The sequence below is a fragment of the Durotheca rogersii genome (genome assembly GCF_024521655.1).
Source record: "Durotheca rogersii strain YMJ 92031201 chromosome Unknown GGS23scaffold_2, whole genome shotgun sequence".
Lineage (NCBI taxonomy): Eukaryota > Fungi > Ascomycota > Sordariomycetes > Xylariales > Xylariaceae > Durotheca > Durotheca rogersii.
The window spans coordinates 2,189,529-2,711,195 of record NW_026251233.1 but is presented as its reverse complement, the minus strand read 5'-3'; the positions used below and the strand labels follow the sequence as shown (position 1 = coordinate 2,711,195).

The window sequence follows — 521,667 nt, the reverse complement described above, 5'->3', positions numbered from 1 at the left end:
AGGGGATGTGGCTATCAACGCGGTCGGTAGCATCGAGTTCGGATGCCCGCATGGACTTCAGCGCTGGTGAGGAAGTCTTGATGACTGAAATGCCCGCGTAATGGGGGCTGCAACACCGATACACGGCAGCTTGCCTGTATGGCCGAATCTGCGGGTGTACACGCCCAATTTGCAATAAACAAAGAGATCCGGGCGATGAATGAATGCTGTCCGGGGACGGTATCCAACACTGCTCCTCCCTCCCTCCTTCTCTCTCTCTCTCTCTCTCTCTCTCTCTCTCTCTCTCTCTCTCTCTCTCTTGGCTGTTTGGTAATTTTTTGATGCGGATAGCCCCCTCGAGTAGACTGATCTCGCAAATAGGGGAGGGTGTGCGGTGTGTGAGAGTGAAAGAGTAAGTGAGGAACATACACAGGCGCTAAGACACACACACACACACACAGATGCTATACGGACCAGTAAAGAAAGTCAACCAACCTACCTACCTTGTTTTAGGCACATACCTACTTTGTATTTCTATAGCATCACCACACCACAGCACCCGAAGTTACTATGACGTTGCTTCGTGAGCAATCTTTGCTCTCCGCCATGAAGGTGTATCCCAACACACAATTATATGTACGTTGGGGCCTATGGATTCAGGACAGGAGCTTCGGAGAGACCAAGCTCGTCCGCCCCCCACCTCGCCCAAAAAGCTGACTATACCTATGTATACACGCGTATACACAGCATGAGCTACAGCTCCGCGGGGGATCCACGTAGGAGTCTTCTCAGGGGTCATGCCCAACGGTTCGAGGTGGGATTTAAACAAAGCGGGAGACAGTCATGCGGTAGGCACAAACACGGATAGAACTCCCTATTGCGCGGGCCGAGTCCCTACGGTGTTAGTACGCATTCGTCTCGATAAGGAGGCCGTTCGCGGGGGTATATGTACCGGGCTCCAGCGCATACTATACGGTGGAGGTAAGCTGTTGGTGACTACGCAGCGGAACTAGATAGGTGCCAGGCCCTGCTGCTTGTAGTTTGCTACGGGCTGCTCAACCCCATAGCGCTGCCGATGCAAGAGCCCGATGGCAAGCAAGGGGAGAGATACGACTTGAGAGTGAAAAGTTAGCAGAGGGCTTGGCCGGTGGGTTGCTACCGGGGCTCACTAATGGGGTGGGAGACCGCAGGCGTTTTCTCCGGTGCTCATCCTGTAACAACGCCCCCGAACACCCGTCGTTCTAAGCAGACCAGGCCCATTCTTTATTCTTCAGCAGATCGGCGTAGGTCGCCGAACCGAGTGGCCGCCCTATTATTAGCACCCTACGTAAGCCGCTTCAGCGGAGGTTGGGAGACGACGCTACATAGCGTCGGTACAGCCAGCAAAGAGCCGGCAGCGCCGAATCGGGTGAAGGGGCAAAGGCTGCGGGCCGGACATTCGCAAACGGCTCTTCCGTATGCGGAATGCATACAGTATGACAAGGGCAGCGTTGAGGTTACATAGCCTAGAACCCTTTACGGCCCTAAGGAGAGTAGATGGGGTGAAATAAGGCATTCTTGGCAAGGAGGTAGAAAGACCATCAGCCGAGGCACCTCTAGTAGAATACCTCACATCGCCCGACTTGCTGGGAGTTAGCAGGCGACTGAGTCTTGCGAGTAGGGGAAGCCCGTAATTTAGAAGCGGCAACTAAGGGCGGTTTGTTTGCGTCCGAATTCTCTCCCCCGAGGTGAGCGCCCAACAGGGACTGGAAGCTGGGTATGCCACAAACACGACCATCGTGACGGTACCCAATAAAGTCCACTCCATAGCCAGGCTATACGTGGATGTCCGACCTGCGTATGTAGGGTCTTGCTACTTTCTTCTCCTTTTCTTTCGGATATTTTCATACTTTGCGGGAAAAGATAAAATGGTTAGGAATGCGAGGTTGATTTTCCTCCTGGCTTTGGTGGTGCTGTCGAAGCTCAGGGGTATTAACGCGTCGTGCCTCTTTAGCCCGCGCGCGAGGAGATAAGTACAAAGGTACATAATTATTTATCAGATGAGAGACTTTATCGATAACATGTAAGCTTATCATCGGCGATCTGACTGGACGTTATCTGCCTATGGAGGTACCCAGGTAAGTACTTCCTATGACAGGCACCTACAGATATCCGCTTAAATAGGGCAGCGGCCTCGCCTCTACCTCACTATCTATGCTTTGCACACGAGCACCCAGACCCCGGCCGGGATCCCGCCAGCGAGCGAGTAGCCATGGCCGCGAGCCGGGCCTTCACGTACTGCGAGGGCTCCCCAGGCTGGGGCCCGGGCGTGTAGCGGACGCGGAGCTGTAGGAGCGCGCGGCGGCGCTGCTCGCGCGCGACCCCTACGTCTACCTACCACGCGGTCGCCAGCGTGACGCTGGCCGAGGTCCAGCATTTTGTCGCCCTCATCCGGCGGCGCGCACGCCCTAACCCCGTTCCCGCCGCCCCCCGCGCCCCGACGTCGACGCGTGCCCGTCGGTCTTCGACCCGTACACCTCGACCCCGGGCGGCCCTGCGCTCGCTCCGCGCCAACGCGCGCGAGGCCAGCCTCCGCGCCGCCGCCGCCGCCTACCTGCTCGCGAAGCACTACCTGCACCCGGCGCTCGCCGCGCAGCTCGCCGTCCCGAGGCAGAAGCACAGGGACAAGAAGAAGAAGAAAAAGAAGAAGACAGAGAGCGGCCAGGAGGACGAGACGAAGGCACCTGCTGCAGCGGGCCCCGCCGCCGCCGCGGCCAACGGTGGCGCCAGCGCCAAAAGCAAAAGCGCCCCGGCTAGACCCGCCGCCGTCCCGCCGAACCTGTACCTGGCCTTCCTGGCCTGGAGCGCGTGCGCTGGGTTTCCGACACCGTCGTCGCCGACGGCGCCGCCTTCCTGCGCGAGCGCGCTGCCCGCCGCCGCCGGCCTAGAGACGCTACCCGCGCCGGCGCACCAGCGGCAGCAGCAGAAGACCCCGCCGTCGACCCCGACGAGGCCCTCCTCCTCCTCATCCACCCTGTCGTCGACGACGACAACCCCGCTGGCGTCCGCGAGGGCGACTTCACGCGCGCCATGATGGACGCCTACGCCGACGACACGCTCGCCGTCGTCAGCCCGCAGAACTGCAACGGGTACACGGGGTTCCCCGGCGCGAGCACGGACGAGTACGTCGAGGCGCGCGAGCGCGAGCGCGAGAGCGGCGCCGACGCCTGGGCCCGCGTCGCCCAGATTGCGCTGCCCAGCTTCCCCGGCAGAGACGAGGCCCTGTTCGTCTTCCAGCGGGGGGCCCCGGCCCCCGGCCCCCGACGTCGGTGCCGCCGGCCCTGGTACGACTACGGGCGGGACGGTAGCAGGAGATGAGGAAACCGTAAGTGATTTCGGCAGCGAAAGAAATACCGGTAGTAATAGCAATGCGAAGGAAGGTACGTGAACGACCGCGGCCTTAGCCGACACACCACCCTGTAACAGCTCCGTGACTTGAGGAGGAGTGGACCGGCTCCACTGGACCTTACAATTGGACCATGTTGTGATGAGGAAGTATTAGGTATAGGACTAGACGGGTTCTCCTTGCGAAGTGCGGGGACGAACATCCAAGATTAGGGGAGAATTCGCCAGTCTGGATTTAGATAGGTAGATCACCACCTATCGATCTGTCTATCCCTATCTATGTCTCGCAGCCGGCAAGCAACAGTCATAACTCCTAACCACGCCCATCTAACCCAACACAAGGTATCACCGCCAGTCGGCTGATAAGCCTAGTATGTACATGTGCCCACGCGCGCGTGTGTGCACCGGTTCAATTACCAAACTAGTTATCGCCTCGTCATCCCGCAAACCCTCGGGCCGCGCTAGATAGAACATCAAATCGTCTTGTCCGTCTGTCCTAGCCTAGGGCCGAATCTCGATACATCGGGCTGTGTCATCGAAATGCCTCGAAAAAAAAAAAAGAAATCCTGTAGGCAAAAGGCGTGGCTCGTCGCCGTGAAATTAACCATCTTCACAACGACACTTTCCACATTTTCAAGATGAACCCTGTATGCCTGCTTAAAGGTAGGGCGGTTGCCTTAAGAGTTAGGACCGGCGGTGCGTTATCGTGTCGATTTCTACCATCCGCCGCCTAGCTCATCATTACCAGGCTGGCCCCTCGGGACAAAGGCCTTCTGTCCCGTAGGTTCTCGAGCCGATTGCCCCGACTGTGTGAGCTCCGTAGGTATCGCCGGCTGCTGGTCCGCACGCTCGCTAACGGCCTGGGATTGCTGGCCGATACAAGGTTCCGGTACGTTGGTTTGCTGTCCGGGTATTCCGACGCCATTCTGTGCATTTCCTTCCTCTTCGGTTTTCTTTTTGGCCACGCCCTCCATGAAGTCTAAGTATGCTAAGACTCCCTTCAACTTGTCCGCGATGTGGCTGTTCTGGCCAGGTGTCGAACGCAACAGAGCATTTACGAGTTCCTGCCTCTCCTGACGAGCTAGTTTGATCTCCTTATCGGGATCAAGCCGCAATGCGGCCTCCTGAATCAGCACTGAGACGGCATCTCCTCGTCGGTGAGTCGAAGCTGAGATCCCTACACCTGAGGTTGACGCTGTGGGTTCCATACCACGCCGGATGGGCAGGTCGGCCGTGGCTCGTACCGGAATTTCATCGAGGTCTACCGAGGCCGTTGCAGCGTCGAGACTTCGAATAGGCATGCCAATTAATTTAAGCCAGACTGCGCATGTCGCACAGACTCCGGGGTCTTCCACCAGCAGCTTTATCTGTTGGATCTTGATCTCCCTGAAAACTACCCGTGTGTTAGCGATGGCGAACAGCGATCAGCTATCGCCCGACTTACGATCAACGATATGCTTTTCCGCAGCCTCGAGACCTTCGGCATGAGTGAGGTAACGAAGACGTAGAGACACAGCTATGTAGGTTGCCGGAACCTCTAAGCGGCTCTGGATTTTGCTGAGCTGGTTTGGGTTTACATCCGGCGGCACGTTAATTAGGGGAATGTGCTTGCTGATTTCTGCGTACGGCCGGTTGATAGCTCGCTGGTTTTCGTCCGACGACTCATCCGTCCATCTCGATTCGTTCCAGTCCTTACATCGCTCGTTGTACGGCACTGGAAGAGCAAGATACTTCACCACCGTGTCCGCTAGAACAGCTGTGGAAGCGCGGTGCTCCATGATGTTGAAAATCTCACGACAGTCGCGATCATCGGGACGCTTATTCAGGAGGAATAGATCGAACACCTCCTTTGCCTTCCGGCCAAATGGCAAGGCCCAGTAGCGAGGCCAAGCCTGAAACGACTCCTGGACGAGATGTTTAATGTGATTAACTTGCGATTCCCGGTTTCCGCCAAAGGCATTCCCGAAGAGGCTGACCTTCTCGCTCGTCGTGGTCACAGGACTCATTCCGAGTTTCTCCCACTTGCGCTGGTAATGCTCGAGTGGTCGGTGGGCACGGGGGCCGATCAGCTTCGTCCAATCGTCTCTCTCGGAATCGAAATTGAAACCGTGGTCACCGTGTCCGAGGGATAATCGACCAGCCAGGGCGCTATGTAACTTAACCTTCAAGGCGTCGGCGGCCTGCTTCTGCTCCTCCGAGGGTTTGATTGGACCCAGAAACCGATCCTCTTTGACCTTCTCGTCAACCCGATCTTGATCCAAGAACGGGCAAGACCAACCGAGAAACCGTTCGACAATATCCTTTGCGAAAACACCACCGAATTGCTTTGCGAGAAATTCAGTGCGGCTTGCGCGTACGTTGTCGACTGGCGAACGGCAGAAAGCAGGGTTAACCTGCCAACCTTCTGAGAATTGGGAGGGTGTTATCATGATAACATCGACATCATTGCCAATAGTATGGCGGATCTGGGTACTGGTGAAGCGATACTTTGATTCGGTTTTGCCAAAGTAGACATCCTGTTCAACTGACGTGAGGCCACAGACAATGATGACCAGAGGGTGACCCTTCTCTCTGGCATGTTGAGCCTCTTTCAGAATAGTCGAGAAGAAATCAACCATTAGCTTCTCGGCAGACGGCTCGACCTTGATATGGTCAGCACGGGGCTGGAGTCTTCCTCGTTCATCGGCGTAAAAAACGGTCGTGGCGGCACCCTTGACCACGCGACCATCCTGTCCATGAACATATTTCTCGGGACTGGCCTTGACGACATTGCTAATGTCACACTGCGATAGCCAAGTCTGGGATTTTACCGAAGTCTCGGCGACGAGGAGAGTCTTGAAGGCCAAAAAGTCGGTGATGTGCCAGCCAAGATCAGCCATTCCAGCCCTCTCGTAAGGAACCGCGCAGAGACCGACAACGCTCGAATTGAAAGACATGTCGGGGAAGGTGCGGGTTACGAACGAAGCGTCAAGGACGTCGGTTTTCAATTCGGTACGGGCCGGAACGAACTCTTGGGCAGCCGGAGCTTGAGCTCCTGGCAACTCGCCCTGCGGGGATTCGGCCATCGTGCTGGATAAATCAGTACGGACAGACGTGTTTCCAGAAGCCCTGAATGATAGGACGAGAGAGTGAAGCTGTTTAATACACGTTAAGTGTGTAAGCAGAGTCCGCACGCTTAAACGTGTTCAGCTGGAGCGGGATGCAAGTTTGAAGTCACGAGAAGCTTGAGGAACGAAAAGCTAGCGTCCCGGAGGATGTGGTCTCAACTCATAAAAAGGGGAAAGATTTGTGAAATCACCGATATCTTTGCATCAGATAGAGCACTGTGGGAGATAGGATCGCCTTGCCTTGGGAGTGCTGTGAGATTGCGAAGTGTGCTCAAGAGAGTCGCCACGCCTTAATTAGGTTGGGAAGATGTTGATACCTCACATGACACCTCCGACGAGATCACCGATGAGAAATGAAGCCTGCGCAAGTTCTTCGCGTTCTTGTAGGGGATTGAAACAGACGATGACTCAGAATAAGGGCGAGGAGGGGATGGCAACAGAGGGCACATCAATCTAGATATTCATCGCGATGGTAATGAAAAGACCGCCCCCGCAGGGAGGTTAGGATGGCAGGACGAGAAAACACAGGAGTTTCGACTTACCAAGACTGATTGACGAAGAGGATGAAGATGGAGAGAGAGAGAGGGAGAGAGAAGGGGCCAGGGAGCCTAGATATAACTAGGGTAGATCGAGAGAGAGAGAGAGAGAGAGAGAGAGAGAGAGAGAGAGAGAGAGAGAGAGAGAGAGAGAGAGAGAGAGAGAGAGATGGGGATAAACAGAGAAACGAGGAGAAGACGCGAGCAGCTGCGAACATAAGAAGGGGTTGCTCTGGCGATGGAGGGAAGGTGCTCGAAGTTCATAGGAGGCTCGGTGGCACTTTCCCTTGAGGTTCTGATTATAGGAACCTCGACTGAGGTTGCCACGAGAAACCGAACCCCTATTCACGGGGGTACGTACCTCTTGCCAGTTCTCAGTACATAGGTACGTTAGGTGCCTTAGGTATAGGTACCTTAGGTGCCCGTCTTGAGGCACGTAATACCTAAGCACGCCTTTGAGGTACCTAAGCAGGTACCTCCTATCTAATCCGTAGGGAGAAACTGTCCCTGCCTGCTTGGAGATGTCTAAGGTAGGTGCTTGCTTGCGGCCTTCGTTCGGCTGCCTGGAGGCAGGTGGGGGTACCTGACCAAAGGCGATAAGCGAGGCCATGGGATCACTCTTAGGTACCTGTTAGGCACTCTCCTTAGTTGTCCTAGGTACTAACCCGCCTATAAGCCTCTGATAGGATGTGACTTAGCAGTATGTGTCTCACTGAAGAGGCCTACGGGCATAGGTATGGGGTGCCTGAGGTTCTTAGGTGTATAGATCAACTTCATGAGACAGATACTTGTGCTCGAAAGGCACGCCCACAGCAGCACTACACACGCGTTCCGAGACGCGTGCCTATTCGGCGTCTCTGTGGCAGGGAGGCGGCAATGAGGCCTTGCTTAGGTGCCAGGCATTTACCTTAGGTACCCAAGACACACCTCTGCAAAGAGGTATCAACTATACAAGATCTGCCTGCCGCCCCTGTTCTAGATTTAGAGGTCCGTAACACGTATTATTGAATCTGCCTTTGTGAGTTTATCTATAGAAATATACGGGCAGCTTCTCCGCTTGGGCTTCCAAACGGGAAGTAACTGTTCATATTTGAGGCGGTGTTACTCATGGTTGATGGGCGATGGAACACTCGGGCTCAAATAATCACCACCCTCACCGTCTCAGATCACACTCGGATCGACTTCACACACACACACGCACACACACATATATATATAAACACTTTAGTATATCCTTCTATCGGTCTTGACTGCCTGAATTCTCCAGGCCCCTCGCTAGCTGGGTTGCGGGGTCCTTCGTGGCGACGATGTGTGTGCATTGTCTGCCCTCCGACGAGATCGGGGTATCGAGGGCTGCTCTCGGGAACCCCGAGGGGTCTTGCTAGCGCGTGGCCTTATATCTCACATACTATCAACTCGCTCGGCCGGGGCGGGCCTAATGCGTGCTCGAGAGTCCTGGCGACGCATTGCCGCCTCACCATAGGCCAATCCAGCCGCCGTGCTGCCGGGTCGAAGCCGGTTTTCAAATAGGCGTCCCCATCGTAGATGGCCTGGTACGTGACGGTGACGAGTTCTCCCTCTCCGCAACCCTTACTGCGCGGGGGGGCCCGGCCGATAACCAGCGTCTCTTCCTTGGACACCGGTCGCAGGATGGCATAATAGTCGAGGACGCGTTCCAGGTCCGCGTGGCCGTCGTCGGCTATCGTTCGACCGATCGACCGGAAGCGGGCCTTGATTGCGTTTTGGACGCCTACGCACGAGGGGCAGTGCTCATTTAATGACACGATGTCATCGACGAACCGCGAGTTTGGGACAAGGGGGTCATGCTCTCTAGACGTGCCGTAGTGCTTGCAAGTGTAGAATGGCTCTAGACGTATTTCGCGAAGGGACGGGAACCACTCGCGCAGGAGTCTCCAGACGTATCTGAACTCGGAATAGTCCACCACGCTCTCGTCGTCGACTTCGGGCAGCGACACCTCCACCCCGGCGCCCCAGCCCTGAATGGTCTGAGGAAAGCCCGGGGCGGCAGGCACCAGCTCCGGAATGCACAGTCTCTGTAATCGACGTAGGTCGGGCACTGAGAATGCCGCCGAGAGCGGGCTGTGAAGGGAAAACTTGAGAACGTCTAGGCCGAAATTGAAGTACATGGACGAATCGTTGCCGGGCAGTGCAAAGGCAAACTCGAAGTACCTCAAAGTTTCGTCCCGAGATTCCCGGTTCACCCAGAGAGAGACCGGACTGGTCTTACAGCGCGTTAACGTGATCGGCTGGTAGGGCGACTGGCGTTCTGGCTGCTGATCCGGTTCTCTGACGCCCCACTCTCGCTGAACGACACGGGCATAGCTGGCGCGAAAATGAGAAGCACCACCATAAAGCGCGTCATGGAAAACGAAATCGGAATCGCTGGCGCGGACGCCAAGAGATGTCCGCGCGACTTCGGCGTTCCGGTGCCCCCAACTTTGGCGCCAGACGTTCCGGCGCAATTCTGGCGGAAGTCGGGAAAACTGCGGGAAAGAGGCCGGAGCGTCAACGCTTAGACTAGCCAGACCTCTACTGAGCGCTTTCATGGCCTGCTTCTCGCCCTCGTAAGAAGTAGGAGCCAGACCGTGCTTCGTGTTGAGCTGAGACTCTGTATCGGGCGACAGCGTTAGTTGTGACAGCGTCAGCCATGATGCTTCCATATCGAGCCTGTGTGCAGCTTCTCGGTGTTTGTTAGCCTCGGCGCCTAGTTCGAAGAGTTCAATGATGTCTCATCAACAAGAGATGCGCGAAAAGATCCTTGATCCTTGTGTGGGGAACGGCGCGAAGGTTAGGCTCCTACTTCGAGTATAGAGGTAGGAAGAAAGTCGGGTCAAATGTGCGCGCGCGCGCGCCATATTTTGATGCTCTCTGTTCCTGGGGATTTATACGCACATTCGGCGAAGGGAAATACGCCTCGGAGTTGGTCTCAACTAAGGCAGCAGCCTAGACTAGAGAATGGAGACCGTGCCTAGGACCGCGCCTAGACGCCAAGGGGTATTTACCTACCACGTGTCGATTATGTGGTTGAGCACGTCGTGAAACCAGCGGGCGGGTATGGGGACGCAATAGGCTAACTTGGTAGGTATCTCTTTATTAAGAGAGACAGACCGCGTATCACGTCGATGTAGGTCCCTACTCGTATGTTGGGGATGTGAGAGGATGAGGAGTTCCTGTCACAGGACGGAAATCAGTCGAACGCATCAACGAATAGTGATTCAGGGCGGTAACAGACCGGGGTATGACATCGACGCGGATAAGGTGGTTGTATGTCGCCAAGTCCGTGTAATGCACGCAATATCACATGACCCGTCTGCATAGAGCGACCGCCCTGGTTACTTAGGCTATTGCCTTAATCTCGTTATTCGGCGCCAACTCCGCTCCCAATTGAGAGAGTTGCCGAACTCGTCGAACTCGACCGCGACCTCGAGACGCGATCTATTATCACAACGTCATCATCGCTGTCGTCGTCATCGTCGTCGTCGTCTACCGCGACCACCAACCTTGGATCGTAGTCTAGCATGACCAAGTCACCGTCGGCGGCGGCGGGCCTCCTACCCAGCTGCTCTCTTTCGCTCCCAACCACCCCGTCAACTTCGCGTAGCCACTGGTGCAGGTGCCGATATAGAACCTCGACAGCGGTTGGCGGGAACGCGTTACCGATCTGTTTTCGAATCCCGGGCTCTGCGAACTGGTACCCGACTGGGAATCCCTGAATGCAAGCGTATTCTCGTAAGGTGAAGTCTCGTGTCCCGGTTGGATGGTAATTGCCGCCACCGTCCGTCGTCATTGTGCGCTGGAGCGGGCGGTCCGCGTCGTACGGCGGGCGCGGGAAGCGTGTCGGCACGCGGGCGGCGCGGTCCGACGCGGCTAGCACGTCGTGCAGTGTTATCTGCGCTCCCCGTCGCTCCCGGATTTCGAGCGGGCGCAACGCCTGCCGGATTGTGAGGAATCCGGGCAAGCCTCTTCCCCCTCGTCCGCGAGGGCCACCATCTCGCGCATGCGTCGGCTGGGGGAACGGGGGCAGGCGCTCACCGACCTCGGCAGCGATGACGATGAGGCGGCGACGGGGCTGGCAGACCCCCCATTCGGCGAGGTTAACCACGCGGTAAGCGACCGAATAGTCGAGAGCAGTGAAGGCGGCTATAAATGCGTGGAAATACGCCCGGAAGCGAGCGTGGTGGATGCCGAAGGTCTGCTCGGCTGTAGCGAAGCGCGGCCGCAACGCGCGCAGGATCTGCGCCGTCGCGAAGAGCGCGGCGAGGTTTGCGTCGTCGTCTCGTCCGACTCGCGTATGCGCCGGGCTCCACACTTGACACGGCGGCGACACGTGTAAGATGTCGATGGGCGGTAAGGACGCCGGGCCTCTATCGACGATAAAGTCAAATACCTCCATCTCTCGTACGTCTACATTGGCGAAATTTAGCCGGTAAGTGGCGCAGGCGCTCGCCCATAGATCGCAGGCAAGGACTGGCTGAAAACCGGCTGCCCGGGCCCCGACGGAAGCACCACCCGCGCCGCAGAACACTAAGGGGTAAGGTTAGCGGGTATCTCTACGGGGAGCGAGACGAATACGAATAGGAAAGGGAGCCGATCAGAGACGGCATAAAATCACTTACTATCGGCGAAGGAATACGTTAACCCCCCCCGGCCTTCCTCTTCTGTCTCTTCCAGCCGGTTTTCGTCATCTAATATGATCGCCGTTTGACGGAGCTGCCCCCCAATATACGAGCCGCCTCGTGCGCGGCCTCCGCGCCACCGATTTATAAGAGCCTCACTCGGTATGCGTAGGCTTTCCTGTGCTTCGTCCTCCCGGACACGGACGATCTGGCGGCTGCTTATCTTTCCGTGGCGCCTGTCTTCCTCGTTTTTATACGAGGTGATTATTTTCCATCGTTGGGTGAGGACGCCTCGGTTCTCGGCGTCCTGCTCCTCTCTGCAACGATGCTCGGGATACGTGGCGTTGGTTATCTGGAAGGCGCGGATCTTGATAATATCGTCGGCGGGCACTTTGATCGCGGCCTGTACCTCGATGGCTCTGTCGTCGTCCTCGGTGCTTTCTAGGATGGCATAAACTTCGTTTCTCTTGAACGGGAGAAGACCCTCGGTATGCCGGGTACGGGCAAAGGGGACTCCGCAAAGCATAATGCGGCCATCTTCATGACGATACACAAGGGCGACATGAAGGAAATCGGCGAAACCCAGGAACTGGCCGTTTCCCCGCGGCCTGCGGGCAATCTCAACGAGGGTGCCTTTTCTCACAACGCCTCCCTGACAGCGGTATTGTGCCAGACCCCTGACGTCGTCTTCATCAACGCGCGCCGGATAGGGCCGCCGGTCGCTACTATATAAGGGTGGAGGCATCGTTAGTAACGGGCTGATTCAGTATAACTGTCGTGCTAGACCCAAAATGTCACCGGGATGGATGTGTAGTAGTAGGCGCATGCGGGAGAGGAGAGGCGAGATAGGTGATGCTACTACTATTGTAATAATACTGACATTCTCCTGGAAGACCTTGAGGAAGAGAAAATTTTTCGCCTGATTATCTCGGGGGATCTCGACGCGTGCGCCTTCCTTCGGAATGCTCTAGATGATGGGAAGAGGGAGGGCCCAGCATGTTGAGGTCTATAGGAATTGTGCATGTAAGAAGGGCAGACGGTACCTACAACCTGAGCTACATTTGACTTATATGCGTTTCCTCAACTGGTAAATGTGACCTTGGAAAAACTCTACCTCTACAAAACCTCTCCAACTAGAATGGTTTCTATCCAGTAATGATTTCTACTCCGGCACAGTGCGAGTGAGTTATGAGCTCGGTTGTTTGTCTTGGTATGTTACATAGGTAGTATTGGGGTGGTAAACGATGTAATGGCGATGAATTATGCCTCGGAATTTTTAGTTGTACTTCTCTTCTGACTTCTGTTGCTATTGCTAACAACCCAACCAACAGGTAACAGATCACCGGTGCCCCGTTTCCTAAACAAGCTGGTTAACATCGGCACAATTTACCTAGTTGCATCTACGGTAGAGAGCACCTTGATCGAACCGGTGGCGTCCAGCCGAGACAAATCTACCAACCCAATACTCGCATCGTCGACAACTAAGAGCACTCGAGCGCCGGGGAGCATGGTGTTAGAGACAAGACAACCGAAATTACGGTCTGGCAGGGACGCATTTCTGGTCGCCAGCTGTCTTCTACCTTCTCACTGCAATATGCTTTTTGCGTTACTACGCATGTCTAAAACGGTAGCTGTGCCCGCGATGGCCGTGTCCACGTATAATAGGGGATAAGCCTACGCTGGGTTGGAACGATGGAAGACGGTTAGACTATTGGTCGCTCCTCGGCGTGGTAATGGGTGGAAGTCCATCACATTGGCCCGTGTCGCAGTTTATTTCCTGTTCTGTAAAGAGGTCGGGTACCCAATGGAATGTCTGTAGGTATCTTGGGTGCTTTGGGCATGTGTCTGCAGCGAAGGGTACTCTTGTCGCACCTACAGGTTACCGAAGGCAGGGAGGTACTTATGTCACGCTCGGTACGCATCTAGACGTTTGGTTGTCGATATTTTCTCAGTCTCAGGTTGGTTACTGTAAGTCGTCGAACGCGAAGGCGTGTCTTGTTCAAGGCAAGCCACTATGCAGGCTTACTTTGCGGGCTCATTGTGGTCCTGTCTCCGGTTAAACACTGAGGCAGGTACCTACCTATATACCCAGCAATTAAATCCATCCGGTACATCATCGACCGGGTATCCACAGATAACCAACCGTAGCTTAACCGATGTCTGTGTCTGGATATATTGGATTGTTGGAGGGCACGGCGATATGGCTCGAGGGAGGGAACGCAGGTAGGTAGGTAAGTTAAGTTAGTGGCGGTGGCCATTGCTGTCATGAGTTAGACCTACTATAGTATACCTTGTCCGGTATTTGGCCGATGGGTGGACTTCTCCACCTAGGTATATAAATTTGGATACACAGAAAATTGTCACAACACGTGTCAAAGACAGCATCAGTGGTTTAGTGGTAAAATCCATCGTTGCCATCGATGGGCCCCGCGTTCGATTCGCGGCTGATGCATTTTTTCCAATGCAATTCTTTTGGTACTAGACTTCTCTCAGCGAAGTCCCTGCTTAGAGATTCACTTTGTTGATTTTTGCTCCTGAGTTGGAGGATAAAATTGGTGAGGCGTTGCCGAAATGCAACCCGTACTTACTGTACCCATATGATATGATATATGTTCGGAAGAGAGGGGTTAGGCTCTGACCGCGTAGCTCCCTCGCACAAACCCATTTACGATCAACTCTGCTCGCCACCAGATAACAATTATTGATATCTAGGTTACAACCACGTAGGTATGAAAATTGGCTTCCCGGGCCATGATGGCGGGAGCCGCGTTTTGAAGCATATCAACTCCCTTCGTTCCTATATACCTACCTACGAACACATCGGAATCAGAGTCCCGGCTGTATAGGTATACAAGACATTCTCCATTAAACCCGTCAGCACGTTAACATAGCAGATACTAATCCCGTCCGTACACCCCTTCTCATCTATCCCTCTCTCGTCAAACCTACACGCCCTACTATAGCATGAAAGCCACAACGGCCAGCAGGCCGAGACTGAGGGAGGCGGCCCTCGCCGCGCCAGCGGTCACGATGGGCGCGGTGGGCACGACGGTGGTGCTGGTCGCCGACAGGGTCACGTGGGGGTATCCTGTGCCGGCGCCGTAGGGGGGCGTAGTCAGCGTCGTCTTGGCGGTGGTGCTGTTGGCGTAGCCGCCTTTGTGCGTCGGGTAGACGGAGACGGTGAGGGTGCTGGGGAGGTAGACGGGCGGGGTGGGGATGGCCGTGTCGTAGGGCTTGGGCGTCGTCGTCTTCGACTTGGCCGCCTCGAAGTCGTGGCCGCCGTGGTCGTTGCCGCTGTCGCCGACGGGATACTTGACGGGCGTGTGGGTGGGCTTGCCGGCGCCAGACGAGGATGAGACCGCGCTGACTTTGGTCACGTACTGCGTGCTCGTGACCGTCGAGGGCGCGCCCGTCGGCTCCGTTGCCGTCTCCGTCACCGGGCACACTGTCGTGTACAGCGGGATCGTCTCCGTCACGACGGTGCCCTTGCCCGGGCAGTCGGTCACGGTCGGCGCGCACGACGTCACCGTGTATGTCGTCGTGGTGTAGACGGTGCTCGCCGTGTACTTGACCGAGGTGCTGCTCGTGATGAAGCTCGGTAGAGTCGAGTTCGCGACGGGATACTTGATGACGCTGGCGCTGGAGGTGACGGTCGCGCTTGCGGAACCCGAACCGGTGCCCGAGAGCGTCGGGTGCGACGAGCCCGAGGTCGATGTGGCGGTGGAGGAGAAAGCACTCGATGAGCTGTCGGTGCTCGTCGAGCTGGAGGTTGTCGAGCCGGCAGTCTCTGAGCTACCAGCACTAGCAGAGTTGCTGGTAGTCGCGGAGCTGCTAGTAGCCGCAGAGGTGCTAGTAGCTACAGAGCTGCTAGTGATCGCGGAACTGCTAGTCGCGGAGCTGCTAGCGGTTTCGGAGCTGCTGATAATTTCAGAACTGCTAGTCGAGCTTGACGTCGTGGCGGTGCTCGATGCAGTAGGGTAATCGAAGCTCGAGGTACTGCTGGTGATTGTGCTGGAAGTGGAGCTGGACGTGGAGGTCGTAGAGGAGACGACGTAAGAAGCGGAGGAGCTGGTAGACGAGCTGGTGGAGGAGCTGGCGGTGGAGGAGCTGGTGGTGGATGAGCTAGTGGAGGAACTAGTGGACGTGGTGGAGCTGGTAGAGGAGCTGGTGGTAGACGAGGTGGAGCTAGTGGACGTAGTAGAAGAGCTAGTAGACGTAGTCGTCGTCGAAGATATCGTCGAGCTTGTTGTCGTCTCAGGGGGGCAGATATCACCAGAGCAGCCGCCGCATCGCAGGGCCGCAGCGACCGAGTCATAGTATGCATTTCCCGCCAGGTCTAGGTTCACAGACGCGTAGTACGCATCCCACAGCATAACACCTCCGAAGTGGCTCCTGGTCTTGTATTTGCAGACGATCTCCTGCGCGCGATTGGGGGTGATGTAGCCACTACCGAATGTGCTGGCGAGAACGCTGCCAGGAAGACCGATGAAGAGCTCGGCGCCGCTATTGACGCCGCCGGCAATAAAATTCTCCCAGTCATCGTAGTTGAAGGCGCTAGTAGTAGCGTCGCAAGCCGGGTTGTTGTAGAACTGGATCCAGATCTTGTCAAACTGCGCCTTCTGAAGAATGGTCTTCATCTGGAAGTACTCCTCGGATTGCGGGCACTGAGGAGCAGCAGTAAGGATGATGTTCTGCTTGTCATTGTGAATGAGCTCGCGAAGGCGGTTCACTACCGCGATATACGGCTGCTGATCGGCTATATGAACGAATTAGCCATGCGTAGAGAAGTGCAGAGGGAGTATCCAGCCGAACGCTGGTTATGCCGGACGAGTCGGCTAGAAATGAATAAGCCTTACCGAACTTATGCTCGATATCGAAATCGAAGCCATCGATGGTGGTGTGGTCCGTAGCACTCTTGTCGAAGGGTCGTGGTCCGTTGTAGCCCTTCTTGAAGGGACCGAAAGCCTTGTAGAGGAAGTCGGCAAACTCAAGGCCCTTCGTAATAGTCGAGACCGAGTAGTTGCTGGCAGCGGAGTACTCGCCTCCGATCGACAACAGAACCTTCTTGCCTAGATTCTGACACTTCTGAATGTCCTCCTTGATGAAGGAACATTCGCTCAGAAGCTTGGACTTCTGACCATCCTTCTCATACACCTCAGCCGCGCAGTGAGCAGCAAAGTTGGTACCGGGATAGCCAGTGTCGCCCCCATTTTCCGGTGAGTTGTTCACGAAGGCAACGGTGATGTAGTCGATGCTATCAGACTTGCAGACCTCCGAAAGATGATAGGTGCTGGGACCGGCTTGGCCCTATAAGAGTGAGCACGAGTGACTCCTTGGGGGAAGGGGGACACTTACCCAGTAGGCGTTTAGTTTGTAGTCTTTCGTATAAGTAGCGAGGGCCGACGTCGCCGAGAGGGCGGCAATAAAAGCCGAGTTCTTAGACAGCATTACGCAGGCTTAGTGAGAAACCGTAGGATATGAAAAGATCGTAACGTGGCCGAAACCGTAATGAATGTAACTGTCGCACAAGCTAAACGAAAGGACGCAAACGAATCGTCTGCTACGACTGGCTAATCGGTCGTATCTTGTCAGCTTGACAGTTAAAGAGGGGGGTAAAGGAGGAAAGGAAAGGAGGAGAGAAGGAGAGAGGAAGCGCCGGTAAGGCTTATAAGAAGACATATCGCACCCGATCACCCCTATTGCTAGTTCGAAGTCCCCCACAGTGGGAGTCAAGTCCTAGCCGGAACAAGGGGAACCGGTAAACCAGGCTGACAGAAGCCGATGGTGCTACGACACTACGTGTCGAGGCGTATCACTCTTCATCATACTCCCTTTCCTAATCTCCCAGACCCTCCATAGGAAGGCGCCGCGCCATCCTGAACGGGACCGTAGACCGAATCATATCCCCTGGAGACGATAAATCGATTAGTAGCCATGTTAGCCTAGGACTTTGCATGTATCGAGCACTCAGCTGATGTGCGAAGAAATACATTACAGCCAGCCCGTCGAGATCGCGAAGGTTGGCGGACATAGGAACAGGTATAGCGCGCAGTCTAGGATGAGCCCCAAGGCACTCCAACGCCACTCTGGAGAAATAATGATTGGCCGAAGATACACGACCTTCCCATAGAATCGACGATGTGGATAACCCATCATGCGACTCATAGGCCTTTCCGGGCCACGCTAGGCTAAGATGGAGAGTAGCCTAGGACAAGGGATCACCACATCTGCGGGATCTTTTGAGGCTCGTACAGAGCGAGTCTGTTCAATGGGGAATTTTTTGCGATGAGAAAACGATCATCGGTGTCCATTGACGACATCCGAAGCAAACCGGGGAAGCAGGAAGCTCTGACAGCCCGAGGCGGAGGTCTGGATCTTGTGGATCGTCGACGGCGCTGATGATGATGGTGGTAGGTGTTCACCCCAATTCTTTCCCAACTTAGCCGCCTCATTACCATCACTAGTCGCCTCCGCTCCCTCCATTTCTCCCTTCCTCCCTCCCTCCTTTTCTCTGACACATATTTTTTTCTCGCTCTACCACCCCCAAGCCAGCTCTTCTTTTGACCCCCAAACGCATGGCAGGGGTGTGCAAATAAGCTAGGCACCCGCCACGGAGTAGCATACGTCGCTTGTTACTACCCCTGTACGCCCCCCGGAGACTACGGGTACGAAAGAACGTTCTCACCATGTAATATTTCCCCTGGCGTCGGCCGCATGATCAGATTACTGCCTCCTAACCTAAGGTAGAGGTATGTGTATGCATATGGGTAATACATGCCTGCCTCCTATAGGTATGGATACGCATCCGCACATCACACAAGTAGGTCATTTTAAATAATTGACGCCTAACTTAGATGTGACTCTATGTCATTAGCATCACTCTATACCCTATAGGGCTGACAAGGATAACAAAGGGACCGCAATAATGCCTAGACCCCCCTGGTTAGTAGCGCCCGAAAACAGGCACATACCTATTTGGCTAATTGTTAGCCAAAATTTCTAGACATAGGTATTAGGAACAGCCTTAGGCATCAATGGCAGCAACGAGAACAGCGCGCTCAGATAACTACCTCGTATATCCTCGAAGACAGAGGATAGGAGGGGGCAAGGAAGAGGAGCAAGGGAGAAGGGGGGAGGAGGGAGGAGGAGAGGAAAGAGAGGGGGGGGAGGGTGAAGTGGAAGAAGAAGCAGACCGTCGCATGAACACAAATCCATTGATGGTGATTCCTAAGTCATCCTAACCAAACCGCCCCACAGACTATGTGTACCCGTATGCCCGTGCAAATGGCAGGAAGGATAAGAGCGCGTAAAAGTGCCAATTCCCTACAGTTACACACGACCTACCGTCAGCACCATAGCGCGCTACGAGGTATTATATATATGCCCTACCTACCCCCTACGGAAGGGGTTGGAGTTGGACGAGCCTGGAAGGGTGAGGAAAACGGCGCAGTATTATTAAACCCACTACCAACAAGGTATTCCTCGCTAGGTCAGCGTTCGTGTGGCATTGGGGTTGCATTGTACGAGATACACGCGCCAATCATATAGCGTCTCCGTACGACGCGCAGTGCGGATGCGGCAAAGCAGGATAGAGGCTGTGTGCCAGAGAGAGGAGAGAGTACTGATCATAGTTCTGTGCCTTATTGTATACGAGTGTGCCTGTGTGTTTACTTGCGATCAATATTAATGCTATCCTCACTCGTTTGACTTAATAATATTACAAAAAGAATTCTTACTGACACTTCTAACCACAAGGCGTTCAATATGGGGGTATCCGATCACTATCATATAATACTAGGTAGCAGATGTGCAAGTTCCTGTGTATACCTACTGTCCTAAAAGTAGCAAGTATTCTAGTAATGATCTATGTGCGGCGTGTCACTATTCCTATAATGCAACCTCTGATGTGACAGCGACAAATTGTGCAAAACCCCGTCAACCGCAGCCCCTATGCAAGGCACCGCGTGTAGGTAGGACAAGTCTGAGATGACTGCGTGTGGGCGTTTCCGCTCGTAGATACCTACCCCTCGTAGGACCGAGGGCGGATAACAATGTCAGTGTACGGCGTCTGCCCGCTCGAGAAAAGAAAAGGATATGGCCATCTGGCTTGACCTCAGGCCTCGGTGGGGAACCGCAAGGCAGACACCTCCGCATGCCATCCGATATGACTCATTTCGACCTGCCGTCGATAGTCGTCTCAGCACCCTTCTATTCCACATTCCCCTTGAAACTCAGTAGACTTTCTGAACGACCCCGGCTGAGAACGCTGGTAGTGGTAAGCGAGCGAGCCACCTCTGTAAGGACCTAGCGACGAGTATGGTGACAGCGGCACGAAGACTCGAATCTTTCGAGTAGGGTCGACTGAACCTCGCATAGTTTCCATCGTTTGGCTCTACCACCTGGGGAGGCGAATGACGTGTGGAATAATCTTTTTGCCTTATCAGGAACGCAGTAGCTTGTTCAAAAGGGGAGAATATGGTAACGAGATAGGTCATTCGACAAGAGGCTAGTGCCGCCGATTCTTCTTCCAGGCCTCACCGCTATATTCGCTGCCGCTGGGGCACCGGGATTGTAACGAGGCAGCAAGTACGGGTAATATGGAACTATTATGGTTCATCATGGGGCACATCGCCGCTAAAGTCCACCCTGTTCTTATCTCCGGCATGTACCATGCAGGGTGACATGGAACGACGAAAACTAGGAGAAAACGAGAGACTCAGAAAATATCTACAATAGAGCTACCACCATCGCTATAGACGTGGGCGAGGGAGAGGGACAGAGGAGAGAGATGGTCTTCTTCTCAAATAACTATCATCATTGACAATAAACGCCACGCTTCTCTCGGGGCTTTAACAAATCCTCATACATAAACGTTCTAGAGCTGTGGGCGTGCCTCCGTTACCCTCTCTGTTGTCTGAGCGGTGCCTGATACGCCCAAGCCCGCCCCCACAGCAACATGATCAAGAGAGGAAGCAGAATGCTTCCTGTACTTATCGCGGCATGTTCTATAACAAGAAATTCGCGAGGAAAAAAAGGAGCAAAAACCCCTAGCTCTAGGTAACATGCACATTGCAAAGAGACAGCGCAGGAGCCCGGGTGTACACTAAATCTATCGCGCTGTATCTTATCTCCTTTTTTTTCGTGTACCTACGGAGAGTTGCCTACTAACCGGTACAATGTATAGTCTCCAAGACGACGAACTATGCTGTATCCAAGACTATGACCTCTGCTTCGGCCTCGCCGACACTCTCGACCGACAGTTTATCGCCGGCGTTGACGCCGTCGACAAAGGCGCCGTCGCCTTCGTTCAGAACTTCGTCGCGGCCATCGAGCCGGACTCTCGCTCTCCCGTTCTGCGTTATGGGGACGTGGACGTACACCTTCCTCGCCGCGCTCTCCGTCGCGTCCGCGCCGACGGTCCACGCGAACGTGGCCCGCGGCGCGATGAGGCCGGCGCCCATGACGAAGTCGGCGTGGATGGGTATGGTGGCGGCGATGGCGGGCTCGGCGGCGGCCTCCTGGTCGGGGGTGGCGCGCGGGCCGGCCCGGAGCGGGCTCAGGATGGGCACGAAGCCGCGGCGCTTGTCGGCGTCGTCGAAGCGGCGGACGTGGTAGCGCGGGGTGAGGCCGCGGCGCCAGGGCAGGGCCCAGATCTGCAGGAAGTGGACGGGGTCGGCGGCGTGCTCGTTCTGCTCCGAGTGCGCGATGCCGGTGCCGCCGGTGGTGAACTGGACGTCGCCGCGGCGCACGCGGTGGAAGGCGGGCGAGGGCGCGGCCGCGGCCCCGGCCTCGGCCTCGGCGCCCGCGCCCAGCAGGCTGTCGCGGTGCGTCAGCTCCCCCGACAGCACGTAGCTGAAGATCTCGAAGTCCCGGTGCGGGTGCGTCGGGAACCCGGTGCCGGCGCGCACGCGGTCCTCGTTCAGCACCCGCAGCGACCCGAACCGCATGAACCGCGGGTCGTGCCAGTCGGCGAACGAGAAGCTGTGGTAGGTGTCGAGCCAGCCGTGGTCCGAGTGCCCGCGCGCGGCGGAGCGATGGGGCGTGATCCGGGCGTGCGAGAGCGTCTTGGCCATGGTGCTACGGACGGCGTTCATCGGCCTTGTTCGTATATGCGCGTGTGCGTCCTGGGTGGTTGGTGCGCCAGGGAATCCGGGGAAGCCAAGCGAAGCGTGGGCCACGGAAACCCCCTTCGAGACGTCTCTCTCCTCGCGTTAGGCTCTGGCTCGCGGCAGGCTCTGGCTCGCGGCAGGCTCTGGCTCGCGGCTCCTATAGGATGGGCAGTCCCGAGGGCGCAATAGGTAGGTGTGTGTATGAGATGTCGTATATGAGCGCTGTGCCCGGTCTTACGACAAATGATAGGAAGGCTGTCACTGGACGATGACCTCAGGGGGTTAGTAGAGATATAGGTACTTTGGCTGTTGATAGAACCACATGAAAGCTGCTGAGTAGGTATGTTGATCAAATCCAAATTCGCAGGATTAGCACCGGCATTATATCTAGTCACTGGAGACTGGATGGGATCAATAATGGTTCTATTTCTATGTTATTCGCTTTCTTCTTCGACAGCAGCATCGCAAATAGGAGACGTCTGAGTTGACTTGCTTACACGGCATTAGTGAGAAATTGCAAAGAACACCTCCACCTGCGGCGACTGCTTAGCTAACTTTACTAGTACCCAGGTACCCTGACTCACTTCCTGTTCTTATCGATAAGAAGTATAGGTACCTACGCAGCTTGGTATATCCTTGCCACGGCCTCAGGTAAGCTTATATAATCTACAGATTAAGTTACGAAGTGTATATTAATATGAGAGAATGTAGGTAGGTAGTACATTTTTCGTAAGCCCGGGGAATGGCGGGTACCGAGGTACTTAAGGCACCAATACATCATCGCTACGTAAGGCGCATGGCATGCACTTGTCCTAACCAATGGTTGAATACCTACCGTAGGTACCTATACTACATGGGTACTCAATGTAGTACCTTGCGTAGTAGCTGTACATCGTGCTGGAGGAGGTATCTAATGTAGTAGTAATCCCAAGAGGTAGGTACCTACCCAGGTACCTTATATATAATAGTAGACGTCCCAGGGCGCTGGATCCACCCGTGCCTTACTATACTACCTACAGATCGAAGCAGGCACCCCCCAGTGGACGGCGCGGTCTTATCGGGGAAAATCAATCGCCGGCGCATCCAATCGGTGGGCCGGAGCTGCAGTGGCCTCTCCACTTTTCTTTTCCCTCTAACTTCTCGGCCAGGTTGCAAAGCTCTAGGATTTTCATCAGATGGGGAAAAAAAAATTGCACTGATAGATCTGATCGCGATGTCGGTCGTACACCCGTCCCTCTCCAGTATGGGCGATTCTACGCTCACTTTAATGGGCATTCTTCCTTCGTCTAGCCAATTCATGCGCTGAATCGTCTTGCCGAGGTCCTTACTACTTAAAAGTTGCCTGCTCAGCCATCCACTCTTCTCTCAACTGCGCACACCCCGTGATTTATCCCTGGCTATTCGTCCTTCGCGTACTCGCGCAAGACGCACTCCCTGTCTCTTCACCTTTACCCACCCCCCGCAACGGCCTCGACTCCTTTCGACCTGTTGTGCACTCTGTTGTTGTACACTCCAGCTCCTACACCATAGGACCGACGACAGACAAGGTATGTTGATGTGAATTTCTCTCCTCGTTGTCGTCGGTTTATCCTGCGAAGATGGCCCACAGCCTCTTCGTAGATAGACTCAGCACAGCCGTGTCTCATGTACGCCCCGACACTAGATCGGTCCTGCTCGGATAAGCAGGAAAGGGGATGGGCGTACAAACCATGCTGGCTCGAGAGACTCTCGCCCCAAGGAAGCGCCTCTTTATTGTGATGATGAGTTTCTTTCTATCTAGCTGTTCGACTGCCTAGCCAATGCTGCGGAGACACAGAAATACTCTGAACAATTTTTTCTTGAGAATTTTCCTCTCCCAAGAAGATAGCGCGCTGATGTTGGGGGCCGTCACATGCCGTATTGATGCTCAAGTCGTGATGCAATTGGCCACATACTTTTTTTTATTTTATTAATAGGTTTGCGCGTCCCCACGTCCGTTCCGGCTTCTTATCATACTATGTTCATGAGGCGTTGGCAGACAGAATGTGGCTCTATCTCCTGCTAATTACTGGACGACATTTCCAGGTTTCACAGGCTCAATCGCTTGGCGGGCAACTATGTGTGGTGTAATCGGCCTGATCTTGGGCCACGTTAGCGACGACCCCAACGCCCCATACAAAGCTGCCGTTGCACTCCATGAGGCGCTGTACTTTCTTCAGCACAGAGGGCAAGATGGTTAGTCGCATACCTAGCCTCCGTCCGGAGCGGCCACCTCGACGCGCCTCTTGGCTACCAACCCAATTTGCTAGTTGTCTAGATAGACAAGATCGAGATGGCCTCTGTGGGCATCTTCACGACTGAACAAGCTGACAACCATTAGCTTGTGGTATAGCAACTTGTGCCGCTGGGGGGCGCATTTATCAATGCAAGGTAAGACCACACGATCAAGTCTACGTTTTTTTCCGAGATGGAGCACGGATGAGGACTTAACATCGATGCTAGGGCACCGGGATGGCTGCCAATGTGTTTTCCGAAGGCATGAGGGTCAAGGACCTGCCTGGGTCGATGGGTATCGGACGTAGGTTCCTTTCTCTATCGAAACCTGCATCCCGGGTCTCCCGAGCTCCCGAGCCACCGCGAAGAGCCGGACCGTTCTCGATATGGCTTCAAATAGCAACCCTGTCCGTGGCGTGCCTGTATACTGACTTGAGATGGCAGATCTCCGCTACCCAACCGCGGGTACCTCATCCAATGCAGAATCACAGCCGGTTAGTAAAGATCGCGTGGAGCTCCTTTGTGCCTACTACCTATGAATTATTTACCGTCCCGTGTTGCACTCGATAAATACTAACGTGATTTCAGTATGTCTTATCGTCCTCCTTTTTCGATGAGGCAACCCTCAAGACGACCGAGGTATTAGGTCCTCGCATGAGTATTAACAGCAATCAGATTCTACGTTAATAGCCCCTACGGCATATGTGTAAGTGTCCCCTCGAACGGTTCAAGGCCTTCTCCTTTATTATATTCAGAGACAGAGCTCTCGTTTGGATCATGACCTTCCAGGAATGCTTGATTCATATCTGGGAAACAAGCATGGTGGACACATCTTCAATTTGATATGCATGCACCATGTGGGCCGTGGGCTGTTGAGGATACAATACAGCTTGTTACCTCTCCGTTGATGAATATTGAGAATCGATTTCGTTCAGGGGCAGCTCGCTAACTGAAGATGCTCAAGTTCGCACACAACGGGAACCTCATCAATGCACCAGACCTACGACGATATCTCGACACCGTTGCACACAGGCATATAAATACGGACAGTGATAGTGAGCTGTGAGTCGATTCTACGATTATGAGACCCAGGCTTTCGTCCCTTCGGCGTTGGCTTCCGATGATCGCTAACACATTAATTTAGCATGCTTAACGTATTCGCGAATGAACTGAACGAGACCGGAAAAGTTCGAGTTAATACAGATGATATATTCCGTAAGTTTTAGAACAGGTTTAACCCTGTCTTACTACCTTCCCTTGATGTTCACCGGGCACTCTTAACAAATAGCAAACAGAGGCGTTAGCTCGAATGTATGAGCGATGTTCAGTGCGTCCCCCCCCCCCCCCCCCACAGGGTGCCGGCGCAGTTGAAATTAACGGCAATACTAGGGCGGCTGGGCCTGTACCGCAATGATTGCAGGATTCGGCGTTCTAGGATTCCGCGATTCATACGGCATTAGGCCCTTGGTACTTGGAGAGCGGGACTCCGATACTCTCCCCGGAGCGAAGGACTATATGCTTGCATCCGAATCGATCGCCCTACGACAGCTGGGATTCAGCAATATTCGTGATATTCTGCCCGGCCAGGCAGTCTTCGTTCAAAAAGGTCGAGCACCCGTCTTTCACCAGGTGCAAGAGCGGAAGGCCTACTCCCCCGACATATTCGAATATGTAAGCTCGCGTCAACGACCGGCAAATCTGCCTTTTCTATCTTCTCGCCAGAGCCACCCTATCTTGAATTAGACTCGTGTAGCCCTTGGTCTCGAAACTGGGGTACTCTATCTTGGGAGAGTATTTTGCTAATCGCCGTTGTGATAGGTTTACTTTGCGAGGCCAGATACCGGTTAGTGCTGACCAAAGCTACCATCCAACTGGGTCGTCCCTAACCTCATCTTTCTAGTCATGGATGGGATCAGCGTCTACGCTTCTCGGCAGCGCATGGGTTATAAGCTAGCCGATAAGATACGTGAGACTCTCGGAGACGAGGCCATCAAAGAGATTGACGCTGTTATTCCGATACCTGAGACATCCAACACATCCGCCGCTAGTGTCTCCGAGAGGCTGGGCAAGCCGTATTGCCAAGCATTCGTCAAGAACCGATATGTTTTCAGGACATTCATGTTCGTTCCACTCCTCTTGCGCCGATTTAAAAACGTGCATTGCTCTGGCTGGAACACCCTTGAGCCGTACGCTCGAGGGATTCATTTACTCTCTTCGACGCGTTTGCCAACTCGGAGTTGCTGACTCGAGGTATTATAGAATGCCACAGCAGGGCGCCCGGCAGAAAGGCGTCAGACGAAAGCTCAGTGCCATCCAGACAGAGTTTCAGGGCCGATGCGTATTGCTAGTCGACGATTCCATCGTGCGAGGAACGACTAGCAAAGAGATCGTGGCTATGGCGCGTGAGGCCGGTGCTCGAAAGGTCATATTCGCGAGCTGCGCCCCGCCTGTCACAGCACCACACATCTACGGAAGTAAGTCATCCTTTCTCTCCCAGCAGGAGCCACGCTTGCGCCGGCATATTGGTCGGGAATTTTCTGTGGCCATGCAGTTGAGCCGTGTGATATATGTTCCTCTGAGCGGTGACTAACCGCGATGCCTATAGTTGACTTGGCTAGCCCCTCGGAGCTTATTGCTTCCGGTAGAGACCGCCTGGCCATCGGCAAGAGTAAGTTAATCCTCCCCCGCCTGCGCTCCCATTCTCTAAGACGTCTCTTCCCGAAACTCAATGTTTCGGTCTTGAGGCTCCGATCCCATCCTGACCAGTATCTAACCCACCCGGCGCCTCTAGGTATCGATGCGGAGGTTATATATCAAGACCTTGACGACCTCAAGGCGGCGTGCGCAGAGCTCGCACCACCGAACGGCCCTACCGAATTTGAAGTTGGGGTGTTTTGCGGCAAGTACGTCACGCCAGTGCCGAACGGATACTTGGAGCATCTAAACGAGGCGCGCGGCACAAAGAGGAAACACGACGCGCCAGGGCCGGTGGCCAGCAGCGGTGCGACGATGGTCGTAACTGGTTCACAGATTAACGTTAACGGTTCGGCACGCACTACGGCATCGGGGGGTGGGAGGGACTCTCCGGAGAATACTAGGCACGAGGCACTGTCACCTCTAGTTCGAGATGACATCAGCCTCCACAACATGGCCACCGAACGTGAGAGACGATGAAGGTCTCCTCTTGATAGAAAACCCATATAGATGTGCCCGGAGCCGGATGCTAGAGTATAAACCACCTATGCCGTGATGACGCACGTACATACACCATCCCATTGGCTTTGGCGGGCCTAGGCACTTTTCCATAACACCCCTACCGGGCTACCCCTTTTATGAGCAATCGGCACACTCCCGGATTATGTAGGCAGCAATGCGACTGGACTTACGAACCAGCTGGGCAAAACCCGACGACAAAATAGGGGGAGCCGGCAGAGCGTGGACTTCCTCAATATCAGAATACCGGGAGGCAGTGCCGGTGCACCTGTCACGCATATAGAGCACTCAGGCGCTAGACCGCGCCTTCCCACCGGAAGCACAACAAGAGAAAACGAAAATTAATATTTAAAATTTCGACCGACTTTTCTTAGCTTAATAAAATCTCTGCGAATTTCTCCATCCTTCTCCCCTCCTCTTTTCTCCTCCCACCCCTTCTTCCTCTCCACCAACTTTTGGTCATCTGCCCCCCCCCCTATCTTAATAGGCCGCGGGATTCCAATCTCACCTTCGAAGCCCGTCGTCGCCAAATGATGGCCTGCGCCTCACATCTCCTCTCAGGCGTTACTCTATCGGCCTAATCACCAACAGGGCAGGCATCTGCCTCCCACTCAAGTCAAACAACAACTTTCCCGTGGTTAAAAGCATGTCACCCCTCTATTTAGGTTGTGGTACTGTTAATGTTAACAATTCAAACACTTCTATTAGTTTAACTGTAAGTAAACAGTCCGATATTATATTAGCCAGCAACTTCCCTTTTACCCACTAGTTGATTGCAAGTGGGTGTTTTTTTTTCGGCTTCCTTATCCACCTGAATTTTCGCCTGTTTGCTCCTTTGCAATCTGGGTGACTGCTCGAATGCACGTCCATGCTAACCTTCATTATCACAGTAGAGAGTGACTCAGTTTCTAGCATCTATTAGCACAGCTAGCGTCCTTCGTTCACCCTTCACCAACAGGACTCTAGCTAGATTCGGAGTCTGCGTATTCTTCTGTCGCCTGGTACCAAGCTTGGCACGGTATCACAACTCACCCACAAAGCCAACTTTTCCTAACCATACCATTATCCTATCCAACATTACCAACACATGCGGGAATGACTTAAGCAATTTACGTTGCACTGTTCATCGCCCTCTATAGTCACTCCTGGCCAGACATTACCATACCCTGGCCAGGAAACCTCTTCCCTCATCTCGTCCTGACAACCCTATGATCTGAGACCGGTCACATAGACACATACTTCGACTGTGTCCTGTCAAATCCTCTAAGGAAGACCCAAGAACATTGCCTAATCAACAGACTTAACTGTAACATGCCACGCCGTAGCCGCAAGGTGCCAGCTGTGCCTGTTAGAGGCGGCTGGGATGTCCTGCCTCACAACATGGGTGCTATCCCAAGTGCAGGAGCAGTGGAGCCTCTGGCAGAATTGGTCAAGTCATCATCTGGAACGACACCGTTAACGCCACCCGGCATAATTGACAAGATCGATTCTATCATTCCAGAGGAAGCCAGTATCCAACCGACTACCCGGCAGCTCCGACCAAGGAACCGCCCGGCACTTCCTAGGTTGGCAGCAGCAGCAGCACCACAGCCGCCGCCGCCGCCGCCGCCACCATCACCACCACATAATTCTACTTTAGATACGCAGATTCCAGATGTACAGGCCAAGGATCAAACCCCAAAGCGCAAACGGCAGCGCACAGCCAATCCCGCAGATGACCATGGCGAGTTTAATGCCGATTCCCCCAGCCCGAAGCTGAAGAAAGCAAGAAAGGGTAGAAAGACGAAGGATAACCCGTACGGCCTAACGCCTGGTGAGACGCCGTTCCCAGAATGGCAGGCACCTAGTGTGGAGCAGTGTGAGGAAGTCTATCAATTGCTTGCCAAGATGCACGATGATGTGCGGGCGCAAGCACCTGAGGTGATACCTGCTCCCTCGTTGGAGGTGGCTGGTTGTGGGGAAGTCCCCTCGGTGTTGGATGCCCTGATTAGAACAGTCCTAAGCGGTGCGACTACCTTCGAGAACGCTGATAAAATGATCAAAGGCCTCACTAAGAAATTTGGCGTTCTCACCGAGGGCATCGGAGAAGGAAGCATAGACTGGAACAATGTCAGAACATCCCCCATTGAGGACTTGGTTGGTGCAATCCGTTGCGGTGGCCTCGGGAATGCCAAGGCCAAGAGCATAAAAGGAATCCTCGACATGGTGTATCAGGAGAACATCGAGCGGCGGGAGGCATACCTCAGAGAGAAACAGACAGGAGAGCAGGCTGACGTGTTTGCAGCCGCTGATAAGACCAAGGGTCAGAAGGACCTCGAAATCTTAAAGACAGACAAGAATATCCTCTCCCTTGATCATATCCATGGCTTGCCGGCCGACGAGGCAATGCGACAATTCACCAAGTACCCTGGTGTCGGAGTCAAGACCTCGGCATGTGTCATCCTGTTCTGCCTCCAGAGGCCTTGCTTCGCCGTGGATACGCATGTCAACAAATTTTCGAAATGGCTGGGATGGGCCCCGGAGAAGGCGACGGAAGACGACGTCTTCAGCCATCTCGAGGTCCGATGCCCGGATCATCTGAAGTATGGTCTTCACCAGCTCTTCATCAGACATGGCCAGACCTGCGAGAAGTGTAGGAGGAGCACGGCAGAGGGGACAGACTCGTGGAGGAAGCTTGAGGAGTGCCCCCTAGAGAGTCTCCTGAATCGCTACGACAAGCGACAGTCAAAGGCTAAGCCGAAGCCACCGAAGAAAGCGAAAGGCGAAAAACCGGAGGCCGAGCCAGATGTCAAAAAGGAGGAGCAAGAAGATGGTGCGGATACGACCGGGGCGAAGAATGGTCCTGCAGAAGATGGGATGGAGGCAGGGGACCAGGTCGAGGAGGGCAGCGAGGCTAAGGAAGACGACGATATTAAGAAGGAGGGCGAGGCTTAGGAGGAGGAGGGGCTAGGGGGACGACAATTACGGTTTTGCTGCTGACATCGCCCATATATCTCCGTGCTGATTTTTGCATCCATAGGTATCATGCTGGCGGCGACCTGGCTAGGATGCGTTACCGGTGGGTGGGTATGACGCTACTTGGAGGCGGGCAGACGCACCGGACAGACGCACCGGACAGACGCACGGTGCGACGGGCCCCTCCCGAGAATACATGTTCCTACTTATTTGCTACATAGGCTTGATAGGAGCATCACTGAGGCTCGTAAATATGAATTGCGGATGATTTCTTCACACTAAGCCGTTACGTGCTTGAGAGCTAGGTAGGTATACCTGGTAGGTAGCTTGGAGACGCAGGTGGTGTTGAAAAGGGTTTACCTAGGTACCAGTAGGTAGGCATATCTACTGCCGACGCGATAAGCAGTGAGGTGAGGGGTTGGATGGAAGCCGGTGCGTAAGCGCACCGCATGACAAGTAGTCCTTGACGTAGTGACGCGGTCGTAGATGAGAGCTGAGCCGACGTCGATGCTTCGTCTGGCGAACAAGTGCCCGCTTGCTTACGGCTGCATAGGTATTATTAGGGTGCTGCCTTGCTGCGTAGCGCGTCGGGATAGGGCTAAGCGTTATCTGTAGCGGAAGAGATATTAGGTACCTAGGTAGGCTAGGTGTGGCCGATTGTGGCATACAGGCAGGTATCTATCTTAGATAACGTCCGTCCGTAGTCGGTCGAATTACAACCAGAAGTACCTAACCTAAGACGATGAGGCTTTGTCGTGCCATTCCCTTCAGCCCTATCCTATGAGATTAGGTACCTCTAGGTAGGTAGATTTGTACGAGGTAAGTATACCTAGGTACCTTAGACACCCACCCAGGTACCCTGGCCTACCTGCTCTAAGGTATCGTAAGGATGTACTACAGTGCCTCCCACCTACCTAGTAGTTTAGGTACGTGCCTGCAGGCTATAAGTACCTACCTAGGCGGTATCTCTCAGCCGGTGCATTACATAATGCGTGCCTCGTCTCGTCTCCTGGCCTTGTGCTCGCCTGCAACCTGCCTGCAGGTACCTGGTAATGGAAATCACGTCCCCCAAAACCTTACGCGCCAGAAGTGCCTACCCTCGCCCACGCCCGCTCCTACGTCTCTCGGCGTCCGTCTCTTCCCTTCTGCTCCTCCTCCTCCCTTCAACTCCTAGCTTCATCGCTCACACGCGGATGGCTTCGCCTCCTTACGCATTTCCGATCCAACGCGAGGCACCTTTGTTCCGCCGACTCTTGGACCGGGCGTAAATTCTAAGTTCCCTGCGTAATTCCCACCCCAATTCGCGGGACAAAGCCATATCGGAATCTCCCTCATCGCTGCCGACTCTGGGCTTCGCTTTACCCAGAGCGGGAGAAGTCGAGGGGTTTCTTTCGTTCCCCGTCTTAGGCCTGGCCTTCCTCGTCTAGCGTTCTAGGCCAGCCCGCTCTCACGACCTCCAGAAACCGGCCTCCCATTGCCTCGTATCCGTGATTGAACCAAGCTCCCCGACATGTCCGATACGAACGATCATGTCTACCAATAATATGTTCGAGAATGCTTTCAGGAAGCTCCAAGAAATCCCCCCGGAATTCCACCTGTGCTGTCCCAAGATTTCGTCGGATGACGAAGAGAACTATGATGACCTCGACGCCCCCGGCGGCATCAGTGCCGCCGAGAAGCGGAGGAGAATACTGCAGGGAAAAGAGAGGTTGGATCAGACGTATTCGTGCTCGTTGATATTGGGCATGGCCGCAGAGTCGGACGGCGGGATGGGCCGGCAATTCGGTCAGCGCACCAGCGCCTTCCTCACGTCCTGCTCAACTTGTGTGCGGAACTGGCACAAGGGACGTAGACCTTTTCTGAAGGACATCTCTCAGGACTACGACGAGAGCGTGGTCGCCGAGATGGAGAATCGACTAAATCAATTTGACTTTAGCCGCATCACCGAAGGCCTCGCGGAAACCGCCGAGTTCATCAACGCCCACGACGGCGTGGCCGGCCAGAATATATTCATCAAGGAGAACCGACAGGAGCTGCTCATCGCCCTCTACGAAGCCATATGCTGCATGCCCTACTTGAGCCTGCCCGATAACCGAGTCCACTTCAACTTCGTCTTCGAGGCTATGCAGAAGCGAAAACCCCTGAAATTGGGCGAGATTCTCCCAACTATGACGTACTTCCTCTTCGACGAGAACCCGATCCGTAACCGATTCGCTGTCTACGCGTTTTCGCAGCGGCCGCCGATCACCCCCGAGGACTTCGACTGGGCAATCAATGACAGTCTCGCAGACGCCATACTGAAGGCTAATGACACCAACGCGTCCACCCAGTCTATACTGCGCTTCTGGCAAGGATTCCTCTACATTCTGGAAGCCCTCGACGAGAGCCTCGTAATGCACTCCCTAAGAGCCATGACCACGCAGCCGAGTATTTACGAGCTGCTGCTCGCACATATGGCTAGAATCAACTCGGTTTCCGTCTTGAAATTGCTGCTGAAGGCGTTTTGCGCGCTGATACAGAAGTCCCCCAAAACGTTTTGGGATGCGTATAGTCATTATTCCCACACGGCTGTGGCCGAGCAGATCCTGGGGAACCCGGCCTTCAAATCGCTCCTCGCCGAGTCTGCGGAGAGCGATCTGTCGGAGGACCCGGCAGCCATCTCCTGGGTGAAACCGTTTGTAGAATCGACCCATATACACCAGAAGAGCGATATCTGTGATGCTCTCCTCCACCATTTCCTTCAAAGATACGCCCAAGTTCCTGCCATGACGTCGGGAGGCAAGCTTGCCTGCTCCCTTGCCGCGGTGGAGGCGCTCTCGGCTACCTTGGAAGCCTTCGTCTCCCCGAGCTATAAGCTGCACGCCGGGTCGTCGACCATCCATACGAACGCGACCTTGAATCTCACGTTGAAGTATAAGGATCTGATCATCCAGTTTGCCCAGCTTCCAGCGAATGGCCAGACAAATATCGTCTTGTCACGTGCTGGACTCTCCGTGATTAAAAATGCTCTAGCCCTTGACTCTCGTGTTACTGCCGAGGAGTTTAACGCACTTCAGAACAGCGATAGCCACGTCCAACGGGAGATCAGGCGGAACTCGGCAGGCCTTTGGGAGGCATTCCTGGAAATTCTTCACCCTGGTACGTACGACCTGGCCAAGGCGATGTTGGTTGCTACCGGCCCGCTAGTTACGGTGGAGGCCTTCCTGCCTCTGAAGAGACAAACTCTATCGCCGACGAAGAAGGAATTCAATATCGAGTTTCGGAAAACGTCTGAAGTCGTAGGGCGGATGATCGAGAGGCTAAGCGTCTTCACCGAAGATACCTTGCAACAGCTATGCTCCGACAGCTCTACAATCCTGCCCATCGTCGCGGCTCTCGTGAACGGTGAGCAGGATATAAACCAAGCCGGTTCATCCTTCATCAAGACGGTCACAAACGAGGAGAGGAGGCCCGAGGCCGTCTTGAAGTTACTCCAGATCCACCTTGCCCCCGCCCTAGGTTCTTATACCAAGGTTGTCGAGAACATCAATGGGAAGATGTCCCTGTGGTCGCCCCAGTTCAATATTCTACGATACTCGAGGGATATTCTCAATGGCCTCTGCGACCCAGCATCTGGCATACTGCGCTCGAAAACTTTGAGCATTAGAGAGCGTGAGGTGCTCGGTTCCTGGTGGGTATCGCAATGGATCTTCCTCGACAACGCGTTCACCCAGACGGAAGCCTGGAGTCATTTGGTTGACATGGAGACAATGAAGGAATTTTGCCGAGAAGCCATGGAGCTCGCCGATGCACTCCTGGCTCAAGACGGTCTTTTAGCTTCGGCACTGAGTCCGCAAACCGTGCATTCCACCACGCCCGACGATGGTAGAGACCCCGAGGGGCAAGCCATGAGAGACATCCTCGAGCAGCCACGGAAGTATTGCATGGGCCTTTGCAAGATGCTCCGTCTCAAGGATCTGTATCTCGTCAGCGTAATCGTCGGTGTCCTTGGCAAACTCTTAAGGCGCTTAGTGGAGTTCGACATAGAGATTCCTCCTCAACCTTTCGCATATATCAAGAATACTTGTATTAAGAACGCTGCGGGGCGCTACAATACTCAAACGAATCTGAACGAGCGTCAGCGTGCCGAGCTGGTGCGAGCACTGGGCGAGGATAGCCAAGATGAAGATGTGCAGATTATCGCAATCACCAAGTCCGCCGACAACCAGAAGCGGCAAACTAGGCTTGATGCTTGGTCGAAGTCCGCTGAGACGATATCAGGCGCACCGAGCGTGCCTCAGAAGGAAAAGCCGACCCTCAAGTCTAGCAAGGACGATGTGCGTGAGCTGCTCCGGACCTCGTCCTCGGAGAAGGCTCGCTCCACACTAGAAAAAATGAGAGCCCGGCAACCAGACACGAAATCTCAGGCCAGTAATTTAGCATCTATTAAGGAAAAGCGCACCAGGGAGGCCGAGGAGAAGCGGAAGAGGGATGCCGAGGCTATTGCTAGAGCGAGAGCTCTACGTGCTCCCAAGCCGCTTGTCAGTGGCGAAGGGTCTGGTCTTCAGGGGCTTTCCGGCGTTCACGGCAAGGACCATGTTGTGCATAAGAGCGATATCATGGTCAATTCGTCGTCAGAGGACGAGGAGGACGAGGACGGTGATGCCGAGTTCTTGGCACGAACCACCGGAGCGCAGACACGTCCGGCAGGCGCGCAATCCGCGAAGGTAAACCTCCGTCTACCCGTGAAGAAAGTAAAAATTCAACGGTCCGCAAAGGACATGAGAGCGCGGCTCATCCCCCCGATGGATGTGTTGCACCAGGCCATTCTCGAATGGGACATCTTTCATGAGGGCAGCGACCCACCGAACGGGATAACGTGCTCCAAGGTCTCTGATTCATACCGTGATCCGCGAGAATACAAGGAGACCTTCCTGCCGCTTTTGATTAACGAGGCTTGGAGGTCTTTCGTGACGGCCAAGGACGAAACGACGTCGAAACCATTCGAAATCAAGATCGTCAACCGGATGAATGTTGACAAATTCGTCGAAGTCAGCACCGCTATGCCCATAGCTGAGAACAAGGACAGGTTCCTCGCGGAAGGAGATATCATACTGTTCTCCCACGCGCCGAAGCCGCTGGAGGCCACGGAGGAATTGCATTGTCTGGCCCGTATCTGGCGCACTCAGTTCAAGAATGGAAACATCGAGGTTCAGTTCCGCTTGAGCGGTCGAGCTGGCCCTATCCTATCCACGATGATGCCCCAGGCCGAACTCTACGCCGTCAAGATTACGAATATGACAACAATTGAACGAGAATATGCTTCGCTGGAGAGTCTCCAGTATTATGATCTGATGCCGGAGGTCCTTGAAGCCAAACCGTCTCCCATGCTCAAATTCAGCCCCGAAGCCGTCGAGCAGGTCATGAAGAACTACCAACTAAACCAAGGTCAGGCAAAGGCAATCCTGAATGCGAAAGAGAACGATGCATTCACATTGGTTCAAGGGTGAGGACACGTCGCGTTTACTAGTTGTGATATGAACTCGGCTAATTCAATGAAATTTATAGGCCTCCTGGAACGGGCAAGACGAAAACGATAGTAGCTATGGTTGGGGCTTTACTTACCGGTAGTTTCACTGCACCGACCGGCACACTTATCAAGCGGCCGGGCGGTTCGAGTTCGACGGGTATTAGAGGAACGACCAAGAAGCTTCTCGTCTGCGCTCCGAGTAACGCCGCTGTCGATGAACTGGTTCTTCGACTCAAAGATGGGGTTAAATCCACAACCGGGTCCTTCCACAAGGTCAACGTGTTACGCCTGGGTCGTAGCGAGGCGATAAACGCCGCCGTGAAGGACGTCACTTTGGACGAGATGGTCAAGGCCCGTGTCGAGGGCGCAGCAAACCAAAACAACGGCCCGAACTCACGCGATCTGATGCACAAAGAAGCCGGCCAAATCAAGTTGGAATTGGCCGACCTACGACCTCAGCTAGAGGCGGCAAGAACTGTCGGAGATAGAAACCAAACAAATCAACTGCAGCGGAAATTCGACGAACTCAAACGCCGTCAAGCCCAGATCGGCGCGAAGATCGACGCTGATAAGGATAGCGGGAATACTGCCGCTAGAGAGAGCGAAATTCGGCGGCGCCAGATCCAGCAAGAGATTCTCGATTCTGCTCAAGTCCTTTGCGCGACGCTCAGCGGGAGTGGGCACGAGATGTTTAAGAATCTCCAAGTTGAATTCGAAACCGTGATAATCGACGAGGCAGCTCAGTGCGTCGAGCTGAGCGCGCTTATCCCGTTGAAGTACGGCTGCTCCAAATGTATTCTCGTCGGCGATCCCAAGCAGCTTCCGCCGACAGTGTTGTCACAGTCCGCCGCGCGGTATGGATACGATCAGAGTCTCTTCGTTCGTATGCAGCGCAACCATCCGGATGACGTCCACCTACTCGACACGCAGTACCGCATGCACCCAGAAATTAGTTTATTCCCTAGCCAGGAATTCTACGAGCGACGCCTCGTAGATGGTGACGATATGAGAAGGCTACGTCACCAGCCGTGGCATCAGAGTTCATCCCTAGGGCCGTATCGCTTCTTCGACGTGAAAGGTATCCAGGAGAAAGGTCGGAAGGGTCAGTCGCTTATCAACTTGGAAGAGCTCAAAGTCGCCATGCAATTGTACGAGAGGCTTGTCACAGATTATCCGAACATCGATCTTAAAGGGAAAATTGGGATCATCACCCCTTACAAGGCCCAGCTGTTCGAGCTCCGCGACCAGTTTTCTCGCCGGTACGGAGAAAAAATCAAGGATCAGATCGAGTTTAACACCACAGATGCTTTCCAGGGTAGAGAGTGCGAGATCATCATCTTCTCGTGCGTCCGAGCTAGTCCCACGGGCGGCATTGGTTTCATGACGGATATTCGTCGTATGAACGTCGGCCTGACTCGAGCGAAATCCTCGCTTTATATCCTCGGCGATTCGAGAGCTCTTGTTCAGGGCGAATTCTGGAACAAACTTATTGAAGATGCGAGAGCTCGAGATCGCTATACCGCCGGTGACGTCCTCTCTCTACTAAGAAGACCCGGATCCCAACTACCCCCCCCTAGCTTCGATACTCAACCGACACCGGGGTTGTCCTCTCCCGCCACTTCTCAACCTGCCCTAGCCGGTGACGGCGACGTCGACATGGTTATCGAAGACAGTACCCCCTTAACCCGGGCACCCCCGAAAAGGAACAAGTCACTTCCGCTACCGCAAACATATACTATTATCGAGCGACCAGGGCCGAGATCGTTAGCGAATAATTCCGCCCCAAGATACGGCGGGATCAACGAGCGTGGAGAGAGTGCCGTCATGGCCCTCTCATCTGAACGCCCGGTGATACATCAGTCGGGGCGAAAGCGGCCGAGGGATGAAATGGACGACGGCCAGATCCCGAAGAAGGTAAGTCGCCTAACGGTGCAAAGTAACGACGCGACCACTGACTAGAAGGCGTAGATTGCTAGCGGAGGCTTGCCAAGCGCGCCGCCGAGCGCGCCCCGAGCCATGCGACAATCGCAGGATTTGTCCGAGTCGTCATCTGCATCCTCCTCCTCTACCTCGCAACGCCGGGAAGCGCCCAAGGTTTGTTATATCAATGCCATTCCCACCTCAAGCTGACAGTCGCGATTAGGGCCCATCAACCTCCCAACCACCCAAGCCGATGCCGCCGAAGAAGAGGCCGCCACCCTCGTCTGATCCTTTTATCAGACGTAAGCCTAATAGACCTCGATGAGGGTCTTAAACAATGAACAAGTCCTTGACTTAGCTATACGGCATAAAAGAGGTCCATGATGATGCTAACGCCGGTGCATATGAATACCGACTAACATCCAATGCGCGTGGGCGCTCCCACTAAACGAATGCGACGTGTCTTCACCCTCCTTACCTCCCCTTAAACGGAACCTTTATTGGACGACATTAGATGGTTGATACCCGGGCATTGCATCTATAGCTAGAGGGGAAGGGGCAGAACTTGATAGAGTGGACGATACTGGCTAATCGATGCTGCCACTGTAGTAGTAGTAGATGTGATACCCATAGTAGAGACGGCGTGATCGGGCCGCCAAATAACCACGATGAGCCGGGTCAGTCTAGGTAGGTAGACTGCACGGTCGCCCTAGTTGATCTGATGTGATACATCGAACATGCGGTGATGCATACATAACGTGCGCGTATTTGCCATGCTGCCAGATGGGCTGCCCAGCTAGTTAGCCCAGTTAGGCCGTATGTCTTTGACAAGCGGGATCTTGGCAACTATCTTCTCAGCCCCTGGTGCTAGAAAAACAGGACGTGCCGTACGCTATTTTCTAGGCGACCCATCTCGTCTCTCCTTTTCCCCATCCCTCTGCCTCCCCTACCCTACCCTTACCACCTACCTACCTAACCCCTTTCGCGACTAAATCCACTCACCTTGACTTCGTCCCGCCCGCATCCTACCCAGGGGGTCATTAATACCTAACGTTTATCATTCCCCCCCAGGTCAGACCGCGTCTGTAACGTAAGCGTCTGCTTCATCCTACCTACACGCCGTATTCCGCTCCACGCGGCTCGCATACCGAACCGCGATGCCCAGTCGCGGCTCCGTACCTGTACCGTACCGTACCATCTGCGCATCATCTCACGTGCGATGCCCGCCCGCCCGCCGTCTCCAGCCGAGCAGGGGGGCCGTCGCCAATCCCGCACGACGCGCGCGCGCGCGATGCAGGGCCGGCCGCCCGGCACCCTCCCGCGCGACCGGGCGGGGTCCCGTATTTCTCACGCCGTCGGACTCCCTTGCCGCTGTCTGCACACAAGCCCGGAGGGACCGCGGGCGCGGGGAGCGGGTGGAGATGGCCGGGGGGCCTACTAGGGGAAGAGGGGGGGAAGGGGGTTTACGCCGGCGGGAATAGGGACGGATCACGGAGGCGGCGACGCGCCGAGACCAACCAACCAGCCTGCCGACGTGTCTGGCGCGTTCTTATTATTTATTACTTTCTTCTGCGCCCGCTCCGCACAGAACGCTGCGGGATGCATACCTACATACATACATACCTACATACATACATGCATACATACATACACATTACCTGTCCATTACGACAACACGACCGGTAGCAACACCCGCGACCGCACGATCCAACGTGCTCGTGCCAGCCAGCGATACCTAGCCAACGACTCTTAACACAGTTCAGAAAAAAAAAAAAGACTCTGTTTCCCCCGCGGCGCGGGGGGTGGCCGAAGGGGCAAACCCGTACGTAGCTACCTACGTCCGAGAGCGGCTGCGGTAGGGCCGGGAGACGAGGACGGGGAAACTGGAGATGCAGCGGCCGACTAACGCGTCGTCCGGCAGCCGCTACCGCCTCCTGCTCCGCGTGCGGACTACCGCCTTCTCCGCCTCTGCCTCGCGGGCCTCTCCGTCCCCTCTCGGCCCCAGCACCTCGTCGCCGGCGCCGGCGCCGACGCTGGCGCGCTGGCTGCCCTCGGCGGAGTCCTCGCGCGCCCCGGCGCACACGCGGGAGAGCGGATCGAGCGGCGTGGGGCGCCTGCGCGCCGCGCGGCCGGGCTTGGGGCGCGGGTCTTCGGCGGCGGAGGAGGAGCTGCGGCGGCGGCGGCGGCGGAAGGCGGTCGGCGGCGGCGACGACGACGACGACGACGGCGAGGCGGCATCCGGCGGCGCCGGCAGCGCGACGGGCTCGCGGCCCTGCAGCAGCAGCAGGCGGTTGAGGGCCGCGGCGAGGGCCGCGACGCCGCGCTCGACGGCGGCCCCGCGCCGCTCCAGCCGCCGCACTCGCCGCTCCACGTCGCGCGCGCGCGCCTCGCCGTCGCGGCGCCTCCGCCGGCGCATCTCCCAGCGGTCGCGCGCGGCCTTGTCGCGGGCCAGGGCGCGTGCCGTCTGCCGGGCGCGGCGCGCGGCGCGCTCCTCCTGCGCCGCTTGCTGCTCGCGCAGGCGGTAATAGGACGGCGGCGGGGACACCGAGGAGCGGCGGCGGTGGTGGTGTCTGTGGCGGTGGCGGCGGGAGCGGGGTAAGGAATCAGAGGAGGAGGTGGTGGTGGGGGAGAAGGATAGCGAGAGCAGGGACGAGGGGAGCGAGGACGAGGGGGGGATCGAGGGGGACGACGGGGAGGGCGACGGCGACGGGACGAGCTCCGCGCCCTGGCTCCGTCGACTCTCGTGCGTCGGCGTCCTACTCGTCGTGTGGTCTTGCTTATTGCGACGATAGTGATGATAGTGATGGTGAGAGGGGGGCAGGTCGAGAGGCTGACTGCGCCGCACATCCGACTTCTTCTGCTGCTGCTTCACCGCCGCGGAATCGGGCCCCAGGCGTGGGTACGGATGCGCCTGGAACCTATCTACGTCCCGCTGCTTGCGCTCGTGGCGGCCCGCGGTGCCCTCGCCGACGTCCTCCGACAGCCGCCGCGGCGGCAGGAGCGCGTAATACCTCCACCCGTCGTCGGGGTTGTCCAGGTCCAGCGGCGGCTCCGCCGCCTCGACCCCGGGCCGCGACGGAGGCCGCACCACGATCGGCACCGACTGGTACGCGGTCGCGGTCTGGGCCTTAAGCACGCGCGGGCTCGACTCGGTGGTGACGATGCTCTCGGCGAAGGAGGCACAGTTGTGGGTGCCACCGCCGTTGTTGTTGTTATTATTGTTGTTATTGTTGCTGTTGCCGTTGCCACCGTCGTGGATGCTGCCGTGCACGGATCTTATGCCGCTGGCCACGGCGAATGTGCGGCCGCTGCGGCTGCCGACGCTGCCGACGACGGCCCCCCCTGTCTCGCTCTCTGTCGTCCGCGCCCGCCGGCTCGATGTCCGCGCCGGCAGCGCTATTGCGCCCAGCGAGTTCGTCGAAACAATCCGCAGCGGCGTGACGAATTCGTCATCGTTGTAATCTTTCTTGCCGACGACGGCCACGATAGCGCTGGCGCCGGCGGCCGTGGGCCCCACGCCCCTGCCGTCGTCCTTCGAGAAGGCGAGGCTGTGCGTCCGGAGCGGCCAAGCTTGGTGCCGGTGGCCCTGGCGGTGATGAGACGAAGACTCGTAGCCCTCGTGCGAATTCTGCTGCGAATGTCTCTTCGACTGCCTTGATGTCGTTCCCGTCAGAGTCGTGGTCGCTGCCGGCGCCGCACTGTGAGCCATGCGCGAGGCTACCCCGGAAGCGGCGGGTTCCGAGATACTCCTACTCTGCCTCATCTCCGGTTCAGGTCCGTACCTAGGAAACCTAGACTCCCGCATGACGGCGTGCGGCCTTAGTCTGCTGAGCCCCAGAGGACTCAACGGTGCTTCATATTCGCGCCAGGCGCTGCCTTGCGGATCGCTCTGTATACGTGGCCCCTTGCCCTTGCTACTGGGGATCTCTTCTCCTGATGGAACTATCGAGAGCACAGATGCTTTTCTAGGAGGAGGGGCCAACCCGGTGACCTCATCTATAATCGCCCCAGACCCTTGAGCGAACGACGCAGAGGACAGCGAATCGTGGTCGTCGAGGCCCAGCCTTGAGGCCCTCTTGCCCTGGTCGGGCATCGTAATCTGTACTAATTGGGGCCCTTGGTCGCTAACTTGGTGGGATGTAGGCATTTCCGCCGCCTCCGGCGCTGCGGCATCTTGCGGAGGGACGGCCGTGCCCAGATGCGAGTGCTCGGTCGGGATCGATATAGCTATGTGGCGAAGCCCGCTGCTGGTCCTCGCTGAGACGGCCGAGTCTGGGAGTTTGATGATTGGGGGGGGATGTTTTTTTCCCTTCCGCCTCTTGTGGAAGAATCTGAAGATCTTCCACCTGCTGCCAACCAAGGGGGACGTGCTGAAGTCGTCGGGTATCGACATGAAGTTCCCAGGCGGAGGCGGCCCGCGCAAGAAGTCGGCAAGGTCCCCGAGACGGTCCCCGCTCGTGTTACGACGGGGGAGCATCTTTCCGGAGGGCAGAGACGAGGTGATCTCCTGCAGCTCGGGCATTGCGTTTCTCCTCTTCAGGTCGGGCGCGGAGTGGACGACAGATACGAAGAACGGCGGATGAGACAAGGCTTTGGGGTCGCCGGGGACGTTTTGATTTGAATGCACGAAAAACTCCTTCTCCACCAGGATTCCCGGCCTAACTGAGTTCGTCAAGATGACCTCCATTGCAAAACTTTCGGCCGGCGCTGACCAAGGAAGACTAAGAAGTTTATCGGCGCAAGGAGGAGGCGGGGGGGGACGGCGCGATCCCATGGGTGGTGCTAGGCTATAGACGACGGCGACGGCGACGGCCCACGCCAAAACTTAGCTTCGGCACCTCTCGTATCCCGGCCCAAAGTATGCGTGTCATGACCTGACGATGATATCGAGGCCGGGTTTATGCACCCATACATACATACATATAGTAGATATCCCGGTAGGTAACGTGAGATGCATCAGCTTAAAGATAGCGAATAACTTTTCAAACAGAAGGAGGAGGATATGTATGCTGTAGCTTGTCTATCGCTTCTCTCGTTAAACTGTTCAACCCCCCTTCCTGTCGCAATCGAGAATACCAGTGCCCCTTTGAACAGGGGGGAGATGGGGGAGAGGGGATGACCGACCGAGAACGAGGGAGGGGTGACTAGAGAAAATTAGCAGGCATCCGAGAAAGTCAATATCACGTCCGTCTCATCATTCAGGAATGGTAGGAGACGGCAGACTGGACGGGCGGCATTGTTGTGATCGGCAGAGACAGGTCAGGTTACTGGGCTAGCCTGGCCTAGTTCCGTCCGCGACATTCGAGCCGAAGCGGAGGGAGGCATTATCAACGCGTGCGATCTGAGCTTTCTAGCCCAGAAGTCTCAGGTGAGCCCCATGTGCCGCGTCTGTGGACCGGAGGAGAAGAGGATGGACACACCCATCCCGCCAGAGGACCTCGTGGTAGGTAGATGCTTCCGAGGATAGTCGACCCGACGGGACGGGGCTTCTTCAGGTTCGGCTCGCTCTTCACTTTTCCCCTCGCCTTCGCACCCCTCCACTCTCTTATGTTTTCTTTTTCGGTTCCATTTTACCGGTTCTCGTTTCCCTTTTCGTCCCCATCTCAGACACACACGTCTGTCCCTTGTTAGACGGACACCGACTAGCGAAAGCCACCTCATTATCCGGAAATTTCGAGATCGACCGTGCATGCGAGAGAGGGAGAGAGAGAGAGAGCTCCCACTTGGGTAAGCGAGGTAGCAGGAAGGCTCTGAGCATATACACACCTACCAGGGTTGAAGGGATAGAAGAATCTTGATGATGAGAGCCGCATGATGTAAGCGGGCGGCTGCTGCTCGATGCGAGCCCGGTGCCTGCCACCCCTCCCACCACGCCTCCCCTTACCTTTCTACCTCGTGTCTCGTGCACGCAGGCGGATAGTGGCAAAGGGGGGAAACGTTGCTCAGGTTCGGGCTATGGGGAGAGTTTGTGCGCTCCGGCCTACGGTAAAGAGGGGGAGACGGGGCCGTATGGCTCCAGGGAGCACCCCGTCTTCCAACCCGGCCCTAAGCACATGGTGATTTTCCAAACGGTACCCTATCCTCCCCCCTGGCCTGTGTATTGGCCATATATTGATATCAAGTCCGGACCGAGGAAAATAGCTGACCCCTCCTAGCGTTGATGGACGGCTTCGCCTGCCTACCTAGTTACTTCTATTCTACATCTCACCGTCTCTTCTCCTTAGCCAAAGCTACATATCCTTCCCCTTGCATGCAATGGTTCACGACTCGCCACCAGAATCCGAGGCTCCGGACTCTCGCACTTGTGACTGCAGCCGTGCCCACGGATACGTAGTTATAGACTAGACGACGAACGACCCGAGAGCCATTGTAGTCCTTGCTTGATTGCTCGACCAATTCGTAGTTGGGCTACTTGGGAAACGAAGCATATGGAGATGGAATAGGGGAGAGGGGGGAGAGGGGGAGTTCGTGGTATAACACGTCGCGACCCGATCGGTGACTTAGATGCGGTGCTCATTACGTCGACTTGGTAGGCCGAGGACGGGGCTCGTTATGTTGAGACTGCCGTATCTTGCTGCTCTATTTGTGGCTCCCGCTTCGCTTTCCCGGCTCTTACAATGTCCACGATCACCCACAACACGCTTCTATGCCAATCCCGCGTCGTGGGTCCAGCCCGGGTGGCCAGAGGGCGAGCGAAGAGCGGGTGACGGCGTTAAACAATGAGAGGGGCCAGACGCCCTCTATGACTAAGACACGTGTACCCGAGCGGGAGAGGCTGTTCGGAGATCGAGGCAGGCTCCCCGCGGTGAGCAGAGGCGGAAGAGAAAAGAACAGACGAAAACGACGACGACGCGCCGAATGGAGGCGTGGCCACTGACTTTAAACACTCTACAACTAGCACCCTCTCTTGGTGCTGCACCATATCGTACATGATGTAACGCAATTAACGCTCTCGAGTTCGTACTCGACAGGTTGTCCCCCCTTCCACTTCCCCTTCCCCAACCTTCCCCCTCCTACCTCCTCTAAAGTTACCTCGGTCAACTGTTTTTTTTTTCCGAACCGTTTACCGGTATACCTTGAGAATCCCTCCCTCTCTCTCTCTCTCTGCGCGTGCGCACCTGTGCATGCGTTCATCTAGGCGTGTGAATGTATGGCATTACTTAATTAGCCGATGCCGCGCGAAGTGCCCCATTTACAGCGCTACGTCTTGGAAAGATGCGCCATCGCCAGGCGAGTTCACCGGCCCTTTCTCGTCGGAGCTATCATCTGCGCCTGAGCCCACATCTTTGGTGGTGGCGTTCTCGGGCGATGGTTTGTCGGCGGGCTGTAGGGGGACTTTTTGAGCGTCCTTATCCTCGAACCTGGCCTTTTGCTCGTCCGTAGCCTTCGCTTTGGGCTCATCTGCTTTTTCCTCTTCTCCGTTTACATTAGCGGCGGCTTTAGTAGCCTTGTCATCCTTGTTGTTGTTGTTGTCGTCGTTGTTGTCGTTGTCGTCATCTCCGCTGCTCTCCTCCTCCTTGGGATTTCTCTCTCCCTTGTGCGGTTCCGGCTCCTCGTTTTTCGCGTTCTGAGCGGGTGCGCGAGGAAGATCTTTCTGGTGTTGCGCCGGCGCGGGAGGAGGTGACGCCACAGTTGGCGTCTCTTGGCTGCTGGAGGGAGATGGCCGTAGCGCGTCGAGGTAGAATTTAGTAACACCCAGGATCCTGCCGTTCTTCTCACAAGCGTCGACCCATTCGGGTCGTACTACGGGAATGTTCATCTCGACGGCTTTCTCCCACGGCACTCCCCTGCCCTCGGTGGTGACGAAGTGCGTGGTATCGATGCGTACACCGTCCACGATCTTAGCACCTATCCGTTCGACGGCCTTGGTGAGCTCCTCGCGGGTGTGCGCTGGGAGGAAGCCGGTGGTGATGGTGACGCCGCTCAGGTCGGTCATCTTGTGAGTCCTGACGACGACCTGCTTGCTCGAGAAGGTGCCAGCAGTAGTGCGCAGGACGAGATGAAAGGAGTACTCGGTATCGACGGCGAGGCCGCTGATCTTGGTGCTATGCATCTGCATGGGACGGGGGATGTTGCCGGCCTTCTGGTTATTGCGGTAGAGAGAGAGAGAGATGAGATCTGCGGTGGCGAGGTCGATGGGGTCCCAGTCGAGGACCACAGAGGTCTGGGTGGCATTGCGGCAGCGGAGGACGGGAGTGCTAGGCTGGGAGGCGCCGAAGGAGGAGAAGATATGGTCTTGGAGGGCTGAGAACTGGGCTCCGGCCTTGGCCTCAGACTCGTGGTTGCGGGCGACGGTGATATCGACTATAGAGCCCGAAACGATGTTGGGTGGCAGCAGGATAGAGGGGAACTCGATCTACACGTTCCCGTTAGACTGCGTACTCATCGGATGGGAGGTTGCTGGCAGAGTGCCAATGGAGCTGCTCGATTCGGAGGCAGAGGGGGGATGTCCCGAGCTTGCGCCGTGCTGCGATGGGAAGATGCTCGGGCGAGGCGCTGCTTCGAGAGGGGCAGTCGGGAAATATGGTGAACATACTAGACGTTTGTCCGGGGTCAAGAGGACAGTCACGCCGGCGTCGACTTTGCCGACTGTGAGCGAGACCAACATGGTCGTCGGTAGGGAAAGCGTCGTTTGCCCTAGGTGGCTAGAGGCAGAGGGCGATGCGATGTGTTCGAATGTGTCGCGGCCGGCGATTGAGGGTGGGTAATTGGACCGTGGTCGCGGTCGTGGTGGTCGAATCGCACGAAGCCCGCGGTCGTGGTATGGATTGATGTGTCGGGTGGATGAGTTGGTAGAAGCAGAGGTACAGGTGGGCTTGGTAGTTTGGGAGTTGAGAAACAATTCCCTGTCGCCAGTATAGACATTACCTGATATCGACTTAGTTGTCGTTACTTGCATATATCCGACCTCCGCTGCATCCTTATGCTCTCCTAAGTGCCTAAGGTATTTTTTCCTTGCTCCTGTAACCTCAGGTACCCGTAGTGTTAGGTTAAGTTAGGTACCTACAGGCATGGTATCTGTGTTCGAGGTACCTTTTGGTTACGAGGAGGTGGAGGTACCTCCTATGCACTCTAGCTAGGCAGGTACCTCACCCCTCCTCTGCCCCTTGTCACGTTATTACCTAAGCTCCCTAATGAACCTCTTTGCCTCGCCAGCTCCCGGTCAGGTCCATCCTCACCGTACCGTCGATTCTCCTCTCTATGTGGCTTCCGCCGTTTTATCTCCGGCCGCTTCTTTTTTCGGAACAGTAGATCGCCGTACTTGTCCCGACCCAGCGCCACCTCGAGCGCGTCCACGAGCGGGTTTATCTGGTCTAGGAGGTCCGCGAACTGGATGTTGCAAGCCGCCTTCGGGTTCCCGCACGATATCCGTGCCGTACCGTATAGCTGTCGAACTCCGGCATCGTCCGTCGTCGTTTTCCTGCCGTCTTTGTCATACCCGTGAGCCGCGAGGGAGTCACGAAATGCGCGCTGGATCTTTCGGGCGGCTACTTGACACACGCAGGCCTTGGCTACGGGGTGCGAATAAGCATTATGCCAGAGGGGTATGTCAGTTTTAGCGATATAGAATCCGAGTACGGATTTAGCAAAGGGGTGCTCGAACTTGTCGAGGTACCTCATCGAGGTAACGCTGAAGCAGTGGCGTTCGGAAATCATGACGTTCAGCTGGCACGGGTTCGACTTAGGTTTCCAGTCCTTGATCCAGTGCAGGGCTGTCGGGAAGCCGATGTTGTACTTCCTGCTGACGGCGAGGACATGATCGCCCGGCTGGACATCCTCTTCCGACGCCGGAAAATATTTCTTAGGGTTGCTTTTGGGTATTTGCGGTTTCTCATACGGGTTCTTTCGGGTCCGGAATGGAGCACTCGCCTGCATAGTAGGCACGGTGCTCATGCATCGTTGTCGGAGGGCGAGGGCATGGCGCGAAAGGCGTATCAGTCCCGGAGGCCGACGGAAGAGGCAGTTCGTCATGGTCAGCCTCGGCCTGACCTTGGCAACGGCCAGATTCTACGTCGAGGTCAAGAAGGTCTAGCTCAACTTGCCCGCGTATGCCATCTATGTTAACATATATGACTAACAGACCACATTTGGGGCGCATGTGTGGAAGTTTGGGGAACAAATTGTGCGTATACCTCCAGGTAGAGAGAGGGAGGTGGTGTTGAGGCCCACGTACAGCCAGATAGTACCCAATCGTTGACAAGATGGAATTAGTGCCTCCTCCCCCCTTATCGATTACGTACACGTATAGAGACCACCATTTGTACTGTCACGTGGTGCTATGTGGCGCAGAGATAAGCCGGGATGTACTCACACTAAGCAGAGCGGACTGACTACCTTAGGTACCTACCTTAGGTACCTACAGAGAGGGCCATTGGTGGTGTGTAGGTACAGATACCTCCTATTTGGATTGGAAGTCCGATAGTAGGTACCTCTACCTTAGGCGCATCTTGGCTAGAGGTAGGCGATCAGGCACAGCTAGGTACTTTCGCGATAAACCGCCACAGGTTGGCCAGAATGAGGCGGGGCCCGTACCCATTTTCACGGAGGTTACATGTCCAAGTACCCCTGCATTTGCCTTGCTGAGGGCCCATGACATCTGACAACGGATCAGAAGGCGAAAACCAGGCTTACATCACCGAATAAAATAAAATTAATTCCCTTTCCAACACAATCCCGCACTCCTTCGCTTGCCACAAAAACAATTTCAACCCCGACACCCCATCGTCATCCACCATCGTCGCCGCCAACTTACCGCTGTAGCCGCCGCTGTACGATCCGCAACCCAGTGCAAGATTTAGCATATCGCCGATATGCCCAAGAATAAGGGAAAGGTACGTTTGCCGTTCCCATCCTCCTAATTTCCCGACTGGCCTCAAACCCCGTGTGCATGCACAAGACCGCATCTGTGGCATGTGGCATATGGCATACTGACCCTCGTCTCCGATCGTAGGGTGGTAAGAACCGTCGTCGCGGGAAGAACGAGAACGACAACGAGAAGCGAGAGTTGACCTTCAAGGAGGATGGTCAAGGTACGAACGAGCCATCCCCTTCCTCCCCATTCAGCACAAATGAAAGTCGAATAAAGCGAAGAAGGATAGAATGCGTGAAACATGAAAAGTTAACACGCAACCTCTATACAGAATACGCCCAGGTAGTCAAGATGCTGGGCAACGGGCGCCTCGAAGCCCAGTGCTTCGACGGCGCGAAGCGCCTGGCACACATCCGGGGCAAGCTGCGAAAGAAGGTCTGGATCAATAACGGCGACATCATCCTACTCTCGCTGCGCGACTACCAGGACGAGAAGGGCGACGTCATCCTCAAGTACTCGGCCGACGAGGCACGCTCGCTCAAGGCCTACGGCGAGCTGCCCGAGAGCGCCAAGATCAACGAGACCGACACCTACGGCCCCGGCGACGAAGGCGAGTGCGGCTTCGAGTTCGACGAGGACCGCGATTCCGAGTCAGACTCGGGCAACGGTGCCGGCGCCGGCCAGGGCGCCAAGGACGTCGACATCGACGACATCTAGAGAACTCAGGGAAAAGAGATACCCCTTTCGGCGGGGACACGAGTATCGCCCACCTTTCAGACCTACCGTCTTTTTTCTATTACCCGGCCCGTCCATCTCAAGCCCTAGAGGGTAGTAAGATGCCACCCGCCCTACATAGACGGCCCAGGTCCGAGAGGCGAAACACACCTGTCTTCTCTCTCAACCCCGGACCACCGCGACCAGAGTCCGTACATATCGACACATATACACGCAACCTCGTTTCCTCTCTGCGTGGCTTGGTCTGGTCACGGAGTTCGGGTTCCGCGACAGTCGGGGCGATGCCGTTCGGTAACAAAACGGCCGAGGGAGCGCCATGGTGGGAGAGACGTCATCCGCTCCCCCTCGCCGTTTGGCAATGAACTTTTTAATATTAGATCTCGCTCTTGTTTCTCTCTTTTCTCCTTTCACATTCCCCCCCCCCCCCCCCATCCCGTGTCACCGTCGCCGCCGCCATCGCCAACCAGGGAGGAGAAAGGAAAGGAGACGAGATAGGGAGGGACGGGTAGATACGGTGTGTGTTTTGCGTTTCGAGGAGGGGGGGGAGGATGACTACTGAGGCGGAGCAAGGAAGAAGGGAACCGACCGGTCAGCCAATCCGTTCAAGATTACATATGTGGATTACCTGTGTACCTAGCCTACCTGCCGTCAACCAACCTACCTATAGTAACCTCATGATTGCTCCTCTACCCTCTATCCCCTTGCCATCAATCGCGTCCTATCCTGTCTTATTTCTCCCCCTCTACCTCCCCAACTTTCTTGGTAGATAAGTAGGCTACCAAGGGTACCCGTCTGCCACTGCAAGGTTGCTGCCGAGGACCCCCTAATACCAATCTTATTGCCCACTTCGCCTCACGGCCTGCCTTGGTAGCCTGTGCAACGTATCGACACGTCTCCTCCCCTGCATCCTCCAAAATTGAGGGGCAGGGAAAGGAGGGACGAGGAAACACAAGAAATCTAGTAAAGATGAATTTTCGATGATCCTGTCTCTCTCGCTCTATATGTATACACGTAAATTCTCCCCCGGTTCTCTCCCCTCCCGTCTCGGCAGCTCGCTCTCGAATGTGAGAACACTGCGCACCTGTGCTGACTAACTACCGCTACTCCGCCGGCAAACTAGAACGACTTTCCTTCTCTCTCTCTCTCTCCCTGGCGCGGTCGAAACAGGGGGGGCGAGGAGAGGCAGAAGTGAATGGGCCACGACTCGGCTCGCACGCCCACCCACCCGCATACTCACCTACCTACCTCTTTTTATCGAGCCGGCCCGTATCCTCTATACATCTGCATTGTCCATTTTTAATAAAAAAAACATTCTGCTTCCATGCGTTGTCCTCGTGAAGACCGGCTCTCTATCTCTCTCTCCCCCTCCCTGCTCGCGCAGTCACAAAAACCCCGTCCTCAATAGGAGGTATGGCTATCCCTTGCCCGCCCACGCGCTAACAAATCTGTTCCAGACCGTGGATTCCGAGGTGCAGCGAACTCGGTCGGTGTGAGGACCGCTTCCGAAACGGCCACCAACCCACCCCCTCTTCCTTCTCTCTAAGAAGCTTGGCCGGCGCACCTAACCACTTGCCAGGCAACGTCCTCTTACTCTGTAAGCGAGCCGGCCCGAAGTTGAAAAAGACTAGTTTGGTTTAATCCTCATATCGATTTTCTTCTCTTTTCCGAGATTGGGCTGCTAGACAAAGCCTCTATGTAATATAGCAACCGTTCTCTCATCGTTCGGCTGGATTGCCACCGTATTCGTTCATGCAAAACAGACACGCCTTGACATCTCCTCTCCTGGCGTTCTTTCGGTGTACGTAGTCACCATCGGCCCGTCTCACCTTAGACATGACCCCACCTTCGCTCATCTTTCACGTGTGGGATTTTGCGACCGTGACTCTACCATTCGTCGTCACTCTTCTCGTCATCTGTTGGTGTGTTAGTACCAGAAAAGCCTGCATAGATGGGTGCTAGGGAAATAAAACCTACCACTATCACGAACCCTCTCCTTCCGCTTCTGGAGAGCCGCGGCAAGCGCATCAGCCATCCCACCGCCTCCGCCTCCCGAAGAAACTCCTGCTGGAGGTAGCCCACTACCATGCGGCCCTGTATCCGACCCTGCGATTGCTGCTGCGCTTCTGTCTCTGATCTGGGTTCTGTCTACCTTCCTGAGTGCCCCAATTCCGCCCGCTTTTTGAATGCTATCTAACATCGCGGAGCGGCCACCGTCCACTGAAGGCAAGGCTTGAGCTGGCACCCCGGAAGCATAACCAGAATCGCGATTGGGTGGTGGGGGGATTCCGACGCCTGGCGGGGGGGGTGGCGGGGGAGGAGGCGGGATCCCTGTGCTACCGGGAGGAGGGGGAGGAGGAGCAGGTGGAGGTGGCGCGCCAATTCCGAGCGAGGGCATAGGCGGAGGAGGTGGTGGAGGTGGCGGTCCAGTTCCGAGTGAGGGCATCGGCGGAGGCGGCGGAGGAGGCGGTGGTGCAGCCGATTGAGGCAAGGGGGGCGGGGCTGGCGGACTTGGTGCCGGAACCGGTGGCGCAGGCATACTTCGTGGGGGGGGTGCGGGATGGTGTCGAGGAGCAGAAGGAGGTGGAGGAGGCGCAGGTGATGGTGCGCTCGAGCTCGGCACCTTCGGGGGGAGACTCGGGGGTAGGCTTGGCGGCAAGCTCGGAGGGAGGCTCGGAGGGAGGCTCGGAGGGAGGCTCGGAGGGAGGCTCGGTGGAGGGCTCGAAGGAAGGCCCGGGGGGAGGCTTGGCGCCGGTGGTGGCGCTGGCGCTGGCACTGGCTGATGCAGTTCACGTGGAGGTGGTGGTACGGGGCCCCTAGCCGGTGTCGGTGGAGGCACGTTGTTGTTCAGCCTCTGGCCAGTAAATGCAGGAGGAACGCTGAATTTATGGGGTGTAGGCTTCTCAACCTCTTCGAGAGGCGTCTTCGGCGGTCTTGGGGGAGGCGGCGGCCCAGCTGGCGCAACGCGAGGTGCGCGTTCGGCGTGGGCGTATTTGCCAGCATCCGGCAGTGGAGGCGGGGCGTTAAAACGAGGTCGCGGCGGTGGTGCCGGCTCCTGTGGCGGCGTTGGCTCTCGGTACACAAGCTCTATCTTACCAGATCTTCGCGGCGCAGGCGGGGGCGGTGGAGCACCGCGACGGGAGCTAGACGAAGAGAGGCTTTCCGAGCGGCCTGGTGCAGGAGGGGGAGGCGGGGGAGGCGCTCGGCCATGACCGCTAGTCCCATTAATAGATGAAGTACTGGAGGACGGCGGCGGCGGGGGCGGCGGGGGGGCGGGAGTCGACGCAGACTTTCCGTTGCCAGACATGTCGGTACCCTGCTCTCTGAGAAATTCGACGATAAAATCTTGGTTTTCTCTGATGAACTCATCGGTGAGCCCCTGCTCAGACAGAAAATCTCCAAAGTTCGCCCGCCAGTTGATATCGTAGGCCTCCAGCTTGGCAAACTTGGATGCTGGCTTGCGGGCGCCATTGCTGTGTCCCGAGGAGGATCTCCCATGCGAATGGGTGGGTACGATCGTGGTTCGTGGAGAGTCGGGCGGCGTGGGCGCCGAGGAGTGTCTATGCCCCCAAAGCATGTTCCCAAAGAAGCTGGTCTTGACATGTTGCTGGTGCGGTCCGCCGAACGGCGTGTTCCTTGTGGCCTTGGACGCACCCTTCTCCCGTTCATCCATCTTCTTCTTGAATTGTTTTGCCTCCTTTTCGTCGACAAAGGATAGGCCAGCTAAGCAGTCCTCGAGCTCGAAAGTATGGAAGAAGGTGCGGTCCTGGTTGTAGGCCCAATTCTCAAATATCTCTTGGTCCCAGATCACACCTCGGCCAGCAGGCTACGGCATCGTTAGAAGGCGGCTGCAGGGGCAGGGCTCGCGGGGACGGCAGGATAACTCACAGATACGTCGACCAACTTGAGCCAGTAGGTGTTCCCCACCAAGTCGTTGGAGAGCACAACGGCGCCTTGCAAGCCGGTATAGGTCCATTTTGCGCGATTCGGATACGCTATGTACAGTCGTGCGACGGCAACGGCATGGATCTTGTTGGTGTGCTTCGGCACTACCCGGCGGACGGTTTCTTTATCCTCTTCGCTGAGGATGGACGGCATAGCGGCGAATAGGATGAGGTCGTGTGATGGGCGAGGGGAGTAAGGAGCAGTAACGAGCGTATCGGACAGCCTGGTCTACCTAGTTATGTACTTGCGTGCGCATTGAATTAACGTCTATGAGCAAGACTAGGTGTAGTGCTGGTTTTGACGCTGTCCGTCGGCAGCGTATAGAGAATGTATCCCGTAGCGTTCGCGTTGGTTTGCGGGACTGCCCCCCCAAGGATCGATGGTTCTAGATATGCAGTCGATTGGCGGCTACGAATAGAGGTTAGGTAGCAGGACGGATGGCTAATCGGAGGTTGGCAGGCTGGGCGGGCTGGAGGGTCAGAGGGTCGGATTTGGTTGGATGGCCAGGACTGCTGGAGAGGCAACCAACTTCGGGCGAGGGCCAGCCCGGGTTCGTCCTTCGTCAGTAGGGCCAATCTCGGTTGCTGTGCCTGTTGCGCGTACGGAGGACGCCGAGGCGGCAGCAGAACGATGAAGACGATAATGGTAAGATTCAAATAAAAAGAGACAGAGGGAGAGGGTTAGTCGAGGGTCGATTCGGTTACTACTATTTCGTGATAGGAATCATTAGGCAGCTTGATTGTAGTGAAATTTGGGAAGAAGTGACGGTGATTTTGTGACCAACTGCAAAGGTCAGCGAGCTGAGAGGCAGTGTCAGTGCTGGGTGCCACCTGCCACTGATGACCGTATTGTACATACATTAGGTGAAGTACCTTCCTCCTGCCTTATGCATGTACATATATACATGTATCGGGACCCAGGCTACCTTCGGAACTCCATTACTGGATGTACATGCGTGGGCCTGCAACCTCCTATCGGGTACCTGCCTCGCAAAGTACCTAGATACTTTATAAGGGGAACGAGGCATCCACCCTAGAGTTCCTCCGACTTCCGTCATCAGGGTGTATATACAGTACCTAGGTACCTAGGTAATTACTTGATGTAACCAATAGAATGGAATTTTCGGGCTTGTGGACCACGAGAATACACCTAGCCACGTGCTGCACCGCCACTCTACATTACATTAGGCACCCAGGTACAGCCGGAGCTTCCATGAGTTGGGCGAGGGGGGGGGGTTGGAGGTCGCTCCCTCACATGCGCATCGAAGAGGTGCCCTCTCAATTCCATCTACCTTTACGAGAAAGTGGTCCATTCTAAAACTTCGTCGATCCTCGTAAAACACGATGTGATGCACATCGGCTCTCCAGGCAATGACGCCCAGCATACCTACATGTGCCAGGCACTCGCGAATATACCGCGGGCACGCTAATAGATCACACAGCCATCAAGGCAGTATAATAGGCGGGATGCTATTAGGTATTTTGTCCGGTCTAAATCCCTAGCCGTAACCGTGCCACCCATCTCATATACGCCAGCCATGTCACCGCCCTTCGTACCATAGTCCCGAGCCTCGTTCCCGATAGATCCACTACACAAGTATTTATTTGTTCAGCTCCTTAGCCTTCGCCTGGCGCTCCTCCTTGGTCCCCTCCTGCTCGGGCATGTTCTGAGGGATGACGGGGCCCGGGCTTGCCTGAAAGGCCGCAAACTGATCTACTCCTCGGGACGATGCGGCCTCTCGCGCAGCGTTCGGCTGGGTGTTGGCATTGGCCTTGCCGGTCTGCTGGTTACGGTGGTTGAGAGCGGTCAGCGGAGATGCAACGAATGCGTACAACTGTGTGGCTGGGGCGTGGAGGGATTACCTGGTGCTTTTCAGGCATCTTTGGTAGGCGTTCGTTCTAGTTAGGACGTAGGCAGCTCTAGGGTTGTAGTTCAAGTAGGTAGGTAGATGGGCACAGGTGGGTGTCCAGTGGTGTATGGATGATAATAATAAGATGTATATATGGCCGCCTTGGGGGTTCTTGGGGAGTGTTTTTATAGGTACGCATTAGTTGCGTAGAGACAGCACCTCCCTACGCAGCAGCCTGCCATCATCTTTCCGTCGCTCGGGTGGGCGATGACGTACCTCTGAGATCTAGAATTCGGGAGACCCGCAATTGCCCGCGACTCGGTGCCAGGCGCGGCTGATGATTCGCGGCCCCGGATCTGCAGCAACAACGCGACTGCTGCAGGCCTTCGTTCATGCGCAAAGAGAGGTATACCGCATGTACATCCGTTCTTGGGTACATCCCCAGACCGTTGCGGACTAGTAGCCGCTGCTGCTGCCTAAGAGCCGTAGGTACCTGCCCTTAGCCGTGTTTCTCCTCTGCTCTTACCCCAACCAAGACAATTACGTATATGGGCGAGGGAGGCAAGTACGCGTATTCGTGCCTACTCCCGCCCCTTCCGGTCCTACCTACCTCCCATTCACATACGCCTCCGATAGCCCCGATCCGCAGGTAGCGAGTGTGTACCCAACATCGTCATCTGCTTGGGTACCTGCTTATTTACCTAATACCTAGGTAGGTAGGTACTTATCTTACGTAAACCCGTCTTCCTCAGGTACTATCGAGGTACTTCGGCTGCTGGGTCTGGGCGAATATGCACCGAGCCCTCGAGACACCCCCTCCCTCCTCCTCCTCCTACCATTACGGCTCACTCCGACCTCTTGAACTGCTCATCCTCCTCCCCTTCGCGACGACGCGCCCCGCATGTCTGCGAGCAATGCTCCTCAACCGGTGAAGCTCTCACTACCTCTCGTACGACCGCCGCCTCGTCCACGCCGAATCAGTTATGGCCTGTCTAACTTCATTTCACCTAGGAATACCAACAGCGCCTTTTCCAAGAACTCCGTGCCGAGGATGAACTCGTCGTCATCGCCAAGGGCCTCGGCCTCATACGCTTGGTTACGAACCTGCTTCACAGCTACGATGCCGCCGGAAACAATTTGGTTATAGTCGTTGGTGCCGAGCAGAGGGAGAATGCCTGGGTTGGTGAAGGCCTTGCTGAGCAGGCTGTCGTCAGCGCCGCTCCCAGGGCTAGGGGCCTCGCTGTCGTGAACACCGATCTCACCAGTGTCACCGCCCGGGAGAAGATGTACGCAAAGGGCGGGGTATACAGCATCACCTCCCGAATACTAGTCGTCGACCTCTTGACCGGCCTCCTGAACCCGGAGACCATCACGGGAATAATCCTCCTGCACGCGGAAAAGGTGGTGGCCACGTCCCTCGAAGCCTTCATCCTTCGCGTCTACCGTCAGAAGAATAAAACCGGATTTTTAAAGGCGTTTTCCGACAATCCAGATTCGTTTACCGTCGGCTTCTCTCCGTTGGCCTCCATGATGAAGAACATGTTTCTCAGGAAGGCATCCCTGTGGCCTCGCTTCCACGTCTCTGTCGCCAGCTCCCTAGAGGGTAAGAAGAAGGCAGAGGTCATCGAACTCGAGGTCCCTATGACGGACTCCATGACAGAGATACAGACAGCTATCATGGAGTGCGTCGAGGTTAGCATCCACGAGCTGAAAAAGGGCAACTCCGGACTGGAGATGGACGACTGGAATCTTGATAGCGCATTGCTCAAGAACTTCGATGTCATGGTTCGACGGCAGTTGGACCCCAACTGGCATCGGGTCAGCTGGAAAACCAAGCAGATCGTCAGCGACCTGACCGTACTCCGTGGCTTGTTGCACTCCGTCCTAGCCCTCGATAGCGTGTCTTTCCTACAACATCTAGACACCATCCACGCCGCACATTCCCCGCAGCCGGGATCTACGAAGCAGAGCCAATCGCCATGGTTGTTTCTCGACGCTGCACATACCATCTTCGACACTGCCAAGCGAAGGGTGTACGCCAGTAGTGCCAAAGCGAACGCAAAGTCTGCGATTGATTCGCTCCGTCCAGTCCTCGAAGAGCAACCAAAGTGGGCCATCCTCGCTGAGATACTAGAGGAGATCGACAGGGACCTCTATTTTGAACCTCTAGCGAAGGACGACTCAAACGGGACGATTCTTATCATGTGTTCTGATACGGCGACGACGCGCCAGCTCCGCGACTTCCTGCAGGTGATGCACGTAGAACCGAAAGCTGAAACTGACGCGAAGCAGAACGAGAAGCACAAACCATCTGGTGCGTTTATGATGAGGAGGAGGCTTCGAGCCTACCTCAATTGGAAAAAAGAATTTGCGCAAGTCAGCAATGCCCTGTTCTCCGAGAACCAGAAGGCTCTCGAAGGCGCAGTCGACCCGCGACTAGCCCAAGGTGCATACAAAGGGAGAGCGCCGGCGAACAAGAGGCGACGGGTACGTGGTGGTAGCAGCACCGCTGCGGTGTCCGGCAGGGCCGCCAACGGAAGCGTGGCACAGTACTTTGAAAAGCCCAACGAAGTTGCTGACCTCATGGATGAGGTAAAGATCACGGAGGAAGAGGCCAACCATAAACCTGATATCATCGCAGATCCGCTAGAGGACATGGACGACTACTTTGAGCTTTATGAGATGCAAGATTTAGTCGTCATACATGCCTACGACGGCGATCTAGACGAGCACGTACTCGAAGAGGTCAAACCCCGATACATCATCATGTACGAGCCCGATGCCGCGTTCATACGTCGAGTCGAGGTTTACCGATCATCACATAACGACAGGAATGTCCGAGTGTATTTCATGTTCTACGGTGGGTCGGTCGAAGAACAGCGGTATCTCGCTACTGTCCGACGGGAGAAGGACGCATTCACCAAGATTATCAAAGAGCGCGCCAGCATGTCTGTCGTCATGACGGTCGACGCCCACGGCGTCGAGGACCCCCAAGAAGCCTTCTTAAGGACGGTGAACACGCGAATCGCTGGCGGCGGCCGGTTAGCAGCTACAGCGCAACCGCCTAGGGTTGTCGTAGACGTCCGCGAATTCCGCTCGTCGCTGCCGTCTCTACTGCACGGGCGCAACATGGTCATCGTGCCGTGCATGCTAACGGTCGGCGACTACATACTCTCTCCCACCATCTGCATCGAGCGCAAGTCAGTCAGCGACCTCATCAGCTCGTTCAAGGACGGGCGGCTGTACAGCCAGACGGAGACGATGTTCCAGCACTACAAGAACCCGATGCTGCTGATCGAATTCGACCAGAACAAGTCGTTTACGCTGGAGCCGTTCGCGGATCTCTCGGGCAACTTGAGGTCGGTCAACCCGAACGAGGGGCCTTCGGACCTGCAGTCGAAGATCGTGCTGCTCACGCTGGCGTTCCCGAAGCTGCGGGTGATCTGGAGCAGCAGCCCGTACCAGACGGCGGAGATCTTCGAGGGGCTCAAGGCGCAGCAGGACGAGCCGGACCCGGTGGCGGCGGTGCGGGCCGGGCTGGACAAGGACGCGCGGGCGGAGGACCAGGCGTTCAACCTCGAGCCGCACGAGATGCTGAGGGCGGTGCCGGGGGTGACGCCGCAGAACATCAAGAACCTGACGCTCGAGGCGGACAACGTGCGCGAGGTGGCCAACATGTCGCTGGCGGAGCTGCGCCCGCTCATCGGCAAGGAGGCGGCGGCCCGGGTGCACGGCTTCTTCCACCGCAACCTGATCGATATCGACGACTACTCGGGCGCGTAGGATCGGCCCCCTCCCCTGCCTCCCCTTCCCAAAGCCGAGTCGTTGCCCCGAGTACGTGCCTACCACCGGAACCACCGAGTAGAACAGGGCGCTGGATGTAGCGGGCACCAGCGTGGGTGGGGCGGGGAGAAGAGATGGATTTGATGAGATGAGATGGACGGAAATCCGTAACTCGGTCTTGGATACCTACATGTACAGGTGTATGTATATATATAGATACGTTAAAACAGAAAAGAAATATTTTCTCGTCGGATGGACGAGGCATGAACAACTATGGAAACGACAAAGGTTACTCCCATTCGGGACCAGACGGCCACCATGGGAGAGACAAGTTTAGGTCGATAAAGCCTGAGGTTCTCCGTTCCCGAGAGCTGGCGAGCGCCAATCCAGCTACTTCACAGCTCTCTGTCCGACATGCACACGCGTTCCGGCTTGCCAGCTAGCAGTTGCAAAGGTTTCTATTTGATAACCTAGAATTACAGATACTAAGGAATACATAAAAGGGGGATACTGTGGATGTTGGGGGTATCGTAACGTCGTAGTCCGCCGTGGTAATGTGCCTTCCTCCACGGCTCGGGCACGGCTAGGTCGTACCGTCGTCTATTCTTTTTTTTTCTCTCCTCTCCTCTGCTCTCCTCTCTCGCACACGCCTAGATGCGGCTCGCGGTGGTGGCGTGGTGGCGGCGGTGGCCTCCCCACCCGCGCCGGCGACGCATGCCGGTGCCGGTGCCGGCGGTCGTAGTGGTGTGGGCGTGGCGGCTCCGGCGGTGGCCGCCGCAGTAGCCGCAGGTCAGGAACGAGACGACGATGCCGACGAAGGCGACGACGCCGCCGATGATGGCCTGCAGGATGCTGCCGACGCCGCCGACGACGGCCATGATCACGCTGCCGATCGTGCGGAAGATGGACTGGATCTGGTGGTGGGTGGGACGGGTTAGTACCGGGGAGGGGAGAAGGAAGGGGGCACGTACGCAGGAGACTACGGCACCCATGTTGGTGGCTCGGGGTGGGTTAGGGTGGCGTTAGTTAGTTTGCTGGTTGGTTGTAGACACTTGGGTGGTGCGGCTTGATTTCTATTCAGCGAGTGCGTAGGGCCGGATGGTGGTTGTAATGGAGGCGATATCCCAGGGCTTGTGCGCGTCTGCTCGTCGGTTTAAGTAGGAGGCGTGGCGACTCTGCCCCCCTTGCGAATCCCGCGTTATACCCCCCCCGGCCAGACGTGTATGTACGTCACGGCTCGACGAAAGGGGGGCGGGAGTCAAGACGGGTATATTACGAGACATGTCACAAAGACACCGGCGCAAGGTGCGCATATACGGCCTGCACCGTTGCATTTCGGTGGCCGAGGCGGCACTACGGAAAGGGAGTAGGCGGGGGAGAGACCTGGAGGACATCGCAGGGCCAGGGGCGAGACTGATGAGGTCATTCTTCAGATCGCCGTCTTGTCCCTCTTATTCTTCCGCTCTCGTTCGTGGCGGATTCACCCCAGCCTATCAGCCACAGAACATGGAGCTGCCGGCACGCTCGAAGCTGTACGCATGCAGGTGGATGCATACCTAGAACAGATACGCATAGAGCCCTCCCATCTCAGTCGCAAGCCCGGGCTACCGGTATGGCGGATTGATGGTAGGACACAGGACGGTGGATTAGGCAGATGGGGGAGATTGCGGAGAGCGGGCTGGCTGGCGTCGACCCGAATAGACGCGATGACGAGAGGCGCGATGATGGAGGAGGTCTGTCACTCGGCTGCCGCTGTCGAATCGAGACCCTCGCGTCCACGGCGGATCGACTGGCCCGCATTAGCACTTCCTACTCTGCTCATGCCACATGCCGCCGTCCTCGCGGTAGCGGGAGCGATAGCCGTACCTAGCACTAGGGGATTGACGTCAGGGAGAGCAACGACCTCCCTTCGGCCGTCATCGCGATCGCGCTCTGCCACAGTGATTCGACAGTGACGGCGGCACGAAGGTAGCAGACGGAAAGGTGGAGGGGAGAAGGGCGCGGCGTGGGGTAGCCCTACATCTATGAGGCACCATACAGGCCTCGTAGCCCACTACGATCAGGTATCCCTTCTTGGAGGGGGCGCCGGCGCAAGTGCTCCGGCAGGCAAGAGCGGCGGCCGCAGCGGCGGTGACGGGAAGAGAGAAAGAGATGACGTCAAGTTTAGGTCAAGGCGTCGTCATCACCTGCCCGTCCTCGTCATCGAAATTGTGGCGTTTCGCTTGCTAAAAGGGGGAACGCCACATCGACGCCAACGTCGAGGCCACGTCGAGCGAGCATAACCCGTTCGTCCCAACTGCAGAAACAGTCATGGCGAGTCGGTCGATCGATCTACGGCATGCCGTAGGTTCGGTCGGGTACGTGTTCGTACCATCACCAGGCGAGGGGCAGGCGAACCGTCTGGCTAAGAGATGATGAGGTAGACCTGCAGTTCTGTCTACGTAGAGCTGAGAGCCTTTCCTCTGGTGCCTTTATGGGAGTGAGAAGATACCTTAAGTACCTCCCACTGTTAAGTGGTACCGTCTAACAGAAGGACATTTGGTATATCCGTAGAAATTATACATCGAGACAACCGGCTTTGATGGTTACCTCACATCACACACCTACCTAGCAGTAACGTACCTACATGGCATACTGACCTACGGGTCATGCGGATATGATGACGAGCATCTCGCCCGACGTGCACCCGGTCCTTGTCGTCCCCATCCTCGCCGCGACGTACCAGCCATCTCGGTGGCAGACACAACCTGCACCAGTTCGTACTAGGTTGTCAGTCATGCGCTCCTACGCACCATGCCCAACACATACGCACACCCCCAGACCCCAACGAACCGGATTGCCGGCAGGGGAAAAGGGAGGGGAGCAATGCACACCTATATAAGATGCGGCCCCCGTCCGTTTGGGGTCAGGTTGTCTTGTTTCTTCTCCGTGCGCCTCGCTACGTAGGCAGCTTCCCCTCCCACCTCCCCCGGAGGTCGGACACGTCGCTGCCTCCCGTCGGGCATAGGTACATCCGCCGCGACGGGATGGGGTACGTGTTTGCTCTCGGCGTGGCTCCGCCCGCCTGCCCGCGCCCCATGCGAAACCCAGCGCGAGTCGCGCATCCCGCCGACCGCGGTCAACCCGGTCACAGCCGTCGGGTGTGTCGGCACGGCCCGCGCCCCACCTTCCCCCCTCCGGCGCCCTTGCGGTACCCCCGCCCCACCCGACCCTCGGCCGGGGAGGACGAGGAGGCGCTGCGTCTGCCGCGCCCGACGCGAACGCCCGCCCGCCCGGCTCTAGTTGAGGAACCCGACTCCGGAGGTCCTCCTGACTGCCGCTGCCGCCCCCGAACGCCAACCAACGAAACCACATCTCCCGCCCTCTCTCCGCCTCGCGCTTGACGGATAACATCCCGGTCGACTCCCGGCTGTATCGACTCGCCCCGATCGAGACGACCCAGGCCAACCCCCCACGCTAGACAATTTCTGCTGTCGAGGCTGCGTACGCTACCGCTGCGAACGACAGCGGTGGCACGCGACGACCACGATGACGACGACGACGACGACGACGCCGGATCGTCGCGCAGCCCAAGGCTCGATTGTCTGGGGAGCAGGCCCCGCAGTCCTGTCCGCGTCCCTTCCCAGTCCTGGTAGAAGATTTCGCCGACGGCTGCCGCGGCTGCCATGCCTCCCCGGACTCGCTTGCCGCGTGACGCTCGCGAGCTCGAAGACTTCGATTCGAGATCGTAAGCAGGGTTGGTGGTACTTTGTTTCTTGGAGATTTGCAGTTTGCGTCCCGGTAACGACGGGTAACGTCGTGTTGGGAGGAAGAGTGGAGAAGATAGGGATAACCGTATGTCTGCCTGGCACAACGGTTCTTGTACGGCTGGGCGGGTTGCTGGCATTCTTGGAAAGACGGATGATTTGCGTCCCGCTGTATCAAGCCGTCTGGTGCTGGTAACCAACCAGTGTCACCCGGAGCTGAGCAACACGATTAACTACCATGACCTTATTCGAGGAATGTAGCCTTCGCATCTTTGACGGCCCGCGTCCCTCGCCTCGTGTTGGTGCTCTTAACTGCCGCTACCTACTCTCATGAAGCCATTTACCGCGTCCACTACCAAACTCCGAGGTAGGGATGTGCGTCATACTAAGACCGAATAAAAGGAGGGTTGAAGTAACAAAGAAAATGTATATATAATATCTCTCTATCGTCAACGTGAGCGAGTAGGAAACGCCAAACCCAATAGGAGCGCACTGCAACAGGCCATATATCTACAACGTCCCTGGAAATAATAATAATAATAATATGGGGACGTACCCAAGTAGTTCTGCGGGTGAACTACTGGTTGGATTATTCGAATATCGAGTTTCTATCTGCCGTAGCCTGGAAAGGACATCGACACCCGAGTGAACCGAAAAAACACCTCCCAATCTCCAGCTAAGTCGAATCGTCAAAAAGAAAGAAAGATATGACGACCGCAGTGCCGTGGGACCCATATGGAGACACACTGACACAGTAACCGGGAGAAAAAATACATGGCGTGCTGCGCACCTTCGTAGCTGAGAAGATGTAATAAAAAAGGGCTTAAAACCTCACCCTTTTCGTTAACTCTTTTTACAAGGTGCCTCGGGCACCGCTCTTCTCGTCGATGTGGCGGAAGCGTTCGCGCTCCTTGCGATCCTTGAGCACACAGGCGATGGCCATGATGAGGAGGGTATCGATGCCGACCATGCCGAAGACGGCAGTGAAGATGTTGTCAACGAAGGTGCTGCCGAACGAGGTCAGAGGCGCGGCGCAGCCTCGCATCAGGGCGGCGTCGGCGGGGCTCGGGCACGTCGGGTTGGTGACGAACGCGGGCGATGTGCTGTTGAAGAAGCCGCAGCATTGGAACTATCGCGGGGCCGCGTTAGCTTCCCCGATACATGTAAGTATGGATAATATTACTCACGGATGCCTGCATGAGCTCCTGGACGGCCGGCGGTTGCGAGATCCAAATGGAGAAGAACCTCTCCTTCATCTTCAGGGTGACGATCCACAGGTCAACGCCGATGCCCATGGTGAAGACGGCATCGACGACGATCAGGTAGGCAGCCAGCTTCAGCCAACTCCGGTTGTTCGTGGCTAGCGCCGGGAGCGTGGCCGCGAAGGCGACGAACGTGAAGATGGCATTGACAATCCCCGCTGGATTTTTCACCCGTCAGCATCAATCCCGATTGACCCTCTCGCGCTTTCTCCCCTATGCGATCATAACTCTTCCCTACCGACCCTACCCAGCATTTCCCCCAGCGTTCGTCTTCTCGTCCCTCACCAGGCGACTGCCATTATGTACTCACCTGTAAACGGGAATTTCTGGTAGAGGAGATCGCGGGCGGCTCCTTCTCCGTCGGTCGGCGGATCGAAGCACGTTTGCTGGACGATGATGCTGAAGCCCAACATGATAGCACCCATCGAAACGAACAACCCGTCGGCGGCGATGAACGCCATTAGTACCTTGTTCACCATCTTGGACCTGTCGGGGCTTGCGCCGTCGAATGGCTTTTTTCAAATTTCTGTTCTCTCCCTAATCCTCCAGTACCTAGCGATTGGCGTGCGGGTAAAATAATTGATCGACGACCGGCGTCTGCAGTTCCAAAAGGACCTCGTCTCGAGCGACGGCGAAGGGAAAGATATGCGTGGTGGTGGAGGGCGTCAAATGAACGGCACGTCGAATTCTCGACTTTGAGGGTCAAAGGGGTTGTAAGCGCAACAGCACCTACGGCTCAGCCTGGAGTAGATGGTAATAAAAAAAAAAGAGGAGAATCGAAGACGAATAATTAAGAATGGCGGTAAATACGAAGATGGTGGTGCGCACGCGCTCAGGTAGAATGAAATGATGGGGCAGAAAGACGCAAGCAACCAGGCCTCGGGGAAAAAAACACTACTGCTACCGCTACTTTAGATACTCGGGTGATGCCGAGAGAACGCGCGAGACGGGCTAAGTCGGGGACGAGGACGAGGTGGGAGAGGGTCCCGAGGACACAGGCGCAGCAGAAGGACGAGGGGGAATTACGAATGACAAAACGAGACGGCCCCAAACAACGGGCGAGGGAGCCAGACAGGGTGGCCTGACCAGAGAGCAGAAACACAGCAAAAACAGCGAACTCCACCAGAAAGGAGGATACCTCCTACCGCATGCTGCGTACTCAATAGTAGAGGGTCGTAGGGAGAGCAGAGGAGGAGGGGGGGGATGGAAAGATGAGGCAAAACAACGAGTCGACGATGCGTGATCTCCCGCGACTGGCGTTTCAGGGCTCGTTTAGGGAAGAAAAGGGGGGAGGGGGGTGTGGCTTCGACAGGGGAGGGGACGTCGACGGGCCATGAAGTAGGTACCCAACATAGATAGATACCTGAGATAAGCTCACCTATCTGTCTCAGTACACGCCTCCACATATACAAGAAACTGTGACATATGTACCTATCACAGGTATGCTCGTCACAATTTATGTACCGCAGCGCTTGATGTACAATCACGCATGATAATTACGCGCTGGGTGCAGCCCAGAGTTGGTTGCATCGGGTTGGATGGACGGTGAAAAGCGCCAGCGGGCCAACGAGGAGGGAGAGAAGGCCAACTCGAGGCCGACCGGGGGCCAGGGCCGGCGCAGAATGGCACGATCACGGTCTGAGGCTCCGACAGAAATCTGGTCTCCCTCCCTCGCCGTCACCTATCACCCGTCACCCATCTCGCATTGCCTACAGGCCACAGAGCACAAACACCTACCTAGGTACGTACGTATACTACCTACCAAAGACAAGAACCTCACCTCTCGCATCCAATGCGCACATAACCTACCCCCTCTGTCGATCCGTATATGTACCTCCATGTATGCATGAATGCATCCACACACAGGCGACGGCGACGACGGGGGGGGGTTGTCACGTCCGCCACGATAGGAAATTCCAGCCGCGTCATCGCTAACATAGATAGGTAGCCAGCGTCCCCAGTCCTCAGTCCTCAGTCCTCAGGGCCGAGTCGGCTCGGCCTGATCACGTACGAGCGGCCTGCATCTACTGCACAGATACAAGCAATGTATACGTTTTTATATTTATCTATCTTCATACCTATCTGGTGCAATTACATGTCCAGGGAGGTATGAATGGAACGCAGAACACCCCATCGTGTCGTCAGCCCGCCGTGGACCGCGAAGGTGTTCCAAGTAGCCGCATATGTGAGCACCCTATAATCACCCTGTCTGAAACCCCTACCTCTGCCTATGTACGTAAGCAATAACGGCCAGATGAACAGGAGGTAGGTAGATTCAGATATATACCTAGGTAGGTAGGTACGTATGAACGATAGGGTAAAACGGACTAATCGAGTATTTTCGGACGTAGGTAGGAGGTAGGTAGCTACTTCCTATTTAGGTGGAACAGTACCCAGGCCAGAGAGAAACCACTGCATGCGGTACTGTATACATAAGTAACGCCTAGAGGTACCTTGGGGGGGAAGGGGAACAGTATGGGTACCAGTACATAAGTATAGGAAGTAAACCGATCTACGACGTAGTGCATCGACCTACAGAGGTTACCCGGTACAACCCACATATAGAAACAAAACGACGCTTGGTGCTGGAATATACGAAGAGGAACAAATGCCCCAAATGGGCAGTTAAGCCTCCTCCCGCCGTCCCCTGGCTTTTCCCTCTCTTTTCCCTCTCATCTCTTTGCGTCTGGAAGGGAACCCCAGACCCTTGCGCAACGCATCAGGTTGATGATGCGGCGTCTCCCATGCAGCAGATCATCCGCATGCAACCCACAGAAATACCTCGATCAGGTGGTGAGGGATCGATCGTCGAAAAACACCTCCCGAAAAAGACCTAGAGAAAACACGGGGAACGCCATCATCTCCCGACGACGACAGCGACGCGCCAAAATAGAATCGCGGAAGGAAGACGACGAGATTATCCACGGGAAACGAAACATGCCTACTCCAAATGAATCAAGACAAAACAGCACAACGCCGAGAAGCAGCAAAGAAAGGAACGGCATCTAGAACACATGTCAGCAGGTAAGGTAGTCAGTCCTATTACCGACGTTGCTAGTCGACAAGATCGTCTAACGGGGGGAAGGGCAGACGAGGTATCCGACGAGGCGGATGCGCCTCTCTAGAGGCGCACACGCACGCCTCTCCCTCCCCTCCCACGATAAGCCTAACTGGCCAGCCAGTCCCCCTTACCTCGGAGACGCGACGGCGCGGCGCGTGTTAGTGCCGCATGTCACGAAATTGGCCCCCCTCCCTCGATGCGGGCTGCCGCCGCCGCCACCACATCGCCCCACGGGCTCATCTCCCGCCTCCCTGCCTACCGTCTCCGCAGATCGCGGGAGAGGGGGGGGGGTCAGCCGGCCGCTACGCTGTGCGTAGGTGGTCGGATGGGTCAGGTAGGCTGGGTAGGCAGCTAAGGTAGGGCATGTACGAGGAGCGGCTCGGGGTCGGATGCTCGAGACGGGAGGAACGCCAGGCCGTTGGTGCGTGATGGAAGAGAACTACGTCCTACTCTCTCTGCGCCCTCCTCCCTCTAATTCGGGTGCGCCTTGACACGAGTAACCAGCACCAGCAGCGGCAGCGCGTGCTTGCTCGCTGCCGTGTCGCCTTGTGCTTATGCGTGTATGCATGTAGGCATGTGTGTTTGCGCCTGTCCGTGTTCGTACGTCTGCGTCGCGCGCGTCCTGACCCCCTGCCCGGCAGCGTTCGGGCAGTACGCTGTCGGGATCTCCTCGATTGGCTGGGTGCCTCCTCGCCCGCCGCCGCCGCCGCCGCCGCCACTGCCACCGTCCGAGGCCGCGCGCCTTCTAGCTGGCTGGCCTGCCCACGGGCTTTCGTCATCCCGCCACGAATCCATAGGGTGGGAGAGGCAAAGGAGACCAAGGCGGAGCGGAGATGGGGATTGGCCGCCCGCCAACGACCGCGACGGAAACGGGCATGCCGTCCGGGGGACAGAGAGTGTGTGTGAGGTGGGCGGGTGATGGCAAATGCCCACCTCCATGAACCAACTCTAGAGATTGGGCTCCTCGGAAGGTGATAACACAACTCGATGCAACGGCATATCATCGCATACTCCCCGCGCGAGAACATGGGACCTCCTGGTACGGCGAGCGCCGCGCGGCACCCCAACGGTAAATGTCACTGGCTAGGGTGAAAGTTGCCTCCTTTCGACGCCTCGTGCCCACCTCGTCTCTCACTCCAACTCACACACACACACTCTCTCTCTCACACTCTCTCACTATGCTTATATGTGTATGTGCCTCTCTATCCATCCCGCCGAGCGCGGGCCGTGGGCCGTCGGTCCTGCTCCGATGTCACTGGCATGTCCCGTGTCAGCGGTAGAGGCCGCCGAATTACACACGGAGGCATCTAGGTACCTAGGTAGGTGAGGGGGGATAACACGGAGGCGTCGGAGGCGTGGAGAGGGACAAAGAGACAGGCAGAGCGAGGAGGAGCCAATCGCCGATTGCCCGTCGATCGCCAGTGTCTTTTACGTCACGCTGGATGAAGACTGCATGGGGTGGGCGGTAAGCCTCGTCCGCGTCGAATTGCCGCGGCGCCCCCGACTTCTGCTCCATCCCCTACGCTACCCGACGATGGCACGGTACTGGATGTGACAGTCACCAATAACGCGTTGCTACGCAATCGAAGACAGCTTCCGAGACCCATCATACATTGTCTCTGCGAGCCCAGTCCCGCATCCGTATCGTGTGTGTTGGAGCAGTGCGTGAATCGCGACAGCGGTGTCGTCACCGTACATACATGGATAGGTAGAGAGAGATATTAGCGCCTCGTTCCGGAGTCCGAATCCGCTCGGAGACCGCACGGGGGGGGGCGCCTTTTGCACACATCTAGACTAGGTAGGTTGCCATTAGCCAGTCCCGCCGCCCGTGTGCGCGATCTGATCTACCTGCGTAGCTAGCAACTGCCTGCATACACAGTACACCACACATGCGAGTAACGATCTATTGGGAACTGCGAATATTAATTAAGACTACCCTGAAAGAAAGGGGAAAAAACGCCGGCAGGTCGTAATAATCCATCCGTGATCCACAAGTCAGTGGACGTTAGCCACCGAGATCACCGATGCGGACACCTACGCAGACCTGCCCGGGATCATTTACCGGTACCGTTGCTTCCAGAGGCGGCGCGTCGCGTGACGTGAGGGTTGATCACGATAGTCGTCGCAAATACCAATAGTTTTCCCCCGGCACCTCGACAAAGTCGATCGACCCGATGGGGTCCCTCTCTACGCCGCACCCTGTGGACACGGACAGACCAGACGCATTTACACCAGGGTATGTGCTATAGGTAGGCAGGTGAGGCGGAACGTGGTGGGCTCTTACTGTACGAATCCGGCAATGTAGGCTATCAGCTGTGCATGGGGGTGAGATGGGAATAATGGCAGCAATATGAGTAGCTACGGGAGAGAGGGGGAGAGAGAGGGGGGCGAATCTGCCAATGTGCATAGCGATCGGGCTAACTCCAATGATGGACGAATCCCACCGGAGCGTTAGAAAGATTAGTCGGTACCAATAGTGGTGGTTAGCAGTGGTATGAACCCCCCAACCTCCTCCCCGTCTATCCGTCTTGTCACTATCACTGTGCCACACACACACATGAGGAGAGTGAGTGGAGTGACCTCGAAGACGGGGAGCGAGTGGGACGATGGGATAATGCTTGCCCACATTTTCCCTCTCTCTCTCTCTCTCCTCCCTCTCTCTCTCCTATGTATGTGCACTCATACATACCACCCTCTCTGTAGGCAGTTATGAGTGAACGAGGGGGGACCCCTGGGGCAATCTTGGATAAACGAGGAGCGCGCCGTGTCCTACCCGCTGGGCCCTGGTCTGCAGCCCGTCTCTCTCTTTTTCTCTCTCTCTCCAGTCCCCAGCCCAGGCCCAACCCGAGCCAGGCCAGACCGGGCCCAGTAGGGTAACAATCGTCGGCAATCTATCGCGAAAGCCTCGTGGGAAGACGACGTCGCCGTCGGCGCTTTTCCGGCTGCGGAATCGAGTCGAGTCGATATTATTTCGTGATCTGTGCGCCGCATCGTCGGTCGGGCGACATCTCATCTCATCTCATCGACCCTCGCGTCTATTCGCATCTGAAGCGCTCTAACCCGACCTAGACCCCCAGGGCCCCCCCCCCATGCTAGCTGTGTCTGTACGTAGGTATGTATGCATGTATGCAAGCTCACTTGGGATGTATGTGGTATGTATACATATACGTTAGCGAGAGAAGGAGAGAGAGGGTATGGCATAGAGAGAGAGAGACGCGATGCATGAGTAGAATAGGAACGATACATGCCCCTACTTGCCTACCTGCCTGCACGTCCCCCATCTCGCCATGCCAACACGTCGTTACCAAGAAACCCGGGGTGCTTCTCCAGCCGTATCAATGATCGACCGGCGTCCTGAACATTAACCATTCACCGCGATCTGAATCGACGAACCCCAACGCGGCGCCCAGCAAAAATCCGGTCCCAGTCACCCAACGGGTCTGTCTCCCCATCTCGCGTGCGTCTTTGTTCGCGCCAATACCGTCGGTGCCATTTCTCCGAGGCCCTGTCTCTCTCCATCCCACTGCGACTATTGCTGCTGCTGCTGCTCGCTGCCGCCGCCGCCGCCGCCGCTCCTCCTAGGTCTGCTATAACCGCTAATGCTACATACATACCTGCTAGCGAATTCCTCTTGTTCGCTGCTCGTTCGACATCTTGTCGAGCGGTTGGTTGGTTTAAGAGACGGTGTCATCCCTCCCTCCCCTCCCTCCCCTACCTCCCCCCCCCCCCGCTTTCTGACCACAGCGTTGCGGCCCTAGTCTCTCTAGCTTGCTCGTCAACCCATCCTCGTCGCTCCTCGGACCGGATGGTGCAATTACACGAAGGGGTAGCGAGGCTGGGTCTCCCTCTTTTTTTTCCCACGATTAATTTTTCCCCCCCCAAGTCTCCCGCGGGCTGCCCCGTGAGACAACGTGCTCCAATTCACATGGGGAGGAGGAGGAGTCTTGTACCACACCCGATGGCTCGTCCATTGAGAGCTAGGAGCGAAGCTACGGAGGGAATCGGTGGCTTTCCTGCATTCCGTCAACACCCCCGACCCGCGCGAGGCGCACCATAGGAGAGTGCATCGAGATGGTTTTTTTTTCTGGTCGTGTCTCGCCTCTCGGTGCGCTCGGCTTGATGTCGCTGGGCGACCTCGAGGATCCCTACCTACGGCCTTGCGCCCTTATCGTACCTCGTCTGAAGGGCGTGGTGGTTTTTGTCTAGGTACCTGCCCGGTCGCTCGAGACAACGAGCCAAGTCGAGGAACTCGTGTGATATACATGGACTTGCCACTTACACATGCCTACGCCCACCACCCACGTCTATGTACTTCGGCGATAGGGACCCGCACCAGCGGTCGCTAAGGAATGGCGGCGAGAGACTCGAGAAGCGGGCTCTACCCTGCCCGCATATTACTATGCGCATGCTAGGATCCGTTGGATGTGCAGAGCGACGGTCTGTTAATTAAGAACGAGGACAAAAATAAACCCAAGATACGGTGAAAATCAGCGACAGCGTCGAGAACGGCCAAGTAGGTACTTATGAGTACCCATTACCGTTGTGCCGGATTGGTTCCCAAAATGGTCAACTCCAAAATGGTCGAACCGCCTCGATTTCATTGGAACGGAGCCCAAGGAGGTTCCGGCCCCGGTCCTGCGCCCCCTCTCTTGTCTCTCTCCATCTCCTCACGCACGGGTTGTAAGGTATGGGTGTAGTAGGTATGGGTGTATGTGGGTGCGCGCGCGTCCGCATGGTTGCGACGAAAGGACCGTCGAGAGGGCGAGTGAGACGTCGTACTGTGCGAGTAACCATGCCAACCCGAGTGGGGATCCTGCCAGGTGGCAGATGGAGACGGTAATACTGGACACGGGCTCTAGCCGTCTTCATTGTGTGCATCTAGCGTGTTCGACAGCGTGCATCGCGAACGAAGGACCTCAAGGCGTTGTTGGGCATGGATACGTCCGCACGTACACGCCTATGTAGCTTCGTGGTGTGTCGACGGTATTAAAGGTACTAGCTACGCCTATACATTAGGTACCTTCATGCCTCCTCCTTAAGTACTTAAACTCCCTAACCTAACAACATGCCATACCTACATACCTACATAGCACATACGCGTTAGCGTCCAGACGGACCAGACCGGTTTACCTTCACCCATGGTACCTCGCCGAATCCATTCCATCCGGCATTCTTATTGTGGTCTGTTATTGTCATCATTCTATTTACCTTACATCCCATGCCTCGCGTACCTATATCTCAAGGTGTATGCATGTATTAGGTAGGTGTGCATGTATATGGTGCACGGTACAAATATCTTCCAGACAGTCAGTTGCCTGTCATGGCTGTCATGGCAGTATCCCGCGATGTCTCGATGCGAAATCCCGTGGTGTGTCATGTCTATTTCGAGAAAACTGCTTCCATGGGCAATTCGGCTTGTTCTGCTCGGCCTACAGGCCTCTTGCTCTAAGTGCGTAAGAATGGAGGAAGGGGGAGAGCTTCGAGAACGAACCCGATACAAGGCCAAGCATAAAATGCCTACATGCCTACCTCCTCTAGGTACATACCCCCCATCCATGCCTGCATTAGGTACATTCATGCCCATCCATATTAACACGTAAAACCCAGCCGTCCCCCGTCTGCCCCCCCTGTCTTACAGTCACGACATCGTGATAATACAACCGTCCATCCTCTCAACCCAGGTCTGACGGGAAGGACACGTGCTAGAATTACTTGTAAGCACCACTCTTCCGCCCCGTAAGCGCTAGCAGCTTGGTGATGTTGATTCCTGTCAGGGTCCCTTGCCAGGGCCGTCAGCGGGTTCTGGGCAGCCAGCTTCTGCTTGCTGACTTGACAGAGGTCTAGACAGACGGGCGGGCAGATGCGCGTATGAATGGGAGGCTAATGTTGTCTTGTCCGTCTGTCTGCGTACGTAGGCATGCATGTATCGTACGTACATCCCTATATTATATGTGCATACACATGCGAACATCCACAGGTATACACGTAGGCAGAATGTGTGTGCCTACGTGCCTCCTCCCGCCTACACTGGCAATGCAGCCTTCCTAACCGAGTTGTTAGCTTATTGTTATAATTACTGTCGAGCAGAAGCAGCTGTAGTAATAAACAAAAAGGCACCCCGGCTGCTGTGGCCGGCTCTCACTCGGGCCTCGGGTGCACGCGTTATAAATAGACGGGAAGTAGACGAATAGATAGATGGATCGACAAGGTAGTCAGGTCAATAAAAGGTGAGCAGATATGCAGGTTGGTAAATCTATCTACTACTCGTGACAGCGTCCTCGCCGGGTGCCGAGTAAGGAGACGAGGTTTTGCTGTGCCCTCGCCTAGCGGTATGTCTGTGAAATACACACAATGCAGGCTGTGTGCAGACGTAGTACGATACCGGAGTGAAGACTTGCGTGGACGGACACCTACTAGCATCCGTTAATGAAACCGCCTGGAACCTTTCCAATCGGCGTTTGCCAGTGATGTCCAGGATAATATGACCTGCACACAGGGAGCGAGCGTCTGGTGTCGATGGAACGTCTGCGAGCTGCAGTGTAGCATCGCATCGAGCGAGGAACTGCCTACAGACGCGGTGTCCCTCAACTCCTTTGATCGCAATACCCACCATTCCTATGTGTTATGCGTCTAAGGTGATGTCCAAATACCCGTCTCTTAAGTATATATCGCATATGCACATCGATACACGCACACATGCCGATGTAGAGAGGATGTTGGGTGATATTAACACTGACAGGACTTCTGTCCGCCGACGGGCTGACAGACTCACTCTGCAGATGCATCCTAATAACCAGTACCAGTGTGAGTAGTCGCCTACAAGCAATACAGAATCCATGCCTACACCCACCTACAAGTATTTACCTATAGGTATTGCGACCAATCATGCTTGTCATTTGTTGATATCACGGCAGCTCCCCCTCGCGCCTACAGGTCCCGAAACTCGCACTGTCGGGAACCACCGCGGCGGATTTCCAACCCCGAAGAGGACCTGGGACCTGTGCGATACAACAGCGGCGTTGCCGGCCGCCGGGAATTAACAACACATCGCCAGTCGGTCATGGGAAAGCTTGTTTCCACTTTCGCATAGAGCCCGAGGGAACGCACACGAACACGCACGCGTTGCGCATGCTCTCCTACGCAGCCAAACTCCGACGGGAAGCGTGCCTCCACGCCTAAACCCGACTTCCCGCTCGGCTTTGGCACTTCAAACCTGCTGCTACTTGGCTGCTTACTATAAAAGGACCACGGCCACTCGTCACGGGCAGACGCCCTGCTAGTAACACCCCCCTACTATGCACGTGGAGCGGTCACCAATCGCGGATTACTAGCTTACTTACATCCAATGCGCAAACCGCAGCGATGCCGGTCTCGGTAGCAGACTTGCCGTGTGTCCTGAACGAGGTCGGCGCGGAAACCCGGACTTTGGTCGTAAGGCGCCGCGGGTGGTGTCAATTCCTCGACCGATCGCCCTGCTAGTGGTGGGACTATCTCTTGGAGGTGTTCCGAAGATGGGGCGGAACCCGCGCGAGCCGGCACCAGCAGCAATTGGCACCAGCATAAACTTCCTCCGTCAATGATCGCCCGAATTATCGACAATGCTCACGTAGGGTTGGCAGCACAGGTGCTACCGGGTGGTGTGGTGAGATGGCTACCAACCTGTAGGCATCTGCAGGAACAACATGACAAGTTCCGGATCTACCGGTCATATTGGAACTCAGCTTGGTAACGAGTCACTCGACTCGGCCGGCCGATAATATCACACGGTTGAGGCTTGCTGCCTACCTACGTAAAATGCATGCCTAGGGATTTTACGGTTACTCCGTAGCAAGGGCTTGCGGAACGTGCCTCTCCAGCCAACTGAACCGGTTGTCTTTTCACCAATACTGTCTGAATGTGTTACAGCTGGCCAACCCACAGCCATGCCCGTCGCCGCAGACGAGTTCGTCTGTCCAATATCCAATTCACCACCACCCGGGTAGGTAGGCGGAGAAGAACCCGAAACTATCTATCTAGGGTACCGACGACGACGACGGACACATCCATGCACATTAGTAACTTCTCCCTCTCAAGGAACCCATGTAAAAATCAGAGGCACGTAAGGTGGCCAACCACGGGTAGACAGGTTAGGTGTCTACGTGTGTAGCCCTCCATTTTCGACAGAAAATCAGGTCGATGGCCGCCATGCCAACTCAATATCACGCATAGCCAGCAAGGGACTAGCCAGCCCTGCCGGGACTAATAAAAATAGTGTCAATCCTAGGAATACCGCATCGCCAGAAGGATCAGCGCGTAGTGTACCCGCGGGCAAGAGGGACACGTCCAAGTGCTGGGATCCTAACATAACCGCCGCGGCTCGCATACATGAGTCCTAACATTGGTCCTACGTGATAAGGCCATTTTTTTTTCTTCTTTTCCCACCGTCCCACGCACATCACACGCACATCTTGCGTGCTGACGTTTGGGACTTCGAGGCAGGCCTGCATGGGAAGTTTTGGCTCGACATGCAATACCTACTGGAAAGGGGATGTGCCGATCGAAGGAGGCCCTCGATGCTCCTCTTTCCCGTCACCGCTGTTATTAGCAGGTTGGGTAGTTGTAGTAACACCTAAGCTGCCGTTACTGTTGTGATTGTTAGAATCCCTACTGATAGGGACCTAACCTAGGAGGTAGATAGGTAGCTGCTTTGCCATACAAGTGAGGTCTAGGTAGGTATCTGAGTTGGGAAACCCATCTTAGCGAGTTACCGAGATCACGGTCCTTCGAATCCGAGTGTAGATACCTACCTGGACGGGTATGGCTCGTAAGGGGGGGAGGGGGACGCCGTGTCTTCCCTCCCTGTCGGTTCTTCACGGCCGCTAGCTTGTGCCACCTAGCATCGAGCCCTCATCCTTGACCCCGCGACGCAGCCTGCACACACCTCGGTACCTAGTAGCACGCCATGATTGCCTATCGCCACAGGAGAGAGACTGGGCCTCGTGGGAATTCGATGGACGGGGTTCAAGCGACGGCCAGCGTCGAGAAAGTACCCTCTCCGCGCCCGTCGTGATTCTCCGCAGGGCCGGGTGGTACCTGGTTATCGTTCGAAAGTTGACACCATGTATATTACGTACGTGCCATCGAGCAACGCCGGTGCAGAAACGCCCATATGCATGCACACGGCTGCTCCGTGGGACGCAGGTAACCGGCTCATCCAGGTCAATGTCGTCGGTCTACTCCTTTCCCGTAAGCGTTGATGTATGTGCTATTGGGTACCTCCTATTCGGCGGGCCTTTGCACTGATTAGAAACGTACTTGTCGGACGATTATTATCATAGTTACGAATACCGGTTGATTTAGTAAGTGGCCCCCAGAAGAAGAAAAAAAAAAGCTGCAGCCCTCGAGCCTCTGCCACCAAGAGATAATAGCTGCCTCTTTTGGCGATATTAAACCCTCGATTTGCCCTCCCCCCCCCCGGTCTCCTCTCGGCTATCGAACGAGGCCCGTGAGCCGTCACAGTCAGCTTCTTCGTTTACGCCTCTTGTGTAGCACCCGCAGACGACTCGAACGCGTGACCGGGCAGCCTCGGAATGTGCTTCATCGCCGCAGCGCCAGCCTCCGATATACATATGGTAGGTACATACACGGGGAATTGTCGGGTTGACAAAGAGACAAGGAGGGCCTTTCCGCCGAAGAAAGCGGTTATCTCTGCCGCTTAGGCCTCTCCGCTCTCTGTGTCCCCCGGTTTCGACAACCACCCCGGCCGCCTTCTCCTCTTAAGAGGAATCTTATAGGCAAGTAACAGATCGATCAACTTCCTCTTACCACGTAGTAATTATACGCACCCGAAGTTTTGGGACTTCATTTACCCGTTCAGTCTGCTTGCATGTGTTAAGAGTACCAACCGGGCTGGGGAAAGGGGGGGGGGGGGGGGGGGGGGAAGGTGGTTAGGATTCCTACCATGTACGCGTGGTTAGCCGCCGAGATAGAGAGATAGAGATAGAGAGAGACTGTCCCCTCTCAGAGCTGGTTTGTTGCTGAGCCTCGACGACGGCGCCAATCAACAATAATATCTGCCATTACGTATCTGCCTGGATAGACAACTTCTCTATCTCTGTCTCCCTCTCCCGAGGTGGGCTCTCGGGTAGAAACTGGAGACGGTCGCCCACACGGCTCCGCGCCCGCGTCAAATAGAAGATCGAGCACAGTGCCGAATTGGGCAAATACCTGATTCGGCGTTGTGGGCCGCTCGCTCTGTCGTTTTGGCAGATGGCAGGTGGGCGACACGCCGATGAAGAAGAGGATGATGGATCGACTTTTGGGCTTGGGTGCAGCCGGTGCCCGGGGGGGGGGAGTGGGGGAGCATACATGCATACCTGCATACCTACATCCACCCATCTATCCATATATATACATATATACATATATATGTACATAACATACATACATTGGGTACATATATACATACATGCTCATATACCTACCTATCTAATATACGTGTAGACTCATAGGTGCCTACAATAATGGGTGCGTGGGGGGGCCAGCCACTGGGACAGCGGACCGTGCATCTGCGAAAGATCGCCAACACCTGCACGGAGCATCTGGCTGGCGTCGGATACCTGGGTACATTGGACCTGGGTACACGGCGCCGCAGCACGGCAGCGGTACAAAAGGCGACGTACCGGTTGCACGGCTGGTTGGATGCGGTGGACCCGACGCGACTGCGGAAATTTCTGCACCGTTATTCTACTCATAGGGGGGGAAGGAGGGCAGGTTCGTATCCACAGACACCGCATCCGCAAACCTGCCTTCCTTCCCCCCTTCGGTAAGCCATCCCATCCTTCTCGCGCTGCCATTGGGCACGCTGCCTCGGCCTCTCCCTCAGCAGACGCACATGTACGTACATATGTACCGCCGTCCTCAGCATCCTGAAAGCCCGCAAGCCTGTCCCCACCTGCCCTTCATTACTCGGCCGCGCTGAGTGGTTTTAGTACTTGCCTAGTGCCAGGCGCATCAGGTCACGTCAGCCAATTGCGCGGGTGCTGGGTACCGAGGTACCTACCACCCGGCAGGTACTGCGCAGCTGCGAATATCCTCAGGTACCGGCCGCCAGGCGAGCAGGCGGCCCTTGCCGGAGTAGGTACGTAGGCTCGTGCTTGTTGAAGTGCACAGCAGGTACCTGCCCTGGGCACGTCCGCCGGCGCAGGTACCTGAAACGGGGTTGGGTACCTGAGGTTGGGTGCCCGAGGTACTGCACTGCGTACCCAGAACAGGTACCTGATGGCGACGTGGACTCAATTCTCTGACGCACTCCCTCACCACCTTGTGCCTGCCCTACCCCCGAACCGCCGCCGGAGCGGTACGCACACATACATGTACATAGGTACCTGCCTACCTTAACCCACCTAGAGGTAGGCACCTACCTACCTAGGTACCTAGGTAGGTAGGAGGTATGCACCACCTGCTATGCGCGTAGCATGTAGTAACCCAAGCGGACGAGCAGAAGCCGACGGACAATCCCTCGCGCAGGCCAGCGCGCACAGTGTTGCAGGCCCTTCCCTCAACTCTTGGCGTGACAGGTTCGCTGCCCTCGGTACGCATGTCTTCCCTCCACCGTTGCGACTTTGTCGAAGTGGTATTACTAGTGCTAGTTCTGCACCAGAGTACATAGGCAGCTAGCGCGGACGGGTGCGAGGCAGGTGATTGGTGTCGCTCGGAAATCTGCCTCTACGATCAGACGGAGCTAGCCAGGCTCGCTGCGCGCTGGCTGGGGTAGCAACAGGGGGAGGAGAGAGAGAGAGGGAGGGGGGGGGGGAAGAGAGAAGGCCGGAGAGGAGGAGCAGGGGGAGGCGCAGAGTACCATCGTACCAGGCGGTATAGTGGTAGAGTGGAAAAAGGACCCTCCTCATCTCAGAGGCAGGAGGGGGACTAGGGACGTTAGGAGGGAACTAGGGGTGGACTAGGAGGAGGAGAGCAGCGAGCAGCAGCAGAGGGCACAGAGAGGAGAGAGAGGAGAGGAGGAGTGGGAAAAAGCGCGACCCGCCACCCAGCATCCCCACTTGTGCAAGAGGCCCACACGGCGAAGCTACGGCCCCCGCAGCGTCGCCTCTCTTAAACTGTGTGGCCCTGGCCAGGCAAAAGCCCGTGTGCTACCACCTCGCTATCCTCTTTTCAACCATCCCGCATTCACCTTTCCTGATCAATCAAACCGAGTTTGATACCGACAACGTTTTTGATCTCTTCTCTCCCGGGGAAGTCTAACTCCAAAAACGTCGTGTTTGACAATCGCCGAGCCTCCCCTTTGAGCACCCGCCGACGGGGACCGCCTCTCTCTGTCGCCGTTGATTTGCGTCGCGAGAGCAGCTTTGCAGCCGGAGGAGCAGCGCGAGAGCGAGCGAGAAGAGGAGAGAAGAGAAGAGAGAGAGATCCGGCCGCAAAAGTCCCAAGAATTAAGAGAAAGCAAGGGGAAACGCCAGAGAGCAGCTCCCGCGCCCAACCAAAAGGCATCCCGACCCTTGAGGTAAGCCAGCCAGCCAGCCAAAAAGCAACCACCACCGCGGCGGCGGCTGTGGTCGTGCAGCACCGCACCACCGCACCACCAGCATCGCCAATAGCACCGTCACCACCTACAGCATCAAAACACCACCACCACTATTATTCCTCCGTAAAACCCCAGCCAAAACAGCCAGTTTCATCGTCGCCATCGATCCCCCCATTCTAGAATCCTTCTCCATCTCTCTCTCTGCCCCCAGTTTATTTTTAATTCTGCTGCCGCTTCTCTATTTTTTTTTTCTTCTCCGTCGCCGAGATCTGTAGCGCCGGTTGAGTCTCGGCTGAGTTTGGTGTTGTGAGCTGGATTGTTGTTGTTTAATTGTCCATCGGTTCTTATCTCGGGCTTTATTTTCTTGTGTTTTTTGATTTTATTTTTATTAACCTGCTCTCACTGTAACTCGCACTCGATGTTGATTTGGGCAATTGGCTGACATATTTCTCCCACCTACCCGACTAGGCAAACAAATACATACATACATCCATACATACATCCGTCCCGCCCCTCTGCTCTTAACTTGCCCGCCCGCTTAACCTGCCTAACCTGCCTTTGCCTGCACACCCGGACCGGACCAGACCAGACCAGACCAGATCAGTCAGAAAGCCTGCTGCTACTTGCTGATATCACCTCCACCACTACCCGCCTACTGTCACCACTGCCTTTGCCGCTACCACGTCCATACATACATACATACGTACGTACCTACATACCAGAGACTCTCTCTCTCGCTCTCTCCCACTCTCCCGGACGCGTGCATCCACCCTCAGCGCGGAGACCGAAAACCACGCTTAGCATTTAATAGAAGGGGGAGAGAGGAAAAAAAAAAAGGGGACTTCGTTCGTCAACTTGATTCGTCTTCTTCTTTTTCCTTTTTTCTTCTTCTCTCTTGCCCTTGGGGGTCTGCACCATTGGGGGTTTTTTTTATTTCCTTTCCGCACACACTCGTCTCTTTTCTCTCTTCGCGCACACCCGCACACCCGCACTTTCCCTCCTACAGTAATAATACCTAATACATCCGCCCCTTCCCGCGCACAAACACCTCTCACGCGCCTGCCCCGTCTTACCTACCTTGGAATTCGTCGCCGTTCGCCTCGCACTTTACTCCGCCCGGTCTTCCGCGCACCAGACTCGATACAGCAGGCGCCCCAACCGGGTTTCTGCAATTGACTTTGCGGCCTACTACAACCCAGAGCCTCTCCGCTCGACGCCAGATCAAGTATAGGTCGTCGGCACCACGACCAAAACAGTATCTCCACCATTTTTTGCCTTTTTTGTTCGTGATACCGTCGTCGTACCTCGACAAAAATGGCCGACATCACAGACCAACACGACCAGACCTCGCCCACCGAACTCGACGAATCCCACGTCGGCAATGGCAATCCCGGCCCTGCAGAGAACCGCGGCATCAAGCGGCAGCGCCCCAGCATCGCCGACGAGGACGACGATGACGACGAGAAGGCCGGCCGCGAGCGCCGCAAGATCGAGATCAAGTTCATCAGCGACAAGTCGCGTCGCCACATCACCTTCTCCAAGCGCAAGGCTGGTATCATGAAGAAGGTATGTTCGCCCGCCCTCTCTGCCTCCTCCTCCTCCTCCTCCTCCTCCGTGCTGGCCGGGTCCTGTTCCTCGGCCCGTCCCTGGCTATCGCGTCCGACGCGTAAATACCATTCCGTCCGATCGGTTTAACTTTTGCAATTCGCTGCTGACGAATCTCGGAACCGCTCCACAGGCGTACGAATTATCTGTCCTCACCGGCACGCAAGTCCTACTCTTAGTCGTGTCCGAGACGGGATTGGTCTACACCTTCACCACCCCCAAGCTGCAGCCTCTGGTCACCAAGGCGGAGGGCAAGAATCTCATCCAGGTTCGTACTCTGGGGATTTTTATTTTTTTTATTTTTCCCTGCCCTCCTCGCGATTGCACACGTTGGACGTAAACCGGCTATGCTTGATTTCGATGACTAATCGCTGGGTGCTACCAGGCCTGCCTAAATGCGCCCGAGCCTTCGCAAGGGAACGAAAATGGTGTCGACGACGGGAATCAGGGCGACTCGCCCGAGGAACCGCCCAACTCGCATCTCCCGCCGCAGTCGACTCGGCCGGGAATGCCTCAGAATCACATGCCCCCGAACTACATGCCGAACGTGCCCATGGATCCTCAACAGGCGCTAGCATACCAGAGTTACGTGCAGCGGGGCCAGTACGGGATGCCTCCGCAGTCGGGTATGCCGCAGCATACCTCACATCAATCGTGACTATCGCCGTTCCGGCGATGACATTGCCTTGCGCCTGATACCCCGAATTTAATGCATTCATGAGGTTCCTTTTCCATTCGAGGCATTCTGAACACTGAATACACCACCATAATCGCAAGGCTTCGGTGGTCTGGCGTTGTTGGGTCATCGTGACTTTTTTTTTTTTGTCTTGTTTTTGCTCTGCACAATGCGACCATATTCCCTCCTAGTTTCGTCCGTCTTTTCATACTATAACTCGTCGCGAGCTAAATGTGCGACCCGACCGCTTGGTGATTTGACTCGGATGGGCTGTTACCATCTGTTAGGGTCCACTCGCGTCTTGAGATTCGAGGAACGGATCGTGACCCTGGCCTCGCACTTTGACTGGGGAGGGAGGCGCCTTTCTCGCCGTCTTCTGCATCGTAGCAGACCTACCAGTAGTGGCTAATCTGTCTCGGTAACGCACGTCCCTCGGCCGTCGGGATATCTATAATCAAACCTCTTCTGTCGCAGCCGGCGTATGCTCCTCAACGCACGCTAGCCTTGTCGGTGGGACGAACCATTATTCGCGAGATCCAGTTAGCACACTACCGGCCACCCCTTTTTTTCTTTCACGACTGCAACATCTTCGCCGGACCTTCCTCCAGATATACTCGACGTAGTGCAACAACGGATTACCGACACGTTGGGCGGCAAATGAGGAATCCCCCGTCACTTCTCTAATTGGCGCGATCATTGTGAGCGTTTGCTACGCTCGAGTCGGAACGGCCGCTATGGATTGCTCCTAGAGTGGATGAGGAAGACGATAGCAATGATTGACGAATCACGGCTGACGAGTACACGAATGAAAGGAATGGATTGGGACTGATCGCATCGTCGTCAATCAACCGCTCGGACAACCTTCGTACGTCGATGCCGGGACGCTCACCTGGCCAAGAGAATAAATACCCCGCCCCGCCGCATATTTCCGGGCCGTGTCCGACTTATCCCCCCTCCTGTGGTGGATACCGTCGCTGTTCTCGGCTCATCTCGATACCGGACGGCTACCTCCAAAGTGATTCGGAAACCGAGTCTGCCCACCACGCGATGCTCATTTGACCTTTTTTGCTTTTGGTGGTTGGGGCTCTAGGTGTGGAGGGGAGAAGAGAGTGCTATGGCAATAATCCGTCATCAGGAAAGAGAAATCTCCCCTTTTTACGTTAGGCAAAATTGGCCAAGGGGTCCTGTTCGTGAAACCCCCCCCCCCTTTCTTGCCGTCTCTCTCCTTCGTACCCTAGGAGTCCTTGGGCCTTCGATCCGATCGGTCCCGTCCGGTAAAGTCATTCCCTCCCAGCATTACTGGGCTACGATAGGTCAGGTGGATGGTGAGATGTTATACACCGTTAAAATGGCATAGTTGTATGATAGGACCCAACCCTCGCATAGATTCCGCAAGACCCTCACGCCCAGTAAATTGATATTTGCTCTACAGCGCAACCGTTCGCGTGCTTTTGCCGACTCTCGTCGCTCCTACGCGTGCACGTAATAAATACATTCTCCTAGATAGAGGGGAACTCTGGTTCCTATGTTCTTCGCCGGGAGGCCAAGCGAGTCTCCGCGTTGTCTGTAAGAGCAATAAGTCCCGCGCCTGGTAGGATGAGAACGCCTCGCTTTCTTCCCTCGTCTCTTCTCGGGGCGCGGTACCCAGACCAAGGGGGGAGGGGACCAAAGGGACTGTAGCGGTCAGGTTACGGGGTCGGGTCGTGGCGATAGAGGAACAGCGGCGGTAGCGGTAATGGTAGGAAGGGGAAGGAGCGCGCGCGTCTTGGGCCATTCTTCTTCTTTCTTCTTTCTTTCTTCGCACTCCTCTGCCCCCGACCTTCTGCGGTCACGGCTCTCGTCTCCGTCTCCGTCTCCCTCTCTTCCTTTCTCCCTTTCCCTTCCGCCTCTCCGGGAGCCGCTTTCCCGGCTTGGGGGAGGGGGCTAGCCGCGATACCAGCCTAGGCGTAGGTACGTAGGTAGGTTACCTACACACATCCGCCCCGCCGGCGCGCTGTTCCCGGCCGCTCGCACCCCCTTCCCCTGCGCAACGTCACGGCGGCGGCGCGGTACGGCACGGCACAGGGGCGAGCCTGCGCGGACAAGCCGCCTGGTGGGGCCGGCGGCCGACGGCGGCGCTGCCGGTGCGGCTCGTGCCCTGCGGCTGAAGACTCGCACCACTCTCCTCTGCCTGCCCTCCCTCCCTCCTGGTGCCTGAACTCGAAGCAGCTAGACCGAGAGGCTTGCCAGCTGCGACGGCGATGCCGACGCTTGCCCGCCCCACGATCTCTTCGTTCCTAGGTAGTCCTTCCGGCTCGCGGCCCGAGGTCGGGGTGTCCGCCGCGTCCTGCCGTGTGCGTTGGTGGAGGGACGCGGGCTGGTTCTTTATTATTATTATTATTAAGTATTGCTTCCTAATGTTGCTCAAGTGTACGACACCTAGGGGGCGCAGGAGGAGGTGCGAAAACGACGAAAGAGAGGAAGCAAAGGCAGGGGTGGGGGCGGCCGACTTGTTGCGACGACCTGGTCCTACTGATAGGTAGTTTCGGGAGCGGGCCGGGGAGGGGAGGGGGGAGACCTTTACTGCCGCGCCGGTGGCCCCGCTACGAGTGGGAACGGCCGACGATCCGTTCTCATCTGGGAACGGACATGCCGCATGGTCGGGATCCGCCGAGGGACAGGCGCCGGCCGGTGGGTAGGTGGGTAGGTAGGGTGTCGGCGCCCGCGTTCCTTCGGGGCTGCCCCGGGTAGGAGAGGAGATTTGCTCCCACCCCTCCGGGTGAAGAGCGGCGGTGTACAGGGCTCGCGTGTTAGAGCTCGTCTCTCTGGCGGTTGGCGGGAGAATGGGATAGCTCATAGGTACGAGCAGGAACACAGATGCGGGATCGCGGGACCGGCATGGCCATAGATAGCGGCACTTATACCGCCCTGTACTCGCCCTCCCGTTTGCACACAATGATCTTTATTCTGCCCCCCCCCCCCCCCCCCCCCCCCCTCGGCAACGCGTGCCCTTTCCCCATTACTAGCAGCGATCCCGGAACCTCCACGCACGCGGTCTGTCGAATCAAGGCGGCGGGAGGGAGGGAGGGGAACCCGTTGCGGGACACACGCGGACGGCGCGCCCCGCGAGCCCCGTGCTGCGGGATAGGGGGCGACCCGGCGGGGCGGGCGAGCGCGCCGAGGGCCCACCCCCGATACACCCGCACTCGGTAGGTCCTTACGTTTGTAGCCGCCCCCCCTACAGCACGCCACGTCTCGTCTCCGGCGGGACAGGTGCGCGCGCGAGACGGGGCACCCGAGCCGCTGCGCTGGGGTACGTATGTTACGTTACGTACGTACTCTGGCTAGCCTGGCGCCGGGCCCGTCCGTCCCGGACGTCTCGCGTCCCCTCCCAACCCCGCCCGGCCGGACCCGGCGGAGAGAGCGAGGAAGCGGCCCCGAGAGGAGCCAGGTGTGCTGGGCTTCGGCGGGCGCGATACGCGGCGCACGCGGGTGAGGGGGGGGGGGGGGGGGACGAGAGCAGGAGAGCGAAGGCGCGGGTAGTAACGAGTGCACGTGTGTAGCGCGTCGCAGCATGCGTCCGACATTAGGTAGCTACCTAGATATATAGCGCCCGCGCCCTCTCGCTTGCGCTGCGCGCGTGGCGCGGCATGGTGGGTAGGGCATACCACGCCCTCTCTCTCTCTCTCTGCGCGAGCACAGCCGTGTGCAAGTCGGGAGCCCAGGCCGATGCTAGCTCTTGCCTGCCGGGCCCCAGCCTGACGTAGGTAGCATGCCATCCCGCACCGCACCGTGCTGTACCTCTAATACTACTTACCTACCTACCACGCCCGCACGTCCGCCGAGAACACGACTTAGCTGCCCTGGGCCCCAGGCATAGGTAAGTAGAGCGCCGATAGCCACGTAGCAGCCCCTTTCCTCGCCTGCCCCCGCCGCGCCGTCTCTCGTCTCCCCCCCCCTCTCCCTCGCCACGCATGGCCTTTGCTTGCCCTACTCGTACCTGCGTGCCTCCTACCAGGACGTAGGTAGGTAGGTAGGTAGGTAGGTAGGTAAGTTGTCCTAAGGTGCGTCGGTCACTTAGGTATAGGCCCGTGACACCAAAAGCCAGCCAGCCAGCCAGCTTCTAACCCGCCTAACAAGCTGCGCGGCCCGTTCGAACCCCCCTCCTCCTGACGACACCCGCAGAGCCTGCCTGCCTGCCTACCCAAACGGTACGGACGTTGGGGAATCCCCAGCCGCTGAGAGGTGTTATCACGTGTAGGCAGACGGGCATAGGACTTGCTAGGTATAGAGCAGGTACCTATTTACCCTATCGCGCAGCGCAGTTCGGGGCAGACATACATGCATACAGGCGAGGCATGCCTACCTATGTAGGTAGCGTTCCATCTAAGGTTTCAATGTGGGAGATAGACGTGTAAATATGAGTATATCTACCTATGCAGGTGCATATTAGGTACGTAAGTAGACATAAGAAGAACGACAGGGATTCCCCTCCCTCCGTCGCCGCTTGACCCCTGCCCGTGAGCGGTTTTGAGAAGGTTTTCGATTTCCCCCAGAGTCTAGCCCCCAGAATCTGCTTTACCACTCTGCGACACTGCAGCTCTGCAGCTGCTGTCAGAGCACTCTTCATTATCGCTACTCCCTATCTATACAAAGATCGAGCATGGCGGGGGGGGCGCCGGGTCGGGTTCGATGCAATTCTCCGGTGGATAGTGTACAAAAAGGGTATGTAAAACAAGACAAAAATGGCCCGGGACCGCCAGCCGTCCTGCGGCCACGCCATGCTCGGTTCGCGGCAAATCACAACCCCCCTCCTCCCTCCATCATCATATAGGCTGATACCCGCAGCCTAGGGCCGGGACCACGTGATAATTCTCGAGGGAGAGGGGGACCCGAGCGACCAAGTGCACGGATGATGGCCCTAGTGTTGGTAGATTAACGGGCATCGATGCTTTGTGCCTTGGCGATTTGGGATTCGCTCCCTCCGGCAAGCGAGTAAACGGTGGCTGATCGGCGTGCCCTAGTGCTCCACGCTGTAGAATCGGCCGACCAGCAAACTGCCTAAGAAGGTGCCTCCGAGCACCGCGAGGAAATAGCCTACGTTCATAGTCATGACTGCCAACATGCTGCATGTCGGTTAGCATCCAATGGATCGAAACTGAGGGAGAGGGGGGGGGGGTGGACGGCCGGCAGAGGTGTTCGGGATACTCACAGAAGGTAGCTCACTCCGGTAATGCACGTATCCAGCGCCGCCCGTAGGGGGTCGACAGAGAGTCGCCAGGGGCGAGGGTGCGTCTTCCTTTTCTGAACCACGACGACGTCCTCCTCGACGCCGTTCTCCGTGAGCGTCATCTTCTTAGCCAAGCTGTCGGTGGACACTTGCTCCGCCACCGGCAGCTTGCCCTGCACCACGACGTATCGCCGCTTCATCTCCGCATCCAGCCACCGCTGCTCGGCGAACCCCTTGCCGGCGAGGAGCAACCGGAATATGACGCTCAGGACGATGAGGAAGATGATGGTGCCGGCGTAGGTGCCGGCCGAGTTCGGGGTCCAGGCTTCGGAGAAGAGCGCGGTGGCTATGCTGTTTTGGAAGACACCCATCATGTGCATGCTCGACGAGCCAGTGCCGCTCATGTCCATACCGTCCATGTCGCCGCTCGTGGCCAAGTGCTCGTGGCTCTCGTGGCGTGGCCCCAACATGGTAGCAAGATCTATGTGAATGCTCCTAGTTCCAGCGCGAGGGGGGGAGGCAGGCGGATGTTCGAGTAATTGCTCCAGGTGTTCCCGGTGGAACCAAGTGAAACTTTGAGGTCGGTGACAGAGGAAGGGTGAGTGGGAAGACGTGACAGGTTCGGGGCGCGGGAGCGACACTGTGTCACTAGTTGTGGTCGTCGAACGCGAGAAGGTCTGGATCGAGTAATAGTGAGGCAGTCTAGCTGACCCCTACGTATAACGAGAGAAGAGAGAGAGAGAGAGAGAGAGAGATGTCTGGCTAGGGGAATCGACTACGTGAGGTAAAACAGGTTGGTCTAGTATATACCGAACTGATGATTTAAGGGCGCGGCTGCGCAGACGTGAGAGACAGAGGGAGGAGAGAGAGAGAGAGAGAGAGAGAAAGAAAGTGTTGGATATATAGTAACACGGCGACGTGCTCAGCGATGGGAAGACGAGGGTGGAGCTATGCGCATGTGTGTGTGTATGTGTGTGTATGTATGACTTTGTTCCCGGGTCGGGGTGACGGACAGCCGGGCGGCTGGCTAATGGGAAAATGGCAGATGAAGAGATGAAGAATATGTATAGTAGGACGCCTAGGCGGGTTGCGAAATGGGCGGCGGAGACGGAGGGATAAGAAAGGGAGAGGTTGAAAGAACCGTAGACTCGGAGTGACACCAGGACCAAGTCGACCTTTTCTTTAATAACGAGAGCTACCTCCCTCTACGCATTGATGGCGTGCACTAATCAGAGAGGCAGGTACCGAACCGACTAATCCCAGGTACCTGCGAGCGGCCCTCTACGGGGACAGGCCAGCAGCCGTTGGTGGGCTGGGAGGTAGACGGGTACTTGGGGCAGGTACTTGCGGTGATTACGGGAAGACAAGGCTGTTAGCCCTCCTCCCCTTCTTTTTTTGTACCTAGGCAGTAGGTTACATCCTACCAACGAACAGGTACCTACCCACGAGGTAAGGTAGAGGTAGAGGTAGAGGTAATGTACCTCGGCCAGGTGTTTTGCTTTCATGCTCAAATGCTCTCTCTCCTCTCCGCCAGCGTCTGCGCCCGCCCCTCTCCCTTGTCTGGAGGGGACCCGCCGTCGCGGGGATGGCTGCCAAACCCGGATTTGTAGGGGCCCGGTCTGATCTGCGCGTGCCGATTCGCCCGTCACCTCAGATCTCGCCCGTCCCTCACCTTCGATCGCCCACCCCTGGCCCAGCCCACAGCGCGGCCGCCGTGCCGGTGCCGGTGCAACCATCGCACACACACCTCACGTATGTACGTGTATCTACAACCGAACCGCTTGGAGACCTCCACTCTAGCCTCGATAGCACATGGGAGCTGCGCTGCATCGAATGCCATCGTTGCTATTATTACCATTGCCGCCGCCGCTGCTGCCAGCCATCGATGGATCCAGACGGTACCCAAGTAACCCCCCAACCTCCGTTCGAGTTACCCCACCTACATACCATTATCTTGTTTAGATAGAATGCGAGACGTTAAATATAATACCATACAATACCCCCTACACCTGCATGCCGCTTCTCGAAGGCGACGACACAGCAACCGCAACGCGTAGACATCCGGCCAGAAAGACAGAGGAGAGCCCTTCTACGGGGCCCATCGCACGTTACCTAGCCCGCAGCCACGGCTCCGCAGACCGAGTGGCTCCCGCAGGCAGGGCACCGCCATGCGCTGCGCCGTCTTTGTCAACCACCGCTATACCTAATCACTCCTCTGCCTTACCACCGCCGCCTTCGCCCTCGCGATGACAGCGCTGACGATATCGAGAGCCGCGCGCTCTCTTTGCCCAAGAGGCCCCCAGCCTCGGCACACGGCGCAGGTCGCCCGGCCGCGGGGAGGCGCCCGCCTTGCCTCCCGCGAACGAGTGGCCCCTTGACGCCGTGAAAGCAAAAGCAAGAAACAAGAAACAATCCACGCCCCCGGCCCCGAGGACTGCTTGCCCCCGTCTTTGTCCTCTCCTGGCACACACACACCCACCCACAGGAATAGAAACCGCCCTTCCCTTTCTTCTCCGTCGTCGCGTCTGCGTCTATCTGTAACCCCTGCCCTCGGCCGCCGCTTCGGGACATACCTCCGCTCAACGCAAAATCTTCTCTCGGACAAAGAAGATCACACACAGAGAGGGAGAAAGATAGGAAAAGGGGGGAGTGGTGGCGAAGTGTGGCCGAGGATGGTGGCTCAACCTTCCACCTGCGTGGCTTCTAGCCGTGTGCTGCGAGGAGTAGAATATCCCCCCCCCCCCCCGCGGCGGCCCTCGCTCGCGCCCGTGGTGGGCAGAATTCAGGCGTCGAGAATGTCATCGTGTGCGAGCGCGGCAAAGCGGCACTGCCGCACCCCGTCCGTCTGCCTGTCTAGGCGCGCGGCCGATAAATAAGACAGCCTGAGCCGTCTTCAGGAATGCCCATGCCCCTCCCCCTTCTCTCTGCGCTGCTGCACAGTGCTTAGCACATGTGATGGCATGGTGTTGTCTCGCCGTTCCTGGCCGCGGGCTCTGCATTCCTCCGGTGTGGAGCCGGCTAGCAGCGCCCGTCTCGCGGCCCCGTCTCATGCTCAGACACACGGCCGCCACGACTAGACAGGACCGCACGGCGTGGCAGACTAACAGGGTGGAATGCGACGCTTGATTATTACGGGCTATGTCGCAGGGCAGGGTATATGCCGGCTTGCCTGCGCTTCCTGCCTGTAGACGTAGGCCAACGATATGGCTTCTCGTGCGGCGTGGCGCCGTGTAGGCTAGTAGCCTGAGACGCGACACAGTCTCTTCTCCCTTGCATTCGAGGGCGCGCAGTAGGTCTCATTCGACCTAGCCACTCATTTTCTTCGTCTCGTTCCTCGTCTCTGTGATGGCAAAGCTTGGTCAAGGGGCCACTAACGGTATAGAACGACAATTCGTCGACTCACCGGTGCCGACGTGCCTGGGTTCTTCCTTCCTTGTCTGGCCACTCGTAACGCCCATATCCCCCAACGCTTGACACATACTAACGACGTCAACAATAGATTCTATGCAACCGCGTACGTTTCTAACCTGCCTTGTCGACCGCGTGCGGAGGTTAGGCCATATTAAGCCTGAACCGAGCGATATGTGACAGGGATACGTAGCTCGGAATAGGGCCCCGTGAATCGGTGGAAGCTGGGCCAGAGACGATGGCGAGAAGAGAGACAGAGGCACGATGGTATAGGGATACCTCAACATTTAACTCCCAACAACACCGAAGACGGCCAAATGGAATCCAACTTTGGGGTTACGATGAGCCTTAAGTGCCAGATAAAGCGCAGACATGTGACGCTATCGCTCCATCGTCTACAAACTCGGTGCATAACATGGCGATTGTCCAGCCTACCGCGATGCTGTAAGCTGGGCTAGGCGTCGACATGCTAAGAATAGCTCGGCTATGATGAGGTCAGCGGTTATCATGAATTCCAAATACCACGAACATATATTACCTAACAATGATATTCACGACTTGCGTGGCAGTCACCTAGAAGAACGAATGCCCGAACTCAGAGGCTCCCAACACGAGATATTGTCAAGATCGATTGACCCAACTTGTGGGCTGGGCATATTGGGGAGATTTGCGAGATTTTCTCTGACTACTTTTCGACTCCTGCACGAAGCATAAAAATGTTAGAACCACCACACATACAAATGTGAAGTTAAGGGGGATCGGGACCAGCGACCGCCCGGCACTTCAGGGCCCTCGGCAGTCTGGATATCGAGGGGACGGGCATATTTTGAGGGATAGACCGAACGGTCATGCCCTTGCCGCCACTAGCTCAATGCGTACGCCACCGGTAGCCCGTGTACGAGTAGTGTGGTAAGATCGCAAAGGTGCTAGCCTTCCGGGGTAAGCAGGGTCGTATCCCGCGCAGAGCTGAGAATGGGTCCGCAGTAGCAGCTCGACGCAGTCGGCGAGGCGCGAGACTTGCCATCTCTCTATTACCGATCTTTCCCTCGTTAGGCAACCGCTCAGCGCGGACTCGAGCGGCACATGCCCGGATTCAACCGTTAACCCGCAGCGGGCGGCGCCGGCAAGATGGAGAGAGGGGGAATTAGATATGCCCCAAAAGACAGCCGTCGTGCGGCTCCGGTCTCCATCCTACCTATAATTTTCCTATTAAGCCGTCAATGCTACCTACGTATATACCTAGCCCATATCAGACCGGGCCCACATCGGATGTAACTGAGATAGGACGACGTCTTAAGTAGGATGACTTCTTGATGTTTCCTAGAGGTCGAGCCGCAACGGAGAATATAGAAATTGAGAGAATGAAATGAACGAAGCCCATATTGGAATCGAAAACAAGCAGCGTGGGCTCAGATGGGCAACCCTAGAGATTTTGGGTATAGAGAAGGGTCCGATTCCGAACGTAAACCGAGCGCACTAATATGTTTGTGTGGAGGCCTGGATAGGGTAGGCTTTCGGTGATCCCTCGTCGGATTCGATACACCGGGAAGACAGCCTGACTTAATGATCCGCTATGTGGCCGTGTCATAGAGCAAATCACAATAAGAAAGAGGCTACATCTGTAAAACTCTGATTAGTGAACGAGTCGAGAGCATCTTTGGGGGAGGGGGAGGGGGGGAAGGGTCGATACTGAAATGAAAACCCCCCTTTTTTTTTCGAGACGGTGCCCAACCTTGGCAATTGGAACTCGATATTGTTGAACGAAGTCTAGGCAATCTTATGTCGGGCTTTGGCCGTTCAGGTCGACGTCTCTAGCGTAGAAGGGACAAATTAGCGATTCCCCACAGACGTGTGCAGTCCACAGAGTTCGAGAGCGGCAGCAACGTAGATTGCCGGTCTGAGTCTCGGCAGCTGAAAATACAACGACGCACAGTTGGGAAGCACACGCGCTGCCTGCGCGCGCGCGAACATGACTGGTGGGCCGCTGCTTTCTCAGCTTGCAAATAGTTCCTACCGATCAGACGTGTCGGGTAGGAGACACAACGTGGCGAGCCCGTGCTGACGATCTTGTATAGTGGGTGGCTGCCGCCAGTCCGTCGAGCCCGCGTCAACCCATTATTTGTAGAAGCATGTCGCAGGCCACCCGTCCAGGCACCGTACGTATGCAATGGACAATCAAATCGTTACCGCCCTAGACCTGGCGACGAGTCTGTGGATCGATTTCTAGTGGAGACATCAGATCTGGCAAGTGCTCGGAACCCTATCGAAAGCCATAAGCAGCCAAAAACGTTCGGACAAAATGGACGGGTCGTTTTTCCATAATGAGGCTCGTTTGTGTTTCGGGAGCAGGCTGTGGCCAGCCCGGGGACTCATGCGGTACGCTAGAGGGGACTGACCCAAAGCCGTGGATGGCTACACGGCGAGCCCCCTGTCTTCGGCAGCAGCGAAAACCGCTAAGGAACGCACATTTCCGTCCCCTCAGAGCAGGAAGCTCATCATGCTGTGGCCCCCAGCACCCCTTTCCCCTATAAGTCTCCGCTCGTGGAACCTCTGCCCAGTTAATATTAGTCGCCTGGTGGAAGAGACAGACAGCCCTTCTAGCGACGCGATCGGCCATGTCCCGCATTCCTTCCGAAGAGAGGCAAGACCAGGGGCTTACCAGCAGCTGAAAAGGCCGGAAAGGGAGACGAGCTCGTCCATCACGAGAACCCAGCCCATCCGAACGTGGTGCTGCGGGCGAGGCACCGCGCCTATCGTCTCCGGACCCGGCGCCCACACCCAAGAGACAGGACCGAACAATTAATATATAGGTAGGTATACCTTGGCTGGTAGTGGTGGGCTCTCACCACCTTCACCGCCGCACGCGAACTCGCAGCAGGAGCTGGGCTCAGCCGGCACAGACTGGCCATGAAATTGCTTCGCGGTCCAACCCCTAGGCACTCTCGGGACGCGCTTCTACCTCCGAAGGGGACTCTTAGCTTGTGTCGCCATCATTATAAATCCACACGAACACATCTCGGGTCGCTCGGTCGAGGGTCCGAATGCGGTAAGTAGCCAGCTGGGGAGAGCAATGAACGGGACGCCGTCCTGCGGTGGCACGAGATGGATATGGATGTGCGTGGTAGGCACGTAGGCAGGTATTGCATATGATGTCTGTAATATGTGGGTGTGGGCGCGAGATTTGCGCGGGCTATACGTAGGTATTGGTTTCTGGCGAGAGTGCGTCGGACGCGGTTATCAGCATGCAGTTTGATGCTACTTGAATGCTCTCGACGCAGGTCTTTCTTTTCTCTATATTAGAATTGCGAGCCTGCTCGGTGGTGAGACGCATGGAATGGACGCGACCTCGGTTGGGTCGTGTCGCCGAGCCGGTTGCTTCTTTCGGGGATGGGCCTCGCCGTCGTACCATGCCACCAAAGAAAGGGTCGACCGCCTAGAGCGAATCAAGAATTCGACGCTAGGGTCTGCCTGTACTCCTGCGCACTGCTAAGGGTCTGGGGGATGCTGGCAAATGATGATATGATATGGCACTATAAACCTGTAACGAGCAAGGCGTGACGGACCAGATTCCGGACAGGCACGGGTGCTCACACGTTGTTGGCCCGCTGGGGCAGCTTGGTGCGGCATGTTATTTTGGAATGTGGGGAGCTGGCAGAGGGCTGGATGTGGCAGACGGGGAGCTATCCAGGGATGGAATGGACTATGCACGGCAGGTCGTAGTATGGTGTAGGAGGTAGGTAGGTTAGGTAGGGATTAGGGATGAGGTGGGATGGGACGGTGTCAACGATGAGGATGGGCGGATCGAGGGCGGTGCCGAGGCTGCAAGGGAGGCCGGCTAGGTGCACTACCCCGGTATTCCACGGGACATCGAGAGCATATACAATATGCGATACCGCGCATCGCATATATTGCATTCATTTGTATTTATCCGAGGACAGCCCTAAGAAACCCCGTCCCGTCGTTCCCTCTGGCAACTGACCAGGCCGAATTGTTGCGAAGGGGACAGGGCGATGATACTAGTACATCGAGTACTCCAGGGAGGTACTCGCCGCGACCGCATGCATCACCTCTCCACACGATGTGTCTCGCGGGTATCTCCCACGTATTCCGTCCTCCCACGGCCGGAGGTGGGCAGAGGAGGTAGGTAGGCATTCATACTACGTGGTATGAGGAGAGGTAGGCATATATACCGACACAATATATACATACCCCCAGTGGGCGTCCGAGGAGAAGCCCGAGTTGAAAAACAGAGAAAAAAGCAAAAGAAGAGAAGGGGTGATTGCCAATCCTTTTTTTCATCAGTTGCACTGCATACGAGAGATACATCGTATAGATTTATCATATTACTTACATACCTACGTTGCATGCATCGCGTTGTCGCCCAGAGTCGATCGTCCAGGCTCTAGACTGGCTACCCACTCTCTCCAGGGAAAGAAGAAAATAACAAGAAGAAAAGAAGATGCCCTGTGTAGGCCATACCGTAGAACGGAGTGGATAGGAATCTCCGCTCTCTCTCCTCTCTCCCTCTCCTCTGGGTACTATCTCTATTTCTCTGGGTACCTATGTGAATGTTGGGCACGCCGGTAGCGGACGGGGGGGGGGGGGGGCGGCAGTGCAGGCCTGACGCTGGTCGAATTGAAGGGTCACACGCGTGCACGGAGACATTTCCGCCTGCTACGCTATCGAGCGCAAAGAGGGGACCTTGGACCCCGAGCGCACGCACGGGCGGATCCCGCATTCTCGCCTATTGTGCGCGTTGTGGTTGCGTATCGCCTATGCCCACTACGATACACACGTACACACGTATAGTATACACATTACATACGGTGCGCACCGGTGGGCAGTACGTAGCACGTATGACGCCCAAACGGGGGGCAAAGGGGGTGAACGCGCGAGAGGGGGGGGACTAAGGTCGGTACGTATACACATACCTACCGCCTACTGACGATATATGGGTAGGTAGATGGATAGGTAGGTGGGCGGATAGGTGGGTGGATAGGTGGGTGGATAGATGGATGGGTGGATGGGGGAACGGTTGGGGGGGAGGATGGGCGGTTGGACGTTGTGGATGGATGATGAGCAGCAACCCGGTACCGAGATGGGTTCTCGCGATTCCCATCAACCAGGTTGGAAATACCTATCGAGATGGGATGCATACGTGTCGGTTGCCTACGACCTCCATACGACTCGCCGCCTTGTTCGCGCCACACAGCTACGCTGTGAAAGGGTCTTACATAGATTTCGACCTTGCCCTGTGGTATCTGTGTGAGCGGTGCAGTTCCCGTCCGTCCTCGACCTGTGCTATCCGTGGTCTCGTGCTGCGCCCGGGGAGATAGGAGACGGACAGGCAGAGAGAGGGGGGGGGAGGGGGGAACCTGGGCCTTCTCACTCGTTCGCCCCTTCATTTCACGGCTCTGCGCAGACACGTGTTCGGGGGGAAGCTGATCCATCGACCGGGCCCTCGAAGCTTAGCACTGGTTCCAGCGAGTGATCTCTGCGTCGGTCCCGATTCACACGTTGGAATCGTCACGTCGGATTGATACTGTAGGTAGGTCGAGGAGGGGGAGGGGGGGGGGGGGAGGGGACCTTGTCATCTTTAGTAGTACAGCCCAATCAGAGACCCACGACACATACCCAGCCATGCTCAGCTTTAGCGACTTACTTGACTTCTCGTACGGCGAGGTCAGATCTCCAACGGACGGTGGTGACACGGGAGAGACACGGAGCCAAATGTGAAAGACGATTCGACTCTCTGTTGCAATACCACTCAAGCGTAGGATTCCTCGACTAAAAATGGAAGATGTGGCAGGTATTACAGTGTCATCCCGATCACGCACACACGCAAATCCCCGAGATGGTGCCTGTGTCTTGGATAGGGTTCTGCCATTCCTGCCATCCGCAGGCGGAACAGCCGGGCCTACATGTGTGTTACCCTCGTGTAGTTGGTAATGGGGCAAGCATCGTCGGCCTCGCGATTAAACGCAAGCTAGACGCGACCCGAGAGGGATGGATATCGACGAGAAGAGTAGCGCTGGGAGACCGATGGCGATACCTACAGCGCTCTTCGTTAAAAATTCCCAGAATCAGACAAGACTCCTCCTCCTCCTCCGCCTCTGCCTCCTCTTCGTCTTCCTTCCCGTCTGACTACGCGCTCTGGTCGCGGCCACGACTCGGCTCGTTCTTTGCCGTCGTCTCCTGCTCCAGAAACTCCAGTAATATCCCCGAGCAACGGGCGGCGCGGGATAAGCACTACTACCTCCGAGATGGGGAAGAGGAAGGGGGGGAAAAAAGCAATACCCAGAAAACAAGGTACGGGTTATCTCGACGAGGGATTTGCGATCCGCAGCCAACGAAGTTATCTAGCCTACGGCTCTCGCTGCGGTACGACATCACCAGTTGAGGCCATTTGTGGGTAGGTAGGTATGTGTGAAGACCTTACCTATACACATACCTGCCTATATCCATGTTACGTAGTATATAGATATATATGTGTGTGTGTGTGCATATATGGATATTGGCATGCGTGCGGACGGAAACCCTCTCTGCCTGTGCTCTGGAAGCCGATCGGGTTGCGGGATACTCGACCCAGGGGAACGAGCCCGACGAATTGCTGGCCGCATCCGTTCCCGCGCGCCACCCCCCCATATCTCATGATCTCCCCATGCTCTCTCCCTTCTTGTATTTGTACCGTACGTATCTTCAGGACAAATCATATAGATACATACCCTCCCTCTCTCCCCTCCCCCCCCTTCTCCAACGACGGGGTGCAACCCAGACGCTCCTTTTCAGGGACTCCCCCTGCATCGAGCGGCACACGCAAGCATATTTTATCTATTGGGGCCACCAAGCCAGCGATCGAGCTTTTCGACCACTCCGCCATTTGCGTGTTGGCTATTTGCCGGTGCGTCCTCCCCCCATCATCCCACGCGGCCCTGCGCGAGAGGGGGAGAGAGGCAGAGGGAGACCGGGTGCCTGGAGAGAGGAGGAAGAGAAGGAGGAGTGTAGGGGGGGGGAGCGGAGAGCAGCCCATTCGGCCACGAGCCACATTTCCGTGGTGTCGATGAGGCTCTTTCGGCAGGACCATGCCACCCCCTACTCGATGGCTTACCTATCCGCAGGCATTGTATTGGTATGTAGTTTTTCTTGGGTACCATCTCGGGACGAAGGGTGGCTTGCATTGACACCATTCAAAACGCGTCCGTCTCTGATGGGCATGCAATCTGCGGTGACGCCAACAGGGCATGCTGCACTGCCAGGTAGCCGGACAGCTGTCTGATATAGATGTACATATAGCATGCTAAGGGGAGATAGGTATAGAGCAAATCGTGCATGCCGTGTTCTTTGGGTGTCTTGCACGAGTCGGGTACGTGCCATTACTACTCACGGGTGCGGGTACGGCAGGGCCGCGGGCCTGTAGGCTTGTGCCGAACGGACGCTTCTCCTCCTCCCTTCTCCTCAAGCCGAGCCACCTGGCTGGCTAGGTAGCTAGTAGTGGTAGTAGTAGCGTGGTGGTGGTGGTGGTGGTGGTGGTGGTGGTGGTGGTGGTAGTAGTAGTAGTAGTAGTAGTGGCAGCGGCAGCATTATGTGGTCGTAGTGGTGCGTGTGTATGTATGCATGTACATACATACGTGCATACATGCCTACTGCACATTTGATAATAGCACGAGGATTGTCGGCGGCAATATGACAGTGGCATGCTTTAATTCGAGGGATGGCGAGCGCCACGGACGCGAACAGCGCACGCCTCTGTTCCCGGGGCGGGTTTCTCTATGGCTTGCTTACATCTGTATGTATGTACATACCCCAGAACGATGTAATGGCACATGAGATTAGATCGACTCTATTCTGGTGGCCGGGGGCTCTGCCTATAGGCTGGCTGCTTAAGAGCCACTGTGGTATTTTGTCGTCCCGGAGCGATGGTAGCCTCCATCTAAGCTTATTCCCACTCTGCGCGTGAACGTGTGGTGTGTATGTGTGTGTGTGTCATGTGCGTGGAAGTGAGAGTGCGTGTTGCGCACGCGAAGGAGAAGAGAGAGAGAGAGAGAGACGAGAGCGAGAGCGAGGCCAGAGAGAGAAAAAAGAAGGCCCGTTCCCTGGACCGAGCCAGCTGAAGGGCCGAGCTAGACCGTATCGGACTGCGCCGCGCCGGATGGTGTGCCAAGACAATAAAATCGCAGGGGAGCTGAGGAGGGACTTCGCCTACGGGACGGTCAGGCGAGAACGCGAGAAATACGAACATTCTAGGTGCAAGATGGGTGAAGGGGTAACGATGTACGTACATATTGATCCTGAAGGAGACATCAACGTCGGGGCTACATGCTAAGGCATGTGTGTATGGGTGTGCAATAGTACCTAATGTAAGGCAGGTCGGGAGGTAGGTAGAGGCATGGGATGAGATGGGATGGGATGGGATGTAGAAGCGTCCGCGGCCTGCATTGCCGTTGGCAATACCATACCGGCCATAGCATACGGCGCCAATGCCGTACCGCAGAATAGAACACAACAGCATATAACATAAACCACGCATGCATTTACGGGTTCCGTCCGGTCACTCACCAATCCATTCATTCGTTCAGTCACTCACCCATTTATACCTGCCCAAGGCAGGCAGGCAGGCAAATGTACCTACGCAACGTGTGGGCGTACGTACGGTGGTGGGTGCAGGCGAGAGGCGAGCAGAAGAAGGAGAAGGAGAAGGAGAAGAAGAAGAAAAACAAGTGTGCCATCCTATGTGAGTAATGATAAGCAGCGATGTTTTAATCCCGATGGCAATCCCCCTTTCCCAAGCGCGATGAAGTTCCGGGTCGGACAGGGGAGGGTTGCGAGATTCGACAGAGGGCTGATCAGCCCCGAGCCAATTGCATGTCCACCTCTTAGGTACTTCTATCTCTGCCGCAGGTACCTGGCGGCCAGAGGCATAGCGCGCGTACATGGAGGTACCTACGCATTCTCCCCAGGGTTGAGTGGATGGACGGGCGGGTAGGTAGGTACCTGAGATAATACCTAAGGTCCCTAGCTGTGGAGGTACTACCTTACCTACTAGGTACCTACAGGTTCCTAGGAGGTAAGGTAGGTAGAGGAGGTAGGTACCTAAGGCAGGCGGTAAGTACCTAAGGTGTGGCTCCTGACTTGGCTGACGCTACTGCTACGTAGCATATATATTAGTACACATATATTACTACTCGGTAGGAGGCAAAGGTAATAGCTGCTGCTGCTATATATGTTGTTGTATACTGTATATTGTTTACAATAGTGCCGTCAGTATACAAGTGTATCTGCTCTGGGTGCTAGATGTATCTATGCTCATATTATGGCTACCGGATGTAACTAGTATTATAGATGTGTCTGCTATAACAACTCGACCCGGAACACGCCTGGGGTGCCTGAGGGAGGTACCCGGCGCGCTGCCACGCATCTGGATAGGCCCTGGTCACGGACACACGGCCGACCGATCAGTGGCCCTTGTCAACTGCATTAGCGCAAGAACCGGCAGGGGATCGCGGATGGGCCGCACGCACCTACGACGCCACCTACTTCCACACCCCCCCCTGCTAGCCTCCAGCACCTCAGTTCCCCATCATCTTGTTCCCTCACCGGCTTGCCAGGGGGCGCAAGCTGAACGCTTTCAGGTCCCTTTTTTCTTCTTCTTTGCTCTGCGTGCATGCTGATCAGCTTCGTTCCCCCGTAAGCGCGAACCATCCGGTGTACTGAGTTGAGTAGGTACACGCAACGCGCGCCGTACGTGCCCGCCGACGGACGAGCCTCCGTGCAATCAATGTCTTAGCGTCGTCCCGTGTCTCTCCCTCTCCTCCTCTCTCTCTCTCTCTCTCTCTCTCGCGCGCACGCGCTCTCTCTCTCTTTCTCTCTACGCCTCAGCCGGGCGCGCGAGAGAGAGGGAGGGAGGGGTGCGTGTAGGGTGTCCATACCTGCCGGCCGGTTTCCCACCATAAAGAAAGGGTGATATAGGTGGTAATATGGCGGCCTGGACGTGGAGGGCATTCCGGGATCTTGGGTGCATCACCAGCTACATTAGGGAGGCGGAGGCGAACAGGGTTCTAGCCTCTTCTTCTCTTCCCTCTCTTCCACGGACCCAGGACGAGGCCAGGTAAGGTTGCTTCCACCATCTTGTCTTCCCGTCTCTCCCTCCCTCCTCCCAGCTTAGGTAGCTCTCTCTGCCCCCAATGGCCTGCGTAGGGATGGCCGTCCGGTCTACTTACTCATGCCTTTCGCCCCCCTTCGCTCCCGCGCATGTATGTTATGTATGCACGCATATATATACATACATATATACATACATACGTGCTACGTGCTACGTGGTAGCACTCCTCCCAGGATTCTCGACCGCGGTCTCGGTATGTGTGCATTCGCAAGTTACATGGGCAGGTCAGTCCGTACAAAAGAACACGGCCTACCAGTGGAGGGATTCCCGAGCCGGGATCTAGAGGCGAGTGGAGCGAGAGAGAGAAGGGATAGCACACATACCCACGTAGAGATTGTTGTCCGGCGTCGATAATTGCGCATCGCACGCTGGTAAAGGCAGTCGGTTTCTTTTTCCTTCTCCCCCTAATCGTCTTATTATTAGGCTTATTACTCCTTCGACCCACGTGCTGGGAACATGCCCGACTTACCACATCGTGCCACCCCAGATCCAGCACGCCACCGGCCATCGCGAGAGAACGGCACCTACATAGACAAGCTCTTTCGTAGACAATCTTCAACGGGCACGGTGGCTTGGTAACCAAGCCCCTAGTAGAAATAGGTCGTCGGGGCACGCGAAGGTATAAGTCGAGAGAGACGGAAAGAGGGTCATCGAGGGAGGTGATGAGATCAGGAGATCTCGGGGACGGTGCTGGATCTTCTGTACACGACCTGGATTGCTTACCTCTGTACGTACATCGACACCTACATGCTGCGTAGACCGACTCATCCAGCACACCCCATACCGAGGGGGTGGGAAACGCACGGAGTACATGCGTACATTCGTGCAATACGGCTGAGCATACAGACACACATACGTGCCTACATATACACATGCCTACAACACGCCTGTCCCGTCCACGCTAACCCTTTCTGCTTCTTCACGATATCCGTCTCTCGAAGCTTGCATACGTGCTTATACACATACGTAAATACATACATACACACACATATATATATATATTTATATATATCTATATGTATATGCGTGTATGCACGTCCGGCAGCGCTTTCAGCCCATCGAAACTAGTCCGGGGTGGTGTAGTGTCTTTTCTAGTCGAACCCCGGTCCTGACCTGGGTAGTCCCGAATTACTTACTACACTACGGCTGCTCTCGCACGAGCTAAATACTGGATATAATCGAGAGAGCCCCCCTTTCTCAGGCCCGGTGAGCAACTGATCGGCTGAAAGGAAGAGAGGAAGAGAGAGAGAGAGAGAGAAAAAAAACATATGAAAAGCCATACCGGGAGAAGGAGAAGAGGAAAGACGACGAAGAATTAGCTACAACTACGACGACGTGATAGACGGGTACACTTGACGGCCAGGCTCGCCCATCCTCAGACGCCCAGATACCCAGCTCTAGCTCTAGCAAGGATCCGAGCAGACGCCCAGCAAAGGCATATATATTTCGACAGGCGCCTCCCGGCAGCCAATCTCAAGATCGACGTCTCCACTCCCGACCTACATTATAGCTCGTCATCAAGGACCTCTCCCTCCTACCGCTTCTTGGAAGACTCGGATCACCACCTTCAGACGCACCTCGACGGAAGCGACGACGACAAGCGACCACCAGCGACCCCCAGCGACCACACCGACTTGGAGTTGGCCCCGGAAAAAAAAAACACCCCCGACATCGTCGAAGCGAATTTCCCCAGCTCGAAAGCCACCTACGACAAGTCGACCCTCCGTAGTCTCGGGTTGGGTCGGTTGGCCGACGAGCCGCGGGAGTGAATGCACCAGGCGATTGTAGTACCTATCACTAACACCGATTGTCAAGATAGCCGAGGGGGCCTGTTTCATTCGGCGTAGACGAGCCCTTCCATCCTCAGTGCCACCGGTGGTCAGTTCAATTTACAACAACCCGCAGACTCGGACAGCTTCTATTAGAGATAATAGAGCCTATTGTTTCATATACCTTTTTTTTTCTATTCCACCGGGCAGGACAGCTGGGAAGGGGATTCAACATCTCGATCCTCTTCTTCCTCTCTCCCCCTTCCTTTCTGTCTTTCATCTAAAGCATGGAAGCCGCCACAACGAGCTTTGCGTCACGTAGACCAGCGGCTCACGGGCTTCCTCAGTTTCACCTACCAGTTCCGAATCCGCCAATAGATATTCAGGTCCCAAGTATGGCAGAATCTACTTATTATTCTCGCTACCGCTCTCTACCTCCCCCCCTCCCACCACTCCCTCTCCCGACCCTCTCAGCAAATCAACTCGGCCACAGGGCTTCCAAGCATCCTTCAACCGTACCACGTTAGCAGCCATCTGACCTCTTTCCGCAGGGGTGCCTAGCAGCGACGGCACAAGCCCACTCTCGTCAGGCGTGAATAGTGGTAGTTCTCAGAGTCCCCAAGCGGGAATCGCGTCATACAGCTCTCACCATAGCGGCTGGTCTCTCCCGGCCAGCTCGTCTTATACGTTCGGCTCGACGAATCACGGAGTGCATTCTGGGCCCATGCAGTCGAACTACAACCGTCCGACTTTCTCCCCCACGGGTTATACGCGAAACTCACAATCTCCGGCGACGGCGGACGGGATGTCGGCCCATTCGCCATACGACGGGATATCGCACTCGTACTCTCTCCCCACGCCCGGGGGCGGTGGGGGCCACACGAGCCTGCTCTCGCAGCATTCGAGCCAGCCGTCGCTGGCGAATCCGATGATGACCTCACACGCGCCGGGGTCGCAGCCACCGCCGCCTCCTTCGTCGACGGCGTCGGCGCATGACAGCTACTCGCGGCCTCCGACGAGCTCGAACTACTATTCGGCGGCCCCGGCGGCGCCCCACCAACCCTCGTTCCCGCCCTTCACCTCCAGCTCCGCCCACCCGTCGCCCACCCAGCCGTCGCCGACAACGGCGGGCCCCTTGCCCCGCGGCATGCCGACCTTCAGCCCGCAGCACCATCAGCACCACCACCAGCACCACCACCAGCCCTCGCCGATACAAGCGCCGCACTACTCGAACCGGCCGCCGCCGTCCTACGGCTACCCGCCGCTGTCCTCGTCCATGGGCGGCGCCGTCCTCTCCAACATGGCCAACCCCGGCGGCCAGATGACCCTCGTCGGCCCCATGAACCCCATGTCCCACGGCTACCACCACCCACACCACCTCAGCCCGCACGGCATGTACCACAGCCAGCCGAACCAGCAGCAGGACCGCCCCTTCAAGTGCGACGTCTGCCCCCAGTCCTTCAACCGAAACCACGATCTGAAGCGCCACAAGCGGATACACCTCGCGATCAAACCGTTCCCATGCACGTTCTGCGACAAGAGCTTCTCGAGGAAAGACGCGCTCAAGGTTAGTACACGAGCCCTGTCCCCTTCCCTCCCCGCCTCTCTCCCTCTTTGTCGTGGCTTTTTTTCTTTAGTGTCGAGTACGAGACTTTCCGAGCTAGCCCGTGTACTGACGAAGGGACCACCACCAATAGCGACATCGACTCGTCAAGGGCTGCGGGAACGGGAAGACGACACCGACGGACGGCAGCGAGACGTCGCCGCAGGAGGACATGAAACCCGACCCCGGCGGGCCGTCTTCCGCCCACGACATCAAGGACGAGGAGATGTAACGTCTCCGGGGCCGGGGAGGGAAGGGAGGGGGAGGAGGTCTGCCCCCCCCCCCTCCCGCTTATCCCACTAGACGACCATACAAGAAGAATGCGGCGCTTGTCTTTTTTTTTTGCCTCTGCAAAAAGAAAAGCATTACTGTTACATCTATCGCGAACACACACACACAAAAAAACAGCAACAACCGCCACCATCTAAGGATTCGTTTCATCGAGGGGGAGAGGACCGGGCTAGGGAATGGACGGATCTAAAAGAAAAGAATCGGTTTCGGAGTCAACGGCAACTACGGGAGAGGGATCACTTTTTTTTTCTTCTTTTTGTTTATTATTACTACAAACCTTTTTTTTTATAACGGAACGAGGCGTGGGACAAGGCAATGTTCCTCTGTCTCTCTATACGGGATACCAAAATCAACGGCGAAGACTCGCGCGGGCTTCAAAGACACGTCTGGGATGGTTTGGTTACAAGGGTCTGTAGCATCTTTTTTGTGGGAAAAGGGGGGGGGGGGGGCTTTTATTCTGGGAAGAAACGGACTTGGGCACCAGATCGGATTTACTCTTTTCGGGAAGGCTGGGCAGTGGGTTTAGTCGGATTCACGGGCGACGGGATACACAGAATTCGCGAGGGGCCGCCTTGTTATTTTCCCTCTTTTCTTTCTTCCTCTCCTTTTCCTCGGACTTGCCGCATGGTAATTACGTGTGTGTTGTGTGTCCGCGGTTCGGTATGGCTACATGGTGGGTTAAAAACACATCGTCTACGCATCGCTACGAGCCAACTCCAGATTTCGACACAGGCAACTTTTGCGACCTGTACAACATCTCGCTGTCATATGGCTTCTTTTAATTTTTGGGGGGGGGGGGGGGGGGAGGTTTTTTTTTAACCCCCGGATCTTAACGTCCCACCGCGATCCTGAATTTTCGGTCTCGGGTTGATTACGAAGAAATTCTGGGCCCTGTTCCGCGTGCCGTTATCGTTACCAGAGCATGAAGAGAGGCAGGAAGAGGATCGGAAATTTGGGTGGCTACGAGTGTCCTCAATGCATCGGGGTGGGAAAGAGAGAGTTGTACGATTCGAGGATTGGTTAGACTGCGGGTGGTTCAGGAGTGCTTTTTTCTACTGCCTCCGGTCTTCTTCAGACGAGAGAAACGGGAGAGGGGGGTACCTTCGATGGCCTCTGGGCCTATTCGTGTTTTTTTCTTCTTCTGTCAACTTGTAGATACCCATCTTCTCGTAATTCGACAAGTCTCTATGGCGGAGCAATCTAAATTATGACGGCGATAGGTGACACGACGGCTCAGCAAGCATCCTCCGCCCCCTCCCTCCTTTTCTCGTCCAGCAACCCGATGTTTATCTAGGAGTGCCAACACTGCATCTGTCTGTCTTTATCTCTGTGTGTCTGTCCGTCCGTCCGTCCCCCCCCCTCTTCTCTCAGTCCTTGCTCGTTCGTCTCCCCAGGCGAGTAAGAGCTCATACGGGACTCTACCACTCTTTCGGCGTCATTGCCATAGTGAAGTGGGTTATTTGCACCAGCTCAGCTCCGAGAATGACCTAGCTCGGCCCGTTTTAGGGGTGTGTGGCTCACATATCCATTGAAAATCACGTTGTTTTGGTGCTTGGGCCGAAGAAGGGTTCCCCAGTGCGTAGACGGTCCCGACAACGCATCACACACATGTCCCAGGGGCTTTGCTTTTTCCCACCGAGCTAAGGCAAGAAAAGCAAGCTTTTTTATCCTTTCCTTCTTTCTTAGCCGGCAGCATCTTACACTGTAGAAATGCACCGGGCCTATTTGAGACAGACAGACAGATGTTGACCGTTCTCCACGAGGTTTCGATACAATTAGCGGTATTGCCCGAGTCAAGGTCAAGGGATACCCACAGGGACAAAAAAAGAAGGAAGAAAACAGAGCCAAGAATATGCACATTGTATGTAGTCGGGCAATATGTGACAGTGCCTATCATGCTCTCCTCGTAGCCCGAAACTCTGACGGCATGGGACACGGCTTTTCGTGTGTTGGAAAACGATCCATAAGCCCGTACGCGACGGGCATTGGATGGCGGATCTCGTTCGCTTTTTCTCTATGTTTCTCTCTCTCTCTCTCTCTCTCCTCTACGGACCAAGCCGGCACCCAGCCTATAATATAGTCTCCTCTCCTAACCCCCTCCCCTTGTCCTGCTCTTGGGGAACCAAACCCCGTAGTCCTCTCCCGCGTCCTCTAGATTCAGGCCGAATGATGTAAGGCTCGAACGCCATGTAAGTGACCTTACACAGCGTGCTTATCCCTCTCTCTGTGCGTGCTTGGCCGCTCCCTTCCCTCACCCCTGTGGAGGTCGCTGGAGAATACAGCCGAGTACCGTTAATTCCTACTGCTCCTTACGTGCTATGGAGCAGCCACTCCACGTACCTGACAATACATCCCTTACGCCAATTTATCTAACGGGAGCATTTGGGTCACCAGGCGGCCAACTATGCCATGATCCACGAGTGACTCCGCGGTTGAAGAATAATGTCGGCTCGGCGGTAGTGACATATAGTCTCGCAACCGCCAATATGCTCGCGGTATCAGGAATGAAGGAATGTGACCGGGTGACCCCGGGAGGTGCGCCATGAAATCTAGAATCTCGATCACCCCCCTCGGTCAAAGAACAGGCCGCATCTCAGCTGGTGGCGACCACGCTACTGAGTCTGCCGTGTGTTGCGTGCGTGCTATGCGCGCCAGCTTGATGCTCCCCTCTCCCCCTTCGCTCCACCTCCCCCTGCTTCTCGAAGTTCGTCGCTGGCGGCGTTTGGGGGAAGGGGAAAAGGGGTTGGCTCAGACCAGGTCAGCCATTCCCGCACCCACGAGCAGATGTGGAAGATGGCACGATAAACGACGACGCTGGTGGCGTCGATCCCGCTGGACCAGGCGACGGGACTCGCAGGCCGCTACGTGCGTACGTACGTAGACGCCGAAGGGGTGCCCACTAACCTCAACACCGGCACTATGTGCATATGTGCGCATGTACGCACATGCTAGGTACAGGATCCGTCCGCGAGCTTGATTTCCACACCCTGCCCAGGCCTGGACTTGGATGGATACTATTAGTATCGGGCTGATGCCGACCAGTAGTTGGCTACGTTTGGGTCCGCACTATACACCGGTGTGCTCACCATATGGTGAGGCTGAAGGCGACGGGATTTGCCTCTATAGAGTAGTACCTGTTTCTTCCTTTATCTAGCACTTGGAGCCTGCTATTAGCCCGACAGCATGCGTGTAGAAACGGAAACTCGCACGTTGACCTTTTCTTTTCTTGCTATATTACGGGTAGGTACTAATACACACGAGGCTCTGTTTACCCTTGCCCCTGCTCTCTCTCATAAATACAGCTAAGGAGTTGTGATGGCCATCTAACCCTCTCGGGACCCCCATTGCGACCACTCTCGTCGCTGTCATCATCATTATCAACTGGTCTTACTATGTGCCTCTATCTACCGCCATCATAGACCAGCGCTGTGGAGCTCACCTGCTCTACCTGTCTTTTTTTTTCAAACTCTTTTTTTTCATCCTAGGCTTGTGAAACACAACGAGAAGTCCGAAGATGAGAAAAAAAGCAATTCCAGGTCGATCACGGGCGATCCTGTCCAAGCACCATCAGCCGGGTCATTCCGCGTTCTAGATTTTGATAGGCGCAAAGAGGAGCAAAGAGGAATCAGCTGGACAGCTTCATTTTCTGCTTGCCCACGTCTATCGATACAGCGTCTGCGAAGGAATGGGTCTCGTTCTCCCCTCCTGTTTATTAAAATCCTAAAAGAAAATGGCAATTATTGCGACTATATACAAGAATGATACAAGGTGTACTTAGGCGGGAAGTAATATTGCCTGCGGAGGGTGCGTGTGTGGCCGCCTAGGAGAGCGAACAGTTGCCGTTGATGTCCGAGAACCCCCAGCTTGACGCTCAGTCTCTCCCTCTCTCGATCCTTCTTCTCATCTTACCCGTCCAATATCACGATGGGCCGATCTCGTGTGCTTCGGGTGTCCCCTCCACCCGAGTATACTACATGTGAACTCGTTGAGACGTATAGTCTTCGTTCCATTTCCCGGGACCCCCGCAACGACACGCCCAACAACAATAGCGTAGTTTCAACACTCGCCCCGTGGCCCAATCAACAGGATCGTACGTGGGAGCCTCTCGCCCTTAATCATCCGTACACTGACCGCTTGGTAGGCATTCATCCATACTTGCAGACACACATGTGTGTTTCCCTCCCGCCCCGTGCCAATCGGCGACCTCATGTCCAGTGTAACATGGTCTTGCTTTTCTCTTCATTCCTCCATGCTGCCTCTCCCATTCCGCACGTCCACAGCGCGACTGGTCTCTCCGCGGGATGAATGTGTTAGTAAGGGAAATCGATGGCCGCGTGAATTGGCCCCGAGGTTACTTCGATGTTTATGTATAATTACATAGGGATGCGCGACGCAGCCGGGAGTCTTCGTAGACCTCCCCCCACGTAGGTAGGTAGGTATGTCGTACTCTACTGGAATGCCTACGAGGTACGCAGATGCTGCCTCTGCCGTCGTATGGGCGTATGGATGCGCTCACTACGAATACCCTGGCGCCGCGTAATTATCAGAGGCGATATCCCTTGTTAGCGTCCGAGACTATCGACGGGTCGAGCAAGGGGGGTGTGTGCCCTGTTCACGCAATGGCACCGGCAATGAACGGTACGGGAGCGGGCAAGTCGAAGACAAGCTTTTATTGTTATTATTATTATTTAATTCAGGGTTCTCAGAGCCTGATGGGGGGTGGGTAGTTTAAAAATTTTGAGACAAGGAAAAAGTCGCATTCCTGATCTTATTTGGCATAGCCACGGAAAAAACTCCCACCCTCTTTTTCTTTTTTTTTTTCGACAACCATTCCGCGTTCGAAATAGAGCAATTCATTTCGTCGAGTGGTTTGAGGCGCGCCGGCGCAGCATTTCCCTATTCGGGGGCCACGTCCGCGTCGGCGACAAATCGCGGGAACCTCACTGCAGACTTGCGTGGGGGACTTGGGGGCAGAGGGACCGAGAAAAAGGGGGGGGGAAGGGTTGTGGTTGGAGGTCTCGCCCACCGCTCGCCCTCACCATATCTGCGATTGGCGAGGCTCGGATGCTGCCATATATTGGCGTTGCTATTGTTATTATTATCACCCATTGCTAGATCCCTCTACACCGGTTATCGATCGGTTGAAACGTAACATCGTCGGCGTTATCCAGATGTCGCGAATGGAGATAAGGGTTCCTGACTCCGCCCCGTCAGCCACGGAGAAATTCCTTGCTGGGCAGGCAGTGCTTCTCGTCGAGACACGACGTTTGGCTCGCTCGCTAGTCCTGGGAAACAGGGCTTTCCCACGTCTAGACGTCGTTCAATTAGGCTCGGGTAACCCCGTCTCCTCGGCTCGTTCGGATGTCTATCTGTTGGCCTCTTGCAGTCGTTTCCATCGGCAGGTAACATAACATGCTCGTGGGCGGGATCGCGCGCCGAGTAGGACGCGGACCGCAAGGCGGCCAGCGTGCTCTCGCATCATCAGACGGGATGGTGAATCGATGTGCGCGTGCGTGCCTCGCAGGCGCATTGCGAGGACGTGTGTGTGACGCGGTCGCTTGCTTCCGCCAGCGCGAGGAAGGCGGACCAAGGACGAGAGACCGCAGAGCACCCAGGCAAAATACCGATGGGCCTTCACCCGCCGTGACACGAATGTGGGCGATGGGGCGTCTTGGAGCATCGTCGTTAGTCTAGCCAGGATCATCCCTGGCATCTATCCTGCCTTAGACGGGATCCCGCGTCGCCGTCGCTACATCGGCGGCCCACATAAGATATCGCCGAGAGCTAAGTCGCGAAGAGACTACGCAGGTGGTGGGCGAGGAGGCGGGGAACGGCGCCGAGGTCCAGCGGAGGCCCTCCTACTTGCATTCTTGTCTGGCTAGGACTGCCGCCTGAGTAGGAGATTGGGAAGCACAGGCATTGATGCCACAGGGGCTCTCAGTTGATCACTGCTGCGTTGGGTCGACAGCGCGTCGAGGTCTTTAGAGGCCCCGGCTAGCCGCAGTTCGGCAAAACTTATGCGGTGGCTTTTGTCTCACACACTTCGTGTGCAACACGGGTGGCTGTCTCGAGGTTAATCACCCCGCGTGCCTCCATGTTCTTCTCTCTTCGTGCCTCGTCGGTGGGCGCCACTCAAAACAGGTCAAGTTGATGCGGTGTTCCCGTGCCTGGGCTTAGCCGATGCCTCCGGGATAGCCTCTGGCAGTTAGGCAATGCTAGTCATTGAGCAGAGGGAACTCGACCTGCTTGGAGGCTGCGTTGTGGTTTTCTGCTGCGTCGTTTGGGGCCGGTTAACTAGATCGCTCTAGACTTGCAAGCGGGAGCTGAGCTTCCTCCAGCCGTTCGATCGCCTCCACGCAAGTACACAAGCACACAAGCCAAGGCTCCAGATGGTGTCAACTACGAATAGAGACTTTGTGATTTCGGGGTTGACGTTACAATAACACAACTAAGTAGCGCTCGAAATGTATCGCTGTGGTATCCATCAGCCTAGATTGCAAGCGTGTTACCAACGGTAGAAAGAATCAGTGTTGTGTAACGCGCGACGGGAAGAGATCCACGGCTCAAGACAACCGGCGCTAAGGAACAGCCTTGGAGTTTTCTGTAATGAACATTTCGACGCATGTTTATGTAGGAGGCTGATTGGTATTTCCAAGGCCCTCGCCGTTCCAGTTGGTTGGCTTTCCGTAGAAATAACGAGCAAATGGTTATCATTACGATATGGAGAGGGCGAGGTCTTCGACTATTACCAAGCCGTATAGTATATCCGCGTCGACAGCCATCTGCTCTAAGAGTGTGTATAACCCCCATTATGTTATAATAAATTCGGTAACCCGGATTACATACGGTTGAAGAAGACCGAAAGAATAGGGTGTGAAACGGGCAAGCCCATCAGACAGGTCCATTTACTCAGCTTGCATTTGGTAGCAGCGCTTACTTCTCCTCTTACAATAACCCTTCTTAGACAGAGGCAAATTTGTCAGGCTAGTCACTCTTACGTTCATCTGCCATTTATGATGTTAAACCGTTGCCTAGAAGCCGAGGCTCGGTCGGATTAGTATTTCCCAGAATCTTTCATGTTTGGATTTCAGAGACCGACACGATGGACATACGGATGCATACGCTAGTGGAAGAGCCTAGGTCTCTCTTACAGATCTCGCGGAAGTGAGAGGTCCTTGAGGTTTCTAGAGCACAGCTCCGGAGAGACTGGCTCTTATGAGCAACTGGCTACGGAACTCTCTATCATCTCGTTTCTTCATTCCATCAGCAGAATCGTCTAGTAGGGGTATACCCGCCAGGGTAGTTACATATTACGAGTTCTTGAGACTTACCTGTTAAGTCGCGCATTGTACTAACTAGTACTACAGGCGGAGTTAGGTATGCCTAGAGAGAGAGAGAGAGAGAGATCAGAGGTTCCCCCTCAGCCTCTATAATAACGCAAGGCAGGACATGTAGCTCTGATTTCCGTGATGCACACGTGCCGCCAAACCTGAATGAAACCTCTTACAGTTGCAATAGGGGATAATAAGAATGTAGTTTGGTGTTCCTTCGATTGAGGACGCGGCTCCATGTACTTATAGTTACCCAAAGTCTGGTACGACGGTTCCTATTCAGGCAGCTCGTAGATTATTCCAATAGGCAACAGGGGCAATCCTCGGAGAATGCAAATACTCTCAGGGTGATACATAGATAATCCAGGTTGCTCGCTCCCTCATGAGAATATCACAATAGTACTGTGTAGAAGGCAACTGTTAACTATTCGACGCAAGCCCCCTCAGTATACGACTCGAAATTAATTTCCTCCTTTTACGCCCGTCGTAGTCTTCACCAAGCTTCGAATACAGTTGTATGTGGTTATATGTTATCCAGAAAGCGGGAACTTTCTTAACAACGTCTATCCCGGACCCGTCCATCATATACCTGATTATCCAATGGTGGTTATGGCTCCGTTAGTACCTCGCTACTCGCAAAAGGGAAAGAAGCGGTTCTAGAAAACCTGGTAGAATGAGACACAGAATAGCTAGGCAAATGCGTCATCTCAGACTTATGGTATATTGGACTTGTTGTATAGTAATGCATCTCATGAAGAACCCGCCCTCGTCTCTCTCCTTAACCCCCCCCACAGCCGGATATATACACACATAAAGAAGTTGTATAGAAGTCTGTAGGTAATATCACGCATACAATGCACTCTGATTAAAGCGTAAGACTAGAATCATTTCTCCTAACTTTATATGCACTATAATATATTAATACATCTAATATGCTAGCAATGCGAGTTTGGCAGCAGATAAACGCAGGGTTGTGCAATCCCCGACGCCATACTAACCCTAATATTGCCCATCAGCCTTAGGAGCTACGCCTCAATAGCTCGAGAACCGAGGGCGGAGTAAATAGTTGGCGATGTATCTAATATCATAGTAGAATGGTGGCTCTTGGCCTTTTTCTACAGCTCGACATTTTACCACCCTTGTCATTACTTGCTAGGTTATGATGCTACACCCCGGCTTATACGTATCCGGGAATCTAATATCCCAGGACAATTGCGCCTGAGAACCAATAGCCCACCAAATATCTATCTTACAATACACCTAGCGAGTGGCGTGTAGAGTCACGTATGGACAGGCTACTAGGAATCGCTTCGCAAAACGAAGCGGGCTCGCCCAGTGAATATTATATGCTGTTTATCGCGGCAGAACCCCCAGGATGCTACGTCGAGAACAAAATCATATTACCGCGCATGATTGGTGGGATAGGGCGTACCTATAATAAAGCAGGCGACCTTGTCATTGCATGCATTTGAAGTGGTCACCGCCCCCTTCGCCGGCCTCGTCTCAGTCACACTAATTGCTGTAGGCTCCGAGGCTATGACCAGGCGTCGCCCCCCCCCCTCCTCCTCCTCCCAAAGGCGTCGAAGTAGCATACACCAGAGAGTCCAAACTGCGGAGGTATGGTGGGCTGGCAGTCTGCAGCTGACCTGAGTGGTCCGCAACGTCTATCTTTAGCTATCTTATAAGCAATATACGCTGTGTGGAAGCAATCCTCACGTTATGGACATATTTAGCGACGGACCCCAAATGCTGTAGCTGAAATTCGCAGTCTTTGGGGGGGGGGGGGCGAAAGCTCTCGACTATATATCTCTTGTCACCTCCATGGAAGTTCTGCCCTCGATGGATAGATATTAGACACTGCTTCCTAGGGGTCGCCACCCATCTAATATTCTCTGAAAGCCCCTCACGTTCTCTCTCCCCTTGCCCCTGCCCTCTCTCTCACTCTCTCTCCCTTCTTGCGCCCTCCCCACAGGCTAATTGCGTCCAATCCTGACGATGCGGTCAGTAGCCCTGCATCGCCTTTGCATCCCTAGCACAGACCTGCCTGGAGAGTAGGCAACCTTGCTTGAAGGTGCCTAGGCCATAACTTGCGACCCTCGAGTACGACCCATTGGCTTCCAGGCAATAGAACTTGGTGTCCCCATAGCCCAAAGACGAAGGAATCAAGAAGGGTTGGGACCCCCGCCCCTGGCTACAGAATTCACTTGAAATGGTGCGCATTCAGGCAACCTGCTTCGTCTCCCTAACGCAATCCCTTCTTTCTGCCTTGCTTACACTTCGTATGCTCGCAGGTGCTATCTAGTCAGCTAATCCATCCGATTTGGCAGGCCGCGAGTCACTGATCGTACGAAGCATGAAGGGCCCCGCTCAATATGGCAACCCGAATTCGGCCCGTATTACTCGAATCCGAGCCTTCAAAGTCAACATCAGGGCCTTGCCGGGACGGGGTACCGGGGAGAAGGGAATACCCCCTCCTTCAATGTGCAATATCTCGATTACAAAGCCGAATTGGGCGACCCTGCGTGATACTCGAGCTCGAGTACCTCGAAGTCCCTTCGGAGAGGGAGGGGTGGGACGCTCGAGGATGGGGCCTGTCGAGCATATATAACAATTGTGACAGGGCGAGCCTCCAGGAAAAGTATCTTGGGAGGGTAGTTGCGCCTCCACGAAGATATCATGGATTCCCAGCACGCTGTTTTTGGGCTGTACGCCAGTGGTTACTCTACGACTAGCAGCGTAGTGAACCGCTCCCCGCAAGATATGAGGCCCGAAACTAGGGTGGCCCCAGAGCCGCTTCGCCTCAATGCGGACGCAAACCAGGCATGCGAGTTGGTCTCTCTCATGCCCTTACCTGGATTTAAAACTAAGTTTCCTATGCAGTTACCCCGCGGGCGTGATCGATAGTTGCTATAAGAGCCGCTTCTTAGCGAGGGCTCTAGATTACTACTGTCTCGAGAAAGACTACCTCGATACCGGTGTCGTCTATTGTCTCATGGCGAACTGCCACGAATTCTTCAATGGGGACAAGCAGATGCTTCGGCACCTCAAGAACTGCCCATACCTCCGCCTGGGGGTGTTCCGGTGCCCACAATGTGCAGACTTACACCAGTTTCGGACCGTCTCCAAGGATAAGCGCTCGCGGAGCCAGGTGACCCTTTATCAGCGGGTCCAAAGGAAGAGCCTCAAGAGCCTCTCGTTGTCCCCTCGTAGCCCCAGGTCGCCACCCCTTACGAGATCCTCTATCGAATATGGAGAAGTGCAGAGCCGCCGCCGCAGTGGCGCAGCGGAAGAACCCGCTATCGTTTCACCCGTCCACGAGTTGTCTATCGATGGCTGCTCGTCGGCGACAGCGGCTTTCCTGCCTTACGAGAGCTCCCCCGGGGGGGTGGAATTGGATGCGGAGCGGCAACCCCTATATAGTGAGGGGCAAGCCTACTTCTCAAGTCCACCACCTCTACCCGAACTACCTTCGGGGCAGGCCTACCTCGTAGGTCAACACCTCTTACCCGAACTACCCTCGGGGGAGGCCTATCCCCAAGGTTCACATCACATACCTGAACTGGCTTCGGGTACTTTCCGTGCCGAAGCTCCCTGCGATGATACTTCGCCAAGTGTCATGGACTCCTCGACCATTTCTTCGGGCAGCGAATCCCGTCAGGGGCAGTACCCACCTACGAGCAGCTACCGACGCTCCCAGGACATTTGCAGTCCCCACGAGTTCCCTCCCTACCTCAGAGATGCTGACTCGGGGCAGGATTTGTGGCATATCTACCATATGGACACCTTCAGCGAGCACTTCATACAGCCGGTATTTCAAGAAAGTCCACCGCCCCCCTACGAGAAAGCGCGCCCCCAGTTAACTATCCAAACGAACTCCGTGGGGCACCTGAATCCAGCGTACCCACCACCTAGTTACGACGACGACGCCTTGGTGAACACCGGGACGTCGTGGTCCAGCCCGTCGTCGCCCTCCCCGACGGATCCGATGCCGCCGCCGGGTGCCGACGCTCGGTACCCCGTGCCTCCCGTGGATTACGCGTGCTCGGACGCGGACAATCAGGCCCTCGAAGCCCTCGGCGAGTCCTCCCCCGAGTACCGCGGCGACTACAGATGTCCCTGGCCGGGTTGCGATTGGGCGCCGACAGGGATAACTAAAAATTTCGCGTCTTATCTTCGGAAGCATAAGCAGACGCACGACAACTCCCGAAGGTTCAGATGTCAGCACTGCCACAAAGCCTACAAGAGGAAAGACAACCTAGGTAGCCACTTGCGTAAAACGCATAATATTCATCACGGTCAACGTAGGCGACGCCGGTCCGTCGGATGATCTGGAATACATAGACACCGAGAGCAGGAGGACGTCAATATGGCGGAGCATACCAACGACGGAGACTTGGTTGTGTGGAGAGCTGCGGGGTTTCCTTTCCTACCTTCGTATGCACCAGGGGCTTTTCGTATCTAGGCATCCCGTGCTAGAGATAGCTAGTTACAGGATTCGCGTTCCTAACAAGCTCATTCACTTTTAAACGCTCAATTTGAAATGAACTATTTCCAAGTATCCTGCCTCCGCCTTAGCTGTTCGTGACAAATAACTAGTAGTGTACACACCCATCAGCGCCCCAAGTGCCCGGAACCCTCCATATTGCCTGCGGCACACCTGGCCAAGGGCCCGAGTAGTTTCGTCGGCAGAGATTCACCCGCGATTCATCGACGGAACACAGTTACGTCACCAAATGATTACGCACGCATTCGTCGTAGGCCGACAGGCTCGAGGCCGACACGTAGACCCCTGGTTATCCAGATGCCTTTCCAACGAATGCCGCCGCCTTCGCTGCCACTTTAGCACAAGTGATGGTCCCTCGTCGTCTGGGATTTGCCGCTGTCTACCGTCCCTAACCCTTCTTTAATCCCTTTAAGGATGATAAGGTCCTTAGCTTCCGGGAAGGTTGAGAGCATTTTGCCGTTTGCACGACGGGACGTAAAGGGGTAAGGGGAGGGAGGGGTTAGGATAGAGAGTCATTCAAGAATACGAGACGTAGATAGGGAGGACCGATTCGTGGCCTTAGAATCCTAGTTGGTCTTTATGGTCGAAAAACACAAGAGGCGGACCAGGAAGGGACCTGGAAGTGTCGCAAAAGGCGAAGGGAATGACCCCTCGATGGTCACGCTCGGAGCAGAGGGCCGGGAGCCGGGACGAAGGACATGAGATGAATCTCTGCCCGAAGGCTTGCCGTTATGTGACGGTCTCTGGAGCATATAAACCGGCCTTCCCCCACGGTAGTTGAGCGACGTAAGCTCCCACATCGCCTCCACACCACATCCGCACACCTCCCACCCGATCGAGATTTGCTTCCACAATGGACAGACTGACCCAAGACAAGGCGGGAAAGAACCCCATGCCCGTCAATATGCACAGCAGGTGAGCAAGCTCCCTACCGGAACACACGGATCGTACCATCCAACGGGCGCTAACGGCCCGTCCAACCCAGCACGAAACAATCCGACGGTCTGTCGGCGAAGTCGAACTCTACGTCGCAGTCGACAAGTTTCGCCTCCAAGGAGACGCCTGCCCTCGGCAGATACTTGGCCGACCGTCAGGTAAGTAACTCCTTGGGAGTGGGAGGGGGGAGCGCAAGATTTCTAACGCCGAATCGGGGACGCTCAGCCCTACGAACAGATCGCCCTCGGTATTCCTGTCGAGAGGCCGGACATGGAGGCTGAGATGAAGGAGTGGGGCCGCAGGTGGGAGGCGACGAACGAGGGTGGGAAATAAACGGTTTTCATGTGCGGACAGTTTCGGGACATAAACGCGATTGGGACGGAGGAGGGGGAGGGACTTGAGAGACCCAGATGAACCATCATCAAGAGCCCGCAGGCTCTCGCGATAACATCGTGATATTGGGATGTGGAAGCATGAACGTGGACGTGCCGAGATCAGATTATGTAGTAAGCAAGACGTCCTGGGGCTAGCTCTGACGCCAATTGATTTCATGTCTGCTTATATAAGGCGGATGTTCCGGTTTCCGGTTGTGACCCTCATGTGGGGAAATGTATGACGGGGCCATAAGCCGAACTAAGCAAGATTATCTTCACAACAAGGTCCCATAGCTCAGTTGGTTAGAGCGTCGTACTAATAATGCGAAGGTCGAGAGTTCGACCCTCTCTGGGACCATATCTGCGTTCTTTTTCTCTCTCTGTACCGTGGACAAAATGGTGAGGCCAATAATGTTTTTGACATCGCTTCGACATGAGGCTGAAAGCACCAGAGGGTGTACGAAAAGTCTGGTGACGCGTGGGGTATAAATTCCGCATGTCGTTTCGCACATGAAAGGGGCGGGGTCGTTGCGGACCAGCCTGCACAGGCCCCCAATGCTGATTTGATTGCATGTAGTGCGAGGCACTGCGGGTTGTCAATTCAAGGACGATTGGTTATATATTCCCATACGTCGGTGTCGGATCCCATTAGTTGGTTAGGCAGGTCGACGACCGTGCTACGCTAGATGCTCTACGATAGGTACGGCTGCGATGTGCCAATAATACGGCGGTGACAACGTTAAAATGAATATGCAGCGAACGCGGTTCCTTATGCTCAGAGTCAAACCTAGAGTCGGATAGCCCCGTTACAGGTCCGACTTCGAATTTAAATAAAGCCGCCAGAGAGACAACTGGGCAGGGAGACCGGCCGCAACCTGGTCGAGGTGATATGCATCCAGGGTGTTGTATGGACAACGTATTGCGTGGGCGACGGGGATGATATCTAGATACGGATCTCTGCTAGAGCTTCAAGGAGAGATTCGATACGAAGGTCACAGGTCGCAGCGCGAAGAGAGATACGAATACTCACGAGTGATACTCCAAAACAGAACAAAAGTTGATTCGCGCATTCAGTCGTCGTCCCAAAGCCGTCGACTGATGATGATGGGCCGCGCCTGGTCCCACGGCCCGTTGATCGCGTTCTTGTACTTCTGCAGTCCTATGAGCCACCAACTGCATCCGCCCATCGCGACGACGGCGATGACGGTGGCTACTAGAACACCGAGTAGCCCGCTTTTCCACGGCAGCATGCCATCCTTCTCCTCGCCCAGTATCAATCCCACTCCGCCCCCGGCGCCGATCACGAGCAGGACCGACAGCGCGACGTGGTAGGTCCAGCTCCTATATCTAGCGTAACGCCTGAAGACGGGGAATAGGCCGAAAACCTCGATGCTGAATAAGGTGAGGCTGAAGACCTGCCCGGTAGAGGGGAGGCGGGAAGCCAGCACGGTAGACGCCATCAGCGCCGCGTTCGTCGAGAGGGAGGCCGGCGACTTGACGGGCCCCGACGAATAGTCATGAAAGAAGATGTTGATCGCCAGAAGCCAGAAGGACATGGCCCAGATGCTGTCGGACGAGGTTGATCGGGTCAGGGACTTTAGGATCGGCGAGAGGCCGAGAAGGGTGAAATAGATGAGGATGGCGGATTTGACGGTACCGAGGCGAAGATTGGCCCTCTCATTCCGTGGAGGCGAGGAGGGAGGATGTCCCGATTCGTCCGCCAAGTCGGAAGAGTTCCATGCCGCATTGCTAGTCTGCGATATGCCCGACTGCAGCGAGGTGGCGGAAGCGGAGTGAGATTGTCGCGGAGCCACGAGGTTTCCGTGAGGATACGGCCGGTCAGTCGCCGTCAGGCTCGTAGCCGAGCTGGCGGCGGGCGGCGTAACGCCCTCCGCGGCCATTGCACGAGCCCTCCTGCTCGGCGCTCTCGTCGAGCGGCTACGGTTGCTACGGCGTCGCTGAAGGACCTCGTCCTCGTCCTCCTGGCCGACCCAAAAGTCCCACAGCAGCCAACCTACAAAGGTCGCGAAGCTGCCCCAGCCAACGACGGCGACGGGAGAAACGCGCTCTTGGAATATCCCCACGAAGCACACGACGAAGATGGTGACGGAGCACACCTGCTGGAGGATGACGGTGGAATCGGCTACGAGGGGCCAGAATTCGTACGGCTGGAGGCGCGGGTTGCGCTGCAGGTTCTCGAGGAAAGTAGCCTGGTCTGTGTAATTATCTGGATCTTCGGACGGCTGTCAGCAGCGGCGCGGCGACGCTCAATTCCGAAGCGAGACGCCGAGATTCCATACAGGATTGTTTCACCCAGAGCAGCTTCTTCCAGCTGCGTCGTCGGCGCCGACTACGGCTCCGGCTTCCGAGCTTGGCGCCCATCTTTCGCGAACGAGACGCGGCGCGCGAGTCGTGAGCGGCGCCGGCGGCTTCGAAACCGGACTGTCGCCGGGGGGGATAGGCCGCGTTGAAGGCATCTTCCGGAGCGAGATGGGAGCGAGCGGCCCGGGACGAATGGACCTCGACAGGTACAGTAGCAGAGCGAGTCAAGCTAGGATAGGGAGCTGGGCGTTCGGAGGCCGAGGGGTCGGCCGCGGCCGCCGACGATGACGACGAGGACGCGAAACTAGAAGTCGGAGACATGACCCATCGAGCCCCTTGATTGGAATTTGGCCGCTGTGAAGCCTTGAGACGTTGAATGATTTCAATGCGATCGAGGCGGATGAAGAACGGGGCGCGACTACGTGTAACCAGAGGCTAGGGCAGCTGGATGGGACCTGAGATGGGGCCATGGGAAAGGGCCGAGGCCGGGGAGAGACCACAGACATACCTACCAGGTAGACGTACGTAATCGATTATGGGTTACGTGGGCAGGTACCCATGTATATACTGCGTACGTATGAGGTACCTAGATACCTAGATACCCATCATGCCTCTACCAACCTGCCCGCAATTGACAGGTGGACGGGCTGTACTCAGTACATAGTCGGTCTAGGGGCAGCTGGCAAAGGGAGCCATAAGGCTAGCACAACCCCATCGAGCCAGCCCGGTTGGCCAGATCCACCTGCTGGAAACCTCACCTCCAAGCCTCTTTGGGCTTAGGCCGTTTCATCATGGAAATGCCACCTCGTATTTAAGTCGGGCCAGGCGCCATCACCCCTCTATATGCATATATATGTATTCATGTAATGGGTGCATGCAGCTATCCCTATCGCCTAGTGTAGTTGAGTAGGAGTTGGGATAGGCTATTACTATACCCATCTATTAGTTATCCTATTGTACGACAACATCAGTCCTTTGACTAGGGCGTGGACCGGCCGGTCTAGACAACCCATCAGCTACATACCCCAACTAAGAGGCGTCTGCTTTCCATCGTGTTGGCAAGGGCCAGCCTGTTAGAAGGTCCTGGGCAAACTCGTAGCAAAGTGTCCCGCAGAGAAATCCACCGGCTGCGTAGCTTGATTCTTCAGCGTTCAGTAATAGCCCAACCGCGGGCGAGAGAGCGTGTACGGGGCGATGGCTGCCACTCACGTGCCTAACCATTGCCAGCGTCCGGTCCAGTGAGATTCCAGCCGGTTGTGGCCTGTTAGCGCCGACGAGGACACGAGGGAGGCAAAAGCTGGCTGGAAACCATCGATCGGTGAGGGCTAGGGGGCGACAAACACCTACGTAATAGATTGCCCGCCTCAACGGCCTCGTTTTATCATCTCGTATAGCAGGCTCGGCGAGATTGCTTATTGAAGCCTTATATTCTATAGTAAAGGAGCCTAGAAGAACCTTATCTAGCCGAGGCCGTAACCCTGCTAGGTATTCACGTAGACAGGTCTCCAATATCTGGGTATTATAGGATAGTAGAACGTTTCGCTGCTTGCCAACTCCAGGTCTCGTCCACCACGCGTTCTTGGCTCCTTCCCGAACTCGGTTACCGCCAAGATAGTATGCAATCCTAACTGGCGGATCGATCTAACCAAGATACCGCTTAGTAGACTTCTACCGGGTACAGGAGCTAGATGCGAGGGCTCATAGGGCGACGAGGCGCGATGAAGCCCCAGTCCTAGCGATTCATCTATCAGGAAGTCGTGTTCCCGTAAGAATTCCCTCGATTTCCTCACATAGTGAAGAAGCATGACGATAACCCCCTGTTTCCCGCCCATTCTTGGCTATCTATTTCTAGATGGTTATCTGGCGTTGCCTTCATGCATGCAGCGAAGCCTTTGGTCGATGGGCCTCGCCGTAATTTGATAGTCGAGGGGATACAGGTATCCACTCTGTGTCGGGGAATTGGAGAGGATGGACGATACCTAGTGGGAGTTGCGCGTCCCTAAGAAGGGTCTCGACGGGGTGTGGTCTCGTTAACTGGGCCTGCGTCATAGCGATTCGTCACCTCATGCCGCAAGTGCTGATCATCATCACCATCATCAGAGAGAGAGAAAGAGAGAGAGGAGGGGTTGGTGACGAAAAAAAAGGGGAGCTTCCTGGGTTTCTCCGTGTCCGTATCCAAGTGGAAGCAACACCATCAAGACGTTTACCAAGATAACCCCTAGATATTTGTACAATTAGAATCGTGTGATTCCAACACGACTAGTTACTTTGCCCTTTTTTTTGTGTGCGCGCGTGTGTGCCCCTTTTCTTTTTTATTGCTTACCGCTGACATTGCTCCTCCAGCCAACCATTTACTCGCCTAACCTGCAACAAGCCCACAAGTAATATATGTAGTACCGAAGACGCACAGCAGCAGCTTACTATCCTCGCGGGGACAAAGGCGAGACGGCAATACAAAGAATTTAGGCGGACAGCCAGAAAGACGACCTTCTCGAGGTTCGCTCGCTTGGCTGCGGAATAACAGACGAGCGAGCGACGTGACCGACTAGGAAAGGTAAGAATAGCAGCGCGGCCCCTCGCCCGCGGAACAGGTTCCCAATATCGTTTAGCCGTATACCAATGAACTGCCATCCTCCGGAGACATCCCGAGCCGTAACAGGGCATCCCCTAGTTACCTGTTGGCTCACGCGTTGGGCTTACACTCGACCGACAGCGCATAACGTTTATAACCGGGGCCGGTGCGATGTAAAGGCTACTAAGCCCACAATTCCCGGCTTCTCTTGTCCTCCCTCTCTTTTGCCCCTCTCGCTACTAATCGCATCTTTACCTACCTAGGTATACAGCCAACTTCCATCTCTCCTTGCTTCACCTTTTCCTCGTCGTCCTCCTCCTCTATCGACCGCAGCAGGCCGGCCGCGGCGGTGATCACGGCGTTGTTTCGTGGCGGTAGCGGGAATGCTCGCTGCTCCCATGCGACTCCGACTATCTACCCGTCTTGCCATATTGCCGTGTTACGGCAATACCATCACCGTACACACAGCTCGCCCGCCCGCCCGTCACCCCTAATCACCCCACCTCAGGCGGCGGAGGCTAGAGGACCAGCGGTCGGATATAAGCTCGCCTACATATATTAACAACATCCTACCTTCGTACAGCAAATAATACCACCTAACGAATTTGGTTCGCATTAACCCCCCCCCCACTCTCTCGCTACCCCGGGCTAGCCCTTTCGCGGAGAGCCCGCTCATCGCTGCGCTACTGTGGCATGCCTATGATTACGCTGTACACAGTGTTGTGGTATTAATAAGAAGCGCAATTCAATCGATCGCCAAGCGCACCGACGCCTCCAGGTATTCCCGATATCGACCTACCGACCTGCTAGCTGGTACCGACCTTGACCCAGCAGTACCAGTGCCGGCGAACCCTTTCTGGCTAGGAGGTCTGCCTGACGTTACCTGACTGCGGTAACCCCTACCTCAGGTACCTACATATTTGCATATATATCCACACGACACGATAATATCTGCATACATACATATATAGGCACACACACACACACGTATATATATACCTATAACCTAACCGCAACTTACACGCGCGACATCACCATCTTCTGTCATAGGTACCTTGGCCCGCCTTGTTACCACGCCATACCCCCCTAACCCTGCTTTCTCCCTCCACCCACCCCTACCCAAACAACCCGTCGATTTCACCACCGCCGCAACTTCAAACAGCGCCTTGACACCTTTCGGCTCGCCAGGTTACAGGCCTCCCATAATCCTTGATCGCTGTCGCATGCCGCCAGGTATTCCGACGTGCTCCTCAAATACTCGTCGCCCCCAACCCGGAAATCCCATCTCTACTACACATACACCTCAACTCGAATCCCCCCTCGCGACGATTTCCTTTACAGTGCAGATCCGCAGCCATCAGACGCTCATTTGCCCCTACTCACCAACCAGCATCCATCGAGGCCGACCCAGTCCACCACCATGAAGGTTCCTACCGCTTCCCTATGCGCGCTCCTCTTCGGCGCCTGGGCCTTGGCTGCCCCGGCCGCGACCGCCGACGGGCTCCCGCACCCGGCCTCATTGCCGGCGCCAGCCTCCCGGACCGGCCGATTCCTCCTGTCCCTGCTCGGGCCGCCGCACGTGTCGGTCGAGAAGGCGGCCGCCAAGATCCTCGTGACGAGCGACGGGCGGCGCGTGCGGCTGCCCGAGAACCTCGCGGGGGCGCGGGCCTGGGAGACGCCCAATGTGCTGCGGTACCTGCTGTCGACCATGGCGTGCCCCGGGGCGATGCGGAAGAGCCTGTCGCCGTTCCCCGAGTCGAGCATCCTGCGCGAGGAGACGGGCGCCGACGGCGACACCGAGCCCCAGGAGACCATCGTCGAGCTTGAGACCCAAGCCGAACGCGAGTCCTGGACCTACGTTCCTTACTACGTCTCGCGGGACGACGTTCTGCGTTTCCGCCGCGTGCACCGCGCTGCCGACACTGTCATGATCGCCTTCCCCGTCGGCATCGTAGCCACTATCCTGTTAAGCAGCCTGTGGGCCGCAGTCCGACAAAGGTAGGCCTACTCCGCCACTCCTCCCCTTTCCCGCGCTCTCCCCACTCCCGTGCTACTGCGCATCGCCTACATGACGGAGCTGCAGTTCTTATCTCGCCGGCGTGCGCGACTAACGATCAGTTTCATCTAGGCATCGTCTCTCGAGTAGCTTAGCTAACGAGGAGGGCGAGGTCTGCCTCGGAGACGAGGAGAAGGCCCTCGACCCTACGTACCACTCCTACCTCGTAACGTGCTCGACGCCGCGGACCGAGCCCAGTCTTGGCAGGACGACGGACGAAAACAGCTGAAAAGAAAAACCCATGACGACGTCGACAACGCGGAGAGACAGGGGGAGCGGAATTGGGTTTATGTTTTGTGTTTTTGTAGCGATACCACTTGGGCGTCTTGGCGTTTTAGGGGCCTGGTCTAGCATGCTCGAGCAGTACGGAGGTCTGTCTTACGACGCCGCGGACCATGCGCGACGTGCATTACGAGATGATGGGTAATGGACCCAGGGATGGGGAGGGGCAGTGGAGAGCGGAGGAGGGACCCGATCTCGGGAGACATGCCGGGGACCCAAACTAGACTCAGCAGAGAGCAGAGAGCAGAGAGCGGGAGTGCGAGAGAGGGAAGTGAGAGTGAAATCGAGAGCTCTGCTTTCGTCTTGCGAGATACCTTATTACATTACAAGACCGATCTACCATGAATCCAGACAGACAGACAGGCAGACAGAGAGAATATAGCCCAGCCAAAGAAAAAAAGAGAGAAGTCACCCACATACGGAACGATCACACGGGTCCTCCCGACCATCGATAGGCTCAATGGGTACAAAACGAAAACGAAACATTAGAGCGAGACGGAATACTAGTAAGGGTGCGAGGGCCAGCGGCTGCTGCAACACTCTTGGTATTCTCTTTTGGGGGTTGCCAAGTCCTTCGATGGCTTTTGCATCGACTCGCATAAGACGATAGATGGATGTAGGACCCGCCTGATAGCCTACATTGGCATACAGGTACCAGGTACTTGTCCCCTCCCCCGTTACCTTCAGGGGGGTACTTGAGACAGGACAGGTACCTTGTCACCCTCTTCACCTTGGAAGTTGGGTGGACAGGATCCCACCTAATCCCTGCGCTCCCACACGGGCTCGCATCGACGCACGCGCTATGGTGGGAGCCGAGTCCCCATCATCTGGCGTCTCCGCGCCACACAGTACGTATACCCACACAGCAGCCGAACACGTCTGTGGGGTTGCCGTCCGGCTGCGCACGCTTTGCCGCACTGCCACCATCACCGCCACACACACCTAGGCAGGTCCGCCAGTTCGACGTCGCCAGCTTAAGTCAAGCCCTCCGACCCGCGGGCATTGCGACGGGAGGGCCCGTCCCCGGGTCCGTGGCATCGATCGATAAGAAGACAGGAGAGGCGCAGGCGACCAGGAAACAAGCCGCGCTAGGGCAGTCCTTATCGCGATATATCTACTTACGCCGCACTAGCCCGCCGTATCCACGGACCATCGATCTGTGGGCGCGGAGGAGGCAGAACCTGGCCTTCGCCCAGTCGGCCACCCCGCAGATTAGCAGGGAACGAGGTCGATCGGCCGTCACTGGTAGAAAAGTGAATAGACCTAACCTAAGCTATAAAAGATTTATACTCGGGGTTGTCTCCAAGTCTTAGCTCCAACAACTGCTTCCAAATGTCTTACCAGGGCGGGTTTCGTAGGGTCTTATAGGGGTTGTGAAGCCGGCTTGTTGTTACCTACGAAGCAATCCCGCCGGGCGCCGGGTGCTCCCGGGTTATAAAGCGGGAGGGCCTCGCACCTAGCGGCGCATAGGAGTATCTTTTTGTTTTCGTCCTTCCGCTTGTAGGACAGATATCCCCAGCCGACTCACACCGCAGACCCCATGCTAGTCCTGTGCGGTAGGACGGCTTACTCGGCCGGTAAGCCCTGGGGCCTCGTGCGTCGCTGTCGCTGCGTGGCAGTCGTGAGAGGTTGCACGGACGGCCGCGGGCCCAGTCCGAAGCTACGCTACGTCCACCTGCCACCTGCCACCTGTGGCACAGATCGTAGTACCCTGGTAGGCGGTCTTAGTAGACGGCCTCCTGACGCAGGTAGGTAGGTATATTGCCAGTGGCGTCTTACGGCTTCGCTGTCGAGGCGTCGGCGGAGCGAGAGCGGATTCTCACAATGCGCTTGCGGTAATTGTCCACGAGTCCTGCCAAGAACTGCCTATTCTCGCGCTTTAGATAGGTCAGGTGGATGTAAGCTGTGATTGGTGGCTGCTCCACGATGAATACACACAGGCACAACAGCAGCAACACACGTAGCTCTCCCCGGTAGGGCAGGTTTAGGTGGCCGGACCGAGAGCCTACCTTTCGGTTGCCCAGCCTTGGGTAGCCTGCCTTATGCCGCAGCATCGCTTGGCTTCGGCACTGCTCGTGTTGTCTCTCGGCCTCTCCTCCTCCTCCTGCTTTCTGCCTTGCTTCCATGTGTGCCTCTCGTGAAGTTTTCCTTCTCTTCGCCGTCGGCGACCTCGCCCCCCCTTCCTCGTCTTCGCCGCGGCTTGTCTTGTCGTAAAGTCAGACGTGTAGGCGGCGCAGCGTGCCCCCCTCCCCCCTCCCCCCCGGAGGCGGCGATAGCCGTGGTGGCTCTCTTATTGGCTGCCTGCGGCCGGCCCTCGTCGCCGATGACGCCCCTTTCCCCTGCCGTCTTGCCATGGGGCGCTAGCTTGGGTAGGCGATAGTACCTAGTGGTAGTGATAGTAGTAGGTAGGTAGGTAGGTTAGGTGGGTACCTAAGGTAGCTGAAACGGCCCAGAGATGTCCATGGAGATGTTTGGGCATTTGCTGGGCCCTACGTGGTGCGCATATGGGCATTTCGCAGCGATAGGTGTGTGTGGAGAGAAAGGCAAGGTAAATCTGATGCCTATCCTCCCGCCCGTACCGACCCGTAAATCTGGTTGGTGCATCGTACTGCATGTAGGTACACACCTACGGCATCGGCATACTGGTATTTGGGAGGTATTGCCCTTTTCCACCCAATCGTCAAACGCATATACACACCTAATATATCTAACGACAAGACAGGGACAGCGACGATCTGTCGTACGTCCCAATGCACATACATGACATACATGCGCAGATCAACTTATGCGTTATCCCGCCCTGCGCCCACCAGGCCGTATCTCTCTTTTCGTACCTACGGTACGCCGTCTGTGCGAGGTCCGTGTGGTCAGTTGGCCCCCAACGAGGGATCGCATACCCAGCTCTCCCCGACTCACACCCGATGCTACCTCTGCTCGGAGACCTCCCTGTTGTGTCCACGCCTAAGCTTTGGCAATGCGACGTATGAGTATTCGGAGTTGCCAGGTCGTCCCTATGCAGCTTTGTCCAGCCCCAGCGCCAGCCCTGGCCCTGTGTCGTGTGCTCCGCGAGGTAGCTGGTCGCCGCCTCTCATCGAGTTTGGTGGCTGTGCAAACGACAACGGATACCTAGGTACATACCTACCTATGCACCTTGCCTATGCGCATCGCATCTGGCAGGCGAGGTGCCGTCCGGATAGGAGGTACCTACCTACCACCTACAGAGCTGCCTCTCGGCCTCGGCCGTTTAGGGCTGGCGGGTGCCGGGGGAGGCATGTGTGTACCTATAGGTACCTACCCGGGCCCGGCCAGGGCTAAAGTTAGCATGTACCGAGGCCATAGCGTAAGTGTCATTACTAAAGCAACTGAGGCGGGTTTATGTCAGTCGAATGCTTAACTCGTGATGCTCTCCGTAGCGTTGCTACCCAGAGCGGCTTAGTCTCTGGCTGCTAGGCGCAATACGACGTGCTTAGCCGAGGCCCTCTGCTGCCGTGACGGGTTTAGCGTGGCCAGGTACCTTGCGTTATGCTGCTCAGCGCGTCAGATGGCCTCTGGTACCTAGGTACCTACATACCTCGCCCTACCGGGGTTGAGGCTACATACTACCTCCTAGTAGGTATAGGCGCCGACGCATATTACCTGCGAGAGAGCTGCCAGGCACTGCGACGCCGACCGCACCGTTGGCCTGTTTCTTCCCTCTTCCTCTTTCTTTTCCTTGCCTCGGCCACCCGTATTAAAACAAGTCTTCTGTTCCGACATACCTGCCTCTTACCTGTCCTCCCAAACACGCCAAGACCCCGACTCTGCTTCTCCTCTCCTCTCTCCTCCTCCCTCCTCTCCACAACCTCCCTTCTCCTCCTCCTCCACCGCCGTCGTTTGACGCTTGGGCTTCTAGAGTCTCAACTTGGACACTGGTCCGGACCTTCGCCCCATATTCGCACAAGGAGCCCGTCGCGATAACGGGCACTCGTATATATACCGCCTACCCGTCTGATCTATTTATAACCATCTCCGAGGTGCTGCTAGTGCAACCCCCGCAAGCACACACCACCTTCGGCACGCCACGCGTTACACCTGCTAGCGAGCGAGCGAGCGAGCTTGGTTTCGTTCCAGTCACGCGTGCGACTAACCACCCTGCCGAGATGGCCACTCTTCAGGTTGACAACGACGGGTCGCGCGGCCGTTCGCCGTCCGCTGCCAGGTCTGGCGAGCGCCGTCGAGGAGAATCCCCGTCCTTGCTAGACGCCGTGCGCATGCCCTCTCCCCCTCCCGGATTCAGCTATGATGACGAGCCTCCCCGCCGCTCCGCCTACGATCACGACGGCTCGCGCAGTTCGTACCGCGCTAGGACGCCCACCAACGAGCCCAGCTATTACCATGCCAGTCGCGAGTCTCTCGGGTCCGACGATTCGCGCTATCCAAAGCGCGCCGGGGAGTCGCGCACGTCCAAGGGCGACAAGGACGTGGTTGGTGCCGTCCAGGAGACACTGCAGCGAGGTGCCGACGCCTTGTTGCCGGCGAAATATGTGAATAGGCTGCTCGAAACCGACAGCGAGCGAGACAGGAGAAAAGAAGAGAAGAAGAAAAAGTTGGAAGAGGACCTAGCATATGGAAGCGCTCACTCTCGGCCTGAACCGCAACGGCCCGGTTCGCGCGACAGGGCCACTTATGTCGCGTCCGGCCGGTACGAGGACGGCAGACCCTCTTCGCGCCCCGGCTCGTACTATGGGCGCCCGGGGAGCCCAGACGGACGCCCCCGCGATTCTTACGGGGCTAGCGTTAGGGTCGTCGAGCCGAGACCGAGTAGTCGCGGCAGTCGCGGAGAGCGCTCGCCTTCGAGGCGGATGTCGAGGTTGACCGTCAACACGGGGCATCACGCGGCCTCGCTGTCGGTATCGAGCATCCCGGCCTCGCCCCTCTTGGAGTCATATTACGGGACATACCAGGCCATGTCGCCGCTTCTCCTTGCCGTGAATGATCCTAAAAACTCGGACCTGGTCGAGCCACTCTCGCCCGGTCTCTCCGACGGCGAGGGCGGCGGCGACAAGAAGCGGCGCCGTGCTCGTTTCCACGACCCCGTCGACGATGCGGCGCGCCTCGCGAAAGCGCTCAAAGGGGACCGCTCACTTCCCGACATAGACCCCCTGGTGGAGATCTTGCCGGGAATGACGCACGACCAACTCATGGACTTGCGCATCGAATATAAACGCCTCGTCAAAACTGGGCCCGAACGCAAGGGCGTCAACGTCGCTAAGCACATTCGCGCTCGCCTCAAGGACGAGGAGCCCACCCTCATGAAGGCCTGCTATACCGTCGCGCTCGGAAAGTGGGAGTCTGAGGCTTACTGGGCCAACTTCTGGTACCATGGCGATAAGACACGCCGCGAGTTGCTGATCGAAAGTCTGATGGGCCGCTCAAACTACGAGATCGCCCAGATCAAGAACGCCTTCGCCGACAAGAAGTACCAAGACTCCCTCACGCTGTGCATGAAGACCGAGTTGAAAGAAGATAAGTTCAAGCGTGCCGTGCTCACGGTGCTGGACCTCAAGCGAATGGAGGACGTCGACGAGTACGGACGCGTAATCCCCGTGGATCGTAGGTTGGTACAGGACGACGTCGAGGCGCTCTACAAAGCCATCCAGAGCGACAGGGGGGGCGAGTCCGCCATGATCGATATCGTGATCTCCCGCAGCGACCATCACCTGAGAGATGTCCTCAAGCTTTACGAGAGGACGTTTGGCAGTAACTTTGCCCGGGACGCGCTCAAGAAGAGTGGAAACCTCGTGGTAAGTTCCTTCTACCAAGTTCCCCCCCTCCCCGATTGGCGTAGTGATATATCGCTAACGCCGCGGCACTTGACAGGGCGAGGTGCTGGCTCATGTCCTGAACGGGGTAATCAATAAGCCAGTGCGCGACGCCCTCCTGCTCCGCCACGCCCTCACCGCTTCTAAGAAGGACCACCTCCGCCGCGAGCTCCTGATATCCCGCCTCGTCCGCTTCCACTGGGACGGGCACCACATGGGCGCCATTAAGAGAGCATACCGCGAGCGCTACAACGAGGAACTCGCCGACGCGGTGAGGGACGGTACTAGCGGCGCGTGGGGCCATTTCTGCGAGCAGCTGGTAGTCACGCGTATGCCCGACGACGTCAAGAGCTTCGAAAAGGTGGCCGCCGTGAAGGACATCAAGCGAGACCGGGAGCGGGAGGAAAGGCTCAAGGAGAGAGAGCGCGAGCTAGATCGCGAGAAAGAGGACCGCGAGCGAGAGGAAAGGCGCAGGCGAAGCGAGAAGGAGAGGGATCGGGGGAGAAGCGAGGGCCTGCTCGTGATCAACGACGTTAAAAATAGAAACGGGAGCCGCAGCCGAGAGCGGAGCAGGAGGCGAGAGTAGACGCGCCGAGTATGAGGCTGACGACGTATTATGAAGGCGACGATGCATGATGAAATCTACTTTGGATTGCAACGAAAAGAAAAAAAAAAGGAAAGGCAAGAAAATTTAGGCAGGCACATACACCCGCGCTCGCAGGATTTATGGTAACATACAAACTCGTGATATGTAGCCGATGTGGGCTGACCGAAGTTGCACAACTGGAAGGGGAGGGAGATGAGAAACGGATGCGAGAGAAGGTCGTCGGGGTTCACATTAACCCCCTTCTATATAGGTATAAATACATAACAGTCTGTCGAAATATAAATACCCCATCTACAACCGAGACATCGCGGCTCCGTGGGAGGCGCGCAGGCAGGCAAGGAGGACTTGTCCGCGCATCGGTGTCTAGCGCGGGGCATTTGGACCCTTACGACGATGGCACCCCCCCTCCTCCTCCCCCTTCTTTGTTTTATCCCAGGCCGGTCTCACGCGTGGGCGTAGGGGGGATGAGATAGAGGCGCAGAATGCGACCAACCACGGCCCCGCCACCCACCCTCTCCTCTCTTTCTCTCCCTCTCGCCCGCCCCCGATAGGCCATCCTAAGCGAGGCAGGGCAGGGCAGAGCAGGGCAAAAGGCCGAGGTGGCGGCAGCAGCAGCGCATCACCATGCGAGATCGCGGCGCCACCATCGCGCGCGGGCGGCGCCGTGATTCGCTCGTCCGTTCGTCGCCCGCGGAACCCCCCCTGCCCCCCCTGCCCCCTCCTCTTCGAGGTAGAGGGCGGAGATACCTACTTACCTGGGTACATCCCTAGGTACACAGATGGATGCGACGGAGGGGTGGAGGCTGGGAGTACGCGAAGCGCCTTAGGAAGATAGGTATCCAAGGTAGGAGAGGAGGGGGGGGAGCCTACGCGATGCAAGGGACTGCGCGGCGTCGATATCTAGGTAGGTAGGTACGTTACGTTGCCTACGGGTACCTGGCCAATCGCAGCCGCCGCGGCCTAGGTTCGTCTGATTCGGTCGCACGGGTAAGATGAAGAGAGGAGGGCAGCGTGAGAGCGCGTGAGAGATGGGCTGGGCTGGAGCGCGCTCGCCCACGAGTCTCCGTGCCGGCTGTCTACATGTAAGCCGACGGCCCAAGCTGGAACGTAGGCAACTCGACGGCGACGGTAGGGAGGTAGGCACCGCGGAGAGTGCTGTGGTGTTGTCGGATGCAAGTATGTGTCCTCCCGGTGCCGGCCCGCAGACGAGCCAGCGCGCGCCGAAGACCGGGTCGGTGGACATTGCGCGGCCGCAGCTTGTCCCGAATACCCGCGGCCCGAAGCAGCATGTCGCGGGAGGGCGAGGACGGCGGGCGGCCTGCTTCGATAGAGCTGCTCCTGGCCGGGTAGGGATCTGAGACAGGTGGGTTAGGTAGCTAGGTAGGTATGCGTGTAGGTGTGTAGGGAGTGAGGGATGATGCCTACCTGTTAGACATCTCGTCCACATGTCGAATAGACCTCTACCTATAGCGAGTACTGCGGGTAGGCATGGTGCAAGCCGTGTGGCACCTGAGGAATCAGGCATTAGGAAAGGAGCCCTGTGATTAGTGGAATTAAAGAAAAACACGCAACAGCTAACTATTCGTAAAACGCTATATTTAAGCCCTTTTAATAGTTTAGTTTTTATACCTTTAATTAATTAACTAGGTTTACCTTTTAACTCGTCTTACGTACCTTACGATTAAGGCAGCGAGGCTACGAAAGGAACCGCCAAAACGCACAGCCGCATCCAATCACCTCTGTACGCACATACCCCCGGGGCGCGCACATATGCAACTACAGCGAGTCTTACCTAAGTCAGCCACAGCTGTGCACCTAACCCGTGTCGTGCCGAGTCCTTTATCGATAGCCAGCACAACATCCAACCGACCGACCGACCGACCGACCGCATCTGCGTATGGACCCCCTATCGCCCTGGACCCCCATCGCTCGTGTTTACGCGTCCACCCGCTCCCGGACCCGTCGACAAAAAACAATTTCACCCCCCCCCCGGCCCAGTCGTCCGAGCTCCTGCAGGGACCCGACTTGCGAGCGGACGTCGCGCGCCGACAGCAGAAGCCCCCCCCCCCTGCGCATAGAGAACGTCCCTCCGCCTGCCCCCGGCAGACAGGCCCGCCCGGGCAAGACAGACAGAGAGCGCGCCGCGCCGCGATGCTACACCTCGGGCCCCGCGGCGCGCAGCGGGGCCTCGCGGCGGCGGCGGGCAGCAGGCGCCCAGGCTGCGGGCGCGCGGGCCTCCTCGCGCCGCCGGCGGCGCTGTCTCCCGCGACCCGCGGCGCGTGGCGCCGCGCCAGCGCCCTCGCCCCCCCCCCGGACCCCCCGGACCCCCCGCGCCGCCGGCGCCGGCGCGGGCTCTACTACGGCGCCGCGTTCGCGGCGCTGGGCTTCGCGCTGGGGCTCACGGTGCGGCTGACGATGGCGCCGCTGGCGGAGCCGGCCGCGGGGACGGCCGCGGACGCGCGCCTGGTGGCGCGGATCGCGGCGGAGGCGGCCGCGCTGCCCGTGGTGCGCGCGCTGGAGGCCGACGCCGCGTGGCGGAGCTGGGACGCGTACGCGGGGATCGCGTCGGCGCCGGGGGGCGGGCCCGCCGCGCTGCGCTCGCGCCTCACCTCCGGCCCGCTCGCCGGCTCCCGCGGCCTCCCCTACCAGCGCGTCTTCCACCGCCCCGCCACCGGCGACGTCGTCGCCGTCGTCTACTTCGGCCTCGCCACCGCCGGCTGGCCCGGCGTCGTCCACGGCGGCGCCCTCGCCACCGTCCTCGACGAGTCCCTCGGCCGCTGCGCCATCCTCCGCTTCCCCGCCCGCACCGGCCTCACCGCCCGCCTCGACCTCGACTACCGCGCCCCCGCCATGACCAACCTCTTCTACGTCGTCCGCACCCGCCCCGTCCCCCCGCCCGCCCCCGCTCCCGGCGCTGACCCCGACGCCGAGCGCGCCAAGAGCGACCGCAAGATGTGGGTCGAGGGCACCCTTGAGACCGCCGAGGACGGCAAGGTCTGCGTCGAGGCCAAGGCCCTCTTCGTCGTCCCCAAGGGCGTCAAGCTGAAGCCGCTCGTCGAAGGATTCTAAGAGGGTAGGGGGGATAGATGCTAGCGGGTCAGTTATGGGCGTAATGCGCGCCGCCATCACCAATTAAACAGCCCTCACTTTTCTAAGGAGGTATGCGATCAGGAGCATTCGGGTTCTGTTCTAATGGCTTTCGGCCGTAGGGCAGGCATTTTTAGAGCTCGTATCGGTTAATAGAATCATAATCAGAGTAGAGAGAGTGCAACTACATTAACTCATTGTCTAGTACCGTGTATCTATAGTGACAATAACTCCGAGAAAACCTTCCCTGCCTGTAGTCTATTTCCTACAAGAGAACAGACGGCCACGACGGGTGACACGCCCAGGATAACCAAGGCCCGGAGAACGGAAACAACCGGGCTACTGGATATTTGGTTGATGGCATCCATAATGTGGCCCACGCTGATCGGGAGCCCAGACCCGGAAAACCGAAGTGACAAGCGTGACAAGGGCGGTAGGTTGCGGGGCGAAGAGCGCACGGGCTAGCGAGTGTTGCTACTCTTGTCCGGCAGGAGTTGATTCCTGCGTCGGCGCTGGCGGCGGCGGCTGCTGCTGCTGAGGCGTTAGCTGCTGTTGAGGCGTCGGCGGCTGGCCGTAGGTTGCAGGCGCGTAGGTTGCAGGCGCGCCGCGACCTCCTCGGTATCCTCCTCGCGGACCACGGAGACCACCGCCGCGGACGCGCCCACCGCGAAAGCCTCCGCGATGACCCCCAAACAGGCCGCGCTGGCCACGGTTACCGCGCTGCGGATTAGTATTGGTATTGGTCGCCCCGTCGTTTCCCTCGGCTGCGCTGATGCCATCTGGGTTGGAGGGCACCTGCGAATTCGAGGATGACGGGGGCACGTGACTGCTCCCCCCATCTCCACGTCCACGACCGCGCCGGCGCGTAAAGGGCCGTCTCGAGCTTTTCGGCTTACCTTCGACAGAGAATTCGATCTTCTTTATAGGATCCTCTGCCATTTCGAGGCCGGTCAGCCCTAGGCGGTCCCAATCTTCCTGGGGAGTCGTCCAAGCCTGGAAGAGGTGTTCTAGTTTCTCGAGTTTCCGCACCTCCGGCACCCAGCACCGTACATACTCTCCCTCCTTGTCGTAGTCGAACGCTTGCTTGACAGGGTTGAAAATTCGAGCCTCGCCTCGCGGATCGTTCCCAACCCCGGCTACATACTGCCAGTTTGCCCAGTTCGACGAAACGTCGTAATCCACCAGCAACATCTCGTACCATTCTGCGCCGTAGCGCCAATCGATGCTAAGATGTTTCGCGAGGAAGCTAGCGACGTTCTGGCGAGCTCGGTTCGAGGTGTAGCCGGTATGGAGCAACTCTCTCTGCGAGGCGTCGATCAACCCCATCCCGGTAGTGCCGTCAAACACCCTTTTTATGATTTTAGAGACCTCTTCCGCCGACTGCTGCTGGCCATCGGTAGCCTCGTCTTCCTTGGCCGATTTCCATTTGTTGGATTTATCGTCTCGGAACCCGGATCTGAGGAAGAGCTTTGCCTTGAACTTTCTGGTGCAGAGCCTCATATAGTCGCGCCACAGCAACTCGAATCGAATGCCTTTTGTTCCTTCGTTTTCCCCATCTCCGTATCCCTGGGACTGAGCTAGCGCCTCGTCTTTCCCGTCCTCATATGCTACAAGTCTGGTGTGGATTTGGCGAGCCGTGATACATCCTTGCGCTAGGTAAGCGGATAGTTTTGTACTAAAGTCGCTGCCTAGGAGCCCGTTGCGCGTGTCCTTATACGAGAACGCACTCCCTGATTTGATGAGGTGATCTAGCCTCCTATGGGCGCCGTCTTCACCACCGCGGAGTGGATGAGCCGACTGGGCTCCTTCGGGAAATGGCGGGGCGTTTTCCAGAACATCGCTGATCGGACGCAGGAGCACCTCCTCGAATCCTTCGTAGGAGGACGGAATCTCGAAGGGCTCCTCCTGGCCCGGAATCATAGAAGTCTCAATGGGTCCAGGCAATGTGCCCTTCGAAAGCGGGGGCAAGCTTACCCGAGGTTTCTCTCGAAGCGGTTCCATCATTTTCCTATAGGTGGTGAAAACGTCCGGGAGGTCTTCGGGCGTAGCTAGTTTGAGATCTCGACTATAATACCAAGAAATTCGATCAGCAAAAAGTCCTCCACGCAGCCGAAAATAACTACTCACTCGTCAATGAAGTACTTCTCGTCATCCCATAGGCGAAAATCAATATTGAGACTCGCACAAGCTTCAAAAATGACTTTCTCGTCACGTTTTTCCTCCACGCCCTCCTCTCCTATGGTCCAGACCGCTCCGACGTTGAGCTCGTTCTGCCGCAAGCCGTCCACGAGCGTCCTCAGTACCTGGCCATAAGACCCTATCCTAATCGTCAGGCCACTTCCCAGGTTCTCGAGGTTGTCTTTCAGATTCCAGATCGACTGAGCGATAAATCTTGTCCGATGCGGACCGCACCTCCAATAGCGCCCAACCTGGCTTCTAGCTTCAGGAAAGGGTGACTGAGCTCCATCCTTGAGAAATCCCGATACCTCGATCTGGTGGGGGAGCAACACTACGAGGGGCAGGACGTGGGTGAATCCGTGGCTGGGCGTGGAGGCAAGATGGCTGAGGATAGGGTTGTCAGAGACCCGAAGGTCATGACGCAGAATATAGATGAGGAGATTCCTCGTCGACATGGTGACGGCGGAGGAGACGGAGTCGTATCTCTATACTAGTCGTCTGCGTCGGTAGGACAGGGCTCACAGCGACAAGCCGAGACGAGGGACAGATGGCGAGCTAGGGCGGTAGCAGAGTTCTAAGGGTATACCCCTACAGCCGTAGACTGGGGCCGACCTCGACGATGCAGTTACTACCTAACCTTAGGCGAAAATGCGTATAGCCAGCCAGCGGAGAGACGGTTGACGTTGACGATGGCAAGGTCTTGCTCGCGCTCTCCGGGTCGGCAACGGTGTAGGCGCCAAGATCGACGCTAGTGAGATGCTTTAGGGGCGGCTTGAGGACTAGGGCGGACTCTAAGCACTTTAGGCGAGAGTCTGGATGGATGCGGCCGGGGTGGGGAAGGGGGAAAACGCTCGGGTATCTGTTTTCTTTACCGTCTCCCAGGCGCGGCAGAGTTATAGAGAGATACTTAAAGGGCGGTAGGGGGGCAGGCCGGGAGGGGTGGTGGCTTTGCTATCGAGGCCAATGGCCGCGAAGGGGGATCTGGAGTCGGACGGGATGGAAGTAGAGTTCCCGGATAGGGCAAAGGTGGTTCGAGATCAAGGTGTTTCGCCCTTAGGCTCCGAAGCGACGCTAATGTACGTAGCGGCTCAGAAAGTCTAGGTGTTGATGGGGCAGCATGGGAACGATATATACCCGAGAAGGACAGGGACGCCGAGAGAGTCCGGATCCACCTCTTCTTCTAGGCGGGAGGAGGAGGAGGAGGAAACCTTGTGGCATTTACTACCCAGCTAGGTTGGATATCCCCAGGACAACAACACACTACGCACCCCAGGCGGCGTTCTCGTGGCGGACGCAAGCCCAGACAGAACCAGCGGCACTGCGAGGACCCGGAGGGGACGAGATGCCGCAGTGAGACCTTCGGCCGGGTTCTGTGGCAAGGTAGACTCTGGGCTAGGAGCAGAGAGCGACATGATTGATTAACAGACCAGGACCAGGCGATCCACTCGCAATATAGGCCAGACCGGCGAGATAGGGGAAGCCGGTGACAGCAAGGGATAAGGTGCTCTCTGGCGCCCCCGACGGCAGAGGAAGACGGGAGCTCGAGCTCGCAGGGCGAGCGTAGGGATGCACAAGCGGAGGCTCAGCTGGAAGCGATCCCGAGGGCGGAGGCAATAGTTTCGAAGAGACATCGTGCGGACTTTTGCGCGTGCAGATCGAGGCAGGACGGGGAGCGTGGTGGTTGTATGATCACGGGCTGTGTGGAACGGATACTGAGGGAGAAGATCGGGATTGGGGAAGGGTACAGCAGGTTGGAATCCCATGATGGCCAGAACAGAGACCGGGGGGTAGAGATCGGGAACCCGTAAAATAAGATTTTTTTGGGGCTAGGGGGCGCCAGAGAGGAGGGGGGCCTGGGCGTCCATTGCAGCCAGGGGGGAACAAATCTCCGGGACCGCTAGACGTGCAGGTTGGAGGGGGAGGGGTACTGTGGCCTTTGCCCTACCTTAGGTACCTGGCCTAGTAGCTACCTCTAGGTAGGTAGGTACCTCTAGGGCTAGGGTACATACCTCCCCACGATATCTCAGGTCGGGAGGTGAGTACCTACCTACCTAAGTACCCAACCTACCCCCTAACAGAGCATAGAGGTAGGCAGTTGCAGGTACCTAAGGTATTACTTGCCTCGGAGCTAGGAGGTATATGTAGACAGACGGCAGGCGGGATCTCTTACGTACATGCTACCGACCTGGCCACGTCTGCTATGGCTACATACCAGCTGGGGTGGTATATACCTACCTGCCTTAGATAAGAGACTACTATAGCTACCTAGGTACCTCTAGGTGGGTACGGTATGTACCTACCTTCCTCCCTACCTCGGGTATATAGGTAGGTAGGTGACGCTGGCTGCCTTCCCTGAGACTGCGGAGCAACCTGCCAATCTTCCAGACCACGACATGGAAGTTGCCTGCCTGGACCTACCCAGGTAGGTAAGTACCTACCTCTTACCGCACCGACGGTACGTATGTACGCAGATATGTGCGCAGGTATGTACGCAGGCAGGTAGGGCGAGGTACCTTGCCTCAGGTACCTCCTAACGCGGGCTGCATCGTACCTAACCTGCCTCCTGTCTGGCTGACATGGGTGCTACGTGCTACGTGCTACGTGCTACGTAGCATGCTACATACCTTACCTACCTCTCATACGTCTCTAGATATAAGAGGAGGCAAGTAGGTTAGGTTAGGTACCTAAGCTAAGTACTTACCTGATGTAGGTACATACTGCCTTGGGGTAGGTAGGTACCTACCCTAAGGTATCTCACCACTTCCTAACCAGCCTACGTAGCACAAGCAAGAGGTAGTCACCTATTACATACCTGCCTGCCGACCTAATCTAACATATGTACGTATGTGTATGTACGTATGTCGTATGTCGGTAGTGCCCGCCCATTGCCGGTCCCTTTTGCCCGCAAAACCACAAGCGACGGACCCTGGACGATCCCCAAAGGCGCTGCCCGCCTTAGGTTAGGTACCTATATCTGACCTGACCGCTGCCGCGCAGGCGTCGTCGTCGCCGGCCAAGCGACGTCGCCCGCCGGCGCCTCCCACCTCCTGCCCAACCTCGAGCGGAGTTAAGACATTAGGCCTGTATCGCCAGCAGCCTGCGTCCACGTCGGGTGCATGCCAGGTGGTGCGATGCATCATCACATCGTATCCACATGGCCGCTGCATCACGTCAACGTCAACAAGAGCTATCCCGCACCGGCCGCCCTACGGGATATCGATATTATTATATGCCGCACCCAAGCCGAGACATGACTATTGCGGCATAGGCCGGGGGCAGCATGCTCTCATCTCCCCCCCCTCCCCCCCCCAGCCAATTGCACCCGCATCTGGGCCATTACAAAGATCTTAGGCGCAGGCCGCACGCAACCTAAGGGACCTTGACTAAGGTCCCATGCCTAAGGGGTCCATGCGGTACCTACCTCTAGGTACCTGCCTGAAGAGGTCGGCGAATAACGACGTGGTTATGTCCACCCCCCCCCCCCGTCCCGTTTATAAAAAACCCCTTAGCAGTGTTGGTTGTTGGTGCAATAGGTAGGTAGGTAGCGTAGCTGTGGATTACAACCTCCCCCAGCGAGGGACGAAGGTGACCTCGAGATGCTGCTGGGGATGTCGACGAGTTCTCGGTTTTCCCATGTCTATTAATAACCCGAGGTGGGACCCTGCAGATGCTTATTTAGGTACCCTGGGACTTCGCGGGTTGGCATGGTCGCTTACACGCGGGCGACACAATACTCAATATTTGGCTGCGATCATACATACCTATATATTTATTATTACTACGCATCTATTTGCATATATACACCCACCGACCTGTATAGGGACGCAGGCACGCAAGCCCGGTTCTGGCTTCTACGACGCCCGCTTCGAGCTGACGCAGGCATATACCTAGGGCCTACGCATCGAGTGGCACCCCCCCAGGCGAGCGGCGTGCCGAGGCTCCGAGATCGTTCCTCGACAAGCGATAGGCGATGCTTACCAGCCTGCGGGCGGACCGCGGAGGCGGGTTCGTTGCGGCTACAAGCCAATGCGCCCAGCTGAACAGGCCCTGGTCCGCTTTCAACTACGCTCCCTCCCCAGAGGCCAATTGGCGTCAATTCTTTGCGTACCCGCGCGTTGACGCAAAGATCGCCAACCTGTGATCTGTTCGCCAGGCGCCTAGATTATGGGTATATCCCTATATACTTGCATTGGCGAGGAATTGCGTTGTGTAGCCGTCGATCCGGCTCTATTTCCTGTCCCTTCCTCTATCTGGCAATCGCCCCCCCCCCCCCCCCCCCCCCAATGTTCGCATAGTTTTGCCGCCGAGTACGAGACACCGAGGGGGTAGGTATGTACTGGTAACCCTCCATACACACACGCGAGTAACGACACTCAGGTTTCCGCTGAGCGAGTTACATGGTAGTAGACCACGCATGCGAGCTGGACCCATGTCCGGCATGTCGCCTCTCCGGACGAGCCCCGGAGGCGTCTGTCTCTTTGCGGTCCACTACTACCCTCGACCAAATCCTGGCTTGAATAAAAAAGGCATGGACAGTGTCACGGCGTGATGGCGTTTCAACTCATTCCTGTCAGCTACACCAGCCGTTATCTATTATACCTACGTAAAATATCGATATCTCCAGTACCATTGTGATGTGACATCTCAAGCTCCCGGGTGCCATGGCCGAACTACGCAACGTTGATCGTAGAACCGTGATAAGATTTATGTAGATGGTATATGTAAGCATCCCGTGGGATAGTCCTGTTTGACCGGCTGCATGCGTGTTCGAATTATGTTGGTATACGTACGTCACCACTAACGGTTGTTAACGGTTTTGTATTAATATCCGCTGGGGGGGGGGGCGAGGGGGGCGATTAGAGCTGACGGATTAGGCGAATGCGAATGCAACTCTGCTTGACACCCACTACTGAATTTCCGGCACTGGGAACGGTCCAGGTTCGCTCAAGCCTTTACATAGTATAGGCGAGGCCGGGTCTCGAAAGCGGCGAAAAGGAGATGCGAAAAAAAAAAAAGGCTCAGGCGCTCCCCTCCGGCACCCAAGTTGGTGTGTAGTTGAAGGCGATCCGGGTAGGGATCTAGTTCGGACTGCTTTCTCGAAGAGCAACCATAGGCTGGGACCTCCGAGTAGATGATATCTCGTCTACAAAGGTAAGAGGCCCGAGCGGACTCTTCCGGTATCGATGCTGTCGACCAGCGCCACGAAGCCGCCCTCGTACGGAACCTTTCCGGGAGTAGCCCCGGACTACGTTCAGTTCTCCAGGTGGGTCAGGCCGCGATCTAGAACACCTAGCACTGTGCGTGAGAATTGGACGGTAGGTAGGTCTTACAATCTAGGGCCCTTGAGAAGGCTGCGTATGTGCCGTCACGCAATACTAGTGCCCACAGAGCTCGAGAGGATGCGCCTCCGCTCGCGGGGGGGGCATGCCGCAGAGTCGCTTAGCGTGCGCCGGCATTTTCTGCCGTGGAGATCAATGGTCACTCGATACAGAGAGTGAACTTTCATCTTTAGTGGCGGATCGTCTCGCTAGCGGAAAACGCGCGCCTTGCCGAATTGTTCCAGGTACTGGCTCGTCTACGACCTGTCCTCTAGTCTATTCATCCCATAGGCCCCGCTCGTGCAGTAGCGACATAACCTGTCAGAGGAGTCACCGTGCCGGCAGCGCATTCACCCTAAGGCTCTCAGCGGGTAAACCCCCCATGACAAAGACTCCAACTGATAGATAATACATGGCACGATCTAGGTCTTACCACAGCGGAATAAACGCCCTCGTCGACCCATGCACGCAACTTGGGAAGAGGCATACTTGCATGGCTACATTTTTTCGCCTGTGATCTGTCCTCGAAAATCTCTGGCCAGTTTAATCGTTGGGGAGTAGCGAGCCCGGCTTGGGCACTAGGGCCATCTGCCTCCGTGTCGCCAAGCCCGTTTTTGCGTACTAATGCCCATTCTCGAGGCGATAATTCCTAACCGCAAACTCGTAGGCGATAAGCCACTAGTCACGGCGAACCCGTTGCAAGTCCGGTCTGTGGGACAGATTAGCGGCCCCGCTTCGTCCGAAGGAATTGGTGAGACGGGTATGAGATCCACTCTGATCCGTCGATATTGAGGATGATAGGTTAGCTCACTGCGTAGCTAGGCTAGTCGGTCCGAGGATTTGGGGGGTGACGAGGCTTTCGTCTTCATGGCACCGGCGTGGTAAAGGGTTCTCCAAATCGAGCGGTCCGTGACACGTGGATCAGCGTCCTCTCCTCCTCATCTACGAGCTCGGGCTAACGGTGGTGCCCGTCAACCTTCAAACGAGCAGCGCCGCAACCACCGCGTGGCGCCGTTAGCTCTTTCGTGGTCGGCTAAGCGAACGAGGGCTAGAGCTAGCCGCCAGCACGGGCGACGAGGCTCGACTGCCGTAGATAGGAGGGTTCCACACGGAGGGTTCCGTAGACAGGCTCCATGCCGCGACTGACGGCCTGGCTTGGTTGGGCGAGCTGAGATTTCGCAGGCGGATCCGTCGCGCGTGGCCTCGGTGAGTAGGGGTCCACGGCTGACCTGGCCCCAGCCGCGACTCGGCGACAGGTTCTCACGCGGACTCGGCAGAGTATTGCAACCGTCCGCGCCTCTGGATGCTGCCGGTCTTACCACCGTCGCAGCGATCCCCTTGCCGGGGAGGCTGTCCGCACGTTAGCGCCGTCGAGGTCGGGGTCGTTGCAGGTCGTTGCAGAGTGCGAGAGCGGGATGCCGTCTCCACGGGGGGCTGTCGCACCGCGGCGGCACTGGGGCTCATCTATGAGTAGACGGCCTCGCCGCCCATGTTTCGTGACAGGTAGGTACGGAGGGCGTGGGCTGTCGAATGGGCGGGTTGCTTTCGTCTTCTGTCTCCAACTACGTACGTGTCGGCAATGCATACCTGCGTGGGTGCATATGCATTACTACGACATGTCTCCGGTGCTCACCGGCAAGGCGGGGCCCCCATCCGGACGGATTCTTCCTTGTGCATCGCGTTCACCGAGAGGACTCCGACCAGAGGCGCGCGCCGCGCTCGCATTATCGATTAGCCCCTTTCCCGACGGGGCCTAGCGTGGTCTGTGTCGAGGCGGCTAGGAGGTGAGGGAGCTCTCAGGGGCCGCATAAAGGAGGTTGTGTGGCTGAGGGGCAGGGTACCTACGTGTAGATGTATGTGCATAGAGAGAGGTAGGTATGCGTGGCCTTGCCGAGGTAGCTCTGCTGTTGTGGCGCAGTACCCGCCCGCTGTATCTGTGGTGGGAGTGTCCGTGCAGCGGAGAATACGTGTAGGAGGGAGGAACTGGAGCGGTACCGACGGGGTACATTCGTCCCGCCCACAGCTGGCTGCTCGGTCTCTGGGCCTCTGTTAGCGCACTGCCGCCGGGCCTCTGGTTTCGGGCGGACACGTGCTCGCAGCGCTGGCCGGAGGGAAGGGGGGGGGCTGGGACCGTAACGGGTCGATGGGCAGGGCGCAGGTAGGGCGTAAGTACCGGTCAGGTACCTCGCTGGCCTCGTCGAGAGACCCAATTGAGGGCTCCAATTGGCGCCGGGGGGTCCCGCCCAGCAGCAAAAAAAGCGTCAGCCAACGACTCGACGCCAATGCGACCTTCTCTCCTGCGTCTGTAGGGGCGTCTCTCCGGGCCCAGTTCCGCCTCCAACATTTTTCTGATGAGGCTGAATCAATCCATCCATCCATCCGCTGGATCACAACCTGGTTTATCAACGTCACTTCTGTTGATCCATCTCGGATTATGGTCCAGGCATCGTTGCCTTCTTGCGCGGTGCACCACGCCATCACCATCGACCTGCTCTGCGTAGCGCCCTCCCAGGCCGCCTTTGGGCCGCCTGTCCCGTCGGCCGAGCTTCGTTTATCCTGGTGAGACGAGCTCGCTGCTTGCTTACTTGGCTGCGTGCCACCTGTCGTCAAGGTCTTATCCACCCTCGCCATCCGCGCCATCCCGCTGTCATATGTGCCGTCTGAGTTCGTGGGTGAAGCGCTTGAGCTCTCTCCACACGTCCTCGCCCCCCTTCCACGACAGCATCGCTACCCTCTCGTCCTCTTCCCAGCACGTGCCGACAACCCGAGAGGTCCTGCGATCCGGGGAGCGCTTCTGGGCCCGCGGGGAATTTGCCTGAGCGTGTCTTAAGCTTCGCCCGTCATCTCCCCTGTCTGCTGTCCCCCCTACCTGATCTACCCACTCGCCCAGTATGTCGCCCGTCTTGACACCCAGGTCCAGCCTTAGGGCGAGGGGCGATCAGATGTCACCCGGCGCGATTGCTGGGACGGTTATCGGCTGTGTTTTCGGAGGGAGCCTGCTACTCATAGTCGTGGGCTTTCTCTACTTCCGGTATAGGCGAATATCCAGGGAAGCTAGGGCCAAGACAGGCATCTTGCCAACCGCGAAGACTTTCGTCAACCAACATAGGACTTCGCCCTTCGCCCTCCCAGGCTTCCTTTCTAGACAAACCCCTGCCGCGACGCTGCCGGGCGGTCACCCTTCTTCAACGAAGGAAACAACTGGGTCTGATAGAGTCGCTCCCGATTTCGAGAACGGCCTGGGATCTCAGCAATTGCCAGCGCGTATTTATGGGAGTGATTTCGCGAGGGATCATGAAGCCTATTACTTGCAGCCTAACTTTGGTCAGCCGACGCTACCACCAGACATTGATTTCTCCTTGCCACCACAGCCGACAGCCTTTTCAAACACAGACGGGCCTGGGACCAATCTGCCTTTCGACCATGCTTCCCCACCAACTGCTGCTGCAAATTCGAGTTATTACGATACCAGGATATCGATGGGCTCGGCCCCCGAGCAGGCACCGATGCCACCGTCTGGCCAGATGACTGAGCTGTACGAAGCGCAGCTCAAAGATTCGCGGGAGCGTCGAAAGAGGAGCGGGTCGCTGACCAGCCGAATCTGGAGCAGCATTAAGAGGAAGCGATCTACGCATTCCTCCGCCCACGACAACAACAGCCCTCTGCGTACCGGATCGCAGCAGTTCTTTCCCGCCTCGCCTGTCCAGAGTCCCGTGGGCGCCAAGCAGGAATCTAGCTTAGAACTAACGGGAGGAGCCGATGCGCAAGCGAGTGCCCGCACCCAACGGTTTTTCGAAGAACCTGGGGAGATGTCTGAGAGCACGGGTGTTTTGGGCGCTGCGGTGGGTAAGAGCTGGTCTGAGAAAGACCGGCAGCATGATAATTATAAGAGGCAGAGACGGGATGATTCACTGTATGAGTCTTTCCCCCTGCGGACTAGCTCGAGCATACGGGAAACGACCGAGAGAGATCCCGAGCTCCCTTCAGCTGTCCTAAGGAGCCCGGACTCCACTGACGGGTTGCCTCACCTAGCTCAGCCACAATCCGAAGCCCGTCCCCAGGGACGACTTATGAGCCCCGACATCCCGGAGCCCATGGAACTCGATGGGACATTTGAAGACCCTCATCGGCCCTCCGTCTTCCAAGGTTCTCACTCTCCTCCTCTCCAACCGGAAGCATTCGTGTCGCCCATGTCCATCATGCAGCCCTCCAACGCTGCCGAGAAGGCGGCCTATACCGACTACCAAATGGAAAACTCGACGTCGCCTCCCCTATTCTCCACCAGCCCTCCCAGGATCACCCCCCACCCGCTAGCGTCGGAGCTCCCTGATACTTCCGCCCAGGATGACCTAGACGACTTCGATGCCGACAGCTTCCTCGACATACCTAGCGACGACGAACCTCGCGGATCCAGCGATTCGTACTATTACACGACTACGCCAGGGCAGAGCTCCACCGAACCCTCTATGGGTAGGACTCCAGACACCCGAGTCACGGTGTCGCCGTCTCCGTACCCGGTGGCGCACGACCGGACCAAGGCGGAGCCCGAGTCTAGCTCTTCGCCGGAGGGCTCCCGACTTTCACCACAATCTCCCGGCCACATCTGCGAGGAATGTGGGCGATACTTTGACCAGATACACAAACTCAACCATCATAAGCGCTACCACGACCGCAAACACGAATGCCCCTACGAAGGTTGCGACAAGCGGTTCGGTACGAAGACGCACCTTGACCGGCACATCAACGACAAGCACGTCAAGTCGAAGGCGTACCACTGCATAGAGCCAACGTGCCCATATTTCAAGGGCGGTAAGGCATTTCCCAGAAAGGACAACTGGAGGCGACACATGGTCAAGAAGCACGGCGCGACGGCAAACGACCTGGAGGCACTAGATGAGGTTATGGGGTTGTAGGGCTTCCCTTTTCTCCAGATGCTGGACGGCCGCAAGCGAGCAACCTCCGCTGGGAATCTATTGTTCGGCCTTACCTATCACAGTACAGATGATCCTGTCCTCCGAAGCGAGCAGACCCGACGTCGCTCTCGGGATGCCTCGGCTCGGAAAACATTTGACGGGGAGGCACGCGATGCGTACGATAGTTCGATAGCCCATCTTCTCGGGAGCACGTCGGCTGACACGTGCTTATCATGGCAGCCGCATACCGCTGCCTTTCATGATATTCGTCAACACTCTTTTGTTTACACTTTTTTTTGCCCAGTAGGCTTCTTTTGGCTTGGTAATAGCATGGAGAAGAGAGCATGGGATAGCAAGCGAATTTGGGACCTTCTTTCAGGACATTTGTAATATATGACAAGCGGCGCTAGCGGTTTTTCTTCCCCAGACGGAACCTGTTTGTTGTTCGAGAAAGAGAGAGAGAGAGAGAGAGACTAGCTTCTCACGGGTTGAGTTTGGGCTGGTTGGCGTTGGCCCCGCCCTTCCCCCCTTCTCGAGGCGAAGAAACGGTTGGATAGACGAGAAGGGAGTCTTGCAACTTGGACGGCGCCGAGCTATTCTCCTCGGGGCCAGGCTAGGTAGGCTAGATTTAGCTTGAGGACGCGTTCGGGACATATCTATATATCGATACGACGCGCACGTACCGCACCACACCGCACGCACACGTCCTACGGGTATCACGTCGCTCCTTGTGAAATGGTAGGTAAGCCAGTAACCCATCTGCCGCAACTACGACGAGTGAGTAGACGAACGAGCGAAGGGGGGCAGGAGGGGAGACCGGTGGAGCGAGGCGGCCTGCGAACTGGACGGGATCTTCGGTGATCTCCACTTCCTTACGTCCATACCCGTCCACGTCTATGTATACCTTCAGCGCCTCCGTGCCTACATAACTACCCGCCTACCTGTCTCCTCTTATCGAACCCAACCGTCCGGTCGGCGCGCCCAGTCTGCGGAATCAACACGCCGACTCAGCAGCGCTTCTCCTTTTGCCCTCCCTTCCTTTCCCCTCCTCCCCCCCTCCCTCCCCCGCTCTTAATTCTCCTCGTTCTCTCGCCTCGCCTCCCAGGCGTATGTAGGCACGTATGCCTAAACTATCCCCCGGCCAGACGCCGCGGGGATCAGTCATAGATACACATGTAGGTGCCACCTACCTAGGTTGGAGGTACGCAGTAGATAGAGGGCGCGCGGGGAGAGGGGAGGGACGGGGGGGCGCGGACCCCTCAGCCTCCCACGCCCACATGCAATGCAATGCGACGCGCGCAAAACTACCGGTCTGGGTGGCATGCGCAGGCGCCCAAACGGGCTGGACCGGGGGGAGGGGGGCGGGCGCCTGCGACGAAACACGGAGAGTGGGTTGGTGTGGTTAATAAATACACTTACTCGAGCGATGCGAGGTTGCGGGCATGTATGAGGAAATAAATGGGTGCGAGCGTGGCACAGTCGAAGTCGGGACGCACCTCGTTGGGAGTCGAGGGCGGAAGATTGACTCACCTGCCCAGTGCAGGCAGCTGGGTCGACGAACTGGACAACGGCCGGCCGCGCCGCGGTGTCAGTTCTCATCTTCTCGCAACCAACACACGCTCTCCAACCGCCGCCCCCCCCCCCCTTCCGAGCATTTCAGCTGGGACTTGCTCGCCGCCTGTCTGCGTGCGCAGCCAAACTCCGCCAACACCGCGAGAACGCAGCTCTTCGCCGCCCCGCTTCCCGCGTCGCTCAGCGGATCGTCTGAGACGGATCTGCGCTGCGCGCCGACCTGCGCAGGTACCCCCTTGCGCGAACACAGGTAGGTAGGTAGGTAGTCGACACCTCTGATCTAGGTACGTGCGGTCGTCCGTTGCTCGTTCCTAATACGCACATACTTGCTCACTTCTGGACGTCGATCCCGCACGTTTCGGCGAGGGGGCCCGTGGTGCTTGTTTGAGATGTCGACGAGGCGATCCCGGGAATACGACCCGCACGTATAGTAGTGCCTCCACTGGGTTATAGTAGAACGCTGCGCTTTACGAGGGTGTAAAACAAGCTTATTTTGCCTTATTCTCCGTCCTGTCTATCTCGGCTTTCCTTCCATTTCGTCCTCTTTTTTTTCTACCCTTCTCTTAACCCCGTATTCTCCTTCTTTCGCCAGCTCTTGACGGGCTTATTATTTATTTCTTATTATTACTTTCGTTATAGGATTGCTCTGGGCCAGGATCTGCCCCCTTCGCATAACATCCTCTGTAATATAGTAATACACTCCGGCTGTTATAACCATTCTTTATTTGTTTGCTCCTACGGGATCCCCGCCCCCGCCGAGCCAAGATGTTGACCGTCCGCTCGCTGTCCCTCGTCTTCGTCCTCGGCGCCCTGTCCCTCGCCGCCGAGGGCCTCCCCCAGAACCGCGGCGGGAGGAACCGGCAAGGCGCCGCCGCGACCGCCTTCCAGCAAGCCCAGCAGGTCCCGCAGGGCATCTCGACCGCCACCGACGGGAGCACCATCCTAGATACCAACGCCACCGTCAAGTACATCCCCTCCCCCCCTTCTCTACAAAAAAAAAAAAACGTCCAGAGAGCTAACGAAGGAACCCGGACCCAGCGGCCTGCCGCTGCGCTTCAAGATCTCGGCGCCGGCGGACCAGTTCGCGGCGGGGTCGGGGGTGCGCGGCGGGGCGCAGGCGGCGGGCGCGGCGGGCACGCTCGGGCTGAACGTGCTGCTGCACGGGGACGGGGGGCAGTCGTTCTTCGACTTCCCGAACCAGGGGGTGCGCGGGGGGCTAGCCGGCGTCGCCGTGCTCGCGCCGGACCGCAACCTGTTCTGGGGCGGGGGCCAGGGCCTGCGGCGCGACGACGGCGTCGCGCACGCGCGCGCCGTCGCCGACCTCGTCGCCGGCGTCCTCCCCCGCCTCCTCGCCTTCGACCCCGCCCGCGTCAGCTTCACCGGCGTCTCCGGCGGCGCCCTGCTCCTCAGCGGCTTCTTCCTGCCCGCCCACATGGCCCAGTTCGTCACCGCCCCCGCCGCCGGCCAGACGTCCGCGCCGCAGTCCGCCGTCCTCCTCAACTGCGGCGCCCTCGCCCCCCAGGTCCCCGTCGACCCCGCCAGCGCCGCCGCCCTCGCCGCCACCCGCATCCACTTCCAGAGCACGCAGCGCGAGCTCGCGCAGCTGCAGCCCGCGATCCGCGCCGCCGTCGCCGCGTACGAGCGCGTGGCCGCCGACCAGGGCCTCGGCGCCGCCGCCGTCGGCGCCCTCCAGACCGTCGACAACGCCCCCGACGGCGGCCACTGCGAGTTCGACGGCGCCGGCTTCGTCTCCGGCGTCCAGCTCATGGCCGACTCCTTCCCCGCCGTCCTCCTCCCGGGCGGCGACGGCCGCCTCGCCGGCACCGCCCTCAACGTCCTCAACCCCGTCGTCGGCAACGAGGACCTCGTCTTCTCCGGCGCCACGTAGGTGGCTAGACGGAGAGAGAGAGAGAAAGAGAGGAGAAGAAAAGAGAGAGAGAAGAGAGGGAAGAAAGGGGAGAGGGGGAGAGGGGAAAAGAAAGATGAGGGAGCGTGGCTACGTCCGAAATAGGGGCCGCGGATGGCAGAAAGGAAAACCACCGTTCTACCACCACATGCGCTAGAGAAGTGTAATAAAAAAGAGTTCATATACTTCAGGCGAATCTCACACAATGTAAAATGGACACAAACCCCGACCCGACGGTCCGAGAGGGGGGATCACTTCATGTGCTCGTCAAAGACCCGAAAAGGTAGGCATATTCGAGTTTATTCCACGAGAAACGACCGACTCCAGCTGTGGTAGGTATTAGCGTACCCGCCAATGAAATCCTCCCGCCCCCTGCTCGTCATGTCTCTGGTGACTTTTTAGTAATTCGTGCTATGTGTGCCGTGCCGTGCCGTGCCGTGCCGCCTAGTCCTATCCGTCCCTCCTCCTGTCCGCAAATGCCAAAACACACGATGATATCCAGGGCGCCAGACGCCACGGGTCTAACATGCTGGAAGGATGATGAGAAAAATTTTGTGCCCTCTCCGGGTGGCCGAATCGGTCGGCCGTAAACATAAACAGATGTTGGCGCCGCCGCTATTCCTCCTCGCTCACGTCGCTCTCTTCCTCCAGCGCGGCCATAAGCTCTGCCTCGAGATCTATATCCTCCTGACCAGGGTCTTCTTCGGCTTCGGCCGGTTGCTCGTGCTGTACATCCTCCATATTGTCGTCTTCCTCGTCTTCCTCCTCCTCCTCTTCTGCGTTGGCCTGGATATGCGGGGCCGCATTGGGCATCTGGTGGTTGATAGGACTAGGTAGCTTGAAGTGCTCGAATGCGTCGTCGTCATCCTCCTCGGCATCGGCATCATCTTGATCGTCCTCCCCATTTTGCTGGACGAAGTCGGAAAATCGGCGAATTCCAAAGATGGGGGAGAAGTCGCGGTTCGTGCTCGGGGCCTCCCCGCCCGGATTCTCAATAGTGAGGCCGAGATCGTCGTCTGAGCTCTCTTCATCTTCTTCTTCTGAGGCCTGCCGCCGCTTGTTGTTAGCCGCGGGCTTCGGCGGCGGCGGCGGCGCTTTCTTCTCGGGCATGGCGAGACGTGGTTTCTCCTCAACCGGGGGAGCAGCTTGCTTTCGCGACTTAGCCGCCGTCTTCTTCTGGTCGTTGCCTCCCTTAGCAGCTGATTTGCTGCCGCCAGCCGAAGCAGCGGCTTTAGCACTAGTGCTGCTGCTGTGGGCCTCGAGATGCGGAAATTCGCGTCGCAAGCTCTCGGCGTTGTCGTTGGACGGCGTCCGCACCAAGTTCATGTTGAACATGGAATTGACTTTGTGTAGGACAAAGACCTCGCGGGCCGGGTCGAAGATGAGCACGTACTGGCTCTTTTCGGCGCCAGAGGTACCTTTGTACTGATAGCGACCGCCGTCATCTTGGAAGGCGAGATCATACGAAGGAGCACCTTTCTTGGAGGTGGAGGGGGCGGGTTTTATTCGTGCCTGAGCAGGCGCTGTGCTTGAAGACAAGGGCGGCTTGTGATTGTCTACAGCGGGCTATCCGTTAGCTGGGCAACGACAGCGAGGATGGGGTGGAACAGGGCGGATTGCGTACATCTCACGCCGGTGAAGAGTTCCTTGGGATCCTTGCCGAGCAAGGCGTCGCTGAGAACGACTGGGTATTTGCCGGCTTTCGTGGGATCGACTATCCCCGCCGCAAGGGACGTCATGGTCGTGGGAATTCCTGTACTTGTTCGGGCGTCTTTCCTGGTCAATTGGCGGGCTTGCGAGTAGACGGGTAGGCGAGTAGGTAAGTAGGCGGGCAGGCGTAGGATTCTTGCAATGCTCAGGGAATAAGTTTTGCAATGGCCGGAAAGCAAGGTGGATAGTAAGAAAAGTAGATATAGGCCTAGGTGAATGTGGTAATGGAGGACGAAGAGGGAGAAGAAGAGGAAGAAGAAATGCGAAGGTGAGGAAGAGGATTAGGATTAGGTCAGGTGCAGGACAAATGCAATTATGTGGGCGTGTGTGTGTGCAGCGTTATCCGGTGCGTGGACGGGAGAGATCTTTGCATGTATCTAACGGGAGTATGCATGTAGAGGTCCAGTGTGCATGGGTATGTGCATATGTGGATTTCCTGGGAGGTGCAGCGAACAAGGCGGGCGGGCTGAGCGGGACGGGGCAGGCAAATGGGCGGGAAGACGCCTCTGCGACGACAGCAGAGAGGCTGCCACACCACAGGTTCGAACCAGGTACGGCGAGCCACCTCCGGTCAAACCCTCTGGCGAATTTAGAACTCACGTCGTAACCGAAGGTCAGGGAATCTCATCGATATGCAACTAACGAAGCCGGCCTCCACATCGCCCAGCAGATTCGGAGCCACTTTACACACACACCTCGCCTTACCTGAGCCCCGGTGACAGACTCGCATGAACGAAAGGTAGGGCGATATGCCTACATATATTACACATAGGCTGGGTATCTACGCAAGCAGCGAGATCTCAGACAACTTTATCTCCGCATCCCAGTCTCTCCCCCCCCTCCGATACCTATATACCTGCCTTACCAGCGGGGGAGGCATGCAATTCAGAGGATAGACGAACAGGTCCCAGCAGTAAGGCCAGCCTACAGCCGCCTCGACGTAGAGCACCCCTTATTTATTTAAGTAGGTATACTCACACGCATATGCCAGTGCCTATATTACTCGAATGCCCACCTGCGTTAGGTAGGTACCTACCTCGTATACATACCTATGTCGGTCATGTCTATCAGGTACACGTACGCTTGGATTTCCTACGAGTGGGTGGGGCGCGCCAATTCCATTGTCGGCTCGGGAAATGAAGAAGGGATGGGCACCATTGGGGATAGCTGACTAGGAGCCTTGTCCGCGGGGGCGGCGTCCCCGAGCGTGGCGCTCGAGGAGGCGCACCGGCCGGATACCCGATACGAGTCGGCATCGCTCGCTCGTCTCAGGCTTGACCTTCTCAATCGTGAATCGCGCACCGGTAGCCTCTTGTGTAGCCTGCGTTATGCCTGCTCGCCTGCCGTCTACACCGATGCTATCCTCCCAGTATTAGGCAATGACACACGCAAATCACGCACGCGTGCGCACACACGCACATTTGGCGGCGTTCGACAGTTTCTGCAATTCTCATCCCATCTCCCGTACCTCTTCCTTACCAGCCTCCTATCTACAATGCTAGATAACGTAGTACACAAGCGGGGGAAACGAGAGCAGCAGTGGGTTCGGCTGCGGCTCGCGCGATGCTGCTGCCATTGATGATGCTCGCGCCTATACCACCGAGAGGTCGCCGAACTTCTCCTAAACAAATGAAAAAGAAGCGAGTAAGTATACCGTACGTTCTTAGTAGACCGGCCGGATCGGGTGGCCGTGCGTGAGACGAGGGGGGTCCCATACCTTGTATCCGGGAACGACCCAGCGACCCTTCGCCAAGAGTTGTGCCGTCTTCTCGTCGATCGAGGGCTCGGCGGCGGCGACTTCGTCCTGTAGGCGTGCACACACGTATCAGCATTGATCTTCATCGCTTCTTCTCTCCTCTCTCTTCTTCCTCCTCCTCCCTCTCCGAATCGGAGGACTTATCACGCCGGTGCAGCCGCAACGTACCACAGTGAGCTCGTCGAACGGCCGGGCAGTCTCGATGTTCTTCAGGGTGGCCTCGAGGTCCTTGAGCTCGAGCTGGACCTTCTCCTTGGTGGCCTCGGCGTTCTTCACGGCCTCGACCTCGAAGGCCTCGATGGCCTTGAGCTGGCGCCCAACGTCGTACCGGGCCGGCTGGAAGCTCGTGAACCGCTTCTCGATCTCGTCGACGACCGCCCGGTTCTTCAGCAGCGACCGGTAGTGCGCGAAGTCCACCGTCGTCGGCAGCTCCGACAGCGCTTGCACCTTGCGGCGCGCGTTCTCGTTCCGCTGCTTGAACGCCTGCAGCGATGCGACGGTTTGGCCCCGAAGGCCCAGCGAGGAGGTGACTTTCGCCCAGTCGAGCTTGAGGGCTGCGCTTCGCTATAGGTCGGGCGCGCGGGAAAATTAGCTCATCATGCACACAGCACACACACACACACGCATATCCGTCGTGCCTTGCCTAGACGGCCGACGACGAGGCCAACGGAGGGAACGGGTCGGTTTGGCCACGTCACAATCGCTCGCAAAGAGAGCCCAAAAGGAGGGAGGCACTTACAGCGGCCATTTTTGCAGGTGTGTTGAGAAATTTAGGGAATGAGTGGAGATCTGAAGCAATTCACGGCAACATTACCCTCTTCGCAGCCGAAAAAGTCCGGCGTTTTTGCATGGAGTTGGGGCGGCGGAACGGGTGGGAGCAATGAAGCATGTACACACGTACTTCCCATAATACGCCTCACATAATGCACGTGATGTGAGGTCACGTGGAATACAATCCTACTCATAGGATTGTCTGGAAGTTATGGAGGTACCTACATCTTTTGTTCTATGTCCAAGCCCCTTTTATTGCCTTACGGGATGACTAAATACCTTACACGTACAATGACAACAATCTCGTACAGCATTCGCGCCTCATGACCAGAATCGGCATCTTCCCTCTCTTTACCTAGCAACCCACAACAGTGGCCTATGCTTAGAGAATATGCTCACCAACACGAGGTACGGGGTGGTTTGTTTTTTTTTCATTCACTGGCCAAGCTTGATGCTTCCAATCATAGGCTTCACCCGAGCAATTGATACATTCGTCATCACAAGCAGACAGGTACGACGACCGCGTTGCCCGCCGGCGAGGATATCACTTGCAAACAGACGGTATTCACAATGCTTCAAGAATCCACCAGAAGGTATTGCAGCCCTGTAATACACAGCCAACCCGCGTCCTTGTTTTGCCCAACACAACGTTTTCTATCGTTGCAAGGCGCCTTGCTACAACCACAGCGGCAGATACAGCCTGACCTCAACCTCGACGTCTGCCCTCACAATCAGACGCTCAATGCCATGATCGAATTGACTATGTCGTTGTCGTTTTCTTTGAGGGCCTTGATGGCCTTGTTCCGGTTGACGTTGGCTTGGGTCATCACAAGTTCGATGTCCTTGTCCTCGAGCCCTTCGGCGTCGATTTCTTCGTCATCGTCATCGTCGTCCTTCTTCTCCTCGGTACCCTCAACCGCCTTGGCAGGTGCGCCGTGGCTGTGATCGTGGCCGGCGTGGTCGTGGTCATGGTCGCCACCCTGGGCGGCGAGCGATTGTGCAGCAGCTTGCTGGGCAGCCGAGTTGAGATCCTCAATCTTGGCCTCACCAAAGACACTAATGGGCTCTTGTCAGATGTCTCCAACATAAATACTGGGGCGCAAGGGTGGCTGATGACGCCTTACATGTAGGTGTTGCTGTTGGGGGACTTGTAGACCTCTGGGTTGTTGATCACAAACAGGATCTATAGATAATTGTCAGTTATGAACGAGCAATTCGGTTCCGATGGCAATTCCAGCATATCCCGATCAGGAACGCTCAAAGAAGTGCTGCGAGACGCTGCGACAGGTGCACTAGGTGCATAATGGCACATCCATGTCCCTTTGGTCTTCTTTCTGGCGCGACGCTGCGGCCAGTTCAACTCCCCTTGCGCAACAACAACCAACGTCCCAGGTCCGCGCCACACTTACGTTCTTCGGTCGTCGCAGGGTGACACGGGTGATGCCAGGGACGCGGGTCAGGTGGAGTTTCTCGATGGCCTTCCGGGCCTTCTTCTCGTTGCGGGAGTGAATGACGGCAGTGGAGCCGGAGGGACCACCCTCGCCAACCTCGATCTCGGAGTCGGAGCTCTCGTCGTCATCGTGCTCTTCTATCGTGACCTTCTTAGGTTCGTCATCAGGAAGTTCCTCGACTCTTGGGTTGGCCATGTTGGACGCAAATCTGGCGGGTTTATCTCGAGTCAGCTACCCAAGTTATTCTCACTCCCTTCTATCACAATAATGTGGGAACGAGCGGGCGGGGCGCAAGCGCGCTGAGAAATAGGCCGCAAAGACTGCTATCGTGCGCCTCTCTACCCTCCGAACCCGAGTCGGAGAAGAGATTTGTACGAACCGCACGGGGACTGTGTCACGGCTGCTGTCGACTCACCAAGGCGGTGCTGGGAGGATGGTTGCTAGAGTGCGGGCGTGGCGGGGTGATTGGTTATGTCTAGGGTGGGTAGGTGGTAAGTGTGGTTCGGTTATTGAGAAAAGTTCCCTGCCCAGCTTGTGAACTTTTTTTGCTGTCGATTCTTCTTGCTGAGGTTGTTTGGCCTAGGGCTTTGCGGGCGGCCCTTTCGATTTTGCGAGTGGCCCGCACTAGTCCAGATACGGATTTATAGATGTTCCCCAGGTACTTTGACATGCCTTGGGCAGGCACGCCCCTCCACAACTCCGCCTGCCCTATCCTATGTCCATATATATAGCCTGAGCCAGGCCCGGGTTACATTCCTACCTACTCAGTCCCTTCCGTGCTACCTCCTTTTTTGACGACTTCGATTAGCTAAGCAGGCATATGACGGAGTTCCGCTCGTTCCTCATCGGCTACCTGCCGAAGAAGTGACAGCATCGCTGGGGATGGAGATACAGCCAAGTCTACCCGCGGACACACGCACTTGGGACAGGGAGCCGTCTTTCGGATTTAAAAAAAAAAGTTCTATTTTTGGTGGAGGAATCTCGACAGCCTGCGGATACCTACGTAGGTAGGTATAATATTCTACATAGGCAGCACTCGCACAAGCACAACCGCGCACGGTAGGCCGTCCGAATTGGCGACAGGGCGAGACACCGGATTCTACGCAGATAGCCCTAAGCCGACAGACAGCCTGGGCCATTGTGAAATTCCGTATCATTGACGCCTGTCACCTCATTGAGATTTTACGAGTGACGTACAGGTCTTTGCCAGACGAAGCAGAAGAAACCAGTAACCCCATGCCAATGTGTTGATGTTGTTTGTTTGTTGGTGATGTCCGCGCGGACCAGATCCGTAGACTTGCTACCCTCCACCCTAGCCGAACACCGTCTCCTCAGAACCCTCCGTGTGAATCACATCCCTCAACCTCTCGGTTTCTCCGCTCACGCAGACGCCTTGACCTTGGCCAGGGCCTTTTGCTCCTCGAATCGTCGTTGCTTCTTGAGTCGCATGACCTTGAACCGGTCGAAGTCGGTGAGCGCGCGTCTCCGCTCGTTCTGGTCCTTTCGCTTGGCCCACTTGCTCTCCTTCCACTTGGCGTCGATCTCGGCCTTCTCCCACGCCGCCTTCAGGGCTCCTGTTCGGATGGCTCGCGGCAGCTTCTGGATCTTGAGGTCGGACAGCAGCACGTCGGTGAAGGAGATGGCTTGTCGCGGGACGACAAGCTTGGGATCTGCGGAAGGTCCGTCGACCAGAGCCTAGAACAAAGTAAAACGCCGTGTAAATACATAATCGTGCTTCCTCTCCTCCCCCCTTACCCCCCCATGGACTCGGTTCAACGTACGCGCTTGTGGTCAATGATCTCGACGATGGCAGCGAGCCTGCCGGCGAAAGGGTTGTTGCCTTGGACGAGGACGATGCGACCGACCTCGACCCGGCGCCATTCGGGTGATTCGATATTTGCGTCGCCCATTGTGACGGTCTGATGCGAACTCGGCTTGCTGTTAGAGGCGGATCTGAAGCGAGAGAGAGAGGCACAAGGAGGAAGACGAAAAGGAGGGGTTGGTCTTTTTTTTTATCAGGGAGAAATACTGACCGAGTTGGTATTAACCGGGGGTAGGTAGATAAGACGTTGTGGTGTCGACTCAAATCCTCCTACCTTCGATTGTCCTGGGCGTGAACTTTTCTTCAGTCGCGCATATCAGTGGTGGGAGGTTCGGAAGTTGAATGTTGTGTGGGCGTTAGGGCTAAAAGCGGAATTTTTGCTGTCCGCATCCGAGCCTGCTAACTCCTAGGTACATTGTACCCAAGTTAGGTTGACAGGTACAACCTAGACGGGATGGAGCCTTGTCGCCAGTACGACGTACCTAGTACCTGGTAGGTATCTACATTAACGCTGTGCCGGAGTGCCTAACACACCCAACCTGGCTGGTTGGATGGAAAAGGCGGGGCACTAGTAAGTGTATATGTGCTTGTACCCAGGTATTCAAATCTCTAAATTCCATTCCACTAACGAGTACACCTTAGGTACCTAGACATAATAGAAGTTTCCTTCCTCCAGCCTCATCGAAAAAATCTCTTCCACCTTCTCCCATCTTCTCCCACCAGCATCAACGCGTCCTCGAAGAGCCATCCATACGGCTCTCAAGCCCACATACCCTATCCTGACACAGGTAAGATCCCCCGTGGCCTTTTTCTTTCTCTATACTGGCGGTTCTCGCATATCATGATGAGGTAATTTGCGACTGATTATGCTTCGATGGCGCTCTTGCCGGAGTTGCTATATCGAGCATCCAACGTGATAACAGTTTCTTACATATTCTGAACATTTGCCCCCCCTACGCCCCCTTTCCTACGTCGAGGTATGCATGCTAGTTGTCTGTACATGAGCTGACCGCCACGTCGTATAGGACTCTCTGTGCTCCGGCGCGACGATACGACGAGAAGGGCGTCCTCCATTGTTTTGTTGAGATCACCCGCCTCCGGCGTCGTGTTCCAGCCTACCAGCGCCTACCCGCTGGTCATCCGGACATTCTTCTAGCTGATTCGAGGCACACGACCCCGTAGGAGCTATCCCATTTGCTCCGCCCGAATGTATTCGCCTTGTGTCGTTATACCAAAAATCCAGAGGATATTACAGTCAATTTGCGTATGCCAACGTATTTCCGCCGCCCGTAGTTCTATTTTCAAACCAGCGAGCGGCCTTGAAAGTGTTGGGCCTCATATTTATTATTAGGCACCGGTAGTTCGTAGACCCTAATTGAGCACGTAATTTGCTCCGAGTATGAGCTTGACTGCGTCGTAACACACCTTCGATTAACTCTAGGACTAGGACTTTCAATCAAGCGGCGGTCCCACTTCTCAGCCCGTGTGTAGATGCTTTCCATTTCCTTGTGTGACGGGCATATACACCCCTATTGCTATCTCGAGCTGAATATCCACCATTCTCTTACCACGAGCCTTACTTAAACTACCCAAGTTAACAAAGGAGGCATTAGAGTAAGAGCAACGTTTTGATCGTCGATCAACCCCCAGCGGGTGGGATGCGTGCAGAAATGCCAATCCGACACCGGCATCGTGGGCAAGACGACAGTTGATTTGCTATATACAGCTAAACAACAGCTGGCTTGGTAGGAAGTATGAGTACAAACACCATGCTAGGTTTTGTATACATGATTATAAAGATTAGTGCTAGTTCGACCGAGAGAAGCTGGAGAATTGGTGATCCTCGACGAATAAACCTTACAGAGGCGATAACGACAACGTGGCGTTTCATCCTAGGGACATCATCGCTTTCATATCCCTAAGACCCATGTCATGCTATCCGATGCCTCACTTCTCACCCACTCGCTTCCCAACCATATAGATTAGCCCCATATGCAACCAAAAAGACACTAGTAAACCAAACGTCTCTCTCTGGCTAAGAATCGCCGGGTATATTTCAACAAAACAGCTAGCAATGGAAGCGCCCTTCACGTTGATGTCGCAGGGGTTGCGCGCTTGAAAAAGCCATAATCCACATCCTAGGCGCAAAAAGGGCGTAGAAATAAGGAGGGCAACTCGTGGCGGGGACACGCCGGTGGGCCCTGAGTTAGAGCGAAGGGCTCGGTAGGGGGGTGCGGTAAAGCGAGTTATGCACAGAATCCAAGGACCGAAGATAATAACAGATAACCGAGTGATCATCATAGTCGAGACACGTAGATCACCCATCCGTGGTGGTGGGAGTCCTAGGGGGCGTGATGGGGGTACTGTCGAGAGACTCTATCTCATGCGGCCATTCGAGAGGGCCTAGCGAGCCGTACTTCAAGCCGCTCTTCTTCTCTAGCTCCTTACGCATCACCTCCATCTCGAGCTCCCACCGTTTCTCGAGAGCCGATTTGCGCTCGGCAAACATGGTCGTCAGGGCATCCTCTTCGTCTGCAAATTCCGACTCGAGGTTCTCCAACTCGTCCTTGTTCTTCTCGATCAGCTTGTTCATCTCGGATCCCTGCCTCTCGATCAGCTCTTCGAGGACTTTGGCTTGGCGATCCCGCATCACGTTGATCTTAGCTTGATGTAGCTGCTTCATATTCTTCTCGACGTTGTACTGCTGTCCGAGTTCCCGCAGGTCCCGTTCGGTAACCACTCGGGATGGCATGTTGGCATCCGGATTCTTTCCGAGGCCGTCGCAGTACGCTTCCATATGTTTGAGGCGGATCCGCACGTTCCTTTCGCTCTGATCTAGCGTTGAGCGTAATTCCATCTCCGCAGCTACTTGGCGGTCCTCGAGGTTAGCCGAAGTCTTCGCGTGCCGTTCTCGCATCCTCTCGATCGTTCCCGATTGCTTCCCTACCAGAGCCAGCCTCTGGTGAGCATGTCTCGTCCACATGAGCCATTTTGATCGCCTCTCGAAGGCCTGGAACCGTTCCATCTCCTCTACCTGCCCCGCACGCAGTGCCATAAACTGTTCGCAGTTCTGGGCACGCGCTTCCGCCTCGAGCCTCTCCACCACCTCCCTCTCGGCGGCTTCCTGTCTCGCCGCCTCCTCGGCGGCGAGGGCCGCCGCCCTAGCCTCTTCTTCTAATCGCCGACGCTCCAGCTCTGCATCGCCGTTGCAAAAATTCGGACAGCCGACCATCGGGTCCCAGACGGCACCGCAGATGTAGCAGAACTGAGCCCGACACCGACACGTCATATGCGTACAACCTTGCGTGAGCTCAACTAACGTCCGGCATTTATAGCACCTCCTCCACCCCGACTTCTCTCCCATCTTCAACACCGCTTCGAGCTCCCAGTCACCCGGGCAGTCCTGGCCTATCGCGTGCGCGTCTCTCTTGCACATAACGCAAACCCGCATCCTGCACTTGCGGCAGATAGCCTGGAACGGGTATTTAGGGTCGACTTTGGATTGCGGTGGGATAAACTCGCCGCATGCCGGATTCGAACAAAAGATGCGCGACTCCCAGGGGGTGCTGAATTGCATGACGGACTTGAGAAACCTGTTTTGTTCCTCGCGAGAGAGGACGGACTTGATGATCGAACTCGTCATCGGCTGAGTGCAGCACCGCGGCGGCATCTTGGATTCGTCGGTCGTCGCCTGGTTAATCATGATCCTCAGGCACCTCGAGCAGTAACTGTGTCCGCAAGGCAGCCTCTGGAGGGATTGGTCTGATTCGAGGTCGTCTCGGCACGCGCTACACGATCTATAATGGAAACGAAACGTACCCGTCAGTACAAGTCATCGCAGCTATTCGGGGGCGCTAGACAAACATGACCGTATCCTCAGGGCAAGGGGGGATCTTCCGTCTATCGCGCAACTTGGAGAACCCCCTCTTGATCCTGAGGTAGCTCTTGCTCGTTCTCACGCCGAAGATGCTCGGGGTGGCCTCTGCTTCCGCCGGCGACGGCGCCGAGAATCTTGGCTGGCAGAGATTCGGTTCAACCTGGGCGAGGTAGCTCTCGTACTGGGCGAAGGTGAGAGCCCTAGATCGTTTTCTCGCAATCCGTCCCGTCGGCTCCGGGTAGGCACTGATCGAAGAATGCGACGTCAGCTTCGTGCTCGCCGAGCCCTCTGACCCCGTCGATATGGTGCGGACGTGATGTGAGTCGACGGTCACGCTCGATTCGGCGCCAGAGGGGTTGAGCTTATCGTCTGTCGAGGCGGTACTCAACGGTCTAGCAACGGCGATACCCAGGTTCTCGGCCTTCACGATCAAGTCATCGAGATAGGCGGCGGTCTTCTCGGGCGAAAGCTGCAGGACCTGCTGGTAGTAATCGGCTTCTCCAAGTTCGAGAGAGGCACCATCGAGATCGTAAGCCAGGTCTAACGACGGGGGCTTCCGCGTAGACGTAGCCATCGTGGGCGGCAAAGGCACAAAAGGTTGATTTTTCGAGGGAGGGGGGTGGGCTTTAGCACATGTCCAGACGGGTTGCGGGATCAGTCAATCGACCCGAGCCACCGTTTGACCCTCGGCGGGTGGATGCGCTGAGAGATATCAATACATAGATAGGTATTGTGGTGGGATGGGAGGCTCGGATTGCCATGAACTGCGCCGGTACCCTGACACTATCCGGGGTGCGCTATGAGCGTCGACCCTTGGAATGCGGCCAGGCGGCGATGTCTGAGTGGGCAGATTGTGGATACCTAGCAGGACAACAAGCCGGCCAGGATATGAACCAGGTATTTTGTGATGCGTGATCAGGTCACCGATCGATAGCGGGTATCCTCCTGGGCCCGGGTTAGCGTGGGCGTGTATATGCCTAATGTAGGCGCCCGGCCATCGAAGAGCCAGACACGGAGACGAGATTGAAGGGAAGAGCTATAGAGCCTGCAGCAATCGCAGCAGCCGCAGCAAACGGGGGGCTCGGCAGCGCCACTCAGAAGCGTTTGCACCCGGGAGATGATGTGGTGACAAGAGGGGGAGGAGGGGGGGGGGGTGATAGCTGGAGGATGTCCAGACTAGATATGGCGCAGGGAAATGATCAACAGACGGACCGGACAAGGCTTGACGGATCGCCTTCACGTAGCCGTGTGCCAGTTGTGCCAGCTCGCGCGAGAGGAGTGACGCGATGCCACGATTGGAGTAGTAAAGGGCTCGCTAGGTAGCAGAGAAGACGGAGATTGGCGGAGGGAGACAAGTAGGGACAAATCCAACGCGAGCAGGACTGGCCAGGGTAAAGGGGAGGGGAGCGGGAGGGGGGGGGGGGTGCGCCGTCGGATGATCGGGGTCGTGAGTGGACTGCCACCACCTGCAACGATGTGTTGCATGTAGGGAGAAGAGCCACGACAATATCGGGACGGTTAGTTGGGTTATTATGCTCTCTTGCCGAGGAATTCGGGCGCCGTAGTGGGGGGGGGAAGGAAGGGTTGCTAACAAGAAGCGGTAGCGTATGCGTGTGTGGACGTGGGCAGCGAGGCTAAGATGGTATAGAGTGTGTAATATGGATGTAGGTATATTCAACAAGCTACGCGCGGTGTCGTCGAGCGGACCGGGCTGACGACCCAAAGACGACAGAATGACAACGGGATATGACAGACAGTATACAAACCGAACAAGGAGCACGCCGGTATGTGTTCAAGAAGACGATACGGCGAAGGCACGGATGTTCCCCCCTGGGACCGGATGGCGCGCTGCACGAAATTGGGGACCGCGCTATTCAATGGCCGACGAATGGGGAGCAGGAGGGCCGGGACAGATATTTACTCTGATCTTGTCACCAGACGTGGGTGTGCATTTGTGTATGTATGCGCGCGCAGCTCGGGGCGGCGGAGACGAGAGGGGGGGGGGCGAAGACAGGACCCAGAGATGGGCAGATGGTGGGAGGCGATCACTCACGACGGTTAGGCGGAGGCGAAGGCGGAGAGAGCAGGGACGGGCTAGAGACGGGTTGGGACGGGGTCTGTCCAGAAACGAGATCGGATATACCCTCTCCTACAGGCTGAGAATGCCCAGACTCGAGGCCACCACGGTGGGCGCATGCATACCTACCTATACTAGGTACCTATAGGTGAGTACAGGCTGTGCAGAGATACCTTAGGTACTCATATGCAGGCAGATAATAGTGCCCGAGAGGGTTTAGTCGCGCGGATGCGAGAAGCCAAAAAATGGTGCCATATCAGCATCGATGAATATCTATTTCCAAGCCGGGGTCCCGTCGCTACCTCGTAAGTAAATCAACTCCCAAGCTGAGCAGATGTTTGGGAAGCCCGCGGGGTCCCTAGGGCCGCAGACATGCACTCCCCGGGTACGACGCGAACCAAAACAATAAAACCAACAACGACATCCTTCAGGTGTCGCAGCGACGGGAGGTAGGTAAAGTAATGCCTCGTTCCCGCGTCGGGCAGACACACCCGCCAACACGAGGCAGCTTCCGGGAGCCCAGGCAGTTCTACCGTGCTACCAGTACCTACTATCCTAAGGATGCTGTGCAGAGGTTAGGTAGTACCTCAGGGAAGAAGAAGATGAGGAGGTACAGGTAGAGGTAGGTACCTAGGTACCTAGGTAATATCTACGGCACACTCTCACATCAGAGGCGACGTCCCCTGATTTCCCACACAGCAGGCGGCTTTTGTGGTTCCCCCGCATACACGTCCGTACATTATAACGTAGGAGGCGGCCAATGGACAGCACAACTAACACCTGATGCATTGTGCATAAGGCATGTATGCAGCATGTAAGCACGTAGCATGTAGCATCGTAGCATCCATTGCCATCCATTGCCATACTACCTCTACGTAGAACCGAGCGAGCGCTGCCTTTTGCCCAAGGCAGTCAAGGTACCGTGCACAGCGCGCAAAGGCGGCTTCGACGCTTCTGGCCACCTCGACGCGATCGACACCGCATCCCTACACCGAACGGGGGGGGGACTTCGTCCCAGGCGACGGCGGCTTTGGAACCCCATCAGCTGGCGCGTCCCTTCATTCGACGTCATGACGGTGACAGGGCCGCGCCCCACCGCAGCTAGTCCTATCGCCGGCTAGCAGCAAAAGATCGCGATGCCCTTAGGGAGGTCTGGCCAGGCCCGCCGGGCACGCAGCAGCAGTGGTAGTAGTAGAGTCGACACACGAAGTCGGGGACGGCAACTGAGAACGTTTCGCTCCTCTCCTGCAAACACCCAGACCAAATATCTCCCCACCTGTTTTCGTTGGGGGCTCCGGTTCCGCAATATGTGCGCGTATAAGCACTCTTCCTGTACGCAACGGCACCTATAATAGATGTATGTATGTATGTATGTTGATGCATACGGTATGTATGTACTATAGTAAGTGCCTAACGTGGGGGTCCGCCACCGGCCAACCTGCTAACTCCAACAGGGATATTGGCAACTCGGATCTGCGTCGGCGCAGGATGGGAAATGTACGTACAGGCGACAAAAGCCGTCGCCAAAGCTTACACCTACCTACCTACCGACCTACCTAGGCAGACACCTACCTACCTGCCCACATATAGGAGACACTCACTCACCGATATCGAGGTGGTCGAGGTGGGCATGTGATGTGCCTCCCTGCTAGCCACCCAATACCCGGCCTAGTTCGTGGTTTTTTTTTTTTCTTCTCCTATTTTATCTCCTTAGTGCTGCCAACCCGAGCCACAAGGGAAAATCACCTGCCCAGACTATCGGGTAACCTTAAATTCCAGTGGTTCCCGAGTAGTACAGACCAGTTACGTCTGGTCGCTCCTATTAGGCAACCGACCCTGCCTATCCCTATAAACATCTCCATGTGATAGGTCGACCGCTCGAAGGGCAATGCGTCAGGCCGCCTAATTTTAGTCCAAGCCGCGGAGGCAAATCTCCTCTCCCAACCAACCTCTCTCGCCAGCTCTCACCGTATGTCTAAGTCTTTTTGTTTAGATCTCCCCGGGGGGGAGAGGTCCCGAGACGATCATGAAATCGGCTTGCTTCCCTACTGTGGGCATTGGTAATATATTCCTTGGCCCTGGCCTGTCCCAGCTACTCGGGAACCTAGGGCTCAGGCCAACCAGTCGGCTCCAACTCATTTTTGCTTCTTCCCAACAACCCCTCAGCCAACGCGCAGAGGAAATGTCTTGCGAGGCATAGGAGCCCTCCCGCTCCTCCGTGCGTTGTTTAGTATCTCCTCGGATACCGTGCTAGTACGCCCCTGTTCCCGAGAAGGCAGAACCCCTTTTCGTTGTCGCGCTAACTATACGTGTTAGCATACTTGTCTTACACATTCCATTCTCGCCTTGGCTCATTTGCTTACCCTATCCCCCATCCGTATGAAACCAACAGTAGCAGCCTTGTGGCGCTGTGGCGAGGAAGGCAAGTCGCTTGACTGCCTACCTACCTACCTACCTACGTCGTATACCCAACAAGCGCCTCCACTCTACTCACCAGAGCGGGAAACTCCGCATGTCATAGGAAGAACGTATAGGCCCGCACACTCCTTGGAGATGCAGGAGTCTGTCTACGGCTTCTTACGCGATTGGGCTCAGATCACCAGTTAGACGTGTTTTGGAAAATCCGGCGTTGAGTCTAGCTTTCCCTCCCTAACGTCCCCGATTCGCCCGCACCCTAATGCTGGGTGACATTCTCGGGTGCGTGGGCCGCTTTTTTTCGATTGCCGTTCTCTCTCTGTAGTAACCTCCGGCTGGCAAGAAGTTGAATTAGGCGCAGAAGACATGTAGAGTTGAAGAATCGGGGTATATATGTCTACCGAGAGAGGCTATGGTTAGGCGGAGTTGGTTAGATTGACCCTCCGTTGGGGGCTAGCCTTCACCAAATCGACCACGGAAGGCGACCCGGCACAATAACGACATTTTGGATATCAAGACCAATAAGATCGCGTAGTCAGCTCTGTAGTTTGGTATTGCTACTAGAACAATACGGAGGCTTTAGAGGCCCTATTGTGCTGGTACCTCACCTCCGAGATTCTAAATTTCGTACATAACAATAACATTGATGACTCACACGTAATTATTGGACAACGGCATCCCTTCGACAAGGACAATTCCCTCTTGGGGGGGCGAGATGCGCCCCTTCAAGAGGTCGTCGTGAACATACGTATCTCCCCCTCTGTTGCGTAGATAATCCGGCAGCACATTCTGCGTACGCCAGCTTGTGTGTTGACGCACATAGTCCCATATCATTCCCTGCCGCTTGGCTAGGCTGTAGCGGGGGCCAATATCACGCCCACTTGCTAGGTGCGGCGACTTAGGAATCGTGGGAGGTCTTCGAGTGTTTGCATAGCTCTCGGGACTCTCCTTGCTTGCCTACTTATTTCGAAACCCCCTTGGACCCCACAGTTAAGCAATACCGATTAGAGCAGGAGTATAGAATTCCACGCTCAAGTAACACTTTTGTATTGATTTGCCTCTATAATACATCTCCGTCTGTTGCTAGAAGACCCGGCATCTGCGCCAAACTCTGTTGTCCGTTCTGCTCGTAGCAAAGATCAAGTTGCACTCGCCATCGAATTGATGATGCGAGTCCGTCTCTCGAAATGAATCTTTCGAGTATTCCCTCTGTCCTAAACTCTAGAGCACCGAGCTCTCTATGCTAGTTAGGAATGGCACGGTGCCATTGTCGAGGATACGGGATGCAATTTTCTCGTACACACAACATTAATATCTCACTGGGGGGAAAACTAAAGGCATAAGTCGAATGTTTGCCTTATTCCCCATTACAAGTCGTGTTTTCTCTGCAATATATCTCTTCGCGTACGTGGCCTCACGCTCCTATACCTATTTAATCCCCCGTCCCTCTTTTCTCATCCACCTCGCCTGCCTCGACCTATCCCCTCGACGTCCAAATACCAACGCTTCTAGGCAGCAGACCAGATCCAACAGAATCACCACGATGAAGATCCTCAAGTTCGTCCTCACAGCTACCTGGGGACTCGCCGCCGCCGCCGCCTCCTCTCTGGGAGGGCGGGCCACCAGCCCCGGCGCGGACAAGTACTTCAGCCCGTTCCTCGGGGGCGCCGTCATCGACGTCCAGCAGGAGCCGCCGATAGTGCCGACGCTGCCGTCGCCGGGTGGAGTAGGAGTAACACTAGGAAAGCCCATAGAGCCGCAGCGACCCGCCATACGCACTGCCTCGGCCCGGTGGAACGTCCCGTGGATGCAGGTCCCGCGCGACGTCGACCTGGGCGACCCGAAGAACCGCCACGTGTTGGCACAGTGGGTTGGAATCTTGGGGAACGCCTGTGCCAACGCGAGCTGGTACCCCTTCTTGCAAGCCGGTACGGCGACCGGAGTATGTTGTAGAGTTCATATCATTTAGTCCCCTATCCGCCCCCCTTTTCTTCCCTCCCCTCCCTTAACTGCGGGCGAAGGAAAAGGGGGGGCGGAAGGGGTGGGAATAGTTTCCCCGGACGTCAGCTGAGCTTGGGGTGTAGATGGGCGAACATGGCAACGCGACGGCGTATGCTTGGGTCGAGTGGTTCCCCGCAGGAATGCACCCCATCCCGCCGGAGAACATGACGGTGGTCCCCGGCGACCAAATCCGCGTCGCGGTCGACGTATACACCCGAGTGACGGGCCACGTGTAGGTCGCACTCGCCTCCCCTCTCTTACATCTTAATTCCTCTAGCTATATCCACTCTGACTCTCTTCCGCCTTGCCCCCCTCCTCAATATAGCTCCATGCAGAACCTCCGCACTGGCCAGACCTACGACATCGCCATGACCGCAGACTCGCCGTCGGAGCCGAGCTTCCAGATCTGCCTCGGCCACGGCACCGCCCTATTCTTCCAGGAGTGGGCCCTCTTCGGCGACGACCACCGCTACCACCACGGCCCCCCCGTCTTCGAGAACGTTACCTTCGCCGACATCTCCGCCGTCGACCACCGCGGCCACTGCTTCGACCTCGGCGCGGACGCCCGGGACTACTGGAACATGACGGTCACCGCCGACGACGGCACCGCCGAAGACGAGGGGGTCGCCGTGCCTCACCAGATCGACACGAAGACCTTTGTTATTTACTCGCCCACGGGGAAATCGTGGGTTCCTCGGCAGCGATACGGTCCCCTGCCGCCGGCAGCGGGACGTGGCAATAGTAACAATTCCAGTCTGGGCAACTGAATGGCCTGGGATTTCCGTCTTCTCCCTCTTGCCCAACCACGACCCCCCCCATCCTTGATTCACCGGCGCGTGTAAGGGCTTCCATTATAATATTGTAACTTCTCCTTTGAATTTTTCATTCCCCATACACGCTGCTTTCTAGCCTAGGTTGGCATGCTGTACTCATGACGTACGTTGATGAGGATGGACTCAACCCCTTTCTTCGGCTGTAGATTCGGCGGTCGGCTGTTGTTGAGGCCTTTGCTAAATAAGGGGGGTACCATAAGCGTGCGCTCGACCGCTTCGATAATACCCTAAACTATGTATTGTATACCGTTCGACCCAAGGTAGGATCCTGTAACTTACAGGGTACGCTGGGTGCATTGCAATGTGACGATGTGTGTGAACAGTAATTCGAGCTAGTTTCCATAGCTATTATATATGCCTGCTAGTACACACGTGTGATATTAAGCTAGTTGTTATTACTGAGCAGTTTCTCTACTGCCCACTTGACGGAAAAGCTCCTGATGTCCGAATAATGCTGCCCGACACCCACGAACACGATAGGGACGTTGGTAGCGTGTACGAGACTGACCAGTGTTCCGACCATATCGCCAACCGTGTCGCATTTGGAAATGATGAACCCGTCGAGGGTTCGGCCGGCGCCGAAGGACGAGTTGAAATTCCGGGCCTGGGCCACCGAGTCCGTTCCGACAAGCGCCTGCGAAATACCCGGTTAGTTGATAGTTGTCCACGTAAAACACCCACGGGATCGAATTTCCGGCGGGGATTTCTTACCTCGCCGACCATCAGAATCTTGTCCGGCTGCGCGAACTTGGCGAACTTCTCCAGCGACGACATCAGCCGTTGATCGTTGTGCCGCCGCCCCGCCGTGTCGATGAGCACAACATCGAAGCCCTCATTCGCGGCCTCCTTCACGGCATCCTTCGCGACCGATGCCGCATCACCGCCGTAACCCTTCTCAAAAATGTCCACCCGTCCACCCTCGCGCTGGGCTAGCTCCTTCAGGTTCCTCACGTGAACCTTGAGCTGCTCGACAGCTCCGGATCGGAAGGTATCCCCCGCCGCGATTAGGACCTTGTATCTGTTCTGGAGCAAAAAGTAGCATATCTTGGACAGATTCGTTGACTTGCCAACGCCATTGACTCCGACGATGGAAATAACGTAGGGTCTCGGCTTGCGCGTCGACGTCGCAGGTGGTTTCGCGATAGAGTTAATCTCGCGCAGGAGGTCCAAGGACGAAGTAGGCGTCAACATCTTCGTAAGGGACGCTTCCATGGCCTTGGCGATCCGGGCATTGATATTTTCGAAGCTCCCCATCTTCATGCCGAGAAGTTCCTTCTCCACGCCTTGGCAGAGTCGCAGAGCCGCTTCGCGAGCAACGTTCTTGCGTAGAAGATGGTCCTCCATGCCTTTCATAGCATTGTCGAGGTCTTCCTTGGTTAGGGTCTTCCCGCCTACTACGTTACGGAACAGATTGCTAATGGTATGCAAGCCAGATCCCACGAGACCTCTCTCCTCCGGCTCGGACGAGGCGGCACTCTTCTTGGCCGCGGCAGACTGCAGGATAGAATATACCTCGTCGTCCAGGTCCTTCAACACAAACTGTCCGTTAGAAGTCGTCGTGCCCCACGTAGACGAGTCCACCCCCTCGGTTGCAGTTGATCGAGCTGTCGCCTCGGCTTCACTATCGCTCGTCAGAGTGTTGCGGGCTGCCGAGTAGTCTAGCTGTAAACTGTCGTCTTCCTCGTCCGCAAATCCATCTGCGTCCCATTTGCGACCCTTCTTGGGCGCCTTTTTGGCCTTTCTCGCCGGCGCCTCGTCCCCGGACGACACGAGGCCGGCGCCGTTGTGGCGCAGCTTCTTAGCCCGCCTCGACATCTTAGCCATCGGGCTGTCCTTCCCAGTGACCAGATGATGCGCGCCGATGGCGGGGGTCGAGGGCCGCGAGGTATCGGGAGTTGCGATCGAGGTAGATTCAGCAGAGGATGCAGCTTCCCGGGACCCGTTTTGCGGTTTCGGCCGTTGCTTGAGCCCGGGCGGAGGTGGTGGCTCGCCTCCATAGCTACTGGATATGCTTTGCTCGTCCGGGGCCAGGGAGGCGTCGTTTACTCGCGATGTGCCCGCAGTACTGCTTGCTTCCAGTTGGCGATATTGTTGGTCAAAATACTCATCAAATTTATGGCACTCAACAATGGTGGTGTTGGGCCTTTTTAATTGGTCGCCGTATAAATCGATAAAAATAGTCTTGAGGTTGTCGACGAGTTGATCAATCCAAGAGAGGTGCAGTAGAGACCGGTAGACAGCCTGCAAGATGGGATGGTTAGTCACAGGCAACTGGCATTCCGAAAGGGACGACGACAATGATAAGAATGGGAATGGTGCCGTACGACGAAGATCACACCTAATTCTTTGACAAACGTCCACTTGAGGGTGTGTTGATCGGCCCTGTACGGTGGGTTGCTAGCTGTGGGTTGCGTGTCCTTTGCGCCGGCTGCGGCGCCCTTCTCCTCGATGAAGACATCGGCGATAAAATTATTGATGACGGACGGGCTGACAGGCGCGTAGGTGCGCGACCAGAGGACGACACCCGACGTAGTGAGGACCTCGAACGTATCTAACATGGTGCCGACGAGGTGGGCGAGTCGATTGGGAGGGTAGAGGAACTGCAAACCATCGACAGAAAGGCGACAAGAAGGAGAGGACTGCGGTATCTCGACCTGGCCGATGTGCGGACCGAGATGGTAAAGACTACAGGTACCTAGCTAAGGCGAAGTCCAGGGGATCTAGGGTGGATCGATTACGCCTCTCGGGCTACCTCGCAGGTAGGTACCGTCTAGACTCCCTGCTCTAGAACACATAAATGATCGATACTTGCGATATACATATTACCTACGTACCAATCTCCGTACCCGAGCGCCTAATATTAGGAGGGAGGCATTATGCATACATAGGCGGGTAGCGAAGCGCGACTATGGCTTGTACACGTAGGCGGTACCGTTTGGGTACCGCCTTACTGCATGCCGCTGGCCGTTCACTGGAACCGGCCTACTAGCCTTACTCAGGTTCCCATTGGCAAAAAAGCCGGAGCCGCAATAAAGTCTGGCTCCGAGAGAGAGACCCCCGGCTTGTGGCGCCTGTGGTACCTTAGGTACTCTAGCACAGCCATGCGCCCAGTGCCAGCCCGCCTCCAGTGCAACATTAACGCCTAAGGTACCTACATTCTTACCTACCCCCCCGGTCCATGACGCCTGAGAGCCGTTGAACAGGTGCTAAAACAACACATTTCCGGAACAGCTGCACAACGCGCCAGCTTGCTCTACACCCCTCGACCATCCTCACCCAGCTTCAGCCGTAAGAGACGATATAGCACAAACTCCAGCCATCCGCGATCGCCTACCCCTGTCCACGATGCAGCAGCATCCCAACTACGGCCATTCGCCGCCGCTTCATCATCCCGTGCCGCAGCATGTCTCGACCGTCCCGCAGCTGCGATCGCCTCCGCCGCTGACCTCGTCGTCGCAACCACAGCAGCCGGGCGCCTACGGTAACCCCTACCAGCAAGGTACGCCCGCGAGCACCGGTAACGTATTCGGCGCCTACGGCAATTTCATGAACGACCCCATGGCCGCCCAGTTCGTGGGGCAGGTCGGCCAGAATGCCTTCAAACAGGTCGAGCAAAACGTAGGCCTCCCTTGCGCCGCGGCCGAGGCGGCGACCGGTCGTCTTCAAGGAGAACCAGAGCCACTGACAATTGCAACCCACACGACAGATGAACCGATGGATCAACTTCTCCGCGCTTAAACACTACTTCAACGTCTCCAACAAATACGTCATCAACAAGCTCTTCCTCGTCCTCTTCCCCTGGCGGCACAAGCCTTGGTCGCGGAGACAGGCCGTAGGGCCCAACGGCCAGGAGGGATGGTACCTGCCGCCGCGCGACGACATCAACAGCCCCGACATGTACATCCCGGTCATGGCGCTCGTCACCTACATCCTACTCTCGACCTTGCTCGCCGGTCTACGGGGCCAGTTCCAGCCCGAGCTACTCGGATACACCGCCTCCACCGCCGGCGCCGTGGTCATACTCGAGATACTGCTCTTGAAGCTGGGCTGCTACTTTCTGAGCATATCGAACGAGTCGCAGCTCCTCGATCTCGTGGCCTACTCGGGATACAAGTTCGTCGGCATCATCGTCACCGTTGCCATCGCCGAGCTCGTGAACGGCGGCAAGGGGACCGGCGGCTGGATCGGATGGTCTGTCTTCTTATACACATTCCTGGCCAATTCTCTCTTTCTGGTGAGTGTCGTTCCCCGCGCGGCCGTGCGCGGCCAAGCATTTTTATTGATCATTGCCAGATGCGGTCATTGCGCTACGTATTACTACCGGAGAGCTCGGGAGGGGACGCGCGTGGCCCTATGCAGACAGACACGAGGACGAAGCGGAACCAACGAACGCAGTTCCTGTTCGCGTATTCGTATCTCATCCAGCTCTTGTTCATGTGGATTCTTAGCAGAGGCTAGAAGGCGTCCAGATCCGACGGCGAGTATTAAGCCGCACAAGCACAGAACCTGGCGCCGAGTCGTAAACTCGATGCTCGCCAGCTTTTACATCCGACTAGACAGCGTTCCTTGGGAAGACTCTATAGTCAGGGAACGGAAGGGAGCGGGAAGGGAAAACAAAAAATTTTTTTTCTTTTGTTGGCACCGAAGTCCCATCACCTGGAGTAACTCGTAATCCCAACGTAACCGTTACTACGCGTGAGGGGACCTTTTGGTTACGCGGTTGGATGCTTGCGTATGTAATCGCTATACGTCCCCACTGGTCCACAGTCGTCTACACCAACACCGGTATGGGAGGTTAAGGTATGCACAGCGTGCCCAGCCGCACCGTCGGTAATCCCGACACCGCGGAATCCCACTTTGAGCTGCCGGGCGAGTAAGCCAATAACAACTGGCCTTCACCATGGATCCCTGCTTAGATAAGTGCGGACATCCTGTAGCCTACTTACATTGGTATACATGTGGTGGTGTCCTGAGACATCTCTTCCATCTGTATACGTGTATTCCATTTTCGAGTCCTATATAGGTTGCCCTCCGCTGTGTTGTCCTGCGCCTCTGCTCATCACACTCACTATTCGGCAACAATTTCTTCGGTCCCGACAATCAGACAAACGCCCCAACCCCAACCTGCTCTCTTGTTAGACCCCAAACCCCCCAACATGGCCTTCCCCCCGATCGTCTCAGCCACCGTGCAGTCCGCGGCCCTGGCGGCGACGTCGAACCTACTGGCACAAGGTCTGACGGCCTATCGGAATGAGGTACGAACCAACTTTTAGGCAAACCCCTCTCCCGTCCAGACTCGGCGCGCCAGAGACGAAACGACGACGTGCTCACGAGAACATTCGCCCATCGAGTCCTCCCACGCCGCTGGCTGGCTGACCAAGCTTCTCAGGCACCTCTCATCATAGACTGGACCCCCGTCTTCCAATTCGTCCTCTACGCACTCGTCAACGTGCCGCCCAACTTCTTATGGTACGTACGATGCGTATTTATCTGCTGTTAGAATGCCCGGGTATACCTACATACCCCCTGCCCTGCGCTCTTCGTCCCCTAACCCCATCCCGCGCTCGCCCACCCCCTCGCTCACCCCGCCGCCAGGCAAGACTTCCTCGAGTCGACCTTCCCCTCCGCGCCTGCGCCTAGCCCCGGCCCAGACACGCAGGACGCGAAGGCGCGGCCGCGGGAGGCCGCGGGGGCGGCGCCGCCCAAGCTGCACCTGGGCAACACGGCGGCGAAGCTGGCGCTGGACCAGACGGTGGGGGCGGCGGCGAACACGGTGCTGTTCAGCGTGTTCATGCACTCGCTGCAGGCGGCGATGGCGCGGCCGGCCGGCGGCGGGTACGGCCGCGTCGACTGGGCGCAGGTCGCGGCCGCCAGCCGCGCCGAGTTCGTGCCCCTGCTCGTCGCCGGCTGGCGCCTCTGGCCCCTCGTCAGCCTCGTCAACTTCGCCTTCGTCCGCAGCGTCCCCGCCCGCAACCTCGTCGCCGCCCTCGCCGGCGTCGCCTGGGGCATCTACGTGAGCCTCGTCGCCGCGCGGTAGCCCCGCGTCCGGCGCCGAGGGGGGGGGGGGGGGGCTCGTGCTTGTCACTAGGGCCCTGTTCTCCGCGACTTACCCCGTATCCGCTGGCCGGGAAGGGTAGGCCGCTTATGCTAAAAGGAGAAGGAAAAAAAGAAAAGTGTAAGATTCCTGAGGGTGGGTAGGTGCGGGGGCGTGAAGGACACATCGATTGAGCGCGGATCACTCGACCTCGAGTCAATTCGCCGTGATAATGGTGTACGGTTATATACTCATATCCATGAACAGAACAGGACTTCAGTTATAAATTTGCTTCCCATTCTTTGCCTCCCGAACGTCTTTCCGCGTCTTCCCAGTCGAGTCGCCGGACCCGAAACCACCTCGTTCCGACGAGTTTCTGCGTCCCATCCACTCCCCCCGAGCTTCGTTAGAAAGGAGCGGTAAAATTCTCGATCCCCGCTGACGGCAAGCCTGTCTTTATCTCTCTCTTTCCCCCTCTCCGTTTTTTTGTGATTTTCTCTCTCACAACACCGCACGCCACAACGCCCCCCTCCCTCCCCTCTCCCTCCCCTCTCCCTTCTCCCTTCTCCCCTCTCCTTTCTCCTCTCCCCTCAGAGCCCTTCTCCGCGGCTGACGGGGGTGGGGGGCGCGGGGCTCTCTCTCACCTGGGGGGCTTGATGAGGAAGTGGAAGCCGAGGCCGTAGAGGATCATGCGGCCGTCGAGGCCGTCGCGGGCCATGTCGCGGATGCCCTCGGCGACGCCGACGGTGTCGGAGTGGACGTCGCGGACGGGCCGCCGCCCCGCCGACACCACCAGCACCACGCCCGTGCGCAGCTCCCCGCCCAGCTCGATGCTCGTCATCGCCTCCAGGTGCCGCACGTCGAACCCCCGCCGCAGCACCTTGCGCGCCGTCACCTCGCACGCCTCCGCCCACCCCCCCGCCACCCGCTCCTCGTCCCCCGCTCGCCGGCTCGCCATTCCCGCGCGCCCGCCCGCTGGCCCGCCCGGATCTCGCCGCGCGCGTTGCTCGTCGGAGGGGGTGCGGGTGCTTTGGAGGTAGAGGTAGGTAAGTTGCTTGTTTTCTTGCTTGTTTGCCTTTTGCTCTTGCTTGCGTGTTTTTGCTTGCCCGCTGGGGGGGAGGGGGAAATCGAGGCGCCCCGCGTTGTTCTGGCTGCGCGTCCTCTGGTTGGGGAGGTCGACGGGGCGGGTCTGCAGCGGGATCGTCAGAGAATATATTCAAGGTAAGTAGGGCGTTCCTCTGATCGCGCGGTCTCTACAGGTGGAGGTAGGCAGACTCTCTCTCGATCTCTCTCTGCCGGTGCTAAAGAAGGGGACGGCCCGCAGCTGCATCTGGGCCCGGTTGCATATGCGGCCGCGGGCGCGGGCGCGCGCTGCGGCGGGAAATAGCATCGCCTTCTTTGTTCGACCGCCCAACGACCGAGACAAGCCGTCCTTTGTGGGCCATTATTTCCACTTCTGCTCGCAGACGGTGCGAGATAAAGGGCCTGCCTTGCTCTTCTTTTGACGGCCTCAAAGAGACCCCCGCCCTATCCCCTCCGAGGAGCTCGGAGTGCACATAGAAGGCTGCGCCGCGAAGTTGAACTCCTCACCTTGATAGTAGTCTATTGCTTGTGCTCCTGTACGCTTTCCAGAGCGAGAATGCGTCCGAAGCGAGTTGGGTTTCCTCCGTCCAATCCTCAAATAACCACTGATAACTTACAGTAAGGCTAATGACGTTGATGGCAGGTTCCCAATCCGTGAGTTCGATCTCACGTTATGCTGAGGCAGAATTGGGTGCCATTCTACCTCACTGCGGTCGACTCGGCTGGCTGTCTGAGCGGCTCATCAGACGGTGACTGCGACCCTGTTTACATTTGGGCTGGTTGTCCTGCAGGTGATGAGATGCAGAAGGGGAGAACACAGCCTCGATATAAGAGGCATTTTGCATGAAGCGAGCCTTGAGTTGGATATACAGTTGTAGCCGAGAGTGACAAATCTGTAAACAGTCCGTCCGCATACCATCCGGTATTTCCATTTCTCTTCTCTCTTTGTTCGTAGCATGGGGACATTTGTCACACAGGCAATAGATTCCTTTAAGCGCGTGCTTTTCTTCATCACGAACTTGGTATAATTAATCTTCGCTGTACTGCGCCTGTTTTGGAGAAACCCGGGTTGGCATTGACTTACCTTAGCTATCAAGTCGTCTAGGTATGCCTTGGTGACAGAAAGAAAGACAGGATACCCACCCCGCATTTACCCATTTTCCTGAAATGTTGCTGGGGGCTTAAGCCACGAACCAAGCGAGACGCCCGCGACGCTTGGGCCTATATTGGGGAAGAATGGAAAACCTTCGAGCCGAATACTTGACACCTGCATATTCCTATAGAAGGGTTGGTTGTGCTTACGTTTTGCCTGTTGGTGTAGGAAGTTGTAGCTCAACGTATAATAGAAACACTTGACAAGACGGCTCAAGTTTGGGCTCGTTACTTGTCTCTGCACTTTCTTATGCCTAGGTATATATCTCCAAAAAGCCGGTAATTGCTGTAACAGCCACCGCGACGAGCAGTCATGGTGCGAAATATCGACCTGGCGAATCTCACGACAGCAGGAGTGGGACGAGAATATAAACTGTCGTGATCTTAAGACACTTGAGTATGTCTACCTTTTCAGCGCGTGGGAGAAAGGAGGTACCGATGTTATCACCAGATAGGTAACTTGGTATAAGAGGTATTGAAGCGAGGAGAATAGAGAACCACACATAGTTGGGTACCTAACCTACTAACCCGACTAGTTTTTAGCTCAGACAATTGAGTCGTGTTGCTGGGTTCAGATAGTTACGGCTTAAAATAGCCCTATTCCCTCCCCGTAATTTAATTTTTTATTCGGAAGAGTTCCACCGTTGCTAGCTTGGCTTGGCCTATCGGTGAACAGCACTGAACACATTTACCTAGGTGAAGATGTCGTCTTTCGACATTATCAAAGGCAATACTGTTGCTCGGCGAAGCGGCGACCGGGGGGGAGATAACGGGGTTACCACCTTAGTAACGAAAAGTATTCCGCGTTTCTGCCCTCGACTAGGAGTGTGTATCTACTCCAATAGTAAGTCAGTGCCCCTTGAGTAAAGCTTCCGAGGGGATGGTGTGTTGTCCCCATTAAAATCCGAAGGAATAGAAGTAATAATGGTACCCTTCCCGGCGAGTAAATAAATCGGATGCCGGATTGCTGGCTCAGTCGGGCAATGGGAGGGAGCTGGTAGGGGTTGATATACGCATTTAGGATGCCGACATCCCGCCATACATGTACCCAAGTGCTTACGGGGCGTGGCGAGCGGTCTATTGGGTCCGCTGGACATTCCCCTATCGAAACGTCTGACATCATGTGCCTTTGTGCTGGCGAAGCCGGGTCGTTAGGGTAAATCGCCAAGGCGTATCAGGCGGCGCATACGTGCATTAGGTAACTAAAGTTGCTGAAATCAGCCGGGCCAAGAGAAGGTGGATCTACATATAGGCGACCCAGAGATGACAATGGCAATCCCGTCTACAGCCACGTACGTATCGGTAATAGACTTGTCAGGCGTGTACATGGTGTGCAGGACAACCTGCAGCGGAACCGCGCGCCGATGTGTTTTCAATCATGGGGACCAGCTTGTTGGGCGGCTCGGTAAGCGAGACTCGGTGGGTGTGGTGTGAAGGGCTCGTTTGGTGCGATGGGATGTGGTGTGGTTATTGTTGTTGTTGGGTGGGAGAGGGAGAGAGAGATGTGGTGGCGACGAGGAGACATAAGTAATGCGAATTGACTGCTTAGAGGCTGAACGGGAGGGGATCGGGAAGCTCGACGTAGTGCAGACCGAAGCCGAGATGGACTCTTCCCTACGACGACGGCTGGTGAGAGCATAGCGAAAATAGATACCTGCCTAGGTAGGTAAGCCTCAGCAAGGCAGGCTGCATCTCAGATAGACCAGCTAGTCTAGATGCTGTGATCGGCAGAGCCTCGACTGAGCTAGAACCGACGAGGCGCGCTCTCTGTGGGACGGACGCCATCCCGAAAAGAATAGCACTTAGGACACCCGACCTGACATGCTTGAGCCGACGACGCTTCCGGGGGAAATCCGTTCGAGCGCCGCTGCGAGGGAGAGAGGTTGTCGACGGCGCTCTTATGGGAGAGGGTAACGGAGCCGTTGAGGCATCTCGACGGACAGGTGACACTCCCTCTCCACCTGGGTACTTACTTACCTAACCTGTTTCGCGCCCATACGTGTACTCGGTAACTCGGTACGTCCATGTAGGTACCTATACAGAGGTATCTGAGAACAAGCAACAGCCGCCTGCACGTACCTACCTACCAGCCTAGCCTCAGGTACCTAACCCAACCCGCCTTCCCTGACGGCCTAGGAGTACCTAAGGCAGGTATCTACAGGTACCTAGCCTGCCACCCATCCACAGTATGTGTATATGTACTTCATGGCCTCTAGTTAGGTACCTGTTGTCATGCTATTCTGGGACAGAAGGTACCTCTTAACATTAAGTACATAATCTCAGGAACCTGAGTTGCCTGACCTCAGGTACCTACCTAGGTAGCTAGGCGCCTACCTCTCAGTGCCCAATCTTAGCGGTGGATACCAATGCAGTACACGTGTACATACCTACGTAGGTAGGTAGGAGCTATGTATGCGTGTGAGTTTAGGAGATGGGTCGAGCATGTCCTATCGGTCCATGGGGGCAACATGTAAGACGGGATTGAAGTGTCGATGTTTAAGAGGAGGGAGGTACCTACTTCTACCGACGAAAATAGGTCCATGCCTAGGTACCTAGGTACCTAAGGTAGGGTGCGTGTGGACGCTTGGGTGTACCTGATGGACGAACCTGGCCGCACTCGCCGTTGCTGTCCAGCTATGGCCTCGCCTCGGGGCAGTCAGTTTCCCAAATATCTATATGTAAGTATGTACACACAATGCACACATGCCTGTCTAGGGATATCGTCAATGCTAGCCGATATATCCTACGGGTGTTTATGTGATAGGGGGATCTTGTTAGACACCAGGTAGGTAGAGAGAAGCATTGGAGGTCGCGGTAGCGCCTAGCCTCGATTAGGTATTTTTAGGCACCAAAGGCCAGCCTCGAAAGCCGGCGGTTACCAAGACTCCGGTCTCGTTGCCTTGCTAGTTCGTATTGGCGGTTAGCATTGGTGTTCTTAACGTGCCCTAGAAAAGACGCAAAGACGACATGTTAGCAGAGGGTTAGTTAGCATGCCGTTTAATTCAAGACGGATCTATGCGGCTAGTTACGGGATGGAGAGCGAGTCCCGACTATGTGCTTTCTCCCCCCCTCTTCGGCCCCTCTCTTCTCCCCTCCCCCCTTTTCATTCCGGTATCTGAGCATCAAAGTCTCTCCAGACCTCCCTGACCGGTGACCACCGCTGACGTGCTGCTGCAAGTAATACTGTGCCAGAGGAAGAGACAAAAAATGGCAGCCGAGACATCGGTTGGTGCGAGACGGGTTGCGGCGAATATGCAATACGCCCTCTCGACCGCACGGGATCCTGCCATCTCCTACCGCTCCCATCTCATGTCACGCAAATGAACACGGGTTTCACGGGGTGAAACCTGAAGGAAAAGCTGTGCTCTTGTGATGTCAACAGTTGCAGTGCTGGCTACCACTCGCATGGGCGACGACAGGAATTGAGAATCTCCAGAATCGCCTACCGTGTGGATCATGTTATTTTCGGACCGTTGGCTGGGAGCAAGTGGGCAAATCAATGCGGCGCCCGCTTGGGATTGCTCGAGAGCCTTGGTAACTGCTACGGGTCCTATCCATTGGCATTTATCAGACCAGGACTCGGGGCTCGCATTGCGGTTCGCGAATCACTGCCCGCCAGCATAAGGGAGATCTCCGCTGATCTTTTATGGCGTGTCATATTCGGCAGGCCTCAGGTTGTCCCCCTCTTCCCACATTTCCTATCGCGAACTTGTGCCTCGTGCCGTAGGCACTTTTGATGACCAGTCGAGGGCGCGTGGCCCCGTCCTTCTCGAAAGAGCTGACGTCTCTGGAGACGACCACGCCCTTCGCGCCCCCTCCCATTCGGTCCAAATGGCGCTTCCGCGAGATTGAATAATCCCTCTTCGTTCCCTTCGCCCCCCCCCCCTTCTCCTACGACCACGATGTACACACACACACACACACACACATTGGGTACACGTCTGAATCCCCCGCGTATCCCCTGGGTAGGTAGGTAGGTACCTAATGCGTGTTCGCTGGCCGGGGGGCTATTAGACCGCACCATCCCACCACAAGGTACTTCCGTAGGGCATAATTCCTTGGTTAAAGGTCCCTGGTTGATGGTGAAGAATTTCCCCAAATCATGGCAGACTGATAAGCTGCCTCGGCAAGACATGGCCTCCGTGTGTATGTACGGTAGGCCGTCTCGCCATCTCTCGCCTGCTGTGTTTCACGAAGATCTCGCGCTATCAGAATGCAGGCGTTATTTCCATCCTTTGCATCACACGAGGGCCTCAGTTGGCTTTGGGCCTTCGTATTCTGTAGCCGACGGACGCCTCCCACCCAGTACCCGTTCCGTATACCTGCCTGGTTGTTCCCATCAGGACAAGTGGGATGGTAAATGACCGTCGGGCAGCCGCTGTCAATCTCCAACTGGACTTCGCCGTAGCGAGGCAGAGAGAGAGAGAGAGGTTGCGAAGGCCCCGAGTTGAGAGGTTGACGCCGTTGAATTGGGGGGTACAGATGAAGTACCTGACCTCTTAACCGGGCTTGTCGAAAAATTCTGTGTCGACGCTCTTACCGTAACCGGCCCTGCCACTACCGCCACTCCCCCTAATGCCCTCTGGCAGTTAATCCACATCAGGAAGTGCACATTCGTTGAGGGTACCCGGAGCAGGCGAGAGGGTACCTCTTACGAAAACCTCTCTATATATAGGCACGCAGCCTCCAACTGCCATCCAATTGGCGCATTCCGGTATAGGTAGGTGGTACCTGTGCCAGGCCTATATCCTTTCAGTGGCCGGTGGCCGCAGTCCTCGCCTGGTCAGTGCTTCAGCAATTGCATTGGGTACATTGTGCCTCCTAGACGGGTACCTGGTCTTGTAAGGTTGGCCGTGCACATAACTGTGTATCTATACTCTTACGCGGTGTACTGCGGACGGTGGGCGTTTGATGCATGATTTATGTGCCCAGTCAGGACCTGAGCCTGAACTGCCTAAAGCACTGACTTGATGACTGATGTCTGTAACCGCTACCCAGAGGCAGCTTGCGTGTGGGTACCTCACAGTTTAGGCATCGTGACATGTTCATGTATGTACATCAAGTAAACAGATGCAAAGAAGGTACCTGTCCAGATGTCAGCCACTGCACGGAAATTCCAGGGCAGCACGGGCCCGGGCTAGGGACATTGGGTGCCTGGCCTGGCCCTAGGTACCTCATCCAGTGGGCAATCTGCCCCACGGCAGGCTACCTGGGTAGGTACTTCGGACGTGGCGGAGGGATGGACACAGGAATGCATCTCCCTGCCCCAGGTACCGCTTACATCGGATAGGTACAATAGAATACATGATTAGCAAGCCCAATCAAGTGTCGCCTAGCTTGGTGAGGCGCGCCCGACCCCATTCCAAAGCCAGTCCCTTCGTTCTCCCTACTCACCCAAAATCCGTCGACCGCTCCCTTTCCTTCTTCCTCCCTCCTCTCTCTTCCTACCTTCACTACGGCTAACTTTCCACCTCTCTTCGCACGCCAAACGTAATCCTTCCACCACACACCTCTCGTCGCCGACTCGACCACCGAGGCATCCTGAACCACCGACAAATAAGTTAGCATTCGTCGGCCACGTCTTTCACCCGTTAATTTTCCCTCCTTTATCCCTCGCTTCCTCCTCCGCCCGTCCGTTTTTTCCCTCCCGTTTTTTCCTCTGCTCTCCGCCAGTCTAGACTACGGCTTAGACGAGGAGAAATTTCCGAACTCAGGGTAAGATTCCCCCCCTCTTTAGTGTCTGTATTCTATCGGAGACGATATGAATCTCATCCCACCCCTTCGTCAACCCTCAACATCAAGGTTTTCGAGGCTCGGTAACTCCCGTCAGCTAGGTTGCTGTCGAAATTGATCATCGCCACTCCCAACTTATACTTCATCCTGTCTACAATTATGATGCACGGTCCCATTTCTATTTGTCCTGGATGCGGCTATTTTATATTAGGATGCCGCGTACCTAGACGCTGAACCTATTCTATTGCTAACCCGGAATCGAATAGGCTGCCCGTCACGTTTCGGATCTCGTTTTGTTGCTCTGGCAAACCAACGTCTGGAATAAGAACACTGCACGCGAGCATCTACTTGGTTACCTGCTTCGAGCACGGTAGCCCTACCGAATACTCACGATGACTACAATGGTATGTTTCTATTTGGCAGTTGCATCTAGAAGCGGAGCTCAGGTGCTCGATTTGTTATGGTTGGATTGTGGGGATGGAATGTCGGTGTGCCTTGATGGGGGTCATCTTTGCATCTTTTCTTTCGCCTGGAGGTCGGCGTTTACTGTTCTCCGTCCTTGGAGGGATATTGCCTTTGCCTCTGGCGTTGTACCCTTATTGCATTCGGAAGGGAAAGGGTATGCTAATCACTCTTGCAGGATTTGCGTGTCGGCAATAAGTATCGCATCGGTCGGAAGATTGGCTCCGGATCTTTCGGTGATATTTACCTGGGCACGAATATCATCTCGGGTGAGGAGATTGCCATCAAGCTCGAGTCCGTCAAGGCCAAGCACCCTCAGCTTGAGTATGAGGCTCGAGTCTACAAGTCTCTTGCCGGCGGCGTTGGTATCCCTTTTGTTCGTTGGTTCGGAACGGAATGTGACTACAATGCGATGGTATTGGATTTGCTGGGTCCCAGTTTGGAAGACCTCTTCAACTTCTGCAACCGAAAGTTCTCCTTGAAGACGGTTCTCTTGCTCGCGGACCAGTTGATTTCCCGTATCGAGTACATCCACGCCAAGTCCTTCATCCACCGCGACATCAAGCCCGACAACTTTTTGATGGGCATCGGCAAGCGAGGAAACCAGGTCAATGTCATCGACTTTGGTTTGGCCAAGAAATACCGGGACCCCAAGACTCACTTCCATATCCCCTATCGTGAGAACAAGAATTTGACGGGCACGGCTCGATACGCGTCGATTAACACTCATCTTGGCGTTGGTAAGCTAGACAATATGTGCAACTGTTGGTTTCGTTTGTGCAGAGTGCTGACGGTGTTGCATAGAACAATCTCGTCGGGATGACATGGAGTCGCTGGGCTATGTGATGTTGTACTTCTGCCGCGGGTCGCTTCCTTGGCAGGGTCTTAAGGCCGCTACTAAGAAGCAGAAATACGACCGTATTATGGAGAAGAAGATGACGACGCCGACTGAGGTCCTGTGCCGCGGATTCCCCAATGAATTCGCCATCTACCTCAACTACACTCGTTCTCTCCGGTTCGATGATAAGCCTGACTACAGCTATCTCCGGAAAATATTCCGCGATCTCTTCGTTCGTGAAGGGTTCCAGTACGATTATGTCTTTGACTGGACCGTTTACAAGTATCAGAAGAATGCGCAAGCCATTGCCCAGGCTGCTGGTCAGGGCCAGGGTGAGGAGGACGACAAAGGCCGACGAGCTAACGCCGCGACCGCCGGACAGACACCTCAGGCCGTTGCAGTCAAGCCCAACGCCATCCCAAGCTCTCGCCGCAAGGTGATCGAGCGCGGCGCACCCGGCGTTGACACTCCAGAAACAAACCGCGCCGTCGGGGGAAGCGACAGGATGTGAGTGTCTCGCCAGCCCAGCCCTGCCCAAGCATTCCTAGTAAGGAATCATATTTCCTTCGAGTTTGGTGTGATTTACAGCGCTAGCCGGAGGAATTGCTGACATGATTGCTGACACTTCAGTTTGCGATAAACAGGCTGCGATCAGCTTCCAAAGGTCAAGGCGTTGGCTCAGGATACGCCTCCGGATCGTACCGACCGAAATGATTCCTGGTCATTGCTACCCTGGTCTCACTCGTTGCGTTGTGGCGGGCGTAACAGTTGCGTAGCCCGCACCACGGAGAAACAAACCCGGCAATCGTGGAAGCCTCCTTCGCCCCCACCTCCGTATTGGCCCGAAAGAACAAGAGATCCAATACCGGACCTACGCCAAGTATCACACCGGATAGAGGACCACGCATGATCCCTTTCATATTGTATGGAGCTGCTCTTGTTTCCGTTCTTCGATGACTCTCGGTTATGACTGTTCCCTGGCTCGGACAACCGGGTGGCGCTAGAAGACGTAGATTTGCATCCCGCCTCCCGGGAGTGCATTCGACGTCGTTCTTGTGTCATTCAGGCTTGTCTGAACGGCACTTCCGGCACTCTGGGTACTGGGGTGTCGTTTCCGGGATCTAGTCTTGTCAAGGCACGTTTACCTTTGCTCGCTCATTTGAACTGTACCAGCTCGTGCGAGAGGGAAACGCCTACCTAGAGAATGAGTTCTTCAATGCCTCCAGAATCGATGTCAATGATTTGATTCTGGTGGTTTGACGCTCCTTCGATGCGATACATTAGCCTAGTGATACGACCGGGTCCTTTGATATTTTCTTTTCACTGCTTCCACGGTTTCTTTTTCTCTATTTAAAATTTCCTCTCGGACATTGGACTTGTCACGCCACCCCTCTCGCCTGATGATGCCCCTAGGAGATGACTGCCCGTTATATCGGAAACCGGTTACGCAACGAGCCGACCTCCAATATCGTGTTGTGGCTCGCGGTGGTCGTTGCACGGAGCGACTCGGGATCTGACCCAACGCCGGACTTCCCATGACGGTCCCCAATCCTGCGACTGACGTTTTGCGGGTGTGCAGGACTGCGACTGCTGGGCTCCGTCGACAATTCGCTCGAAGGCCGTAATACGGGTAATACTCGGAACCGCCCGCGGGAAGCTTAAAAGTGGAGACTGTCAACACGAACCTCGGACAATTTTTGCACAGCCCTAGCAGAGGTTTGCTAAGGCCTTGAGGGGAGGGATCATGGCCGCGGATCTGGTACTCTTCCGTAACGCCGAAACTGGAGCCGACCACCTCGCACTGGGGAGTGGGAGACAGGTAATCGGACGTCAAGATACACTAGCTGTGAGGTGGACTCGGGGCAACTCATGGGGAAAGAGGGGACGGGGTAGAGAATGGCTGCAAGTAACCAATACACACGTTAGGTAATTAGACTGAATGACTTGATATTCCTCTATGCGTCCGTCTTTTGTCGAGGGCTGTTCACGTGATCTCGTCGTTGCGAAGACGGCCAATGCCGGCAACACAGCAAGACGGTGGAAAGTGGTGAGGGACAAGAGGAAGGGGTGGGGAGAAGCGGCGAGCGCCCAAGGCGACCTTCAGGGGCTGTGCCGTTTCCGCTGCGACGGTCACAACAAGCTAGCCACAAGGGGAGATAGATGCCAGGTTCGTAAGGAGGCCTGGCCAGGGTATCCATCTACGGGTTGGGCACGTGAGGCGGGTCGGATGAGGGGCAGGGCGACTAGGAAGTGCCTAAGGTTGCCTATAGGTAGGTTATATGCGTGACGGGTTAGGTGGCTTGGCTGGGCACATGTGTGTGTACCTACCCGTATACCTGTAGGTATCGTGTGTGCGTCTGGCAGGCCGGGTACGCGAGCTTGGTGATGTCGTACCTGTCTTGGGGCTGAGGTTACACGATGAACATAGGTAAAATCCATGGCAGGGAGCGGTTAGGCGGGAAAAGAAGTCACTTGATTTGGGATTGACAGCAGGTGGTGAGGGTTGGATTCCGTTAGCGCTGCAGATGAAAAGGCGGTAGGGGATTCGGAGGTAGGCTAGTAGAACACATACTAAAGCCGGCGGGCGCTTCCTCACTGACGAGCCGCCTTGGGAGTTTTCGTCGCGGGGCAACATTTCCAATTGTCCTGCATACCCCCCCCCATTCATTGCTTATGGGACGGCTTACGGAAGTCGATACGAGGTCGATCGTACGGGTAAACCTACCGGGCTGCGCTGCCTTGACGGATTGTCGGGTCTATTCACGTAGGTAGAGAGGGTACCTACCTGTAGGCAGGGTTGCAAAAAAAAGTTTTTGAAAATAGAAACTTAACTTGAGAAAATTTTTTTAAAAACTTAACTTAAACTTAAACTTTTTTTTTCAACCCTGCCTGTAGGTACCTAGTAGCCTCCACTCACCATATGCTATAGGTAGGTAGGTAGGTTAGGAGGTACCTACCTCAAGGTGCCTGACCCAACCCACTAGGTACCTACCTAACCTAAGTACCCCGGCCCCTAACGTGGGTGTCTTTCAAGTATCGAAGTTGAGGTAGGAGGTACCTAGGTAGGTACCCAAGGTAGCCTGTGGCTTAATGCCTGAACCCATTCCAACCGGCGCCTACCTAGAGCGATAAAGCTCCCGCTAGGGAAAGCCTGGATTGTCTGGTTTCCCTGGCTTCCCTGACCCGCCAGCCATAAATACAGCGCTCTGCTACACACCCATCCTCTCCGACCCTCGCATCCCCACTGGAACTATTAGGCCGAGTACTGTTGCGACTACGACAGACAACACATGACAACCAACGACAACTGCCTCGAGATCTCTACATTGGTTTTCAGCATTTACCTAGATCCGTAACATGGCGTTCGCAGCCAGGGTCCCGGTTCCGATGCTGGATGTATTCATCCTTACATTCAACGCTGCCAAGAATGAGATCAACGTCCCCGTCTTTGCTCGCCGTTTATACAAGGCCTTTGGGGAGAGCGCGTCGACCCTGCCGGAGCTAATCGTCATGCAAGTGTCCCGCAATGCCAGATAACGCCGACAACGCGGCGTGTTGTTTACTAACTGTCGTCCAGCTCCCTCCAGGAGATGGCACCGCTGGCTACGGCCTTCGTTGGCTCCACGCTCATCGAGCCCTATTTCCAGAAATACATATCGGCCGTCAACAGCGCGACCGCCAGGTTTGCCGTGCAGAGGGAACGTCGGCGTCCTCCTACAGAGGACCTATACACGCTGGTAGGCTTGCGTAATGTCGGTATGACGGGCATTATGCTCTTTGCCCGTAAACCCGCCACCCTGCGAAACCTGAGGACGGCCGAGGTCGGGTTCGGCCCGGGCGAGATGGCCAATAAGGGAGCAGTCGGCCTCCGCGTTCTCTACAGCAGAACGAGCATGGACGGCACCGCGGGAGAAACCGAGCTTACCTTCGTCGCCACCCATCTCTCTGCGATGGAGCCTAACCTCGAGAAGAGAAACAGGAATTGGGAGACCATCGTCTCCGGCCTTGTGTTCGAGGAGGCTGAGGAGTTAGCACCACTTCAATGTCCCCGGCCGAACGATCAGGTACAAGAATCGACCTTGGGAGCGGTGCGAAACGGGTCCATCTACAAGCCGGGCACCCATCTGTTCGTCGCCGGTGACCTAAACTACCGTATTTCTAGGATAGCTCCTCAAACGGGATCTTCTTTCCCCAATAACTATCCCGGGAGCCCCAATTACTTCATGCACTTTATCGTCCGCGACCAACTGACTGCGGAGAAGGCTGCCGGCCGCACGCTGCACGGGCTAAGCGAAGCGCCGGTCCACTTTCCGCCAACATACAAGCTCCTACACACGCCATTGGAGAGGGAACCCGGAGATCAAGACCCCGACTCGGACGAAGTCGAGTGGTCTTATGCTTCCCATCGATGGCCTAGCTGGTGTGACCGCGTGCTATTCCTTGACGTGCCTTGGTGGGCCCGGGCCAAGGCTGGCATCGGCCAGATGAAGGTAACGGCCTACAACGCGACCCCCGCCGTTCGGTCGAGCGACCACAAACCAGTGTTCTTGCGTCTGGACGTGCCCATCATCGCGCCTGCTGACCTCGCGCCGACTCAGGCGGCCTACGAGTCGGCGCAGCGCCCGCTGCCGGGCCAGCTCTTGGATCCGCGCATCAAGCTGCCATTCCCCGTCAGCGCCCGGTTTCGGCAGCACCGGCCCTCGGTCCGAAGATGGGAATCCACCATAGGCTGGTCGATACTCCTGACGCAGTCGAACTACAACGCCGTCGTGTTGTTCACCGTGCTCCTCGTCGGCCTCACCGCCTGGTGGTTCCGACGGTCGGAGTAGACCTGGGTACCGCGGCGACTTCGGCAGTGGACGACGGGTCTCCTGGGGTTTCTGCCCGGGCTCGGCTGGGCGAGGGCTTGGGCGAGGGCTTGACGTGGCTGAGCTGGCTGACCGACCGCGCGCGCACCATGGATATGTGCTATCCCGAGCCGAGCATATATAGGTCTGGTATAATAGGGTCTTGGTAGGGGGGGTTGATTTTCTTTCCTTTCCCCAGATGAAACCCCCCCCCCCCCCCAAAAAAAAAGCTTAGCACCACCCTAGCAATAAGTCATGAGTTATTCTGAAGGGAGGAGACGGCGATTCCCTCTTCTCTTTTTTTTTTTCCTTCCTCCTTTTCCTTTCTTTTCTTTTAGACTGGGTACACGGGCTTCCTCCACGGCGATCTCGCGGTCGCGCGGTAGGAGATAGACAGCCCAGCTTGGGCGTACACGGGTTTGCCGGGCGAGCTTAGGGAGGAAGGCGGGGCGAGCGGATATGTCGAGCGACGGCTATATCCCCTTTGTTTTCACCGAGGACTAGAGGCGTAGTAGGCAATATCGAATAGCGTCGGCGGCCACGCAGAAGGGGGGGCACAAGCGGAGAGGAGACAGCGAAAGAAAGGTAGTGGCCAGTTCCGAGGTCCCATAGAAGTATACGGAATACGAATACACATCATCGTCCCCCTTAATTCGGACGACGGGAGTCGCACAGCTATTAACTAAAGCAGACCAGCGAAAGCTAGCGAATAGGAGAGTGATAAGAAGATCGCAACCCCCCTTAACCCACACAACACCTCAAGCAGAGCTCGTTTGTGGCCGTCGTGGGCATAGAATGGCCAATAGGCCTAAGGGGGCTCACATCCAAGCTCTCCCTCCGCTTCCAACCTCTCGACCGAGTCGATCGGACGAGGAGATGTGTGAGGGTCCGTGTTGGTCGCGTTATGATGGCCACGGTAGTCGGTCAGTCTCCTGGTGAGTCGCACGTAGAAACTTGGCTGGGAGAGTAAAGGGCAATTTTGATCCAGACTTCATGCTAGCGAACGAGGTACCTACCCCCCTATGCTGTTAGCTCTGGGAATGATTCACTGGTAGGGTGGGCGGAAGGGCAATCCTGGGAAGGGGAGGGAAAGACGGATTGGAATTGCAACGGGTGGTGGCTGCGCACTAAATACATGACAGCCCCCTCCCGAATCACACGTATGGGCGCCGCGTGTTCCTCTATCCCATTGCCGTACACTGCACCCATTACTAAAACCCATATAGCCCATCTGTCTATCCTACCGTACGTAATAGGCGTTATTGGATGGCGCACTTAAGAGGGAAACTTAGCTCATATATCAGTCCGTAGCCTGTTTTAGGGCTCAGACTCTCCTAGCTACCTAGCTCATTAAGCTTATCCTGCCCTATAAGGGTTTCCCGTATGGTGCCTCCGTCATCGTCTGGTTTTCCCAGTGATATTAGATGACCCACGCCGTCACAGTCGTCTCTGGGGAACACGGTACGTGGCAAGGCATCTGCTGCCTTGTTGCGAGGGCCAGAGATATACGGACGAAGAATGTTGTGTGGTTGCTATAAGAAAGAAAGAAGACATGATAAAGGCCTACGTCTCGAGTCTCTTCGACGAGGCAGCTCATCCGGGGTAATGCTCTGCTCCTAACGTATACCTATAGGTAGGTAGGCATGGCTTTGCCCGAGTTGTAGCCCGGCGGGTGGTTGGGTGGATTTCGATGTTGTAGGTAGGTTCGACGTCCCACCCCTCTATCTTCCTCCTCTCTCTTTTCGAAAACAAGAAAAGGCATCAAGCAGGTATGGTATGGGCAGTAAGTTTCTTGCCTTCTGTAGTTTCTACTAACGGTGTACCTGACTTGGGCCCCAGCGAGCAGGCACTCATACTATACAAGCGAGGTGCGTAGGCGGTGCGGTATTATCACATGAACGGAGAGATGCGTTTACTGGGGATGGGCACCTACCGTGCAAGATGGCTGGTCACGCCATCACTCATCCTTCTGTGTATGAGTTACTTTCTCGCTAACCGCCCAGGTAGGTATGCATCTATTAAGGGCAGCCAGACTTTAGATCCTCTGTCTTGCCATTCAGATATTGCTTCGGTTTCGAGCAGGTTGGGAATATCGGGGGTTTTGCCGTGGCGTAGGTAATGCCCACACGCTTAGTGCATAACCTCGGCGTGATGCTGGGGGGAATGGACCCGGGTATTTCGTTAGAAGACATTTCAGCGTAGGGATTGTACGTACCTAAGGAGTTATCTACCTACCCGTACCTAGGTAGGTAGGTAGGTAACTTGCCTTGGCCCATTCCTCTTCCCTTAGGGCCGCGACAAGTATAGACAAGGACACCACCCTTTAACCCGAGGTCCCAGCCAATGCGCCTATTTCCGCGCGGCTGCACTTTGTCCGCACCGGCAGCTTTGCCGTGGCATAGAGACAGGCGCCTTTCGGTCCGGGGCGCCTGCGAGGAATGCGGGCCTACCCTAACAACGCTGACAGCTCCCGTCGTCCTCCCGTCTGCTAGGGCGCTTGGGGTGCGGTACGTGGGATATACTTGCTGGCCCGCCTAAACGGTAGAACCGGATTCTCTACGAGTGCACTCGGGTACCCATACGCAGGTGCCTGCTCGAGGCTGCGTGTATTTCTAGGTGTATCTATCTGGCATGCCGTCACCCTGGCGGCGTATCTCTTACCTCACCGTGACGAGAGACCCGCGTCAGCTTCGCGAGGATGTACTTACCTGCCTGTGGCTACCTCATCTCGATACATGCATATATGGGGTTGGTAGCCCGGTGTCCCCGCCCCCGCCATTGGCCGAATGTAACCGGCCGTATTTGCTCCGGTCTACCGTACCGAGGGAATCAACCAATTCTCTCAAGCAACCTCTCAGCTCCCCCCTAGCCCCCTTTCCTCGCTGTTGCGATATTAAGTGCCTGTGTTGTGTTTTCCTCTATTTCTCCCTCTCCCCTTTCCTTCTGTCGACTTCCTCCTGGTTCGCTCGGCTTCTTCTTTCTCGAAGGCGCGCGCCATTCGGAAGAGATTGCCATTGCCAGACAGCACAAGATGTCGTCTATCACTCGCGGTACCCGAATAGCCTCCCAATCGCTCCGCTTACTACCGAGGAATACCCTGGGCCTGCCCTTGGGGCGAGCAGCAGCAGCAGCAGCGGCGAAATTCGGAGCTGCTACGAGACCGACACATCCCTCCAACCTTGCACGCTCCTCTTTCTCCGCCTTCTCCACCACCGCTGCCTCACAGTCTGCTGCCGCAATGCCTCAAGAAGCGAGAGAGTACGACCCCGAGATCAAGGATATCGCCAGCTATGTCACCAAGCCAATTAAATCTGACTTGGCTGTATGCTCCCTCCCTCCTTGTCTCGCTGCACTTGTCGTTGCATTTTCCCTGCCCTCCCCGTGCCAATCTCCTTGGAGCGATACGTAGCTGACAACCCGGCCTGGGAATCTGCTGTTTAGTTTGACACTGCACGATGGGTCTTCCTAGATACTCTGGGCTGTGGGCTTGAGGGTCTGCGATTTAAAGAGTGCACCAAGCTGCTCGGCCCCGTCGTTCCCGGCACCGTCGTCCCCAACGGCACCAGGGTGCCTGGCACCGACTTCGTCCTCGACCCGGTCAATGGCGCCTTCAACATCGGCGCCGCGATCCGGTGGCTCGATTACAACGACTGCTGGCTAGCCGCCGAGTGGGGTCATCCGTCTGACAACCTCGGTGCTATCCTGGCTGTGGCCGACTGGGTTAACCGCACTAACAAGGCCGGCGGTAAGCTCGCGGGAGGCAAGATCTTCACCATCAGGGATGTTCTCGAGGGCATGATCAAGGCACACGAAATTCAGGGCTGCCTAGCATTGTTGAACTCGTATAATAAGGTCGGCCTCGACCATGTCGTGCTCGTCAAGGTTGCCAGCGCGGCGGTCGTCTCTCACCTGCTCGGGTTGAGCGAGAAGCAGATCTCCGATGCCGTCACTCAGGCTTGGGTTGACGGCCAGAGCCTGCGCACCTACCGCCACTCGCCAAACACCATGTCTCGGAAGTCGTGGGCCGCTGGCGACGCTTGCCAGAGAGCCGTAAACCTAGCGTTGAAGGTGTTGAAAGGCGAGCCCGGTGTCCCTACCGTCCTGTCGGCGCCGGTTTGGGGATTTTACGACGTCCTGTTCAAGGGCAAGAAATTTGAGTTCCAGCGTCCTTACGGGAGCTACGTGATGGAGAACGTCCTGTTCAAGGTCTCGTATCCAGGTTCGTGCCGTCTGTTGTATTGAGCGCTGGGAAGGGGTCATCGCCAGCATGCTTACTGAATTGCCTTTGTATAGCCGAATTCCACTCGCAGACCGCCGTGGAGGCTTCCCAAAAGATCTACCACAAACTTAAGGAATTAGGCAAGTCGGCGGCCGATATCAAGAACATCACGTGCAGGACGCACGAGGCGTGCATTCGCATCATCGACAAGCAGTTCAAGCCGATGGACAACTTCGCCGACCGCGACCACTGCATCCAGTACATGTGCTCGGTCATGCTCGTGTTTGGCCGGTTAGAGGCGACGGATTACACCGACGGTGGCGAGGCGGCGACGTCCCCCTTGGTCGAGTCGCTCCGCAAGCGGATCAAGTGTGTCGAGGACCCCCAATTCACCAAGGACTACCACGACCCAGAGCTGCGGACCATCTCGAACGCTCTGACGGTAGAGCTCAACGACGGTACCGTCCTGGACGAGGTGGTCGTCGAAGCTCCGCTAGGCCATCGTCTAAGAAGGGAGGAAGCGAAGCCGCACATCCTGGCCAAGTACAAGCGGCATCTGGAACCGCACTTCTCTGACTCTCAGGTTAAGGAGCTAGTGCAGCTAGGAATGGACGGCAAGAAGCTAGAGGCGACGCCCGTCGACGAGTACGTCGACAAATACGTGGTGAAGAACAGCCCTTTCGTGTAGACTTGGGGGGGACGAGTCGATCGCGAGTTGACCATGGGACGAGCGTTAGGAACCAATGTTGTAATTAACATACCTCGTACCGTCATCGCACCGGTACCGCATACTTACCTACTGCTCACTCACCCAATCTATCTTTGGTTGCTGTCCAGCTTAGGGAGGACGGCATTGAGGAGAGACGGTATCCAATACCTAATACCTTCCCGAGGGAGTCTACCTACATCAGGCGTATGAACATGTACATAGGCATGCGAGGGTTTCAATGGTATGCATGTATGCATAATCGGCCTCGTCCGAAACATCGATACGGAAAGTTGGGGAGGCGGTGTCTTGGGGAAAGACGCATTTGGATTGACACAGATGCACAGCCACGATGGTTTACGTAGGAGGGTACGGGGGACTCCGTTTCGGGCAACTCCCCGTATATACAGATGAGTGGCTAATGGAAGCCCCCTACAATTGCCTAGGAAGTACCTGGCCTAAGGTGGACGGATTGCCTTACTTTAGGTCACGTTATGTAGCGGTCGGTAGGTACATAAGATACCTAAGAGGTTTGGTATACAGGTGCCTAAGATCCCTCTGACCAGCCCTGGAGCTGGAAGAGCACCGGCCCGGGTACCGCGCGCAAATGTGCGTATGCGTGCTACGTACATCGGATTGGTGAATTCGCCCCAATAAAGCGACGGGCGAGATCTGTTAAGTCAATAGCAATGGATAACCCGGGTAGGATCCAATCCCCATCATCCGCCCGTTCCACCACCATCACCGACGACTCTCCCATCCCTTCCCACGTGTTCATGTCCATTTCATCTACCTAACATCATTTTTGCCAGGCCAAAGCGTGGTTGGCTCTTAAGAAATTACCTAGGCTTCCACCGTTTCCTCCCGTCCTTCCTCTATCCGATAGACTGTCCGGCCTTGTCATAAAACAAAGGCGTGATTGACGACGAAATCGGTGCTTTTCCGCCGACGGGACGCCTACTCGGCAACTTCTCCTCACCCTAAGACCCCAAATCAACGGACTAGTTGATTCCCGGCAAGATGGTGACTCTGGAACGTCAGGAAATCATCGCGAACAACAAGTCGCTCCGGCTGATCAAAAACGTATGTATGCCCACGGTCAATTCTACCGGGATGCCGTCGCCTGGCACGCGCTCTACTGTCTCCATTGGCCCGCTGACCACGCCTCTCAGGAGCTCGAGCATCTTCTAGAGAATGGGGCCCTGACCGACGATGTATTCGACTCGATCCAGCGACTGCTCCCCGCAGAGACCTCGCTCTCTGGCGCGCCTACACCCGCCGCGCGAGCCTCCGCGGTTGCCTCGCCACCTCCCCGAGCGCCCCCCGTCAACGCGATGGCGAACCTAGCCATTCACCAGGACCCGACGCCCAGCCCGGCACCGCCGGCCTACAACACGACCGGCCCGCCCTCCCTGCCCGCGCGTTCCGGCCCTCCAGCTCCGCCACCGGCCAAACCGGTGATCGCCCACGCGAAGGCGCTATACAAATACCAAGCCGCCGACGACCGGGACCTGTCGTTTGAGCGCGACGATAAGATCGCCGTGCACGAGTACATGAACGACGACTGGTGGATGGGGCGCAACCAGCGAACGAACGCCGAAGGCATCTTCCCTAAGAACTACGTCGAGATCGACCACGGCGAGAAGGCCGGCTTCTACGCCCCGTCCCAGCCCGTGTACGCAGGGCCGGGCCCGGCTCCAGCGAGCAACGCCGCATACCCGGCGCCGCCGCCGACTCAGAACCCCTACAACGCCAACGTTCCGCCCATGGCGGTGGCACAGGATGGCGGCGGGGCTAACGGCGGCTCCCCGAGCAAGTTCGAGCAGCAGGGCAAGAAGTTCGGCAAGAAGCTAGGGAATGCCGCCATCTTCGGTGCGGGCGCGACCCTCGGCGGGAAGATTGTTAATGGCATATTCTAGATGGCGACGGCCGTGGCTCTGTACTCATTTGTCATCAAGCTGCTGCTTATAGGATGTGGCGGGCCGGGGGCGGTAGTAGGCAAGTAGACGGTGGCTCGCCATAGTCGGCGGCAGCAAGAGAGGGAAAACGAGAGAGGGCATCCCTAAAGGTTCGGGTGGGTTAATGGGTTGGAAAAGGTTTAATCTAGCACGACTACCTCTAAGAGAATCCGTTCTCTGCTTCTCCTTTCTCTCCTTCCTCCTTCGCTTCTTTTTTTTTCAGTGTTATCTTTTCTTGACCGTTCCGCTGGAGCTACGCATGCCCCGGGCATTGGACTGACAAGGGTAGACGGGACGAAGTCGATGTAACCACGAGGGAGGAGTCTGAGGACCTGCCTGTGCTAGGGAGTGCAAGTGGCAACGCTACATGGGATGATATACCTACGTACATAGGGGCGCCAATGCTTATGCGTTGCCAGTTGATCTCTCGAACTCGAGAGCCGCACGAACGGATGTCACATGGCTGCATGATTCCAACCACTGGCGCCATCGTTTCCGCTATTTCTCTGTCTCTGCCTGTCTCGTAGCGTAGTAGTCCCGGATGTCGACATGAGAAAAAAATGGCGTGCGCCTATCGGGAGAGAAGCCTCGTCAGGTCTTGTAGAGAAACGACCGCCTATAGATTGCGACCCTCGCCTCGCCGGTGTGGGTTTCTGGTCTCTGGTTCCACCGTATCTGTACGAGCGGGAACCAGGTGAGTCGATACAGGTGTAGGGATAGGGGCAAATCGGATACGTGTACAGTGTTGATTTCTCTCGTCCAGCTACCCAAGATATCGTCCCGCTGTCTAGACCTCCATTGGAAACGCTGGGCGGCATGTGAAAGAGCGAGGGATATATCTGCAATGCCTGCTTTACTTAGCTGCCTACGCTCTGCATTGTTGAGGGAGGACGAGGTGGTGGTGGATGTGGTTGAGGGATCGGATAGGATCATTAAGACATTTTGCGCAACCCCTAAAAATAACCCTGACCGGCTGTATTGTGTTGTATGTGCGCAAAAAAAAAAAAATGAAGCCGAGTGCGACAAGCTATCTAGATGAGAATAGAGTTGGATCCATCGGAAAATTTTTAGCAGGATGGAATCCAGTTTTCGAGGGTGGTGAGAGAGATCTATCTATCGTCTCCGTCGCGGCTTGGTATACTTGGGTGTTGGTGACATATCCACTTATAGGTCTCGTATCTACCAATCTATGTAGATATCTACCTAGATAGCAACAATTATCTAATTCTACCGGTCTTTTTTTGGTTCCAAAAAAAGAGGTTCCCTTCCTTTCTTGGTAGTTTTTCTCCCTCTCACTTTTGCCTGTCCTCGTGGTTCCTCGCTCACTCCGAATAGCCTCTCTCTCTCTCTCTCTCTCTCTCTCTGTCTCTTTCTTTCTCTGCTTAGTTACCATCAACCCTCTCCCCCCCTTTTATTCCCTTTCTTCTCACCTCCTTTTTCGAGGTTGCTATTATTGCTGGCCCTTCGCCCCCCCCCCCTTATTCTCCACCCCCATCGAACCCCCATCCATGGCCTTGCCAAGAACGTTGGCATAAGTCATCTGTCGGGTGAAGCCGGACGGCCAGGCCTCAGGGCACTCCGTAAGATTTTCATGGGTAGCTGGCCTAGACAGCTGCGCCTAAATCATACGAGGGTCAACAGTATAGTGATGCAGCAACACGCCACTAGCGCTCGCTTTTTTTCCCGCCTGCTACACCCTCACCCCCTTTTGGAAACAAGAAAACAATTAAAAAAAAGCGGGTGATGGAGTCACCCGGCTGGGCAAGGCGGTGTTGATTCTCAAACCATTCGTTTTGGGCGCATGAGACGAGAATGCATCGGATCTCATAGTTCGAGCATGGCTCCAGCGCGGCCGCTCGAGAGGAAGATTTCCTATCCAGGTCACACACGTCGTCGTGGCCTCTACGGCCGCCGGCCCTTGTGTATATAAGACCTACGCCGGATCCGGCTTGCGAGCTCAGTTTAGATGCTTAGATATCGACATATTCAGACTCAATATTCACTGCCAGGCTACAGCCAGCTAGCTACCAAGCAACCCAACACTACATACTCTCATACCCAACAACGTTTTGGTCAACCAAAGCAACACCAGCGCAACCATGATGCAGGGTGATATCTTCCAGATGGAGCAGTCGGCCAACGCGGCCCCGCCTCCCCAACCCGACTTCGTCGCCCAGGACAGCCAGGCGGCGCCCCAGGTCGCCATCTACAACGAGGACGACCTCTCTCACCTCCTCTACGCCAACCACCTGCACCACCACGGCCGCCACCACAAGGTCGTCATCAACCAGGGCTACCAGGCCGGGCACAACTCGCTCGGCCTGCCGCTGTCGGGCACCCACACCCCGCTGTCGGAGACCAACGAAACCCCGGTCCTCAGCGACTGCGAGTCGGACACGGATGAAGGTGTGTAACCCCCCCCCGCTTCCCCTCCCCTTCCCACACACGGTCACGCCTCTGTACCTACGCGAGAACCCGCAGCTAACCTGGCCCCCCGAAAACACCAGAAGGATCTTACTTCCCCGTCTTCCTCGGACGACAGGCGGAAGAGCTGTCGCACGAGAAGCCGACGGCGACGACGGCGCGCGCGACGGCCGCGGCGGCCGTGAGCAGCGCCAGCGACCGCGCGCCCGCCGCCCCGGCGGTGGAGCACCACATGGAGGACATCTCGGGGCCGATGATGACGTGGTGGCCGGGCCCGCTGGAGCTGATGGAGCACGAGTGGGTCGTCGAGGGCGAGCGCAAGGCGCCGAGGACGACGTGCCAGACCGCCACCACCACCACCACCACTACTACTACTACGCAGAGCGCCGCCGCCGCCGCCTCCCACCCGCAGCACCACGTCTCCGACATCTCGGGCTCGCTGATGTCGTGGTGGCCCGCGCCGATGGAGATGATGGAGCACCGCTGGGACGAGCGGTTCTACGAGTAGGAGAAGCGAGGCGCGAGACCGAGCCGCCCTCCCCGGGCGGATTAATTGATCTTCTTTTCCTTGACAAAATTCGGGTTCCGGCGTTCGAGAGCGAGAAGGGGGGCATGGGCACACGGTTCCTGTTTTTTTCTCTCTCTCTCTCTTGTTTTTGGCGATCTAGATGGATACCCACCACCCCCCCTTGAGCATTCTCCGAGACTTTAAACCCCGCGCATGCATATCTCGACACCACGACGCCAACGCAACACCGACACGCAACACACACACACACACACATCCGGCATACATATACACTGCGGTTTTGAGGGGCTCTGAGGGAGAAGGGGAAAGCTTCGGGCCTTGGTGGAAAAAGAGAAATTCACTCTGTCATTGCCAGCGTGGAGGATTGGAGGAGATTCACTCTGTCATTGCCAGCGTGGAGGATTGGAGGAGCGGAAGGCCTGGGCTCTAGATTGATCGGTTCAGTTCGTTTTCACTACTACATCGGGAGGTCCCCCTCGTCGTCTCCGCCTCTCTGCTGCCAGAGGGGCGGAGACCGGGACTTGTCTCTCGAGGTCTACATGTATAGTATGAGAGAAGCCCCCTTCACCATCTACTATGTCCCCCTCCTGATCGGGAGGGGGCGCGCGAATACCAATGCACCAGCTCAACTTGCACTCCTTCTCTGTCTTCAGATGCGATGCAGCGTGACTCTTTTTCTTCGTGACCCAACTTAGCTCCAAAACACGCCCACCCTTCGCCTGTCCCCCTCCTCTTCCTCCACCCCCACTCTTGATAAAGCGCGTCACGCGTAGCCGAGATAGACAAGGTCGAGTCGCGGTGCTCTGGCAGAAGCGTGACCTGCTTGAAACGAGATAGGCACGGCTAGAGGTTTTATGAGATGTAATCGGTTTATTCATAAGCAAGCAAGTCCACCTTCCTTTCCTTTCTGCTTCCTCCTGTAGAAAAATGCTTCAGCGAGAGGGGATTGAGAGAAGACGTGAACATATTCCCCAGGCCACGCATCACCGCCGCCGGCGCCGCTACCTCCGGATCTTCTCCGAGCTCGGGGCGGGGTGATCACAAGTGGGGGGAAGGGCAGAGCTGTCCTGGCCCCGATGCGAATACCAGATCTCCAAGTTCGCTACGGAGCAACCTGCAATTTATCCTAGCCACCTATACCTAAGTATTTAGGGCAGCGTCTATCTTCGACAATATGCCGTCGAGCCTCGCCGGAAAAGTGATCTTCATAACTGGCGCTGCGAGCGGCATTGGGTAAGCTCATTATCTAACAAAAACCCCCTCTCCCCATCCTCTTTCGCCTACTCACATATACCCGCCTCGTCTCGCTCGCATTAGACGGAGCACGGCGATCAAGCTGCATGGCCTCGGGGCCGTCCTCGTCCTCACCGACATCAACGAGCCGGGGCTCGCCGAGACGCTCGCACTCTGCGGCGGCGGCGGCGGCGGGACCCCGACTCCGTCGTCGCACTCGACCTTCGCGCTGGACGTGTCCGACCCGGAGGCGGTGGACCGGGTTGTGGCGGCGGCGGCGGCGCGGCACGGGCGACTGGACCACGTGTTCAACTGCGCGGGGATCAACCCGACGGCGGCGGCGCTGACGGCGACGAGCGTGGCGTACTTCGACCGGCTGGTGGGCGCGAACCTCAAGGGCGTGTTCAACGTGACCAAGGCGACGGCGCCGCACGTCGCCGCCCCGGGCGGCAGCTACGTCAACGTCAGCTCCATCTCGGGCTGGAACCCGACCGCCGGCACCGCCGTCTACTGCGCCACCAAGTTCGCCGTCGTCGGCTTCAGCAAGTGCATGGCCCTCGAGCTCGGCCCCGCCGGCGTCCGCGTCAACGTCGTCGCCCCCGGCTACATAGACACCCCGACGAACGCCGGCATCGCCCGCGGCACCCCCGAGGCCCGCCTGGCGATGGAGCAGGGCAACGCCCTGGGGAGGATGGGAACCCCAGCCGACGTCGCAGATGTAAGTGCACACTCCTTACCCCGCGGCGCTGGTGAGAATCTGCGGCTGACGCGAAGGTCGAAATAAGGTTGTGGCCTTCTTGATGAGCGACGGGGCGAGATATATGAATGGCAGCGTGGTCCAGGTCGACGGTATGTTGAAAACATAAGGCAGGTTGAGGAGTGGAGTGAGTCGGCGCGACCTTCATCCCGACGGAGGACTAAACATAGTAATATCATTCCCACCCACCCATCCAATTGCATACCCCTTTATAACATGAAGGCCTGCTGCTCGAGAAGGGTCGCGCTCACGGCCAGGACTCGGGGCCAAACGTTTCTCCAACGGCAGCGAACTTCTTGATGGCCATTCCGGTCTGATCGAGCGTATCGAAAACGTCGTAGTTGCCGTACCATTTCGGTAGTTGGGTGGAAGTAAGATAGAGTGTGAAGAAGATGATAATCGTGGCGACTCCCAGCCCGCAGTCGAGGGCTGCCGAGGTGATGTAGTTGTATTGCAGCCACCACCCGTTCCACCTCCGCTTAATGTAGTAGTTGAAAGCAATTCCCACGCTGCCCCAGCAGAGATATGTGTACGTCGACGCCGGCGGGATCATGTTGGCGCCGCCAAAGATAAGTGGCATATTGATGGAGCGGACGAAGCCGAAGATAGACTTGGGGCAGCGGCGAGCTACAAGCCAGGTGATGATGGGACTGATGGCACCGACGACCCAGAACCACTGCAGCGAGGAGTAGATGGCGTCGCCGCTAAATACTAGAGCCGGCCGTTAGCATAGCAAGACACACATTTCTCCGGGATGCCTACTCACTCCGCGCGGGGCCAATAACACCCCATATAACCGACGTATTGTAAAAAGCCCTGCCGCTCGGGCACGTGTAGTTATCTGCCTGCTCATCGGTGCAGATTCCGGGGATGGTTCCCAGAGCCCAATTCATGACACAAATCTGGACGACGGCAGACCATATCGAGGCCACCAGTTGTGACCAAAACATGACACGAGGGGGAACCTTCATATAATGGCCTAGCTTGAGATCCTGGGCGAAATACTACATAGCATTCGGAGTTAGCGATTAACAAAGGCTTGTAAAACAAACGATAGACCTTTGAGACGCGAGGTCTGATCTAGGAATAGAGGGTGAGGCTTACGAGCGCTTGTACCACGCTGATGTAGCCGTAATTCTTGAACATCATCATGGGCAACGGGCGGCCGGGTAATATGTATCCGATGATGAACTCGGTCAATACGTTCAGCCCTAGCTGGGCGTTCGTGACCGCCTGGATGACGCCAATCGGTATTGTCCAGACGATCGAGACCAACATGCAGAGAACGTAAGCCCAGGCAGGCAACCCAGTCGGCCAACCGCAGCAGACGGCAAAGGAAAGGCCAACCATGACGACGAAAAGAGCGAGGTACCACCAATCCTCGGCGTCACGGTACCTCTTCATGAGTTTCATATGGATATCGTCTTCTTGCTTGCGGCCGAGCTTGAATTGTGCCACAATTTGTTTCCCGTGGTACAGGACGACGTGAACGACGACGGCGGCGACGGCGGCGAAAGAGAGCCCGTAGGAAAGGGCGAACTGGGTCGAAAGGAAGGGAGGAGAGTACGCGTGGTATTTATCTTCGTCCAAAAGCAAGTCTTCGGTCAAGATTCTAGAGACATTGTATACGGCGCCGGTATTGTCAAAGGCGCTGGACGACTGGACGACAAAGTAGTCTGCGTACCAGGTCCCAGAAAAGTGTAGGCCCATCGAAACGACAATGAAAAAGATGACCACGCCGACTATGGTGTTTGCGATGGCGTGGAAAGGCGGGATGAGCGGGGAGAGGGCGTAGCCGGAAACCATGGACCAGTCCAGGGTCGTTGGAAGGAGGCCATATCCGTGCAATCCCCCGAAAATCTTGTTCAACGTGACGCTTTTCGGGGAAGCCCAACAGATGAAGGTGAAATAGGACAGGCCCTGAAAGATCCACCCGGGGAACCAGTACCAGATAAAAGACCCTCCCATAACATACAGAAACCATCGATATCGGCTCAGGCCCCAGCCGTTAGTATGGGCCGGGTCGGAGGACGCGTGATCATGCAAGGCATGAAATAGCGAAGTGTTGACGAGGGTAGACGGCCATATCATGGAAGCAGGCCAGACGAGAAACCGCCTGGCTATCCCAGCCAGACCATAACCGGTGCAGAGCGTGGTAATCCCGAACAGAAGCTGGAATGCCCACCCGAAGTGCTGGCCGTCTTTGGTGATTGTTAGTCGGAACAGCGAGACGAGTCGCTTAGGACGGCTTACAGAACATCTGCTGAGCGACCAAGACGTCCGTCGCGTATAAGAACCCACCGCCGTAGGCTGCCTGCTCATGCTTTAGTACGAGCCCAAACCCGGATCTGGGTATGATCGGACTCACATTTGACATGACAACGATGACGACATGTTCCTTGAAGTTGAACTTGCCAGGCTTCAGGTTGAATTTGAGTCTTCCTATTTCCCACTGCCGATCCGGGAAGATCAAATCCCAGCCGAGTCCGATCGGGTATGCGATTAGTTGAATCGCGTAGGTGGTAATTTGCACGCTCGGGTTTTTGAGAGAGAAGAGCATGTTGACGGCAGACCCTGTAGTGCATAGAACCAAACCGATAACCCAGGCGCGAATCGTGTTGGCTGGCAAGTCGACATCGTAGTCCCTCACTGTAGCGGATACCTTTTCATGCGTTTGTATGTCAGAGTAGAGCTACGGGCTTCTCAAGTAGGGAGAGACCTACTTCTGGGTAAGGGCTATCCTGTTCGAGTAGAGCCGTCTCGACCTCAATACACTTCTCAGTGTCACCAGCAGCAAGCACGGTGTCGACGTCGTTGAGGTCTTGGATCCGTATATTAGGGTCGAACTTGTGCTGTTCTTCGAAGTGCCTGAGTGTATGGAGCGCCTGGGTGCTGGCAGTCTCTCCACCTTCGTTGGAGGAAGTGCTGCCCTCGCGAGAGACGTCTCTAGCGATGACGCGCTTGCGGAAGCCAAACACCATGACGGCTTTTGGGCAGAGGTCTCTGTATTTTTAGAAATCGGCGTGCGCGTACACGTAGATACCATGCTATGACACGCAATAGAGAGGGGAAGCAATGGGAGAAGACAATAGATAACAAGCAAGAGGTCGACGCGTCTCGGGGGGACACGTAATTTATACGGCCATACATCGATCGGGAAGCGAAGTAAGGCGTCATGATGCATGGAGCGACACCTGTATGGAACCTGTGGATATGTCTCCTTCACTTCTTCGTCCCCGGGGGGTCGAATCCAGCCAGGGCGAGACGATAACCAGCCATCCCAAAGGAGGTGCAAATAGGGGAGGTGGGACTCTGATAATGTCGCCTCCGATATTAAGCACCCATCTGGGGTAGGGCATAAGCCTCAGGAGTAGTAGGCGGACTGCCTAAATGAGGCCATTCCAAGAGAATGGATAACCATGATGCAACCAACCGTGCTGCTACGCGCTGATATAGCCGTGAACATTCCATGCGGGTCACTTTCCAAGGCAGAATCGAGGACAAGTTTTTTTTTTCGTGCCGTTCTTAGGATAGCCGCGCATTCCCGTACAAGGTCGAGACTCTGCATCGGTTCCTTGGCTCGATGGTGATTTTAGCCGGTAGATTAATCGACCACCACCCTGCCCTGAATCTGTCTCTCCCGATGAGGACCGGCAATCCTCGGTGGCCTCATGTGGCAGCTGGATGCTCGGATTGGTTTCGACAGCGAGCTGACAAACTTGATTTGGGCCTGGATCGATTATGTCTATTGGTTGTGTTAGGATATGTTAATAGACGCTGTACATACTACCTGACACGCTACATCGTAACCCGCAGGTACAGCAAAAGAGATGATCCGGGACATCGGCCGACGAGTGGTAGTATCAGTAGGCATACGTTTGACTGCGGCGGGGATTCGATTTGATTCTCGAGGAAAGTGGTATCGCTGGGCGATTCTGATGCCCTCGTAGTCGTGGCCAGCGAGAAATTTGCTCGAACACCTCTCTCATCCCATCATTCCCCGTGCAACGGCAGAGGAGGCTAGAGGGGGATCGTTCTAAGCCTACGGAATACACCCTTGCGAGAGCAACCTGGCCTCGAGAGGCTCCAAGAGGGAAGCAGGCCCTACGGACCGTACTTATCATGTTCGACCCGTACCGACTGCTTCGCCCGAGGTGTCTTCCCTCTGACCCATAGCGCCGTCTCTGTTGGCTCTCCAGACGCCGTCTTCGCCCTCGAATTCCTCCTTCTTCCAGACCTCGACGCGCTCTTTGCATTCCTCGAGGGCCTGCTCGCCGGCTTTCCACGCAGCCTGTCTATGCGGAGCAGACACCGCTATGAGGATGCTTTCTTCCCCGATAGGCACTGTCCCGAGACGGTGGGCCATGGCTATCGATATCAGGCCGTGCTTCTCACGAATGTCTTCGCAGATGGAGAGCATCGTGCGCAAGGCCAGAGCGCCGTAGGCCGAGTACTGGAGCTCCTTGACCGGCTTCCCACCGAAGTTATCTCGGGTAGTGCCTAGGGAACATCAGGACGCGCGCCGAACCGATATAGTAGGCGCATAGATATGACAGGCCGCGCTCGACACGTCGTACTCACCGGCGAACATGACTATTGCGCCTGCCTGGGGGCTACGGACTCTGTCCACGATCTGGTTCAGGTTGAGGTGGCTATACGTCAGTGCAACATAACAGCCGTCCCCCTCGGCCTCAGTGATGCGAGAGTCCATCTCTTCGGGCATGAAGATGAGGAGTATCGCGTTAGGGAGTCAAGCAGCCATCACGAGCTGAGATAAGAGAGTCGCCCACTAATGAGCTCATAAGTGGGATGGCTCAGAAAGGAGGAGTCGCTTACTTACATATTTGGTAAGTGGGGCATCTCACGAGCATTTACGTAGGTAAATGAAGATAAAGAATCTTAACAATTTTAAGGTTTTTCTAAATATTGATGTTGTTATTTATAATAATTAAGAATTCTAAGAAAATTCATTTTTTTTTTAAAAAACGTACTTATTATTTTACCTTCTTTAAAGTTGGTACTGAAGTACTCGTAAATAATGTGGATTCAGGTACCTGATAGGCTATAGGTACACGCCCCAAGCCGCGATATGTGCATACATTGAGTATTTACCTAACGATGTATACTCTACCGTACAGGTGACTCTTTTAATTCTGACCTTGGTGGACCTTCCCTGGCGCTGTCGCCGCATGGCAACTTCCATGTAACATCCCCAGGTACTCCCACCTACCAATCCACGCAATCCGTTTACCTCGTCTCCTCTCAAGGACGCTTCAGTCACTATACACAGCGCTTCCTATTTCTACCTCTATTAGGTTCCTTCATCCTCTGGGCCACTGGACAGGGCAACAAGCGACGAGGGCGCTAGAGATCCTCTGCATTCGACTCTCATCGCGATATATCGAAATCCATCTCGATCCCGATGATCGCGCGGCATCACCATGTACCACGACTACGATCATCAGTCTCGGGATGAGCGCGACTACTACCGACGTAGATCGCCGGCTCCTAGGGACCACCATTATCGTTCGCGGCATGGTAAAATGATATGGCCTGGAGGGGACTGCTCGTCAAGGTTAACAATGAGTTTGTGCTGACTTTCCTGCGGGGAAAGACTCCTCTAGATCGCCTAGAAGGACGCCTCCAAGGAGCCTGAGAGGAGAGGATAATCGCCGCCCACGCCGCTCCCCGGCTGGCCGAAGACACAATTCCCCCCACCGACGGAATATGTCGCCCGATCATCAATACGGACATTCCGACCGTGCGAGAGAGTATGATGGAGAGGGCGCATACGAAGACACCTTCCGGCCATATGATCGTAGCGTTCGCTCGGCCAGTCATGGCCGGAGTCGGCATTACCAAGACCGGGATGATCCTCGAAGGCGCCACGACAGAAGCCCTCGGCGCGCCTCCTCGGGCGCGTCGTCGCCTTTCGATTCAGCCGACGACGGCTACTACCATGATTCCAACCGCCGGTCCAGGCCCGGGCGACCATATCATACGCTTAAGTTGGATGATGTCCCCGACAGAATGGGCCCGCAGGAGGTATGCTCAAGTCGTGGCCTTCCTATGACCCTGGTATTTAATGCCTGCGATTAGATCGATAGTATCTTGCGCGATATGGGAGCCGCCGGTCTCGTCGAGGTCCGTGTCAAATCGGACGACAGAGGTTTGTACATTCCCACACTGTAATAACCTCCCGCCTCTAAATTTGATGAAGGCACCCGCCGGTCATATGCCTTTGCCGAGTTCAAATCGGAGAACGACGCCGTCGACTTCCTCGAAAGCCATTACCCTGCCCTCAATGTCCCCGGCGGCCATGGCTCTTCCACACGTATGCCTATAGATTATAGCCGGGAGCGCCGCTATGCCGCCAACCCAGAGGATTGGCAATGCACTATGGTCCGTATTGAGCTGTCGATTCGCTCCTGTTCAATCGATCTGACCGTCACATTAGTGCCACTTTGAAAACTTTTCCCGCCGAGCAACGTGCAAGCAGTGCAAAGCTCCTAGGTCTTGTATGTCGGCCCTGCGAAAGGAGGGCGAGATCGTGTTCATAGGCTAACTAAATCCCTTAGCCGAGAATGTCACGGACATAAAACTCGACGGTAAAAGTGACGAATGTCCACAACAGACGCCATCCCAATTTCTTGTCATCCGTGACTTGTCCTCTTCAGTGACCGAGCAGGATCTAGCTACCGAGATTAAGAAGCTCTACGTGGCCAAGGAAGATGAACCGAAACCATCCTCCAATGCGCCGACCAAACTCAAGAGCACGGCTCCCATCGGCAATACCAGCGGGCTGGGCGCCAAACCGGGATCATTAGTACGCGTTTTCATGATCCGAAACAAGTATTCGGACATCAGCTGTAATTACGGCTTCGCCGAATTCTCTAGTCTAGACGATGCCCGGGCCGCGATGGCGAAATATAACGCTTCGCCGCAGTTTACCGTCGCATCAAAGCCAGTCACTATAGCATACATCCATTCCGGCGTCTTTACACCCTTCTTACATCCGGTTCGGGAGCAGGACCCAAGATTTACATTTGCAGCAACTCATAACCCGACCCTACGACTCGTCTACTGGAATCCGTCTGTCTATGCTAGTGGATTTGAGGTTTTCAATGAGACCTGGTATGAGGACCAGCCCCCAAACTCGGACCAAACCAAGAATGACGCGGAGAAACCTACGGGGAAGGAATCAAAGAAGAGAAAGGCGGAGAAGGATCTCCTAGCACCCAACGGTAAAAAGGTGATCGCGATGGCGCCTCAATTACAAATGTGGGCAAATAAACACGCCGAACTTCATGGGCCGAAGGCGTTGGCTGCTGCCAGGGATACCAGCGACGAAGCTCCCGCCGAATTCAGCACCACAAACGCAGCAGATTCGAATGTTCCAGCAACATCCCCGCCACCCTCCACGTCGTATGCGGATCTCGACCGAATGTGTTGCCTGCTATGCAGGCGGAAATTCAAGAATGAGCCTTCGCTGCGACGACACGAGCAAATAAGCGACATGCACAAGGCAAACATTAATAACAAAATCCTGATCGCCCAGGCGATCAAAGAGTTGCAAGCTCTTGGTAAGGAGCCTGAGTCTAACTATCGAGATCGGGCCAAAGAGCGTCGGCTGGCACACAATCAGCCCAGTAGGCCAAAGAATCATCTCCCTAGAAAGAACCCCCCAGCGGCCAGGGACACCGGGTCTACCACCGACGCGCCGCCTGCTAAACCCTCGATATCGAAGGGTGCAGGCTTACTGGCTAAGATGGGATGGAGCGCAGGAGAGGGCCTCGGGGCAGAAGGGAGCGGGCAGACTAATATCCTCGAGACGTTGGCATATACCCCCGGTGTCGGCCTCGGGGCCGAGGGCGGTAAGATCGGAGACGCGGCCGAGGAGGCTGCTAGGGCCACGAAGAACGATTACGCGGATTTTGTCTCCAAGGCCAAGGATAAGGCGAGGGAGCGGTACGAGAAAATGGTTTAGGGAGTTCTCTATCGTTGTTGCTTGGAGACAGCCCGTGTAGATGCGAGGCCAGGCGTGGAGTTAGCTTAATGGCCATCCCATGTACAAATAGGATTCGCGGATGAGTTTAGTGTGTCTGAATATTGAATTATTGTACCGCATCCTGTGCCGCCCTTTTTTTTAAAAAAAAAACCCCCCTCATTGAGCTTAGTACCTATTTAATGGGATTCGCTTTCAAGCAAGGCGCCAACCAACAATTAATGCTACGAGAAATGCAGACGCATACTTACATCTCTCCCGAGTTTGCGGCCTAGGTCTGGGCCCATTACGCAATAATTAATTTCGCCTGCTGCTTTGAAGCGAGGCTTTTGCACGTATATTAGTCTAATGTACCCAAATTAAATACACCTATGGAACAAGGGAGGCTCCTGGCCTGAGCTGTTCTTCATTCATAATACAACAACCTCGACACCCATCAGCGCACACAGACCTACCATGGCAGCCATCGCCACCACAGCCTTCCAATCGGGCGCGGGCACGGCTCTCAGGCCGGCATTCTCGCCTCCAGGGCCGTCGGCGGTGGCGGTGGCGGTGGCGGTGGCGGTACCGTCGGGGCGGGCGGCAGACGGGGTCGGGGTGGCGGGGACCTGGGAGGCGACGCCGGGGACGTCGGGGATGCCGTCGGCGGCGGTGATCTCGATGACGTTGGAGCGGGTGCTGTTGACGTTGGCCTGGGCGAGGGCGACCTCGCGGTTGGTGAGGTCGTAGACGACGTAGGCGGAGCGCAGGAAGGTGTTGCCGAGCAGGTAGTAGTCGGCGTCGGGGTGGAGGCCGAAGGTGCAGACGTCGGCGAAGGGGAGGGGGGGCAGGACGAGGCCGAGGGCCTGGTACGCGCGCACGTTGTCGAGCACGAGCTCGTCGGTGGGCACGCGGATGACGGGGTTGTCGGCGGCGGCGGCGCCGCCGCCGAACCGGAAGTCGAGCGTGAGGTCCGCGGCCTCCTCGAGGTAGCGGCAGCTGACGTAGACGAGCCCCGTTCCCGAGGTGTCGTCGACGGCGCCGAAGGCGCGGAACACGCGGGCGGCCACGCTGTACGGGAGGTACGTCAGGGTCGTGCCCGAGTCGAGGATGACGGGGATGGCGCCGCGCGCGTAGTTGGTGACGGTGCCGTCGGCAGCGGTGCTGGACAGCGAGGCGAGCACGACGGCGAAGGACGAGTAGTTCCCCGTACGGTCTGGCAAGATCGGAACGACCCCGAGCCGCCCGATGTACTTCTCGGTGTCGAGCCCGCCGAACAGGATGGTCCCAGTTTCGGCGAAGCGGTCGTTCTGCAGCAAGGCGGGCGTCAGCACGGCCGAGGCGCGTCGCCCAACTTCCTCGGCGCGATGTCCGCGAACGAAGGGAGGGAGGGAGGAAAGGAGCGGGAATCAGCCTACCAGGTACAAGCTGTACACTTCGACGGCGATCAGATCCTGGGCGCGGAACAGCGTCATGATGTTCGGATACGGGGTCTGCGCGGCGACGTTGGCGGCGAACCCGATCCCCAGGAGACCCGAGTTGATGGTGGAGTTCTCGGCAAGCCCCATCTGCAGATTCTCGATGTCGATCCCGCCGATGCTCAGGGTGTCGCGGACATAGTCTCCCTCCGCGCCGGAGCCATCCACGTAGCTGATGCTAAAGGCGTCTCGGGAAACGATGGAGAAGGTAGAGCTCGCCGACGGATCAACTGCGCGGGATCGAGTCCTCACGGGTTAGCGCGTGCTGCAGGGAGGGGAGGCGAATACGCACAGGTCGACAGGCAGTACCCGTAATAGTCCTGCATCGATTCGGACTGGCAGAGGTCCGCGTGGCGATCTAGTACCCAGACGTCGCTGCTGCCAGTGTCGACGACGAGGTCGACAGCCTGCGGCGGGGTGCCCACGGCGACCTGCGCATAATAGCCGCCGCTGGTCAGGTTGTTGTTCAGCTCTTGCGAGTAGGTGCCGGCGCGTCTGTGCAGGGCGGGGAGTCTCGGCGAGGGCCGGCTAAAGCCGACCGGCACGACCCTCTGGGCGGTGACGATGCTGCCGCCGATGGCGACGAGAGCTAGGAGGGTCTCCATAGCGAGCGACAGGTTGGTCGAAGCCAAGGGGGGGGAGAAGGGGAGGGGGAGGGCCAGTTGGGAAGGGCCGCGCAGACCATGACCCTATCTTGGAACGTAGACATACCTATTAGGTAGGCCGATAGGCACCAGACACCAGACACGACCATTCGGTACGGGCCGAGACGATGGGCTGAACTACCTCTTAGGTAGTTGGCCTTCGACTTGCTGAGTTGGGCTGGTTTATACCCGCGTGCGCCTGATTGGCCGGTTCAGGCGGTCAGATGTACCTACCTACCTAGGTAGGTACATATTACGGGTACCCTTACGCACTATAAACCAATACAATATAGGCGCAGCTCCGCTAAAGATCCGTGACAGTAGGTACCTCAAGAGATACAATATTAAGGTATCTAAGGCCAACAGAGGCGGTCCAGTGAGCCGTCTGAATATAGTAAACCCTCCGTGATCCCTTCGCATACGTCCATTTCCGGCAGCATCGCCCATAGACTTCTATACAATTCACCCGCTCCGATCCCGTGGTAATAGTCAAAAAACATGCCATTGGTTAAGAGAGATATTAGGGATTATTTAAAGTATCTCCCGATGGCCAAGCCCCTTTACGGATATATTCTACCTTGTAACTCTGTTAGGTGGAATCCGCATCCTAGCTCTATAAATGACGTTGCGAGTGTCTCGTCTGTCCGAGGAGGTCACCGAGGCATTCTTCTCGCCTCCATAGGGCCGGCTTGTCCTTGTAGATCCCGTGTGCCCTGCTGAAGTACCCTTTCGAGGCTGCCGCCATGTTGTCCCGCCTTCCCCTGGTCCTGTGTGTGCTGGGCACTGGGGACGCCTTTGCTCGAGCGGCCGTCACCGTCAACGTTGCGTCCACGCTGCAGCAGATAGACGGCTTCGGCGTTTCGCAGGCTTTCGGGCGTGCGGCTGAGTTCAGGGACATGCTCTCGGGGCAGCCTCAGCAGCAGGGCCTCGACTATTTGTTCAACACGACGACTGGCGCCGGTCTCACCATCGTCCGGAACCGGATCGGGTCGGGCACCAGCGGCAGCGACAGCATCCTTCCCCAAAGCCCCGGTGGGCCGACTGCGGCTGCGAACTATAGCTTCGACGATGACGACCGCGGCCAGATGTGGTTCAGCCGACAGGCCATGAAATACGGCGTCAAGACTTTCTACGCGAACGCGTGGAGCGCGCCCGGCTTCATGAAGACCAACAACAACGAGAACAACGGCGGTTATCTGTGCGGAACCCCGGGACACTCGTGCTCCTCGGGAGACTGGCGTCAGGCCTATGCCGACTTCCTAGTCCAATATATCAAGTTTTACAACGAGCGGGGCATTCCTATTACCCAGCTCGGCTTCTTGAACGAACCGGACTTCGTGTGAGTGCCTGCCCGTGCCGAGCGCGGTGTCGAAGGCCGTGTATCCCGCTGACCTTGACAGGGCGACCTACTCGTCGATGCAATCTGGAGCTAGCGAGGCTTCCTCCTTTATCCCCGTCATCTACAACCATCTTGAGGCAAATGGTCTCAGTAACGTGTCCCTGACTTGCTGCGACGCAAGTAAGTAGATATTTCGCCAATGAATCTGACCTACCCGCGTCCGCCATTCTTGCTATGGAAACCTCCCGCCTCTTAATACCCCTGAATTCGTGATCGCAGGTTAACATGCCGCGCTCTAGTGGGCTGGAACACTCAACGCAGCATCACCCAAGGCCTCGTCTCCGCGGGCATGGAACGCTACCTCAAGTACATCACAAGCCACATGTACACAAGCGACCCGACATCGGTCATCTCGACGAGACTGAAGACGTGGCAGACTGAGGCAGCCGACCTCCAGTCACGCTGGTGCGCGACCTGGTACAGCAACGGCGGCCTGTGCGAGGGCATGACGTGGGCCAACAAGATCCACAACGGCCTTGCCAACGCGAATTTGTCCGCGTACATATATTGGCAGGGCGTCGAGGTCAACCAGTTCCAGGCGTCGTCGTATCTCGTCGCGAGCGACGGCAAGACGCTCACCCCTTCCGGACGCCTCTGGGCTTTCGCGATGTGGTCGCGGTTCGTGCGCCCGGGAGCCTACCGCGTCAGCACGTCGGGCAGCGTGTCCAGCACTGGCATCACGGCATTCAAGAACACGGACGGCTCCGTGGTCGTCGTCTTCCTCAACTCGGGCCGCTCGCAGCAGAACGTCGAGGTCGGGTTTCGGGACTTCGCGCCGGCGACGGCCGAGGCCTTCGTGACGGACAACACCCGAGCCGTGGCCGCTGTGGTGGCGACGCTGTCCGGTGGCACGGTGACTGCTTCGGTTCCCGCACTGGGGATGCTCACAATTAAACTCAGTTAAACTGGCGCGTGTTATCCCGTGATCAGATATAGCATGGTGGTGCCTATTCCGAAGCGGTCGCCTTGGGAGCGGAGAGAGGGGGGGGAGTGGCAGGCTGAAAGTGTGAAACTTGGATAGTAGGGATTGATATCCCTGGTTTTGCAGAATAAAAGAAGAGAACGGGAATAGCAACCAGGAATACCTAAGCTACCTAGAGGTACCTAAGTACCTACATAAGTTACCTGGGTTAGGTGCCCTGCGACCTTCCCCGGTTAGGTCAGGTGGTTGGGGTCCCTGGGGAGCCTCAGATTAGATATCCACCCTCCCTTTTACCAGGTTTATATCTGTCGCGATCTTCGACGCGCCGTTCCGAGTCTGCATTTCCGCGGCTTTGTACGTAACGATGACATTGAAGGACCCCCATATCACAATACACCGCCACGCTGCCTCGCATACCAACCTGGGAATTGGAAGTATGTTCCTGCGTACTTGCATATCCGTAACGTGCATAATACCCCAACTGATGACGTTGACGCCATGGAACCTGGAAAAGGTCCCTCCCTACCGCCTGATGAGGCATATATATATATAGGTAGGTATCTACCTGCCTGGTAGGTATGTGATATATCATATACCTACCTACGTAGGTACATAGGGCATCTCAGGTGAGGTCCGAGCTTATCTTATCGGTTGTTACATAACCCGGTATAGCGCTAGTATTATGAGGTACGAGGTGGTGACGGCTGCCGTCTTCCTTTACCCCTCCGCCAGCCGCCCTCAACACTCCTTAAGAACCGCGCCATGACCTTCTGCTATTATGTAGTGTATCATCGCCGGCGACATTGAATCACGCCGCAACCTTTCCAGCTGAGCTGATGATGCACCCACCAATGGGAATATCCGACGTCGGCATTCTTGACCTCCTCGAATCTGATCCCCGACCGACCTTTATCGTCGCTACGACACCGACCCAGACGCAGCAGCCAATCTACGCGAACCCCGCCCTCCGCGCCAACGCCGCCCTCCATGGCCGGGTCATCGAGGTATCCAAGTCGCGCCACGGCCCTTTCTGGGACTGGCTCACCTTCGCCTCTGCCTCTGACATCGGCACCTACCCCTTTGCCTTCGAGAATGTATCCTGGACCCGTTCGATAGTTCGTGACAGGTGGGCCGTCATAGGGGCCAACGATCGATCGCCGGCAGACGAGTGCTTCCCCGAGTCTGCCCTCAACCACTGGGGCAACACCAACCAACTTTTCCACAAGCCTGTCGGCCATGGAACTACCGTCGACGACGACGATGGCTGGGTAACAGATTTCGTACCAGACCACGACTCCTTTGCCAACGTGCTTAAGACCTTCAACTGGGCAGAGACGCCGCTCGGCCCGCTGTCCCGCTGGCCTTCCCTCCTCCACCAAACGTTTGATCAAGTCCTCGCCGACTCGAGGCCTATAGCCATATACTGGGGCGCGCAGTTGACCACCCTGTATAACGAAGCATTTAGCAAACTATGTGGCCCCAAACACCCGGCTTTGCTAGGAAAATCGGTAGAGGATGCCTGGCCTGACTTCTCCGAGAAGATCAAGCTAGCCATGTCTACGACTGCCTCCAAGCACCGAGTAGGTGACGAGGACGAATGGCGGTTCTTTGTCGAGAACAACGACGGAAGCCTCGAGGAGAAATACCTAAAGTGGTCTATCACCCCTATCATTGAAAAGAAGAAGTGCCTCGGGTTCATCCAGCCCATTCAAGACACCACATCCACGAGGCTCTGGGAACGGCGCACTAAGATGCTGATTGACTTGGGTGACACGCTGGTTTCCGCACGCGATGTCGAGTCGTACTGGGCCAAGCTTCTTCAAGAACTTGAGGCTTGCCGCCCAACTTACGACATCCCCCTCGCCATCCTCTACTCCGTCCAGGATAACCTCAACTCCACGACACCGGAGAAGGTTTACAGGCTCCAAGGATGCCTCGGTGTTCCAGATGGCCACCCCATCGCTCGATCGCCCCTGCGCCTCGACGGGAGTGATGGGGGCCTGTCGTCTTTTGCAGCAGCCGCAAAATCGCATGGGCCGATTTTGCTTCAGGTCAAGGACGGAACACTACCCGAGTCTTTATTCAAGGAGCTATGCTGGCGCGGCTTTCGGGACCCCTGTCGCGAAGCCGTCATCTGTCCCATACGTCCAACCAAAGACGAAGACGTATCGGGCCTGCTCGTTCTCGGCCTGAATCCCCGCCGCCCTTATGACAACGACTACCGACAGTACATATCGCTACTCAACCAGAAGTTGAACACGACGCTGGCCTCGATCGTGCTCCTCGTTGAAGAAGCGCGGAGAGGTCGTAACATTGCCGAACAAGCTGCTTACGATCAGGCCTTGTTGAAAGAAAAGCTCGAAACCAAGACGCGAGAGGCGACGGAGTCGGTGCATAAGTTTCAACAGATGGCCGAGTTCATTCCTGTCGGCATGTGCTTTGGTAATAATACCGGCGACATTACATTGGCAAATGACGCGTGGCACCGTATCACGGGGGCCACTAAAGCGAACCCCCTCACCGCGGAGGGTTTCCTGTCTTGTGTTATCGACGAAGACAAAGCTAATATTAAGCGCGCATACGAAGAACTTGAGAAAACACTGAGCGTCACAATCGAGTTCCGAGTTCGACGGTCGCCGGACGACAACTACCCACTCCTGCACCCGATTGGTAGCTCTCCTGGTTTCGAGAAAGTAGGGTTGGACTTGGAAGCGGATGACGGAGGCCTGCGCCATATCTTAGGTTCGCTTAAAGCCGAACGGGGTCCCGACGGCAACATCAATCAGGTTCTTGCATGCCTGACGGATGTAACACTACATAAAAAGGCCGCCGAAGAAGCCATCCGCAAGGCCCAGCAAGCGGAGAATCTCAAACGGTGAGTGCACTGACCCCTAGGCTCATTTGTCTCGTCAGTTTTCGAGCTCGTTGCGTGGGCCTGATTTGCAGCGTCCGGCCTCCCCAAGGACAGACACTTCACACTCACGAAATCAGGGTTTTCTAGTTTGAGCCTTTTCCATGAGGTAGTAGACGAAGCGCTAGCTAACCCATAACACGACAGGATGGCGGAGCTCGCAACCGTAGGCATGTACGATATGACCCTCGACGGCCGCTTGATTGGGGCGAACAATGTGTTTTACGAGATGTGCGGCATAGAGAGGGTGGATCTGTCCCGCGTGCCGGTCAAGCCCTTCGAAGTTTGCGTCGTCGATGACGATATGCCTACTCTGAAGAAGACGTTAGTGACACTTGTTAGAGAAGGCAAATCTCAGACCGCAGAACTTCGGCTAAAGACGTCGTGGACCGAGACAGACACCGCCGGAGATCTGATCGTCGCCCCTCGCTGGGTCCTGGCAACCTTTATGCCGGTAAGCAACTCGGAGGGCGCCATCGAAACCTTTACGGGCTGTCTGAGCGATGTCTCGCTGCAGAAGTGGCAGTTCGAAAAGGAGCGGCAGCGTAAAGACGAAGCCATCGAATCTAAGAGACAACAAGAAAACTTCATCGACATGACCTCGCACGAGATGCGGAACCCGCTGAGCGCGATTGTCCAATGCGCCGACGCCGTTATCGGGTGTCTGATCAAGGCGCAAGAGTTGGTCGATACGAAAGCTGCCAGGCTTGGCCACACGAACAACTCGAGTCCCTCCGGCATCCATAGTCCCTCAGGCAGTATCTACCGGGAAGGCGCCCAGCTGTTGAAAGACAGCATAGACAATGCGGAGACTATAATCGCTTGCGCCCAGCATCAAAAGCGCATAGTCGACGACATCCTGACGATGTCAAAGCTTGATTCGAACCTCCTGTCTATCACGCCCATCACGGTGAACCCAATCTACATCGCCCGAGAAGCATTTAAAATGTTTGAGGTGGAGGCTCGCAGAGTCGACATCGACTTGACGATGGTAGTCGATCGGTCCCTAACCGACCTCAATATCGAGTTTCTCGAACTAGATCCCTCACGTTTGAAGCAGGTGCTCATCAACCTCTTGACAAATGCCTTGAAGTTTACGAAGAACGGACCGACAAGGAACGTGTCTATTACCATGAGCGCGTCGAAGTCTCACCCCGAGGGCCGTGCCCCATCCGTCCAGTTCATACCCCGAGCCACGGATCTAGCATGGCAAGAGGACCAGCCTTTCCCGCCGGTTCCTGAGGAGAACAGGGTCTACCTCATGTTCGAAGTGAAGGACACGGGGCAAGGGCTTACCGAAGATGAAAAATCGTCATTGTTCCAACGTTTCGTTCAAGCCAATTCGAAGACTCATGTGAAATACGGGGGCTCGGGGCTGGGGCTGTTCATCAGCCGTAGACTCACCGAGATGCAGAATGGCGCTATCGGCGTGGCATCCAGTCCCGGCCAGGGCTCGACCTTCGCGTTTTACATCGAGGCAGAGGTATCGAGCGAGGAAGCATCGCAGGAAGCTCGCGCGGCCGCCGAAGCCGTAGGCAATATTCTGAAATCACCAAACAGTACCGTCGGAAAGGGATTCGGTAGAGGAGCATTTACCATGGCCAAGCCGACTAAGAAGCTGCTCGGGCCTCGAATCGAAGGTGTGCTCCTAGTCGAAGACAACCTCATCAACCAGCAAATTACCCGTCGTGACTTGCAGAACAGCGGCTGCATCGTCGACGTAGCTAATCACGGAGTAGAGGCATTGGAGAGGCTTCAGCACACGAACCGGGCCAATGGCAAGTTTCCTCTCAGCCTCATCTTAATGGATATAGAGATGCCAGTTCAGGATGGCCTCACTTGCACTCGCAAGATTAGAGAGCTAGAAAAGGCCGGCCGGCTTAAGGGCCCGCGGATACCGATCATCGCAGTCAGCGCCAATGCTCGCGTAGAGCAGATCGTGGAGGCCAAAGCTGCGGGCTGTGACGACGTCCTCGTAAAACCGTTTAGGATTCCGGAATTGATCGAGAAGATGGTGACCGTGACAAGACAACTCGATAAGATGGCAGAGTGAGAGTGAGACGAGACGACCTCCTTGACATTGGCAACTCACCCGCACGCCCGAGGCTGATTCGTAATCGAGAGTTCTCGAGAATACACACGTACTACTTACGTGGAGCGTAAGTGACACGACCCCCTCGGGTCAACTTGAAAAGGTTCGCATATCCCATCTACTATGAGTGGAGGAGATCACCTACATTATTTTATATTTCCAGACGGGTAACGTCAGGTGACCCCACGGAGGGGGAGACTCTAACGAATGACTTCGCTGTCGTCGTCGCCGTCGCCGTCGTCGAAGGTTGAGGTAAATCGTATACACTAATCGACGGTGCTGCAATCGTAATCATCGACAACAAGTTATATAGATACCTACCTCTCACCCTTCGGCGCCTCTTTACTTTTATCCCTAGGCACCAACATACATCCTTTACAACATCCTTTACACATTTACAGCATGGGCCTTTCCTTGAAATCTTCTACATGCCTTCGCTAACCGAAACTCTAGAGCTCTGTACAAAAACAACGTATACGCCGCGGATATCTCTAGGGCACTGTTTGCGTTGATGTCTCTTATGATATCCTTGCGGTTACGCCCGGAACAGTACCGAATTCCGGCGAGTTGCGGCCCGAGGAGACACTGTTGAAAAAGGAGGAAGATGGGATTGGCGATTCTGCCCGGAAGCGGACACTAGATAGATGGGTCGCATCGGGATTGCCCCGTCGTCGGCCGTTCGAAGAACTATTTCTACACGAGCTACGGCTCGAGAAGAAATATTCAGCCGACGCGTTACTATACAATCCCAGATTACGACCAGACGATTCAGGAGCGGCCTTGGTAGGCGAAGATACCCAAGTGACGTATGGACTAGCCGATCATGTCGGTTGCATGATGGTGTGAGGACTTCCCGAATGTCGTAAATCGATGGGAAGTTGCACCAAGGCACGATCACGATGTATGCTAGCCATGCGGTCTCTAGTTATTGATGATATAGAATTTGCTTTACCCACTCGCCTGGCCGCCCGCCCGAACCCATATTTGACCCCTCTCCCCCTTCATGCGGCACCAACGATGTTTAACCTGCGAGCATGTATACCCACACGTGGATTTTGTTCATTTTCCTCCTTTCGCTCCCCCAACGCGTTTGAAGGCCGGGCACTGGTACCTAGCAGCAGGCGAATAACGGTCCTTACTTGGCCAGAACCGCCCTCTCTCTCTCTCTCTCTCTCTCTCTCTGTCTGGAGGATTGGGTAGCTAGCCTCGGAACTTGGCGCTCGCCTCGACGAAGCTCATGCCGTCCCGGATGGCGGCGGCCATGCGGTCGTCGGCCTCGACCTGGCGGCGCATGAGCGGCAGCGCGGGCTCGGCGAGCTCGGCGGGCAGCACCACGACGCCGTTGACGTCGCCGATCAGGTAGTCGCCGGGGCGGACCTCGATGTCGTCGGCGTCGGCGTCGGCGTCGCCTTGCTGCAGCTTCACGGGCACGTCGACCGCGCTCACCTTGAGGACGGGCCCCGGCGGCGCGGTCCCCACGTCCCGGGCGAATATCTGAGGGTTGGGGGGGGGGGGGGGGGGGCGCGTCAGTTAGGGTAGGGTTGTATGTGCGTGTGTGTGTGTGCCGGGCTATCGGCGCGGGGGATTAGGAGGGGAGGGGGGCTGCCTACGGGGTAGTTAAGCTCGCGCTGCTCGTGCAGGTCGCGGAAGCGGCCGTCGACGACAGAGCCGACGGCGCCGCGGGCGCGGGCGCGGGCGGACATGAGGCCGCCGTAGACGGCGTTGGCGGTGCGCGGGGGGCAGGAGATGAAGACGACGGCGCCGGCGGGGACGGAGTCGATCTATTTTTTTTGGGGGGGGGGGGGGAAAGGGTCAGTTGCGTATCGCATACGGAGAGAGAGAGAGAGAGAGAGAGAGAGGGAGGGAGGGAGACGAAAGAGGAACGGCGGCGGCTTACGTAGTGCGTCGGGTGCTTCGGCGCCGGGTCGTCGAGCGGCACGTACTTGACGGTGTAGGCGGGGCCGACGATGCGGGTCGGCCCGTCCTGGCGCTGCGGCGACCACATCGTCAGCCCCGGCAGGAAGCCGCCGCGCCGCCGCCCCAGCTTGCACAGCGCGTCCGAGACGTCGCACCTGCGGGGTTTGCCCGGCGGAGGTCAGCGAAAGGGAGGAGAGGGGAGGGAAGAGGGAGAGGCTCTTACGTCGTGAACTTCTGCAGCTCCTGCACGATGGCGGCGCCCCGAGATGCCATGGCTGCTCGCTGCGGGTAGATGGGCAGGTGAGACTGTAGCGGTGGACGGGAGTCGTCGGCACAGGCAGTGTGGCACTGCGTGGTATCGGGGCTCCGGTACGAGTCAGCAGTGGTGTGAGTGGTCGTACCGAGCAAGTCGCAGCAAAGGCGAGTAGGAGGAGTAAGTATTACCTAGGTACCTAGTTGCGCGGCGAATGGTAGGATCTTGCTAGTGGTTAACCCTGGACTGTTTACCTACCTACCTAACTGTCCCGTGTTATATTGAGATGTCTCGGCTTCCGATGGCGGAACGGCGCATATACGCCCGGGATTAAGCGGAAGCTCGGGCACGCGTTACGTAGGAGAGCCGCAGACGTAGTGCTTAGCCGTCGTGCTCGTCGTGTAAGTGACGCGGATGGGCGAATGGCATGTGAAGACCTGCTAATGCTATCTATGCCCGAAAGAGGGTTAGGAATGGAGGGGTTTTTGTTGACATCCTGACGACAACCCCGCTTACTAGGTAATACTGGATGGATGGGTTCAAAGGACCTGCTAGGCAGGTACCCGGGGCATGTTGCATTTTCGTTACGAAGAAAAGGAATTGTTCAGGTATTGCTAGGTATACCCAGGTGATAGGCATTGCTACGTCGATATCCATATATCAGTTTCCTGTGGGATTAATCGTCTTCGATACCACGTCTCTTCTTACTCCGTTAGTAATAACCTCGTCGAAGCACACACGCTCTCTCCGTTCTCGAAGTATCTGCTGCTACCCAGACAATCCAGCCTTGTTGGAGGACTTACCATAGTACTCCCTGCGACCAGCATTCATTTCGTGGGAGGACTGCTCCCCTTCTTCCCTGAACGGCAGCGGGTGAATGGCGCTCGGCAGACCTCGGCATTTCCCCTATCCCCTGCGAACCTGCACAGCTCTCTGTCCCACCACCAAGCCGCAAGCCTCCGCATCTCCGAAGGATCTTGTCCTCCCGTAAGCGCGTAATAGAGGCGAAAGCAACTTTCAGCACCCAGCCAGCCATGTGTAACGCGACACTACCTATCTACAAGAACAGACACACTACTCCTGAGCAGAGCATCTTCTTATCCCCGTCGAATTGCCGTGTCCATATATTTGGCTACCAGGGCCGAGCTGTCAGCTGCTATCGTTGTCTACTACGTAGCCTGCTTGGTCTATTCTAGCAAGCCACGTAACATTATGCCGCCGCATACCCCTTTTACAGCCCCCCGGAACCTCCAGCTGAAATTAGCCACGCCTCATAGGGCTGAGGGTTGCAACCTTAGCACCGCCCTAGATTTCTCGTCTGTCTAGACGTCAACTCTATTTGTCGGTAGGCGATGTGCGTAGATGAATGTCTCACTAATATCGCTCCCGGCTCCGGAGCTGACGCCACAACTAGTTGTGGTCTTCACCCTCGGCGTGATCGGCGGTATTGCGCTGCTACCGACGGCTTCCCCAACCCGGAAGACTATTAAGTCTAGATTCAGCATAGTCGTCTTACTTGTCTTGTAGAACGCAATGCGAATCCTCACATCATGCCAGGTGTCTCACAACAATAAATCTCGTCCTCCCATCACAAAATGAGTGATTGCCGAATACGGTGCTAACAGGGTTCTAAACACCTCTTGGAAGGAATCAAAGTGGATTATGGTCGTATCCTATCCTAATGTCGTAGGCACAACGAGTTCTCCCAGATCCTATTCCCGTATTATCTGTTACCCCAACTATGAGAAGCCCTCTCGTAACCGATCACAGGCTACATCAGCGGCTATCAGTCTCGAATGGGGCAAATACGAAATGGCTATAAAAGGCCTAGGTTGGCCGAGACGGTAGGTATAGCAGAAACCCCATCCTCTCTTCAGTGCCCTCTAAGTGGGTGTGGACAAGTCTCGACAGCACGTCTCCTTATAGGTATATTTTCTTCTCACGCCCGCCACCATGTACTCGGTGAGAAATCTTGCAGTCGTGGCCGTGGCAATGCTTCAAGGGTTAGTTCTTCCCTTTACAAATCTTACCCCCCGTGCTCGATGTTAACGTCTGACTATTCCCACCTAGCAGCATTGCCTCTCCAGCGGCTGCCACCGATCTTACCACATTCGCGAGCGAGATTCGGTGTCAAACGATCACGACCGTGACCAGTACCGTCACGCCTATAATAGGGCTCTGCCCCCGACCGGTATGCATCCGGCCGACTAGGACCTGTGAGCCTGGCGAGCCCACCCTCGAGCCGCTCCGCGCCATCACTACTACCCTGCTCCCCAGCTGTACCGAGGAAGTTCTGGTCCCGCGGAGTTGCGGATGCCCAACCTGCTCGCTGGCACCTACGACCCAGGTGTCGTCTGTCTAGGTCCCCGGGATGTCGCTAGCAGTCTGGGCCGAGTATCCTTAAGACACGAACACGGCCGGGATCTGGTCGGGGGGGGCTCACTTCATCTCCATGAGGAAAGGGGCTGATTCTAGGAGCCCATGTGATTGGGTCGCGTGGACTCGCGTCGTGGAGGTATATATCTCCGGGTACCATTACCAGATTAGATCGCTGTGATATTGACGAAGGGACCAGTCCTTCCAACTCCATAGCCACATATGAATTGGAGTTTGTCGTCTGATAACGCAACTCCCTTGTCAGTCGAGTGAATGAAGTAGCTTGTTAACTGCCGTGAGAATAGTTCACTACGTCCTATGGGACTGAGCCCCTGCTTGTGTGCATCGAGATCTACAACTAGTAAGCAGAGTCAGAAACCATGTGTTGGCTTTCCCCATCCCTCATAAGCGGCGTGTAGGTAGTTCTACTTTAAAACAGATATCGTTCGATACATTAGGAGAGAGGCGATAGACATATAGAATACAGTGGATGGAGAAAACAGAGTAGCCTCCTTAAGTTCTAGCGAGAGTGAAATCAACTCGGATTTTAACTTGCTACGACTTGGCCTAGTTGAGACTACGGGGAGAACAGATTCTTTTTGGAAGCTATGGTAAGCGGTTTCTAGTCAAGTTCATCCCAGGCAGAACCTCTCCCCTCCCCCAACTTCAACCCCAACCCCACGCTCGACAACTGCGGCTATCCTTTGACTGGGATAAATACCCATAACTCGGGTGTGGAGAGATCCCGGTTATTTGGGCTTCTGTACCGACATGCCCTGGAATACGTATAGCGATCTGTTACGTAGCTAGCGAGAGCTAAGCTTAGGTTAATGGGTTATTCGTAAAGAGAGTAATGGAATAAGGGTAAGAAGGTATATATTAACTAACTAGAAAAGAAGGAAAGCTACTAGAGAGTATAAAGCGATCTATAGGTATATATAGTAATACTTAGCTAGCTTAGGTAAGTTAGGTAGTTCTTACTAGGGATATATACTGTAGTGGTGCGGTAAGACATGCCCTCTTGATGCATTACGTAATACGCTACGATAAGCCTTATACCTATATAAAATAACTATAGCTCCCGTAAGTACGGGACATGCTATGCTTATTATTTAGTTCATTACTTAGCTAGATTATTATCTTTATTATTTTTACCTTAATTAAAGATTCGTTTTCGCTATTAGATTTATCGTTTTCCGATTAATATATTTATTTTAATTATAGGCGCTTAAGTTACTTCGTCGTACCGCTATAGCCGAATAAGTAACTTTTACGTTTTACTCCTTTTCTCTTCTTACTTTTTATACCTTCGGGCTAGCGATTATTATATCTTTACGACGAAGAGGCATAGCTAAGATACGATAACTATATTAAATTCCTTACCTTTCGATTAGTATAGCGATATTAATTTCATTTATCTTAGATTATCGTACGTATTATAGTCTTCGATAAAGTATACTTTCGAGTAAACCTATCCGGGTCTTTAGTATCGCGTACGCTTTACTCCTCTTTAATAGCGATTATTTTATAACTTTTTCAACCCTTTAATCTTTAGTTTACGGAGTTTTTATTACGCTATTAGGATTTAAAGGATATCGATCGCCGTCGGCGCCGCTATTTAACCCGCGAGGTAGTCCGTATTTTACGTTAAATAAAATATTCCGCCTTATGGTTATTTATTTACTATAAGGAGGTACGTATAAGCCTAGGAACCTTTACTACGATATTATAGCCGCTAGGATATTACCTAGCCCTTAATACTTATAACGTTAATAAGCTATCGATACTACGATATAATACGACGATTAAACCGCGTTTATACCGATTAGGACATCCTTCGTATAGTTATTTATCTACTATACGGAAGAATCCGTAAAACTAGGGATAGTACTTAGCCCTTAATATTAACCGCTTTTCCGAACCGCTAATAGCATAATATATCTCGTGCGAGTAGATAAAGCTTATAGCGATTAAGGCAGCCTCCTTATAGTTATTTATTTACTATATAGATTAAACGCGTAACGCTTTAGCATAAATTACGATAACCTATACGACCCGCTGCTCTTTTATTAATACTAAGGACGGATAAAGGCTAATAATAATTATACCTTAACCGATCTTACGATAGCTTTCTTTTTCCTTTAAACCTATTAATCGATATAAATTAAATATATAAATACTAATAACTTATTATGCTAGAGGTATTTTAGGATACCTAAACGTAGCGATTCGACGATATAATATACGATATAATATAGATATTTATATTAATAATATAGATAAGAATTAATAAACTAATAACTATTAGTAACCGATAGTTTTAAAGAGAACTAGGAATTAATATTAATAGAACTACGTAGATATAAAGGATTAAGGAAACGGAACTAAAGTCGAGTTAATAGGTATACCTATATATAGGCTAGTTTTATATTATTAACTAATAATTAATATAGCGAGAAGTATTAACATAGGCGTAAAACGACGCCTAGCGGTAATACCGCTAATACTATTAAATAACTCCCGTTAGATCGAAACCGGCCTATAGCTATAACCGATATCGTATTTAACGCGATTCCTTATTCGGAATCTATTCCTTATACGTATTACCTTAACGAAGGTTATACGTTAGGAGTTTTAGACCTTAATAAGAGGAATTATCGTCGACTTATTTATAATAATTAAATTATTAGTCTAGGGAATACGTATCGTATTTTAATTAGGCGTTAGCCGACTAGAGAAGCTCGTATAGTACCCAGACCCTATCGATCGAGATAATATAATAAATAATAATATACTTATACTAGAGGAAAAGTATTAGGATATAAATAATAGTTATTATACCTTTATTCTTATGTTAGATAATAAGACCCTTATTACTTCCCTTTCTACTTTATACCTCGTATCGATAAACTAAATAAAGTCCGTAACTAGGAAACGGAATAAATCGCCGTTAAAACCCGAAGTAATAAAGATTAAACTATTAGTAAAGACCTTAAGAGTCGATATTAACTCTCCGCCCTTATATCCGCCCGAAGAAAAGGAAGACGACGATAAAACTCTTACTTAGTTACCCCTTATCCGTAGCTCTATACTTATCCCGCTAATCCCTATGGTATTATCTTAAAATAATAATAACGGGGCCTCTAGTAATTAGAATATACCGATAGCTACCCCGATTATCGTAATATTAGTTATTAGATTTCCTAACCCTACCGATTACCCTAGGCTTAAGTTTAACGAATATAACGTAACCTAATAACTAAAAAAGGTAAATCGATTATTTAACCGCTACCGTATAAGCGACGACGATAAGATTAAGGAAATCGGCGAATAGATTACGATTAAAACCATTAAGAAGCGTATTAAAGACGTTACGAAGGATTAAACGATCTAAAGAGTTATCGTTATAGCCTTAAAGTACCGCTTTAGGATTACCGATAAACTAGGCTAAGTTAACGTTAAACGTAAACTCGTATAACTAAAACGAGGTAACGTAATTAACGATCTTAAAGCGATCTTTACGTATTTTATAAACTATAAACGTCTTTCCAAGCTCGTAAACAATAACGGAAAGCTTTTTTAAAAAGTAGGATACCTAACCGATAAACTCCGGATATCCTTAATTATAAAGTTCTATAAAACGAAAGACTATAATTATAATAAGATCGGAGATATCGATTACCGGATTCTTTATACTTAGCTTTATAAGTAGGCGGAACGTCGTATAGTAGTATAAATTACCGATAAGGCCTAAGCCGAAGAACGACGATAGTAGAAAACGGTAACTTTCGAAGAACCCGAAAAGCCTATAATGTAAATAATTTAACGATTAACGACTCCTAGCCTTTAAATGCCTTAGCTACCGCCTTCCTCGTAGCTTAAACCTTCTTACGGCTACCTAAGTATTAGTTAGAAAGCTAATATATAGGTCCTTTACGACCGACTTAACGCTTTAAAGATAAAGATAACTTCGTAAAACTACCGTTAAGATAGTAGCTCTTATAGCCCTAAGGATACGTACGGCGTCGATTAATAATATTAATAAGAAAACCCGTTCTTAGTAAACGCGGTTCGGAACCTAAGTCTTTATAACCTATAAATTAGCGGAAGAACCTTAATAAGTTCTAAACGTAGTACTATATTAAATTACCGAGGCATACGTAATAGGATTCTATTAACTTAGACGAGTAACTATAAGGAATTTAAATATTAATTTTATAATACTTTCGATCGGCTTTATAACTATAGCCGTTACCCGCTACTAATAAATATAACCTAGAATCGGTTCTACCATAGGAATAATAAGCGATTATACTACCTCGAGAACGAAGACCCGGATAAGCCGGAGTTAATACTAATCTTAAAATCGATTATTACCTAAGCTAAACGTAAAAGAAAACCGATCGCTTATTATATCTTATTTTACGTATATTAAAGTAAGGAATCTCTAAAGTAAGTACGTAGGATAGTATATTACTACTTAGCCGGAAAGTTAAAGCTTATATCCCTCGACCTACGATATTCTAAAAACGAGGATATAGTATTAAAGTAGGAAGAGATACCAAGAGCTATATCGGAAATTAACGTTATTTAAATAATCGAACGTAAATATAGCTACGAATTATACGAAACGGGAATCTTAGGTTATAATTAAACCAAGGGCCTTATCGACGACGAAGGTATCTACTATTATAAGGGTATTATTAAAACGGACTTAGTCGAAGTTAACGTAGTTAAGCGAGCTAGAGGTCCTAACGGCGAGTATATCGAAAAAGAAATACCCGATTAAAAGGATATAAAAGTCCTATCGTTATAACTTAAGCGTAAACTAACTAAAGCCGGTAAGAATATTACTTCGAATACGAACGACTTAGCTAGGAAAACGAAGACTATTAACGAATTATTAAAGGAGTTTTAGTTAAATAAAATTAATAAGAATAGTAGGAAACGCTTCGAAGTTTCGTAAAACGATTTAATTAAGTTTATGCCCGGGTTTTCGGAATAAGTAATTAAGTACCTTACGATACGCGTTATAGAGATTAACGAAGGTTAGCTTAAGGTTATTAAGATTATAAAGGAATAAGTATAAAAGGATCGGGAAAAAAGTATTAAAATACCTAACGTACCGTAAACTACCGCCTCGTTTACTAACCCTTCGAATAAAATAACGGTAAATTCCGTTATCGTAAAGGATATTAAAAACTATATCCGGCCTTTTTCTAAGCTAGTAATTAACGTAAGACCTAACGGGAACGAAGCTCTCGTATCTACGGTAATCGATATAAGGGCATAGTCTAATATAATCGTAAAAAGCTATATAAAGAAGTAACGTCTTTCTATAACCGGTACTAAGGCGATATAGCGAGGTTTTAGATCCTCTATAGAGACCTTATATATAAGAATAATCGACGATTTTATTTAATTTACCGATTATTACCTTCGCTTACCGATTTACGTCGTTAAAGATAAGTTCGTTAATTACCTTTTATTACTTAATATAAACTTTATCTTCTAGTCCCGTATAAAACTCGAATTCGACGGAAGTACCTTCATAAGAACCGTTAACTTTAGCTCGGCCCGGATAATGGTCCTTCTCGTTATTAACTTAAAAAGCGATACGTTACTAAGCCTTATACTTAGCGGTTAAGAAAACTAGATATTATTAATACCTTAGGCCGCTTTAATAACGTATATAGGCCTAAAAACGCGTTCCTAGCCGAGTACTTAGAGACCGACGTTAGCCTTTAAGCTAAAATTAATTATACCCGCTTTTATAACGACGATATAAAGGTAATACTTATTTCCGAAGCTAAGGACTTATCGGCCCTCGAACTTAATCTAGATAAAGGAGATAAAGCGATCGTTAAATTAAGCGACGAAGAATTTCTTTACGTCTTTAGTAAAACCGTTACGAAGGTAATTCGATATACGACGTAAGAGTTGAAATAACATAAGCGAAACCTAGCCTTTATTTCGGAATTAACTTACTAAGCTAAACGTACGTTTTTAGTTAATACTATATATAAGCCTAAATCGCGTAAAGTTTAACCCGTAGATAATATACCGTTAAACGGCTAAATACCGCTAGGAATATTCGATTAAAAGGATTAAGTAATAAGGGAGGTTAAGTCGAAGTACGAGTCATTAAATATATTATAGCGCGATAAATCTTATAAGAATATTATATTAAGATTCGCTAGTAATTCCCGAGGTATTAGATTAATAACGGAAAGACTTAACGCTATTAAAGTAGGTTTATTAGATACGGAACTAACCGATTAAAAGAAGGACGTATTAATTAAGATCCTATACCGAAAAGAGATAGCCTTAACCTAGGATTTCTTTAAAATCGGAAAAATCCGACCTAAGGTTTACTCCGATTATAAGATTAGAACGGTACTATATAACGCCTAGTAGGCTAAGGGCATCCTTATCCTAATACCCCTTAAGGAATAAGTAATCGAAGTTTTACGTATACGATTAAAGAACGAAATCCTAAAAGAGAGTTACGGTCCTTATCGAAATACGTAATTCGTAGTCGAGAAGAAAGATAATAATTTACGACTTATTAACTCTGCGATAAAACTTAACGCCTAGATTATTTACGACGCCTTCCTATCCCGAGATAGAGATTCCTTTACCTAAGAATTCGTTATATATTTAATCCTTATAATCGTCGACTTTTTCTCTAGGTACGACTAAATAACGCTAGCGGAAATAAGCCGTAACTTAACTACGTTCGTTACTCCTATTAGCCTTTTACGTATAACGACTCTATTATAAGGCGCGACGAACTTAATTACCGCTTTTTTCCGAGCCGTTATACGAATTCTTTACGATTTAATCCCTATTAAGTACGAATCCTTCTTCGACGACGTTAATATTAAAGGGCTAATATCGAGATACGATAACTAAGAGGCTTTTCCGGGAATACGACGCTTTATCTTAAAGTACTTAAAGAATATCGACGCCGTCCTTTTAAACTTCGAATTAGCCGGTATTATTACTAACGCCGTTAAGTTTACTTAGTATAAAGGTAGTACGGTAATCGTCGGATATCTATACGGTATAAACGGTAAGAAGCCCTCGGAAGCGAAGATAGTTAAGATTTTAAAGTAGAAGTTATATAAGAATATAAACGAAGTAAGGTCTTTTATCGGTATTACGGTTTTCTTTAGAATATAGATCGATTATTATACTATAGTCGCTAAACCCCTCCTAGTATTAATACGTAAGGAAGTATACTTTATTTAAGATATCGATTAATAATATACTATAGATTCGCTTAAGATTATTCTTATTAACGTACCGGTATTAATTATTTTAAACTATATTATCGAATAATTAATTTAAGTAAAAGTCGACGTATTAAAAGACGGTTAAGGCTACGTATTAAATTAGGATAACGATAAAGGTAACTTTAAACCTTCGAGATACGAGTTAGGGATTTAAAAAGGGGCGGAATTAAATTACGACGCTACGAAACGAAAGTATCTAGGAATTATTAAATCCTTACGACGGCTTCGAAACTACTTTTACGGCATTTACTTCGTATTTAAAACCGACGCTAAAGTATTAATCGCCTAGCTTAACGACGGATTCTTTAGTTTCCTAGGCGTTATCCTTATTAAATAGATAGCTTATATTAAGATATTTAACTTCGATATTTAATATATACCCGGTAAGAGATACTCCGTTATAAACGATTTCTTACGTAAACCTAGCGGCTTAAACGATAACGACGACGATTAATAAAAAGGCGATATAAAGGACTTTATTAATATATAGCTTAATATAATATACGTAAATATAGTCGTATTACTTAACGTCGTCGAATAATCTAGCGATAAAGCCTTACCGTTATAACCACCGGAAGAATAGTTAATAAAGTCGTAAGAAATAGTAACGTTTCTTATGCGATTTTAATTACTTAACCGATTAAGAGATAACCGATTAATAAGGTATTAAAAGCGATAGACCCGGTTTAAGAAGGAAGCGCTTAAATACGTCGTTTCGGAAGATATCTTATAAAGGAAGCCCGAGAAGTATAAGGGCATACGACGAATTATCGACTAGGAGAAATTACGTAAAGTTATAGTTAAGGATTACTACGAAGATTTCGGCTATAGGAAACGTATTTCGACTTACGATCGGATAGCTAAACTATATTATTAGCGCGGTATATTCGAATACGTCGCCCGAGAGGTTAAATCGTATCCTAGATATTAAAAAGGAAATAATACCCGGAAAGTCGATCCCGCTTTATATAACGAGCTAGTTAACGTTCTTATTTATTAAGTAATAAACGTATAATATATATTAATAAATAACGGATTTATCGTAATAATCGAAGCACGAAACGAATTATCCGGTTTTTTCGAAGCCCGAGCTATTAGAAAAATAAATTCTAAGACGATCGCTAAGTTCCTCTAGGAATAAATATTCCTATAGTACGACGTACTCCTAATAATTAAGTATAATAATAGTTCCGAGAATAAAAAGAAGGTCCGTAAAGTAATAGAATTAGTCGGTATTAGAGTTAAAGTCGGTATTACTTATTTCCCGTAATCCTAAGATATAATCGAGGTTAGGTATTATAGTGGTGCGGTGGATCTAGGCCACGTAGCCTTTTCGATATATATTTATATAGGTCGCGTACTTATATTTTTATTAGTTAGACTTAGACCTATAGATATTACGACCTATAGTTATTTACTCGTTTCTTGCTATGCCTTTCTAGCTATCCTCGTCTTTACCTTTTCTAGTCTTTCCTTTCCCAGCTGCCGTTTTTAATTAGCCGATTAACCGATTATAGCTATTTATAGCTATAATCTTAGTTAATCGGTACTAGGCTAGTTATTAGTAGTTAGGTAGCCCTTATTTCGTGCCTCCGTTAGCGTACCTACGCTGCTCTTATTCAGTAGCGATCACTTAGTAGCCCGAGCCTTACCTTAGCCTTAGGAGTAACCTTTTACGACCGTTTTTATAGTCATTAGGTTTAGGATACGTCGATTAAGAGATCCCTAGAGCCTCGTTTAATTAGGAGCTATTTTCGTAGCTCCAAAGCCGTTTTCGTAGCTTTTGGTCAGAATTTTCAGGTCATAGCTTTTTAGGTCAGGATCAATAGGGAGGGCAGATAACCATGGCGACCATTAATAACCACGCCCTCCTAATAGCTTTTAATTAGCTTACCTAAAAGCTCGTTCGCCGATTAGTAGATCTATCTTATCCTCGTTTCTTAATTATTTCTTTTAAAGGAGCTATACCCGTTTTCGTTTGGTTTCGCTTCCGTCGTTTTTTAAGTACCTAGATGGCAGTTTTTCGCCCTTAGTTAATCTAATACCGTTACCGCTACTACCTCCTTTTTATAACACGCGCTTAAAGGCATCCGTTCGTTATTAATTAGTTTATTTTAATTATAAGAGGCTTGCTATCCGATCGCCTTTATTTTATTCCTTCTAGCTAGTTACGGCACCTGGGGAGGTTTCTCCTTAACCGATAGGTGCTACGATGCCCTTAATTACCATACGAAGATACCGATATACCTTATACCTACGAACCTAATCGGGGAACCTACCGATTAACGCGATAGACCTATAAACGATACCGCGATATACGAATTAAATAAGATATTAAATAAAACAGCCTAGAAATAGCCATAGGAATAGTAACGCCTAGAGACTCCTCTTATCGCCTTTACCGATATATAGTTAGTAGGAAGAGCCTAGAGAGCCCCTAGAACTACGTATAGGGGAGGGATCGAGGGTTAAGGGAAGCCCGGTAGATACTACCGGATAAATAACGGTTATACGAAAACAGCCAAACGAGTTATAGAAACAGGCATGAACAGGATATATTAATTAATTTATAGGATCAGGATTAGTTAAAAGGATCGGCAATAGCCATAGACGAGAAGGACGGAGATCACGTTATATCGTATGGGATTATTTCTTTATTTCTCACGGGAGCTACGCTTGTTTTACCTACCCGTTATAGTTCCTATTTCCTAACTATTAATCCCTATTATTTCTTAATGGCCCTAATAGACCTAGCTCGCTCCTAGTTAATCAGGGTTAATTAGGAACAGGTTAATTAGGTTAGTTTATAGGTTTATAGCTCCGCTAGCCCAGTTCTTGTTATCAGATCTTTCCTATTTCCTATTGATCGTTAATTAAACTAGCTTAGCTCCTAGTTAATAGCGATTAAATAGGTTCGGGATTGATCAGGTTTAGGTTCAGGATCAGGCACGGTTACAGTCACCTATCCCACCACCTACTTATTACTGTTACAATCGCCTAGTTGACCTATTTCTTCCTGACTTATCCTATTAGCCTTTGATTAAACTAGCTAGCTTTCAGTTGATCAGGGTTGATCGGGATTAGGTTGATTAGGTTCAACAGGAACGAGAGCCACCGCGCCTGTTATATTAGGAGTTTAATTACTCCTTACGGATTAATTAAACTAAGGAGGCTATAGTAGTACGGTAGATCTAAGCTACGTAGCCTTTTCGATATATATTTATATGGGTCGCGTACTTATATTTTCATTAGTTAAACTTAGACCTATAGATATTACGACCTATAGCTATTTATTCGTTTCTTGCCATGCCTTTCTAGCTATCCTCGTCTTTACCTTTTCCAGTCTTTCCTTTCCTAGCTACCGTTTTTAGCTAGCCGATTAACCGATTATAGCTATTTATAGCTATAATCTTAGTTAATCGGTACTAGGCTAGTTATTAGTAGTTAGGTAGCCCTTATTTCGTGCCTCCGTTAGCGTACCTACGCTGCTCCTATTTAGTATAAAGTAATTCGCGGAGGCCTTATAAAAGATATAAACGGTAGCGATCGGGGATAAACGAACCTATTAAAGGTAATTATATAGGTAAATAAAACCTCGACGCGCTCGTACGAAATATCGCTATACGAATTAATATATAGGCGTAAGGCTATTATCCCGATAAAAACCGTTATCCTAACCTAGCGTATTATAAACTAAAAGAATATCCCGGACCGAGAATCGCTTTTAATTATACGCGTACGATTAATCGAAAGACGCTAGGAAGATATATTAACCGCGGTTAAGGTTTTAGCGGCTAAATATAAAAAAGCTACCCGGTATTAGGACGAAAAAAACGCTTACCGGATACGAAAAAAGCTCTTAAAAGCCGACAATTTCGTACTATTATACGATACGTTACGATATATAAATAAGTCGATAGCCGTAAAACTAAAGTACTATTAAAAGAAACCGTATTTAATCGCCGAAGATTTAGGCTATAACCGTTATAAGCTTAAAGAACCGGATAAAGTTACGTTATTATACCTAGTTTTAGGCTATAAATTACGGAAATTTATTTAAGATATTAACGGGTTTTAAGAGCTAAAGAACCCGGAGGAGGACGAATAAATCATACGCCTATTACCGATTAAATATAAGGATTAAGAATCGACGATTACTAACGACCCTTAAGCTAAAGAAGGCCTAAAGCCTATACCCTTGGTAATCGACGACGAAAAAGAAGAATGATTAACCCCGAACGATAAGGTACGAATTATAGTAGAAATACTAAATAAGAAGCTTAAAGAATACGAAGTTATACCTAACGATAAACCCGGATTAAAAAGATCGACCCGACTTAATAAATAATCCTTTTATTATAATACGATAAGGCTATAGTACCTTAAAATGACCTACTTATACCGATCGAAGAGTAATAAAGCCTAAGAGCTTAATATATAATCGCTTTCCCGAATAGGGAAGGAAAGAAGTTATTCCTATATGGTTATTAAACCGGTAGCTTATATACGAAATTAATACCTTAAATTATAATATTAATAAATACGCCCTCCCTTATTTCTTACCTTAAAAGAAAGTATGTTTCTATAGATTATTAACGCCGATTAACGCGTTCCTATACTTAAATAAGTTATCCTTTACGTTTATCGTTAGGAATCCGGGATATTAATATCCTAGTATTACGTAATTATTATATTTTAACATAGGTATATTTTAATATTTAAAGGGAAAGTAAGGAAAGTAATTTATATTAATAAAAGCAAAAGAAAAAGAAAAGGAAAGGAAAGGAATACGCGTTTAAAAATAAGCTAGAAGTAACGTATATCCGCCGATTAATATCTTTCTTTTCCTCTTTACCTTTTTATCCTATCCTTTACTTATTAGTTACTAAGAAAACTAAAAACTTACTTGCTTCCCGACCTCCGGAAAGTAACGATTTTCGAGTTTATTATAAATAATAACTCCTCTTTCGTTACTCGTATTATAAGTAGGTATACGGCTTAGCTTAAATCCTTTATTAGAAGGGGATTGCGATTTATCTTTATCCGTAAGTAGTGTAGTAGTACGGTAGATCTAGGCCACGTAGCCTTTTCGATGTATATTTATATAGGTCGCGTACTTATATTTTCATTAGTTAGACTTAGACCTATAGACATTACGACCTATAGCTATTCATTCGTTTCTTGCCATGCCTTTCTAGCTATCCTCGTCTTTACCTTTTTCAGTCTTTCCTTTCCCAGCTGCCGTTTCAGCTGACCGATCAACCGATTACAGCTATTTACAGCTATGATCTTAGTTGATCGGCACTAGGCCAGTTATTGGCAGTTAGGTAGCCGTTTCGTGCCTCCATCACAGCGTGCCCACGCTGCTCCTGTTCAGTGGCGACCACCCAGTAGCTCGTCCTCACCTCAGCCTTAGGAGCGACCTTTTGCGACCGTTTTTGCAGTCATTAGGTTCAGGATTCGTCGATCAGGAGATTCCCTGTTTTTTAGTTGATCAGGAGCTGTTTTCGTGGCTCCAGAGCCGTTTTTCGTGGCTTTCGGATGGAGCCTTTTTCAGGTTAGGATCAACGGGAGGGCAGACAACCATGGCGACCATCAACAACCACGCCCTCCCATTAGCTTTTGATCAGCTTACCTGAAAGCTCGTTCGCCGATCAGCAGGAACCCTTATCCTCGTTTTTCAATTGTCTCTTTTGAAGGAGCTGTGCCCGTTTTTACCCGGTTTCGCCTTCGTTTTTACCAGTGCCTAGATGGCAGTTTTTTTTTTCTCGCCCTCAGTTGATCTGACCAAGTCACTGCCACCACCCCCTTTTTATAACACGCGCTTGAAGGCATCCGTTCTTTTTACCGATCGATCTATTTCAATTGCAAGAGGCTTGCCGATAGCTCCGATTGCCCTTGTTTTATCCCTTCCAGCTAGTTACGGCACCTGGGGAGGTTTCTCCTCTCCAACCGATAAGGTGCCACGATGCCCTCAATTACCACACGAAGATACCGACAGACCTTATACCCACGCCACAAGCCTGATCGGGGACGTACCGATCAGGATCAAAGACCCATACAGACGATACCGCGATACGAGACAGATAAGATATTGAACAAGACAGCCCAGAAACAGCCACAGGAAAGAAACGAGTCACAGGTTAATGCCCGGAGACCCCTCTTGTCGCCCTTACCGATATGTGGTTGGTAGGAAGAGCCAGAGCCCCTAGAACCACGTACAGGGGAGGGATCGAGGGTCAAGGGAAGCCCGGTAGATGCTACCGGACGAATAACGGTTATACGAGAACAGCCAGAAACAAGTCAGGAAACAGTCGGGCATGAACAGGATATATCAGTCAGTTACAGGATCAGGATCAGTTGAAAGGATCGGCAAAGCCAGTCATGGACGAGAAGGACGGGATTACGTTGCATCGTATGGGATTGTTTCTTTCGTTTCTCACGGGAGCTACGCTTGTTTTACCTGCCCGTTGCAGTTCCTGTTTTCCGATTGATCCCTGTTATTTCTTGGTAGCCCTGATGGACCTGGCTCGCTCCCAGTTGATCAGGGTTGATCAGGAACAGGTTGATCAGGTCAGTTTACAGGTTACAGCTCCGCCAGCCCAGTTCTTGTTATCAGATCTTTCCTGTTTCCTGTTGATCGTTGATTGAACTGGCTCAGCTCCCAGTTGGCAGCGATTGAACAGGTTCGGGATTGATCAGGATCAGGCACAGTTAGGCACGGTTGCAGTCACCTACCCCACCACCCACTTGTTGCTGTTGCAATCGTTCCCAGTTGGAGCCCTGTTTCCTGACTTATCCTGTTGGCCTTTGATTGAACTGGCTAGCTTTTAGTTGATCAGGGTTGATCGGGATCAGGATCAGGTTCAACAGGAACGAGAGCCACCGCACCTGTTGCTATTGGGAGTTTAATTGCTCCTTGCGGATCAATTGAACTAGGGAGGCTGTAGTAATGCGGTAGATCTAGGCTACGTAGCCTTTTCGATATATATTTATATAGGTCGCGCACTTATATTTTCATTAGTTAGACTTAGACCTATAGATATTACGACCTATAGCTATTTACTCGTTTCTTGCCATGCCTTTCTAGCTATCCTCGTCTTTACCTTTTCCAGTCTTTCCTTTCCTAGCTGCCGTTTTTAGCTAGCCGATTAACCGATTATAGCTATTTATAGCTATAATCTTAGTTAATCGGCACTAGGCTAGTTATTGGTAGTTAGGTAGCCCTTATTTCGTGCCTCCGTTAGCGTGCCTACGCTGCTCCTGTTCAGTAGGTAAACCGCTCGTCCCGAAATTTATAACGTATTCCGTTAATAAAAAAGAGGTAAACGCCGTAGGAGTACCCGAAGATACGATCGGGGGTTAGGGATCGGTAGGAAAAGAATAACTATATACCTGCGTACTTAGCGGTATCGGAAGAGGCGAGCCGGCGTTCGTAGTATTAATAGGATACCTCGTTAAGTACCCTATATTATTAAACGAATAAACTAACGACGTAACGAGGATTCGTCGCTAGTCGATAGAAGTATTCGTTAATTAACCCCTTATTATTAATCTTTATAAATAACGTCCGGCGGCGAAAGAACTAAACGTAACGGGCGAGGAATATAATATAGCTTTAAAGGTAGGTAACCTCTTAAAAATCCTTACTTATAATCTTCCATGCGATATACCGGCCGACCGCCGGCCTACTTAGAAAATAAAACCGGACGTTACGAATTATCTTATTATTAATTAATAAAGCCTTCGATTAATAAATCTTATTAATATTAAAAGCTATATACTTAGCGTTATTAGTTTATTACCCGAATTCCTTCGATGCTCCGGAGCTACCGGCCGATAATTACTTTCGGGCTTTAGTTTAAGGAACGGGAGTACGGGACGTACGGTACTTATTAAGGCTTAGGGATTAGCCGATTAACGTCCCGGAATTCCTCGGTAGAAGGTAGGCGGCGGAAGGATTCGTCGGGTTACTTATTTATTAGATTTACCGGCGGCGGTATCGACTTAGCCCGTTAATGCGTTACGACCTTTTTTTTATTTTCCTTAGTCTTTTTAAACGCCCCGGTAATCTCCTCGTCGGTAATTTCCGTAGCCTTTAGCTATTCGAATAACTTAAAGGCGGTCGCTCGGTTTAGTTTAAGGAATTACTTTTAAATAATAGGATCTATCGTATATATATATATAAGAAAGAGAGAGATAGGAACGACGAAATTATAAATCTAGAATTAAAAAAAATCGAAAAACGAATTAAAACGAAAATAAAGGACCTAGGGAAAGGAAAAAAAGAAGTAGATCGGAACCGTAAAATAGCAAGAAATAAGAAGGAAGGTCGGACGAGAACGAAAGAATCGAATACGTTACTTAGGTTATAAGTACCGTACTTAGAAGAGTTTCGATAATACCTACCTTAGCCTACGTTTAATTATAAGTTTACAAACGTACGTATTTATTACTTTACTAAGAATATATAATAGGAAGCTATAAGCTAACGCGTTTTTTATTATAGCTTTATACGTATATAAGGGAACGCGCTTTCCTAAAGCGTTAGCCGTAAAGGTATATTTAATTATATCGTTAATACGTCTTCCTTTCTTCCTCTCTTTTTCCTCTTTAGGTATCTTATTTCGAAAACCCCCCTCTTATAATTATTATATTCTTATTAATTTCTAGCCTACCTTTCTTATTATTAATTTAAATTCTTATTTTTACCTTTAACTTATTATCTTTTTTCCCCTTTTCTTTAATTCTTTTTTTTTATTTTTATTATATCTTTTTTCCGCTCCGCCGGAATTTCCCCTTCCTTCTTCCTTTCCTTCGTTTATAAAGACGTACGTCGTATCGATTTAACCGACTTAATAGAACTCCTACGGGAGATTTATAGTAATAAAGATAACTAAAGTAATATAAAGGAGTATTAATTTAATACTTTAGATAATTACGATTCGAAAAAGGGTCCGATCGAATTAGGATCCGATATAGCCTAGGCCTTCCGGCTATCCGTTAATTAATTCCGAACTATAGACTAGTAGCTATAAGAATAAACGAAGGTAGCCTTAGCTAATTCTTTCGTATGCCTCGCCCGTTACGACTACCTTATTAACGAAGATATCCACGCCTTTTATACTATAACTAACTACGACCTTAAAGGCCGAAAGGCGGCCTTCGAAGTAGATCCGTATTAGACGATAAGCTACCGATCGGTAGAATCGTTTAACTTCTTAACCCGCTAGTACCTTCTCGATAACCCTACCTTTACTTTAGTCTTTACGATTTATACGGATCTAGTAAATCCCGAACGAGTTATTACCGACCCCTTAAAGTTCTCCTAAGCCTACTTCGCCGTAATATTATATCTTCCTAAGCCCCGGAAATTATTTAGCTTTAATATAATTAAAGACGGCGCCTTCGATCGGGCGACGTACGCGCTTAATTAATTATAGCGAGTATAGGAAGACGGTAATTTCGAGCCTAATATAACCTCTTAGTTTACTTATTACGTCGCGCTAATAAATTAATAAAATAACTTTAGCTACGGGTTTTAAAGCGGTATTTTACCGTATTTTATCTTTAAACGACCGATCGAAGTCGCCTGTTAAGCCTAAGAAAATAAGGGACTTAACTTCCTTAATACTATAAAAAAATACGCCGAAGTAATAAAGTAATTTTATAGCGTTCGAGTTTTAAAGGAAGGGATAGGTATCGTTAAGCGTCTTCGGTAAGTCGTAAATTATTAAAAGCGAATTAACCTTATTAACGCTATAATATCCGCTTAAAGTACGCCGATCGGCGAGCCCCCTAGCCGTAAATCCTTCGTTCGGTTTATCGTATAAGCCGAAGTCCGCCGTTTCTTTATAACCTTAGTACCTAATTCCTTTTACTTCCTCGTATTAGCGGACGTAAACCTCCGCTACGATAACCTCGTTAAGGTTATAACGCGTTTCCTTTCTTCCCCCGGACTAGAAAAAATCAAGGCTTTTTAATCGAGGGAGACCTTTATATCGTATAGGTAAAGGAAAGATACCTAATTAACCCTCGGAACGCGCCCGCTCCCTTACTATTCCCTTAATTAAGAGGGCTAGAACGAAACTAAGAAAAAGATAGCCGAAATAAAGAAAAAAAACGCCGATCGGGCTAGATCGGCGAGGGTAAACCGGGCTAAGTTAACCGTAAAGTAATAGAAAGGCTTCCTTATAATGTTAAACGAGAAACTAAAGGTACGACGGTAGTAATTAAATAATAACCAGTAGAATAAAGTTTCGCGGTAGTTTTTAAAGGGAGATATTAATCGGGATATACCGTATTATCCTTTTTAATTTAATTATCCCTTACGGTATAATTAAATTAAAGAAGCTATAGTAATACGGTAAGACATACCTTCTTAATATATTACGTAATACGTTACGATAAGCCTTATACTTATATAGAATAACCATAGCTCCCGTAAGTATAGGATATGCTATACTTATTATTTAGTTTATTACCTAGCTAAATTACTATCTTTATTATTTTTACCTTAATTAAAGATTCGTTTTCGTTATTAGATTCGTCGTTTTCCGATTAATATATCTATTTTAATTATAAGCGCTTAAGTTACTTCGTCGTACCGCTATAACCGAATAAGTAACTTTTACGTTTTATCCCTTTTCTTCTCTTACCTCTTATGCCTTCGGGCTAGCGACCATTATATCTCTACGACGAAGGGGCATAGCTAAGATACGATAACTATATTAAATTCCTTACCTCTCGATTAATATAGCGATATTAGTTTCATCTATCTTAGACCATCATACGTACTATAATCTTCGATAGAGTACACTTTCGAGTAAACCTATCCGGGTCTCTAGTATCGCATACGCTCTGCTCCTCCTCAATACTTACGTAATATACCCCTTAATTAAGCTTACGATAGTAAGGTTAATTATAATCCTTTACTTACGATAATAACCCAAGGGGTTATTCCTTAGTTTCGCTATACCTCGTTAAGGTTAATCGATTATTAGGTGCTTTATTTCGGGCTTCCTTATATTCCCTTATTCGTATATACTCCGGTTTATTACTAATGGTATTTTCTTTTAAGTTATATACTCTTCGTATCCCTTACTTAATACTTTATAGTTTATTATAAATAAAAATAATTATTCGTATAATTATTCGTATAATTATTCGTATAATTATTCGCTTTCGATTAAGCGGTTATTAGTTATATAAGTAATATAGTAATAATAATAGTAATAATTTTAATATTAATACTAAGATTTAATTTCCTTTATTATTATCGCGCGCGCTCGCGCGCGTTACTTATATTAATCGATTCTATCGTTTTTCTTACGAAGGCGGTTAAGTATAAATATATCTAGGATTTCTCGCTTTCGAATTAAACGTACCTCTTTTTTTCCCTTTCTTTCCTAAGTTATTTATTATAAATATATATCCCTAACTATAATTAAATAATTTTATTAATTACGCGATCGTAAGCTAACGTTACTAATAAAGCTTTATTAATTTATTATCGCAAGGTAAGTCCGCTTCCTTTATAATTTACGTAAAGCGTAGCTCGCGTATTATACGAATCGTAATATACTTCCATTAAACGACCATAAGATAATAACTTAACTTATTACGGTAAGGGTTATTATTTACGATTAATATATTACTTTTAATATTAAAATATCCTAAGATAATAAAGTAACCGTTAATTATTTTATATTAATAAGTAAAAGGTTATTTCAAATAATCCGTTTATTACTTATTCGTTATTTACCGGTAGTAATATAGTATTATAATTAACGATTTCTTAATATATCCGATACTTAAAAGCTTCGTAAAATAATATTAACGTTCCAGGGTACCGTAGCCTCGCTAAAGTAAAGGATACTCGGCCTCTTTACCGCGAGCTCTTAGCCTATCTTTCGTATTTATACGGAAGGTAACGTTAAAGCTTCGGCCGGTAGCCCCGTTCGCCGCGGAAAAATACCCTCTACTTCCGGATCCGGGGCCTTAATTATCGCTTAGTTCCTTAAAGATCCTTTTATCGACGAAAGCGACGTCGATATAATCGTACCTAACGCTTTAACGTAACGTACCTAAGCTTTAGTTACTCGAGTTTCTTAGGGTATCGTATCCCGAGCTATTAAAGTTTTTATTAACGAATCCTTTAAGAAAGAGTTTTCCGAGGAAAACTTTTCCTCCTTATACGAAGAAATAATCGAGAAAGGCGACCGCCCGGTTATATTAATTACTCGTAAGGTTTCTTTACGTAAAACCTAAGCTTAAACTCGCGTATATTAGGTTACGTTCTTTAATAATATCGCCGTTACTCGCGTAATTTAAGCGGCCGTTATTATTATTACTCCGATTCGTAGTAATATCGTAGGATAAGAACGAGGATAGGAACGAAGCCGTAGCGCTTCTTCGGCTTCCGGAGTTATTACCGCTTTCGTTACTTCCTTTAACCCGGCCGTTCCGGCGGTTCCGTTTAATACCTTCGTCGTATCGGCCGCTTTAGCTTTTACTACCGTCGTCCTAGGAACTACCTCGGTTATTCGTAATCGAGAATACGAAGCTCGCCGTATAATTCCTTACTTAACCTACGTACGTAATACGGCTTAAAATAAATTTACTAAAGAATATTTCGATTCTCTTTAGAATATCGGCCGTTATTATTATTATTTATCCGGCTACGCCTACGTATCTTTATAAGTTCTCCTACCTCCGTACGTCGAGATTTAAAACTAATATTATATAAGGCCGACGCTTTAATCCTATCGGTTACTTACTTTATCGTCGCCCGTATCGAATCTTCGGTTAATATATAAGCTTTATTTTACGTTAATTAATATTCGTTAACGTTACTTATAAGTCCTTAAGTTCGTTACGATAATAAAAAAGCTTCTTACGTTTTATTAAAACGAAAAGTAAATATCCGTAGTACCTAAAACCGTAAAATTACGACGAAGCGTAATTAATTCCGGTTAATTTACCTAGTTAAACGTAAGCCTTTCCGCTACCGGCTTATCGATTATCGTAGCCGTATCCGTTCCTAGCTTTATACTTATTAATTCTTTTATTACTTTAATTAACGTAAGTAACGTTTCCGCCGGCTTATCGACCGTAATACCTAGCGTAACTTTATCCGTTATCGCTCCCGAGTAAGAGTTAAATATAAAGATAAAAGACGTTAAAGGAAGAAAAGGAAAAGAGGAAACTTCCGAGGACGAAGAGTAATCTTTTAAGGAAGTAGTATTTAAAATCGCTCGCTTTTACGCGTTTATTTCTTTCGAGTAATACTTATACGAAGTATTATACCGATAAGCCGACCGCTTATACGAGGAGATTATCGAATATTAAAACGAATCCGCTAATACTCGTATTTCTCGCTAATCCGACCGCGTTTATTATTCCCGTAATTAAGTTCTTTATCTTAAAGTAACCTTCCTATATTAGGATCTAAAAGTAATACGAATTCGGTATTTAACGGTAAGGAAAGCTATTTCTATATAGCGGTAATATTTTATACTTATATATTAATTAATTAAGAAAAGAATTTACGTACCGTTAATACTTACGGCGATTCTTTAAGTATTATCGTAATTACTTTTTCGCGAGTATTTTATAAGTTAAGTAATACTTTAAAGTACTCGAACGATTAACGTAATAAAGCTTTCGTAAGTCCGTTTACTAATATTTAATTAATAGGAAGATAAATTACTTCGAAGGTACCTTTTTAATACTCCTAACGTAACTATATATTCTATATATTTATATAGCGTAACTTAATATTAATCCTTTCTTTCTTTCCTATTATTAGTTTTATCGTTTATTAGTTATCGCTATATATCCTTTAAGGTTCTCCTAGCTTTAAAGTAATATCCCTAAAGAAACGTTTAAAAGCTATCGTCTTCTTAGTTATATACTTTAGTACGAATAGTTTAGCTTTAATCGTCGATATCGATACTATATCCTAACGAGCGGCTTTTTATATAATCGGACCTTTAAATAGAAATATTACGTATCCCTAAGACGACTTTCTTAACTTAAAATCGTTTATAAACGAAGCGTTATTATTAATTAAAAGTACTTAAGCGTTATTACTTTTATCCTTATACCTTATATTAAGGAAGCGAGTAATATATAAGTATTTAATCGTTTAATTAATCGCTTTAAAATATTAAGGTCTTAGATTAGTTAGGAAATAAGATAGTTAAGACGTTACGAAAGCGACGTTTAAGCGTATTATAATTACGCTATAAAGTAATAACCTTACTTTTTCCTAGTATTCCTTAATTTATTATTTCGAAGTAACGCTTATATATTTTATTAGCTCGGTAATTAATAATAATATTATCGGAAACTAATTATTATCCGCTAGTTTAAAGCGTTTAGTAATCTTTTCGATATAAGCGTCGTATATTAAGGTTATAATTCGTCCTTTGCGATTATATATTACCTTAATCCCTAAATATTACTTTACCGGTCTAAGCTCTTTCGTTTTATAGGTATCCTTTAACCCTTAAGCTACCTTTTATACCATCGCCTTTAAGCTTTTATAGTTTATAATTAATATATCGTTTACGTATATTAATACGAAGACTTCTCGTCCTTTTATATAGAATAAGTACGGCTTCTTTAGAAAGCTCTAAAGTCCTAAGCGGTTAAGGGTACTTTCGATTTCCTTAAACTAAAGTAAGGGTAAATCTTTAAACCTATATATTACTTTTATAGCGAGGGCGTATTTTCCTTCTTCCTTAAACCCGTTTAGTAACTCTATAGATATAAGGTCGCTTTCCGGTTTTACCGCGTTAAAGAACGCGTTTTTAATGTCATATTAATTAATTTCGAGGTCGAATTAAGTTACGATAGCTATTATTATACGGAATAATTTTATTATTAACGTAGCTACGTAAGTACTTTCGAGTAATTCTTTAGGCTATAAATCTTTTCGCGTTATTAAGCGCGACTTATAGGTAGTAAGGAAATTATCTTCGTCGAATTTATAATCGAAAACCTATATTAATAAAATTAGCTTTATTCTTATCCGTTCGCGATTAATAATACGTTATATTTTAATACGTAAGAAGGCCTTAATTTTAGATCTAGCGTTTTCTTTAAATCGCTCTTTTAATAAATATTTATTTAGGTCCTTTTATATCTTTAGCGGTTTAAGTAAATCGTCGCGGTAAATTCTTATCTTATTAGGCGATACGCTTAATCGCTCGGCCTTTATTTAATTAACGGCTATTACGAAAATTAAGTATAGCGTAATATACTTATCGTAGCTCTTTACTTATTATCCTTTTAATTAATTAAGCTAAAAGGTTATTATAAAGTCGAGTTAGCGATTTCTTAGGAGGTTATTCTTAGCCGTTAGATTATCCGATATTACGTAAACTTTAATACTTAAGCTACCTATTACTTCATTTCTTTCCGGGCTTTCTCTTCTTTTCTTTTTATTATAACGGATAATAAGAGGATAGACCTTTTTTTTACGTTACTTACGCTAAGTAATTTACGGGGATAGGTTATATTACTCCTTTTCTTCGGAGGAAGTACGAGTTTCTTTAGTTAATTACTTTAAAGGCTATTCCCGAGTATTTATTCCGTTAGCGAAGTATATTCGCCGCTCCGGACTTTCGGTACTTTTATTAATAGCCGTACTTAACTTTAGTTATTCTATACTTTTTATCGGAGTACTCTTACTTTCCGTAACTTCCGCGAGTACGATTAAAGTAAGTCTTAAACTCGGGAGCCCGTAAGATATATCCGCTTCTTCGTTTAATTTTTCCTAGGTTTCCGCTTCGAATTATTTTTATATCTCCTACTCGATTAATTCGAATGATTTTATTACCTTTTACGGTTATTCGTTTTTAAACCTAGCCGTTTCGTATTCTAAATTATTAAAATTTATCTTTAGTTCTTCTTCTTTTAGAGGCTGCCTTATTCCCGAGCTAAAACCGGCGGATTAAGTCGTATTTAAATCCTAGTTACCCGAGGTAGGCTCGCTATTCCCGAGAGGAATTAGCTTACTACTTAGCTCTCGATTAAATAATACGAGCGAATCCTATAGGTCTAATACTTCGATAATTAATTAAGTAACGTTATTACTTATACGTATCGAGAGATTTATTCGATTAATTTCTTCCCGTTCGAATTACTAAGCTTTTAGCTTATTTATCTAGTTATAAAACGTTTCTTCGTTAAAGATTATATCCCTAATTAGGATTACTTTACTTAACCTAGGAACCTAAATTCGGTATAGGTTACTAATATAATATCCTACTAAATACCCGATATAAGCTCGTAGGTTTATTTTAAACCCTTTCTTATTAAGATCCTAGGTACGTTTTCTTATTAAGGAATACGCGCGATACCCGTATATATAGATACCGTTCTAATCCGGTCGTAGGTTACTCGTTAATTCCTTTATTACCTTTAGAGTATATTATCTAAAGTATTACTTAAATTAAATATTTAAGAGCTCGTAAGGTATACGAAGATTATAAGCTTAGTTAAGGCTAATATTAATTAGATATGCCGCGGCTTTAACGGTTTCCGGCTATAGTTTCTTTAGTAGCCTTACTTTAATTCTTATCTTAATCGACTTAACGATAATAATCTATTTAGCTTTCTTACCCCTACCGGTTAGCTTCTTATTATTAGCCGGTAAGAGTTCGAGATTAATGTCCTCTTTTATTACTTAGATCTTATATCTAGATATACCTTTAATGCTTATTATTAAGCGTTCGTTATCGTAACGTATCTTATAGATTAAGAATCGGAATTACTTCCGAACCTATCTTTTAAAGAGTCGAAGAGTTCTTATTATTAATAGACCTTACTTATTCTTTAGGGTCTTAACCTATAATATTCCGTTAAATTTATCCTTAATTACGATAAGCTACTTAAATCCGTCGTAACCTTTCGGATAGTTAAATAAATCCTAATATATCTTTTAAAAAGAACGTAGCGAGTAATGAATTAGTAAACGGCGCGAAATTACTTTCTTATTTATCGCTTAATTATAATATTCGTACTTAATTATAAATATACCGTTAATCTTAACGTTCCGGGCGTTTTTAACGAAGGCTCTAAGCGCTTTAAAACTAAGATACCTTACTCGCTAATACTAAAGTACCTCGGAGTCTTTTTTCGGTTTAGTAATATCTTTCGATCTTCTTTACCGGACGTTTCTTTCCGGGAAATAGGATATTACTACGATCGACGCTACGCTACGTAGAATACTCGATAGTATTATAAATGGTATTACGGGTAGGACTTACGAGTAAGAAAAGAATTACTTAAATTCGAAAAAGACTAGGTTAAAGCGTCGCTTTAGCTTTTTTACTATAATACTTTTCTCGAGGGTTCTATTCCTTAAAGTATAATTTAAACCGTAAAATTAAATACCTATACTACGAAGTTTCGCTTTAGAGATAATATTAACGTAAAAATCTTTAATAAGTACGATATTCTTAAGCTTTAGATCGAAGGTAGGCTTATTAAATTAATTTAGGATATATTTTTCGATGATTTTACGACCCGTATTAATAATAGGAAAGCTTATAGTACTAGCTTCGACCGTTTATCCGTTTCTAACGGAAACGAACGACCCCTTTATTAAAAGATTACGATTATTAATAAGGTAGATTACTTTATAATTATCGAAGACGGTACTTTCCGATAATAAGTATCGAATTAAATCTATAATAAAGTAGATCTTAGTTTAAGTAGATAGGTATATAATACGTAGGTCGATTATTATTACGTTAATATTAATTAGTTAGGTAGTAGCGTTATTTCCTCTCCCGTTCCCGGAGCGATTATTAGGTATATTATTTACGGGAACGTCTTACCCCTAGTAGTTAATTTAGTTTCGGAGCTTAGCGTATTTAGGTAAGTCGTATTTAGCTTTAATTTTTCGTATGATATTAACCGGGATCGGCTTTAGGTTACGTATAGTTTAATTAGTAACGGACTTTTATAGGATTTCATACGAGCGAGCTACTTATAAGTATGGTTTACCTTTAGACTTATAAGGGTATTCGTAGCTTATTAATTTTCCTTAGCCGTTATTATTAGTTAATTTCGCTCCTAAAATCGGTCCTTAGTAGGCTATTACGAAAATTTTATAACCTAATTTACTTTTCTATTTATTTTTAATAACGAAAACGTTAAATACGATGCCTAGTTATTTAAGGGTCTTTAGTTATTCGCCGAGTTTATTAGCTTTAGTAAAAGCGATTAATATCCGTATAGTTTAATCGATTACGATCTTAGCCTTAATTACTTCGAGGAAATCCTTTGCTCCTATAACGCCTTTAATTTCGTTAATATAATAAGCGTAAGCGCGAAGGAAGGCGTATTATTATATAACGTAGAACTACTCGGGATTATAAATACCTGCCTTTATTCTTTAGAATATCTTACGATATTCTCGTTTAACGAGCGTTTTAATAGCGGCTTCGGTAGGAGTAATTTACTTACGGAGGATCTTTACGAGGTTTTAAATAATCGGGTCGAGATCTAGGAATTATATTTTTATATTAATTACCTTAAGAAAGCCTATAGAAATAAAAGCGAGAATCTAACTATAAAGAACCTTATATTACTTATTAATAGCTATAACCTAAGCCTCGATCGTTATTTACTAGGAAACGAACTTATTATACGCTACCGTTTATTATTCTCGAGTTCGTACCTTAGGCCTTAGTAGTTAATTTCCTCGGTCTTTAGTTAAGATCGACGCTTATTCGTAAACGGCTTTCTTATAGTTTTCTTTAAGGAGTTCGTTTTCTTGAGTAATATATTCCTTAAAAGTACCTATTACGACTCGAGTAGCGTTAAACTTAATTCCATTTAAATTAACGTCCTTTTAGATACCGAATTAAATAGCTATCGACTTAAGCGTTAGGAACTACCGTAGCTACTTATCGTAAGCTCGTAAGTAAACGTTAACTAAAATCTTATCTAGGAAGAATTCGGACGTATTAATCGTTATAGCGAAATAAGTAAGCGATTATTTAAAGCTAAATACGAGAGTAAAGTACCGGTTTAGAAATAAAAAGAAAATATAATCGTAAGATCTAAGAGATAAATAAATATATTACTTACTTACGTTAGAATAACCTAAGTAATAATAACTCCTTAGAAGTACCCCGGGCTTATAACTATTACGTAACTAGCGAGAGCTAAGTTTAGGTTAATAGGTTATTCGTAAAGAAAGTAATAAAATAAGGATAAGAAGGTATATATTAACTAACTAGAAAAGAAGGAAAGCTATTAAAGAATATAAAGCGATCTATAGGTATATATAGTAATACTTAGCTAGCTTAGGTAAGCTAGGTGGTTCCCACTAGGGGTACATGCCTACGTGACACGATCAAAATGGCCTGGCGATTCGCCGGTAAACAATAGCCCCTTGTATATTTGGTTGCATATAGACAATAAGATCCACCAGACAAGGACGTATGAGGGGGAGATGGGGTGAAGGAAGGGGAGGTGAGATCTGGGTGCCCTCTCTCGAGTAAGTATGTATAACCGGCTCTGCACATACAGAGCCGGGGGGGCGGGGGGGGGACAGGGGGGTGGGTTACCGATTCGTGGGGTTCCAATACCGTCTATAGTATGATATTGGTTCCATGGGCTGGTCCGCGTTATGCGTGTAGTGTGCGGTACAGTACAGCAAACCCCGGCGCGGAGAACGCAACTCGAATCCCTCCCGCGCCCACCACTCTCCGCTCTCGCAATGCGGCCAACAGCGGAGGTGTAAGCAGCATAGCATCGTGATGGTCCCATTGGGCTCACGCTCGCTTCCGCTCTTCTCTCTCAACTGGGCATATCTACCCCCCGCGGATGGATATATCGCCGGATAGGGCAGCGGAGATAGAGTCTCCGCCGCCCCCAGATTGTCGGCCTAATACGTCGCGACTCACACCTACATACATCTATAGTCGCACTTGTACCAAGTCTGGCTTGTGATAATAAATAGAGGGGTGTTTTCGTCTCGAGAGGGCAGGATGCTGGCTCCCTGCAAGCTGCGACTCTCTCTCTCTTCGCTCGTGTCTGCTTCGAGCTTGTAAGGCGTAGCTATACAAATCTGCTGCGATGGCGATCATAGGGAACAGAGAGCATCATGTCGATCCCCGGCTGACTATCATCGCGCAAGAAGACACGAAGAAATGGTACCAGAAACCTCACCTACGGTCGCTTTACCTTGTCAGTAGCCCCGCGTTGACTTTCCAGGGAGCTCTCCTCCTCTTTCCCTTCTCTGTATGCTTCCCTAGCTGTCTCAATCACGCCCAAGCGCCTCTGCGCCGGAGCCGTTAGGTTAAACAACGGGGCCGCATCCTCACCGAGAATCTGCGCCTGAATCCTCGTCTTGATCACGTCGAGAGGGAATATGCTCGCTCAGATGACAATGCCACCGGAGCGTGTATAGTCACGGTGCCGGAGTGACATGTCCAACACACAACACCGTGCCCCGTTTCGGCCAAGCTCCTGTAGATTCTCTTCGGCTTCTTCTCTGATACGATTTGTCTCTAGGTGCTCATACCCAGCGCCATGGGAGTCGAGTGGACCTCAGGGTTTGATTCCTCGATGATGAACTCCCTACAAGCCGTAGCGTCCTGGGTCGAATGTACGCAACAGCAGCGACCCCTTCCCCCCTATTTGAGCATCGACGGTATCTCTGCTAACGCGGGCCCCGGAAACTAAATGCCAGACTTCGACAACCCAACCGAAGGCCGTCTCGGCCTCCTGAACGCAATGTACTCCCTCGGGGCGCTCATGGCCGTTCCGTTCGTCCCCTCGGCATCGCAATACCTCGGCCGGCGCTGGACCATCATGGCAGCATCTCTGGTCATGTGTGTGGGCGCCGGACTGCAAGTAGGTAAATCGGCTTCGTCGCCTCACCATCCCCTCTTCGTCGTTTTGTGCGAAGGCTTCTTCTCGTTAACCTCGCCCCCAACTCCTGCAGGCCGGAGCTCGGAATAGCGACATGTTCCTCGCCTCGCGCTGGGTGCTCGGGTTCGGCATCCCGTTCGCCATCGTCAACGCGTCGGCGCTCATCGGCGAGCTGGCCTACGCGAAGGAGAGGGCGACCATGACGTCGCTGTTCAGCGCGTCCTGGCATCTCGGCGCCATCATCGCCGCCGGGACGACGTACGGCACGTTCCAGATGCGGAGCACCTGGGCCTGGCGGCTGCCGTCCCTCCTGCAGTTCGTCCCGAGCCTCTGCCAGATCGTCTCCCTCCCCTTCTGCCCCGAGTCGCCGAGGTACCTGTGCTCCGTCGACCGCGCCGACGAGGCCTACGAGATCCTGCGCAAGTACCACAGCGAGGGCGACAACGGCGAGGAGTTCGTCCGCCTCGAGTTCGCCCAGATCCAGAGCACCATCGCCCAGGAGCAGGAGGTGGCTAAGAAATTCATATGGGCAGACGTTCTCCGGTACACACTGTCCCTCCTGGCGCTTGTTCCCCCCTCCCCCCAGTTCCCTCGGGTCTCACTTGTGCTGACGATTTTCGACCGACTCCAGAGACCCGCCAATGAGGCGCAGGTTTCTCCTCGCCGCGACCGTCGGATTCTTCACCCAATGGAGCGGCAATGGGCTTCTTAGTTTCTATAGGTACGTCTGTTTCTCGGAGAATCCACCCCCAAACTGCTGCGCTTGCGTGGAGGTACACACGCTGACGATCGTATAGTAAGTGGGCAGCTACCCGTCTCCGGGATCCCTCTTTTCGCTCCCCATACGCCCACCACCACACCCGCCCGCGTCTCTCGCCATGCCATCACCGACGTCGACGACGAGGGATCATGCCTGCCTAGCCGCCTGCCGCCCTCGGCCGTCGCGAAGAGAGAGAGCTTCAGATGCTAACAAGCGCTCGCAGTGAAGAAGATCCTGAACCTCGTCGGCATCACGGAGAACCGCACGGTGCAGCAGGTCATCCTTAGTAACACGTGCTGGGGCCTGATCAACGCCGTGCCCATCGCGCTCATCGCGCCGCGCTTCCCGCGCCGCGTCGGCTTCCTGACCTGCACCATCGGCACCGCCGTCGTCTACACCGTCTGGACCATCGCGTCGGCCCGCTTCGCCATCGAGAACTCGGCGCGCGCCGCCATCCCCGTCCTCGTCTTCATCTTCGTCTATTCGCCCGTGAGTCTCTCCCGCCCCCCCCTCTCCCGCGCTGATCCGTCGGAGCGCCCCGCCGCTGAAGCCAGACCGCGAGCTGATCTCCCTTTCTTTCTCTCTTGCTCTGTTCAGTTCTACAACATCGGGTGGAACGCGCTCAACTACACCTACATGGTGGAGATCTTCCCGTACCAGCAGCGCGCCAAGGGCATCTCGGTGCAGCAGCTCACCGTCCGCTTCGCCGTCTTCTTCAACACCTACGTCAACCCCGTCGCCCTCGACCGCATCGGCTGGAAGTACTACCTCGTCTACTGCGGCTGGATCCTCGTCGAGATCCTCACCGTCTACCTCCTCTTCCCCGAGACCCACAACCGCACCCTCGAGGAGCTCTCTTTCATGTTCGAGGGCAAGGACGTCCAGGAGAAGGTCCAGCACAACGTCGACCGCCAGCTCGAGCAGGACGGCGAGCCCGGCCAGACCGCCACCGCGAGGACCAAGATGGACGATGTTTGAGTCCTCTCGCTCTGTGTGCCAGTGGAGGCAGCGGAAAGGGGTCACGCCCGAAACACGCTTCCTTTCCGTAGAGCTAAGTAAAAGTAGACTCATACCATTAGGTTAGATATTCAACTGTATGCCCTAGTAACCAGATGAAAGAAACGTCAGTACACGTGGACACAATAGAACAGAGCATTTCTCGGCGTAAAAGACAAAAGCATATTCTCCCGTTCAAATGCCTATAGCTAGGTGTGACCGACTCTTAGGTTAAATGAATATCTAAATGTGTACCCGGCATGGAAGAGCGCAATGCGTGCCGAAAAGAGGAAAGGAGAAAACCATTCGTGCCCAACACGCCTCTGACACACCCATAGGGGGGGCGACAAGCAAATCATTGGCCGGTGCCGCCTGTAATTATAGTCGATCGCTCTTCGACAATGCAGTAGGATCTAGTGGAAATAGTCCGCAATGCGGCTGTAGGGGCTGTGGTGTGAAGCTCACACTGGTCTGATACCTGTCCATTGTGACAGCGAGTAGAAACGGGCCCCCCTGTTCTAAGTATCCCATCATCAGCCTACCGAATCCAAATTCCAAACGCCGCCAAAAGGCTCCCAGTAGCTGCCCGACCTCCACCAACTCTAGATCCCTCATCGAACAATGGGAAACCGGTCATACGCCCATGGTGAAATCATGCTCGATGCCGGGAGTCACGCTCGCCATGAACTGTATAAGCGCCGATTAGCACTGTCTAACCACATTGTTCGTATGGCGGGAGGGGGGCAGATCGCTTACCTTGAGGAATACAACGAGGTATTGATCAACTCGGATAGCCACCTCTTGCTCCTCAGCCTCGACCTCTTCCCAGTCGTCGTTACTCGACTCGGCGGCTGCCTCGGCACTCTTAACGTCCAGCTTGTTGATCTCGTCTACTAAGCCCTCCATCCCCGGGTCGCTTCCGACAGCCTTGCCGGACTTCATCTTCTCGCGCCTGATCTTGAGGGCCGCATCGGCGCGGTCCAGGAGAGTCTTCATGACGGAGGCGTGCTTGCAGGGATGCACGCTAGCCATCTTGACGTTGTTGGAGAAGAAAGGAAAATCCTCCAACGTCACCGTCTTGTCCTTGTAGTCGCCGACGATATCCTCCATCATGAACTGCGGAGCGAGAGGCTGTCCTTCGGAATAGCCCGAGAGATAGAGGCGGGGGGTTCGGTAGTAGGGGGAGTACATGATATACAGGGTGTACGTGCGGCGGGCCCTAATGAAGCATCCCGAAGGTGTCAGCGACCCAGAATGATGATTGACGAGGCGGCGTAGTGAAAAGTGATCGCGTGCTTACCCGGCCTTTCTGCGCGGATCGGTGTCGCGGATGATGGCTTCGTCATCGTCCTCGTCTTCCATATCGGGGATCTCATCCTCGTCGTCCAGGCTATCGTCGGCCACGTTGCCCGCGTCGTCAACAGTCCGCACCTCCTTCGCCTTTAGAGGTTGCGAGCTGCTGAGGGCTCCGGTGCGCAACCAACCGTTGTCGTCGTCCACGCGGCCCTTGGCGTTGAAGTCGTCGCCGTCACCGACGACCGCCTCCTCGTGGCCGGCATCTCCGGCAAAGTCGTCATCGAGGCGACGGTTGCATGGGACGTTCCGCGTGACTAGATATTGCTTCCCCGGGGGTAGGTAGCTTACGCGCTTGGAATCGGAGTCGGCATCGGCCCAAGACCAGGTGGGAAATTTGAAAACGATATAGTCGCCGGCTGCCAGGAACTCCTCAGGGGTGATCTGGCCCGTCTTTCGAAAAGTCGACGTGTAGCTCACGGGCGTGTACTTGTCCCGGATGGTGTTGACTGTGGAGTATAACAGGTTCATCTTGGCGATGACGGTGGAGACCCAGGGGGGAGGTTGGGTCGCTGGATCTCAGCCGAGCGGAGCGAAGAGAGGTAGGTATACTGAACACTATTAGGCAACGTAGAAGATACGAGTAGGAAAAGAGAGATAATGGTGCAAGCGGACGGCGCCTGGGCGGCGATGATAACAATGGCAATGGCGATGAAGGTGATGACTATTGGTGATGATAGTGACGGGTGGTGATGGTGGGGTTTGTTTGGTCGGAGAGGCCTGGCACCAGAGTGTTGGCGGATGAGGAACGAGGTAGGCAGACAGATAGGTGGACTGTAAGCGGACGCAAGTAGTTACCTGTCGAGTGAAAGATGGTAGATGGGAAGAAAGGTGAATCTGGGAATAGATGGAAGGCAAGAAGATGTCGACAAGCCTCGATGGCACAGGCAGCTTCGACACTCCGGCTCACTCCTCTGTTCCCGATAGCCAGAGGGTGGTATCCGTCACATGGCGCCCGGCTGGTGACCCAGGGATAAATGACGACGGTGGAAGAGGGGCACCTGCGACATATTATCTTATCAACACGTGGTTGTGTATGAGTACAATGTGTAGGTACCTCATACGAGGGATACCTTGCGCACCAGGACAAATATCCGGATAGATGAATTGGATGTACATTTATGCACGGACCCGGCCACCCCCTGAATATCGAGCGACATATGCAGCAAACCCTGTTGGATGACTCTACCCGGATCGGGGGATGAGGTAGGGCTGCCCGTCTCGGTTCCTCTTCGGCCACACGAAATCGCAAACCCGAAATTTTCAACCAGCCAAAAAGCAGTACCGACAATAACCTACTACTCTTACCATCACCACCACCACCACCACTAGCAACACACGACCATTCCGCCCTCACAACTCCGACTCTCCAACCCGAATTGAAGGTGTGTACGAACCGTGTCCGCGCGAAATCTCCCGAACCATCCCCTCCTGAAAATCGCGTCATTTACCGTAGCGTACTAACAGCTATACTCGCAGTTTCGCCGCCAAGATGAGTGCGTATCTCGAAATTGAACCCCAACCGACGACACCGACACGCGACTAACTAGGACCACAGCCAAGGGAACTTCCAGCTTCGGAAAGCGTCACAATAAGACGCACACCCTCTGCCGACGATGTGGTTAGTAAATCGACCCTAGCGACGAACCGAGGAAAAAAAAAGGAAGAGGAGGAAAGATGCCAGTTCGAGGCGAGATGGAAATAGACTGACGAATGCACCCACCTGTAGGACGTCGCTCTCTCCACGTCCAGAAGCACACTTGCTCTGCCTGCGGATACCCGTCTGCTAAGACCCGGAAGTGTACGTGAAACCCTGCCGCTACAGACGGGATATCAAGGAGGAAAAATACGAGTTGGATGGGCGTGCTGGGTTTAAGGCTGGTGCCCGAGTGATTCGTGGGATCGATGTTGACGTGGTCCCTGCAGACAACTGGAGCGAAAAGGCGAAGCGCCGAAAGACCACCGGCACCGGCCGCATGCGATACCTCAAAGATGTCTCCCGCAGATTTAAGAACGACTTCCAAACCGGTGCACCCAAGGGCGCGAGAGGTCCGGCGCTAAAATAGAGGGGACGGGGAAGGCAATAGGGAATAAAGTTGGCAGTGATTGCGACAGCACGGCGGGGAAATGGTGTTTGTGACATTCGGACTGGCTCATCATGGACTGGTATCATCTTCTGAGTTTCACGGAACGGTTGTACTAGCAGTTACGACTAAAAAAATGGCATCGTGATTTGACAAGCTCGACGATTTTCCAGGTTGGCGCGAGGTGCGCAGTACGTGTTGCTATATGTATTATGTGGCGTCCGGATGGGGAGATGAGGATATGTATACTGCACCTGTGAGCAGTGGTAGGACGTATCGAGCCAGTAGGCATGCCACGGTTACCGGCTTCGCTCGGAGACCCGCAGTCCACCATCGCTAGCTACAAAATAGAGCAACTCTCGTTCTTCCACCTCACCATCTGCGTCGTCGCGGCTGCCACCTGGCGTGACCCTTAGGACACCGCTCACATCCCGCGCCGCGCCCGTATCGAGCCCCCTAAGGCTAACGACGAGGTGCGCGTCATGAGCTAAGGCGACGGCGAACGCCGCGTGCCGCTGCTCCAAAGACGTCGTCTGCGCCGCCATGAGCGGCTCATCCGCGGCTAGGGTGACGACGCACGAGTGCACGCCCTGCCCGTGTAAACCCATTAATAAACGGCCCCCCCGAGACGTAGCTGTTTCATCGGCTTGCTGGCCGAGATCACGGAAGCTAGCCCCTCGCCCGGAGCGCAGAGGGGGGTAGCAAGAAGTTAGCGTACTCACCTCACGAACGGAGAGCAGCGTCTCCCGGAGCGCCGCGCTCGAGATCTCGTCCCCGGACGCGGCGAGCAGCAAGTCGAGCTGGTCGGCGACCAGCACGACGGGGCGGTCCGGGGCGGTCCGGCGGACCTGGGCCACGGCGTCGTCGAGCTCTCGGCGCAGGCGCTGGAGCGTGGGCGCGGACAAGACGCGGCGCTGGGCGGTGGGGCCAGCAGCGGCGGGTAGCTCGGACGCGGAGGGGGGAGGGATAGCGGCGCCCGACGGGGCCGCGTCGCGGAACAGACGTGTCAGGCCGTCGACGAAGACGAAGCGGCCCCTGGCGGCGAGCGCGTCGAGGTCGACGCCGAGCCGGGCGGCGCCGTCGCGCCAGAAGGCGTGGCCGCGCAGGAAGCTGGCGAGCACGACGGCGGCGGCCTCGTCTTCCGGCGGCGGCGCGGACGCCGCCAGCAGCCGCTGCAGGTACCGCTGCACGAGCCAGTTCGTCGTCGACCCCAGCACCCCCGTCAGCAGCACGAGCGAGGCCTCCGGCGGCAGCCGCAGGTAGGGGTCCAGCAGCGGCGGGATTCGGGATGCCATAGAGGGGAAGGGAAGGGAAGGGGGCCGTCCGCCGAAAATTCGCCGGTAGGAAACACCCACGCTCAGACGCAACCGCTCTCTCTTTCTTTCTCCCGCAGAACGTGGATATTGCTCCAATTCCCAAATGGATGCGGAGAGATATCGTCCGGTTACAGCCTCCTGGGATGTCGAGGTGAAAAAAAGAATTCCTTGAAAACGAAGAGCCGAATTTCGTGGTTGCGTGGGAGATTTGGATGATTGTATGTAGAGGTAGGTACCTACCGAACTTAACCTCCGGGTCGTATACTACGTTAACTTAGGTGGCTGACTAAGGGAAATGTACCTACGCATCTTGGTAGGTCGGTAGGCAGATAGGTATTTACCCCGGTTCGACGGTAATATGGCATAGGTCCCCCTGTGTGTGGATATAAGAACCGGCTTCCCTCCGTCCATATTGCGCGAAGATGGATACCCACAATACTGCACATTGCGAGAGATTTGGAGAATGAGGTGACCCCCAGGTACCCGCTACATACGCCCGTCCGGGCCGTCGTTGTACCTACAGGCTACAGCTGAAGATCGTCCCGAGACCACGAGTCTTGCTGCCTCAAACCGGCGCCAGCTTCGACCTGTCCGTCTCCAATTGTTTCTCATCCCTTCTCCGCACCGTCGGTACCGTGGCCGTTGCTACCGTTGCCGCCGTCGCCGCTACCGGGGGGTCCACCGCGGCCCGTCGAGGGGTCGGTCGTACTATTCCGTATAGAATACCTCCTCGACCTCCCTCCACCACGGCGGCTCGCCGGACTCGCTGCTCTTCGCGCCGGGGACCATGCTCTGCGACACGTGCGCGTCAGCACACTCGGCAGAACGTCTCGCGTCCCAAGGGGTGGGGAAGAAAATCACGTTACCTCTTGGAAAGCGTCGGTCATGGCCCACCATTCCCTCACTTTCGGGTTCTCTCGCATGCGCTCCATGTCACCCGCGTAGTCGTATCCGACGTATTTGAAGGAGGCGAAGAGGATGCCCGTCTCGGCGTCGTAGAATATGCTATCTGGACGCGGCTGAGCTCGGCGCGAACCTTCTCATGGTGTACCTAGGTAGTGTTTTTTTTTTCCTCTTCGCGAGGAGCGGCGCGCGCGCGCCGTCGGGGAAGAGGAGGAAGGGGAGGAGAGGTGACGCGACTGACAGTCTTGGATGTTGCAGACCTTGATCTGCTGCAGCACCTCGGGCCACACGGCGGCGTGCACCTCCTTATACCTGGCCGCGAACTCGGGCTTCAGCTTGACGATCTGCGCGAAGCGGCGCGCCGCCCGCTGCTTCGTTTCTGGGTCGGGCGACTTGGTGTCCCGCGGCGGCGGCGGCGAGTGCGGCTTCCACATTCTATAGGCGGATGGGTGACCGGAGGAGAGGTAGAGGGGGGTTTCGCCTTCGCGGTCTTCTGCCGTCCCGCCGGGTCGTGACGCTGTGGAAATTAGGATGCGGTGTTCGCGCCTCGTTCTCTATACCTATCGCGCGCGGTCTCTTAACGAAAATTTTCTCCGGTTTCGTCGTCTGTCTCCGTACGGAACCCTGAGTAGCATCGAACTCGCCAGGCGAAGATAGGTAGGTGTGGTATGTACCTACGTAGTTTGGACCTCAGGTACGAGAGGGGGGCGCCTCGCCTTACGCGATACGGAGGCTCGGGGTAAGTACGCCGCGAGCTGTCGGAGGTGCGGGGTTATCGGAAGAGGGAAAAAGCAGCCTGCAAAGGTCACCCAACCGGGTTGGTATGTGCCTTAGGTACCCAAGCCAGGTAGGCCAGCTGCCTCTTCAGCTACAGGCTATATAGCCTACACAGCCTATAAAGGGATGGCATCAGTGAGGTATAGGTGGATTAGCTAGGTACCTAGTCTGTCTTGTCAATCAACTCTAAGCTCCCTAGTTTAGGTACATGTGTTAGCATTCATTATGTCGCCGACATCAGTCCGTATTCGGATACAGAGGTAATACTCGGCCGACTATCCTCTCGTTCGTCGAGCCGCTGGTCCGGTGGTATAAGGATGTGTTCTCCAAGACGAGCCTGTCTTTACCTGGAATTCAGCTTCCCAACTCCACGCCCATGCAGTGACCTTTTCCGCTTCCACTGTCTACCCGTTGTCTTTCCCTTCCGTTCCCGGGGCCGCCCAACGAATCGACATATTATTGTACAACAGTCGTACGCCACAATGTCCCCTCTCTCCTTTCCCCCAACCTGAATCCGCATCAGCTGCAGCTTTTAGCGATGAGAATAGGAAAATAATAACAATAATAGTAATAATAAAACAGCCCACCGAGAGCACAATAATTGCCGTCCGCCGATTTAGCACAGGACCCTGCTGGGAGTCGGAGAGAGGTAGGGTTGCTACCCGGTTTGCTTCTACACCATTACGTGCCTACCGAGTAGACCGCCTCTACCAAGTAGATCAAGCCGAAAGCCAAAAATGCTACGGCGCCTCCTACCGTGACTATTCGAGTGTACGGGTTAGTGGCGGCGGATGGGGGGCGACAGGGAAAAGAAGGCGGCGCCGTCGCCGCTGGGGGGTTGCAAAACTCACCAACTTTGAGACTGACTCGACCGGCGATGGCTCTCCCGCCGATGACAGCCACACCGGTGCAACATGCGTGACCGATCACCGCGCCCAGTGTCACCCACCAGTAGTCCTGGCCGGCAGCCATGGCGATCGTCGCAATCTGGCTACGATCTCCCCACTCGCCGAGGAAGGTCATCACAAAAGTCTGCACCCACGCCGGGCTCAGCAGAAGCGAGAAGAGGTTGGCTAGGCCGATGCCGAAGCCACCTAGCAAGCCGCGTTGAGGAGACGGACTCCTGTCCGGAGAGGTCGAGGGGCTGCGTGGCGGGGTGGGGAAGCGAGACTGAGATCGTGACTTTCGCTTGCGATTGAAGCCCATCTCGAGGGCGTACGGAGACACGGTGGATCCCCGCCTGCCCTGCTTCAGCGCTTGGTGCTCCTTCTCCTGTAGCTCCATCTCGACCTCTTGCATCTCTGCCGCGACACCTTCGCCCGGGTCCATGGCCATCCCCTCGCGCAACATCTTGGCACCGAAGACAAAAAATAGCCCGGCGGCTAGAAACGCCGTCACTCTCTGAGGAATGAGCGCCGGGACCGTGTGGCCCAGTATAGCCGACAGTATGGTCATGACAAATAGGGCGCCGAAAGCTGCAGAGAAAACGACCATACGGTCGTGTTTCATGGCCATGAGAGCGGCTACTAGGAACGTCTTGTCACCAATCTCAGAGAACAGGATCATGGTGACAGAGAGCACGAAGGAGTGGAAGGGTTGTATGATACCATCACTCCCCTCTCTCCCCTCGCCCCCAGTCCCCTCCCCAAAACCGACTGACTTAGAGGGCTTGGATACGTCGAGGTGGGCTTTGTTCGCAGAATTGGGAAGCGGGTTGGGGTCGTCTCGTAGCTTATCCGGCAGGTTCGACGGCTTCTGTGTATTCGTGTGTTAGCACAAGTATGGAAAGTCCCGGCGCATCGGCGGCCATCTCTCACCTCGAGCCCGATGACGTCTTCCGGGGTCTGGTGCAGGTCGGCCTTGTTGCCTTTCTCCTTCTTGCTGGCCTTCTCATTGGATATCTTCTCCTGCTCGCTGTGTGGCAGCGGCGGCTGCTCCTTTGGCGTCTCGGGGATATTCTCGACCTTCTCTCCTGTTTCCCCCTCCTTTGCTTTCCTAGCTTTGTCTTTTTGGCTCACGCCGCCTTCGGTGCCCGTGGTGCCTTGCTTGGGGGGCTCGCGGTGGGGATCGTCCATGACACCATCGTTGGTCTCGGGTATCTTCTTGCCGTCGATGACTGTAGGATCTACCGGTCTATCCTTAAGCGTCGGGAGGGGTTTTGATTCGACAGGATCGTTGGAATCGCCCTTCTTCCGTCCCTTTTCGGTGGCTACGAAGGGACCCTCATGCGGCATCCCATCCTTGCCGTCTACAGGGGCACTCTTAGTGCCGATAACATCGAATTTCCCTGTCTTGGGCGGCGCTACGCCCGAGTCGAGAGAGGATTGAGCAGAGGAATCGTCCGCGTGGACGTCTTTGCTATATTTCGTGTCCGGGGCCGAGGAAGCGAGAGCAAGGGAGTGAAGAATCAGAAGGACGAGTGGTACTTGTCGGTGGAGGAGTCTCATGATGGGCACGAAGTCAGCTTCACCTTAGCTAGCTATCGAGGAACGGAGATTCTCTGGGCGAGATGTGTTGGGAACTCCGATAAGGACGTAGCAAATGACCTATTCGAGAATCTCCGGTTGAGCCGATGCGATTGTGGGACAGGCTAGACGGTGGGATCGCTTTCGCGATGCTCGTGACGTCCGTGACGCGCGGGTGGTGTCTAAAAGTCAGGAAATAATGCTAAAAGAGGGAAGGGGGAAATGGAAACTCGAAATCCGGCACGAATCCCAAATAAGAAAAGGAAACCCGAATATCAACTCGGCCAAGTACATGGAACGGGTTGGTGCTAGATAATTCTGAAATTGGTGAAAAGGGGCGGGAGAGAGGGAGAGCAGACGATCATGAGGCTAGGTACGCAGGTAAGGCCCCAGGTTCCAGCCGGGTACAGGCGGGACAAATCAGGATTGAACGATAAAAATACATTCCAAGCATGGATAGTTGCATACATATTTACAGGTACTACGTAATGATCCTGCAAGTTAGTACTGCTGTTATAACATACACAGCCCGGACTTTACATTGTAACCATAATAATTGAGAAAAAAAAACCACAAATATCGTATTTTAGTCACACATAATTCTCGCAGACTTGAATTCTCTCCGTGTAAATTTCTTAGGCGGGCATCTATTTACATGAGTTAACGTGCGTGTACTTATATTCAATCCGAGAGGTACCTGATGCCAGTCCGCCCTTACTGAAATGCACCTACAACGTAGTAGTGGTCTAAGCCGTTTTGGGAAACTTAAGGTCTCGTCTGTGCTTCAAGTGCCGCGGATGGGAAATCTATTGGGTTAACTCCGGAACGTCGCAATGTTTACCCACCTAGTATACTCCCCGTTTCTCACCTTACCAACGCGACGACTATCCGCCACACTTACCATGCTCAGCATCCTGCGATACAGGACAACGGTACAGCTGCTACAACCACATCACCCAATCCTCTCTTCGCATCAGCAGGAGACTGGTTTCTACCATGACAAGGCGGCACCATGCTGCGCCCCAGACACGGTCTGCTGCACCTACGACCGAGCCCGTCGTGAGGCAAACTCGACATCGCGAAGCGCGTGAGGCAAGATATGCGACCGAGATCGCCCAGCGTGGTACCATACGCCGACGTAATAGAAGCATTGAGAGCGTGGCTACGACCGACTTCCCTAAAAGTTCTGTCGGGTATGTTAGTCCCAGGCCGGAGTCGGAGGATCCAGGTATGCTACGCCCGTTCGCTTTGATCGCCCCTGGAACTAAGTCCCTGTACGCAGACCTGCCCTCGATAGACCAGATTGTCGAAATGGCCAGCGCAGTTCCCGAAGAGGAAATCCCTCACGAATCGCCAGAGATAGAGGCTGCTAGGGTGCAAGACATGCTTGAGTTCGACATACCCAAGCTGTCGCGCTGGTCCAAGAAGATGCACGAAGCTCTCTCTTCCATTGGCGACGATCAACCGAGCGAAGAACAACAGTCAACACTCAAGGATATCCGACGACTTTTCGCCAAAGCACTCCTCGCTCTTACAGACAATCCGGCTCTTTTCATCACGCGTAAGGAGTTGCCCGCCAACTATAGTTCGAGGGAGCGGGCCACGGTGCGGCTGGCTATCCTCTCAGGTAACCTCATGTCGCTCGTAGCATCAATTCGGGATACGTGGGCCGGAGAGCGCGAAAATTTGTCGATCCTCGAGGAGCTCGACAATGCCTTCCCAGCCTCGTTCACTTCGGGTCTGGGCCCGTCGACAGATGTCGAAGACGCCGCCGAGATTCTCGGCCTAGCCTTCCACATTCGGTGCTGTTGCCTCGTTGCCTCGCTAGCCGCAAATCCCAATACCGAACCTTACAAAATCGTCTCCGACATATTCTGTAACCGGCAGACACTGGATATGAACGGCATTCGAATGGCTTTAAGAGACCGCCGGAACCTGAAAATGTTAGCTGGGATCGACATCAACGAAGGCGGTAATTTCCGCGACATCGTCGATAGCTGTATCCAAGACCTCATCTCTGCGCTCGAGTCTGACGACCGCTCGGCGATATACTCGTCTCTTAACCAGCTGTATTCCCGAGACAAGCTTTTCACAAATGTCTATTCGTGGGCCATGGAGAAGTTTCGCCAGCTCAACCAAGATGCAAATCATGGCGATATTGGGGCAGCTACTTCACCTCCTGCATCCCATGCAAACGCAGAATTGGGAGAGCCGGCTGCGTCTCCGCCTGTAGACAACGGGGGGGGAGCTGACTCTGACTCCAACTACGAATTCGACGCAGCGGATGGAGATTATGACCAGCTTCCGCAGGCAGATTCCAAGTTCGTCTTTCGATATGTGCCCTGCTCGTGGAGAAGGCCAATGCGATGCTAACACTCTTTAGTCTAGTTTTCATCAGCAAACCTACCATGCTAACGGATGCGGTGCAGGGGGAATCGGCACTGCACACCAGAGAATTGATTCGTGGTCTGGATCCTGAACAAGTTTTAAGCCAGATAGGAAAGCAACCGCGGCCTACCAGGGAGAGCGAAGCGGAAACCGACGACGATTTCGAGACGAATCAGAAGCCTCCCAATAAGACCAGGCGAAGGGAGGATGAGGCCTCGGCTAGCTTGCAGCCACGCCTCAAGCGGCCCCGACCGGCCCTTCAGCCTCCAGCTACGACTTCCCGGCCGCCGTCGCTGACCCGGGACTTCGAAGAAAGCGACGTGGCTGCTTTTAGCGTGAAAGCTCCAGCAAGGGAATCCTTCAGGAGTACATATCGTACTCGGAACAACCGCAGACAGACACGCCAGCCGTGGTCCGATTCGGATACCGCGCGACTCCTCAACCTAATATCGAATCCCGCCTATGGAGGCTCGTGGAGCATAATGGCACAGCAAGGAAAGTTCGAACCCAGCCGAGACCAGCAAGCGCTGCGTGATAAGGCTCGCAATATGAAAGTTAAGTATCTCGTAGAGGACAGAGTCTTGCCCAGGGGTTTTGACGGGGTTATTCTAAGCTCCAAACAGAGGGCAATTGTTATCAGAGAAGGCAAAAACCCCGAGCGCCGGGAAGACGATGTCAACGAAGATGGCCTTGTAAGCAATAACATTATAGGTAGTAGGCCAAGACCCCAATGATATTTTCGGCTGCTAGGACCCACTTAAAGTCGCCCTCCTATTCTAACTACTAATATATTACTACTTCATACAGGTATTAAGTCTACCTGAATGGTTCTCTAAATATAAAGCGCCAAAGCCTGCGAGTCCTAAGGGTTGAAGTTAAACATCTCATTCTCTTCGTGGGACGTCCACCCCTGGGCGGGCCAGCCTATAGTCCAGCGTGTTCCGTAACGATTACTTAATCTAGAAGGTACGGATACCATCCTTTCAGACGGGAGACACTAGCCTCGGAGGAGGCGCTGGGACGAATCTATGTCTGATGTAGGTAGGTACATAGCAGATGTAGGTGCTTGTACCAGCACTTTCCACACACACCGGGTGACTCATGAATTTTCATGTCGGCGGTCGCCCCGCGGGCAAAAAGTCAGCCATGCAACTAACAACCTGATGTTTTAGGTCCTATTTATCCCACTCGGCGGATACCTAACTCGGTGGGTACGCTGACCCTCCTGGCGGGGCCGGATGGGGAATCCGTAATGTCATCTCAATACCCCGCGACGAGCCCACCCGGGTGCTACTCGCAGATATGTATGTATGAGGTATGTACCTCTGTAGGTAGATTAAAGCGTACGCGGGGAGATTTATATATACAAGCACATGCGAAAACCCATGGTTACATAGCCTGAGCACGTGCTATACTCGAACCCGAGCCCCAAGTTTGTGCTGTGCACCCGGCCACCCAGCCACAGTGAAGTGTGACTCTTGCTTAGCAGTACAAGTAGGCATCGAGACGGCGTCAGCCCGGGACCACAGAGCCACCTAGGTAGTCATCGATGATAGCACGACTGTCATCCTCGGAGATCTCGTTGGCTTGCTAGCAGGATCTCTGGAATACTACCGCAGGTAGGTAACTATGCGAAAGGGAAGGCGGTATACCCTGGACTTCAGAAAGGGTGGGTTGCCTCCGGCATGTTGGGCAGCGAACGATAAGAGAAGTTTTTACTCGGCGTCCGCGTCAAATCCATTCAAATTTAAAGTTAAGCTACGCAGCACACTTAACCCACGTACCTACCAGGTACCTATAAGTACCCACCCCGGTGGCTGAAATACATCCTATTGTTGTTCAAGGATAGCACGGAGGTAAGGAAATCAATAAACAACCACTTTATAAGTGAATGTCTGGTAGACTTCCACCTGGTAGGTGCCTATCAGGTAAATACCTCCTAGCCTGGCTACTTACGTACCAAGTACCTAATGGAGCGGATAAGCAGACAGGTAACCTATCGAGATGCATGCATTACCTGAAGACTGCGGTAAGCATATGAAAGTATATTAGAGAAACCTCTAAGGAGTAGTCCACAAGTAACCTTTACTCGGGCTTAGGGTGGATGGACTTGGTTGGAGTTAGCCTTAGAGCCAATCAATGCCACCAAAATATGTACCTCCTGATGTGCCCCGACATAAAATACCTACGTTAGGAGGCTCCTTAGGTAGGTACCTAACCTACCTAGGTACCCTTTGAGAGAACTGTCCTAGCCCTAGTGGTATAGTACCTAGGTACCTACCTATCTAGGTGCATTAAGTATTTATCCTGTTTAGGTAATAATTAACCTTAAGTGCCTTCTAAGCTACAGGTAGACACAGACGTATATGTATACCTACTTAGGTAGGTACCTAACCTATAGATACCTTAAGCACTTATAAGTACCTAATATCGGCATGTTTATTAAGGTATCTGTTTTAAGGGTACCTATATAGGTAGATAGGAGGAACCTATAGGTATGTATATAACTTAACATGCCCAAGGCAAGCACACAGTACCTAATGTACTAACCTTGATCCATCTGTTTAAACATACACGTAACCTTGGGTTGTGCGCACGATTAGGTACGGCAGACAGAGGCAGGCAAGCTGGGCAGTTATGATAGGTCGGTTCATAGGTACCTAATGTACTTAGTGCTCATGGTGAAAAATTTCAGTGTGGGAGTGAATTTGGAAGGAGGGGTACGTAGTCGAGGAGGAAGGACCTAAGGGAGGGGCAAATGCCCCACAATAAGAAAATCTCCCTGGACCACCGTCTAAGAAATATTTATAAACCCCAACGCACACTCCCTCACCACAACTCCTCCCGACTTTTTTCGATCCTCGTCTCGCACACCGTTAATCAGAGCATTAACACCTGCCAACGTAAGAGCAACTCCTCCCACTCCACATCCCATCCCCATTCCCTCTCCTCTCTTTCTCTCTCCCATCTTCCCATCCTCGTCTTCATCTCCATCTCCATCTTGCCCTCGTCTTGCACGCCCGTCAAACACCAACTTGTCCAGCTGACTCCAGGCTACGCAGTTTTTCGACCTCGTCTCCCTCCACCACCACCACTACAACATACAGATACACACATTCGAGACAGTTGCAGGCTTTTCCCGCCAAAATGGGGTATGTAGGCCAAGTCCGCTCTCATCTTTGCAGCCAGAGACAGAGAGAGAGAGCCTGCCACTGACATTCAGTAGTAAGGAAGAGAAGACTCACATCAACCTCGTCGTCATCGGCCGTAAGTTTCCCATGATACCAGATACTCCACGTATTTAGATTCCTAATGGAGCCTTGCAGACGTCGACAGTGGCAAGTCGACTACTACGGGTCACTTGATCTACCAGTGTGGTGGTATTGACAAGCGAACCATCGAGAAGTTCGAGAAGGTCAGTCAAATCCATTACTACCATCAATACTTGCCCAATTTCTCTTCTGTATCACTTCAAATTCCACCCTGCAGAGGCCTTCCTCTAAGGTCGTTTTCTTTGTTTTCCTGCTTTGTGCATTGAACCGCGTTCCCCTCTCATCCGCGCTTCGACAAATCCCCTCCCCACGGAGGGGCACAAAATTTTTCCCTACCCCGCTCTGACGTCCTGCACAACGGACTGGTGCACGGAGCAACAACGCCAAGAGTGTATATGCTACTATGGCTTCAAATCTACCTATACCTGCCTACCTACATCAAAACAAGAGGATATAAGGAAAAAAGTTTTGGGAAATGAAAATTTGCAGCGCAGCTTTAACTAACAACCACAAATAGGAAGCTGCTGAGCTTGGCAAGGGGTCCTTCAAGTATGCCTGGGTTCTAGACAAGCTGAAGGCCGAGCGCGAGCGTGGTATCACAATCGACATTGCCCTGTGGAAGTTTGAGACTCCCAAGTATTATGTCACTGTCATCGGTATGTTTTAAACTACGCTACCTGCATTATTCCCTTCGTTACTAACCTGTCTACCTCTCCAGATGCCCCCGGCCACCGTGACTTTATCAAGAACATGATTACAGGCACCTCGCAGGCCGACTGCGCTATCCTCATCATCGCTGCTGGTACTGGTGAATTCGAGGCTGGTATCTCCAAGGATGGCCAGACCCGAGAGCACGCCCTGCTCGCCTACACCCTTGGTGTGAAGCAGCTCATTGTGGCTATCAACAAGATGGACACCACCAAGTGGTCCGAGGATCGATTCAATGAAATCATCAAGGAGACTTCCAACTTCATCAAGAAGGTCGGCTACAACCCCAAGACCGTTGCCTTCGTTCCTATCTCGGGTTTCAACGGTGACAACATGTTGGCCCCCTCTCCCAACTGCCCCTGGTACAAGGGCTGGGAGAAGGAGACCAAGGCCGGAAAGACCACCGGAAAGACACTTCTTGAGGCTATCGACGCGATCGAGCCCCCGAAGCGCCCCACTGATAAGCCCCTCCGTCTTCCCCTGCAGGATGTCTACAAGATCGGCGGTATCGGAACCGTGCCTGTCGGCCGTATCGAGACTGGTGTTCTCAAGCCTGGCATGGTCGTAACATTCGCCCCGGCTGGTGTTACTACTGAAGTCAAGTCAGTTGAGATGCATCACGAGCAGCTCACTGAGGGTCTCCCTGGAGACAACGTTGGCTTCAACGTGAAGAACGTATCTGTCAAGGAAATCCGACGAGGTAACGTCGCTGGTGACTCCAAGAACGACCCCCCGGCTGGCGCTGAGGACTTCACCGCTCAAGTCATCGTCCTCAACCACCCTGGCCAGGTCGGCGCTGGTTACGCTCCTGTCCTTGACTGCCACACAGCCCACATCGCCTGCAAGTTCGCCGAGCTTCTCGAGAAGATCGACCGACGAACTGGCAAGTCTGTCGAGAATACGCCCAAGTTCATCAAGTCTGGCGATGCTGCCATCGTTAAGATGGTTCCCTCCAAGCCTATGTGCGTGGAGGCATTCACCGACTACCCTCCTCTGGGTCGATTCGCTGTCCGTGACATGCGTCAGACAGTCGCCGTCGGTGTCATCAAGGCGGTCAACAAGAGCACCAAGGCGGGCAAGGTTACCAAGTCTGCCGCTAAGGCGACGGGCAAGAAATAAACTTGCCATATATCGCAACCAGATCGCGGTTGTGGGACCTGTCACACCCACAACTCATCATCACCACATAGGAGCCCGGACCCTTCACGACACGACTATGCCCCAACGAATTTTCTTTGCCTTGACACGATCTGCTCTCTAGGACGGAGCGCAACATGAGAGGAAGGGTTATGGGCATTTTTTCGCGACAAAACTTTCTCATCTTGTGCTTGTAGTAAAATAGAGTCATAGACCGTGACCCGCGTCTTCTCCATGTGAATTATGAAGTTTGTGAATTGTGAGCAAAATGTCCCGTGTCCAGTTTCCCATACCGCATATCTCCAAATCATAATCCAGCTACCACGTATCATCTTGACAATCTGGAAATCTTGACGAGCGCTTAATTATCTACTACTACCCACACCAATTCAGCGATTTGGAATTTGGGGCGCATTCTAGCCGTAGCTTGAATACCTGTCACCTGCCAGATTTCACAATGATAGGTAGTAGATCGTCAGAAAAGCTATTAAAAATACCCTTCCCACTTACCTCCCAATGTCCCTGTACGTTATGACACGGCTACGAAGAGGGATAGGACAGTGACGCGTACGTTATGTAGGTTTTTTTTGTAGTTGAGAATAAAGTACAGTTTGCTATACTACATACGCTAGCGAACATAGTCGAAGCGAGCATGCAAGTTTATATTTTCCCTCTCCCTTCTTTTTATCCCTTGCCAGTGCTCCTTTATATTTTCTTGCCTGCCGCTCTATCGGCTCGCTCGGTTGCCGTTCCGCCTCGCCCTGCCTCGACGTACCTACATGCGCCCACGCGTTACAGCTTGGTCGGGCCGCCGGACCACAGGTCATCATTGCGGGCGAACCGGTTGCATAGGTCGAGGAAGTCGTCGTTGAACGTCTCGGCCTCGAACTCGTCCATCAAGATGCGCCTGGGGCCGCGGCTGCCCGGGGGAGCGATGGGCTCGAGGTCGACCTCGGTCCAGCGGCCGCCGGCGTCGCCGGCGTCGACCGACGAGTAGGTGAGGCGGGAGCGCTCGTACGGGGCGGAGACGGCGTGGCGCAGCTCGTAGCCGGCGAAGGTGTAGGTGGCGGCGTGGAGGCTGTCGGGGCCGCCGACGGCGGGGTAGTTGAAGTCGTCCTTGCGGCTGTCGAGGAAGAGGCGGACGGGGACGGGGAACTTCTGGTGGGCGGGGAACTCGAACTTGCCGCGGGCGACGTCGATGTGCGAGGCCTTGAGGATGTGCTCGACGGGCCACCACTCGGCGAGCTTCTCGGGCGGGGCGCGCAGCCTCGAGTAGCGGGTCTGGGTGAAGGCGATGTCGACGAGGGCGGCGGGCAGCATCACCTCCGTCACGCCGATCTCCTTGATGGCCGTCAGGCTCTCGACCCCGAGCACCGTGTCGTCCTTGATCGCGAGCCGCAGCTCGAGGTAGGGCGCGGGCGAGATGTAGGGCTTGGCGCGCTCGCGATGCCGCTTCTTGAAGTTGGCGTAAGCCTTGAGCGTCTCGAGCGTCGTCTGCGCGCCGGGCGACGGCCAGTAGTAGAGGACCAGCGTCGTCTTATTATGGACGAGCGCCTTCCCCGCGTCCTTGTCCTTACTCTGCAGCTGCGCGAGCCGGAGCGGGTGCGGCGTGATGGGCGCGAAGAACCGCGTCGTCCCCCTCACGTCAGTTACTGTGAGAGTCTTGGTTGTGGGGCGCCTTTGGTGGAGTAGGTAGCCGAACCGGGCTATGGTGGATGTTTTGAGCTTCACGTCCCATTGCAACGGAGAGACGGGCGATCGGCTTTGTGGTAATACCTGGGCAAGTCGGCTTGGTGATATTACCGGCGCGGTTGTGCCAGGCGCGGAGGTGTCATCGGGCATTGGTTCAATCGGTAGATAGAGTCTGTCCAGCAGGCCCAGTTCCGCCGGCGGGGTACCGTCCTTGGACGACAGCGGGAACATGAAGCGACACATGCGCAACATTCTGTGGTTCCATGGTAGCCTTTCCTTGCCGACCAAGTCTGCAACCAGATGGCCGCCCGTCGTTGTGTCCGTGTTTGCCCTAGAGAGCAGACACGTCGCCCGTGTCGGACCGTAGGCACGGAGTAGCAGGCGGAAGACGACGTGTCGTAAATCTTCCAAGCCTACCAGACCTCGATCCTCGCGCGTCTTGATATGGATCCAAGTGACCTCGACCTATGAGGGAAAAGGTAAGCACGCAGACAGAAGCAGTTTGATCGGAAACTCGTCACCAACCCGTTCGGAATTTGGAGTCTGCCGGATATATGTATTTGTAATTCGTGCAACCTCTTCCAATATTTCATCGTCGAATTTTTTGTCTCTTATGAGCTTGACCGGGAAGTGCCTTGAATTAACCTGCTTAAATGTTTCGTTCAGATCCTTAAGCATGACGGCGGCTTTCGGCTTTGTCGTCACTAGGCGGAGTATCCTCGTCGTGTTGAAGATTTCCATCCTCTCGCCAGGGTCCAGCAACCCTTTGCCCAAGAATGTCACCCATCGCTTGGCGCCACCTGATAGGAGTTGTTAGCAAATTCACCGTCAGAAGGAAGGGGAGATCGTCAACGTACGCTGCAGGAGTTGGAAATCGCGGGTTCGGATTCTCACTCTGGTGTCGCCGAGTCCGCCGTCAAGCTCTTGGATCGAAAGATCCCAGCATTCGCGCATGATTCTGACGGCGAGCTTGTCCTTGGGATGCGCCGAGGTGTCAACGTACCCCAAAATCGTGAAATCGGTTGTGTCTGAGCCAGGTTTGCTCCAGGGGCCCAACGGCACCCACGGGGTCATTATCTTGACCCAGCCATATCGGTCTACCTCATACTTATTATCCTCCCTGAGTTTCTCATGCTTCTTCCGTCCCCGGTCCAATCGCTTGATCTCAGCCAGCTCCATCGCATCCTGCTCCACCTCCTCCGCCTCCATCTCCTCCCACTCCTTATTCTTCCGCTCCTTCTCCTCATGCACCGTCTGATCATGCATCCAATCTTCGTTCCATACATCCTCTTCCTCCTCCTCCTCCTCCCTCTCCTCCTTCCTCCCCTCCTTCCTCTCCTCCTCCTGCTCAGCTTCGATTTTTTTTCCCGCCGGCTTCTTCTCTCCCGTTTCCGCTATCTCTTCGCCCACTAACAGGCGCTGATATGGGAGAGTATTTCTCTTGTGATAGGCCAAATAGTCTTGGAGATGTACAGTTAAGAAGCCGTTGGCCAGCGACTCTTGTAGCTTTCGAAATGCACTCTCAGACATAGCGGTCTCTCCTATGGGCCTAAGGCTGTTGATGCTGTCACGGACCTCTTCGGCGGTCATCCTCCTCCCTCGGTTGTTGAGCAGGTCTCCGATACTCGTGGGCTCGGGGGCGTAGACATCATCGTCAGGAACTGGGGAGGGTTGCCTCCTGTTACGAATACCTCTGTCCCGCATGACGATGGCGTACGCTGGCTTCCCAAGCATATTGGAGTTGAGGCGCGCGGAACGTTCTTCGAGCAGGCGATCGCGGGAGACATGTTTCTTGCCATCATACCTCACGATTCTCGGTTTCTCATTATAATCTTCGTCGAAGGGATTAGGACCGCCGTAGGAGCGCGCAGTCGACGAGTTGGAGAAGCTTCTGAGAATGGGTGGCCGGCCACCCAAGGCGCGACTTGATGCTGTCAGGAAAGACTGAGGAGGCGGACGAAGGCGGCGCAACCGGCACCGATAGCAGACGCCGGGCGCGCCTGAAGTAATCATGAAGATGGGGATTGAGAGGAACGAGGGTTCCTTTCCGCCCCGGGTAATGCGCTCAACGTTGGACCAATTGGCAGTACGTGTATCCTGAGGGAATTGCCCCGAGATTGGGATCGAATTCCTATTATTACAGGACTAGCACCAGCGAAGATTTGCTAGGGGAGAAAAATCAGAACTACAAGGTGGGGGGGGGGGGGGGGGGGGTTGGAAGTGCAATCGCAAAAAAAAAAAGCCTTTCAATTGGGATTGCGATAGGTTGGTTGGTGCACCAGAACGATTACGTAAGGAGGGGTAAGGGGGAGGATTTAGCGAAAAGTGCAGGGTTATGTAAGGCGGCGCACCCAGCGCGGGCGCCTGATTACCTCTCAGGTACCTACCCGGGTATGGTGGCCTACGTTATGTGGGTAAGTACACTGAAGTACCCTAGTTCTACGCGTGGAGAGACAACGGGACGCGCGCTGATGCGTTGGACCGGGCGACCCGCAACCGCTACGTACCTACATCTATACCTCCTATGCCCACCTCTACCTACCTACCTAGATGACAGCTCTATTCAGCAACTCCTCCTCCCTCCAAATGGACAAGATCTTTCACCTCACCTATTAGACTCATGCTATATACCTATAGACCTTCAGCTATTGAGACGAGAGCGCTCGGCCGGCTACCAGCCCGCTAACTCCATACGAATGCGACATGGCGCCCCCTCAGACTCAGGGCCGTCGGAGGACTGCCAACCATGGCGAAGCCGACGAAGCCGACGGACGTCGCCAGTCGCGGCGCAACGACCAATCTGACGCCTCCGACGCCTCCGAGGAGGACCAGACCGGCGATGTCGACATGGAGAGGGGGGCTCGTGATGCGGAAGACCAGGTGGTTAAGAAGCTCGTGCGGTACGCATTAGCCTGTGAGTACGCGAGGATGCCCATTAGGAGGGATGGTATTAGAGATAAAGGTATGTAGATCAAGCATCCCCGGCACTTCTGCGGAGGACACGTGATGCTAACGTGCGACCTCGGACGCCTACAGTCCTGGGCAACAATCCAAGATCCTTTAAGCGAGTTTTCGAAGGGGCCCAGGCTCAGCTCCAGAGGGTCTTCGGCATGGAGATGGTCGAATTGCCGGTCAAGGAAAAGCGCACGCTCAAAGAGAAGCAGAGTGAGGAACCACAAGACTGCCCCGTCCCCAGCCTGCTTACGATTCGACTCCCTAACCCCGTCGGTGGCTGCAGAGGCAAACGCCAGGAAAGCTGCTTCTCAGAGCGTCGCATCCTCCCGACAGTACATCCTGGTCTCGACCCTACCCCGAGAATACAAATCGCAGGCTATCATCAGCCCGTCGCGCATACCGAGCACGGCCGAAGAGGCGGCATACGTCGGCTTCTACACCATGGTCATCTCGCTCGTCGTGTTGAACGGGGGGGAGCTGAGCGACACGAAGCTGAGGCGCTACCTGACCCGCCTGAACGCCGGCCAGAACCTGCCGATAGATAAGACAGACAACGTCCTACAGAAGCTGGTCCGGCAGGGCTACGTCGACAAGGTCGTCGAGAGGAGCGACGGGGACGAGGACACCGTGACTTGGTGTGTCGGGCCTCGCGGGCGAGTGGAAGTGCCGCACGAGAGCATCGCCGCCGTCGTCACTGAGGTTTGGGGCGAGCTGCCGGACGACTTCGACAAGAGACTTCAGAGGAGCCTGGGCGTCCACGAGACCAGCCGGAATCACGTCGGCAATAGCACCCCCGAGGAATGAGGTTGTTCACTGTGCATTCGAGGTTGTTAAACCCTACAAGTAGCTTCCGGGATGACGGCAGGCGATAATAAAATCATATCCCACAGAGCGAAGAAAACCCCACCACCCCCCCCCCCCCCTTTTCATTCGTGCTCAGGTAAATCCCGCTTGACATCCGTAACAAGCGATAAGGAGGATGAACGGGCCATTTAGTCTTTATCGCCCCCAACGGTATTGATGTAGATCCGTTCAAAAACATGCTTGCAGTGACTTGTGCCCTGCGGTGCCCTAACGGCTGGAGTGATGTGGCGCCCACAGACAAGGCCTGTGATGACTTTAAATATCGTCGCGACATGCCGGCAACACTACATATGATGAGGTAGCCCCATATTGAAATTCATCCTCCCTCCTACCGCGTATGGTGACGCCTAATGTATTATTGGTTGTAGGAGAAGGGGACCCGGACCCGTCCGTCGCATGTTGGTCGCCTCAGCCCATGTCGGAACACTCCTCTCGGTATTTGATATACTCAAGGCCGGAGTCTTCCTACCTAGCTGGCGCATCGGGAGGCTTAGCTTGTTACGTTGGCCGCTGCTGCAGCACGGGCTCCTCGCCCTCTCGGGGGGGCGGCGGGCCGCAGGGCTGTATCATCTTCCGCAGCAGCTGGGCTCGGACTTTGGCGGCGGGCTCGTTCTGGGCGAGGGAGATGTAGGACAGGTGGGGGGGGTGGCCGACGATGCTCGAGTACGTGTCGCGCGCCACGTTCGTCCTCCACTCCCACGAGGTCGTGTCCGGGTGGCCGGTGCCGACGTACTTGGCTTGGAGCCGCTCGAGCTCCTGCTGCGTGCGCAACTTGTCCGCCTGTGCTCTGCTTGTCAGTGCCTGCTATCCGACTCGGGTGTAGGTTGGGTGGTGACTGACCATGGCTATCGAGTGGTGCCGGTGTTGAAGAGAGCACTCGGTCTGTGATGAACGGAACGTTTGACTTTTGCTAGGCAGTGGAGAATCCTGGCGAGGGCGTAAATGAATGGATGTTCTCGAATTGTTTACTGCGTCTAAATATATCGACCTAGGTAATTTAAGGTACGGAGACACCCGATCTTGTAATATACCTTTTAACGCATATCTTCTTATATAGGTATGTAGGCATAAGTGTAACTTGATTTGATTGGATTGCTATTCAAGGTGTACTACGGTATAATATCATATATGTGTAATGTAATGTTTTGTTGCTTCGACTTCTTCGCCCTCAGATAGGCTCTACCTTGTAAGTTGCCTACCTACCTACCATCTACATCCATATCTGTCCGGACGCCTACACTCCATCCATTCTTACGGTTTCAAGCACTTTTGGGACGCATATGACGTACTTAGGTATTTGAGCGTCTACCTATGTATTCACGTCAATAGGTATCTCCCGCCATCGTTATTTATATCCGGTCGATTGCCCATACATATAGACATAAAGTCTAGGGGAACCCTGTTCATCTACGGGGTTTAACGAGCGCCTAACGCGCTCGGCACTGGGTCCTCTCCTACAACGCGTTGCCCAGGTATACCATAGGACGGCGGGGGGGACTAGACGGCATTTCGTAAATCGAGCCACGCCCTGGAAGAATTGAAATTTTACGACCGCATGGTCGAGGGGGCGACATGTTGGAGCCGTGGGATGAAGTTATCACCCTTCAGAAGGAGCATCAGCTTTGCGCCGATGATGTGAAAGTCATCAAGGCGTCTTGCATCGAGGATCACGGCAAGAAACATCCTATCGAATGTCCGGATTGCTGGACGCGCCTCCTAAACCGAGTGCGAGACCGATATCTCAACTCGGCTTCGAGGGAATGGTTCTCGGGTCGGCGGCCGTTTCTTCTCGAGCTGGATACCATGTTCTCGAGGGCTCACAACTTCGAGGTTGACCTCAAGACCATAGAACAGCGCATACTCGACGAGAAGAAAGAGTGGTATCGGGACAAAGCCAAAAGTCTGGGACTTCAGATGGCCGCCAAGTCCCCCTCTGAAGCACGGCTCCTGCAGCAGAAGATCAGTGACCGGAGCATCTCTTCTGACCAGCTGGCGTCGGAATTGAGAGCAGCCCTTAACGACGGCGCTGCTGGGGACGAAGAAGTTTTCGATAGGTTTATGGAACGGTGGAAGCTCGTAAAGTCACCGCAGGCGCGAATCGATGCTTATATCGACGCCTTCTTCCGGCTCGGCAGCGACCCCTCGAGCGGCGCGAAATCGAAGAACTATATCGACATGATCCGCGACGGGACGCCAATTGCGGACGTCATCAACGCGATAGTCCGCGACCGCGATTTGGCCAAGAGCGACTGCGATCAGAAGCGGGCCCTCCACGAACAGCTTGAAGAGCTCAAGAGAGCTAAAGCCGCCCACGAACTCGACAAGGCCAAGCGAGACAAGGCTCGGCAGGAGAAAGCCAGAGTCGCGGCATCCCCCCCTAGCGAGCCATACCACCTTCCGCCATGTTCTGTCTGTTCGAAGGACCCTGACCCGCAAGACTTTAGCACCTGTCCCCTCTGTCAAATATTGAGTGAACGCTGCGAAATCCACGTCGAGCCCATGGTATTCTGTTCGCAGGAGTGCGAAGATAAGCGCTTCGTAAGCCACACTTCTCCTCCCCTCCATCCGCTTCCTATCCACCCCCTTTTCCGTTCTTAGCTCGCCCTCCCGGTCCCTAACCAGCTGCAGGAGCCGCATATCGACGAGGCACATGAATGCGCGTCCGGTCAGGACTGCGTTCGCCTCCAGGATGACGACGTGGACATGGAAGATGCCAGAAGCACCTTGGTTTTATGTCGGGAATGTGTTTTGAATTTCCGTATCCCGTCCGTCTTCTGTTCGCCGCGCTGTTTCGACGATAGTTTCCAACGTCATAGAGACGACATCCATCTTCTCGAGTGGAAAAACATGCGACAAGGCGTCGGCGACGAGACCCAGCTCGAATTCGACCCCGAGGATCGGACGCGATACCGAGCCAGGGACATCGAGGAGCACCTGGTGACTCTTGACCACGCTATGGCGGAGTGGCAGCGCAAGACGGGCGCTACGGCGAAATAAGGGTACGTAGATACGAAACCCTGGCACCCGAAGCGATTCCATCCTTACATGAGGCTGCTCGGTTCCTCCGCGGCGACCTCAAAACCGCGTTATGTCTGCGTCTTGCCAATATAGCGTCGGTATGTGGCTCAGGTTAGGAGGTAGGTAGGTAGGTACCCAACCTCCAAGGCATACCGGTACCTACCTACCTCTTACCTAACCGTCTGGTACCTCTTATCTACCCACGTACCTAACGTGCTGAGGTCCTAGAGCAGGCCCTCCCTACCAACTACCCGCCCCCTAATGTACATACCTACCTACCTACCCACGTACCTCATAAGGATGCACCTCGTGCTCGAGGCGTGCACAACAGGTCGCCTGGATTGCACACATTAGACACATCACCAGGGATGTCCGTACCTACCTAGGTAGCCTAGGGCAATGCAACAAGTATGGACGCTGCTAAGTGAGAACAATGCGTAGAGGCGAATGCTGCTGCTACATACCTACCTACCTAAGGCAAGGTAGCGGGCTGCGACGGACGGGAGGTGGCTCTAGGAGTTGGTACAACCGTAACGAGTAAATGCCGTCTTGGCCGTGGTAACTCCGAGGCGGCCTTTTTTGGATTTTGAGCACAAGATCTCGGAACTCGTCCGTGCTCGGCGCCGATTGTATTTTTGGCCGAGCAAAAACGAGAACAGGCTGCATCGATAGGCGATCGGGACTCTCTCTCTACCGCGCGACATTACTACAAGCGACATTTTATCACATGTTGCATCATCTCTTCCTCTACCTCTCGCCCCCCCTCCCCGTCTCAGCCGCCCCCGCGCCCCTGGAGGCCAGCATTAGCCTCTTCGCCAAGTCATTTCATTCTCTGTCCCATCCTCCTCTCTCCCCGTCCCCGAACGAGTTTCCCCGACCCTCGACGTTTCGCGCGTATCGATAGACATGTCTGTCGTCCCCGCCCTCAAGGGCGACTTGCCACAGCAGGCACGGTCCTTGGTGAGGCAGCCTCTCTGGCGATCCTCATTCCTACGTAGTCAGGCGAGTCGAGGCTAACCCTTTCTCTCCAACTATCTAGTATCGGCAGCTTCTGCGTCAAGGCGAGCAGTTTCAGGCCTACAATTTCAGAGAGTACGCGAAGCGGCGGACGAAAGACGCCTTCCGAGAGAACATGGGTGTGCAGGACCCCAGGGAGATACAAACCCTCCTTCAGAAGGGCCTCAAAGAGTTGCAGATGATGAAGGTAACCTATCTTGCTGCCTCGTCACCGCCGGTGGTGGAACAAATTACAGGCAGCGCGGCGGCGTGCCGTTCCGTGCCGCAGGAAGAACCGCTTCGCTAACGCCAAATTTTTTTTTTTTTGCGCAGCGCCAGACAACTATCAGTCAATTCTACCAGACAGATCGATTAGTAGTCGAGCGTGGCACGTCGGTACGTTGTTCCTAGTTCGAATGATAAGAGGAGGAGGAAGAAGGGGGAAAAGTACCTACTTGCTTACAGCGTGTTACCAGCAGCGGAGCAAGCAGACTGAAAATTCGGGAGATAGAGATAGCACGCGATCGAAAGACACGGGGTGAGTAGATGCGGTATTCGCGGCGACGACATTTGTGGGCGTGTGCTAATCCGTCGTAGGTGGGATTGATGCCCTAGACCCGCCACGATATCGCTCGAGAGCACGGTGCCTCTCCGAGTTTTTACGCGCCATCCCACCCCCCCAGACGGTCATATTGTGCGCCTCCTGAGAACAAGAAATACTTGCCCTGTACTACTATATACCACTGTACACCAAAAGCACGCCGTTGAACTCGACCGCTTGCCACGAACGGATCCCCTCTACGTTGCAGGGCGCCCTACAAACGGAGGGGCTCCTCATCTCGAGAAACGAGTAGGATGGACTAGGACTAGGTTCTGGCTTTTTTTTTTCTAATGGACGGACGGATATAGACGGAGGTCTGGCTGGCGGGTGACGTCTGCGCGGTTGGGGTATGGCCAACGGGCTCGAAGCCGCCAAGTACCTCCCATGCTTACGCAACGTGCGAAAGAAGAACCCTTGCCCCCCTAAAAAAAAACAAAATTTTTTCAACTCATGCCTTGTTTTTAAACGCTCCAGGAACTAGAATCTATGAGTTTTCGTCTCGTTTGTAGACGGTCTTTCTGAATTTTGTTAGGTAGGCAAATCTGTCGGCATGGGTGGATGTCTAATGTCCATGAGTGACCTGAAGCAGGTCGGGGGGTGAATCTGTCATAGGGGGGGTATATATCCTGGTAGGCGTGGGTACATACCTGCCTAGGTACGTACCTAAGGTAGGCACCTTGGGCACAATACGTTTCCATCGGAGGTATAAACAGGTACCTAAGCTTAGATACCAACATATGCCCGTAGGTACCGTAAGGCTGCTTGATGTAATGCGCCAGTGGCAGACCCTGAGGTCATTACAACCTCTTACCTGCCTGAGTACCGTACCTAAGGTGGGTTAGGACGTACCTCTTACCTACCTCCAGGAGGTGCCTAGTATAGGCGCCTTATAAGGGCAGACTTAGGTACCTTGTAACATGCAGAAATGCGGTGTTATGCACCTATATGTGTATGTCCGGTACCTCAATGTATTAGTCTCCTAACCTTGATTGGACACTTGGTAAGATGGGACCATGCATGGGTTAAAATATCTGTACTTTATGTACAATTCATGGGTTTCCCGTCCGCCCGCCTCTCTGATTACCTTGCCATGCCGGCTCATCGCGTCGTCGCGACATTTCGCACTCAATCTCTCCCCCCCCAAGCCTTTGTTAGACTATCGAACCCATTCCGCGAAACCCCGTTGCGACGTGCATCCTTCTTGGATTTATTCGAAAAGTCTAGCATACGGTATACGTTTTTTCTTCTTCGGCACGTCTGGATTCCCTTGGATGGTTGATTCTTCGATATTTCATTTGGAAGCCGTCGACACCCCCGATCCAACCTAGGGGATAAAACTACCCGCCGGCCGTCTCAATGGCCCCAAATGTATGAATATTCTGCCTAGTGGAGTCGCCGTAGTGGGCTGACAGTGTGCGAATTATAGTTCCGCCAGAACACCCAAACCCGACGCGGGAATCGCAGCGGGTATGTCGAGCACGACGATTTCGAGGGTATACCAACCCCCTCCCGCCTGCGACGCTGGAGAAAGCGCAATGTCTAAATCTGTGTTCTAGGCCTGCCCGTGAGGCAATGGCGCCAGGAATGGGTCAGCATTGCGCCGCCGTTGCCTGCAGACGCGACGCAGAAGAACGACGTATGGGCCATCGAACTGCCGCACGGCATGCCCAAGGATTCGCACCTACTGCCTACGCACACGCAAGAGTTACTGAGGGCGGCTCGCTCTGGCCGGCTATACAAGCGCCCGCTGCCTACCGAAGAAGAGGAGGTCGACGCCGATGCTGCCATACCAGAGAAGCCGGAAAAGAAAGAGGAAGACCCGAGCACCAAGGGCTTCCAAGTGAGGGTCTGGAAGCAGATTGCCCGCAACGCCGAGGGTCCCGGCGTTTCTCATCTAGCTAAGCGGAGGAAGGGCATCGTTACGTTGTCCTCGGACCTCCCGGCCGGGGCGTCGTCTGGCCCAACTGTGATGCGAGCCACCGTTCGCCGCATCGATGCTGCCGGGAATCCATACACGCAGGAGGTCACGTTGAACGAAGGGCAGCATGTAGAGGGCGAGATCATATCGACCACGGTCGTGCCAGCACCCGAGCCCGCCATGCCCGTAGAGGCATCCCCCTCCGCGCGGAGGCGGCCCCCGCCACCTAAGAGGAAACCTAAAGGCCCCGGCCGGGGACGGAAGAAGAAGCTACCACTCCCGGCTACTACGCGACATGGCGCACCGAGTTCCGGCGCTGGCGCCGCCCCAGAAGGCGCCAAGCCAAGCAGCATGGAGCAGAACGTAGGTTGTCTCGAGTCTCAGTACTCTCTCTTCCAGGGGCGCTGACCGTTCTTAGGGCGTCAAACCATCAGGCGACCAGCCAGAAATTAAGAGTCAGGATGTCGAGATGGCTGACGACGACGACGTGGATGATGGGGATGATGACGGCGACGACGGTGAAGACGGCGAAGATAGTGATGTGGACGGCGAGAGCGGCTCGGGCTTCCGGGCCGAGAGCGAAGTGGGCGGCGACAACGCGGTAGAAGCTACACCTACTGCTTCTGCTGCTGACCAACCTGGGCTGTCCGTCACGGAAGAAACCGCCGCCGACGTCTCAACTGGAGATGGGCTCGTGCTCGGACCCAGCACTCTCGACCTACCCCTCACCCAATCCCACGCACATTTTGAAGGAAGTCCGCTTAAGAACGTCGTAACCGCTAATTCGCCAACCGATTCCGCGCCAAAAGATATATCGAGGGAGCTAGAACCTTTGGAGGGTGCTACCACGGTCGAGACACTACCGGAGACACTCCCCGATCCAGTTCCGGTGGTATCCGGACCCGACGATGTGTTTTCTCTGCCAACGGCCCCGAGTCCAGCCAAGCCTGCCGAGGATGTGGAAATGTGGGATATCTCCGGCGGGTTGCCCCCTGACGAGATAGTGGAAGATGGGCTGGCAGTCGATTCTAACCGCCAGCCACTAATCTCCGTGGAGATTGATAGTGAATCGCATCAGCAGACAGCTGTCCCTTTTATCGACGCATTGCCAACTGCGGATCCGACAGCAACGTCGACGACGACGCATATCGAGGATATCCCCGCGGACCTTACCTTTGACATATCGCCCGGAGTCGTGTCGGAAACGCTGAACTTCGAGCAGCAAGCGGCAACAGAAGAGTACCGGAGCCAAGACCAAGACATAGGTCAAGATCTGGGCGAGGACCTGGGTCCGGACTTGGGTCAGGACCTGGTGAACGATCTGGGTCAAGATCTGGGCCACCGGGAAAGCGCAGAGGAGGGCGTATCCGGGGCGACGGCTACGGATGCGGCGGCCACGAACCTAAACCCGCCACCGCCGCACCACCAGCAACAAGCGTCGGGCGAAGTCCCGGACGAGGCCACAGCGATGGTTACGGCGACGGCGGCCGATCCCATACCGATCCCCGAGCCAGCCGGCGCAGCGACGCCCGGAAGGGTAGAGGGGAACGATCCCGGGAGTCCAGACCTATTCAGCGGGCTCGAGGCGGCGCTGGACCGACAGGGCGAGCAGGACGAACCGGGGCCGGGGCCGGGACCGGAGCTGGAGCTGGCGCTGGCGCTGGAACCAGAGCTAGCGACGGAGCCTGAGCCGCCGGCTCTGGAGAGTACGGGCGCGGGCGCGGGCGCGGGCGCGGGAGAGGTGACGGGGGAGGGCGAGAGCGCGGATGCGAACGTGAACGCGAACGCGAGCGAAGCCCTAGATATATCGATCGGCGCACCCTTGGAAGGGCAGCAGTAGACACTTCACGGCTAAGAGGCGCGGGCGACCGACGTTTTGTTGGTTCGGCATTTATTTGGGCTCCCTTGTGACGGGGGGGGAGGAAGAGAAGAGACGAGAGGAGACGACGAGGAGGGGTGGTTGACGGCGTTCCTTCACGGATGTAGAATGTATATTAACGACCCTAGCCTACGACCTCGCCCCGCCTCTCGGTGCGCCAACACCGGTGGCGCGCGGCAGTTTGGGGGTGCTGGTTCTTTTTTTGGCGGGGGGGGGGGGGGGGGGGGGGGGTAGGCGGCAGGGCAGCTACGTCTAGATGGGGGTATACATGTATGTGTGTATAGATATGCGCGTATGTTACCTTGGTTAGGGACGGGATCCAATTCATCAGTACCACCATCGCCGTCACCGTCCCCCTCCTCCTCCTCCCTGCCCCCAACTGTGGGCACGCAGGATAGCAGAGGCAGTATAGCGTTAAACACTTTAGTTCCGAGCCGAGCGCGACGCACTCCGCCGCGACGCATTTGCCGCCCTCGCTGCTCCATTGGCCGGCGCCGTTCTGCTCCGAGCGCAGATAGCTGCGCGCACGCCTCCCCTGACGTAAAATACCCCCCAGCGTCGCCGTAGCCCGGCTCTTCTCCCCCTTCGCGGCGACCAGCTCCCGTGTTCGTTCCCGTGGCGCGAGCGCTCCCCCCGCACTGCCAGAGGTAGGTAGGTCGGTACGTATGTTATCGTATAAACCCTCCGTCTAGTTTTTCCGGGTCGAACGCGCCAATTCGCAGCCGTCTCTAGCCCGCGGGGATAGGAGACTAAAATACGAGCCCATTAGGTAAGCGGGGATCGTCCAAACTTGCTAACTCTACGTGAACGTACGTTCCAATTGACTTCGACTTCCTCCTCCTCTCCCCGCCGTTGTCCTTCCGTCCGCTCCCATCTCTAGAACCTCAACTTCGCGCGCGCGCAGAGCTGCCTATTTGCTGTGTCACGCTATCGCGACGGTCGACCGGGTCTCGTTCCGTTATGAGAGCATGCGCAAAGGTCAGAGAGTGCGGTGGTATAAAAAAAACCTGAATGCTAGGTAGGTAAGGTATAAAGTAGGTAAGCGGATCCGTCCTTCTATCCGTCAACCTAGCCTAATCCCCACCATGTGGTGGGCATCAGAGACCCCTTCGAGCCAAATCCTCGGGGTGCCTCTATTATGCGCCCGAACGCCAACGCCGTTGATATGCCTTTCCATCCTTAATTTTCCCGGGAGCCCTACTCAGGCGCCCCTCGTGTGCCGGGCCTGGTAACGGGGTCTCGTCGTCGGTCCCCCCGAAATCATCATGCGGCCTCCTGCTCCTTCTCTATCTTCTCTAATGCCGCCGTGAGCCTCTCTTCCTCTGCTTTCCGCCCCATTTCTTCGAGGTACTGCGCGTAGCGCGACTTCTTGCTGTGGATACCACACTCCGTCTTGGCCTGGCCCTTCCATCGACCTGCTCGCTCGTCCTCTCCCGCCGCGACCGGTGACGTCGAGTGCCAGTCGCCGACGGACTTGTATCCCCTGTCCAGCAGCTCGTTATACGGAACCCGGTTCTCCGTGATATACGCTTGTACCTGGCCGAAGGACCAGTCGACTAAGGGGTTGATCTTGACGACTCCGCTCTCCTCGTCCACTTCGAGAACGCCGATCTTGTCCCGTTCGCCTCCTTGGGAGCGCCTCCGGCCGGTGAAGACGGCGGCTACGTTCAGCTCCACGTAAGCCCTCTGCAGCGGCTCAACCTTGGCGGTCCAGTCGTACTCATCCGGCGACGTTTCGTACAGTTTCTCGCCGTACTTCGCCTCGAACTCGGCAACCGTGTTGGCGCCATGCGGCTTGTAGGTGTGGATGCGGATGTTCGGGTACCGCTCCTTGACTCGCTCGACGAGAGCGTGGGTTTCCTCAAAGTGGTACAGCGTGTCGAGGAAAATGAGGTGGACGGGAGAAGAACTTGGGGACTCCTCCTCGATCTTGGAGAGCATATCTGTGGACACTAGGCCGGTGAGGCCGAAGGCGGTGGATTGGTACAGGTTGGGGAAGCAGATCTTGACGAAGCGAAGCCGGTCCATCGCCGTCATCTTTTCCAACTCCCGGTTGAGGTGTGCGACGTGCGGCGGCGTGAGGGTCACTCGAGGCAGCCCTCCCGAAGACCCGGCCGTTGACGATGTGGCTGAGACATATCCCGATTCGGCGTCCGGTGCGGGAGGCGAGTGTTTGGACCGGAGACGGGGCGAGGAAGTGCCCGACGAATTCGAGGACGTGTACAACGGGGCATCCATCGTGACGATATTTCCCAGCCAAGAGACTAATGGTCAGAAGAGGGCGAGGCTTGATCGTGGAAGGACCTGGGGATGACGAAGACGAGGGGAAGAGGGCCAAAAAAAAAACAAGGCCAGAGAGAGAGGGAGAGGGAGAAGGAGAAGGAGAGAGAGAAAAGCCAGCCGAAATAGGATGAGTGTGGGGATGGGTATGGGTATGGTTGTCTGCTGATTAGTGGCAGCAAGAGGAGAAGGGGGAAGAGAGCGTGTCGCTCAATAAGTGCTGCCCCAGTCGGTGCTTCGGGGAAACCAGCTTGGCAGTGGGTTAGGCGCTGCTCATTGCTGCCGCCGCACCAAGTAGCAACGCCAACTGTCTATATCTCGCTCCCCATGCCTGGCTACAGCTGGCTACAGGAGGTGCCAGCGTCTCGAGGCGAGACTCGATGGCTTCACGCCATGACTAATCCGGTTCTCGGCAGCCTTTTAGCACAAGCAAGCCGGGCAGAGGGGACGGGGGAGAGGCGGGAGAATGGGGTTAGGAACGATTGCGCGATGTGCCCAGGTGGGATATTACAGGCGGCCCCGTGGACTGCCCCATGGACTGTGGCCCCAAGGACGGTAGACCGTGGGCACGGCGGCGTGCCTTGGATCTTGGGACATTTCAGACTCCGATCACGACATCGGCGCTAGTGTAGTCGCAACCGCGCTGTCGGCGCACTGATTGGCCGGATGCCGGGTGGCCCGGGTGGCCCCCGTCGCCTTTTTGTTGCGCGTTGCCCGTCCCGACAGCTTGCGGTACACATACGCATACGTATCACTGCAGGTGGGTGAGGTATATATGTCCTCGCATAGCTGACATCAGATCCGCGCCGGGTAATGTAGGTACCTACCTACGCACCTACATCTGTGCATAATGGCCACCCGCGACGACAACGCCACTCCGTAGGTATCCCTTACGTACTGCCTATAGGTGACCGGTCGATCACTTGTTGGTGTTGAGGTCATCGCCTAGGGGTCTGGTGGCGACCATGTACGAATTCATCTCTGGTGCTCGGGGCGGTACTTACGTGATGAAGTGAATCATCCCATTGATCGCAATGCTTTGCTCAAAATGCAAGGCTCGGGACGCCACCGCTGAAAAGCAAGAGGATATCAGCAACTGGATTGCACTGGTCTCGCTGATTTGTGCCCGCTCCTAACGTCCCCCCATAGCTGGCCTCTCAACTGCCTACCTACCTACTTACACGTCGATCACCCAGCCGTGACACCGGAGCCCGTGTCGTGCTACCCAAAACGGATCGCGAAGACGTAGGCGGTTCTCGGCGCGTCGCGAAACAGGTAGTAAAGGCGAATAAACCACGTTACGTCGGTAGTCTAGCGAGCCCGGGTCTCGGGACGGGGTCGTGATGTTGCAATGGCCAAAGAGCCGCTTCCACGGTATATCGGGGCCGACAGCCGCGTCACTTTGCCACCCAACACGAGTATCCAAGGTCTCCTCGAACTGCTCTTCTAAGAAAGAGAGCTAGCTACTCGGCATGCTTAGCAGAGTGACGATTAGCACTACCTTGAAAGTGAGATTTTTCTGAGGTTTTGGTGTCCTTCCCCGCAATTGTCGATGGCCTATCGGAATACTGGGATGGCAGCCCTGTCTCTTCGTTCCCGGGTCGAGTACCAGGTAGGCTACTCAATCACGCCTTTGTATATACCTATTCATTGGATCAAGACCAGGACGAAGATGCTACGAGGTACGCGTACGGAGGGCATTATACTGGATGATATACCTACCTAAGCGGTGTCCTGTTCTCGCCTTCTTGACACCAAGGCGCTTAATGGCCAACCTCACCAGGTCTTCTAGCTAACACGTTGGGAGAATTCCAAGTCTTTCTTATTATAGTGGTAGGACGAGCCCCTGTAGGGTTTACGATACCTACCTAGGCAGTCTACCACGAAAACTGGACCAGGGGTGGCCCAGGCTAGTTAGCCAGCAGCGCCGCTCTTGCTCGGGCTTTGATCACCCTTGCTCAGTGAGCATCACCTTAAATCACCTTAAATCACCTTAACCTCCCCGTCCCTCCGACGGGCTACTTGCGAACCTATCACCCTACTACTAATACGACTTTAAATTTACATTGTCCTTCTTCAACTTCATGCGACCTTCGCCATGGTTCAGGACCCAGGCAGCCGCAGCTCCTTGGGTCAGCCTTCAATGCATTATAAATAGTAGCTTTTATAGAACCTACTACGTACACGTTCTGTATACACTATTACTAAATTCCACCTTCACAGTTTTTAAGTCAGTCGATCATAGGCAGTCAGCTTAGGCCTTGATCACCCTGGCTCACCCCTAGATCACCTTTTACTCAGGTTAAAGCAGCGCCAGCTCAAGCTCCACGCCAGAAACGGATTTGGACAACAAAGTCTATCAGGTGTGACTATTAAGGTAGGCATACCTATATTTATATGGATCGTGCGCACATATTTCCACCTTCCTTCTTACATCACACAAAACACGTAGGTACACAGCCAGACAGTTACACACCCGTTTTACGCCAGATCGTTGATCTCGCCTTCATATCCTTATTGTTTCCTACTTCACCCAGCTGCAATCCACAACTGGCCCACGGCTAGATACAGTTACCTATCGCACTGCCGTTGTAGCTGTTGTTCCTGTCGATCGGCACCCCGGGCCAGCTGTTGGCAGCTGTGGTGTTTCAGTGTACGGCGCTTCCAACAGCGAGTCCACGCTGTTCCTCTTCATGATTTAACACTTTCTTCTTAGCGAACTTGGCGAAAACAGGTCGCGGCAGGATTCGATATATTCGGTCACCGGGCTTTACGTAGCCCGACTGCTGCTCCGTCTCGCAGCGTCGGTGTTACTGCTCTCGGACTCGGCGTCTTAGCCGGATAATTTGACCTCCCACGGCGACAAGCGATCGGAAACCGGAGAAACAGGACGCATCATAAGACGGGAGGTAGGTTGGCATGTTGGACCGTCCGGGCATTCACGAGATATTGAGCTCAAATGACAGAGTGGAGCGTGCTGTGGGCTGCGTTGCCTCTAGTGAATATCCCACATCAGCCCAACCCCTCTCATGTCGGCAACGGCCGACTAGTAAGGCGAAATTAAGTAATAACAAACGAACAGCGGCAAATTTATCCAACGTCTTTATTATATGACAAATTTATTATATGTTGACATTAGAACGAGAAGGCAGGTAGGTAGGTATACGAAAGGCTCGGCGTACAAGAAAAAAAAAACCCCCCCACCATTGAATTAATCTATTAATTACCTAGTTCCTTATCAATTGGTGTGTTCTTAATGTTACACGTCACATATCTTCTGTAAAACCTTTACTCCCCCTTGGGTACTAACAGCTTAGAGAGTACACCATGGAGGAGGCCTGTACTGCTTTTCTCTCCAGAGAGGGCTGGTGTGAGATCCGACCTCCGAAGGTGTCACTTCTGTCCACCTGTCATCCAAGTATCCTCGTACACGCCGAGACAGAAGAAAAAATCAGACAGCCTCGCGCCCGATTGCGCTTCCCCCGAGCAATTGTTCCCCGTACAACTTCTATTCCCCATCAATTCTTCCTTCTCCCAGCATGGCCGGCGAGGACAGCCCCACCAAGAATGTCTCGGGTCGACCGCAGTTGTCCTCGATGAGGACCAGCTCCTATCTCAAAGAGCACCAGCAGTATCGGCCTCCGAAACACCCGGACAACCATTTCGGCATCGATACCGTCGTCGAAGATCTACAAGGCGCCAAGCTATCCCCTGCGCAGCCCTTCAGCCCTTTCAACGGCGTGCCCTCCAAGGACGAGCCGCCGAGGATCCTCGAAGGCGTCAGCCACGACTTCACCCATCCGAATTGCGCTCCGCCGCGGGGCACCAGGTCCGACCGGCTCGTGGCCACCCTCGTCTACAAATCCGCCTCGGCGCTCGCCTCCCGCGCCAGTGCCTCCCCGAGGCTGGTCTCCTCCGACTCCGATATTCCCGCGAACTTAGCCCCCACCACCGACATCGAGTCCTTTCCCTTGGAGCCACCGGCTACGGCAGAACCCGAATCTCTGGATCGCCTGTACGGCTCGTACATCTCTCCGCTATGCATCACGTCCTTCCTCCATCTCATGTCCTCGTTTCCCTTGCCCCAAGGCGTCACCGAAGCCACCTCGTCGCACCGTTGCCTCGACGACCCGGACCACCCTCTGGTGGTCGAGCTGACCTTATCCCCGGCTCCGTCCCCCGACTACCTCTCGCTGGCAGACCTTCGGAAGCACGAGCTGATCTATCGCTTCGAGCGCGAGTGGAACGTCGACGTCGCGCTGCAGCGGGATACCCTCTGGCGGCGTTATCCGCGCCTGGTGGTCTTCGACATGGATAGCACCTTGATTACGCAGGAGGTGATTGACTTGCTCGCGGCGGCCATCGCGGACCCGCCAGATTTGGCTGCCAAGGTCGCCCAGATAACCCATCGCGCCATGCTGGGAGAGCTAGAGTTCGACGCCGCGTTTCGGGAACGGGTCGCGCTGCTGAGGGGACTTCCAGCCACGATATTCGAGCAGCTGCGGCCGGCCCTGGAGGTCACGACGGGAGTGCCCCAGCTGCTCAAGGCTCTCAAGAGGTTGGGCGTCACGACGGCGGTGCTGTCTGGCGGCTTCCGGCCCCTGACGGGGTGGCTGGCTGTCGAGCTGGGAATCGACCATGCCCACGCGAACGAGGTCGTCATCGACGACTCGGGGCGCCTGACCGGCGAGGTAGAGGGGACTATCGTGGGCAAGGAGCGGAAGAAGGAGCTCCTGCTGCAGATCGCTAAGCAGGAAGGCATTTCCCTAGACCAGGTCGTCGCGGTCGGCGACGGTGCTAACGACCTCTTAATGCTCGACGCGGCAGGGTTGGGGGTAGCTTGGAACGCTAAGCCGAGGGTGCAGTTGGAAGCTGGTGCGCGACTCAACGGCGACAGCTTGGTCGACTTGCTGTATCTGTTTGGCTTCACGAAAGAGGAAGTAGACATGTTAACAACATGAAGCCGCGGTAGGTACTGCTTGCCCTGCAGAGAAGAACTCTACCATTTCCGTACACGTGGATCTAGGCTGTCGGTATCACCGCGCTGGGGGTCGTAAAATACAGGTATATACGAGATAGGATGGGGTATGGGAGGGATACAGTGACGGCGGTTCTTCCAGCGGTTCATCACATGTTCGGAGAACCGGCGATAATCTCTCAAGATTGCCGATATGGTTACCTTAGTTCCCGTAACTAACGAATGACGTCCTGTCCAAATGAGCCGGCCGGTTATTGTGCACGCGTCGCCACGCAATTAGATAGATCGACAAGTAATCGAGTAAACCCCTCTAGAGACTGTCATGAGCAGACAGTTTTTTTTTTTCGACCCCAACGATTTCCGTAATGCCGCCTCGATGCTTGATTTCAGCTATGTACAACAACAAATTCGTCGCGTCCTCTACAGCGGCCAGGCTCTAAGCGACAACCCTTCAGTAGCCATCCTTGCCCCATTTGTTGTATTTCTCGTGCAGGTGCTGCACACGGGTGTTAGCGCAGGTCGCGGGACTCTTCGCCTAGGACGCGGGACGGATTTCGGGGGTGCGTTACCTTGGGCAGGTTGACGTTGGGGACGATGACGACGTTGACGGCGCTGGGGGCGTCCTTGGGAGCGGCTTGCGGGTCGCCGCCGGGGTGGTAGCGGTACTTGCCCTCGGTGGCGCCCGTCTCCCACGGCATGCCGGACTTGGCGAGGCCGACGGGTTCCTCGGACGTCGACCCGGTGGGCGAGCGACCTAGACGCGGCGGCATGGTTAGCTAGGGGGGGAGGTTCGCGGCGCAAGGCGAGAGCGGAGGGGGGAGGGAAGGGGGGGAGGGGAAGGCGAAGAACGACGACGAAGAAGAAGAGAACCCGTACCGAAGTAGAGACCGGCGCCGCCCAGGGCTAGGACCATGACGCCGCCGAGGATCTAGACAGCCGCGGGAGCAGGCAGGGGGAAACGGGTTAGCAGCGTGCCTCGGGGGAGCGGAGCCGTCGCCGGCGTCGGGGCGCTACGCACCATCAGCTCGGGATTGCGCTTCGTCTCGTTCTTGAGCGCGGCGTCGGCGTCGGCGGCCAGGCGCCGGACGGTGGTGGAGAAGGCCCTCTGGGAGAAGGCCCGGCGGGCGATCAGGGAGGCCATGGCGGACGGTGTTTGCGGTTGTGGTTTCTATTCCAAGTCCTTGGTGCTCGTTGCGCTCTGGCGGCGGTTCGGGCGTCTGGAGGGGGGGGGGGGAAGATTAGTGGGAGGAAGCGTCGAGGTGGTACGATAACCCGTTGCGAGAGAGGGCATCCGCTATTGGCCAGTTGGGTCGAGTGAGAGCCGGAGTGGGAGTTTTCTCAATGCCTTAGATGTAAGGCGTACAATATTTCCCACTACGCCGCACGGAGCAACGTCGGAGGTCTATGCTGGTAAGGCGGTGCTAGTGGGCAGTACTTACCCTGGTACGGCTCCTGGTACCTATGAGTCAGTTGCCTTTTGCTACCTACCTGCTAGGTATTCATAGGCCAGCAATAAGATTTTGCGTGGCGTCGGAGGTGTCCGTGCCACGAAGCGGAGGTACCTGGGATATCCGCCGTAGGTAGGTACCTGATCGTCAGGTAGGTACATGCCGTATCTGAATCGCATTGCGAGTAGTTATAGGTAGGTCCATGCGCCAACATGCCATAATTACCTGTAAGATGACGCCGCTGCGACGACAGGTCACAGGTAGGTAGGCCAGGTACCTCACCTAAGGCAAGGTAAGGAGAGGTACCTAAGGAGGTTCTCGGGTACCGCATACCTGTATACCGTATTCATATGCCGTCCCCTTACGGGATGATTCGTGATTACCCGCAGCACTACTCAGAGCACTGATGTGATTGTTATGCGTGTTATTACTATGCATCGGCGAAGGCGGGCAGGTAAGGTACCCTGCCTCGTACTCTAGGCGGATAGGTACCTGCTCCGCCTCTCTCCGTCTATCCGTCTGTGCTTAAACCCTGAGCGCGGACCCCTTTTCATCTACCATCTGAACCTCGTTGTTATTTCCCCAGCAGGCCCTGTCCCTTGCCAGATTGATCTTCTCGACCTAGCCTGGTCCTGGTGAATCGTCTCATTTCGCGACGACCGCGAACCTCACCCGCACAACCTCCAGTTCGACGCCGTTCGACTGTCCCTCATTTGATTTTCCCTTCTCCTCACCTCCAGTCCGACGGTCTCTACCCTATCGACTTTTATGATACCTGCTGTGCGGATGTGGTCGACAGCCTAAGAAGAAGAAGAAGAAAAAAAAAAGAAAAAACAAGGACAAAAAAAATCGACATTCTCTCCAATTTCCTAATCTTTCCTACCGCCGACGGACGAACAAACCAACGATCAACCACCCGCCTTCCTTTCCTCTCCCTGTCCCTCCTCCCCTCGCCAGGTCGACCGATACACACACACACACACACACACACAAGTATCCGTTATTCTCATAGTGCATGCCACCGCAATTGCCATTATACGTACATTCTGGCCCTTCGCGTATGCCGACGTGATCCGAATTCAGGTTCTTGCCAGGTTAACATCTCCTACCGACGCGGTCGCATGGAATCTCCGTATCCTCGAAAATGGCATCAAATCGGGCAAGGCCGACCTCACCCGGCGATGACACCGACAGCTTCCCCAGCCCCAAATTCGCCGCGGGCCCTCCGAGTATAATCTCGTCTCGAATGACCGACATTGCGTCCGAAGACGGTGACGGCGCCCTGCAAGAAAATACCAAGACCGCGGCGAGCCAGCGGCGGAGTCTTCGCGCGACCGATTCCCGGCCTGGGACTGCGAGGACCGGCATGTCTTCCTCCCGCGGCGGCTGGTCGCAGACGACGTCTATGAGGAAGGCCCTGCAGAGAGGGAGTCTAAGCGGTAGTATTGGAAGCGGACGCCCGGTCAGTTCCACGAGCCGGAGCCATGTTCCTCTGGCTTCGCATGCCTTCTTCCACCCTATGAGCTCCCAGAAGTTACAGGCCCAGCGAGGCGCGTCGCGCTCTGGCGCTGCTACCATCGAAAATCGATCGAGCATCGGAGACATCCCGGATGACGACCAGTCTCACATTCTACCCCAGGGCGCCAGCACCTCTAGACCCGTCGCCCATTTCGCCCATCGTATAACCGATGACGGCGACATGCCACCGCCCCCCTCTCGGGGTACCGAGGTGACGGAGCCGTACGATCGTATCACGTCTACCACGAGCCCGACCCGCGGCCACCATCTAGCTGATAGCGTCAGCGACAGCGTGCGCCCGCTGCAGCGAAAGAAGGCCGAGGAGCTTGGCCTGAACCTGGATGTTGACAAGACTCACAAGTCCGGTGGGAATCTACCAAGCCCCATCAAGTCGTCAAGGTCCTTTCGATCTAACCTTTTCTTCTCCGGCATGCGCGAATCCACAGGCACCCCCACGAATCGCAACACGCACGGCGCAGAGAAGCTTTCCTCCGGCGGCTCCTCGCCCCAGCTTACCCCTTCGGCCACCAACACCCCCGTTGCCCAGGCCAAAGTGGCTAGGGAGAAGACGACAGGCCTCGGTCATAACCACGAGTATTTCGAGGGCAACACCGTGTTCTGCATAGGCGGCCGCCTTCAAAACACCCGGCATCGACCCATCAACATCGCGACCGGATGCTTATTCGTCATACCAGCCATTCTCTTCTTCGCGTTCTCTGCGCCCTACTTATGGCATCACGTTTCGCCCGCGGTCCCTATATTGTTCGCTTACCTGTTTTACATATGTACCTCTTCTTTCCTTCACGCGTCGGGCACGGATCCTGGGGTGAGTAGAAAAACTTTCACCGCGCGACGATGTGCAGATGGGGAAAAATGCTGACTCGGAACTTGTAGATCCTCCCGCGCAATCTTCACCACTTCCCCCCGGTGGATGAGAACGAGGACCCGTTGCGGTTGGCCCCGCCGACCAACGACTGGACCCTGATCAAATCGGCCGAGTCGGCGACGGCGGCGATGGAAGTGCCAACTAAGTATTGTAGGACTTGCAACATCTGGCGGCCGCCCCGAACCCACCACTGTCGGCTGTGCGACAACTGCGTCGAGACCCAGGATCACCACTGCGTGTGGATCAACAACTGCGTCGGGAGGCGCAACTACCGATACTTCTTCACCTTTCTGACGTCGGTCACGCTCCTCTCCCTCTTCCTGGTCGGCGCGTCGCTGGCCCAGGTGGCGGTGTTCTCCCGCCTCGAGGGCGTCTCGTTTGGGGCGGCGGCGGACCACTTCCGCGTCCCGTTCGCGATGGCGATCTACGGGGTGCTGGGCGCGCTGTACCCGGCGGCGCTGATGGGGTACCACCTCTTCCTGATGGCGCGGGGCGAGACGACGCGGGAGTTCCTCAACTCGCACAAGTTCCTCAAGAAGGACCGGTACCGGGCCTTCACGCAGGGCAGCATGCTGAAGAACTGGCTCGTGGTGCTGTGCCGGCCGCGGCCGCCGACGTACTACCGCTTCCGGCACCGCTTCGAGGAGGGGGACCAGCGGCTCGGGGAGCGCCGCAGCCGGCGCAAGGGCCACCGCGCGCCCGGCGACGGCCAGGACATGGAGCTGCACGCCGTCCCGCCCCCCGACATCGGCTTTCAGGGGCCGACCGCGCTGCGCAACCTCACGGCCAGCACGCAATAAGCTCGGGCGATATAGCTTAGGCGCGGGCCCGGGTCACGCGTACGCCGCTACTGTTTTATAGCATGTACAACTTCCCACCACAACAACCACCACGACGGACGATTTGTGTTTATTTGTTTATTTGATATACCTTGTTCTTCTTCTTCTTCTTCTTCTTCTTCTCATCCTGCCGTCCTCTGTACAACCAATGGTTTAGTAGAATCGCGGACTTACACTCGGAGCCGGTGCGGTTATGCCACGGAGTTGCGCCAGCCGCCGGGTCTTTTTCTTCTTCTTCTGCGGCAACCTGGTGTTTGTTTGCTGCTGCTGCGTCTGCCTTTTTTTTTTGTTCTTAATGCACGCGCGAGAAGGGCGTCGGAAGATGATGTACGAAGCGCGGGACGGAAAGCTAACCGAGCTGCGGGCCTTTTTTCTTCTTGTATTCTGGAGAGAGAGAGAGAGAGAGATACATTATGTACTGCTGGTCACGCTTTTGAAACGGGGGGCGGGCTCGCCCGGAGTTGGAGCTGGAAGGACAAAAAAAACACCGACCGGACCATGCCGTCTGTCCGTCTGCTGTCGGAAGGATCCAATCACGAATTCATACGATTTTTTGGTTTGTTGCTGCTCTGCTTCTTCCGTCTTCTGGCGTAGACCTGCTCGCTGCCAGGCCTCGTATTGGGGCGTGTGTGTGTGTGTGTGTGTGTGTCCCGTTGCCGTATCGCATCGCATCGCATCGCATCGCATCGTATGTTCGCGCACGACTGGCGCGCCCGGTCTAGAGGCTGCTGGGTCCTGCAGGCGTACGGCGATGCATGGTGCGAGCACGCACGTAATGCGTGCGCGTGTGCCCTATTTTTGCGCGCGCGCAGACGGAGCAGCGGCACGGAAACGCTGCCGCCGTCAGGAGCAAGGAGGGGGGGCCATGTGCTGCAGGCCGCCTTGCCTTGGTCGTTGGCGGAACGCGTGAGCGAGTTTTGAACTAGTGGCCCGTGCGGCTATGCGTGGGCAGGTACGTCGTAGGTACGTTCGGGGCTGGTGCAGTAGCTGTAACTTTATCTCGACTTCGCAGGTACCTTCGGGCAACCCGCCGTCCGTCCCGGCCTCTCTCTCTCTCTTGTGCGCGTCGTGCCTCTGCCTGCCCCCCACCTCCGCTCCCCTTGTCGTGTCGCTGCGCAGGGCAGTAAACTCGATCGGGAAGCTAGCTGAGGACGCCCTAGGCCGGACACGGGACTACCATGTATTTTACCTCGAGCGAGAGATTTTTTTTTCTCCTCGCCTCTCGTGATTCTATTCCCCCCCTTCTCCTCCTTCTTCTGCTGCCTCTCCTGCAACCTACCTTAGCCGGTTTTTCCGAGAACAGGTGTACCTATCTTTTTGGGTAGCTTACTCCCTCTCTCTCTCTTTCGGACCAGCACAGTTCACCCCCCCGTCTGCTCTGCGCACAGCGAGCGTCGCATCTTTGGGAGACTCGTTTTACTTACTTTGCCTATCCGCCGCCGCCGCAAGGCCCCCCCCCCCCCTTTTTTTTCGCGACCGCGATGGGCAAGCCGTCGTTCGAGGCATCGAATGCCGTCATATACGTTACCTATGGCGCCTTCCTGTCCGTTGCTCACCTGCTTGGGGATACACGCCGTATCCGGGAAATTTTTTTTTTTTTGTGTAGCGTACACGTTGCGCTGACTGTGTGTGCGTCGGCAGGTTGCTGGGAACGGGCCTCGCTTGGAAGATGCGGAACCAGCCCAAGGCTGAGTTCCTCGCCGGGAACAGGTCTCAGACGGGTTAGAACTTGCCAGACGAGAGAGGGGGGGGGGGGGGCCGGGCGCGTCGTCGGTGGCTTGTCGCTAATCGTTGTGCCGCCCTCGTCCTTCTCCCCCCCCCCCCCCCCCCCCCCTCCCCCCTTTCTTCCGCAGCGGCAGATGCTGACTATACACACATCCCCGACAGCCCTCCCCCTGGCCCTGAATTTCATCGCCGCTGGTGAGTAGGAGAGTCGCCTCGGTGCTTAGGCCGACCCCCCGTCCCCCTGTTTCGCTCGGGGATCAAGAGCGGTAGCACCTCTTTACCATTCTGCACCCGGTATCCTTCTCGGGCAGCGGCATGCGCGGGCACGTATGCCCAGTCAACCCGGCGGCAAGTTGTTGGCGTCATGAGACGTGAGCGCGGGCGTTGTACAACTGACAAGTAGGTTTCATACACAACACGTCTCCTTCCCCGGCGCAGTCCTTACCTACTAGGGCTGTTGCCGGGGTGGGTAGATTGCGGCTCACTACGGGCGCTGAGTTGAAGCAGCCGCGGCCGGATCCAACCTCGCGGGCCTACCCCTCCCCCCGGGTGCCTGCGAGGAGATCCCTCGCGGTTCTGTGGAAATGAAGCTGAGATTGTACCGTAATTACTCGATCAAGTTAATGCTTGCGTGGGAAACGTGCTGCCGCTCCGATCCCCCCCCCTTTTCTTATATGTCCGCCTATACTAACCCCTACCCCCCTTTTCGGGTAACTCTCTCAGCGATGGGCTCGGGAATCCTCTTCTCGTACCCCCAGTTGGCTACCCTTGCCGGCCTGCAGGGCGTCATCGTCTACGCCCTTTCTTCTGCCTGCCCGCTGCTGATCTTCGCTGCCCTCACCCCGATCATCCGCAGGAAGTGTCCTGAAGGGTTCGTGCTCACCGAGTGGACGAGGCAGCGATACGGCGCCCTCGCCGCCCTCTACCTGGGCGCCTTGACTCTGCTTACCCTATTTCTGTACATGGTTGCCGAGCTGTCTGCGATCGGCCAGGTCGTCGGCGCGCTGACGGGGCTGGATGGCCTGCCTGTCGTCATCGTCGAGTGCATCGTGACGACTATCTACACCTGTAGGTCGGATCCCTCCCGCCGCTGTTTTTCGATTTGCTCATCGTACCGTGCACCTAGCGCTGGGCGGGTTCAAAATCTCCTTCCTTACCGACAATATTCAAGGAGCCATGATCTGCTGTCTGATCCTCATCGCCACCATCACCATCGGCGCAAGAACGGAGATCCGACCCGAGTTAATCGCCGATTCTGGATTGCTCAACCCGAGTCTTATCGGATGGCAGATCGTCTATATCCTGCCCGTCGCCATACTGACCAACGACTTCTTCCTCGCCAACTATTGGCTGCGCGCCTTCGCTTCCAAAACAGACAAGGACCTCTGGATCGGCATCTCGTCCGCCATGATCGTCATCCTGATCGTCTTGACCTTGGTAGGGTGCACAGGTCTGATTGCCGTATGGTCGGGAGCTTTTCCCGGGGATCCGCCGATGGAGGACGGCTCGGTCGCCTTCTTCCTATTGCTCGAGCAATTGCCTAACTGGGTCGTGGGTATCGTCATAGTCATGGCGGTCTGTCTCAGCACGGCGGCATTTGACAGCTTGCAGTCTGCCATGGTGTCCTCCGCCTCGAACGACGTCTTCCGCAACCGCCTCAACATCTGGTGGATTCGCGGCGCGGTGGTGTTGGTCATCATCCCCGTAGTCGTTCTCGCGCTCGAGGCGCCAAGCATACTGCAGATCTACCTGATATCCGACCTCCTCTCGGCTGCCACGATTCCGGTCCTCGTGCTCGGGCTGTCCGAGCGCTTCTACTGGTGGCGGGGCTTTGAAGTTGTGGTCGGTGGATTGGGCGGGGTCCTGACCGTATTCATCTTTGGGACCATCTACTACGGTGACGCCCAGCTGGGCGGGGAGCTCATCCTCCTACAGCAAGGGCTGTATAGCGGCGATTGGGGCGCCTTCGGAGCTTTCATCGCTGCGCCCGTTGGTGGGCTGCTGTGGGGATTCGGCGCCCTAGCGGCGAGGTTGACGGTGCAATTCGCCATGTCGAAGGCGAGGGGAACCCGTTTTGACGCTCTCGATTACCCCATCGACGTGCCCCAGGAGGAATCCGACATCTCGGCTGACGCGGAGGAAGAGGCCATAACCTCGAAGATCACAGGGAAATTCTTTTAGGGAAAAAAAACCCCCCTCCGGTCTCGGAGGACAATGCGGTTAGGCGAGCGGAGTAGGAGGTCGGTGGCATGCGTCGTGAGGGGGTTTAAGCCGTGAACGGTACGGAAAAAAGAGGAGAGGATATGTGGATGGGACGGGCGGGGAGAGAGGAGGGCAAGTTGGGTATCAATACGAGAGGAGCCATTTCTGCCGAAGCCGTGCGCGCGCTCAGGTTCTCATTACTGCCGGCGACGATTGGTTTCTACGGTTGGGCATCTCGATCAGCTAGTACCCATTCGCCCTAGCATCGTCTGTGCCAATTTGATATCTCTCCGTCTGGCGCTAAACTGTGTTGCGACCATCTCCTGTCGAACTTGCGACGTAGTGTGCAAAGAAGAAGAAAGGCCAGGGGGCAGGGGAGCTTTTCGTCGTTCGTCGTGGCGCGTCCGAGGCGCTGTCTCGCCTACCTATATCACGAAGGGGGCGACAGTTAGTAGCTTTGTCCGGGGATCGCGATTAAGAAACCTAGTTAGTGGCTGAAGTATACATTATCTTGGGTAGTTGGTGGGTCGGTGCTCGGCCGGCTGGGGATGAAAATATGATTAGAGTCATGCTAGACCGCGTGGATGTGTAAAGGAGGTCCGGTTTATATAGCCGGTTCCTAGGCTTGATTATAGGGGTGTGGCTTTCGTTGGGCAACGGCGGTATAAGGGGTTCATTTGTAACGTAAAGCCGCCTTAAGAACGAGGGGAAGGGGTCGTGGAATAGCGATCGGGCACACGGGCAAGGGAGGCAAGAGGGTAGTTGATGTCTGAAATGAGCCCAAAGCTGTGCTGCCGTTCCTCAAACACCTAGTCCTATCCGGTTCTCATACAAGCATAATACATTATTGTTAACTTTTCCCGATTGCTTTCCTCGCTCGGTCGGTACTTTGAAATTTTCCTCTCTCCCCTCTCCTCTTCCCTTCCTCCTTACCTCTGGCCCCGTGCCTGCGTAACCGGGGGGGGTGCCGTTAGCTTTTATATCCGCTAGGCGTCATCCGCCCGGCTGGCTACGAGGGACTCCACGTTCTCGAGCTCGGCGCGGTAGCTCTCGTAAGTCATCTCGGGGAGGGTGCCCCAGATCTTCCAGGGGGAACTCTGGTACGTGGCCCGGTCGACGGTGGCCTGGAGGACGAGGTGCTCGACCATACGAGGGCGGATGCGGTCGCTGCCGGCGATGCGGACGCCGCCGCGGGAATCGTCGTAGCGCGTGATGCGCTGGGTGCTCGCGATGCTGACGACGACCTGCTTGATGAGCTTGTTGCCGCCGTCGCGGAGGGGTTGGAACGAGACGCGCCAGTCGGCGACGCGGGGGTAGCGCCAGGCCATGTCGTAGTGCGCGAGCTGCCATTCGGCGCGGACCCCGGGGGGCCGCGAGTCGATGGTGGCGGCGAGGGTGCGGAACAGCTCCGGAGTGCAGATGCTGCGCAGGGTCTCCTTGTCGCCGACGGCGAGGGCCTCGGACATGCGGCTGTGCAGCGCCTTCGCCGCGGGCACGGCAGCCGACAGGCCGAACCGAAAACGGGGCCGGCTCAGCAGCAGCTTGGGCTGCGACACCACCTTTACGGAGACGATCATCGCCAGCGTCTGGAAGCGCGCCTTCAGGTTCAGCCACAGCATGTGGAAGAACTTGGTTGGCTCACGCGGATACCGCCAGATGGGAGGGGCCACGAGGGTAACTGGCAGGGGAAGAAGGGGGGGGGAAAGCGAGAGATGCGGTTAGCCACGTATACTACCTCGCCGGCGGACGTGGAAGAGGCGCTCCCCCAAGGTGGCTGACTAGAGGGAGGTTAAGGGGGGTGCGCTCACGAGGTAATAGCAGGGTCATGTTGGCCTCTATCTGCACGAAACGTTCCTTTTGGCCGGATACGGTGATTCGCGACGGCGGCTTTGCGCGGTTCCTCTTCGGCGCGGCGCTATAACATCGCGTCGCCGTGATGCTGCTCGCGCTGCAGTGGAGGCTAGGGCAGAAGCGGACGGGGAACGATAGCCTCGAGGAAGCCAGCCATGGTCGCGATAGACGCAGTACGCCGGCGGCCATGGCTCTGTCGTGTGCGTGCGCCGGCCGGCCTACTACGACGGACGTCTGTTATACGGAACGCGAGTTGAGGTGGTGGTGGTGGTGCGGCCGTGTGCTCCGGAATGCGCTGCCGATAAGAGGAGCTCTGTGGAGGAGCTCTATGGAGGGGTTTTGCAGTTGTCTCGAGATGCCGGCAGCCGGGCGGGAAAAGCCGAGAGAGAGCGAAAAGTTTAGTGAGGCGGGGAGGTGCTTAAGGTGCTTGCCCGCTTAGGGGAGGTGCCTAACCGAATTAGGTAAATACCATAGGGGATTACAAATTTTATTACCAGAATTTTAGGCGGGCGACAGATTCGGATTAGCGCCCCGGCCGCTTTATCAGGTCTCCGCTCACCTCGCCATCAGATACTATACAGTCACGTGCCACTAGCTAGGTATCTTATTTATGAATGATTTTATGCAAGAATTGAAAAACGGTAATTTCTACACATAAACGGTCCATGAGTTTGACGGTCCAAGCCATCCCCGTCTCTTTTATTCTTTAGCAAAGAGCTGTGGGAACTGTGCATTAGAGCTGCGTTTCCCGATCCCCCTACTCTGCACTGCTTTCGGGCAGAGGGCCTGACAAATATATGTATGTTTACTATCCGGACTTGAGGGGCTAAGCTCACGGTGTTAAATTCGAACCCGCTGTACTCGATAAGGCGACAGTCAACCTAGAACTGCCATCGTGAAAGTCGATCACAGCGAAAACCGCGCGCGCATCTCCGGTGATACCGCTGGTTGGCTGTACCGACGCGTTAGCGAAACGCCAACACAGCGCGCGACGGGGAAACCTACAGGAGTGCATTCTTTCCGACGGTGGGTACGGAGACTGCATTTCGAGAGACACGCAGAGACTACGACTTGCCGGCCACGGAAATAATGACACCCGCCGGCATTTTCACGACTTCGCCCCGTTCCTCCTTGCCGCCCGCGACTAGCAGACCTTTTGCTCATCCCGGCAAAGCTCCAGAGTCAGAAAGGAAAGAAAGCAATAGAGGCTTTACTCGCTCTTTACGAAAGCGACTCAGAGGTTGAGAGCCATGGGCTCGACGAGACCCATTGCTCATGCCGGAAGGGGGAAAAAACCCCGTAAATACACTATTCTATATCTTACACACGAAATCTTACCAGATAACTAGGTCACAACTCCACGTCTACCAAGGCAAGAAAAGGCAGTCATCATTTGTGGAATTCTGGGTTTTTCTGCAATCTTTGGTTAAATGACCGCGACGCCTAGGAGCAGGACTGCTCATCCCATCTAAAGCAAGGAGGACTGCCCACCAATAGAACTAAATTGGCAGAAGGCCGAAACTATTTTACTCCCAGGCTTCTGTCCTTTCTACTTGTGGGACTCGAGCCTTGCTGCTTCTATGCGTCTGAAGCCGTTTTGTTCTGTGTCCGAGTGGAAGGCGTATATTTGTTTACATGGCCGGTCCTGCAAGACAAAATACAAAGATCAAGACGGAAGATATGTGGAATTACACCTTATCTGTAGGTCAGGGGCCGTTTCGGGTGGACCTACGCTTAGGATAAGGTCGGCTGGTTCTAGCTAGAGGCTGGAAGTGGACGGAGCAGATATTAAGTAACGCCAATATATAGAAACTGGATCTTTTATTGGAGAAGTCGCCCAGCAGCATGACGATGCAGTTTTCGAGACGGAGTCTATCGTATGCAGAGGAGATTTAGCACAATTGAAATATCCGCCATCAACGCACTAAGACAGAATATGTTTTAGGGGGGGGGTAGGCGGAAACCAGTCTAAGTTTCTAGACTCTTAGCCGCCCTTCCGGATAATTGATTCACGGAGGTGCAGATATGCGTCCTGAAGAATACAGGTGCCTTTAGGTCATAGGAAGGCTGCCGCCAAGCAAAGGGTTCCTCGCAAAACCGGGGTTGATAGGGATTGTGGGCGCTTGATATCGTCTGCACAGGGCCGCGCTCTTATTGGGTTCCGTCCCGCTGGGAACTCTCCATGAATAGAACGAATCCATCGTTTCTCCACACTCCATCACACGCCACCTAGTAGCGTCGCCGCCTGGGAACAGGGGTTGTCGATGGTACTGGTTAGGTAGATAGGTGTGTCGAATACTGTTGGATCCCTTCATCTTCGGTGATCTAAGCCACGTGATGTTGGATCACCTTTCAACTGGGAACAATCTTGGCCGGTATTGATGGTGGTAGAAAGTAAGTGTCAAATTTGTGTGGGATGAAGGGGAAGATGGCCTGGGAAGAGCTGGTGGTGTAATCCTCAAGTCTGGGATTCCTGGCTGCCGCCTGCCTCGCCCGTCACCTCGTCCTCTTCATCATCTTCCCCTTCATCATCTTCCACTTCATCCGCGCTGTCAGAGAGCCTCCCATATTGCCTGTGCTCGTCTGGCTGATCGAGGACTTGCCAATCTTCCTTGCGCCCAGATTTCTTCAAACCAGTAGTGAAGTTGCAAAACTCATTATTACCCATTACCAACCGCATATTTATAATCATTGTTGGCACATCCTCCGATGCGTTGCCCCAAGGAGTGATGTGGTACTCGAGGTTAGCGAAAGCACGGTCTGCGGCTGCGTCTTCGCTGGTGTACGAAAAAGCTTAACATCAATGAGGAGGAACAGCGTGGGCACGCTATAGGGGAAGCGGATAGGAACAAGAGCAGCCCAGCTACAGACAGCTGGCCCAGTGCCGATCAAGCAGGATAACAGCTGTAACAGCTGTAGATGGTAGCTAGGAGCAACAAGAACGCAGCAACAAGAACGCACGAGTGCTTTGGGAAGGCATATTGAGAAATGAACGTGTTCAACCTATACGGTGATCTAAAGTGTAGAATACAGGTTGAGGTCTGGATGGTGCAAATATGTGTGCGAGACCCATACAAATACTCATCCGAACCCCTAATGCAAGGGCTAGTCCCACCGCACCACTACATCAGTTGAGTTGCTGGCTCGGGAGGATCCGACGACATGTCAACCGGAGCTGGTCGAGTTGTGGTCTTGTCCCGGCGTTCCCTTGATGCTTGTCGACCATCAGGTGAGGATCAACTCTCCATTTCGATCCAAGCTTGGTGTCGCCGACCAGGAGAGGTTTGTTGTAGTCGCAACTTCCGCTTGGCAATGCCCGGACAAGTTGCCAATTCGGCTGGATGCAATGATGTTCGTCAAGGTAGAATCTGATTCCTCGGTCCAATCGAAGCCGATGAGGGAGATTGTGCGTCCTTGCAGTAATACCGGCAAGCGCGTCGTTGAAATGACGGTCTTCCCATCTTCCATAATTACTTTCACGTGGTCCTAATAACCATTAGCATACCGGTATTCACCTAGGTAGGCATGTAAGCGAAGCGGCATATTTACCTTGAGATTCCTCATGGACCTGCTTTTCCACGTGTTAAAGTTCCCGCGGAGACGCTTCCTTGGCTTAAGATCGTATGCTCAAACTGATCGTTAGTACTGTAGGTGAGCTCGGAGACCCGTGTCTCACTATTGATCGATGGGCGCGGATCCATTGTAGAAAGTAGCTGCGAAATAGTCATCGCACAAGATACGGACGATTTTGTCTTCAAACCCGTTCCAGACAATCCTGGCATCGATATTTGGGCGTTCTTTCACTTCGGTGTTCGGGCCTGGCTTGGTGTGCTGTGTGTACTGTCGGATGACAAGAGGATTTGGCCGACTAAGAAACCTCCGAAACCTCGTTCGTACCAGGTTTCAAGGTAGTAGAACTCGGAGTCCAGAGAAGGGAATTTCCGGTGAGAGACGAAGTACCAGGTTTCAAGGTAAGAAAGCAGATAGCCTGATGAACACAGTTGGTGTAGAAGGGGTCAAGTGTGAAGCCGGTAGTGAAGCCAGTAAATATACGAACGACATTCAACTAGCTCGTGCCTGCATTCTAAAAGTTATCCTGTCGACCTAGGAAGCTACTACTTCTTTTATAGATATTGTGATTCTTTATCAATTAGGAAGTCCCTATCTCCGTAAGTTCCCATGTAATTCCATAAGTGCTACTGCCTTCTACCCGACACGCTATTATGTCACTTGCCCATGTGTACCGTACTAATGATAATATGCAAAGTAGTAGTGGGTGCGCCTTGGGCGACGGGACGTCTGGCTTTCAATTCGTCGTCAGTCCGAGACTGGAAATAGAGCCGTTCGTTACGGACACCCACTGGAATACGCTCACATACCTAGGTTGGGAGCCGTTTTACGGAGCATAAACGCATACCTAATATTTATGCAAGACCGGGGCCACTCTTCGCTATGCTGAATTCAGGCTCGGCTCTGGTTGTGCTCCGGCCAAAAGCGGCGCTGCTCAGGTTTGCACCTTACCAATGCATTTGCATGTGCCTACGTAGGTACCTAGGTGGGTAAGGCAGGTACCTAATGCATATCGTACACCTGGCCCTGGAACCTGGGCGTGGCGTCCATCAGATCCAGGGGCCTCGCAGCCGGCCTTAGGTTAGGTAGGTAGGTACCTACTAGGTATTTGCCTAGGTACAACACATCCGTTCGTGGTGGGAGGTCCGGCGCTGGCATCCACTGGCCCTGCCGCCCTCAGGTACCCGGTATCGTGCATAGGGAGGCAGTACCTCCTATAATATACCTGTGCAGTCTCCTCGACTGGTCTGGGTTAGACGGTGGCTCCTAAAATACCTACGCAGCGCTATCAGGCTAGACGGGCTGGCCGCCTAACCCGGAAAAGGGCGAGCAGCCCCCGTAGAGGTGTTAGGTACCGGATATATTATACTCGGGAGATAAGGTACGTAGGTACATACCTACCTAGGTAATTTATCTACCTATCTAGGTACCTCTGACGTACCTGTAGATGTCTACATTAGGTACATACCTCGGTGCCTACGTATACCTTACCTATAGGTATACGTGGTGCCTACCAAAGGGCGAGCGAGGGAGCCCTATCTAGTAATATGACCTCACAGACCACATCGCCCATTACTGTAAACCCGTCGGACTCTCTCTGCCAGCGGACGCGGCAGATCCTCACCTTGGACCGGCTGCGTTTTCGAGCCAGCTCGCTCGGGTTCTCGAGCCCTCAGCTACCTACTTATCTAACCCTGCCGGACGCAGATGCAGCCCCGTGCGTGGACAGAAACCTGCCTAACCTGTCGACAAGGTCCGACCCGTCTGATCTCTGCCCGCGATTGAATTTCCTTTACCACGCCTCTTCCTCCCACCTTCCATTGCCGTCCCACCGCCGGGCCCTGTCTCAGGTACCCTCTACATCCTCTCTCCTCTCCGAGCTTCTGCGCCTAGATTAGGTGCGAATCCCTCGTGTACCTGCCGGCACGGTCGTTGCTAATGTGCGACGCCGACATTTTTAAATTGCCTTTGTCCGTCCCGTCGGGCCTCTCCTCCTTTTCCCACGCCTCGTCTGCCTCTTCTCTCGCCGGTTCTCTGTCTCTCTCTCCTTCTTCTTCTTCCTCTTCTCCTCCTCCTCGTCCTCCCCCCCGCTCTCTTCTCTAGCCACCGCCTATGGCCAACTGCGCCCGACAGCGAGCAACGGACCAGGACGACGAACCCCAGCAGCAGACCTCGAGCCGGCCGTAGGAGCGACCAGGAATCCCGCCCCCGAGCCTGTCAATCTTTCGGGACGTCCCTTGAATGCCCGATCCAACGCTCTCTTCCTCCAGCAATGGCGCCCGCGAGAAGCCCCCGGCTCCTGTCGTAGCTGTCTCTCTGCTGCAGCCTCGTGTTGCTGTCGCGCTTGGCGTCCCCAAACGCTGGCATCACACCCTCTCCGTTTGTCGCCTGCTCTCTGTCGTGCCCCCCGTGTGCTGGGGCCTGCGTTTTGCCCTACGCTTTCTGGTCGCCGATTTGCTCCGTCACCAGGCTCGCGAACGAGACCGTGGCCGTGATGCTGCTACCTCCACCCTGAGACTGACCGAGACGGCCCTGGCCATTATCTGGGTATGTCGCCTCGTCCGTTCCGAATACCCGAACGTGCCCAGCATTACTCGTATCCGGTAGCTAACTGGGGTTCCCCCTTGTCCCCCTCCCCCCTGTTGAACAGTGTGGCGCCTCGGCATATCTCGCCTTCTTCTTCACCGACTGCCTCATGTCCCGCTGGCTCATCAACTATACGCCGCAGGCGACGGTGGTCCGTCTGCTCACTGTCAGTTGCGCATTCGCCTACTTGACTTCGTGGACCGTCTACCTGACCGGCGCTTCGGAAGAGCCTGGGCTCCTGCTGCCCGCTTGGATCGGCATAGCCACCATACTAACCACCTGCTACCATTTCACCCAGCGCAAGATCAAGATCCGGAAGGAGACGCGTGCGAGCATAAGCGTCTTCTCCATCGCCAGTTTTATCAGCATGGTTGCGTTGCTATTGCATTCTCACTCGACTAGAATCGGGTATCAGAACGTCCCTCTGGTTGCATTGTCCAAGCCAGCCTGTCAGATTGCAGAGCGTGTCCTTTTCCGCATACTCGGCGTCACTAGGGATCTGGACGGATTATAGTACGAAATACTCGACAGCTACTCTTGTTTGGAATTCGAATGGGTTGGGAATATCGCCTGGCTGGCCCAAGTTGTCGTGGGTCACGTGATCTGAGGACGGACGACTACCAGCCATGGTACCTGGACTTGTGCAAATGGCCGTTCTCCGGGGAGCTGGTAGGCATCTACTGCAGCTCTAGTTATTTCCATATTCATGTTATTGAAATTGTGTGTCTGGAAAGGTCGCTATGACCAATACCCATGCTCATGCCGATTGTGATCGCGCGAAGCGTATTGCTCGCTGAAAGATGCAGCCTGTGATCACCTATAAATTGGCATTGTAGTAATCCAGTATGTAGCTGGTGTGGAAGTGAGGGTGAAGGGGGGTGGCTGCAACTTGGCTTATATATGTATGTATGTGCCGTGGGATCGCGGTGAGCTTCGTGTGCTGCCCCTGACAACAGGTCCCCTGGACGGCTCCGGGCTCTGCTTACTCGGGACTACATCCGAGGGGTTCAATATATATAACGGAGTACTGCGTTAGGTACTTGTCCTTGGGCAGTTTTCTACTTGCTTATTTACTTACCTGGTATCCCTTGTCTTACGGTACTCCAATTATGCCTACCCTCGCCCCTTTTTCTCAGCCATTCACAAAAGATCTGACACAGAGAACAGGTAGTTGTCTCTCCCCGTGGCCCTTACTCCTTGGTGCCTGTCAGGCTACAACATCTGGGGCCGTGATTTTGGGTAACCGCATATATGTAACCTGTATACGGCAGATGCTGTAGGTTACATGACACAACTTCGTATATCATCCCTACTTAGGTATGTAGGTAACCCAGGCTACCAGGGTAGCGACTCTCTCTCTCACATAGCCTGGTGCGTTTATCTTGCGCCGTTCCAGAGGTTAGGTAGTTGCATTGTGCTGTTTGTTTATTCTCTGATCCTGCTACGTGCTTTCACCGTAACAACCTGCCAACTCTCCTCTGCCCCCTTTCGCCCCTTATGGAAATGCTTCAAATGCTAGGAGCAACCGCCGTGCCTCTCTGACAGCAATAGCAGAAGCAGCAGGCGCAAGGGAAGCTTCCCTGACGGCGCCGTTTTCTGCCACTCCCGTCTTCCTTCTCGCCCTCCTTGACGCTGCCATCCTCATCAACGCGCTCCTCCATCGCCACACACACACACATGCACGCACCCATTTACATACCCCCTCCCCCCGCATCTCGCCTCACTGCTATTTTTTAAGCGGGTGGCATTTCCTCCCTTTCGCTGCAACCTCAGATCTTTCTTTTCATCTTGGCCCCCGAACGCGGAGACTCCAAGATCCAGCCGTTCTGCTAACAGTCTCGAACAAGCAGGGACTCGTCCCTTTTCCCCATCAACAAACTTCGTCGCCAACTCTGTGTCCCACTGTATGTGAGATGGGAGCTCTCGTCATTCCGGATCGTTGTCTCGCTGCCGCCGTACTGGCCCAGACTGTGCCTCCTTATCTGGGTGTCCTGTCTGCACTGTCTCTAGTAAGTTCCATCTCGTGCCATCTCGCTCCATCAACCTGCTCCCCTCTGCGGTGAAGCCGAACTCCAAAGATTATCCTTTCATGATAAAAATTTTTCGTTAACCCCTGTGCTTCCCTTCCTGCCACACCCTGTCGTTCACGTGTGATCACTATGTTCTCGTGGTACGCCTGGCACGAGATGTAGCATTGCTTCGCACAATGGCTGCGCTTAGCTGTGTCCAATCTGTAAACTCATCACTGCTTTTTCTCTCTTTACAGATCTGGTACGCTGATAGTCCTGCAAGCTGATAGAAAACAGGTCTGAGTTATTAGTTACCGCATGTACGCCGGTTTGCGTATGTGCAGCCCTTCGAAAGGTATGCCATGATACTTCTTCTATGTTGCTTTCCAGACATAGTAGCTACACGATCCCCCCCCTAATGTTTCAATGCACGTCATGAGGTAGAAAGGCAAATGCTAATATTAGCGTCTGGCAGAACCTCAACTATGCCCTCTGGCAGTGCCGGGGGGGATAGGGGATGCATATGCTTCTGGTTAGCCGTAACCTTACTCCATCGTCGGGCCATCCTGCGATATACAGACCCGTAAACCTGGAATTGCAACTTGAGTAGCCCGGAGCTGGTATGCCTCTGACCTACCTACCAAGCGACCGTCGGAACAATAGATATTCTCTCAGGCTTCCGGATTTCTGGATGCCCTGACCCTCTTATAACAACAATCACGTCTCTCACTAATTACCATCGAAAACAAATCCTATCCGAGAGGAATAGTCTCTACCAGTAATTGTGAGTTCTTAGACCCCTTATCCCCTTTAATATGCGTCATTGGCAGTGGGGTTGGAAGTCCTTCCATCTGACCCTCCAGTTGCAGATAACAGTGTAGAGGTAATAGGGTCTCGATTAGCAAAGGTACGAAATAAAGCCTTGGTACAAAGAGGGCCAATTTGGCCAAAGAGCACACATCATGCCGGGCCGAGTGGAACTATCGTGGACCCTGCCCGAGTACGGAAGATGAGAGAAGTTGGAAAACGACAGAGGAAGAACAACAATGACAACAACAACAATAACAACAGGGAAGCAAAGGTTCGGGCCGATGAGTAGCTAATGGTGCGTCGTGGCCAGGGTAAAAAGATTTGGTTTTCGGGTTCCTAAACGCCAAAACAAGGAGCAAATGCGAGCACCACAGCGTCCGCCGGGTATGGAGAGAGACTTGTCGTCCGGTTGTTTCTTCTCTCCTCTCGCGATGAATGGGATGACGGATGACGAATCGTACCCTCGGTATTAGCGAGATGACGAGCGGATGCCTTCAGTCGACTCCATGAGCTAAGCCTCCTGGTGGGCATCATCACCATTGCGAGGCTTATCTTGACGAGTGCTGCCTCGGGTGGGAGTGGACAACGCGCCCGTTACACTAAAGTCTCCAACGGAACGGGGCTCTGACGCATGCGAATATGGGTGATAAAAGTTCACCTGCGAAAAGTTTGGGTCCTGAAGGTACGGCGTCATCCACGAGTACGGTGTGCTGTAGAAGGCATTGGGACCGTAAGGACTGAGCATGCCCGGAGTGCCCTGCGGTGTGACCGGAAACCCTCCTGTGTTGATGTGAGGATCATATGGTGGCACATACGTCGGGCTGGCATAGGGCCGAGCTCCGTACGGCGCATACGTATGGTACGTCTGTGCCTGGGCTGTATCTCTGCGGCCACCGGATGCGGCCGTTCCGTCACTCTTGGACGCACTGGTCGGGGGCAGTGAATCCTCTCCTGTACGTCCACGCACAGGAGTCCTGGGCTCGGCAGCCTTGTCTCCTGTCGGAATATTTCGGACCCGATGACGCTCATAATCCTCAGGACTACGGGCGTCATTAAGGATCATACGGGATGGCGTGCCTCGATTGTTCTGGGACTCGCGACTAGCTTTGCGTTCAACTCGGACCGAAGATCCCTCCAAGATCATTCCGTTCTAGCACGCCGCCGTTAGCTGGTACGTCATTCCAAGTGTCCGTCTGTCCGATTTGTGGCTTACCAGTTGCATGACGGCCAATTCCGCCAGATCCGGGCGGGAAAACTCGATAAAACCAAACGCAATAGGATTGTTATGGCCTATGAGTTGTTCGATCAGCGCCATTGTGCAGGCAGGTCTGCTGTTCGGGGGCTACCAACCTCCTTTAGCGTCCTTCTGGATGACGTGCACTTTCTCTACGTCACCTACTCCGCTAGCGACGTCCTTTAAAATGTCCTCAATATCAGGAACGTCGATAGGAAGATTACCTATGAAGACTGATCGACGATCAACCTCATACCGCTGCAGCCAGATCTCGTCGGCGTCTGGCTTAGGCTGGGCGGACTTTTTGAGGTCATACGCGACCACCCGGTACTGGGGGTGGTATTTATAGGCCTACCGGCATATTAGCGAAATACGGCTTATAACGGTACACGAAGTGAGAGCTGCCTACCGTGATGACATCTCGGTTTGGATCGAACGAGGCGAACTCGAACAAGATACCGCCTGGGGTCCCCAAGGCCTGCTGGAGTTGGGGATGGAGCTCTTCACATTTGCTAAGAGGTCCGTAAGTGGACATCCGAGTGCGTGCGTCTTCGACATCGACGCCGTGACCGACGATGTCATATATGACGAAACTCCCTACGATCAGGTTAGAACGATCGGCCAATACTGCTTACACGGCCCTCTAGCACCTACGGTTAGCTTTAACCATCTCCGTGCGGCAAGGGCGACCTTCAATAAGGATGCCTTTGCCCTGAGCCATGGCAGTATGCGCATCCTCGTCCTTCTGTTCCTACAGTTAGTCGGGCTTGCAGTTAGGCTTGAGTGCCTCTTACGGTAAATTGACAAAACGCGAATGGCATGTTGCGCTGGTCTCGCCGGATCTTCACGAAGACGATACCGAATTTGCTAAAGGCCCGGGTCACCTCGGCCTCGAGACGGGAATCTTTAACGTTCTCGGGGAGACTACATATCAACTGGTCAGATCTCCCTCCCTTCCTCCTACGGGGGATATCCGTGGAAAACTTACTTCGCGACGAACACACAAGCTGTCGCGGGGTAAAAAGCTTGGGCATCAATACCAGCGACCTGAGATCGGATACCAAGCTCAGAAGCGCGGGAACGCAGAGGCGTACGGGCCGGACACACTGGAAACGCGGCTTGCATGGTCGATCCAACGGTCATGGGTGCCTGTGTATAAGCTCCACGGACTTCGTTGGGCGAGATACCAAAGACATTTCTATCGTCATCATACTTTCCGACCTGAAATCCGATATTGTTCCTAGTACAAGATTAGCTACGGGCATCCCGCATGGATTTCTCGCTCGACTTACTGCGACTTTGCACCACGGAGCCGATGTCCTCCAAAGCGTGGGGAGCCATGGCCATTACGGGCACCAAGAGGCTCATAGCTATTTGACAGGATTAGTGGGCACTACTGGCCGTTATGCAGTCAGTAACTCACATATTCGCGGTTGGCGAACGTGAAGGGGACCCATCAAGGGAGAGGCCATCTAGGACAGCGTCGAGACGGACGCCTCCTCCTGCAGCAATGGTGAGCATGAGGGAGACCTGGCCGAATCTACAAATGTCTATCTCGGTCGGTTACGGGGGATGGACTTACCCTGGTCAGACTTCGAGCTTGGAGACTTGCAGGGGGAGTTGTCGGCCGAGACGGCCAGGCTAACCGACTGCTTCTTTCGCAAGCCAGACATGATGAATTCCAAAGGATGATTTAGGCTATTTCCACTAATGCAGGGATATGTCGGTAAGCGGTTAGCAGTGAGGGAGTGCGGCAGCGGACAACGAGGGAAACGTCTAGGGTATCGTGATCTTTGCAGGAAGAAGATGGGACGAGTGGGGTGGTGTCCGGTCTTGTTTAGGAGGGTTGTGTGAGAGGAGGGGACGGGGCATCAGAAGGTTGCTATGGAGATGGAAGCAGGAAGACAAGATCAAGCACACGGGACAGCACTCGGGCATACCGATGTGATTGCGGATTCAACGACGTTGGCGGTGCGCCTCGTGATACCACGAGAGATGTTGCGGGTGCGTGTGGTTTATTTCTCGAGACAAGGTCGCGGTGACATAGATAGAAGGAAGAGAAAGATGACGTGTGGAGGAGGGTGGCGAGACGAGAGAGGGTAGCAGGCGCAAGAGACAGACGAGGAGATTGGGGGGGGGGAAGGGAGGGAATGAGATTTGCTTACAGTCAGAAGAGGTACGGGTCTCTCGAAGCGCGTATACACGATCGGCGCGTGCACTTTACGTTTCGACGTCGAAGAGTTGATCTCACAGGCCTGCTCAAATTAGGGTTGCCGAGGCTTGGGACAGGTTGGTGAGGAGGCTGTTGATAGACAAGGACAGATCCAGCTCTGAGGCCGTGACGACAGATGGGGGACGCGGTGAAGGTCTCTGGGAATTACGGACGGGGAAGGGTTTACAGGTGTCTGTCTGGTCTCGATATCAGGAGGGACGGGTTATGAGAAGGGCCACTGTTGGGGAGGGGGGAGGGGGGAGGGGGGAGCAGATAAATGAGGTGGTGAGCTGTCGAAGATCAAGAGAGAGGACAAACGAGGGAGAGGTGTAAGCGCCTGGGAAAGATCAGACGGGACGGGGGCGGGTTTATAGTGGCACGTCTCGACCGCGGCGCCGAGAGTAGTCTTGATGGCGGGACAGGAGGAGTGAGGATGGGTTGGGAGGTGATCCGAGAATGAATACGAGGGTACGTAACCTCGGACTGATTCCGCTGAGAGGACGTTGTTGTGCTGGAAGGAGCAGCACTCCTCCCTCGTAGGGAGTCGAGGCAGGCACGGGTGGAAGGTATCCCAGGTACGGTACCGGCCAGGTACCGTGTAAGGCGGAGGTGTTGGACCCACAAGCACACGGGTTGGTCGACTCGCCGACGGGAGCTATGATACCCCTTATTGAGGTATCTGCGTATACCTCCAGACCTGGTAGGGCAGACTGGCAACGGCAGCAGCCGCAACGACTGGGTTACCTATCAGGTATCCACCTACCTCCTAACTTAGGTACCTCTAAAGGTACCTAAGGTAGGAGGTCAACCCGAAGTACCCAACATTGTAACAAACCTACCTACCTCTACCTTAGGTACCTAATCTCCTGGGCTATCTCCCCCAGGTTAGGTACGTGACACAAGGGTAGCGGGCTTGTCAGTACCTAACCCGCAGTGAAATGGCAACTCCGCCCACCAAAGTACCCGGGGTACCTGTCTCCGTACGTGTGTACGTGTCGGCCTTCGGCAGCCTGAGAATACTTCAGACCCGACGTAGGGGTGATACCTGGGGAAGGCCAGGTAAGTACCTACCTACCTGATCTCGTATCTAAGGTACCGGAGGGTGGGAGGTTGCCTCTGTGAGGATGATCTTGTGGGTGCCCGGGCGCTCCGAAGAAACCCAGACATTACCACCTACGTACCTCCTATATTCGCTTCACCTCCCTACTGGACTGGCGTATATTAATGCGTCGACCTGGGCGCGGGTCACCTGGCTTACAGCTAGGTAGGCGGGTGTATAATAGCCACGCTACGTGATACCCGGGCCAAAGGACAAGAAAAAAAAGGGACAGTTACGGAACTTGACAGCTTGAGCAAAGCAACATTTCCATCATTTCAGTCAGCTTACCTCGGATTTCCACTCACTGGACAGAAACATTACTTACATGGAAGCTGGAGCTGGCGGATAGATAGGTACCTACGTAAGATAAGTTGATTCTCGGGTAGTTATTAGCACCGCTCATATAAAGTGATCGAGGAGCTTCTCCTCCCCTCTCCCTCGCCCTTTATCTAGGACTGATCTATCGTCCTTACAGGCGCGTTGCCTTCGTATGATGAGCTGGATTTGGCAAAAATTCCGTCTAACGTGAGTGTATCTAACGAAAGAAGGCGGCCTTCGTCACCTGCAAATATGGCTCTGTACGCGGAAGTTGGGATTTCGGGAGATTTAGAACGCGGTCTCCATCCCGTGATTTAATAACCCGTCTCGCGTCTTGCCATTATGCTACGACCGCAACTTCTTACTACACTCCTACGAACACGCTGGTTTGCCAGAGAACCCCCCGGGAAATACAGAATAAAATGCTGCCCGAATCTTGCCCTCGCCCCTTTCCTTCTTCGTGAGTGGGCCGGTGCTGCTTCTGCTTTAACCTGTGCAGTGGGTATGCAGCGGGTATGCGGTGGGTGCGCTTGGTGTGTTGACTGTGAGGTGGTTTGAGAGCTCTTTTCTGCTACCCCGGTTAAAGTCAATACCGCAAAGCCAAAAATGGAACCAAGTTTACAAGGATTCATTTCCAGATACCCTGGCATATCTAGTACCTACTTTCTCGCCGTTGATTTTCTCCGGCTTGGAAGGCCTTGACTCCTATCTCCGAAGACAATTATATGAGAATTGTTTTATTAACTGATTCGATAATCTCGAGTCTTTGCCAGTAGGGGGGACAGCTCACAAGACTAAAAATTAATAAGTTATCAGAAGATCTCCTAGAAATCATAAAAGTGAAATAAGTCAAGTAAGTACACAACTTGATAGCACCGCTTTGCCAGGGCTTGATGATTCCCTGGATTCTCCCATTAATAGATTAGTGTTGTGCCACACAACCAAATTGTTCCCAACGACGGCCTTAAAATAATACGTTCGTGCTCCAAGGGCTCCGGGGCACCCATGACTCAGCGAACCTGCTGATAAAGAAAGCCGTACGGGTTTCTAGCACTGGCCAGGCGAACTTTCTGTCGCGTCCACCTCCAAAAAGGCCTCCATAAGTCACCAGCAATTCCCACTCAGACGACCTCTTGTCACCCTCACTACGGTGCTCCTCCCCGCCACATCTCCAAACAGGCGTCACCATTGCTAGGGATGGATTGCAAATTGCCCTCGGACTTTTGGGGCTTTTAAACAATCAGACCGAGCAGATTAACCATTCTGATACCATTCCAATGGCCATCGACTTTGAGAACGCCAGCGCCACCAAGGACAACACAGATTTGCCCAACTTCCAGGTCGGCCTGGAGATTTTAGATCTTGGCCGAGTTCAATCCTGTCCGCTCGAAGAGATGATAACGACACACAACTTTGCTTCGGGCTCACCAGCATACTGTAACCAAGCAGCGAAAAGGTTTCTCTTTGGGAAGACAAACACGGTTCAGAAGAAGGACATGATTACACAGATAGAGTCATACATTCCAAAAGGTCGGGACATTACCCTCGTGGGGCATGATATTAGACATGATTTAATGGCCTTGGACAACTTGGAATGGACTTTCAAGAAATCCGTAGTAGCCGCACTCGACACATAATACAGGATGTCTGGTCAAGTTCTCCCTTATTTCGCTCTTAGACTGGTAGGGCTTCTCCGTGAGCTCGGCTGTTCACCCACTGGGTTACACTGTGCTGGAAACGATGCATACTTCGCCCTCCGGGTTCTGCTGTACCTGGTAGCTAGAGGCTGTTCTGACAGGGTGGCAGATTGTCAGAATCTGGCTCCCTTACAGAGCATCGCGAATAGTCCTATACAACGTCGTTTATACCAGCACGAAGCAGCCGAGAAACGGCGGCAGAGCCAGCAGCACAAACGACGGTAACGCACTAAAAAGTACCAATCACGATTATGGGATGACGAGACGAAGGAGAAGATTCGTGAGGATCGAGCAGCCAAGAAGTTATCAAATGCCAAGGACCCTTAATAGACGTCGCCCTCTTGTCGACTTTTTGCTCTTGGTCATTTTCCAGGGCCATACCCGTATTGACCACGCCATGGCGGTGGATATCATCCAACAACGCTGCCTGGGCCTTGTGGATGGCTGCGCCGGTCATTGCAGACTCGATATGTCATCAGAGGTAACGGAAAACGCTTAAGCGGCACCGAAGCTGGTGTAATCGGCTGTCTACAAGTGCCGGTGCTCAGTGCCGGTGCCTGGATCCCGATGAGGCTGTACGTGCTTGTAGAGCACCCGCTTCACGCAGAAATTTTGGCCCGAATCCCAAGTATAAAGATGGCCCTGTTTATCTTACTGAACAATTTAACCCACTCGCGCCTCAAGCCTGCATATCTTAGTATGTATCTAGTTACAGGAACACAGCACTTACGACAGGACTCCCAAATTCAGGTACCATAGTTTAGAGTGGCAGCATCGTGAAGACTCAGAGTATCACAGCATTGTCAGAGCGATCCAGCAGGATATTGAAATCATTAGTAATCTTTTGATAACCCTCCTATGAGGTCGTCTGTAAAGTTAGAAACCTCAAACTATAGAAGAGCCTCAGACTATGAGGGAAGTCTTTCGACGATCTTCTTGCGAGCTGAGGGGTCATTTTACATTTTTTGTATGAGGTCTATTCTAATCTTAGAGACTTCAAATAAAATTCTTGATATTATATTTCTCATACGAGGTTTTCCCTAAAATTTGAGACCGGCAATGATGTTTTAAATAATATGTTCTCGTAGGAGGCTTTTTCTCAAACTAGAAAGCTCAAATAATTGTCCTAATATCATAGTAGCAGTTTTCCGAGACCTAGCTGTAACGATACTGAAGGGTAGTGGGCCTGGACCGATCGTGTTCCGAGCGATCGCCGACTGGCCTACGGTCACTACGCCTACCGTATATGTATGCATAGCCTAACCGCTACTCTATGGGAGATCGGAAGGCAAGCAGTAGACTACCTACCTACCTACCTATAGCTCGAGGGGCAATTTACTGGTGACCCCCTCTTATCTCTTCACCTTGCGCAGCAACCCAAGCCACGATATCCTTACAATCTTACACTACAAAGAGTTAAATAGGAGAAGGAGGAAGCTATTACCACCAAGTAGTTATCAGAAGCAGCAGTCATGACAGGCGAGGAGAAGAGTTCCGTAAATAGAAGTAAACAATGACCTAGAAAACGAAATAAAATAACGTTATAAGAGAGCCAGAGAGCTGAAAAGAGCGTCTTCGAGACATTATATAGAATCATAGCGTACAGCATGTAGTAGCAGAAAAGAGAACTCTTATATCAGCTTCAACGTCAGAGTCGCCCAAAACGAACTCCTATCAAAGCCCTCGTGAAAAGCCCCCAGCCCATCCTACCCCTCCGGCCACAAAACACTACCAATTAACTAAACCATAAGCGTAGGACACCCGGTGTCTCCCCTATACCTGCCCTGTTTAGGAGTGGTTTAGCGCCTGTTAAGGCGGCAGGCCGTCTGCGGTTCTGGAGGGCAAGGTTTGGGGAATATTACAACAAAATTTGATGTGGCAAACCTACGAGGTCGACGGCGTGACAGTCGTCCGCAGACAGGCTGCGCAATCAGCACTGCCATGTATGGTCGGTTTCGAATCAGCGATAATAGCTATAATTGAGTGTCAATTGGGAGTCGTCCGAGACGAGGGGGAAACACATGCCTCCTAGACAATTGTCACGGTTGCAAACTCCAGCTGCCACAGCAGCGGCAGCAATGGCTGGGAGTGAAAAGAAGGCTAGGAGCTTCGTCGTACCCGTAAAGTCACTTCTCATGTGCTTACGAACTTGATGAATACAGGTGGTTGGATTGATCATTTCAAGATGACCAAGCTCGACTAGGCAGTACATCTATCGAGTCTCAAATCTCTGCAAAACTAGTTAAACGCGCCTGCTTTTAGAAGCACATCAAAGTCAGCATCACTCAGTGCATCAACAGGTTGCTCATGTGTCTCAGACAAGCGTAGTCGCTTGCTAGAGGGTCCTGAAACGTCGTGCTCGGGTAATCCATCCCATAAAGGCCGCTTGCCCTTCGATGACATTGCTTCAGCGTCCTCATTTTCGGCGTCCACAGAAACAACCGTCCTGCCTGTTTGAATGCCTTGAACGGAGACTGTCTTCCGTTCTTACTGGTGCAGTTGTGAAGGGTTTGCATCAATACCGGATGGAATTGATTCGTCAGAACGAATTTCTGGACTACTACGCTCCCTTCTCTCTCCGCTAGTTTTAGATCTACTTGGAAGCAATAGATTGCCCTTAGAATCCAACGTCACAGGGAGTGTGACTTCAGTCTTGGCGTTCTTAGGAGGGTTCCTCCAAATCATCGAGCTGATCCGGCCTCGCCGCATGGCCCCTGCAAATTGGAGAACATCCATGAAGTCGAATTTGGTACCTTCTTTGGCATTCGACACCACTGTCATGCTTTTGGTAAACTCCTTGGGTGCCCAAAAGCCCTTGTTATTAGTTGACCCTACATCGTCAAATGACGCGCTACCCAAGGCAGTGCTTCTCAGATGCTCTCGATACTCGGCTAGGATAGGTTCTATCGACCGATCTCGGCAGATGAAGTCGCTGAGATTTCCATCTCTCGCTGCCCAGCGGTGCTTGCGATTGAACCTCTTCACTTGTAGATGCCAGTCTGGATGTGTGTCTAGAAGAGTTGCAAGCGGGAGTCCATGCTCTAAAATGGTCGAATCCATTATGAAGATACAGATTTCGTTTCCAGCTGCACCAGCCTTGACTGAATCGGCTGCCGTGGCTATCACCACGTTTTTCTCCTCAAAGTCCGGAAGATTAGATGGTAGGTCCCATATGCACTCGTCTCCTGTAGGTGGGTCGGGATAATTCAGAGCTTCTCCTGGCCGTGGAAGTTCCTCAAGAAGAGAGGATACACGAAATAAAGACGATGAAACTTCAACCGTGTGTCCGTTTAATAGTTCAAAAACGATGTTCCGCGCTTTTGACACTGACACTGGCTTGATGACAACGTCAAGTCGATGTCTCATCCCCTCTGCCGTCATCTCCGATAGAAAAACCTGAAAGTTGTGAGGTTTCTCATTCTCTGACTTCCCACACACCATTGCTTCAATTCCAGTTTGGCGGCATTTACGAGCGACACATGCTTTCAGTGTATCCTGAATGGTACATTGCTTGAGCATGGTGAAAATCCCCATCGCAGGTACCCCCACCGTGGGGAATCCAGTTGGGGTACGCCCAGGATGGTGCTGAAGGCTCGCAGTCTCTAGCAGACGGTCAAGAAGGGACTCCGCTACTGCAAGGTACCCCAGTTCCCTAGTCGGCTCCCAGGATGTTGTTAGGTAGGCTGTGACACTTACGACAACCAGGAAAATCTTATCTTTGGGATACTGATCAGCATCCTTACGGCTTTTGGTTGCCCATGACAGCTCAAGGGCGTCGAGCGCCTCCTTGGAAACTCGCCAAGCTTCGGTTAGGCATTTGAGAATTGAATCAGCTAGTGCCTTGCGCTTATTTGGAACCAAAGATCCCATTAAAATCCCATAGTTATCCTCTGTCACATAGAGAGCAGCGAAAAGAGATTTGACGAAACCGGCATCTCGAACGAACCCAGATCTGTTGTCATACTTCTTAAGAGGGTCAATTCTCGATGTATTGGGTGTTCTTGGTGCTGTCGAAGACTGAGGTTCAGATTTGTTAAACCTCCTCGATGTCCAGGTCGAGTGAATCATTGGCTTGGCTTCAAGTTCGGAAGCTCTAAAAAGACTGTTGACTATGGCTTTACGGTATATCTCGCGCCCCCAATCAATAATGTAGTCGACAATGAGCAACAATTGCAGTGCGTGGTCGACAGATTCGATGCAGCCTTGCCACGAGGGAAGTAAGTTAGGTTACCGCTTCACGAGCCACCCCTTCACGAGCCGGGTATTTTGTATAGGTTTACATACAAACGATTTATCCACGTAAAAAACCGGGAAAAGATCGGAAAAATCGGAAATTTACTTACGTAATTAATTAGCCTTATTAAATTAACATATGAATTTTTCGAATTTCTTGCTTAGTAATATAAGAAGTTATTTACGATTTAAGGTTTTTTGAAACTATACTAATAGTTTCTTATATAATTTATTAGTAAATCTATTAACTATACTCTATATCGGCCTCTTAACCTATTTTTTTCACGGTAATAAAGTAGGTCCATTACCTAATCCTTTATACTATAGATAGAATAATGGTTAAGATTACGTAAACTTTTTTCTTTTTATTTTTCTAATTTTTATTAAATTAAATAAGTCTTAAAAACGTTGATTTTTAGTGTTTTTTTTTAGAACCTCTTTATATGAAAAAATAGGACAGTCGGAAAGGTAGAATTCTTACTATGAAAATAGGTACAATTTGAAAAAGTTTTAACCTATTTAAAAATGTAGTTTTTTTAAAATAATAAATTGAATAAAAACGAAATCAAAGAATAAAAATAAGATTACTTAATATAAGCCATTTTTCTATTTATAAAATGAAGTATTAGGTAATAAACCTACTTTATTACTATGAAAAAAATAAGTCAAGAAGCCGATATAAAGTATAGTTAATAGATTTACTAATAAATTATATAGGAAACTATTAATATAGTTTTAAAAAACCTTAAATCGTAAATAACTTCTTATATTACTAAGCAAGAAATTCGAAAAATTCATATGTTGATTTAATAAGGCTAATTAATTACGTAAGTAAATTTCCGATTTTTCCGATCTTTTCCCGGTTTTTTACGGGGATAAATCGTTTGTATGTAAACCCATATAAAATACCCGGCTCGTGAAGGGGTGGCTCGCGAAGGGGTAGTCTAGCTTATATGCTGAGATGACCTTCAGTGAGCTGGTTACAATATCAGGGTAATGACTTGCGACTCACAGCACAGCAGGAATCTGTGTCATGACCTTCAAAATAACATGCCGTGATTGACCATAGGCTGCCTTGATGTGAGATCTGCCAGCTCAAAGGACCGGCTTCCCATGCTGTTGTCTCTCCTGCACCCTGTCGTAGTCTTTCCTGAGACGAAAGCAGCTGGCAAGCTCTGTAGGCCCTAAACTTTGGATCTGTTGGCATATTGTTCCCGCCCTCTTCGGGATCAGAAGTAATGACAAGGAACGGCATGTCATCGCTGATGAATCCTATCCTACTTTCCAGCAACTCTTTATTTGGTATTTGAATATAGCATGCTTGATGTCGAGTTTTCGTAACACGCATTGATTCAACTTGAGAACCAGTATGCTTCTCGCCATCATCAAGCAAATCTTCTAGCCACAAAAGACATGCCTCGTGGCCATCACTGTCGTATCTTATCAGTTTCTCGGGTGAAAGTCTACCTGGTGGTCTGAGACGTACTTTTCATCATTGCTGGCGCCTGCGTTACACGTGCAGACCGTTCGTGTTAGCTTGTAGTTCCTCAATCGCTGCCATATGTTCGATACTTAGTGCCTCGGGAAGAGTGCTACGCTCGGAATGCCAGAATCTAGATCTGCAAATTTCGCTATTCATAAGATCTGAATTTAGCTTGATGCGTCAAACAACTCAGTAATTCGGATACAAACCATTAGACCTCAACCGATATACGCGCCATTATTTCCGATTGTAAAATCGCTGGTAATTCACAATTCTCGGGGCCTTTGCCATGTGCTAATTTCTTGGCTGACCTTGCAATGAACTCTGCGCGGGACTGCATCTGGCCACGCCATGGCTTCCTAAGCAGATCTGCTCCAATGTACTCACGATATGCCCAGGACCTGGTCTCTCTAGTTTCTGAATGTGACTGAAAATGACTTTGAGGATATTAGAACAAGGTATGAAGTCATCGGCAATCGAAGTCGGCTCATCGTATTCCAATGTGAGACGTATTATTCGTCCTTCGGTCTCTTCTGCCATATCCATCACTATGTTTATCAGTCAATAATAAAGTTTATAGCAGCGTAATCGATTTCCTTTGAATAGGAGGATTGAGTCTCACGTGATCCCGGTAATCTTGGGCGAGATCTTGCTGATAAGTTGTATTGGAGTGCACGAAATATATCAACAAGAGGCAGCCCGATCTTATAATCACAAGGCCTTGTGAAAATGATCGTTACAGCCTTTTTAAAAAGGGCTGACGCAGCCGGCAAGACCTCTTTAGGCAGAATATTTAAGGCAGGAATGCGTTGCAGAGCAGGATAGCTTTGGCCGAGGCCAAGTCAACCAGGTTAACCATGTCGAAGCACAGACACCTCTTCGCCAAGGGTGGGGGTTGGACTCGTCTTCGTGTCTCACACTTAATACACTTTCGCCGCCGCAAGGAAAAAGCCCCTTCATTTCAGTGAAAGATGCTCGTGTTGGTTGCAAGTTACAGCAGAGTTTTTGCTAATTCGCTGTAGAATGGCCGCATATAGGGTCGCATTGTGGCTGTGACAATGTCCTGTAACAAGGCAGACACACGACTGCCGGAACCAACAAGAAAGAAAAGTATTATAAGCGTCGTCACCATATGTTACACGGGGAGACGCGCCCCAGCGCCAACGCATAAGTCAGGAGGATAATCCCCTATACCGTAGCCCCGATTCTGTGCTGTGGGTTCACTGGAGATGGCCCTGGTATTCCCGGCGGCCCCATGAAGCCATTCCAAGTCATCTGTAAGCGTGAGATCGGCGGGGGTGGTGGTGGTTGCCCTAGGAAGCTATTCCTGCCGTTGCCAACGGGGGCTTAAGGTCCCAAGGCTGGAGATTGCCACGGCTATGTAGATGGCGGTCCAAATTACTGGGGAAAGTGCCCTGACAGCATTTGAGATGCTCTGGGTACACTGGAGACCGCTATCAGCCTACTCAGGATTGAAGCTATCGCCAACGGCCGCAGTGGAGACGCCGCTGGCGTGCTTGGAGTTAAGTACTCCTGCGGTAGAGGCTCTATATATGGCCTGATTGCGCCGGGGCTAGCTGGGTGCGGTGTTGAAGCGCCTTCCTCCTAATAGGACAATATCCTCGCTGCTGCCCGTTGCTGAGCAGGCGTTCTTTGGATAAAGCTATTCATAGACGCTGTTAACGGCGTCACTAGAGCTATAGATGGTGTTGCTATAGTCGTTGTTGCTGTGGTATTATGATGCTTTTTCTGCTATTTTTTTTATATACTTAGGATCTTATATGAGACGAATATCCCCAGCTTCAGGTGGTACTGCTTATATTACATGTCACGTAGAGAGCCACATATACATGGTTCCCTACTCCTTCTCTAGTTCCTCGCTTACCTAACCTAGCTCCCAAGCTCGCTTATATAAAATAATTTACAGCTCCTTATTATCTATATATACCTAGGTAGCTCGTATCTCCTTTATTCATTTCCTTCCTAGTGGGTTAGTTAGTTAATTCATCTTCTTCGTACATTCTGTTACCCCCAGCAGAGCAACCTCAGTTCCTACGTAACTCTCCCGATCTGCGTAATAATGCCTACGAGGTCGAACGCACCTCACCGCAGACTTTGCCTAGACATGTCGCCAATTTGAAGTGGCTTTTCTCTCCTGGCAGGTGGCAAGATAAAATGAGTATAGATGACAATACCTATCGATACAGTACTAGTGAGAGATACTCGGGAATGGGAACGGGACGGACCGCGTGAGATGATCCTAGCTCGTAAGACTAGGGACAAAGGACAGAAACGAACGACCAATGATGAAACCCAAAATGAATGGGAAAGACAAGAGACAGAAGGTGAGACACCCCAAAAACGCAAGGGGGGAAATGGGATATATTACGTAGATCGGGAGAGCTACGTAGGCACTGAGGTTGCTCTGCTAGGAGCAACGGAATGTAGGAAGAAGAAGGTAAATTGACTAAATATCTAAGAAGGAAGGGAATGGGCAAAGGAGATATAAGCTACCTATATATAGATAATAGGAGCTATGAGCTATGTTATGTAAGCGAGCTGGAAGCTAGGTTAGGTAAGCGAGCAACCAGAGAAGAAGTAGGAAGCCATGTATAGGTAGCTCTCCACGTAACAGGATATTAAAGACAGGTTGTTCTGGCGATCCCGGACCGAATTACTAGGAATGCATAGCTTGTATTGCTGCCCGTGAGGCTATTTCGGGGAGGTACGTGGTCGACAGCGTCGTGGTGGTGGCGGTGGCGATACCGCCGGCGGCTCGATAGGTACGTAATATCGATATTATGTGAAGCCACTCAAAATCCCGCTATTATCCGGGCAACGAGCCTTGAAGCAGTCACTTAGAACCCCAACCCGTTAAAATCCCCGGTACAGAACATAATATCTAGTTCACGATAAAGAAACATGCCACATCTGGGCTTGACCTAACGGGAGACGGGGGAATGAAGTCAATCCCGCAACCAAATCTGGCCGAGAACGAGGACGCCCTTTTCCAGAGTGAACGATGTAGGGCAGGCGTGGGAAGAACGGCCGCCGAAAGAGTTGGGGTTGGCATGCGGCGCCAGAGGGTGGCCACTTCTAGATCACCATCGCAACACGCTCGCCCTCCAAATTGCGTATCTATCGAGCCCATGCTTATAACGTTGTGACTCCCCGAGGGGGTTCCCGAGGGAGCACACCGACATATCCGCCCCCATGAACGATCGGGCACCTGCTAATACAACGCCCAACATTGCACCGGAAGCACGGCGGTGCAGGGATATCTCGGCTATCTCATAACAACCATACGAGGTGTGGTCCGTCAAAGTGCCCGCCACCGGCTGGACTCCCATGCTGACGAGTGAGTACGGGGAACGAATGAATAGAATAATAGTACATGCCCGTGTAGTGGGGAGAGCAGCGCTTACGTTGCATCTTTCTGGAGCTGGCACATCCTTGTATACACGGCGGCTAATTCCTCTCAGGAACTATCCCGGGATATTGACACATACTTTGGGATTCGGTCTCGAGAACTGGCCGTTCGATCAATATTCCAACCCCGCAGTCGCTCCCGCATGTCTTGGATGAGCCGTATTTATACCACGTTTTGAGGGGGGATCTGCCCTCTTTCGCGAAGTTTCCCGAGGGGTTGAGGCTTACGACCCCAACCAACTCCAATATGCAACGCTACACTCAACAAGCAAAGTGCAATGAAAGAGTCCTTCTGAGCATGGGTAAGGGAGACCTATCACCGTCCCCCCCCCCCCCCCCCCCCTCCCCCCGGGCCTAAGGAAGTCTTTTCCTGGAAAGATGTTCTACCCATGCTCGTCCGTATGCTGATGTATATTGCCTTCTCCTCGTCAGAATGGAGCGTCTCGTGTACGAGCTATTCGGTCGAGGAGCCGGCCTAATGAGCCGCGGGGAAGGATAGAAACGCATAAATAGAACCCGCTGCCACGACGGGCAAGCCTACTCGTTGCTTCCTCGCCGTCCAGGACCGGAATCCTATCATGGCTTTGGCTCCCTCCGTTAGGTTTGGGGTGCTGGCAACTTTGCTACTTGCCGTAGCCGAGCCTTTTGGTCAGGCGCATCGCTGGCCAGAACTTCATCGAAGATACCTCAACGGCTGGGGACAAGTGAAGCTATCGTACGATTATGTGATCATCGGAGCCGGGACAGCCGGCTTGACCTTAGCTGATCGCCTCACGGCGGACGGGAAGAGTGAGTTGCGACGCCGGTCCTGTCGCCGGTTGTGAGTATAATGACACTTACGGTGGTACCCAACTCCAGCTACTGCTCTGGTCGTGGAGAATGGAAAGCTAGGTAAGGCACAGGAGCGGTGAAGAGTCTGTGATCTGTTAAACCGCTGACGTATATTCGAAGTCGATTCCCCTAGAATTGACCAGGTTTACTCCGGCACTGCTGCTATAGGGCCAACATGGTCGTACCACATCAATTCAGTTCCTCAAGTCAACCTGCAGAACCGCACGACGGCGGTGCTGGCGGGAAACTTAGTCGGCGGCAGCTCAGCTATCAACGCGATGATGACCGTCCGAGGAACATCGGAGGATTATGACCGATGGGGTAAATTCTTCAGTTCCAACTCCACTTGGTCTTGGGAGGGTCTGTTACCGTATCTGAAGAAGGTATGTTGTGAATGAGTCTCTGTGCCGAGTGCCTGTCCATTAATCTTGAGGAGGCCCTGAACTTCGTGCCCCCTGAAGTAACTGTCGCGGAGGCCACCAATATCACCTACGATACTTCGTTTTGGGGCAATACCTCCGGCGTCTACGCAGGGTGGCCGTCATTCCAATGGCCCGGGTTAAGTGAGAGACCAAGCACATGGCGTCGATAATATACCCCACTAACCTGTGGTGAAGCTACACAGATCGAAGCCTTCCAGGACATACCAGGGGTTGAGTTCCCACCCGACAGCGGCGCAGGCAGGGCAGGCGTGTACTGGTTTCCCACGTTCATGGACCCCAACAGAGTCCAGAGGTCATATGCCAGAACCGGGCACTACGACGAGATCAATCGGACGAACCACGAGGTCATCACAGAGTCCCATGTGACAAAGATTCTGCTTGAGGATGGCGCGGCTACGGGAGTCGTCTTTCGGCAAACGATCGGTAATGTTACCCAGCTCACCACTGTCAAGGCCACGCGAGAGGTTATTGTGTCAGCTGGTGCGGTTCACTCTCCTCAGCTGTTACAGCGCAGCGGCATCGGACCGAGAAAGCTCCTCGAGGCTGCGGGTATCAACACGACAGTCGATCTGCCCGGCGTCGGCCAGAACTTCCAGGACCACCCGATGATGTTCATGCAAATTATACGTGAGTGTATCCTTCGCCCACTTGTGCAGCAAGACTACCTAGAGAGCTAAAGACGGGTGCCTCAGTCGGAAATTTCACGGTCCATCCGAGCCCGACGGACATGTTCGGGAACCGGAATTTTATTGAGTGGGCCCAGGAAGTATGGAGAGTCAACAAGACGGGTAAGTCCAGAGAGCATCACGAGTTCGCAAAGGATACGCGGACTGATCCCGAGCCGATATAGGGCCATACTCCATGGGCATCGGAAACGCCGCGGCCTGGTTAGGCATGCCAGTCATCTCTCCCGACAGATTCGAAAGCATAGCGACCAAATTGGAAACTCAGGATCACGCAGCCCAGTTACCTCCCGACACAGACCCGACAGTTATTGCTGGTATGTCGTTTATATATAAGTCGAACTCGAAAGAGACGTGTGGTTTCGGAGCCAAAAAGAGGAGGGACAATTATAAGCATCAACGAATCCTGCTAATATCTACATTGTAGGATACAGCGCACAGATGAAGGACATGGCAGCGTCGATCCGCTCCTCGAATACCGCGTTCTAGTAAGGGACTTCTCCTAATCACATATCGCTGTTTTATATTTCCGCCGGCGCCATCCGGAGTATCCGCGGTTGCTGATTCGCGTTCCCATACCGTAGCAACCACGTCCTAACTGGCGCCGGATCGTCGGGGACGCTCGTGGACTTGCACCCGCTGAGCCGGGGCACGGTCAACATCAACACGACGGACCCGTTCGGGGCGGAGCCGGTGGTGGACTACCGGGCGCTGAGCAACGGGGTGGACGTCGACATCCTGGTCGAGATGCTGCGCTTCACGAGGCGCTACTTCTTCGAGACGCGGCTGCGGGAGTACGCGCCGCGCCAGGTGCAGCCGCCCGACTCGGTCGACGCGCCGGCGGACCTCGCCGGCTTCCTCGCCCGGAACCTCAGCCCCTCCGAGTTCCACCCGGCCGGCACCTGCGCGATGCTGCCGCGTGCGCTCGGCGGCGTAGTTGACGAGGGCCTCCGCGTCTACGGCGTCCGCCGCCTGCGCGTCGTCGACGCCAGCGTCATGTCCGTCCTGCCCGGGGCCAACACCTGCCAGACCGTGTACGCCATCGCCGAGAAGGTGCGTGCTTGACCCCAAGCCCGCGCGGCTAATGTCGATTGTGAGGCCCGGGAGCTAACTGACGACGTCGTGTAGGCGGCCGATCTCATCAGGGCCGATGCGTAATCGAAGCGCGGATTCCGCCGTCCAACTGTCCTTTCGACGAAGTCGCTCACGGCCCCCGGGGCATCCAAGAGGTGACGGGGTCGATAGAAACCTATGGTATAGAGGAGTGGTAGAGGATGCCACGAGAAATATTTCGTTGCCGTATTCTCTTTTGTGTACTTGGCCAGATCGTCCGAATCATATATACGCAGCTCCTCGTTCAGATTTGCAGGCAGGACGCCATCAATGCTTAACCGCGATAGAGCGAGCTCGTGCGTCGGGATACTCCATTCGTATTAGGGGCCGTGTTAAATCCGGCACCTGGTTCGTCGACTTGTAGATGAAATATGAGGTGGGTTACCCCATGCCGTTCGTCTCATCTCCGATTCTACCTAGACTCTCCCGTAGATCATATCCCACCATTAGGAAATCCCGGGTCTCCGAGAGGATATGAAGACCCAAATGGATTCTTTAGGGATGCCTCGTAGTGCTTCTAAAGAGCCTATCAATTTTTTCACACGTCACACTTCGTCACCACCTCTCTTGCTTCGCCGAAATAGGGTAAATATTTCCGCGTATCCTCTAGCCAGCCTGCGCCATTGTCGCCAGTGTGTCGTGCCTCGTCGCAATACACGGGTATCAAAATGCCCTAGTAGGGCCAAATCGTATGTCTCGAAGCATACACCCCTCATCCGCCCCTCTCCCTCGTTCATGAGCACTAAACAACAGCGATGGTGCTCAACCTCCGATATCCAACATCTGTTGTAAGGTCGCCTCCGAGGCTCGGAAAAAGCGGCCTCTCTCTTCGAGATCGTCCTCGACGCCGCCGAGCGCGGCCTCTTTCCGCCTCTTGGCCTCTTTTGCTGCGGCCATGCTGTTCTGCCGCTTCGTCTCCAGAGGCTGCAATTCGGCCTGCAGTCGCTCGAGTTCCTTCTTCTTCCTCGGGACTTGGCTCTGCAACTGCTCTAATTGCCGGTCCAGCTCCGCCCTCTGGCGCTTCTTCGACTCGACGAGATCCAATGTCTTGCCCAGCGGTAAGTTCAACTCGGGGTTCGGGCTCGACCCCGTCGCCCGCGTCGCCCTCAACTCGGCGACCGCATTCTCGAGGTCCCTGATCTTGCCGGGGAGCTCCCCTAACTTGACCTTCTCGACCTTCACTTTCTCGTACTTCCGGCTCAATTCACGCGCCTTGCTCTCGAGGTCGGCGACCATGCCGGCGACCTCCGTCTTTAGCGCTTTAAGCGTCGCTTTCGCCTCCAGATTCTCCTTCTCGAGATCCGCATTTTCTTGCGGGGTGACGATGAGAGGCGGGTCGCCTACGATGGCGCGGATGAACTTCTCCTTGGTGACTTGCTCGACGTAGCTGAACCGAAGCTTGGCGAAGAGCTCCCGATAATGGGTGAGATCGGCTTCTAGGGAGGACGGCGTCGTCGCGTCGAGGGAGGAGGTGGAGATGTCTGATGTTCGCTGGTGGGGATCCTGCAACTGCGTCACTGCTACAACTATAGGCTCGCTAAGCTTCAAGATGGAGATTTCCTGATCATCGCTGAGGGACTGCAGTCTAGCCAGGACATCCTCTGCTCTAGGAGGCGCCATCGCAAGCGATCACGCCTCGCGAGTATCTTGCGCTAAAGACCCAAGGGCGTTATGACGGGGGATACAGTGCAGACGCTTAGTTGTGTAGCCACCGATATGACTTCTTGACGAGAAAGGGGGATTTCAAATGGCAGCGAGTCGGAATTTGTTCTTGCATTGATATAAGCACCACGCTCTCGGAGTTGCCTGTTTACCTCTGTCCAGAAACGGAAAAGTGCGGTAATCCGATAGAAGATTAGAAGATGAGAACGCAAGTCCTTATCTGACTGCGGTGAATGGCGGCAGAATCATGGGGCTGAGATAAGGCCAGCTGCAAGCTCAGATTCTGTCTTCCCCACATATGTTTTCATAATCGCTTATCGCCTTTGTTGCCGTGTGGCAGCTGCTGACCTAACCTAAACATCTGCAGATTATTCTGCCTATTTCAACATTGTGTTAAGTCGTTCACCCCGCCGACTGGCTGGCTGGCTAGTTGGTTGGCTCGCTGAAATGATTTGATGGTTTTTACACCCATCTCCACGCTTTTCCTGTCCCATCTAGGTCCGGTCCGTCCTTCAGACTTCGGGTCTTTTTTTTTTTCTTTCCCTCCCTCTCCCCCTCACCATTCCCCATCTCTGTCGTTGAAGATGCCCCCCAAAGACCTACTTACGGACGATTACGTCGCAGAGCTTCTAGCCAAAGAAGCCAACGATTGCTCGCTGAAGTACTCTTCCATGGGCCTCGACGCGTTCGGGTCCACCAAGTAAGCACCTTCGGCACTTCCCGCCCTCTGTCCTACTCCCAGAATTCGGACCGCCGACTTCTAACGGGTGCTTCCGTCAGACGCCCTGCAAATCAGCCCAAGCCCAACACTAGGTTCCTCAACAATATAATCCGCGACACCAACAGCCACAATCGTGCGCTCCTGGCTAAAGAAAACGCCGAGTCGCAAGCAAAACTACGCGACCTTGAGCATGCGGAGGAGCAGAAGCGTCGGGAGGAGGAGCGCAAGTTACGAAAGTCTAAGCCGGGGCCCCGCGACACCCGAAAGCGCATGCTGGGCGACATCGCCGCTATAATTGGCGGGCCATCTAAGAAACGCAAGACTGTGAAGGCGGACGAGTCTGCCGGCAATGCCTCGGATTCTGCTGGGCCCGATGTTGAGGGAAGCTCTCGCCGGCGACGAAAGACTTCCGCACCTGAGAGCCCCGATGTCAAGAAGAGGAAGACTGGCCATAAGAGTCGCCCAGCAGAGACGAGCGGAGCACGTCGACAGACATCTCACCGAGAACAGGGGCGCGAGGAGAGCGGTGTCGTGCCCGAATCCCGAAGTCGCAAGCACCGGGACCGCTCGTCTCGCCGCAAAGGCGACTCTTACGACAACAAACAGCAATCAAAACACTCCAAAAGCAACCGACATAAATCCACTTCATCCACGGAAGCATCAGACTCGGACCCTCTAGATGCTGTCATTGGGCCTATGCCAGCAATTAAGTCTACTATTAAACGACGAGGTCGTGGTGTTAACTCTACCACGTCTGGCATAGACAACCGCTTCGCCCCCGATTACGACCCTAAAAAGGATACCATACCCGATCTAGGAAACGGAGACGATTGGGATGACGCAGCGGAAGTGTTCCGTGACCATCAGAAATGGAAGAAGCAAGGGGCAGAAAGACTGCGCTCTGCCGGCTTCACCGAGGCACAGATCGACAAATGGAAGCAGAGTGGTCCAAAGGACGAAGCGGAGGTCCGATGGAACAAGCCCGGAGGGTTGAGGGAGTGGGATCGCGGTAAAGTTGTCAACAAAGACGGGTCCGTATCCTTGAAGGCCCAATGGAAGAAGAAGTAAGCCCAGTTGAAAAATTCCGGGGCCGCGTAGCGTCTTTACGACGAAAAGCATCGAAACGGGTAGCCCTCATTTTTCTTGCAGCATTCAGAGATCCCCTCATCGGACGTTGGGTCGAATTATATTACACAGCATGGCACGACACACCACGGCATGGCGTTGGCGGAAAGGAAGATCTTAAGTAGATGCATTCGAGGGCCCGTCCTCTGTCGAATCGCATATTCGATCGAACAAGGCAGTGGACGTTGCAAATTGACTACAACGTCCGCAGGGAAGTAGTAGTGGGGATGCAGAATCATACGGAATAGAAAGCTCAAGACCAAAGATTTGTTGCGACTTGAGCATTTCATCACCAAGACAAAGAGGACGTGCCTATTACCCGTTGTTAGGGGACCAAATCGGGAACCAGATTCAACGGCGCCACCAAATCAAAGTTGACGACGACCGAAGACGGCGGTGAGGCTGGCATAAGGTTCCCGTGATTTGGTGCTTTGGGCACGGGACGGGACAGGAGGCGTACGTAGCAGACAGGATACTCAGCACATTATAGCCTGCCCGGGCGGGCCTTTGCCGCAGCGGATCGTCTGCCTGGGGGACTACGACACCTACGATGTCTGTACCGTATCTTGGGGGCTAGGAGGTAGGGGGTTGATAATATTGAAGGCCCTAGCTGGATTCCGCAAACCGCTATCGCGTGTTCGCTCGTGTGATCGATGATCTCATTCCCCTTCTCGGACCCAAGTTGACTCGGGTGCACAGCTACGCATGTACCTCCTCGTAGCTCCAACACTAGAGGAAGGTACCTGGCAGAGAACCACGTTAGCATATGGTACCTTTCATAGATACCAGGTAGGTGGGTATGTACATTAAGCAGGTGCTGGAGAACCGCCCTCCGCGGCGCCGGCCGGCCGGGGTAGCTTGAGGCCAGCCCTGAGGAAACCCCCAAGCAAAAATACCTGCCAGGAGATATACGGCGGAAAGGGGCCAGCTCCACCCGAGGGCGCAGAACACACACTTATGTTACCTGTGTATGTTACATGTGTGTCTGTGTACCTAAGGCAATTCGCATCAACCTGCAGATAAGATAAGCACCCGAGACTGGGAGCTGGGCAGAGAGGTAGGTACCTCATTGGAACACAATAGGTAAGTACCTAGGTAGTCAAGGCTCAGTGTAGACTTTCCGGCATGTTCACACCATTTCGAATTAATTGGGTTTCCTTCCAGATACCTACATTTTTTTTTTTTTTCATGTGGAGTCGTGATGCCTATATGCCTCCGATAGACCTGCCTAAGGACCTGCCTAACGTAGGCACCTAGGTACCTTAGGACGTATCTTAGGTAGGTAGAAACGGTACGTAAGAGGTACCTAATCTAGCGTCATGCCCACACGTATACACATGTAGGTCCCGTGGCTTCGTAACGGAATCCATAGGAGGTACCGAACAGGTACCGCACCCGCTAGCCTGATCACGGATCGAGCATGCCAATTTAGAAGAGCCAAGAAGTCGCAGAACCCGACTAAGAATGACTCTGGATAGGCTCTGGAGGCCTGCGGAAACCGCCTTGACTTCATCACCTGAGTCTGCCGCATTTCAATATGTAGCGTGGAGGTACCCAAGGCCGTAGTGTGCCCAAGTCAGATACCTGGATCTACCTGGGTACGTCCTTCGTAAAGTTAGATTTACGACGCTGTGTAGGAGGTACCTAGGTAGGTACACGCCTTCGGTGCTTTTACCTTGTATCGGCACCCTCCTTGCCGCATGAACTGCTCGCACCGCAGGTACCATATGTACCTACCTCCTACTACGGAGTACCGCCGAGGAAATAGCGTCAGGGAGAAAGTCGCGGAGCAGCAGGTCGTTGCCGTCAACTCCGCAGTTACGCACTCCAACTTTCCCATCTAGATGTATTATTACCATGTTAGAGTATTCATTGCTGTCGCCGGCCCAAGCCTTGTCCAAGCTCCGGCCTCTACTTTGGCCATCTTTCCATTCGGCCGTCTTTTCAAAGCCTTTGCTACATCTCCTCTAATCCATCGATTCCTTTTCCTTTCTGTGCCGTCGAGCCCGTCCTGCGTGTTTCTGTACCGCGTTATTGATTCAGTGCCCCTCTTCCTCCCCACCGTCACCACGCCCTTCTTCTCCTTGGTCTCCAAGACCTTTTTTTTGCGTCCGTATTTTCTTGCCGGCACCAGTCTTTACCAGTTCCTCCCGGCATCTGCATTCTAGCTACTCCTACGGATGGTCCTCTACGCAGTCACGAAGCTGAATTGCCAGCTATATTAACAAAATACCACCCCTCGTCTCCTCTCACGTCTTCATAAACATGCGACCACCGAGAATCGTCATCCTCGTTCTCTTCTTCGCCGCTTGTCTCTTCCTCCTATGCCGCGCGGTAACATCAGCTGGCCGCTCTTCCGTCGCATCCCCCGCTCAACCTGCGGCCAGGACCAGCTACGGATCCCTTTTCTCCTTTTCGTCGCCCTTCACCCTCTTCCCCCCCAATGCTATCATCACTATAGCCGATGACAATAGCACCTCCTTCGCGGCGAGGCCGGCCGCTTTCGGGCCCCCACTGCCTAACAAAGGCTTAGATGGCCAGCTGTGGATCGGCAGCGGCTTTACCGAGGAGTCTATGCAAGACGGAGAGGGCGAAGGAGAGCTGGGATGCAGTGATGTCCCCGGATGGAATGACGGCAATTCGAATGCCGTTTTGAAGACATCTATGAAGGAAATCCAGCACAAATTCAAGTCTGTCACTCCTGCAAGCCAGATTAAGAATCAGAAACGGAGCGATCCCAACAAGGGCTCCCTAGTCGACCGAACCTCAGTCTCCGAGCCCGAACCCAAAGCCAAAGCCAAGCCCGTCGACGATGGCACCGACGACTACCTCCACCAGCGTCTCGATCAGTCAGCCAAGTCGCAGGGTGACACTCTCGGCTCTTCTGCCTCCAAACATGCCGATATCCAGTCCATTCAGGAGGGAGCTGAGATCGCGGGCAAGATCGTCCTGCTGAGCCGCGGAGGATGTGGCTTTCTCGAGAAGGTGAAGTGGGCGCAACGGCGAGGTGCTATTGCCCTCATCGTTGGCGACAACCAAAGAGGCGGTCCGTTGATCCAGATGTACGCCCACGGAGATACCTCCAACGTCACCATCCCCTCCATCTTTACGTCTCGTACGACCGCCTATTTGCTTTCCCTCATGATGCAACCCGGAAGCTTCATCGAGGATATAATCGACGAGAACGGCAAGCCCTCCCTGAAAGCACAGCAATCCGACAAGGCCCGGAAGAATAAGAAGGCAAGAGAGGCTGCTATCTCAACCCCGCCATCAAAAATTAGCGCGAGGGTTAAGAGTTCGAAGGCACCAATAGCTAAAAGTCACCCCCCGTCGGCCGATGAAGCGTCGGGGCCAGGGCCCGGCTGGTTCTCCCGACTTTTCGGCTTGGGCTCAAGCCCTGGCACGAATTTAGCTGCTAGCGGAAGTCGTCCGCCCAGCAGCGGTCAGCTAGATTGGGTGGTCGTAGAGGACTTTTCCGATGAGAAAGACAAGCTCATCAAAAGCAGCCTCGAACGCGCCTCGAAAGCCGGCTCAGATGGTACTTCGAAGCAGAAATCCAGGAAAGCTCCGAATGATCACTTTCAGATAGGCGTGGAAGACTGGCGAGACCCGGACCTGCTCCGCTCTCCCGACCAGAACGATGAGGTACTCGAATCTACAAAGGAGAATGGCAAGCCTTCCAAACCAAACTCCAAGGCCGATCCGGCCTCAGACACCGGCGTTTCCGATGGAAAAAAGCAGAATGCCAACGGGCAAACGAGTGGTAGAGTGACCCCTAGTAGCGGGGAGTACTCCGCGGGCGGAATTCCCGCCAAAGGAATTGATTCTACAGGCGCCGCCAAAGGGAAAAAGACCACTTCGAATACCGGGGGACTCATATCCAAGATATTCGGGGATGACGACGGCGCCGAGTTCCGCGAGGCGGCAGCCCAGCCTCAAGCTACCGACACGCCCAACATTGGAAAACCCAAACCCCCTGCGAAACGGGAGGGCCTCTGGGTCGTCATCACCCCCTCAAGCGGTGCTACTCCATTCTTCGACACGCTCTTGGTTCTGGTCATCAGCCCACTCATCACACTCACGGTAGTGTATGCCCTGCTCATTCTACGGGCGCGCATTCGACGGCGAAGATGGAGAGCCCCGAAATCCGTCGTAGAACGACTCCCAGTCCGCACGTATCATACTGTAGCGTCTACCCCGAGCCACACATCCAGAGTGCCATCCCCCACCAGTTCGTCTCCTACAACGCCACTGCTTCAAAGCCAGCAAAGAATGCCGAAAACCAGGCCGCGGTCACGGACCACTACCGGCGTCCCGTCTGCAGGCGATTCCCCACCCGCCGAATCTTCCTCCTCGTCAACCCCAAAGACTCCGTCGCGCGCGGAGCACGAGAAGCGCAACACAAATACATCAAGCGAGTGGAAGAAATACATGGGTCGACAGGTTGAGTGCGTCGTGTGCCTCGAAGAGTACGTAGACGGTGTTAGTCAAGTTATGAGCCTGCCTTGCGGGCACGAGTTCCATGTGGAGTGCATGTGAGTTTATATCTGTCAGCTCGGCGAACGTATGATACTAACCGGTGCCAGAACCCCATGGTTAATAACCCGACGGCGAACCTGCCCCATCTGCAAAGGCGATGTTGTTCGATCTCTAGCTCGCGGGATGCCATCTAGCCCACGATACGAGCCGTACCAGGATGACAGCGACGACGATGACGTGGTGGCACAGGCAACTAATTCCCCATCCCACGACTCCCCTTTCGGGCAGGCGGACGACCCCGACGTCGAGCAAGGCATATCATCTTCCCCTCGCCGCTCGCGCCATGAGTCTTGGATTAATGCGCTCCGGAACAGTCTACGAGCCGGGTTCTCATCCCGGCCCAGGGAAGCATCAGAAATCGCCGGTAACCGCGACAGGTGATGATTACCTCGCTCGCGTGATCTGCTTCTACGTGATATCGCTGGTGGTCGGCCACACTATAGCGATGCGGGTTTATTATATGCACTGGTTACTGTTTGGGGGAGTATGATGGAATACGGCCGTCAGTTGGGAATAACAGGATTGCTATGCCAGTATAGGCGCATGGTATACATACTATCGAACCCTTCAAGGTTGAGGCAGGGGACGGGGGGCACTTGGATCCCATGAGAAGGAAAGAAGCGTATCCGATTAGCTCGCGATTCAGTTTCGCCCCTAGGTTTTGAATTGTTGAGTCGTAGAAGCCGCGTTATAGCCAGCTTACCGGCCAAGACAGGAATAATTATACCCCGCATATCTGTCTTCGATTACTACGAGTAAAAAATTACACCCATCGAGTCTTTGCTGCTTGTTGCGCCATCTGATAATCGAGTGTTGCTTTAAACATTTGATGTATGGCCAAGTATAGACATGACAACTTAACTCACGGGACACAGTACCGAGTTAAAAGAAAACGGGCTTCCTCGACGCTCGCTACCCGATGCAACTACGACGGTGTCAGGAGAAGGTGAACCAACTTACGATAGTCTCTTATTGAGCGCAACACCGAACGTATAAGGATTCGTCACGTACGGAATCCTACCCTACCTAAGCTTATATGACCTACAAGATATACAGGCGTCTCTATTTTCACATGGCACGATCGGAGCTGGCTCTAAGTATGAGGCCCAACTAGGTAAGTCCAGTAAGGGTGAGATTAGCAAGCTATGGCACCTGTGAAAATCACTCAACCACCTCTAGTAGGTACACTTTAGTAGGTGCTCTGCTTCGGAAGGTGAACCGTAGCCTGCAGAGAGGGATATACGGCGGCCTGCTATCGGTCTTTTACTTTTCGGTCCGAGGTCGTTATATATAGCCTCTCGGAAGATAGAACTATGAAGGAGAGATACAAGCTCCTAGTAGCTAGTATGTCGTCGCCTTCTAGTTCTCTAACAGAGCAGCGTACCCAGCCGATGTTCCAGTGTGGAGCCTAGCCTCGAGACCGCATACGTATCTCCTGGTTGACATCGCCTTCCACTGGGATGCTTCTGCCCAGCTCGTATACCCCGGCCAGCATTACAATCCAGCTTGCCGCGCACAGTCAGGGCTCGTGCCCTCCGCTCCACCCTCGGTCCTTTCTCCTTACCTACCTACCCATTACCCCCTGTCCCTGTCCGAAATGGGGCGGGACGTTAAGCTTAAATTCTCCTGCGGAACATTTAAGTGGACATCTTAACCGACTTCTACCTAGGCACTTGGTCGTGATATCGCCCCGGTCTTCCACATTCGTCAGATTAACTGGGACCTAGTCAATGAGTTCCATCCTCCCTATGCAGAGAGAGAGGGGGGGGGGGGGGAGGGAGGAGGGCGGAAACAGAGAAGCCCAATAGTTAAAATCCACCTACCTACCTAATAAATAGGCACGCATTATCCCATTGACGGTACCAATAGTTCAACTTGCCCTCTTTTGCCTCTTCCTCTCTGGTTAGCAGATTGAGTCGGAGTTGGCCTAGTGGGTGTAAGTGGACATACATACCACACCTATCGCTCAGATTCGCCGAGTACCTAATTAAGCGTTGTAACGATAGCTATTAACAAACAGGCCACGAAGCAGACGTCCGCTCTGCCAAATTGACTAGCTGGTTGCGTAGATCGCAAGTTTCCCCTTTATAAAGAGAGAAGCGGGAAACTAAAGCGCCAGTGGGCACGCCTATATTGTCGGTGGTATCTATTAGGGGTTACTTCACGACGAGCGGATGGGGTCCGGGGCTGGGAACACACGACGAGCCGAAGTAATAGCGGCCAGCAATTTGCGCGAGACTGCAAGGAGGGCAGACCAGCGTCACACGAGATCCATGCAGGGGCCACGTCCCGAGATTATGTAGCCCCAAGATCCTGCACGTCAAGTGCATAACCGGGCTGCATCTTGGTGCTGGTGCCATCTGCGATGTGTTTGTCGCCCCTAATAAGACTCGGTCTCGTTTTCACACATCTTGTCCTACCTTAGGGTTATGTTTCCGCGCGGAGCTAAGGTGGAGGCCGAGGCCGAGTTGTCTGAGAAGAGCACAGCGGGGAGTGCGCCGACCTCCCGGAACTGCCTGAGATCGTGCCAGTCGAGATCGAGATGTGTCTGAGGGAGGAGTCTCTACCGTCAGTGAGCTGCAGGTTTGCTTTTCGCGAAACGCGGTGGAGCGAGCCCGCGGGAGCGGATGCGGCGAGGCTTCTGGAGGAGGCGTGTTAGCATGTAGATGAGCGCTGCCGGGGGCTGGCTGCCGCCGCCGGCCGCCCCTGAGAGAGGGGCCGCTTCGTTGATCAATCCTTTCCCGCCTCTATACCGGGCACTTACCAGTCTAGTACGAGAATTCTCGCGAACTCGCTAACCCGGTCTCGGCAGGGCAATCTGTCCAACGGCTAACCGCGACTACCATCTACCGTCCTGTACAGCTCCTTGCAGCTTAACACAGACAACCTCGTCTAATCTTCTTCCCCGACGTGTGGGTTCTCCCGTCTCTCCATCGCCCAGGGAACGGCTCCTGCCAGCACCCAGGGCGTTTTGACACATGCCATACGAAATCACTGCAAGATGAGAGGCACCACGCGGTGTAACTGTCCTGTAGGGGTACGACACGGAAGCAACACAGTGTCTGAGGCAGCAATTCCGGATCGCTGATGGTTCTTCGGTACCGAATCTAGGCACGAGTTCGAAAGGGCTCTGGGGAGGTACGGAGACTATGTGACCGTAGCCTCAGCGAAGGCCACCCCTCAGCGGAGGGGAGTCGTTGTTGAAACACACGACACATGGCGACGTATTTCTTCCTCGTCCTGCGTGATAAGACAAGTCCGATGGCATCTCCTACTAATATCAGGTCTCTTGCAGACCTGCTAATGTGTACCGACATATACCTACCTACCTATGCCTTAGGTACCTGCTTCCTCTTGCTATGAGAAAGCACCTGCCTTGGATCCTTGAATGCCTCTTCGCAACGCCTCGAAGAGGTGCCTACCTAAGGACCTAGGTACCGATGTTGAATGTGGGTTTAGGAGGCAGGTAGGCACCTAAGGTATTAGAGGTACCTATAATCAAGTGTTATGTAGGTAGGTACCTGTATTGTTATGTACTTACCTCTACCTAAGATAATACCTGTAGGTACGTTGGTATCGTGAAAAGGGGCTCTCCTTCCGTTGCTGGGCCGGTTAGAAGCAGCGGATGACTTCATTCGACTCCCCAGTACATACCTACCTACCTAGGTAGGTACCTCCTCGTGGCGATGCCCTCCCCTTTCTTCCCGAGCAGCAGCAGAAGTAGCACCGCCGACCCAGGTCCGAGCTCTAACGCAAGTAGCCGTGCATTCGTCTACCCTTCCTTCCTTCCTTCCTTCCTTCCGTCCCTGCTGCCGTTGCCCTTCCCCTATAAGCTAACAACAACTTGACTTGTTTTCTCCTCTCGACCCATTCGTCCACCTGTCCACCTACTTTTACCCCGGCGTCTCCTGTCCCTCTCATCCTCCTCTGCCTATTACCACTTTCTCCTCCCTCCGTCGCTGATTCACTCCCTTTCTCACCCTCCCTCTATCTTCGGCCTTCCCCCTCTCCTCGCAGCCATCTCCCCAATCACGTCAAATACGATGAGGCTATCAACCCTCGCCACTGACATAGCGTCCGTGGTCGTTGTGCTCGCCTGTCTTCGGGGAACCCTAGCGACTCCGGCGAGAGGACATACTGTCCCCCCGGCCCGTTCTCTCTCTGAAAGAGCAGTAAAGCCGGCCGAGTCTGCACTCTCCGGACAGTCTCATCTCAGCCACGTTGCAAACGACTTTCCCGCCTTCACGCTCGGTGAATATGGACCGCCTCGCCCTTCTCTTTCCGTCCCCGAGACTCTGGATCCAACCTTGCCTGTCGTGGGTCAACCCGATCTCAGTAGAGCCTGGCCAGGCGTCCTTGGCGCAAGTCAGACATCAAGCTTCGCAAATAGCTCGACCGAGCTAGTAGGTATGGTGCCGGCACGATACTAACATTTATAGAAACATCCACTAATTATGTATTAGCCTCTTCATCGCCGGATCATACTTCCCAGCCTTCGGAACTAACTGTAGACCCATCCACGTCAACGAGCGTTACTCCCAGTTCAACTTCCCAGACCACGGGTACTCAAGAAACAGGCGCGAGCGCAGATGGGCCTATCGTGATGTTTACCTCATCTCCGGGGGCATTTGCTACTACAGTCGTCATTCCGAATCCAGTCACGTCTTCGACTTCTGGCGTGGCCCCTATAACCGGGAGTGTTGCGACTATCTTGTCATCGAGCAGCGTCGACCTGACCGAATCCTCCATCACCGTCTCTTCTCACAATACGCCAGGTTCTCTCTATACCACTACTACCTCGCTGCCAGTCAACCCGCCGGGGCCGGAATTCCCGAGTAGCGCTGGTCCCGTGGCCTCGACAAGCGACACGAATAGATCTGGTGTGATACCGAGTAGTGTGCCTTTACCACTGACAATACCGTTTCCATTTCTCAATAGTACCTTCATTACTGGAGCACCAGCTCAAACTGTGGCGTCCACAGCGACGACATTCCCCCCCGTGTTGTCGACGAACGACTCCGTTTCGACTTCAAGCACGCTCGCGCCGTTCCCTTTGGGCAACTCAACAACGTCGCGGACTTCGCTAGCTTTTGGGACGTTTGGCACTGTAGGAACTAGTAGTATTGTCGGTACCGTATCTAGCACTGTAGGTGAAATCAGTGCTACTCATAACTCACCATCGCCCCCTTACCCAATGCCAAACTCGACAGTGCAGCCGGGATTTACGTGGAGCTCGAGTGGTCCATTACCGAGTCAATCTACAACCTCCACAACGTCGGGGTCTAATCCGTTCACTTTTGCGAGTTCAACAGGCTATTTAAGCAGCAAAACAGTTCCTCCGTTCCCCTTTCCAAATTCGACAATACCAGCCACCGGGCAGACAGGAATAACGGGCACAACTCCCTTGGGTACGGGCACAACTGCTACCACTGTTAATTCGACCGGGATTCCCACACGCACCTCGGAAGGCAACCCGGCAGTTACTACCTCTTCATCCCCTTACCCAGTATCGAATTCTACGCTCTCGCTATCTGGACCTACGGGCGGTCCTATTCTATCGACTGGGGGACCTGTTGTCGGTAGTACTACCAGCGCCTCTGCCCCGTTCCCATTGTCCAACACCACGGCGCCCAGCCTATCCGGATTGACGGGGAGCCGAGTATCCACCGCGCCGGGCCCAATTTCTTTCACCACGGCGCCTAACCCCCCGAGCACGCTGACGAACTCGACAACAGTTTCTTATTCAACATCATCTGCTATGTCGAATTTGAGCATACCAATAAGTACTCCAGCCTCGTCAGGTATATCTGCAACCGAGGCAACGTTATCCAGCATCTCAAGTGGGCAGGGAACCCCTCCCAACGCCACGTCTACGTCGTTCCCTGGGTCTGCTACCTCGGCGTCCTATTCGGAAACCTGTACTGAGACGTACCCTACTGCTACCCCCCCCACTCATACATCCGATACCTGTACCGAGACGTATCCTGCCACTACTCCTCCTACTCCCAAGTCCGATACCTGTACCGAGACGTACCCTACTACTACTACTTCGCATAAATCTGATACCTGTACCGAGGAGCCTTCTACCTCCCAGGAACCCGATACATGTACGGAGAGCGAGATTCCCGTTGCGACCATTAGTGTCACATGTACAGAAACCGAATTCATTCCCACAACCACCTTGACTCTCGTGTCGAGCATGGAAGCTACCGCCGTCTCGTGTGACGATACTATTACCGAAAGTCCAACTTCATGTTTAGATTCGGCTACACCGCATACTAGATCCGAAAGCACAGGTCCCCCGATAGAGTCATCTAGTACAGGAATGCCATCCGGTAGGTCACCTAGGGCCCTACAGGCAGATTCAAACGATGGGTGCTGATTAATCTCACAGAAAATATGTCAAGTGAAAGCTGTCTGACTACTTTCCGAACGTCGACGATAACTGCTTTGTCTAGCGAGGTTCCTACTACGGCACATGCTTCTGATATCTCACCGACACCAAGCCCATCCTTAGTGGCAGAGCTGCCACCGCCCATGCCTGATACGGACCATTGGCACACTTCACCAGCAGATCAAGCGTCCAGCAGGCTTGCAGCGCGGGGTACTGCAGATGTCGACGCTACCTTTGACCAGCCTCTATACATCTAGGACGTCTTTGTAGATGGAGGCAGTAATAAGAAGGACACTAGTCAAAAGTCGAGACTAGAGGAAGACGTGGTACTCACTGTATCACGGCTTCCCTCCCTCCCCTTTTCCCCATGCTCGTGGTGTCTGAGCATCTTGACGGGCATATTTGTTTGTACGCGAATTGGAAGCTTGTATGAAATACGTGCTCGGTTACGTTGTTTGCTTCTCGGCAGAAATGGAGAGGATAGAAGGGGTTTAGGTAATTCTGTAATGACATACTGTCCTAATTGATTTTAGTTTTACTTGTTATTGTCCTCGACTTTATTCTTGGTCTAGCATTTGACTACGTTAGCTGGACCTCGAGGTCGTAGGACGAATGTGTGCGGTGGCCTTTAGACCGAACCCACGTGCTGTGAGCCGTAAACGAGGAAGATACCTAGCCGGACGTTGGCCCTGTCTTCATATTAAGAGGTAGGCGGATACACTAAATATAGATCTAGATACACCGGCGCCTTTAAGTCATGGCTTTACGTCGTAGCATGTAAATGTTGACGACGTAAGCAGCGCAGCGCGCTTGTTGTGATTTGTTGTCGTATCAGGCACCCCTCTATAACCCCTCTAGTTGTGTCGAGGAAGAAAATGTTACCCAGGTAAGGGTATTTTCATGTGATTTAGGTATACAGGCATCTAAGCAGTACATGCGGGGTAAGATCTGGCGAGGAATCTACCTGGGCCTGTTATGGCCATGGGTATCCCTGAGTTGTATTCGCTCTCTCCCGAGTTGCTAGGTAGGTAGAAGCAAGGGCTGTGTCCCTCTCTTATTTATAGGCATAGTTTTCCCGAAACGAACCGCTTCGTAACCTGGGTTTGGCGAGGTTAACGTGCGTGCGAATGCGTGCCTAGCTCAAAACCTACCGCCTAAGGAAGGTAGGCCGACGCGAATGAATAAGGCATCATCATAAGGGTGATGACGTCCCCGAGAGCCGCCTAGGCACAATCTCTTTTTTTCTACTTCCCGGCTTGTCAGATACGGTCGAGACGGCCCGGGGACGGACGAGAACCGACAGTGCCACTTATTTTGGCGGCGGCTGTCGCTGGGTTCCTGAGCACGTCATCGAGGCTAAATACCACTGCATTTCGATTCTGTCTCGTCTCTTCCCCTCTACTCCGTAGCATGCTCCCCCCCCCCACACTAACCCCCCCACTACCGCTCACCACTCTCAACCTCCACACAACCTCCGTCTCTGCATAGGACGAGAGGGCCGGCGTCGACGGCTGCCGTAAAGCCCGCGCTTGTCGATTGGATACTTGAGTAAGCAAGCAGGCAGGCTACCGACCTGCCCAGATGTGGCCAGCGGCCAAGGTGGGTTAGGAGGCAGGTAGCTTAAGGCGTCATATGCGCAGGTACTGTAAAAGTATCGAGCCTATCCGTCAAATCACGTACGCCTAGTCTGGCGCGCTTTTCAGCTGATACGCTTGAATGACTGTCGGTGGCTCTGCTGTCCTTATATAATCCCTTCCTAGAGCCGGATTCTGGGAGTTTTCTCCTTTCTTCCCTTCCCCTCTGCACCACTCCGCTCGCCAGCACGTTGTCCGACACTCCGCTGTTATTTCCTTGGGCCGGGTCTTCCTTGCAAGCTACATCTCGAGAGCTATGGCGAACTCTCCTCACGGTGGTGTCCTCAAGGATCTCATCGCACGAGACCTTCCGAGACAGGCAGAGCTGGAGGCCGAGGCCGAGCGCCTTCCTGCTATCACTTTGACCGAGAGGCAGCTCTGTGACCTCGAATTGATCCTCAATGGCGGTTTCTCGCCCCTCGAAGGTGTGTATGCGCGCCTGTCTCTCCAATGCCGTCCTTGACGTTCTCATCTCCTTGGGAGGAGCTTGGTGGAGTATCCCACAATCCTACCACAGCCATGTGTACTCACATGTGCTGTGGTTGGTATGAGATATTTCGTCCTGGCTGGATTCTCCAACGTATGAAAGTCGAAGCTTACAAACGAATCCCTAGGTTTCATGAATGAGGCCGATTATAACGGGTATGCTACCACAGGGCGACGCCAGTAGTCGCACTCTCAGCTAACCCTGACTCCCAGTGTCGTAAAAGAAAACAGGCTGTCTGATGGCGTTTTGTTCAGCATACCGATCACTCTAGACTTGTCTGGGGAGACGATCCAAGACCTGGGCCTCAAGCCGGGCGTCCGTGTGACCCTGCGTGACCTGCGTGACGACAGGAGTCTTGCCATTCTGACGGTGGATGATATTTACAAACCCGACAAGTACGAACCGCATCCCTGTCGGCCAAGAATTGCACAATCCGCGTCACTAACCCAGGTGAGCACTCTAGGGTCCGCGAGGCTAAGGAGGTCTTCGGGAGCGACGACGAGGCCCACCCAGCCATTAAATACCTCTTCAGGACCGCCGCCGAGTTTTACGTAGGAGGTAAAGTAGATGCGGTCAACCGCTTGCAGCATTATGACTTTGTCGACCTCCGATGTAAGTCCAGCCTTTAGCCCTGAGTCGTCGTGCCGTTAGAGCTAATCGGGGGTCTCGCGTAGATACGCCGGCCGAGCTTCGATTGCATTTCGACAAGCTTGGTTGGAGTCGAGTCGTCGCCTTCCAGACGAGAAATCCTATGCACCGCGCGCACCGAGAGTTGACGGTCCGCGCTGCCCGCTCACACTATGCCAACGTGCTCATCCACCCGGTCGTGGGCTTGACCAAACCTGGAGACATTGACCATTTCACCAGAGTACGCGTCTACAAGGCGCTCTTGCCAAGATACCCTAATGGCATGGCGGTCTTGGGCTTGCTCCCGTTGGCTATGCGAATGGGTGGCCCCCGTGAAGCCATCTGGCACGCCATCATCCGCAAGAATCACGGCGCAACTCACTTTATCGTCGGTCGCGACCACGCTGGCCCGGGAAAGAACAGCCAGGGTGTCGACTTCTACGGACCCTACGATGCCCAGTACGCGGTAGAGAAATACCGCGATGAGCTTGGCATCGAGGTCGTGCCGTTCCAGATGATGACCTACCTGCCCGATAAAGACGAGTATGCCCCCGTCGATGAAATCCCGAAAGATGCTCGGACGCTAAACATTTCCGGCACCGAGCTGCGCTCGAGACTGAGGAGTGGCCGGGATATCCCCGAATGGTTTTCGTATCCTGAGGTCGTCAAAGTGTTGCGTGAGTCGCATCCACCGCGGGCAGCTCAAGGGTTCACAGTCTTCTTGACGGGGTACACAAACAGTGGCAAGGACCAGATCGCGAGGGCTTTACAGGTTACCCTTAACCAGCAAGGTGGAAGATCAGTTTCGATGCTTCTTGGTGAGACGGTGAGGCATGAGCTATCATCTGAGCTGGGATTCAGCAAAGAAGATCGTAGCAAAAATATTGCGCGGATCGCCTTCGTGGCGGCTGAGTTAACCAGGTCTGGTGCTGCCGTTATCGCTGCCCCCATTGCGCCGTTCAACCAGGACCGAGAGGCTGCTAAGGAGGCCGTCGAGAAGTACGGCGACTTCTACCTCGTCCACGTGGCGACACCATTGGAACATTGCGAAAAGACGGACAAGCGAGGAATCTACGCCAAAGCCCGCGCTGGAGAAATCAAGGGCTTCACTGGGGTTGACGACCCGTACGAGGCTCCTTCAAAGCCAGATCTGGTAGTCGACTGCGAGAAGCAGACGGTACGATCCATTGTACATCAGATCGTACTCCTGCTGGAGAGTCGTGGGTTACTAGACCGGCTATGAGTTGGGTTGGGTTTAGAAGGAAAATAACAGAAGACGGCCTAGATTTACCGGAGATGTTAACTTCGAGTCCTGGGGCTCCAGTGAACAAACGAACGATGCCGATATGTGCTAGAAACCCAAAAGTCGGCCTTAGAGTATGAAGTGCCTACCATATATACATGTATGTATGGCGTTCGAGATTAAAAGGTCAAAAAAAAATCATCTTTCAGATGAGAATGCCCGGTATGCCTCGCCTTTGGCCCTGAGTATTCAAACGGTCGCCGTCTTTGGGACGGATGGCGATACCTATGTACATGGCTACCTGAGGAGAAAACAGCTTGACTATAACCACGATAACGATCTGATAGCGAGACTGGCCCCCCTAGTTAGGCTCCCCCCCCTCCAACCCGATCTTATTTGCAGGAAGCCGATCTGGTGATACTCCGCTTGATGCAGGGTGGCGGAGGCCCGAGCTGGGCATACGAACATGCCCTACGTAATAGCCGAACTCCCTTAGCAGACTATCGTAAAAAAGGACGCAAAGAATACCATCGAATAGGTGCCCAACCTACTGTGTACGTAGAATAATGGGTAAACATTATCGACGTACACAAGCGAGTTAGGGCAGATGACGATGAAGCTAGTCGATATAAACCACACATAGGAGGTATTCGGCGGTAGGTGTGTTAAGTGTGTAGGTAACACATAATAGCCGACGGGAAGTTAAGGGGGAAATACGTGTGTATCTGCATAGGTAGACATGTTTTGACTTGAGAGAATCTCCAACCAGACCTGCATCTCGACTCCATCGCAGATGGAGACCCGCCTTGTTTGAGCCAGAGCCACGTAGCCCAGCCACCACAGCAGATGGATTCCTCGAGAGGATTGGTGAAGTTGCGGGAGGGAGAATCGAGAAAGGGGGGGGGGACCTACCTTTGTTTGAGGGCATACTACTCGCACCGTCTGGAGCAACGATAATATACAATAATAATATACCTACCTACCTACCTACCTACATACCTACCTACAGGTACCTCTTATTAACAACCTTGAAGGCGAGAAGAGAGAGACGCAGAGATGCAAGGAATGAAAGCTGGGTTGCCGATGACTCGCAACGGGTCTATTTTTGTATGTACACGATACCTACCTGCGGCCGTGGCTGCCCCATCTCTACCCACGTGGCGCCCTGAGGGTACACGGCGGTGGCGATACTCGAGGTAGCGGCAGACATAGTCTCCTGTCTGAGCCGGGCACCAGCTGCTGTCTGGGTACTTGAATGGGCATTGTCTCGTTGTACCGGGACAAGTACCCAGCCGATGCATGGGAGTCCCGGTACGTAGGGGAGCAGCTGTCGAATCAAAAGCCGCTGCGTAGCGCATCGAGACCCAACAGCCGCCATCACCTTTCCACAGTCACCATTCCACCGTCTGCACACATCTCTCTGGCGATGCAGTTTCTGCTGCTTTCACCACTTTTTCTCCTCCCGTATCCTCTTGCTCCCGCTCTCTCCTCTGCTCTCCTCGCCCATTCGGCATTGCGCAAACTCGTGAGCTGACGATCGCAATTCCGAAGGGAATAGGTTGAACCCGTCCCGCTTTGGAATTGTATCGTATCACACACCGCCGAGGCACCTTCTTGTCCTCCACTGCCGATTTTGCCATTCGCTTCCCCTCCCGTCCAACTAGAACTGGCAGCCAGCCCCTGGTCGGGCTCGCTTGCTTAGTCCCTCCACAATGGGTTCTCGAGAGTCCGACCTCCAAGACCGCTCACGAGAACACCGGCGCAGCAAGAACGAGCGGGATCGGGACAAGGACAAGGACAGAGAACGTAAAGGAGACCGAGACGGGCACCACCACCACAAATCCCATTCGACTCGCTCCAAGCATAAAACCGCCTCCGAGGTCGATGCGCTTTCCCCCTCACACCGCCGCCACCGGAACAAGGAAGAGAAAGACAAGGAGAAGGAGCTCGAGAAGAAATCATCGTCAATGAACGACCTAGTGCCCGAATTCGCCAAGACGTCCATCTCCGGCAGTAGAATCAGCTTGCCATACCCTACTTTCAGCAAAGCCCATAGCAAGGAAGCCGTCCATATCTCTGAGGATGTAGACGCGTCCGCCCGTCGCCCTGATCCTCCTACCCCCGAGCCGACAGACCTCGGTGCAGGTAGGAGGAGGTCCAAGTCCGTAGGTGGCTCGGCGAATCGGAAGAGCTCGCAGAAAGACGACCGCCCTCCCAGCCCGCCCGAAACAGATGTGTCGGGAGACAAGGTACGACGCAGCAAGACGTCCGCCGCAAGGTTAAGAGAGGAGCACGGATCGGATAGGCCGAGATCGAGGACGTCGGGCATCTCCAGATCCAGTTCGAAGCACGATAACAAATCCAAGCTGTCCAGAGCCTCCAGTCAGGCAACCACCATCAAATCCCCCAATGCAAACCCGCCACCATCTATATACACGGCCAACGATGATGCCTCTAACTTGAGCGGCTTTAAAAGCGTGAGGGCGTCATCAACAGCCACGCCCTCCGCACCGAAGCGTTCGGCTTCATCAAGAACCCCCAGGATTCCCAGCCCAATCGAGGCCCAAGATTCGCCCGAGTCCGTACAGGATTCTTCGCCGAAAACTCCTACCGTTACACCGCAATTTCCCCCGTCGCATGTTTTTCCGAATGAGAAAGCCCACCAAAATGCCAAATATGAGGAGCAGCCTGAGCGCCCTACGCCTGCGGCAGCAACGCCAGCACCCGATTACGCGCCGCCCCCACCGCCGCCGCCGCCTCCTCTCTCGCTAGATATTCATGAAGTACCGCGCGTCGACTATCTTCTCCAGAACGGCGGGTTACCGCATCCTGTCCCCCGACACTTCCTGGCCGTGATTCCACGCCAGAGCGGGATGCGAGGCTCAAGTCAGCCCCTTGCCGGGCCGGACGCCTTTTTTGCTCCTTTTTTCAACCTACTAGATCAATACAAGCTAGTCCTTCAGAAACAGGGCTCGGTGGCAGTGGCGACGGGCCATAAGTCGGTAGCGCGTCGGTTACTCGATCGACTAGAAGACGTCTTTTCGCGAGACCTCCCTGTGGAGGGTTGTGCATGCGTCATGTGCGAAAAGACGCCGGAGGAGCATCGAGGATTGGGCTGGGGCGAGGTCCTAGAACGGGTCGGTGGTAGAGTAGAGATGCCGCCGTGGCCCCCATTCGACATGGCGTCCGTAGGTGCGAACGCGATTGAGACTGTTGCGGACATGCCTCCTAGGCCGAGGTCCCCCGTCAAGCTGGATCCTGATATCGCGGAGGAGTTTAGGGACCACTACCTGCGGCAGTCCAAGAAGGTTAGGTCTGCAGTCGATAAGTGGATGACCAACTGCGCGGAGGCGCCGGCGCCGGCACCGTCGGAGATTGACGATGAGACGCTAACCTTTGCCATCCTGACCAACCTGAACCAGGAAGAACGGCCATATTACAACGCGCTGTTGTCTGGCTCGAAGGAACTGCAACCTGCTCTGCGAGCGCCCACACCCCTGCGCAAACCTCGGACGGATTTCATGGTCAAGACGGGCCTCGCGCTCCAGCGACTCTACCGCCTGTCTCAAGCCCCTCGAGACTCGGAGACGGCCGTGTTCCTCGTGAAGAACCCGTTCCATCACGATCTTCTCGCGACGATCACGGATATCAACCCCCAGGAGTGGGAGATACTCATATCGGGCCGCTTTGACGGCTTCCTCTGGTCCGGAGCGGATGCCGACGATACGATCACACCCACCCCCGAGAATCCACTGTCCAGAGGTGCTACGCCCGCGAATGGTTTTAGCTCCCCCCCACCGTCCCGCGGTCCCGGCGCGGGAATGCGCTACACGCCAGGCTTCAGCGTGTCTCGTAGCACGACGCCTTTCTCCGGGGTGTACTCCCGTGGCGCGACGCCGGCTTCCTTCGTCTCGCTATCCTCGTCCGTCGCACCCGGTTACAACCGCCAGCCCGTGTCCCACGACGAGGAGGCCGAGATGGCCGTCCTAGCCGAGGTAGAGAGGGAGATCTACCAAGGTATGGAAGCCCTCGAGGACGCATTCGAGAGGCTTCACGAGCACGCCGAGTCTGTGCGGAACTCGCTGCGCCAGCGCAATAACGGTCTGCTCCTGAGCAAGCAGCACCGCCGCGCCGGAAAGATCGATGTCCTGCCCCAGCTATCGGGCAACTCGCAAGGCTCCGAGAGGCCTCCGTGGGCCATCAGCGAGGACGACGGAGTTGCGAGCGAGAGCGACTGGGGTGGTGACGACTTTGACTTGGCCCCCGAAGATTCTGCTAGCAACATTTCGAGCTCGAGACATAGACGCCCCAAGCGGAGGAACGAGAGGAGGACCCCAGCGCCTATCGAGGAGGATGACGAGGAAAACTGAGCGGGGCCGCCTCTGCTCTCGACTTGATGTCGGCTTTATTTTGGCAGAGCGGAGGTGGGTGACTTGGAACTATGCCACTTCCTCCGTCGTCGCCATACGAAATACCCCTCAGGCCTTTTTTATCCCTTTCATACTTTTTTATTCGGTGCGGGCGGACGGGCGAGCGAGCGAGCGAGCGAGCAAATTGGTGACGTCGCTGCGTTACGTAGATGGGCGGTTCGGAAAAAGGGCAAGCAAAACGGGAAAACGAAAGCAGACTTGGGAACGAGTTCCCAGGCTATCGCCGCCTTCGCCGGGTTGTCATTTAGCTACGTGTTCATGATCGCCTCGCATAGGTACGGAGTTACCGTCGTTTAGTGTTGGGGAGATATCACGTCTTTATTAACGTCTAATTCCATCTGCATTACGGGGAAAAGAGTGAAAGTTTTGCTAGTATACTTTTTTTGGTCTTTCTCAGGGTATACTTGCCCCTCTTGGGCGATGCTCTCTGGCGCGAAAGCAAGACTGCCATCGCCGCCACCACTATTGCTACTACTACTACTTTTACTACCACCAACAGGGTTGGGGAATTAGTTTTAGTTACTTAGTTCTAGTTAAGAGCTGTCTTAGTTTTCTCCCAAGCTTGAACCAGCTAAATTCACTACCCTGACTACCGCTACCACCAGTCTCTATATACCCAGGACCAGCGCCCCAGCCTACTCGTTTTTCCCTCGATCGTTCATGATGATCTGTGAAGCAGACGCCCGGCTCGCCCAGGTGCTGATCGTTGCTGCCCGCCCCCCCAACGGGGCGGAAGGCGGGGGAGATTTGGACGGATCGGCCAATCGGGTCGCGGCTACGTCGACCGGGTATTTATGGGGGTACAATCGCGATTTGTCTCTTTTTTTTTTCCTCCCCGGCCTCCTCTCTTCTCCTCCCCTCCCCTCCCCTTGCCGACCTGAGGTACTTACTTAGCTTATCTCACCGTACCGGTGCGCCCCCCCCCGCCTCCCCCCCTCCACCCCCCGCGACGCGACGAGATGCGAGAAGGGCGGGACGGCGGATAGGGCGAGGAGGCGGCGGGCTGGCCGGGTAAGGGTAGGGAGGGTGCTCAGGCTGGTTTCTGGCGCGGGCGCGGGCGCGGGCGGCGGTCTTGGACGATACAGAGGTGCGAGAGAGAGAGAGAGTCTTACAGCGTAGGTACCTATCTACCTACGCGCTCGTCCGGAGCGATTTCTGTACTCGCGCGCCTTACGTCGCGCGTGCGTAGGCTTACCGGGTCGTCTAGGCCGGCCGAATCCAGGCTCTCCTCGGGAAGGGGAGGGAGGGAGAGAGGTACGTTGGCTGGTAGGTAGGTGGGCGGGTGGTAGGGGATGTAAGGGAGCTGAAGTGCGCGAGGGGGTTATTGGATGCAAGTAGGCGGTGCCTACATATGCGTATAAGGGAGCATGGTATATGTGTGTAGTGGAGGTAGGGAAAGCATGGCGGGACAGGTTCGCGACTTGGATGGAGGTGAGGCTAAGACAAGTTGTGACAGAGACTGATTGGGGCCCTGTGTGGTGTGTGGTGTGTGGTTGTCGAGGTACCTACCTAGGTAGGTACCTACCTAACGTACCCACCTAGGTACATCCGACATGACTCCTCACCCTTGACCGAAAGCAGGTACCTTTGGCTACCTCGAGCTACCTACGATCACGGGAAGGCGTGCCCGACTAGCCACATGGGTGCCGACGTAGCTCGGCGGAGGCAGCGACCTTGCTGCGTGAGGTTAGTAGCATCTGGGCAGACGAGGTATCGATGCCACCCACATACCTAGGCAAGTACTCATAAGTGGCAGCCTCTAGCCGGGCGGCACAATCACCGTGCAGGTACCTGGAAGCAATGCGCATTGCTCGTGTCTCTCGTACGAACTTCACTTCTAGGCGGCGAGGTGGCACCATTGAGTGGGCGGCAAAACAGCCAGCTCAGATCTTGGCCGGCGGGACCTGAGCCTAAGCCTGAAGCTGAACTTCAATCTAGGTACCTACCGGTAGGTGTGTAGGCACACACGTAAGGTACAATGGTTAGGTCCCTGCCCACCTACCTCTAGGTGCCTAATATACCTCTGTAGGCACATCCAGGGGACCTACCTTACCCGCCAACCACCCCCCTCCCCCCACTAGTCCCTGTCAGGCGCTAGGCTAGGTAGCTCTGAGCCGAGCCAGCTCTCTGGGCAAGTGCAGTCGAGTCGGTTTGCCATGCAGAGCAACACTTGACGGGTGGCCCGCAGAATTCAGGCCGGGTGCCTTCGACGTATTCCCGCCCAGCACCTAGGTACCGCATAAGTATCCTTTCCGAAAGTGTCCGCTCACGACGGCGCGAGATAGCGCCGCAGAGGTACGGCATCTGCTGCGCCCGCTACTTCGTATCGTTGTGCGAGTTACCAGCGGGTACATCGGGCAGCCTGTTCGGCCGCCCGCGGCATCAGCCCTCTCTCTTTTATCGTCGTCAACCCTCCTCCTACAGCCAAGCATCGGCGTCTTATAGTCTTCTGCCTATAGCATGTTCACGGTGGGCCGCTGGCCGGGTCGTTGTCCGATGTCTGTGGGCGACTCGTCGCGATCCGTCTGAGCCGACGCTTCGTCTTCTCCCTTCTCCCACCCCCGTGCCCCGGCCATGTTCTTCTTACACCGCTCGCTCATCGCCGCCCGAGACAAGTCGATGTGATCTGTCTGAGTAGGAGATGCCATCGTGTTAGCCGTCTGCGACTCGTGCCACCTGCTGCGCAACACATCGCTGGTAGATAGCAGCCAGCCAGCCAGCCGTCTTCCTCCGCGCCGCTCCCCGCGCCGCATCTTTCGTGACGTCCTTCGCCACATCTCCCTCGTCCTCGCTTCTTCCTCTCGCTCTCCGCCGCTCGTTGATGGCCCTCCTAGGGCGTAGCCAGCATCGAAAAATGCTCGTCCGCCGCTTGCTTGACCCGCCGACGCTCCGGGCTTTCGGAGCCTTCGCCCTGATGTCGACAGCGTACGCCAGAGAATACATAACCGGCACCAGTCTGGACGGCGTCACTCAGACGTTGGCACTGGATCGAACGCCTGCCCTGTATACCGGCGACTTTGGAGACTGTCTCGGGGGGGAGAGTCTGCTCAACGTGACCAAATTCGACGCTGCCTTCTACTATGACAACTCTACCATCCTCTTCCACCTCGACGGCACCACCAATATCCGCAATGAGGATGTCATGTGTACGGCCGCACAACCAGTCCTGCCATCCCCCGAATCCCTTTGGTGCTAATCGTCTCTCTAGTATACATATCTGTCGAGGCCTACGGGGAAAGCCGGTTCTCGATGACGGTAGACCCATGCCACGTAAACATAAATAGGTATCTATCTCTCACCGAGCCCAGCGAGCCTTCGATTCCGTTGGTGCTCGTACCTAACTTGAACTAGTCTATGCCCGTTGAACGCCACGCGACCTATCGAAGCCTTCGCCTTATTTCCGATCGGTCCGGTACATGTTTCCGGCATTCCGCAGATCGCCTACGCTGTCCCCGATATTGAAGGCTTCGCGAGAATCCAGATCTTCGCCAACTCGAGCCGGACCGAGATTGGGTGTTTCCAGGCGGCCATGAGGAACGGGCATTCCTTTTCGCAGCCGGCGTCCGTCAGCACCGTCCTAGGCGTCTTCACCGTCGTCGCCATAATCGCTTCGTTCGCAACCGCAGCCTACGGGGTAAGTATACCCCATATGAGGACTCATTACGCCCATTCGTTATCCGTCCTGGTCGTATTCGAGACCTTCCAGTCCATATTCTATTCCGGCGCCTTGTCCCTACCCTGGCCCAGCGTCCTCCCCGCCTGGTGGAGCAATTTCGCCTGGGCAGCTGGCCTGGTCCCAAGCTCGAGTATTGTGCATTCGATCGACCCCTTTGTCGGGGTCAGCGGCAACCGAAGTCAGGTTGGAGCCGCTGGCTCCAACATCATCAACAATCAAGGCGGCCTTACGCAGCAGATCTACGGCCGTTCCCTCATATCGAACATCCTAAGCCGACTTATACATAAAGCCCCTGCTTCCGCCCATAAGGCTGTAGGCGCGTTAGAGAAGAGACAGGCTTATAACCCGAACGATCCTTACGATTACAATTGGAACGGAGATCCGGTCGAACCCGGAATGCCGTTGCCCGGGGACTGGACCGGCTTCGCCGGCGAACTTTCTGCTCTCGGCATCCCTACTCTCAATGCTTTCATGGTCGGCCTCATCTGGTCGCTCATCGCCCTGGGATTAGTCATTTTCTTTCTCGTGGGCTTTAAATTTTCCCTCGAGGTCCTGGCCAAGTTGAGGTGGATCAAGCAGGATCGCCTCGAGTATTTTCGTACTCACTGGACAAGTTACTTAGGCCTTTCTGTCCTAAGAACTCTCTTCATCGCTACCTTTTCGCTTTTCACGCTAGCCATATTTCAATTCACGCTCAATGGCCCAGCGGGACCTACTGCGATAGCCGCCATCGTCTTTTTCATCATGGTGGTTGGAATAGGCGGCCTGTCCGTATACACGTTGCACTTCCGGCTGCGATCCAGCGAGTTATCCATCGACTCCGACCGCATCCTACTCCACAGTGGCAAAATTCTGGGTTTTATTCCCTGCGTGGTGCCAGTACGTCTTAGTCGATTAAGAGAGAAGGAGTTGGCACAGAAGCCGGCGGGCTCGTTACCTTTTATCCGCTTCCACTTCGTCGACCAAGACCCCAATCGGAAGAACGTTCACCTAGATGAGCCGTGGGTAAAGCGTTTCGGCTGGCTGTCTGCACGTTATCGACTTTCACGGTGGTGGTTCTTCGCCTTCTGGCTCGTACATCAGCTTGCCCGAGCGTGTTTCCTCGGAGCTGCTTGGACTCACCTGTTCGCCCAGTTGTTCGGTCTGTTCATCATTGACATCCTTGCCCTCATCGTCATCGCGGCACTGAATCCGTACGAAGGCCAGCGCAATACCGCTCTGGCCGTTTGGTTGCTGGGGATCACTAGGGTGGCAACAACTGGTCTCTCGATTGCTTTCCTCCCCGATTTCAACCTCGATCGCATGGTGGCTACCGTAATCGGAGTTGTCATAATTGTGATCCAGGGACTCCTTACCATTGCGGTGATGATTTTGATAATTATCGGCGGAATCTCGTCTTGGATGTCGTTGTCCCGGAACCGTGAGTACTTCAGCTCAGAAATGCTAGAGGGCGTTCGAATTCGATACTTCGAACACATCGCGCAGAAGGCTACAGACGAGCTTCCGCCACCGAAGCCCAAGTCGAAACCAAAGACGGAGTCAGAACCCAACGGCACGGTAGCATTCCCGGACCTTCCAAAAGAGCCGCACTTCTCTGTCAACTCGGTTCGACGTGCTCCGAAGATCGAGGATGAGGACGAGGACTACATAGCAGAGATGAACCCGGTCCGTATTTCTGGTACCCCAGCACTTGGTCCGGGCCACGTAGCAAAGACAGGTCGCACCTCCAGCATGAGTTCGCGACATTCCGTCTCCAGCCTACCCCGCGCGGCTCGGGTTCATCGCGCCTCGTGGAGCTCTAGAGACTTCTCTCAGTGGCAAGCGGACCAGGACCGACCCGATCCCGCCCTCGTGCAGCGACTGAGTAGCGGTCCCACCCACGTCCGCTCCGATTCTCTGAAACTCGGCGCGACACGAAGGAACTCCTCGGTCGGGAGCCTCGGAGCGTCGGGCACTCCTGCCCCCGGCAGTCGGCCTATGACCCCTACGAAAGAGGTCGCCGAGGGAGACTGCGAAGGCCCAGACGAGGCCAAGGAAATCCCAAAGGGCGGGGAGAAGGAGAACACGGAGAATCCCCAACAGCCCTGAGGACTCGATCTAATCGCAGCTGCCCATCTTGCAGAGGGGGTGATAATGACCAGTTGCCTTTTTTTAACGACTCGAATGCCGCAACGTTAACTAGCCAGCATCGCCGACGTTCGCATCTTTTTTCTCTCTTTCTAATTTAAGTCGAACCATTATACCCCCTCCAGCGCTCGCGCGCGCGGCACATTGTTTTTTCTTCCTTCCTTCCTTCCTTTTTACCGTCAGGCGCTCTAAGAGAGAGATAGAGAGAGGGTATTCACTATGGATCCGTCGATCGGCTGATAGCCTCTCTCTCTCTCTTCTCACGATCCGTAACGAGATGTACCCCGATGCATGGAGTGGCGTTTAGTAGATATTTACCACGGAGCATTCGGAATATGAGAGTAGCAGGTAGGAGGAAGGCTTCGGGTGGGTCGACTATTTCTCTCTCTTGTTGATTTCGTCGATAATTTCGATCCCGGGACACGACGGCCCACGGACACGGTACAGTTCATGCAGACCAACGAACTTCGAGACAAGACGGTCAGATCTTAGATAGATAGAGGACTAGCAGTAGTAGTGATAGAGATATCTACATAAGACATGAATGACACTAGCAACCCGCCGCCGAGGGATAGACGTGTACGATCGCGCGGTCTAGGCCGACTTCTCAAGCCAGCACGAACGTATACACACGTATAGGAAGCAATACCTAGTAGTCCCACAGGTCGCCGCGTGCGCGCGAGCTCGTCCTCGTCTTCTCGCCTCGTCTCGCGTCCCTGCCCCCGCCTCTTCTCCCATCTCGCCCCGATAAGAGATTGGATGTAGCGCAGCACACACACACAGGCATATATATATTAACCACAAGCAGGGCGGTACCAATTTCGCGCGGTACGGGAAGCCAGTTGCCCTCATCGGCCTCGGCCGCCCGCTCACCGCTTATTAATTGACTCATGTTCATTTCTTCCCGTCTCCTAATTCTTTTATTCTTTTGGCCTTAGGAGGGCCCCCCCCTTGCTTTCCCTCCGCCGCCGCCGCCGCCGCCGACCGTATCATGACCTTTGCGTGCCCTGTCCCGCCTGTCCCCCCCCCCCGATCCCGTCCCGTCCTGCCTTGTTATACGCCCGGACGCCTAGCCTGCCTCGGCTTCTCGTCAACGATAACCCTAGATATGCCCTCATTTGTGTGTGTGTGTATGTGTAGCGCCCCGAGAGTGAAACCCCAAAAGAGGGGGAATTAAAACAGAAGGAAGGGGAGAATACAGCGCTTCGATCAAGAGGTAAAGGGGGGAGGAGGGGGAATTATGTCTGGGAATATTAAAAAAAAAAAAAAGAAAGGAAGAAAGAACAAGGCAAAAATAGACATCTCTCTGGCTCGAGATGAGGCGATAGCGATGGGCGGGTAACGACGGTTGCTCCGTTGGGTCCCACGTCTAGATACACGCGCTATCGCGTGTACGCATACTCGGTGCATACATACACATACTCCGATCGAAGGAAGCGCCGGGCCTCTCTCAACTTACTGATCACTCTGTGCTCCGTCTCCGTCTCCTTCTCTCGACACTACCCTGTGCACCTGGCTCCCGTCCTCTTCTCTGTGCTTCTTCCGGGCCGGCATCGTCAGTTCGAACCGTGTTTCCTCCCTCCGCCGCCGATGACATGGGCATGACCTGCCACGGTATAAATAGGAAAGAGGGTCAGTTCAGAGAAACGAGAGCGAGAACCCCAAATACGAAATCCCAAGAGCGATATGCCGTAAGCCGTAGTAAGCTACTGCTAGAGCACGGTAAAATGGATGCTATCAGGGGGAGACACATCGGCACGACGGTCCATCATCGGCTCCGTACGCGAGCTCGGGACGTGGTCCTGATGTAGGTGAGAGGCGTGGAGGAGGGAAGGAGGGCAATGGACGACCAAGCCAGTTTGACGGATCAAGCGGCGGCCGTGGTCATCGACAGGCGGTTCTTCTTAGGAAACTTGCTGCCCTTGGAAGCGGCAGCCTTCTTGGCGTCATCCTCTTCCGCCTTCTGTGAGTAGTCCTTCCACTTCCTCCAACCGTCGAAGTCGATTAGCGCCTGCATGCAGCCCCATTCCATCACCTTGCGCTCGAGCCAGACGAAGTTGACGGGCTTTACAGGTCACCTCTATGTTAGCGAAATCCCAACACAGGAGAAGAGGACGATGGGACTGGAACGAAACGTGCGGAAGAGAAGAGGAAAGACGACGGGGATGGGAGAACGGGTGACACGGCATCTCTCCTTACCTTGGTTAAGAAATCGTTACACCCAGCCGCCAACGCTTCGTGCCTATCGCTCTGCAGCGAGCTCGCTGTGAGGGCGACGATAATAACAGGACTCTTGAACATCTCGGTGTTGACCAGCTTATCCTCCTCGGCGGGTTCCGCCTCGATCTCGTCCGGGGGGCTGCTAGCAGAGGAGGAGAATACGCCGATGGAATTGACCTTCTCTATCCGCCGAATCTCGCGCGTAGCCTCGAGGCCGCTCATGACAGGTAGTTGTATGTCCATGAGGACGAGGTGGAACCCGCCGGCGCGCCACTTATTCACGGCCTCCCTACCGTTCATGGCCGTCTGCCACCGCACTTTCAAGCGCTTGACGAAGGCTTCGAGGAGCTTCAGATTGATGATGTTGTCCTCGACGATGAGCACGTTGATGGGCGGGACGCCGCCGTTCAACATGCCGGGGGGCAGCGACGGGTGCTCGACGGGCTTCTTCTTCTTAGGACGGTTCGCCGGGCGCGGCGAGGAGACGCGCGGGGGCGGCGGGGTGGAGGTGCGTTCTGGTACGGGAGGCGTCGCAACCGGCTGAGTAGCGGTAGAGGGTGGGTGGTTGGATTGATCTGAAGATGCACCTGAATGAGTCCTTGAACGCGGCTGTCTCGCGGATGGGTGGTTGTGCATACCAGTGGGCGGTGCTCCTCCAGATTGGGAAGTGTGGCCGTTGGGGACGGTGGAAACGGGGGATGCGGTGTGCATTCGCTGGATCTTGGGCCTCGAGGCGACAAGGCGTCGCGAGCTGCCGGGAGAGGGCAGAGGTGGCAGTTGGTTGCCGCTTAAGACCGTCATCGACGGAGGGAGGTGGAGCTGATGGGTGACATTGGGAGCCGTCGCGGACGCGGCGCTGGGGTGCTGCGAGGTGGGCGGATAGGGCGGGAAGTAGTCGGTTGCGGATTCCTGAGGCCGGTCCTCGCTGTAGTACCTAGGATTGGGGGAGGCCTTGGGGGTTCTGCGGGCGGGTATGTCAATCAACAGGGCGTCGTCCACGGATTGGCCGCCGGAGTAATAGGCGTCGAGGGTCCTCCCCATGGGTTCGTCGGGCGTCAAGATCCTGGTGGTCTGCTGTTCCCTGTCATATATGCGCAGCGTCAGGTCCGGGGCGTCGTAGTGGCGCCCGAGGGAGTTCGCGTATTTCCGTAGTATCAATTCGCGGACGTCGTCGACCAGGTCGTCCTCGTTGATCGTAATCAAGGTGGGCGAGGCAAAGGGTCGTTTGACCCAGACCTTCCGGGTGACCATGTTTCCGCTGATGGGCAGCAGCTGATCGGGATCGGCCAGTCCTAGGTCGCTAGCATAGCCCGTGTTGAGGAGAGCCTTGATCAGGGTGGTCTGCCGGTTCGGGAGGATGCTCTGCCGCCTCGGAGGGCCGGCGGGTCGGGGGAGCGACGAGGGCGTTAGCGCGCGATTGTTGGAGAAGGCAGCGGGGGCAGAGGCAGAGATGGAAGCGGTGGGACTCTGGAGATGGTCGTCGGTGTCGGTGTCGGTGTCGTACTGCTGTAGCTGTGGGTGGTGATTGAGCGTCGGCGGTTTCAAGTGCGGCGGTAGGGGCGGAGGGGGGGAGGGACGGACGACAGGAGCAGAGAAAGGCGTGGGAGGGGGGGGAACAGCCGAGCGATGCTCGCGAATGCTAGGGAGTGGCGACGCGACGGCGGTCGGATTTACACCCACATCGCAAGGAACAGCGGCGACAGCAGTGAGAGTAGTACCGGCGACGGTGGAGGTGTTGGCAGCCGCAGTGCTACAGGCTGCAGCGACCGTCGAATTGAATGCTGAATCCTGCAGATCGTTGCCGGACTGGGTTGGGGCGGGAGATCGGGTCAAGTAGCTGATCGCATCCCCATCCGTGGCGTCGGGGAGCCCATTCGGAGCAGCGACAGACGCGACAGCGGCAGCGGCAGCAGCGGTGGCAGTGGCAGTGGCAGTGGCAGTGGCGGTGGCGGTAGAGGTAACGACAGTGGCGGCGGCGGCGGCGGGAGGAGATCGAGGGAGAAGAGGAGGGAGGAGAGGATGATGGTAATGATGGTGATGGCGAGAACGAGACGCAACAGAAGTAGTAGTGGCAGTGGTGGTAGAGGCAAAAAGCGCGGCGACGGTGTCAGGAGTTGTTACAGCGGTGGTTGTAGAGGAGTTGGCGCCTGCTCGGTCCCGGGCCAGGTCCAGGTCCAGCTCCAGCTCCAGCTCCAGCTCGGGTGGAACCCTCTCAACTCGATCTTGATTCCGACCCAGGACCGCTACTGTTCCTGCTCCCGCTTCCGCTTCCGCTCCTCTTGGAGTCGCGCCTCCGACGCCTTGAATTTCTCGTTGGCCTCTTCTCCTTCCTCCTCCTCTTCCCATTCCCGTCGCCGCCCCCGTCACTGCACCCGTTCCCGCACCCGTGCAGGGCCCGCCGTCTATGTCTAAGTCTGCCGATCCGGGTCCGTCGCCGCCACCATCAATCCGATCCGCAATGCCGTCCCTGGATCCCCAGCAACCCCTCTCTTGACCGATTCTGTTCCTCCTGCTATTACTGCTATTATTACTCGTAACAACACCTCGGTCTCTGGCCGCCTCCGCTCCGCCCTCGGCGACGCCGGCAATGTCGCGACCCAGTCCATCGCCGTCGTCGTCGTCGTCGTCGTCGTCGCCGACGACAATAGCAGCGGTGGTGACAGCCGGAGAAGCCAACGCCACCTCGCTCTTATCGCGCTCGAGGCTAGCCGCCGTGCTCAGCGATGCCGCGTAGCCAGTCGTGGAGGCTTGGGTGTTCGTGCTGCTAGAAGCCCTACCGCGGCCAAAGCTGCTCTGCTTGCTCGAAGAGAGCGTGGGCACATCACTGCGTCTTCGCAGGAGCTTGGCCTTGATGCGGGCTTTTAGGTCACCCATCGGATCGGTTGCCGTGAGGATTCATAGGGAATTGAGCCGACAGTTGCTGCCTGGTTTTGGCCTTCGGAGGGTGGGCTACTGGGAGTGACGGTGCTGCATGCGAGTCGGGGCCGCGCGGAGGGGGACAGACCAAAAATATATATCTATCTATGTGGTGTATGCATACGTAAATGTATTCGCTCCCAGCTGGGTCGAGTCGAGGCGAACCGACCTGAATCCACTGGAGAAATAACAAGTGTATCGTGTAAAACGCAGCGGTATCGTACCGGTTGGGAATGCCGGGGAATAGGTATGCCTAGCAAATAGAGGATTAGTTGTATTCGTGCAGGTCACATACTGGGCTGCTTCCGCTCGCGCTGCTGGCGGGCGCCGCTCTGCCCATGAGCCGTGTCTTCCCGGAGAGATACCACCCCCCCTTAGGTAACGAAATAACCAAACCACAACTAATTACCTTCCCGGGCACAAGTTGGAGCGGAACGGGAATGGGGTGAAATGGATGGTATGACAAACCAGCCATCACACCCTGGCCCGGCCAGTCGTCCACCAGCAAGTCCAATCTCTTTGGAGAATTATGGGAGCTCCCGTGCATGAGGGATCGCGATCGTGGGTAGGCTAGGCAAGGGTTCTCGAATCGACTCGTCGTCGCGTTTCGTTTCAATCGACCTCCATGCCCAAGTCGAGGTCGAGAACCCTACCTGGGTGAGCCAAGGGTGGAGGGAGAAGCTCTGATGCGTACGTACATACATATCCTGCGCACGCATCTATAGTATACACGCATCTATCGTATCTGACATTACATACATATATATACATATGGACATCCGCCTTCTCATCTGTTGGGTTGGTTATACACTGTAGCATCTACTGTAGCATATACTATAGTGTGTAGGTACTTATATCCCGCTTAGTATGTCGAGAAGATGGGTAGAGGCTTGCTTGGCACGTACCTAGGTAAGTCGAGGTATAAATATATATATATTTACCTATACCTATATATGTATACCACCTATATGTATGCACCTGCGTTTATGCATTAGATATGAGCAGATTCCGGCCCTTTTTCTCGAGGAAGTTTTTTTTTTCCTCACCCTCTCTCTCCTTCTTCCTCTGCTTTTCTTTGGGGAAAAAACCCCCCCCTTTCCCTATCCACACGTTGACACCCACACCCCTCACGCCTCGCTGTACGTGCTCGACTGGCTGGTGGCTACCACCTGCAAGGGAGCTAGGCCTCTGACGACGACACGGGCCAAGGGGGGGGGGGGAGGGGCGGAGGAGGGGCGGAGGAAGGGGACGGGGGGAACGTGAGAAAACCCAGCTCGAATAAAGAGATAAAATCAGATAATACACCTATGTAAATATATAGATGGGTATGTATATCTATGTATATACCTACCGAATCCTAGAACCAGACCGCGCGAGCGCGGACTGCCCTTGACTGCGGTTAGGAGCAGAGCGCTTCGTCTGTTCCATAGGGTGCGTCCGGCCTCGCCAAGGACTCACTATTGATTCGAGCGTTCAGCAGCTGATGGAGCCGCCGGCAAGTTGATATGTGACCAGCCGTGGGAAAATCTGGCGACATTCCAAACTGCGCCACCCTACTCATAAAAGACGTTTGCCGGGCAATTCCACTCGAATACAGTCCATACAGACAGACCCCAGCCGAGTTAGACCACATACACACGCACGTATATACCGGCGTGTAGCTGGCCGGCTTCCTAGTCGACCAGGTCGAGGCGCTCTAGGACGGAACCGGGTAGGCTGATAGGCGGCGGAGAACCGTCGTTACATGCGCCGGCCAACACGACAAACGGGAGCGTGGTTCCTAAGCTGCAACTGGCTAGTGCCTCCCTTCCCGGGCCCATATCCGTACGCACACACATACATACTACACACGTACATACTGAGCACACGCACGGATGGGCGGATGGAGGAGGAAAAGGGAGATAGGATCAATAAAGATAGGATGAGCCCGTCGCAGTGGGACATGGCGAGTGTGGAGTTGATGTTAAAAAAGAGGAACCCGTCGAGAAATGGCCGGGTCTAGGTCCTCCCGACAATTCCCATATGGCGTTATATGCATAAGAGGTATTACACGCATACCTCGCTAACTCTTGTGGGTAGGTAGGTAAATGTTCGTCCTACCCACCTTAGGTGGTAGGTACATACCTATGTACCTAGGTAACATGTGCTCCGTAAGGTAACACTGGACGTTCGGTCTAGGAGGTACCTAGGTACCCGCATATTACGGCCGCTTATGGAAGCACATCTCTGTCCTAACTAAGCCTAGCCTTTTGACAGGTTTTATTCGCCCCCACATTATTAGGTAATTTGCTGTGGTCGGTACCGCCTCTTTTTTTTTTCTCGATACGCAAATCTCGCACCATTGCTCAGCCTCATCTTCATCTCCTATCGCTCCTCCTTCCAGACTGCGGTGTCAGCCACCCCGTCCCCGCGAAGGACTGGACACGATGCCGCCGCGCATACCGCGCCCGTCGATCTCCTCGACGGCGCCCGCGGCCCTGACCCGACTCCTCCCGCGGCCGCGGCCGACCACAAGTCTACCATCGCACCCCCTCTTCTTTTTCTTCCTCCAACATCATCAATCTCCGCCGGCGGTTGCGTGCGCCCGGGGCGGCCGTGGCCGCGCCAGCTTCTCGACGAGCGCGCCGCGCCAGCGCTTCACCGAGCTCCGCCGTCGCTTCATGAACTGGATCAGCGGCCCTGGCACCGTCTACCGCCGGCATCGCCCCGGCTCCACCAACTACCTGCAGGCGAGGGCAGACTCCCGCCGGAACGTCGACCGCCCTTTCCCCCTCAACCCCATGTTCCGCAGCCGGCCCGTCCTCGACGACCGCGCGAGGGAGCTCATCTGGCACAAGATCGTGGTAGAGGGCGAGTCCGTCAAGGCCGTCTCCGCCGAGCTCGGCGTCGACATCAGGAGGGTGGGTGCCATCGTCAGGTTAAAAGAGGTGGAGAGGGATTGGATAGCCAAGGTACGCCGTTGCAGTCATCGTTGGTGCACACGCCTCTCACTTGTTCTCCCCTTCCGGTCAATCCTTCCTCTCTCTCGGCGTTTCGTGATGACGTAAACAAAACAAATTCGATAAGTCTTGAAGACAACTAGTTACATGGTTACAACTTTGTTGCGAGCCTCTCTGATAAAGGCGCCTCCTGCACGTTTATACGTTTTGCCTCCAGTGTCCTCCTAAGGAACTTTGCTAATACATCGCAATCTCAGGGTAAGAAGCTGGCGAGGCCGTATGCCAAGGCCGTGCTGTCGATGCTGCCGACACACTCTTTCCGGCAGACCCAGCAAAATCAGCCCTTCGAGCCAATTAATGAGCTGCACGTACATCCGTACACCATGAAGCAGATGTTCTGGCCGACATCTGAGTCACGTCACTTTACGCGGGCCGACGCTGCCCAGGCCTTCCATAACGACCTGCTCCCCGCCGACGAGCGAGTTCCTCATCCGGAACTCATCCAAATGGAGAAGGAATTGTTGCAGGGCGTATCCCCGTACGATGCCGCTCAGAATTTCAAGGAGGCCGTAAGGGAGTCCGAGAGGAAAGCATCCGAAGCACAGGTGAAGAAAATCGAACTGGAAGAGCAGTTTACCACCCGCGTGCATTCCGGCCGCTTCGAATTCCGCTTCAAGCAGATCGATTCTAGCAAGGTTGGCCCCACAGGTAGAGCTCGGAATGCCGTCGGTTGGCGGTACGGTGCGCCATATTACGATCGCTCTAGAGGCCAAATCAAGATCCCTACTTCGGTACCTTGAAGCGGGATTAATGATCAGACAAGCCAATATTTTGGGGGCTCTGGTGTTGCAGGACCGGTAGGTTGCTAAAGTTGGCCAAGCGCACCTAGTGCAGGTGTAACTATTTAGCTAAATACAGCAAAATACTCCTCATCAGTGAGGATTTGCCGGCGGGCGCGGTACCGGTCGATGGCATGCACGATCTTGTATGAAAGAAATGTACGAATAATGTAAAAAAGCGCATGCAGGACGCTATGTTCAAAGGCTCTGAGGTGCTTATCATCAGTTGCGAGAGAGAGCGTCCGAGTGCCATGTAAGAGCCAACGCTGGTGGGCAAATGGGCAAATATACTACTGGCCGGTTACAGCAGTAACTCGGCGTGATCCTGCCACGGAACCGCGTCCTTAGCGCTCAGCTCGACGATTAAGTTACTCTGTAGTTGCCTAACATTGTCAGACGAGAGTAATCCCAGGTCAACGACACATTTCTCGACAGAACCGTAGGTCTCGCGGATCTTGGCCAACGTGGCCAGCATGGAATCTTTCCTATTGCATCACGAGTTAGTCTCCCGCTCTCTCAGAGCCACGTACCAAGGGAGAGCGAAATTGGAGTTGACGGCAAGGAACGAGCGCCCGTGGGAAACCGGTCAGAGGGGGAGGCGGGGGGGGCAAGGGGGGCAGCTGGGAGTGCTTGCTCCGAGGCAACCCAACAAAGATTGGACTGACGTACCGGGCACTAACCATCCTCTTGGCCCCGAGGGGATTCCCTCGCAACACCGGGTTATCCATCAGGTGCTTGATAAACTCGTCATGGCGCGACTTGAGCCCGAGGTCGGTCAAGGAGTACTCGTGCGCGACTATCTCATCATCCACACCGCACAGGCTCAGGATCAACGCGCAGATCACGCCGGTGCGGTCTTTACCAGCTGTGCAGTGTATGAGGCAAGGTGATGGCGGTGTGGGCGAGGGAGAGGCGAGGTGTTCCAGTATCGTCTTGAACGGCCGGAAGCCGTTATCTGAGGAGGCGCCTGCGGTGAGGATGTCTTCGTAGGCCGCCACGAAGCCCTGGAGTCTAAGTTAGTCTAGCAGGTGGGTATGCGGGCGGTTGGAGTTGGTCAGCTTCTCGAGATGACCGGCGAGGACGAAGAAAAAAGAAAAGAAAAAGTGACACGCGAGCGGGAGGTAGCCTGCCCCGGCCGAACTGTCGGATACAGTATATAGCGATACGAGCACACGTCCACGCTAACGAATCTACCCCAATCTCCATTTCGCGCTTCCTCGGTACTGGGCGGGAAGCGAGGCTTTAGCCCCCAATGCTACCATTGCGCGCCTACCCCCCGGTCTCCAGGTAATCACGCACTCCGGTCCACGACCAGCAGGATCAAGCTGAACGAACCCTCGAACCGATGCGGACCGTTTAAGGGAAGATCGCTCGATCGCTCACGACCTCGTGACGATCTGCGCATGCACGCAAGCAACCGCAGGCAACACAGACGTACCTCTGGGCTCTCCGAGGAGAAGTTGCCGTATCTTATCGCTAAAGACTCGGGCGAAAAGTCCTGGTCGAGAAATACGGGAGCGAAGACGCGAAGGGCGCCGTCCCACTCTTTGACGTTCCAGTTGTAACCGTCGCGCATGCCACGCTCGATCTCGACGTTGGAGCGTAGGTCGTACACCTTCTCGATGCGCAGCGCCTGCAGTTTCGAGACCCCGTCCGTGGTGACCCTGGATGGTTCCGAAGATCGATAGATCAGACCGGGTCGCACGACCTTCAGGATCTTCCCCCCATCAGGCGGACCGGGGTCGTCTGAGCTTGGGCCGCCGTTGACGGGGTATCCTCCAATATCGCGGAAGTTTGCCAGTCCGGGAATGTGATGGAACGGAGGGCTCGGGAGCTTGCTGTGATCCCCCATGACTTTCGTTTTCTCGCGTCGATCACTCTCCTGATCCGTCCCTGCGTGGCTCGCCCTGATAGGTAAATCTGGTTGTCCTGTATAGATCGGGTAGCCGGCCTATCTCGGAAACAGACACGGGGAGTGCGCATGCGCGTATGCGTCCGCAACCTCACGAGCTGTACCTGAATGCTAGCTGGATGGGAGGGATGTTTTGAGACTGAATCTTGTAGCATCGGTCATCCGAGAACACACACCTCGGCAAAATAGAAAAAAAACTGGGACATCCCATCGTGCCAATAAACGTGCTGCCCCCTGCCATGCCGCCATCACGGCGTTATCCAGGTACACCTACCCGTTGCTTACCCCCACCGCCACCCCAACGTTTAGGACCCAAGGTGGTTCATGTGGCGGGCAGGCTGTATGAGTAAATACTCGTCGGCTTCGTCTCACACTGATTAAGTAGTGCGGCGCCGCAAACGAGTAAGCAGCCCGTCGATTGGTCATTCTTCATGGTTATTCTTTAGGTATAGTACTTCCTCCTTCTCAGTGTCCTCCCCCACGCTCCCTACGCCCCCCGGCGCTGCGGACGGGCAAACTCGGCCGAAGGCGCCGTCCGTGACCTGACGCAGGCCGTCGAGGTGGGCAGCACAGCAGCACCCAAGGAGGAAGGATTCCGTCGGGTTTCTTCTGAATAGGGCATTCGTTGGGACCGGGTTAGTCTCTCGGAGCTGAACAAGAGACGGGTGCAAGCTAGGAGGAGAGGGAGGAGATCGATCTACTAATGCTGAGAAGGTATGGCTCGCCACCCACGTACAGTACATCACCTGACGCGCCCAAGGTACTGAATTGAGTAACCCGGTTAGTTACCTAGGTACCCCTAGTTGAATGATGCAGCCAAATAGGTACCTAGGTAGGTAGTAATGCACCTGTGCACGTACTCCCTTACGAATGCCTGTACCCGCCGTGCGGCTCAATAGCTGAAACTATCAAAATATCGATTTACCACCTATCATATTTTACGTATCTTTATCCTAGGGAGTGGCGGGGGAGGTTTCATTTTTATTTTTATATTCTTTTTAAAAATATCTCTCCTCCTCCTCCCCCGCCGATCCCTATCCTCTAGTGGCGCTCGCTGCTCTTTCCGGTCGCTCGGGTTTAGATGCAGTGATAGGGCAGGTGGATGGACAGGAGGCCGGCGCTGGATTGGGTAAATCCGGTACCTTTGTTGCTCGTTCCCACCTGCCCATTCGGGCCTTGGCGAGCCCCGAACCACTTTGGATGTGAGAGAAGGTGCCCGATACTGTTCCGCAGAGCCTCAGACGCCGCCAATCAAGACCTAGACCCTAAACCCTCGGCTTTCTCGATGCCGGTCCACGCCGCGTATGGATTTTCGAATGCGTATATGTAGGTGCGTACGCACGTGCAGAAATAGATAAGTCTACGTGGAAGAGGAAATGGAAATAAACACCGTAGCCTGCCCTGTCAGCTCACACAGGCTGCTTCTTTTTTTCCCTCTCTCCCTCTCCCTCTCCCCCCAAATGCCCACTCACATGTCAAACAATTCGACCCGGTGACGACGTAACCCGGAGCCGGCCAACTCCACACACATTTAGCCCGGTGTGTTATACCCCTAGTACAGCGCCTTGAGCGGCTGAGGCATAAGGCCATCGCCAGTACTGAGACTAGCTGGATTACCCCCTGTCGCCCCACGACTCCGGGGGCCGAAACTTATTAGCGCGTGCAAGTACCGGTCATATAGGTAAGCTAGGTTATGTCACTCCCGCCTCTCTCCTTCCGTTTTATACCTTCTGGCTGACAGATCTGCCCCGTTCAGGCCGTGACTCTCCCTGCCTGCTCGATGCTAAGGCCCCGTTTTGCGATGCTAACTGGTTCATATTCTGCTGCGACATGCCGCCTGAGCGGGCGGCTAGCTGCCTAAAAGCTGTGCAGTCAGATTGTGTCGAGTCAACCTGTCGATCCCCTCAGTTCACCCGGGGGGCGCCGAGCGGCGCTCCACTTACCCTGCCGGCTTAGCCACCGACGAGTGCCTAGGCAGGCATCGCAGGATATGTATCCCGGGTGTCTCATTGCTTGGAGAGGTGGTTAATCGCCTGTGCCAACGCGTCGAGAACCGCAACCGGGTTGCCCATGACGCAGGCGGGTATTTCGGTATAGATAGACCGACCTATTAGGGCCGATTACGACTTACCACGACTTACCGAACCGGTGCGGGAGTATATACCTTTTCTACGAGGCACGGTGAGATGCCCAGCGGTCAGTCTTATTAACGCGTTCATGGGTCAGCATCTACCGCCTCTCCTCCCTCTCCGAAAGATAGTGTGGCAATGCGCTATCACTTGTTGTGTATGACTATAGCTTGGTTGTGGACTAAGCTGAAATTGAGAGGCGGTTTGCAGCGTAGGTTGGGGTCGTGTCCCTCCAGCGTCTACACGCCTGTGTTCTTCAGCAGCGGGAGCGGTCCCACGTGTACGAATGCCTCAACAGTGCTCTAGATCTGGTCATCGTAACCCGCGAATGGAATGGAAATAGTTGGTGCCCCTTTGCCCGCGACCTTGTGCGGATAATGGCACCACGTACATTTTCACAAGTTTACAAGGTAAATCGGCACGATGGGATGAGTATCGTTAGAATAAAGCCTTTCTCGTTAGTCTTCACCTATTGTAAATAATAAATAAATTCGTGACAATTTCCTCCAGCCGGATATCCAGCCAATGGTACTCCTCTCTCTTCTAACCCGCACTTACGCCCGAAAAAGAAACACGATGCCACAAAGGGAACCAAGGATACCAAGTCTATCGTTGTCCAGTACCACTGAGTCCATAGGCTGTCGAAGAAGCAATGATTTCGTAATGTATATGAAAATAAATGTCCGTAGCAAGCTCGCCGTGCGTAGAAGAGAAAGTTTTGTCGACTCCCCGACCAGAGAATAGGCATCGAATCGCAAGTCGAAAAGAAGATGGCATGAGAGCCGCAACGTAGGTGTTACTTTGTGGCCCAGGTAATGCAACCTCCGCATCTGGCATGCCCGCAATTAACGCAGTTCGAGTTGAAGATGTAAGAGTTGTTCATGCCAGCGTCGCAGTCGCACTTCGGGTTTATTAGATGTGAATTTAAAAGGGGGAGGAGTGCAACTTACACAATTCCACCGCCAGTTCGCCGGATCGGTTGAGTTAGGCGTCGACAGCCCGCTTCTAGCCTCGGAGGGGTAGCACATATTCGTAGAGTGGTGATTTCTTAAGGTCCTTCTCGTCGAGTGTGGACGGTGAGGTATACCGAAGGCTTGTAGGTAAGGGGGAAGATCGATGTGCCGTATCGAAGAGAGAACGAACTTTGCTCCTGTGGAGATCCTCAACCTCATGAGGGAGGATAGGAAGGTTATATAGGAATACCATCCTGCCTTCGATACCAACTTAGGAGACGGTACGGGCGTAGGAACACGCCTGCCCCTACCAACTCGGGTGCTGAATAGCCATACCGAATCCAGTCCTCACAGCTTTGCCGTGGCTTGGTGAAGATGTCAGAGTCGTATGACCAGTGAGGGCACATTTTCGGTCAAGAGAGGAAAATGTTTTGCTTTTCTTTTCGGTTCTTCCTTTTTTTTCGGCCCCGTATCCCATAAGAAAGTGCCCCCCCTCTTCGGTGCCCCTATATAAATAGTCGAAGTGAGACGGCAGCCGTTAATAGGCCGAGCAACGCGCGGCATAGCCATGTGGTCGAGCACCTCAAACTATGGCATGCGTGGCGCATTTGCCGGTAAGACTTGAGCGGCGTCAGTACGACAAACTTGGCCCTCAACTTCATTCTCGGTGGAATGCAAGGTCGAGGCTCAAGCGATTGGTCCTGTGAAGATGATTGCGGTTCGAGAGGTTGTTCGCGGATATGTGTAGGGCTGATGTGCCACCGCTAGGTCCGTTAAGTAACCCAATGCTACCGTGCGGTTCAGAGGTATATTGGGTTCCGGGTCCTTGGGATCCATCCTCGAGAATCGCCCTCTAGGAAGACCTCACAATGCATCCGTATCGTTACCATGCATACACATACGTAGAAGGTAGCGAGGGGCGCTGGGCGGGTTGTCTTCGGTACCTCTCGAGCTGATTGTTTCCCCTCAGCTGAGCCAGCCTTGTGAAATTGGCAGCGGCATGAGCACATAGGCAGGTGTTACTTACACGGGCAGCTCAGAGAACCAGCATGGACGCTTCCATGGTCAAGGGTCAGACCCATTTACGCGCTCCCGGCTGGTCTTGGGGTTGAACTTTGGTTCTCGAGTGCGCTTGAACGGGCAGCGGGCGCTGCCAATGTCGTTGCAAGCCAAGAGGCGGTGCTCCAGATGAGATGTGAGCAACGGCACCCTTGGCTAGCTACCGGGGCCGATGCTGTCAGCAGCATCCTGTCCGCGATCTTCGGGAATAGATCGCGGTCTTGCCCGGTACCCACACAGACCGACTCAGCTTCGCGCGACCCGGTGGCTCGCTAGCATATATTGAACGAGCATACGAAACAGCTGAGCCAATGTCGTCCACCCACCCATGCGGCTCTTGGGTATTGGAGCACTGGAAATACACGAGCCCGAGGGGTAGGGATGATTTAATTGGGTCCTGCATTTTGGTTGAGATCCCACGCTCGTTAGGTGGGTTGGGATAATTTCAGCAACGGGGCATGCATGGGCTGACGGGCGACTGTGGGATGCCGTCTTAGCAACCCCGATGGAGATACTTCAGGTTGGTCGCTGGTAAACGACCCCAGACCAGACGGGAGCGAGCCGTCCTGGGCGGAGGGGATTGAGTGAAGAGGCAACGCCCGAGGGAGGAATGGGGGTGGAGCGGGGGAGAGTACATACCTATGTAGGTATGAGCCGGGCTAGCTTCGCCTGAGACCCCCAACCTTGCAATTAGGCATCTACCAAATATGTGCACATGTGCCATTACCTAATATTTGTGATGGCAATTTGGCGATGGCACAAGAGGCACAAATGCCGTTACCGAAAGTCGATCGGTCGGGCACTCCCGAACGTGCACCTTCATGTATGCGCGTACAGGTACATTGCCCAGCCACCTAAGCCGCCTCTGGACGCGTGTACGGTTACCGCGAGGTAGACTAGGGCGAATTTCCCCCACAACTCACCAGCTTAGGTAGGGCCCGGGAGTCGGGATCTTGGGCGTGTATTCTATATATGCCAGATCTTTGGGCTAAATCGTGGGGGGGGGGAGGGGAGGTTCAGGGGGGGTAGAGGTGCCTATTAATCAGTCATAAGCACCTAGCCTAAGTAAGGGGTAGGTAGGAGAGGAGGTACCTAGGTAAGGCACCTAAGGTAGGTGATTGGTATCGGCCCATGATGCATATGCCTGTTTCGAGATGCTTTATGTTAAGTACCTACCTCCTCGTGGGGTGCCTTAGGTAAGTAAGTAGGTATTCTTCAGCTTGCAGAAACAGACCGCTTTCATGCAATATGTGTGTATATACCTAACCTTGAAGTGCCTGCCTAGCCTTTACCGAATGCGATGTTTATATAATATGGATGTCGAGTTCGATCTTAGCGACACCTACCGAGTTCTTGCTCTCGCCATTACGTGAGCCCTCCTCGCCAAGCCAAGATTTTGTCTGCATTTGCGGTCGGCGCAATTCAATACTGCCTGGTTCATTTATGACTATACCGACCGGCAAGAGTGGGGTGCCTGGGGCGGACCGGACGCAACTTGCTCTTCTTCCTATCCTGTCCATTCATCTTCTCCGTCGCCGTCTGCGGGCTATACCTACCTACCTACCTCTTAGTGGTCTTGTGGCCCCCAACACTGCGATTGATAGTGAGCTTAGTCATCTTCGGTCTTGACGCCACATTGTTCGGTCTACCTGCTCGTGCATATGGCTACCGGCGCCTCTAGGGGATGGCGGCAACACGGCGCATGGAGACCGCCTGAGTTGATTTGGCAAATGTGCTGCTTTGGCCGATTGGGCGTCCGGCGAGTGCCGTCTACTAGCCCACTCATAGGGAACGACGCGGTCTCTTCGCCGGCTGTATTAAAGTAAACTACAATGCCTCGTCACGGTGGCAGGTCGACCAGTTGGCTATCTGCAAGCCGCGCCCAGGGCCAAGAGGAGGGGCAATCGGTGAGAGATGTTTAGGATTGGTGGGAAGATTTCAGGGCGCAGAAAACAACGACTATGGGGACTTGGTCGGTGAATTTGGTCGAGGCATACATGCTTGACTACCATTCTCAGATCCCGTGAGGCCCAGTTGGTCCACCAAAACCATGTGAGGATGATATATTTTGTTTTCTGAGTCTACCTACCTAGATAGGTATTTATCTAACCTCCCTGTTTCTTGTTTAGGGTGGACCTAGCGGCGCGAGAGACGCGGCGCCAGGTAGGAGGTACCTAGGTAGGTAGGTCGTTCTATACGTCGTAGGTATACGTCACAAGCTTCAAAGCCCCAACACGCCCGACTCCAACACGTTTTCCAAGTACCTGCATACATACCCAGGTACACACCTCTCTTAAGAGGTACGTGTAGGATGCTGTTAGACACTACGTACCTACGTCATACCTCTATCCCAGGAACCTTCCAACCAAATTCCGCTGCGGGGAGATTTAGGCGTTGAATAAGAGCCGGGGCTGTTAGTTAGCGGTTGGCGGGCACCTTAGGTACCCAAGTACCTAACCTACGTGAATGCTCTCTTGATGATCGGCCCAGATAGTCCTCGAGGTTCCCCTTCATCTCCCGCTCCCCTTGCGACTCACCTCTAGGATCTTCGACCTGATGTTATCCCCTGGCCCGGAACCGCGCCCTCGCGCCTTTAATCTGCTTAAAACTAACGTCTCTATAATAGGGGTACCTAAGCTCTAACTGTTAGGTACTTTAAGTGATGCGCATAGGTAACTCTACGATGAATTAACATACAAATTTGCTCGGGAGTGATTACGTGCCTTTAGATGCCACCACCTACCTCTACCTAAGGTAGGGTAAAGCGGGTAAAGCGGGTAACCTAGGTACCTAAGGTATTTTTCATATGTCCAAAAGGAGCATTTTGGGTACCTCCTGCTTTGGACCTTACGGGATACCTTATGAGGTAAGGGGGGATACCTAGGTACATACCTGCATAATTTAACGTTCGCGCCCCTTAGAGAGTAACTACCTAGGTACCTCTGAGGTTAACCAAATCGCGCCCCATCGTCGGTAGGTTGCGCACGTCTCTTGTTTAAGCATTGAGCTTCAAAGGCAACGGAGCCGAATCTCCTCGCCGTGAATGCCTCGTATCTAAGGCTCACAATTCGCCAAGCCTTCGCATTTCGGCTCTCGATATTCTCTGACAGATGGTAGGTGTATAGTGTCGGCCCGTCGAGACTTATTAGCAGCGAGATGTTGTCGCCGTGTCGAGCCTGGCCGCATTAGTTCATCACACACTATCCCTCTGACCCTCTCACCCAGCGCCGCCCTTCCCGTTTGGCGAACATGATAGGCATTGCTACCTACTCATACATCATCGCTAGGTGGGTGGGTGGCTAGGTACATAGCGGCAAGGAAGCCGCGTACCCATCTGTACCTTTGCAGACGGCTTCTGCGCCTTGCGTTCGTCGAAGGGCAAAGTCTCGATGATCTCACGAGATGGCCGACGAGAGCTGAGATAGGAGGCATATACCTATACAGGACGGTATCGATAGCCTATGCGGGTATTGGCTTGTGGCGAAGTGGTGCTTTGATAGAGGCTTATCCGTACGCATGCGCGTGTATAACCTACTCGACACTACACGTCGAAGAAGATTTACATGTCACCCCCCTTGAGACGACTTCTGCTCAACGGAACGGGCTCTGGGATATCACTGCAGGCAGTGAAGTGGCGAGGTCGCAATACCTACCTATGTCGTGCATATGGGTATACCTACCTACGGCGCTGTAGCCTATAAAATACCGGGTGGGGGGCAGCGTATATGTTTGTATGTAGAGATCATACTAGACATACCTACTATACCTGCATCTATACGTGTACAGATATCACGACGCCACATGTTGTGCGAGGATTATGACGGAGGCGAGTTGATGACGGTCAATTAGGATAGTGACGATCTGCAAGCCTGACAGCAGGCTGCCCTGCCGCCCACCAGCCACCGTCTGCCGTAGGGTTTCCCCCGTACCACAGTCATCTCGGGCGATCCACGGCACAATGCCGGATGGCGAAGGCAAGTAAATGTGGGATCCGAGGCCGTACCGACAGCATATCCCGGAGTTAGGGCGGTTTAGAGAATCGTCATCTGTCGATGGCTTCGAGTAGCCTTGCCGAGACGGATGGTTAGGCAGGTAAATAAATACCGGCCAAGGATGGATTGTGAGCCGAGTTGGTGTGACGTAATCGCCATACACACCAGCATGCGTAAGGGAACGGAGGGTAGTAGACGGTGTCTATAAGGTGGTATAGACATGCATGCATACGTAGTAGCACATACGAGAGAACATATATAACATGCATGCATGTACAGATGCATAGGTAGATGATAGAGCAGGGCAGGCCACGGCACCATCTGGCGCAAGACGTGACGAATCGGGAATACCACGGCGCGTATAAGAGAGAGGTGGGTACCTAAGGTACGCGACATTTACATCCGTACCCAAGGCGCATATTTACTCTCTCTGTTGCCCCCGGGCTGTTCTTCGCGATAAGAGGCATGGTTGACCGACGTGAGATACATGCTAGGCGTACCTATGTATGTGAGAGGCAGCCCCCTAAAGCTTCTAGGCGGGTTGTATTCTGTAATGAGAGAGGTGAGAGAGATGGATGCTGACCTATAAGGCACGACGAGAAGAAGGTCATCCATCCATCACCCTGGCAGGTGCCGGTGCCAATAAGTGTGCCTGATATATATTATGTAGGAGGTACCTAATCCTGCAACACTTAAACGGGTAGGTACCTATGTACCTGGCTGTAGGTACCTCTCAAGTACCCGACATGTCGCAAGCTGCCTCTTATATATACCTGTTGAGGGGGGGAGAACTTGACTTATACGCAGGATAAGCGGTGCGAAGGAATAACCTCTCAAGGGGCTACCAGTCATGGATAACGGATCTCACTTATTAGGTACCTCTTACCGATGTGCGGTCACACGCTAGCGCAGTAAATTAGTACCTAGCGCAATTCTCCGTTCTAGGTACTATGTCAATGCGGCACCCTCTCCCGTCTCGCTTGCCTTATAATCAGTGCAAATGCATACATACCTCCTACCTAGGTACCTACCCACCTCCTAGGTACCTACCTGTTAGGTACACACCAAGTCCAGTGGATCGGGTAGCCAGGTATTTCCCAGACATGGATGGGATGAATGGGTTTAGGCAGATTGACAGACCTCGGGTCTACAGCCAAGGCAGCGAACGCAATACTACATACACCCCCAAGACATCATCAGACATTAAGAGGAGGGAGTTATAGGTTAACAGGTACCTAAGGTAGATTCGGTTCGGTTCGGTGGGTGGATATATACCACCTGCATGCCCGCGATATACCTACCTATAATAGTATGCATGTACATCTATCCGTCTTTCCACGCCTTACGACCCGAAGCCCGACCCCTAACCTGCCCAGAGGTACCTACCTACCTACCTACCTACCTACCATCTACCACACGCCATCCATTCTTACACCCCATACCACCCACCGCTTTACGCACGCAACTCGAGCCCACCCGCGCGCACCTCACCAGCTTGATCGCCCGCTCGCTCGCTCGCTCGTTTCTTCGCCCGCTCCCTCTCTCGTTCACTCCGACGCCCACACGCTCGTTATCCCGTCCACACCTCCCGCAACCAATGGCTAGGGGACATCCGCGCTCAGTATAGCCGTAACATCCCGCAGCAGCCCGGACTCCGCATCAGATGCCGCGGGCTTGACTCTCCGCGGCGAGTTAAAAGGTCGACCGCGAGTAGGAGGCAGCCGGTCAACATCGTGCATGTTCTCCCCATTCCCCTATCTGTCCACCCGCCATCTGTTGGTCCGTCCGGACCTCTTATCAAATCGTCTGTGGATACGTCGAATACCGGCCTTGCAGGCTACGGCACGCCAGTCCGCGCCACGCTGCCCAAGACGGGCCGTCGACGACAGATCACATCGGGATTCGAGAAGCACGTTTTGACCACCACTCGCCCTCTTCTGCATGCGGTGGGGTGAGGCATCAACCCTCACGCTCATCATAACGTAGCGCCACCAGCAGCCGCGCCAAGGTAAGACTGCCCTTGTAGAACACCCGTCCTTCTGTCTATCCCCTCCTCGACAGGTCGTTGCCATCATCATGTTTGTCTGGATTCCGATCAAGCACCGCGATGAGCCGACGATCCTTGGGGTAGTGCCGCTTCTGTGTCGTATCCACAAGCACACACGCACGCACTCTTCTGTCATAGATTCTACACCAAGGCCGGTCAGACAAGGGATAAATTGGCTGCGAAACCCGCCAGTATAGGTTGCCAGTGGGAACCAAGGCCGACCTCAGCACTGATGTCTGCCGCAGCGTGTGGACGACGGCCTGCCTGACGACCGGCTTCGATGCCCCTAAATTCCTCTTCGTTCAGTCTGTCTATCTACCTGTGCGGCCACTGACCAGCCTGCGCTTGCCATCTCGAATTGAATAACCCTTGCTGACCGTGTTGTCTCGTCGCGTACCAGATCCTCCACACTTACGCGCTGGTGCGGCCGGCTGTCGGGGTGGATTGGCGGATTGCGGCCGAGGGGACAGCAGCGATAACATGGCAGGCCTTGGCCGCTCATTCAAGCCAGCTTCGTATCTGTCTTCCATGAAAAGACGACCTCCGCCTGCGAGAACCATGTCGAACTCATCCGAAGCGTCGCCGCTCTCTTCGCCAGATATCGGGCCGGACGACGCTGTCCTCTCAACGAGACCGTCGCCGAATCCGCCGGCGGATAGTCTGCAACATCAGCCGTTCGGCTCTCTACCGAGCCTTAAGTCCAGCAACGGTACGCTAGGAAATATTTTCTATTGCCCGCTTGATGGCCTCTGTTTGCCCCGCTGCTCGTTGCCGGTCATGGGCCGTGCCAGTTCGATTCGCATGTCCGGGGGCAAATGTTTCGGCAACCGAAGTCCTTCGTGCTTCCACTACCTGTGCGGAGTGCGTTGGGCAAGGTTACCTAACATGGTCTGGGCTACGTGACCTGATGGCTAGGCTCAAGTGTTGCCGTTGCCGGCTGCTGCCCCTACTCTAGATCTCGTTTGCTTTTCTTTTCTGCCTCGGGGGTTGAAGTTGGGGTTCTCCGCGTCTTCTCTGGCCGAAACCAAGGCTTTGGTTTCCGGTTTCTCGTCTCCTGTGGGTCTATAATGCACAGGACGGAAGCGAGCACAACACGCGCTTCCGACACGCCCTGTATTCTACGTATGGAGGAACCCACCCTGCCTGGTGGTGTGGAAGCGCCGCTAGTGGCGCGACCAGCAGCAGTGAACGCCAGAAAGAAAAAGAGGCCAGTAAGATGTATTCGTCTTCCCTCTTCCCTCTCCACTCCCCTTACCACCCCCTCTATGTAGGGCCCGCCCCGGCGCATCTTGGGCTGTTCTCTCTTGGGTAGACTTGGGCACCCCGAAAAGGGTCCAGTTGGCTTGTTGGCCACCGGCGAAAGTCCCCTGGTCCCCTTCTGCTTAAAGGCTTCTGAAACATGCCCTCCCCCACAATCCACCGGCACGCCTTTCTCTGGTCACCTGCGACAAGGTCGCGGGAGCCACTCACTGTGCGTTTTATTATTCTAATTAGCTAGGTTCCATGTGCTGCTTGCGTCATAAGCCACGCTGATAAATGTCCCAACTGACTCGGGGAATAAAGACCTGCCCTTTTTCGATCCTTCCAAGTCTACGCCTGCGCGTGCCCGACCCATCGCTATTGAATTGCCCGCTACGAAGAAAGGTAGCAGCGCTCCTGTGTATACTCCGCCCCCGCCGCTCTCTGCGCGTGGCGATCTTCCCGGGTATGTCCTGTCTGAATGAATGCGTACGAGTGTGCTCTGGCTGACCGAATAATCGTCGCAGCGGTTATTTCCCCTTACACGAGGACCAAACCCGAGTTTACCGCCCTCACCCATTCCAGCTGGACGCTTCCGAGGCGCGGATGAAGTCTATCCAACGTGCCAGTCAGTCAAGCTCGCTTCCTAAGGAGAGCGCCATACCCGCCCAAGCGGCCACGGGCACCACCCCCTCGGCTGCGAACCCCATCGCCGTGGCAGGACAATCTACACAAACTAGGTCTTCGAAACTTACGGGATCGATGGAGCGAACCTTGGATACGGTGTCTAGTACTCCTGTTACCAGCTACATACCGACTGGAACCCAGGAGAATTCTCTGCCAATGGGCAAGTATTACCCCACCAACTACATCAAGAGGAAGGAGGAGAAGAGGAGCCGGAAACAGGGCCGGCCGCCAACGTCGAACTTTGCGGCTCCGACAGGATCCAAGTCGGAGAGCCAGATACTCACTGCCAGGGACGCTTCGACAATTCCGCTAGGACCCTCACGCAACGAGTCTGAGGCGAAGCGCAGGTTGCAGCAGTATCAACGCGACATGATTGCGCAAGCGTCGCTGGCCCTCAACGGCGGCAACGTGAGCGCGGCAACTCTGAGTTCGCTGAGGGCGATTGGATTTACCAGCGTGTCGGGGCCGGGCAAACCGAGACTAGCACCCTTGGGAAGCCCCGGACCCGTGACGCCCATGGAGCTGGAAGGCCCAGGGGATGGCTATTTGGGTGCACGAAGACTGCCAGACGCTGCACAGATCGAAGAGATTAGCCGCGCCATCAGAGCCCGGGAGGAACAGAAACGACGAGAGGGTGCAACTTCGCCACCTGTCGAGCTAGGCCCCAGCTCGTTCTAGGTGCGCTGGCTGGTTGCCAATGGCGAACAGCACACGCCGCTGCCCACCTGTCCACGGGGTTGCTGTGTGGGGCGTCACCAAGTCGATCACCTGCAGTGCTGCCCCATTCCCCATCGTCGACCGTTGGTCATTCTATGACGCACTGTCAAGCAGGGAAGAAGGGGGAAAAAAAGAAGGGAAAGGATGACTCGCCTTTCGAATGACGGCCTTCCCAACCTCTCTATACCTGGGTACAAGCACCCCCCCGGGCCGCAACTATCCCCTTTGTTCCATCTACAATGATACCCGACATCCTATTCAGACTGGGTCATATGCTTACCCTTGCACAACCTTTTCTTCCCCCGGACGGGCGGGAGGAATTGGGCGAGGTGCCAGCGATTGCGTGGCGATCTGATACTCGCGAAACCATGCTTATACTCTTCCCACACCGTGACTTTGCCCCTCACGAGGTAAATGGGTAACTCTAAAGATTGACTGGCGTGGCTTGGGTATGGGAAAGGGTGCTCGGAAAGGAGATGGGAGACCGGGAGAAGCGAGCTAATTCAAGCTTAGCAATGCCACCTCATTGTGTCTCTCTCTCGGATGGAGGATGCGAGACGCGGCCGTGGAGAGGCAGAAGACTGAAGGAGGACAAGACAAGAAAATATAGGAAAGAGTAACATGCGAGAGGCAGGGTAGACTATACGAGGGGCTCGGGATCTATTGGGATAGGCTGTAGTATTAGCAGAATGGGTAGTACATACTCGTACGTAGAAGAGAATCACACGACTCCTGTGGGCAATCCGGGGCCTTATTGATGATGGTTACCGCGAGCCACGTGACTACGCACCACAACCTACCCCCTATGTAATTATGCAGCCACCGACAGAGCCTGTATTGGTAGGGGTTGCCTCGAAGGGCTCTCGAAAGGCCGACAACCAGAAACCAATATTATGGATGAGCTTAATTACGCATCAGCTCAATGAGCTTCGTTTTGCGCAACAGTCTGCGGACGGGGATCGTGGCCGGGACGGGTAGTAGGTAATGTAACTTGTTTCTCTAGGCTCGCACACCACACTTGTGCTGGCGGGGGGCGGGAAGGCTTCATTAACAGGTATAAGTATAGTATAGTGCGGGCAAACATACAATCTCACAATAGGAGGTACGAATGTATGTAGGTAGGTGGTACCTATGCCCGTAAATACCTACCACCCGTTCTCAGCCGCGCGAACGGTTGGCCGCAGCTGGCCGCGCATTGCGGTTTTTCAGCGGCCAGCGAAATAGGTAGGTAGGTAGCTAGGTATCTAAGGCAGTAGTACTATGACGGTGCCTTTTTCTTGCTTTCGTTTCCTCAGCTATGTGTACAGACAGACAGACAGACGGGCATAATACACAAACCCAAATGCTTGTGGAGAGAGAGAAAACGCGTCGCCCCGAGTTTTACACCGCTGCTCTACCCGCCTAACCCCTAACCCCGTAGCTCTGACATGTGCCCTACCGACGAGGTACCGTAGGTACGGCGCCCTGTCCAGTTCCTTACTGATGGCGGTAGAGATAAGACACACACACACACACGAAAACCAAAACTAAAGTCGGGGGGCCGTCTAGGTAAAAGAAATCCCTATCACGCAAATCCGTCTAAGCCTATTCCATATTTTCTTTTCCTTCCTTTTTCCTCCCTTCTTCTCGTCTTCTACTCATTTTGGGGGGGGGGGCCGGGGGAAGGGGGGGTATTGCAGCTGCCGTTAAGGAGTGGGGGGGGATAAGGGGAAGAAGTTCGGGTTTTTCCCATCCGTTTTTTTTTTACCAAATCAGATCCCAGAAGTTCGCTGACTTCTAAATTACCTATTACCCGTAATATTCAGCGACCAGCGGAGTCATATTTCGTGTCGCCCGCGCGAGCTCGGAGTCTAGCTCCAATTCTGGCCTATTCCCGACGGTGCCGCGCCCTCGGGACCCTAGATGGTGGTAGATGGCGTTGAAGGCTTTCGGGTAACCCAAAATTTTCAACCTCGCCTGCGGCCGTCGCGACAATGCCCGGGCTGGCTATGGCCCACCGAGTCCGCACCGGGCACCGCGCGAAGCCCCGGAATTGACAGAGCGCGTCTCTAGATTGTGACGATTGTTCCCGAAAAGTTCAAGTGCCCTATAAATACCCTCCACAAGTGAAAACCCTCACCCCTCCTAAACAAGGCTACTTTCCCCTGCAATAATTCGCCGGGAAGCTGCCCCGGACGCCGTTCATCTCGCCGACCCACCAGTCCTGATCCGTATCCGTCTTCTTGACGACCTTGATCCTGTCGCCCTCGCGGAAGGACAAGTCGCCGGCACCCTGTCCGATGAAGTCGTACTGGGCAATCACGAACTCGTCGGGCCGCCCCAGCCCATTCTTCTTAGGCGGCGGCGGCGGCGGCGGCTTCTTCTTAGCCGCGATGGAGGCTATGCTAGTTGACGAAGTCGACGCGCTCAACGGTTTGCTGAAGTAATCAGCTCGTGGCTGAGTGGAGCCGGGCGACGTAGACGGTGTCGGCGCCTGGGCGAGCCGGGACGCGGTAGTGAAATCGGTTGGGGTGAGATGATTGCCGTAACTAGCAGGTGGTGGTCTCGACTGCGTTCCGGTGCTGGCTTGAGACGATATCGAGGTGGACGAAGGGATGCGAGTTGGTCGTGGGCCTGTCGGAGGCGGGGTATCATTGCCGCTTCCTAGGAGCCCGGATGATGAACGGCGGAGCCCACTCTCGGTCGTGATAGATGAGGCGGATGGTTTCCGGTCCCCCGTGTTGCCCGTGTCGTCCGGTAATCTCATTGGCTGCCTGGCAGCCTTGCCCGATGCGATACACGTTATCGATTCGACCTCGCGCTTGACGGGTTCATAGTCGGCCGACCACGCGGATGTCACGCTTTCCATCGGCGGAGGTGGTGACGGGAAGGAATAATCCTGGCAGTAGTTGTGGAGAGTGGTATAATACAGCCCCAGCAACCGGTTCTGGATCAACACCACCGCTGCTAGGAGCGGTGGCATAATACTGAATGTTGCCGCTACGAGGGGCGGCAAAGTCTCCCTCAGATGCGCGTCCGCAACGTTGAATTCCTATGGTGCTGATTAGTCTGATGTTGCCCGCTCCACCCTACCAATGCTGGACCTGGAACACGCACCTCAGCTGCCCGCGTAACCTCGTCCTCGGCCTTCGCTAGGGACGCATCCTCCTTGGGCGTGCGTGACATCTTCCTCTGCAGCTTGTTGGCCTTATCCTGACACTTCTCGTAATCTAGCCTCTTATTTTCCCGCTTCTTGATCGTCTTCCGCAACGGAGCAATGCAATCGCGAGCGTCGGTGGCCGGTCTGATTATGGTGGATTCGATTTGGCCGACCTCATCGAGCAATTCCCTTTTTAGTTCGGTGTATGCCTCCTTCAACTTCAACGTCCGTTCGAGCTGGAGCTCTGGCGTGGGTGCAGCTGGTTTTCCGTGACCGTCAGAGGCGCCGACGATGGGGTCCCAGAGGCTATCAAACTCGGTGACAATGCCCAACTGCGACACTACCAGACTGATCCAGGACTCGCGCCACGACTTGGTCTGCTCGACGATCTAAGGGCACGCAATGTTAAGTTTTGGCATTCGGACGTCCGGATCATGCTAAACGGGAGGACGGGTCTGTCTCGAGAGCCCATACCTTGGCAAGAAGCCTGTCGGCATCCTCGTAATCGTTCAACAGGACAGCGACCCGGGCGTTGTCCCCGGGGGCTCTATGGAGCAGCTTTCCGAACTGCCGCTGCATAGACTGCATCTCGGGCAACCTGGCAGATCCGACGTCGTATCTAGATGATCGCCGGCGGCTTGGGACTCGGAATCAATGAGAACGTATGGCGGGGGGTTGGAAGGTCAATGGTACGCGGGGCCGGCAGCTTCAAGAACCAGCATGGCAAGAACTTTTATGTACCAGATGCTACAGTTCCCGATCGGAGGATGTTGTCTCGAAGCTGGTAGATGGGTACTATGGGTGTTACGAGGCGGTGCGGGCTATGCCTCTCTCCCCGTGTCTCGCTCTCTCCCGCTCTCTGTTGCTTGGGGGTGCGTGCGTGTGATACGAAGGGTCGAAGGAAGAGCAGGTAATGTATACTTAGTTAAGGGCGGCAGGAGTCGAAGAAGCGAAGAGGGAGGACGGGGTGGGTGGAGGGGGTCGCCGCTTTACCGGGATGCTGGGATGCGATGGAATTCGGCACGCATTGCCCCTAATGAACGATGATAATAATAATATGGGTAGCTCCAAGTTGCGGACTTGGATGTCGGATTGAGAACGATACTAATTCTTAGCAGGGGGGTACCGTTCCGCTGTGATCTCTCACGACTGGTACATCCGGGCGGAGGTACACAGCACCAACCCATTGCGGCACGGGCGGGTGGGATTTGCCTCCAGGGCTTGCAGATAGGAAGTTCGATGGATCCGACTAAGGGGCACGGCATGTACCTACCTGCCTGTCTCCCTACGACGAGAGGTACCTAGGTATCCACCTACGCTCCTGGACATCTACCTCCTCTTGCTTTCGTACACATGCAACCTTAGGTACCTACCTCCTAACGGAAGTGCCTACAATGCACATAAAACCCTAGGTATGTTTATAGGCTACATACCTACGCAGACACAGATAGAGCAGTATAAGCCGGCGTGGGGCGGGCATGTTTCTAAAAGCTAGGCCCTGAGGTTAGGTGTAGGTACCTACCTACCTACTGCTAGTTCAAGGAGGCGCCCGAGGTGCCGGACGATAACGATAGGCGTGACACTTACGTCACCGCACATATTTCTCGCAACACACCTCCGATGGGTCGTACGGAGAGGGGAGCCTGGGAGAGCCTGAGGGAGGTTGGCTTGCAGTTGGGTTGAGGCTGTGGTACGCTCTTCTCGCCCGCGAATCCAACAGGACGACTGCGACTTGCTCTACCTAGATACGTTGTACCTACCTATAGCCTTACCGATTGCGTTATGGAACGGCCCTGTCCGGGCGCATTTTAAGGATGGAACTCGAGGCTAGGCAATACATAAAGAGGCGGGATCGAGGAATTACTACCTGAGGTAGGCTATTCGTTAGAAGCCACCTCTTTTTACGTTTCTCCATTTAGCGCCTGACAGTACCTACATACCTTAGGTTATCTACCCACATCCAGGTAAGATGCCTAAGTTATTACATCGAAGTATCGGGGAGGCAGTGCCGTGGGTAAGTACCTACTACCTCCATATGCTACCTACCTAGGTACCTAACCTACCTTCTCTATACCCGTTCCGTACCTTAGGCAGGAGGTAGGCAGGTACCTAGTAAGATGGGGATGGTTACCGAATTCCATGATATAGAGGAGGTACCTTAGTAGGTACAGTACAGTACGTAGCGGATAGCCTGTAGCTTATGGTAGGCCTGGGTTGCGTACGTACCTCCTAATACCTATAGGATGGGTGAATCTATGAGTAAGGCATCATACTATAGGTAATACAAATTAAGGTCGTTTCACTTACACGCCCTAACACGCCAGGTATTTCTTGTTGATACCTTAGGTACCTCCCACTGATGGGCACTAGCCTCTAGTAGAAGTGCCTACAGGAGTGCCTGAGAGGTACCGGAGAGGTACCTGGATACCTAATTGCAGGTATGGCAGGATTGGGAAAAAGGGAAAAACACACCATTAACCTTGCCAGGGCAAGTTCTTTTTTTACCCTGCGGCCGTACCCATTCCGCTTAGTCATGTAAATTCGTGTGTCCAGCACGTGTTAGCGCGTCATTGCGAGCGTGGGAGGACACGCGCAGCTTCCCCGACCGGGTGGGGCTTACCAAGAGCCCTTCATTACCTAAGGCAACACACGCAGCGCGTTTTATCAATTAACTGTGCTCGCCTTTTTTTCCTTTTCCCAATCCTGCCGTTGTATCCGGGTAGCTATCGATGACCATGGCTGCAGCCGGGCCGGTTCTACCTGGCTCCTCACCTTCGAACCAGCAAGCTCCCGGTAGCACCGCTCCCGTCTTCGAATTTGTCTGTCTCTTCACACGGGACCTCCGGAGGAAGCAGAAACGGTGGCAGGATGGCAGGCTCAAGTACCACGCCTTCAACCGGCGCGTCATGGTCTACGATGACCGGGGCAACTTCGTAGGGGATACCCATTGGCACGAGGACTACGATTTTGGTGAGGGCGACGAGCTCGAGCTTGAAAGGGGGGGCGTCGTTGTTCAGGTAGCCGAATGCACCGGCAGCCGGGATCAAGACCTGTCCGAGCTCGTTGACAAGAGGGCCAAAGAAAAGGCGGAGAGGCAGTTGGCAGCGATTGCACGTCGGGCGCCCGCCCTGGAAATAGCCGCGCCGCATGCCAACGCCCCTCACTTTCAGCTGAGGCACAAGCCTCTCCACCAACTGATCGGCACACCTACTGGACACCATGGCCGTGCCTCCATACCTACCGAGTCTCCATATGAGGAGAGGCAGAAACCAGCCGAGTCGCCGCGAAATAACAGTGTGCACCCGGCAAAAAGGAGGAGGCGAGACGTGTCTCCGCCGAGCAAGAACGGCTATGCTCAGAGCTTGTTTGGCGCAACACTGACATTGTCCGGTACACCTTCCAGCACGCCGTCGGTACGGAAGATACCTTTGGGAAGGGAATCATCTACCCCCGCGGAAAGCCAAGCCCCAGAATCTCCCGATCCGAGTCGCTGTAATGACGGCGCGGACTCTACGCCTAGAGTAGCACCTAGGACGACCCTGGACTCGCCAGCTAGGCCGCAGACCTTTGCGCCTAGGACGGCGCCCTCAAACCCGCGGCTATTTCCAACTGCCTCGGCGAAGAGTGCACCTGGGATCGAGACCGGATCCCCGCCCACAATACGCCGCATTGCCCATGATGTGCGTCGGAATCCCACCACTGGCTCCACGAGACCGAAGAAACAAGAGGAAGAAAAGCAAATACGTGCTATCGAGAATGCCTCAAAACGGGTTGTGTCGGCGAGCCTAAGTCCGCGGCTCCCAGAAGCGGAGGAGACGATAAATGGATCTATACCGGTTGGTAAATGCAAGCCGCTGAATGATGCGTCCCCGGAGGTTGCTTCGAAGCAAAGGGGTGCCAATCAGCCTCAGTTCGCAGTTGGTACTGATGCGTTGCTTCAAAACCGCGATCTCCTTTCAGGGTTCAAGCCCAAAAGTACGACACGAGAGCTGGGCGTTGGTACGGAGCGCGAGAACCCATTCCTGGGGGAGCATCCCCACGAGCCTAGGACGGAACTACGCATCAGGCCGAGGAAGAAACGAGGCTTGCTCATGATTTCAGAAAACTCTAATGCTGACAGTTTGTCAAAACCACAAACCACGGAGAGTCGAATGGACGACCGGAATCAGTCGACCCGGAGAAGTACCGATTCTGGGGATTCGCACCGGACTTCGGATATCCCATCTATACTGATAGGAAATTATCGCAATGGTAAATCGCAAAGAGATCTTCCCGAAGAGATGGAAGCTCACGACGGGTCCTACGAAGTAAATAATGGACAAGCCTTGGGACCCACATTGAGGCAAAAGAATGCCGTACAAGTCGGAACAACTCGATCTTCTAGAAGTAAGCATCTGCCCAGACTTAAACATACTCAACCTGAGGACATAGTTTCTCACCCGACGACAGAGACGAAGGACGCCGAACCAGGCAAACCAGAAGGTGATGAATTCAGCTTCCCGAACGATACCCCTGCTCCTCCCCGCCTTGCCAACCTAGGCCGCAAGGGTATTCGCAGCAAGGAAATCATCGGGTTTATTTTTGAGGAAGAAACAGAATCTCCCTCTGCGCCTCAACCAAAAACGCACGGTAACGAAAGCGACGGACCGAGTCCCGCTCGCGACTCCCCACCAATCGGGCCCTTTTCAGCCAAGCCGCCCGCGCCAGAATCGGACCTTGCCAATGTCACGATTGTGAACAGCGTTCTCGATGCCAAAAAGGGCCCATATCAAGATAGAGCTACCGCCATGGCAAAAGCAGAATTACACGATAGCTCTGCCTCAAGACTTGTCGAGAACCACGGTAATATGACTGTGTCTCACATCGAGGAGTATACTTCCCGCGCGCAGAAACAGATTGGCGCGGCATCAGTCAAAGTCATTGCGGTAGAAGATATGCAGGCTGAGGTTCCTCAAAGTGCATCGGTGACACAGCGACAGCAGCCGCCGCCAGCTGTTAAGCCCATAGCGAACCCTGCGACTCGAGGCAAAAAAGCGGCTAAGCCTTCAGATTCTGCCGGTCAGGTCCCACAATGTCCTCTGCCGCCAGAATCGACTACGGGGACCGTCGTGCCGCCTAGGACGCGTGGAGACAATAGGGCGGTAGCGAGGCCGGGAGGACGGGCGAATCAGTCAGCCATCGCACCGCTGACCGGATTCAAGAGGGCAAACGGAGGGCCGTGGAGCAGGGAGGCTCATGATCTCTTTGAGTTTACTCGCCCACCAAAAAATGTGTGCGGATGAGCGAATTAGCGCTCCGGCGAGGTGTTTTCGGGTGGCTCGTAGGAAACAGTATTGTCGATGAGCATGCGCCTGAAGCTAAGCATGCGATTGACGTACTCGTGTCCCAGTGCGATCGTGACGTGGGGCGAACCACAATGCCGACCAAGACACTTTGACCGACGGGGTGAAGGGAATTTGGAATTTGCCTGGTAAATTGGATTTCGCCCACGCGAACGGGCGCGTGGGCTGTGCCACTTCAGACCTGGTGGGAAATCAGAATACACAGGCCTTTGCTCCCGTATGCTGACAGGTGTGGCCCGAATGTCAACAGACGCCTATCGGTGCGCCATGAGTTTTTTGCCACGGAATGGCGCTAACTGCCTCCGAGCCCGTAAGCGCATATCTATCCAGTTCGATGCCCTCGGTCGCGTTCGAGTTGTCCGATGTCAAAGGTGGAGGGTGTGGGGATGCGTGCGATGCTATCTGACAAGAGAATGGCGAGGGTCAAGAAAGGAAAAGAAGAAACAAGAACCGAACGAGTTGTCATGTCATCTTCGACCTCGAAGCCTGAATGGCTTTTTTCTCTTCCCCTCCCGCCCAAGCAGATGAGTTTTGGTCTGGTGGAAAGCAGCCTGCATTCGCTCACCGAAAGTTGAACCGAGGAGATTCTGTTAACCGGCCAAATCTACGCAACGTATGAGCTACTATATATATACATACATACATAAAGTACATGTGTATGTATATTGGTCAGACGTCGTCGACCTATCCGGATAGGTAGACAGGCAAAGAGGGGGAAAACTAAAGAAAAAGAAAAGAAAAACAACAGGATGTGAAAGAGGCGACGCATCAATGAGCTGTTCTACCGTGGTTGGTCCTCTCGTCTGCTGGAGCTGCTGGCATGAGAGAAAAAAAAAACCGTAGTGGTTCTGGTGATTCTATGCAGCTTATAGGGTGTGTGCTTGAGTGGCTTGTTGAGCAGCCTCAAAAAATCAACCAGGGCCAGGACCGAGTTTGCTGCTGCGAGTGAGCAGCGGCAGTGCCATCAGGCCTCTCCGCGTCTCTCTCTCTCTCTCTTTTCCTCTTTTCGTCGCGGCGCCCCTCTCTTCTCTCAAATCCTTCCCAGTTGTCCTTCCTCGATGGCTTTCTAGGCCAACTCGAGCTTCCCATCGGTCCCTTTCGCAATTTCGGCCCCCCCCCCCAGCTTGACGGTTACATTCTTATTTCTTCTCTTTTCCCCATAGCCAGGATTTTCCGTAGCTGCCTTGAACAACCGTCACTTTTTGCACCCCGCCATCCATTTCTGCCCGCGATTCTATCAGCGAGGTCCCCCCACCCCCCCCCCCTTCCCCCGGACCCGACGCCAGTGCGTAACGAACAGGCCGTCATCGCGAACCGCTGTCTTTCGCCATGTCATCCCATGCTCGGGGTCAAATACCTCCAGGTCTGCCTGTCCAATCGTGCAAGACCTCCGAACCGCACAGTATTGTTGTCGAGCCCACTCCCGAGAACCAGAAGGCATACAATGAGATCCGTAGGGCACACGAGCGTGCTTCCCTGCAAACCCACCTCGCCTCCCAGCAAAGCCTGCGGCTGCCCTCGACAGCGCCCTCCGTTGCTAGCGCCGCCCCTTCGCACTCCGATGAGCCCGGGGGTCCTTGTGCCCATGAAGCGATGGCCACGGGCACAAACCGATCCAAAAAGCCCCGAGGCAAGAGGAAAGGGCCTCTAGAGGCCCAGACAAGGTTGAGGACAGCGGTCAAGCGGAAGCTTAAGCTTGCTTGCCCGCACCACCGCGCCAAGAAGACCACGGTAGGAGGATTCATACAAATCCTTACCCTTACGAACGTGCCACAGCCGAGCGCTGACAAGCCCCTAGTGTGATTGTCACGACTTCAGTCTTTTAGAGAAGGGGTATGAGGCTACCTTCCACCAGCTATCCGCCATTCGCGACAGGCCCCGCTTCCCCAGTGACGTGACGCAGCGGGCGCTCATGGAACCGACACTGAACCAGGAGACCTTCGGCATCGGTGGCGGGGCGGTGGCGCCACCCCATATAGACACTACCGCCAATGACTTTGGCGACATGTCACGTTCGTTGGGTGACGACTGCGAAGGCGTTGTCCGTCCTAGCCTCCGGAACATGCTGACCAGGTTCAATCTCGACTCGCCTCATTTCAGCAGCGATATACTGCATCCCCCCGTGCAACCTTACTATCCAGGGAATAATTTGGGGTCCTCGCAGTCGCCAGAGTCATACACCCAGTACGGGCTCCTCGAAATTGGCAGCCAGATGCAGCAATACCCGCTCCGATGGCAATGCGAGTACAAGGGCCCTGTCGATTCCGCGTCGGAGACTTCGCCGACCGGCTGCTCCTGGACGGGGCCAATCTGGGAGTTGCCTCACCATTTCCGAGCCAAGCATTGTCAGTTCGACGCTGCCTCTCCGCCAGTACGGGTTGTGTGTGAGATCTGCGGCGCTCAAACCCAATGCGAATCCGATTTGTCTACTTCGTTTTCTTGTGATAACACAGGCTGCTCGTCTACTTCCGCGCGGAGATGGTACTACGGGTCCACGGGAGCCGAGTCGGTAACGGAATCCGTCCCAACCTTCACTCAGTCAAGCGAGTCCGAAGCTGGGAATTCTCGGAACGTACGACCGGAAGGGGGTGGAAACCACTCTTGGCTAGGAGGGGGGGGCCTAAACGGCGGGCGTTCCTCGTTCTCTTTCGCGGGTAGCTTCCGCGAGTTTTCAAACCACTACCGTGACGACTCGGACACGAGCAGCGATTCGTCGTCCGATATCCGCCTAAGCGGCCCACCAGATTCCCGACGACATGCCCACACGCCGGGACGCCGCGCTGAGGAACGTCCGTCGGGAGTGGGGGCTAACGTACCGTATGCTATCACACAGCCAAAGGCCGGGCCTTACCGGCTTTGCGCGGACATGTTGTCTCACATTAACCTTAAACTACCCATCAACCACCTACTCCCACTTATGCTATCGCTACTAGCCGCCTTCTTTCGGGAAAGGCGGTATGCCGCCGGGTTGCGTTCGCCATCTCTCTCCGAGAAAAATGCGGACGCGGGTGCGGACGCATGCTGCTGGCGGCCATTGGGGCTGCTCATACTGGGATTTATGGCGACAGAGACTGGAACCCGCCGAGGCCCGCTAACTCGGACAGCAAAGGGACTCGCACATGCATAGGGACGGCGGCTCTCGCGCCGAAGCTCGACCCCGAACCTAGGGATGCCTGGCGTCGCAGCACGCGGTGGGGTACACACTTTATAGGACTGCGCTGTCCTGATGATTTGCACCTTGGCCCTTGACAAACCAATCCCGATCCCAGCCAATGAATGCCTTCTCGTGTATACGTTGATGTCGTCAGATGAGCTCTTTGGCGTTCTCTCTTTTTTGTTTCTTCAACTCCTCCCTGGCCTTCACCCGCCCTTTTTCTTGTGCTTTTTTCGGATTTTTTTTTTAAAAAAAAGTGACGATGTGACGAGGAAGATCTTGTTAGGAGGAATGTTCGCATAGCCCGGCGTTATATACCCCCATTTCCCCTCCATATTCTCTTGATGTTAAGACAAGCGACGAACTTTTCGTTATATTCTTTTCGGGGTAGAGGATTCTTGTCGAGTTGGACTGCGGCGGGATTGGAACTGGATCTCGTTAACGGATGGCCGGTGCCTTGGTAGATAGGTAGAACATGGTATGCGAATTCTTGACTTGGGTGTCGCCATGCAAAACGTAGCAGGACGAGAATCAGATTTCTAAAAGATGTTTTTCTTTTTCTTTTCCAGATCCGAGAAGCATCACAAGTGCTGAAACACGCACTAGATTTTCTTCACCCATCGATCCTTACCACCTCCAAACCTTTTTATCTTCCATTCTAATTTCTAGGCACCTGAGGTGGTTGGTACAAGATGTGCCTAAGAGAGGCAGCTAGGAGGTAGGCCAGGAAGCTCTACTTACCTATTAGGTTAGGTACCTATAGTTATCACGTGCTCCTAATTCCGCCTCTTTACACACTACCTACTACCGATCAGAGTCGGGTCTACAGTCTACATGGGTAGGCCTCGTCGAGGGCTCAAAAGCAAGCCCCATTCTTGGCAACAATTGGCAAGAGGTGTGCCGGTTTGATTGCTAGTCAATGATAGATGATAGATGACGGACTTGCATCTACCTATACCACATGAAGCACACGGGTTCGAATGTCCTCAGGTTGTTCCACCACCTGTCTTATAGGTAAGGTAGTAGGTACACTCGGAGAGGCGGAGGAAGAGGAGGGAGGGCGGGGGCTGAGAGAGAGAGGCGGAGAGAGCAAGAGAGGAGAGAGAGGGAGAGAGGCGAGCGAGAGGGAGAGAGAACGTGGGGGGGGGAGGTAAAGTGAGAGGGTGAGGGAAGGGGGCCGGTCCGTCCCCTTCGTCGACAGGCACTACGTAACACCTGCAAGCAGCACTGAGTCAGAGCTAAAATTGCTCGCGCCGTATGGGAAATTGCACTTAGTACGGTAGCTCCCAACCTCAGACGATTGATTACTCACGCAGGCACCTGTGAGCAATGATACCCTGCCTGTGGGAAAAGCTTCGAATGCGTCCTGCGCGCTGCGTAGGCACCGCAACGCACTTAGGTACCTATCTAGGAAGAAGGTAGCCTCGTGTAGGAGGCCACGGCGAGGGAGGGTACCGGAGGGTCGTCGGTCGAATCCAGAGATCGTCCCGTATGTATAGGACAGAGATCTAGTGGGGTCAGCTTCCCGTTGTCGATGCATGTCAGCGGAGGGGGTATGATAATGGGGACCATGTCTGCCTAACGTAAGCTCCGTCCCGCTGTAACTCAGTAGGTGCTTTTACCTACCACCTTAGGCACCTCTAAGTAGAGATAAGTTGAGCGGGTACCTAGGTACCTAAAGGCCCCCAAAATATCAGCCTGGGTACCTACCTCCCTTTCGCCCGCCGCATTTTGTAGCGCCTACGCACCTACCTAGGTACGTAGGTGCTAAGTAATACATCTGCCTTCTAGGGACCTATAAGTACCTACATAACACCTACTTACCTACCTAGGTAGGTATGTGGCTGGCGTTGAGGAGAGAGAGAGAGGATTAGCAGAGAACTCATGGGGCAGCCCCGGCCTATCTGACGGCAGAAAAACAGGGTATTGCGTGTGTATAAGCGTGTGGAGGGCGGGATGGAGAGGGAGGAGGGGGCACATTGGACCCTGGAAGTACCTTACCTTGGTGGAGGAGAGGCGAGAGAGGTGTTGATCCTGTTGATATGAGTGCTGAACTGTTGATACCAGAAGAGCCGGGGTCCGTCTGTACTAGGTGTAGCGTTGGCGACCCATGCGGCCCACAATAAGCAGTTCTGAGTCAAGGCGACCGGTTTGGTCTGGCCGATCGCTGCCTCAGGCCACCACGCGTCCGCTTCCCACCGTCTTGGGACAAATCCTTGGCGCTGTTACTGCTAACCTCGCCGTCGCCGGCAAAACACTAACAGCATCGCCGCCGGTGTACTTCTCGACTGGGGCCACCGAGGCCATCCATCTGTGCGCATTGGCCGCCGTGATTGGATGGCGTCGTCGAGCTACTCCCTCGCCGTCCTCGCCGGAGTGGGTCCGGTTGCCCTGCTCCGCCCTTCTGCCATTCCGACGCATCGAGGCTTTGCACGATCACCGCAGTCAGAATCCGAGGCCACCTCGCAATGAAATATCATCCTGTGACTCCCTCCCCGGAACTCGCTTTTTTCTTTCCCTCTCTCTCCCCTTCTCCTCCCATCCAGCCTGAGGCAATCTCGCTAGAGCAATCTCGCTAGGAATCCCACCTGCTGCTATCCATCCCCCTTTCCCCGTCTTCGCCGTGAGGACCTCTTTCGCTCGCTCTGCGCCCCATCTCTTCATCGCCATCCCCGAGCTAGGCGTCGCCATCCAAAGCGTCCTGGCGCGCACCGCTCTTCCTCTCCTCCCACTCACTCCCGTTCTCTCCCCAGCCTTGACGGCTGGCCATCCCCACTGCCAAAACTTCTCCACGCGACTACCCGCTCCCGTACCATCCCCGTTAGAGCCCCTGATTTTCGAAGTTGGCGATAACGAATACCCGGGGCCACCAGGGAAACCCGGTGCTTGCCACCAAGCTACTCCCGCTCGCCTGAGGCTGCTCAACTAGGAACGCCTCCTACCTGCATCTCAACAGTCCTGCCGATAGCTGTGCTGGGCGATATCGCCACGCCGTGCCAAGCATGCCTCAGAACAATTCCTTGATGGGCTTCTCCGTCCACCAGCCGGCAATTGGCAAGTCGCTGCAGTTTTTTCCTGCCCTCGGTTCCAAGCAGCTCGATGAGATGATCGACGCCTACGTTCCTGGCGATGCTTCTATCTCCGAAAAGCGCGCTGCTGTGTCCTTGGAGTTCTTTGAGCACACCCTCGCGACTGGAGAGCTGTTCAAGTTCTTCATGGTCTACCCTGCTCTTGGCTCTACTACCGAATCTCCGGTCGACTCCATGGTCGACTCCGGCTACGCCTCCAACTTCACGTCGCCTATTATGTCCGAGAGACAGTGGACCCAGAGCAGCCACTGTTCTCCTTCCTTGAGCGAATCTAGCGCCCGAAGATCCTCGTATAAGAAGGCCGCTTCCCCCACGGACTTCTCCCACATACCCGGAATGAAGATCCTGACTAGAGATGGAAGGGATGTCACCAATTCGGCGTCGCGCGGCTGCAAGACCAAGGAGCAGCGTGACCATGCCCACCTAATGCGAATCATCAAGGCCTGCGAATCTTGCAGGAAGAAAAAGGTGCGCTGCGACCCCAGCCACAAGAGGTTGGCAGGCACTTCTGTGGCGAAGACAGCAAAGAAGGCGAAGAAGCCGGCGGCTGTATCAGCACCACCTCCAGCGCCATCACAATTGGAGTTGGGCACGTCCCTGTATGCTCCGTCCGACTCCGCTCCTCCCATTGACCTGTCATTATTATCTTCTTCCTTTGATTATCTCACCCCCGAGCCACTAGGCGACGGCAGCATCGACTGGGATGAATTCATCTACTACGAGGAGCCAATGGACACAATCCCGTACGACTACAACATCTTCCACCCTACCAACTACCTTTCACCCGCCTCTTACAACTCGTTCTTGTCATCCCAGCCAATCACACCCAACTCGGCCTCTAGCGCCAAGGCCGCAGAGGGAAGCGCCGGTGGAACAGCAACTCAGGACCTGCTCCCACCTTACCTCCAACCAGGGGGTGAAATCGGCACCGAATACGCCGACTTCAACCTCTATTCACCTGGTTCTTCGACGTGTCTCGACGATGATCCTGGCCTGGCAAGAGAGGTTGCAGCGACATCCCGCCTGGAATATTCTGCACACCATTACCATCAACAACCAAGCAACTATTACCGACAGAGATCTTCTCCACCCTCCGACGGCTCGCCTCTTTCCCGATTCATAGCAGACGTACCGGCCGGCCACATCTTGCGGGAGGAAACATATTCGCCGACGAATCTGAACTCTCCCCAACGCCTCCAGATTTCGGATCGCCAAGCAAGCCAGATCTCCTCCGATATGCCATACGGAGATAGCAGACTGACTAGGTTCGTATCGGGACCAGTTGCCCCAGTCTCACGGGATAGATATAGCCTACCATCAGCGACGGAAAATCACGCATTCCGCCCCCAAACATTCACGTATGACCCTGCGGCTTCTGCAGACGCATCGGAGGGGCCAAGAGGCTCGCAACCGTCGTCGACGAACCACCTTGGATCCGGCCTTGCCCTATCCAACCAACAAATCCCACGTACCCCAGCAACCACTGCCGGTGCAAACAATACATCGGCATCAAGTCTAGGTTCAAGTCTAGATCGGGCGAGGGGTAGATCACGACGGGTACGTTGCTTGTCATTGTTGCTATATGGACTTACACTAAGAATCTCTCAGGCGTTGGGTGCTCCCGGACACAGGACACAACCGGTATCCTTCTCAGCATCGCTGAAGTACTATACGACGAGTGCAGTCACGTCGCCAGCCGGCCCTTCATCACGGGTTCCGCTTGCCAAACCATCTCTCAAGACGACGCACCTAGCGTCTACTAAGATTGGTTCTAGTACGACGTCGATGGCTATCCGGAGCAGCCATGCCACGGACCCGTACAGCAGGAAGGGGAGTTTACTCGTCGTAACCGGCCTTGCCGCGTCGTCCTCTCCATACGAGATGCTTTCATCTCTAGCCGCGATAAGCCGCTCGCTCGCGCTCCTTGTTCTCGGGGCCACAGTTTCGATCCCTCTCCACCCATGGTGGGGACCTGGCGACAAGCCAGGGCAGCTTTCGACTCGCACTTCTATCACCTGGAGTTTCTTGGTCGTTGCATCTTACCTTTTGCTCTTCACCTGTTCCACTCCAGGGAGGAATGTGCAGATTAGGTCGGCAGAGCTTCGGTCTTTTCTTGGGAAGCACGCCGCCACGGCCCTGGACAGGCTAAGGCCGGGCTGCTACTCTCAGACCTGCTACGTCTCGGAAAAGACAACGCCATCTGGCGGATGCAGCGCAGCGAAGAGTTGGGGAACTCGGCCGGCGTGGATGTTGGGAGCTGCCGTATAGGGAGGGTGCTGGACCTGATCAAAGACCTCGATGACGACAAACTGTATCATGTCTCGGTTATCCTGTTTATGGTTGTAATATGGAGCTGGCCTGGGATTGGCGCTGCTCCTCAAGCGGAATGATACCCTGATTAAGCAGATGACGGCTGTGGGTGGGACACAACAGAAGAAGCTGGTCAGGAGTCGGTCACGTGCACCAACGTGTTCTTGCCCAGGGTGTACTCCCTGGGCCTAGGTATATAGGTCAATAATACGACCCGACCAGGCTTATTAATGCTCTCGCACCCACCTTGACAATTGCTTGGATGGGGGAGCGAATTCTCGATGCATGTACCTGAGCACATGAGAATGCCGAGAGGTTGTAGGCAGGTAAGGTACCTTACCTCCTAACCTACCAGCGGGTACCGTGACAAAGCGGCATTACACGGTATGCACGTACCGCTTTCGGAATTGCATACGCCCCGATGAGTGAGCGCGTGCTGCATAGGGCCAATCGCCAATACGATAAATATTGTAACGTGCGCTGTACTACGATACGGGCCTGGCCGTTTTCTACTCTGGCGAATGGGAGAGGAGAGGGGCCTAAGCCACAAATGAGGTCGATCCATGTCCATAGAAACCCTGGAACAGGTACGCGACAGACGGGAAGTCCTCTGAACAAGAAGATGTACTTTAGGTGCCTGCGTCGTAGCAGTTAGTAAGAAAGGGACCGGGATTTTGCCAGGCAATTGGCCTTGAATGGGCCGGCAGGTAGAAAATTCTCAGCCGCACTAAGGCTTACTGCTCACCTGCCTTAGGTAATCAGGGAATATCTTGATGGAGAAACCGGTAGGTACGTACCGAAGGAGAGGAAAATATAAAACCACCCAACGTAAAATGCTAAGGTTTGATTTCTCGCCCGCAACTACATTCAACCTCTACTTACCTACAGGCTGCCACACCAACCTGACCTGGCCTGCCTGAGTTCATTCATACTACGTGCGGTAAAGTGCTAAGCGCCTCCGTCTCCTAGCCACCTCCTTGTTGAGAATCTGGGTTTCCTCGGAGAGTTAGCCGGCCTAATTTTATACCTACCTACCTACTTTGTTCAACCCACGGGTTTGTGGCTCGGACGGGGAGGAGCAGGTTAAGTTAGAAGACTCAAGCGCGAGTGTGTGCATGTCTGGAGGCGGCGCCCGCTCGTGGTCGGAATTCGTTGGCGTAGTAAATCATTAGCCAGGTTCGACAGGCTGTCCTCGGGCGGCGTGACGCGGGCATTTGCCGATATAGGTATATACTAGGGTGTAGCAGAGGGTCTAACAGCCGCAGTCTCGCAGTGGGCGATTGCGCGTATCTTCGTAAAGAGGGCTTGCTGGCGGGCAGGCTGTTGGCCAGCGAGCGAAGGCGACGGAAGAAGAAGGAAGGTCGCCGCGAGGCCGAGACGAAAGAGGGACAGCCACGGAGGCGGGAAGAAGGAGGAGGAGGAGGGAAGAGGGAGAGGAGGAAGAGGAGGGGGGGGGATACAATAAAAAAGAGGAAAGCTTAAGGTGCCGGTGCGGTAGCTAAAACTGAAACCGAGGAAGCATGGCAAAGCAAGGAACGATGGAGGGACAGAAATTCTCAGGTTACATGTCGAGTCTCTGGCACGCGCTGTTTGCGCCTTTCCTCCTCCTCTTCACCCGCATCTCTCGCTTCACCTCCGCCCGTCAAGGCCCTCGTCAGGACGCCCGTGAAAGCAGCTATTCGCCTAGCCAACCGCGGCCACCTCACCAACCACACCCGCCCCGTCCTCCCCAGCAAACATCGCCTTCCACCCACCTGACGCAGCCCGCTCCAGACCCCTCCCCCTCCCCCTCCCCCTCCTCTATACCCCCATCGACGTCCAATCCTACCATCTCGCAGTCCCCCCCCGGCGACAGCGCCTTTGTGGATCTTGAGCAAGGCCGGCACTCTATATCCCGACACTATCCCCGAGAAGACGACGACAGCGACTACTGTGACTGCGGTGACGACAGCGACGGCGACGGCAGCATGGCCTCATCTAAGAAGAAGCGCGGCGGCCAGAAGCGAGGCGGCCCCAACAGCAACGGACCTCGGCCCATCGCCCCCCATGCTCCACCTGCCGACGCTCCCAACGCCTCAGCAAACACAGCTCATGCTAGCCACTGTCGGATATCAACTCCAGCCTCCACAGGTGTAGTCCAGCCAGGCCAGCCAGGCCAGCCAGCCCAAGCCGGCCGTGTGCCTGCTACGAGTCAGGGCGACAATAACGGCACCGCTCCCCCCACCAAGAATCGGAAGCGGTCCCGGTCTCGAAAGACGGGCCGGAATAGGGGTTCGTCGCCTCCAAAACCCGCCCTCGACCCCCTCTCGGTAGCAGGAAAGGCTCGGAACCAGAAGACGGGTCCCGGCAGCCCACATACTACCACGGAACCTAGCACCACCAGTAAGGCTGGCGCGGAGGGTACATGCCAAAGCAAGCAGGTCGACAAGATCTGCACCGAGACGGCCCGTCTGACTCTTGACGACATTACCGGCATGGCAGGTGTCCCAGTCCCAACCCGACCGGAGGTTGATACTACGCAGGCCGTCCCCGACGCCCGAGCGGTATCAGCACCTGTCCCCGTCGCCGTTGCCCTTCCGCTTACTCGCGCGCCCGTCAGTAGACGCTCGCACAATGACCAGGCGCCTACCCTACCTGGGTTGATCGAACCCAAGACGGACGAGGAACGAGCCGAACGAGCATATCACCTTAAATTTATGCAAGAGGCGCTTGATATGGTGAGATGGCTTTTCTCTGGCCCATGTACTCGACTCGAGCACGACTCTTCCCACTAGTGACTCTATTTAGACTATTACTCTGGTTATTCGCCCGAGAAAAGCACCTAGTTAGCGCCTACCTCGTCTCATCTCCCTCACTTCTTCCCGTCCCGGTCCACTCTGTTTTCTACCCCGGTAGGCCTGCTAACAATAGTCCAGGGCAACCTAGCTTTGAATACCAACGAAACGCCTGTGGGTTGTGTTCTAGTGTGCCGTGGAAGGGTTGTCGCCAGAGGAATGAACGCCACCAATGTTACCCGGAATGGTACTCGCCATGCCGAGTTTATGGCGTTGTCTGCTCTGCTTTCCCGGAAGGAACCGCACGATGCTGGAAAAAACCACGTTAGCCCAAATCTGGACGATGCCAGCTGGGGTGAGGTAGATCCACGGGACGGCCATATCTATCCTTATGGTCAGAAGCTCCACCCCGCTCCCGTGGTCGACCGCTCCATACTATCCGAGTGCGTTCTCTACGTCACTGTCGAGCCTTGCGTCATGTGCGCCTCGCTTCTCCGCCAACTAGGCATCAAGAAGGTCTACTTCGGCGCCGTGAATGACAAATTTGGTGGGACAGGAGGGGTGTTTAGGATTCACATGAACTCCAAACCTGTCCCCAGACCGTCGGATCGCCCTTACCAGAATGGATACGGCCCTCACGATGTCGGTCGTATCGTCAGGGGCCGCGCAACGGTTCTTCCGCGGGATGAGGACGACGGTGATGGAGGGAACGTAGAACCCGGCTATCCTGTCGAGGGCGGCTATCTCCGTAACGAGGCAGTTTCGCTTCTTCGACGTTTCTATGTGCAGGAGAACGGCCGAGGTAAGCATTTAAGGGGCCGAGCTTTCTCTCTCGGCATTCCCGACTGACCAACCCGTGACAGCCCCACAGCCTCGCAAGAAAGAGGGTAGGGCCGCTCGCCTGTTTGCCATGGAAAACTCGGCGAAGAATGGGGCCTGCCCACCCGAACTTTCGGACGCCGGTGCGCTTGCCGCTACGCCTGCGATGGATTCCGAGACGCCAGCCGCAGACGGCGAAAACGGAGAGGGGACCGACAACTCTGCAGCTGTATGAACCGGCTGTGCTGACCGCGCGTTACTGACACGTTTCGAGTTATTCTCCCTTCCCACCACTCTTTCTCGATCACAACGTGGATACCCTGTGGCAGTACCGCGATAGACTTGGCATCATCATACCCCCCTAGTTTTACGTGAACGAGAGGTTTGCCTACCTGGAGTTCCTGGAAAGTTTTTGCCTCTTCTTTTTCCACGAAGGGGAAAGAAATACCACGAATTAAGTCATTACAGTTACGGAATTTGACACCTAGAAGATTCAATGGCCAAGTACCGGCCAGCCTCGCGGCAAGTCAAGTGCCTATTTAGACTTGAGGGCATGTTTTCTTTCTTATTCGTCGTCTTCTCTCCTCCCCTCCTTTACTCGATGGGTTGTCGATCTGGGCAGGTTCATACACGGAATCGGCATCAGTGAGACAGGGCAAGTCCGCCTTGCGTTTCTAGGATCATCATCTCCTGACCAGGCACCGCACGAGGGAGACGGGCCTTTTCTGTTTTCGTGACGTGCCCTCGGTGTTGATGCGTAGCACACGGCGTTACAAGGGCTTTATTTCTGGTCTTGCGCAGGAATCAGGGGTGCGAGGGCGTACTCCCAGATGAATTAGTGCTTGCTTATTTCTCCGGTCTGTCTGGCGTGGCGGGCGGCGTTCCCACCCTCGGCATGTCTACTACATGTCTACTACCAGTTACACGTAGACTCGATAGCCTCAGGCCATCATGAATCGACTCGCTTACGCATATCTGACAGATGGCGATTCTTGCCTCTTACCTCCGGTCGACTTACCAGTGCCGTCTTCAATGCTCGCTGCGGCGGCATACCAAAGTAGGTAGGTAATACCTAGATGCGTAAGGTCATGTAGATATTGCTAAGGCACCTCCCAATGTAGAGTAGCGGGGTACTTGCCTCCGAGGCGATGGGAATTCCCCGGTATATGCCTAACCTCGACGGAGGCCCTTCTCTGAATGGGATGAAAGCTACAAATATGCGCCCCTAAGGTGGATGCCTAGGCGAGCTAGGTAGGTGCTGGGGATAGGCGAAGGGGCACCTAAATGTAGGCACTTTAGGTACCTACCTACCTTAGGAGGAGCATCAGGTCCCCACTTTCCTGGGTATCTCCCTCCCCTCTTCGCTAGGTATCTACAGACATGTACAGATCACAGATGCCCGACTTTGTCGGCGTCGTTGTGCTGATCAACATGCCTACAATATAAGGAGGCAATTTTGTGTGTTTGTGTGGTTTGGGCTTATGCGTGTACGTGTAGGTATGTATATGTTGCCGTTGCTGGGTGTGTGTGTGTGTGGTGTGGTTCTCTTCTTCCTCTTTTGTAGGTAGGTAGATAGGAGGTATATCATTCATCAAGTACCTACAAGGTCGCAGACCAGCCTAACTAGTCCCCTGTACCTTACCCCAACCTCTAACCGGATTAGGTGAGAACCCCCGCTTTATACGGAGCTTTTTCTCTATTACTTAAACTTTCTCTACTCTTTATCCTATCCGGAGGATAGTTATAATACGCATAACCCCCTGTTATGCTGATTAATTGCGGGGTTAAATACCCCTGTAAATACCCCTGTAAAGGGGTGTCATTTGAGGGAAACTCTGTTTTTATTGGCTAAAAGTTCGTATACGCCGTTTTAATTGGTTAAAAGTTCGTATGACCCGCTTAAAGGGATGCATCCAATAAAACCGCAGCATACGCGTCCATCTATTTACCTACGCGTTCAATCCTATTTCCTACCTATTTCAATCCTATTCAATCGAGGTCAGTTTCTCCCCGTTCAATCCAGGTCAGTTTCTCCCCGTTCAATCAAGAGTCAATTGCTAATCAATCCCTTTTCGCAGTTTAATCAAGCGTCGATTCCTACTTACCCCTTTTTCCCTAGCCTTCGGAGAGGTTCTAGGTTTTCGGCACGAAAACCTGGAGAAGCGCGGAGCGCTTCGACGTATTTTAATGGGTTTAAAAATTTCTCTTAAATGTATTTCTAACTACCGTATGAAAGTGCACTTCATTGATTCTTTTTTACAACGTAAATCTACCTTAGAATCTAGTTTTTAAGTATTATAATAGGTGGCAGAGGTGGTGGCAGTGCAATTAACTTAGTGGTGCAATTAACTTGGTAGTGTAGTGGTGGCAGTAGTAGCGGTGGCGGCGGCTTAAGTAATCGAGAAAAAAAACCTCATCCCAACTAGTTAATCTGCAAGGCAACCGCGACTATGAGCGACCGTTCTTTCCAATGACGTCGCCGGCGATGTGCCGGCCAAGGAGGCGCGGAATTTTCGCTTCCCTATTTTGCCATAAGCCCCGAAGCCCTGAACTCGTCCAAAAAGTCAGCAACCACCTCACATCTACCCCTCTCCCTTCAGAGAACCGCGCCGCCGACCTCATCCTAGACCAGCCAACTTGCCCAAACCCAATACGTGATTTCCCTGCCACATCTTCAAAGATAGCAATTCCCACAATACCGCCTTACTCGCCCGAGAGGCTGCCGAGAGCTACAGCCGCCTACGAGAGCTAGACCACGAAGACGAGTGGAAGAAACGCTGCCAGTCAAATACACGACGACGATAGCTGATGAAAATATAGGAGCTGTAGAGACTGCCGGGACGAGAGACGAGACAGGGACAGACATACCCTGCCACAAAGAGGGCGCTTGCACGGCCAAACAGAACAGGGACAGCCCACAGAAGGACCACAGATAGTCCCCTGGCATTGGTGGACTACTGCAGGAAAAGCAACGATGGCGGATACGTGGGGAGGACGATAAGACAGCGTCAAGGGGAAAGACGGACGAGTTTGAAGCGTCGGGTGATCATAGACGGACACGCAAGTCTCCCCACCGCCTGGATGGCGACGACGCTGACGATGGCGACGCGGGCCTGGGTGGCGCTGGCTGGGACGACGCCGTCGAGGCGTTCCGCGACCGGCGGAAGCTCCGCGCCAACCGAACGGAGCGCCTCCGGGCGGCTGGCTTCTCGGAACGAGACGCCGATCGCCTGACGGGGGCAGAGGCGGCCGAGGCCGTGTTAAGGTAAACTTAACTCAGCCGCCGGGAGGCGCTTGCGCGGGCGAGCAACCGGCGACAAAAACAGAGAAGGGTGTGTCTCCAAGACGCAAGCTAATTGAGAATGTTTTAGGTCGGGCCCGCCCGCTGGCTACATTCATTTGGTGGGGCCATTCCTCCTCGGCCTTCACGGCTTCCAGGATTTCCAACTCCCAACAACTTTGCAGGTTGCATTCTTAAGAGCTCTTGACAACCTGCGATATCTCCTACGTGTCCTCGGCTTTCCTACGATTCCATGGGTGATGAAATGTCTGAGAAGGGGTCTACAGGTGCCCTAGGAAGTGACCGTCGAAATTCCGATAGTCACAATAACACCACCCTACGGCTGCAAGGGGCGCCATTTGGTCTCGAGGAATTGCACGACTATGAGCTGGGTGGCCACCACCCCGTCCATCTGGGCGACATGCTTCACCAACGTTATCGAGTCGTCCACAAACTTGGAAGCGGCGGCTATGCTATTGTCTGGCTCTGTAGAGACATGTCTTCGGCGCCTGGATACTCGTACGTTGCAGCGAAAATCATCTCGGCCGAGGGATCTACGCCAGCATGCCCGGAATTGCGGGTGACCAAGCTTACCGAACTCACCAAAGAAAGCGGTGCAGCGAGGGGGCTTTTATGCCTCCCTCTCGACCGTTTCGATATCGAGGGACCTAACGGAACACACTATGTCTTCGTGTACCCAGTGTTGGGACCTCGGGTTTCACGCCTAATCCACTTAGGGAGTTCAGGCGACCCTGGCGCTGTGTTGAGAAGAATATCGTCTCAAACAACAGAAGCAATGGCGCTTCTCCATTCTATTGGCATCTGCCACGGTGGTATGTGTCTTCTACCAATCGTCAGTGTGGCCTATACCTTGTATGTTTACTAACGTTCTCTATTTTTTTTCTTTCATGCAAAGACTTCCGGCCAGCCAACATCTTGGTCCAAATCTCGGGTCTCGATGGGCTCTCCGAAGAGGAAGTTTTAGACATCCTGGGAGAACCCAAGTTAAACAACGTCGTGACTCTATCTGGGGATGCCTATAATTTGTCTACAGGTCCTCGGTATCTCGTGTATCCGGTCAACTGGAATGCTGTCGTGGCTAGTCCGCGGGGGTCCGCTCTTATTGTCGAGAAAGCGTCCCTGATCGATTTTGGCGAATCTTTTGACGTATCGACTCCGACCCCCGATCTTGGGATCCCACAGGTCTACTGCTCTCCGGAATACGTATTAGATGGTGTCGTTGGTGTCGAATCTGATTTGTGGGCTCTTGGCTGTACGCTGTTCGAAATCCGTACGGGCCGTAAGCTCTTTGACACCTTTGACGACGACCGAGACGAATACCTCAGTAAAGTGGCCATGGTGCTCGGGAAGTTTCCCGAGCCATGGTGGTCGGAGACGTGGGAGACGCGAAAACAGTATTTTCGAGATGATACAGATGCGAATGGGCGGGTGATTGAAGTCTATGGCGGGCTAGGTCCCGGTATAGAGTGCCGTGAAGCACGAGATGGGGATTTAAGCAGGCGCGCTGGTGACCCGGTTGTCTACCAGAGGCCGGAGCCGCGGTCGCTGGAGGAGGCAATCCGGGAAGGCCTGTACTATGAGTATAGCGATAGGCCGGGTGGCATCGAACGACCTTTATCGGAGTCGGAGAGCGTGCTCTTTGCCGACCTGCTGGCGAAGCTGCTCTGATACTTACCGGGGCAGCGAATCTCTGCAGATGCGGCGCTAGAGCACGGGTGGTTCAGGTTTGCCGAGCTGTCGACTTAGTGATTTCGTATAGAGTTGGTGTCAAAGTAGATAGGAAAGGAGCAGGGAGAGCAAGCATCATACTCCAAGGAGTGGGGGATCGTTCTTGAGTTAAGCTCTCCTACCCCCAGACCGTAGATATAAACGACTTTTACTGCCAGGTATATCGTGAATACTAGCGCTAGATATACTTGAGATGTTTACGGAAGCACCTGCTAGAGGCTTATCTATCAATGGATTTGAGAGATTGATTCCCAGCTCTGCAAACCACTGCTTTATGCATGCCCCTCTCCTTTCCTATCCTCTCTGCTTCTAGTGCTTGCCAGGGGTTTCGTACCTCTCGGTTATAACGTAATCGGACATCAATCCGGTCACTTTTTCCGCCCCGCACCCCACCACCTCGACTTTAGATGCAACTCACCACAAAAAAGACAATATGATTAGTATATAATCTATATCGTTCGTATCCTTACTTATCGGGGCACGTTCTAGCAGTATGCTCAATTGAGCGACAAATACTACACTTCCGTGGTGCACGCGTTCGGGGCGGTGATATAGCGGTCGCCGCCTCTTCTCCCACCGCCTCCTGAGGAGCCTTCCCGGGGCTCCCCGCTACGTCGGGGCCTCTGGCGCGCCTCTATATTGGCCCATCCCTCGCCAATTGTCATGGTCCCTCCAGTTTGTATCAAGACTCGACGTTGCGCGCGTTATCTCTTCTGCCGAGCATTTTTCAGCTCCAAGTCGTGAGTTCTCGTCGGATAAGAGAACAGCGTCATGCATTGCCATCTGACACGCTTTTGATGATCTTCTGTGGTGTCTGATCTGTAGGACTTGTCCTGTTTTGACGTCGTCTCCGGAGCTGATCAAGCTCTATGGTATTTGATGGAGTCTTGAGAGGGAGTGTGGAGCTTGGTTGTTCGATAGCTATAGGGGGGGCTTGGTGTTCGAATTTTAACATGAAGCCGAGCAAGTACTCGATTTGGATCGAGTGGAGTAAGCCCTGTTGCCGTAAAGCCGCTTTTAGTATTCTCCGAGCTAAATTTCTTCTTCCGGGCGTCGAGAATCAGCTCGAGGAATACTGGCATGTCGATATGATAGACTCCAAGTGCCATCGTTGCTTTAACAAGGTCGCCATAGGATCGCTTAAGGACCGAGAAGCAACCAACATCGAGAGGCTGATGAAGATGCGATGGGTGTGGGGGCATACGCTCTGTGAGAATCGAATTCTCCTTATAGAATTTATCGAATTCGGGTGTAATATGGCTTCCGTGGCCATCGCGAATAAGTAGTCGGCATTGGCCATACGTCCGGCATCGAGTCTGCGGCTCGAAGACTCCCCGGAGCCATTCCAGAGTAAGCTCGTCAGTTGTCCAGCCGTCCTCGCTAACCGCAATCCTCCAAGTCGGTGGTAATAGCGAGTCCTCGTACCATGTCGAGATATGGACCTTCCCTTCGAAGATTATCATCGGGTTGAGGCCCCAACCATCTGCACTGATACACTCAATAACAGTGGTCCACTCCCGGTTCCCAGGCTGAACAACAACGGGCCGATTTCTCCGGTCAGATCGAGTAGCCACCCTAGCTGTACTAGCTACTCCCATCTGGGAACCAGTCTCGTCAAAGTTGTAGATATCGCCGTCGAGGATACCGTATTTCTCGATGGTATTTTGTACCCGCCGGAACCATGCTTACATCTTCTCCGGGTCTTCGCATAAGGCTCGCTGATAATTGTACTTTCGAGAATACTTTGATTTCAGGTGAGGTTGTCGGTCAAGGAACCGCCGGACCCATTTCTCCCCAACAGTATCATTCTCTGGATTCATTGTGCTAGACGCGTCGAGTAAAACAGAGCTTCCACGCTCATGGATAAGAAGATCGGCCATCTGTCGAGTATAACCGATTGCTGGTGACATACCGCAGTCGTCCATTGATTCGATCCACTGAATTAGAGCGGCTTCTTCAGTTGGGCGAAGCTTTCGACGCGTTAGTTCTGACTGTTGTCGAGACTTATGTCCTCTGATGCGTTCTTGAAGAGTCGAGAATGGGACATCAAATATAGCTGCAGCCTTGCGAATACTTGGAATTTGGCCCAGTTTTAGCGCTTCGATCGCTAACTTGAGTTGGTCTTCGTGCTGCAAATGCTTTGGCATTTTGCCGTCGTTATGGTGCCGTGAGACGCGTCTGGGGTCGAGGTGGTGGGGTGCGGGGCGGAGAAAAGTGACCGGATTGGTGTCCTGACCGAATAAGTAGGTGTCCGATTACGTTAGTAGTACACTGAGTGCTGGCATGATGCCCTATCGTGCGAGGATTACTGAATTTAGTCAACCGAGAGTCGATGCAGTCTCGGTGGCCACTAGATTATACAAATTTCTACCTAGCCAACGAAACCGACAAATACAAATAGACAATTATCCGGAGCGCAAGGGCGGATGCCATGTTGCCTCTTAGATGTTTCATAGGTGCAGTCACTTTCTTGGACCTCACGCCTCAACGCAGGCGGAAGTCTCTCCGGTCTTTCCCATGGCTTGCAAGGTGGTATGAAGGCGCTGTTCGGGTAAGGATTGCCCATACCCTCCCAGTAACGCCATGTGTAAGTTAGATGGGGAGGCCACGGTAGAGGGGAGAAGACTTAAGGAACATCTAGACGGTGGAAGATTCCGGCCCGGTTCCTCCCCCCGGCGGGGTCGCTGACCACAGGGTGCTGATCAGCCGTATATATGCGACTGGGCCTCTTTGAGGGAGACGGGTCTGTATCTGTCACCTACAGATCGTAAGGTGGTAGTAGGCATGGTGAGGAGGAGGGACTGACGCCGTCGCCGCAGTCAGTGTGAAGGGAGTGGGGAAAAATAAACTCCCAGCAGGCAATCAGGCTCAGTAATTCTTATCAAACCCCAGCAGTCAATAAGAGGGGGAAGAAAATGAAGAAATGGAAGGGAAGGCCGTCATGCCTCCAGGATGACTCTGAATGGAGATCGAACCCTGTAGTGTCGCTCGCTTATTGCGTCCAACCGACCACCCCAAGCCCAGCGCCTTCATCTGCCAGGGTATGGGAGCACACCGCCAGTCGGATTCGTTTCCCCATTTTCAGCCCTAGAGGTGGGAGGGCGAGCGGCTTGTCGAGGGTTTGCTGGTTTGAGAACTGTTCGAAAGGTAACAATGCTCCAGCCAGGGTTCAGGGTGATGTCCAGCTCCCTGAGCTGTTGATCGACCAGAGTGCTGGAAAGTCCCCCCAACTTAAACCTTCCGCAGAGTGGCGGCATCTGTGATACGTACATCGAGGTCATGAAACAGATGGAGGATATAGGTAAGCAATATTCCCAGCGAGATGGCCTGGGATATTAATTCAGTTTGAGGGGGAGGCCGGCTTGTGTGGGACCGACATGCTGGTGGTTCGAATATGAGCGTGAGGCAGACGTGTCGCATCCCCCAGCTGTGACTTATCGGATACGTAAAGATTTCTTGTGATAGATACCTCTATTAGCTACTGTAGGGCCGATAGAAAAATGGGAATATATACCGGGGTTTGGACGAAGTAGAGGGCTATTCTATACTGAATGAGAACTGTTGACATTTTCTCGTGGCGTTTGGTGCAACAAGCTTGGGCTGCAGGTACGAACTGGTTCTAGAGAGCGGACTCCTAATTAGCTCAGAACCTCTAATCACGTGTACTCCGTAGATAGGAGCGAATCGAGTTCGGTAGACCTGATAGCGACACACAGATTTCCGGTAGAAGATAGGGTCACGAACCTCTACCAACGTTTCCCAATTGCCATCCCTCTCTTTATACCTCCTACATCATCTCCCCTTCCACATAGTTACCATATGGATGCGTTTTATACATGCACGCTAGGTATAAAGCTGTATATGCCTACTAGCTACCATACTAACCTAGCTAGAGCATCGTGAGATCTCCCCCGAACAGTAGTGCGCCGATGAACACGTGGCATCGACTCACAAAACACGGCAGCAGATGGCGGTCTGCCCTCCTCGGTATGGGATCGGCCTTCAGGATCGATTCAAAGGCTCTTCGTTTAGACTCAAGAGGGAAGAGCTGACATATTTTCGACCCTCCCCCCTCCCTTGCGCTCCGGTGGAAGGGGGAAGGGGCCGAGGTTTGGGGGCTATGTCGGAACGACGCTTTCCAGCATTCTGGGCTCCGGACGGTGAGGAAGCCGAGGCCTGCACACGCTGAATACGGCTGGGCAATAAGCCGAATACTCGACGTAAATTCGTGGACGCAGCCGTGATGAATTCGGTTTGAGGGTCATCTTCAGCTTGGGATTGGGCAGGCGGCTCAGCAGTCTACCGCCAGACGAGTGGCAGCATATGCTGCCACCGTGCCCTCGCCTATCGACCCTGATTATCGCGGACAAACAGATGTGACTGGACATTGTCGTCTTCGTTATTCCTCCAGGGTGTCTTATTCCGTTGGGCCCCGACAACCAAATCCGCGCTCGCTCGCAGAGCCTCCCGGTCCCAGGAGGCCGGGTAGTCCCTACAACGTACGTGTCGCTGCAGTGGCAGCTACCAAGTCCAGATACACGTCTTCGGCAATATCGCCAGTCGCGAAAAATTTGAGCTGATCGTGGCTCCTCGCTGATGAATCATCAAAGGCGTCCTTGATGTCTCTTTAAAGTGTGATTACCTCTGATGACTGCCTGTCCTATGACTAGAGGCGCCCAATCCTCGGTCCTCGAATACATTTTCCACCTTTAAAATGCTCTAGTGGCGAGCCAGCACTCATCCGAGGGACGCAAGGCCGTAAGCAGTGAATGGGTTTCAAGATGGTTATACCGGCAAAGCCGGCGCTCGGGGTTGATTGACGAGTGGTCGATCCCTAGTCATCCGGCGTTTACGGGGCCATCCAAACAGCATAGTCGCTCAATGAAGCGCTTGCTAGAAGTCGCCAAGGGGTAGCTGAGAAAGTACTTCGCCTCTCAAGACCTATATTGATTCTTTACTCGTGGTTATGCCATATCCTGGGTGACAACGTGTGCTGGCAGTTATTGTCCGATAGGTTAACCGTGGTTGGGATCAAGTGTAGAAAACTGGCGTTAGAACAGAGCGCGCATCGCAACCTGTGATGGTAGGAGTACCGGATAAAACCGAATCGAATCTTACGGAGCGGAAACCCTTCGTATCCTGCCAGGTTCGCCTCTGGTCCTTTGGCCGCCAAGTTGGTATCTACGCCGTGGTGGACATGGTCGGTCGGAGAACCCCATCTCGATACACTCATCTAGGTAGGCCCAGTTCTTTCCACCTCATCATCCCTTCCCAGCTCCGAGCCTGCGTTCGGGAAAAAAGCGGGCGAGGTTGCGCGATCTGGGCCGTAATTAGGGGACATGCCCCTAATCGCGATTGAGATGTCAACCGGTAATGGGACGAGGGAGACCAAAGGAGAGGAGAGCAGCTGTACGGACGTACTTATCGAACTTGTTACAAATCCGCTCTCTGCCTCGGCGTTGACGCGACTGCGCCGCCGCTCTCTGCTCATTTCCCTACCCATTTGCCACCGACCTCCCCGTACGGCGTCAACCACGGGGGTTCACTACTGAGAGGTTATTGATTCGAGACTCCATTATGAAAATCGGGAAGGCCATTGAGCCCGCTCGCTTACCCCGCTATCCATGGAGTGATCTGTCCAATGCATACCTGACGCATGTAGGCATATACGGATTTCTCAAACATGAGGTCGATAGAGCCTACTCACCCCCCCCCCCCCCCCCTCAGACCCAAGTTGATAGAGCTACTAAGACCATCAAAAGGCCCGGTCGTGGCCCTTAACGAGCTCGTACCCCGAGTTCCTCGGGACCCATCAAACGCCTCTACGCACCTGTCACGGTAATATATACACCACACCTCGACCTCACCCTCGTCCCCATGACCTGCGGTGTCTTGGCAGCTATCTAGCCCGGAGGAGACAGAGAAGTGGATAGGGTTGCCGGTCAAGCACTGGTCCCGTCTGCAACCACACATAAGGTTACGAACATTTTCCTATCGATTAAAATATAACACGAAATATTAGCAGAGCGCTTCCGATGAGCCCACCCGAGACGAGCAATAGGTACATATGGGTACGAAAGGCGAACGGAGATGTTCAAGGGGAGGCAATATCAGAAGCCTTTTGGGGGAGGGAAGTCGAACCAATGCAGGCTCAATTCGCACCACAAACGAAAGGTAGCTACGGAGTAGACCTAATTCGATATTCAGAGAAGCGGGAGAAGGAAGAGGCGGCAGCGGTGGCGGCGACGCTGGTGGAAATGCGACGTGAGTGGAACCCGTAAAGAATACATCGCGAAGTCTACAAGCCTGCATGGCAGGTTCCTAGGGACTATGTGCTAGGACCTAACCGAGGGTCGTGGTGAGTATTATAGGCGTGTATGTAGGTATGTGTGCTTGAGCGTTTCCGCCTCCGACGGTCGCTTTGCTGAGGCCACACCGTAGGAGCAGCATCGCTAGATAGAGAAACCCGGGGTTTACATCCCGACTAACCAACGGAATCAGCACAAGGGGACTCTCTCCCTTGGCCCGCTACTCGACCAGTACTCACTTCATCACAACGATATCTCGTCGATTTTGGTTAATGTCATTAGAATACGGCCTAAGATAGTCGTCATGGCCTGCCGTCTGAGTGCCTAGCCGAGCGAGGACGAACACCACCTTCGAGTGACATGACCGGAATCTCACCGAAAGGAAGAAAAAATCAATACACCGTCCCTCTCTCGAAGTAGCCGGCCCCTCCGGCCCGTCCGTCCCACAACTGACTTGCCTAGTACGACGGCCACCTCGACAAGAGGAACGATAAAAGAGTTTCAACACCTGGGCTCTTCGTTGTATGGAGATATAATGTTACTTAAGTTAGCGTTCTGCGACCATCTTACGACCGCCTTGCCCTGCTCTCCCCAGGAGATCCCTTGAGTGGATTTCTATAGATACTTGAACATAACCTGATGGGTGCGGGAGGGGACCAAGAGGATCAAGCAGTTGAGGTTATGAAGTGACATGACTGTCGCTCGCCCCCTCCCCCCTCCTCCGCCTCCCCACTTCCAAGGTGATTGATAAACCTACGATGCCCCCCTGATCCGTATGCGTAGTAGGTAAAGTCGGAGGACTGCCCGTCCCCGTATTGACCATATAGACAGGTAGTTACTTATAAACATGCATTTCTTGGATACATCCTGCGAAGAAAGAAGGAGAAAAAAAGGTATCGACTTGAATAGGTGCCTCGTCTCTCGTAGGAAAAGAGGGGAGAGGGGGAGGGGGGTGATGGAGCGAGGTTACGGCAGCGAGCGGTGGCTAAGAGGCGACCACTGGGATAGCAAGAGATGGGTTGGTCGAGGCTAGGGCAGGGAGTTGACGCGATGGGGGACGGGGACGGGGGCATTTGGCTGGTAGCTGGCTGGGTTTAGTCAGTCGGTTTGACCGGTCAGTCAGATGGACGGATAGAGAGAGCCAGTCCAGTCAGCCGCAGCGACGCATGCCTCGATGGCATAATGAAGTCAGAGGAAGAGGCGCGGAGGTGTCGGACTATGTAATCCAGAGAACATGACTGGCCGGCACCTTGGCCTAGGATCCTGGACGGGAGACATTTTGGCTGTCTCCTAGCCAAGGCAGAAACGTGACCATCACTTCCATATACCTAGCTAAGGGATAAATATAACCAAGGCGATAAAAAAAAAACACCGGCGATAGTAACGGCAGCGATAACAACGACAACGACAACAACACGCACTATCACCACCATCGTCCTCAATACTGCTACGGAAATAGTACCGCAACAATAACAACCACCACTGCCGGTGCGATTAAAAGAACACCATAGCAAGAAATACGACTAACTCTACGAACAACCAAAAATATCCATGTGACAGCCATAGAACAAACATATTAAAACATTGCACCGTTCCCCGCTTCATCCTCACTCTCGCTCTCCCCATCGCCCTCCACCCCCTATCTACAGTCTTGTTGGTGAAATGGCATTTATCTACTAAACGTGTAAGTAGATCAGTGGCACACGTTCTCCGCGTCGAGGTCGCCTCTATTTACCAGATCCTGATCCAGTTCCCCCAACCTGCACGAAATCCGTATTTCTTTCTCTAGCCTTCCGAGCGCGTACGTAGGTATACCTATTCGATGTATGTGTTGTGTGAGTGTGTGATCTCTCACTCCTCTTTCTCCTGCTCCCTCTGCCTCTCTCTCTCCCTCTCCCTCCCTCCCTCCCTCCTCCTCACGTTCACTTTTTCAACAATTCTTTCTTCCTACCTTTTCCCTCCCCTCTTCTTTTGCCCAACACCCCTGAAGCATTCCGACTCTCAGACCTCGCAGCAGCGCCAGGGTGTCCGCACCGATTCTCTCTTTGCAGCGTAGAATGATAAAATACCACAATCTACCGATACAACGCAGATCGCAGTAGGTAGCTATGTATGCCTGGTATTAGTACTACCATTACCGGCGCCAGCAAGCACTGCACACGCACGGCACACACTCCCTACTCAGACTTTCTCTCTAATCCGGCTGGCATCACTGCGCACCACAAACCGAACCCACCGGCATCTGACCCCCCCCCCCTCCTCTCTCTCTTTCTTTCTTCTTCCCCCTCCCATTCCCAAACCTAGCCCTTTTTCACATCCCAACTCGACTCACCCATCGACCCTACACCGAGCATCTTGTCTTCACCCACTTCCCTCTCCCTCCTCCTCCTTGTGTTCCCGCCGACTTTTTCACCTATTCGCCAAACCGGGTAGAGGGTGACATCTCTGCGTGACACCTGCAGCAGCGGCAAAGGTCTCTCCTCAGACTGACTGCTAATCGAGAACAAAAAGAAAGGAGAAGCAGATCCTCGGAAATTACGTGTGCGCACTTACGCATTGACAATCGACGTGCCGCTATTCCCAAGATCGGCCACATGCACCCAGAGTTACCAGGACAAGGACTCTCTCCATCGTCGCCGTCGCCATCGCCTTCGCCATCATCGTCCTCATCGTTGTCTACGCCGCAGCGAGCTAATAAGCTAAGCCGCGGACTGGACATCCAATTCTTACGCAATCTTCATACAGCATACTCTAGCCTGCTCCTAACTCAATTTCTGCCTCCTTCACCTCCGCCCCTTGTTCCGGACCCGTCCGGCTGAACCTATCCTGTTTTCTCTCTTTCCTTGCCTCGACCGGTCCTCGGTTTCTCGGAAGGCTAGAGTAGTGAGAAGAGGGATCAGAAGAAGGGGAGATAATCAGCATCAAGTACCCGGCCTGCCTTGACCCTCTCTTACCGATCCAAGTGCAAAGTCCGGTCGCGTTGGTAGGACGGACGGACCACGGGGGTAGGTCTTGACGATTGGCCGACAAGATTGGTTTTGTCCTTTTCTGCTGTCCCCTGGCTTACCAGCCTGCCCTCCTTAACGACGCCCACCCAATTCCATCCACTTGAGCTCGCCCTCCTCCTCCCTGCCTTCACTGCCTTATTATCTAAGTTATTGGGTTCCTACTCCGTCTAAGGGATCGACTCCTCCCCCTTCTCTCTTGTTCGCGGGTGCTTCTATAATCCACACAGGGGCATTCGACTTCTTCCACTTCGTCACCACCCTCTTCTTTTTCGTCGCCTCCTCCTTGCGCGCCTACGGAGTTGACTTGATTCTACTCTTGCGTAGTCTTGCACTTCGCTCGCATCCAACCCCCCGCAAAAGGGCTGGTGCTAGTACACACATACACCAACTCCCTGCATACCTCTTCCATCATACCTACACGCGCTCATTCTCTCGACACCGGACAACACGCGACAGGCATCTGGTACACGGTGCTGTATGCGACTGGTAGTAGGTATACACATACCTGCGGCTGGCTCCTTGTCCGATCGTCACTCTCTTTACATACCCGCCTCATACGACCTCTTCGTATGCCTACGTAGGCGGCAGAGGTACCGGTACACGACCGCAACAACCCCTACGTTAATTACATGCGCATGTCTGGTCGGGAATTTCACCCCCATCCACCCACGCATCCCCCCATCCTTCGCGATAATTTGATACATGCCATCGCGGTACCGCCGTATTAGTCTGCACCACACCCGAGGATTACATAACCGACCTATCGCAGCAAAACACTTAGAACGCATACACCAGCAACCTTCACTCTTCCTGCCTATACGCACTTCCTCTCTCCACACCGCGGAACCCATCCTCTCCCTATTTCCTTACTCCCCCCCCCCTCCTCCTCTCTCTCCCCAAGCTGAAGAAAAAAAAAAGAAAAAACAATCACCACTATAACGCGTCATATCTCGTATTTGCATCCCCCCTTTCCAACCGCGGTCTCGTTACCAACCCCATTGTCGCGTTGACTCGCCATGCAGTCACTCGCGAGCGTGTCTCCGACGCGCGCCCTATCCTCCGAGGCCAGCGTCGGTGCGGCTACTGACACATTTTCCCACACCGCGTCCCTGAGCTCGACGCCTCCCACTACTATTGCCGATAGTATCAGTCTGACTTCGGACACGTCTAAACCCGAGAATGGTGCCGCCATTGACAGCGCTGGCGGGCCCGCCGAGCCCGCCGACGTGGACGCCTCAACTGACGTTGCCGACTCCATTGTCGCGTCTGCCGAGCCGCTCAATTTCCTTCCACCTTCCGAATCGCCTTTACCACCCGCTCTCGACACGCCCTCGATCGGACGTTCGCGTCGGCAGCGTCTTAGCGCCCCGATCTACAACCTAGCCAAGCTGGCCGGAACCGCTGTTCACGGCAAACGACGAGCCAAAGGCGACGATGTCAGCAACCGAAAGCGACGCAACACGGTTGCAACCCAGACCGTTACCGCAAATGCGATCGACGAATACGAGATCCCCGACGACGACGAAGAAGAAGCCCAGAGGGCCGCAGCGCGGAAGAAGCGACAGTTGACGCGCGACCGTAACCCGTCTAAGCCCAACCCCGCGACACCGGGTGAGCCATCCGCCCCGCGACGCATCTCGACGCGTTCTTCAGGCGTAGAAGCCGAAACGTTGGCGTTGAAATTGTCAACCCTGGGTAAGCGGGGCCGGAAGACGTTCGACAAGGGCGTCAGCAAGATGTCTCGGGAATTGCGCCGGTTGCAGGACACGGACGAATTTGCCGGTATTGATAAGAAACCTGTTGTATACACGACGTGGGCCAATGGCAAGTACGTCTCACCAGACGAGCCCGAGCCTCCCCGAAAGAAGCAGAAGGTTTCCGCCGAGACGCCCGAAGCACCCACGCCGGAACCTGAACCTGTCGTCGAGGAGGAACCAGCGGCCAGGAAGAGGCGGGCCAAGAAGTACCTCGATCGCGGTTTGTACGCGGGCCAGGACACTCCGTCGGATGTCTTCAAGGGACTCACCTCCTCGGAGAAGAAGAGGCTGGCGCAGCTGCCCGAGCTGATGCCCACCTCCACCAGACCTAACAAAGTATTGCCGTTACCGATCTATAACGGAATGCGGATGTTGATCCAGGGCCGGGACTTCAAGCTGCCCTTCGATGTCTGCAACCCGCTCCCGCCGGGGCAACCTAAACCCGACGAGTGGAGGAAGATGACGAAGAGTAAGTTTGCTGCTGCCATATCCGCCGCGTTCTCTTTTTGTTTTCATTTACTGCCGGAATGACCGGCTCCGTCTCCGATCTCTCCCGTTGGCAAGTCGTTGCTAACGCGTCTCTTAGATCGTTTCGTGGGCGATGCCGGAGCGTACTGGAAAAAGACCCCACACTTCAAGGATTATCAGTCCAAGTGTGTGTGCACTCCGGAGGACGGATGCGGCGAGAGCTGTCAGAACCGAATTATGCTGTACGAATGCGACGACACCAACTGCAATGTCGGACCGCACTTGTGCCAGAATCGCGCTTTTGCTCGGCTCCAGGAGCGTATCAAAGAAGGCGGCAAATACAGGGTCGGAGTAGAGGTCATAAAAACCAAAGACCGCGGCTATGGTATTCGCAGCAACCGGTGCTTCGAGGCCAACCAGATCATCATGGAATACACGGGCGAGATTATCACCGAAGAGGAATGCGACCGCCGCATGACGGAGAAATACAAAAATAACCAGGTAAGGCTCGGAGGGAGATACAGAAAAAAAGAGCGAATATTGAATGGGCGCTTTCCGAACGCAGCTAACTACTGAGCCTAGTGCTATTACCTGATGTCTTTCGACCAGAACATGATCATCGACGCGACGACCGGTAGTATCGCTCGTTTCGTTAACCATTCATGCTCGCCGAACTGCCGGATGATTAAATGGATCGTCTCGGGGCAACCGCGGATGGCACTTTTTGCTGGCGACCGCCCTATCACGACAGGCGAGGAGCTGACATACGACTACAACTTCGACCCCTTCTCAGCTAAGAACGTCCAGAAGTGTCTTTGTGGTAGCGACAACTGTCGAGGTGTCTTGGGCCCGAAGCCGAAGGAGGTAAAGGGTTCAAAGGCCGTGAAGGCCCCGAAGGAGAAACTGACAGACGCTGTCAAGCGCGGCGTCAACGCCGGCAAGAGAAAGTTGAAGGAGGCCTTCGGTGACAAAGACGGCGAGAACGCGGCAAAAAAGCGCAGGATCAAGACCGCGTCGGGCGTCAAAGGTGCGAGTGTTACAAATGCCCTTTCTAACATCGGGGCTAAAGCAGCTCGAGGTGCCGCGCAAGCTATCAAACGTACCGTGTCGACCATCTCCGTGAGTACCAAGGCGGCTACACATGGCTCTAGGTCGTCTCCTGCCCGCAACGTAGAAGCCGTGCGGAAGACGAAAACGGTAGTACAGACTTACAGCAAGGCCAAGATGCAGACTAAGCTGTCGTTCCCACCCCGGTCTACACCCAGAGCTTCTCGCAACTCGAGTCTCACCATCGTTGCCGCGGGCCCCGACGATACGACACCAGACGACGCCAAACCTTCTCTAACTATTGGGGAGGCGCCAACACTCTCGTATAACGACGGACCGGACGAGAACCTGCCGGGTTCTGCGTCGTCCGGAAAGGATGTCGATCTGTCTCGACCCGTGAGCAAGATTCGGCTGGTCCGTCCTTCTGCCCTAGGCGCCTGAGGCGCGGGTCCTCGGAGAGATAACAAGGAAGCGAATTCGAGGGTTTTCTTTTCAACGCTGCCGAAATGGAACTTTTAATCAGTCGGTATTGCCCTCCCTAGCTGGACCGGTAACGAGCACGTGTCCCTGGGAGCCCGCATGTCGACCTTCAACAAGATTTATCCTCCTAGGCGCCACCCTTTTTGAGGATATGGTTATATCGACACCACCTTTTCTCTCTCACCCAGACGACACACCTGTCGCGTTTTTTCTTATCCTACACCTGGTGGCACGGTATTTATGAGATACGGCGGAACGGAGCGGTTTCGCCGCTTCCTGTACATTAGTGACACACCCATCGATCGTCTTGTGGCATTCTCAGGGCGTGCGGCGCGGCGACTCGTGGCTGATTATTGTTTGATCTTTTCGCCCATCCATTATCTTTATACACATCCCCTAGATGTTTAGACGTCGGAAGGGGAGGGGGGGGAAAGCGGACGCAACGAGGACGCGCCGTGTACGTGCGTGTCTATCTTGTATACACATCCACACGTCCTTGGATGAGCCGGAAAGAGGGAGAGGGTGGGGGGTGGGGGATTTGTCAAGGAAAGAAGGCAAGGGCGGTTGGTTGGCAGGGGGAGCAAAGTGCAATCTTTGGTGGTGGCTCTGTGCGGACGCGCGAGATTAGCTATCTAGAGAGGGGTTATAATCCGACTGACCGTTTGCATCAACCGCTCTCTGCATCCCCTTCCACCCCGTCTTGCCTCACCGGGAGGAGAATTGGGGGGGGGGGAGGAATTCCTTCTCCCAAGAGATCGGACGTCGTAAGAGCGACGTCCCGTGAGATGGGAGCCGTAGGTCGCCCCGAATGGGTAGGTTGGCTAGGCGTGTCTATGGTATTTATCGTACGTCTCACTCTACACATAGACCTACACTTGGATGGATGGTGAATCAGGGAATCGATAACTCCCCCCTCCTTCCCCTCCGTCTGGGTATAGGTATAAGGGGTATTGCATATATAGGGGGACAGCGAGGGGAGGCAATGGTTGGTCAGCATTCATAGAGCCCTGGTAGGTATACACTACCGATATACACTACGTAGGTAGTACGTGTGCCTCTCTGTATGTCATATATAGAGGTATATATATATAGTAGGTATGTATGCAGAAACACCAAAGCGGGCCGATTCGTCACGGCCACGACTCGCACCACGCCCTGTCTTTCTTCCCTTCCACTCTCTTCCTCCTCCTCCTCACCTTGCACGCGACCTCTACCCGCTTTGTTCGGTCAACCCCACTTGGCAGCGCTGATCCAAGGGTGAATTTTTTTTTTGGAGTCACTTGACGGGGGATGAGGGGAAGGAAAAAATGGTCGCGGTCCGCTCCGGCTCGTGGAGGTGCTGACGAGCCGCGCGTACTCTCCCTTTTAGCCCCAACCGCTGCTAGCCTACGCGGGCGTGGTGCCGCTGGCTGGCTGGCTGGCTGGCTTGCGTCTGTCGGACGGCGACGGTGCTGGTAAGTGGAGGGCACGACGTCCTTGGCGGGGAAGAGGAGGTGCGATGGCGAGGGTGAAGATGATGGGTGGCGGCGACGGCGGCGGTGGCGTGTACGTAAGCTGGGGTCTGATGATGGGTTGACGGGGGACTGGGGGTGGACTCCCTATCAGTGAACATACCTACGTGCTACGTACGTACGTACATACCTACGTGAATGATGGGGCCGACGTGTGGCCGTGGCAGGTTTCGTGACGGGATGCCGAGAAATGGGCGAGATGTTGGGGATGGGAGAGAGAGGAGGGCTTGCGTATGGCTGTGAGGCTGTGCAGGCAGGCCAAGCTGGGAAAAAGTACCTCCCCCTTGAGGAGGTTACCTACCTGGGCACGGTACCAAGTATCTAGATACTTAAACAAGATCAACATTTCTATTGACTTAGGAGACCGGAAGCGGTACCTCCTATACTACAGCCAGGTACCTGCCTGGGCGAAGACAAGTACCAAACCCGGCGCAGAACGCGTGCCCCCGGCCGACCGCGCTCCTCAGCGCTCCTCCACGTTTATTCGCCCGAGAACCCCGGCAAGGGGGCTAAGACGTTACCTACTCCAGCCTTACCAGGCGGTCCCTCCCCGCCTCGCGCATCCGCCATCAACCCATGTACACATACATATATCCACACATACATATATACACACTCACATATACACACATGCATAGGTGGGTGGTAGATAGGTGTAGAGGTTGAGGTGCTAACAGGCTACGCCCGTGCTAGGTATATGCTAGATGTGTACTAGGATTAGGTACCCGGTAGGTATTAGTAGAGCAGGTCGTCTCGTACGCCGTGGTGGGGTCTAGACTTCCGTCGCAGGCAGGTAGGTACCCTCCAAACCTACCTGCCGGTTAGTCGACGAATCTGATCTTTCCGCCCGCCTGCCCTCTGGTACCTAAGTGCATTTTTGGCACCACCATATAGGGGCCTCATCTTACCGTAAGGTACCTACGGTGCCTCGTACGCAACCATATCTCTGTATACGTGCATACTTGCCGCGCCTAGGGGGTACGTACCTATGTACTCATAGAGGGACGCTCCCTGCAGGACGGCGCCTCGATTGACGTCGTCTTCCTTCGGCCGCCCCCTTAAAGTTGCAATCCTCCGACCCTTCAACCCTTCATCTACCCTTTTTAATCGTTTTTTTCCTTGACAGGCCGTTTTCAAGACCCTGAAACACAACATCCATCACCGCTGCAGCGCCATCCCCTCGCCCATCTGTTCATGCATCTTCCCGCCTCCACGCATCCAACCTCGTTTTCGCCCTCCTTCCCATCCATTCGCCTGATTTGATTGTCTGTCCGCCCTGCCGTCTGCGCCAAGCTCAGGTAGACGGACTCGCCTCAGCCCAGATCTACGTTTGATTTGTATTCTCAGGTTTATATTGCCATTTATTTTCTCCGTTCGATCCACGGCAGCCGGCGAGCTCGACCAGCGTCAACCGCCTCTCCCCTCTGGACCGCCCGTGCTCAGCGTGGCCGCCTAAATCACCTGCCTAATCGAGAGCTGCGTCCCCCACAGACTTGAGATCCGCACAGTCCGCGCCCACCCTAGCCTACCGCCTACGTAGACGACCGGCTTAGTTGACATACGATTTGCCTGTGAATCTATCTGTCGACTCCTACCGACTTTTCTTCCTTTTTTCATTTTTTACTCTTTACCCACACCACTCCCCCATCGTCAATTCCACACAGCACGTAGATGCATGCGACGTCGAGGACGACAGTCGGACAAATTGCCCAATGAAGTCGCTCAGGATGAGCAGGGTGCTGGGCACCATAAAGAAGAAGTCTAACAATGGTGAGTTTGGAGAACCTTAAACGACGTGTCCGGGACTCTCTGCGCATCTCGCGCCAGCGGCGAACCATTTGCGCTTGTTGTGCTGACATCTCGTTGAAGGTCCTGGTATCCCTGCCGCGGCCGACGGAGAAACCCCCGAGGCTACGGCTGCGCGTTGTGTGGTGCGTCTCCGCTGACCCGATCCGATACGGCCTCCTCCGACACGAGGCGAGGAGGGAACACGAACAAGAACTGACTGCGCTGCTAGAAATTGTTTTGCGAATCGGGTTCCAACAACTCCGGCGACGAAGTGCTCTTCCTACCCCCTATCGTCGACGCCGCCGAGTCCTCCCCCGTCGCTGCGCAAGAATGCGCGCGGCTGATCCGAAAGTACCTGAAAAAGGACTACTGGACGGCGCCCTCATACCAGTATAACGCCATTATGCTGACTCGAATCCTCGCCGACAACCCGGGTCAGACGTTCACCAGGAACATCGATCAGAAGTTCACCGATACCACCAAAGACCTGCTGAAGAACGCTCGCGACCCGAGCGTGCGTCAGATGATGATGGAGACCTTGGAGGCTTTCGAGGCTACGAAGGCCTATGACGAGGGCCTAACTCTCATTATAGATATGTGGAAGAAGGAGAAGGAGAAGATACAAAAGCAGTACGGGGTACGTCGAACCCTGCTCTTACTCCCTTGTCCCATCGAACATGTTATATGCTAACGACGACGAAACGACCTCAGCGACAACCTACTCAACTCGCCTCCCCGCCCGCGCCACAGGCGTCGTTCAACCCGCATTCCCAGAATTACTTTGCTAGGAACCATTCGAACCGGAAACTTCCCGACCCGGTGGAGCTAGCCAGCAGATTGGAGGAGGCGCGCACGTCTGCTAAGCTACTCCAGCAAGTAGTCACCAACACGCCGCCGGTCGAGGTGCTCAGCAATGACCTGATCAAGGAATTTGCCGATCGCTGCACCAGCGCAAGCCGGAGCATACAGATGTACATGACCGCTGAGAACCCGGCCCCCGACAACGACACCATGGAGAGCCTGATCGACACCAACGAGCAGCTCCAGGCGGCGCTAAGCCTGCACCAGAGGGCCATGCTAAACGCGAGGAAGATAGTGGCTGCTATAGAGCCGCCGGCCCGCGAGCCGGTCAGCCCGATAGAGTCGGAGCGAAACGGGAGCGCTTCGGACCTGGCATCGGCGCCGCCCCGAAAGTCTAATGGCAAAGGTAAAGAGCGGGAGCGCGAATCGGCAGCGGCGGGCCCGTCGAGAACCCACACGCCCGCCGCCGAAGACGATCCTTTCCGAGACCCCGAGCCGGAGCAGTCAGGATCGGGCTCTCAGGCGGTCGGCCGTTCGTCGAACTACCAGGACGAGCCCCGGCTGGCGTTCGAGCCCTTTCATCCAGGGTTCGATACTCTGCAAGGTCATGCCGATAGGCCAGACGGTGGTCTCGGCAAGGAGACGATGCGCGGTGCCTCCGGGTCCGCCTCCCGGCGCTCGCGGGATTATGACGACGACGACGACGACGACGACAACGGCTCCTCGTATAACGGGGCCTCTTCTAAGAAAAAGGAGCCCATCTATCGTTATTGACCGGCGCTAGCGGGGGGGTTGCGTTCGAGCCTGCACCGTCGGGCTTAGTAGCCCCGCGGTGGGAGAATCGAGAATCATGAGATGAATTTTAATGGTTGATGAGGCCCGAAGACAGAGAGCGACGGACGCATGCTGCCAGCGAGAGGCGGGGTTCTATGTGCGTGTGTACTTGTTGCAACGGCATGTCGCGCCTTTTTTATCTTTCACTTTTTATGTGTCTTGTTTTGTTGCATAGTCTTCCCAGCAAGATTCCCCCAATGTAGAAGTTGAACTCGCTCCGCTTCCACTCCCCTGCTCCCCCACATCGGAGCATAGGTGCCGATGTTACCACCTATAACTGCCTAGGAACCGGGCACTGTTACGGCAAGCTTGATATCGAACCACAAGTATCGGATCTATGTCAGGTGTCTAGCCAGGTTTTAGCCACCATTTGCTCCCTGGCAGAACGTATATCGGCCCCCTACGTTCTGCACACCAGCACCATTCATAATAATTGTTCGATGTAGGTGGTCTAGGAGGTACCTAGGTAGGTAGACAGGCACGGGTGGGCCGACGTGTGTGTACACCTTAGGAGGTGGTACCTAATGTTGACGTGGTGACTCTCATTCTCTCTCTCAGTCGCTCCCGCTCGTCTTCTTCGACATGTACCGTTACGTAGCGCCTCGCATTGGCTCTCTCTTGCCCGGCAGCCCCATATCGCGAGGCTCGCGACACGCAGGACACGATTGGCCCAGAACGCGGAAAGTGGGGGGAGGGGCGCATGCGACGAGCCAGAGAGGTTCCCTCCTGGCGGGTCGAGCGGAACAGGCGGTCCGCCCAGCGACGTTGTTTGCGGCCTGTACTCACACCCATGTGTGCGGGCTATGGGTGTCCGCCCGCCCCCCTCCGCCCTCGCTCCCGGGTCTTCCTACGTAAGGAAAGAGAAAACGATGAAGATGAAGATGAATACAAACAAGAAAGAAACAAGAAGAGGAGGAAACAAGGGAGAAGGACAATCCCGCTCGCGCCTAAACTTAGCTGTGCCCCCAACTGCGGTACTAGCTGGTTAGCAGTGGCCAGGCTAGCGAGCGGGCAAGGGGTACTACGCATAGGTATAGGTAGGGACAAGACGTACCTCCTACCTACCTAGGTACGTCCATAGGGAGCTGGCGTGCCCTTCTCCAGGCACGGTTGATTCCGGAGCTCGCCTTTCCCGTCTGTTGTTGTTTTCCGCGCCTTCGCATCGCGGCGGCGCCCGCCCGCCCGCCCGCCAGCGTCTAGCTCCCCTCCTCCCCACCTACGGCGGGAATATTGGGACTTTCGACCCCTCCGCCCGAGATGGATCGGGACCCTCTGTGCCCCTCTAGAACGGCACCTCCCGTCCTTGGCTTGAGCGCCGCTTAGAGGTAGGTACCATACGGGGAGGGGATGTCTGCGATGGTATCGAGATATCCGGACGGTAATTAGGTACCTATGTCGGGCTGGCGTTTGATTCGCTGCAATGCCCATGCGGGCATCTTGTCAAACCATAGAAACGATTGCAGCCACAATACTATCCATGGGCCCCCTCCATGTATGGTAGGAAGGTACCTAAACCTTTAGGCAGCACTCAAGGTACCTAGGTATCTATGGGGGTCACGGATTATCATTGATCCGATCCGTAAACTACACATATAAATAAGCTCTTCAGTTCGCGGTAGGCTTCTAGTTAGGTATTGGCCTGCCTTAGAACTAACCTACCTTCTAATAGATCAACGGTTCATCAGGTTCAGCATCCTAAGATTCTCATACTAGTTGCTACTAGGTAACTGGTATCATAGGACCACAGGAAGCGGACCAGCCGCGGCGCGTATCTGCGTAGGTGCTAAAGACGTGCGCGCCAACAACTGGATTAGGTAGGCACTGTCTTACCTACCTAGTCGTCGCCACAGCTCCGCGCGTTTCTCCTCTCCGTCATCGCGGAGAACAATTTGGACCTCCCAGGCTGGTTTCAGAGCCTTACCGATTTGGTCCCCACGTGTAGCGATAGATTCGTTCGAGGCCACGTAGGTACAAGTTTTTCAAGTCGGATATGGAGGCCCGTAACTCCAGGTCGCTGGTACATGCCCCAGACGAAGCCCATCATAGCAGCTCTATCGTCTTTGAGCGACGGCCAGAGCAACGACGCCGTCGTCGAGGTACAGTCCGGCGTAGTTCCGGTTAACGCGCCAGGGGATACGAAGCTACTTACTTTGCTAGGCGCTCGCATGCAACTAATACGCGCCGACCCCGAGAGGTTCTGTGATGGTGTTCCCGGCTACGCCGAGGTCGGGTCGATAGTCTACCTCGGCCATTCGCCCGAGGATTGGATGAGATCTCTGCTCGCATAGCAGATGTATACAAGACACCGACGCTTGCTAAACAACAAGTACGGATTTCTATCCGCAAAGAGCATCCCCCTGACCGAGGACTGCACCTTGGAGTTCTTCGAGTGCCCGTTCCTGAAGCGAGCTCGACGCTTCGTGGCCAGGCCCTGATGCCCGACGTTAGCCCCCGCATGCGATTAAACCGGAACCCTTAACGGTCTACGCCTCCCGCGGCTCCTCCACAAAGTCACATTCGACTATTGTAGTGGTACGGAGAGACGTCTCCCCCTTGGAGGATCGCGTAACCGCGCCAAGATAACCCATATGCCCATTTAAAGTAACCACAGCACCTAAAGAGTCAGAGAACCATCATATGCGCATGCTCACACAGCCTCTAAAGATACGGGCTATGCCGTTACCTTCACCCCAACCATTTATTATTACCTTTATCTTGCCTTGAATTTGGGGGCTCATTGATACCATTAGATTCGTTGTCCTCTAATCAATGCATCTATTCAGATTACGAGCGCTTGAGTCTCTTGCTCGTGCCGTAATGGCCGAATAGGTAACTTTTATATTCAGCCTTCATTCCATTTATACCCCTTTTACCTTCGGGCTAACTACTACCACAACTCTACGACTATAAGCTAGGCTTAAGATATAATTGCACCATCAGATTCCTCACCTTCGGATCGATGGGATTCCTTCTCCTCGGCCATGTACGAGCTTCGCAATGACGGTGTTAAGATGCCAATTAATTTTAAGGAGGGCGTTGATCTCTCTGACCTTCGACAGAAACCATACTACATGTCACGGCGAAATCACGAAGCAATGGATGGCATCCTTGACCCCTCAAAGTGGATGGGTGTCGTCGAAGATGTTCCCCTCGGAAAGGAATCACTATGTTCAAGCCTAGCTTTCGTTGCGTGGAGAAACGGGAAACCCTGAGTCGTCGTCGACCTGAGACGTGTTAATACTAAAATGGTGCTACTTCGCTCGTACTGTAGTTGCAACTAGAAGGCGTTTCCTGTTCACTGTTACGGGTTCCTCCAACAGCGCGTACGCACTGTTCCTTCTCACTATTGCCAGTCCCGGGCGGTGCTGGCGAGACTCGATCGCTACGGTACCGGCGCCCGCCCCACCACAGACCCTAATCATTAACCCTACCTAGGTACGTAGCGGGCGTATCGTCCGCCCTGTTGACCTTGTGTCCCGGGCCGGTAGTGACGATCCTAGCTGGCAAGTTGCCCGAGCTGACGGAGGAAGGTAGAGACGAGCCAGCGCTTATACCAGCGGCCCGAACCACAAGAGGGCAGAGGTTTCTCATAGACAACGGTCTCGAGAGTCCGGAAATCTCCCCTTCGTCCTTCGTTACGGAACGACAATCCCTCCCCACCGTGTTCAAAGAGAACCGCGTCAGCACCAGGACTTACAGACGCAGTCCGAGCACGGAGGAAGCGCCACGCCAACTATTCAGGCGCGCGTGGGAGTTGTATTGCTCAGCTCCGGACGAGGAACGGGGGACCCTCGGAGGCACGCTCCTCAACTGGGGGGTTAACGGGATGAACCAAGCTCTCGTGGACGGGCACGTTAGCTTACCGTTAGTTGTCTTTAGCAATCTAGGGGAGAGGTTCGCACTATTTTACCTGAGTTCGCCCTCCTTTCAGGGGGGGCGTCTGCATATCTACATACCTACATACCTGCCTGGCCGCCTGCCTACGAGGGGGGGCACTCACGCACGCCAAGAGGTGGGAGGCGTACCGGTAGACAGGTGGGCGGCAGAGGATCCTGCGGGAGGAGGGGAAAGTCCCATCGCTACGTAGCAGGGCAGGATGGACGGCACAAACGAGGGGCGCTGGGCAGGCAGGCAGGCAGGCATACCTACGACAGGCCACCCCGAAGCCAAAGGCGAATCGCGAGAAGGCCTAGGTGCGCCGGCGCGGCCTGTCTGGATAGCTGCCCCTGTCGCTGACCCGGCTGGGCTGCGTAGATAGAGAGAAGGAAGGTAGGTGTTGTAGTGGTGCGGTGGGACTAGTCCTTGTAGGGATTCGGATGAGTATTTATATGGGTCTCATATTTTCACCATCCAGACTTGAACCTGTATTATTCACTTTCGGACCGTCATATGGGTTGAATGCACCACCCGTTTTTCGCCATCCCTCGCCATGCCTTACTAAGACCTTATTTTTCTCGTCTCTCCTAGCTGCCCTCTATAGCTGGCCGATCATAGATACAGCTGTGAGCAGCTGTTCATGCTGCGGTTCGGCATCTGGGCCAGCTGTTGGCAGCTGTGGCAGCTCCTATCCGTCTCCCCTTACAGCGTGCCCACGCTGTTCCTCTTCACTATCTGCCTACGTATTCGTTCGGAGACAACCACCTAACCCAGACAGACCCCTTCCCGTCGACCACGGGCTACGCCGCACGGGGCTTTGGACCTGCGGATCCGCCATCCCACCCTCTCGCGTCCAGCGCCGTTACCCATCCCGCCGCCGCGTAGGGGACCGTCTGCGCTCGTCGCGGCGGGGACCCGTTCTTATATAGCGGGCGAAGGAAAACGCGCCGGCCCCTTGCTTAGGACCTACGCGGCACGCCCAGCCTAAGCAATCCCCGGCGAGGAGCCCTCTCATAGTTGCCGTCGACGCCGCGAGGCGTTTCCGCGGCTTTCTCTACTCGTAGGGCCAGCAGGCTCTCCGAGAGCCCGGCTCTTGTTGCTCTTGCGCCGCTGCTTGTCCGCCGTCTGAGTAGGTAGGCCGAAAGGCGTTATTTTCGCGTTTGTCAGCTGCATGGGGTGGATCCCCTCACTGCATCCCGTCTTACATCAGAGTGACTATTGTTGGCGGCCGCGGCTGGGCGGGTATCTGTTTAGCCCTCTTGTCTCCCAGATAGCGACGCGGTTACAGCATACGCCTCGTAGGATGCCGATGAGGAACTCATCTTGCGCCTGTCGTGAAACTTCCCCGAGCGGCCGCAGGATGGAGAGGTCGGCTTTCGTATTCGGCTAGGTGTTTCTTATCCGTCTAGGTAGTGCATACTTTAATGGACACGGCGCTGCTATTAACGCGGCGTACTTCGACGCGGTCAGCTGTTGGTCGAAGGTCCAATCCCACCAAAGCAAGGCCCGTTAGAGCTTTTCGGGACACGAAACAGGGCTAGTGCCAAGCACAGGGTTGCCGCGCAACGCCTGTCCCACCACAAAAAAACAAAATCCAACTTCAGCAGACTCTGGTCCTTGCTAAATCACCACACAACGCATCACATTGGTGATTTCTTTCGGCATCATCCAACCATTAAGGGAACTTTGTTCGCTCCCTTTCCTCCTAGGTAACATAAACAATGGCGGCTAGCACCCTCGAGGATCGCTTCGGGCGCCTATCGGTTCGCGACGAGAACAGAGAGCAGCAGAAGCCAAAGGTACCCACCCGCTTCACGCCATCTCCTCGATCTCTCTCGACGGAGCTAATTCTAAAAATAGGTCAAAGCCATCTCGACAACACGCTCGCAAGACCCGGGCCAGCCAACCCTCCTCAAAATTGCCCTCCAAAACCGGGAGCAAAAGACATCCGCGACGGCGCGGCGCGAAGTAGAACTACCAGCGTCGCCAACTCAGAAAGCTCTCCCTAATGCAGAGAAATCGAATCAAGAATCTCAAGCCCAGGCAGAGGGCAAAACAGCGACCCTCATCGAGCGGCCGATCAAAGCATTCCACTTGGGCATGTTCGAGATCGGTAAACCACTAGGCAAGGGCAAGTTCGGCCGCGTGTACCTGGCGCGCGAGCGCGAGTACGGCTTCGTCTGCGCGCTGAAGGTCCTGTACAAGAGCGAGCTGCAGCAGGGCCGCGTCGAGAAGCAGGTACAGCGAGAGATCGAGATCCAAAGCAACCTACGGCACCCCAACATCCTGAAGCTCTACGGCTACTTCCACGACAGCAAGCGGATCTTCCTCATCCTGGAGTTTGCCGGCCGGGGCGAGCTATACAAGCACCTACGTAAGGACACGCGATTTCCCGAGTGGAAGGCGGCACAGTACATCGCGCAGATGGCCAGCGCGTTGCGCTACCTGCACCGTAAGCACGTCATCCATCGCGATATTAAGCCCGAGAACATCCTGGTGGGCATCCATAACGAGATCAAGATCTCGGATTTCGGCTGGAGCGTGCACGCCCCCAACTGCCGCCGGAAGACTTACTGCGGGACGCTCGACTACCTGCCGCCGGAGATGATCGCGCCGCGCAACGCGGACAACTCCTACGACGAGAAGGTGGACCTGTGGTCCTTGGGTGTGTTGACCTACGAATTCCTGGTGGGCGAGGCGCCGTTTGAAGACACGCCCGTTATGACGACCAGGAGAATCGCTCGCGGGGATATGAAGGTCCCGTCGTTTGTGAGTGCGGAGGCCACGGATCTTATTAAGAAAGTGAGTGTGCATTTGGCCCCTTGTCAGCTGTCGGGCAGAAGATTAACATGGCTCAAGCTACTCGTCATCGACCCCGACAAGAGACTATCTCTCGAGCAGGTCCAGAAACACCCCTGGATTATCAAGCACTGTCAAAAGGCCGAGATAGTCGCAAAATCCAAGGAAGCTTAGCACCCACGACAGAAAACCAGAGAACGCTTACGATACTGGACAAGTAGAGGATATTGCCACACCGCTATACCTTCTAGTATGTACCTCTAAGATGCCAAGGCCTTCGCTCTGCTGCTCGTCGCTAGGAGCCCGGTAATCAGTCGTCTCGGAACTCTTGTAGGTTCGGGCCCTGCAGAGTGCGGTACTGCGGGATGCTTTCTGTCCGGTCAAGGGCGCAGCGGACGACGGGACATCTTCGCCGAGCGCGGAGTCAGCGTCGTCGTCTTGCTCGGGGTCTAGGGTCGACTTCGGCGAGTGGTGGCGCCTGTTCGACGGCGGGTTGATCGGCCATATCTTGTGGATTGGCTGCTGGCTAGGTAGGCAGTTCTGCAGGCGGATCGGAAGCCGTCGGATGTCATGGAACATGTGCTCGCCGAGCGAAGAAAGCCATATTCGGAAAAGGAAAGATGGAGTGTGGAGGAGTGTCTGGTAGGGGAAACCCTATCATGTCACCAGCGAGCGAAATACCCCAGGGCCAGGCCACCAGGGGCCATGCAGCTCGACTCGTCAAGTGGAAGGATCACACCGGAAGAAGACAGCATCCCACATGTAATGGAGATGCCCTCCGTCTGCCTGGAGCAGGAGGCAAGCACACTATGGGCCACGGTTAAGAGCTGGAACCGCGCTGTCTGTCTAGGCCAGCCAGGCTATTCGCCTTGCCAAGTACCGGACTTCAGACTCAGGCCAAGTGAGAATAGCTGCTTGCGTCACCCCATGTCGGACACACGTTAAGGGGTCTTGGCCGATTATCGGGTGGGATCGTTGTCCTTCCCTATACCTTTAAGGTGCCGAGCGGGTGCCATGACCAAACCCGGATCAGAGTTAGCTGTGGCTGGTTCTCTGCCGATGTGCCTTGTGCCAAACCGTAGATTTCGTTGATTTGCGACCCCGTGCTTTGTGATAAGTCTCCTATTCTAATAGCTTGTGGCGAGACGCTTTCTCGACTTGCACATGTTGCCGACTTGTTACAACAGCATCGTCCTCAACTACGCTGACCGTGCAGGTTGTTTTCTTAGCCATCATCCGACAACTATCGACGGATTGGTCGACGGTGGAAGTTGGAGCGCGAACGGCATCTCACCGCTCCATCCCCAAAAAAAACCTGTAATATGACCTAGGCATCCCAAAATTTGCTGGCCTTTCCGGTGGTCTCGCCAGCCACGAGTTGAATGCGGTCGCACGAGCAACCCCCCTACATCCTGGAGGACCCTGAGCTCGACGTCCTCCTCGATACGTTCTAGCCCGACCTTCTCAGGCCGATAAAGAAAGAGTCTCCAGCCTTAGCTGCCGTGTATGCCACCGCCATCGCCCCTGCCCCTTTGCTTCGAGTTGACTTGCTAACTTGCTGCCGCAGATCCACCGCGTAATAATCCGGAAGATGCAGCCAAGATCCTACCGCCATCGCGGGAACGTGAACGGCCTTGGGCGTGTCTCAAGTCTAGGCACGTCGCCGCGGACTGGCGGACAGCCGGCCAGGCTTGTCGCCTGCCACCGTGGATCCCACGACACGGGGCGAAGGGCAAGGAGGCAAAGGTGCAGACAGCGGGCTCTCTCCGTCGGATACCTTGCCCTCTCGTGAAAGCGGCACGGGATCGGAATCTCGGCCCTGGTGAAGCAGGAGTTCCGTCCCGGGCCCACGGGATCTCTGCGCTACAAATTCGCTGGTGTAATAGTTGATTTATAGCGTGTTATTCTATCAGATCACCGACGCAGAGGTAAGGGCAGTCCTTTCTCATGGTCCCGCAGTGGTATCAATATCGCAGCTGCTTCTCTGGGCATTATTCTTCTGTATTCCTCGACAGACAGACGGCCTGCCGTGAATCTCCCACGGGGCCAGTCTTCAGTGTTTCCAGGCCTTGTATGGGACTGTCTGCCCTAGATATGCCTTGCGGGGTGATCTGTTCGTTGGCTATTGTTCGGGCGGACGGGAGAGCATAACCGCCACGTGGAGTCGTGGACCTTTTGGTGATGTGAACATCGACTTCGCGAACCAATCCTTAGATTCGGCAGCGAGACCAACACCAGACATTAAGCAGAGCGGAAGAAAGCCGGCCGTTTACAATGATGAGCATGCTAGGGCCCTCCTTCGGGGTCGGTTCCCCGTTCTTTCTTCCCTCCGTCCTTCGTTCGTTAACCCCCTTTTTATGAATCCCGATTTTAGCCCTTTTTTATTCCCTTTATTAATGTTACGACTTCCCATGTCCACCGCCCCCTGGTTACGGGCAATTTGGCTCCGCAGGTCACGGTATGTCCTCGAGTCGCAACCTGTCGCGGCAAGCTGTGACAAAATGCTGCCTCGATCACTCCATATCCATATGACGACGATAGCTTCGTATTGATCTACGTTTAAATATATATATTGAGAACGGATGTAGGGAGCATGAAAATGAATAGAATGACAATTCTTCAAGGAATTGTGTTCATGAACTAGTCGTAAATAGGGAGGATAAATGTGTATAAACTGATAACAAAACAGTCGTAGATGTATGTGGGCGAGAGATGCCCTACCAAGCTTTAAAAGAGGCAAAAAGAAAGAAACAGGAAAATGACGGCGCAGGGCTGAGGCTGGGTTATGAGATGTTGGTTATCTTCATCGGGGAGTCTTTTGCGGCCGCCTTATGTACCAGGGGGACATTCTAAGGACCCTCAGTTACAATTGAAGCTATTCAGGTAGTACGGCGGCACAGTGGTGTCAATGCTTAGGGTAAGGTGACTAACGCTCAAGCGGGCCTGAGCAAAAGCGGCGAGGCGGTATTACGTAGCCTCAGTTGGTGTTGATCGTCCGGATTGCCGTGTCTGGACAGGTATTTTGCCTCGTATCCTTATCCCTCCGAAACCGCCCTCCACCCCGTGAGGCTGGCATCTTTTCGTTTTGTATCGCAGCCTCGGTAGGTAGTCGAGCTCGCCGAAACCGCTGTGATGAAAAAAAGAGAATCGTACGGATAATAGAACAGCAAGCTTAAGGAGTTCCGTAAAACACAGATTTATGTCGAATCTGGTTCACCGATTTTGGTGATGTCTAATGAGACGAACATCACAAATACACAGACAATCTCTGGGTAACTCTGAGACCGAAATAGCTCCGTGCTTCTCTCCATTGCCCGCATCTCGCTTGTCGCCCTCCCCTCCCACAAAAAAGGTGAGATAATTTCCCATATGAGAAGAAAAGGGGGGTGGGGGGAGGGCTGTGTGCGAGTTCATCCGACCTACCTAATCACACCCATCCCATCCCATCCCATCCTCCCTCATTAGGGTACGCCGGAGCCGAAAAGATGTAGAGCAATTTATTAGCAAGGACGCGTAGGAGGGGAGTGAGCTAATAGACGAAGTGAGTAGCTGTCCGTTCCTCCACGCATGCATCATCTGGCCCTGTAGACTCATCCGACGATCAAGGCCATCCTCTGCAGCGCAAGAATCGGAGCAACGATATTGCTACCCACTTACTACTAGCGTAACGCTGTCGACCAAGCCGACGCGCCGCTGTCCGGGAAGTCTGTAATTTGCCTACCTTTTCCTCCTACGGTGCCTTCGACCTACGGTGGTACCCATGCTCCCTTCTCACGCCTGGGTCACACCTCACCTAAATCTCGTCTTGTTTGACTACACGAAGGTCGGTATAGTCCCCTCTCTACACTATCAGCCGTCGGTTTCCACACGTAACCCGCACGAGCAGTCTGAGGGGCACAGTTGGCGTCGACTTATGCCCTCGCGGGAAACAAAGCGTTCATCGCTAACTACAGTCTCCTACGTGTGTGCAACTCAGACCGAATACTACCTCCGATCTGCAAACTTTACAGACGCCACATCACCGAAGCCTGCTTTACTCATCGAGACGGGATCGGCGTCCCCGAGTGTGCGTTGGCTACGACTAGGTACGGATAACCCCGAGGTCATAATGCAAACGATGTTATATTCCAGATCGCACACGAATTTCCATGGGTTGACGTCTGCATATCACCTACATACATATTCTCCGTAGACATCCCCATATCCTCGCTCCATCTACCCATTAGCCTTCTTCCGTCTTGGGGGAAGATCACGAGCTCACGCTGCCTTCTGGCCTCTAGCGAAGAATATGTGTCTCGCCGCGGGGCCTGCGTGGTCCTCGCCGCCGTGCGCGTGGCCACGCTGGCCATGCTGATGGCTATTGGGAAGGGTGTGGGTGCCGATAACCTCGAGCGCGAAGCCGGTCCCGGCACCGGCTTGCTCGAACATGTTACGGACCCTCTCCTCGGAAAGACCGTGGTGCATGACACCGTAGTGGGCGGCGTCGTTCCCGCTCCGGGGTCCGTGCGGCAGGAAGTCCCAGATTAGGAGGACGCCGCCAGGTCGCAGGCGTTTTACTAGTCTCACGGAGGCTTGCTCCGGGTCCGCGAAGTGATGAAAGCCGCCCCCAACAGCTGCCAAGTCGAACCCAAAAAAGTCTGGTTCCGACAGATTGCCCGTCGGCTGCGGCGTTAAGAGGTCACCTATGACGGCGTGCATCTCCTGTTGCGAAAGGCCCTGGCGATTTTCGTTAGTTTTGATCCTCGGGTAGGGCACCACGAATGCGGCGTCGGCCGGATTTCACCGCCGACTACCCTTGGGAGTGGTCAGAAGAATACTGCAGGCCATCCGGTAACTCACCTGGTTCTCGGCACGCGAGTTGTATGCCGCGACCATGTTCTCTGATACATCGATACCGATGCATTGCGTCGTGTAAGGAGCCAGCGCCTATAAGTAGCAATGAGACGAGGCCCGCGACGGAAACATCAAGAGAGAGGCGCCCTGTGGTAAGGTGCGCTGCTTACCCTCGAGATCATGCCAGTTCCACACGCGTAGTCTAGCAACCTCACTTCCTTCTTCGCTTCCGTTGATTTTGACTGAATGTCGTCCAGGTGCTCGTCATCTTCTTCGGCGCTGTCATCGCCGTCCGCCCAATCGACGCCGATCCAATCCCGTCGAGCTTGGAGTTCCTGGATGAGGCGTTCGAGAAGTTTGCCGTGCTTGGAGTCGTACGTTGACGCCTCGTCACTATGCACACGTCCTGTTTAGCTCCAGTCCCACATTGTTTGTGCCGTTTTGTGACCTGTCAAGTTGTGCCACGCCCGAATCGATCTCCCAGATCGGCCTGGAGACTGGGTAGGATGTGGACTATACGAGGCTATACTGGTGGCTGCTCGACCGGGTATAGCGGCGAAGGGTGCAGTGAGACATCGACTTGGGTCCCACCTCCCCCCCCCCCCCCTTTCCCCCCGAGAACCTCTTCCCGATATCCCCATCCGCGCAGGACCCAGGCTTCAGAATGTAGATCGATATAAATAGACAGGTACATGGTACATTGTTGCCTTCTCAGGTAATCGAGATTGTGGGCAGCGGCCCTCCCGAAAAGCCAGCACGGCGCCGGAGCGATCGCTAACCTTTCGAGAAGGATTGGGATGGGTTTTGCCGTGCTATGCATGCCGGAACAGGAAAAGCAATACTTCCAGTTTGGCGAATGGGGTGAGGGGACGAGGGGGGCTTCGACGTACTTGAAGAATGACCGATTGATCTCTGTGGTATTCTCGGCCATGATTCAGTATGCGGGATCGCCTAGGCCTGTGGTTTCGTTTGGTGTTTTCACCTGTGTTCGCGTCTCGTCTCGTCTCGTCTCGTCTTTCGGGAGTATCTTGCGATATCAGGACTCTGTGCTGGTACCGCCTCTTTTCTCGATCCAGAATTCGACAGCTCGGTTTGCTCCTCAAATACTACGCTCTGGTGAGATATCGCCAACTTCTCGCCTACTTGTCGTCGACATTGCGGCCACATTTAGTCGGCGACTTAGGGCGCTCGTCCGCCGACGGCTCGTGGCGATCTAGGGCCACCCCAGGGTGTGCCCGGAACCGAGCGAGCCGTCTCCGAAATAGATAAAGGCCGTATACCTGTGCCTTCCGAACTGGTATTTTTCGGGACTGACGATGCCATTTTCGACGCTCACCGCCTTGCTATCGGGTATTCACCTTCTGTTCTAGGTAGGTATACTTCAGGACGGGAGGCAACTGTGCAGCGGGACGGATACCACGGTCCACGGCACGTAACGACGGGCTCGATCACTGTAACCACGACAAGCGATGAAAACTGGAGCCGATAGGCCATGTTAATCGTGGAGTTGACGCCGGCCCCCTCCCCCTTGGCGTTCCCCCCTTCCCCTCCTCCCTTGCAAGTCGTAAGTTAAGCTGTAACCCTATGCCTTGCATGGATGTGAATTGGATCTGTGGCCCGTATGTATTCTCTATGTAACCGCCCCCTGCGGACGCGCTTCGGACAGTGCCTCCCGCAGGTGCATTGGCGGTTTTTTTTTCTTTTGGGAGGGTTTCACAGGTAGGATTTCGTGCTACCGTACGCGGTCCGCTTGCCTCATTCATCCCGTCTGCATAAATTTATTGTGTGATGACTCATGAATTGAAATGCCCAGCTACGTCAATAGATTTCCTGGGCGAGCCGTGATGTGGAGGGGTGGAGTGAAGCGAGAAGGGGATGAGCATCTGGTGGTCAAGCCAGACGACAAGGAAGGGGGGGTTCACCGCAGACGTGTAAAACTGCTGCTAACCCGGCGGTAGGATCTGCAAGCTTCGCAGCGGACCGCAGTCACAAGAGGAAGTGCATATGTAGAGCTTGCTGCTGGACTGTGGTACTGCGTAGGTGGGCTCTTACGCCTCCCATAGCACGCATGCACCACACCCGAAGCAGACACGAGTCTGGGTCGGCCTGGGAGCAACCCAGCAGCAGGGGGGTGTGTTGGAAGGGGGAGAGCGAGCGAGCGGTGCGATGTGGTTTGTAGTTTGGGCCAAGGCCCAGCATGGACGGCGTCACGGGCGTCTGCAAGGTGAAGAAAACGGAAGGGAGGCCAGGATGAGGGTGGGGTGGCTGAGGCAGGTTGGCATGGATGCCATCGGCTCGTCTTGACTTGCCATGCGCCCCAATTTCTTGTGATAGCATCGACTGCAGTGAGACGGGCAACGGCCGAAAGGCCAGGCACGGCACAGTACCTGGCTGTCGTGCCCCACGACGGCGACAACAGGCGCGGCAACAGAGGTAAGACGTAGTAGGCTCTGCCGTCATTTTCTCGTCGTGCATTGGATTGGGGATTGGGCATCGACCAGCAAAGCCCGTCGTGGCTCGCTGGCGCTGGCGCGCGGGCTGGGTCTCCGCAGATTGTCAGCCTGCATGCCGGGTAAAATGCACGAGGGTTGGTTAGCAATGCATGTATCTGTATGTGTACCGTAGGTGCGAGCGCACACCTACCTATGTAGGTACTCAGGATATGTCTCGTTATATCACTGGGAACCTGGGCAATAGTTCCAACGACGTCGGGTTGTTGGGAGCCAGTCGTAGGAATTCTTGCCGCCTAGCAGCAAGGGATCTCGACGCATGATATGGGCGCTCGGCGAAGCCTAACGTAGGAACCTGCGTAGAAACACGTAGGAACGCTCGAGACGGACGAGGGTGTTTAGCGGACAAGGAGGCCCTCCTTCACGCGGGATTCCCCCGTCGACGCACCGACCCGGGCGAGGTTCGTGAGACGGCTCGAAGAGGGACGACAGACAGACGGATGGATGATGGGTAGAAACGATGGGCTGCTGGCTGGCACCGATTGATTGATTCATCAATTGATCCATCTACGCAATCTACGCAACGACCGCGACTTCCCTCTCGACAGGCCTTCGTTAGACGAATCCGCCGCGGTATGCAAATTCATATTACCTGCCTACCTACTACGTACCTCCCTCTACCTCTACCTTAGGTACCTACGTAGGTAGGTAGGTAGGTACCTACAGCTTTTGACTTGACCACACCACGCTGGTACCTGACATAGCTGGTGTCGGGGTGCCGTTCGCGTAGATGTAGGTACATAACCTACCTACGAGGTAGCCATTGCAACAGCGGGATTTGTTCACCCGTCTCATTCGGTATTGTGAGGCGCACACGTAGGACCACACCTATAGCACGCTCCCTTGGGCGCAATGTATACTTACTTACATATAGGTAAGGGTGCCTACCTGCCCCAAGGCGCCTAAGATGGTTTGGGCTCAGTATCTGTGGAAATCTTGTCTTAGGTAGGTTAGGTACCTATTACCAGCGATGTGTCCTACCTGTCTCCTAACGCTGCCTCCTACGTAAGTATGTATTGCCAGCTGTCCCTACAGGCAGGTAGGTACCTTAGCATCCCCCCTATTGCGTACCTAGCTTTGGTGGGCAGCCACCATGCCGGTATGGGCGCTTACCTTAGGTGCCTTTACTATAAGGTATCTACCTCCTCCTGCCACTTAGCTGCTTCAGGTGCTTACCCCCTAATATAGGCATGCGGCATGCCTACCTACCTAGGTACCTACCTACCTACCTCTTACCTACCTAGGTACCTACCTAGGTATATGATGGTAGGGGGTATGTGCTGCCTCATAATTGTTCAGTTGCGTACGTCCGCAGGTACATATTCGATACTCAGAGTCGCAAGACACTACGAGTTTAGGTGCCTCAGGTATTTAGGGCCTAGGAGGGAGGCAGGTGTGTGTCTAGGTGAGCCAGACGGCAGCGGAAGAAAATGCCAACGGGATCGGGCGTTTGGGACCATCAGTTAATTGCAATGTATAGGGTAATACTACGCAATATAATCTTGGCAACGTAGGGAATCGTAGCTAACGTAGGGACGCTTCTCGACGAGACGAGGGTACGCCGATGTGATGTCCGTATGTTGCATGCCCAGAGGCGTACCTGGCACGGCATCTGCCTAGGTATTTCCTACTTATGGTCTCTGGCACGTACCTAGCATCGATGAAAAAGGCATGGTGGGCAGGTCAAGTGGAAGACCATCCCATATTCGGGCTCAAATCTCACCGCCGCTTCTCCACGTCGTGGCGTAGGATCGGTTTAGTACTGTTCCTGTTATCAACTTCATGATCGTTATTATTAGCCACCATGCCTGGTAGTGCTGACCTGATGATGGTAGAAGTGTGTGGTGGTGCGTGGTGGTGCCCTGGGCCGTCCGAAGCCGTAAGTAGATACGGCCAACGGCGACCTGTAGGCGCCCATGCGCACGACTCTCCTTCTTCCTCGCTCCGCAGCCTCCTTAGTCTACGTATTTGGGTAGATAATTGCACTAGGAGTAGCACATAATACGGGGGGGGAGTGGGGGGTGGGCTTTTGGAGCATGCCTTACCGCCTCATTCGCCGAAGGCTACGGGTTGATATGCCTATCAGTTGGCAGAGCGGGAGGCGCAAGCAGCGGCGGCACTGCTGAAGCTGTGGATCGCCCCAGGATCGCCCCAGAGCCAGATGCGCCTGCTATCGGCTTCGCTCGACTTGTTCGCTTAACTTCTGTTATCTTGCCCATCAGCGGTAGCTAGGGGGACGTAGTAGGTATAAATGTAGAGAGTTTACCCCACGGTGCCGGAATGGGGCTCGGCCTTCACGGAAACACACGCCCGGCCTAAGAGGGATCATATACATAATACTAGAACACCACGCGAGTCCTACGGAACAAGTACTATATGTACACCCGCGCCCACATTGCTCGGTGGCGTGTTCAGAAACCAACCCCGGCTTCTCCTATGTGTATGTGCATGGTCCAAAGTTCCATTCGAAAAGGCGGCCGCAGCCACGCAAGCTCTGCCTTGCACATGGTAATTATCGTACCGGTAGTGTCTTCCTGGAACGGCCCCAAGATTCGAGAGCTCGCCGCGAAGGATAGAGCCGGCATGCTAAAGTGGGTTGCCAAGTCGCCTGGATGTTAGCTCTGCAACGCAACGCGCAAAAAGCACAGTTGCATAGCACAGGTATATGAGTATGTGCGGTGTACATATGCTGAGGACGGTCAACTCTGGGAGGAGACAGATAGACATGATACATAACTTGTCCGTGACTGCTATCGGGGTGATGGTAGAAGAATACTCTTACACACTTCGACTTCACACCTATCGTGGCACCCCAAGAGAATCCTTCTCGCCTCTTAGTTCTTTTCCAAGGCCGGACCATGGGCCAACATGGACCTAACTAAGCCAGACAATGCTACGAGGCAGGTAAATTGTCTGTTGCTTGAATCGCTAGATGGCGACGTCGAAGTGCCGTGCCCGTAAGCCTAGGGCCGATCCCCATCGACCCCTTTCTTCTGATGAAAACGCAGGTTGATGCGACGCTCGCTGGGACCTGGTTTCATCGTGTTTCGTTGATCGATAGTCTAGAACTGCGATCCTAGAAGCTCGTTATACGAATGTAGTAGCCATGACATGCGTCCCCAGCCCCTTTCCCCCCCTGTTCCCTACGTAGCACATACCTACCTACATACCCAGGTAGGTAGATAGCAATGAAACCCCGGCCGCTACGCCAGCAGACTACCTTACACAGCTAGGTACGTATATATACATACCTATATGAGGTATGTAGGTAGCGAGGCCAAGCTACCTGGCGCTAGGGACGGTATCATATGTTGTATGCCCGTAATATGTAGTAGCGGTAGGCCATTTGCAGTTACGTCGACGCAACTCGACGTAACAACAAAGTGCGTAGTGGGGTGGCGAGCCATCCAATTTCGCCAGCAGCTCGGAAGCTGACACGAGGACCGGCATGACAGCATACGTATCGACAGATTATCTACAATCTTCCCTGCTTTATTGGGTAGTGTCGTGTTAGACAGTTCCCTTTGGGCTCTTGTGACAATCCGCCGAGGAGCTGGCGGCTATACCCGTGCCAGCCGGTCACACCGGTTCGACCGCCTACTCGACCGCCGTTCAGGTTAGCACCGGTGCTGTTAGTTCGGTAAGCGAGGTCGTGTCAACTGACTCCGTCTACCCCGTCGTTACGTACGGAGCAGCTCGCGTGCCTCGTAAAAAAATACCGGGCGGACGCCATCGCACGTACCGGATATAACGTAGCAGCAGGCCTGGGTTAGTTGGCGATAGTGTCTAAGCGGCCCCCATCCGACGCTCGGTGCGCCGTGTCTCGGTACAGGGAAGTACCTTGCTCTACGTCCTGCTAGGGCCGTTGCTGACCCTCGTTCCGGATGTCGCTCGTCGGAGTAAACTCCTTGCTGACAATTCAACCCCTCCCCCCTCACCCTTTCACCCCTCTCCCTCCCTCCCCCTCCCTCTTCCTCCCTTGGCTCCCCAGCCCTCGCAGCGGAAAGAGGCGTTTCCGCGTAAGAGGAAGCTAACGACGGGCGTAGCATGACGGGAAGAGCACAAAGCAATAAAAGGCAAAACAAAAGTACCGTATATCGTCGTAGTGATGGCTACGAGAAAACTTGTAGTAATCTTCATTGGTAGCTAATTTACTAGACGTCTCCTGTGCAACACGACGTCTCGCCAGACTTGCTGAACTGGGCAGGCGAAGATGCCGGGCCGGAAGCTGACCAAATTGAAGCGTTGGAATAAGGCCAAATATGGGAAAACATACGAGCAAACAGCACATCGGAGCAAGGAAGAGGAGGAGGATGATGATGAGGAGGAGGTTGCCGGCGAGAAAGAAAGGATTCATCATGTATATCTATACATTAGTACGTACCTTTAGGAGGAGTACCTAAGGTAATATAGAAATATATAGAAATGGTAGGAGGTACCTACTTACCATAGAAGGTTCCTACTAGATATGTTTAGGTACCTAGGTAAGGTATCTCCATGTTGCCGGCGGAGAGGGAGGTTACGCTAGGTACCTAATCTAAGGTAGGCCCCTACCTACCTAGGTACCTATAGGCGTAGGTACCTGACTAAGACCTAGGTGCTACCTGTGCAGGTTACCCCGGCTGCACTACGCCAGGTGTATGTGTAGGTAGGCCTGGAGAGCGCGGGCTGGTAGGGGATATATATACCTAGGTAGGTAGAAGCAATATCGAGGCAAGGCCAGGGAGAGAGCGCGGCATCCGCTGCCTAGCCCACAGCGACTCGGGCCAGCAAATACCGCGTTACTAGCCACGTTACTAGCTAGGTGACTAGCTGAGTGACTAGCGATTTAGTGAGGACGGGGTCAATTTGCGGGAGCGGCTCGCTGCATGCATATTCAGTCACGTGAACCCGGAAGCCAGACCCCCCCTTTTCTAACCCTCCGACCCCTCACCTTCCCAATCTCTCCCCCCCCCCCCCGCCCCCTGATGCCCTCATAGGCGCCGAGTCTTCCCTATCCAATCATCCCCACCATGGCTTACGGACTCGCCAGAGCCTGCTCCCATCCAATGCCCGGCATCCTTCAAGCCCGAGAGTTTGGGTCCATCTCGGTTGCGTCTCTGGTCCACATGCAAGGCTAAATGTCGGTGTGCCCACTTGTGCTTCCACTGCGACTGCGGGTGCAGAGAAGTCCGCCTAAAGGGATCAATTCCTCTCCCCTTGGCGCTCCGCGGCCTGTCTGCCTGATTGCGGCCTGTAGGAATTTGCGGTCTGCGTTTGCATATTTTCCCTTCCCCGTCCTCCCCCATGCTGCCTGCCGGTGTGTAATCCATTCCCGGTCCTGTTCGGGTGAGACGCAGGACAGCGGCCATACGTGGCATCGACTATGCGGTCATCTCGTCCGGTTAGCTACCAGTCCTTTCCGGGTTCCTGTCGTATCCCATGTACGGGACGTCCAAAAGTGAAGTGTCCTCGTCGTCATATATCCCCATTTATCACCGGGATTGCCTAACCAGGAATCAATAGTCGTCTGGATCAGGCGTAATTGGAAGCAGGCTGTCCACCGTCGTGTCCACTCGCTCAATAGGTCTTCGTGGGGAATCCGGCTGGGCTACGACATGCAGCACCGCTTTGAGCAATCGCCCAATCAATGTCCACAGCCCCATACGGCGTGCCGTGGGCGCGTCTCGAGACGTTGATATTGGCTGCTTATCTGGTGATAGCCAGGTCACTGGCTGTGCGTTTAGTAGACGAGGAACGAACCATTGTAGCCGCACAAACCTCCGAACACTGCGGCGGACTCCAGTCTGGTTAGGTATTTACGGCAACACGCAGCTTGGACTCGTCAGGCGGGGCCCACCAGCTTTTCATTGCATACCTACTATCGTGTTGGACATTCCGTATCTACACAACACAGACAGCAAACCCAACCCCCAAGAAAAAAAAAAGGAAAAAAACCAATGTACTTTACATGAACGAGGTACTCAAATTCATACGAATGAGGCAATCAGGGTTAGCGAGGCGGGTGTACTCGTTAGATCTCCGTCCCTATTTCAACGCTTGGATTTGAGGTAGCGGTTAGCCTAATCTTGGTATCCAAGAGAGTACCACGGTTTAGTGATCGTAACTAGGCCGATGCGCATAATTCTGCTCTAGTTCGGAACAGATGGCGTAGAACAGCATAGATGATCGCCACCGGCCAAACAGGAGCCTGCGGTCGAGGCGCACACGTTTGATCCAGTGTCGAGCCAGGCTCATTTCCCTGTATGCCAACGGTCCTCTTCTCTTATAGAAAGGTGAATTGCCCGTAGAGTCGTAAGTGTGTGTACGAAGTTAGTCTGATTCTGGCAGTGAAGTCTCTGTATATTCTCTCCTCCTGCCCTCTTCTTTTCATGCCTCGGGCCTGATCGGACACCGTCATGACTTACGATGCCGATGGCAAATTGACTAGATACCTACATAACCTACGAAACGTCCAATATGACACCAGGGACCCCTTTCCTGGTGCGAACGGGTTCGTATTGCCGTATAATAGCCTCCGACGTTGGGAACCCCGTCTCGCATTTTCAACCGGTGATTGTTCACCGTAAAGTGCCACCACGCCCTAATTATCAAAAGGTTCCCGTACGTATTCACAGTGCGTCTGTTGGGTGCGAGTAGTGAATTCTAAGGCTGCCTTAACTCCCGAGGACTGGTCGGCGCTAAATAGCGTGGTGTGTGTTGCACCACGTATGATGGGGCATCCACATATACGTAGGTGTCTAGCCTTCTTACATACATCTGTTTACCTAACGGAGATCATCCACTGCCAATTGGCTTCTAATACAAACATGATGTTTCTTCTTCGGATAGGGAGGACTTCAACCGGGAAGGCGGAGCAAACCGTCGAGATGACAACCTGGCTAGATCAATGCGTGGTGCCTAGCGTGGTAAAGAGCGGAAGCTCCCGTCGTGCTACGGGGTGGTGCACTCTGATACTGTATGTAAACACACGTCTTTGCGATCTACTTGCCAACAAGATGGTTTCGCGGGGGGTCCCATATCCAATCCCAATAGGTCTCCTACGTAGTACTAGTAGTTATGTAACTTCTGGATTTTATTGTGGGCATGTCGTGGAACACACGTTGGGGGAGGCTTGGATATGTTGATTGGAAGCCCGTCAAGTTAGCAAAGTCTTCCTCAAGCGAAGGACCCTGTTGTTAGAACCAGTACCTCTAAACCCGACTTGCTGGCTCTATACGTTGGCGCCAAACGCTGGGGGTGGGGGGGGATAGTTGAGCTTCGCTCCGTAGGCGTTCCATGGGGTGTGAGCGCGGCAAGATGATCTAGCTAGCCAACGTCGCGAAAAGAGTGAAGCCGTTTGCCTGGCCTTAGTAGAGATTTACGGGACGTCTACCGTAAACCCACCCGAGGCTTCCTGGTTTAGCGGATCTCCAACGTCCCCTAAACGTGCTAGACCGGGTTGCATGGTCCCCCAAAGAGCCAAGGGTCCAGAGGCAACTTGAGCGGCCCAAGCCGTTTGCATTGATCATAATTTAGGTGCCCTTCGCGAGCGATGCCGTAGGTTGCAAGAAGAATCTGGCGTCTTCAACTAATAGTGATAATACGGGGCGCAACCCGGGACGAGAGCTGAACCTCAAATGGGCGGACATCTTTCGCATGCCGCCCCGTTTGGCCAGGATGTGATTCTGGTATAGCTTCTCTCGATATTATACAATACGACGTTACTGAAGGCATTGGCAAGGCCGAGGCCGAATAGAAGCCGCTGCTGTTTTCCGCGCTTCGGATGAGCCCATATGACGGGATCCTTCAGCTTGCTGTAGCATGGATGTTGAGGGTAGTTTGTAGGTTGCCTTCCTATCTCGAGACTGGTACTGCAGCTCGTTAATTCGCTCTCAGCCACACTTGTCTGTCTCTCCTCGGGTGCTATCATTTACAAAATCAGCGAATTAGCCCATTATGACGAACAGAGGCATACGAACACAACTTAAGGCTGGTTTATTGGTAGATGCCCCGTGTGAACAATTCTTTTTAACTGACGTATGTTCTCCGAGAGCCACGCGCCCGTTCGTTTGCCATTGCACTCCGCTCGCCTTGGGATATCTCCACGCTGCATAGCAGAGAGAGCGGGCAATCCTGTATTATAGTAAATAGTGCGTTCTAAAGTGGCATCGATCCTCTCGGGTGGTCGCCCAGGTGCCCAACGACCCCCCCCCCCCCCCTTCCGTGTCCATCCCCTTCACGACAGCGGTGATAGGGCTCTATAATAAACCTGGTATACCCCGGTGGTGGTAAGAGAAAATGTCTCCTTTCTCTGCAATGCCGTGTAACTCGTACGTTGGGCGCACAGATAGCAGCCTGGTGGCTTGAGATTCTGCAGGCAAACATCTCTCGAGTGCGTCGGGTTTTTGTTGTGCGAGTTTGTCTTGGATGCACTAAGCCAATGCCATCCCATAAATCGCTCAGCAGCGTCAACTCTGATTTGCCTCTCTTCGTCAGGTATGCCCATTAATTGGCGAGGTTGCAACGTCAAACACCTGCAGCAAGCCGTGGCGCATTATTGCGGCCCATCCCACCCCGGTCGGAGAGAGGCCCCCCCCCCGGAGGAGCCCACGACGATAAGTCTGGTGTGGGACGGCTAGCTTGTATCGACTGACAGCAATGCCTTCGTCGGGGCTATGATCAAGAGAACCCCCCTTTCCTGCGGGGGGCCTTTCGCTATAGCATCGAAGCCGAAACACGTATGCGCGCACCGCGTTTGGATGGCCTTCGGGAATGCGAACGGGAGAGCACCAACAAAACGCACGGCCTGGGTCGGTAGGCACATATATGGATATGCTCTGCTCGTTATGCTTGTAGCAGTTCATGACGAAACAGGTCCTAGCACCATGCAGCGACAAGAACGCTATGACCGAGAGATCGGATTGCGCCATCCACGTGCGGCAGAAGGATGACAGGCGTGGATCAAATGGGTATTTTTTTCTCTCTACACCCGCTTCGCCGTGGCCGGTCCGGCATACACACACTCTCGTCGTCGTCGTCACCCCCTCCCTCTCTCTCTCTTCTCATGTACCTACTCATACTTTCGTTGGGTAGTATGTAGCTAGGCATTACAATAATAGAGAAGAGGGGGGCATGTACGAGACTGCGTCTATGCCCATACAAATGATCTATTCTAGGTATATATTCTACACATTACCGGGAGCGGATGTTTGGGATTAAATTGCGTATGCGTATAAGATATATATCTATATATAAATATCCAATGTAATAGTGAGTAACTACCTAGATACTTATATGCGACCACACTCATGCATATATAGTGGCAATATATGTATGTATAGTAATCCTAAACACGTGTAACCATAGTAGGCATCGTGACGATCAGTATGTATACCGGTATAGGCGCTGGCCGATCCTGTTCGCCTGGGATACCTATTCGCGATCTGTTATAATGGGCGGGTTTCACAAAACCCAAGACAAACGCTGCAAGCGAAGCTGAAAAAGAAGAGAGGGAGGGGAGAAGAGGAGGCGCACAACTGCGGATACGGCACAGCGGCGGATCGATGGCTTCCCCCATCCCAACGAACATGGATCTGCACGGATGGGAGCGGATATGTACGAAGGACGGGAAGAGCCTAAAAAGGTGGCGGATGCATATGACGATGGTATCCAATGCCTGGCGTCCAAGACGAACGACGAACGAGACGCTTACATCCTACATCGTCTCCATGCACTCTTTTCTTCTTTTTTTTTTTCTCCCAAACATACCATACCCGGCACTCTTGGTGTGTTATAAGCCGGAGACAACCAGGGGGGCGTGTGCGACAGATGAGTGCTGAGGGCGCAGTAATGAAACGATCAAGGCATCCAAGGTCGGCTTCGCCCGCGGCCCATGACAAAATAAATGTCGGTTCGGACTGCCCGCGGTCGAGTGCGAAAAGAGCAATTCGGGCCGCTCACGGGAATGCTGATTGATCACACTTTGGGGTACGGTATTCCGCACCCCTGGCCGAGATGGTGATTGGACGAGGGGAGCAAAGGTGATACCAACACATAACCGACGGGAATCATGACCTGTCACCGTGCTTTGAGCGCTCCTCTCTCACCTGAGCCGGCCCTCCATCTAGTGCCGCTGGCTATGTTAGGGGAGCTGTCAACCGCGTACTGCGAAGAGAGCATATGCGGTGGACGACTGGGCTCTTCCTGCTTCGCGTCCTATCCGAATCCCCCCCCTCTCTCCTCTCTGACCTAGGAACTCTCCGGGCCAGCAATCCCACCCCCTAGAATACCCGGGCGAAGATGCCTGGCCCGTCTAAGTGTAGGCGTGTCGGATCATCATGCCATGAGCCCCAATCCGGGATGGCACAGAGAAAGGGATCGAGGGGCTTACCTTGCGTCGTCGTGGATATGCGAGGTGGTGGGTGCAGCGGCAGGAGCAGCAGCAGCAGCGGCAGCATAGGTGGTATATCGGTTTGTACGTGCAATGAAAACCGGCCCTATGGGTAAGGATGCGTGATGTAGAGGTGTGGTGGCGAGGAGGGGCGAGAGTCGAGTTCTCGATGATGAGAGGTGGGACGGGTAGCACATGCATCGACACGCACATACATCACCGACCGCATCCCAACCGGTGGCACCAACGAGGACGGGAGGATTCTCTTTTTAGGGCGATGCAGCGTAATAGCCGGCTCGAAGGGCTAGAAGTCCGTGGGTCGGGTGTTCTCTTGGAGGGGGTTGAGGAAAACAGGGGTATCTGACGCGGCAGACGATTCCCATGACATACGTAGCTATCATACATATACCTACCTACGTACATGCACGCATACGCACATGCCACTCCGCGTTGTGAATGGATTGACTACCTGGGGGGGGCATGGGTAGGCTGATTCCGTGTCGGACGAGCCGTGATGCGGACGGTACGGAGGAGCGTCTCTGGAAATAATCCCACGCATATACCTGAGGCGCAACAAATGAGGTTCTTAGCCCCATCCTACACCACGAGCGCCACCGCCGTTAGGCGTGACAGGAGCGGCCTAGAGGGGCTGGGACTCGTATCGTGGCAGCGGCGCAAGGTCTTGGCCTTGTCGTTGTTGTTCTCCTCCGCCTTCACATATGTATTTTTCCCGGTTTCAAACCTGCCTCTTCCTGTTCGCCCACTCTAGGTGCGCGTGAGCTCTATCGCTTGCTTGCTGCTTTTTGCTGCTTGGGCTGCTTGGCTCCCATGTTTCCCGCGCTGACCACGCCCCGCTCTGTTGGGGGGGAAAAGAGAGCAAGAGAGACAGACTCGTCTTGTCCCTTGCGCCGCCCCCCTCCCCCTCCCCTGCCCGCATTGCCGCGAGGCCCTGTCGTCTGCGTGGGTTCGACCAGATTTCGATGACCCAAGAGCTCAAGATGGGACCAATAAGGCCGTCCAGTTCAGCTCGCCCATTCCCAAACGGAGGGATAGCAAGACGGACCAAGCATCTAAAGCTGCCCTACATAGCTTAGTACAGTGAGATTGGCATCATGCAACGGACATCGTAAGAGGACGGGCGGGTAGAAAAACAGCTGGGTGAAATGAGCTAACAGCGACTGGGGGACGATCCGTTGTTACCCATAGTTCACCTTGTAGGGTATACGACACGTCGACTTATAGGATGTCATAGATGCAGGTCAGCTCAGCTTGCGGAATCCTATGTAATGCGCATGGTGATGTTGATCGAGTCTGGATCGCGGAAAGACCTCGGGTGGCTGGCGTTAAGGGACTCGACTTCGATGTATTTGGAGAACCCCCCTCCCCCTCTACCCTCCCCCATTGTATAGCACCACATGTAGCGCTAACGTACACGATGTGTAGGATCATATCCGTCTCCCCAATCCTAATCCTCATGTCACCTCCGAATCCATCCAGCCCTTGAACCCCCAGGTGCGTCCCGTAGTATACCCTAGTTACCCTAGTAATATACACACGTGGGTACGTCGGACATAGGTAGGTATAGAGACGCGGGAAGCATTTGGCTGGCCGCGGGATGCGGGTGCAATGGTTGATGCAGCTATGGCACTACTTGTCGTCTGCTCTCCCGCTCTCCCTGTCCCCCCGGCGCCTCTTTCATATCGAGGACTCACCCGCAAGCCCCTGCTCCCCCCCCCCAAGACAACTTGCAGCTCCTCCGCATCCCTCCATTCAGTGAACATGCATGTCACCGCAGCATCTCGACTGCATTTTTGATTGATTCCCTTGCTTAACCGCATCCCCGGCGAACCCGCCCGTCCGGCTCTCGGGTCGCGTTATTTCTCCGTAAAGCCATCCCCCCTGGCCGTAACCAGTGAGAGAGCAAGCCTAGATACGTATTGACATGTTCGCGTAGGGATCTTCCACTAATCACTCTTGTCGTACAACGAGAAGCCTGTCTGTCTCCGACAATGCTAATGCTTGCTCGCCAACATGCACCGAATGTCAGAAGGGGATTGTCTAGTTCTAGAACGATGTGATGGCACGCTGATCCGCTCTTATGGAGCCTGAATTTCCGAAGACGAAGGGGAGAGCGGGCAGCAAGTGGTGTGCGGATCGCTCAGTAAATAGACGATGCTTGCAGGCAGGACGCAGAGAGGGTATCGTTACGAGTGCACGGGTCCAACTCTCTCGTCTTGAAGGTTCATCGAACCACCATGCTGTGTTTCTAGAACACCATCTCGGTACGAATGGGTGGTCGATGCTGCATACTTTGAAACGCGGTTAATATCACTCTTACGGCGACGGGTTGCTATTCGCATTCTGCCTCCCCAACCGCAATCGACGAACACCTGTACTTATTGGCCGCGATCTCTCGTACATCGCTATCCGGCATCCCGCTACCTCGTTACGGGGCCATCCAGCCCCCTCCGGCGCATCCTCCCCACGTAGAAGACATGAGATGGGGGGTGAGGAGAGAGAGAAAAAAAAAAAAAACACTCCGCTACCGTCCTCGAGGAAAAAGACTCGCGAGTCTAACCGCATGCGATCCCTACCTTATCTGCACCCCACAGAGGAACAATCGAGGCTGACCCCGTGCGTTAGGCACTCCTGCTCGGATGTAGCGATAGGATGCTACTATACGTGGGAATACGTGCCTCTTATACATGCGCGTATGAGATTGGCGTCAATGAGGTGTAGGCATGTCAGCATCATCTTAGGTCCTTATAGTATAGGATGCATATCTGCATACCGACACATACCGACACACTTGTGTACACACATACCTACATATCTACCTGCCTATCCATGCAGACAGGTAAGACAGTCCGTATAAAGGCCGCGGTGAGAGTCTCGGGTGCGTGGATCCTTCGCAGCCATGCAGCCTCTACATACACACACCTACCCTACATGCCTGCCTATATGTCTACATACGCGTAGGTGGTATGATGTAGACAACTCGAAATACCTACGTACATACCTACATTACTTACGTCGGCAGCCAGCTAGCCAGCCTGTCGATCTATCATTGCAGCTGTGGTGCAAAGTTGCGAACTTGTCAGACAAGGGACGCGGGCCCGTCACGACAGGACGACCTGTGCTCCGTTCGCGGCAATGCTTTCTGCCTATGAATCACACATACGAGGGGATCACGAGGTAGCAGTTGGCAAAAGGCTATGCAGGAATACATGCTCCGCACCCACCCTCACGCCTCGAACCATTACTGTACCCAGGTGGCTGACTTACTGGACTGCAATATCCAGGGCACATGTAATATGCCACTCCATAGACCTCCCTCCCCCCCACCCGCGCGTCATCCCGCCCAGTTCACCATTCGATTCGTTTAATCGTATTCCACAAAGCACAGCTCGCATATGGCCTCAGGGGTTGGTGATCATTTGGAGGTTGCACGGCAGCCGCTTGGTAGACCTCCCGTGTGACGTTTGAAGCTCACCGTAGCAATGAGTGTCTGGAGTGCTCATCCGCCACACGCCTCCCCCCCCCCTCCTCTCGACGGCTTTCCATTTTTCCCTTTAAATCGTCCGCCTTGGTAGGGTAGGGGTTGGGGCCTCGGTCACGAAACTCACGTCTTCTTCTGGACTTGTATCGACGCACGATACTTCTCTCTAGGCTAAGCGCCAGCATAGAGGGGGGAGTACTATTCCTTGATCGACCCGCCGTCGGTACCTGGGTGTCGTTGCTGATCTCCGAAAGCCCATGCATCTCTAAGTCGCACATACGCGGACGGACGCTCAGAGCATCTCTTACTTCTAGTGCGGGAATCCCAACCGAACCAGGGCAATCAATCACCCACATAGACACGCCATCATCACTCCTAGGCGCTAGTCCTATTTGTTCCCAACCGGCTACGCTCGCTACGTAGCACATCCCGCAAACGTCTAGCTAGGGGCGGGCTTGAATTGGTTTCCAAGCCCCCGGTCAGGACAGGATCCTGGGGCGGATTCCCTGCAGGATCTTTCGTGCTGCGGCTTGCAAGTACATCTACCTCTCGACGGCTCGTGCCGTCAGCCGTCAAGTGGCAGCATCGGTGGTGGTAGCTGTGGCTAGCGATCATCATCGTTGCAGCGTTTCTGGGAAGAGTTTCCGTTTCATGTCTCCCGCTTCATACGTAACGCAGAGATCACTCAAAAGCCGTATACAGGAACCCATCCCCTTGTCACAACAGCCGGGCCGGGTGGTTGTTCGACCGCATTTACCCATTGTCGCTCCTCCTCCTCTTCCTCCTCCCAAGCCAGGCACAGTGCAGGGCAGCCGTTGATCAGAGTTTCGGGCCACCCCGTCGAGCCACCGTGTTGGGATCTATCCGCCTTGTATCCCGTTACCGCATCCCCGGTCGAAGAAAGGGGGAAGGGGGGGGGTTTAGTGCGAACGACGAGCGCCTAGAAATCCCACCTGGACGCATTAGGCCGCCAACAACTCGATCCAACCCCCTCCAGGCGGGTAAAGGTATAGCATAACAGCTGTTGCCCATCCGAGTCAAGAGAGAGAAAGAGAGAGGGAAAGCGGCGGTGTGAGAGCAAACAGGCGCGCACACTATACGGAATCCTTGTTGAAGCCGGGAAAGGAAAAAAAAAGAGGGAAAAAAAGAAAAGCTGAGCGCCCAGAGCCTTGGGTCGAAGTCACCGACACCGTGATTAGCTGACGGGTACCCCGTCATCTGAACCGGAAAAGACCTGGCACACCTACGTTGCGTGCATCAGGTGGCTATTAGCCCTAGTCTGTACAATCCATTCATCCAACGTGACCCCCGTCTGCCCGAGGGGTTGAGACGGGAAACAAAGGATTGAAGCGGTTCCAGCAACAGGTACCTATAAGGAAGAAGAGCACCCCACACACCCGTACACCACCTTGCCGTACTCGTGGTGCTGTGCTACGCTCGCCATCCTTTCGGTGCCCTGTCTTCCGTCGGTTGGGATCAATTAAACCTGGGGGTTGGCCCGGTTGGCCTGATCGGGATTGAGTGAGGAACCCGAAGCACAGAAACTCGAAGGGGCGTGTGGTTGTATGTGCGTGTGTGTGTGAGAGAGAAAAGGGAAAAGGGAAACCCGAAAGAACGAAAGGGGGAATAATAATAGTAATAATAATAATACCCAAAAATCAAGGAAAGAGAAGGGAAGGGAGAAAATAAGAGAAGCTGACCGCCCCACCAACACCATAATAAAGTCATAAGAATATTACCACTACTACGACCGCTATTACCACCACCACCACTGCTCGCATCCATCCAACATTCGACAACGTCGGCGGGTAAGCTGAACTGCCTCGCTCCTTTCACACGGGCACACACAGATCTACGGGGGCACACCCATACGCGCAACGCTCGACCCGACGATTTGCCCTGGCCGCGTCGCACCTACGCCTGCGTCCACTTGGGAACTCTGTCGGCAAGCCTCACGGGGTGTATGCGCCAGACAGGCCGAGCCGGCAAGCCGGGTAGCTAGCCAACAGTCCACCCGAGGCGTCCCACGCCGTCGGGACAAGCCACCAGGACCTGCCGCATCCGAGGGATTAGGGGCTGGACTTGGCCACTTTTGAGTTATCTTCGTGCCCGACCTCGCGCGAGGGGTGTGGGCGTCGAGGAGCGGACAGGAACCGAGAGCAGCAGGTAGCAGCCGTGGCCGGGATTAAACTTGGCTGGTCTCTGGTCCGCACGCGCGAATCTCCAAGGCCATAATTTGCCGTACCGCTCTGCTCGCGAGCACCCTGCTTAAACCCAGCTTTGCTTTTGCCCGTGACCGCCAAACGGACCGAAGCAAAGGATCGGTTCGGCCAGGAATTCTTGCCCGTCCCACTGCTACCGCGATAGCGGCGCAGCAGGAGATTTGAACCTAATTGTCGCACACCCCCCCTTCGACTGAGAAGGAAGAAGGAAGGGGGGTGTTGAAAAAGGGGAGGCCACCAGATCCAGCGGAACGCGCCCCTTGTTGGGGTATATTGACGGGAGCGCGGAAATTGGCTGACACGATAATTATAACCACCCGAAGTAGCGACAGCAACACCACCACGGCATTGACCATTGACCTTATTCGGTTGACTATTTTTGAGAGGGGGGGGGGTTGTGTCATACCTCCTTTATAGCGACCGGACACTTTGCTCTGGCGCAATACACTTCCACCTATTCTTGTAAGTCACACACACAAGCGCACACACACACACAATAACACTGCTACCGGTGGCGTGCTCTTTTTTTTTTTTTGGTCTTTTTGAAAAGAAACCGCCTAATGTTTCTGTATTTCCATCTGTCTCTCGATTTTTCTTTTCTGCTTCGAGCTCCGGAGCCCGTCTTTTGAAAGAGCACAGAGAACGAATAAGGGGAGGGGGGGAAGCGACAGCAAGAGCAAGATGGGGATGCCGAGAAGGTATTCGCGATGACGTGGGAGGGAAGAAAAGGATGGATAAAACGGGAAAAGAGACGAGATAAAAAAACAAGAGCTTACCAGTTTATTTCGCTAAGCCTAAAGAGCCACGCACAACCTTACCCATCGACGGTACCACCACTAGAAGGGCACACCAGGTCGAAATCCGATCCTGTTCCAAAGTCTGTGTCGTTCGACCGAGATCAGATTGGGGTCTCCCTCTGCGGCCCGTTCTGCGACCTGTTAAGCCTATCCGTCCTGACGGTATTCTGCTATTAGGCGCGGCGTGCAAGCCTAAACTTGACCTGATTGGAATAAGATCCGCCCTCCCCAGCAGATCCATCCCACAGTTGCCCTCTCCCCCGTTCGAAGATCCGGACTGCGACGGACCGCAACCGGCGAAGAATAAACCTACTTAGGCATAGGAATAGGAATAACTCGGTGTGTCTTGTTTTTCAGGCCTATTCGTTTCCCCCCTTCTCTCCCCGCCCGCCAATCATCGTCACCGTCGTTGTCACCGTCGCGGATAGCACGCACCATTGCCACCACCGCAATTATTACCGCTGGCACTATCTATCGCTGCTGGTAAGTGTACTTACTCACTCCCCTTCTCTGTCCCTCGTTGTTGCTGCTGGTGCTGGTGCTGGTGCTGGTGCTGTTGTTTTAATTCCCTCCCGGCTCCGTTCTTTTCTTTTCTTATTGTTTTATTTTTACCCATCATTTTTACCCACCGTACCGCCCGCCATCCGCCACAATACCACTCCCGTTACGGGAATTGACTGTACCTACCTGCCTGCCTACCTACCTACACGTGCCACCTAGCATCCCTATACTGCCCACTGCTCAATCCCGCCGCCGCCGCTCCCACCTCTACCCATAACTCGCTACCATTACGAGAATTGTCGTTGCCAGTACTACTACGTCTTATTATATCATCCAGGCTTGCGACCGTGCAAAAGCCTCTCGCACTCTCTACTCTCCCCCCCCCCCCCCCCTTTCCCCCCCGACTCTCTCTTTTTCTTCCTCTTTCGCCTTTCCTTCCCTCCTCCCCGCTCCCGACTCTCTCCCATCCTCTTCTGCCCCCGTTCCATACCTCCACACCAACGCCCGTTCGCATACGGACGTGCGCGCGTACATACTTCCATACGTACACCCCTCTCCGGTCCTCCCGCCCGTCGTGTGTTCTTTTTCTCTCTCTTCTAGGTTCCGGGGGAGATCCTGCGCACTTAGGCTCGGGGGTTCCCGGTGCGTGCGTACATGTATTTCCCGTTTGTCTGTGTCATCTCTGCGTGTATCGTCAGTGTGCGGCACGCATCCCCTTCCCTCTCGTTCGTCTCTTGTGCCTTGCCAACACCATCTCTCGGCCACGGTGGGACGGACTATTTTTGTTAGGTTAGTGAGATCATCCAGCCGCCCTAGCCACCGCGCGGGTCGACGACCTTTCTAGGTTAGCGACTCAATAGCTCATGCTACCTGGGGAGAAGGGGGTCGTTTTCGGTCTGGGGGAGCCACCCTCGCCAACTCATCCACACACCACCCGCAGTAGTTCATCCACCTCTTCCCTTCTTCTGATCCTGCTCCACCAGCGCGAATCACCATTCTCACTAACACCCACCCCCAGAGACGCCGCCACTACATATATAGGCCCTAGACGCTAGATACCACCTACATACACACGTCTGTACCCGCCTAGGCAAAACAGTGGTAGTGCCGGCCCTTTCGAGAGGATATCGTATTGTTCTCTTGCTTTTGGAAATCCCCCCAGAAGGAATTCCGAAGGAAACGGAAAGAGAGAGTGTGTGTGAGAGTGAGAGGAAGGACGAAATAGAGAGGTACGTTCTAACTTGACAGTCTTGCCAGTCATACATTCACGCATCTACTACACGTATACGCACATGCCGCTATATCCATAATAGTAACTACCACGCTACTGTCCTCCTTCGCCCCCTTCGCCTTTTTCCCATCCTCTATTATACGTTGCACAGGCAGGAAGACGGGGAGAGAGAGGAAGAGAAGCAAAGCCCAAAAAAAGCTCGAGCCCTCAGCCTGGGTCTCGAGGATCCTCTGGGGTCTGATGCACCTAAATCTCGCCTCGTTTTGGGGAGAGGGGAGGAGCTGCTTTACAGATTCGATCACTCAAGTCAACTTACACAAAAAAGAAGTCACTTGAGTTATCTTGGGCGTTTCCAACACCTTTGCATGTCGTACAATATGCCCAATTCCTCATTCTTGCATTCCCATCTATTCCCCATCTCATCATCCTTGCAACCGCCGGCCCAACTCCGCTTGCAGAACCGCTGCGTCTGCGCCTGCGCCTGCGCCTACGGTTGCGCCCGCGTCTGCGTACGTACATGCATACACACACACACACACACACACACACACACAGCTGCGTACCGACAACACACTGGCTGCTCATACGTCCATACATTGCTACATGCCTACATCGATACACCCATCCCTCCGTCCACATATACGTCCTTGTTATACACCCCTACGTGGTGTCGTTCTCGTCCCTGTATTGTTATCCCTCGTCCTAACGGGGCTAGCTAGCTAGCTAGCTAGCCACATGCCTACGCAGACACACAGACGCACACCTGGAAATCCACTTGCAAGATACATACATACATACATTACATACTTAGACCCCCAGCCAATACGCACATACAACGCCATCGCCGGCACTGGATCGGGCCCTCTCTCCTCCCCTTCCCTCCCCTCTTAGCCCCTATCCGCTCGCCTTGCCCTGCCTATCATACCGCGAGCATACCTACCTGATCCCATCTCACCCACCTACCCAGCTAAACTGTCGCTTTAGACACCAGCCTACCGCCGCCCAGCGTTTCGTGTTGCTAGTTTTGCCGGCTGGCTGGCTGGCTGGCTGGTTTGCTCGCTAACTGGTGGACTAGTATAGTTGCTTACACAGTTGCCCGTCCGTCTGCTCGTCTGGAGGGCTCATCTGACCTGCCTCCGCAAGCCGCACAGGTCCTTCTTCAGCAGGTTAGTAAAAAGAAGCCGATTGCTTGCCGTCGTGTCGAGGGTGGAAAGAGAAGAGGGGGGGAGGGAGAGAGAGAAAACGGGAGAGACGCAGATGCCAGAGGATAATGATGCGTTCGAGGCATATGCCATATACCACCTTAACTCCTCCTCCTTCTTAGCTCTCTCTCTCTCTCTCTCTCTCCTTCTCCTTACTTTCTGTCTTGCTTTGCCTTAACCTACACGCCTAAACCCCCGGGGCGTACTCGTTACTTTTCCTCCCCTCCCCTTGGAACCCATTCCCTTACCTTGCCTTTTTTTTTTGTTCTCGGGAAAAAAGAAAGACACAAAAGGAAAAAGTAAAGTAAAGAAGTGTAGGAGAATGCCTATGTTGTAATTTTTTTTTCTGAACCTTTCCCTGTTTTTCATTTATTCCATCGTGGTGGTTGTGATGTTCGAGGAGACAGACAGCTCATCCCCGTCGTTGTTTGTTGAGGGCACCATTTTTGAGATTCAGCCTTCTCTTTCTCCTTCTCTCCCTCTCTCTCTGCCCTCCCTGGTCAAAACTATTTCGGTCCCCGTCTTCTGGGCTCGCGGGCGCGCGGACTGGATCTATGTATTGTACTCGGGCCCATTCCAGCTAACACGGACTAGCTAGGCCCATCCAAGATTCTGTTGCAGCAAACCCCCAAGGGTCATCCCGCAATCAAACTATAGAAGAGTCAGGGCCCCTTCTCTTCCTCCCGGCACTACAGACTCCGCCGTCTGTGTCGTTAAGGTTCTTCCCCTTCCACCACGGTTGGCCCCGCCACTTCCACCTTCACCTAAATTTCTTCGCGCCGCCTTCTTGCGCGCTGACATCGCCCCCCCCCCCCCTCCTCTCTCTCCTCTTCTCTATTTTCTCTCCCTCCTCTGCATCCTTAGTATATCCTCCCACCCCCTCCCGCTCTTCCAGGAATTAATGCTAGCACCTTTTCTCTAATCGCCCTCTTCGTCCTGCTCTACTCTCGTCCCTAATCGTCTCCATCCGATCTGGCTGTCCTTTAGCCAAGGCTAGATACGCCTGGTACATGCGCGCATATCAACGTCCTCCGCCCTCCCGAAATAGCAGCTTTGCGGTTGATATGGTTGTCGGCGATTGTGCTGTCTAGTGGAGAGAATTGTCCGTTGGAAGCAGACCCTTCAGTTAGCAGGGCCATCCTGATCGCGAAGAACGTGCGCCGCCTCGGACATACCCTTGAAGCCTTGGGTCTTCTCTCGGTTGCTACGCGCTCTTTGCTCTTGAATTAATATAAAGAAGAAGAAAAAGAAGAAGAAGAAGAAGAAGAAGAAGAAGAAGAAAAAAGAGGAGTCTCACCCTGGCGCCCTCTTGCGTCTGTTGATGTAGCATGGCAGAAGAGCGTCGGAATATAGGACAACCGCCAAGGCACGACCAAACCGACGAATCTCCATACCCGCCAGTTCCCAGCGAAGACGACGATCGCGCGAGAGCTATCCCCTATCATTCACGACCGCAGATGTCGGCCGGCGCGGTAAGGCTGCCGTCTATCATGGACGGCCCAGGTGCCTATGGCCCTCCCGCCGGCAGAACCTGGGATCCCAGAGCCACCGGTTACGGCCCTTCACCGAACTCCACAAATGGTTATCCCCCTCCACCGGCTCCCTCGCACGCGCTGCAGAGCGCAAGCTACTCACCTTCAGGCCCTGGAAACGCCTTCCCTCCCCCGGGCGCTAACCACCCATCCTATCTTCCGCCGGTCCACGCACCCACCCCAGACCCGAGGGCAAGCTACCCCCCAGGTCCCCGAACGCCTTCATATTTCCAAGGCTACGGCGGCAACCAGAGCGTGTACGATTTCGCATATCGGCAAGACCGCGGCGCTTCCGGCACATATACCGGCGAATATGCGAGAGGGGGGCCTGGGGCAGCTGCAGTGATGCAGCAGTCCGCTCCTCGACAACGGACGTCGATTGCCTGTCGATATTGCAGAAGGAGAAAGGTAAGACCAGACTATACGAACCGCGGGCCTCTCTCTGTTACAACGTTCCTCAGAAGACTAACCAAATGTATGCAAAAACGTTAGATTCGGTGCAGTGGCTATCAGAATTCCCCGGGAGGCAAATGTACAAATTGCATCAAGATGAACCAAGAATGCGTATTTCAGCCTGTTTCGTCTTCGTCTTCGACCGCCTTCGTCCCCGTTTCGGCGCTGCCAAACGGTGTCCCACCGGGCACCCAATTGTTCGGAGCCTACGGGCAACCCTTGGTAGTGCCTTCGAATCCCAACCCGGGGAGCTACCAAACTGCAAATCCGCAATACGACCAACCGCTGCCGTCGCCAACCGGTTCGTACGGATCTTTCTCGGACGAGAGGCCTGAACAAAGTCGGCGGCGGCCCAGGCCCCCGGAGGATGAGCATACCGTACGTCTCCCGCCTCCGGCTACCTTTCCCGACGACAACCCTCGAAGACGATCACCCTCTTCCGGAGGCAGCCCGAGCCATTTGCAACCGTTAGCGCAGCGACAACCCCAGCCGGTTCCCTACGCCGGATACGACACGAGAACACCCCCACCGAGAGGCAGCCCCTCGGGAGCCCCAGCAGGGCCTCCGTCGTTTCCGGTGATGAGGGTGGAAAACATAATAGAATCCGGACCCACCCCCACCCCCACCAGCAGCAACGATTTCGATCGGAAGATGATAAGCCGCCTCGACAGGCAGACGCAGCAGTGAACTACCTCGGGATCGTCGGCAGGCAGCCACGGGCCGGTGGAAAATTTTAGCCGACTCGAGACGGTGTAGGGAAGGAAGACGTTCGTTACCGGGGTTGGGGGAAATGTGTCGAGGGAAATAGAAGATGGCTGCTGGCGGCTTGTTCGGAAGACCATATCAGCTACACCGAGGAATCGACGGCGGTGTTCTAATCCATTTCTGGTCCACGGTTCGAGGGCATTCTAGGCGGCATTTGCATTTCACTCATCGGGGCGGCGGCTACGAGTCGAGGGGCGTAAAGTGTGGATATTCACGAAGGACGAACGAGAACGAACGTTAAGAATAGGCCGCGCGGGAGATTTACTTTGCTTATTTAGATCACGTTTGGTTTGGCAACAAACCCCCCCCCCCTCCCCTACCCTACCCTACCATAGCATATTGTTTACTTGTTGCTGTTTTTTGCCAACCCCTTTCTTATCTTTTCTTCTTCTTTAACCGGTATCATTGTTGTTGTTATTTCTTTTCTTTCTAGTTTGCAGCGGCTATGCATACGCTTTTAATTCCTGTCAAAAGATTCCCACTCGAATCAACTATGGGAATGGATGAGAAGAAGATTGGTTCGCCTCGCGGCACAAATCCGATTGCTGGTTGTTTTTTTGGGGGGGGGGGAGGGTCTGTTACATTTCTCCTCTTCATCGGCCTGGGTTTTAGCCTAAGCGTGGCCCGATGCATTGTCTTTAAAAACATGGGCTATTAAATATGATCGGGGCAGGGTATTACGTGTTATGGATGGGCCTTGTTCGACATCTGTCTCTAGAGAGACAGCAAAACAGAGAACCGGGGCCATGTTTGTGCTCGGATCTATAAAAGTAAAATATGCTACGGTCGAGGACATGTGACATGCACTCGGGTTCGCGCTGTCGTATTAGTGATCATCGTGATGGTGGCATTTTCGGGCATGCCGAGAAATGTAGAGGGAGATAGAGAGAGAGACCAGGCTGACCGAAACCCCGCGGATGTGTACTTACCCTCGCGCCGCCGACGAGGAGGCGATGATGATGCGAGAGAAGCTCAGGGACATGCATAGATGATATGGGGGAAGCCCTCCTCGTCAGAGCTAGAGGCGGTGGGCCCCGTAGAGGTGGATACAGCGGCCCAGGGTTGATGGGAAGGGCTGGGCTTTGTTGGCAATTTCAACCATGCACTACTACATACTGTACCGCTCGCGCCGTAGTCGCGGAATACAATCCGGCAAGCCCTTCGATGTTAATTTGACTTTGGCAACGGTATCCCAGTCGCCGTTACGTCCTGGAGGGGGGGGGGGCTTTAGCGACAACATTACACGCATACACCGGCGCCGTCGTGACCTCGCTTTAGGCAACCCAGGCGCGCCTAGACTCGGCGGAGCAGGAGAGAGGAGAGAGGAGGAGGAGAGGAGAGGAGAGGAGAGGGAGATAGAGAAGAAGGGGCGGCGGGGGGGGGGGGACTTGGCCCCATGGTCATGGCCCGGGTTCCCCGTACAAACGTTCCGCTTACCAGATGAGAACAGCGAGAGCCGCCCGGTCCTCACGGCGGCGGGAGATGTCGAAAAGGTCAACTAAAAGCCAACTGGGAGACAAGGTACACAAGCAATTCACCGAGTTGAAACTGTGTGTGTATATATACCTATATATAGGTGGATATACTAATATGCAGAGAGATGACGAGGACGGTGACACTATAACAATGACGGTAATGAGTGCGTGTATGCACATATATTATTTTACGCATGTAGGCATGACACTATTGCGTACTGATCGGCCTCCTCATTTGTCCAGTTGGGCCCCTACGTATGTAACGTATGTAACATATGTAGCAACAACACACGTACGCTAAGAGGGAGAGAATCGACGGCAGAAACGGCGGTCCAGTTTCTTTTCTCTTGTCTGTCTCGCTGCCTCTCCAACATCGGAACCCAATGAGACGCGTGTGACATGCGAGCGCTCTAGCGCCGCAACGCCTGAGGATCTCCATTTTACGTGCCTATCCCCTGAATCGTGTCCACGCGAATGGGACGGCGAGCTAACGAAGTTAGTCGAGCTGAAAGGCGGACCAGTCAGCGGCTAGGTTATATGCCTCGTACCAACCAGACACCGACGCTGCTTACCATTATTGTCTGGCATTGCAGCTTTGCGGGTTCGACTCGGCGGGCGGCGGTGAGCCAGGTTGGCTATGTAACCATAGAGATCAAGTTAGGTATTAGAGAATCAATACGGAACCGCCCCTCATTCTCCCCTTCCTCTCCCTCCCCTCTTCCCCCCCTAGTGCCTAGACTATATGCGCCGCCACCAACAACAGAATCCCCCAGCAACTTTTGGTCTATGTCATCATGACTCCATTCCGCTCCATACCGAAGCTGCCTACCCGACCTGCCCTCTTCTCCGGGGGAGAGGGGAAAGCGGGAGGGGAGAGGAGGGGGGGGGGGGGGGGAGAAGGAAGCTATCCGAGAGAGCCAGGAGGATGGATCGCTTGTCACCGTCTCTTGCGGCGGAGTTCCCTGCCTTGCTGCCGCTGCTGCCACCTACTTACCTACCTACCTACATGTGTGCCTAACTAAGGGCCGGTTAGTCCAGCCCCCTTTTATTCAGTCCGGCCTGACCTGCTAGCGCCCAACGAGCGAGGCAAGCAACGGCGCTTTCACCACCAAACAAACTCCAGGCAGAACTCTCCTCGGGCCCTAGTTTGCCTAGTCAAGCCAGGGTAGGGAGATTCACCGGACGTGTGGGACACCGCGGATGACGCCACGTACCGTACCGTACCGAAACCCTACGTCTGGTCCCCATCGTTCGGATGTTTTCCCTCTTCCTCTACCCTTTCTTAGTCCGCGCCATGCCCTCACACCAGCTCCACAGGCTCGTTCCGAGCGCGGCCGGCCCATCTGTCTGGCCTGCAAACCCACTTGGCCAGCAGGTAGCTTGCACCCTAGGGGGTGGTGGAGGGCTTGCGTACATGCGCGCGGGCCGACGCCACGGGCGTGCGTATGAAATATTCACCGCGGTACTGTTCCGTCGAGGACACCCGCGCCCGGCTGGCTCACGCGCTAGGAGCAAACCGAGGCGAAGGCGCACCCAACCGCCCGGAATGTGGTAAGTTTGCCAGCTCACGCTCCCCCCGTTGAGCCGACTGAGCGTTGCTCGAGGTTGGCCCTACCTTAGGTGACATGCCTCGTAATACCCGCTACTGCGGTCTGTTTGGACGCTACAGAGCCTCTGGTTTCCGGGGCTGAGAGCGATGGTGCGGACAAACATTCCGCAGCAGAGGCAAAACTTCTCTCGTTCCTCTTCGCCGACTACCACATCTCGTGACTGTGCTCTGCCGGGACTTAATAGGTAAAGAGATGTTCCTAGGTGTCTACGCTTCGATTTGGTCCCGCGGTTCCACATACCTACCGCCTAGACAGAGTACGCGTTACTTAAACCGCGCCAGTTTTCCCGATCCCCAATCGTCTTAGCAGCAAATTTCCTCGCTCCGTGAAACGCGTAGACTCTATTAGTGTATGTTGGAAACACCCGGACATTTAGTGCAATCGCCATTTCTGGGAAAGGGAAAGATATGTCCCTCCATTCCCACAAGATCAAGTACGGGCGGACTCTTCCCCTTTATACTGTAGATACGTCTACCTACCCACTACTAGATCCCACCTTTGCGCCATGCCGATCCCAGCATGAGCGAGGAACTCCTAACGTTTATACGGCGATGGAGCAGTTTCACTGGTAGCGAAAAGCAGCAAGTTGAAACGGCCTAGTCTCGTATGATCTCGGCGACCTGCCGCTACACGCTCTGGGGGTATTGCTAGATGTTACCACGTCACAAGTGGTGAGCATAAAACGAGGGATGGCCCGAGAGATGCCCGAAGAATGGTGACGAAAATGACAATGCCTAGCGGTAAGTCGGTGATAGCTTTGGTCTCTGTCCGTTTCAACCGCAAATCCCCCAGCCGAGCCGCAGTTAAGTTTCCAGGGGTCCAATTTCGACTTACCAATTACTATTATCCGGTCATGTTCGAACTCGAGGTCTCATACGAGGAATGACGCGGCGGGTAATACAGGAAGAAAGGAAGTAAATAAAATGCTGAGTTGCGTATTACGGCGTGGAATACAGTATCGCAGCACAGTAAGACCACGATAGGTAACGCTTACGCGCGGCACAGGTCCTGCTAATCTAATCCTCCGACCTAGGGGAGACATTCGGGAGGATAGAAAGGTTAGTGGAGGAGATGAATGGATAGATGATCGTTTGTTCCTGTTTCTCTCAGTTCTTTCGTAGCCGGCAGGGCTGGGCAAGCGTCGAAGTAGGCGTCCGAATACAAGACTAGCCAAACCCCCGGTAGAAACTCTTCCCTCCTCGTAACCCTCCGTTACTAGGCCTTTTTCCCTTCCTCGTATCTTTCTTCTATCAGACTCGACTCCTGCCAGATATACCGACGATTCTCGGACGAGCTTGGCTTATTTTCACTCTGAATCCCGCCGGGACATACCGCTGTGTTATTATTATCCTCTTACCTTGACGGTATGTACAACATGGCCCCGATGATATAATGATGACTCCACGACGACATATCCGTATTCCCGGCCAGGGTCGGCATCTCGTTTCGCCTCGCCCTTCTAAGTTATTTCGGGCACTGTTCTAGGAGCGCCCTGCGCAAGGCGCTACCAACTTCCTCTCTGCGTGAAGAAGATGGATGATAATATGGATACTATCAAGAACGGCCGATTCAAAGTACTCGAGCACTAACAGCCTCTCAGCAGACGCTCCTAGACGGACACGCCGGGATCCGTACGTTCGGCGACGCTGGACAATTCCTGATCCCAAAGCCTTGCCGGCAAGCGAGAACGCGACGCGGTCGAGACTCGAAATCCGAGCCCCCCCATCCAACATGTCCTGCCTATATATTGGAATATTGGAAGAGCAAAAAGGAGAGAAAAATAGAACACGATCGCGCCCTGTTAGCGAGCAAGTGGATATGCTGCCTTCGTGCCGAAAGAGAAGGACTGCTACTCAGTAATATGGTATACGCTCCCTGGGTGAGGACAGGCCCGGCGCGGAGATGATAAACGACGATAAAGAGGAGCCGGACCTTGCGAGGCGGTGCGCCGTATTATACAAAGGTCCGCAGCGCATGTGCTGGCCTATCCGTCCGTCGGCCAGAAGGTGTCGATGGATGATTAGCCTAACATATCCGATCGGGGCATTTCCCACGTCCCATCGACGCGCGGTACGGGGCAGAATAACAGAAAGAACTTGATACCATGCTCGCGAGCCACGCCGTGGCAGGCCTCGAACATCGCTGCTCTGCACGGCTTGCTGCCCCGGGCGGCCCCGGGCGGCGGCGGGGGAAACGTGACGATTTGGGAGAAGAAACAGCTACGCGAGGATCGATCTTTCTGGGGCATTTGCTACGCACGTGCAACACTTGCCTGCTTGGCTGTCTCGCAAAGCATTCGCCCCGAAGCCAGGTTTCCCTCCCTATTCCCAAGCAGTTCTTGCTTCTTCGTCCTTCTTCTTTCCGCTCGCTCGCTCGCCCTCCCTCCTCGTCCTTCTTCTCCCCGTCTCACGCGCGCGCGCGCGCTTCCCTCCGTGCTATTCCCCAGCCGGCCAGCCAGCCACCAACTAGGTATTGCTACCCAACGAGCCAGCCAGCCAGCCAGCCAACAAGCCAACGAGCCAACCAACCAGCTGGCGCGATCGCCGCCATCCCTCTCTCCCTCCCGTCGAGCCGAGCCGGCCCGAATCGAGTTGCCCGCCGATCCTTTCCCAGCGAGAACAACGTTGGCAAGCCGGGAAATCTCAGTGTCTTGATCCCTTCGTTCGGATCGACGGAGAGAGCGCAGCCTGCGGGGGCGATGGGGCGGGACAGATGCCACGGGAGATACCGAGAGCGTGAGAGCGAGAGAGCCAGAAAGGGAGGGGGAGAGGACCTACGCCGCGGCCGCGATCCCACTTCCCCCTCCCTCCTCTCCCCTCTCCCGCACGAACTACCTACCCATCTACGTCCTCCCAACCTATGCGGCGCGCGCGTAGGTAAGGAGTGGATACACGCACGCACGCACGCACACGCACGTCCTGCATACGGCTACGTACACATACCTACCTACCTACCTATAAAGCCCGCCTTTCTGGCCGTCCGTCCGTGCGAAGACAGGCGGCCTGCGCGTGGGCGGAGCCTGCGCGCGCACGTCCGCCTGCCCCATGGCGCGCGGCGCTCCCTCCTCGTCGAGCCTACTATACCTGGCCGCCCAGCCCAGCCCAGCCAGACGCCCACTCGTGGGTCTCCGCCGAAAGGTGGGGAGGGGGCGCGCGCGCCAGGGCAGACGTGATGGCGTCGGGTCGGGTCGGGTCGGGCGCCGACCGCCAGAGCCGCTCCGCGCCGTGCCGCGGGCGACGCCTCGATCCTGATCGCCTTCCCCCCCCCTCCCCCCGCCCTGCGCCAGTCAGTGCGTGCGTGCGTGCGCGCGTGCGCGGCAGGCAGAGACGGACGGACAGAGGCAGAGATGGGGTCGAACCAGGGGTGGGCAGGGGGGGAGGGGACCGCATGGGGACGGCGCGGCTCGCGCGGGAAAAAATGGCTTGCTGGGCGAGCGCGGCGGTCGTACGTTCTTCGCTGCAGACGCACTGCTGCTGGCTCCGCTCGCACGTGCGGGACCGGCGGGCGGGCCCTCCCTCGCCCCCCTCGTACGATGCTGCTGCTGCAGTGCGTCGCCGCGAGGTGCCTGCGCGCTGGCAGATGCATCTCGACGCCCCCCGTATCGAGGCACGTCGGTCTGCGTGGACGCTGGCTGGCTGGCTGGCTGGCCCATGTGTGGGCCGTCTGCGTGGGCGAGGGCTAGTGGACACTGGCCCGTGGCTCGTCGGCGGGACGCCCGAGGAGAGGGGGGGAAGGGGAGTATCGGTGGAGCGTACCAGCGCGGCCCATCCCTACCTACATACATGCCTACCTACCTACTCTATGGATGGCAGGTAGATAGGTAAGACAGGCCAGTAGGGCAGGCAGGCAGGTAGGCACAGGCAGGCAGGCAAGCAGCTGGGTCGGTGGCAGGGGGAAGGGGGAGGGGGCGCCCGATACGCGCTCCCGTTGGCGGAGCGTACTCCGGAGGCCCCATCGCCGGCTGCCAAGAGGCGATGCGATTGGGGCGAGGGGGCTAGGGACCAGACGTAGGCGCCACGCCTAGGCCGTCTTCTCCCGAGATGGCGGCGCAGGGAGTCCCAGGGAAGCCTGCCGTGGCATTATGGAGAGAGGTAGGCATATCGGTACCGCCGCTATTCTGACACCCCTCCTCGGAGGCTAAGAGAGTGATGTCGCGGCCTATTTGACGTCGCTTGCCCCAGTCCGTGTCTACCTGACAAGTTGTGACGATATGTACGGATACACCTAGGTCTCGTCACCTCGATTCTCGGTGTGTAAACGTATATATACCGGTATACGCTACATACCGCGCAGGCAATATATACAAGAGCGCCACCCCCACATCCCCCCCCCCCTTGTGTCTCTAGTAGTATACATGCTACTCCCATCCCGCTTGCTCTGTCTGATATCCTAACGAAGGAGGGGAAGAGGCCAAAGGTGAGGGAGGGTTTGACCTGCTAGGTTGAAATCAGGCTGGTCCAACGCAAGGTTATCTCCCCGCGACCTATCGTCCCATGGCCGTAGAGGGAAAAGTTATACACCTATCTAGACATATTAGCAAACGGCAAGAGGGCGATATACGCAGGGAGGCGGGGGGGGGTGTAGCCGCCTGCTCGATAACTGCCACGACGACAACTTGTCAATTTACTTATGGACGTGAATAGTTGCCTTGGCTCCCACCCCTCGATAGATTAAGTAGGCAGAGTAGATAAGCCTTTAACCCTGTGCGTGAAGTCATTCCGGGGGCCACAGCCGCTGGGGTGCGTTATGCTCGCCCTCACATACTCCAACATCGTTGTCGTCGCCGTGGTTTTGCCTCCCTCCCTTCCCTTCCAAGTTGGCAAATCATCCTCAGCATGATGTATCAATGTCCCGAAACGGACGGAAGCACACGATGTCTTTCGTCAAATGAAGCAGCCAAAGTACGTATCGCGCTCCGGACCCCCGAGACATTGTTCCGCGGCTATCGACGGGGAAGGCAAACGGACTCCCTATGGCTCCTCGGCCTTTCTTCACTGAAACCGGCATGTCTCAGTAATCCCGCGGGATTGCGGCATGCGCCAGGGGATAAAGACGGACCTTCTGGTTACCCACAAGTAACAATGTGCTATGGTCTCGGCGAGCGTCACATAGGGTTCCGGTAGGAAACTTCGTAGACGTGCTGTAACCAATCTAGGTATATGCCTATATGAGGCACATCTAAGATACTATAGCTGTAGTCTATTGGCGCAAACGGATATCCTGGCGCCAGGCAAACCGTCTCTATGTAGGCTCTATAGACCCCCTTTGCCTCCCTCTTACCTCCTTCATGGCCCTACTACGAAAGCACCACCTAGCAATATAGCAGGCTCGTCGATGTTGTAGTGCTCATAGCTAATATGTGGTTGTCTCTACGTCAGTATCGTTGTCGTCGAGGCGAATGGTAGTGATAGCATGAGCGGTAGCACAAGTTGCCCCTCCGTGAGGCAACGCGTTCTGCTGGGGAGGCGGGGTGGTTTACCTTAACGTTCCAACACCACCAGCTTCCAGCAGGAAGGCCGGGCCCTCTTGGAGCATCTTTCCGACCCACCTCAACGCAAAGGCGCGGAGTATGTGGCCGTGCGCTACGATCAAGACGTCTCCGGGCGGCAGCTCTTCCGACTTCGGCTTTCCGATGACGGGCAAGTGCCACGTCTCCCGGATCTGCTTGATGAGGCGGTCTACGCGCTCCGTGATATCTTCGGGGCTCCTATCGATAATATCAGTATCAGTCAGTCAGTCCCCTTGTACACCAAATCCCTTAATATCGTTAACCCTACCCTCCCTAGATACGATTTAACACGTCTCAACTAGGGGGGGTTGTCTACGCTAGTCAGAGGCCGATGGAGGGGGGCGGACAACTTACTCTCCACCGATACATCCGTCTCTCCAGATGTCCCACCTCAGAGCCAAACCTTGCTTGGTGCGGATCTCCCGGATTTCGGGACTCGTAATACCCTCGTAGTCGCCGTAGTCCCACTCGCGGATATCCTCGGTAACCTCAACGCGCGCGTTGCAAGTGCGGCCCGCATCGGCTAACTTCTCGCCATGGACTTTCCACGGCAATGGGCCTGTAGTGCCAAGGTTCAGCAGCTCGAAAGTACGTTGCGCTCGCTTCCGTGGCGACACATATCTAGAGAGTTAGCGATGTTAGCATCTATGTATGCACGAGGCTTAACTTTAATAATATGTTGAGATAGTGTGAAGGGGGAGTGGTGACTAGGGCCGAAAGTCCTGTACATTAACTCTACAAGACTTCTAGAAACGGCGGATGCAGCGATCTATCGTGAGATTACTCTCCAATGCCATAGGACAAATCATAAAGAATAAGTGCCCGGGGAAAAGTAGATACGAAACCCGGATTCCAATACCCTGGAGGTGACCAACTTGCATGGCTGGCGCTAGCTGGTATTATGGTTCGAGTAGAGGGGACGCGTATGCAGCCCTGCCCCCTACTATCCTTCCTCCAAGTCGTGATCCAGCAGTCCAAGCTTCCTCGTAGCAGACAAGATGCGCACCTCCATCCAGTTCATGCAGGGACTCGAAAGGCGTCCGATAAACGGCTATGCAGTTTGAGGGAAAGGCGGCTCACATATGTGCAAGTTTATTTGGCACGATGAGTCGATCATTGCCGACAAGCGCCTGACCGGTCGCTTTGACTCGCCTCTCCCCGTTGGCCGTCAAGGGGATATCGGTTCTGCCGGTATGTTTGCCGGAGAGAGACCATTCTGTCTCGCCATGGCGGACGAGAAAGACCCGCGGGGTGGCCATGACACCTGACCGATGAGACTCTCGGCGATATTACTTTGGTGTGCTTAGTCTAGTAAGATTATCCTCTCGGGGCTAGCAGCAGGAGGATCTTAAATAGTCAGATCAGATCCAGTCAACCTAAACAAATGGCCGCAAAGGTAAAATGGGCCGTGAGGGCGTTACTTGTATAACAAGTGTCAACTTAGGGTTGTCATATAAGGGACCTTACGGCGGTGCTCGAGACAGAGCCACGGACGTCAAAAGAGTAAGAAAAAATGGAAAAAGGAGAAGAGCTTGCCGTTCACAGCTAGGTTACGAGAACGAGTAGCGGAGGTGCGAGAGTTTACAGGCAAGGCCTCGGACTTCAGAGGTGGAAGGCGAAAAAGAACGATGGAAGGTTAGCGCTGTCTTACCTAAGATGATCGGTTACCTAATGCAATAGGTATTACCTATACATTGCATCACTCTTTGCTCTGGCCGCGCAAGGATTACTAAAGGCTCTGTGCTTGACTGCTATTGGCTCACCTAAGGCAGAACCCACGCCGCCGAATAACCCAGCGGAGCCAGCGGCGCCGACTCTTCCGCCACCACCGACGTCCACTGTGGCTTTTTCCGTGCCTCCTCCGCTATGCAGCACGTATAACCTCCTAACTTCTCCCCCGCGAGCTTTTACATCGCGCAGCTGCGGCGAGCCGTCCCCTAACCAAGCATTCCCACTCTTCTCCACTTCGGGGAGGGGGGCCTCGGAGATTTCCCGCCTCCGTGGAGATCAGAACGGCGGGAGGGAGTGGAGAAGAAGGGCTTGGAACTATCTACACGAACCGACGACGAGCATCTACTCTCATGCGACCGTAATGAAGCAACCGCTCGGCAGGCTGCGAGAAAGGACAGACTAGCGAAAGGACACCTCTCGCCACCATGGCATTCCGACGAAAGCGCCCATCGGCGGCGACCCCTGCGACGCCGGCATCGACGCCGCCGCCCCGTCCGCCGCCGCGGGTGCTGAGGCGGGACGCGGCGCTACCGCCGAGGTCCCCGCTCGGCGAGATCCCCGGCAAGGCTGCCTCGGGCGCGGGGCGGCGCCTGAGCCCGAGGACGCTAGTCATCACCGCCGCCGCCGCCGCCGTCATCATCGTCGGCACCGTATACGGCGCGAAGATGAAGGGAGAGCAGGACTTCATAGCCGTACGTGTTCCCACTTTGCCCCCTTTCTCCACCCCTCTACTGCCCCGCCCCATCTCCTCTCCCTAATCTTCACCTTCCCTACGAGCGACGACGACATCGATTACGTTACAACACTCGCCTCGTTCCCTCTGCACCCTCCTTTTTTCTACTACTACGGACCCGCTCTCCCTTGATATCTACGCGCGCGTTTCCACGGCGAACGGCGACGGCGCAGGCGCTCGCTAACGCGCCGGGACCTCCCGGACGGCTGCAGGAGCGGCAAAAGGTCGTCGAGGCTCCGGTCGAGGACCGCATCCGCGACCTCGAGCGGCGCCGCGCCGAGCTCGTCGGGAAGCGGGCCCCGCTCCAGCACAAGGTCGACGAGCTGCGCGAGCGGATCGCACGGGCCGAGGGCCAGCAGTGAAGCCGCTCGCCGGGGGACACCCCACGAGAGAGAGAGAGAGAGACGGACGGACGGACGGGAGGAAAGGGGGGGAATAAATAGGGCTCCCCCCCTATCGGGAGCACGGTTCCGCAGTGCGGACCTTTTAGCGTCGTGGTCGGGAACCGGAAAGAAAGGGCGGTGGATAAGGAGGCAGGGTGGGCTACTCCACATAGACAGAACGCGTGATCATATAAGGGGGCCCCCCTTTCTGCTGAAACGGGCGGTGCCCGTCGTGCGTTTATATTTCGGGCTGCAATCCTTCCAACGTGCACGCGCGAGGATCGAGACAGCTTGACGCGCGCTTACCTAGAGTTGTGCCGGAAGCGGTAGCCGAAAGCTGGTGATCCGTAATGGCGGTAGGGCTGCCTCCACATGTACCTATATTAAGGAGCTCTACGTAAAGACAAAGACGCCTTGGGGAAAGTCATTCTCACTCTGTATACTACCGCGTCGCTACTCGAAGAAGGGCACCAATACCACATACTCGTACCTAGTAATGGTACTCATGATAGGCAACGACTTTCAATGAGAACATCAACAATAATACCTACATACTACTACAGGTGTTAAGAGTCGGTACGCAGCGGAAGAGGACTCTGGAGTCTAACAACTAAGCCCCCAGAGGCACGGCGTCTATTTCCGAACCCGTTCGGATCAACGAACGTAAGTCTAATGCTAATCCGTATTCCCTAGTCGCCATGCATCCTTTTCTTTAACAGAAAACCGCCACACACGAACGCGACGTCCTCGTCCCTGCTACAGGATTACTCGAGCGTACCGTCGGCGGATGGCAAGGGAATGGCACGATATAGTAGAATTAGAGCCGAATGCGACTCGCCACCTCCGGCCAGGGTCTCAATTTTATCCGACGTCACCTCCGATACCTTGTCGTCGTTGAACCACCACCACTTGCCGTCTTCCTCCTTCCGCTTGCCGGTCTTCGCGTCAACCGGGGCGGCCTTTTTGACGTAGGCGGTGTAGTGGCCGCTGTCCGCGCTGGCGCCCTGATGCGTCACAACGCCCCTGAGCTCGTATAGGCCCGACAGGTTGGCGCCGTCGTCCTTGGCTAGCTCTGGGTCTATAAGCGCGTGCAGCTCCTTCTTGGCGGCCAGAAGCGCGGCATCGCGCTCCGCGTCGATCTCGGCGTCCGTCTTGTAAGTCTCGGTCATCTCTACGTCGCCATCTGCGGAGGTGCTAGGCTTCTTGCCATCGTCCTTCTTACTATCCTTCTTGTTACCCTTCGAACCGGCAGCGTCGCCGGCGTCCTCGCCCGCCCCATTCCGCTTACGCCGCTTCCGTGCGCGCTCGATGTCCTCTTCATCCTTCCGGACTTCTCGGACTTTGTCTCTGACGGGGACCAGCATGGCCTTGAGCTTCTCGTCGCAGAATTCGACCATGTCGAGCTCATGGGGAAAGGTGACCTTGCGCATGATCTTGGCCTTCTTCTGCGTCTCCCGCTTCCAGAAGAAGCGAACGAAATGAACTGTCAAGTACTTGGGCAGCCGGGAGATTTTGGAAGTTTTCGTATAGGCGGCGTCCCTGTCTAGGAGCTCCGAGCGCTTCTCGAGCTTTTCGCTCAATCCATTCGCAATGCCATCCCGCAGGTGGTTTGTGTTGGCATCGATGTGACAATTAATTTTTAAGAAGGCCTCTTTTGAGGTGACAGGCTGCTCGCCGGCCTCCTTAGCTGCAGGCTCATCACACTCCAGTTCAGACGCGAACTCCCCCGCCATGTACTTATCGATGAAGGACTCCGCGGCAGAACCAGGCGCTTCCGTCACGCGCAGCTTTTGTCGCAGTTGCGTGACAATCTGAGACCAGGCCTCCTCCGCATCCTGCTGGGCAAATCCGGGCCCGGTGCGTGAGCGCTCGGCAAATTGGGGGAATGCGGTTCGCAACGCGGCCAGGAAAGTGTGGGGTGTGAATGCATTCTGGGTCTCGGACATGTATCGGTAGAGATCCCGGAGTTGTTTGGTTAGGTCTAGCTGGGGTAGTAAACTGGGCGGAGTCGACTCCTGTGGCTCGTACTTAACAAGAGCAGCCTGAAGCTCCGGGATGGCACGCAGGGCCTGGAGAGTTGAGTTGAGATAGCATGTGTTGCCGAGGTTAGTCAAACCAGCAGGTATGGCGCCCTCTTGCTGTGCGGCTTCAGCCTCAGTCATGTCCTCGACGAACTTGACCTGCTCCTTTGGTCGGACCAGAGCTTCCTTCCCATCCTTCCCCGGTGTTCCCAGCATCATTATCGACTGCCCAGGTTTAAAGTCAAACTTGGTCATCGGGGTGTCATTTTTAAGCTGGCCACCCTTGATCACGATCTTCTGACGCTCGGGCTCGACGCCGGTGAGGCTGTATAGCTGGAACTTGAAGACCTCACCGGTCGAATCGGGGTCTACCTCGACATCGTACTTGGTGCCCTGATGTTTGACGACGACTGTTCAAGGCCAAGCAGGTCAGCACAAATCCACATCTAGGAGCTTGACCCGGCCTGATAGGGTAGGTATGCTCGGAATCCTTACTTGGTATTGTCGCCATCTCGTCCTCGAGGATATGGCTCTCGAGAAGAGTGCTGGGTAGGTAGAGGAATCAGCGGGAGCGTAGGCAATACTACCCGTGCAGCTTGGGTAGCGTTGAGGTCTAAAGCGGGGACGAGCGAAGAAGGGGAGTTATGTTGTCCCTGGGAGAGATGGGTTCCAAGGCAAATCCCGTAGTCCGTCACCCAATAATAGATAGACGAAGCGAGTCCATCAGCAGTAGGGCTGGTGGCGGTTGGTTGACGAAGGAGCCCTGGGGACTTTTCAGAAGAGTTGGCGGGGTGCCGACCCAAAGGCGACGCCACAGGCTAAAGCCACATAACGGAATCAGCCAGGGTGCCTAAGAGGTACCTAGGTACCGTATGTATTTATGCACATATGTATAATTTCTACCTATGTACTTTACAGAGGCACATACTCATAAGGCATAGGAAGTACCACATACCTGATAGGTACACAGATACATACGGCTTATACAGTTTTCAAACAATCAGATAAGGAAGGGGGTCAAACGGCACCTGAGGCAAAGCACCTACCAACGGGTATTTTTATACGGTGTACGTACTATGCAAGTACTGTGAACGCACTGTAAGCGCATCTAGCCCAGGCGTGGGGCAGAGATAGGTACCTATGTACCCTAGGTGCCTAGGGGGGATACCTCGTAGGTATGGGGCGGGCGTGTACCCAGGTACCTACCTCCTGTCCTATATCTCTGGCACCTAACCCTTAGGTAATCCTATGTACCTCCAACAAAGGCGCCTTAGGTAAGTGAAGGTACCCCACACTCACGACGCGGACGACCAACTCGGCCGTCTCGACCGCTCAAGCTGCTTGTGTAGTCTACAACAACCATCTCTCGACCTATCTCTGCTTCCTTCACATCGCCCGCCGAACCGCCCCTCGGAGACTGGCAACTTCTGGGGACCGATAAGTCTACCCACTATGGCACGTTATTTACGCGGATATATGCCCATCCTTCTCTGTCGGAGATCCCCTGCTAACGTATTTATTTCCCCATGATCGCAGTCCCAATCCCTCCGCCCCTACCTCCAGTGCGTGCGAAGCACTCTGACTGCCGCCCTCTGCCTCTCCAACTTCGCCTCCCAAACCTCAGAACGGCACAATGTCCCTGAGATCGAAGCCCAAACCTCCCCCGAGGTCCTGCTGAACCCCTTGATCGTCTCGCGCAACGAGAACGAGAAGGTCTTGATCGAGCCGAGCATCAACAGCGTACGGATTAGCATCAAGATCAAGCAGGCCGACGAGATCGAGAACATCCTAGTCCACAAGTTTACTCGGTTCCTTACCCAGCGAGCGGAAGCCTTCTTCATCCTCCGAAGGAAACCAATAAAGGTACCTCCCCACCGACGGCGTCGAGGAAACCAGGCCGCCCTCGTGCTGTCCAAGGCTAACCCATCCCGGCAGGGCTATGACATTTCGTTCTTAATAACGAACTTCCACACCGAGGAGATGCTGAAGCACAAGCTGGTCGACTTTATCATTCAGTTCATGGAGGAGGTAGATAAGGAGATATCAGAGATGAAGCTATTTGTAGGTTGTCTCGGAGTCCGCCGACCTCTGGTTGGGATGGGATTTGCTAACGGCAACCAGTTGAATGCACGGGCAAGATTTGTTGCCGAATCCTTCTTAACACCTGTGAGTTTTATCGTTCTGGTCTCAGCATAGCCTGCTAACGACAGCCCAAGTTTGACTAAGGGGAAGCCCATACGCCATATCATCTTACTTGCCGCCGATGGGACTAGACCGACAAGCACGGCGACATAAGACTCGACGCAACGAAGACATCACTTTAGAACACTACGCAGAACATTAGAATCCCCCGCCATACGCGCCATTAAGACACCTCCATAACGCGTCAAATGTTGGCAATAGGCAGATCCTGCATTGCCGCTCGATGTTTCCCGGTCCATCAACTCTCCCCAACGCCACCACCCGGGCCAGATCCCACGACCAATTGGTCACCAGATAGGAAAATAAAAGTAGAAATTTCAGAATCCTATGATTGGGTCAATTTTGGCGTCAGACTCCGACCACAGGCTTCGTCCCGGTCCGCTCTGCGGTCAAGCTGTCATTTGTGATACCCATGGCTAGAATTCGTTCCCGTCCCGAGGGTGTACAATATGCCTAAGTAATAACCAAGATTTTTCCCCACTGATCCTGTTCTGGAGCGAAACTATTAACGGAGACAAGTCCTTCATTGTGAAAGTGGCCGAAGTGCCCAAGCGCCCAAGTACGATATCCCTCATACCCACTCACGTCAACGGGTATATTCCGTAACTGGAAAGTATTCCCGTTAGTCTCTTGAAACCTGAAGGGATAATGTGATAGAGACCTTCGGCGTCCTTGATCAGAGTCTCTCCCCCTCGCAAACAGAGTGGCGGAAGCTCTGATTATCTCTAGTTCACGGCCTCTGCTCATGCCACCGACCACCACTCTCTCCAGCTTCGGCAGTTCTGTACCCGAAAATGCGCTAGCGGTCAACCCCTTTTTATCAGTCCCTTGGGATTTCTTCGCGACACAAGTGCAACTCGTTGAGGGTGTCACGGTGTAACGCTTTTCGTGCCAAGTTCAACTACTCGAGGGAAGTCCTCCTCTTCGTCATATTCCCCTCTGGGAGTGAATAAGGCTTAGTTGTGTTTAAATTCAAGAAGTCTCAAGAACTTGGTAGGGGCTTTAAACACAATCTACGCCCGTCCACTTCTTCACCTGTGATGATTAGAGAATAATGTGTTGATTTACGTCTGGTACAGCGTCAGTGTGTCCTCTTGTCCTCTCAGTGGCAACTTCCCATAAGACTAGGGAATCAGTATATATTTGTAGCTCCCTTCTTGACCAGCTATTCTTAGGCTATGTAGATAAGTTACGGGACAATGAGCTGTGGTTGGCACTGTCTATTTATAACTAGTTGTTCTAGAGTTGAGTGAACCAAAACGTGATATTCATAAACATACCAGGTCCCTAACTCTAGGTATTGTACTCTAGCTTAGGAAATTCCAAAATCAGTTTTCCTTGATTCGGAATCACTACCATGTTAAAGTCAGGCTCCTGGCCATTTGTAGAACCTGAAACACCAGTTTCCATGTCTTTTTTTTTTTTTTTACTGAAAAGAAAACTCCTAAAGATTACATGAAGAATTACATCTGTGGTTAGCCCCTTTTGCAGAAATCTCCCCAAGGTACCTCTACTCTTCTGTTGATCCACCACCCATATCTCCCAACGCCGCCTTGACAGAGCCAGATGTATATTCTTATCTCCCAACAGGAGGCGCCGGTGTCCTCATTCTCTCCTCCCCCTCTCTCCTCCAAGAACTGACAGAATCCTCCTTGAAGCTCCGAGCACCCTTCACCTATAGGTCGGTATCCGTCCTCTTCATTCCTCCCTCCGGAGCGTGTCGGTCACATCCTTAAAACATGCCGCGCCGGGTGCGTGAAGTGTAAGCTAACTTGCCCGTCGTTAAGGGCGTGCCGGTTCGACTTACCATTATAACCCGTAAGATCACGGAGGCCTCCATATCCCGATTCATAACGCAAACATCATCCAGTTTCCTCTTCCAAGGCGCCCTTTCCCGTAATTCATATCGTGAACCTGACTCCCCATCCCCATCCCCATCCTCAAGCAAACTTTCTCCGGTACGTAGTAGATGGCATCCGACCCCCTCCCCCTTCTTCGCACGTCTCGTGGACGCCGTACCATACAGTACGAAGGCCGTCATCTATTTCCTCTTGTTACGTTGCTTACTCTATATTAGCGTCCGTTCAGCTGGGCGGACACAGAAAGAGGGTCAATTCTCACCTCCAGCCTCCCCCCTTTTTATCAACCACTTTTGATTTTCCACTGGCATCAACGCTCAGACCGCCGTCACCTCGCAACCGCACACGTTTCCAGCCGTCGTCTGATCTACTCACAGTTTCCCCGAAGCTTCTAATATTACAGGCCCTTTGAGTCAGCGCTCCTACTTGCATCTGCCCTCGAATCCAGCACTTATTCAATCCCGTCAACAACTAATATTGTTCTTCTAAGAATACCTAGCCTCTAGTCGTTCTGCTCGAAAGTTACCTGCTTTTATCCAGCCGGGCCAGACAAGTGGTCATTCGCACTGAGACTCCAACTTCCTACTGGTAGTTCATTTCCAACTCCTCTCCTTCCTCTCGCGCCTCCCTTCCCCCTATAATCTCGGGTTTCCACCGAAGGCCGAAGACTGAAACCCCTTAAACATTAGCGACTAAGCATAACCCATGTCCAAATTCTCATCTCGCATCGTCCCCTTCATCACTTGATTCATCTCCTATTCTTCCAGTGTCATAACCCCCCCTAAAACAGATCCATCGCTAACACGTACGGATATAGACATACACAGGATATTCAGGTCCGATGTCTGTTGGCAAGAGAGCATAGTCCTCGCTTGGCAACCTATTATCCATACCACCTTCTTTTGAACTTGAGCCGGAGCCATGGACGGAAGCAGGTCCAACAGATCTTCGACTGGAAGTATATCGAAACAAGTTCGCTGGGCGGACTCGACATCTCCTGGCCATCCAGTTCCCGGCCGATCTAATCAGAATGGCGACGGAGGCGCCCCTCTAGCTACTAAAACTTCCTCGATCGCAAGCAGATCTGCTGGCATTGGTAACATCAGCAACAGGGATGATCACGGCACTGAGACGGGATTTAAAGAGAACCACACACCCGGTGTCCTTAGCATTGCAGGAATTCCGAGCAGCAGTATGCCGTCTGCCTCCACCATCACAACCTCGGTCTCAGATCAGGTAATAAATAAATCATGCCTCAATCTCTCTCTCTCCTTCCCCCCCCCCCCGGAAAGTCCAGTCCAGATCATCCCGGGTTAATACTAGGGCCCCAAAGCCACAATCTCGACGAGAGAATAGGTCATGCTAACCTATATTCTTTCAACTTACAGCTTTCGGTCTCTTTCAAGGCACAGGCACAGGCACGGGAAGGAATGCTCGTTGCTCCACCTCATGCCATTCCGACTTACCAAAACGCTTCCTATGTCGCCTCTAATACCGCTGCCACCTTGACGCCGGGCCAGCAACCTGCTGACCATATCACACCCAATACTTTTATGAACCGGGCGGACCAACCGGTTGACAATAATCAATCTCGAGGACGGGCACAATCTACTTCGACACGATCAACCACGAGCTCTACTCATAGTCGGGAAACCCCCACAGAGGATGATTTCGCCCACCTCAGGTCTATCCTCTTTAAAACCTCCATCGGTCTGAAGTCATCAGGTGTTCCTTTCGACGAGGATTCCTCTCGTATTCCTGCCGGCAGCACTTCCTCGTCCACGGCGAACCAGGCCGGTACGAGTTCCGCCGCGTATCACACGTCAGCCAAGAGTTCCATAAGCAGCATCGGCCAGGCCGGACGACAGGACGTTCTGTTTCGCCCCCTTCTGGCTGGTCGGCGTGAATCTACTAGTACAGGCACAGCAGTTCCCGACGAACCTGCAAGGCCGGCTACTCACCGTTACGTTAAGCGCGAACACGTAGAGAACCTGAAGAATAATACCACGCAGGACGTCAAGCAACCTGTGGAAGCCGCACCGCTACGCAAGCTACCGGGCAGCTCGTCCGACAGTAACCTTGATATGTATCGCAGCACACTTTTCAAATCGGGTGTACAGCCTGATGGCGGACCAGCAGGAGACGTGGCCGATACCCAGCCGCCTCGTCCTATCCCCCATGGTCATGAGATGGTGATTCGGTCCGGGGAGCATCCCGTATCGGGACTCACCCCGATCCCGTACCGCAGTGGACAACGACAATGCTCGAGTCAGCTAAACAATATGATTGACACCTCCGGTCATCCTTCTCCTGAAGCCATTTTGAACCCCTCTAATATCCCCTTCGTGGAGACATACAGCGTGGCAAATCCCACGAACCACGGCGTTATACACTTGACCAACGTGAGTACACTTGTGGCTGATGTGTCGGCGGCTCTCGAACGGGACTATCTTGGCTAACTATGGCTAACTCTATACCCAACCCAGATTCCCTACGACACCGCGCGCTGCGATGTTGTTGCTTTGCTTGGCCGCAACTCTCGAATCTTGAACGACACCGCTGAGCCAGTTCACATTATCATGGACCGCGTGACGAGCAAGACTAACGATTGCTACGTCGAATTCATGACTTTCCAGGACGCGGTGAACGCGGTTGACAGATTCCGCGGTTTTCTCGACAACGGCCACCACCCTCGCATCGGAAACCGAAGCGTTGACATGGAGCTCTCGAGCCAGGCCCAGCTCCAGAAAGAGCTATTCCCGGCCGCTCGCGGGGTGGACTGGAACGTGGTCCCCCACAAGATCACGACCGACAGCGGATGGAATTGGGAGAACTTTAAAGGATTTGTTTCGGATGAGGAGATGATTATGTTGGTCAAGCACGTCGACGGTGCGCAGCGAGTACGACCCCCCTCCTCTTCTTCCCCCCCGCCCTTTCTGCTGGTTGCTATCTACTAACGCTTGGGTCTTCTAGTCCCCCTTTTCGACGAACTGCCCCCAGCGGGCCTACGAATGCATGATTAGCACACTGAAGAAATTTCCTTGGTACATGCCACAACATATCACGATCAAGCAGCGACATATCACTTACAGCACCACGGCCAAGATGATCCAAGTGCTGTCGGCGAGGCTGAGGAAGGGCTCGTCGGATGTCCATCTAGACGCGCTGCTCCTCGACCGCCTCGTTAAGGCGGCCATGTCGTGCCCCGGCTTCACCGTGTCCCAGAAGGACGGCATCGCGTACCTGGCCGACATGTCGGACAGCCAGGCCATGGAGTTCAACGTGCCCCGCTTCGCCGACAAGTGGTGCCACCAGTACGTCCTGGGCCCCAAGCCGGGCGTTCCTGCAGACGTCCTCGAGGTATTGTGGCCCTCCCCGGACCTAGACGTGCTTGCGTGCTGACCCGCGACCCATCCGCAGTATTACATTACGCTCATCCGCGAGGAGACGGAGCAGACGGTGCAGAAACTGCCCATGCCCCGCCGGCAGCTGGTGCAGAACCTGGGCTCGCACACGTCCGACCACTGGGGCTACTTCTGGTGCGAGCTCAACTACCCCATCGGCCCCGTTTTTGACGCTATGAGTCTGGCCGACGCCGGCCGCCACGAGTGGGCCGCGGTCGATCGTGTCCTTCGCCGCGCCCTGAGCGGAGGCCCGCGTCCGTCGTATTAGGCCGCCCGCACCACCTGACTTCACCCGCACCAATATAGCTGTAGATTTTGGGCGTAGTCCCGGATGCGGGGGACGTCCGGATGGGTATGTGAGCCTGGCTTATCGGCTTGTTTGTTACCTGGTAGCCCAATATCCTCTATCCTGCGGCATGAGACTCCTGTGCTCCTAGCACCTCCCCCCAAATTCCGATCCCGGCGCGGCGGAATGCTGATGGGAACGTAGTATCTATCGGCTATTAGCAGTGCAATCTTGCTGTCGCACGCTCTCTGCAACCACCGTCCTACATGCTGATGGCGACCAGCCGCTTGGATCGCACGAGGAGGAAGGCTGAATGATGATAACCTTTGCTATTGCTACACCACGCGGGCGCTCGCATCACGTCACATAGGTAGTTAATTTATACGTTTTTCCACATGCTCCCCCGACCGCGACAGAACGTCTTCCTGTTTGCGCGCAGGCGAACAAGGTAGGTAGGGTGGGCATTTCGCCCGTTGCGCTACCGTGTGTCTTGCCCATGCCGCTCGTCTCGAGACGCGTAAGGGGCTCGAGAGTAGAAGCCTATAATAAGGTGGCTAGAGTTCTTGAGTTGGGTCGGCGAGACGCTGAAGTGGCAGTCGAGGTACGTAGGTACCTGCGGGTAGAGGTGAAGTTGAATTTTGCTCTCGGGCCGGTCGAACCCCACAGTGCCCATAATACGCGAGACCGGGGTTGACGCCAAAAGACGAGTACCTCTGGTTGCTAGTGAGCCCGGTACAGGACAATACATCCCGGTCCACTCCATAGGCATGAGTACCGCCCGCAACGCCTATCGTACAGTGCATGTATACATATGTAGAAGCGGCCATTTTATGATAATGTACCGATTGTCACCGTTGCAGTCTCCCGCCCACCTGCAATGTTTTCCTAGCGGACCCTGCTTCAGCGATGACCTCGGGCAGGTCGTTCCCTTCGATCCGTTGTCCCGGCGCGGGTCCTCTGGCGATATCGCTCCATATAATTATGTAAATATGCATATGCATAGATGGCAGTATGTAGGTACCTGTGCGCTGAAAGTTCCGTATTATTCCTCTCCCCCACGCTCTTTGAGAATCTATAGCGATCAACTCGTGCTGAAGGCCGTTGCCTTATATAAACATGTATAATACTCATAGTGCTATACCTAGTTGGAACATACGGCATCGGCCTAGCATTACCTCTAGTACTCATATGTGCAGGTACCTCTGTGTGGTACACCCTGCCTCACGTGGATGCGCCCCCTTATGAACATTCCGCTGCATATGTACATAAGCGCGCCAGTAGCCGCATTCTGCCGCCGCGGAACTTGCTGCCGAAAAGCTGCCCGCTGCCGCTGCGCACTGTCTCCATCCAGCAAAAGGCAGGTACATCGAGTAGAGGGTACTTGGGTACCGTGGAGCATGATGTAACCGCGGACCGCTAGCCTTAGACCGTTTCGCTTCCCCCCCTCCCCGTCAATTTTCCAAGCCGAGACAACACCAGACAACATCTACCAACCCGTCTGGCACTCCATCCGCCCATCCCGCCCGCACGACTCATCTCTCTCTCTCTCGAGCTAATCCTTTTGCCGAGGAGGCTTTTGCCCTGCTCGCTTGCACACGCCGGACGCGCGGCTTTTCTACGCCACTGCTCGCAGCAAAAGGCGGCAACCGAGTAAAACCCGCCAACACGGCGTCCACCGACCATCCGCAAGAGCCTCCGGGCCGCGAGGACGCAGTGCCACCACCCGTGCCCAAATCGCCAACTCAGACCGCTGTGTCAGCATCCACCGTCACACCCCGCGGAATGGCTGGCTTAACGCGCCCCATCATGCAGTCCATGCCTGACACGCGGCAACAGTCCTTCGAGGAGATCTACGGCCCGCCCGAGAACTTCCTCGAGATCGAGGTACGCCATCCTGCCCCCGGTTAGCATCCCGCGGTGCTCGATCCTATCCTATCTATACCTCTCACCTCTTCCTCCCCAATGAAACACCCCTCCTTCCTGGCCCCCCCTCTCCCTCTCTACTCGGTATCCCGTTGCGTTATCCCCGCCCTTTCCCCCCTCTACTCTATATCCTTACCCCCTCTTCTCCTACTCGCATTCCCCTCTCAGAATTACGTCACGCGACACATCGAAACCGTCAGCACCGTGGTTGCATTGCATCATGTGCGCTGCGGCCGCGTTTGCGGCGAGGCAAGTTGGCTGATACCGAGGGGGGGGCTCCCTGCGCGACGGCCGTCGACAGGTCCGCAACCCGCGCACGCACGGCACGTCGCGCAACATGTACACCGACTACGAGATCGTCTGCCGCACCAACATACCAGCCTTTAAGCTGCGCCAGTCGACGGTCCGCCGGCGCTACAGCGACTTCGAGTACTTCCGCGACATCCTCGAGCGCGAGAGCGCCCGCGTCACCATCCCGCCCTTGCCCGGCAAGGTCTTCACCAACCGCTTCTCCGACGACGTCATCGAGGGCCGCCGCGCCGGCCTCGAGAAGTTCCTCAAGATTGTCGTCGGCCACCCGCTCCTCCAGACTGGCAGCAAGGTTTTGGCCGCCTTCGTACAGGGTGAGCTTTTTTTTTTTCTTTCTTTTTTTCCCTTGGCCCATATCCGGCACGAAACGTAGGGGAGCGGAGGGCAACTAATTGAGGGGGACACCGGCGTATACGGTGGGTAGAGCACATGAGGAAAAGGCCCATATTAAAGGGGAGCTTTTGCGTGCCGGTCGTCACGCGATAAGACGCCGTATCTACTGTAGCGATACCGACCCGAACAGAGGCTAATCCGAGGTCTGCAGATCCCAACTGGGACCGCAACGCTTGGTGACTGCGCCTCCTCGACTCGTGGCGCGGCGGTGGGCCATCACAGGCGCCCGGCGCCCGCCGCGCGCCCCGGAAATTGCAGAAGCGGCCGCCGAAGCCACTTATCGAAACGCACCTGCGGAAGGCGGTACGACCAAAGCACGATGGCGGCAGCAGTAGTTGGGAGGGAGGGGAAGCGGAAGAGGGAGGGGGAGACTGAAACGATATCACGATGACGAATGAAGAGAGGAAAAATACGTAATGTGCGCACTTCGTATTCAATTTCGCTACCGGGGGATTCAGTGAGCGAGGGGAGACGCCGAAAGAGAAGGGGGGGGGCCCATAAGCCACGCGCGTATCCGCCTACCTACCCACCCACCCTGCTCGCGCATCCAACCACCGCTGACGCGGCTACGGGGTAGTTGGTAGGCAGGCCAGCAACCACTGTTTGCTCCACCCCCGCCTCCGAACGCCGAAATCGACGGACGGACGGACGGACGGGCAAGACGAATTAACAGAAAGGCTACGCGAGGCGAAGAGGGGAGAATATATCCGGCTTAGCAGGGGAAGACAGGAGGAGAGAAGCGAGAAAGAATGGACGGGCAGGAGGAGGGGGGAGGAGGGGCGGACTGACGCCCGTCCTTCGCTGTCATTGCGCGGTTCCCGGATGATGAACATAAGCCTTCGATTTAGTTTGGTTTGGCCTGGTTTTTTTTCTCTCTCTCTCTCTCTTCTTCTATATATATCAGCGGTGTCTTACTTATCGGCGTCATCCACACACACACACGTAATCCACGTCCGCGTCGTGCCGGCGCGCCATCCGTCCATCTGTCCATCGCTCTCTGCTCTCTTCTCTCTTTCTCTCGGGCTCCGGTCCCCACGCGCCCTCCTGGTTGGGGCTAAGTTAGTAGTGTTCGGGAGTTTCTTCCCCGTAGCGTAGTATTCCGCAACCACCCCCTCCCCCCACTCTTTTCTCCTCGCGTACGTACTCCGCCCGGCGGACGCCGACGGGCTTCGGCCTCTCGCTTCGCGTGTGCTCGCTCCGCTCGGTTTGCCGGCGCGAGCTGTTGCGGCATGAGCGCGTAGGAGCCCCTTCCGCGCGCGCGCAGGGGGGGCGGGGGGGGGGCAGGGTGAGAGAGAGAGAGAGAGAGAGAGAGAGAGAGAGATGGCGTGTCTCGTCTGTCGCGATCAGCCCGCCCGCGCGCGGCTCGACCGCCCGGGCTGCGTTGCGTTGCGTGCGCGCTCCCGCCATATACGCGTGGTGCGGGGAAAAAAAAAAGAGGGAAAAGGGAAAGCTCGCTCGCGTGCGCGCGCAGCGGCTCGGGCGGGTGCGCGGGAGAGAGACAAGGGAAAAACGGTGAGACGGACAGACGGACAGACAGGCAGACAATGCTTTTGTTCCCCGGCGGACTCGTATCGAAGAGGGGCTCCCCTTCTCCCCGTTCTTCTCTCCTCCCGGCCCCGTTCTTGTCTCGTCCCCCGGCTTCGTACATACGTATATACGCACATATATATATATATATATATATATGCAATTGGTATGTACACACGCGCGTCTCTCGCAGGCTCCGAATTTCGCGCCGGCCCGCGTACAGTGAGCGGTGCTCGCGCGCAGGGGGGCGGGGAGGGCGATACTAGCTGCCGCCCGACGAGCGGGCGCCGGGCCATTCATTCATACATACTCATACAGACGTGCGGGTAGACCTCGCCATTTTCTGACTTTTCCCCCCTTCTCTCGTACACGTAACCTACCCGCCACCCCCGTTTGTTTCCACCTCTCTCTCTCTGCTCTCATCCCCCCCCCTCCTCCTCCTCCTCCTCTCTCTCCTCCTCTCTGTCTCTACTGGGCCTCTGGGACCCCCAAGGTCTTCTATAATACAAATCTTTGTTGCGTCGAGGTACAGCAAAAGTGAGTAGAATGGTCTTTCCGAGTAGATAATATCAGCGTTCCGCGTGGGAGCAGGGGGGAGAGAAAAAAGGATAAGGGGGGAGTGGAAGAGACAAGGAAGCACCGTTCTCGCACGTCAGACAGCTTTGTTAAGGAGGCGTACGCGGATGCGTGTGCCGTGTATGTATGTGATCGGCGATGGTCGCCAAGGAACCGACCGCGAATTCGTGCTAGAAAGCCTGTCAGTCGGAAGTTCCGGGTATCCTCTAGAGCCGCCCGAATGCGCCGTATAGCTTCCCTGCCCAACCCCCCAAGATCAACGCCGTCCTTCAATGGCCCCCCCCTCTCCTTTGCCCCGTCCCGGTGAACCTTCGTGCGAACATTATTACATAACCGCCCCGGGATGCTCGGTTCGGATGTTTTCGGTTATCGATGCGAGAGCTGGGGGAAAAGGGACACCTCGCTCCATCGTAGTCGTTCAATTCTTGGCGCCAAGGATCTTTAGGATGCCCTCGTACATGCCGAACATGATGGCGGCCGAGGGTATAGTGCGCATGAGATGCGGAGTAAGGCCGCCGTACAGTCCGATGAAACCCTCCTCCTTCCAGACGAGTCGGAAGCACTGCACAAGCCCCGTGTACTTGGGGTGCCCGTTTGTCATCGGGGCCTGTCTAAGACGTGTCCTTGCGACCTACAGTTCCGCAATGTTAGCCTTATCATCCCCGGGTGCGTATGTAGGTGCTATAGCAGGTATATGGGTCCGCCGAACTCACCTCGTGCGGGTATGTCAAGATGGATGCCAGCCCCTTCGCGACGCCCGCACCCATGAAGTTGCCGGTCCAATGAACGGTATGGTCCCACCAAGTCTTAGGGCGACCGCTGCGCGCCACGCGCTCCTCGCGCTGGCGGAGCTGACGCTTGAGCTCCTCATACATCATCCACTGCAGAGTGCTCTCCGTGACGCCGAGGTAGCTAGCGCTGAGGCCCTTGAAGAAACCGCGCGGCCCCTCGTCGCGCATCACCTGGCGGATGCAGTCCCAGCTGTTGCGGTACCGCCGCGCGTTCACGTCGCCCTTGCGCTCGGCGTTGTTCTTGTCTAGTTGCAGCCGGGTCTTGACAAGCCAGATCGGGTTCGTCGCCGTGCCCGTCGCGATGCCTGCGGTCACGGCGCTAGCCAGGTGCACGGCCGGGTTGTCGGCGGCGGTACCGGTCCACTGCGAATACGCCCGCTTGCCGGTGCCGTACACGTAAAAGTTGATGCTTCGTGCCGGGACGACGCCAATCAGGTTCGGTCCCAAGCCCTTGAATAGGGCGCGCCACCCTTCCAGTTGGTGTACATCGCGCAGGATCTGCATCGTCTCCGTCAGATGGTAGGTGACGGACCGTAGAGGGCTGAGCCGCGCCTGACCGGCGGCCTCTCTCGCGGCGCGGAGCTGCGCCTGGTAGAAGTCGGACTGAAGCCGCGTCTTTAGGACGTCCAGAGGCGCAGTGAGGACAGCTGCGGTCATGCCCCCGACGCTGCGGGTTCCCCAGGGTTAGCGTAGGTCCCGGACTCATCGTATCCGCGTGTAGCAAGGCTTTCTACCAATCCTGGGTGGTAGAAGAGGGGGGAGGGGGGAGGGGGGGGGGGGGGGGGGGGAATGCCGCCGGTGTTGGATAACGGCAAACAGACGTACCCTCCAGCAACGAGATGAGGCCATGATTTGGAAAAGGGTGATGGTTTCGTTGCCGTCCTCTCCGGAGTTGCGAGACCGAGTTCGCGCGATTGGGGCAATGGCGACTGGGATAATGGCAACTGGGGCATCGTGGATTCGGCCTCCCGGCGGCCGGGAGTGCGGGGCATAGTATAACTCGCGTGGGATGATGGCTGAGCCATGGTGGCTCAACACGAAGCCGGCCGTCGTCGATTCGTTGGTCAATCGGTCGGCAGAATCGATCAATGAGCGTAGGACGCAGGCAATATTGGCGGGGGAGGAGGGGTGCAGTCGATTACCGGCGCTCTGTGCGCAAGGCCGAGATCGCCGGCGACGAATTGTTGACGCAACACGCGGCGCGCAGCAGGTGTTGGATGGTCAGAATGTCTAGCAATTGTCGCAGACGTAACGGAGAAAAAGAAGCGGTATTGTCGAGGTCGGAGTCTAAGCTAGAGAGGTTTGAAAATTAGCAGACTACTATTAAGACTACATGTATGGTCAGTGGTGGGTGGTGGTATGTAGTGTATGTAGGCAGGCACGACGTCAACAACCTGCTACCGCAATTAAATTTTTTTCTTTCCCTTTTAGACCAAAAATTGGAACTCAACGGCTTGCCCCTCAAACCCCACCCTACTTTACCCTGTCTTCGCCTGTAGGTACCTCGTTAACGAAGCTAGGTACCTCCCTATGTTAAGCAGCCCACCTCTAGGTACACTAGCGAGGTGCGCATATTGCTACCTACCTACTATAGTACTTGCCTACCTAGAGGTATATAAGTGCCCGTCTACCTACCTAAGGTAGGTAGGTACCTAGCTGAAGACATGCTATCGGCGTTATGTCAGTACCAATATCTGTGTGACCCCATCTACGTAGGTACCTTAGGTACCCAGCCTACCGTGCATTAGGAGGTACCTTCTGATGTACCTAGATACCCAAGGCATGTACCTCTTGGGTGAAGTCTTTAGGGGGTAGGTAGGTTGCCATTGTGTCCCCGCATCCAATTCTTGCCCGCTTGTGGGCGGTTTATGGACCAGCCGACCATCCAACGCAGCGCCACACATTAGCCCCGCCCCCCAAGGTACCTCCTTTGACGAGCTCCAATGTAATGGCCAGTTTGTGCCTCTCTCCATTGTGGCTCAGTTTACGCCGGACATCTCCTTCATCCGCGCGCCTATTCTCCGCCACTTGGGGGCAGGACTTTACCTACCTAACCTCCTATCCAGGGCGCCCAGGTGCCTGCCTCCTAACCCCTGAACCTGCTCGGCTTGGGCACGTAACCTCCTAGAGGAACCAATCCCTTAGGAGGTTAGGTACCTAATGCACTTTGCAGCCTTACACTAGGTACTAGGCTGGCTGTGCCGGAAAAGGGCCGCTTGCAAAGCTAACTTCCCACCCCAAGCTTCTTAACCCTCCCTTTATCCAACCCCTCATCCCCTCCTGCTTCCTCCCCCCCCCCCCCCCCCCCCCCCATCCCCCCTCCAAAGCATGCCGTAGTTGAGTATATTAGCCAAGTATATATATATATATACAGCTACCTGGGGAATCTGCATATAGACACGGGCTTTCCCGTCTATATACAACAAACCGTGAACGTGAATTCGCTACCGCCTCCGTCATTCCGGATGCGGCTGGTTCCCGCGTGAAACCGCTGCCGCATCCGCCGCCGCCGACGCGACCGACGCCATATGGCTGAGCATGGATTTCTGCTCTCTATACGCTCCGCTGGGTATCTCGCCTCTCGGGTATTCCTGCCCCTGCCGCCCCTCCCTCGGGTCCACGTCCATGGCCTCGTGCGCCTGTCGGCCGCTCGTCGACGATTCGGGTCCCTTTCTCCACACGTCTTCTGCCAGTCGGCCGATCGCTATCCTCGACTCGGGCCGGCTCGGGCCGCCTTCGTCGCTTCGTTCCGAGTCCCTCCGTGGCTCCCCAAAGTCGCGGTGCGATCCCGACCCGAACCCGCCTCTTCCCACGTCTCTCAGCTCATCCCCCTCCTCCTCTCCATCCCCTCCACCCGCACCCACCTCCCCCTTAAGCCACGCCACCTCCTCCTCCGTGAGCCCTTTCCACACGCATCTAGCGTGCTTCTTTGTGCATCCCTGGCACGCGGTCAAGTGCTTGACGCACTGAGTCCTGAGTCTTCGGCATCGGTCGCAGGGGGGGTTTATAACATCCCCCCGCGCGAGCTTCTCGATCTTTGCCGTGACCAAGGCGCGGTTCTCCTCCTCGACATCCTTCACTGCTGGTTCGGTAGGGTATCCTGGTGAGGGCCTGTTGCTGGCTAGGAGGGCTTGTTGTATAGACGCCCTCGGTGTCGGTGTCGCGGTACCCATGTTATTTGGGGTCGGCGGGACGGAGCCTACCGAAGATATCCGGTGGCCGGAAGATTGAGAAGGGGCGAGGAACTGCTGGAGTAGATCCGCGTGTAAGTCGTAGCTCGGGTTAGTCCCCGAGCTGATCGGTTGGTTGACAGCCTGGAAGCTGGGGCCAGGAGTGGATTGCGACGTTCGACGGGCCTGTATGGATGCCTTTCGCCCGCTTAGGTGGTAGTTGAGCTGGCGGGCCCTACGCGCCACCTCGTCCGCTTTCTTGATCAAGACTTGCAAGCGTTGCTCGACAATTTCGAGGGTGGCTAGCTCGGCCGTCTCGTCTTCCTCCAGGGGCTGCGGCGGCACTAGTCGGAATCTATCGAGGGCGCCAGAAACTATTAGCCTCCAGTCGTCCTCCCCGATCTCGACCTGAGCGCCCTTCAGAGTAAATTGGCAGTAGCGCGTGCCGTTGGGCGCGGGAGTCAGGACAAATTCTGCGGGTTTCGATTTGGCGAATTCGACGACATCGAGCCAGGTGATGGGATCGGGGCCGAACATCGTTTGTGGCGGCGTAGTCGTTATGGTGCCTTCGAAGGCCCCTTCCATCGCCTTAAGCAGTCGGCTCCCCGTTAGTTTTGCGCCCAGATTGGAAGCAAGGCTCTCATGCCTACTTAACACCCCTAAGCACCACGTTAATGCCCACATGTGCTACGGAGAACGGGAGGGGGGATGGGGGAGGTGGCGGGCCGAGTATTGCTCACCCTCGTACTCGTTGACTAGAGTGAGGACGTCCGAGAAGGTTTCACCGTCGCCCTGTATGAGTTTGAGCTTTACCGAGTGGGCTTTGGATAGGTAGTTAATAGGGACTATATTGCCTTGGACATTAGTTAGTACTACCTCATTCGTAGAGGGGCCGGACGCGGTGCGTAACTAGGGGAATCTCGACTAGACGCCTCCAAAGTGAGGGAAACACGGCCTAGTTTGGCTAGTAACATAAGGGAAGGGGGGGGGTTGTAGAGGTAGGTCAAGTTACGCCACGAGTAGGGCATCCCGATAGGTGTCTTTGAAGCAGCGACGACCTACGGAATTATGTGTAGATGCATATAGATGTAAGCCATAAGCGCGTCTAACTCACCTGACTGGGGCGGAGGAGGTTGTGGTATGCGGTCAGCGTGCGGCGCTTGACTGCCATTGTCGTCGGATATGTCCCGCTTCCGCTTATGTTGATCGGAGTCTGGGTTGTGGGCCATCCTGGCACGCCTCACCCTCAGAGGGCGGTTTTCGTCTTCTTTCCCAGCGCCGTCTCAACCACCGTACGAATCAGGATATGTAATTTGCCCAGCAAGCCTAGGACACCTGTTCGCCCAACCCGATTGACTTTGTCGACAGCAAAGAACGGTTAACATATATAGGGTTATTATAACGGAGGAGCGGGCATTCGCTTGGTACCGCGAGCTCCTACCCAAGAGTTCGAGGCGACAGCTGTAAGATAAGGGCGGCAAATAAAGGGGGCGGGGAGGAGGTATTATTACGAGTAAATATCCTAAGCCGTGGACGGGCTAAGATTGAGAAAACTCGGACGCTGCATGTAGGCTTGGGATATTAGGTCTGCCGAGCTGTTGAACTTTTCGAGCTTGGCGGCGGTCATAGAAGCGATATCTCCAGCATCTAAAGGCTCACGTGTGCCCGTTGACTTGGATCAGGGAAAGGGTTGGAACGAGCGAGCGAGCAAGCCGAGCGAGGCATGCCGGGGGAGGGGGGGAGAAGGAGGGGGGGGGGAGGCAGGGTGGGATATAAGGAGGAAGATGTAACGATGAGTAGGTAGGTATATGTATATGAAGGACGGGGGAGGTATGAGCGGATGTATAGGTATCTCTTCGAGAGGTAAGCAGAATGAGTGTGACGATGCTACTCAGCCTCGACACAAATAGAAAATACGGAGTAAACTACCGTGCGTGCAGAGGAGCAGACTGGACAGGGGGAGCTCGGAAACCGGGGTGGATTCGAAAGGCGCGGGGCTTCAGAGATAGTCGTTGAGCCTGTATTGTGCATCGTCCGCCTTGTTCCGGTAGGGTAGATAATAGGGCAGGGAGACGAGGGAGGTAGATACAATGGGGGAGAGAGGGTTGGTGTCATGAGGATCGCAGACGGGGATGGTGCTGTTTTTCCCGCGCTGCCCCGTCGTGTCTCCCTCCCTCTCCCTCTCCCACTCTCCCGCTTGCTCTCTGTGCCTCTCTCTCTCTCCCTCTCTCCCACTCCGTCTATCCCTCTCTCTCTCTCTCTCTCTCGCTCGCTCTCCGCGGATATGTGCGTGTGCGTGTGCGTGTGCGTGTGTGTGTGTGTGTGCGTGTGTGTGTATGTATGTATGTATGTGTATATGTATGTGGATATGTATGTGGATAGATATGTAGGTGGTATGGATGTAGGGGGTATGGATGTACGTAGGTATGGTAGGTATGGTAGGTAGGTATGTAGGTATGTGCGCATGCGTCTGTATGCGTCTGTGCCTGTGTCAAGGTGGTAGCATGTTGGTGGGCGAGAGAGGGATGAATTAAAAAAAAATATTCAAAAATGAACTGCTCACATAGTACTTGCCTACCTCCTACCTGCGCGGCAGCGGCAGAGGTCAAGCAAGGTGGTAGCGTTGCAGGTAGGTAGGTACCATGTATACATCTCTCCATAAGGTACCTCCCAAGGGAGGTGGTAGGAGGGAGAGGTAGCGAGGTAGCTTCCAATGGCAAAGTGGGTAGGTACCTGCGCGGGACGGAGGTAGGGATGCCCTTTCCTCACTTTTCCGTTTCTCGGTTTGGCCCTTAGGTATATCGTTTAGGTAATAGCACCCGAGCGTGCCAATTTGCGACTTCATCTCTCTCCTGTTGGTTCTTGCCGATGTCTTGTTTCTTTTCCCACGCTCTCTCTTCTCTCTCTTCCGGCCTGAGGCTTGTTTACCTAAGGTATACACGTCGTGTAGCTCCCCTTCGTCCCTCCCATGTTCTGTTCTCGGTTCTCTACCTTGGGTACCTTAGGTACCTAGGTGGGTAGGTAGGTACCAACCTGCCTAACGGGCAGGTAAGGTCCTTGGGGTTCCTCCCAGGGGCGCCCTAGTACAGCTGCCACCACCATCAGGTCCCGGCCTCTAGCCTACGGATCGACGGATGGCGGAATGCTGTGCGATTGAGGTACCAGAGCAGGTACCTGCTGAGTACGTGCCCAGGTGCCCAATCTAGCGGTGGTCAGCAGGTAGGTACGGTACCTACAGGTTACTAGGAGGTAGGCAAGGTAGGTACCTCTCTGCCTCAGGTACCCGAGGTCGTGTTCGGGGACAGCACCAAGCCAGCTCTATAATTGGCCTGTGGAAACATGATAGGTCGTCATGCTACGCGGAATGGAGCCAGCAATTAATAGCCATGTACCCTTCCCGTCCGCCCCTACATCATCGAGTCTCATATGGTGTCCATGCATTGCAGGCGGGCTTCGACGGGTTCCATCTTCAATTGAAAGGCTACCTCTTTTGTCTTCTGTGTCTTTGCGTCTTCCCGTTAGGGTTATTTCTGGTCTTCCGCCTTACCCCCGCCACGCGCGGGCTTCGATGGCGAGGGAGGATAGGCAATGTGGCCCATGTGACTATCCCGTGGGATTCTCCAGGCTCTAATAGATCAACGGCAAGGTCTCGATCCATGTATGTACATTAGGTACATACATACATGCCACATATGTAAGGTATGTACGTAGATACATACCTACCTAGGTAGCTTAGGTGCCTACTCGCACATCCTATTTGCCTGCCTGGATGGGTGGATGGGTGTAGATGGGTGGATGGGATGTACGTGTATGTATGTATGTATGTACACCCGCAGCGGAATGGAAACCGATAGCTATCTTTTACCCATCTCCTCCCACCCCCCCGGTGCCGATCGCCTCACAATTCCTCCTTCCGACGCGTCCCTCTCGTCTCCCCTTGGCCAGCGCTGACCACACTGACCACCTTAACCGCACCACGGCCCCCGACCTCCTAACCGCATCCAGGCGAAGATCCACGCCGAAATTTCCGCTTCTCCTGGGGTCTTCCCACTATGTGATCCCATGCCGCGTCGCGGAGCGAGGAAAGGATCGGCAAGCCACACCAGCTTGGCGTTGGAGCCTCGGTACCTACGTACGTACGGCGACGGGCTCGCGTTGCACCGCTGCGTTGGATGGAAAATTTCGGATGGGCACGATCTGGTAACGACTGATGCTGGGGGAAACTCTTAGCTCGGATGCTCCCAGATCAGCATGCGATGAGGGATATGGGGGTCATGGCACCCAAGACTAGCCCGTCCAGACACGCCGCGAGATTGGTATAACGACCTCCCCTTGTCACACGCTGGGTGAGAGGTACCTAAGGGATCGCATCAGTCTACATATCCCGTCCAGAACAACGACAAAAAAACACACGACGGCCAGGATAGCTGTCATGTGAAAAATGATCTTACCTACATTCTACAGGAACACAAATCTGATCCTGGATACATGGCATGCTACGAATCGCCGGCCGGCCTGAAATTAAAATTTGTCACAAACCCCGCATGCGATCCTCGGCCGTCAATGGCATGAGTCCGTGGATATACGGGGGTAAGGATGTATGTAGCCAAGGTCAATGTATTGCCCTTCGGTCAGTCACTCCCAGCGTTGGCGTCGAGATGGAAATGCCCGGTGTAAGTGTGGTGTTCTGGTAAGGTAGCAGCAGAGGCAGGTTATGTATGTAGGTACTTCCGTCATCTGCAGGAGCGGATGAATCCTGGAGGGTTACATGCCACCACCAGGTACATATCGTGTACCTAGCGCCGCTCCTCGAGGCGGTAGCACCTCTGATCCGGCATGCTGCACCGGCACGGCTAGCAGGACATCAGGTACCTAACTGACGGATCCGCACGTGTAGGGTACCTTAGGCTATCTACGTGTTGCATCAGGCCAAGTACACACGTTCGACGGGCACTTACACCTCTCAGCCTCTACGAGGTACCGCCTAGGTACCTGCCTTAGGTACGCTATGCGCTGTTGGAGGAGGCCGTCCAACTGGGCCTGACGTTTGTTCCCCCTGACGCAGCTCTCCAGCCGACAATCCCTACCAGCCCATGCAGGGCACTGACAGCGCTGTCGCATGCTGGTACCTGCCAGGCAGTGTAAGCCCGCATGCATAGCTAGGTATACCAATACCTACCTACCTACCTAGACCTATGTACAGGTATATGAGTACATGACCACCCAGGGCTACCTAACGTAGCAAACTGCTCGGAATGCCCCAAATAGCCATCTTCCTGCCGGCCGCGGGCATCGCATCGGGTACCTCCCTGCCTACGTGGTACCTGCCCGTCTAAGAAGTACCCGCCGCGTCGTACTATGTGTCTAGGTAGTAGGCTAGGTACCTACCTCTTCTTCGGATGCCCCTCGGGCCCCCCCCCTCCCCTCCCCCTGAGCCCCCTCCATGCACGGGCAGCACGGGGGGTTAAGCCTTAGCGGCCCCAGCAGTGGCTTGCGAAGCCACTCAACCCCCCCCGTCAACCGCTGGCAGCCGAGAGCGAGCAACCTTACCTAACCCTACTCCATGGTAATGCTGCTGTTAGCGCGCTGGATAGTGCCTTGGGCGCAGGATAACCTCCGTCCCCCTTCCCTCCCCTTCACACGGTACGGGCCATAACAAGTTGGGTGGAAGGGTTCCAGAACAAAAACCCGCCTGCTCCCGGATTACTTAGCAGGTACCCTGCTACGGAGCAGCGCGCGCTGGGGAGAGGGAGCGGGGGTTATGTAATTGTCGGCAGCGTCCTCCGCTTCGCCTCTCGAAACTCGGCCTGCCCCTCATTTTATTTCACCCTGCCCCAATCGCCGCCCTCCGTCTCCATCCCACCCCATCTCCGACGGGCCTGCCTCTGTCTCCCTACCAGCCTTGGGTTCCTCTGAAAGGAAGAGAAAAAAAACAGCCTTGCCGCGCCAGTCCCACCCGTCCTCATCCTCCGGCCCATTCATAGGCGGCCGACGTCACGAGGAAGAAGGAGGAGAAGAAGAAGAAGAAGCAGAAAAACCAACCCGGTCTCCCCCCCTTCCCTTCCCACGCACCCCCGTGATCGACACACACTGCAGCGACCGGGCAGACAGGAAGAAGCGCGAGACGCACGTCTACGTACATTCGCACCTACGCACGCGCGCACGAGGACGGCCGCACGCGGACGGACAGACAGACAGACAGACAAGCAAGCAGGCAGCTTTATCAGGCCCGACGAACCCTTGCCCTGCTTGGCTCTGGCCCGCCACACCAACACGCTCCCCTTCAGCCGCCCATCCGGCATTCGTCATCTGACGTGCCCAGAAACGCGTCGCCTGGCCCCCGGACCGAATGGTGACAAGGTTGGCAAGACCCGACGACGTCCTTCATCGACCTCATCCAATCTCGGCGCCCCGTCCGTCGCCGCTCACTGCAACCGTGGTCGACTAGCCTGTGACACGAACTCGTCAACGAACGGTCTAGACTTATCGGAACCCCCTATCTCTGCATCCGCACAGCTTCCGAAGCTAGTCCATCCCTTCCCCTTCCCCTCAATCCTCACCGCATTTTTTTTCCCTCCCTCTCTCTCTCTCCATCTCTCTCCGCCGGTCAACGTCGAACCCTGTCCTGCCTTGCCCTACCTCGACCCCCTTCCCCTACACCCACCCCCCCTCAATCCAATCCTTTCCCTCCTCCGTACCCTCTCTTAATTTCTACGCGACCCCGGACCCAAGTCCCGCCCAGCCTAACATCGCCACACGCGCCACCTACACGCTGCTACGCGCGATGGCCGACCGTGCCCACTACCGCGGCGGCCGTGGAGGCGGCGGACATCCCCGCGGACCGCGCGGCGGACGAGGCGGCGGAAGGGAAGGCGGCCACGGAGCTGACTCGGGCCCAGGCGGCGGAGCCCATGGACAGGAGCGGGAGCGCCCCAAGAAGGAGAACATCCTCAACCTAAGCAAATACGTAGACAAGAAGATCACAGTCAAGTTCAACGGTGGCCGGGAGGGTATGTGGTCTTTCTTTTTTTTTTCTTTCTTTCTTCCCCCCCTTTTCTCTCCCTCTGTCGCCTCCGCCTTCTCCTTCACCTATTACTATTCCCCAATTACTATTCCCCATAATCGCGCGCGGGGCGCGGGGTCCGCTGTGTCCCCTCGCCCCGGGGGGCTCGGAACCGTTCCGTCGGGCTAACCCTAGCTTCGTCGCACTAGTCACCGGCACGCTAAAAGGCTACGACGCGTTGATGAACCTGGTCCTCGACGACGTCGAAGAGGTCATGCGAGGTGAGTGCGGCAGCGCTGCTGCGCCTTCGGTCGCACGTCGGTAGGCCGAGGCTAACGCTTTATCCCAACCTCCCCATATAGACGACGAAGGGAAGGAAGCCGCGCGGGCGCTCGGCCTCGTCGTCGTCCGGGGCACGCTCCTGGTGGTGATCAGCCCCGTCAACGGGAGCGAGGAGATCGAGAACCCCTTCGCGCAGCAGAGCGAGGATTGAGCGCGCCCCCCCTCTCCCCGGTGAGTTTCCGCTCGCGCGCCCGACGACGCTGCTCTCGCACGGGGCGGGATCCGTCTGCTGCTGCTGGCAGGTGGGTTACCGGGATCGAACGCCTGGATCCTGCACCTTTGGCGCCTCGAGGAAGGGGGCCGAGAAGGAGAAGGAGGATAAGAGAAGGAAAGTGGAAAATGGGAAAATGAAAATAGTAGGTACTATCGCCGGCAGATGTCGAATCTCTGGAGTCCGGGGACACGTACGGGGGCCGGGTCTGGCGAGAGCGCATCCGCGGCCGCACGCAAACGGGGCGGGACCCAATACACGAGCGCGCTATCAGGTACATCTATACCATATTACTAGGTTTACCCTCTCTCTTCGCAATATGATGATAACATGAACCCCCCCCCCCCCCAATTTGCTTATCCGTCGATCTCTGTTCTCTACCCCTGTGACACCGTGGACACCTAAGGCAACACTCACTTGACGTCAGTTGTTCGCCTACCTTGGGTACTTATTCGTTTACTCGGGCACCATCACCTCCCTCTCCACTCATCTGAGAAGCATTTACGTATTTTATGTTTACCTCGGGGGTAGCGCTAGGCGTCCCCGTCGGTGTCCAAGGGGGGGGGGGGCAGGTTATATAAGGAGCGTGTGGAAATTTCGGGTTTCTACTTTGTATACGCTTCTAAGCTGGCGATCTCCTATTTCGGCGAGCTCTCTCTCCCGGGGACGACATGAGGCGAGAGCTCTACCTCGTCTTCCTCCTCCAGCGTGGAGCTCCCTTCTCCACGTATCTCCTCCCCCCTCCCCCCTGTGTGCGTGCGTCTCTCTCTTTCTCGTGTGCGCGCGCTCGCGACTGCTTTGTCCGAACTGGGATGAGAAATGGGAAGAAAAGATCAAAAAAATAAAGAAAAGGTAGCAAGTGTTTTGTCGGCTTAACTGTCCCCTTGATATTACCAGCCTTCACATGGCCCTTTCCTGTTCTATGGGAGGGTGAGAGGAGGGAGGGAGGGGAGGGGCAGTTCCAACTAGTCCTGATGCAACAGAGAGAGCTTCAGCGTTCTCCTCTGCATTCGAATCAGCGCCATTCGACTGAAATGCCGTTCTGATCTCATCCAATACGCTACGCCACGATTCCTGGCCTCTTCGTCCAAATTCCCTTCACGGAGCTGTGGTAACATCTTCGATCAGGCACATTCGAATTCCCTTCCGAATGGTCGGTACATCGCCGGCGACTAGATATGGGGACTGGGGCTGAGTCGACGTCGTTGCGTGGAAAACGCTCAGCCGTCTTGTTTTTTGCCTGGTTGCATTCTCTCTCTCAAGTCGTAGGTTCTTGTAATTGGGTACTCCTTTCAGTACGTGTTTCGATATCCGATACCTCCAAACAAGCTCCTTGCTGAACATCGTTAAAATCCTGTATCGTTTCCAACTTTGGTCGCGCCTGGGAGACCACTTGCTATATAAGTCTTGCCGGTATGAGATGTGGATTCTGTGTCGAGGGCTGACAGGGACTGATCTGCCGACCCCACGCGTACGGCAGCCGCCTGACCATCCTAGTAGCTTCGATTTGCCTGCTGTTTGTTATTCGCCTTAAGTAGGTCGCCAAAGGCCCCCTGGACTTGCTTCTTCAATTCCTTGTATGAGACTACAAATGTCGACTGGTGATCCCTACTTGTAAGGTAAATCTTCTCGTCGATGCCGGCATCTAGCTTATTGAGGCAACTCATGATGTGCCCTAGATCTACAACTGGGTTTCCTTGGGCGTCAACTTGATGGAAGACGTAGTCCCGAAACAGCTTTAGAGTGTAGCGTTCTGAAGTTTCGGCCCAGCTAGGATCGTTGTCGAATTCGGGCCGTTCGTTAATGGAGCCCAGCTTTGCCATCAATCGCACTAGTCTGCCGTTTTCGAGTTCCTTGCTCAGGTGTGCGATATTCTCATCGTGGGCGTTGAACGACGCCACTAGCATGTCGTCTGCGTGCTGGGCGAGATCATAGACCAAATGTTCCGCTGTCTTCCCGGCTAGAGTTTGTGGCGGGCAGAGGAGCCAAGATATTCTTTCTTTCAGCTCCAGGGAGTATGTCCTACCTAGCTGCTCTAAAGGTAGCCGCATATCGCCGAGATTTCGTGTGGGCGTATTGGTTGCGATGCTTAACACAAGCCGGCCCAAATTAATGAAGTCGTCCTGTTGTAAATCTTCCACTCGACGAGGTACCTCAAAGTGCAGCACGTCTAGGATCGAACACGCACTGAGCCTGACTCGGTTTCTATCTGTTAGCACCACCTTGCTAGGATCGATGCATCGTGCCGCTAGCTTCGCTTTGTGAATCGCCTTGAGCGCGCTGGCAAGCTGGACTAGATATCCCCACAGTACCTTCTCCGATACGGGAGCTGCACGGCCATATCGGTTACTGGGGAAGTGGTGCTCTGCCAAAGTCTTTGCCAATGGGTGATAGTTGTGTACAAATACGAGAGAACTATCGTTAAAGTCCCTCGTAGTGAACGCTTCTATAGTCGTGACTATATTTGGGTGTATGATCTTTTTCCACGAGTTCACTGCCTTGATTGCCTCCTCGTTCGTCAGGCGGAATCCTGCCATTCATCCAGTTAGGACCCGCCCGCGTGTGGGCTAGAGAGCACTCTCACCTTCGATACGTCTCAGGCAAAAAATATTGCCGTTCTTACGAGACGTCGCTTTAAATACCCAGCTGGAAAGCCCGAAGGTACTAGTTGTGCCTCGAATTTTTGTATCTAAAGGAACGAGAGAGTGGTAATGTTGAAGGGTGGGCAGCTGTACCCCGGGCTGACTGGGGAGGACTTGTCTAGCCGCCTCGGACTTTTTCTGAAGGTCTTCCCGGAGTGACTCGGGAATGAACAAGTCATGTACCTGTCGCTGGTAGGGCTGCAAAGTCTCTCGCGCGGAAGCGATCGGATAGTAGAGATGGTATTGAAGCTTTAAGTAGTTAGGTAACGAATCCAAATGGAGGCAACTAGGGGATCGGGCCTTACGGGCTGTGACGGGGTTGTATACGAATTGGGAGCAGAGAAGTACGGCGCACTGGCTCCCGCTAAAGCGTTATGTTCTTCGGCGTACGGGTTATACTGTGTTGATGGAAGCGCCTGGCTGACGCTAGGCATCGAAAATGGATCGTAGCCGAGAGATCCGCTCTCCGTCGAACCGTTGGTCGTGGTCTAGGCCTGTCAATTTTCCGGATTCAGAGAGGAACCATCTGGAACTCACGGCCGTGTTCAGATCATAATTCTGGGGGGCAAAATCTGCAAACGGAGCCGATTTATATAACGCGGCACCTGTGTCTTGCTGCAGGGCAGTAGTCGTGGCTATCGTATAAGTGAGCACGCGTTCAGCGGGAAAAGTCGCATATCCGCCTACTCACTGGCGTTGGCGCCCCTGGGGGTGAAAGGTGTGGCATTAGTCGAAAAATTGGACTTTTTGCCTCCAAGTTGAGAGGGGGTAAACGACGGAGAATCGACATTCAGTGACTTTTTTGCGCTACCACTAGATACGTGGTCAGTAGGATCACTATACGAAGACACGAGCGAATTGCTAAAGCTCCTGGCCGCCCCTAAACCAGCAGCTACCAAATTCGATGTACTAGTCGCAACGCCTCCTAGTCTCTGCCGAGTAGACTGGGACGGGTTCGATAATTGCGACGTGCCTGTGTCTATTTTGCGAGACGGAGACATGGCTGCATGCTCTGTCCCGGCCTCAGGCATACGAGCAAACAGGGAGTCCAGAGTAGTGTCCACGTGGAATGGTCGATCGGGGGACGAGAAATTTGAGCCTTGTTCAGGTCGAGCAACCTGGCAAGCTATTGCATCCGCTGCGTGCTGTGCCTGGTTGACGGGTTGGGGACCAACAAAGGAGGACGCCTGACGTCTCGCTTCCGAATGGCGCGTTCTGCCTGTTGCAGACGTAGTAGCACCAGGAGATTGGGTTGCGAAGGGCAGGCCGTCCAGGGAGAATTGACGTCGCCCACAACCTGGAGAGGAGTGTTCCCCGGAAATAGAGCCGTCCGTTCCACCTCTGATCGTCATTGTCAGGATCGGCTGACGAGCGCTCTACTGGGGTCCCAAAAAGATGGCGGAGTTGGCCTGCCCTTGTTTGGCCACGCACACTACCCCGGGGTTTGAACGACAACTGCCCTGGCTCTTTGCCACTTATCCCCCGCTGGCATCTATTTCCTCTATGTAGGCCAGTCCAGAACTACGGTAGGGGTTCGAACGAGCAAATCCGCAAAAGACGACATCGAGCCAGTGGTGCGGATACAGGAACGGGGAGGAGTAAGGAACCCGAAGAGGAGTGAAGCAAGCATAGAATGACTTACGTGTCCATCAAATTAGAGGTGTCCTTATTGTGGTTGAAGGCGCATCCCTGGTCTTCGTAGCGGCAATGGCCATATATCAAGACGTTCCGACAGAGAGTGTCCTTTGTATCTAAGAAGGAGCGGGTTGTCGCGTCAGAAGGGGTCCCAACAGCATCCATCTATTTCCGAGAGGCACGCGGGTAGGGGGAAAGGCTGGCCATGTATGTCGCGCCTGTCAATTCGGAGAGTGCAAGCACTTACCGCGTGTCTTGGGTCTTGGAGAGGCCATCTGCCTCCCTCTGTCCGCAGTTCCGAAGCGCGTGTTCGCCATTTGTACGGGAGGGCTTGGGAGTTCTCGTCATGGAGCAGTCCTGATGGTCGGGTCGGGAGGAAGGTGGTCGCCGCCCCTGTTCATACAACCCCTACGTGCATTTGGGCAACCTGGTTAACTCAGATGCCCTGGCTGGGGACGGGTGCAGATGGCCGGGTGGGAGGGGCAGAGGAGGGAGACGTGAATGGACCTACAGAAGACCTCAAAGCACTCCCATTTTCCCCGGCAGAAAAAGGGCGAGAACCCGCCCATAGACCAAGCAACAGAGAGCGGGGGGAGAGGGTTGACCACGGGGAGTTGCGAGGATCAATTGGGCCTCGAGAAGGGCGTGGACGAGGGCGGCAATAAGGGATACAAAGGAGAGGATGCGGGCGGGTTGGAATTAACTGCAGTGAACGGATATGTATATCTAATAGTTGAGGTTCTAATCTCGGAGGTGGTAGTGGGATGACGGCTGCTTAGTCACCACAGACGACCCGTTGATTGGTTGGTGGTTGCCAAGAAGCACTATTTGCCCTCTCCCTTCTCCGTCAGCCTTGGCCTGCGTAGATGGATAGGTACCCAAGTATCTGGGGAGGTTTCATGATAGATGCCTTTGGGTGGGTGTGTGCCTGTTAGCCTACGGTACTTAAGGTACTTACCTCGGAATGCACGTTCATTAGGAGCCTTCTTCTACCTGTTTACTCATAAGTCCGATGTAGGTGTGAGGTGGTACCTGTGGTGGTGGTGCGTTGCGTGGCACATGTACTTAGTACCTTGCCTTACCCTTCCGTGATATTAGTAGGTACCTCCTAGCTCAGGTACCTGGCCTTGGGAGGTGGCAGGTACCTGCACTGGGCGTGAATAAAGGTACCTAGGGTAGGCTTAAGTTCCACTCCCTATCATTCAATCTGAAGGCAGTAGCCTGTAGGTACCTTGGGTGGGTGGGTACCTTGGATACAGACTGCCTTCTGGAGGCACATGCCTTTGTATGCAAGGCAGATTTGCAGATATCTGCCAGCTCCAAGTACCTGCTTAGCATAGGTACCTCCTATCTACCTACCTCTGCCAGCCTAAGGTTTGTACTTGTGAAGAGTACGGGCGTCCAACTCACATTATAGTACAGGCCAGCCCCGGTTTGGCGTCGGACTTTTACCTTGGGGACTGAAGGAGGTACTGAGTCGGCGTCGGTCTCTAGCCAGGGACAACTCTCCGTCTTCGCTTGCTCTGCTCTGCTGTCGTCACCTTTGCCTGTACCTGTCAATCTCGTCTTCCTGTGGGCCCGGCAGCAAATGAACACGGCATCCTCACCAGCTCACCATTTAAACCCTGACTCGGCCTATCCTGATCGTCAGAACCACGCCTAGCCGCGATGCTTCACTTGACCTTTGAAACTGCTACGTAAGGGTCATCCAGGGTTTCGATAGCATACGGTGCCTGTAACCTTGTCACGCACCAGCCGACCTGTAGCCTTGGGCTACGTTCGAATATAACCCCGACATCCACACACGATTCCCGTTGGGTCAAAGCCCGGAGGTTAAATTGAGCAAGGGGATCACTTGGTTTTTAGGACCTGCTGCGTATCTACGATCGATCGATCGTTTATATTTAGACAGAAGCCGCGGCTGAACCCGTGTCATTTGCTTCCCTCTCAGCCATCTTCCGGCTTCGTTCGCATGGGGCCCTAGCTACCTACTTACACCGATAAGATGGCGAGCAACAACGCCGATGTTGATATAGGCCGGCTCTCTCAGGAGCAGCAGTCCGTCCTCGAACAATACACCCAGGTCACGGCACAAGACGTTAAGGACGCAGTGCCCCTGCTGGAGAGATCGCAATGGAACGTACAGATAGCGATCGCTAAGTTCTTTGACGGCGAGGGCCCAGACCCCGTAGCCGAGGCCAGGGCAACACAGAACCACATCCCACAGCAAGAAATCCGGCACGAGAATCTGCACGAGTCCTTCGTGACGGCCGGCCAGCCTTTCGGACGGCTACCTCCACGGTTCAGACCCGATCCCGCGCCCCGAATTGTGCCGCAGCCTCCGACAACACACCGCCCGCCGTTCCTCCTCGCTATAATATTCGCTCCCTTTAACTTCGGATACCGAGCCTTCTCGACGCTCTTCCGAACTTTCCTATATATCTTCGCCTTCCTCCCGGCCTCGATTCGACCCCGAGCCCTGACCACGAGCATGACGAGCGGCTGGAAGGGCACGCGAGGCCGGCGCATGTTGATGCCGCGCGACACGGCCGCTCGATTCAAGCGCGAGTTCGAGGAGGAGTACGGGAGCAGTAGCCTGCCCTTCTATGAGGGTGGCTTCGCCCAGGCGCTCGACCTCGCCAAGAAGGATCTCAAGTTCCTGCTGATCGTCTTGATGTCACCTGAACACGACGATACCGAGTCTTTTACGCGGGAGACCCTGCTCTCGCCCGAGGTCGTCAGCTTTATCAGCGACCCGACGAACAACATCGTGCTCTGGGGTGGCAACGTGCTTGACTCGGAGGCTTACCAGGTCGCCGCCGAGTACAACTGCACCAAGTTCCCCTTCTCGTGCCTCGTGTGCCTCACACCTCGGGACGGCGGCGGTGGGGCCAGCACACGCATGAGCATTGTCAAGCGTCTGGTTGGTCCCCTGTCGCCGGCGACATACCTTTCCGAGCTACAGACCGCCGTTGGTAAGTACGCGCCGGATCTGGCTGGAGTCCGGGCCGAGCGCACCGCCCACGAGGTCGCCCGGTCCCTGCGAACGGAGCAAGACTCGGCATACGAGCGCTCGCTCGCTCGCGACCGCGAGCGTGCACGCCTGCGCCGCGAGGCTGAGGAGGCCGCCGCCCTCGCCGAGAAGAAGGCCCGTGAGGAGGCCGCCGCCGCGGAGCGCCGCCGGGTGCTTCGTGAGCAGTGGCGCCGCTGGCGCGCGAGCACCGTCGCTCCCGAGCCGGACGCCGCGGATGCTAGTAGCGGCGTCGTGCGCCTCGCCCTCAAGATGCCCGAGGCCCGCTCCGCCGGCGGTGGCAGGATTGTGCGCCGGTTCGCGCCGGCGACGACGGTCGAGGAGCTGTACGCGTTTGTCGAGTGTTACGATCTGCTGCTCGACGCCGAGAGCGGGAAGCAGGACGGCGTAGAGCCGCGAGAGGACGAGGGCGGTAGCGGCGAGGGTGAGGCGCCGCAGAAGCCAGAGGACTACGAGCACGAGTACCGGTTCCAGATCGCGTCGCTGATGCCGCGCCGGGTGTACGAGCCGGACGCGGCCGCTACGCTGGCCGACGCCATCGGCCGGTCGGGGAACCTGATCGTCGAGGACGTCCTCGACGAGGATTCGGGGGAATCCTCTTCCGAAGCGGAAGACGACGAGGACGAAGAGGACAGCGAGGGCGGAGACGTCGAATGAGACTGCGGGGGCGGGCGGGCAGAGACCAGGCAGTAGAATAGAAGAAAAATGGCACACTACCCAAGGGACACGGGGGCGGGGGACCGCTGCGGTGGCAAGGGTGCGGCAGGGAGGCTGAATATTCGGCAGGCGGGGGGATCCCTCCGAATTGTACGAATCGTGTACAAAAGTTAAACTACACCCGGATGACAACTGAGGCCCCTGATGCACTGTCAATTGTAGTATTTGTATCCTGATATGATCATGACTACCGGAGAGCTACACACACATATATATACATGTATTACAGCAAGAAACGCCCATGCGTCGATATTCCGCCTTCTATGGGTATACGAACGCTGCGTGCGAACACGTACATATGCAGATGGACCAAAAAACACGCTTGGTTGCATCCCCGCCCCGCCGCGGTCTCTCGAGGCGGCAGCAGTCGGCGGCCGGAACGCACGCGCTAGACGCTACCTACAGCTACACGCCGACACAGCGGGGGAGGATCACCTCGCCGCGGAGGATAACGATGGGCACGACAGCACTCGGGACAGTTTTGGGGGGAGGGAGCGGGGCCACTATACAAAGTTCAACCGCGGGTGCAGACAGAGCTATATTAGAGTATGAGCATTTTGTGTAGACGAGCTATGATTTCTAGGGTGTTGTTTACCTGTGTAATGTTCCGACCGAGATGCATCATCGCCTTGCGCAGGACTCCTCCGCACGAGGGATAGCTTCCCGTCGTCGCGGAATGGACCCTGCGGGTAGGAGGGGGGGGAGGGGGGATGTCATCGTGGTTCAAGGCGCTCCGCCCGTCAGCGAGATCCTCCCTCCCCCCATTCCCCCCCTCCGTAGTACTTTGTGTGATTCCGCGCGCCGGCCATTTCCTCCATACAATACATGCTTTTTTTTTTTTGGGACGGGTGAAGATTCCCGGACCGCCTGGTCTCAGTGGCCCTGCTGGCCGTCCTTGGCAAATCGCTGGTGGATCCGCGCGATCTGTTCGTCGACGTTGACGCTCTGCATATGGTTGAGGTGTGCTTGGCTCCTGCCGTCAGGATTGCCGTCGAAGCTGTTCATAGCAGCCCGTTTCCTTCTCGCCATCTCCTCCTCCGTAATGGGCTGCCCCGTGACGCCGTCGAACAGGTCGCCGCGTTGGCTGGCAAATCGCTTCAGGTTGTTGGCCACATCGGCATGCGACAAATTGGTAGTCGCGTAACGCGACTCGGCCTTCGCTTTTTGCTCCTTCCACTGGGGATCCAACAGCTCGATCCTCATGTGAGCCTCTAGCTCGTTCATAGGAATCTGCTGGTTGCAATTGGGACAGAGAGCCATCTGGGTCCCCTGCCGATTGGCGGCTCGGGCAGCGGCGCGGGGCACGTAGTTCTCCTTGATCTTCATCGGGGCGGCACCGCCCTTCGCCTCAGCCTGGGCGTGTTGCATACGCAATCGAGCTTCCTCCCGTTCCCGTATCCGCTGCGCCTCCTCGTCCTCTTGGGTGCCGTTCGGGCGTGGCGGCGGCGGGGCCATATGATACGCACTTTGGGCGGGAGCTGGCGCAGACGGAAGCGGTTGTGCTCCGGGAACGTGCGGTATTGGCTGCACCGGGTGATGTGGGAGGTTATAATTGGGCTGTGGCGGGTAGGCGTTGTAGGCGTTGTCATCGTCCGTAGGCATAGCTTCCTCAATACGCAGATTAGCACTGACGGATACCCTAGCTTTCTGCTCGAGGGAGGCGTATTGTAGGTCAGACAGGGAGGTCGGCGGAGGCAGGTTTGCCTGGTCATCGGCTTCAGTGAAGACGACCGTCTCGACGACGACAAAGTCATGCCAATCGATCTGAGCGTACGACAACCTCTCCTTCTCTTCCTCTTCTCCCTTCTTCTGCTTCTCGTCCTCCTGGTGCTTTAGCCACTCGGCCCTCTGCTTAGCGCGATTCAATATGTGGTACTTGTCATCGACGTTCCGCTGGAGCTCGGCGACCCGCTCTTGCTGAACCCTGCCCCCTTCGCCGTCGAGGCCGCCAGCTCGCAGGAGCATGGAGTATTGGTCGATGAGGTGCTGGAAGAAATTGTGAAGACTATGATTCGGTCTGAGGAAGTCAAACTGGTAGTTGCCAGTCTCCTTTTGGGAGAGCGCGGTCATGAACTGCCTGCCATTCTTTGCAACAAACAGCGCAGTCAGTTTCACAACCTCGAGATCCTGGGCGCTGATGTTGGGCATACGCGCGGAGAATTGGAAGTCCGGAGGCTTGGGAGGGCCTGCGGGCTTCTCCTCGACACTAGCGGCAGCTTCGCCGGCCCGGCCAGCGGCGACGGCGGTGCCGCGACCCTCCTTAATCTCGCTCAGCCTCCACAGATAATAGGGGTTGTAGGGGTCGGCATTGCTGAGGAAACTGAATATGGCATTGTGCTTTTCTTTTTCTCGGATGCGATCTTCAAAGGCGATCCCGTTTCTAGCGACGTACCCGGCGGTCTTCTCGAGGATGTCTATCGGCACAGGGTCAGTGTGAGCTCGGCGCGAGGCGAAGTGGAGGATCCCATTCCGCCACTCACTCCGAAATTCCCTTGGGGGCAAAACAAGGCCCTGGGGGGGTTTTATCTCATCTAAAATCGCCGTCGCATCACCGTTAGTGGTAGCAGCCATATTGATGACAGCGAGGGAGCGTCGGCTGAGATGTGGACGCGAAGGTGTACGTGGAGGCGCAAGAAAAAGGTATTGGCCAAGACGTCGCGACGATGTTGCAGCAGGAGCTTCGACGAAATTGTCGGCCGGATCCAAGTCAAGTTCGCATCCAGCCACCAGCCGATGACATGAGCCCGCCACAGCCGCCGAGCGCGGATTAAGTGAATGGTCCGTAGGCCGAGCCAATGGTACTAGAGGGCTAATAAGGCTTTAGAGGCAACGTTCCTTTGAGTTAGGGGTTCAGGTAGGTACATACAGGTACCGCGTATCGATACCTCAAATAGGCGACGTTAGGATCCCCTTGTTACCGTCTGTGTACTCATATTCAGGCAGGTACCTACGGTACCCCCGGGGTCTGCGCGGGCTTTCAGATGTACCTCCTAACCTGCCTGACCTCTAACTTGCAACTACCTAATTAAACGATAGCCGCCTCAGTCTATGCCGAACACATCGACGAGGAGGTTGCCGGAGGTGGCTTTGCGGTAATGATGAAAGGCACAACTAGGTTGATGACTCCAATCTGCCGCACATTAGACAAATGTCTGAAGCCGCATTCCAGAGTTACGAGGTACGGGTGCGAGGCGACGTCTTCTCTTACGGTACAACGTCGGTACCTCGTAAGCCTCTAGTAGTATGGTAGAGGTACCTACCTCCTAAGATAGCTACTACGTACACCTCGTACGCCCACGTTACTAGGTTATGTTACTCCCTGTCGACGCGAGGACGCGTAGCCAATCGACGGCATGTGAGGCGGGTCATGCTCAGGTAGCCACCTTAGGTAGTTGGAGGTACTCTGTGACCTGCACAGAAGCGCATGTACTTGATGCAGCTGGACTTCGCGAATGCAGCTGGGTGGGAGGTACATGTACTGCTACGGGCCCTGACCCCCCTGGCGCGAATCCGTTCGCCTGGATAAGGCCACTGTAGCATCATGGAAGCCGACTTGGGCTAGGTCCGAAGTCGCGTCGTGTTTGTGCGGTACCCGGCCGCCGTCGCCGTTCCTCGTGGCAGCGGATGTACCTGTCTACCTTGCCCCAGACCGGCCCACGCTAGACAGGTAGCGTCAGGACCAGCAACCGCCAGCCCGTCGCAACCGTCGAGGTCGAAGAAAGGCCAGACTGCCTGCTACCTATCTGCAGAGAGAGGCTGTCAGCGTCCGCCCCCAAGACAAGAAAACCGCTACTAAGGAATTAAAAAAAGAATTGCCAGGCTTCACGATTCTCTTACCCCCTTATTCCCTTCAGCCCTTCTAGAACTTCCTCTTCTTCCTCCTCCCACCGCACTGCCATCCAAAGGGGGGGAGACCACCCGATTTTCACCATTCCCGTTCTCTTTGATGGGACCCCTTCTCCGCTCCATCTTTTTGTAATGACGACTTCTAACTCTTGACTTTCCTTAATCCGCCCGGTTTTTCCATCTCGGCCTGTGCTACCTACCTCCCTGTGCCGCGTCCGCGCAAGCCTGCGGTGTTACGGCGGAGCCACCGCGACGGGGAATCGAGTCTAGAAGAGGACACGAACACCTCTTTGTGTGCTTTTCCCCTTCCCCCACCGTCCCGACCCGTCCTCCTCACAAACCATCGCATCCCGTCCCGCATCAGCCAGCATACAATGGGCAAGCCAGCCTCGGCAAAGCCGCCGCCGCCCCAGGGCGAGCTCTACGCACCTCCGAAGTCCAAGAACCAGGTCGACAAGCCGCACGATGACTACACCTCCCAGGGCGTCGAGGACAACGATGTCTTCCTTCTGCCTGTCTCCGACTACCAGGTCATGCTCGTCTTGACCATCCTCGGAGCCATTGTGCGCCTGTTCCGCATCTACCAGCCTACGAGTGTGGTCTTCGACGAAGTCCAGTAAGTGTCTCCCCGTCGTTAGGTATCGGCCTGGCCGGTGTTGATGTTGGGTCTTCTCTGCAGCTTCGGCGGCTTCGCGACCAAGTATATCAAGGGCAGGTTCTTCATGGATGTCCACCCGCCGTTGGCCAAGCTCCTCATTACCCTGTTCGGCTGGCTCGCCGGCTTCAAGGGCGACTTCGACTTTAAGGAGATCGGCAAGGACTATCTCGAACCCGGTGTTCCCTACGTAGCTATGCGATTGTACCCCGCCCTTTGCGGCATTGCTCTCGTCCCGACCATGTTTCTGACTCTGAAGGCCGTCGGCTGCCGCACGGCTACCGCCGCGCTCGGCGCTGCCTTTATCGTCTTTGGTAGGCATTCCCCACCCCATCTCAGACACCCGATGCCGAATTTGCGCTCATACCCGATGCAGAGAACGGTCTCCTGACCCAGGCGCGCCTAATTCTCCTCGACTCCCCGCTCGTTGCCGCGACTGCATTCACTGCTCTCGCCTTCTCGTCCTTCACCAACCAACATGAGCAAGGGCCTTCGAAGGCATTCGATGCCGGTTGGTGGTTCTGGCTCGTCATGACCGGCCTAGGAATGGGAATCACCGTCAGCATCAAGTGGGTGGGCCTGTTCACGATCGCCTGGGTTGGGACCTTGACCCTTGTACAGCTGTGGGTGTTGCTCGGGGACACGAAGACCGTCACCATGCGCATCTTCGCTAAGCACTTCCTCGCGCGTGCCTTCTGTTTGATTGTGATCCCTATCACTTTCTATATGGCCATGTTCTCTATTCACTTCCTCTGCCTATCTAACCCCGGTGACGGCGACGGATTCATGAGCTCCGAATTCCAGGCGACGTTGAATAACAAGGGCATGCAAGATGTACCGGTCGACGTTGCTTTTGGCAGCCGCGTAACTATCCGACACGTCAACACCCAGGGAGGCTACCTTCATTCTCACCCCTTGATGTACCCCACCGGCAGTCAGCAGCAGCAGATTACGCTTTACCCTCACAAGGACGACAACAATATATTCCTGTTCGAGAACCAGACTCAACCTCTTGATGCCAACGGCGAGGCGATTAATGGAACTAACGCCTGGGATACCGTGAAAAACATCACCGAGAACTACATCAAGGACGGCGATGTGATCCGGCTGTACCACGTGGCCACTCACCGTCGCCTTCATTCACATGATGTTCGGCCTCCCGTCACTGAGGCGGATTGGCAGAACGAAGTATCTGCTTACGGGTACGAGGGGTTTGGCGGCGATGCCAATGATCTCTTCCGAGTCGAAATCGTCAAGAAGCAGTCGCTCGGGTCTGTGGCCAAGGAACGGCTACGCACGATCCAGACCAAGTTCAGGCTCGTTCACATCATGACCGGCTGCGTGCTCTTCTCTCACAAGGTCAAGCTGCCCGACTGGGCATCCGAGCAGCAGGAAGTCACTTGCGCCAAGGGAGGCACCGTCCCCAATAGTCTGTGGTATATCGAATCTAACTCGCACCCTGGGCTTGCCGCCGATGCCGAGAAAGTCAATTATGTCAACCCCGGCTTCCTCGGAAAATTCTGGGAGCTGCAGAAGGTCATGTGGAAGACGAACGCAGGTCTCGTCGAGTCTCACGCTTGGGATTCTCGCCCTGAGTCATGGCCTATTCTCCGTCGCGGTATCAACTTCTGGGGTAAGGATCACCGTCAGATCTACCTGATGGGAAATCCTGTCGTATGGTACACTGCAACTCTTGCCGTGGTCATTTACGTGCTCTTCAAGGGAGTTGCCATTCTTCGATGGCAGCGCAGTTGCAACGACTACTCTAGCTCTACCTTTAAGCGATTCGATTATGAGATCGGGACTTCGGTGCTTGGATGGGCCTTCCATTATTTCCCCTTCTTCTTGATGCAGCGCCAGCTCTTCCTACACCATTACTTCCCCGCTCTCTTCTTCGGCATCATGGCGTTTTGCCAAATCTTCGACTTCGCGACCGCCCGGTTCCCGATTCCGGGGGTCAGGGGGAACCCAAAGGTCAACAAGACTGGTGTGATTACGCTCTTGGCAATTTCCGGAATTGTATTTGCCCTGTATTCACCCCTCGCATACGGAAATCCCTGGACGAAGTCTGAATGCAATCGCGTGAAGCTATTCAACACCTGGGATTGGGATTGCAATACCTTCTTGGAGAACGTGAGTATCCCTCCCCTGGGCATGCCAGTAAGGGGACGGGGTTGAAGTCGGATGAGGCTCCTGTGTGTTCCCGTCCTAGTTGACACCACCGTCTTACGTATTCTACCCAAACGCCGAGAGCGTGCGTACGGGTGCAGGACTGTTGAGACAGACGGTAGACTAATATATACATTTAGTACGACGCATACTCGGGACTTAGTGCCAGTCCGAGCCAGATTTCTCAGACAGCCCATCCCGTCGTAGGCGACAAGAACCAACAGCAAGCAGCCGAGAACAAGCAAGAAACCCCGGACGCAGGAATCTCAGGGGCCCCCAAGTTCGAGCCCCAGGACCAGAAGGTGATCGGACGCCAAGAGAGGATCGAATACCGAGACCAGAACGGAAACATCCTCAACGAAGAGCAGGTAAAGGCGCTTGAAGGCAAAGTCGAATTCAAGACTAGGTACGAAACGAGGACCCGTCTCATCGACGCCGACGGCAACGAAGTAGAGGTGCCAATCGAGGACATAGCCGCCGCCGGCGTGGCGCCGCCACACCCCGACGTCGAGGGGGCCAATCAGGAGACCAAGAAAGGGGCTGTCAGGGATGACCCGATTCCCCAGGAAGCATCATCAAGCAAGGACGGCGAAAGGGAAGCCGAGAGGTCGGTCCCGAAGCCTGCGAGCGAGGGCAACGAGGCGACCGTCTAAAGGCCTCGCCGCATGTCACGCTAGGGCTTGTTTGACTCAAGCCCTCTGATATGGCAACCTCATCGCAGAGCAAATCTCCACTGATATCATTTTTTTTTCTTTAGGTGTTAAGCATCTGCGGGCGGGATCGTGTATGGTCTAAGCTCAGGTATACTTAGTATACCTACCATACTCCTGAAGATCTGGAGGAACCAAGGAGAAAAAAAAACAGCGCATGCATGGTAACAGTGAAGTGTGGACGAAAATAAGAGGACACGGGCATGACTGCCCGCGGAGGACAACTCAGACTAGGTCAGCTAATACGTGCTGATCACAATATATCTTCTTCCGCTTGTATTATCTGCTTCGTTCAATACCGTATCTGCGCGGTCTTCGACCTAGCTATATAAAGTTGTAAGTATGAAATGCCGAAGAGAATAATTAATCACTCTACCATCCAAGGGTATCATTGATTCGCCGCGCTTTTACCGGCATCGACCTTTATTCGACGGACCGAGTCTCCGCTGCCCTGGCACTGAAATCTTAGACCTCACCTAGATATCTCTAACAACCACTTGACCATCCACGTCTAGATGATAGACCATCCACGTCTAGATGATAGACGGAGCCTACTTCCGGTTCCCCCGCTCAGGGGGGAGTACAACCACACGCGCGTCAACACCGAGCTGGAACGTTAGAATTGTCATCAGCCTATCAGGTACACGAGACGGCGAAACTTCGGGTCTTGGTATTTAAAAGGGGGGTTGATAACCGTTTGAAGTCGTCCTCCTAATACTACAGTAAGTAGGTGAGCTAGTCTATCCCCGGAGTTGTATATATAGGAGGGCAAAGGTCAACTAGAGAAATCTAGATGGAGCATCATGGTGTAGAAAACTACCGCATAGCAGCTGATTCCTCTCTCGTATGGTGGGAGCTTAGAATCGGCCGAACCGTTCACTGAAACACCAACCATGTCTCTGCTTAACGGTGCCGAGGTCTCGATCTCGTGCCACTGCGGCGCTGCGAAGCAGACGGTGTCGCTGGCGCTGTCGCCGTCGCCGTCGGGTCTTACGTGCGGCGTCGACCTGTGCCATTGCGACACGTGCCGCCATAGTTCCGGCCTGCTGTGCGTCTCGTACGCGCCGCTCCTGCAGCCGCCGCAGTCGCTGAGCGGCCTCACCGCGTATCCCCCTCGGCCTCCCAGCGCCGAGCCACCCGCTGATGAATCAGAAGGCTTAGGAGGGGGCCGAGGAGGAAGATTGTCGCGGCGCTACTTCTGCGACCGGTGCGGGTGCCATGTGTTCCGCGAGCAGCTACGGCGGCAGCCCGCAGCGCCCGCCGCCCCGAGCGCCGCCACCACCGCTGGCGAGGAGCGGACCGGCGAGGGAGAAGGGCAGGCGTGGGGCGTGGCTACGGGGGTGATCATCGGACGCGCCGCAGCCGCCGACGAGTCGCGCTCGGGCGCGGACGGCGACGCCGGCGAGGAGCGCCCGCTGCTCCGGTGCGTCGGGCACGCGAACGTCGCGGACACCCTCGACGGCGGCCTGGCGCGCTTCGTACGGCTCGCCGGGGCGCCGGCGGACCCGGCCGGCGGCGAGCGCGGGCCGGGCGCCCCCCGCGACGACGCGCTCGAGGCGCGCTGCCGCTGCGGCACGCTGCGCTTCCGCATCACGCGCCCGGACGCGGCCAGCCGGCTGCCGCGCTCCAACTTCCCGGACCTCACGCTCGCGTACTGCGCGGCGCCGAGCGCCGCGGTCGCGAACCCGCGCGACGAGAAGTGGTGGCTGCGCGCGGGCGCGGGCGCGGCGCCGGGCGCGGCGCCGACGAGGTACCTCGCGGGGACGTGCTCGTGCCGCTCGTGCCGCGTCACGGCCGGCTTCGAGATCCAGACGTGGGCGTTCGTGCCGCGCAGCAACATCTTGGTGCACGCGGCGGCGGCGGCGGCGGCGGGGGGGGGCGACGCCCTCGCGCCCCTCGACTTCTCGGCCCCGGCGGCGCGGCTCCCGCTGCGCAGCTACGAGAGCTCGGCCGGCGTGCGCCGCGAGTTCTGCCCCCGCTGCGGCGCCACCGCCTTCTGGCGCGACCGCTGGCGCCCGGACCTCGTCGACGTCGCCGTCGGCCTGCTGGCGGCGCCCGAGGGCGCGCGCGCCGAGGCCTGGCTCGACTGGTGGACCGCGAGGGTCAGCTTCGCCGAGGACGCGGCCGCGGGGAGGCGCGGCGGCGTCGCGGCGTGGGCGAAGAGCTTGGTGGCGGCCTTGGAGCAGGGATTGGCGGCGTGGGCGGAGGAGAAGGAGAAGGAGAGGGAGAGGGAGAGGGGAGGCTGACGGATAGGGGCGGTCGGGGATGCTCTGCATGAGGGACGAGCGCGCGCGAATATGGCTGGGATGCTGCTCGGGAGACTGGGTTATCGAGGCTGCTAGTGTGGAGGAGCGCTACGGTGTTTATTCAGTCCGTCATGTGCCGAGACATCTTATTGGGATGCTGTTGCTACCCGCGGGCCTCAGCTATAAAGAATCAAGGCGAGAGACGCCGGAGCTCTCGAGCCTACTACATACCAACTCCTCGGATATGTGAAGGCACGAAGTGCTACGCATCATGGACGTTCTGACTACCTCTATCCACGATCCACAGAATGTGACAACAGCTGAGACAGCTTGAGCCCTGTAATAATCTTATACGGATACTCCAGATACAGTGAGCCAGATGCTAGCTGCCCCTATTCGTCTTTCATGAACACCACGTTGTATCTTACGCTTCTCTTGCGGCTCGTCGCGATGTGCTGGTTTTCCTGCCCGTAAAGGTCTGCATTCACTGTGTAGGCCGTAAGTCAAATACACGCATAGAAGGCCTCAATTTCATCAAGGTGCCGTACACGTCTTGAGCATAAGCATTCCGTCGAGAGGCTGTAGGCACTAGTTACGACAGCAACCCGGCTAAAGCATACCACGAGAGCTACTTTCGAGCTATCGATATTGCTTCCTCATCTTCTTCACCATCTAGAGAATATTTCGTCTGTACTAGGAATCCTTAGCGGCCAGGGCACCCGACCGCAGTAGATCCTACTTGCCCTCAGGTTGAAACTAGGCTTCAACATACACCAAGGCGATTTAGAGCCTCGATCTCTGGTAACCTCCACTACTTAGATGGATCATGTCACCTAGATAGACGAATTGTCTACGAATACGACCATCGACCCCAACCCATCACCAAGTATGATTCACCCCAGGGAGTAACTCGGAGTTATGACGTGATGTGACGGCGAGCACTTAAAGTAGGCATAATATATAGGTATATCTTAGACATACATACCCTACCACAGAACTCCGGTACGATATTAGTGGCCCCTTCTTGCAGCTACCTCTCTCATCTTAGGAGAGGCTTTCTGCCAAGAGTAACACTGCGGAACCCGTCCGCCTCCAAGCTGTCGTAGCAGGAGGTGGCGTAAAATGAGCATCTTTGATTTACCTGTTGCAGCCATCGTAAATCCACGCAGCGATCCCGTCTTGGCTCAGCACCGAGTCCGTGGAAGTCGAAGAAATAATTGCCGACTGTGCCGTATAGCCGGCGTCCTACGTGCGTGGCGAGATCGCACCGGCACTGTACATCGGATACCGTCTAGGACAAAGAGTGAGGGCGGCGGGAAGAACGGCCCTGACTAGGCCCCGGGTGTGAACTACGCGCGTTCTTCTCGTCCTCCCCCCTTTGTTAGCGTTGAAAGGCCCGTCGAGTGAGCACGAGGGCGGGGGGAACCTTAAGAGTCTACACAATATGCGCGATAGTGTGTGTGGAATCTATACTGCTTCTTTCATTGGGAGTAGATAGATTCTACCCGAGTCCGGTAGACCCAGATAACTACCTCCTCACCTACGCGATCGAGACTGGCCCCCGCCCCCGTCTCGTCGCCTGCTTCTCCCCCTCTTTCCCCCCACGTATCTATAACAGACACATAGATTCGGGGAGAAAAGACGGCAGCTTTGGCAGGGAGGAGTTAGACTAAGCAAAGCCATCACTAGCCGCAGCCCCTGCGATGGCTCTGCATACATGGATGCATACAGCATACCGTAGAGAAAAGCGCCGGGGCTGGTACCGTAGCAGAAGTGGATTGCCGGAAGGGTTAGGTGTCGTCCCGGCTGGCATTGCCTCGAGTGTCCTTGGGTGCGGACGTCCCTAGGAGCGCCGAACCGGTCCAATGCTACGGAACCGTAGCTAAGACGGATCAAGCTTTATCCCATGCCACGATGGAGGGTTACGCAGCGCACGAAGGGATGCTTGCTTGCCCGCTTGCTTACCTCCTTGCTTGCCTGCCTACCACCCACCGGCATAGACACCATGTCACCGGTATAGGACCTGTAGGTATGTGTGTCAAGCCTACGCCGGTACGTGGTGTACGCCGGCATACCAACACGCATATGTCCATACGCCTATGCATACGCAACGGCTGGCTACGTGCACAGTCAGGATGGCAGGTAAGGTAGACCAACCCAGCGTGACATGGCATGGGACAGGTAGATGGAGCAGGCCAGACCAGGCAGGACGTGCTGACATGTGGAAACTCGAAGACGGAAAAGGGGGGGGGGGGGGGGGGGTTGATGTGCCTATCATGACACACCCGCCTTGCTAACACACCAACACGCACTTCGGCGCAAACACGCATGTACATACACTTGCGCAGACACGCAACACCCCCTTGTCCACCACACCCTGGCCAGACTTGGTTATCTTCTGCGGGATATATACAGAGAGAAAGAGAGCGCGAGTAAGTGAGTGAAGAAGTGGGTGGGCGGATGAGAAGGGTAACCCGAGACGATACGATATCGAGCATAGCAGAAATGTTGGTAATAGCTCAGACGGTAAGGCACCCGTATAAGGCAATTCGAGGCGGAGCGAGAGAGGGCACGTATGTATGCATGTGTCTACGGACATGAGAAGCGGGGAGGAGACACTGGCTGGGCGTCCCGTCTCGTCGGGGTAGGTTAGGGAGGAGACGAGTGGGTATAGCTAGTAGTCGGTGTGGTCTAGCGGGGAGGCACGCTATGAAAAGTCTCGCGGATGCACTCAAGACATCTACAACGTAGCGGCAGCGGCGGCGGCAGCGACGACAACAGCAGGTCTACACGGACACTCCCTGACCACACGCAGGAAAGTGGACGACGACGTCTGCTAATGATACTGCCTGGTAAGACTCTTCGGTCGACCCTCTCGCCGGCGTGCCGGCTTGCTTTATTGCTACCGCGGCAGGCTACGCCGCCTGCCGACCGACCTGTCTGCTTTACGCAGTATCACGTCGCCACGGGCGGCCGGTCAGAGACTAGTCAAGTCGCCTAGGGCTGAAGGTCTCACTCGCACGCATCGCACCGCGCGACAGGCGGGAGATGAGTAACGAGAGACAGACAGAGCAGGAGAGTCGTAGCGACGTGGGCGGGCCGGGTCCTGACTCAAAATGCTTGTCTCGCGCGATCCGGCCCCTCTTCTCTCCTCGATGGCGACTCCTTTCTCTCTACACCAGCCTCGGCCTAGTCCTCGATCGGCGGTTTTCGCCACGTCTGGGATCTAACCCTCACGCCGTCGACTAAGACGTCGGTGGCGTGACCCCATGCGGTGATTGTAACGCGCTGCGCGACGACGGAAATAAAGAGGAGGGGGGGAGGGGGCCGACGCAAGTGGCGGCAACCATCGCAGGGCGTACCTTGGTATGATAGCTAGGTACAGCAGCGGCACCTTTTATTGTTACTATTCATTACCTATCATTATTATTATCATTATTTCGATCTTTATCTCCTCCCCCCCGTTCCCCAGTTTCGCTCCCTGCTTTTTGCCTTTTCGAGAAAAAGAATCGCAATTCGGTGCCGGGCTCCGTTCGCTCATCTCGCCAAGGCGCTCGGCATCTCGCCAGCAGCTCGTCTTGCAGGCTGGGCATTCGAGATTTCCGGGACCCGGAAGCCCGGGAGGAGAGAAAGCTCGCAAAGCCAAGAAAGAGAACCCCTACTCGCCAAGACGTTCTGGCACTTTTCCATTCGACCTCCCGACGACGTCGCCTTCTCTGTCGCGCGCGCGTGAAATGTCGTTTCGTTATCGGTATTACCTACCTATGTATTTCCCTATCGGCGAGGCGACGGGGGAGCATCTGCGGAGAGGAGCGCGTAGCTCGCACCTAGAGTATGTCGCTTGTCCGCCATCGGCAGCACTGTACTTGGAGACACGTAGCCGCTGTACCTGGGTTAACTGTTTACATAAGAGCTACTGGATTTCGGGCTCACATGGGTATCTCTAACGCGCGGTGGAGAAAGAGAAAGAAGGAGGGCTGTCTTGCCACTCGGGCAAATACGCGGACATGTAAGTGTTTAGTCCCCACGAACACCGATGAACGTGAGCAGATCCCAACAAAAAAAAAAAAAAGGCGTACGTGGGCGAATGAGTATGGGCCGACGAGACAGGCTAACCCAGACGACGAGTCCTCAGGGTGGCAGGCGGACGAGGAGATGGATAGGTCGAGATGAGGATCGATCCAACCCACACCCACCTCCCACCATCCCTATCCACCATCCCTATCCACCATCCCACATCATGTCCGTCCTGCCAGCTGTCTGCGTGGACCGGCCGGTGGGTAGGTATACGGTACCTATGCAGTGTAGATCTTGGGTTCCAATATGTAGGCATGTTCAGACGGACGGGCAGATAGATAGAATACGTGCGTGCGTGCGTGCGTGCGCGCGCGCGCGCGTGCACGTGGGCACGCTCTGTGACCGTCTGGCAGAGAAAAACGACGCCAGCTCGTCCACTGCAGAAGCAGAGGCGGCAAGCAGAAGCACGGTGCGGTCGCAGAACACCTCGCCGGCCGGCAGGAATCCTTCCCACCCCCCACGCAGATGCAATCAAATTAAGATACGTCCGCGTCAGGTTGCATGTGGCCGTGTAGGCACGCTACATTTCGCCCGTGCGTAGGTACGTGATAAATGCGCAGGTCGTCGGCGGCGGAGGGAGTCCGCAGCGATGTGCGTGTATGTGCGTGTATGTGCGTGTGTGCGTGTGTGTCGATCTGGCTGTACCTACGCATCGGCGACGTCGTCGAGGTTGGAGGTACCTATATACCTAGGTAGTGGGTAGCCATGCCTAATTTGGCGATGCCTATACCTACCTACCTACTTACTGACGGCGGCGTATGATCGCTTGCTGACGTCCGCCTTGTGCTGGCGAGAACTCCGAAGCGGGCAGACGCGAGATCTAGGTACCCAAGTGTATGCACAAGTCAAAAAGTACAAATTCAGCCAGTAAATAAAAACACTGCTGGTTGACTTGACCCAGGCAGGGATGCCTGTGACACGAAACATACGAAACCATCGTATACGACAAGGTTAGCCAGGTCCACGGAGCAGCTGACGGCACTGACGCACTGCCAGTCTTGCGTACCGAGGGGAGGGAAGATGTAAGAGCGAAAGGGCTGGCTATACTGGCCGTATGTGGCCCTCGATGTATCGATACCTCCACGCCTGGACATGCCGATAATAGGTATCCTTTGTTTACTGGTCTTCGTGATAACATACCTACCTACCTACCTACCTACCTACCTACCTGGCCTACACAATCCCTCCCACACTATGCAGACCCTACCCAGGAGAGACGCCAACCCCCCGTTCGGGATGAAACCCTCACGCCTATAGGTACCTTGGCTCTCCTCATGGCGCCCATCCCTCCCATTCGTCCGGGTCCGACGACCAGCGCGCGCGCATGTGGGCGGAATCCCATCGTCACGGCGGGCACGAATCATAACGGGACCGACAGGCCCCCGATCCCCCTGCGGAGGAGATCGCGCAGGAGGGGGCCATAAGAGAGAGAGAGAGAGAGAGAGAGAGAGAGAGAGAGAGAGAGAGAGAGAAAGGGGCTAGCGCGAAGGGCGACCACGGCGATGACGAGGAGAAAGGCGGCATTAACCGCCAGGTCGGACGACGCATGGGCCTCTTCTCGACGCTCGCCTGCCTGGGCTCTCGGAGCTGTCGGGCTTTGCACTCGCCGACCTGTCGTCGCGTCTGTCCTTTGGGGTGTTGATGTAATACCACGTATTAGTTAGAATAGCCCTGCAAGGCCGGGGCACTAGGGCGCCGACGGAAGC

General features: G+C 54.7%; 136 protein-coding genes and 2 non-coding genes across 138 annotated transcripts; 73 read left to right on the top strand and 65 right to left on the bottom strand.

The window, feature by feature from the left end:
- The first annotated feature begins 2,644 nt into the window (after positions 1 to 2,644).
- Positions 2,645 to 3,923, top strand: GGS23DRAFT_550100 (uncharacterized protein). The gene has a single exon (XM_051515268.1). It carries the CDS (start codon positions 3,049 to 3,051, stop codon positions 3,334 to 3,336), a length of 288 nt encoding a protein of 95 aa, XP_051376521.1. The 5' UTR covers positions 2,645 to 3,048; the 3' UTR covers positions 3,337 to 3,923.
- On the bottom strand, positions 3,924 to 7,077 carry GGS23DRAFT_550093 (uncharacterized protein). Its single transcript, XM_051515267.1, has 2 exons — positions 4,808 to 7,077; positions 3,924 to 4,756 (listed from the first exon to the last, which is right to left on the bottom strand). The coding sequence occupies exons 1-2, from the start codon at positions 6,426 to 6,428 to the stop codon at positions 4,080 to 4,082; spliced, it is 2,298 nt and encodes a 765-aa protein (XP_051376520.1). The 5' UTR covers positions 6,429 to 7,077; the 3' UTR covers positions 3,924 to 4,079.
- A 918-nt stretch (positions 7,078 to 7,995) lies between these two features.
- GGS23DRAFT_550089 (uncharacterized protein) lies at positions 7,996 to 10,244 on the bottom strand. The gene is made up of 2 exons (XM_051515266.1): positions 10,034 to 10,244; positions 7,996 to 9,704 (listed from the first exon to the last, which is right to left on the bottom strand). Exon 2 carries the CDS (start codon positions 9,685 to 9,687, stop codon positions 8,401 to 8,403), a length of 1,287 nt encoding a protein of 428 aa, XP_051376519.1. The 5' UTR covers positions 9,688 to 9,704; positions 10,034 to 10,244; the 3' UTR covers positions 7,996 to 8,400.
- GGS23DRAFT_197399 (S-adenosyl-L-methionine-dependent methyltransferase) lies at positions 10,112 to 11,527 on the bottom strand. The gene is made up of 2 exons (XM_051511758.1): positions 10,260 to 11,527; positions 10,112 to 10,197 (listed from the first exon to the last, which is right to left on the bottom strand). The coding sequence occupies exon 1, from the start codon at positions 11,418 to 11,420 to the stop codon at positions 10,386 to 10,388; it is 1,035 nt and encodes a 344-aa protein (XP_051376518.1). The 5' UTR covers positions 11,421 to 11,527; the 3' UTR covers positions 10,112 to 10,197; positions 10,260 to 10,385.
- On the bottom strand, positions 11,145 to 12,703 carry GGS23DRAFT_550085 (uncharacterized protein). The gene has a single exon (XM_051515265.1). The coding sequence runs from the start codon at positions 12,386 to 12,388 to the stop codon at positions 11,636 to 11,638; it is 753 nt and encodes a 250-aa protein (XP_051376517.1). The 5' UTR covers positions 12,389 to 12,703; the 3' UTR covers positions 11,145 to 11,635.
- A 1,321-nt stretch (positions 12,704 to 14,024) lies between these two features.
- GGS23DRAFT_t11 lies at positions 14,025 to 14,095 on the top strand. Its single transcript has one exon. It is a non-coding gene; the product is annotated as a tRNA-Gly (tRNA).
- A 69-nt stretch (positions 14,096 to 14,164) lies between these two features.
- On the bottom strand, positions 14,165 to 17,343 carry GGS23DRAFT_197288 (glycoside hydrolase superfamily). Its single transcript, XM_051511756.1, has 4 exons — positions 17,330 to 17,343; positions 16,999 to 17,213; positions 16,500 to 16,950; positions 14,165 to 16,399 (listed from the first exon to the last, which is right to left on the bottom strand). Exons 2-4 carry the CDS (start codon positions 17,089 to 17,091, stop codon positions 14,601 to 14,603), a joined length of 2,343 nt encoding a protein of 780 aa, XP_051376516.1. The 5' UTR covers positions 17,092 to 17,213; positions 17,330 to 17,343; the 3' UTR covers positions 14,165 to 14,600.
- A 3,500-nt stretch (positions 17,344 to 20,843) lies between these two features.
- GGS23DRAFT_593081 (RmlC-like cupin) lies at positions 20,844 to 21,716 on the bottom strand (the record flags this gene model as incomplete). Its single annotated transcript, XM_051517990.1, has 1 exon — positions 20,844 to 21,716. The coding sequence occupies one exon, from the start codon at positions 21,714 to 21,716 to the stop codon at positions 20,844 to 20,846; it is 873 nt and encodes a 290-aa protein (XP_051376515.1).
- A 1,697-nt stretch (positions 21,717 to 23,413) lies between these two features.
- GGS23DRAFT_550038 (amidophosphoribosyltransferase) lies at positions 23,414 to 27,862 on the top strand. The gene is made up of 15 exons (XM_051515264.1): positions 23,414 to 23,707; positions 23,817 to 23,966; positions 24,112 to 24,161; positions 24,234 to 24,309; positions 24,450 to 24,498; positions 24,681 to 24,711; positions 24,970 to 25,067; positions 25,150 to 25,220; positions 25,301 to 25,332; positions 25,395 to 25,676; positions 25,824 to 25,848; positions 25,906 to 26,125; positions 26,265 to 26,479; positions 26,611 to 26,673; positions 26,797 to 27,862. The coding sequence occupies exons 2-15, from the start codon at positions 23,849 to 23,851 to the stop codon at positions 27,177 to 27,179; spliced, it is 1,713 nt and encodes a 570-aa protein (XP_051376514.1). The 5' UTR covers positions 23,414 to 23,707; positions 23,817 to 23,848; the 3' UTR covers positions 27,180 to 27,862.
- A 969-nt stretch (positions 27,863 to 28,831) lies between these two features.
- On the top strand, positions 28,832 to 30,535 carry GGS23DRAFT_550028 (DNA glycosylase). The gene has a single exon (XM_051515263.1). It carries the CDS (start codon positions 29,106 to 29,108, stop codon positions 30,150 to 30,152), a length of 1,047 nt encoding a protein of 348 aa, XP_051376513.1. The 5' UTR covers positions 28,832 to 29,105; the 3' UTR covers positions 30,153 to 30,535.
- A 692-nt stretch (positions 30,536 to 31,227) lies between these two features.
- On the top strand, positions 31,228 to 38,347 carry GGS23DRAFT_550025 (SEN1 N terminal-domain-containing protein). The gene is made up of 4 exons (XM_051515262.1): positions 31,228 to 35,658; positions 35,721 to 37,596; positions 37,651 to 37,776; positions 37,826 to 38,347. Exons 1-4 carry the CDS (start codon positions 31,703 to 31,705, stop codon positions 37,925 to 37,927), a joined length of 6,060 nt encoding a protein of 2,019 aa, XP_051376512.1. The 5' UTR covers positions 31,228 to 31,702; the 3' UTR covers positions 37,928 to 38,347.
- Positions 38,348 to 39,526: 1,179 nt separating this feature from the next.
- GGS23DRAFT_593077 (uncharacterized protein) lies at positions 39,527 to 42,289 on the bottom strand (the record flags this gene model as incomplete). The annotated part of the gene is made up of 1 exon (XM_051517989.1): positions 39,527 to 42,289. The coding sequence occupies one exon, from the start codon at positions 42,287 to 42,289 to the stop codon at positions 39,527 to 39,529; it is 2,763 nt and encodes a 920-aa protein (XP_051376511.1).
- A 2,505-nt stretch (positions 42,290 to 44,794) lies between these two features.
- On the bottom strand, positions 44,795 to 46,210 carry GGS23DRAFT_602720 (uncharacterized protein; the record flags this gene model as incomplete). The annotated part of the gene is made up of 2 exons (XM_051519363.1): positions 44,795 to 45,958; positions 46,139 to 46,210. 2 exons carry the CDS (start codon positions 46,208 to 46,210, stop codon positions 44,795 to 44,797), a joined length of 1,236 nt encoding a protein of 411 aa, XP_051376510.1.
- A 377-nt stretch (positions 46,211 to 46,587) lies between these two features.
- GGS23DRAFT_196592 (uncharacterized protein) lies at positions 46,588 to 47,902 on the bottom strand. Its single transcript, XM_051511755.1, has one exon. The coding sequence runs from the start codon at positions 47,572 to 47,574 to the stop codon at positions 46,675 to 46,677; it is 900 nt and encodes a 299-aa protein (XP_051376509.1). The 5' UTR covers positions 47,575 to 47,902; the 3' UTR covers positions 46,588 to 46,674.
- Positions 47,903 to 48,242: 340 nt separating this feature from the next.
- GGS23DRAFT_550017 (uncharacterized protein) lies at positions 48,243 to 49,668 on the top strand. The gene is made up of 3 exons (XM_051515261.1): positions 48,243 to 48,434; positions 48,554 to 48,632; positions 48,744 to 49,668. Exons 1-3 carry the CDS (start codon positions 48,414 to 48,416, stop codon positions 49,127 to 49,129), a joined length of 486 nt encoding a protein of 161 aa, XP_051376508.1. The 5' UTR covers positions 48,243 to 48,413; the 3' UTR covers positions 49,130 to 49,668.
- A 1,370-nt stretch (positions 49,669 to 51,038) lies between these two features.
- GGS23DRAFT_550015 (uncharacterized protein) lies at positions 51,039 to 51,455 on the bottom strand. The gene has a single exon (XM_051515260.1). The coding sequence runs from the start codon at positions 51,342 to 51,344 to the stop codon at positions 51,072 to 51,074; it is 273 nt and encodes a 90-aa protein (XP_051376507.1). The 5' UTR covers positions 51,345 to 51,455; the 3' UTR covers positions 51,039 to 51,071.
- A 25-nt stretch (positions 51,456 to 51,480) lies between these two features.
- GGS23DRAFT_593074 (uncharacterized protein) lies at positions 51,481 to 53,242 on the bottom strand (the record flags this gene model as incomplete). Its single annotated transcript, XM_051517988.1, has 3 exons — positions 51,481 to 51,888; positions 51,954 to 52,970; positions 53,033 to 53,242. The coding sequence occupies 3 exons, from the start codon at positions 53,240 to 53,242 to the stop codon at positions 51,481 to 51,483; spliced, it is 1,635 nt and encodes a 544-aa protein (XP_051376506.1).
- A 1,447-nt stretch (positions 53,243 to 54,689) lies between these two features.
- GGS23DRAFT_593073 (uncharacterized protein) lies at positions 54,690 to 54,969 on the bottom strand (the record flags this gene model as incomplete). The annotated part of the gene is made up of 2 exons (XM_051517987.1): positions 54,690 to 54,872; positions 54,952 to 54,969. 2 exons carry the CDS (start codon positions 54,967 to 54,969, stop codon positions 54,690 to 54,692), a joined length of 201 nt encoding a protein of 66 aa, XP_051376505.1.
- A 699-nt stretch (positions 54,970 to 55,668) lies between these two features.
- On the top strand, positions 55,669 to 58,853 carry GGS23DRAFT_196400 (DNA repair protein). The gene is made up of 2 exons (XM_051511752.1): positions 55,669 to 55,887; positions 55,950 to 58,853. The coding sequence occupies exons 1-2, from the start codon at positions 55,840 to 55,842 to the stop codon at positions 58,719 to 58,721; spliced, it is 2,820 nt and encodes a 939-aa protein (XP_051376504.1). The 5' UTR covers positions 55,669 to 55,839; the 3' UTR covers positions 58,722 to 58,853.
- A 414-nt stretch (positions 58,854 to 59,267) lies between these two features.
- GGS23DRAFT_196420 (uncharacterized protein) lies at positions 59,268 to 60,285 on the bottom strand. Its single transcript, XM_051511753.1, has 3 exons — positions 60,278 to 60,285; positions 59,693 to 59,786; positions 59,268 to 59,635 (listed from the first exon to the last, which is right to left on the bottom strand). Exons 2-3 carry the CDS (start codon positions 59,711 to 59,713, stop codon positions 59,372 to 59,374), a joined length of 285 nt encoding a protein of 94 aa, XP_051376503.1. The 5' UTR covers positions 59,714 to 59,786; positions 60,278 to 60,285; the 3' UTR covers positions 59,268 to 59,371.
- A 1,440-nt stretch (positions 60,286 to 61,725) lies between these two features.
- On the bottom strand, positions 61,726 to 63,036 carry GGS23DRAFT_196327 (uncharacterized protein). The gene is made up of 2 exons (XM_051511751.1): positions 63,024 to 63,036; positions 61,726 to 62,910 (listed from the first exon to the last, which is right to left on the bottom strand). Exon 2 carries the CDS (start codon positions 62,605 to 62,607, stop codon positions 61,849 to 61,851), a length of 759 nt encoding a protein of 252 aa, XP_051376502.1. The 5' UTR covers positions 62,608 to 62,910; positions 63,024 to 63,036; the 3' UTR covers positions 61,726 to 61,848.
- A 284-nt stretch (positions 63,037 to 63,320) lies between these two features.
- GGS23DRAFT_593070 (uncharacterized protein) lies at positions 63,321 to 64,208 on the bottom strand (the record flags this gene model as incomplete). Its single annotated transcript, XM_051517986.1, has 3 exons — positions 63,321 to 63,596; positions 63,655 to 63,887; positions 64,040 to 64,208. The coding sequence occupies 3 exons, from the start codon at positions 64,206 to 64,208 to the stop codon at positions 63,321 to 63,323; spliced, it is 678 nt and encodes a 225-aa protein (XP_051376501.1).
- Positions 64,209 to 67,049: 2,841 nt separating this feature from the next.
- Positions 67,050 to 67,962, bottom strand: GGS23DRAFT_196208 (uncharacterized protein). The gene has a single exon (XM_051511749.1). The coding sequence runs from the start codon at positions 67,816 to 67,818 to the stop codon at positions 67,237 to 67,239; it is 582 nt and encodes a 193-aa protein (XP_051376500.1). The 5' UTR covers positions 67,819 to 67,962; the 3' UTR covers positions 67,050 to 67,236.
- Positions 67,963 to 80,268: 12,306 nt separating this feature from the next.
- Positions 80,269 to 81,667, top strand: GGS23DRAFT_195892 (MADS box protein). Its single transcript, XM_051511748.1, has 3 exons — positions 80,269 to 80,876; positions 81,049 to 81,183; positions 81,301 to 81,667. Exons 1-3 carry the CDS (start codon positions 80,625 to 80,627, stop codon positions 81,571 to 81,573), a joined length of 660 nt encoding a protein of 219 aa, XP_051376499.1. The 5' UTR covers positions 80,269 to 80,624; the 3' UTR covers positions 81,574 to 81,667.
- A 1,360-nt stretch (positions 81,668 to 83,027) lies between these two features.
- On the bottom strand, positions 83,028 to 84,546 carry GGS23DRAFT_549969 (uncharacterized protein). Its single transcript, XM_051515259.1, has one exon. The coding sequence runs from the start codon at positions 84,425 to 84,427 to the stop codon at positions 83,624 to 83,626; it is 804 nt and encodes a 267-aa protein (XP_051376498.1). The 5' UTR covers positions 84,428 to 84,546; the 3' UTR covers positions 83,028 to 83,623.
- A 1,422-nt stretch (positions 84,547 to 85,968) lies between these two features.
- On the bottom strand, positions 85,969 to 87,556 carry GGS23DRAFT_549967 (Ctr copper transporter). Its single transcript, XM_051515258.1, has 2 exons — positions 86,785 to 87,556; positions 85,969 to 86,698 (listed from the first exon to the last, which is right to left on the bottom strand). Exons 1-2 carry the CDS (start codon positions 87,268 to 87,270, stop codon positions 86,591 to 86,593), a joined length of 594 nt encoding a protein of 197 aa, XP_051376497.1. The 5' UTR covers positions 87,271 to 87,556; the 3' UTR covers positions 85,969 to 86,590.
- Positions 87,557 to 89,650: 2,094 nt separating this feature from the next.
- On the bottom strand, positions 89,651 to 90,594 carry GGS23DRAFT_195644 (uncharacterized protein). The gene is made up of 3 exons (XM_051511747.1): positions 90,328 to 90,594; positions 90,204 to 90,280; positions 89,651 to 90,140 (listed from the first exon to the last, which is right to left on the bottom strand). The coding sequence occupies exons 1-3, from the start codon at positions 90,493 to 90,495 to the stop codon at positions 89,930 to 89,932; spliced, it is 456 nt and encodes a 151-aa protein (XP_051376496.1). The 5' UTR covers positions 90,496 to 90,594; the 3' UTR covers positions 89,651 to 89,929.
- A 3,488-nt stretch (positions 90,595 to 94,082) lies between these two features.
- Positions 94,083 to 94,704, bottom strand: GGS23DRAFT_549926 (uncharacterized protein). Its single transcript, XM_051515257.1, has 2 exons — positions 94,560 to 94,704; positions 94,083 to 94,496 (listed from the first exon to the last, which is right to left on the bottom strand). Exons 1-2 carry the CDS (start codon positions 94,572 to 94,574, stop codon positions 94,272 to 94,274), a joined length of 240 nt encoding a protein of 79 aa, XP_051376495.1. The 5' UTR covers positions 94,575 to 94,704; the 3' UTR covers positions 94,083 to 94,271.
- A 1,722-nt stretch (positions 94,705 to 96,426) lies between these two features.
- On the top strand, positions 96,427 to 97,919 carry GGS23DRAFT_195369 (uncharacterized protein). Its single transcript, XM_051511745.1, has 2 exons — positions 96,427 to 97,337; positions 97,526 to 97,919. Exons 1-2 carry the CDS (start codon positions 96,696 to 96,698, stop codon positions 97,691 to 97,693), a joined length of 810 nt encoding a protein of 269 aa, XP_051376494.1. The 5' UTR covers positions 96,427 to 96,695; the 3' UTR covers positions 97,694 to 97,919.
- Positions 97,920 to 98,867, bottom strand: GGS23DRAFT_195370 (uncharacterized protein). Its single transcript, XM_051511746.1, has one exon. It carries the CDS (start codon positions 98,733 to 98,735, stop codon positions 98,145 to 98,147), a length of 591 nt encoding a protein of 196 aa, XP_051376493.1. The 5' UTR covers positions 98,736 to 98,867; the 3' UTR covers positions 97,920 to 98,144.
- Positions 98,868 to 100,316: 1,449 nt separating this feature from the next.
- Positions 100,317 to 101,359, bottom strand: GGS23DRAFT_195059 (uncharacterized protein). The gene has a single exon (XM_051511743.1). The coding sequence runs from the start codon at positions 101,239 to 101,241 to the stop codon at positions 100,426 to 100,428; it is 816 nt and encodes a 271-aa protein (XP_051376492.1). The 5' UTR covers positions 101,242 to 101,359; the 3' UTR covers positions 100,317 to 100,425.
- A 676-nt stretch (positions 101,360 to 102,035) lies between these two features.
- GGS23DRAFT_195297 (uncharacterized protein) lies at positions 102,036 to 104,194 on the top strand. Its single transcript, XM_051511744.1, has 4 exons — positions 102,036 to 102,529; positions 102,688 to 103,703; positions 103,834 to 103,895; positions 103,946 to 104,194. Exons 1-4 carry the CDS (start codon positions 102,424 to 102,426, stop codon positions 104,040 to 104,042), a joined length of 1,281 nt encoding a protein of 426 aa, XP_051376491.1. The 5' UTR covers positions 102,036 to 102,423; the 3' UTR covers positions 104,043 to 104,194.
- A 9,291-nt stretch (positions 104,195 to 113,485) lies between these two features.
- On the top strand, positions 113,486 to 115,891 carry GGS23DRAFT_194947 (uncharacterized protein). Its single transcript, XM_051511742.1, has 3 exons — positions 113,486 to 113,573; positions 113,653 to 114,189; positions 114,242 to 115,891. The coding sequence occupies exons 2-3, from the start codon at positions 114,038 to 114,040 to the stop codon at positions 115,686 to 115,688; spliced, it is 1,599 nt and encodes a 532-aa protein (XP_051376490.1). The 5' UTR covers positions 113,486 to 113,573; positions 113,653 to 114,037; the 3' UTR covers positions 115,689 to 115,891.
- Positions 115,892 to 115,912: 21 nt separating this feature from the next.
- Positions 115,913 to 117,403, bottom strand: GGS23DRAFT_549899 (uncharacterized protein). The gene is made up of 3 exons (XM_051515256.1): positions 117,027 to 117,403; positions 116,851 to 116,959; positions 115,913 to 116,780 (listed from the first exon to the last, which is right to left on the bottom strand). The coding sequence occupies exons 1-3, from the start codon at positions 117,351 to 117,353 to the stop codon at positions 116,524 to 116,526; spliced, it is 693 nt and encodes a 230-aa protein (XP_051376489.1). The 5' UTR covers positions 117,354 to 117,403; the 3' UTR covers positions 115,913 to 116,523.
- Positions 117,404 to 117,459: 56 nt separating this feature from the next.
- Positions 117,460 to 117,533, top strand: GGS23DRAFT_t12. Its single transcript has one exon. It is a non-coding gene; the product is annotated as a tRNA-Ile (tRNA).
- Positions 117,534 to 118,245: 712 nt separating this feature from the next.
- GGS23DRAFT_593062 (GPI2-domain-containing protein) lies at positions 118,246 to 119,818 on the bottom strand (the record flags this gene model as incomplete). The annotated part of the gene is made up of 2 exons (XM_051517985.1): positions 118,246 to 119,408; positions 119,476 to 119,818. 2 exons carry the CDS (start codon positions 119,816 to 119,818, stop codon positions 118,246 to 118,248), a joined length of 1,506 nt encoding a protein of 501 aa, XP_051376488.1.
- A 1,624-nt stretch (positions 119,819 to 121,442) lies between these two features.
- Positions 121,443 to 122,360, bottom strand: GGS23DRAFT_194804 (uncharacterized protein). Its single transcript, XM_051511740.1, has 2 exons — positions 121,821 to 122,360; positions 121,443 to 121,715 (listed from the first exon to the last, which is right to left on the bottom strand). Exons 1-2 carry the CDS (start codon positions 122,159 to 122,161, stop codon positions 121,556 to 121,558), a joined length of 501 nt encoding a protein of 166 aa, XP_051376487.1. The 5' UTR covers positions 122,162 to 122,360; the 3' UTR covers positions 121,443 to 121,555.
- Positions 122,361 to 122,994: 634 nt separating this feature from the next.
- On the top strand, positions 122,995 to 124,494 carry GGS23DRAFT_194797 (uncharacterized protein). The gene is made up of 2 exons (XM_051511739.1): positions 122,995 to 124,067; positions 124,198 to 124,494. The coding sequence occupies exons 1-2, from the start codon at positions 123,490 to 123,492 to the stop codon at positions 124,352 to 124,354; spliced, it is 735 nt and encodes a 244-aa protein (XP_051376486.1). The 5' UTR covers positions 122,995 to 123,489; the 3' UTR covers positions 124,355 to 124,494.
- A 3,961-nt stretch (positions 124,495 to 128,455) lies between these two features.
- Positions 128,456 to 131,365, top strand: GGS23DRAFT_194770 (uncharacterized protein). Its single transcript, XM_051511737.1, has 2 exons — positions 128,456 to 130,190; positions 130,267 to 131,365. The coding sequence occupies exons 1-2, from the start codon at positions 128,547 to 128,549 to the stop codon at positions 130,792 to 130,794; spliced, it is 2,172 nt and encodes a 723-aa protein (XP_051376485.1). The 5' UTR covers positions 128,456 to 128,546; the 3' UTR covers positions 130,795 to 131,365.
- Position 131,366: 1 nt separating this feature from the next.
- Positions 131,367 to 132,460, bottom strand: GGS23DRAFT_194771 (uncharacterized protein). The gene has a single exon (XM_051511738.1). It carries the CDS (start codon positions 132,338 to 132,340, stop codon positions 131,639 to 131,641), a length of 702 nt encoding a protein of 233 aa, XP_051376484.1. The 5' UTR covers positions 132,341 to 132,460; the 3' UTR covers positions 131,367 to 131,638.
- Positions 132,461 to 132,522: 62 nt separating this feature from the next.
- Positions 132,523 to 134,368, top strand: GGS23DRAFT_612914 (HotDog domain-containing protein; the record flags this gene model as incomplete). The annotated part of the gene is made up of 2 exons (XM_051520525.1): positions 132,523 to 132,556; positions 132,623 to 134,368. Coding segments are annotated over 2 exons (1,296 nt in total), but the record flags the coding sequence as incomplete, so codon positions are not given.
- On the bottom strand, positions 134,159 to 136,866 carry GGS23DRAFT_194742 (cryptochrome). The gene is made up of 2 exons (XM_051511736.1): positions 136,030 to 136,866; positions 134,159 to 135,967 (listed from the first exon to the last, which is right to left on the bottom strand). The coding sequence occupies exons 1-2, from the start codon at positions 136,533 to 136,535 to the stop codon at positions 134,377 to 134,379; spliced, it is 2,097 nt and encodes a 698-aa protein (XP_051376482.1). The 5' UTR covers positions 136,536 to 136,866; the 3' UTR covers positions 134,159 to 134,376.
- Positions 136,867 to 144,164: 7,298 nt separating this feature from the next.
- Positions 144,165 to 146,499, top strand: GGS23DRAFT_194675 (uncharacterized protein). The gene has a single exon (XM_051511735.1). It carries the CDS (start codon positions 144,290 to 144,292, stop codon positions 146,309 to 146,311), a length of 2,022 nt encoding a protein of 673 aa, XP_051376481.1. The 5' UTR covers positions 144,165 to 144,289; the 3' UTR covers positions 146,312 to 146,499.
- Positions 146,500 to 148,318: 1,819 nt separating this feature from the next.
- GGS23DRAFT_194651 (uncharacterized protein) lies at positions 148,319 to 150,087 on the top strand. The gene is made up of 2 exons (XM_051511733.1): positions 148,319 to 148,848; positions 148,922 to 150,087. Exons 1-2 carry the CDS (start codon positions 148,649 to 148,651, stop codon positions 149,769 to 149,771), a joined length of 1,050 nt encoding a protein of 349 aa, XP_051376480.1. The 5' UTR covers positions 148,319 to 148,648; the 3' UTR covers positions 149,772 to 150,087.
- A 304-nt stretch (positions 150,088 to 150,391) lies between these two features.
- GGS23DRAFT_194656 (RNA polymerase II transcription elongation factor-domain-containing protein) lies at positions 150,392 to 151,808 on the bottom strand. Its single transcript, XM_051511734.1, has 2 exons — positions 151,414 to 151,808; positions 150,392 to 151,345 (listed from the first exon to the last, which is right to left on the bottom strand). The coding sequence occupies exons 1-2, from the start codon at positions 151,526 to 151,528 to the stop codon at positions 150,405 to 150,407; spliced, it is 1,056 nt and encodes a 351-aa protein (XP_051376479.1). The 5' UTR covers positions 151,529 to 151,808; the 3' UTR covers positions 150,392 to 150,404.
- A 1,114-nt stretch (positions 151,809 to 152,922) lies between these two features.
- GGS23DRAFT_194135 (uncharacterized protein) lies at positions 152,923 to 154,231 on the bottom strand. Its single transcript, XM_051511731.1, has 4 exons — positions 153,995 to 154,231; positions 153,424 to 153,819; positions 153,217 to 153,303; positions 152,923 to 153,120 (listed from the first exon to the last, which is right to left on the bottom strand). The coding sequence occupies exons 1-4, from the start codon at positions 154,001 to 154,003 to the stop codon at positions 153,091 to 153,093; spliced, it is 522 nt and encodes a 173-aa protein (XP_051376478.1). The 5' UTR covers positions 154,004 to 154,231; the 3' UTR covers positions 152,923 to 153,090.
- A 465-nt stretch (positions 154,232 to 154,696) lies between these two features.
- Positions 154,697 to 156,099, bottom strand: GGS23DRAFT_194133 (nascent polypeptide-associated complex, alpha subunit). Its single transcript, XM_051511730.1, has 4 exons — positions 155,893 to 156,099; positions 155,436 to 155,685; positions 155,151 to 155,209; positions 154,697 to 155,082 (listed from the first exon to the last, which is right to left on the bottom strand). The coding sequence occupies exons 2-4, from the start codon at positions 155,670 to 155,672 to the stop codon at positions 154,758 to 154,760; spliced, it is 621 nt and encodes a 206-aa protein (XP_051376477.1). The 5' UTR covers positions 155,673 to 155,685; positions 155,893 to 156,099; the 3' UTR covers positions 154,697 to 154,757.
- A 101-nt stretch (positions 156,100 to 156,200) lies between these two features.
- On the bottom strand, positions 156,201 to 157,886 carry GGS23DRAFT_549868 (ribosomal protein L14-domain-containing protein). The gene is made up of 3 exons (XM_051515255.1): positions 157,511 to 157,886; positions 157,259 to 157,396; positions 156,201 to 157,172 (listed from the first exon to the last, which is right to left on the bottom strand). Exons 2-3 carry the CDS (start codon positions 157,385 to 157,387, stop codon positions 156,858 to 156,860), a joined length of 444 nt encoding a protein of 147 aa, XP_051376476.1. The 5' UTR covers positions 157,388 to 157,396; positions 157,511 to 157,886; the 3' UTR covers positions 156,201 to 156,857.
- Positions 157,887 to 159,418: 1,532 nt separating this feature from the next.
- GGS23DRAFT_194555 (uncharacterized protein) lies at positions 159,419 to 161,968 on the bottom strand. Its single transcript, XM_051511732.1, has 2 exons — positions 161,164 to 161,968; positions 159,419 to 161,096 (listed from the first exon to the last, which is right to left on the bottom strand). The coding sequence occupies exons 1-2, from the start codon at positions 161,748 to 161,750 to the stop codon at positions 159,617 to 159,619; spliced, it is 2,067 nt and encodes a 688-aa protein (XP_051376475.1). The 5' UTR covers positions 161,751 to 161,968; the 3' UTR covers positions 159,419 to 159,616.
- A 4,833-nt stretch (positions 161,969 to 166,801) lies between these two features.
- On the top strand, positions 166,802 to 168,675 carry GGS23DRAFT_194078 (concanavalin A-like lectin/glucanase). The gene is made up of 4 exons (XM_051511729.1): positions 166,802 to 167,072; positions 167,185 to 167,610; positions 167,753 to 167,901; positions 167,995 to 168,675. Exons 2-4 carry the CDS (start codon positions 167,212 to 167,214, stop codon positions 168,434 to 168,436), a joined length of 990 nt encoding a protein of 329 aa, XP_051376474.1. The 5' UTR covers positions 166,802 to 167,072; positions 167,185 to 167,211; the 3' UTR covers positions 168,437 to 168,675.
- Positions 168,676 to 168,887: 212 nt separating this feature from the next.
- Positions 168,888 to 171,060, bottom strand: GGS23DRAFT_593049 (SRP54-domain-containing protein; the record flags this gene model as incomplete). The annotated part of the gene is made up of 3 exons (XM_051517984.1): positions 168,888 to 169,136; positions 169,214 to 170,743; positions 170,827 to 171,060. 3 exons carry the CDS (start codon positions 171,058 to 171,060, stop codon positions 168,888 to 168,890), a joined length of 2,013 nt encoding a protein of 670 aa, XP_051376473.1.
- Positions 171,061 to 171,696: 636 nt separating this feature from the next.
- On the top strand, positions 171,697 to 173,431 carry GGS23DRAFT_549841 (YIF1-domain-containing protein). The gene is made up of 3 exons (XM_051515254.1): positions 171,697 to 172,120; positions 172,209 to 172,736; positions 172,796 to 173,431. The coding sequence occupies exons 1-3, from the start codon at positions 171,848 to 171,850 to the stop codon at positions 172,958 to 172,960; spliced, it is 966 nt and encodes a 321-aa protein (XP_051376472.1). The 5' UTR covers positions 171,697 to 171,847; the 3' UTR covers positions 172,961 to 173,431.
- GGS23DRAFT_549837 (uncharacterized protein) lies at positions 173,432 to 174,572 on the top strand. The gene is made up of 3 exons (XM_051515253.1): positions 173,432 to 173,757; positions 173,892 to 173,971; positions 174,098 to 174,572. Exons 1-3 carry the CDS (start codon positions 173,659 to 173,661, stop codon positions 174,537 to 174,539), a joined length of 621 nt encoding a protein of 206 aa, XP_051376471.1. The 5' UTR covers positions 173,432 to 173,658; the 3' UTR covers positions 174,540 to 174,572.
- Positions 174,573 to 175,176: 604 nt separating this feature from the next.
- GGS23DRAFT_593046 (uncharacterized protein) lies at positions 175,177 to 175,494 on the bottom strand (the record flags this gene model as incomplete). Its single annotated transcript, XM_051517983.1, has 1 exon — positions 175,177 to 175,494. The coding sequence occupies one exon, from the start codon at positions 175,492 to 175,494 to the stop codon at positions 175,177 to 175,179; it is 318 nt and encodes a 105-aa protein (XP_051376470.1).
- A 7,402-nt stretch (positions 175,495 to 182,896) lies between these two features.
- On the top strand, positions 182,897 to 184,710 carry GGS23DRAFT_612910 (casein kinase I isoform epsilon; the record flags this gene model as incomplete). The annotated part of the gene is made up of 4 exons (XM_051520524.1): positions 182,897 to 182,908; positions 183,145 to 183,706; positions 183,771 to 184,311; positions 184,449 to 184,710. 4 exons carry the CDS (start codon positions 182,897 to 182,899, stop codon positions 184,516 to 184,518), a joined length of 1,185 nt encoding a protein of 394 aa, XP_051376469.1. The 3' UTR covers positions 184,519 to 184,710.
- Positions 184,711 to 186,675: 1,965 nt separating this feature from the next.
- On the top strand, positions 186,676 to 189,341 carry GGS23DRAFT_549786 (DNase I-like protein). The gene is made up of 2 exons (XM_051515252.1): positions 186,676 to 187,316; positions 187,382 to 189,341. The coding sequence occupies exons 1-2, from the start codon at positions 187,162 to 187,164 to the stop codon at positions 188,631 to 188,633; spliced, it is 1,407 nt and encodes a 468-aa protein (XP_051376468.1). The 5' UTR covers positions 186,676 to 187,161; the 3' UTR covers positions 188,634 to 189,341.
- Positions 189,342 to 190,452: 1,111 nt separating this feature from the next.
- GGS23DRAFT_193551 (uncharacterized protein) lies at positions 190,453 to 190,816 on the top strand. Its single transcript, XM_051511728.1, has one exon. The coding sequence runs from the start codon at positions 190,546 to 190,548 to the stop codon at positions 190,768 to 190,770; it is 225 nt and encodes a 74-aa protein (XP_051376467.1). The 5' UTR covers positions 190,453 to 190,545; the 3' UTR covers positions 190,771 to 190,816.
- Positions 190,817 to 191,601: 785 nt separating this feature from the next.
- Positions 191,602 to 193,743, top strand: GGS23DRAFT_193192 (2-methylcitrate dehydratase). The gene is made up of 3 exons (XM_051511724.1): positions 191,602 to 191,973; positions 192,093 to 192,870; positions 192,945 to 193,743. The coding sequence occupies exons 1-3, from the start codon at positions 191,683 to 191,685 to the stop codon at positions 193,556 to 193,558; spliced, it is 1,683 nt and encodes a 560-aa protein (XP_051376466.1). The 5' UTR covers positions 191,602 to 191,682; the 3' UTR covers positions 193,559 to 193,743.
- A 679-nt stretch (positions 193,744 to 194,422) lies between these two features.
- GGS23DRAFT_193251 (SH3-domain-containing protein) lies at positions 194,423 to 195,742 on the top strand. The gene is made up of 2 exons (XM_051511725.1): positions 194,423 to 194,659; positions 194,749 to 195,742. Exons 1-2 carry the CDS (start codon positions 194,597 to 194,599, stop codon positions 195,493 to 195,495), a joined length of 810 nt encoding a protein of 269 aa, XP_051376465.1. The 5' UTR covers positions 194,423 to 194,596; the 3' UTR covers positions 195,496 to 195,742.
- A 1,538-nt stretch (positions 195,743 to 197,280) lies between these two features.
- On the top strand, positions 197,281 to 198,546 carry GGS23DRAFT_193437 (uncharacterized protein). The gene is made up of 2 exons (XM_051511727.1): positions 197,281 to 197,940; positions 198,045 to 198,546. Exons 1-2 carry the CDS (start codon positions 197,634 to 197,636, stop codon positions 198,464 to 198,466), a joined length of 729 nt encoding a protein of 242 aa, XP_051376464.1. The 5' UTR covers positions 197,281 to 197,633; the 3' UTR covers positions 198,467 to 198,546.
- A 943-nt stretch (positions 198,547 to 199,489) lies between these two features.
- GGS23DRAFT_193287 (3-oxoacyl-reductase) lies at positions 199,490 to 200,865 on the top strand. Its single transcript, XM_051511726.1, has 3 exons — positions 199,490 to 199,720; positions 199,805 to 200,438; positions 200,506 to 200,865. Exons 1-3 carry the CDS (start codon positions 199,662 to 199,664, stop codon positions 200,584 to 200,586), a joined length of 774 nt encoding a protein of 257 aa, XP_051376463.1. The 5' UTR covers positions 199,490 to 199,661; the 3' UTR covers positions 200,587 to 200,865.
- Positions 200,615 to 203,566, bottom strand: GGS23DRAFT_193163 (small oligopeptide transporter). The gene is made up of 6 exons (XM_051511723.1): positions 203,201 to 203,566; positions 202,846 to 203,139; positions 202,731 to 202,791; positions 201,582 to 202,678; positions 201,244 to 201,481; positions 200,615 to 201,188 (listed from the first exon to the last, which is right to left on the bottom strand). The coding sequence occupies exons 1-6, from the start codon at positions 203,456 to 203,458 to the stop codon at positions 200,725 to 200,727; spliced, it is 2,412 nt and encodes an 803-aa protein (XP_051376462.1). The 5' UTR covers positions 203,459 to 203,566; the 3' UTR covers positions 200,615 to 200,724.
- A 755-nt stretch (positions 203,567 to 204,321) lies between these two features.
- Positions 204,322 to 205,423, bottom strand: GGS23DRAFT_193160 (Molybdopterin biosynthesis MoaE). The gene is made up of 3 exons (XM_051511722.1): positions 205,318 to 205,423; positions 205,059 to 205,266; positions 204,322 to 204,977 (listed from the first exon to the last, which is right to left on the bottom strand). The coding sequence occupies exons 2-3, from the start codon at positions 205,198 to 205,200 to the stop codon at positions 204,598 to 204,600; spliced, it is 522 nt and encodes a 173-aa protein (XP_051376461.1). The 5' UTR covers positions 205,201 to 205,266; positions 205,318 to 205,423; the 3' UTR covers positions 204,322 to 204,597.
- Positions 205,424 to 205,490: 67 nt separating this feature from the next.
- GGS23DRAFT_549757 (uncharacterized protein) lies at positions 205,491 to 208,616 on the top strand. The gene is made up of 6 exons (XM_051515251.1): positions 205,491 to 205,545; positions 205,616 to 206,522; positions 206,577 to 206,646; positions 206,698 to 206,879; positions 206,935 to 206,995; positions 207,056 to 208,616. Exons 2-6 carry the CDS (start codon positions 206,205 to 206,207, stop codon positions 208,462 to 208,464), a joined length of 2,040 nt encoding a protein of 679 aa, XP_051376460.1. The 5' UTR covers positions 205,491 to 205,545; positions 205,616 to 206,204; the 3' UTR covers positions 208,465 to 208,616.
- Positions 208,617 to 208,779: 163 nt separating this feature from the next.
- Positions 208,780 to 210,712, bottom strand: GGS23DRAFT_549754 (aspartic peptidase domain-containing protein). Its single transcript, XM_051515250.1, has 3 exons — positions 210,232 to 210,712; positions 209,880 to 210,169; positions 208,780 to 209,771 (listed from the first exon to the last, which is right to left on the bottom strand). Exons 1-3 carry the CDS (start codon positions 210,542 to 210,544, stop codon positions 208,893 to 208,895), a joined length of 1,482 nt encoding a protein of 493 aa, XP_051376459.1. The 5' UTR covers positions 210,545 to 210,712; the 3' UTR covers positions 208,780 to 208,892.
- A 219-nt stretch (positions 210,713 to 210,931) lies between these two features.
- GGS23DRAFT_549751 (glycoside hydrolase family 30 protein) lies at positions 210,932 to 213,193 on the top strand. The gene is made up of 3 exons (XM_051515249.1): positions 210,932 to 211,922; positions 211,984 to 212,102; positions 212,222 to 213,193. The coding sequence occupies exons 1-3, from the start codon at positions 211,327 to 211,329 to the stop codon at positions 212,884 to 212,886; spliced, it is 1,380 nt and encodes a 459-aa protein (XP_051376458.1). The 5' UTR covers positions 210,932 to 211,326; the 3' UTR covers positions 212,887 to 213,193.
- A 547-nt stretch (positions 213,194 to 213,740) lies between these two features.
- GGS23DRAFT_602697 (uncharacterized protein) lies at positions 213,741 to 217,868 on the top strand (the record flags this gene model as incomplete). Its single annotated transcript, XM_051519362.1, has 2 exons — positions 213,741 to 215,779; positions 215,963 to 217,868. 2 exons carry the CDS (start codon positions 213,741 to 213,743, stop codon positions 217,866 to 217,868), a joined length of 3,945 nt encoding a protein of 1,314 aa, XP_051376457.1.
- A 1,239-nt stretch (positions 217,869 to 219,107) lies between these two features.
- GGS23DRAFT_593033 (RraA-like protein) lies at positions 219,108 to 220,097 on the bottom strand (the record flags this gene model as incomplete). The annotated part of the gene is made up of 4 exons (XM_051517982.1): positions 219,108 to 219,401; positions 219,518 to 219,688; positions 219,805 to 219,979; positions 220,048 to 220,097. The coding sequence occupies 4 exons, from the start codon at positions 220,095 to 220,097 to the stop codon at positions 219,108 to 219,110; spliced, it is 690 nt and encodes a 229-aa protein (XP_051376456.1).
- Positions 220,098 to 249,372: 29,275 nt separating this feature from the next.
- On the top strand, positions 249,373 to 252,590 carry GGS23DRAFT_549730 (MFS general substrate transporter). The gene is made up of 7 exons (XM_051515248.1): positions 249,373 to 249,965; positions 250,293 to 250,386; positions 250,471 to 250,634; positions 250,726 to 251,195; positions 251,284 to 251,377; positions 251,641 to 251,901; positions 252,010 to 252,590. Exons 1-7 carry the CDS (start codon positions 249,855 to 249,857, stop codon positions 252,388 to 252,390), a joined length of 1,575 nt encoding a protein of 524 aa, XP_051376455.1. The 5' UTR covers positions 249,373 to 249,854; the 3' UTR covers positions 252,391 to 252,590.
- Positions 252,591 to 254,788, bottom strand: GGS23DRAFT_549724 (autophagocytosis associated protein). Its single transcript, XM_051515247.1, has 4 exons — positions 254,560 to 254,788; positions 253,709 to 254,312; positions 253,165 to 253,627; positions 252,591 to 253,095 (listed from the first exon to the last, which is right to left on the bottom strand). The coding sequence occupies exons 2-4, from the start codon at positions 254,230 to 254,232 to the stop codon at positions 253,042 to 253,044; spliced, it is 1,041 nt and encodes a 346-aa protein (XP_051376454.1). The 5' UTR covers positions 254,233 to 254,312; positions 254,560 to 254,788; the 3' UTR covers positions 252,591 to 253,041.
- Positions 254,789 to 255,136: 348 nt separating this feature from the next.
- GGS23DRAFT_192548 (ribosomal protein L37e) lies at positions 255,137 to 256,039 on the top strand. The gene is made up of 5 exons (XM_051511720.1): positions 255,137 to 255,146; positions 255,254 to 255,257; positions 255,320 to 255,382; positions 255,491 to 255,562; positions 255,688 to 256,039. Exons 2-5 carry the CDS (start codon positions 255,254 to 255,256, stop codon positions 255,825 to 255,827), a joined length of 279 nt encoding a protein of 92 aa, XP_051376453.1. The 5' UTR covers positions 255,137 to 255,146; the 3' UTR covers positions 255,828 to 256,039.
- A 105-nt stretch (positions 256,040 to 256,144) lies between these two features.
- On the bottom strand, positions 256,145 to 257,140 carry GGS23DRAFT_593027 (uncharacterized protein; the record flags this gene model as incomplete). Its single annotated transcript, XM_051517981.1, has 2 exons — positions 256,145 to 256,435; positions 256,568 to 257,140. The coding sequence occupies 2 exons, from the start codon at positions 257,138 to 257,140 to the stop codon at positions 256,145 to 256,147; spliced, it is 864 nt and encodes a 287-aa protein (XP_051376452.1).
- Positions 257,141 to 257,481: 341 nt separating this feature from the next.
- Positions 257,482 to 258,967, bottom strand: GGS23DRAFT_549714 (rhamnose mutarotase). Its single transcript, XM_051515246.1, has 3 exons — positions 258,306 to 258,967; positions 258,028 to 258,170; positions 257,482 to 257,953 (listed from the first exon to the last, which is right to left on the bottom strand). The coding sequence occupies exons 1-3, from the start codon at positions 258,496 to 258,498 to the stop codon at positions 257,870 to 257,872; spliced, it is 420 nt and encodes a 139-aa protein (XP_051376451.1). The 5' UTR covers positions 258,499 to 258,967; the 3' UTR covers positions 257,482 to 257,869.
- Positions 258,968 to 259,522: 555 nt separating this feature from the next.
- On the bottom strand, positions 259,523 to 261,288 carry GGS23DRAFT_593025 (UPF0016-domain-containing protein; the record flags this gene model as incomplete). The annotated part of the gene is made up of 3 exons (XM_051517980.1): positions 259,523 to 259,602; positions 259,693 to 260,596; positions 260,659 to 261,288. The coding sequence occupies 3 exons, from the start codon at positions 261,286 to 261,288 to the stop codon at positions 259,523 to 259,525; spliced, it is 1,614 nt and encodes a 537-aa protein (XP_051376450.1).
- An 814-nt stretch (positions 261,289 to 262,102) lies between these two features.
- On the top strand, positions 262,103 to 264,821 carry GGS23DRAFT_549709 (uncharacterized protein). The gene is made up of 3 exons (XM_051515245.1): positions 262,103 to 262,534; positions 262,589 to 263,627; positions 263,690 to 264,821. The coding sequence occupies exons 1-3, from the start codon at positions 262,303 to 262,305 to the stop codon at positions 264,426 to 264,428; spliced, it is 2,010 nt and encodes a 669-aa protein (XP_051376449.1). The 5' UTR covers positions 262,103 to 262,302; the 3' UTR covers positions 264,429 to 264,821.
- A 1,615-nt stretch (positions 264,822 to 266,436) lies between these two features.
- GGS23DRAFT_549703 (translation elongation factor EF-1 alpha) lies at positions 266,437 to 269,371 on the top strand. The gene is made up of 6 exons (XM_051515244.1): positions 266,437 to 266,597; positions 266,757 to 266,846; positions 266,921 to 266,961; positions 267,021 to 267,109; positions 267,484 to 267,622; positions 267,685 to 269,371. Exons 2-6 carry the CDS (start codon positions 266,842 to 266,844, stop codon positions 268,791 to 268,793), a joined length of 1,383 nt encoding a protein of 460 aa, XP_051376448.1. The 5' UTR covers positions 266,437 to 266,597; positions 266,757 to 266,841; the 3' UTR covers positions 268,794 to 269,371.
- Positions 269,372 to 271,788, bottom strand: GGS23DRAFT_549701 (mitochondrial inner-membrane-bound regulator-domain-containing protein). The gene is made up of 3 exons (XM_051515243.1): positions 271,361 to 271,788; positions 271,029 to 271,303; positions 269,372 to 270,968 (listed from the first exon to the last, which is right to left on the bottom strand). The coding sequence occupies exons 1-3, from the start codon at positions 271,767 to 271,769 to the stop codon at positions 269,604 to 269,606; spliced, it is 2,049 nt and encodes a 682-aa protein (XP_051376447.1). The 5' UTR covers positions 271,770 to 271,788; the 3' UTR covers positions 269,372 to 269,603.
- Positions 271,740 to 272,696, bottom strand: GGS23DRAFT_549700 (uncharacterized protein; the record flags this gene model as incomplete). Its single annotated transcript, XM_051515242.1, has 1 exon — positions 271,740 to 272,696. A coding segment is annotated over exon 1 (665 nt), but the record flags the coding sequence as incomplete, so codon positions are not given.
- A 296-nt stretch (positions 272,697 to 272,992) lies between these two features.
- GGS23DRAFT_549698 (MAGE-domain-containing protein) lies at positions 272,993 to 274,381 on the top strand. Its single transcript, XM_051515241.1, has 3 exons — positions 272,993 to 273,465; positions 273,540 to 273,668; positions 273,742 to 274,381. Exons 1-3 carry the CDS (start codon positions 273,207 to 273,209, stop codon positions 274,260 to 274,262), a joined length of 909 nt encoding a protein of 302 aa, XP_051376445.1. The 5' UTR covers positions 272,993 to 273,206; the 3' UTR covers positions 274,263 to 274,381.
- Positions 274,382 to 274,820: 439 nt separating this feature from the next.
- Positions 274,821 to 275,542, bottom strand: GGS23DRAFT_593021 (splicing factor 3B subunit 5/RDS3 complex subunit 10; the record flags this gene model as incomplete). The annotated part of the gene is made up of 2 exons (XM_051517979.1): positions 274,821 to 275,102; positions 275,537 to 275,542. The coding sequence occupies 2 exons, from the start codon at positions 275,540 to 275,542 to the stop codon at positions 274,821 to 274,823; spliced, it is 288 nt and encodes a 95-aa protein (XP_051376444.1).
- GGS23DRAFT_549695 (uncharacterized protein) lies at positions 275,513 to 277,911 on the top strand. Its single transcript, XM_051515240.1, has 2 exons — positions 275,513 to 276,860; positions 276,951 to 277,911. The coding sequence occupies exons 1-2, from the start codon at positions 275,895 to 275,897 to the stop codon at positions 277,317 to 277,319; spliced, it is 1,335 nt and encodes a 444-aa protein (XP_051376443.1). The 5' UTR covers positions 275,513 to 275,894; the 3' UTR covers positions 277,320 to 277,911.
- Positions 277,912 to 278,246: 335 nt separating this feature from the next.
- GGS23DRAFT_593019 (uncharacterized protein) lies at positions 278,247 to 282,695 on the top strand (the record flags this gene model as incomplete). The annotated part of the gene is made up of 5 exons (XM_051517978.1): positions 278,247 to 278,300; positions 278,380 to 278,544; positions 280,364 to 280,430; positions 280,494 to 281,218; positions 281,274 to 282,695. The coding sequence occupies 5 exons, from the start codon at positions 278,247 to 278,249 to the stop codon at positions 282,693 to 282,695; spliced, it is 2,433 nt and encodes an 810-aa protein (XP_051376442.1).
- Positions 282,696 to 283,608: 913 nt separating this feature from the next.
- GGS23DRAFT_191711 (phosphoadenosine phosphosulfate reductase) lies at positions 283,609 to 285,157 on the bottom strand. The gene has a single exon (XM_051511718.1). It carries the CDS (start codon positions 284,970 to 284,972, stop codon positions 283,998 to 284,000), a length of 975 nt encoding a protein of 324 aa, XP_051376441.1. The 5' UTR covers positions 284,973 to 285,157; the 3' UTR covers positions 283,609 to 283,997.
- A 2,940-nt stretch (positions 285,158 to 288,097) lies between these two features.
- Positions 288,098 to 290,141, top strand: GGS23DRAFT_191714 (phosphoserine phosphatase). Its single transcript, XM_051511719.1, has 2 exons — positions 288,098 to 288,170; positions 288,332 to 290,141. Exon 2 carries the CDS (start codon positions 288,554 to 288,556, stop codon positions 289,973 to 289,975), a length of 1,422 nt encoding a protein of 473 aa, XP_051376440.1. The 5' UTR covers positions 288,098 to 288,170; positions 288,332 to 288,553; the 3' UTR covers positions 289,976 to 290,141.
- Positions 290,142 to 290,147: 6 nt separating this feature from the next.
- On the bottom strand, positions 290,148 to 291,416 carry GGS23DRAFT_549671 (uncharacterized protein). The gene is made up of 4 exons (XM_051515239.1): positions 291,011 to 291,416; positions 290,869 to 290,920; positions 290,562 to 290,746; positions 290,148 to 290,488 (listed from the first exon to the last, which is right to left on the bottom strand). Exons 1-4 carry the CDS (start codon positions 291,131 to 291,133, stop codon positions 290,444 to 290,446), a joined length of 405 nt encoding a protein of 134 aa, XP_051376439.1. The 5' UTR covers positions 291,134 to 291,416; the 3' UTR covers positions 290,148 to 290,443.
- A 1,270-nt stretch (positions 291,417 to 292,686) lies between these two features.
- GGS23DRAFT_602688 (zf-DHHC-domain-containing protein) lies at positions 292,687 to 294,644 on the top strand (the record flags this gene model as incomplete). Its single annotated transcript, XM_051519361.1, has 2 exons — positions 292,687 to 293,784; positions 293,853 to 294,644. 2 exons carry the CDS (start codon positions 292,687 to 292,689, stop codon positions 294,642 to 294,644), a joined length of 1,890 nt encoding a protein of 629 aa, XP_051376438.1.
- Positions 294,645 to 297,133: 2,489 nt separating this feature from the next.
- Positions 297,134 to 298,589, top strand: GGS23DRAFT_593014 (uncharacterized protein; the record flags this gene model as incomplete). Its single annotated transcript, XM_051517977.1, has 2 exons — positions 297,134 to 297,476; positions 297,535 to 298,589. The coding sequence occupies 2 exons, from the start codon at positions 297,134 to 297,136 to the stop codon at positions 298,587 to 298,589; spliced, it is 1,398 nt and encodes a 465-aa protein (XP_051376437.1).
- A 1,007-nt stretch (positions 298,590 to 299,596) lies between these two features.
- GGS23DRAFT_593013 (uncharacterized protein) lies at positions 299,597 to 300,650 on the bottom strand (the record flags this gene model as incomplete). The annotated part of the gene is made up of 2 exons (XM_051517976.1): positions 299,597 to 300,288; positions 300,419 to 300,650. 2 exons carry the CDS (start codon positions 300,648 to 300,650, stop codon positions 299,597 to 299,599), a joined length of 924 nt encoding a protein of 307 aa, XP_051376436.1.
- A 5,905-nt stretch (positions 300,651 to 306,555) lies between these two features.
- GGS23DRAFT_549653 (uncharacterized protein) lies at positions 306,556 to 307,671 on the top strand. The gene has a single exon (XM_051515238.1). It carries the CDS (start codon positions 306,727 to 306,729, stop codon positions 307,129 to 307,131), a length of 405 nt encoding a protein of 134 aa, XP_051376435.1. The 5' UTR covers positions 306,556 to 306,726; the 3' UTR covers positions 307,132 to 307,671.
- A 1,774-nt stretch (positions 307,672 to 309,445) lies between these two features.
- On the bottom strand, positions 309,446 to 312,797 carry GGS23DRAFT_612884 (uncharacterized protein). Its single transcript, XM_051520523.1, has 10 exons — positions 312,253 to 312,797; positions 312,094 to 312,172; positions 311,963 to 312,040; positions 311,659 to 311,910; positions 311,465 to 311,594; positions 311,325 to 311,415; positions 311,080 to 311,267; positions 310,787 to 311,021; positions 310,650 to 310,726; positions 309,446 to 310,586 (listed from the first exon to the last, which is right to left on the bottom strand). The coding sequence occupies exons 1-10, from the start codon at positions 312,341 to 312,343 to the stop codon at positions 309,948 to 309,950; spliced, it is 1,860 nt and encodes a 619-aa protein (XP_051376434.1). The 5' UTR covers positions 312,344 to 312,797; the 3' UTR covers positions 309,446 to 309,947.
- A 2,594-nt stretch (positions 312,798 to 315,391) lies between these two features.
- GGS23DRAFT_549650 (uncharacterized protein) lies at positions 315,392 to 316,156 on the top strand. The gene has a single exon (XM_051515237.1). The coding sequence runs from the start codon at positions 315,577 to 315,579 to the stop codon at positions 315,934 to 315,936; it is 360 nt and encodes a 119-aa protein (XP_051376433.1). The 5' UTR covers positions 315,392 to 315,576; the 3' UTR covers positions 315,937 to 316,156.
- Positions 316,157 to 318,234: 2,078 nt separating this feature from the next.
- Positions 318,235 to 322,252, bottom strand: GGS23DRAFT_612877 (uncharacterized protein; the record flags this gene model as incomplete). Its single annotated transcript, XM_051520522.1, has 10 exons — positions 318,235 to 318,251; positions 318,282 to 318,309; positions 318,349 to 318,482; positions 318,519 to 318,592; positions 318,626 to 318,710; positions 318,750 to 320,198; positions 321,238 to 321,659; positions 321,744 to 321,883; positions 321,930 to 322,118; positions 322,151 to 322,252. The coding sequence occupies 10 exons, from the start codon at positions 322,250 to 322,252 to the stop codon at positions 318,235 to 318,237; spliced, it is 2,640 nt and encodes an 879-aa protein (XP_051376432.1).
- A 3,467-nt stretch (positions 322,253 to 325,719) lies between these two features.
- Positions 325,720 to 328,615, top strand: GGS23DRAFT_612873 (putative GMC oxidoreductase; the record flags this gene model as incomplete). Its single annotated transcript, XM_051520521.1, has 10 exons — positions 325,720 to 325,930; positions 326,000 to 326,032; positions 326,093 to 326,355; positions 326,409 to 326,535; positions 326,590 to 327,042; positions 327,108 to 327,203; positions 327,266 to 327,415; positions 327,526 to 327,586; positions 327,683 to 328,151; positions 328,227 to 328,615. The coding sequence occupies 10 exons, from the start codon at positions 325,720 to 325,722 to the stop codon at positions 328,254 to 328,256; spliced, it is 1,893 nt and encodes a 630-aa protein (XP_051376431.1). The 3' UTR covers positions 328,257 to 328,615.
- Positions 328,601 to 330,040, bottom strand: GGS23DRAFT_191306 (uncharacterized protein). The gene has a single exon (XM_051511717.1). It carries the CDS (start codon positions 329,829 to 329,831, stop codon positions 328,974 to 328,976), a length of 858 nt encoding a protein of 285 aa, XP_051376430.1. The 5' UTR covers positions 329,832 to 330,040; the 3' UTR covers positions 328,601 to 328,973.
- A 144-nt stretch (positions 330,041 to 330,184) lies between these two features.
- GGS23DRAFT_549631 (uncharacterized protein) lies at positions 330,185 to 332,343 on the top strand. Its single transcript, XM_051515236.1, has 2 exons — positions 330,185 to 330,573; positions 330,654 to 332,343. The coding sequence occupies exons 1-2, from the start codon at positions 330,458 to 330,460 to the stop codon at positions 331,660 to 331,662; spliced, it is 1,125 nt and encodes a 374-aa protein (XP_051376429.1). The 5' UTR covers positions 330,185 to 330,457; the 3' UTR covers positions 331,663 to 332,343.
- A 962-nt stretch (positions 332,344 to 333,305) lies between these two features.
- On the top strand, positions 333,306 to 337,041 carry GGS23DRAFT_549630 (uncharacterized protein). Its single transcript, XM_051515235.1, has 2 exons — positions 333,306 to 336,254; positions 336,306 to 337,041. Exons 1-2 carry the CDS (start codon positions 333,985 to 333,987, stop codon positions 336,637 to 336,639), a joined length of 2,604 nt encoding a protein of 867 aa, XP_051376428.1. The 5' UTR covers positions 333,306 to 333,984; the 3' UTR covers positions 336,640 to 337,041.
- Positions 337,042 to 344,542: 7,501 nt separating this feature from the next.
- On the top strand, positions 344,543 to 346,643 carry GGS23DRAFT_593004 (putative sulfate adenylyltransferase; the record flags this gene model as incomplete). The annotated part of the gene is made up of 5 exons (XM_051517974.1): positions 344,543 to 344,711; positions 344,901 to 344,928; positions 344,986 to 345,168; positions 345,237 to 345,385; positions 345,448 to 346,643. 5 exons carry the CDS (start codon positions 344,543 to 344,545, stop codon positions 346,641 to 346,643), a joined length of 1,725 nt encoding a protein of 574 aa, XP_051376427.1.
- Positions 346,644 to 348,053: 1,410 nt separating this feature from the next.
- GGS23DRAFT_549617 (uncharacterized protein) lies at positions 348,054 to 351,671 on the top strand. The gene has a single exon (XM_051515233.1). It carries the CDS (start codon positions 348,356 to 348,358, stop codon positions 351,011 to 351,013), a length of 2,658 nt encoding a protein of 885 aa, XP_051376426.1. The 5' UTR covers positions 348,054 to 348,355; the 3' UTR covers positions 351,014 to 351,671.
- Positions 351,672 to 353,242: 1,571 nt separating this feature from the next.
- GGS23DRAFT_549615 (TRP-domain-containing protein) lies at positions 353,243 to 357,464 on the top strand. The gene is made up of 3 exons (XM_051515232.1): positions 353,243 to 354,219; positions 354,282 to 354,357; positions 354,425 to 357,464. Exons 1-3 carry the CDS (start codon positions 353,895 to 353,897, stop codon positions 356,835 to 356,837), a joined length of 2,814 nt encoding a protein of 937 aa, XP_051376425.1. The 5' UTR covers positions 353,243 to 353,894; the 3' UTR covers positions 356,838 to 357,464.
- Positions 357,465 to 358,743: 1,279 nt separating this feature from the next.
- On the bottom strand, positions 358,744 to 360,347 carry GGS23DRAFT_602676 (CheY-like protein; the record flags this gene model as incomplete). The annotated part of the gene is made up of 2 exons (XM_051519360.1): positions 358,744 to 358,941; positions 359,076 to 360,347. 2 exons carry the CDS (start codon positions 360,345 to 360,347, stop codon positions 358,744 to 358,746), a joined length of 1,470 nt encoding a protein of 489 aa, XP_051376424.1.
- A 3,958-nt stretch (positions 360,348 to 364,305) lies between these two features.
- GGS23DRAFT_549609 (eukaryotic mitochondrial regulator protein-domain-containing protein) lies at positions 364,306 to 366,481 on the top strand. Its single transcript, XM_051515231.1, has 2 exons — positions 364,306 to 364,963; positions 365,209 to 366,481. Exons 1-2 carry the CDS (start codon positions 364,439 to 364,441, stop codon positions 365,749 to 365,751), a joined length of 1,068 nt encoding a protein of 355 aa, XP_051376423.1. The 5' UTR covers positions 364,306 to 364,438; the 3' UTR covers positions 365,752 to 366,481.
- GGS23DRAFT_190883 (tyrosine phosphatase family-domain-containing protein) lies at positions 365,922 to 367,913 on the bottom strand. The gene is made up of 4 exons (XM_051511715.1): positions 367,879 to 367,913; positions 367,229 to 367,817; positions 366,460 to 366,794; positions 365,922 to 366,275 (listed from the first exon to the last, which is right to left on the bottom strand). The coding sequence occupies exons 2-4, from the start codon at positions 367,640 to 367,642 to the stop codon at positions 366,092 to 366,094; spliced, it is 933 nt and encodes a 310-aa protein (XP_051376422.1). The 5' UTR covers positions 367,643 to 367,817; positions 367,879 to 367,913; the 3' UTR covers positions 365,922 to 366,091.
- Positions 367,914 to 378,190: 10,277 nt separating this feature from the next.
- GGS23DRAFT_190722 (uncharacterized protein) lies at positions 378,191 to 380,586 on the top strand. Its single transcript, XM_051511713.1, has 3 exons — positions 378,191 to 378,591; positions 379,407 to 379,587; positions 379,649 to 380,586. The coding sequence occupies exons 1-3, from the start codon at positions 378,363 to 378,365 to the stop codon at positions 380,484 to 380,486; spliced, it is 1,248 nt and encodes a 415-aa protein (XP_051376421.1). The 5' UTR covers positions 378,191 to 378,362; the 3' UTR covers positions 380,487 to 380,586.
- Positions 380,587 to 382,659: 2,073 nt separating this feature from the next.
- GGS23DRAFT_612862 (uncharacterized protein) lies at positions 382,660 to 384,252 on the bottom strand (the record flags this gene model as incomplete). Its single annotated transcript, XM_051520520.1, has 3 exons — positions 382,660 to 383,556; positions 383,622 to 384,053; positions 384,139 to 384,252. 3 exons carry the CDS (start codon positions 384,250 to 384,252, stop codon positions 382,660 to 382,662), a joined length of 1,443 nt encoding a protein of 480 aa, XP_051376420.1.
- A 2,147-nt stretch (positions 384,253 to 386,399) lies between these two features.
- On the top strand, positions 386,400 to 388,946 carry GGS23DRAFT_592995 (uncharacterized protein; the record flags this gene model as incomplete). Its single annotated transcript, XM_051517973.1, has 2 exons — positions 386,400 to 388,050; positions 388,114 to 388,946. 2 exons carry the CDS (start codon positions 386,400 to 386,402, stop codon positions 388,944 to 388,946), a joined length of 2,484 nt encoding a protein of 827 aa, XP_051376419.1.
- Positions 388,947 to 390,215: 1,269 nt separating this feature from the next.
- Positions 390,216 to 392,637, top strand: GGS23DRAFT_190514 (uncharacterized protein). Its single transcript, XM_051511712.1, has 2 exons — positions 390,216 to 390,737; positions 390,805 to 392,637. The coding sequence occupies exons 1-2, from the start codon at positions 390,336 to 390,338 to the stop codon at positions 392,131 to 392,133; spliced, it is 1,731 nt and encodes a 576-aa protein (XP_051376418.1). The 5' UTR covers positions 390,216 to 390,335; the 3' UTR covers positions 392,134 to 392,637.
- Positions 392,638 to 394,611: 1,974 nt separating this feature from the next.
- Positions 394,612 to 396,796, top strand: GGS23DRAFT_612860 (uncharacterized protein; the record flags this gene model as incomplete). The annotated part of the gene is made up of 2 exons (XM_051520519.1): positions 394,612 to 396,514; positions 396,631 to 396,796. The coding sequence occupies exons 1-2, from the start codon at positions 395,163 to 395,165 to the stop codon at positions 396,794 to 396,796; spliced, it is 1,518 nt and encodes a 505-aa protein (XP_051376417.1). The 5' UTR covers positions 394,612 to 395,162.
- A 1,557-nt stretch (positions 396,797 to 398,353) lies between these two features.
- GGS23DRAFT_549577 (cytidine deaminase-like protein) lies at positions 398,354 to 402,131 on the top strand. The gene is made up of 3 exons (XM_051515230.1): positions 398,354 to 400,276; positions 400,475 to 401,135; positions 401,197 to 402,131. The coding sequence occupies exons 1-3, from the start codon at positions 399,080 to 399,082 to the stop codon at positions 401,385 to 401,387; spliced, it is 2,049 nt and encodes a 682-aa protein (XP_051376416.1). The 5' UTR covers positions 398,354 to 399,079; the 3' UTR covers positions 401,388 to 402,131.
- A 1,995-nt stretch (positions 402,132 to 404,126) lies between these two features.
- Positions 404,127 to 404,421, top strand: GGS23DRAFT_592991 (uncharacterized protein; the record flags this gene model as incomplete). Its single annotated transcript, XM_051517972.1, has 2 exons — positions 404,127 to 404,137; positions 404,205 to 404,421. The coding sequence occupies 2 exons, from the start codon at positions 404,127 to 404,129 to the stop codon at positions 404,419 to 404,421; spliced, it is 228 nt and encodes a 75-aa protein (XP_051376415.1).
- GGS23DRAFT_190428 (kinase-like domain-containing protein) lies at positions 404,296 to 406,581 on the top strand. The gene is made up of 2 exons (XM_051511711.1): positions 404,296 to 405,265; positions 405,349 to 406,581. The coding sequence occupies exons 1-2, from the start codon at positions 404,686 to 404,688 to the stop codon at positions 406,119 to 406,121; spliced, it is 1,353 nt and encodes a 450-aa protein (XP_051376414.1). The 5' UTR covers positions 404,296 to 404,685; the 3' UTR covers positions 406,122 to 406,581.
- A 9,932-nt stretch (positions 406,582 to 416,513) lies between these two features.
- GGS23DRAFT_592988 (SET domain-containing protein) lies at positions 416,514 to 419,210 on the top strand (the record flags this gene model as incomplete). Its single annotated transcript, XM_051517971.1, has 3 exons — positions 416,514 to 417,723; positions 417,841 to 418,223; positions 418,305 to 419,210. The coding sequence occupies 3 exons, from the start codon at positions 416,514 to 416,516 to the stop codon at positions 419,208 to 419,210; spliced, it is 2,499 nt and encodes an 832-aa protein (XP_051376413.1).
- A 3,277-nt stretch (positions 419,211 to 422,487) lies between these two features.
- GGS23DRAFT_592987 (uncharacterized protein) lies at positions 422,488 to 424,123 on the top strand (the record flags this gene model as incomplete). Its single annotated transcript, XM_051517970.1, has 4 exons — positions 422,488 to 422,530; positions 422,630 to 422,691; positions 422,778 to 423,185; positions 423,260 to 424,123. 4 exons carry the CDS (start codon positions 422,488 to 422,490, stop codon positions 424,121 to 424,123), a joined length of 1,377 nt encoding a protein of 458 aa, XP_051376412.1.
- Positions 424,124 to 426,204: 2,081 nt separating this feature from the next.
- On the top strand, positions 426,205 to 426,618 carry GGS23DRAFT_592986 (uncharacterized protein; the record flags this gene model as incomplete). The annotated part of the gene is made up of 2 exons (XM_051517969.1): positions 426,205 to 426,408; positions 426,511 to 426,618. 2 exons carry the CDS (start codon positions 426,205 to 426,207, stop codon positions 426,616 to 426,618), a joined length of 312 nt encoding a protein of 103 aa, XP_051376411.1.
- Positions 426,619 to 429,615: 2,997 nt separating this feature from the next.
- On the top strand, positions 429,616 to 431,046 carry GGS23DRAFT_190018 (kinase-like domain-containing protein). The gene is made up of 3 exons (XM_051511709.1): positions 429,616 to 429,858; positions 429,920 to 430,861; positions 430,919 to 431,046. The coding sequence occupies exons 1-3, from the start codon at positions 429,781 to 429,783 to the stop codon at positions 431,030 to 431,032; spliced, it is 1,134 nt and encodes a 377-aa protein (XP_051376410.1). The 5' UTR covers positions 429,616 to 429,780; the 3' UTR covers positions 431,033 to 431,046.
- A 4,036-nt stretch (positions 431,047 to 435,082) lies between these two features.
- GGS23DRAFT_189977 (S-adenosyl-L-methionine-dependent methyltransferase) lies at positions 435,083 to 436,822 on the bottom strand. Its single transcript, XM_051511707.1, has 4 exons — positions 436,582 to 436,822; positions 435,862 to 436,084; positions 435,698 to 435,784; positions 435,083 to 435,574 (listed from the first exon to the last, which is right to left on the bottom strand). The coding sequence occupies exons 1-4, from the start codon at positions 436,620 to 436,622 to the stop codon at positions 435,116 to 435,118; spliced, it is 810 nt and encodes a 269-aa protein (XP_051376409.1). The 5' UTR covers positions 436,623 to 436,822; the 3' UTR covers positions 435,083 to 435,115.
- Positions 436,823 to 442,199: 5,377 nt separating this feature from the next.
- GGS23DRAFT_549522 (uncharacterized protein) lies at positions 442,200 to 442,829 on the bottom strand. Its single transcript, XM_051515229.1, has one exon. The coding sequence runs from the start codon at positions 442,559 to 442,561 to the stop codon at positions 442,232 to 442,234; it is 330 nt and encodes a 109-aa protein (XP_051376408.1). The 5' UTR covers positions 442,562 to 442,829; the 3' UTR covers positions 442,200 to 442,231.
- A 410-nt stretch (positions 442,830 to 443,239) lies between these two features.
- GGS23DRAFT_189938 (uncharacterized protein) lies at positions 443,240 to 444,450 on the top strand. The gene is made up of 2 exons (XM_051511706.1): positions 443,240 to 443,641; positions 443,707 to 444,450. Exons 1-2 carry the CDS (start codon positions 443,567 to 443,569, stop codon positions 444,253 to 444,255), a joined length of 624 nt encoding a protein of 207 aa, XP_051376407.1. The 5' UTR covers positions 443,240 to 443,566; the 3' UTR covers positions 444,256 to 444,450.
- Positions 444,451 to 446,405: 1,955 nt separating this feature from the next.
- Positions 446,406 to 447,375, bottom strand: GGS23DRAFT_549516 (uncharacterized protein). Its single transcript, XM_051515228.1, has one exon. It carries the CDS (start codon positions 447,111 to 447,113, stop codon positions 446,676 to 446,678), a length of 438 nt encoding a protein of 145 aa, XP_051376406.1. The 5' UTR covers positions 447,114 to 447,375; the 3' UTR covers positions 446,406 to 446,675.
- An 11,613-nt stretch (positions 447,376 to 458,988) lies between these two features.
- Positions 458,989 to 460,959, top strand: GGS23DRAFT_189679 (uncharacterized protein). Its single transcript, XM_051511704.1, has 2 exons — positions 458,989 to 459,965; positions 460,050 to 460,959. The coding sequence occupies exons 1-2, from the start codon at positions 459,354 to 459,356 to the stop codon at positions 460,695 to 460,697; spliced, it is 1,260 nt and encodes a 419-aa protein (XP_051376405.1). The 5' UTR covers positions 458,989 to 459,353; the 3' UTR covers positions 460,698 to 460,959.
- Positions 460,960 to 465,652: 4,693 nt separating this feature from the next.
- On the top strand, positions 465,653 to 467,118 carry GGS23DRAFT_549494 (uncharacterized protein). Its single transcript, XM_051515227.1, has one exon. It carries the CDS (start codon positions 465,965 to 465,967, stop codon positions 467,030 to 467,032), a length of 1,068 nt encoding a protein of 355 aa, XP_051376404.1. The 5' UTR covers positions 465,653 to 465,964; the 3' UTR covers positions 467,033 to 467,118.
- A 1,957-nt stretch (positions 467,119 to 469,075) lies between these two features.
- On the bottom strand, positions 469,076 to 471,014 carry GGS23DRAFT_189655 (phosphoglycerate mutase-like protein). The gene is made up of 5 exons (XM_051511703.1): positions 470,837 to 471,014; positions 470,450 to 470,700; positions 469,724 to 469,990; positions 469,340 to 469,567; positions 469,076 to 469,212 (listed from the first exon to the last, which is right to left on the bottom strand). The coding sequence occupies exons 2-5, from the start codon at positions 470,626 to 470,628 to the stop codon at positions 469,146 to 469,148; spliced, it is 741 nt and encodes a 246-aa protein (XP_051376403.1). The 5' UTR covers positions 470,629 to 470,700; positions 470,837 to 471,014; the 3' UTR covers positions 469,076 to 469,145.
- Positions 471,015 to 471,525: 511 nt separating this feature from the next.
- On the top strand, positions 471,526 to 472,195 carry GGS23DRAFT_592980 (uncharacterized protein; the record flags this gene model as incomplete). Its single annotated transcript, XM_051517968.1, has 2 exons — positions 471,526 to 471,792; positions 472,007 to 472,195. 2 exons carry the CDS (start codon positions 471,526 to 471,528, stop codon positions 472,193 to 472,195), a joined length of 456 nt encoding a protein of 151 aa, XP_051376402.1.
- A 522-nt stretch (positions 472,196 to 472,717) lies between these two features.
- Positions 472,718 to 474,936, bottom strand: GGS23DRAFT_189525 (cysteine proteinase). Its single transcript, XM_051511702.1, has 2 exons — positions 474,733 to 474,936; positions 472,718 to 474,647 (listed from the first exon to the last, which is right to left on the bottom strand). Exons 1-2 carry the CDS (start codon positions 474,746 to 474,748, stop codon positions 472,981 to 472,983), a joined length of 1,683 nt encoding a protein of 560 aa, XP_051376401.1. The 5' UTR covers positions 474,749 to 474,936; the 3' UTR covers positions 472,718 to 472,980.
- Positions 474,937 to 475,449: 513 nt separating this feature from the next.
- Positions 475,450 to 476,545, top strand: GGS23DRAFT_189488 (ARP23 complex 20 kDa subunit). Its single transcript, XM_051511701.1, has 5 exons — positions 475,450 to 475,692; positions 475,774 to 476,100; positions 476,173 to 476,298; positions 476,359 to 476,403; positions 476,454 to 476,545. Exons 1-5 carry the CDS (start codon positions 475,690 to 475,692, stop codon positions 476,460 to 476,462), a joined length of 510 nt encoding a protein of 169 aa, XP_051376400.1. The 5' UTR covers positions 475,450 to 475,689; the 3' UTR covers positions 476,463 to 476,545.
- Positions 476,546 to 481,240: 4,695 nt separating this feature from the next.
- Positions 481,241 to 482,229, top strand: GGS23DRAFT_549474 (uncharacterized protein). Its single transcript, XM_051515226.1, has one exon. The coding sequence runs from the start codon at positions 481,314 to 481,316 to the stop codon at positions 481,698 to 481,700; it is 387 nt and encodes a 128-aa protein (XP_051376399.1). The 5' UTR covers positions 481,241 to 481,313; the 3' UTR covers positions 481,701 to 482,229.
- Positions 482,230 to 483,307: 1,078 nt separating this feature from the next.
- Positions 483,308 to 484,963, top strand: GGS23DRAFT_549471 (Phox-like protein). Its single transcript, XM_051515225.1, has 3 exons — positions 483,308 to 483,872; positions 484,213 to 484,534; positions 484,765 to 484,963. Exons 1-3 carry the CDS (start codon positions 483,771 to 483,773, stop codon positions 484,791 to 484,793), a joined length of 453 nt encoding a protein of 150 aa, XP_051376398.1. The 5' UTR covers positions 483,308 to 483,770; the 3' UTR covers positions 484,794 to 484,963.
- GGS23DRAFT_549470 (uncharacterized protein) lies at positions 484,964 to 485,790 on the top strand (the record flags this gene model as incomplete). The annotated part of the gene is made up of 1 exon (XM_051515224.1): positions 484,964 to 485,790. A coding segment is annotated over exon 1 (268 nt), but the record flags the coding sequence as incomplete, so codon positions are not given.
- Positions 485,791 to 487,134: 1,344 nt separating this feature from the next.
- Positions 487,135 to 488,460, bottom strand: GGS23DRAFT_602662 (mitochondrial carrier; the record flags this gene model as incomplete). Its single annotated transcript, XM_051519359.1, has 3 exons — positions 487,135 to 487,347; positions 487,430 to 488,174; positions 488,333 to 488,460. The coding sequence occupies 3 exons, from the start codon at positions 488,458 to 488,460 to the stop codon at positions 487,135 to 487,137; spliced, it is 1,086 nt and encodes a 361-aa protein (XP_051376396.1).
- A 1,376-nt stretch (positions 488,461 to 489,836) lies between these two features.
- On the bottom strand, positions 489,837 to 492,427 carry GGS23DRAFT_549459 (uncharacterized protein). The gene is made up of 3 exons (XM_051515223.1): positions 491,792 to 492,427; positions 491,418 to 491,522; positions 489,837 to 491,336 (listed from the first exon to the last, which is right to left on the bottom strand). The coding sequence occupies exons 1-3, from the start codon at positions 491,904 to 491,906 to the stop codon at positions 489,964 to 489,966; spliced, it is 1,593 nt and encodes a 530-aa protein (XP_051376395.1). The 5' UTR covers positions 491,907 to 492,427; the 3' UTR covers positions 489,837 to 489,963.
- Positions 492,416 to 493,192, bottom strand: GGS23DRAFT_549456 (uncharacterized protein). The gene has a single exon (XM_051515222.1). The coding sequence runs from the start codon at positions 493,141 to 493,143 to the stop codon at positions 492,565 to 492,567; it is 579 nt and encodes a 192-aa protein (XP_051376394.1). The 5' UTR covers positions 493,144 to 493,192; the 3' UTR covers positions 492,416 to 492,564.
- A 4,028-nt stretch (positions 493,193 to 497,220) lies between these two features.
- Positions 497,221 to 498,271, top strand: GGS23DRAFT_189183 (like-Sm domain-containing protein). Its single transcript, XM_051511698.1, has 3 exons — positions 497,221 to 497,687; positions 497,890 to 497,961; positions 498,043 to 498,271. The coding sequence occupies exons 1-3, from the start codon at positions 497,462 to 497,464 to the stop codon at positions 498,171 to 498,173; spliced, it is 429 nt and encodes a 142-aa protein (XP_051376393.1). The 5' UTR covers positions 497,221 to 497,461; the 3' UTR covers positions 498,174 to 498,271.
- A 1,378-nt stretch (positions 498,272 to 499,649) lies between these two features.
- On the bottom strand, positions 499,650 to 501,408 carry GGS23DRAFT_189312 (putative poly(A)-binding protein-dependent poly(A) ribonuclease). Its single transcript, XM_051511700.1, has 3 exons — positions 501,181 to 501,408; positions 500,818 to 501,124; positions 499,650 to 500,763 (listed from the first exon to the last, which is right to left on the bottom strand). Exons 1-3 carry the CDS (start codon positions 501,307 to 501,309, stop codon positions 499,727 to 499,729), a joined length of 1,473 nt encoding a protein of 490 aa, XP_051376392.1. The 5' UTR covers positions 501,310 to 501,408; the 3' UTR covers positions 499,650 to 499,726.
- Positions 501,409 to 502,473: 1,065 nt separating this feature from the next.
- Positions 502,474 to 503,255, top strand: GGS23DRAFT_189189 (uncharacterized protein). Its single transcript, XM_051511699.1, has one exon. The coding sequence runs from the start codon at positions 502,720 to 502,722 to the stop codon at positions 503,173 to 503,175; it is 456 nt and encodes a 151-aa protein (XP_051376391.1). The 5' UTR covers positions 502,474 to 502,719; the 3' UTR covers positions 503,176 to 503,255.
- Positions 503,256 to 503,885: 630 nt separating this feature from the next.
- On the top strand, positions 503,886 to 506,420 carry GGS23DRAFT_549442 (uncharacterized protein). Its single transcript, XM_051515221.1, has one exon. It carries the CDS (start codon positions 504,516 to 504,518, stop codon positions 506,196 to 506,198), a length of 1,683 nt encoding a protein of 560 aa, XP_051376390.1. The 5' UTR covers positions 503,886 to 504,515; the 3' UTR covers positions 506,199 to 506,420.
- Positions 506,421 to 508,963, bottom strand: GGS23DRAFT_549441 (Pre-mRNA splicing factor PRP21 like protein-domain-containing protein). Its single transcript, XM_051515220.1, has 3 exons — positions 508,739 to 508,963; positions 506,854 to 508,672; positions 506,421 to 506,794 (listed from the first exon to the last, which is right to left on the bottom strand). Exons 1-2 carry the CDS (start codon positions 508,827 to 508,829, stop codon positions 507,132 to 507,134), a joined length of 1,632 nt encoding a protein of 543 aa, XP_051376389.1. The 5' UTR covers positions 508,830 to 508,963; the 3' UTR covers positions 506,421 to 506,794; positions 506,854 to 507,131.
- Positions 508,964 to 509,978: 1,015 nt separating this feature from the next.
- GGS23DRAFT_549437 (glycosyltransferase family 39 protein) lies at positions 509,979 to 514,036 on the top strand. The gene is made up of 4 exons (XM_051515219.1): positions 509,979 to 510,720; positions 510,784 to 511,073; positions 511,136 to 512,892; positions 513,069 to 514,036. Exons 1-4 carry the CDS (start codon positions 510,479 to 510,481, stop codon positions 513,579 to 513,581), a joined length of 2,802 nt encoding a protein of 933 aa, XP_051376388.1. The 5' UTR covers positions 509,979 to 510,478; the 3' UTR covers positions 513,582 to 514,036.
- A 20-nt stretch (positions 514,037 to 514,056) lies between these two features.
- On the top strand, positions 514,057 to 516,318 carry GGS23DRAFT_612805 (uncharacterized protein). Its single transcript, XM_051520518.1, has one exon. The coding sequence runs from the start codon at positions 514,532 to 514,534 to the stop codon at positions 515,882 to 515,884; it is 1,353 nt and encodes a 450-aa protein (XP_051376387.1). The 5' UTR covers positions 514,057 to 514,531; the 3' UTR covers positions 515,885 to 516,318.
- A 4,807-nt stretch (positions 516,319 to 521,125) lies between these two features.
- Positions 521,126 to 521,439, bottom strand: GGS23DRAFT_549425 (uncharacterized protein; the record flags this gene model as incomplete). The annotated part of the gene is made up of 1 exon (XM_051515218.1): positions 521,126 to 521,439. A coding segment is annotated over one exon (314 nt), but the record flags the coding sequence as incomplete, so codon positions are not given.
- Between the last annotated feature and the right edge of the window lie 228 nt (positions 521,440 to 521,667).

Excerpts from the sequence above, each read along its gene's own strand:
- GGS23DRAFT_550100 (XM_051515268.1), top strand. The coding sequence starts at position 3,049 with ATGATGGACGCCTACGCCGACGACACGCTCGCCGTCGTCAGCCCGCAG.
- GGS23DRAFT_550093 (XM_051515267.1), bottom strand. The coding sequence starts at position 6,428 with ATGGCCGAATCCCCGCAGGGCGAGTTGCCAGGAGCTCAAGCTCCGGCT. Across the intron at positions 4,757-4,807 it reads GGAAAAGCATATCGTTGATC|TTTTCAGGGAGATCAAGATC; the intron begins GTAAGTCGGGCG and ends ACACACGGGTAG.
- GGS23DRAFT_550089 (XM_051515266.1), bottom strand. The coding sequence starts at position 9,687 with ATGGAAGCATCATGGCTGACGCTGTCACAACTAACGCTGTCGCCCGAT.
- GGS23DRAFT_197399 (XM_051511758.1), bottom strand. The coding sequence starts at position 11,420 with ATGGAGGTATTTGACTTTATCGTCGATAGAGGCCCGGCGTCCTTACCG.
- GGS23DRAFT_550085 (XM_051515265.1), bottom strand. The coding sequence starts at position 12,388 with ATGCCTCCACCCTTATATAGTAGCGACCGGCGGCCCTATCCGGCGCGC.
- GGS23DRAFT_197288 (XM_051511756.1), bottom strand. The coding sequence starts at position 17,091 with ATGCTGTCTAAGAACTCGGCTTTTATTGCCGCCCTCTCGGCGACGTCG. Across the intron at positions 16,951-16,998 it reads ACAAACTAAACGCCTACTGG|GGCCAAGCCGGTCCCAGCAC; the intron begins GTAAGTGTCCCC and ends TCACTCTTATAG. Across the intron at positions 16,400-16,499 it reads CGATATCGAGCATAAGTTCG|CCGATCAGCAGCCGTATATC; the intron begins GTAAGGCTTATT and ends TCGTTCATATAG.
- GGS23DRAFT_550038 (XM_051515264.1), top strand. The coding sequence starts at position 23,849 with ATGTGTGGTGTAATCGGCCTGATCTTGGGCCACGTTAGCGACGACCCC. Across the intron at positions 24,162-24,233 it reads GGCGCATTTATCAATGCAAG|GGCACCGGGATGGCTGCCAA; the intron begins GTAAGACCACAC and ends CATCGATGCTAG. Across the intron at positions 24,499-24,680 it reads TCCAATGCAGAATCACAGCC|ATTCTACGTTAATAGCCCCT; the intron begins GGTTAGTAAAGA and ends AACAGCAATCAG.
- GGS23DRAFT_550028 (XM_051515263.1), top strand. The coding sequence starts at position 29,106 with ATGCACGATGATGTGCGGGCGCAAGCACCTGAGGTGATACCTGCTCCC.
- GGS23DRAFT_550025 (XM_051515262.1), top strand. The coding sequence starts at position 31,703 with ATGTCTACCAATAATATGTTCGAGAATGCTTTCAGGAAGCTCCAAGAA. Across the intron at positions 35,659-35,720 it reads GCATTCACATTGGTTCAAGG|GCCTCCTGGAACGGGCAAGA; the intron begins GTGAGGACACGT and ends TGAAATTTATAG. Across the intron at positions 37,777-37,825 it reads AACGCCGGGAAGCGCCCAAG|GGCCCATCAACCTCCCAACC; the intron begins GTTTGTTATATC and ends AGTCGCGATTAG.
- GGS23DRAFT_196592 (XM_051511755.1), bottom strand. The coding sequence starts at position 47,574 with ATGACGAACTGCCTCTTCCGTCGGCCTCCGGGACTGATACGCCTTTCG.
- GGS23DRAFT_550017 (XM_051515261.1), top strand. The coding sequence starts at position 48,414 with ATGCCCAAGAATAAGGGAAAG. Across the intron at positions 48,435-48,553 it reads TGCCCAAGAATAAGGGAAAG|GGTGGTAAGAACCGTCGTCG; the intron begins GTACGTTTGCCG and ends CTCCGATCGTAG. Across the intron at positions 48,633-48,743 it reads CTTCAAGGAGGATGGTCAAG|AATACGCCCAGGTAGTCAAG; the intron begins GTACGAACGAGC and ends ACCTCTATACAG.
- GGS23DRAFT_550015 (XM_051515260.1), bottom strand. The coding sequence starts at position 51,344 with ATGTTAGATAGCATTCAAAAAGCGGGCGGAATTGGGGCACTCAGGAAG.
- GGS23DRAFT_196400 (XM_051511752.1), top strand. The coding sequence starts at position 55,840 with ATGTCTGCGAGCAATGCTCCTCAACCGGTGAAGCTCTCACTACCTCTC. Across the intron at positions 55,888-55,949 it reads TGAAGCTCTCACTACCTCTC|GAATACCAACAGCGCCTTTT; the intron begins GTACGACCGCCG and ends CATTTCACCTAG.
- GGS23DRAFT_196420 (XM_051511753.1), bottom strand. The coding sequence starts at position 59,713 with ATGGGTGCCGTAGTCTCCTGC. Across the intron at positions 59,636-59,692 it reads TGGGTGCCGTAGTCTCCTGC|ATCCAGTCCATCTTCCGCAC; the intron begins GTACGTGCCCCC and ends ACCCACCACCAG.
- GGS23DRAFT_196327 (XM_051511751.1), bottom strand. The coding sequence starts at position 62,607 with ATGCCAGCAACCCGCCCAGCCGTACAAGAACCGTTGTGCCAGGCAGAC.
- GGS23DRAFT_196208 (XM_051511749.1), bottom strand. The coding sequence starts at position 67,818 with ATGTTCTCGCGCGGGGAGTATGCGATGATATGCCGTTGCATCGAGTTG.
- GGS23DRAFT_195892 (XM_051511748.1), top strand. The coding sequence starts at position 80,625 with ATGGCCGACATCACAGACCAACACGACCAGACCTCGCCCACCGAACTC. Across the intron at positions 80,877-81,048 it reads AGGCTGGTATCATGAAGAAG|GCGTACGAATTATCTGTCCT; the intron begins GTATGTTCGCCC and ends ACCGCTCCACAG. Across the intron at positions 81,184-81,300 it reads AGGGCAAGAATCTCATCCAG|GCCTGCCTAAATGCGCCCGA; the intron begins GTTCGTACTCTG and ends GGGTGCTACCAG.
- GGS23DRAFT_549969 (XM_051515259.1), bottom strand. The coding sequence starts at position 84,427 with ATGAGCTATCCCATTCTCCCGCCAACCGCCAGAGAGACGAGCTCTAAC.
- GGS23DRAFT_549967 (XM_051515258.1), bottom strand. The coding sequence starts at position 87,270 with ATGTTGGGGCCACGCCACGAGAGCCACGAGCACTTGGCCACGAGCGGC. Across the intron at positions 86,699-86,784 it reads TTACCGGAGTGAGCTACCTT|AGCATGTTGGCAGTCATGAC; the intron begins CTGTGAGTATCC and ends TAACCGACATGC.
- GGS23DRAFT_195644 (XM_051511747.1), bottom strand. The coding sequence starts at position 90,495 with ATGTTGAGGTATCCCTATACCATCGTGCCTCTGTCTCTCTTCTCGCCA. Across the intron at positions 90,281-90,327 it reads GCACGCGGTCGACAAGGCAG|TATGTGTCAAGCGTTGGGGG; the intron begins GTTAGAAACGTA and ends TGACGTCGTTAG. Across the intron at positions 90,141-90,203 it reads ACCCAGGCACGTCGGCACCG|AGACGAGGAACGAGACGAAG; the intron begins GTGAGTCGACGA and ends TTGCCATCACAG.
- GGS23DRAFT_195369 (XM_051511745.1), top strand. The coding sequence starts at position 96,696 with ATGTGTGTGTGTGTGCATATATGGATATTGGCATGCGTGCGGACGGAA. Across the intron at positions 97,338-97,525 it reads TATCCGCAGGCATTGTATTG|AGCAAATCGTGCATGCCGTG; the intron begins GTATGTAGTTTT and ends AGATAGGTATAG.
- GGS23DRAFT_195370 (XM_051511746.1), bottom strand. The coding sequence starts at position 98,735 with ATGCGTGGTTTATGTTATATGCTGTTGTGTTCTATTCTGCGGTACGGC.
- GGS23DRAFT_195059 (XM_051511743.1), bottom strand. The coding sequence starts at position 101,241 with ATGTGTATATGTAGGCACGTATGTGTGTCTGTATGCTCAGCCGTATTG.
- GGS23DRAFT_195297 (XM_051511744.1), top strand. The coding sequence starts at position 102,424 with ATGGAAGCCGCCACAACGAGCTTTGCGTCACGTAGACCAGCGGCTCAC. Across the intron at positions 102,530-102,687 it reads AATAGATATTCAGGTCCCAA|GGGTGCCTAGCAGCGACGGC; the intron begins GTATGGCAGAAT and ends CTCTTTCCGCAG. Across the intron at positions 103,896-103,945 it reads CCGACGGACGGCAGCGAGAC|ACGACATCAAGGACGAGGAG; the intron begins GTCGCCGCAGGA and ends CGTCTTCCGCCC.
- GGS23DRAFT_194947 (XM_051511742.1), top strand. The coding sequence starts at position 114,038 with ATGGATTCCCAGCACGCTGTTTTTGGGCTGTACGCCAGTGGTTACTCT. Across the intron at positions 114,190-114,241 it reads GACGCAAACCAGGCATGCGA|TTACCCCGCGGGCGTGATCG; the intron begins GTTGGTCTCTCT and ends TTTCCTATGCAG.
- GGS23DRAFT_549899 (XM_051515256.1), bottom strand. The coding sequence starts at position 117,353 with ATGAAATCAATTGGCGTCAGAGCTAGCCCCAGGACGTCTTGCTTACTA. Across the intron at positions 116,960-117,026 it reads AGGGCGATCTGTTCGTAGGG|CTGACGGTCGGCCAAGTATC; the intron begins CTGAGCGTCCCC and ends GGAGTTACTTAC. Across the intron at positions 116,781-116,850 it reads GACCGTCGGATTGTTTCGTG|CTGCTGTGCATATTGACGGG; the intron begins CTGGGTTGGACG and ends GAGCTTGCTCAC.
- GGS23DRAFT_194804 (XM_051511740.1), bottom strand. The coding sequence starts at position 122,161 with ATGCCCTGTTACGGCTCGGGATGTCTCCGGAGGATGGCAGTTCATTGG. Across the intron at positions 121,716-121,820 it reads CTGGAGGAGCAATGTCAGCG|GGGTTATCTTGGTAAACGTC; the intron begins GTAAGCAATAAA and ends ACAAATATCTAG.
- GGS23DRAFT_194797 (XM_051511739.1), top strand. The coding sequence starts at position 123,490 with ATGAAGGTTCCTACCGCTTCCCTATGCGCGCTCCTCTTCGGCGCCTGG. Across the intron at positions 124,068-124,197 it reads TGGGCCGCAGTCCGACAAAG|GCATCGTCTCTCGAGTAGCT; the intron begins GTAGGCCTACTC and ends AGTTTCATCTAG.
- GGS23DRAFT_194770 (XM_051511737.1), top strand. The coding sequence starts at position 128,547 with ATGGCCACTCTTCAGGTTGACAACGACGGGTCGCGCGGCCGTTCGCCG. Across the intron at positions 130,191-130,266 it reads AGAAGAGTGGAAACCTCGTG|GGCGAGGTGCTGGCTCATGT; the intron begins GTAAGTTCCTTC and ends GGCACTTGACAG.
- GGS23DRAFT_194771 (XM_051511738.1), bottom strand. The coding sequence starts at position 132,340 with ATGCCTGATTCCTCAGGTGCCACACGGCTTGCACCATGCCTACCCGCA.
- GGS23DRAFT_194742 (XM_051511736.1), bottom strand. The coding sequence starts at position 136,535 with ATGTCGACGAGGAATCTCCTCATCTATATTCTGCGTCATGACCTTCGG. Across the intron at positions 135,968-136,029 it reads GAGAAGTACTTCATTGACGA|TCGAGATCTCAAACTAGCTA; the intron begins GTGAGTAGTTAT and ends TTGGTATTATAG.
- GGS23DRAFT_194675 (XM_051511735.1), top strand. The coding sequence starts at position 144,290 with ATGTCGCCCGTCTTGACACCCAGGTCCAGCCTTAGGGCGAGGGGCGAT.
- GGS23DRAFT_194651 (XM_051511733.1), top strand. The coding sequence starts at position 148,649 with ATGTTGACCGTCCGCTCGCTGTCCCTCGTCTTCGTCCTCGGCGCCCTG. Across the intron at positions 148,849-148,921 it reads GATACCAACGCCACCGTCAA|CGGCCTGCCGCTGCGCTTCA; the intron begins GTACATCCCCTC and ends ACCCGGACCCAG.
- GGS23DRAFT_194656 (XM_051511734.1), bottom strand. The coding sequence starts at position 151,528 with ATGACGTCCCTTGCGGCGGGGATAGTCGATCCCACGAAAGCCGGCAAA. Across the intron at positions 151,346-151,413 it reads ACTCTTCACCGGCGTGAGAT|ACAATCACAAGCCGCCCTTG; the intron begins GTACGCAATCCG and ends AGCCCGCTGTAG.
- GGS23DRAFT_194135 (XM_051511731.1), bottom strand. Across the intron at positions 153,304-153,423 it reads CGTTCGACGAGCTCACTGTG|GACGAAGTCGCCGCCGCCGA; the intron begins GTACGTTGCGGC and ends GCACGCCTACAG. Across the intron at positions 153,121-153,216 it reads GGGTCGTTCCCGGATACAAG|GAGAAGTTCGGCGACCTCTC; the intron begins GTATGGGACCCC and ends TCATTTGTTTAG.
- GGS23DRAFT_194133 (XM_051511730.1), bottom strand. The coding sequence starts at position 155,672 with ATGGCCAACCCAAGAGTCGAGGAACTTCCTGATGACGAACCTAAGAAG. Across the intron at positions 155,210-155,435 it reads CCCTGCGACGACCGAAGAAC|ATCCTGTTTGTGATCAACAA; the intron begins GTAAGTGTGGCG and ends AATTATCTATAG. Across the intron at positions 155,083-155,150 it reads CCCAACAGCAACACCTACAT|TGTCTTTGGTGAGGCCAAGA; the intron begins GTAAGGCGTCAT and ends AGAGCCCATTAG.
- GGS23DRAFT_549868 (XM_051515255.1), bottom strand. The coding sequence starts at position 157,387 with ATGGGCGACGCAAATATCGAATCACCCGAATGGCGCCGGGTCGAGGTC. Across the intron at positions 157,173-157,258 it reads AGATCATTGACCACAAGCGC|GCTCTGGTCGACGGACCTTC; the intron begins GTACGTTGAACC and ends ACTTTGTTCTAG.
- GGS23DRAFT_194555 (XM_051511732.1), bottom strand. The coding sequence starts at position 161,750 with ATGGCTACGTCTACGCGGAAGCCCCCGTCGTTAGACCTGGCTTACGAT. Across the intron at positions 161,097-161,163 it reads TGCCCTGAGGATACGGTCAT|ATCGTGTAGCGCGTGCCGAG; the intron begins GTTTGTCTAGCG and ends TTTCCATTATAG.
- GGS23DRAFT_194078 (XM_051511729.1), top strand. The coding sequence starts at position 167,212 with ATGAAGATCCTCAAGTTCGTCCTCACAGCTACCTGGGGACTCGCCGCC. Across the intron at positions 167,611-167,752 it reads AAGCCGGTACGGCGACCGGA|ATGGGCGAACATGGCAACGC; the intron begins GTATGTTGTAGA and ends CTTGGGGTGTAG. Across the intron at positions 167,902-167,994 it reads ACCCGAGTGACGGGCCACGT|CTCCATGCAGAACCTCCGCA; the intron begins GTAGGTCGCACT and ends TCCTCAATATAG.
- GGS23DRAFT_549841 (XM_051515254.1), top strand. The coding sequence starts at position 171,848 with ATGCAGCAGCATCCCAACTACGGCCATTCGCCGCCGCTTCATCATCCC. Across the intron at positions 172,121-172,208 it reads TCAAACAGGTCGAGCAAAAC|ATGAACCGATGGATCAACTT; the intron begins GTAGGCCTCCCT and ends CCCACACGACAG. Across the intron at positions 172,737-172,795 it reads TGGCCAATTCTCTCTTTCTG|ATGCGGTCATTGCGCTACGT; the intron begins GTGAGTGTCGTT and ends GATCATTGCCAG.
- GGS23DRAFT_549837 (XM_051515253.1), top strand. The coding sequence starts at position 173,659 with ATGGCCTTCCCCCCGATCGTCTCAGCCACCGTGCAGTCCGCGGCCCTG. Across the intron at positions 173,758-173,891 it reads TGACGGCCTATCGGAATGAG|GCACCTCTCATCATAGACTG; the intron begins GTACGAACCAAC and ends CAAGCTTCTCAG. Across the intron at positions 173,972-174,097 it reads GTGCCGCCCAACTTCTTATG|GCAAGACTTCCTCGAGTCGA; the intron begins GTACGTACGATG and ends CCCCGCCGCCAG.
- GGS23DRAFT_549786 (XM_051515252.1), top strand. The coding sequence starts at position 187,162 with ATGGCGTTCGCAGCCAGGGTCCCGGTTCCGATGCTGGATGTATTCATC. Across the intron at positions 187,317-187,381 it reads CTGCCGGAGCTAATCGTCAT|CTCCCTCCAGGAGATGGCAC; the intron begins GCAAGTGTCCCG and ends ACTGTCGTCCAG.
- GGS23DRAFT_193551 (XM_051511728.1), top strand. The coding sequence starts at position 190,546 with ATGAACGGAGAGATGCGTTTACTGGGGATGGGCACCTACCGTGCAAGA.
- GGS23DRAFT_193192 (XM_051511724.1), top strand. The coding sequence starts at position 191,683 with ATGTCGTCTATCACTCGCGGTACCCGAATAGCCTCCCAATCGCTCCGC. Across the intron at positions 191,974-192,092 it reads CAATTAAATCTGACTTGGCT|TTTGACACTGCACGATGGGT; the intron begins GTATGCTCCCTC and ends TCTGCTGTTTAG. Across the intron at positions 192,871-192,944 it reads GTTCAAGGTCTCGTATCCAG|CCGAATTCCACTCGCAGACC; the intron begins GTTCGTGCCGTC and ends GCCTTTGTATAG.
- GGS23DRAFT_193251 (XM_051511725.1), top strand. The coding sequence starts at position 194,597 with ATGGTGACTCTGGAACGTCAGGAAATCATCGCGAACAACAAGTCGCTC. Across the intron at positions 194,660-194,748 it reads CGCTCCGGCTGATCAAAAAC|GAGCTCGAGCATCTTCTAGA; the intron begins GTATGTATGCCC and ends CACGCCTCTCAG.
- GGS23DRAFT_193437 (XM_051511727.1), top strand. The coding sequence starts at position 197,634 with ATGATGCAGGGTGATATCTTCCAGATGGAGCAGTCGGCCAACGCGGCC. Across the intron at positions 197,941-198,044 it reads CGAGTCGGACACGGATGAAG|GATCTTACTTCCCCGTCTTC; the intron begins GTGTGTAACCCC and ends AAACACCAGAAG.
- GGS23DRAFT_193287 (XM_051511726.1), top strand. The coding sequence starts at position 199,662 with ATGCCGTCGAGCCTCGCCGGAAAAGTGATCTTCATAACTGGCGCTGCG. Across the intron at positions 199,721-199,804 it reads GGCGCTGCGAGCGGCATTGG|ACGGAGCACGGCGATCAAGC; the intron begins GTAAGCTCATTA and ends CGCTCGCATTAG. Across the intron at positions 200,439-200,505 it reads CCCCAGCCGACGTCGCAGAT|GTTGTGGCCTTCTTGATGAG; the intron begins GTAAGTGCACAC and ends GGTCGAAATAAG.
- GGS23DRAFT_193163 (XM_051511723.1), bottom strand. The coding sequence starts at position 203,458 with ATGGTGTTTGGCTTCCGCAAGCGCGTCATCGCTAGAGACGTCTCTCGC. Across the intron at positions 203,140-203,200 it reads AGGATAGCCCTTACCCAGAA|GTATCCGCTACAGTGAGGGA; the intron begins GTAGGTCTCTCC and ends ACGCATGAAAAG. Across the intron at positions 202,679-202,730 it reads GGTCGCTCAGCAGATGTTCT|ACGGCCAGCACTTCGGGTGG; the intron begins GTAAGCCGTCCT and ends CAATCACCAAAG.
- GGS23DRAFT_193160 (XM_051511722.1), bottom strand. The coding sequence starts at position 205,200 with ATGCCCGAAGAGATGGACTCTCGCATCACTGAGGCCGAGGGGGACGGC. Across the intron at positions 204,978-205,058 it reads CGCAATAGTCATGTTCGCCG|GCACTACCCGAGATAACTTC; the intron begins GTGAGTACGACG and ends GATGTTCCCTAG.
- GGS23DRAFT_549757 (XM_051515251.1), top strand. The coding sequence starts at position 206,205 with ATGTCGCCCGATCATCAATACGGACATTCCGACCGTGCGAGAGAGTAT. Across the intron at positions 206,523-206,576 it reads ACAGAATGGGCCCGCAGGAG|ATCGATAGTATCTTGCGCGA; the intron begins GTATGCTCAAGT and ends GCCTGCGATTAG. Across the intron at positions 206,647-206,697 it reads TGTCAAATCGGACGACAGAG|GCACCCGCCGGTCATATGCC; the intron begins GTTTGTACATTC and ends AATTTGATGAAG.
- GGS23DRAFT_549754 (XM_051515250.1), bottom strand. The coding sequence starts at position 210,544 with ATGGAGACCCTCCTAGCTCTCGTCGCCATCGGCGGCAGCATCGTCACC. Across the intron at positions 210,170-210,231 it reads CGGGTACTGCCTGTCGACCT|TTGATCCGTCGGCGAGCTCT; the intron begins GTGCGTATTCGC and ends GATCCCGCGCAG. Across the intron at positions 209,772-209,879 it reads AAGTGTACAGCTTGTACCTG|AACGACCGCTTCGCCGAAAC; the intron begins GTAGGCTGATTC and ends GCCTTGCTGCAG.
- GGS23DRAFT_549751 (XM_051515249.1), top strand. The coding sequence starts at position 211,327 with ATGTTGTCCCGCCTTCCCCTGGTCCTGTGTGTGCTGGGCACTGGGGAC. Across the intron at positions 211,923-211,983 it reads TTGAACGAACCGGACTTCGT|GGCGACCTACTCGTCGATGC; the intron begins GTGAGTGCCTGC and ends TGACCTTGACAG. Across the intron at positions 212,103-212,221 it reads CCTGACTTGCTGCGACGCAA|TGGGCTGGAACACTCAACGC; the intron begins GTAAGTAGATAT and ends GCCGCGCTCTAG.
- GGS23DRAFT_549730 (XM_051515248.1), top strand. The coding sequence starts at position 249,855 with ATGGCGATCATAGGGAACAGAGAGCATCATGTCGATCCCCGGCTGACT. Across the intron at positions 249,966-250,292 it reads ACCTACGGTCGCTTTACCTT|GTGCTCATACCCAGCGCCAT; the intron begins GTCAGTAGCCCC and ends ATTTGTCTCTAG. Across the intron at positions 251,902-252,009 it reads TCATCTTCGTCTATTCGCCC|TTCTACAACATCGGGTGGAA; the intron begins GTGAGTCTCTCC and ends TGCTCTGTTCAG.
- GGS23DRAFT_549724 (XM_051515247.1), bottom strand. The coding sequence starts at position 254,232 with ATGAACCTGTTATACTCCACAGTCAACACCATCCGGGACAAGTACACG. Across the intron at positions 253,628-253,708 it reads GATCCGCGCAGAAAGGCCGG|GGCCCGCCGCACGTACACCC; the intron begins GTAAGCACGCGA and ends ATGCTTCATTAG. Across the intron at positions 253,096-253,164 it reads ACCTCGTTGTATTCCTCAAG|TTCATGGCGAGCGTGACTCC; the intron begins GTAAGCGATCTG and ends GCGCTTATACAG.
- GGS23DRAFT_192548 (XM_051511720.1), top strand. Across the intron at positions 255,383-255,490 it reads CACCCTCTGCCGACGATGTG|GACGTCGCTCTCTCCACGTC; the intron begins GTTAGTAAATCG and ends ACCCACCTGTAG. Across the intron at positions 255,563-255,687 it reads GTCTGCTAAGACCCGGAAGT|ACAACTGGAGCGAAAAGGCG; the intron begins GTACGTGAAACC and ends TGGTCCCTGCAG.
- GGS23DRAFT_549714 (XM_051515246.1), bottom strand. The coding sequence starts at position 258,498 with ATGTGGAAGCCGCACTCGCCGCCGCCGCCGCGGGACACCAAGTCGCCC. Across the intron at positions 258,171-258,305 it reads GGTCTGCAACATCCAAGACT|ATAGCATATTCTACGACGCC; the intron begins GTCAGTCGCGTC and ends AGCCGCGTCCAG. Across the intron at positions 257,954-258,027 it reads TGACCGACGCTTTCCAAGAG|AGCATGGTCCCCGGCGCGAA; the intron begins GTAACGTGATTT and ends CACGTGTCGCAG.
- GGS23DRAFT_549709 (XM_051515245.1), top strand. The coding sequence starts at position 262,303 with ATGACAAGGCGGCACCATGCTGCGCCCCAGACACGGTCTGCTGCACCT. Across the intron at positions 262,535-262,588 it reads GCCGGAGTCGGAGGATCCAG|ACCTGCCCTCGATAGACCAG; the intron begins GTATGCTACGCC and ends CCCTGTACGCAG. Across the intron at positions 263,628-263,689 it reads CTTCCGCAGGCAGATTCCAA|TCTAGTTTTCATCAGCAAAC; the intron begins GTTCGTCTTTCG and ends AACACTCTTTAG.
- GGS23DRAFT_549703 (XM_051515244.1), top strand. Across the intron at positions 266,962-267,020 it reads CAACCTCGTCGTCATCGGCC|ACGTCGACAGTGGCAAGTCG; the intron begins GTAAGTTTCCCA and ends GGAGCCTTGCAG. Across the intron at positions 267,623-267,684 it reads GTATTATGTCACTGTCATCG|ATGCCCCCGGCCACCGTGAC; the intron begins GTATGTTTTAAA and ends CTACCTCTCCAG.
- GGS23DRAFT_549701 (XM_051515243.1), bottom strand. The coding sequence starts at position 271,769 with ATGCATGATCAGACGGTGCATGAGGAGAAGGAGCGGAAGAATAAGGAG. Across the intron at positions 271,304-271,360 it reads CGATTTCCAACTCCTGCAGC|GTGGCGCCAAGCGATGGGTG; the intron begins GTACGTTGACGA and ends AACTCCTATCAG. Across the intron at positions 270,969-271,028 it reads AGACTCCAAATTCCGAACGG|GTCGAGGTCACTTGGATCCA; the intron begins GTTGGTGACGAG and ends TTTCCCTCATAG.
- GGS23DRAFT_549698 (XM_051515241.1), top strand. The coding sequence starts at position 273,207 with ATGGCGCCCCCTCAGACTCAGGGCCGTCGGAGGACTGCCAACCATGGC. Across the intron at positions 273,466-273,539 it reads GGATGGTATTAGAGATAAAG|TCCTGGGCAACAATCCAAGA; the intron begins GTATGTAGATCA and ends GGACGCCTACAG. Across the intron at positions 273,669-273,741 it reads CACGCTCAAAGAGAAGCAGA|AGGCAAACGCCAGGAAAGCT; the intron begins GTGAGGAACCAC and ends CGGTGGCTGCAG.
- GGS23DRAFT_549695 (XM_051515240.1), top strand. The coding sequence starts at position 275,895 with ATGTTGGAGCCGTGGGATGAAGTTATCACCCTTCAGAAGGAGCATCAG. Across the intron at positions 276,861-276,950 it reads AGTGCGAAGATAAGCGCTTC|GAGCCGCATATCGACGAGGC; the intron begins GTAAGCCACACT and ends AACCAGCTGCAG.
- GGS23DRAFT_191711 (XM_051511718.1), bottom strand. The coding sequence starts at position 284,972 with ATGGATGCCCCGTTGTACACGTCCTCGAATTCGTCGGGCACTTCCTCG.
- GGS23DRAFT_191714 (XM_051511719.1), top strand. The coding sequence starts at position 288,554 with ATGGCCGGCGAGGACAGCCCCACCAAGAATGTCTCGGGTCGACCGCAG.
- GGS23DRAFT_549671 (XM_051515239.1), bottom strand. The coding sequence starts at position 291,133 with ATGGCCTCCCTGATCGCCCGCCGGGCCTTCTCCCAGAGGGCCTTCTCC. Across the intron at positions 290,921-291,010 it reads AGCGCAATCCCGAGCTGATG|ATCCTCGGCGGCGTCATGGT; the intron begins GTGCGTAGCGCC and ends GCGGCTGTCTAG. Across the intron at positions 290,747-290,868 it reads CGGCGCCGGTCTCTACTTCG|GTCGCTCGCCCACCGGGTCG; the intron begins GTACGGGTTCTC and ends CGCCGCGTCTAG.
- GGS23DRAFT_549653 (XM_051515238.1), top strand. The coding sequence starts at position 306,727 with ATGTCCCGCTGGCTCATCAACTATACGCCGCAGGCGACGGTGGTCCGT.
- GGS23DRAFT_612884 (XM_051520523.1), bottom strand. The coding sequence starts at position 312,343 with ATGTCTGGCTTGCGAAAGAAGCAGTCGGTTAGCCTGGCCGTCTCGGCC. Across the intron at positions 311,911-311,962 it reads CTCCGTGGTGCAAAGTCGCA|GAACAATATCGGATTTCAGG; the intron begins GTAAGTCGAGCG and ends ATCTTGTACTAG. Across the intron at positions 311,268-311,324 it reads GGAGATGGTTAAAGCTAACC|GGAGTTTCGTCATATATGAC; the intron begins GTAGGTGCTAGA and ends ACCTGATCGTAG.
- GGS23DRAFT_549650 (XM_051515237.1), top strand. The coding sequence starts at position 315,577 with ATGGCCATCGACTTTGAGAACGCCAGCGCCACCAAGGACAACACAGAT.
- GGS23DRAFT_191306 (XM_051511717.1), bottom strand. The coding sequence starts at position 329,831 with ATGGCGCCTCCTAGAGCAGAGGATGTCCTGGCTAGACTGCAGTCCCTC.
- GGS23DRAFT_549631 (XM_051515236.1), top strand. The coding sequence starts at position 330,458 with ATGCCCCCCAAAGACCTACTTACGGACGATTACGTCGCAGAGCTTCTA. Across the intron at positions 330,574-330,653 it reads GACGCGTTCGGGTCCACCAA|ACGCCCTGCAAATCAGCCCA; the intron begins GTAAGCACCTTC and ends TGCTTCCGTCAG.
- GGS23DRAFT_549630 (XM_051515235.1), top strand. The coding sequence starts at position 333,985 with ATGCGACCACCGAGAATCGTCATCCTCGTTCTCTTCTTCGCCGCTTGT. Across the intron at positions 336,255-336,305 it reads GAGTTCCATGTGGAGTGCAT|AACCCCATGGTTAATAACCC; the intron begins GTGAGTTTATAT and ends AACCGGTGCCAG.
- GGS23DRAFT_549617 (XM_051515233.1), top strand. The coding sequence starts at position 348,356 with ATGGGTTCTCGAGAGTCCGACCTCCAAGACCGCTCACGAGAACACCGG.
- GGS23DRAFT_549615 (XM_051515232.1), top strand. The coding sequence starts at position 353,895 with ATGGCCCTCCTAGGGCGTAGCCAGCATCGAAAAATGCTCGTCCGCCGC. Across the intron at positions 354,220-354,281 it reads CCGCAATGAGGATGTCATGT|TATACATATCTGTCGAGGCC; the intron begins GTACGGCCGCAC and ends TCGTCTCTCTAG. Across the intron at positions 354,358-354,424 it reads TGCCACGTAAACATAAATAG|TCTATGCCCGTTGAACGCCA; the intron begins GTATCTATCTCT and ends AACTTGAACTAG.
- GGS23DRAFT_549609 (XM_051515231.1), top strand. The coding sequence starts at position 364,439 with ATGCCGCCGCGCATACCGCGCCCGTCGATCTCCTCGACGGCGCCCGCG. Across the intron at positions 364,964-365,208 it reads AGAGGGATTGGATAGCCAAG|GGTAAGAAGCTGGCGAGGCC; the intron begins GTACGCCGTTGC and ends TCGCAATCTCAG.
- GGS23DRAFT_190883 (XM_051511715.1), bottom strand. The coding sequence starts at position 367,642 with ATGGGGGATCACAGCAAGCTCCCGAGCCCTCCGTTCCATCACATTCCC. Across the intron at positions 366,795-367,228 it reads TCTCCTCGGAGAGCCCAGAG|GGCTTCGTGGCGGCCTACGA; the intron begins GTACGTCTGTGT and ends CTTAGACTCCAG. Across the intron at positions 366,276-366,459 it reads AAGAGGATGGTTAGTGCCCG|GAAAGATTCCATGCTGGCCA; the intron begins GTACGTCAGTCC and ends GTGATGCAATAG.
- GGS23DRAFT_190722 (XM_051511713.1), top strand. The coding sequence starts at position 378,363 with ATGGCAGGCCTTGGCCGCTCATTCAAGCCAGCTTCGTATCTGTCTTCC. Across the intron at positions 378,592-379,406 it reads GAGCCTTAAGTCCAGCAACG|CCACGCTGATAAATGTCCCA; the intron begins GTACGCTAGGAA and ends TTGCGTCATAAG. Across the intron at positions 379,588-379,648 it reads GCGCGTGGCGATCTTCCCGG|CGGTTATTTCCCCTTACACG; the intron begins GTATGTCCTGTC and ends TAATCGTCGCAG.
- GGS23DRAFT_190514 (XM_051511712.1), top strand. The coding sequence starts at position 390,336 with ATGTCATCCCATGCTCGGGGTCAAATACCTCCAGGTCTGCCTGTCCAA. Across the intron at positions 390,738-390,804 it reads ACCGCGCCAAGAAGACCACG|TGTGATTGTCACGACTTCAG; the intron begins GTAGGAGGATTC and ends ACAAGCCCCTAG.
- GGS23DRAFT_549577 (XM_051515230.1), top strand. The coding sequence starts at position 399,080 with ATGGCAAAGCAAGGAACGATGGAGGGACAGAAATTCTCAGGTTACATG. Across the intron at positions 400,277-400,474 it reads TGCAAGAGGCGCTTGATATG|GGCAACCTAGCTTTGAATAC; the intron begins GTGAGATGGCTT and ends ACAATAGTCCAG. Across the intron at positions 401,136-401,196 it reads TGTGCAGGAGAACGGCCGAG|CCCCACAGCCTCGCAAGAAA; the intron begins GTAAGCATTTAA and ends AACCCGTGACAG.
- GGS23DRAFT_190428 (XM_051511711.1), top strand. The coding sequence starts at position 404,686 with ATGGGTGATGAAATGTCTGAGAAGGGGTCTACAGGTGCCCTAGGAAGT. Across the intron at positions 405,266-405,348 it reads TATTGGCATCTGCCACGGTG|ACTTCCGGCCAGCCAACATC; the intron begins GTATGTGTCTTC and ends TTTCATGCAAAG.
- GGS23DRAFT_190018 (XM_051511709.1), top strand. The coding sequence starts at position 429,781 with ATGGCGGCTAGCACCCTCGAGGATCGCTTCGGGCGCCTATCGGTTCGC. Across the intron at positions 429,859-429,919 it reads GAGAGCAGCAGAAGCCAAAG|GTCAAAGCCATCTCGACAAC; the intron begins GTACCCACCCGC and ends TTCTAAAAATAG. Across the intron at positions 430,862-430,918 it reads CCACGGATCTTATTAAGAAA|CTACTCGTCATCGACCCCGA; the intron begins GTGAGTGTGCAT and ends ACATGGCTCAAG.
- GGS23DRAFT_189977 (XM_051511707.1), bottom strand. The coding sequence starts at position 436,622 with ATGGCCGAGAATACCACAGAGATCAATCGGTCATTCTTCAA. Across the intron at positions 435,785-435,861 it reads GAACTGGCATGATCTCGAGG|GCGCTGGCTCCTTACACGAC; the intron begins GTAAGCAGCGCA and ends TGCTACTTATAG. Across the intron at positions 435,575-435,697 it reads ACTCGCGTGCCGAGAACCAG|GGCCTTTCGCAACAGGAGAT; the intron begins GTGAGTTACCGG and ends GAAAATCGCCAG.
- GGS23DRAFT_549522 (XM_051515229.1), bottom strand. The coding sequence starts at position 442,561 with ATGATGAATCCTTTCTTTCTCGCCGGCAACCTCCTCCTCATCATCATC.
- GGS23DRAFT_189938 (XM_051511706.1), top strand. The coding sequence starts at position 443,567 with ATGCGGTCATCTCGTCCGGTTAGCTACCAGTCCTTTCCGGGTTCCTGT. Across the intron at positions 443,642-443,706 it reads CATGTACGGGACGTCCAAAA|TCGTCTGGATCAGGCGTAAT; the intron begins GTGAAGTGTCCT and ends AGGAATCAATAG.
- GGS23DRAFT_549516 (XM_051515228.1), bottom strand. The coding sequence starts at position 447,113 with ATGGCGCAATCCGATCTCTCGGTCATAGCGTTCTTGTCGCTGCATGGT.
- GGS23DRAFT_189679 (XM_051511704.1), top strand. The coding sequence starts at position 459,354 with ATGGCAGAAGAGCGTCGGAATATAGGACAACCGCCAAGGCACGACCAA. Across the intron at positions 459,966-460,049 it reads GATATTGCAGAAGGAGAAAG|ATTCGGTGCAGTGGCTATCA; the intron begins GTAAGACCAGAC and ends CAAAAACGTTAG.
- GGS23DRAFT_549494 (XM_051515227.1), top strand. The coding sequence starts at position 465,965 with ATGCTCGCGAGCCACGCCGTGGCAGGCCTCGAACATCGCTGCTCTGCA.
- GGS23DRAFT_189655 (XM_051511703.1), bottom strand. The coding sequence starts at position 470,628 with ATGGCCACCCCGCGGGTCTTTCTCGTCCGCCATGGCGAGACAGAATGG. Across the intron at positions 469,568-469,723 it reads GACGGATGTATCGGTGGAGA|GAGCCCCGAAGATATCACGG; the intron begins GTAAGTTGTCCG and ends TATTATCGATAG. Across the intron at positions 469,213-469,339 it reads GGTGGTGTTGGAACGTTAAG|CTATGAGCACTACAACATCG; the intron begins GTAAACCACCCC and ends ACCACATATTAG.
- GGS23DRAFT_189488 (XM_051511701.1), top strand. Across the intron at positions 476,101-476,172 it reads TCCGAAGGAAACCAATAAAG|GGCTATGACATTTCGTTCTT; the intron begins GTACCTCCCCAC and ends CCATCCCGGCAG. Across the intron at positions 476,299-476,358 it reads TATCAGAGATGAAGCTATTT|TTGAATGCACGGGCAAGATT; the intron begins GTAGGTTGTCTC and ends AACGGCAACCAG.
- GGS23DRAFT_549474 (XM_051515226.1), top strand. The coding sequence starts at position 481,314 with ATGATTAGCACACTGAAGAAATTTCCTTGGTACATGCCACAACATATC.
- GGS23DRAFT_549471 (XM_051515225.1), top strand. The coding sequence starts at position 483,771 with ATGGCTGGCTTAACGCGCCCCATCATGCAGTCCATGCCTGACACGCGG. Across the intron at positions 483,873-484,212 it reads AGAACTTCCTCGAGATCGAG|GTCCGCAACCCGCGCACGCA; the intron begins GTACGCCATCCT and ends GGCCGTCGACAG. Across the intron at positions 484,535-484,764 it reads TTTGGCCGCCTTCGTACAGG|ATCCCAACTGGGACCGCAAC; the intron begins GTGAGCTTTTTT and ends CGAGGTCTGCAG.
- GGS23DRAFT_549459 (XM_051515223.1), bottom strand. The coding sequence starts at position 491,906 with ATGGCCCACAACCCAGACTCCGATCAACATAAGCGGAAGCGGGACATA. Across the intron at positions 491,523-491,791 it reads ACCTCCTCCGCCCCAGTCAG|TCCCTATTAACTACCTATCC; the intron begins GTGAGTTAGACG and ends AAGGCAATATAG. Across the intron at positions 491,337-491,417 it reads TCTAGTCAACGAGTACGAGG|GGGTGTTAAGTAGGCATGAG; the intron begins GTGAGCAATACT and ends CGTGGTGCTTAG.
- GGS23DRAFT_549456 (XM_051515222.1), bottom strand. The coding sequence starts at position 493,143 with ATGCGCACATACCTACATACCTACCTACCATACCTACCATACCTACGT.
- GGS23DRAFT_189183 (XM_051511698.1), top strand. The coding sequence starts at position 497,462 with ATGGCCGACCGTGCCCACTACCGCGGCGGCCGTGGAGGCGGCGGACAT. Across the intron at positions 497,688-497,889 it reads GTTCAACGGTGGCCGGGAGG|TCACCGGCACGCTAAAAGGC; the intron begins GTATGTGGTCTT and ends TCGTCGCACTAG. Across the intron at positions 497,962-498,042 it reads CGTCGAAGAGGTCATGCGAG|ACGACGAAGGGAAGGAAGCC; the intron begins GTGAGTGCGGCA and ends CTCCCCATATAG.
- GGS23DRAFT_189312 (XM_051511700.1), bottom strand. The coding sequence starts at position 501,309 with ATGCCTAGCGTCAGCCAGGCGCTTCCATCAACACAGTATAACCCGTAC. Across the intron at positions 501,125-501,180 it reads ATACAACCCCGTCACAGCCC|CTTCAATACCATCTCTACTA; the intron begins GTAAGGCCCGAT and ends AACTACTTAAAG. Across the intron at positions 500,764-500,817 it reads TTGCCTGAGACGTATCGAAG|GATTCCGCCTGACGAACGAG; the intron begins GTGAGAGTGCTC and ends GATGAATGGCAG.
- GGS23DRAFT_189189 (XM_051511699.1), top strand. The coding sequence starts at position 502,720 with ATGTCGCGCCTGTCAATTCGGAGAGTGCAAGCACTTACCGCGTGTCTT.
- GGS23DRAFT_549442 (XM_051515221.1), top strand. The coding sequence starts at position 504,516 with ATGGCGAGCAACAACGCCGATGTTGATATAGGCCGGCTCTCTCAGGAG.
- GGS23DRAFT_549441 (XM_051515220.1), bottom strand. The coding sequence starts at position 508,829 with ATGGCTGCTACCACTAACGGTGATGCGACGGCGATTTTAGATGAGATA. Across the intron at positions 508,673-508,738 it reads GCCCCCAAGGGAATTTCGGA|ACATCCTCGAGAAGACCGCC; the intron begins GTGAGTGGCGGA and ends CTGTGCCGATAG.
- GGS23DRAFT_549437 (XM_051515219.1), top strand. The coding sequence starts at position 510,479 with ATGGGCAAGCCAGCCTCGGCAAAGCCGCCGCCGCCCCAGGGCGAGCTC. Across the intron at positions 510,721-510,783 it reads GTGGTCTTCGACGAAGTCCA|CTTCGGCGGCTTCGCGACCA; the intron begins GTAAGTGTCTCC and ends TCTTCTCTGCAG. Across the intron at positions 511,074-511,135 it reads CGCTGCCTTTATCGTCTTTG|AGAACGGTCTCCTGACCCAG; the intron begins GTAGGCATTCCC and ends TACCCGATGCAG.
- GGS23DRAFT_612805 (XM_051520518.1), top strand. The coding sequence starts at position 514,532 with ATGTCTCTGCTTAACGGTGCCGAGGTCTCGATCTCGTGCCACTGCGGC.